Raw genomic sequence first — 576716 nt, 5'->3', positions numbered from 1 at the left:
GCGTGGTCCCTGGAACTCAGCAACTCTGTCCAAGTGACTCCCACAGTCCAGTGACTCTTCAGTCCAAGTTTGGTCGAGGTAAGTCCTTGCCTCCCCATGCTAGACTGCATTGCTGGGTACCGCGTGATTTGCAGCTGCTCTGGCTCCTGTGCACTCTTCCAGGATTTCCTTCATGCACAGCCAAGCCTGGGTCCCCGACACCCTAACCTGCAGTGCAAAACCTTCTGAGTTGTCCTCCAGCGTCGTGGGACTCCCTTTTGTGACTTCGCATGGACTCTGGTTCACTCTTCTTCCAAGTGCCTGTTCAGGTACTTCTGCGGGTGCTACCTGCTTCTGTGAGGGCTCCCTGACTTGCTGGGCGCCCCCTCTGTCTCCTCCTCCAAGTGGCGACATCCTGGTCCCTCCTGGGCCACAGCAGCACCCAAAAACCTCTACCATGACCCTTGCAGCTAGCAAGTCTTGTTTGCGGTCTTTCTGCGTGGGAATACGTCTGCTAGCTTCACTGCGACGTCTGACATCTGTCCTCCAAAGGAGAAGTTCCTATTCCTCTTCTTTCTTGCAGAGCTCCAAGCTTTTTCCAACAGGTGGCAGCTTCCTTGCACCCTCAGGTGGCATTTCCTGGGCTCCTGCCCACTCTCGACACTGTCGCGACTATTGGACTTGGTCCCCTTGTCTTACAGGTACTCAGGTCCGGAAATCCACTGTTGTTGCATTGCTGGTGTTTGTTCTTCCTGCAGAATCCCCCTATCACGGCTTCTGTGCTCTCTGGGGGTAGTAGGTGCACTTTACACCTACCTTTCAGGGTCTTGGGGTGGGCTATTTTTCTAACCCTCACTGTTTTCTTACAGTCCCAGTGACCCTCTACAAGCTCACATAGGTTTGGGGTCCATTTGTGGTTCGCATTCCACTTTTAGCGTATATGGTTTGTGTTGCCCCTATACCTATGTGCTCCTATTGCAATCTATTGTAACTTTACACTGCTTGCATTACTTTTCTTGCTATTAGCTGCATACATATATCTTGTGTATAAAACTTATCCTCATACTGAGGATACTCACTGAGATACTTTTGGCATATTGTCATAAAAATAAAGTACCTTTATTTTTAGTACTTCTGTGTATTGTGTTTTCTTATGATATTGTGCATATGACACCAGTGGTGTAGTAGGAGCTATACATGTCTCCTAGTTCAGCCTAAGCTGCTTTGCCATAGCTACCTTCTATCAGCCTAAGCCGCTAGAAACACCTCTTCTACACTAATAAGGGATAACTGGACCTGGCACAAGGTGTAAGTACTTCTGGTACCCACTACAAGCAAGGCCAGCCTCCTACAGTTGGTTATCCCTGTGTACAGGGTGTTCCCATAGTTTAGTCTGCTGGGTGGATGAGGTTTTGGGTAATCGTTTTTCTGGATGTTGTCTGCTAGCCACTTGAAGATTATCTTCAGCGTCCTTAAGGTGTTGACATGGGCGATCATAGACAGTTTGTTGTCTAAGATGTTTCTGAGGTTTCTGGCTTGCGAGCTAGGTGTGGGTCCGAGGCCTGGGTTGCACCACGTGTAGTCTCTTTAGGAGGCGGTAAGTGCAGGTAAGTCTAGGGGGGGTGGGCCTATGCACCTGCTTAAAGATGCATGTTCCCTGTCAGGAGACAGTGTGTACTTGAAGGCACAGGACATGCTTCTGGACTTAGATATCAAGGTTTCTTTGTTGTTAATTCTCCATTTGGACGCTAAGCATTTATAGGGGTGCTGCAGCACCTGCACCTTTACTTCCAGTTTCACTTCATCAGTCGAACAAAGACGAACCCAATTAAACTGTCCCATTTCACAGCACAATAGCAAATGGGCATAGAGGAAAATGTATGTGGTACTGGCTCATTTGTGGCCTCGGAAATGGTAGGGTGGATCATTAACCCAGTCTAGTTTTCTAGCAGGTTTCTGTAGTCTCTCCTGTTGAGTCACCTGGGAGGCTACCATTGGGCCTCACCTCACAGGGTTGGGGTTGCCTCACTCTGCCCTGACCCTTCACTTGGACTGGCCAACACTATATCCCTTTTAAATGTATACATAAACAACAAAATACCCCACCCCATGCCAACACAACTTCACCCTACCCTTCCCTGAGACATCAAGTTTAGACAACGACATCTGGCATCCAACAGTTTTCAAGTTCATGACTGTTCCGGCTCTAGAGCAGCAAACAGTCCTACTCTATCACACTCAGAAGTCTTTAAACCACTGTGATGCTGTAGAGTACACTCATAAGTTAAACCTCTGGAGCCATCTCCTATGGTTTAACAGGTCTCTACTCGGCTCCTTGCATTCACCTGGGTAACCACTCTCCGGCTCTCACCCCTCATATACTCTATCTGGAGGCTTCTCTCTCTATTTCCTGCCGGGAGTCTCTTTCCGTCAAAATAACTTCTCCCTCAGTATCATCATCAGCTTCTTCCTTGACTTCACCATTGTCCATTTCCTCTCTCACATTTTGGGATTGAGTCTCTGACAGCCAGTTCCTAGTAGAAGATATTCCACATGATTGTCTCAGTCACTTTTGTAGCAGATACTATGGTGCCTTTCACTCTGGTCACCCTGCAGGCTCAAAAGGAAGCTGGAACTATCTCCCTCAGATGCCTGTCCTATACCAGCGCTTGTCCTCTACTTTAATCTTTCGCCTCCAGCGCGTCATCGGCTATTGTTCTTGGCGTTGCTGTACTCCCTCTGCTGGAATGACACATCTCACGGAGGAGTGACTGGGGCCCAGTTAGGATAATGAGGAATTGTATCTGTCACTCTGCATCCTAAACACAACACACTCAGGGCTGCACCTGTAGTCATGCACGGTGTCTGTCGATACTTCAAATGGAAAGCATAAGCACCTTATTCAGTGTTTCTCCCACTGCTTAGAGTATGTGAATGACTTTGACTAGGGTACTTGACATTTTCTGGCATGATTCCTGGGTGCTTGGTTCATCAAGATTGGATATATTCTTTGATCTCTTGTCTGGTGAACAGGGGTTAATTGTCAGTCTGTAGTTCCTGTATAAGCCAATGGGTCACTGTGTTTTTTTTTTTGTTTTGGTATTATCTCCCCTGCTGCTGATGTCACAATTTCCACCTCAGAGTACCTGGAATGGAGTGGATAATGACTAGTGTTGGCACTCCAAAGAATACCAGAATATCATCCCAACAGGTGGATGGGTCAGGAACAGTGTTAAACCTCAGTTTCATGAGACAATGTATCCAGATACAAGGCACCACACAGCATATTAAACATAAAATAGTAAAAGAATACAATAATAAAATACAGAAGTAAAATAAGTAAGGTCAGACTCAATAGATACTTTCTAGGGTAGAAATAGAAAATGTAGGGACATTTATTACACACATTCAAAAGGTGGGGTAGAGAACATGTAAATGAAATTCATAGGGTCATTCCCATGAAGGCTTTCAGAAATAGAGTAATACAGAATATTAAGCACAGTCAGAAAAAAATTAAGTCCCAAATGAGCAACAAAATCAGTAAGAAATCCGTCGAAATCCCTCGTAGCATAGAAAATTCATCAGGGAAATTCTGGCTCACCCTCAAAACTGTGGGTTTATATAGAAAATCTTTCAACAGAATATAATTAAAAATGAAAAATCATCATGGTGTGAGTAAAGTGTAATCATCTGAGCAAATAAAAGGAAGGTTCTATTAAACATCATATTGCATTACTATCTAAGAACTATGTCACAAAAGAGAGTACAGGGTTTTTGGGAATTATAAGAACTATCCCACTAAATTAATATTGATTCAACCCCTCTATGCTAATGTCATCTGGAGATGGCAGAACAAACTAGTACTAAAACAAGCGTGAACTATTGTGAATGAATAAAGTACAGTGAGATAGCAGAATGGACCTTGGGTGATTGGCAACATTACTTAGCCAATTTTGAAAGTTTTCATTGATCAACAGCAAAAACAACATAATTGGAAATAAACAAACATGGCTTCGCTTGTTGTGTGCTGCAGAAATAATAAACAGAGAATGTGCAGTGGGAGACATCCATTTTGAACAAGATAGCATCAAGGCATAACTGAGGCTTAGTTAGGATAAGTCGGGAAAATGCACGGTAACAAGTTATAGCAAATTCATTCCAAAGACAATAACATCAAATAAGTGTTTATTTTTTACAGATGCACAAAAAACTTTCATATTAGCATGGGTAAGCTCCCGAAGTCAGCACTGGCTCAGTGCCATTGGACGTTGCGGATCTATTTGTGTGAGAATTGGTGTTGGCGACTTGGGCTTTCTGTAACTTGTCATAGCTCACACTGCTGGACGATATGTTTAACTAGCGTGTCAAGCCGGGGAAACCACACTTTGATGCAGATCCTGCTTTTGTTTTAACAATTCCTTGATGAGATCCATTGGCCAAGTGAAATACTTTCTGGGAATCAAAAGGCAAGGGTCTCACATGAGGCACCCCACGCAAATGACTGCCAACTCATGGCCACATTGTATGGCAATGCCAGTACCAGCATGGCCTCTTTTGCCCATTGACTTTCGTTGGTCTTGTGTGCCTTCCAGTTACTTGATTGCCCATCTGCTGTGTCTGGCTGAAGACAGTTGTCTGCCTGTTTGGCTTCAGTAATGTCAGCAAGGGCTAACCGGAGCAGTGGGGACCTCTCTACTATTAGTTAGATGTACTCCTCCATCTCCAGAGTCGCGGCATCTTGGTTGATAGAGGTTGTGAATGCCTTGAGGATTTTGCACACCTACCTTACATTGCACCTTGAATCTGTATTCCTGGAGCTGTGGTATCCACCTCCCTTTGTGGGTCAGTGGTTTGGTGGCAGGCTCTCAAAGCAGTATAATCTGTATACACCATGAACGGGTGCCCATACAAATATAAATGAAAATGCATGCACCCTGCAGAGGATGACTATCACTTCCTTTTCAATGTAAGAATAGTGCTCTACAGTGGAGGTGAGGGCTTGGCTACCCACACGCTTCTTTCTCTGACAAGACCGCCACTAGCCCAGTGGGGTTGGTATAGACAGACAGGTCAGAGTCCTTGCTAAAGTAAGCGAAGGTGGTGCTTTCCGACAAGCCAGTCTTCATGTCTTGGAACGCCCTCTTCTGTTCTTCACACCCAGGGGTTGGCCACCTTGGTGAGGTATTGAAAGGTTCGGTCAGAGTGGTCAGGTTTATTATGAACTGCCCACAGTAATTAACCATCCTTAGAAAACTCTGGATGCCTGTCACAGGGGGACTTGAGCTGATAGAATTTCCTGCACCTTTGCTGAAAGCCAGTATTTGAAGAAGCTAATCTTATCTTTCAAGACTCACAGTATTCTTTGTGGAACGTAGACACACTATCTGTGAGCCTCTGAAATTCTGCCCTCAGCCATGCTAGATGCTCTTTGAGGGTCAGGCGTGCACAAAGATATCATCACTGACATTGAGGACTCCTCAGAGGCTGGCCAGAACCCCGTTATTATGTCTTGGATTACTTCAGCAGTGCTAGATATGACAAAGATCAAACAATTGTAGTGCATTAGGCCTACATGTGTCAAGAAGGAGGTATTGTTGTGTGACTATGGCACAAGCAGGATTTCGTTGTCACTGGATCTGAGGTCCATTTTGGAGAACCAACCCTGAGTCTTCACTTACAATGTTGTCCACCATCAGGGATAGGTGTGGATCTCTCCTGATGGCTACGTTTGGTAGGCACATGGTCACACACAGGCTTTCTTCGCTGCGTTGTTTTAGCTTCTGGGTCACTGTAATTGGAGACATCCACACCATGAGGCCCTCGACTCTCTCAATGATGTCCACGGCCTCTAGCTTATGCAGTTCTTCCTCCATCTTTGGTCTGAGGTGGAATGTCATCCACTGGTGGCGAAGGCCCACTGGTCTAAGTTCAGATGCACTATCTATATCTATTATCATCTGCCTCCATCTGCCTTTGTACAGTCAGGGGCATATTTATACTCTGTTTGCGCTGAATGTGCGTCAAAAATTGTGATGCACATTCGGTGCAAACCGTGCACCATATTTAAACTTTGACGCCGGAGCCCGTGGATGTCAAAATTACTCTGTGTGAGTCGTTTTTTGGATGCGGGAAACTGCCTTCCATTAATGACATGCAAGGTAGGCGTTCCTGCCCAAAAAATGACTTTAAGGCCTGTGCGCCTTATTTATACTCCTGCGTCATTTTGATGCACAGGAGAGGGCGGGCCTTAAAAAACGGCGCACAGCCTGATGTGCGCTGGTTTTTAACGCCACGTCTCTGACCATGGTAAGTACAGGTAAATTGAGGTAAGTATTTTTTTTTTTTTTTTAAGTGGCATAGAGGGGCCTCTGGACAGAAGTCCCCTGGGCATGGCCATTGGGCAAGGGGGCATGGCTCCTGTCTTTGCTAAGACAGCAGTCATTTTAATGGGGGTTGTGCGTCATAAAATGGTGCAAGTCCGGTTTCAGCCATGATTTTTGCCTCAAACCTGACTTGCACCATTTTTTGGTGCACAACCCCCATTTCCCCCTATGCCAGTGCTGCCTGGTTTGAGTCATTTTTTTTTACTCTGACCAGTCCGCAGTGCCGGCTAACGTTATTCCTTAAATAAGGCGCCCGCATGGCGCATAGGAATGGTGTTAGCCAGCGGTAACATTTTTGACGCAAACCAGCGCCGGGGCTGGTTTGCATAAAAAAGTATAAATATGGGCCACAATGTCCTGAAATAGAAAATGGAACTCTTTTTGCATCTCATCACTGTGAGGCAAATGTATGCTGAATGGAAAGTGCACCAGCTGGAGTGCTTCCACTGTCTGACAACTCAGGATCATGCCTTTTCCTTCTTTGGTGATGTAGTTTTTGGCCATAGTAGAGTAGTCTTAATGTGTGATGTCAGCTGTTAACATCCAAGCTCGGGGGAAAGATGAGTGTTGTTTCCAAAAGTGTAGAACGTGACTCTCGTCAGACAAAGCTTGAACTTGTTTTCTAGCATCTCAAACATTTCCTGTGCCATAATGTTTATGGATGTTCCTGTGTCAATTACCACCATAGTGTGCTGCCCGCCAACCTCTCCACAGTATTTTGGGATAGCCATGATGATTTTTGAATACGTTTGATGGTTTGAACTACATGGATGGTCCCTGCCATTTCATTGTTGTTCATGTCATGGGATGCGTTTAAAATGAAAAAAATGAAACTCTAAAGTTTCATTTTTATAAGAGTAGGATGTGGTCCATGGAGCCACTGCCTGCAATTAAAAAAACTACTTTCCCAACCATTCTCATAGGGACCCCTTCCCATTTGCGAATGAGTTACTCCTTCAAAGTCTTTTTTCAACTAAAAGATGCTGCCTACCGGTGATCTTTTAGGTAAAATGCCATATGTGAAGTAAGGTAGTGTGGCTAATGGTGTAGAACTGGAAATACAAAGTTGTGAGTGCAAAGGAATGTGCAGGATAAAATAGATTTAGTGGTCCTCTGAGGATTTTTTTTAGATGAGTCGATCTGAATCAATTAAAAGAATGGTCACTATCTAGAGAGGCAATGATCTTTAATAGCTCAGTGGGTCAACATGTTTCCCGATGCTACAAGTCAATAATTATCTTATGGTAATTCTTCAGTACCAATTGTTCTAATCTACACATTGGTTGTCATCTAAACTTCTGTGTTTCCAAAAATTACCAAATACAATTCACCACAACTTGGTGGAAGGTTAATACCTTGTTATTATTATGGAACCAACCTATGATAGAGAGGCAAAACACCATCAATAATGCGGTTTGCATGTATCACAGCTCAGAGTCAAGGCCTCTGATAAGGGGAGTAAAAATCCCATCGTTGTTGCACTCCCATGTAACCATAGGTGTACATGCATTAAACAAAGTGAAACCGTAGATGTGTAGTAGCACCCAAGACAAAAAGGACATGTGACATAACATTGCGAAACAACAAGGCACAGATCGCACACATTGTATCCAGAAAGGTTAACTCACTCCATTTGGGTATCAATAGTGTCCCCTCGAGTGTAGGCAGTGCTTGAACCGTACCTGTTCCATTCTTTATCTCTTTTCCAAAATGAAGGGCATACCTTTTGTGTGATAGCTAGCACCACAACCGCAATCTAGATAGTACCCAAGTGTTTTGTATGCAGAAACTAAGGCCACATTGCTTAATTCTGTAGAGGGAGAATGGCAAGTGGTACTAGGAAGCGGGGATACTTGTACCTCCTCAGCGGTGCAAATAGAAGGGGTTCGCCGTCATCGACTGCCGGGGCCAAGAGGGACATGGGCAACTGTGGCCTCACGTAGTGGCATGGCCCCAACAACGATAGACAGTCCTGCGGGGTGGGTGGGGCTGAGAACTGAGGCCGCAGCACGGCTCATCGTCGGGCTCTAAAGATGACAGACATGCCGAGAGCCCATAGGATCCTTACATAGCACTGCGAATGGAGCCAGTATCAGTGGAGAGACCGTTCGCCCCGGGGTTCCCGCTGCCTTACTGGGACTAGGAATCGAGAGTCTGCCTCCACGTTACCTATGTGGCAGTACACCAGAGGCGCAATTAGACTTCTCTAGAGCACCACTGCAGGGGCTGCGAGGCCCTGGCAAGAGAACTTGGGCCCAGGGGACACCACAAAGTGAAGCGACTGGAACTGGGCCAAAACCAGGCATAAACTTAAACCCAGGTGCATCACAGTCATCGGTGGGGTTGACGCGTAGGGCCCCGGGCCCGGAGACTGGGCGAGGTGCAACCAGAACTGTGTGTAAGAGCACTGTAACAGCAAAACTGCCACATGCCTGAAAGCTACCCAGACAGGTGTGGGCAGTAGCTGAATGTCCCCCTGAAGTGGAGGAGTGGCCCCCCAGGCACAATTAACACTACTGACTGACCCACAAATACTGAGACGCTAGAGAAAGTGAGAAGCCCTGAGAACAGCTGCCAATCACTTCTCACAGCCACATTATATCAGATGCAGTAATGACACAACTGATTCGCATCAGGGGAGGCACATTGAAGGCAAACAAGAGACAATATAAGCTCCTTGAATGGTTGAGCAGCGCACTACCTGGGTGAACTCAATTGCGCATCTGCATTAGTTGCCTGTAATGGAGGATGGCCAAGAATACTAAACGCAGCCCAGTGATTATGGTGGTCCATGACCCACTCTGCTATAGGGGTCTCTAAGTACAAGGGAGACCCCAGGGGCACCTGGGCCTACACACTGGAGGCAGCAGAAGACTGTGACCTCTCCTGAGAAACAACAAGCGACAGGACCCCTTTTTAGCCCCTTGCACAGAAAGATTCCACACAGACACGCGGTCAGTGGTGAAACAATCTGAGGGGCAGACGACGAGAAACCAGACAGGCCACAGGAAGATACCCCAGGCAAGTGGCAGAGAGCACCACAGACATGCCCTCCTACTCTCCCTATCCCTTGGTGCGGATCAGCAAAATAACGTGGAGGTGATGATGGGGGGAAGAGAAACCAGGGCTGTCCACCAGACTAAACTGGACAAATTTACACTGCAGTGTGAAGATGTGACTGGATCCAAACCAGAGAAGTTGACCAACCCTGCCAAACAAGCCCCAGAGTACACCGGATCGCTCACCCTTGAAGACATTTTGATAGCGATCAAGGAGGCGAAAAACACACTGGAAACTATAATAGACACGGTGTCCATGGAGGTCACATTGGTGCGGGCGGACCTCTGCAACATGAATACACGATTGAAGGAGACAGAAGATTCCCTACAGGCTCTCCAGACAGAGACAGCCACCCTGCATCATCAAGTCAAAGATCTGGGCATCACAACAGAGTTGGTGGGCAAAACTAGAAGACTACAAAGGGGTGTTTAAGAAGAAATAATATAATACTGGTAGAGGTCCCTGAGAATGCAGAAATGACCTATCTCTTTGTAGAAGAACTCATCCTGAATGGCCTTCAGCATTGCAGGCTTTCCGAATTCTTCTCCGTAGAGAAGGCTCAGAAAAGCCCGAACACCAGGCCCAAACCAGGAGCACCATCCCGCATAGTAATTGCCTGCATCTTTAATTTCAGGGACCATGATGTGATTCTGCAAAGAGCACGAAGTGTCCCTTTGGTCAAATACGAAAATACTGTCATCAGTTTCTTCCCAAACTTCACGCTCTGGGTGCAAATGCTCCACTGCAGTTTTCTGGAAGTAAAACACGCCTTACGCCAACATGGCACCAAATAGTCTATTCTGTACCAAGCACAGTTACGAGTGGTGGTAGAAGGGAAGACCTAGCACTTCATCACTTCTGAGGAGGTGTGGGATGGCTGGAGGGCTGGAGACCCACCAGAGGTGCATGAGAAACACAGCTCCACCCGGCAAAAGAAAAGCACTGAGGTCAAGGAACCCTGCAACAACTCGATCAACAAGCAACTTGGACCTGAGTCATCAGAACAATCAATCTAGGGAGTAGCATGCCAGCAAGACGGACACAATGACTTGATCGATGGAGTGCGGTGATACAATGACTGAATGAGGCATCAGCCAGGCATTGGTACAAGAACAGAAAAAATTCTCCCTCTCTCGACCATCATCCTCCCGTCTCTCTTCTTTAAGTATATAGGCCCTCATTACAACCCTGGAAGTCGGTGTTAAAGCGGCGGTAATACCGTCAACAGGCCGGAGGGAAAAAAAATGGAATCACGACCATGGCAGAAACCGCCAACACAGACAGCCAATTTAACACCCCGACCGCCACGGCGGTAGAAGCAAACACCGCGGCGGATACCACCAACAGACAGGCGGAAGACAATGTACTACCCACTGTATTACAACAGGACTATCCGCAAATTTTTTCCGGGGCGGTACCAACGCCATCAAAAGCACTGCGGAAACAGTCCTTGGAAGGGAAACCACTCACCTCTCGACACCCAACGAGGAACCAGAATGCCATGGAGCCCGAACTTCAGGTGCTACCAATGTTGGTTTACCTCCTCTTCTACCAGGAGCAGCAAAGACGGTGACGACGACCATGGTGAGTACTGCACCTAGCACACAGGGGAGGGGGGGAGGAAAGAGAAAGTGACACACACACGCAACACATAACACCCACCCCCCACCCCCACCCTCACCCACAACAACATACACACAAATACATGCATCAACATTACATATACACCCGTCACCCCCTGGAAGAACGCAAGGACAAAATTAAATGATTGTAACGAGTGTAATCATCGACAGTTCAGATATGGAAACAGCTCTGTAAAACATCATTATATACAAATATCCAGCAACTAAACAAGTCCGGATAGTGTTCCAATCATTGTCCATGGACCAGAGGTCCTAAAATGCATGGGCGAAGCCCACAAACGATACCTGACTCTAAATGGAGAGAACACCCCTGGGGCATCAGCTCGAAAATAAACAGGCATCTCAGGGGGAAGTGGAGGGGCGGGGGCACCTCAGCCGGTTGAAGGGACAACACCACTGCTCCACAAGGGGGCTCCATGCCCACTGATTGGTCCTGGGGAATGCAAAGCCACAGTCTCTCAAGTGGGTGGGTTGCCCACTGATTGGTCCTGGGGAGTGCAAAGCCACAGTCTCTCAAGTCTCTCAAGTGGGTGGTTTGCCCACTGATTGGTCCTGGGGAGTGCAAAGCCACAGTCTCTCAAGTCGGTGACATGTTCCACTGGTTCTGGAGGGGGCTTTGTGCCCAGAGTGCTTCATCCTGCTAAGGACTGGGGTAGTGGATGCTTTTCTACACTGGTTCTGGAGGGGGCTTTGGCCCAGAGTGCTTCATCCTGCCAAGGACTGGGGTAGTGGATGCTTTTCTCCGGTGGTGTCTGTGGCGGAGATGCTGCCGGTGGTGCATGTGTCAGCACCTGTAGAGGGAGACACCAGGACGTCTCCTGCAGCCTTGGATGGCTGCCCACTGGGGATGATGCTGGGAGCTGTTGCTGAGGCAGCAGACGTGAAGGTGGCGGTGCAGGTGACGGTGTCCACCGCCGTACAAGTTGCTGTTCTGTTTGCCAGAAGGGGTGACACCAGTTCCTCAGCCGGAGGGTCCGTGCCCTGTGCTGCCTTCGCCTTAGCCTTGTCTTTCTCTTTCCCACCTTTGATGTCGCTGCTGGGCCCTTGTCACTGTCCCCTTTCAGCTTGGAGGAGGCCTTGATGGGTGGTTGGTGCAGCTTTTCCCTACGGCATGTGGGCCCCTTCTTCACCTGGCGGGTGGCAGAATGGGCTGATCCTTGGCCTCGCTAGGTGGCATACTGGCAGCCCTGATGGGTGCCACCCGCGATGTTATAGGACTTGCTGGGACCACAGTGCTGGAGGATTTGGTGGCTGAGGTGCTGGGCTGGGACCTGGACATCCTGGCCCTAGGGGAACCACGGGGGGGAGGTGTAGGGAAGAGGTTGATGTTAGCCAGGAAATGTTTTTTAGACACATTGGGACGGGAAGATGGAGTGGGTTTGGGAATGGAGGAAGAGGTAGTGGTTGTAGGAGGTGTACGTCTGCTGAGTTTGGGTGAAGGTGCATGGAGTGGAGGCTGTTGTGAGGTGGATGGCTGTTGAGTGGGTGTGTGCCTGCGTTTGTGTAATTTGGGAGGAGGGTTCAAAGACACACTGGGAGAGGACACAGGGGACGTGTGCATGGTAGTGGGGGTGGTGAGTGCACGTGAGCGGTGGGTGGTGATGGGCTTGCTGGTGATGGAGGTAGTGGCTGAGGATGTAGTGCATGCAGGCGTGAGTGGAGACGAGACTGGGAGGGAGGTGGAGGATGAGGAGGAGGGGGACACAGTGGAGGTAGTGGATGTTGGTGTGTCTGCAGAGGTCTGGTGCTTGTGTGAGTGCCTGTGGGATGTGTGGTGCTTATGTTTGCCATGTCCCCTCTTGTGTGTTGATGAGTGTGCATGCCGGTCTGATGGTGTGCTTGGAATAGGCTGAGGTAGACTGGATTGGGTCTGGGTAGTGGAAGTTGGAGTGGGGAGGCTGGACACAGGGACAATGGCTGCCATCAGTGCTGAGGCCAGGGCCTGAAATGCTCTCTGTTGGGCTGCCACGCCAGAATGAATGCCCTCCAGGTATGCATTTGTTTGCTGCAAATGCCTCTCGACACCCTGGATGGCATTCAAAATGGTTGATTGCCCAACAATGAGGGTTCTCAGGAGGTCAATAGCCTCCTCACTGAGGGCAGCTGGACTGATTGGGGCAGGGCCTGAGGTGCCTGGGGCGAAGGAGATGCCCACCCTCCTGGGTGAGCGGGCACGGGAAACTCGATGAGGGGCTGCTGGGAGGGCGGTGCTAGTAGGGGGGCACCTGTTGTTGCGGTGGGCACAGAGGTGCCCTCCACCCCAAGGGAGCTTCCATCAGAGGAGGAGACGCTGTCTGCTCCTGTCCCCGTTGTGGAGCTCCCCTCGCCCTCCGTCCCACTGGTGCCTTCAGACTCCGTAAATTCACCCTCCAGGGCCATGTGGGTTGTAGCTCCCTCCGTCTCCGGTGCCAATGCTCCTCCGCCAGATGATGCTAATGCACACAAGGACAGGGTGACAAAAGAAAAAGGGGGAGAAAGACAGAAGAGACACATTGTCAGTGCCTGCATCGCCACTACCGTTGGCGGACACACAGGGAGCAGCCCTATGCACTAGGCCAAACACTAACAGTGCAGGGGAAAAACTCATGCCCATGGGGGACTCTGCCTAGACCCATTTGATGCACACCTGGAACCCACAGGAGCCTGACTAGGTGTAGAGGGACACTACCACTTTTGGGGTTGGTGTGGCACTGAGCCTGCAAAAAAATGGATCTACCTTGGCGCATCTGCCCTGGCCTAGGGGAACCCACAGCCCACTTCCCCCACCCAGAAACCTCATAAAGCGCACAGAGTCAGCTGAATGAGACTGTACTCACCCCCTTGTGGCAGCTGTGATGCTCTCAAGCGCCCATCCAACTCAGGATATGCCACCACCAGGATCTGGGAACATCAGGGGGTTCATGGTGCGACGGGCATCCCTTCCACGTTAGGAGGCCATCCCCAGCTGGGCCTCCGTCGTCGTCTTGCTCCAGCGGCGCAGGTCCTCCCATCTTTTGCGGCAGTGGGTGCTCCATCTATGGTAGACCCCCAGGGTCCGCACTTCCTTGGCGATGGCACGCCAAATCCCCTTCTTCTGGTGGGTGCTGACCTAGAGGAATAGTGAAGTAAGAATGGATGTTACTCTCCCCCCTCCGGTTATTCTTACTCATTGCCCACAAACCTCCCACCCTGGCCCAGAAAAACATACACTCACTATCCTCACATGCTGGCCTGTGCCCCCCCTGTCTCTTCCATCCACGACACTCCATACATTCTTGTGCCATCCACCATGCACACAGTTTACTCACCTGTTTGTCTGAGGGACCGTAGAGTAGCGTGTACTGGGGGAGGACCCCATCCACCAGTTTCTCCAACTTCTCCGCAGTGAAGGCAGGGGCCCTTTCCCCAGACACTGTAGCCATTGTCGCTTCCAGACTCAGGTCACAGCAGCACTTGCAGTGTAGGTCAGGTATCAAGTGAGTGAACAGATAGAAAATGGCAGTCACGTCCGCGGAGGTGCGTACCGTCACCGCCGGCGTACATCGTCATTGGCTCCTGGAACCCAAAGGGCCCAATGATAACCAATGCTGAATTGCACCGTGGTCTTAGACCGCCTACCGCAACGCTGCACAACGCCAGCGCAGTTACCTCATTTCCCCTTGCCCCTCCTTACAGGTCAGGCAGCCGCCATGTCAGGGGACAACATGGCAAGCCAACTAACTGCGTCACAGCACTTTTGGCCAGGAATATGGACAGACAAAGCCACACACAGATTATATCACGATTGTGCTGAACAGCCTTGTGAAACCTATGTGGTGTATGACCCTCTGCTCACCCTTCTCCTCCATAGGGCACGTCCGCTGGGGCAGGTGATGAGATAGCGTCATCCTCTGGTATACAGACCCCTGGTGGACCTGTCGACAATGGAAGACAGACACATCATTATCACCTACAGACTTGATCGTGACACAATCCAGGAACTGTGTGCCCCGTTGGAGCCAGACCTGATGTCAGCTATCTGCCATCCCTCAGGAATCCCACTTCTAGTGCAAGTCCTGTCAGTACTCCATTTCCTGGCCAGTGGTTCCTTTCAAACAACAGTGGCCACGGCATCAGGGATGTCACAGCCAATGTTCTCTAACGTGTTGTCCAGAGTGTTGTCTGCCCTGCTGAAACACATGCGTAGCTACATTGTTTTCCCTCAGATGGAGGATTTGCCCACAGTGAAAGGTGATTGCTATGCCCTGGGACATATCCCCAACATCATTGGTGCCATTGATGGTACACATGTGGCATTTGTCCCCCCGCAGGAATGAACAGGTGTACAGAAACCGCAAAAGCTACCATTCTTTGAATGTGCAGATGGTGTGTTTGGCAGACCAGAACATCTCCATGTGAATGCCAAGTATCCTGGGTGTGCCAGATAATCGTGACATGCTGTATGTTGCACTACCTGGCTTTGCGACGCCAGGTGCCTTTTCTGCAGGAGGATGGGCCTGATGCTGGTCTTGTGGCAGCTGTGGAGCCTGTGGACAGTGAAGAAGCGGAGGCAGAAGAAGAAAATATAGTCAACCGAAACAACATCATCATGCAATACTTCCACACAGACACAGGTAAGAGGATGGCACTGCTTCTCACATATCATACTACTGTAGGACATTGCATAAATCAGCCTTTTTACCTCTGTGTATGGACCCTGACATGTCACTTTGCCTTTCCATTTCACAGATCTGGGTCCAACATTGTACCCTCAGCTATGTTTACTGCTGCCCAACAACTGTGTAGCATTGGCATGTGAACATGAACATTGACATTGCTATATTTCTGAGAGGTTACAATTACACATTTATATAAGTACAGACTGACTTCAGAATGATTTGTGATTCAAGGGTGTTTATTTCTGTGCAAATAAGTGGAGGGGGTGTGTGCAATGGGCTGGGGTGATGGTGGAGGAATGTCCATGGTAGAATCCAGTCTCTTGGTCTCACAGGTGCATTGTCCAAGGGAGCATAGGAAGTGGAGTAATGGCAGTTCAAAGTTGTCAGGGTGACAAAGTGGGACAAAAGGGTGACAATCAGGAGAGTGTTATTTTCTGGTGGGGGTCTTGGCAATGTTCTCTGTCTTGTTCCTGGATCTCAGGGACCGTTTACGGGGTGGTTCTCCTTCTGCAGGGGGTTGGGTGCTGGTGGCCTGTTGGTCCTGTGGCGGGACCTCCTGTCCACTAGCGCTGGCGGAAGTGGAGGGCTGTTCATTGTTCAGGCTAGTGTCAGGGGCCCGTTTGTGTGCCACTGTGTCCCTCATGGTGTTGGCCAGGTCTGCCAGCACCCCTGCAATGGTGACCAGGGTGGTGTTGATGGACTTCAAGTCCTCCCTGATCCCTAGGTAGTGTTCCTCCTCCAGCCGCTGGGTCTCCTGAAACTTGGCCAGTACCGTGCCCATGGTCTCCTGGGAATGATGGTATGCTCCCATGATGTTTGAGAGTGCCTCGTGGAGAGTCGGTTCCCTGGGCCTGTCCTCCCCCTGTCGCACAGCAGTCCTCCCAGTTTCCCTGTTGTCCTGTGCCTCTGTCCCCTGAACCATGTGCCCACTGCCACTGACCCCAGGTCCCTGATTGTCTTGGGTTGGTGGGTTTGCCTGGGTTCCCTGTAGTGGTGGACACACTGCTGATTGACGTGTCCTGGGGACAGAGGGATGGGCCCGCTGGGTGGGTGCTGTGGTGCTGTTTCCTGAGGGGGGAGGCTATGTGGTGGTTTGCGAGAGTGGCAGGGGAACCGACTGTCAAGAGGTCCCTGATGAGCCGGGCTGGTCATCTTGATCCAGGCGTGCAGAGCTGCTGTTGTCACTGTGGGCCTCTTCTGTGGGGGGACTGGATATGTCTGGCACCTCCTGTCCGGTGACATTGGGTATGGGTCCTGTTGGGGTGCAAATGCATAGTTATTGTATCTGTGTGTGCCACCTAGTGCAATGGGTGAGTTACCCTCTACTCCTGTGCTTGGATTATTGTGTTTGTCCTTGTGTGATTCGTGATTTTGGGGTCTGGGTGGGTATCTGTACTGGACATGCTTTGGTGATGGGGGGTCCTTGCATAGGTGTTGCATGCAGTGCTTGGTATTGGGATGTGTGGGTTGTGATGGTGGGGCATATGTGAGGTGTTGGGGTGATGGGGGTGAGGGTGAGGTTGGGGGTATGTGATGGCATGCAGGTGGGGGCAGGGGATGTAGTAGTGAAGATATAACTTACAGGGAGTCCAGTCCTCCTGCTACTTCTGCGAGGCCCTCAGGATGCAGTATTGCCAAGACCTGCTCCTCCCATGTTGTTAGTTGTAGGGGAGGAGGTCCACTGCCAGTCCTCTGTACTGCTACCTGGTATCTGGATACCACGGAACGCACCTTCTCCCGTAGGTCGTTTTACCTCTTCCTGATGTCATCCCATGTTTCCGTGTTCTTGGATGCTGTTCCACTGCGTTGACCCTGTTGACGATTCTCCGCCATAGCTCCATCTTCCTAGCAATGGAGGTGTGCTGCACCTGTGCTCTGAAAAGCTGTGGCTCTACCCAGATGATTTCCTCTACCAGGACCCTGAGCTCCTCCTCAGAAAACCTGGGGTGTCTTTGAGGTGACATGATGTGGTGTGGGTAATGTGTGAGGTGATGGTTGTTGTGCTGTGTGATGTGCTGTGTCGGGGTGTGTTGTTTGAGGTGCGTGGATGTTGTATGAGTGATGGTGTTGTGTGCTTGTGGATGCTGGTGTTGTGTTTGCTATTCTCTCTCTCTCTGCTTCTTCACAAAAATGTAATTGTAAGGGGTTGTGGGTAATGTGGGTGTGTGTTTTATAGTGTTGTCAGTGTGTGGTGTGGTGTGTGTATGTGTATCAGGTGTGTGTATTTAGAATTGCCCAATGTGGTTGTGTTTTGTAAGTGTGTGTGTATTTTGAACGTGGCGGTGTTTACCGCCACTGGATTACCGCGGTTGAAAGACCACTGCGTTGATTTGTGTGTCGTGATAGTGTGGGCGTATTCTTGTTGGCATGACGGTGTGGGCTTTGCTATCGACAGTTTATCACTGACCTTTGATGTGGCGGACTTGTGTGGGTGTCTGTATAGTGGCGGATTACAAGATGTGGGTCGTAATACCTGTAGCGGATTTCCGCCACGGTATGTTGATGGCCTTCAGCACGGCGGTGGGATTTACCGCCAGGGTTGTAATGAGGGCCATAATGATAAACTGAACGCTGGCACCATCGTGACTACTCATATACATAATGCTGATGGAGGTCTATTTGTAACCGATTACAGTTATGATTTGGGGTAGGGGGTTTAGAGAAAAGTGGTTGTTGGTGGTTGATGAAGTTAGCCTAGTCTGAGTTAGGATTAACAGCCACCCTGCTATGTTGGGGAGTGGACAGTTCTCAGTCTGCTAGGCAGAGAGGCAGGGTGGGAGTGCAGTTCAGGGGCCCTGCTTATAGTTTTGTTTTGTTACATAAGGTACAGCTGTATTGTGTTCCGCTTGAACAGACAAACAAAGACACACACACACAACCTCAGTTCCCCTCAAACAGTGAGAACAGCTGGCAGACAGATCGACCAGGTGAAACCCATAGTTCTAAATACACATATGGGTGACCCATTCAACATGTCCAACATAAAACTCATCTCCTTGAACGTCAATGGCTTAGGAGATAAAATAAAATGAAAAGTAGTGCTGCAATCCATAAAACGCAGTTCACCCAACATTGTTCTCCCCAAGAAGACTCACATTATAGGTGGCACATATCGTGTCCTAAACAGATGGGGCTACAGAATGGTCATAAATGCAGGGTACATTAAAGGTTCCCGGGCGTAGGATCCATATTCGTAAGTCACTCCCACTAATTATTCACCGAATGTGGTCAGACACCCAGGGTTGATATGAAGGCCTCACAGGGACCTGAATGGGTGTCACAATTAATGTGTGTTCCAGTGGTGTAACAAAACTTGAGTGGGCCCCCTGCAAAGTACATACAAGGGCCCCCTCTGGACTCACTCAGTAGCTCTCAGGTCAGGGCACTGTGCTGAGGGGGGCCCTATGGAGCTTGGGGGCTCCCTGCACAGCGGGAGCCTTTGTTACGCGACTGGTGTGTTCTGTCTACATCCCTCCTCGCCTGCATCACTCACTGTTGTCCGACCTAAGCGCCCTCCTGCTTGTAATACCAGAGAGCAAACTACTATTGGGAGAGTACCACTTGGCTTTTCCCATCAACCACTACCTGACTTTCTCTAAACCATGGGCCTATCGAACCTCTGGCATGCAAACAACTCCACCACACAATATTTTACCGTTCACTCCGGGGGAAACGAAAACTTCTCTTAAATTGATCATCTCCTCACCTTCACACAACACCTCCATCACTACTCAGAAGTCCAGGATCCGGGGATATCGGACAACTCTCTGATTTGGGCAGTCTTTGGACTCTACAGTGAATCAGGATGATGCAATATGGTCCTCAGTCCCTGGTACTTTAAGGTACCACTCATTAGAAAGGGAGTTATTGAGGCCACAGACTAATACTTTGCTGAAAGTGCCACCTGAGAAGACTCGCCACAGACACTATGGGAGGCATATAAAATTGTTATTCGTGGGCAAGGTCAATCACTGTCATCGGGATGCAAATGAGATAAATGTGCTAAAATGGAGGCCCTTGAAAAAGCCTTGCTAGAAATGGAAAAACATCTTCTGCAAAGCCCAACTGAAGCCCATCATGCTCTACACTCAAAACAACAGCAATATAAAAAAGGAGGCCACTAAAGCAAGTGCTTGGGCAACACAACCTCGCCTGTACAAAGTGGGCAATAAGTGGCAAACTCCTGGGCTGGCTAGACAAGAGGGAGGGGGCTGGCCTCTGGGTGTTAGAGGTGTGGATTGGCTCTGGATCCCTAGTACATGACGCACTGGGAATAGCTAGTACCTTTGCCACCGAATACACCCAGATCTACTCCCCAGTGGCGGACCTCCACCTTCAAATACTCAAGCAATCCGATAGGACCCTCCTGGATGATTAACTGACTGAAGCAGAGATAAACCAAGCCATCTGCGATCCTAACTCAGGCATGGCTGTTGGCCAGAACGGAGTGGCAATCAAGCTCCATAAAGATGATAGCCTCCAAGCTAGCCCCCCCCATCTGCGACATATGTTTGAGGAGAGTAATCGATTGACTGCCAAGCGATCAGTGACTGGCCACAATAGTGGTTATACCCAAGGGAAGGTAAGCCACCTGACAATTGTTCTTCGTGCGGACCTATATCTCTCCTCACACTGAGACTAAAATCCTAGCGAAGGTATTGGCTTCCCTCCTACTCAAAATGATCTTGCCTTTGATCCACCCAGACTAATCGGGCTTTATGCCATTCCAAAGTACCACTCTCAAGCTTAGGTGTCTTCACAGGGTGTTTTTCCAGTCCCGCAACCTTCCGGAGAGTGCCCTGGTACTGTCACTGAGCGCAAAAATGGCAATGACAGTGGAATGGCTCTATATGTTCAAGGTCCTAGCAAAACTGGGATTTGGCCTGCACTTCATCAGCTGGGAAAAATTGCTCTACACAGGCCCACTGGCGAAGGTGAAGGATGACTGTCTTGAGTGTTCCTCCTCCATTGTGCCACTCCCCAGGTATGCCCCCTCTCACTACTCCTCTTTGCATTGGTATTAGAGCAACTACAATATGGATTAGACGAGACCCACTGGTCCGTGGCCTATACTGGAATGACACATGAGTGGACCCAATATTGCTGTATGCGAATTATATCTTTTTATATGTTACAAACCCTACCAACACTCTCAACAGACTTATGCAGATCCTCACAACTTTGGCCAATACTCGGGCTACACCTCTAAGTGGAAAAAAAAAAACTAATCTGTCTCCTCGGTGGCAGAAACCCACAACTGCCCAGGGATTGTGTAGCAAAATTAGTTACGGAAGGGTTACGCTACCTAGGCATACATATCACAACAAAGCCCAAGCTCTTTTACACTAAAAACCTCCTGCCTCCGCTGGATAGGCTGCAACAAGACGCTAGTCACTGGAGGTCTCTGCCCCTATCACTCCTTGGTAGGGCTGCCCTCTTTAAAATGATGTCCCTACCCGATTCCTCTATATTCTGCAAAACACACCCTACCAGATACAAGATTCCCATTTCAAAACACTAGGGGCCACATTTCGGATTTCGGATTTGCGACCCGCAAATTGCGAGTCAGAGCGACTCGCAATTTGAGAGTCGCAAATCCGTATGTAGGACCTGAAAAAGGCATACATACGACCTTTATTAAAGAAAACAAACCTAGACATGCAAGACCCCAACAACTACAGACCATTCGCAAATGGACCTTTCCTGGGCAAATTGATAGAAAGAGCAGCATTCGCCCAGAGGAAACAATTCATTGAAGACAATTCTATACTTTCAGGCTTCCAAACTGGATTCCGCCCAGGAAGAAGCACTGAATCAGCACTCATAGCAATCTGGGATCATCTTAAAAACACAGTCGACCGAAATGGAGTTGCTGCACTACTTCTCTTGGACCTCTCAGCTGCCTTTGATACGGTTGACCATGACACCCTAATTCATAGACTCCACGAAGCCGGCATACAAGGGATTGCTCTCGACTGGATTTCTTCCTATCTTCAAAAAAGATCTAATATCATCCACTCACCCCCCCTTCTTGTCCGAACCCTACCTCACAAAAGCAGAGGTCCCCCTAGGATCAATCATCTCACCTTTGCTTTTCAACATCTACATGTTATCTTTACCAGAACTGATCAATGATTTCCATTTCACGTGCTACAACTATGCAGATGACACACAAATACTACTTAAATTAGAATGCCCCAAAAACATTGAAAACTCACAAATCTTCAGTTGCCTCAGAGCCGTTGATCAGTGGATGACCTGGAGCCATCTCAAACTAAATACCTCCAAAACAGAAATACTCATACGTGGTGACTGGAAAACGTATGACCCTCTGTGTGTCTGGCCTGACGATCTCGGACCACCTCCTCAATTATCCAAGGAAGTTAAAAACCTAGGAATCACCATGGATTCCAAGTTAACTATGAATGCCCAAGTGGACAAATTAGCACGAACAAGCTTCATCACCTTGAAGACTTTACGACGCATCTTCCCCCACCTCGGATTTCCACACAAGGTGCAAGCTACTATCTCGCTTGTACTATCCAAACTGGATTATGCAAATGGCCTCTACCATGGATCATCTCGATCTATTATGAAAAAACTACAACGTATCCCGAATTCCGCAGCCAGGCTACTATTACATGTAAAGCCACAAGCCCACATCTCCCCTGCCTTGAGAGCACTACACTGGTTACCCGTTGCCAGAAGATGCACTTTCAAGCTGCTTTGTATCACCCACAAAGCTATACATGGAACAGGAACTCTTTTAATCAGAAACAAAATAACCAAATACATCCAACAAAGAAACCTCCGCTCAAGATTGGCACCCCGCCTTAGAACACCACCATACAAGAAAAATACTATAGGTGGTACATCCTTCTCCGTTCAAGCACCCAAACTATGGAATTCATTACCCCCAACTATAAGAGCCACAGATAACTTTCTTGTCTTCAGAAAACTACTCAAGAGTTGGCTCTTTCCTTCATAACCACCATATTCAAACAACTATGGACTGCATATGTCTATGTTGATAAATATTTTTTTCAGATTATGTGTATATTTCTAGTTATGTATAGTTTCTTAAGAAAATATGTATCGCTACTATGTCATAACAATAAAATACAAACACACTCTTTAAACCTGTTTCACTAAGTATATTTTACCCATGGTTCTAATTATGTATTGTATGTGCATATGTGTGTGTATTCATGTGTGTGTGTGTATGTGTGTATGTATATATATATATGTATGTATGTATGTGTATATGTTGTTTCTGTGCTTCGCATGTTCGTGGGTCATTGCATGGCTCCTGGGTGGGTTGTTATACTAGTTATCTATGAATTCCTGCTCTCATCTTATCACACTTATCTACCCATCATCATATGTCATGTCTCTATCAAACTATCCTCCATTCTCACTCTGACTCATCCCAAATCCTTTCTACTACTTTCATCTCCTAAATAACTCTGCCTAAGCTCTTCCCTCCGCTTCCACATCTAACTCACCAAACCTCACTCTACTACCGTGACCTCCCACACAACCCTACTAAATTCTCCTGCATTTATCTCACCCTGCTAATATGCTCTCCCTTACCCTTCCACATACTCTTCCCTCCTCCACCCCCCTTTTACTCATCCCATGCCTTTGGGTTGACTAAATTAAGGATATACTCCGAATTAACACTTCTGGATTTCTTTCCTCCTCCACCCCTCAATTACTCCAGTCAATCTAATTAACAAACTCTCATATCCGCGGCTCAAATTAACTCATAATAATACTAAAACTGTACTCATTATCTCCCGATACTAATCCATCACTAATTCTTGTTGGGTTCCAGAGTAGCGTGCTACTCACCGAAAAGCGCTTCTACGCCTCGTTGGGGTAGTAAGCGCTATATACCCCCTTGCGAATGGCGGCCCTCACAGGGATGGTGGCCTGCTGCGGATAGCAGACCACCATGTCTGTGACTGCTTTTCAATAAAGCAGTTTTCTTTTTTGTAATGCAGCTCGTTTTCCTTAAAGGACAACGAGATGCATTACAAAAACAAAAAATGAAACGTTTTTGTTTCATTTTTTCAGAGCAGGCAGTGGTCCGTAGGACCAAACAATCCCACATTGCACTGCGAGTCGCAATTAGGAAGGGAACACCGCTTCCTAATTGCGAGTTGCAAACCCATTTTGCGATTCGGTAACCAAGTTACCGAATCGCAAAACTGGGTTTGTGCATAGCAAACTGCTTTTTGCACGTCGCAAACAGCGAAATTTGCTGTTTGCGACGTGCAAAAAGCTACCTACATGTGGCCCTAAATAGAGAACTACTCTGGAATGGAGCCCCAGCCAGTACTGCACTACACAAACTTACCCAGGGAGTGGTATGATGGCAGGATAGCACTCAATGATATCTGGAAATACTACTGGGCTGCCCAGCTTACCAGCATCAATCAACGGGTACACCTCCCCCTTGGAGGAACCAGCACTGCGAATGGATAGATTCACCATACAACCATCCGAATATCTGAGGACACTATACGGTACTCTTCAGAATCCATCCTTCATTAGTCCCAGCGGAACTGTGGTGACAATCTGGTTTAAAGCTTTAAAAGCCCTGGGATAGGTAGTGGAGGGTAAAATCACACAAGCTAACCACTTGTGAGATTTCGCAGACCTCGGCACCCTGGGATCACAAGCGAGTTTCGACAAATAGGACCTGATAGGTCTCTCCCGGGTGGGAGAACTTTGGGCACATTGGGACAATATCCCTTGGACTGAATTACAATCTGACTACCACCTGGCCCCCATAGAGGCTTATTGAAAATTACAGGTGTGCCATGCACTCATAACAGTATTGCCAAAGGGATCTGAGGTCCCTGATTCTTTCTCCCAGAGAATCGATTGTTTGACGAGCACCTGACAAGGAAAACGACCCCCTGGACATAAAAAAAAACTAGTCAGCAACACACCGAGCACACTGCAACACCTAAGGGACAAGGGGATCCAAGATCTGGGCAAGTTGGAAGATGATAAGTAGGTGGAGGCCCTGGCACCCCCTAGAGAGGTGGCAATCAGGGCAGGATTCCAATTGGTCCAATTAAAAATATTGCATTGTTCCTACTACACATAAATCACATTGCCGACGATAGATAGAACCACTACTGACACTTGCTGAATGAGATGTGGTGGAATAGGCACATTTTACCATACACTATGGGTCTGTACCACATTGTGAGGCTTTTGGGAGGAGGTGATTGCATGCATGTGTGAAGTAATTGGGGGCTCCTTGACCGCCATTGCAAAATGGTGTCTCCTCAATATATGGACTGAGGTGGACATGACCCAAATAAAGCACATCTGGTGGACACTAGGCCTAATGATTGCCAAATACAACATTGTAGCTTTATGGGTGGGGGCAGAGCAGACACCGCGGGTGGGTGAATGGCGGAGGGACATGGGATGGTGCATGTTGGCTGAAAGGGTGGTCTACCAAGGGAGAGTCTGTTCCCAGAAATGGTAAAAAATCCGAGAGCCCTGGAATACCTACAGGTGCAGCATTTGCAATGACTCAATTTCATTGGGCCAGGGTGAAATGCTGATGGACCTACCTGGATCTTCCACAACATAGTTAAATGATTGTAAGGGAGAGGACTGTGTGATTTGTGTTCATTGTCTAACGATTAGTGGAACTAGTTCTACTGATTATATTGTTTATCTGCAGAAACACTGTTTACCTGTCTCACAACTTACCTTTAATAAAAAGAGTTATAAAAAAATCTGTAAAAGGAGAAAATCAGAAGAAGAACCTATGGAAGTTGGCTAGACACAAAAGTCCACCAGAACCCCAAAACCCACCTTTATGACACTTTATGATTGAATAATAATTTTGTTACTACTCTATTGGACTTTGGCTGTTGGCAGTCTATAATCATGGGAAACTTAGTACTTGCCCATAAAATCTTTAAACAGAAGAAAATAATAACCTGTTGTGTCCACACAGATCAGAAAGAGTGCCGCTGGGCAAGAGTAACTATATTCACCCCTTCTGTCTAGAAAACTATGTTGAAATTGGGGTACTCTCAAACCTACTGGAGGATGTCATATTGGAGACAGATAACCCTAACCTTCTCACCTCATAAAAAGATTCTACAAGAGAGAGATGAATGGCTCAAGGGAGCTTCCTTATCCCAGGTATAAACTAATAGTGACACACAACAAAGAGACACAAAAGATAAGAGGGAAAGATGAGCCAAGAAAAAGAATTGCATCTCTCAACTGCACTACTAACTCATGGCCAATGGGAGGGTGACAGGAATTTTAGAGCTGCCCAACTGAACGATCACACCCAACAATGGGAAAAAGTTAACAAAATGAAGGGAGCAGAACTCTGGTGGGCTCCATCTTCATATTCCAAAAGGGTTTACTTGATGGGGTTGAAAAGTGGGTAGAGGTCTTTAATTGTTAGAACCCATGTCATTCAGAGAACAGATTTTATTTTACACTCTCTCCCACTTGCTAGCTGGCCATTTTGGGAGAAGCAGAAATTACGCTGCCTAGATTGGGCAGAACAAGAGATTTGCTTAGTCCTCTTCCACGTCGATAGTCATTTGCATAATGCCACTTGTGATCACAAACCAGCTGCAAGCTGGGATTTTCTAGATAAACTGGAACTTTCAAGGGTGAAGGCTCCATAACTCCCCCAGAGATAAAAGCTGCCTAGAACTTTTTTGCCATGGATAAAATACAGGGCCTGGACAGAATTAAGGCATCATTCTCCACTTGCCCGGTCCCGAAATTGCTCCAGCTGTACCAGGAAGTATTGAAGGCTGGGGCCCTTCAACCTTCACTGACAGAAGCTTCACTAGTGTCAGTTTTGAAACCACACAAAGACCCAGGCAATCTAGCATCTTATAGACCAAAAGTGTTGTTAAACTTAGAGTATGGGATACTCAGCAAGGTCAAAGCAGACGACTTAAGTGATTGGAGAATCGAGGAGGCCAGCATTGTGCATAAACTCTTTTATTCACCACTTCCAAGCAGCAACTTTTACGTTCCATACTAGAACCAATCATGACACTCCAGCATCGTCCTCTTTTGGCGCTGCTCTTGGTCATCCTGCTTGTTCTCTTTTAAACTTCCTCCAAAACGAAATTTTAATTATCTAGAAAAAGAAGTAACACAACCATTATATCTTAAAACTTTAATATTGGGAAATGTAAATCCACTATTATACAATGATCACTACAATTAATTTGAACATATACGTTAACTTTATACAAGAGAGAGTTGTCCTGAACAAAAGCGCACTTGCAACTGGTCATTTTGGAATGTAACAAAGTCAGCAACTTACAGAGAATTCTTGGTCATTTTCATTATTTCGGCCCTTGTATTTACAAACATCTCTGGGCACATGTTTCTGGGTTAATCCCTTCATCAGCAGAGAACAAACATTTCCTTACTTTTTCAAAAGCCAACTACCTCGTTGCTCAGCAGATTTAATTGCAGGCACCTGATATCAGCTGAATACCAGTTTTTTCCTAGTGAATCTCAAGCGAGCTGCAAAGTGCATCCTGGTAAAGGTAGTCCTGTACATTTTAAAATTTATATACCAAGTGGGTTGCTGAAGCCAAACAAAATAATAAAACCCAGTTCATTACCCCAGTGGGCAAATTCAAAGTACGAAAATTGTTTTTGCTGCCAGTGTTCCAACCTGCTGCTCTGAAAGTGACCATTCATACAGTCACACATAGAACTGCTCCTTTATTCAGTGGTGCTGCCTTCAAACTATTATACTCTAACTTGTCAACATTTTTTTAACTCCTTCCACTTGGTTGGGGGAGGGATAATGCTAACCTCCTTGTCTTTAATAAAATCATGATTCTCTAATCGCTTAAGCTATGAGAATCAGCACATTATGGCAAGACATGAGGCTAGCATTATGCATGTTCAAAGGTTCTTAACACAAAATTAGATACAAGCTCTACTGGGTTAAAATAAAACCTTCTGAATACCTCCGCACTCAACCAATCTGCTGCCTTCATTATCTCCTCCAACCTTACCCCTGCACAAAACACTTGGGAGGACATAGCTGTCCTCACAGAATGAGACTTAAACCTTTCTACATCAGCTCCAGCTTCTTTCATAACATTCTTCACCAATCGTGCAATAGTTGACACTGATACAGTCTTAAAAGGCTTCATATAAGATATCAATATTTGTGTTACCCCATCAACTCTATGTTCCTCCATTTTCTTCTCATACTTCCCGATGCAACCCACTACACAACATTTTGGACTTTCTTCAAAATTTGGATAAAATACAGATTCTGACAGAGTCTTAGTCCTTCTCGAAAAATTCCAAAGTACTCCATCTGGTTGAAAAATCTACTTCCCAAATCCAAAGCCAGACCAAATGATATTTTTCTAAATGAGATCAAACATAGCAAAGTCGCCAACTTCCATGCTAACTCCCTTAGGGCTAAAATCGTATTCGCCGGCCAGCTGTCAAACAATTTCAAAACCAAATTCACATTAAAAGTTTGTCATATCTTGCTCTGAGTTGTCTCTTCAAACAAATAACCTTAATAAATATACAAATCAAAGGGCTTTTACCTATTGGCAAACCTTCCAAAAGTGAGTGACGTGCTGCAATAGCCGATCTATAGCAATTCACTGTCCTATTGGCTAAACCCTGACTGAAAAATCCTGCCAAAAAATTGTCTACCTCAATCTCATCTGCTTCCACAGGATCCAAAACCAGTTCCATGCACCAGCATAGCCAAACACTCCATGCTCCCCAATACCTCTGCTTTGTACCCGGAGCCCAAGACTCATTGGCAAGTCTGAAGCCTTCCCCGAAAGTCATATGAATGTCTCTGAACTCCTGATAACCTCCAAACTAGACGGTTGAGCATACCGCTTCTACTAGAAGGATGTTCTTCTCCATCCACACCTATCAACATTCCTCTGCAGCATTCTGTTAGTAAAGGAATTTCGATCGCCATCTCCAAGACTGATGGGAACCAAATCTGAGTGTTCCAAAAAGTTGTTACTAAAATCAGTTGACATCTCTGTCTCCTATCTGGCAATAACTCTCTCTGAACCATTGGGAAAGGTGGGAAAGCATACCTCTTCAAAACTTACCACTTCTGGGTAAAAGCTTTCACGGAAATTGCATCTGGATCTGAATGCCAACTGAAATAATCCTCCTTTTGGACACTCAACTGAGATGCAACGAACTCTACCTCTATCAAGCCTAGAATGCATTCTATTTCCATAAAAATCTCCTTTTTCAACATCCATTCACTGCAATCTTTCATATATCGAGAATTCCAATATGCTATCACGTTCTCTTTCCTTGTAAATACTGAGCTGTCAAACCTATTTCTTGTTCCTGAGAGAATTCCCACAATTCCTTTGCAATCTCTCATAATTTATTAGATCTACTCCCTCCTAATATGTTTATGTATGTCGCTGCAAATATATTGTCCATCCTCAGAAGGACTGAACAACTCTGTGAAGTCTTTTTGACACTGTGTAGGCAAATAAACCTGCTTTCGTCTCCGAATAATTTATGTGTTCCTGTTTTGCTGACATATTCAATTTCCCTCCTGTTTCCTAAACTAGTCACATTGCACTGCATCCTAATGTGCTTGCATCTGAATGCAGTACAAAGTCCAGGACTGTCCAAAAACAGCTCGCCCATTCCGCACTTCCAAATTTTCCAACCACCAGGTTAACTCCTCTCTCACTTCACCTGTAACCTTCACTTTGTTTCCATACCACAGACCCCTCGGGAGACCTGACATCTCAATCTCTGGAGGGCTCTGTAGTGTTAAGGTCCTGGAAATAAATCCTGGATTGAGGTTTACAAAAGACCTTTCACTTGAGCTATATCTCTCAACGTCATCTCCTGCCTTAACTGTAAGTGATTCACTTCTCTCTTTATCAAATTTATCTTAAATCCTAGTAACTTCAGTTACACCCTCTGTGTATCTATGATGAATCCTAGAAACTCCAGTTGTAGAGCTGGAAGCAAAATTGATTTTTCCAAATTTACAATAAATCCCAGGTTCTTCAATAACCATCTTACCATAATAAAATAGTCCATCAAAACTTCTTTCTCCTGGTTCAAGATAAGAATTTCATTTAAATAAATCACCATCCTCACTCCTTGTTCTCTCAACAGTCCCACCACTGGTTTCAGCACCTAGGGGCTGATGAAAGACCAAAAGATAAACACTGGAACTGAAAATGCTGTCTGTTCCACCTGAACTGCAAGAATTTCTGGCTCGCCTTCTCCATTGGTATCCTGAAATAAGAATCTTTCAAATCTAATTTAACCATCCAACCCTTCTCCTACAAAATGTCTTTTAACATATGAATCCCTTCCATTTTGAAGTGACTGTATGTTACATATTGATTCAAATGCCAAAGATTTATCACAGCCTCCATCCCTTGTCCTTCTTTTTCACTAGAAATAAGGATCTCACAAAAACTTTCCTTCCTCGTTCACTTGCAGTATAGCACCATTCTTCAACGTCTGCTGCATTTCTTCCCTCACTATCTCTCTCTGCTCTTCTTTGAAATCTAGTTCTCTTGGTTCTTTCTCCTGAACCGAAACTTGATCGAACTATACTTTGTAAACACCTACTGTTTCAATTACCCATTGATCTTGTGTTATCTTTTCCCATTTGTTTTGGAAAAACCTCAACCTTCCTCCCATTTATCTGAGAAAAAACAGAAATAGGCTCCATACTCACCTGAACAGGTGGTTTGTTGCTTTCTTCCTCTGAAGGATCTGCCACTAGCTCCTCTCCCAATCAGAGGGTAGAATCCTGTTGATCCTTGATTTCCTCTGTAATTACCTCTTCCATACCCCATTTGGATCTTATAGTATCCTCGGCAAGAAGTGTGCTGTCTCCTTCTGGTCCTCTGATATAAACAACTTCTTCAGAAAACTTTTCACATGGAAGTTTGAGCCTTACCGAAGGCTGTAAATGTAGCCACATATTTACCTAATGACTTGACCATACCTTCACCAAAGAGAAGACCCTTGGTTTCGTCAGCAGTATCTTTTCTTGCCAAGTCTCTTAATTTGGGGATAATCTTAAATAATACTGCCTTCTTTCTCTCTGGTATAATACTTGCATTGGCATTTCCTAAAAAGCAAATCGCCCTTTTTCTCCATCCTCTTAGAAGTTCTAAATCAATCTCCCCTCCATGTACGCAAGTATCTTCTACCAGATCAAAGATACGGGCTAAAGGATCTAAAACATCCAAAAGTTTGTCCTCGCATTGTTTCACTGAGCATTCTAAACCCCTTCGAGGATCTCTCCCAAGTTTGAATAAGAAGGTGATTAACTCAGGGTCTAAATTGGGCGGCATTATGTCCTAATCACCAACAATTGCACGTGAGCACTCTGCCCTCATGGCATTCCGTTTCTCTTTCTCCAGAGGTTTTCTAATTATTTTCCTTACATATTCCGCCACGTGTCCTGTGGGCCACCAGTCAGAATTTCTTGGGTGTCGTATTTCCTTTGGGCCAAATAATTGTTGTCCCAGATGATCTTTAATACACTTCTCACATTTTTGTGTAAAACTACCACTGTCGGCTAATTCTGTTCCTGGGTATTTTTCCCACTCACCATAGTCTCTGTCAACAATGTACTCATCTAGCGATCTATTAAGGTTATCTTTTCTTCCTTCATAAGAAAACTGATGGGCGGGGTTAGCTTGCCCTGAATTTGTGCCGAGTCGGGCAACCTTTCCTTGTGAGCCACTTTGGCTTCAATTTTTGATGAAATAGACACCTCTTCTACTGTCAATTGCTTTTTTCTTCCTAAAACATTTGTCCCCTGGTCCTTTATTTGAGATACCTTCCTCCTCAGACATGTCCTTTACTCTCTCCTACTGCATTTATTTCTGTGCTGTCTCTTCAGTCCTAATCTCCCGGTTTTAAATAACTACCACTCTGAAAAACACAATTTTGTTAATATGTACCCATGGATGTTATTTAAGGGGTCTCCAGGGCCGCACCCCCTGGCTTTCTCCTTGCGACCCCTGGCACTGCATTTGCGTCCCCAGGCCCTAGATGTGGCAAAATCATTGTCAGGAACAATAGGGCAGCTTGCCTTATGGATATCGTTTGGAGCTCCAATTTCCTTATTTTTAATGTTTTTATTACAGTAATTGTTAATAATAATATTTACTTTTATTAAAATAAAAATGGAGTCCAACTAGCTGAAATGTGAACCTTCCTGACAGCTGAGGTAAGTAACAAATCCTTTTAAATGTATGTTGTGTGCATGTGTGCACATGAGAGCACTTTTATGTGAGTGAGAGCGTTTGTGTGATCATGCATGTATGTGTAAGCATAAATGTGTGGTGAACATAAAGGTCAAATGGTGAGTGATGCCACTTCAGCTACCCCTGGCCTTTTGGTGAATTGACGTTCATGTATGTGCTTTTTCACTTATTTGAACAGCAATGTGATTGTTAATCCTTCAACGCAACTGTCTGATACGATTTAAATCGTTCCTTCTGTTCTGCAGTCAAAATGTCTATAAACCTAAAATGAGGTTAGTTGACTCCAAAATCCATAGATTGTCAAGACCTATTTCCTTTAAAAAATAAGGGGGTTATTCTAACTTTGGAGGAGTGTTAATCCGTCCCAAAAGTGACGGTAAAGTGACGGATATACCACCAGCCGTATTACGAGTTCCATAGGATATAATGGACTCGTAATACGGCTGGTGGTAAATCCGTCACTTTTCCGTCACTTTTGGGACGGATTAACACCTCCTCCAAAGTTAGAATAACCCCCTAAGTCTTTTGTTTGTAAATTTCCTCCTCCGAGCTAGTAAATGCTTATTTCATTGACTCATCCAGCCTCTTAAATTCACTGAGCCTCATTTCCCCAGAACAGAACAATTTATTTTAAAATTTTTATTTTTGCAAATTTATATAGCATGGACATGGCCCGAAGAAATCAGAGCACTTTACAACACCCCGAATACAGGGTCACAGCAGGTTACATTCATATTAGATGAACTCGGACGTTTACATCAGTTTTTGTATACAAGAGGTACCAGAAGAGAGAGTTACAACAATAGGACAGAGGACATGAACAGTTAAACAAAGGCATATCAGGATGCATTGGAGAAAGTAATTAAGACTAGTTGAGGGTGATTTAACCAAGATATCTATCTTTAAAAAACAAAATATCCAGAGGCAGATGCTACCACTACAATGCACGTGCTCTGCACAAACCTGGGAAGCAGCACGCCTTTACCAATTTCACCCAGGGCCTGGAGCAGCTGTAATGCTCACGTACTTCATTTAAACAGCAGGAGCTGCGACCAGATCAGCTGTTTTGCTGCACATGCCACACTTGAACAGCGGGAGTTGAGACCTTGCTGCATGCTCGCTGCACAAGACAGTGAGCACTTCAACGATCTGCCAGATCTTCAGAAGCTACATTGACTATCTCGCATGCGCTCCCCAGTATCCTGACGTTTCCTGGAACGTGTCGCTACATGCGCACTGCTCGTTACCCTGTTTACCTTCAATCCTAAACGGTGCAGGAACAAGACAGCTACAATTTGTATGTTTGTTTTGTTTTACCCTCAAAACTTCATAACCTCCAGCCCTAAATCCTACCTAAATGTATGAAACTTACCTTATTACTAAGTTTACTAAATAACCATGAAATACTTAGGCATTATTATGAAAATCTATTAAAACATTCCTACCTAATTTGAACATATAAATTGGCTTTTCGTATACCTCTCTAAACATTAAATATTAATTTCCACATATTTATCCAAAACACCCCAAAAATTACAGTCTATCGCTCTAGTCATATGACTATATAAAAGTGTACTTACCTGTTCAGAATCATCAAGCAAAACAAAAAGATGCTGGAGTGTTGGGGAGTTTTATGGACTAGAAGTTCTAATTGGTTTATGTTGTCATACTTGGTTCAAGTATGAAACTTTGAATGTTGCTGCAACTGGTAAATAAAAGGGTTTATTGATAATGCTAGCCTCCTGACTTGCCATAGAAAAAGGATGCCGTTCTGGGCAATGGCCATACTCCATTGCCCTGGTTCTCAACCTGGAAAAAGTGTTTTATATGCTTATGCTTTATATGCTCTTTGAAGTACTTTGCAACTTTGGATTCTGGCCGAGATTTATCTGCATGGTTTGATTGTAATATGTAGTGAGTGGTGGCCATGGACAGACGTGAGAGTGGTGCATCTCTTGACCCTATCATAATCGGTAAAGGGACTCACCAAGGCTGTCCCTCTCATCCCTCTGCTTTGCACTAGGCATGGAGCGATTGCGGCCCACATGAGGTGGGAGGGATGAGATTGGGGCATTCAGGTAATCTCCCTATATGTGAAGAATTCCTGCAAAGGATATAAGCCTGAAACACTTGTTTTGTTTTTGAGGAATTTGGGGCTGCCTCTGGCCTGTTGGTTAACAGAGGCAAATCATGCCTTTTGCTTCGAAAGCGGGGCTCCCCATCTCTGATAGCAACATTGGCCAGAGACCAAATTAAAAAGGAATGTTCTGCAATCCTGTATTTGGGTATTCATATTTTCCATTCTGATGAGGGCCAATGGGAAGGGAATCTGAGTGCGAACCATGACCGCTTTGAGAAGCTAGATCACTTTGTGGAGGGCGCTTCCATTGTAATCAAAGGACTTGTCACCATCTCTAAAATGTGATATTTTGTCAACCTTGTACCTTTTCTTAGTCTGTGCTTTATTCATGACAAGAACACCCTTTTGGGAGAATTGTGGTCAACTGGGTGCTGAAGGGTGGTGCTGGCCATGAGACAATTGGTCGACTCTGTAGGGGCACCACATTTTGAGGCTTATTAGTTGGCAGCCCAGCTACAATGGACATAGATATGGCTGTCTGGGACAGTACTAGTTGAAACTGGTCACAAGCGGTCCAAGGAGAGGACGAAGTAGGCGCACGGCGAGCGTCCCCTTTGATGTATGTGTGACTATAAGGGGACACTCCCCCTCCTGGATACCAGAGGCTAGCTGCCTCTAAGAAAAGGGCCGCCTCGAGGTAATTCCTTGGGTAATGTAGATCATTCATTTTTCATTTTCTCACTCTTTGATTTCCCCATAGAGTATTTTCCTCCAACGTGAGACGTAGGGATCCTAGGCCCTGACGAATGCCCCGAGACCTTCATTGGCTCACTTTTGAGGGCAGAAACATGTTGGCTAGTAATTAGTTAGGTGACCCTGTGAGTCCTTGTCCTCACAGAGGTGTCCCAACCCCCCTTTTTAACTACACCAGTCAGACACCACCATTAAATTTGTTGCTCTTCACAGGTGTCTGCTTAGGTGTTTTTAGTTTTTCAGTAGATTAGCTGGATCCCGATCTTTCCAGAAACAAGTTTATTTACGCACTCCCTCCTGTTCCTTTAACAGTGAGGTTGAGTCCGCCCAGGTGGCACTGTCCTACCTGGGTGGGTCTAGGTGGTCAAATGATGAAGCATGACACTATATAGTGTGTGAGACCACCTAGTCCGTAAAAGGAAATCCCTTTCTTCCCACCCCTCGCTGTTCCACTCGGTAATTTCCAACTGACATTCCACTGACTTTACCCTTCCAAATAGGAATACATACAACCCAGGGCTACGCTAATATCCGCGACGTCCGCTTTTAGAGAACCCCGTACTTTCGTGTGTATTTTGAATTATAGGGAGCTGAGTACGGAGTGTTCCTCCATATTTATCCCCCCTCATCCCTCCTCCTCTCTCCATGTGTAATGCTAGTTGAAACTGGCACAACCAAGCCCCTTAACCTATCTGAAATATATAACTTGGTACTCCCTAGATCTTGGCTGGTCTGACGTTTACCCTGACTGGTTAGGGTATCACTTTGCTGTCTGTCTAGGCTTTGACTGGTGGCACAATGCAAGTTCTCTTATGCTACAAACATTCCATTATTGGACCTCTCTGGAAATTATACCTTTCTTGACAAACGAAGGCTCACACATTGGGAGAAGGCCAGTCTGGGCGTGGTGGAAGATTTTTTTCAGGATGAACTGTTGCAACCATTTCAGTCCTTTCAAGATTGTTATGTACTCCATGAGGGACAATTTTTGGCATAAGGCATAATCTCATACATACTACGAGTAAAATGGAAGCTTGTAGACACAAAGCCTAATATTCACCAACGAACACAAACAATGTACATGATTGGTACTGGCAGACACTGTGTGAGATGGCTATGTAACGCAAAACTCTCCCAACTCCAACCATCACTTCAACACCTCATGGACACCAGAAAGACGGCATTCAGCAGAATAGTACATGGCAAGGAGTGAGCAAGAGTTCTCTTCTACCCCTGCACAGTCTCACGTAATGGCGAGTTCAAATGAATTCAGTTTTTTTACTACACTGGGCTTAACTCTCCCCTGCCAAGGTCAATAGAATTTTTCCAGAGGCACCTCCCTCTTGCCCATGCTACACTTTTGCATCAACAGAGTCTTACCATGTAATGTGGGATTGCCCATCCCTGGCATTGTATTGGGGCCATGTCTTCCAGACCTTGGTGACTTGTACCATCATAACCCTCCAGCACCCCTGGGAAATGTGTGAACTGGGAACATCCTAGCCAAAAAAAACAAAGGGCCACGACCTGTTGCCTTGACCCGGGATTCCCAGTGAAAGGAGCTATTCCGTGCCAATGAAAGGCTCTGCAGTCCACTCAGTTGAATCATGGCAAGTGGTTGTCCCGCATTGGGCCAATGCTGAGAGTAGGGCCCCACATGGAGATGAGAGTAGGTGGCTACACAAACATCCAAAAGGCAGAGATTGGGAGGAATATTGGACAACTATGGGTGTTGACCCCCGGGATGACACATTGCCCCCTTGAGTAGGTGAACGCCCTCCCACCTATATGAGCAAGGATACTGCGCACCATGAAGTGCATTTCGGCTGTTGCTAGCGCTTTATTTTGTACACCAGCATTTTAGAGACCTATCCCATCGCTAGCAGCAATTAATAGGCACAGTACTAACCATGTGTTTAAAATGTAGACTACTTTGGCACACCCCCTCATTTGCTGTACTTAGCTGTACAATGGTTTTAACGTTTGCATGAGCTGGGGTGGTGCGCATACTTCGATTACTGTGGCTTTACCTAGCACACTTGCACTTAATTCTGCTAAACTAGTAGTATTGCTTCATCTGCGCAGCAACTCCCTCATGTTTTAAACAGTGATTAAACCTCTATGTTCGTTTTTTGAGCTCTTAGCTGTAGTGACGGGTTGGCCGTCCTGCATACGGGCACGGACTATGCGCCCTTCATGCCATGTTCCCTTCTTGTATTTTCTTTTTTATTAATTGTAATGGTTTTTCAATAACCGTACACAATAATGATTATACGTTATTTAACACTCTTACCTACGAGTTATCTCTTTGAAACAGTATATTACCTGGACTGGTATCCATTGTCATTGGATTCATAAGTAATTCCCACTGCCTTCCGGGAGACAGCCTTCGATACTCCATTGGGTGGCTTCACACACAATGTGCTCTCTCTTACATTAGCTGGCGGGGGATGTTCTTCACCCACATACACCCCGATGCTCCTGGGAGCTTGTTCCCCGGCTCCTCCCCGCCCCAGTGAATCCAATGGATATGTGGTAACTCCGCCCCGCACTATCACCCCTCTGCCTCGATTCTGTATCTCTAATCCAACTCTAGACAACCCTAAGGGATTTAGCAGGTGATTTTTTTTATAAACTGTTTTGACTCGATTTTTCTTGGGATGTCAGGCACAACTCACCCTACAAAACCTGTTACTTACTCCTTAAGTCATCCGACTGCAACTCCTGACAATAAATATATGTGTACCATGGTTATGGCAATATGCACTTACGTTTTATAATGTTGCAGCTTTAATCGATTTGAAAACACTGCACATCACTCTCTAAAATACAACACCCTATAAAATGGTTTGGAAAAAAACGATTCAGAAGGGGAACCACGAGTCCCAGAAGGAAGATAATACTTCTAGTGGTCCCTGATTTTCTTACTGAGTTTCTCTTTTCCCATTTTTAGGGTCGAGCCTGCGTTGCATGCACTCGCGCATGCGTATCGCAGCGAGACTCTTTTGTATTTATAAAAGGGCTCGGAGCCCTGTCAACTTCAGGTCAGTGTGTTTCATTGGTTCGTGGGCTTGCCTAATAAAATCTGCTTGCTTTCATTAGTCGAAGGCATGCATACGTCATGCCTTTTCCGGTGGCTAGCCCCCCTCGAGCGCAGCGACCAAGTACAGAAAACATGCGAGGCTCGCTGTTTTCCATCGGGCTCGTGGACTACTTTTTCTGTAGTTTACGAGCGCGATCTCGCTTGGCAGAAGTCCAACGCTTTACATTGTTAATTTCACTTTTTCGGGTTGTGTACATACATGCACTTTTGCCCGATAGGTGAAAAGTCGGGTTAGGAGTTTACAACACGATCAGCTCTAACATGAGCAAACGCGAGACCCGTTGCATTGTAAATGCTTGTTTTAAATGTTATTGTTATTTAAGCGACAATGCTAGTTGATCTAAAAACTGATCAGTTTAAAATAACTTAGCAGAAGAGTGCCACCACGCAAAGGAAATAAACAATGGAAGGAAGGGAAAAGATAGGAAAACAGAGAGGAACTTATGTCGCAAAAAAGTATCACTTACCTCAGCCTCCGCCTTTTTCTGAGGGCGGGAGACCTGTGGTCCGGTTCGTCGAATGAAGAAACAGTACCTGGAGACTTGTGCATCCACAAAACTGATGAACGGAAGGAAGAAAAAAAACAAATCCCGGACTCAGAACTAAAAACTCCACTGGCCTCCTTTTCCCCGATCGGCCAGCACCCTTCACCTGCGTGTGAATAAATAACCCCGCGATCAGACCTACAGAGCGCTCCCTCCTTTGATAAAACACATTCCCTGTGCCTAAAAAACAATATGTTACAAATAACTGTATAATAAAAAAATGGGCAATTCCTCAGTGAATTTCTACAGTCTTAGGGGTGCAACGCAGGCACCATTGGTGCAGCCCCTCATTTAGCTTAAGGCCTATGAATATCTGTGTGATAGCTGTGTCTTCGGGGTCCCCATCATTTTGCTTTGAGCCACTGCCTCTAGCCCAAATTAGCGTGGAGTTCTGCTGAGCTCCCCACCCAGGTTACTGCTTTATAAAAAGCCTGCAATACTATTACTTCCTTCTCTTCTCTTCTTTTTTTTTTTTTTTTACATTTCTTTTTATTAAATTTTTATCAGGATCCACCAAGATAACAGAAAAAAAACCTCTGCAATTCCATACTTTGGTGGTCATTTTGAACGCGCCAGGATTTCCCGCCGTGCTCAGGCTGGCGGTCTTTCCATCGACCGCCAGCCTCCTGAAAACTTGCCGGCCGTATAATGTTTTCCCCGCCAGGCCGGCGGGCGGAGACAGTATTTCCGCCCGCTGGCCTGGCGGTGAACACGGCCGCAACATTGAGGGCGGCTCCATGGAGCCGCCGCCAATGTTGGTGTGCGGTGGGTGAAGCAGCACCCGTCGCGCATGTCACTGCCCGTAAATCGGGCAGTGACATGCGTGACGGGGTCCTGCACGGGGGCCCCTGCACTGCCCATGCAAAATGCATGGCCAGTGCAGGGGCCCCCAGGGGCCCCCCCACCGCCATATCCGCAGGGTAGCACAGCTACCCTGGCGGATGGTGTTTCATCCTGGCGGTGGGAGCACGGCAGTGGGTGACGGCTGCCTCTGGCGGCCGTCAACCTCTTCATTATGTGGCGGCCACTGCCGGCATGGTGGGTCAAACCACCATGTTCATAATGACGCCTTTGTCTTGAATAACTTCCCCAATGGTTTCCAGAAAGAAAGCTCTAGACAGATAGAATCAGACTAGGCAAATTCATTAGGTGATTTAACCTAGAGCAGATTTATCCATGATTGCCCAAGAAGAATTTGCCCCAGATCAGGGAGAACTTTTTACCACCTCCTATTCTCCTAGCATATCTCATTTCCTGATTTCTGACTTGCATCATTTTGTTCAGCCATTCTTGAGGGGTGGGAGATAACTTAGATCGCCAGTTTCTTAACAGGAGACATCTGGCAACCACAGTGTCGATAAAAACAAGTTTCTCCCACCTAGATGGGAGCCTTGCTTCGGGGTCAAAACCCAAGCACATCAACCGAATACTGGGATTTATAGTAACCTGAGCCATAGTTGTTAGCATCTTGAATATTCCATCCCAGTATTCCTGTATAAATCGACATGTCCCAATCACATGTATCCAACCCGCCACCCCTACTGCCTTCCAGCGAAAGCAGAGATCAGGACAGCTAGGCACCACACAGGATAAGGATTGCGGGGTTCAATATAATATCCATTTACTAAAAAAAATCATCCGATGCCAATTCGCACCTCTAAGTACTGTAAAATTTAACTGATTAATCCTCTCCCAGCACTCTCTTGACAGGTCAAGGCCCTCCTGGCGGGCCCATTTTCTTGCCATCTTTGCCCCGAGAAAGACCTTATCCCACTCTAGAAGTAGCCTACTCCAGGCACACGCACGCCTTATCCCAGGAGGGTCAACCAATTCGGCAACTAACGCCCCAGTATTAATGATTAAATCGATATCCAAATCCCTTAAACTTTGAAGCATAGTATTATAGGATCCCACCAAAAGAAAATCATTTTGGAGAACCATCCGAATGTTTAAGGGAGTTTCCCAGTTGTCATTGATGCGAAAATTCCCAATTTTACTACATCCTGCATGCTCCCATCTCCTTACTAAGTCTGAATTGTAGCGTAAACTGTGTGAGAGGAGTGTAAAAATGCAAATATGGGATTGAATATCTTCTAAAAAGATCTGAGTTTCTTTTAAAGAGCCATTTAAGAATCTTATAAAGAACCCTTTTTGGAGATTTCACCAAAAGTGCTGGGTTCAGAATATCGTGCTCCCTGCATATTAATTCACAAAAGTAATTAGTGAATAAACAGCCTACAGATTGATCTGCTTTAAAATTAGTGAAATAATGCGCAAAAAAGGCAAAGTAATAATCTTTAAAATTGGGTAATGCTAAACCCCCCTTTTTTCTATCCGTGTATAATGTGCTTAATGCGGCCCGTGCCTTCTGATTTTGCCAAATAAATGTGCGAAACATAGACTCCAGTTTTTTTTTTAAATGTGATGTTAATACACAAGGAATGGCAGAGAACAGAAAGTTAAATAATGGTAATACTGACATTTTGATCAATGTAATTCGACCAAATGTAGAAAGGGAGAGAGATCACCATCGAGCAAGCAGAGCCTGAGTTTTCGAGAGCAACAGGGCATAATTAAGGTCATACAGGTCTCCTATGTCGGCTGAAAAGTTAATCCCAAGGTATCTCTTTGACCTAGCATTCACACAATGCCTTAATTCGGGACGCAGTTTAATAGAAGAAGTGCCACACACTATAATATCGGTCTTACTCATATTAATCTTGTAGCCACCAATTTGCTCAAATTCGGCAAAGACATTTAAAGCTGCTTCCTGGGAGGTTCGCTCTTCATCTAAAAACATAATAATATCATCAGCATACAGTTTGATTTTCCCCATTGACTTCAAGGGGGAATGAATCTGATTATTTTGTCTGATTTTAATGGCTAAAGGCTCAATGAAGAGAGCAAAGAGTATAGGGGATAGAGGGAAACCTTGCCGAGTCCCACCTTGTATTTGAAGTTGACCAACACAAGCAGAAGTAATAATAATATTGGCTTCAGAGTTTGAATACAACCTTTGAATTAATGCAGAGACCTGAAAGGGCACCTTATAGCTAGACAATATTGCAAAGAGTGCATCCCACACAACAAAATTGAATGCTTTTTCTGCATCTAGTAAAAGGATGATGGCAGAAATTTTTATTAGAAGCGAAAAATCAAGAGCCTTGGCTAAGTAGTGCGTATTAGTTGCAAGTTGACGACCAGCAATAAACACGTTCTGATCGGGGTGCACCAGTTTATTGACAACCCTATTGAGCCTATTAGCCAGAAGTTTCGTGATCAATTTCTAATCTGTATTTAGCAAAGAGATTGGACGTTATGCATTAGGGTCTTCCCTGTCCTTATTCTTTTTGGGAAAGCTAACCACATTCCCTGAGTGCCAAGAATTGGGAATCTGCTTGCCCTTAAGCAGGCAATTAATTAAAGACAAAAAATTGCCAATGAATACTTGAATGAAACCTTTATAAAATTCAACCGGAAAGCCATCAGGTCCACAAGCCTTCCCCATGGAAAGGTTCTTGATGACCTCAAGGAGTTCTAACTTCGTAAATGGCTGTATTAGAGCATTGCTGTCTTCTTCTGTAAGACTAGGAATATCCAGTTTCCCCAGGAATTCCTTATTGGTCCTAGGTTCAATATTGGGAGCATGAGTGTAAATTTGCCTACAATGTTCTAGCATAATTTCATCCACAAGTCTGGGGTCTGTATGCCTAACCCCAGTGACAAGGCATCTCAATGCATGTATCATATTACCAGCAATTCGATCCCAAGCTTGCCTTGCAAAGAATTTGCCTGTGAAATTACTCTCTTCATATACCTTTTGTTTATAAGTTTGATATCCTAAATTAACCTTCTTGAAAAAATTGTTAGCCAGTGCCTTTTTAGCTAATTCAAAAGACTGTCTATTGTTTTCCGTGGGGGCATGTAGGTAAGTAGTTAAACACCTTTGCACTGCCTCTTCCAGAGCCCTGGCTTGTTGTCTCTAGGAAGATTTGTGTGCTGCTTCCTTGGCGATTACCAAGCCCCTGAAAAAGGCCTTAAACGAATCCCAGACTATGGCCGGAGTTGAAGATCCCTGATTACGTTTGAAAAATTCACTTTTTTCATCCTTAGAGATCTGTACCCATCCCTCATCTTGAAGGAGCTGTTGGTTAAAGACCCACCTTCTAGGCTGAGGCTTGGAGACTTCTGAAAAAAGAGAAACTTCCATCACCAGGGAGGCATGGTCAGATAAGCCAGAGTGCCGCACCGACTGAGTCTCAAAACGCAATGTTTTAGATATCAGAAAAAAATCAATCCGGGAGGCACTTTTAAACCGAGTTGAGATGCACGTATACTCTCTCTTGTTTGGGGCACTCATTCTCCAAGGATCACGTAGCATCAATACTTTGGCATAGTCTTTGAAGATTTGGCAACTCTAGGCTTATGTTGTTTCTTACCCCTAACAGTGGTGTCCAAAATTGGATCCTGAAGAAAGTTAAAATCCCCACCAATAATAATTTTACCTGATAGTTGCAAAAGGGATTGAAACAGTCCTACATAAGGGGCTGGGTCATCTAGCAAGGGTGTATAAAAACTAATGAAGATACATCTTTCTTTAGCAATTAAACAGTGCACCCAGCACCATCGTCCTTCGGGATCGCAGTGCCCGAGCATTGAGGCCTCTGGCTAAAAAGACCGCCACACCTCTATGGGCTACTGGGGCTGCAGCAACCACCTTAAAATTGGCAAACTTTTTAAACATAGAGAAGCCCACAACGTTTTTAGCTGGGGTATGAGTTTCCTGTAATAGAATAACCGAGGGATTTAGGGCAGTTACCCTCTCTTCAATTACAGACCTTTTCCTCCGATTATTTAACCCGTTGACATTCCAGGAAACTATTCTTTATGAGAAATTCAACCCTGCCATTGAGTTCTCATAAAAAAATAGCTGAGGAAGTAAGTGATCTGAACCCACCAGGGAATTCGAGCCTTGGCCTGGTCCAGATAATATCACCCACTTTATAACCTTAATCATTCTGAATTGCGTGTAGCTACGACTTAGTGTGGAAAACCAGGATCCTGTGCCTCTTGCCAGCCCTCCCAACACCCACCCCAAACCCCCACCCCAACCCTTAGGTGGCTAACATCTGGGGCACTCCTGTCTGAGCAATCCGGGGCCACCCCTCATCCCCTGACCCCATCCTTCCCTAATCGGGTGCCCTGACATGGCGCCCTATACCATAGACTCCAAAAGGACTGGAATATGAGTGCCATAGTGACGCATTAGATTTACACTCTGTGAAGTCCACCTTTCTCAAGCAACACTCACCCTCCCAGTGCATAATCTGTCCCCCTCTCCCCCTCTCCTATTCATATTTTTTACCTGCCCCTCCCCCAACCCTCCCCGCCCTGACTGCTTTTGAATTGAATGCAACAAAATCTTAGCAGCATCAACTGTATGAATTAGATTAGAATGTCCCTGAAAAAACACTTTAAGTTTAGATTGCTGTACAAGTCCTGCTGGAGCGTCGGCTTTTTGGAATGCTGGAATCATCCCTTTCAGTTCTCTCCTCCAATGTGCAGCCGCCACCGACATATCTGAGAAATTTTTGAAGGTAAAATCGCCAGGGACCTGATGTATTTTACTCTTAATCGCTTGTTGAAGGATGCGTTCCTTGACACAAAAGTCACCAAAAGTTACGAGAATAGTTAGAGGATACTTTGCATGGGGTGGCTGTACTGCGGGGACCCAATGGGCCCGCATGATGGTAAGATCCAAATGTTTATCCGCTGGTTCTGAAAGAACATGATGCAGGATAAGATACGTGATTACATTTGTGACAGTCTGCCCATTTTCACGCCCTTCAGGAATTCCTGTAAATCTCAAATTAGATCTGCGTGAGCAATTCTACGCATCGTCTAGCCGAATCTGTAAGTCTAACAAATCTGCTTGGCATTTTGCCAATGACGGTTCCACCGAGACGTGGGCATCCTCCAGATCAGATACTCGCTGTTCGACCTCCTTGAAACGTGAGTTAAGTTGCTGTATATTACTAGAAATTTAATTCAATTGCGATTCCGTTCTCTGGTTTGCCTCATTATGTGAAATTTTCAAAGCTTTGAACTCAGATAAGATCTGAAGGAGCACATTTTCGGAAGGGATATCGCAGCTTGCCTTGTCTCTAGGTGCATGAGAAAAAAAAGCCTGCTTGTAAGTTCAGCTGATCTTGGGCCAATTTGGAGGATCCATTAACAGAGGAGTTCGGAGGGGGCCCGGCTGTAGTACTTATCCCTGATGCAGAAATTGACTCGCAGGATAGATTGAGTAGGGAGCTGTTTGCCAGAGGAGCAGAGGCAGAGTCACTAGTCAGTGGGAGGAACAACACCCTTTTGGCCCTTCACTAATCCACCAAAAAAGGATACAGTAGCTCGGAGCCTGCGCCCATATCCAGAGCCTGGCTATGATTAACTTCGGAGTTACAACTCTAGGCTGATTGGTTCAGTAGTGGGTTATCTTTATTCATTAACTGCGAATTTAAATCCAGGTCCGGGTTTCTAGCCTCTTCAAGCAGAGAGTCACAGCCAGAATTTTGACCCACTGAGCAAGTCAGAGAGGGCAGTAAGCTGTGAGGAGAAGTATTCCTAGGAGCTAAGTCAGTGGTCGGCGGAGGGGCGGTATTTAAAGAAAGATCCATATTCAGGTGATTGTCGGATGGGGCTGAGCGCTTTGTTTTAACAGTGTGTGCTGCTTTAGGAGCCCTAGAGGCAGGGCGTCCTTTTCCCTGTAGATAGTGCGGAGATCGGGGCATTATATAGCGCTGCTCCTTGCCCTTACAAGCGACATGCAGCCCCCTGTCTCTCCCCCCCTGTGCAGCTGACTCTGGAAAAAAAAACTGGCCCGTGCCAAATTTGCGGGGGACAGTGTCTTTTTTACCAATGACTTTCCAGGACTCACAATGTGTTCATAATGCACTGCACCAGAAGCTCACCAGACAGTGCCCGCAGCACTATAACTTATTCAGATGCAAGGTCTGAAAAAAATAAGAAAAACAAAACTTCCCCCACTGACAGAGAGTATTGTAGTCTGTAGCCCCCACCTCACCTCCCTTTCTTTTAGAGAGACCAGTCCTCCTCTCCTCAGGGCAGGATTCCAATCATGCACTTGCCAAGCCTCTTCAGGGCAAGAAGCGGATTCCACCCGTAGCAAGTCACATAGGTCAAAATAGCAGAGGGACAGCGCTCCAAGTCCACTCCAGATAACGAAAAACAGGGTGGGGGGGGAGCGGGAGCCTCCTAGGAGCCTGGTGAACTCCAAACTCTTTTCCACGTTCAGAAACGCAGCGCCGCCATCAGCGCGTCTGATTCCTGACGCATGTCCTTCCCTGAGCCTGTGGTTAGCCGCGGAGCATGACGGAAGCTCCTACGCGGCTCGTCCCAAGATCCATTCCTTTCTTCTTAAGAGCATTCTAACAGTGGGAACACAAGGCACATGTCGTTCTATGCGCTGGCTCTAGCCAGGACTTTAGTTAAGCCCTTTTCCGAAGTTTGGAAGTGCAAAAAAGCTTTCTGTAATTTATTTTGTGTTAAAGTATCACTTTCAGATTTGAGGCTCCAAAGTATTTTATAACTGGCAGACACCCAGATTGTTTCTCTTCAAAGTCTCTCTGCCCTCTCCACTCCAATTCCTGTGCCCTTATTGGAATCTTCTGAATCCTGCTGCCTGTTTTGTCTTCTATTTTGCTATCAGACTTAAAACAAGAGAGCTATTTTCTTTTTCTTTTAGCCATGTTGTACACCAGCGTGGCTTCTATCCTCCTGGTTAAAAGTTAGTGGCATGGCATAGAGTAGCATAGAGGAGAGTGGAGTAGAGTGGCGTAGAGTGGAGTGGAGAAGCGTAGAGTAGCATAGAGTTGATTGGCAAAGAGTAGAGTAGTTAGAGTAGAAAGCAATGTGGAGTGGCATAGATTAGAGTGGCTTGGAGTGAAGTGGCATAGAGTTTCATGGAGTACTTAGGGTGGAGTGGCGTAGAGTGAAGTGTCATAGAGTTGAATGGCAGTGAGTGGAGTGGCACAGAGTAGAGTGGTGTAGAGCAGAGTGTTGTGGAGTGTCTTAGAGTGGATTGACAGTGTGGAGTGGCGGAGAGTGGCATTGTGTGGAGTGGAGTGGTGTAAAGGGCCATAGAGACGAGTGGCATAGAGTGGAATGGTGTAGAGTTGTGTAGAGTGATGTAGAATTGTGAAGTGTGCCATATAGGGCCATAGAGTACAGTGGTGTGGTGTAGAGTACAGTGGATTGGCGCAGAGTAGAGTGAAGTGGTGCAGAGTGGCGTAGCGTGACATAGCGTTGAATGTCATAGTTTGGCATAGAGTAGAGTGACGTGGCTATGAATAGGGTGGCAAGGAATCGAGTGAAATGGCATAGAGTGGTGTAAAGTTGAGTGAAGTGGTGTAAAGTAGAATAGAGTAGAGTGAAGCCGGCATTGAGTGGAGTGTGTAAAGTGGAGTGGCATAGAGTGGAGTGGTGTACAGCAGAGTGGTATGGCATATAGGGGTGTGGTGTAGAGTGGAGTGTCATCAAGTGGAGTGGCATAAAGTGAGATTTTGTGGAGTGAAGTGGCATAGCGTGCCATAGAGTGGCATTGCATGGTGTGGAGTGATGCAAGGTGGAGTGGCGTACAGGGGAGTGGCATAGAGTGGAGTGGTGTGGAGTGGAGTGTGAAGTGGTGTAGATTAGAGTAGAGTGGAATAAAGTAGAAAGGCATAGAGTGGAGTGGAGTGGCGTGGATTGGCATAGAGTGTTGTTGCATGGAATGTTGTGCCATAGAGTTGCATGGATAGAGTGGAGTGGTATAGAGTGGAATACTATAGAGTAAAATGGCATTGGGAATAGTGGCATAGAGTAGTACATTTGTGGGTGTAAGAAAGTGAACTTAAAATCAGTGCAAAGGTATTGGGCTTAAAGAGGAGGAATCACTAAAAGGCAACAAAAGTAGGCATCAACCAGCATGAATCATTAAAGTGTAAATGTGTTGTTAGTGCAGCATTTATATATTATGATGGCTTAATTAAACCCCTTTAAAATGCTATTTTATTTTAGTTGTATGAGTAAGCCAAAAGATTCAGAAATAGATCAACAATGTCCAAAATACTTATATACAAAATATATGGAAAAAGCAGCTCAGGAACTGGCACAAAGGAATTGGCCTGAAACGTGCATCTCACTCATTGTGTGATCAGCCAGTGGACACTAATTAATCTGAATCAATCTTTGCTTGGTCAATGCTCCACAGAAATAAAAGGAAGTGAGCATGGCATGCACTGGCCAATTAGGAGACATCCAAGAAGAGTTACAATGAATAATGACAATGAAGGAGTGGGCAGGCTCCAAGCTCTTTATTATGAACAATACCCTTTCATTCAAAAGCACATGCAGCACATGCACAGTTGAAGGCTGAGACTTAAAAATGTATACTACAAAGATTCATCCAAGCATCATTGACTTCCATTTTTTGTTGTGGAAGTCAGTTTCGTTTGATCTTTTAGAGATGTATTTTGATTTATTTTCGAAAAAGGGAAATACAAAATTGTAGGAATAGAGTTATATGACTTCCTTTCTGAAACGTTAACTGAAACTCTACCTCTAATAACCATTCTTTTTAACAATACTTTAAAGATTCCTATGAAAGTGTGCTCAGTACAGTAAACATTTTTATTGAAATTGTATGAATTGCATTTTTGCCGTCTCATATCATATTCATATAAAGACTGTTTTAAGCACCTCAACGATCATCAATTTACCTTTTAAGTGAGGAATGAGGGAATATTAGACGAACACGACGGCACCTCTTTACGAATTAAGGGGCAAGATGTAGCAACGGGTTTTACCCATTTTGTGTCTATGGGAAAATGTGTTTGTACATATGGCCCTAAGTGTGAAATTGTATGCAGGACGTGTTAGACATACCATGGCCGCTATTTGTCACAACAACTTTAAAACTGCAGTTGGCTATATGAAATGTGAGTGACTTTTAAGCACAAGATGTAATCTGGTATCATATCTATATTTTGTCAACTGTACCTCTAAGTATGATTTTTCATACATATGTCATGTGTCATTTTCTCTTTGCAGTGACATCACACTTTATCCCTTTTGAAACATGACTGGGTGCGTTTGTTTTTTCCTTGCTCATCTCAGTGGCATAGATACAATCAATGATTGAGTTTATTGACTTCATTGTGTTTATATATGTTTTTTATCCATAGGTAACAATGGGTCCCTGCACTTATCCAGCAAACATTTATTAAAAACTCCCACAACATCGAGTCATTCCTAGTAGTCTTTACTCACAAGGATGGGACACGTGCACCAATGATGAAGAAGGCCAAACAAGTATAGGTGAAGTTTCCTTATCCAGAATGTCTGTAACCTATAGGTTTTTAATTGCTTAACAGAGTCATTGTTGCGAGGTTGTCACATTTTGTGTGATATGTTTTACTGATAGGGAAGTTGTGCAACATTTTTTCTCTCATTCTCCCCGTTGTCTGCCACTTCTGCCTCACCTTTCTCTTCCCACACGACCATGTTTCTGTACCATCTTTTTCTCTCGGTTTCTCTCTCTTTCGCTCCATTACTACATGGAATGAGTAGGTAGGCTTTTTTACATCTCTCAATACAGTCACTAATCAAATCAGAGGCCCCAGACATGACATTAGGTGAGGGGTAAATAAAGGCAGTGAAAAACTGTGGCTTTGTGTGGGTGCATTGGCAAAACAACAATTTGCAAGATATGATGTGGTACATGTCCTAACTTTAACAAAGTATGATCAAGGACGAACAAGCACAAAAATCTTTGTTTTGTAACATGTGTTTGTGATCTTTCATACATAAGAGTGTAACTATAAAGAGTGCCTCTCTGAGCTAAGGTAAGTTGAGTGCTGAGAGAGTGTACAACATTTCCCCCACATGTTCCATTTTTCGTTGCAGTGACATCACATTTTATCACTTTGGAAACATCACTGTGTGTGTTTGTTTTCTTACTTTGTCACGTCAGTAGTGTATATATAATCAGAAAGTGACTTACTTGGTTGTGCTTATATATGTCTTTCATCCAAAGTTAATGCCAGTTTGCAACTTTCCACCGACTGAGGTATCAGAGTGATCCCAAATTAGGGCCTTGGGTGCATGAATTAGAATGTTGACCAGGTAGGAATGCAGTATAGCCCTGATGAAGGTCTTTGACACATACAAGCCTTCAAAATGGCCGAAACATGTTGGTACTACATAATGGATGTATGAGCTATTAAATTAAAAATCATCGCCCACTTCAATTTTTAATCTTACCCAGTCTACATGATTATTAAAGAAATATCTTTAGTCTTTAACTTGAGGGCCATTTAATCATTCAGGGTCCCTGCACTTATCCAACAAATATTAATTAAGAACTCCCTTACATTGAGGTTGAGTCGGTCATGGAAGTACGTACTCATCAGGACGGGGTACGGTCACCAATGATGAAGCATTTCGCAAACGTAAGAGTGAGATTTCCGTCTCCAAACTTTTTCTCACCAATGCATTTATAACTGCTCAACACAGTTATTCAGACAAGGATGTCACATTTTAGGGGCACCTGATGTTCAACAGGCCTTTTGGGCCACTGCAGAGAGGTCTGACCATTTGCATGGTAAGTAGATACCCAAACTATGTGAGGGAGGAAGTGGAGAATACGGGCAGAGAAGTGGAAAGAGGTAGTGGGGTGGAGAATGATCTGTTCAATAATTGTATTTCAGTGGCACGTGAATGTAACGAAGGACAGTACTGTGGCATTGATGGTTCAAGGTGTCTCATAAGAAGAAAGCTCTACGAAAGCTTGTTGAAGGCTGCAATCAGCAAACCTAGTCATGTTATCTCCAAAGTTATGGTTAAATGAATGAATTAATAAACCTTTATAGACTAACATGAAAAAATACCCCAGGGTGATTGCTTTCTAATGGTAGGGAACGTCATAACTTAGGAGAGGTGTGTTTTCAGTTTCTCTCTGAAGCCCAGCTGGCCGGTTTGCCTTGTTGCAAAGAATGTTGGGCACTTTTCAGTTGATGTTTTTGTTGCTGAGACAGAGGCCCTTGACTGTGACTTGGGTAACAACATGCAGTCATGATGTGTCTTGTCAATATAAATGTCTAGTCTACGTCAGGTAGTCCGTGACTGTTTAGAAATTTAAATAATAAGAACAGATCTTGATTCGTGAAAGGAAGCACACGTTTAGAAGCAAAGAAGACACAGCGATATGCCACAGTCCAGCCTATCATTTCACCTTTTGGACTTACAACCACGTTTGGAAAATCTCCTACCGTCCCATTAAAATTAAAATGTCTGTTTTCATTTTGTAAATCAAATCAATTATTTATTTTTGTGCAGTTGGTTGGTTCCCAGACCTTTTGACTTCTGTGGACCCCCACTTTATCATTTCTGTTATCTGGGGACCTCCACTGAATCATTATTCGAATCCGGGAACCCCCACTGAGTCATTACGGGAAGCCGGGGACGTAGAGCTAAACACTGTTGATTATTTGAACCGCAAAACAATACACAAAAAATACAGAAATAAGCATTCCATCAAACACATACACAAATTATAACACACTTTACTTCATTTGGTAACAAATACAATTAAAAAAATAAATTAAATTTATATAGGAAGGTTGGAGCCGATTCAATGCAAGAGCAAACCCTATTAATACTCATACATCTGCTGCAAAGGAACATTGCTGTAACTTCTTTAATCTTCCCAACGAACTGTGGGAAAAGAATTTGGGCTGGGTTTGGACAATTTCATAATAGGACTCCCTAAGTCCCTAACCCTATACCTAATTAGTTACTCTCATCTTGTGGGAGAAACTATACTCTGCTTCCAGACCTGCGGGAGCATTTCAGGTATGCTCTAAATGAGGTCAACAGATCGTTTCACCCTAGCAGAGGGGAAGAGAGGTTAACATCACAATCAATCAATAATTCATTTACAGTATGACCAATTCGGCCACACAAGGAAACCAAAGTCAGAAATAAAGCTAAAAGGGTTTTATTACAAGTTTATATTCCAGTTAATATTATCGACTCTCAAAAACCAACTGTAGAGATACAGTATCACTTTAGGGTGACCAAAACAGAGGGGAAAGTTTAGACAAATTAACATAAGATAGACTAAAAATTCAATAATTGCGAGACAAAATATCTTTAGCAAGACTTGATGCTCGGAAAATAAACGGTGTCCAACACGTCTAAGCATTAGGGCAATCTGAAATCATCGAAATAATTAGCTAAAATGGGAAACCTTCAAAGACAAACAAGTCACTTGTCGACATGTTCTGAGCTACAAAACAAATGGACAAAAAGTAACAAGCATTTGCAACGCAATCAGTTTCGCATTTGCAAGAGTTAGAGCTATCGGCGGTGTAAATGACAATGCGTTTTACCCATGTGTTTTGGTTTGGAGTGGAATGGGTGTATGTGGTTTGGAGAAGATTTATGTGGTTCGAATTGCAACTGTTGGTTGTTGAATTGTGTGGGGTGGAATTGTGGAGTGTGGAGTGTATTTGAGTAGAGGAATTATGTGGCAATGGTGACAAGCTGCACAGAATAGATAGAAAGGAAGAGGGGCATTGGGAGGGTGGTGGAGAGATGACAGGGTTGTTGTAGAGATGGGTTGTACTGGAATTGTTTGTTGTGAAATTGTGTGATGTAGAATTGTGTGGTGTGATGTGGAAATAAGTGGAATTGTGTGCTGTGGAATTATGTGGATAGTAACTAAATTGTATTAACTGTAGTGGAATTGCATAGGGTGAAATTGTGTGTTATGGAGTTCATTATGTGGAACGGCATTGTGTGTTGTTTTGTGGCATGTTGTGTACTTGAATTATGTGGTGTGCTATTGAATTTTATGGTATTTTTTAAGGTATGTTTTAGAACAGTGTGGCTGCTGTGTAGTATATTGAAAGTTATAAAATGAAATTGTTATAAGCATTTCTGTTTATTTGTATGTAACCAATAAGATATTTTGTACTACTGAACAATCGTATTAAAAAAGTGTTTGTAATGCTCGTAACTTTTTTCTGCCTGTTGTGTTGCTTTTTTTTAAATGTATGTATATATATATATATATATATATATATATATATATATATATATATATATATATATAATTTTGTGGGTATAAATAACGTGAGGGTGAATGTTGGGAAGTAGTATTTGAATTATTATAGTAGCTGGAGACAGGTAGTAGGGGAGAATGAAGAGATGGTATATTTTGAGGATAGATTGCATTTGTGGTAATGTTGCATATTACAAACTGTGTGGACAGAGTATGAAATCAGTATAATGTCTTATATATATATATATATATATATATTTTTTTTTTTTTTTAACAAAGGTTATAGGGACGTTATATTTAGGTTCCGAATTTACTCGTACAAAACCATAGAAATTCAGCAGTTATAGTTAGAGTTCTTTTAAGTAACTATAACTTGCGCCATAAGGTAAGGTGATCTCCGGGGCTATGGTGGGGCCGGGAGGCCCCCCACACAAAATTTATAACGCCAGGGGACCTGGCCCACCTGGGTGCCTATAAAAAAACAAGCGAGGGATCCCACAAATGTTTTTCTTTTATTTTTCTGCCACAAAATCACAAATATTGCGATCTCACTGCAAAAAATAATTTAAAAAAAAGGTTTTTTTGCTGGGGGGTAGTATTATAATGTTGTGCTAAGGGGTTTGGGTCTCTCTAACTTGGCCCTTTTCATTTATTTTAAACTTTTTTTCTGGGACTCAGCTCAGTCTCAAGATGGCTGCCAACACATCCTGCTTCGAAGTGTTGGCAGCCAATCAGAGCTGTGCATTTCCCTGCACGAGCTTGCCTTTGTTCGCGAATACTTTGCGGCCAGAGATATACAAATTTAAATTTCCCTAAATTTCTCAAAAACTACTGAATAGATTTATACCAATTAACAAAAAGCAGAATCTGCGTATCGACAGCTATCTTCCTGCCAAATTTGGTGTAATTCCGTCCAGCAGTTCGGGCTGTAGAGGTGTTGACGGAGTCTATGGGATTTTAAAATGGGAAACACAATGTTTTTTTAGCCCCCTTTTTCTCAGCCCCTGCTTGACGGATCACCCCAAAACTTTCCATGTGTACCAAGAATCACCAGGCCACTCTTTTAGGAAACTTTCATGAAGATTTGTCAAATGGTGCCAAAGATATAGGCAAAAAACACTTTCTATGGAAACATGGTCCTAACTACAATTACCTACTGACGACTGCCAGTAGGTAATATATTTTGATGTTAGAGATAGAGAATGAAACCGTGACGTAAAAGGGTCTAAAAGGGTCTGTGTTGGGAAAAAGAATGAAATATGTGACAAAGTGAGTTAGTATTTGAAGAGAGCAATAGAATAGAAAGAATGATACCCAGGTAAAAGTGAAATGGTGACAGAGAAAGATAAAAAAAATATAGAGAAATAAAAGAAAGTTGTGTGTGTTCAAGGTTGAGACAGAGAAACAGAGGAAGCAAAAGAGAGAATGAGTGAGTCTATGAGAGGGGGAACAGGCAGTGCATGTTACAATCACTGTTATAGGAGATTTTAAAAGAAATAGAGGATGCTTAATGTTATAAAAAGCGAGGAATGGCTGAAGAGGGTCACATGACAAATGAGCCATGGGCTTGTGTATAGGAAACGAATAACAAATGGGCATCGAAGTGATGGTTGGAGACTGTGTTATGAGAACTAAAATTACAGTGTGGGCGAGAAGCTAATATTTCAGAGGAAGTGCTTGAGACCACCGGGATGAAAGAACTAATCACTCCCGACATGGGGCATAGAGAGTGTGAATACAATTCCACTGTGACCGCAGCACTGACTTGTATTGTGCCTCATATCTTTGTGTAAAAATGTCACTCACTCTTGGGCATTCAAACTAACTAATTGATTCAGTGATCTGGTACCGACTATGTACAATTAAATTGCTTCATCTTTCTTGCAGCTGCACGAGATACAAGGAGACAGGGATGCAGGGGAAAACTGACTAAATGATAATTAACAGCATCAAGAGGGTTAACGGATCTCTAAGTGAAACGAATAGTCAAAGTGTGGGGTGGACAGATTGTCATATGTTTTGAGCATGAGAAGGGCCGAGGCAGTTTAGAACATGAATGGAAGCACACTTAGACCGCAGCTTCAGTAAGCAGTGGAAGAACAGATGGAGGCAGCAAAGAACGGATGAACTGACGGAGGTAGGAACAGGAAAGGATACCGATGAAGAAAATGTAAATGGACTGGGTGGATTAGTACAGGCCTTTTGGTCTGGAGAGGAGGTGGGGGACAAGAAGGAAGGCACCAACATGCAAGTAGCACTATGCCCCTATAATGGTGGGGGCATCCAAGAGGCAAGCCATTGCTCAGGCGGGAACAGGTGCCGGAAGAAGACCCATCCGCCCACACTGTATAGCAGAGGATTTGTCACAGCAGCAGGACGTCAAAAGAGACAGTTGAGCGAACTTAAAGAGCTGTGAAAGGCCACCGCAGGTGGCAGACCGGGCACTTACCTTGGGATGCCTCATGGCAGGGAAGGTGGTCAGATTGGAGCATGAGACGGCACTCGCAGCCCGGCCTGCCAGTTGGTGGAGCACAACAGACTATACAAGGTAGCGAGTTGAGCCTAAAGTTATGAGATGATGCAATGCCCCTCCTCACGGTACAGACAGTGAAGCTCCAGCTTGAGGAGCCAATCAGAAACAATAAAATGCCGAACTGATACAAGCGCTAAGCTGACTAGTAATCATCGTAAAATGTATATCTAGTTGATTTACAGCATGAAATACATGTTGGAATTATTCATGGTTTGATTTATGATCATGTGTCAATGTTACAACTTGATTTATGGCCTTTAGTGTGATTTATGACCTGGTGTCAGTACGGTATGCCTTTGGTTGGGCACAGTGAAACACTGGAACTGTAATATCTGAAATAAAGCTGCAGCCAATAACTTCCACAAGTAATATGTGCAGACTTTTCATTGCATGCTGAGTGGGAGTGTCCCTGTGGGAAGTTTATGGACTCTCACTGGGACAGCAGAGACAACTTCTGCTCCAGCATGCCCTCCAGGCGCTGGGCCTGCTAGGACATCTAGCGCTCCATGCCTCTCCACATGTAGCAGCCCTCCAGCATGATCCTGAAGTCGGCTATGAAGTCACCCAGGCCCTGATAGTGCCCCTGACAGAAGTGCTCCTCCATAGCCAGCAGTCCTGGCTCTTCCTCGGCCTTCCCCTGTAGAGCTTCCTATTGATCTGGTATCTGCCGCAGGCTCCGGCATCACAGGAGGGGAGGGATAGAATCAATGGAGACAAGGAAGGTAGGGGGCAGCGCAGGGCACGCATGCACTGGTGGCTTGTCCATCACCTCTGACGTCAGCAGCCCCACAGTAGCGCTGCCAGTCCATTCTCCATGTCCGCAGACACCGAGGCACGCTTGGGGAGGAGCAAGCAGACTGAATTCGGAGGAACCACATGAACAGAAAGGAGAGGGCGAAGCGAGTAGCGAGGAAGTTTCAAGCTACACAGCTACAGCCTCACCACAAAAATAAAACTAAAACCCTTGGTCCAGCGAAAGTGCCCAAACCTTCTCTGATTTTCTACTCTCAGGTTTTTAAGGATAATACGTATCTTTGCCTTCCAAATAAAAAGCTAATGAAATGTGCGTTTGTTTTGTAAACCGACGCGTCTCTGTAGAGGAAAGTGAAAAAATAGTTTTGACATTTAATATCAAAAGTACAGATTTTTTGCCTAAACACTTGCTCGGGGTGATGTAGAGACCGCACCGCTTCGACATGGCCACTACGTATGTTTACTTTGCTCAACGCAGTATTTGACACGGTGTTCTTATTGGCAGCTGAAGCTGTACCTGGCATCGTGAGTTGACTCAGGAAGCTGGAAGGGTGGGGCTGGTTTTAAAAACAGCATTATTTTGGCAGAGAGGTTGGTGCTGAGATGGAGCATTGCGCTCGCTCCTCAGATGTGCCAACGAGAACCCACGTCCCAACAGGAAATTAAACAAGCATTAGCATTGCAGTAGGTCTCGTATTTGCTTGAATTAGAGCTATTGGCGTTGTAAATTCAAAACAGGACTTTTCTTGCCACATAAATTGATCCACCCTACCTCATTATTCGGTTTTTCCTGCCAGATAATTCCAATGGCCCTCCATATATCTAAAGCACTTCCATTTACCTTTATCTGCAGCAAAAATTGAAAATTTTACCATTTAGCATCCGAACTTAAATCTGCCATACTAATTCCAATAGAATACTACCTTCACCACCACACCATCAGAATTGCTGGCCATACCCCAAATCAGGGTGTCGCTGACTCTTATGAAGAACCTTTTGTTGATTATAACTAAGTATGACTACTAAAGACCCCAGGTTGCAAACAGGGGATGGCTTCTTGTGTCAGGAGCGCGAGTTAAGCTTTGCATGGATACCTCTGGTGTTGCGAAGTGCAGGGGCATACGAGACACTGCTAGGTGATTTATAACGATATACCGCATTGTGCATTTGAAACAATTTTGTAAACTGAGACGTGGACAGGGAGAGTTCCATGTGAAGTGCTTTATGCAGCTTGGTAAATCTGACTCAAGGGTTTGCATTGCTTTGCATCACCTTGTGTGAAGCAATTTCAGTGCAAGCCCTTAGTAAATCTGGGCCCAGATTTCTGAAGGAGGAGCATACTGTCATGAATGGTTGATAGTTGATGTCATTCTGAGTGAGGTAAATAGGGAAGACACCCTAAAGAGCTTGGTCAAGGAGGAAAATCATACTTCACTCTAGCAGTCACTGACAACCAGGGTTTTCTTTTTAACCCAAACAGCAGATATGGCAATGTGTTCACACATGTGGAGGATTTAAGTAAGGAATAGCAGGAGTTCCACATATGAAGAGTTTGCATAATCTACACTGGAGTTAAACCCAACTCCTAGGGTTTGCATGACAAATTATCAAACTGGAACATATCAAGTGCAGTATATGGAATGCCACTCTAGTCTCAAGGTAAGTGTATATAGCTAATTGTACATTTACTAATCTTAACTTATGCTGAAATCGGTAATCAATTTACAATAGTCATCAATGCTAAAGTCTTCAGTGCCAAGCAGGGCAGAATCTCTCTTCATCATCCTAGAGCACTGACCTCCAGTCACTTCAGTCCTTTTTTATCCTAAATTCTGTAAAAAGTAAAAATGCCCTAGACAATGTAGCTACAGTACGAAGCACAAGATAGATAAATGGACCCATCAGTCAGATTCTCACAGGTGAATCGTGAAGATGTATCCAAAAATGTAGACAATGTAAAGGAACTTTTAGATGTCAATGTTCCACAAATTAAGTGAGTTGTATTAAATCATAGTTGTCATAAATAGTAAGCAAAATATTCCACAGTCTAGCCAACTAGCCCACCTCGTGATTACCTATCAAATCTTTCATTAATGCCATTTTGTCAATACGCTATTTTTAATTTCAAAATGTCTCACCAGTAGTAGTTGCCACCCCAGAGATCAAATATGTATGCATTCATCAAACAGCTTACTTTATACCCTAGATGGCCATTCACCTTTAAATAGCATTTAAAACATGTCTTTTCTTTTCCACCCCATTCGCACTACAGGCGAGGGCTAGGTACTGTGTTATCGGGGAATACGCCCTGTAGCTATGTGTAACATGCTTGTAAAACCCAATCTGAACCATCATGCACCAGTGCAGGAATGTAGAAATATTTTCTGTCAAGGAAGTTTGGAGCCCGACTGGCTTGTGGGAATCAGATGGTGTAAAATGAGATTCCTAGCAAATTCAAATCATCTTGTCCAATCTGAATAAGTCCTCACACAAAAGCATGGTAACGTACAGCATTACGCCATGAAGATTCCATTTTAAGAGCACTTTGAAAAGGGAGAGGGAGGAAGATGGATAGAATGAAGGAATGACTGAAGGAAGGTACGAGGAAAGGAAGGAGCGGATGAGGGACGGAAGGCAGAAAGAAAAGGAGGATGAGAAAGAAAGAAGGAAGTAGAGAATGAGGAGAAGGTGTGTGAGAGGAAGGGAAGAGGCAAGGAATGAGAAAAGGATTAATGTGTGTAGGAAGACCTTAAGAAATAAATAAATGGTTAAAGGAGGAAGAGGAGAGGGGAAAGAAGGAAGCAGAGAAAAGAGGGACGAAGGAAGGTAGGACGTAGGAAGGAAGGGAGGAAGGCAAACCAGAGAGAGGAAGGAAGGAAGTTAGGAAGGAAGGAATAATAGAAAGTAAGAAACAAATAAGAAAAAAATCCTGGAAGGTAGCTATAGAGGAAATGAGGGAAAAGGCCTGCAGGGAAAGTGGAAGATAGAAAAGAATGAACAAAAAAGAAAACAGAGTGGAAGGAAGGATGGAGGTAAGTAAAGAAAGAAAGAAAGAAAGAAAGGAAAAACGAAAGAAAGGAAGAAAGAGACTGGAAGCATGGAAGGAACAAACAAATGGGGGAGAAGAAAGACTGGATGAAATGAAAGTTGGACGCTAGAAAGAAAAGAGGAAGCAATAAAAGAAAGAAGGGAAGAAGGAAGGGCACCATTTAGGCTTTTACCACATGAAGGTACAAAGAGAAAGAAAACCCTTAGGGAGTTTATGCATAAATAATGCCAATGGACAGTTTGTTTTCATTTCTAGCTTTGGGGTGCAAATTGCATCTATTTTGAAGATTTCATCTGCTGCCAAATCAGATCTCAGCATGCCTTTCAGAGTGTCTTTTAGAAACAGAGGTCAAATGTCTCTCTCACTCACTCACTCACAAACACACAGATACATTTCCACAGCTTAAGGCAACATTCAGCCCGAATGACCACAGTTTTTACTGTGCACATGTCAGTACAACAGCTCCACATCTGCTTTCATTTGCTCTGTGCCATCCTGTGACTCTGCCCCGCAACAGCCCTGGTCTGAGCTGAAGCGCAATAAGAGCAGGAACATAAACAACTTGGTATTTGAGAAGCCACCACGCTCAAGACATATACTGATATAATAAGAATGTTCTTGCAAGCCTTTTTACTTTGCTACGTGTCCAAATAATTTTTCCACTAAGCACAGGTGAGACACTTGTGACTTTTCAAGTTCCTCTGCACCAGGATAAACCAAAACCATACTGGAGAAGGGTGAGGGGCCATCACATGCTGTAACATGAGGAAGCGTGACATAGTGTCATGTCCAGCAAAAATGTTCTCTTAGTGAAAGCTCCCTAGGCGAAAACTTGGCACGCAAAGAAGGGACATTTAGCACAATGTAACAATAAAATAGAAGCATTTAAGAGAAGCACAACAAAGAATGAATGGCAAGAGTGGGGTTGGTTAAAGCCCATGTACTTAGAACAGCATGGCTCGCAGACACAGCGCATGAGCCGACTAGGCTTTACCTAAAAAATTATTCCCAGACACAGAGCGATAAGCTCCAAAGTGGAATGATAGCGGTAGTACGCTGCTGTTCCCTGGGCGTTAACAAACAACTAAAAGGAGGGACAAAGAAAAAGTATTACCCACTAGAAAGCAAGTCTTTCTAAAGGACAATTCAAATTACTTATAAAAATCCAAAAGGCAGGCTATAAGCTCGTACAGTGAATACAGCATGTCTTCAGATACAGTGCATGCGCGCTGCCTAGGCTCGACCTAAAAATGAACTAAAGGATGAAAAGAATTTGGAAAAAAGACATCTGGAGCAAAATTAAGCTAACTAGAGTTGGCAAAAAGGAAGTAAAAAGGGAAAGGTGTCAGCATTTGAAAAGCTCGGTCCAGAGTCTTCTCAGGGGTTAGGAAACGTCTAAGTTCTCTCAGCAAAAATGGCAAAAGTGCGGGGCAAGGGCATAGAGGTCTGTACCTCTCAAAGTCCAAGGGATCTCAGAGACTAACTGATAATTATAAATTAAAGTCCAAAGTGAATGATGATTTGTCCATTTGTAACACCATATAGATCCAAAAATGTCATTGCCCAAAAATAGAACATCATACAACAGGCATCTTCAACATCTAGACAAGTTCCCAGGACAATCATGGGAAGGTATCAATCTTCGCTCTCTTGTACAACGTTTGTAACAAATTGGGTTTGTCTTCACATTCTCCGTTTCTTGGTGTACCATCCTCAAGGTTACTTTCTTAGGCTCTCTATGTGTAAAACAATAGCACATCTATTTCAAAACTAACATTCTATGGGAAAGACAGCTGTAAAGAAATGACATGTTATCAAAAAGAAGACAACTTGTCACATTCTATGAGGCTGGTGTCTAGCAGGCCTTAGCACAACTAAAGTAGAATTAAAATAGCACACTTTATTCTTGTTAAATAAAACACATATAACGTTGAAATGATAAATTTATCATTACTAAATCTTGTCAATAATAATGTTACAGTAATTTGCAAAAGTAAAACAACTTGTTAATTCATGTCAGTAACAATGGTGGGGATCTACAAATTTCAACATTTGCACACAACATTCAAAATATATTCACCAAGAAATTAATGATAGTTTCTATAAAAACTATTTCTTAACATCATAAGGAAACATGTGAAATCACCGTAAATGATTATACCTGAGTTAGAATGGCTATGATGCATACATTAAATCACTACTCTATAATGAAAGCACCTTAATGTGCTTCACTGCACCACTTCACAGTTAGCTTGTTAGCAATTCACACAATGTAATGTAAAATCTGTCATGTATAAATCATCATTGTGATGTCAAAGGTGACATCTAATTCTCACCTGCACCACTGTCTACCTTACTGGTAGAGTTGGCACTCACAGTTAAGCTATATATAGCTTGACATAATCTTTATATAGCATTTCTGTTCCAGACGTTCAACATATAAACACAAGCAAGAGGCTAATGCCCCCTACTTTGGAAGGATTATTAGGTGTACTTTAAGAACAAACTCTCACTCCTCTTGTTCACATCTCAGCCATCTTCTGACCATTGCATGATTGGGAAAAAGATGTATTTGGCAGATCATCGTTCCTCTACAAATTAAAGCCTCCTCATCCCTGTCATATAAGGAATATTGATGGAGCTTATCGTGCCTAGAAGTAAAGCACCTGTAAAATACTAGATTTAAATCCATAGGCAACTACTCATTTGGGGGACCATGACTTATTATAGCCTTAGAACCCGCCGTAGCGGGCTCTACCGGCTATTAAAGGCCCGCTCCCTGCGTTAAATGCCCGAGCCGAAGGCGAGGGCATTTAACAAGGGAGAGGGACTTTAGTAGCCGATAGAGCCCGCTACGGCGGGTTCTAAGGCTATTAGAACATTCTGCCACACAGGGCAGAATGTTCTATTAAAAAAAAAATGTTCACGGAGCCGGAGGGGATTAAAATCCCCTCGGGCTCCGTGAGGCTTTGTTCACAGCTGTTGCTGTGAACAAAGCGAACATTGGAATGTTGCCGCTGCGGGCTTTTACCGGCCTGTAAAAGCCCGCAGCACTCCATTGTTTTCAATGGAGCCCCCAGCATTCCAATGTTCTAATTGACATTAAAGTGCAGTGAATGAAAGAATAATGAGGTGGAATCAAAACTGGGCTGTCTTGGTATTTGTCTAAGCAAGCAGTTGTACCGAAGGCAATCAGCATGCGGTAGTGGTCATCTGGCTGGAATCCCCCTTTAACATGTATGGGACAGAGAAGAGTTTTTATATTAAAACAGCTGATGTTCTGATACAATGTCCCCACGTAAGGATGTGTATGTGTATGTTTATGTTTTTGTGAATGTTGGAGACACTCTGCCTGCAACTCTATCTGGCTGCAGCCTGGAGCCTGGAGGAAAGCACAAAGTGAAAAACAATTCTTGCTACAAACGCAATGCTTTCCTAGGTGAAAGAACAGCTAGATAAAAAAAAAAAAAACAGCACCGCAAATGCAGCGTGTGCTAAAAGAATAAAATACAGGTGAATAAAATGTAACTGGATTAAAGTGCACAAACAGCAGGCCTAGGTGATAAAATAATTTGTCTAAAAATATGGCTAAAACAGCTATACAACAACAACACTTGTCATTGTTTGAGTGTATTACTGCATATATTGTTGTTTGGGTATCCTAATGTATACAATGCAAAGTGTTACTGCACCACCTTTCTTTTTGGCATCCCCATGTAATCCGCCAAAACCTTGGCTAAAATGGAAGAATGTCTTCAGCCATTATGCAAGAGTATGTGGCACTGCACTGCAGAACGTAAAATGTCTTTACTAATGTACTGTCCTGGCTCTGAGGGTCAAAAACTCTATGAGCATCTCCCTGACCTTTCTGATGTTGACTCTGCAGGCCTCAATGAGTATGAGATTTGTTTAAAAATACTAGATTGGATTACCTTCCCAAAGTGAGCATTGTACTTGAGCGCTAAAGATTTGGGAAGAGAATCCAACATCAAGGATAGTCTATTGAACAAAAGATGACAGAATTACGCAAACTGGCATTAATGTATGGATTTGGTAACTCTAGTGAAGAGCATTTAAGAGATCAATTCATGTTGGTTTGTTCATTAGAAAGAGTAAAAGAAAATATGGGGCAGAAGGACAATCCTTCTTTAGATGATTTGCTCACCATTGCCAAAACATATGAACATTCCAAAACATGTGTGGAGATCCTTGCAGATAAGGTGGTGAAAGACAAGATTGTGGTAGGTAAAATGGTGAAAAATTATGTCACTGAGAACAAAACTGTAAGACAAAAAGAGAATGTAAAATCTACCAAAACATTTTCAGGCAAATGTTTTAGATATGGGAACGCTGGTCATATGGCCAATCATAAAGAGTGCCCTGGCTGGAAAATTGTATGTAGGACCTGTAGAAAGATAGGTGACTTTGAAGAGTGTTGTAGGTCAAGAAAGATACTAAAAAAGTGAGCAAGATAGAGCGTGAAGATGATGAAGAGTGTGAAGTTGGACCTGTGAAAAGAAAGGTGACTTTTCAAAGTGCTGTAGGCCAAGAAAGATACTAAAAAAGTGAGCTAGATAGAGCGTGAAGATGATGAAGAGTGTGTAGTTGGATCAGTTGAGGAAGTAGAGATTTTGCAGACAAAAAACAGGATGTATGATGGTCCTTTTGAAACACTTTCGGTCAATGGTGAAACTGACAGAATTTTATTTGATTCAGGTGCCAAAACAACTCTGACACCTAAAACCTTTTATGAACAAAACTTGAAAGGAATAGTAGGATTGTTGAATACAGATGTGACACCCAAAGGCTACGGTGGAGAATTAATGAAATTGTTGGGCCTTTTCTTAGGAACCATTGAATTTAAAGAACGCGTCATATCTGCAAAGATTTACTTCTCTATCAAAGGAAACTCACTAATTAGTAAGTTTCATCAACATGTATATTTGAATATTTAGGCCCTCATTACGGCTTCAGCAGTCTTTTTTCCACACCTCCAAAGCTGCTACAGCCGGCATACCGCCAGTGCTGGCAGAATGGTGGTCGCACTATTAGGAGTCTTCCACTCACCCAGCGGAAAACTCACCACAACATTGACGCCGGCTCATAATCGAGCCGGCGGCAATGGTGTGGTGCGTCGGGTCCGACAGCACCCATCGCGCATTTCACTGCCTGTAATGCAGCCAGTGAAATGCACAATGTGGCTGTCCATGGGGACCCCTGCACTGCCCAGGCCAAGTGCATGGATAGTGCAGGGGCCCCCTTGGGTGCCCCAGCACCCCCTTTGTGCCAGCCTTGAATGGCAGGGAGACCACCATGCAAAGGCTGGCACAAAGGGGACTCGTAATCCCCAGGGCAGCGCTGTTTGCAAGCACAGAGACCGCCAGGCTGTCGATAGGCGGCAACCTGGTGGTGCCGGTGGTCCGACCATGGCCCATCTGCCACGGCCATAATAGGGTGGTTGGACTGCTCTGGCTGCAGCGGTCCGACCACCATCGCGAGTGTGGCAACCTTGAGACCGTCACACTTGTAATGAGGGCCTTAGACCCTAATGAGAATCCCCTGGTTAGAATTAAAGATATATTTCCGTGGGTGAGAGGGAATCAGAAGACAGTAATGTGTGGGTGAAAAAGTTTCCAGGGATGTTCGGAAAGAGGTTTCCACCCACCTACCTAGCGGGAAACTCGTAATGGGTCCAGCAGGGAGGTAGCCACAGTGGTGGCAACCTCCCCGTCGGAAGTTCAGTGGATGGGTAAAACCATCCACCAAACTCGTAATCAGGCCCACAGTGTAGAACTGTGTTTTATTCTTTATCTCAAGTTCCCTTCCTTTGTGAAGAAGACATGGTTAACTTGTAAAAAAGTTTATCTTTGGTCTTTATTTTGATGTTTCTTTACTTAGGATTGTTTTATGTGAGGAAGGTGATGTGGTAATCTTTACGTGGTGTCACGGGCGTTCTGTAACTAAGTGATGATACACTGTTCTGTAACCAGCGCATCATCACCAGAATGCTGAGGTGTCAGTTGCGAGAGACCTTAGGTGGTGGAGGAGTAAGGAGCTGCTGGCTTGGTTGGGGCATGTAACCGATCACACTTAATTAAAGAAGCAGTCTTCTCAGCACCTGCCTCTGTGCCTTTATTCAAACTTCACACCGGCTCAATAATGCACTGGATGTCAGGGTGACGGGAGGGGTGGGGTCAGGAATTATGTGTTTACACTCAGAGCCTTCCACACAATGCTCGGGGTATTTGGTAATGGTTTGAGTTAATGTTTAACCTGGAAAACTAAAAGTGCAGGTGCTCTTTGTGGGGCAGTTCTGTTTTCCCTGCAAGAAGTGTCCTTCCTGTCCTGTTAAATATAGCATAACGTTCATGAGATGTACTGGAACTGCTTCATTAAAACAAGAGCATCATTATTAAGAAGTAATTTCACTGTCCCATTGTGAGGAAAACAGTTTGGTCTATGGTGCGGCTCTGTAACCTCACCATGTAATAAACTCACAACACTATCTTGCGTTCAGTCAGGTTTGCTGGCAAAACCTTAGCTCAAACCTGGGTAGCTGTGGCTTTGGGCAGTCTGGCTTTGTCAAAGGAACACGTACAAAGCATTTAGAAGTACCAAAACAATTGAATAAGAAAAAAATGACACAAAGGCAATCTGACACCAATTTTTAAAAATAGCTCGTATTTTCATGAATCTTTTGACATTAAAATGAACAAAATTTAATGGAGAGTCCTGGAGATATAAATTATTAAGAAAATAACAAATCATTGCTTGTCATTCTAATTGCAAGCAAGGATTTTCAACTATTGGGGTCAGCTCTAACTTTGAAAACTTTTATAAAGCTATGTATAATTACATTGGTGACCAACTCCAGCAACGAGCAAGTCATAGGGGGTCAATGAGGTTTGGCCAGACAATTACCTTATAGTCAGAACAATCTATAGTCCAGTTCCAGGCTCTATGGGTAAACCACCATCGACTTCAATGGAGTGGTTTGATGCAAGAAATACAGAACACTTTCAATGCTGAAGGTTGCTGTGAATGCTGATCCGGTGATGGAGGTATTCATGGGACCACCCCTCAGTCCACAAACATGGTGGGGCAGCTTTGGCCACAGAGGTCGATGTCCTCGAAGTACAGCTGAAGTCCAGCCAAAAACCAGTTACCACTGGTCTACTGGTTTCCTGCTACAGCTAAACCAGCGGTTCCCTTTAAGTGAGGCTAATGTCTGTCTTGGGCAACCAAACTACACTCTGACAACTCTTGCATGTCCAGCTGAATCGGTGCAAATTTTTGAGTACTGAGATTGGGTCTTCCAGGGTGTGTTTCTGGAGTCTGAGGTGATCCATCGACTGTGGCTTGCAACTTCCAAGGCAGGTTTCTTCAGCTTTTGTGTCCCTGGAGCTGCAACTGGAAGACAGCCAAATGACTTGTGGGGTAACCTTTTCTGTCTGATGCTCCGGAATGACCTAGGTGCAGTTCAGTCTTTTTTAAATGCATTAATCATGGCTCAAAATGTAACGTAGACACCAGATGTTTTTAAATGTATTAAGCATGACTCAAAGTGTAAATCAGACCTAATAATTCAACTATCATTGGCTTTACACCTATTTGAGCATGCGAACTATTAAAATGTCCAGCAAAAGTCCATTAAGTGTTTCACTGCCCTTTTCACATTATAGCGGAAATCCTGAGAACAGAAGCTCTCGCAAACGCGAGACGCCCCAGAGCAGTTAATACCAGTAAAATGTCCAGACCCCATTTTAAAAACATTCCAAAAGGAGTACTTCAAATGTTAAAGAAGCTTTTTATTTGTAGGCTGTGGTGCCATCTAGTGGACATACGTGATATTGTAGCGAGAAAGCCTGATCACTGAATAAGCGAACGAATTTTGATTTGCATTGCCTGTGAAACCTTCGCCCTGACCCTTCGAATGTAATCCTATTTAAATATTTCCATTTTAACAGAGATTTATCTAGTAACTGTTAGGGAATAGGCTGCTTTTTTCTCTGTCCCATCATGAGGAACTCAGTCACTTTTCTTACACATTTGCCAAGCCCACAGAGAACATTGACGTGCAAAAAGTGTTGCATGATGTGATACATATAAAACACTGAGGGACATATTTAAGAGCAGCTTCCCCCACTTTGCCTCGCTTTTAGGGACGCGGTTGCGGCGCAAAACTCTCAGACATAATGTACAGGGAGTGCAGAATTATTAGGCAAATGAGTATTTTGACCACATCATCCTCTTTATGCATGTTGTCTTACTCCAAGCTGTATAGGCTCGAAAGCCTACTACCAATTAAGCATATTAGGTGATGTGCATCTCTGTAATAAGAAGGGTGTGGTCTAATGACATCAACACCCTATATCAGGTGTGCATAATTATTAGGCAACTTCCTTTCCTTTGGCAAAATGGGTCAAAAGAAGGACTTGACAGGCTCAGAAAAGTAAAAAATAGTGAGATATCTTGCAGAGGGATGCAGCACTCTTAAAATTGCAAAGCTTCTGAAGCGTGATCATCGAACAATCAAGCGTTTCATTCAAAATAGTCAACAGGGTCGCAAGAAGCGTGTGGAAAAACCAAGGCGCAAAATAACTGCCCATGAACTGAGAAAAGTCAAGCATGCAGCTGCCACAATGCCACTTGCCACCAGTTTGGCCATATTTCAGAGCTGCAACATCACTGGAGTGCCCAAAAGCACAAGGTGTGCAATACTCAGAGACATGGCCAAGGTAAGAAAGGCTGAAAGACGACCACCACTGAACAAGACACACAAGCTGAAACGTCAAGACTGGGCCAAGAAATATCTCAAGACTGATTTTTCTAAGGTTTTATGGACTGCTGAAATGAGAGTGAGTCTTGATGGGCCAGATGGATGGGCCCGTGGCTGGATTGGTAAAGGGCAGAGAGCTCCAGTCCGACTCAGACGCCAGCAAGGTGGAGGTGGAGTACTGGTTTGGGCTGGTATCATCAAAGATGAGCTTGTGGGGCCTTTTCGGGTTGAGGATGGAGTCAAGCTCAACTCCCAGTCCTACTGCCAGTTCCTGGAAGACACCTTCTTCAAGCAGTGGTACAGGAAGAAGTCTGCATCCTTCAAGAAAAACATGATTTTCATGCAGGACAATGCTCCATCACACGCGTCCAAGTACTCCACAGCGTGGCTGGCAAGAAAGGGTATAAAAGAAGGAAATCTAATGACATGGCCTCCTTGTTCACCTGATCTGAACCCCATTGAGAACCTGTGGTCCATCATCAAATGTGAGATTTACAAGGAGGGAAAACAGTACACCTCTCTGAACAGTGTCTGGGAGGCTGTGGTTGCTGCTGCACGCAATGTTGATGCTGAACAGATCAAAACACTGACAGAATCCATGGATGGCAGGCTTTTGAGTGTCCTTGCAAAGAAAGGTGGCTATATTGGTCACTGATTTATTTTTGTTTTGTTTTTGAATGTCAGAAATATATATTTGTGAATGTTGAGATGTTATATTGGTTTCACTGGTAATAATAAATAATTGAAATGGGTATATATTTTTTTTTGTTAAGTTGCCTAATAATTATGCACAGTGATAGTCACCTGCACACACAGATATCCCCCTAACATAGCTAAAACTAAAAACAAACTAAAAACTACTTCCAAAAATATTCAGCTTTGATATTAATGAATTTTTTGGGTTCATTGAGAACATGGTTGTTGTTCAATAATAAAATTAATCCTCAAAAATACAACTTGCCTAATAATTCTGCACTCCCTGTATGAGGCTACGCAAAGCCCATTTGCGTGGCTTTGAATGGCCTCATAGATATGGAGTAAGGCAAGGCAGAGCAAATCGCTGCACTGCCTTACTCTGCGCCAGGGAGACATTCCATGGGCTTTATGTGGGTTTTCCCACACAACACCCATGGATTTTGAAGCATCTCCAGATTTACAAGAGACTGTAAATCTGGGGTGCGCAAAAACCCTATGCCTCTCCAGGGGAGGTACAACAAGAAGAAATATCTTTATTTCTCCACACTTTCCTCTTGCTATGGGTGCTGATACTGCAGCACAGCTAGAAAGAGGAAAAACGCTTCCAGGATTGCCCCTTCCTGTACAAAAGCAATCCTGCCTACAATGTGGACACCTTTGCACTGTGGTACAAGAGTGCCTTCTTTGGCGCTAGGCTGCTGAAATGGTGCCAGCACAGGGTGAAAGGACAGGAATGCACTGTATGCCATAGATACCGCACATTCGTGCCCCTTCACTTTGATGCTGGGCATTATGACAGGGTGACTTGCTGCCCTGCGCCAAATCCCCATAAATGGAGGCCCAGATAGCTATAAAATCCTAATCCAGTGGTTCCCAAACCTGTGGGCAGGGGGCCCCTGGGGGTCCGTGAAGCCTCCGCAGGGGGTCCGCGACTGCTTAGAAAATGTAATATCATTAGGTTCCAACTATCAGTAATGACTCAGTGGGGGGTCCCCGGATTCCAATATGGATTCAGTGGGGGTCCCCGGGCTCCAGTATTGATAAAATGGGGGTCCACAGAAGTCAAAAGGTTGGGAACCACTGTCCTAATCCATTGGCTTTACCAACAGAAAAAGTCAGAAACTGTGCAATGAGACACTTGTGTGTTTGATGAAAACCTAATGCTTTCTAAGAAAACTTTTTTAAAGGCGCTTTCAAGTTACTTGGGGAAAATATAAAATTATTCTGTGCCCTTGATGGCCTTCTAAGTCTGCTTGAGCTTCTCAAGCTCTTGTTTACCTCTACTTCTAAGGCCCTAAAAATACTAGACAAAAGGCTTACATTTATTTGTGGTGGTAGTTTCAACTGGTGGCACTAATTTTTGGAGACCGGAAGAAGAGATGTAAGTTTACTCTTTTCTTACGAACACATGCCATAAACTTGTCAATAACAGGATCTCCATTTAAGATACAAAATGAAGGTTATTACTGTTGCTGACACGAATTTTTATTCACTGACAAAATGCTGTTATTAAAATAATGTGGAAAGCTTACGTTAAAATTAATATACGCTGAATGGAAATATGTAGTAGGTAATCATACTTGAATGTCCTGGGCCTGCAAAATGAATAGATATATTGAATTAAGTTAGCCTAACAGTTGAGGCCATGTTAACGGAAAAATAGTGCATTAACACTGAAAGGACTGTTTTCACATTGAATAGTTGTTTGTGCACAATGTTTTCTTTTTTTCTTTCCAATGTATTTTTCCAGAAGCCAACTGTTATCTAGTGAATAGACACTTGTTTTGTATTAGATAACGGATAGTAAGGTTCTCATCAGGAGGAGGAGAAGTGACAAGAAGAATGAATCTTTAGGAAGCAGTCTGGACCGCAAGAGACAGACAATGTAACTTTGCAAGGACTAATGTCTGAAAGAATATTATACTCCGATGAGAAAATGGGGATTTTTCTTATTCCCAGGAGTTTTCTTAATTTCTATTAGAGAAACAGGCAAAGAAAGAAAATAATGTTGCAATATGGAATTTAGAATTTTTATATTAGTGCGTATTCCTAGGGAATGCTGGCAGATCCCAGGATTCTTATCTTCACACTCCGACTAGAGTCTCAACACTGAGATACAGATTTATCAAGGTTTTGCATTGCCCTTCTGCCATGCAAGGGGCGAGAGGGTGAAACAAAACCATCTTGAGTGGCCCTGCATGGTTTGATAAATCTAGAGTAAAACAAGACAGCGCAAAACGCTGCCTTGTGTTACTCTGCGTCAGGAAGATATTCCTCGGGTGGAGCGTGGGTGTTCCCATGCATCCATACATGGCGTTTGGTGCAAATTCTGATTTTCCATTAGTGATAGGCCTGGGAATGGTTCACAATGCTCTGCCTCCCCAGGTGAGGGGTAACAAGGAAAAGTATCTTTATTTCTCCTTGTTATTTCCAATTTCTATGTGTGCTGCAGAAGAGTAAAATGCCTCTCAGGATTGTTTTGGTGCAGGAATCTTTCCTGCACAAAAATAATTCTGAATCCTGTCTACAGCTTAAGCACCCTTACCCCATGACATAAGGGTGCCTGCGTTGACGCTAGTCACCCAAAAGTGCATTAGCACTAGGAAAGGACAGCATTGCGCTGTATAATGGTAAATACAGCACATTCCTGCTCTCTCCTTTCATGCAGTGCAGCACATCAAGGTGGATTGCGGCATTGCACTGCATGAAAGAATGATAAATCTGCCCCTGAGTTTCATGCACTTCTCTACACGAGAAGTTATTTAGATTAATTTTCAGAATTCTACTGATTTAGAGCTGGGAATGCTTTCCAGCTTTTATGCAAAGGCTTTATGCGTGTGCATCGATTCTCTCATCAGAACTCTTTATGGGTATCTGAACTGAAACTTTTTCTTTAAACTGTAATGTATATGAGGGAATTTTATGGAACATGCTTACTGCGACATAACTACTTTAACTGTGATTCTAACGAACATTTTGTTCTATTTTGTAATGATGATTGATGGATTATACTAATGTTTAATGCTGAGAGTTAAAGAATGATAATAAATGATGGAAAACTAACAGAATTGAAATAAAACCTTTAAAGTCACACACATTCATTGAACTACAGATCTAATGATTGTTATTATGTTGATGATCACTCTTTATTTATTTCTATCGACAATCAAAGGTCCATAAGACAAGTAGCGGGGTTTGTTTCATGAATACACCCGACAACTGAGATACAGAAAACCCCACTCCTGCAACCCATTGCTGGGTTGAAAGGCAGCATTGGGCGACAGTGGTCTGTTGTCAAGAGCTGAAGAAACTACAGCTAGTCATCATCCCTAGATTGTCTGATAAATATTCTGTTGTCATTTGTTATGGTTTAGCCCATGAGCTGAGATACTAAAATTGCCCTGTTAATGAGTGAGCTGAATTTAGGTGAAAGGATACCATGTGATCAGAAATAACATAGCAAGGGTGTTATGTCTTGTAATTCTGTTATGGTATTCCTAGGTTTCTAAGTATGGTATGTGGTGCTCAAGCTCCTCGAGCGACATTCCAGAGAGTGCAAGTTGTTCTCCTGGCTGTATGGAAGTTGGACTTTGAGGGACGCTGCGCTCACACTTTTTCAAATTAAAGTGTGAAACCACTGAGGCATTGATCTCATTCATTTTCGAAGATACAACCTAACTTGGCGACTATTACAACCATCATATTAGAGGATAGAAATTTATTCTACAGGTACTGTTGCTTGTGTATTTTTATGTGAGGATCGATTTTCACCTATTTTACTAGGAAATTAAGACTGGTTTCTGGATACTGTCACATTTTTGGGGAGGTACATAAGACTCAGGCCTCTCCCGCATGCTGCTCTCATCGAAGACTTCTACCATGCAATGCCTTCCATGTGCAGCAAGTAAACATGCAAACAGCAAATTTACCAGTAGCATTTTTACCAGAGCCAGGTCCTGTAAAGATTAAGTGGAGCCAATGGTGCAGTTTGTTTAACAGCTATTTGATTGCTATTGATGGAACAGGATTTTCAGCCGTTAGGAAGAAAGCAATGTTATATAATTGTTTGGGAACTGAGCGTCAAATAAATTTTGACCATCAGCCTCAGTTAAAGTCACAAACAACTACACAATGGGATGAATTTGCTGAAGCAGTCAAGAGACTGAAAAACATTTAATTGAAGATCAAAGTGTGATTATAGAGAGACATATATTTTTCACACACTAGCAATTTGAACAAGAGACAGTAGACAATTTTGTAGCAGAGTTGAAAATTTTAGCTTCCTCATTTGAGTTCCTATGACCTTTAGATCAATATTTAAGGGATCAAATAAGGCTGTAGGAACCCAACATAAGAGGAGAAACTTGAGATAGCAGGAGGTATAGAGAGGTCTGTAGCAGCTTCAAAAGAATTGGGTAAAGCTAAAGAGAATACATACGAAAATGTAAATGCTATTTCATACAAGAACAAAGCAGTCTAACTTAACAAATCTGATTAAGATAAGAATTATTCATGTTTTAGGTGTGGATCGAAATTTCATGCTGCTAATACCAAGAACTGTCCTGCAGTTGGCAAAGCCTGTGCTAAGTGTAAAAAGATTGGCCACTTTGCACAAGTATATAGAAAGCCTCCTAAAGTAATGTTGGTAGAGAATCAGGAGTATTACACCCTTGGCCCTGCGGTAGATGAGCAACATAGCAACAAAAGAATGATATCATCAATAAATATGATTGAAACGTTAGTGCAAGAAGGTACAACAGGGAGTATGTGTATTAAAAATAGGAAAAACAGAGGTTATAGTCACAGTTGATTCAGGGTCACTGATCACGATAATTTCAGACAAGATGTTCTTAAAGGAATGGGGTGAAGTAAAGTTGCTGCCTCCTGACACACCTACAGTAGTGTATGTAGGTCAAGAAATTCAATTGATGGGGTACTATATGGAAGATATGGTATTCAATAGCTGGTCAATTCATTCAAAGGTTTATGTGGCACAAAAAGGGTACAACATTTTAGGATAGAAGGACAAAGGGAAATTGGGGATGGTTCTTAGACCTGATTCACCCCATTTTTTGGTAGAGAGAATGGATAATCAGGACATGATATTGAAGTATGTTATAGAAAAACATCAATCGGAGTTTAAAGACAAATTAGGTAAGGTTAAAGGTTTTGAGCACAAGATCATCCTCAAACCAGATTCTATTCCTGTGGTACACAAAGTACAGACTATCCCATGGAGTGCATGGGGGAAACTGAAAGAACATCTCAAAAATATGTGCAGAGAGAGTGTGATTGAGCCAATAGACTCGTCACAATGGATCTCATCTATGGTAGTGGCCATGTAAAAGTCAGGAGAAATGTGAATTTGTGTTGATTTAAGATCACTACATAAAAATATACAGGTTGACTGCTTCCCCCTGCCAAGGATCCAAGACATGCTTGCCCAATAAGGTGGTATGATAATTTTTTCCACTATTGACCTAAGGGCTGCAAACCATCAGGTCAAACTTAGTCATGAGTTCATGGATCTTACTCCATTCAATATAACTTTTTAAGGCATTTAGGTTTCTCCAGATGCCATTCGGTTTGGCATCAATGGCATCTGTTTTCCAATAATCATGCAACAGTTATTGGGGGAAGAAAAGGAAGTATTTGCATCTCAAGTCAACATTTTAATCTGTTCAAAGTCAGTCCAGTCACATTTAAGCAAACTGGACAGAATGTTGGGCATATTGGAGGATCATGCCATCTCGTTGAAACAAGAAAAGTGTCACTTTTTAGTGCAGGAGGTAGGGCACAAGATATCTCCAAAAGGAATAGAATCCAAGGACGACCTTTTGATGGCCATTCGTGTTTGTACTCAACTTTCTGACAAAGAACAATTGCAATAATTTCTAGGTCTATGCGAGTACTATTCTCGTTTTGTACAAGATTTTGCTCTACAAAGTGAACTTCTTAGGGAATTGTTGTGGAAGAATTCTAAATTTGTTTCGGGACAAGAACAAGAAAAGGCTTTCGCAACATTAAAAATATTGATTATGGAAGCTCCTGCCATATGACCTTTCAATGACAAAACCATGTCTTTTTGTGACAGTAGATGCTAGCAATACAGGGATTGGAGCTGTATTCACTCAATTGCATGAAGGTGTAGAACATACTGTAGTCCTTGCTTCAAGAAGACTTACAAAGGCCGAGAAAAATTACAGTACCTCTGAAAAAGAAATGTTGGCCTGTGTGTGGGGAGTTCATAATTTCTCAATGTACTTATGAGGTAGAGAATTTGTAGCGGTCTCTGACCATAAGCTGTTGGTCTTCTTGTGGAATGAGAAGGGAATGGGAAATGCTAGTCCGAAGTTAATCAGGTTGCTATACACATTGCAGGAATTCAATTTCAGAATGAGACACATACAAGGGGGAAAACTGCAGGGCGGATTTCTTATCAAGATGCTCATTACAGGTGGAAATTGGTGAGACATGTGAAAGTGGAGTTGACAAAGAAATGGTAATTGGCATGATTGATGGTGTAACTATAGCACAGAATTCAATATTGCGGTAATGTTGGGAGGAAAATGTTGATAATGATCTATGTTTAAAGGGATCTAACAAGTTTATAAGGAAAGGTTGGCCCAGGGAAGGACACGTATCTGAATAGTTGAGGTATTTTAATAAGGTGAAAGAGGATTTGAGAGTGGAGGGGAACTTGGTGTTGAGGGGAACCAAGCTAATTCCTCCAAATGTTTTGAAAAGCAGATTGATCAGATTGGCACACCAGGGACATGTTGGAATGACTGAGGCTAAGAAAAGACTGAGACTTTATTACTGGTGGCCAGGGGTGGATAATGAGGTGGAAGTGATGGTAGGAATATGGATGAATGTGCACAGTCTGAAAAAATTATCAACATGACCTACACTCCATTATGTCCCGTCACTTTTCCTGAACGTCCATGGGAGAAAATTGGCATGGATTTCCTTGGAACCATTGAGGGACTTGATGACTGTGAGAGATTTGTTTAAGTAGTTATTGACTACCACTCCAAGTGGGTGACTTACAAATTCATGAGAGAGCCGAACACTAGCAGTGTGATAACATTTTTAGAGGATGTTGTTCGGTCAGAGAGGATTCGTACATTTCTGGTCACAGATAACGGAGTTCAATATGTATTGTATCAAATTATAGAATTTCTGAGAAGGTGGGAAATTAAGCACCTAACTACAGCATTGTATAGTCCCCGAGGTAATGGCATGGTAAAAAGGCTAAATTGTTTGCTTAAAGATAGTGCTCAATTGGCTATTACTACAGGATGGAGAGTTCAACAAGAAGTGCCGATCAGGATTTAGAACTGCCACAGTACTCCTCATTCAACAACAGGAGTTACTCCATTTCCACTTTTGAAGGGAAGACACTCATGCAATGAGTTGTTTCCCAGTTGAGTTTTTGAGGAATTAGATCATGATAAGTCAGTTCCCAGCTTAGAGTCCATCAAAGCTAGAGTACGAAGTTCTCAAGACAAAGCAAAAAAAACGTATGATCAACTTAAAAGGGTGAAGATGTAGATTTCAGAATGGGGGAATGTGTCAGAATTCGAAGACCCTTTAAAAAGAAGGGCTCTGAGTTTTCCCGTAGAACAAGGCTGGTGGGGTTTCCAAACACTCAGTTATAGTAGAAGGTGGGAAGTGGTGGAGCAAGAGGAGAATTGCAAAGTTACGGGAGAATGAGATGCGTTCTGAATGAGTAAATAATGAGAGAAATTCAAAATCAAACAGTAGTGGATTCAAGGAGTCACCTGTTATCAGTAAAGGTACATCTCATTTAGTCTAACCTGAAACAGGCTATAGAAACTTAGGTGTTTATAATGAAAGGGAGCACAATGGTTCAAACAGCTGTGAAGGAATGGACTCAGAATTAATATCAAGGAGAAATGATTTTATGGAAGGAGAAGTGGGAGTGAACAAAGAAAGGGAGGGGTAACGGAGAGCCAAAAGAATGGTGCATAAACTGAAACATTTTTATGATTTTGATTTATCATATTGATCAACACTGTTCGAGTTTTTTTTTTTACTTCTTATTAAGTTTTGTTGTTTATGTTGTTTTCGTTGAAAGGGGGGAAATGTGTTATGTCTAGTAATCCTGTTATGGTGTCCTTAGGTTGCTAAGTATGGAATGTGGTGCTCCAGTCCCTGCAGCGAAATTCTAGAGAGTGCCAGTTGTTCTGCTGGCTCTCTGGAAGTTGGTTGTTGAGGGATGCTGTGCTCAAACATATTCAAATTAAAGTGTGAAACTCAATTATGTCTGAAAGTACAACAAAGGGTATCAGGGGAAAGGGCATTCTGTGGCCTGGAAGGGGAAATTTTCAAATCAATTTGACCAGCTAGCATTTCTAGCTGGTAAAAATCATGCACAGTATTTCCACACCCTGAAAAATCTGGTTGTGGGAACACCTTACCAGTTGTGATCAGGCATGCAGGTATCCCACACTGGCATTCCACTCCGACTGAGTTGTAAATGGGCCCAAAGTCGAAAAACAAGTTCAGCCCATGTGCAGCACTCTATTTCTTGCCTCTTAACATAGGAAGCTATCTTATTGCAACTATTTTCTACTTGTTTGGCAAGTTCTGGTTATCAAATGGACTTTTTAATCCAATTTTTTAAATGTTTGTATTTTTCTTACTAGTCCTTTTTAGTCACAAATGCTACTTGAAAGCTTCTAAACTTGGCGTGTCAGCATCTCTCCAATTCATTCTGCATCTGCATATGCTGCACTTCAAGTTTCAGTTCCAATGTGTCTGTAAAATGATATTCTTTGTCGATTTGAATTCCTCTATCTTGTTTTATTTCAAAGGTATGTAGCCAAAACTTCTGATAAAAACTTTAACTTAGACATGTTTTAATAGTTGTAATCAAGGAAAAACCTGGAATATAAGACACAGTAAGAAGCAATGACAAGTCCAAGATCACACCCTGGCCAAACATTTTTGAGCGAAGCAATGAACCACATCCTTGATAAAAAATAACTAGATTTGATGAGTGCAGATTTACCATGCTGGTTAAGCAAAACCCCCTCCTAGTGAGAGGTGGCACTCAAAAAATAGCAGCTAGTCCATTCACATATCCCTTTGCATCTCGCCATGTTGTATGTTCAGCGTAATGGCACCTATTGGTATATATTGATTTATAAAAAGCAAAAAATAAATAACTAACCCACTAATTAAAGGAAGCAGAGACCCTTCATGAGCAGAGGCCCAATATAAGATGCAAGATTCCCAAGGGGTGCATGAAAAGAAAAATCAAAGTACAGTTCCCCACCAGAAACGACCATCAATGATTGCCAATGTCTTCTCTTTAAGGTCTGGGACAGGAATGACAGTAAGCTTTGATGCCATCAAAAGTATTCATAAAACATATATTAGTGGAGAAGTGTGGCTCAATGGTTAGAGCGGCAAACCCTGAAGCAGAGATCCGGCTCAAGACCAGGGTTCAAGTCCCGCTTGGGCAGGTCTTGGGCTCAATTCCCCTTGACCAGATAATTCTCGCCTCGGTGCCTATTCTAATTCATGGGTCCCACTCTGCAACTCTGGGCAATAGCTTGCTTAATCTCCACAACAGCCCCAACAGCGCTTGGATGCCTGGCTTCACCCTGGGGGTGCTCAGGAGTGGGCACCTCACAGGGAAAAGCCAGGAGGGGTTCCATAGCGGTATGAGTACAGCGCCTTGAGACCCTAACGGGTGAGTAGTGCGCTATACAAGTGCTAATTTACATTTATATGACCACTCAAATTAACTTATCTATTGAAGTCACAACACTTCTGGACTTCCAACTTAGCTTTATTTCTTAATATGTCCCCTTTTACTCCACAAGACTTTGCATACCACCGCCAAATGTGTTTATCGTTTATGACTCTCAAATCCCAAATGACCATCCCTACTCAGAATGAGCGTAAAATGTGTACAGAGGCTGAGTTTTAATTTAATTGCTTGTTTAATTTTCCTTTTCTATTGTAAAAGTGTAGGTATTATTTGTGTATTTGGTGTGAAACTCATACTTGCCTGTAGTAGGGTGCGTGATATTCTAAGAAGCAAACGCCATTCCTAAAACCCATCAAATGTATGCAGTCATTGAGTTCTACGTCTGTTGTTTTAAAAGAGCTGGCAATAAATACAATGGCTAGCATGTTGCGATGCTCATGCACAGTGACATTGATATTCCTTTGATTGTGATGTCACTGGGCTCGAGCATAGCGTCTGAGAAGTTGTGGAGCAGAAGGTGGACGAGACGGTTGATAGTGTGGTGCTGTACCGACCGTTTTTCTGTAGTCGGGGTTATTTCCTTTTGTTGGAATAAATTTACCTTGAATTTACCTGCGTGGACCTTCCTTTAAAATTTGGCTACGAGCGACCCCGACCACGAATCTGTGCGCCTTTGAATCATTGGATTCATATGTTTTCGCCCGGTGTTGAACCACGGACGTTCTACAAAGAAGTATACTTTGATATTTACCGGATGTTGGGTGTGTAAAAGTACTTCCAGTAGGAAAATGTTAATTTTCAAAGTATTGTGCCACGTTTCATCCCCCGTTATGCTTCATCACGTGCAACCCCATAAGGATGATGTGCACCAGCAACTGACAGCGCTCCCAGCACGCGCACAGCCGCACGCGCGTTACAACAATTTCTGCAGCATTCTCCCGCGCTTAATCACGCAAGTGCCACATTCAGCAGCACGCATGTGTGAGAAGAACACATCACATTCACTCACGCGTAACAACGCGAGTGTTTCTACAAGAAACATTTATTTGAATTAACCCCTTCGCTGCCAGGCCTTTTCCCCCTCCTGTGCCAGGCCTTTTTTTGCCTATTTGGGGCAGTTCGCGCTTAGGCCCTCATAACTTTTTGTCCACATAAGCTAACCAAGCCAAATTTGCGTCCTTTTTTTCCAACATCCTAGGGATTCTAGAGGTACCCAGACTTTGTGGGTTCCCCTGAAGGAGGCCAAGAAATTGGCCAAAATACAGTGAAAATTTCGTTTTTTTCAAAAAAATTGGAAAAAGTGGCTGCAGAAGAAGGCTTGTGGTTTTTCCCCTGAAAATGGCATCAACAAAGGGTTTGCGGTGCTAAACTCAGCAGCTTCCCAGCTTTCAGGAACAGGCAGACTTGAATCAGAAAACACAATTTTTCAACACAATTTTGGCATTTTACTGGGGCATACCCCATTTGTGCAATTTTTTGTGCTTTCAGCCTCCTTCCAGTCAGTGACAGGAATGGTCATGAAACCAATGCTGGATCCCAGAAACCTAAACATTTCTGAAAAGTAGACAAAATTCTGAATTCAGCAAGGGGTCATTTGTGTAGATCCTACAAGGGTTTCCTACAGAAAATAACAGCTGAAAAAGAAAAATATTGAAATTGAGGTGAAAAAACCATCAATTTTTCTCTACGTTTTACTCTGTAACTTTTCCCTGCAATGTCAGATTATCGAAAGCAATATACCGTTACGTCTGCTGGACTCCTCTGGTTGCGGGGATGTATAGGGTTTGTAGGTTCATCAAGAACCCGAGGAACCCAGAGCCAATAAATGAGCTGCACCCTGCAGTGCGTTTTCATTCTATACCGGGTATACAGCAATTCATTTGCTGAAATATAAGGAGTAAAAAATTGCTATCAAGAAAACCTTTGCATTTCCAAAAAGGGCACAAGATAAGGTGTTGAGGAGCAGTGGTTATTTGCACATCTCTGAATTCCGGGGTGACCATAGTAGCACGTGAATTACAGGGAATTTCTCAAATAGATGTCTTTTTTACACACACTCCTATATTTGGAAGGAAAAAATGTAGAGAAAGACAAGGGGCAATAGTACTTGTTTTGCTAATCTATGTTCCTCCAAGTCTCCCGATAAAAATGGTACCTCACTTGTGTGGGTAGGCCTAGCGCCCGCGACAGGATATGCCCCAAAACACAACGTGGACACATCACAGAAAACAGAGCTGTTTTTAGCAAAGTGACTACCTGTAGATTTTGGCCTCTAGCTCAGCCGCCACCTAGGGAAACCTACCAAACCTGTGCATTTCTGAAAACTAGAGACCTAGGGGAATCCAAGGAGGGGTGACTTGTGTGGCTCGGACCAGGTTCTGTTACCCAGAATCCTTTGCAAACCTCAAAATTTGGCTAATAAAACACATGTTCCTCACATTTCTGTGGCAGAAAGTTCTGGAATCTGAGAGGAGCCACAAATTTCCTTCCACCCAGCGTTCCCCCACGTCTCCTGATAAAAATGATACCTCACTTGTGTGGGTAGGCCTCGCGCCCGCGACAGGATATGCCCCAAAACACAACGTGGACACATCACAGAAAACAGAGCTGTTTTTAGCAAAGTGACTACCTGTAGATTTTGGCCTCTGGCTCAGCCGCCACCTAGGGAAACCTACCAAACCTGTGCATTTCAGAAAACTAGAGACCTAGGGGAATCCAAGGAGGGGTGACTTGTGTGGCTCGGACCAGGTTCTGTTACCCAGAATCCTTTGCAAACCTCAAAATTTGGCTAAAAAACCACATGTTCCTCACATTTCTGTGGCAGAAAGTTCTGGAATCTGAGAGGAGCCACAAATTTCCTTCCACCCAGCGTTCCCCCACGTCTCCCGATAAAAATGATACCTCACTTGTGTGGGTAGGCCTAGCGCCCGCGACAGGATATGCCCCAAAACACAACGTGGACATATCACAGAAAACAGAGCTGTTTTTAGCAAAGTGACTACCTGTAGATTTTGGCCTCTAGCTCAGCCGCCACCTAGGGAAACCTACCAAACCTGTGCATTTCTGAAAACTAGAGACCTAGGGGAATCCACGGAGGGGTGACTTGCGGGGCTCGGACCAGGTTCTGTTACCCAGAATCCTTTGCAAACCTCAAAATTTGGCTAAAAAAACACATGTTCCTCACATTTCTGTGGCAGAAAGTTCTGGAATCTGAGAGGAGCCACAAATTTCCTTCCACCCAGCGTTCCCCCACGTCTCCCGATAAAAATGATACCTCACTTGTGTGGGTAGGCCTAGCACCCGCGACAGGATATGCCCCAAAACACAACGTGGACACATCACAGAAAACAGAGCTGTTTTTAGCAAAGTGACTACCTGTAGATTTTGGCCTCTAGCTCAGCCGCCACCTAGGGAAACCTACCAAACCTGTGCATTTCTGAAAACTAGAGACCTAGGGGAATCCAAGGAGGGGTGACTTGTGTTGCTCGGACCAGGTTCTGTTACCCAGAATCCTTTGCAAACCTCAAAATTTGGCTAAAAAAACACATGTTCCTCACATTTCTGTGGCAGAAAGTTCTGGAATCTGAGAGGAGCCACAAATTTCCTTCCACCCAGCGTTCCCCCACGTCTCCCGATAAAAATGATACCTCACTTGTGTGGGTAGGCCTAGCGCCCGCGACAGGATATGCCCCAAAACACAACGTGGACACATCACAGAAAACAGAGCTGTTTTTAGCAAAGTGACTACCTGTAGATTTTGGCCTCTAGCTCAGCCGCCACCTAGGGAAACCTACCAAACCTGTGCATTTCTGAAAACTAGAGACCTAGGGGAATCCACGGAGGGGTGACTTGCGGGGCTCGGACCAGGTTCTGTTACCCAGAATCCTTTGCAACCTCAAAATTTGGCTAAAAAAACACATGTTCCTCATATTTCTGTGGCAGAAAGTTCTGGAATCTGAGAGGAGCCACAAATTTCCTTCCACCTAGCGTTCCCCCACGTCTCCCGATAAAAATGATACCTCACTTGTGTGGGTAGGCCTAGCGCCCGCAACAGGATATACCCCAAAACACAACGTGGACATATCACAGAAAACAGAGCTGTTTTTAGCAAAGTGACTACCTGTAGATTTTGGCCTCTAGCTCAGCCGCCTCCTAGGGAAACCTACCAAACCTGTGCATTTCTGAAAACTAGAGACCTAGGGGAATCCACGGAGGGGTGACTTGCGGGGCTCGGACCAGGTTCTGTTACCCAGAATCCTTTGCAAACCTCAAAATTTGGCTAAAAAAACACATGTTCCTCACATTTCTGTGGCAGAAAGTTCTGGAATCTGAGAGGAGCCACAAATTTCCTTCCACCCAGCGTTCCCCCACGTCTCCCGATAAAAATGATACCTCACTTGTGTGGGTAGGCCTAGCGCCCGCGACAGGATATGCCCAAAAACACAACGTGGACATATCACAGAAAACAGAGCTGTTTTTAGCAAAGTGACTACCTGTAGATTTTGGCCTCTAGCTCAGCCGGCACCTAGGGAAACCTACCAAACCTGTGCATTTCTGAAAACTAGAGACCTAGGGGAATCCAAGGAGGGGTGACTTGTGTGGCTCGGACCAGGTTCTGTTACCCAGAATCCTTTGCAAACCTCAAAATTTGGCTAAAAAAACACATGTTCCTCACATTTCTGTGGCAGAAAGTTCTGGAATCTGAGAGGAGCCACAAATTTCCTTCCACCCAGCGTTCCCCCACGTCTCCCGATAAAAATGATACCTCACTTGTGTGGGTAGGCCTAGCGCCCGCGACAGGATATGCCCCAAAACACAACGTGGACATATCACAGAAAACAGAGCTGTTTTTAGCAAAGTGACTACCTGTAGATTTTGGCCTCTAGCTCAGCCGGCACCTAGGGAAACCTACCAAACCTGTGCATTTCTGAAAACTAGAGACCTAGGGGAATCCAAGGAGGGGTGACTTGTGTGGCTCGGACCAGGTTCTGTTACCCAGAATCCTTTGCAAACCTCAAAATTTGGCTACAAAAACACATGTTCCTCACATTTCTGTGGCAGAAAGTTCTGGAATCTGAGAGGAGCCACAAATTTCCTTCCACCCAGCGTTCCCCCACGTCTCCCGATAAAAATGATACCTCACTTGTGTGGGTAGGCCTAGCGCCCGCGACAGGATATGCCCCAAAACACAACGTGGACACATCACAGAAAACAGAGCTGTTTTTAGCAAAGTGACTACCTGTAGATTTTGGCCTCTAGCTCAGCCGCCACCTAGGGAAACCTACCAAACCTGTACATTTCTGAAAACTAGAGACCTAGGGGAATCCAAGGAGGGGTGACTTGCGGGGCTCGGTCCAGGTTCTCTTACCCAGAATCCTTTGCAAACCTCAAAATGTGGCTAAAAAAACACATGTTCCTCACATTTCTGTGGCAGAAAGTTCTGGAATCTGAGAGGAGCCACAAATTTCCTTCCACCCAGCGTTCCCCCACGTCTCCCGATAAAAATGATACCTCACTTGTGTGGGTAGGCCTAGCGCCCGCAACAGGATATGCCCCAAAACACAACGTGGACATATCACAGAAAACAGAGCTGTTTTTAGCAAAGTGACTACCTGTAGATTTTGGCCTCTAGCTCAGCCGGCACCTAGGGAAACCTACCAAACCTGTGCATTTCTGAAAACTAGAGACCTAGGGGAATATAAGGAGGGGTGACTTGTGTGGCTCGGACCAGGTTCTGTTACCCAGAATCCTTTGCAAACCTCAAAATTTGGCTAAAAAAACACATGTTCCTCACATTTCTGTGGCAGAAAGTTCTGGAATCTGAGAGGAGCCACAAATTTCCTTCCACCCAGCGTTCCCCCACGTCTCCCGATAAAAATGATACCTCACTTGTGTGGGTAGGCCTAGCGCCCGCGACAGGATATGCCCCAAAACACAACGTGGACATATCACAGAAAACAGAGCTGTTTTTAGCAAAGTGACTACCTGTAGATTTTGGCCTCTAGCTCAGCCGGCACCTAGGGAAACCTACCAAACCTGTGCATTTCTGAAAACTAGAGACCTAGGGGAATCCAAGGAGGGGTGACTTGTGTGGCTCGGACCAGGTTCTGTTACCCAGAATCCTTTGCAAACCTCAAAATTTGGCTACAAAAACACATGTTCCTCACATTTCTGTGGCAGAAAGTTCTGGAATCTGAGAGGAGCCACAAATTTCCTTCCACCCAGCGTTCCCCCACGTCTCCCGATAAAAATGATACCTCACTTGTGTGGGTAGGCCTAGCGCCCGCGACAGGATATGCCCAAAAACACAACGTGGACATATCACAGAAAACAGAGCTGTTTTTAGCAAAGTGACTACCTGTAGATTTTGGCCTCTAGCTCAGCCGGCACCTAGGGAAACCTACCAAACCTGTGCATTTCTGAAAACTAGAGACCTAGGGGAATCCAAGGAGGGGTGACTTGTGTGGCTCGGACCAGGTTCTGTTACCCAGAATCCTTTGCAAACCTCAAAATTTGGCTAAAAAAACACATGTTCCTCACATTTCTGTGGCAGAAAGTTCTGGAATCTGAGAGGAGCCACAAATTTCCTTCCACCCAGCGTTCCCCCACGTCTCCCGATAAAAATGATACCTCACTTGTGTGGGTAGGCCTAGCGCCCGCGACAGGATATGCCCCAAAACACAACGTGGACATATCACAGAAAACAGAGCTGTTTTTAGCAAAGTGACTACCTGTAGATTTTGGCCTCTAGCTCAGCCGGCACCTAGGGAAACCTACCAAACCTGTGCATTTCTGAAAACTAGAGACCTAGGGGAATCCAAGGAGGGGTGACTTGTGTGGCTCGGACCAGGTTCTGTTACCCAGAATCCTTTGCAAACCTCAAAATTTGGCTACAAAAACACATGTTCCTCACATTTCTGTGGCAGAAAGTTCTGGAATCTGAGAGGAGCCACAAATTTCCTTCCACCCAGCGTTCCCCCACGTCTCCCGATAAAAATGATACCTCACTTGTGTGGGTAGGCCTAGCGCCCGCGACAGGATATGCCCCAAAACACAACGTGGACACATCACAGAAAACAGAGCTGTTTTTAGCAAAGTGACTACCTGTAGATTTTGGCCTCTAGCTCAGCCGCCACCTAGGGAAACCTACCAAACCTGTACATTTCTGAAAACTAGAGACCTAGGGGAATCCAAGGAGGGGTGACTTGCGGGGCTCGGTCCAGGTTCTCTTACCCAGAATCCTTTGCAAACCTCAAAATGTGGCTAAAAAAACACATGTTCCTCACATTTCTGTGGCAGAAAGTTCTGGAATCTGAGAGGAGCCACAAATTTCCTTCCACCCAGCGTTCCCCCACGTCTCCCGATAAAAATGATACCTCACTTGTGTGGGTAGGCCTAGCGCCCGCAACAGGATATGCCCCAAAACACAACGTGGACATATCACAGAAAACAGAGCTGTTTTTAGCAAAGTGACTACCTGTAGATTTTGGCCTCTAGCTCAGCCGGCACCTAGGGAAACCTACCAAACCTGTGCATTTCTGAAAACTAGAGACCTAGGGGAATATAAGGAGGGGTGACTTGTGTGGCTCGGACCAGGTTCTGTTACCCAGAATCCTTTGCAAACCTCAAAATTTGGCTAAAAAAACACATGTTCCTCACATTTCTGTGGCAGAAAGTTCTGGAATCTGAGAGGAGCCACAAATTTCCTTCCACCCAGCGTTCCCCCACGTCTCCCGATAAAAATGATACCTCACTTGTGTGGGTAGGCCTAGCGCCCGCGACAGGATATGCCCCAAAACACAACGTGGACATATCACAGAAAACAGAGCTGTTTTTAGCAAAGTGACTACCTGTAGATTTTGGCCTCTAGCTCAGCCGGCACCTAGGGAAACCTACCAAACCTGTGCATTTCTGAAAACTAGAGACCTAGGGGAATATAAGGAGGGGTGACTTGTGTGGCTCGGACCAGGTTCTGTTACCCAGAATCCTTTGCAAACCTCAAAATTTGGCTAAAAAAACACATGTTCCTCACATTTCTGTGGCAGAAAGTTCTGGAATCTGAGAGGAGCCACAAATTTCCTTCCACCCAGCGTTCCCCCACGTCTCCCGATAAAAATGATACCTCACTTGTGTGGGTAGGCCTAGCGCCCGCGACAGGATATGCCCCAAAACACAACGTGGACATATCACAGAAAACAGAGCTGTTTTTAGCAAAGTGACTACCTGTAGATTTTGGCCTCTAGCTCAGCCGGCACCTAGGGAAACCTACCAAACCTGTGCATTTCTGAAAACTAGAGACCTAGGGGAATCCAAGGAGGGGTGACTTGTGTGGCTCGGACCAGGTTCTGTTACCCAGAATCCTTTGCAAACCTCAAAATTTGGCTACAAAAACACATGTTCCTCACATTTCTGTGGCAGAAAGTTCTGGAATCTGAGAGGAGCCACAAATTTCCTTCCACCCAGCGTTCCCCCACGTCTCCCGATAAAAATGATACCTCACTTGTGTGGGTAGGCCTAGCGCCCGCGACAGGATATGCCCCAAAACACAACGTGGACACATCACAGAAAACAGAGCTGTTTTTAGCAAAGTGACTACCTGTAGATTTTGGCCTCTAGCTCAGCCGCCACCTAGGGAAACCTACCAAACCTGTACATTTCTGAAAACTAGAGACCTAGGGGAATCCAAGGAGGGGTGACTTGCGGGGCTCGGTCCAGGTTCTCTTACCCAGAATCCTTTGCAAACCTCAAAATGTGGCTAAAAAAACACATGTTCCTCACATTTCTGTGGCAGAAAGTTCTGGAATCTGAGAGGAGCCACAAATTTCCTTCCACCCAGCGTTCCCCCACGTCTCCCGATAAAAATGATACCTCACTTGTGTGGGTAGGCCTAGCGCCCGCGACAGGATATGCCCCAAAACACAACGTGGACATATCACAGAAAACAGAGCTGTTTTTAGCAAAGTGACTACCTGTAGATTTTGGCCTCTAGCTCAGCCGGCACCTAGGGAAACCTACCAAACCTGTGCATTTCTGAAAACTAGAGACCTAGGGGAATATAAGGAGGGGTGACTTGTGTGGCTCGGACCAGGTTCTGTTACCCAGAATCCTTTGCAAACCTCAAAATTTGGCTAAAAAAACACATGTTCCTCACATTTCTGTGGCAGAAAGTTCTGGAATCTGAGAGGAGCCACAAATTTCCTTCCACCCAGCGTTCCCCCACGTCTCCCGATAAAAATGATACCTCACTTGTGTGGGTAGGCCTAGCGCCCGCGACAGGATATGCCCCAAAACACAACGTGGACACATCACAGAAAACAGAGCTGTTTTTAGCAAAGTGACTACCTGTAGATTTTGGCCTCTAGCTCAGCCGCCACCTAGGGAAACCTACCAAACCTGTACATTTCTGAAAACTAGAGACCTAGGGGAATCCAAGGAGGGGTGATTTGCGGGGCTCGGACCAGGTTCTGTTACCCAGAATCCTTTGCAAACCTCAAAATGTGGCTAAAAAAACACATGTTCCTCACATTTCTGTGGCAGAAAGTTCTGGAATCTGAGAGGAGCCACGAATTTCCTTCCACCCAGCGTTCCCCCAAGTCTCCCGATAAAAATGATACCTCACTTGCGTGGGTAGGACTAGCGCCCACGAAAGGAAAGGGCCCAAAACACAACGTCGACACATCACATTTTTTTATAAAAAGCAGTGCCTACCTGTGGATTTTGGCCTGTAGCTCAGCCCGCACTTGGGGAAACCTAGCAAACCAGCGCATTTTTGAAAACTAGAAACCCAGGGGAATCCAAGATGGGGTGACTTGCGGGGCTCTGACCAGGTTATGTTACCCAGAATCCTTTGCAAACATCAAAATGTGGCCCAAAAAACACTTTTTCCTCTCATTTCGGTGACAGAAAGATCTGGAATCTAAGAGGAGCCACAAATTTCCTTCCACCCAGCGTTCCCCTAAGTCTCTCGATAAAAATGGTGCCTCACTTCTGTGGGTAGGCCTAGCGCCCACGAAAGGAAATGGCCCAAAACACAACATGGACACAACATATTTTTTCACAGAAAACAGAGGTGTTTTTTGCAAGGTGCCTACCTGTGGAGTTTGGCCTGTAGCTCAGCCGGCCCCAGGGGTGGGGGTCAGAAATGGCCTAAAATAAATTTCTTCCCCCCAACCCCCACCCCACCCGGGAGCGACCCTTGCCTACGGGGTCGCTCCCCCTGCGTGACATTGGCGCCAAAAAACAAATCCCAGGTGCCTAGTGGTTTCTGCCCCCTTGGGGGCAGATTGACCTAAAATCGGCCAATCTGCCCCCAAGGGGGGCAGAAATGGCCTAAATACAATTTGCCCCCCAGGGGAGCGACCCTTGCCTGATGGGTCGCTCCCCATCTCGAAAAAAACAAACAAACAAAAAAAAAACCACAACAAAAACATTTGCCCTGGTGCCCTGAGGGTTCTGCCCCCCCCCCCGGGGGCAGTTCAGCCTAATAATAGGCTGATCTGCCCCCAGGGGGGGCAGAAATGGCCTAAAATAAATTTGCCCCCCCAGCCCCCACCCCTTCCCTGGAGCGACCCTTGCCTACGGGGTCGCTCCCCCTGCGTGACATTGGCACCAAAAAACAAATCCCAGGTGCCTAGTGGTTTCTGCCCCCTTGGGGGCAGATTGACCTAAAATCGGCCAATCTGCCCCCAAGGGGGGCAGAAATGGCCTAAATACAAGTTGCCCCCCAGGGGAGCGACCCTTGCCTGATGGGTCGCTCCCCATCTCGAAAAAAACAAACAAACAAAAAAGAAACACAAAAAAAAAATTGCCCTGGTGCCCTGAGGGTTCTGCCCCCCCCCTGGGGGCAGTTCAGCCTAATAATAGGCCGATCTGCCCCTAGGGAGGGCAGAAATGGCCTAAAATAAATTTGCCCCCCCAGCCCCCACCCCTTCCCTGGAGCGACCCTTGCCTACGGGGTCGCTCCCCCTGCGTGACATTGGCGCCAAAAAACAAATCCCAGGTGCCTAGTGGTTTCTACCCCCTTGGGGGCAGATTGACCTAAAATCGGCCAATCTGCCCCCAAGGGGGGCAGAAATGGCCTAAATACAATTTGCCCCCCAGGGGAGCGACCCTTTCCTGATGGGTCGCTCCCCATCTCGAAAAAAAACAAACAAACAAAAAAAAAACACACAAAAAAAATGTGCCCTGGTGCCTAGAGGGTTCTGCCCCCCCCCTGGGGGCAGTTTGGCCTAATAATAGGCCGATCTGCGCAGAAATGGCCTAAAATAAATTTGAACCCCCACCCCCCCCGGGAGCGACCCTTGCCTACGGGGTTGCTCCCCCTGCGTGACATTGGCGACAAAAAACAAATCCCAGGTGCCTAGTGGTTTCTGCCCCCTTGGGGGCAGATTGACCTAAAATCGGCCTATCTGCCCCCAAGGGGGGCAGAAATGGCCTAAATACAAGTTGCCCCCCAGGGGAGCGACCCTTGCCTGATGGGTCGCTCCCCATCTCGAAAAAAAAAATAAAAAATAAAAATTGCCCCTGGTGCCCTGAGGGTTCTGCCCCCCTCTGGGGGCAGTTCGGCCTGATAATAGGCCGATCTGCCCCTAGGGGGGGCAGAAATGGCCTAAAATAAATTTGACCCCCGGGAGCGACCCTTGCCTACGGGGTCGCTCCCCCTGCGTGACATTGGCGCCAAAAAACAAATCCCAGGTGCCTAGTGGTTTCTGCCCCCTTGGGGGCAGATTGACCTAAAATCGGCCAATCTGCCCCCAAGGGGGGCAGAAATGGCCTAAATACAAGTTGCCCCCCAGGGGAGCGACCCTTGCCTGATGGGTCGCTCCCCATCTCGAAAAAAACAAACAAACAAAAAAGAAACACAAAAAAAAAAATTGCCCTGGTGCCCTGAGGGTTCTGCCCCCCTCTGGGGGCAGTTCGGCCTGATAATAGGCCGATCTGCCCCTAGGGAGGGCAGAAATGGCCTAAAATAAATTTGACCCCCCAACCCCCCCCCCCCCCCAGAGCGACCCTTGCCTACGGGGTCGCTCCCCCTGCGTGACATTGGCGCCAAAAAACAAATCCCAGGTGCCTAGTGGTTTCTGCCCCCTTGGGGGCAGATTGACCTAAAATCGGCCAATCTGCCCCCAAGGGGGGCAGAAATGGCCTAAATACAAGTTGCCCCCCAGGGGAGCGACCCTTGCCTGATGGGTCGCTCCCCATCTCGAAAAAAACAAACAAACAAAAAAGAAACACAAAAAAAAAAATTGCCCTGGTGCCCTGAGGGTTCTGCCCCCCTCTGGGGGCAGTTCGGCCTGATAATAGGCCGATCTGCCCCTAGGGAGGGCAGAAATGGCCTAAAATAAATTTGACCCCCCAACCCCCCCCCCCCAGAGCGACCCTTGCCTACGGGGTCGCTCCCCCTGCGTGACATTGGCGCCAAAAAACAAATCCCAGGTGCCTAGTGGTTTCTACCCCCTTGGGGGCAGATTGACCTAAAATCGGCCAATCTGCCCCCAAGGGGGGCAGAAATGGCCTAAATACAATTTGCCCCCCAGGGGAGCGACCCTTTCCTGATGGGTCGCTCCCCATCTCGAAAAAAAACAAACAAACAAAAAAAAAACACACAAAAAAAATGTGCCCTGGTGCCTAGAGGGTTCTGCCCCCCCCCCCCTGGGGGCAGTTTGGCCTAATAATAGGCCGATCTGCCCCCAGGGGGGGCAGAAATGGCCTAAAATAAATTTGAACCCCCAACCCCCACCCCCCCCCGGGAGCGACCCTTGCCTACGGGGTCGCTCCCCCTGCGTGACATTGGCGACAAAAAACAAATCCCAGGTGCCTAGTGGTTTCTGCCCCCTTGGGGGCAGATTGACCTAAAATCGGCCAATCTGCCCCCAAGGGGGGCAGAAATGGCCTAAATACAAGTTGCCCCCCAGGGGAGCGACCCTTGCCTGATGGGTCGCTCCCCATCTCGAAAAAAAAAAAAAAAAAAAAAAATTGCCCCTGGTGCCCTGAGGGTTCTGCCCCCCTCTGGGGGCAGTTCGGCCTGATAATAGGCCGATCTGCCCCTAGGGGAGGCAGAAATGGCCTAAAATAAATTTGACCCCCGGGAGCGACCCTTGCCTACGGGGTCGCTCCCCCTGCGTGACATTGGCGCCAAAAAACAAATCCCCGGTGCCTAGTGGTTTCTGCCCCCTTGGGGGCAGATTGACCTAAAATCGGCCAATCTGCCCCCAGGGGGGCAGAAATGGTGTAAATACAATTTGCCCCCCCCCCCCCAGGGGAGCGACCCTTGCCTGATGGGTCGCTCCCCATCTCTAAAAAAACAAACAAACAAAAAAAAAAACACAAAAAAAAAACTTGCCCTGGCGCCTATAGGTTTCTGCCCCCCTGGGGGCAGATCGGCCTAATAATAGGCCGATCTGCCCCCAGGGGGGGCAGAAATAAGGGGTCGCTCCCTTTGCGTGAAATTCACGCAAAGAAAAAACTCCCTGGTGTCTAGTGGTTTCTACCCCCCTTGGGGGCAGAATGGCCTCATTAAAATAGGCCAATCTGCCCCCAAGGGGGGCAGAAATGGCCAAAATATAATTTTACCCCAAGGGGAGCGACCCTTGCCTAAGGGGTCGCTCCCCACCCAAAAAAATAAAATAACACATAAAAAAAAAAAAAAAAAAAAAAATGGTCCCTGGTGCCCTAGAGGTTTCTGCCCCCCCTGGGGGCAGATCGGCCTAATAGTAGGCCGATCTGCCCCCAGGGGGGGCAGAAAAGGCCTTCCAGAAAAAATGCCCCCCATGGGAGCGACCCTTGCCCAAGGGGTCGCTCCCTTTTGTCAATATCATTAAAAAAAAAAAAATCCCTGGTGTCTAGTGGGGTTTCAAAAGCCGGATTGCAAGCAATCCGGCTTTTGAAACCCTCGGAGAGACTTCAAAGGGAAGGAAATACTTTTCCTTCCCTTTGAAGCCCCTCCGGGCCTCCCCGGTGATTGAAAGAGAAATGCTTTTGCATTTCTTTTTCAATCGCGCTGGAAGCAGAGCTTCCAGCGCGACGAGGGAGGCCCCTGTGACACATCAGCGCGCGCGCGCGCGCTGACGTCACAGGGTGGGGCGGGGGGGGGCGGGGGTATAAGGGGAAGGTCTTCCCCTTCCATCCCCACCTTGGGGGGGAGGGGGGGTGCACGGGGGCGCGCTAGCGTGCCCCCAAGTTCCCCTGTGCCATGGACGAGATGATCTCGTCCAAGGCACAGGGGAACTGTAGCCTTGGACGAGATCATCTCGTCCAAGGCACCCAAGAGGTTAATCATATCATATTGTTCATATAGAAACATTGAAGTGTTCAGCAAACAATATACATGAACACTAAAACTATTTCGTGTTACAAATACTTTTTCTGGTGTTCTCAGCTTTTTAATTAGAATACAAGTTCTACATTATAGTACAATTTAAAAAATAATAATAACAAACTTTATCAGTAAACAGAATTTATTAAAATTTTAATTCCTGAAATTTGTAAAAAAATAAATAAAGGGGGGGGGCATAATGGCTTCAGGAAATATAAGGAATCTCACTGCGCCAGAACCTTTCATGCCTAAAAATGGGGAACCTACATTAAAATGGGAAGAGTGGAGAGAATATTTTGAGAATTACATTTCTACGTTGCTTGGGTGCAAAAAGCTTAAAAATTTACGGTATCAATAAAAAGATTAGAGCACCGGATCAAGGTGAAGTGTTTAGTCATGCACTTGAAGACCTTACTGAGTTTTTTAAACCGACTGTGTGCATCGCTGTGGATCGATTCAAATTTTTCCGTAGGAAGCAACATCTGGAAGAATTGGTGGAGGATTATGTGGCTGCGATTAAAAATTTGGCACTGTCATGTAAATTTACATGTTGATCTTACTAGAGACCTAAATTATAATGCACGCAGCGAACCCCCACGTTCAAGAGAAACTTTGGGCAAGAGGGGAAGCATTGTTACAGGAAGTCATAGAAAGGGTTTAAAGTGCTGAACTTACAGGAAGATGTGCAAAGGCTGTTTTGCGGAATGAGGATAAGACATTTTCGAAGTTAGATGATAATGCCACGATAAATATGGTGAAGAAAAAGCAAGAAAGTACTTAATAAATTTAGTGGACCATCACATAAAGAGAAAGAGCATGTGAATATGAAAGACAAGAAATCCTGTTTCAGATGTGAGAGAAAATATAATTTGGATAATGACAGGAAATATCCGGCTCATAATCAGAAATGCTCAAGTTGTGGTGTACTGGGGCATTTTGCAAAAGTGTGTGGTAAGAGAAAAATGTTGGGTGGAGATACATATGTGAAGTGTGTGAAAGAGTGCGATTTGGATAAAAATAGTTCTTCAGAGAATTCGGATTCACATTTATGCATTTTGAATGTTGTTGATAATGTACAAAATGTAAAATGTAACAGTAGCAGACCTTTGTGTGAAATTTCGATTGAAAAAGTAGACATCTCTGTAGTTGCTGATTCGGGGTGTCCCTATACTATAGTCAACAAAGAAGTGTGGCAGCAATGTTTTGAACCCATTTTGGGAAATTGTTTTGAAAAGTTGGATATTGCTCCTAAAACATTTACGGGTGAGCACATTAATATAATGGGTAACAAAAAGTTGTTAATCAAATTCAAACATAAGCAAGCACTTTGCAAGGTATATGTGTCTGACACAGGCCCATCAGTGCTTGGGTGGAAGGATCAAGGTGAACTGGGTATTATTTTGGATCCCAGTAGTTCAACTCCTGTATCGGTGGTGCAACAAGATGTAGAATTTATAGAAAAGATTGCAAAAAAATATCCAATCGTTTTCTCAGGGAATATAAGAAAATGTAATGGATATCAACACAAGATACAATTAAAAGCAAATGCATTCCCGTGTATTCACAAAGTCAGAAGCATTCCGGTTTCTGTGAGGGAACAGGTAGAGGAGGAAATGCACAAGCTGCAGACAGATGGTATTATCGACCCGGTTGAGTCTGCATAATGCATTGCGCCTTTAGAAGTAGTTTAAAAAAACTGGAAAATTAAGATTATGTGTCGACCTTAGGGATCTCAACAAAAGTATTGTTGTGAATCAGTTTCCTTTACCCAAGATCAGTGAGATGTTAGCTAGTACCAAAGGTATCAAGTGGTTTTCTAGCATAGATCTTAAAGCTGCATATCACCAAGTGCCGTTACATGCTAAAAGTAGAAGTTTGACAACTTTCATAACATCTTTTGGGTGTTTCAGATTCAAAAGGGTACCTTTCGGGTTGGCGTCTGCGGCAGCCATGTTCCAAAGGTTGATGCCCAAAATTTTGTCAAATATGAAAAATGTGCTGATTTTTCAGGATGACATTTTGATAATGGGGAAGGATAGAGAGGAACATGACCGGATTTTAGATAAGGTTTTGCAAAGATTGAGTCTTCATGGTTGAACAGCTGAACTTAATAAGTGCAAATTTGCTGAAAATAAAATACATTATTTAGGACACAAGATTTCGGGAGGAGGCATTAAACCTAAATTGGAATTGGTTGAGACTGTCAAAAATGCACCTAGACCTCAGACTAAAGATGATGTGCGAGCTCTCTTAGGTCTAGCCGAGTTTTACGCTAAATTTGTTCACAATTTTTCAAAAAAAACATTTACATTACGATAACTACTTAAAACTAACAATACATTTGTGTGGAATGAGCAATGTGATAATGCATTTGAAGAAATCAAAAATAATGTAGCTGCTGCTCCACCTTTGTATGGGTTTGATCCCATGTTGCAAAGTATTGTTACCACAGATGCCAGCTCAAAGGGCATTGGTGTAACTTTATCTCATATCGTTAAAGAGGGAGTAGAGACAACCATAGCTTTTGCCTCGCGTTCAATTTCACCTACAGAGAGAGATATTCTGTGATTGAGCGCAAGACATTGGTTTGCGTCTGGGGTTTGGAACGTTTCAGACACTACATTTGGGGTTACCATGTTTTGTTAAGATGTAACCATAAAGCACTTACAAAGGTTTTAACTACAAAAGGGTTAATTACAGCTTCCCCCTGTATTGCTCGTACGTCTTTTAGACTTTTGGAATTTAATTACAGCATACAATGGGGGTCATTCTGACCCTGGCGGTCAGTGTTAAAGCGGCGGCCAACCCGCCAACAGGCTGGCGGCCAAAATAATTGAATTCTGACCCTGGCGGGAACCGCCAACACAGGCCGCCGCATTAACACTCCGACCGCCACGGCGGAACAAACAAACAGCGCGGCGGTCACCGCCAACAGGCAGGCGGCAGACAATGTACTGCCCACCCTATCACGACTCACCAATCCGCCACCTTTTCCGGGGCGGGAGCCCCGCCGATAAAAACACGGCGGAAACAGACATCTCCAATGGAAAACGCTTACCTCGACACACTCCACGCGGAATCGGAACAGCATGGAACCCGAACTCCACATCCTCCCGGCCATTGCCTTCCTGCTCTTCTTCCAGGATCACGAACCTTGGCGCAGACGACAAAGGTGAGTACTGCACCTACGACACAGGGGAGGGGGGGAGGAGGAAAGGTTACGGGCACACACATACGCCACACACCCACCCCCACCCTCACCCCCGCCGAAATACCTACACACCTATGCAGATAAAAAAGTCAGAGTGACACCCCCAAACCCCCCCCCAAAAGCAAAGACAAAAGGCAATGAATGTAAAAGTAGAACTATATTATTGCAACAATAAAGTATAGCGACCTTAGCAATATATGAAGAAGCAATACACATCTAGAACCATATCCACACAAGTAGCAAAAGTCCGGCCCAGTCATTCAAAGTTCAAATGTCCGTGGGCCAATGTGCAGCAACACATGGGCAAAGCCCACACACGAGATCGAGTCCATTGGAGAGAACACTGCTGGGGCATCACAAAAATAAAAAACAGGCACCTCAGGGGGAAGGGGGGGCACCTCAGCCACATGAGTCCACGACGCCAGATTCACGAAGGCCCTCCATGCCCACTGTGCCATCCTGGGGAGTGCAAAGCCACAGTCTCACAAGTCTCTACAGTGGGTGGAATGCCCACTGTGCCATCCTGGGGAGTGCAAAGCCACAGTCTCACAAGTCTCTACAGTGGGTGGATTGCCCACTGTGCCATCCTGGGGAGTGCAAAGCCACAGTCTCACAAGTCTCTCCAGTGGGTGGATTGCCCACTGTGACATCCTGGGGAGTGCAAAGCCACAGTCTCACAAGTCTCTACAGTGGGTGGAATGCCCACTGTGCCCTCCTGGGGAGTGCAAAGCCACAGTCCATCAGGTGGATTACAGAGACCACTGGTCATGGAGGAGGCACGGTGGGCAGAGTGCGCCGTGAAGGCCTGCCCGACACAGAACCAGGACTGCCAATGGGCCAGCGGTGCTTGACAGGAAGGGCCCAGCGGAGCGGTGCTTGACAGGAAGGGCCCAGCGGAGCGGTGCTTGACAGGAAGGGCCCAGCGGAGCGGTGCTTGAGACGGCGGTGCCCAGCGGAGCGGTGCTTGACAGGAAGGGCCCAGCGGAGCGGTGCTTGACAGGAAGGGCCCAGCGGAGCGGTGCTTGACAGGAAGGGCCCAGCGGAGCGGTGCTTGACAGGAAGAGCCCAGCGGAGCGGTGCTTGAGACGGCGGTGCCCAGCGGAGCGGTGCTTGACAGGAAGGCCCCAGCGGAGCGGTGCTTGAGACGGCGGTGCCCAGCGGAGCGGTGCTTGACAGGAAGAGCCCAGCGGAGCGGTGCTTGACAGGAAGAGCCCAGCGGAGCGGTGCTTGACAGGAAGGGCCCAGCGGAGCGGTGCTTGACAGGAAGGGCCCAGCGGAGCGGTGCTTGACAGGAAGGGCCCAGCGGAGCGGTGCTTGAGACGGCGGTGCCCAGCAGAGCGGTGCTTGAGACGGCGGTGCCCAGCAGAGCGGTGCTTGAGACGGCGGGGCCCTGGTCAGCGGTGCCTGTCTTGTGTTTCCAGTGAACCACACCTGCCCAATACTTGCTGCTCAGTCTGAATCGGACCTTTCCGTTGCAGGGCCCTCCTGTGATGGAGTCCTGGGGCCCTGGGTCTCCTCCGATACCCCCGGAATGGGGCTGGTGGGGCCCTCATGGCCAGGTCGGCTGCTCCCTGCCTTTTGCTCCTTGCTGCCCTTGCCCTCCTTGGCAGACTGTCCGTGGCCCTTGGCTCCCTTACCCGATGTGGCAGGGGATGGTGCAAGGCTCCCCTCCTTGGGGGCAGGCGTATCAGGCCTGTCGCGCCTGCCCTTCACTTTTTTGCTCCTCTTCCCAGGGGGGGGGGGCTGGCTGTGCCTTTGCTGCTGGACGATGTCCCAGCCCAAGGAAAGGGCGGACTCCAAAAACCAGGCATGACGTTCTTGGGAGTTGCTGGGCTGGTGGTGGCTGAGGTGTTTGTGGAACTCTTACGGGATGGAGGGGGTGGGTCAGGTGAGGAAAAGAGGTCAATTTTAGAGAGGAAAAATTTCTTTGGAGCTATGGGAAGGGTAGCTGGAGTGGGTATGGGAGTGGAGGAAGAGGATGTGGTTGTAGGAGAGTCAAGTGTGCTGTCTTTGGGTGCAGGTGCTTGGGCAGGAGGCTGACGTGAGGTGGATGGCTGTTGTTTGGGTGCCTGCCTGCGTTTGTGTGTTTGGGAAGCGGGGGTGACAGACACACTGGGAGAGGACACAGGGGACGTGTACATGGCAGTGGGGGTGGTGACTGCACGTGTGCGGACTGGTCTGGAAGGTGTGCTGGTGATGGGTGCAATGGCTGATGGTGGTGTGCTTGCAGGTGTGTGTGGAGACGTCACAGGGAGGGAGGAGGGAGCCGAGGAGGTGGGGGACACAGAGGAGGTAGTGACTGTTGGCATGTCTGCATCTGGATGTTGCTTGGGTGAATGCTTGTGTGTCCTGTGGTGCTTATGTCTGGATGAGCTGCCCTTGGGTGTTGAGGTGTGTGCAGGCTGGTCTGTAGGTGTGGATGGGATAGGCAGAGGAACAGGGGAGTGGGACTGGGTGGAGGGAGTCAGAAGAGGGAGGCTGGAGACAGGGACAATCGCTCCGTCAGTGCTGAGGCCAGAGCGTTGAACGATCGTTGATGGGCAGCCTGACCCGAATGAAGGCCCTTCAGGTATGCATTGCTTTGATGCACCTCCCTCTCCACACCCTGGATGGCATTCAAAAGGGTAGACTGCCCAACAATGATGGTCCTCAGGAGGTCAATGACCTCCTCACTGAGGGCAGCAGGGGTGACTGGGGCAGGGCCTGAGGTGCCTGGGGCGAAGGAGATGGCCGGCTTCCTGGCCTTGCGGGCACGGCCCAAAGGCCGAGGGGCTGCTGGGAGGGCGGAGCTGGTGCGCTGGGTGGCGGCTGTACCTGTAGGATCGGTGGGCACGGATGTTGCCGCCACCGCAAGAGAGCTCCCTTCCGAGGACGTGTCGGTGTCGCTGACGTCCCACGGGTCCCCGTGGTGGAGCCCTCCTCGCCCTCCGTCTCACTGGTCATGTCGGAGTCCGTTGCATGGCCCTCCGGGGCCATGTGAGATGCAGCTCCCTCTTGCACCGATGCCACTTCTCCTCCGCCTGATGATGCTAATGCACACATTCACAGAAAAACAAAGAAAAGGGGGGGGTGGAAAACATCAAGACAAGTTGAGTGCATGCATTGGGGACACCGTTGGCGGAGAGGACAGACACAGAAGCCCCCTGCACTACGCTGCGCACTTAGGGTACACTACTCATTCACTGGGACATGCCCTACAAGCCTATGGGCGACAACTGCCCACACAGTATACACTGGTCCATGAATCGCGTTACTAGGCACCCTTCAAAGGTGGGGGGCGGGGGCACAGGACCATACCTCACGGGCGGGCCTATCCTACAGAAATCGCCTTGGCCTAGGGATACCCACAGCCCTCCTCCCCCACCCAGGCACCTCAACTGCGCGCAAAATAGCAGAATGTGCTGGTACTCACCCCCTTGTGTCTGCTGTGATGTCCTCAAGCGCCCATCTAAATCGGGGTAGGCCACCGCCAGGATCCGGGACATCAGGGGGGTCAAGGTACGACTGGCACCCCTCCTAGGTTGGGAGGCCATCCCCAGCAGAGCCTCCGCGGTCTTCCTGCTCCCGCGGCGGATGTCCTCCCACCTCTTGCGGCAGTGGGTGCCCCTTCTGTTGTGGACCCCCAGGGCCCGGACGTCCTTGGCGATGGCACGCCAAATGTCAATCTTCTGATGGGTGCTGACCTATGTGACATGTACAGGGGTGGAAGAGAAACATCATCACTTTTCTGCATTCTCGATGTGAGTGGCCCCCCCTCCCCAACCTTGCCATGTGGCACATGCTCTCATCTGTCGTGCCATGCATTCGTCATTCGCTGCCCTCCCCTCCATCGTACATCCTCCCCACTCAACCCACGCATTGGGCACTATGCATTGCCCCCCGTGTACTCACCTGTTGGTCTGGAGGCCCATAGAGTAGCACATACTGGGGGAGGACCCCGTCCACGAGCTTCTCCAACTCCTCGGAACTGAAGGTGGGGGCCCTTTCCCCAGTCGCAGCAGCCATTGTCACTTCCAGTCACAGCAGCACTTGCAGTATAGGTCCTCTCCTGTGGATGCTCAGGTCTCGTGTGATCAAGCAGATAGAAAATGGCGGTTACGGCCGCAGCGGTGCGTACCGCGGCGGTGCGTACCGCGGCCGCCGGCGCTCACCGCCATTGGCTCCTGAAACCCATAGGGTTCAATGTTGTCCAATGCGCCTTTGCGCCGCGGCCTGCGACCGCCTACCGCCACGGTGTGCCACGCTTGCGCAATGACCTCACTTCACATTGTCACACTTCACAGGTCAGGCAGCCGCCATTTCAAGGGCCCACATGGCTTAATTCCTACTGCGTCACACATGGCTAGGCCTTGCACCGACAATCACACTAGCCATTCAATCCCGAGAGATTCGTGTACTGTGCATGCTGTGGGCACTTACCTGTGGGTTGCTTGACTCTGTGCTCCATGTTGTCCTTCCTAGGCATCGTCCGCTGGGACTTGCGAGGAGACGGAGGAATCTTCCCGTGTACAGACCGCTGGTGGACCTGTCGACAATGGAAGAAAGACACGTCATACTCACCTACAGATTCAACCGTGCCACTATACAGGAACTGTGTGCCCAGCTGGAGCCAGACCTGATGTCACCCATCCGCCAACCCACAGGGATTCCGCCTCTAGTGCAGGTGCTGTCAGTCCTGCATTTTTTTGCCAGTGGATCATTTCAAACTACCGTGGCCATTTCATCTGGAATGTCTCAGCCTATGTTTTCAAAGGTGTTGTCCAGAGTGTTGTCTGCCCTGATGAAATACATGCGGAGCTACATCATTTTCCCTGAGGTGGGTGACTTGCCTACAGTGAAGGGTGATTTCTATGCCCTTGGACACATTCCCAATATCATTGGTGCCATTGATGGTACCCATGTGGCCTTGGTTCCCCCAAAAGACGACGAGCAGGTGTACAGGAACCAAAAGAATTTTCATTCGATGAATGTCCAGGTGGTCTGTTTGGCTGACCAGTACATCTCCCATTTAAATGCCAAGTTCCCAGGGTCAGTGCATGACGCGTACATCATGCGAAATAGCAGCATCCCTTATGTGATGGAACAGCTACAGAGACACCGTGTGTGGCTAATTGGTGACTCTGGTTACCCAAACCTGCCTTGGCTATTGACCCCAGTGAGGAATCCCAGGACCAGGGCAGAGGAACGGTACAATGAGGCCCATGGGCGTACCAGGAGGGTCATTGAGCGGACCTTGAGCCTCCTGAAGGCCAGCTTTAGGTGCCTGCATATGACTGGTGGATCCCTAATGTACTCACCAAGGAAGGTGTGTCATATCATCGTGGCCTGCTGCATGCTTCCCAACCTGGCTTTGCGACGCCAGGTGCCTTTCCTGCAGGAGGATGGTCCAGATGGTGGTGCTGTGGCCGCTGTGGAGCCTGCGGAGAGTGAAGAGGAGGAAGACGAAGAGGACGACACAAACAACAGGGACAGAGTGATACTGCAGTATTTCCAGTGACACACAGGTAATAATCTACTTCTGCATTGTATTATATCTGTAACTGTAGTGGCTCTCTACTGTCTGACCTTTCACCCCAATGTATGGTAACTTAGTTGTGTATATCACTTCCTATTACACTGCTCTGATCCCCACGGAGTGCCCTCTGGTTTTTTTCCCCATGGACTACCGCTGTGTGACACTGGTATGTTGTCATCAGAATGTAACTAGAAATGTTTTGTTGGTTATATCGAATACATTTGGTTTAAATAAATAGATAGCAGAATCCAGTAGGTTTTTGTGCAATAATTGTGTTTATTGAAGTTTTCAAATAGGTGTATAGTCCAAAAAGGGTGCTGGGTGATGGTGGAGGCATGTCCATGGCAGAGTCCAGACTCTCGTTCGCACAGGTGCATTGTCCATATGCCTGTGGAAGGTGGAGCAGGGGCGGTTCAAGGTTGGACAGAGTGAACAAGTGGGACAGTGGGATGGCATCCGTGGGTTTCCGTGCATGGCGGGGGTCTTGACATCCTACTCTGTCTTCTTCCTAGATCTCAGGCCTTTCTTGCGGGGTGGTTCTTGTTCTGCAGGGGGTGGGGTCCGGGTGGGCCGTTGCTGTTGTGTCGGGGCCTCCTGACCACTAGCGCCGGCGGAGGTGGTGGGCTGTTCTTCCTCCACGCTAGTGGCAGGGGCCCTTTGGGGGGCCACATGGTCCCGCAATGTGGTGACAATCTGGTTGAGTGCCACCACGATTGTACCCATTGCGGAACTGATGCTGCGCAGTTCTTCCCGGAACCCCATGTACTGGCCCTCCTGCATGGCCTGGATTTCCTGGAACCTGGCCAGGACCGTCGCCATCGTCTCTTGGGAGTGGTGGTACGCTCCCATGATGGTGGTGAGGGCCTCTTGGACAGTGGGTTCCCTAGGCCTGTCCTCCCTCTGTCGCACAGCAGCCCTCCCAGTTCCTCTTTGTTCCTGGGCCTCTGTCCCCTGGACGGTGTGCCCACTACCAGTGCCCCCAGGTCCCTGTTGTTGTTGGGGTTGTGGGTTACCCTGGGTGCCCTGTACTGGTAATACAAAAAATAAATACACTGTTCCAAACATACAGAAGACCAAGATTAAAAACAAAATAGGGAGTAATGGGTGGTCTTTGAAGGACGCGCGCCGGTGGGGTAGGTGTACCTGCCTACTTACATGAAACTGAAAATTTTAGTTTCTTATTCTGGCCAGCGATCCTTTTGGGCTTTATCCTGACATTGGGGATGGGCGACCTTGTTGAATTAACAATTAGGACTAAGTAAGTGACTTTGTTCTTTCTACACATTATTGATTATTAGAGTTTTTGGAGAAGGTTTTTTGTCCTGATGAAGCGTCACTGGATCCGGATGGACCGCCTAGACGCGAAACATGTAGACTTGTGAGTGTGAGGTACCAAAGACGGTTATATCCTCCCTCCCCGTTTTAAGTGAGAGTAGGTGAGCATTGTCAACCACCCATTACTCCCTATTTTGTTTTTAATCTTGGTCGACATCACATTTACTATTGATTAAAAACTATGATACTGCTTGTTGATGGCTAACCAATTTTAACATTCAATTCTCTCCAACATTTGCTCGGGTACTTAAAATTGGGTATCCCTTTAACAATTATTCACTTTTTCACAGTTACTATCTGAGCAAAGTGGTTAAGAGCACCCCCTTTTTTGGGGGAGCCCGTTAGGCATTGCAGCACCAGCCTGACGAGGAGCTTTCCCAATGATGATGCTAGTCATCCATTGCGATGCATGAGGGTTCTTGCTCCTGAAGAATTTGGTTCGCTCCTGTGATTTTCTGTATGTTTGGAACAGTGTACTTATTTTTGTATTATGGTTCGAATGGGAGGCTGTACACTGGACCAGTAATCTCCCGGTCCCTCCTCTATCATTTATTTTTGTTGCCCTGTACTGGTAGACACACCGCTGCTTGACCTGTCCTGGAGACAGAAGCATGGGCCCGCTGGGTGGGTGCTGTGCTGTTGTTTCCAGAGGGGGGTTGGTCTGCTGTGGCGTGTGGCTGACTGAGGGTAACCGACTGTCCAGAGGTCCCCGATGGTCCGGGCTGGTCATCAGGTTCTAGGTCGACAGAGCTGCTGTCATCACTGGGGGCCTGTTCTGGGGGTGGGATGGACAAATCTGGACCCTCCTGGACGGTGTGTTGGCGTTCGGGCCCTGCAGGGGTAAAATAGTATGGTTATTGATTTTGTGTGTGCCATGACGTGCGATTTGTGGGTGCCCTTGTCGCCCAGTGCTGGCAGTCCCATGTGGGAGGAGTTGTGAGGGTGGTTTGTGGGGGGGGATGGGTAGGTGCAGTGGTCATGCTTAGGTGATGGGTGTCCATGGTTTGTGTTGGCATTCAGAGGTTGGGGTTGGGTTGGGTGGGTTGTGCTGGTGAGACTTTAACAGGGAGTATGTGTGCTGGGGGGTTAGGGGTGAGGGTGGGGGTGTGGGTTGGCATGCTGGTGGTTGGGGGGGGGTGAAGTAGTTGAGATTAGACTTACCAGAGTCCATTCCTCCGCCTACTCCAGCGAGGCCCTCAGGATGCAGGATGTTCAAGACCTCTTGCTCCCATGCTGTGAATTCGGGTGGAGTGGGTGGGGGTCCGCCGCCAGTCTTCTGCACAGCGATGTTGTGTCTTGACACCATCGACCGCACCTTCCCCCGTAGGTCGTTCCAGCGCTTTCGGATGTCTTCCCGATTTCTGGGATGCTGTCCCACAGCGTTGACCCTGTCGACGATCCTTTGCCATAGCTCCGCCTTCCTGGCTATTGTGGTGTGCTGCACCTGTGTGCCGAAGAGCTGGGGCTCTACCCTAATTATTTCCTCCACCATGACCCTGAGTTCTTGGTCCGAGAACCTGGGGTGTCTTTGGGGTGCCATGGGGTGGTGTGGATGAGGTGTGGGGTGGTGTTTGTGGTGATGTGTGTGGTGGTGTTTTGTGCGTAGATGTGGTGGGGGTGATGATGTTGGGTTCCTGTCTGTGTTGTGGTTTGCGTTCCCTGTGCTCTCTCTCTGTGTATTGCGCCTTGTCTCTGATTTTCGATTTGTGGGGGTTTGTGGGTGATGTGGGTGTGTGTTTTATATGGTGATGAGTGTGTGGGAGTGGTGTGTGTATGTGTATCAGGTGTGTGTATTTCGATTTGGCCAATGTGGCTGTGTTTTGTAAAGGTGTGTGTATTTTGAGCGCGGCTGTGTGTACCGCCAATGGAATACCACGGTTGAAAGACCGCTGCGTTGATTCGTGGGTCGTAATGGCATGGGCGTGTTTGTGTTGGCGTGACGGTGGAGGTTTGGTCATCTCCAGTTTATCGCTGACAGCTGATGAGGCGGCCTTCAGTGGATGTCGGGTTTTTGGCGGTTTGGCAGTTGTGGGTCAGAATGACCGTGGCGGTTTACCGCGGCCGCAGCGGTATGTTGGCGGTCTTCTGACCGGCGGTAAGTGCCTTTAACCGCCGAGGTCAGAATGACCCCCAATATGTTCCCTGGGTCAAAAATGTGGTGGAAGATGTTTTAAGCAGAATGCCTTTACCTGTACAGGGTGGAGAGGATACTGATATTGACACATTTAATGTCGCTAATATTTTGGCTGATTTCCCTGGCATTACTAAAGAGGAATGGGAACAAGCACAAGTCCAGGATGACAGTTGGATTTTAGTTAGTGATTACATTAAAAAAAGGATGGCCTGAAAAACATTTGTTAGAACATTGTATTTGTGTATTTTGGGAACTGAGACATGAACTTTCTTTAGAAGGCGGACTATTTTTATGGAATGGCAGGGTTGTCCCTCCAACATGTTTAAGACAAAGAATTGTTGATTTGTCGTGAAGGACATTTAGGCTTTGGTAAAACTAAAAATAAGGTTAAATGTACATATTGGTGGCCAGGTTTGGATTCAGATATTGAAAGTAAAGTTAGGGATTGTCATGCTTGTAACATGTCCAACAAGACCCAGGTCACATTAAAACCACCGCTTCATCCCTTAACGTGTCCGAAGGGACCTTGGGAAAGGATTAGGATTGATATTACAGGACCAGTAATGTTTGAAGACAAACAAAAGTATTTACTGGTGTTAATTGATCATTTCTCAAAATGGCCTGAGGTGGAGATTGTCAACAAGGCTGATGTAGCCTCAATTATATGTTTCTTGGACAAAGTGTTTTTGAGAGAGGGTTTACCTAAATGTATTGTGAGTGATAATGGTCCCCAATTTGTTTCACATATTTTCAAGGCGTTTGTAGACAGGAAGGGTATATTGCACAATACAACTTCTGTATATCATCCAGCGGGTAATGGAGCAGAGGAAAGATTAAATCATGTGATTAAGGGTGCCATTCAAATGGCCAATATTAATAATTGGGATTGGAGAAGTGAATTAATGCGGAATTAGTGGTCATACAGAACAACGCCATGTGATTCCACTGGGTTTTCACCTTTTGTATTGATGAGGGGTAGGATTACCATTGGAAAAGATAACGTGGGTTGGAAAACAGGTGATAAGAAGGCTGATTGGACACTTAAACAAGTTAAGTAACATATTAAATGTTCCCAAGAACATAATACATTGTATTTTGACACAAAACACAGGTGCAAAGACCATGTCATCAAGGCTAGTGATTTGGTAAAGATAAATAAACCTGGTTTCATTGGAAAAGGTTTCAAAACCTCTTAAAGTTGAAAAAATGTATTGTAATTCTGCTTTGTTGAGCGACGGTGAAGTATGGCATATGTCTTCTTTATCTGTGTGCAAAAATGTTAATTCTGATCCAGCTGTGAAGAAAAGGAAAGATATCATTCCGGAATGCAAGGAATGCAACTTTAACTGGCTAATGGACTGGAAGAAGTCAAATCATAATGAGTCCGAACATATGGCAAATGATCAGTCAGTTATCAATAGTCAGGTGGAGAATTCTGCAGAGAAAACTACCAGATATGGACGATTAGTCAAGAAACCAAGCAGATTTCAAAATTATGTATGTCTTGTATGAAGTATTTATTATTTTTATCATTCCCTCTGTTTGGTTGATATGTAAGGATGCTCTTGTTTAATATATTTTTGTTAAGGGGAAGATGAGTTGCGATGCTCGTGCACAGTGACATTGACATTCCTTCGATTGTGGTGTCACTGTGCTCGAGCATAGCATCTGGGAAGTTGTGGAGCGGACGGTGGACGAGACGGTTGATAGTGCGGTGCTGTACTGACCGCTTTCCTGTAGTCTGGGTCATTTCCTTTTGTTGGAATATATTCACGTTGAACTTACCTGAGTGGACCTTCCTTTACATAGCAGAACATATGTAAAAAAAAACGGTCACTTCCAAGTTACAGGTTCCAACAAGAATGGAGTCTTGGTGGGGGTGGGGGGGAGCCAACCCTGGGAGGATTACACCCTGGGGGAGATTGGGGAAATTGGTGCAGTCCGAGCACCCAGTTGGGCTATTTTGGGCTACATGGGCTCTCTGGGTTTGGGCCACAATATATATGCAGCCATTTTATCTTGCCAGCCACCATTTTGTAGTTTGTACACCCGGTGGCTGGCAGCTCTAGTGTCAGGTTTTTTCCCTCCCCCACAGAAAGCATTTTTGCCTCGACTTGCCAGGCTGTTGTTGGTACAGGTGGCTTTGTGTTTTACTGTTGTGTTTAGGGGACGTCACTTTGGGCAGGTGCACAGCGGTAAGAAAAAAATGTTGCTGGTTTTTTACATGAATACGGTTCTAGACAGGGGCAGACCAGGCAAACCAGAGGATAGGCAGGACCATAGCCCCAAGAAACAGGAAGTGAAAAGCTGGGGTCCGAAGTTGCGTTTGGTATAGTTTAACAGGTATACAGAATGGATAAGGAAGCCTAGAGTACACTGAGCTGTAAGCAGCATGGAGGTGGACAGGATTATGATATGGTTGGGCGAGGGAGGGCATTTTAGGGGAGGGTGTAGGGGTTTTAGGTTTGTTTCATGTACAGTGAGGCATTAGATTTGTGAGGCTAAGGCCTAGGTTGTTGGTGTGCTATGTGCACCTATCTCAATAAAGCGGCCTTTACACACACAAAGTGCTAGTGGTCTGTGACTCACGCCTATTCCTCAATTATATAACTCACAAGCTCAAGAGTTTGTTATATTGATCTATGGAGATCTTGTGGATAACATGTTGCAATGTCATGAATGTGGATAAGCGTGGCATATATAAAATATTTTCCCAGGAAGTCCAAACAAATGGGCCGAGCTCCACGTTCAGTGGCACCTTTTAGAGGGGGCACGCACTGAGTCAAATATTTAAAAGATAAATAATTTATATATATCAACTCCACCTCTCCTCTTCTCAGAAGGAAGGAAAACACCGTACGCCCAACTCTGATGTGGGCTAGATCAAATAGAACTGGGGCATAGGCCATATCAGCTCTTCCTCTCTAGACATGCCAGTGTCCTAGCGCACTGCATTAATGCAGAGACATAGAACAAGTGATTGGAGAAGGAGTGGAGGGGCTTAACCTCTGGTGTACCTAGTAATTTGTTTGAACTATTGCCTGATGTTGGGGCCCTCAGGCATTTTTTTTTGGTAAACCAAGTATAATTTTTACTCATCAGACTTTGACCAAGTACAAGAGAGAGAAAACACAAAAGCAGAAAGGACAGGGAGGAGAAAGACCGAAAAACAGTTGGAAAGGGGGAAAGCAAGGATCTAAAGAAACCCATGAGAGTGTAATAAAGGGTCAGCGAGACAATACTGGTGGATTAGAGGCATGAGGTGAAACAAACACTACACAGCCTTGGTTTCCATCTACCTTGACTTTTAGCAGTGGTGTAGGTGGCCGTCTTAAAACTATCTAGGCCTTGGCACTTATTCTTTTATAATTAAGAGCTGGATCACCTGGTGCAGGAAGAAGTGGAAAGGAGACCTTGCTGAGTAAGTTGCAAGTGCAGGGGCTGTGGCATCGCAGACTGGTAACATGCTGAGGTGTGTCTTTTATGGGGACCTCCCACCTAGTGGAAGTACCCCAGAGACTGACCTTAACACCCCTTAGAAAAGCAGAAACTGTTTCATGGCACTGCAAAGTTGCAATAGCTCCTGTATTTTTTGCGAGATTCTTTGAAAAAAAAAAAAAAACACTGGCCTGTGATTTGCTTGATTTCACACATTTGCCCTCTCGACATCCATGGATTTTAATGCATTTCCAGATTTACCAGAAGTGGTAGACTTGGGAATGTGCAAAAAACCTTCGCCTTCCCAGGTAAAGCATAACGAGAAAAAATATTGTTATTTCTCCCCATTTCTTTCTCTTTCTATGTGTGCTGCATTCTGCAACGCATATAGAAAGACAAATAAACCCCACGGAATTGTTTTTCTGCAGGAAGGGGCACCTTCCTGCACAAAAACAATCCTACATGCAATGGAGGCACAATGGTGCAAAGGTGCCTGCATTAGCGCTAGGCAGCCCATTGTGCAGAAGCACTGGGGAAAGGACAGGAATGTGCCACAATGGGATGAATATGGTGCATTCCTACCCTTTCCCTGTGACGCAGCGCAGCAAGGTAACTTGCTTAGCCAGTTGGCCATAAATATGGTCCCAAGTTTTTACATTTACAGATGTTTATATTACACATAACTATAGTTTACCGTACAAGCAATGTTGCCAAATTCAAATAATGGTTGGTCACATGCTGTAACCATTTTAATGCTTGCCTGCATTTCTCAAGGTAAAGAAGAGCATATCGTAATACGGTATTAATTTAACTGAGGAGTACCATGCAGGAGTCAGAAACTTGTTTACCCTTTCCACTTTTCGTGCCGTTCAAAAGTCACCAGAATATATTTTAAGAAGTATAAAAAAGTAGATGTACACCCAGTCGCCCTTGCTGGGCGCTCCCAGGCAGACTGGGAGCCTGCACTCTCTCCAGCCCAGCAACTGTGTTGTCGGGCTGGAGGGAGCCTACTGCGCATGTGTGTTTGGCCAGCCCGAGACGGCCGGCCAATCACACATGCACTCCCCTCCATGGCTGTCATCCCCAATGCCCCGCCCCTTTCACCACGAAGGGATAATAAACCTAGTTCTGCTGCAGATGCAGGGGGGGAGTAGGCAATACTCCTGTGCCCTAATAGAGGAGCCAGCCCTCTGTACACCTTTGCCAAATATAGGTCGGAATGTCAGAGTTTTCACTTCAATTGAAAATGGCAAGTTTATCCACTTTCCAGTTTGTTTTTAAAACGTAACTAGTCACATTTTGCCACAATGTCTGCATCCTTAAGGCAAGGCTTATAATGCAGCACAGTGGTGAGTATTCTACTGTCAGTGTGTGTTTCCACATGGTTTCAGAAGCAGATGCACTTGGCTCTCCTTCCAAATCATAAGCACCTGGCATGGTGGGTGGTGTGGGTTTTACTCATGGTTCTGTGGCATCCCTGTCTTTCTCATTTGGCAGTTATGAAGGCATCCATCCTCACTACTGTTTCCCACACAGACCAGAAAGCATGTTTTCACAATCCTGGCTACTTATGAGGGAATTGAATGTGTGTTTGGGTCCATCGTAGTATTTGGGAGTCTGCAGAGCTTCTGTTGGTAGGATGGGAATAGCGAGAAAGGGGGAAGCTATAGTGTCAGCAATGTCGGGCAACAGAAGATCAATGTCTGGCAATAGAGGAGGAAGGAGACATGACTGTGCTTATGGCTTTTACTAACCCTACACCAAGAGGCAGCATCCCTCAGGTGAGAAGAGGTCCACTCTGTCACACATCTCAAACATCACTAATATTTTTTTCCAACACTATCAAGAAAGATTTGATGCACTGTTGTAAACCAATTCAGATGGTGCTCTAGAAGAAACCAGCATTTGCAATGCAACAGGTTTCGCATTACGTCGAGTTAGAGCTATTAGCGTTGTAGACTCCTAACGTGAGTTTTCTTGCCACAGTAAATAAAAAATAAAAAAGCGCACGATCGCGCTGTGTAAAACACAGCCCGATCGTGCTGCAATATAAAGATAAAAAGGAGTCCAGAAACCATATGGAAAACATGGAGCCTCGTATGTTTCCAGTAGTTTAATGTTGATGTTGTCTGTGAGTTAGAGTTAAATGAGGAGGAAGCAGTTAAGTATGTGTGCGGTATCATAATTGCTTGTTGTATTGCATTGTTATTACATGGGCTGTTAGTGTTGCAGTATAGATATACACATTTTGGGATACACTTATTGACAATGGGTCATTGAAACAGTAATGGAAAATTCAGTAGGGCAAAGTTGAAACTTATGGGTCAGAGATGATATGGACCCAGGTGGAGAAACAAGCTTACTAAGCAATTCATGCACATGGGGGAATGGTTCCCATGTGGTATCACACAATGAATAAACATACTACATCAATTATAGGACAGGGATCATATTAACTGAGTCTGGTTCATGACAGGCCTGTCATGTAATTTATGCGTAGTTTAGGAATGCTTGACATGTGGTGCCATGCTATGAGTTCAGGTGCTGGAAGAAAAGTGTTCAGTTGTACCTTCTAGATTTATTGGTTTACTAGGAGGTGTCAGAGTTTCTATGGTGTTGCTCACAGTACTTGTAACTTATATGGACGGTGATTCGGATGTATGGCAACAGTATGGTCCTAACTGGTCTAAGGGCTATGCACAGGAGCAACTATCTCCCAGTAGACAGCTATGGACTGTACACAGAAGCCACAATCCCCCAGCAGGTAGCCATGAGCTATGCCAAGGAGCAACTATCCTGCAGCAAGCAACTATGGGATGTTCAAAGGAGCAATTCCTATATGGGATGAAAGGACAGAGAGAGTTTCTGGCCCTTGGCCCTCTCTAGTCCTAACAGGCCCAAACAGCGAATACCCTTAACTGTCGCATTTTGCCTGGACATGCCTGCTAGACCCTGAGAGGAGAAACAATAGTGATCACGTGGCCAGGGTAACAAGGAGTGTGTGGTTTCCACTCCTGAATAATCTCACTGCAATCCTTTTTGAAATTGGATAATATCCTGCGCAAAGGATAGGCTAGTGAGTTTTGATGGATATGTCACTGATCGGTGAAAACAAACCCAGGACTTCTCTGGTGGTGTTTATTAGGCATGGATACAGTGGAGCACTTCCCAACCTGCTGGTAGGATTTTATAACATGCAGATGGGAACATGGTGATGTACTAGCAATTTACTTCATGCTGTGGTAACTTCAAAGTACTGGAGATCTGACAGGAGAAAGATGTAATGGAGGACACAAGGTATAGAGAAGAGCCCTGCACATGGAGCACTGTTTCCCAAACACCAGTGCTGGAACATCCTGAGCGATACTGCATTTAGGGTAATTGGCTTTAGGGCTGTGGTAGCTTCATTGGGAAGGAATTGGGCAGGTTCAAGGAGGAGATAGGCGGAGGCAGAATTAAATAAGGGAGAGACAGTAAGTGAAATCAGGGCAGTACATATTGTTTGAAATTATGGGGCACCTTTGAGAAATACGAGGGAAAGGCAGTGAAAGCCCTTGGGCAGGGGGAAAGCTTCCACTGTTTCTTCTCTGGTGTCATTCCAGACCTCCTCTCTTTCACAGAGAGGATCTCCCTTCACTCACAAGAACCCCCAGTTTCTGGGGCTGTTGTCCTCACCCATTAAAGAGCAGACCTGAACTTACGCTATTGGCAGGCCAGACTTCCCCAAACCAGCCGCAGACCTCAGGGCGTGGAGCGTGATAAAATAAGAGGAGCTTGAAAACTAGTGCCCACCGTGATTTCAAGTCAGGATAGGACTGGTGTTCTGTTTTACTATGTTTTACTTTGTACTGGCAGCGCACCCTCATGGAAGGTTGCTGACTGCGAGTTCTGATGTCCTTGGCGGCCATTCCATTGTCGACAGTTGACCTACTGGCTTCCCTTTGGACAGCTGCTGAGGATGTTGGTGTTGATTTGTGGAAATAAAACTTCTTTCCCAAAAGCACATCCTGGTCTGCTGCTCTCCTTTACATCTCCGGATACCACAACTGGGATTCTGCCTAACATTGCAAGACGACCTAAAAGGCACATACTGCTCTTAAAAAAAAATAGTGCCAATTTCTGTTTGCCAGGCCGGTGATATGTCTGTTAGAAGGAAATCAAAAAGAGATGACCCAGTGCATAATGTATAAAACATTATGTGCGAGGGACCAGCGTATTTCACTAGAGTCCACCCCAGTTGCACCACTCACAGCTGCTCCCGTCACTATTGCTGAATGCCAGTGCAAGCATCACCTGCTAACAATTACACTAAATCAAGTGTGACATTGTGGGACTATTCCTGCTCATCTGTTATTTGTTATGTTATGTTATTTTTATTTGTACCGCGCACAGCTGCCCCAGCAAAGGGGCGTCCCGGCGCTTTGAGAAGGTAAACACAACACAGCACTAAAAGCGGGCAAAAGAAGACAAAACACAACAGATAAGCTTAGACAAATAAAAAGGTCTTAATAGCCCGCCTAAACTGAAGGAGCTCATCAATGGCCCGGATTTGTGGAGGAAGAGAATTCCACCAACTCGCTGCCAGGACTCGAAAAGAGCGGTCCCCAATTCTGCTCAGCTTAAAGCGCGGAACCACTGCTAAGTTCTGGCCTAACGATCTAAGAGTGCGAGAGGGAACATAAGGAATCAGCAATTTCTCCATGATTTGCAGGGAAGTACCCTTTAAGATTTTAAATGCAAAACAGAGAACCTTAAATCTAATCCTCTGCTGCACAGGGAGCCAGTGGAGAGAGCGCAGAGTATTGGACACCGAACATCGCCTGGGGAGACCAGTCACCAGTCGGGCCGCAGCGTTTTGAACCCGCTGGAGCCGCCGAAATTCTGACTGGTTTATCCCCGCCAGTAGGGAGTTGGCATAGTCCAACCTAGACAGCACTGATGCTTGAACCACCAGCTGTCTTGTAGGTGGATCAAAGAATTTGAGGATAGGTCGAAGTCCTCTGATGATGCCATAGCAAGAAGCCGCCACCTTCTTGGTATGACAGATGAAACTCAGAGAAGAATCAAACCATACCCCCAAGTTTTTTATCTCTGCCGCTGGGAGGGGAGTCACACCCAACTCCGAAGGCCACCATTTATCATACCACAAAACCACCTGTTTACCAACCACCATAATCTCCGTCTTTTTGGTGTTTAACTGGAGACAGTTGGATTTCATCCAGTTAGCCACTTCCCGCAGACCATCACAAAACCTGGGAGCCTCCAGGTCTGAGTCCCCACTCAGTGTGACCGCCAGCTGCGTATCATCTGCGTAGGATACCATGGTTAGGCCCCACCGCTTGACGACCGCAGCCAACGGTCTCACATACAGATTGAAAAGGGTGGGACTCAGTGAAGACCCCTGTGGGACTCCCTGGTCTAACGGGTAGAGTGACGACTTACCGGGCGGGTACATCTTAAAGTGTGGACATGGCCTAGAAGGGCTAGTTTATCCTTCTATCTTTAAAGCTTATTTAACACTTAAATGTACACTAACTCTGCTGGGAAATAGACAGACAGCATCACCATGTGGTGCACTTTCCTAAATATGTGACGGTGTTTAAAAACAAGTGCCAGTGCCAAGCATTGGCACAAATTAACGACCCTTTTAAGTAGAGTTAGACGGACTGAAATAGTACATTACATTTCATGTGTTATTTTGCATAACAAGAATGTCATATCACCTTACTAAATTACAAAGACAGTATAGGTAAGAATACTAGATTAATACAATAGTTATTAGGGCTTGGTAGATGATGGAAAGATAATTATAATAACATACCTATCATGACGATGTAGTTATTGGATGCTGTAAAATCATAAATCAGTATTAATATCCTTGATACTGTAACATATAGTCACTTTTGTCTAGTACTTAATTTGTAAAAGAATGAGTGGCAGTGCCTATAGGTCTGCTCAAAGACTAATGGCTGGCACTATTACACATATCGGCTTGCCGAACACCACGGCTGCTCAGTCTTCAATCCAGCTCAGGCCTCTTTAATCCATATCCGGACACACCCTTCCCCTTTCTCTCAATCTTTCAGGTTCCTGCTTTCTCCCTTTGAGACAGTTTTTCTATTTTTCTCTTCCTCCTTCCCCCTTTGTATATTTTTCCTTCTCTTGCTCTGGGGGAGTGTTTGAGGAGCGAAAATAGGTGCCCCCGCCCCCTAATAATGAGTGCCAGAGGCCAACACCAACTCAAGCTAAGCACTGGCTTTCACTCATAAAGACCACCATTGAACAGTGTTTCTGCAGGCCCTCAGCAGAAAAAAGTTGCATTGAGACGGTTTCTTATGTATTCTGTGTGAAGGACGGTTGCTGATCTGGAAGGCAGACATGCAGTGTGATTGTCAGCCTCTGGAACCCGCACAGGACCCGACTGGGGCATTAATGCTCAGGCCAGCCCCATTCACTTCAGCTACTTGCACAGTCTCTCTCTTCTCATCCATCCATTCTCTCTCTCTCTTCCTGTCTCCTGAAGCCTGCAGTGACCACAGGAGCTGGAGAAAGTGAGAGTCCCCAGGAGCAACCGGCCTCCAAGGGCTGCAGCCCACCAGGGAAGGCCCGGCGGAGAGAACGCGCAGCCTGGCCCTGAACCCGCTTGCGGAGGCAGCAATTTGTCTCCTACCAATGCACTCTGCTCATCATTTGTGTCAGTGTTTGAGCGGTTTAAAAGAAAGAACAGAAAGCGAAGGACTGACCTCCAAGCTATTTATGCAACAGCAGAAATCGGTGACCGCGTGGCTGACGATTATTTGAGTAAAAAAAACAGAACTTCACTTTGAGCTGGAAGAATTCAAGAGGGAAGCACAGCACACGCTGCTTAAATAACACCGGTGAAAAAAGACGGATTGTTGAAGCGTGTCGCCACCGTTCAAGAGGAACTCTCATCTCAAGTTGTCTCACGTCAGATACGAGCAGTTCGCCCGGACTTACTTTTATTCCACTTTGGCAGCTGTAGCGCTGCTTCTCCCGCTAGAACTGAAGGGCACAAAGTAAAAACAAAAACAACAGGACTAGGTGATGTGCTCAGCCATGACGAGGCTCCTCTTGAATTTTTCTTATAGCAATGTAGCCTGACTTCCTCCACGGTCCTTTCCAAACAGTATCCTTCAGGCACTGGAAACGATGGGTTCATTCAGATTACAAGTGTTAACATACTTCACGAGACTCTTAACGCCAGGTGAGTGCCTGGAATCTTTCCTTTCCAGCATCTCCCCAGTGTCTCGGAGCTAGAGCTCACGGTGTAGTATGCTTGCCTTTGCTCCTTGCACTCTGCGCCGCTGGATGCTCTTTCTAGCCCGTGTAAGCAAGTACACATGGTTAGCTGGTTTTCCCAGTACTGGAAGGCAGATGGGCATTGCCTGCAATCAGTACAGACCGTGGCCACAATGAAATAAAAGGGAAAGTAGAGATAACGCAGCAGGTCCATTGGTACACGTCTCAGCGCTTAGCGGCGCTAATGACTCCATCAGGGTAATTACTGCGAACATCTACATGCAGATTGGGAAATAAAGACTCCCAAACTAACCGCAGTAGAGAAGCCTGGTCAGCATAGCGCATGGAGCTCATTTGGCTGAAGGATGCGAAGGAGCGTGCACCAACCACGTCCTCGCAGAAGCCATCGTGTGTGACAAGCCTGCATCTTGTATGAGGAATTCCGGTTGTTTGACTTCGGGTTAGATAACAGTACACACGCAAAGCATCCTTATAATGCAATTACGACCTTCCCACCACTGACAACTTGGAGCGATGACGATTGTCCACATCAGATGCTCTGAGTTCCATATCATCCCAACACCCTCCTGCGTACTCAAGGGGTCGAATTTTGTGCACGTAGCTTTTAACAAGGGCGTGGAGCTGGTAGATGGGGCATCTTGGCACATCCATCAGCGCACCAACGACGCCCAGCTTCTATCATTGGAACTTTTGAGTGGGCCACTACTCGAGCGACTTTCTTTCGGTCATTGAGACTTAGACGTCACATCACTTTCTAAAGCCCAACCACTCAAAACAGAAACTCTTCTCATCCCGTGACGTGCTAAGCGCCTCTAGCACTGATGTCACTAACTGCCCTTGGTTTCTCACCCCTTTATTCGTCAGTGAAAATGTCGGGGGCCACTTGAGTATTTGTCTTCAATACCGGTGTCATATCACCAGTCGTGTACTGCCTGTATGCTTCAAAGTCTTGGGTTGAAACTATGCTCTTTTTTTCTCAAGCTCTAATTATCCTTAGACTGGTTTCCCCGCCTCCTCCTTTTTAACAGAAATTAAATAAAATCCAACTTTTGAACCTGTTGAATGAACGAAAAAATATCCTCTCCTTTTGTTATTTACACTTGATTCCAATGTGCATATTCTGTTTAACGGATGCTAAATCAAATATAGGGCACTTTTTAATGAAGTGCTTTGGCACCTTGCATTTCCCACCAAGAAACCAGTGTTTAATAAAATACACAAGTAATATAACCAATATTGAAAGCCCTTCCACAATACGATTTTGAAACGTAACATTTACAGTTGAAACACGAGCTGTCAGTTTCTGTTCTTGTTAGGATTACATGCAGCATGACCAGTGGCTTTGTACAGCAAATGTATTAATCTAAGGACCGCAAGAGATCAGATGGTTGCAAGACAACCAAAACTGAAGCCACTCTCCATCTAGACACTGTCAGATTCCACCCAACCAAGCCACAGTTGAGAATCATTCATCAACACCACAGCTTCCAGGAGTTGACTCCATGCCCCCAAAGTCAGATCACCTCTTCTCTGCTGCTCTTTTGCTGGTCTTCTAACAGGCTTTCAACTATCGTACTTAGTTGTAGCAAAGTTGTAGGTTTTTGTTTCTCTAGTGCATCACACAAGTTATTACATGGGTTTCATGGTCATCGTTGTTTCGAAAATATTTTTTCTACACTGTAAAGTGTCACACTGCCCGTGCAAGTTTGGTGAAGTGCTTTATAATGAACAATAATATTTAAATAAAATAAAAATTGGCCATCAATATTAGTAGGTCTCTAAAGCTAGACTGCTGTCTGAGGCTTCAGATCAGTCCCACTGCGGCATTGTTGCAACAAATCCAATCATACATTTGCTTCAGATAAACCCCGTTAGCTCATACAAGGACACAATAGTACAAACCTGCTTATCTAAAAATGTTCATGGCCTGCCCCCCCCCCCCAACAGAAAGACTCAACCATATAAACGTAAGTGTCCATCAAATATTGACCTCACTGTTATGCAAAAGACATTATGGCCCTAATTAAGACCCTGGTGGTGAGTGATAAAGTGGCGGTAGTACAAAATTATGACCATGGCGGTGATAACTCCCATAGACAGCCAATGTACCACACCAACCGCCAGAGTGGAAACAACACTCACCACGGCGGTAACCAACAACAGCCAGGCAGGAGACAAAGTACCACCCACCATAACATGACAATGCAAACCGCCACCTTTTACGAGGCGGTACCAACGCCAACAAAAGCATGGCGGAAACAGAGCTCAGAAGTGAAAGGACTCACCATTGGAGACACAGGGAAGAACCACGCTGCCATGGAACCCGAACTGCAATTATCCCCAATGATCTTCTACGTCATGCTCCACCTGGAACACCAACGCCGAAGATGACGATGAGGAGTACAGCCGCCTAGCACACAAGGGAGGGTGGGAGGAAAAAGAGAGTGACACACACACGCATAACACACCATCCTCACACACACACTATACACACAACCAGCTGCACACATAAACCAATCACACAAGACCCACAGCATATTAAAACACGGACCATAATGCTGGAGTGACGACAATGTATTCGCATAGCAAAATCCACCACACAAACCAAATATCTACAAATGTCCATAAAGGGCCAATGCCCAGTCCAAAGTCATGAGGGCACACAAGGCCACAGGGCACAGTCCAAGGCCCAACATGTTTCCTGACACAACCGAAGAGAACACTACAGGGGTATCATTTTGTAACTGGGAAGGCACCTCAGGGGGATTGGGGGGGCATCACATCCAAATACGGGAACGTCCCCACTGGTTCTGGATGGGGCAACATGCCCATTGCTTTTTCCTGGGTAGTGCAAGGCCACAGTCTCTGGAGTGGGTGACTTGCCCACTGGTTCTGGAGGGGGCAACATGCCCATTACTTTGTCCTGGGGAGTGTAAGGCCACAGTCTCTGGAGTGGGTGACTTGCCCGCTGGTTCTGGTGGGGGCAACATGCCCATTACTTTGTCCTCGGAAATGCAAGGCCACAGTTTCTCAGGTGGGTGACTTGCCCACTGGTTCTGGAGGGGGCAACATGCCCATTGCTTTGTCCTGGGGAGTGCAAGGCCCCAGTCTCAGATGGGTGGCTTGCCCACTGGTTCTGGAGGGGGCAACATGCCCGCTGCTTTGTCCTGGGGAGTGCAAGGCCACAGTCTCTCAGGTGGGTCACTTGTCCACTGGTTTTGGAGGGGGCAACATGCCCATTGCTTTGTCATGGGGAGTACAAGGCCACAGTCTCTCAGTTGGGTGGCTTGTCCACTGGTTCTGGAGGGGGCAGCCCGCACAGTATCCCCTGGAGGGTGGCCTATATGGCGCCCACCCACAGTGACGGCTGCACTGTGGTGGTGGTTGGAGGAGACCCCTGGGCAGCCCCTGCACTCACTGATGGCTGCATTGTGGTGGTGGCTGGAGGAGCCTCCTGGCCAGCCCCTGCACTCACTGATGTATGCATTGTGTTGGTGGTTGGAGGAGCCTCCTGGCCAGCCCCTGCACTCACTGATGGATGCATTGTGGTGGTGGTTAGAGGAGCCTCCTGGCCAGCCCCTGTACTCACTGATGGATGCATTGTGGTGGTGGTTGGAGGATCCTCCTGACCAGCCCCTGCACTCCCTGATAGATGCACTTCCACAGCTGGCGGTGGGGGCCCCGTGACAGCTGGTGGTGGTGGTGGTATTAGCCTAACAGCTTCCGTTGACATAGAGTGCCTCGTCTCCTCCTGTCCGTGGGTCGTGGATCCCTTACCCTTCCTGGCAGTGGTAGATGGGCTCTTCCCCTCTCTGTCTGGTGGTGCAGGCTCCTTCCCCTTCTTCGCAGCAGGTGCAGGCTGCTTCCCCTTCTTCACAGCTGGTGGAGGACTCTTCCCTTTCTTCCCTGGTGGTGCTGCCTCCTTCCCTTTCAGTGATGCAGTCTGGTATCCTTACCACCACAAGTAGGTGGTGCTACCACTGTCCCCGTGGACTGTATGGCTGAGGTGCTGGGCTGTGTCCTTGGTACCCTGCCCATACGTGCATGACGGGGGTAGGGGTAGGGAAGAGGTCAATTTGGGGAAGGAAAAGCTTTTTAGGGACGTTGGGGGGGGGAGGAGGGAGGAGTAATGGGAGTGGAGGATGAGGGAGTGGTTGTTGGAGATGTATGTCTGCTGGATTTTTGTGCAGGTGCATGGGCTGTATGCTGATGTGAGGTGGATGGCTGTGGGGTGTCTGAGTGCTTGCGTTTGTGTCCTTGGGGGGGCAGGCACGGTGGGGTAGAACACGGGGGCGTGTGCATGGCTGTTGTGGAGTTGTCTGCCAGTGAGGTGTGTGTTCTGCTTGGTGTGGTGATGCTGATAGTGGATGTAGATGTAGTGTATCCAGGTGTGAGTGGGAGGGAGATGGAGGAGGAAAAGGAGGAGACAGTGGAGACAGTGGATGTTGTTGTGTCTGCAACTGTATGGTGTTTGCGTGAGTGCCTGTGGGATGAAGAGTGGTGCTTGTGTTTGCCTGTGCCACTCTTGTGTGTTGCCTTGTGTGCATGCTCATCTGTATGTATGCTTGGGATGGGTTGGGGTTGGGGAGAATGGGACTGGGAAGTGGAAGTTGGAGGGGTGACGGTAGAAACAGGGACAAAGGCTGCCAGAACCTGAATCGATCTCTGTTGGGCCGCCAATCCACTGTGAATGCCCTCTGGATGACATTCACAATGGTTGACTGCCCTACAGAGATGGATCTCAGGAGGTCAATAGCCTTCTCACTCAGGACAGCAGGGCTCACTGGGGTAGGGCCTGAGGTGCCCGGGGCGAAGGAGATGCCCACCCTCCTGGGTGAGCGGGCACAGGCAACTCGCTGGGGGGCTATTGAGAGGGCAGTGCTGGTACGGGTTAGCGGCTGTACCTGAAGCTGCTGTGGTCATAGAAGTGTCTGCCACCACCAGGTAGTTCCAATCGGAGGAGGTATCAGAGTCTGTGTTGACCCCTCCAGTCTCCGCCGTGGTGCTCCCCTCGCCCTCTGTCCCACTGGTTCCCTCGGCATCGGTGGACTCTGCCTCCTGGGTCCTGTGGGATGCATCTCCCTCTGTCGGCGGTGCCCCCGCTCCTCCGCCAGATTATGCTAATGCACACAAGGACAGGATGACAAAACAAGAAAGGGGGGGAGAGAGACAAAGGATACACTGGGTCAATGACTGCACCAACGCCACCATTGGCGTCCACAGCACCCTCACAAACAGGGAACAGGCCTACGCACTATGCATTGCACTACCAGTGAAATGGCTAGTCACCAAGGCATGATGAGGAGCACACACCGCCAACTACAGCACACCTTGTACCCACGCAGCCCTGCCTAGAGGTGACTACTAACAAGCTAGGTTACCTGTATTTGCCATGCAACCATTACCCTTCAGAGGACCCATGCAGCAATGTCTGGCCTGGCCTCAGGGGCACCCACTAACACACAACCACCACCCGGATACCACCCCACCAGCCAAAATTTGTAATGGTACCCACTGTACTCACCCCCTTGTGGCTGCTGTGATTCCCTCAAGCACCCATCCAGCTCAGGGTAGGCCACTGCCAGCATGTTGGCCATCAGGGGAGTCAGGGTCCGACGGGCGCCCCTTCCTCGTTGGGAAGCCATCCCCAGCTGGGCCTCTGAGGTCTTCCGTGCCCAGTGTCTCAGGTCCTCCCACCGTTTCCAACAGTGGGCGCTCCTCCTGCCACAGCCCCCAGGGACCGCACCTCCTTGGCGATGGCATGCCATATTCCCTTCTTTTGATGGGCGCTGACCTGCAGAAGCAATAAAGACAGGAAAACACCATTAAACTAACAGTCCAGGGGGTCACACACATGGCCCACCATGCCCGTTTCCATCACCATTGGCACCCACATTGCCCAGCGCACGACATGTACACCACCAACAGATAATCCCCCTTACACAATGCCTTCACACACACCCCATGCATCCATGCCACATGCATCATGCCCACAGTGTACTCACCTGTTGGTCTGGAGGCCCATACAGCAGTCCGTACTGGGGTAGGACCCCATCCACCAGTCGCTCCAACTCCTCCAAAGTGAAGGCTGGGGCCCTTTCCCCGGTCACAGGGGCCATGGTGGGTACCAGACACAGGTCACAGCAGCACATGCAGTGTAGGTCTTCTCCTGTGGAAGGTCAGGAAACAAGTGATGAATGATTTAGAAAATGGCGGTCACGTCTGCGGCGGTGTACACCGTCCCCGGCAGCGTACATCCCCATTGGCCACTGTACCTCATTTGGCCCAATATTAGCCAGTGAGGAATTGCACTGCGGTTCATGACAGCCTACCGCCATGACGCCCAACGTTGGCAGAATTACCTCACTTCACTTGTACCTCCACACAGAACAGGCGGTCGCCATTTCAGGGGCGGGTGAACAGGCCTATCGATAATTGCTGCGTCACAGGATAAATAGGCACATACTTTGAAAATTACACTGTCCTAAAACATAATTGCACAATGTGGACTGCTGTTGTGGTATAGTTGTTCAAATTGTGACAGCCTACTCACTCTTGTGTCCCTTAGATACCTACTGCTGCGGATGAATAGGAGATGGAGACATACCCCTGTGTAAAGACCCCTGGTGGACCTAGCTACACTGGAGGAGAGGCACATTATACTCACCTATAGACTGGACAGGGCCACAATCACAGAGCTGTGTGCCCAGTTGGAGCCTGACCTGATCTCAGCTATGCGTCATTCACAGGGATCCCCCCTTTTGTGCAGGTTCTATCAGTGCTCAATTTCCTGGCAACAGGTTCTTTCCAAGTGACAGTGGCCTTGGCAGCAGGAATGTCACAGCCAATGTTTTCAATTGTGCTGGCAAGAGTGTTGTCTGCTCTGGTAAATCACAGCTACAGCTACATTGCTTTCCACCAGGTGGAAGAATTGGCCACAGTGAAGGCCGGATTCTATGCAATGGAACATATCCCCAATATAATTGGTGCGACTGACGGAACACATATTGCGTTTGTACCCCCCAGGCAGAATGAACAGGTGTACAGGAATCGTAAGAGTTTCCACTCCACGAATGTGCAGATGGTGTGCCTGGCGGACCGGTACATCTCCCATGTCAATGCTAAATATCCTGGGTCGGTGCATGATGCCTTTGTTCTGAGGAATAGCAGCATCCCAAATGTGATGGGCCAACTACAGAGGCACAGGGTGTGGCTTATAGGTGAGCCTTGGTCTCCTCCCAGTTTGTTAGTGTTAGTGCCTCTGCTGTTAACCAAATAGGATAGTGTGTGGCTAAATATTGTCCCACAATACTTGCAGGTGACTCTGGCTACCCAAACCTATCGTGGCTGCTGACCCCTGTGACGAATGCCAGGACAAGGGCTGAAGAATGTTATAATGAGGCACATGGGCAAACCAGAAGGATCATTGAGAGGACCTTCAGCCTCCTGAAGGCCAGGTTCAGGTGCCTCCAACTGACTTGTGGATCCTGGTGCTATTCATCAGAGAAGGTCTGCTAGATAGTAGTGGCATGCTGCATGTTGCACAACCTGGCCCTCAGACACTTTGTACCTTTTCTGCAGGATGAGGAGACTGGAGTTGCCCTGTGGCAGCAGTGGACCTTGAGGACAGTGAGGATGATGAGGCAGAGGATGAGGATGTGGACAACAGAACATCAGTGATCCGTCAGTACTTCCAATGACACACAGGTGAGACAGTGCAACTTCACATTTCTATGACTATTGTTGTATTCTGTGTGGCAGTGACATGCTGGCATTACCCACTTGTTACCTCTACTTACTGTCACCTATGGATTATAATTTTACAGATGTTGGTGATAGGACAACAATGTCCTGATGTGATCACTACAGCCAGCAGCAGGTCATTCTTTCTATGCTCTCACAATGTACAGTTCATTGGCAATGGATGTAGCTGTTTCAATCAATACAAATTTGCAATACATGAAATACTAGTCATCCATTTTTTTTCCAAGGGTGTTTATTGTAGTGCTAAGAAATTGAGGGGAAAGTGCAATGGAATGGGTTGATGATGGAGGAAAGTCCAGGGTATTGTTCCAGTCTGTTTGTAGCACAGGTGTAGTGTCCAAAGGGCCATAGGAAGGGGAGCAATGGCTGTTCAGGGTGGACAAGGTGACTGAGCAGGACACAAGGGGGACAATTAGAAGAGACTCATTTCCTGGCGGTGGTCTTGCCAAGTGTCTCTGGCTTCTGTCAGGGTCGCAGGGAACATTTGTGGGGTGGTTCACCTTCTGCAGGGGGAGGGATGCTGGTGGCCTGTGGGTCCTGAGGCGGGGCCTCCTGGCCACTAGCAGAAGTGGAGGGCTGTTCAGTTGACTGGCTAGTGGTAGGGGCCCGCTGGTGTGCTGTTGCCTCCCTCAAGATGTTGGCCATGTCTGCCAGCACCCCTGCTATGGAGATCAGGGTGATGTTAATGGCCTGCAAGTCCTCCCTGACCCCCTGCTACTGTCCCTCCTGCAGCCGCCTGTTCTCCTGCAGGTTGTCTGGGATCTGGACCATCGTATCCTGGGAATGTTGGTAGGCTCCCAGGATCTTGGAGTGTGCCTCCTGGAGAGTTGGTTCCCTGGTCCTGTCCTCCCCCTGGCGCACAGCAGTCCTCCCAGTTTCCCTGTTGGCCTGTGCCCCTGTCCCCTGAATGGTGTGCCCACTGACCCCCAGGTCCCTGGTTGTCTTGGGTATGTGGTGTGGCCTGGGGTCTCTGTGCAGGTGGGCACACTGCTGATTGACATGTCCTAGGGACAGAGGTTTGGGAACGCTGGGTGGGTGCTGTGGTGTTGGTTCCTGATGGGGGAGGCTCTGTGGTGGTCTGAGAGTGGACTTTGGTGACCGGTCATCCAATGGTCCCTGATGGGCCAGGTAGGTCCTCCAGATCCATAAGTCCAGAGTTACTGTCATCACTGGGGGCCTCTTCTGTTGGGGGACTGGATAGTGGTGGCACCTCCTCTCCACTGACATTGGCTGGGGTACCTGTGGGGATGTAAATGATGTATTATGCTTCAAGTGTATGACCTTTGTACTTTCTTGGCTTCCCCTCCATGGTTGGTGTTACCCTGCCAGCTTTTGCTTGTGTATAGTGATGTATTGTGGTTATGTTAGTTTCCCTATGCTGTGCATGCTTAGTGATGGGTGTCCATGCAGGGCTGGGAGGGGTGTCCATGCATTGGTATGGTACGCAGGGCTTGGCATTGGGGTTAGTGAGATGTGTTGGTGCAGTGTGTGGGATGGAGTGGAGTGATGGGAGTGAGGGTGTGGGTGTGACATGGCATGCAGGTAGGGGGGGAGGCGGGTGATAGATAGAAAATGTTGACTTACCAGTGTCCAGTCCTCCGGCAACTCCCTCAGGATGCAGTATTGCCAGTACCTGCTCCTCCCATGCTGTGAACTGTGGGGGAGAAGGTGGGGGTCCACCGCCAGTCCTCTGTATGGCGAGCTGGTGTCTTGCTGCAATGGAACGTACCTTCCCCGTTAGTCGTTCCACCTCTTCCTAATGTTGTCCCTTGTTTGTGGGTGGTGTCCCATGGCGTTGATCCTCTCAATGATTCTCCGCCATAGCTCCATCTTCTTTGCTATAGATATCTGCTGTACCTGTGCTCCAAAGAGCTGTGGCTCTACCCAGACAATTTCCTCCACCATGACCATTAACAACTCCTCAGTGAAACAGGGGTGCCTTTGTGGTGTCATGGGTGTTGTGTGACGTGTATTGGTGAGGATGTGTTGGGTAATGTGGTGGGGTGTGATGTGGAGTGCGTGAGGGGTGTATGGGTGTAAGTGGTGTATGTGTCTAGTTGTCTCTGTGCTCTTCTTCTCAGTCTCCTAGTGGCAATTGTTGTTCGTAAGGGGTTGTGGGTAATGTGGGTGTGTGTCTTATAGTGGTGTGGGGGTGTGTTGTGTGTATGGGTGTCAGGTGTGTATTTTTGATATTGGCCAATGTAGTGTTGTTTTGTATGTGGATGTCTATTCTGAGCACAGCGGTACGTACAGACAATTGTTTACCGCCGTTGAATGTCCACCATGGTGATTCGTGGGTCATAATGTGATGGCCGTTGTTTTGTTGGCATAACGGTATGGGTTTTGGGACCGCCACTTTATCACTGACCTTTGGTCTGGCGGATTTGTGTATGTGGCTGTTTTCTGTCGGATTGGTGTGTGTGTCATTATATGGTGGATGGATATCCGCCTCCGCGGCAGTATGTTGGCAGCCGTCAGCGTGGCGGTAAGCGGGATTTATCACCAGTGTCATAATGAAGGCCTATATGTACAATACTGGCCCTCATTGAAGATGACATTTAACATAACTGCAAAATCCATACAGTAGTATATAATTCAAGAAGCCACAAACTGTGTCACTGGTACACATCAATGTGCCATGACACTGGAGCATTACGATTCACAACCTGTATAATAAATTGGTTGCCATATACCTATGAAGGCATTCAGGTCACCACATCACATTCCCAATATGCACAGAGGACTGTCAAGTATGTGGAAGGGAGTTTCTGTGCTCTCCAATATTATGGGTTCCAAAGACTTCATCAACATCTGACTTGTGCAACCAAAGCAAGAGTGGGTGTTCAGTAGTAGGAGAATAACCTGCCAATAATATCTGACCCTTAATACATTTGTGTGTTGTGTGTGATACACAGGAACAATGTATCTCTACACAATCCTTAGAAATAACTTCCGGCTAGACATCATGAGGAGAAATTATCATTATGAGATGAGACTGTCCAGATAAAATATAGTTCCTTGGAGTGTTTGCCATTCAACACACATGCGCACAGAGATCTACACCGTGACCCATGTACTATTGACTAAAGATGTACAATGGATTTTGAGCAAATCCCTTGCTTAACTACAAGAATTGCACCTCACTGAACACTTGTAGGAATATCAAGTGTGGGACACAGCTGAGTCGGAGTGGTGAGAGCTATGTCTCGCACACATGCATACATCCATGAAAAGTTAACAGCAGGACAACGATCATAATGAGTGAATGTCACTAAAACTATAGTCTGCATGGAAAACATAGTTATATACAGACATGCAAGGACTCTTGGCAATGCATCACATGCACGTCCTACTCACTTCTTCCGAATGAACCACATTAACTACAAACTAGTGAGTGGAAAAAACACTGTTTTGAGACCGGGCTGTTAGAGGTGTTAAACCCAGGACCCAGAGCTTCAACAGAAGCACTGAGAAGACACCTTTCTGGAGTTCATTGTGCTGGATGGAATGTAGGCCTCTTTTACTTAAATACCCCGACTAGCTGGCAACATCTACACTCCAGCAAAGTCTCAGAAGTGCAGAAATTTACTGTTTACGGGGCTTACCTTTGGGTGGTTGCCTTTGAAAAGCAATCTATACTGGAAAATATGGCAAGTGTAAATGTCACACAGGTGTCAGAGAGAAGGCTCACAATACAAAGCAGAGCTCAAATATGTACCCTACCACACACACCGTTTTGTATCAACCACCAGAAACAAGATGAGCTCAAGAAATTAATAGATTGGCTTCATGAGAAAAAATGTAAACACAGGTTTCCAAACCTTTTCATCTCCTATGTCAGGACGCAGTAGATCCATTGGTTAGAGACAGGCACATCCAGTAGGCTAAGTTAGTCTGAGAATGAAAACATGGCTTTGGCAGGTTATTCTAAGAAAGGAAAATGCATTTAACTTCTTATACACAAGACACTGCTCAACATCATTTAATTGCGTGTGGACTGCATATGGACATATTCATCACATGACTTTTACTAGATATGGAGCTGCACAATTTTCTCTGGTCCTTGCAACACACTTCTGTCCATTTTCAAACTGCACTGTCAGATTTTCAGAAAATGTGCAGCTTGGATTGTTGTCTTTTGTTCTTCATTTGCACTCTTTCAACCATCGTCAAAGGCACTTAGATGACTAAGTCCCAGTTGCACCTTTTTATTCAGCCAGGGAAGTCTTAGAAGGGACACTAATGATGGTAATGTTTCATGAATCCATTTGAAATCTTGTATTAACAGGTCTGTGTTTTCTTTTTGTTTATTCTTTTTTTTTGGTCTCGGCTAGACAGTGCCTGCACGTCTTGAAGAGACATACCGTTTACAATTCAGTAAGCTTCACCGCCCCCATTGGCTGACCATTTGCTCGCTTTATCGTTGCTCTCATAACCATGAACCTAGTTTGTCCATGGCATGCATACGTCATGCCTCTTCTTGTGTTTAGCTCTCCTTCAGAGAATGGACCAAGTACTTATGTCCATCTATTGCTCCTGTTTTAGTTTTTGAGCACTCCATACGAGTGCTCATGTTTTCACTCGTTCCGTCTCCTGTTGTCTTTTTCCCCGCACCCATCTGCCCCATCTCAACTCCAGTCAGATCGCCCCCTCACATTCGAATACGGCTTTATCTGGGTGTATAGGTGCAGGAGATATGTGCAGGAAAACCTCAGAAGACATTAGGTACATGTTCTTCTCACTTTTTTTTACAGAACTGAATTTATTGAATGCATCGTCAGGTGTTGTTCTTGTTATATAAATTAATTTACAATTTAATATACCTCAGAATGAGTTGGAAAAGCTCAGAAGGAGCTGGCAAAATTTAAAAGTTCGTGCTTCTCTCCGTTTGGCTTTTTGAAAAAAGTTTGCTAATTAAAAAAAACTGAAACTTATAATACTCCTTTCCATTTATTACATGTAAAATTCAATTTCTGTGTTTAAGTTAATCAGAAGATATTTTATTTGCGCTTATTCTGGGGGCTGTAGAGCCCATAGTGCCATCTTGCAGCGAACGACATGAGCATGTGATATTCCAACATAAAGAATATCATTGCCGCCTCATCCTTGTGGGCTTCAGTTTACATGATTTAAAAAATCATCTTATCTTTTTCTCCTGGCTCAAAGTAGTGGTAAATATAGAACAGGGATCTTCAAACTGGGGGCAGGCTGCCTCTGCGGGGGCCTCATGTGATCCCAGGGGGCGACAGGCTCTGGCCAAATGAAGCATTAGGCTGATAACAGACCTTTGTTTTAGGCTGAAAAAACAAGAGCAGTGGTAAACTGTTCTGTAATGGGCCATCACTATTTTTTTATTTTTTTATTTATATCCAATCTGGGAGTATGTGTCAAATGTGTCAAAAAGGAAGGGACTCCAAATACTCTTCAAAACCTCCACTCCACCCCCACTTCCAATAATCACACTGTGGATACCATAATAGTATGTTTGGCATCATGTATTTTATTGCATTTTTAAAACAGTAATAGAATTTAACTGCAATGTTTAAATACGTTTAGACACATTTAAACACTGCTAATTTTATAGAATAATTGTGAACATTTCAGAAGGAGGCCCCATTATTTGCATTTTTTTCACTGGGGTGGGGGCACGGCACTAAAAACTTTGAAGACCTCTGATATAGAAGCTAGAAGTTCAGCATATTCTCTCAGTAACTTAAATAAATATAAATATTTCAACAGCAAGCTTCTCCCTAGTCACAAACTATTTTGTTTGGCATGCTTTAGGGAAAGATCACTTTACAAATGTTTAGTCATGTTTACCTTAGGTCATCAGTGTCTGTAGCATTTAAGGTAATTTCCCTCTGTAGTAATGAGAGTGAAGATATTTTCAAAGATGTTATAGAGAGTTACTTCTTGAATGCCACACATGGTTGCATAACTTGATATTTGTTTAGCAGGTTTCTTAATACTCATAATGCAAAAAGTATTGAATCCCCTAATATAATTAGCTTAAAGACATTAACATTGACAAAGCCAATTGCTCTTGCCTCTCTGAGACCTACTGGCTTTGCTAATGCTTGTTTATATTGGCTGGGGATCAACTGAAAAGCAACAGGTGATCTGGTGGGAGGCAAAAGGGCAAAGTCTCTTCACGAAGAGACATTAGAGATGAGGAGTAAGTGGAGGGACTGTGGGAAAGCCAGAAAGATGTTAAGACCTCAATAGTTTTTCAAGCCTAATACATTATCTCCAAAATGACACTAGGGGAAAGAGTTTAGGCCTGATGTTTAGTATGACAACAAAACATTACATTACAGAATTGGGTAGGCTGTGAATGGGGTAGTAAGGAGGAGAAAAGAGTCCTGTTGGCATGTGAGTGATGGGGAATTTTAGCCTAATTCATGGAATTTCCAGATTGGGCCTTTAATACTGTTATTGATAATTGTTGCTGATAAGCACTGCAAAATATTTTGAGGACCTGTCATTTGAGTTACTGTATTTCAGATAGATACGGGGAGGAATCTGCTTCTATGTGAAGTGATTTAATAAAGGATTATGGTTGGAAGTTGGAGGGATGGTTTGTGTCCTGGTGGTTTGAGAGTTGTTGGTTGATATAACTCAGCAGGGCTACCAAATGTTCTTTCCTGCAACCTCACTTTAAACAGCTTCTGTTTCCTGAGTACCTTGTGGTGAATATGATAAGTAAGCAGCAAACCCAGGGTGGATTGACTTCCGTTGTGAGTCTGCATGTATGTTTTTCCCTCTATCCAGATAATCATTTATAATGACCATGGGTCTTGCTGCGCTCTGCTTGTTCAATGGGGCATATGAGGATGTGGTGATTGTGAGAAGATTTATTGTAGGCTAGTGTATCTATAAAACACACACATACCTGAGAGATGGCAAGTCATTTGTAAGCAGCGAGATGGAGCACTCATATCAAAAGCCTGGACTATCTCACTAAGTGAAAATTGCAGTGGTTGAAGATACCATACTGTTCTTTCAAGAAACATTTTCATTTATAGTGGTAAAAATAAATTGAGCAGTAATTCTGTTAGGATACGGTTTCTTTTTTTAAGAAGTAACCATTGTACTCCAGACAATCTCACAGAGAGAGCACATATTTCTTAAGGTATACTACTGGGAGACAATGATTACAATAGCATTCATTTAAGGAAACATGTTACTTACATTGTAAACCTCTGTCCTTGGCATGTAGTGCGGTAGACTCCCATGTTGTGCATGCTCCTGCATTCCAGTGTTGCGATTGAACATGTATAACCTGTTTTTGTTTGAAAAAGTCCTTTGAGTCACAAGGTATAGTGACTCCTCCCTTAGTTGGCAGTGCACATGGATATGGACTCCATAGTTAGATTGTTTTCCTGCTCAGTGAATGAGGATGGAGAGAGAGTATGAGAAAGCATAAAGATGGTCATGCAATAGACGGGAATAGTATACAAAGACAGAAGCTTTCTGCAACAACCAACGGCATCCGGGGAGGATGGTGGCACATGTGAATCCACAGCCTATATGCCACAAACAGATGCTTACAGGGTAACTAACATTTTCCATTCGTGGAATGTGTGTCATAGGACTCTTGTTGTAGGAATGAGACTGTTGAGAGTTTGGGCGGCAGCACCACCGAGCGTGGGGGACTGAGTCTGATCCCACACTGTGTGACAGCTGTCGGCCTAACCCGTTCAGCTACCTAGCAGCACCTCACCAGAACCCAAGGGTAATGGTGATTTTTGGCAGCCTATCGCATGACACTCTAAGTCCACTCACGGAAGTCATGGTGGAACACATTTTACTCCTTTCTCTCAGTTATACACATCTCATACATGCAAAGACAACCAGAAGCAGGATTTGGTTCAATATGTTTATTGAAGCAACTACATTCTATGTAAAAAGGCATGAATTGCGATTGCTGGGATAATGAAACACAACACCATTAGAGCGGTGACTGGAAAAGTGAAACAGAGGAAAAGTTCCACCATTCTGTCACAATAGCAATTCTAAAATCCCTACCTTCACTACCAAGAGAGCAATAGCTGGCTAGCCCCAGTCTGCCAGTCTAGTCCCTGGATGGAAACCCAATCTCCATACCTGTGCTATAGGTAGAGAAGAGATTTGTTGGTCTGCTGGGAGTCCTCCCACAAGAATGGAGAGAAGAGGCAGAATTTCAGCAGAAACTGCAACAGCAACATGCAACATGAGGTGGCCAGCTGGAAGTCCCCTCTAAGGTGGTGGGGGCAGTGTGGTGTTTTATAATAAAACATCTGATGTTCTAAGAACTGCCCAGACGTAACAACACATATATTTATCTGTGTTGGGGAGACATCGTACTCTTGTACCAACAATGCCCAGTGTAGTGCCTTGGGTTGAGCACAAGATGAAAATGTTGTGCAAAAAAAAGAAAAAATAAATTTCTGTGTGGAAGGACAACTGATAAAAATAATAAAACATCGCCACTAACATGAAGCTTGGCTAAAATATTAAGAGAAATAAAAATGAAATGTAACTAGGCTAGATGGAGGATGTTGCAGAGCACTGGAAGAGCGTAAGCCCACTTCAGCTTGCTCTCTTGCTAGAACATTCACACAATAGTGATTAATGAATGTGTGCGGTATGGACCACTGTAACCATATGTGAGTTTTGAGAACTGATTCCATGTTGCACTTAGCCTAGCAGCACACAGTCACATTGGTGACCACCAACTTCATTTGGCCTATTGACTTTATTTTAGCATTAGAAACTGCCATGTTAAAAGCTGCAGGTAGTTTACCACATTGTACACTGTGCCCATGTTTTTATTTTTTGTGTTTTCCCACCAAGGGCTTAGGCTGATAAGGATGTACTAAGACAGCAGGGAACGGTCTTGTTTTGAATTGGCACCTTGGAATTGTGGCCAAAGTCCGACGTGTTATTTACAAAGCTGGCCTAAAGCAATCAGCATGTTTTGAATAAATAAACTTCTGCAGTGAGAGGGAGGTTCTAAAATGTTCCTCTCTTGTTTGTTCAAAATATAAGAGGCCTAGAGGGACCAGGGACAGAGTGTTTGCAGATCCCAGGCATATCCAGGACGCTGGAGTGTGTCATCCTTCCTGTGAGGATAATTGATCTCTCTCTCTCCTCGACTGATTCTGGGAGATGAAGCAGTGATGCCCTTGCTTCATGGTGATGCATATTTTTTAATGCATTATTTGCTTTGCCTTATAACATACATACATATATTTTCCGTGTATATTGCAGTGGAGAATCATTTGTACATGTTTTCATTTAATTGCTGTGACCATTTTTAAACATGTGCTTTCAGCATGCTAATCTCCGTTTAGAAACCTGGCGCAGTGAAATAATTAATGCCTTCTTTGGACTAGGATGTGCCTTCCGGAGATTTTTGTCAGTGCACGAGTGTTTCAGCTCGGTCATTAGTGAAGCACAACAACCACTTAGCTGCTTTACACCTGTCAGGTAATGGAATGTTGCCTACAGATGCCATTGAGGCTGTCTTTTTACACATAGAATATGTCCTTTTGGCTTGGAAATCACAGGTTTGAATACACTTGACTAGCCATCAAGCTATTTCTGCTTTTGAAAGCAGTCTTTTGGTGTGGTTTCAAGAAGGCCGCAAATAGCTGTTTTGCAAAATAGTTTTGTCCTATCAGTATAGTACATGAGGGCTCTTTTTACATCTAGTGTGTGGAGTGCCCGCTTTGCTACTGAGCTTAGGTGCGGGGAGATAACTGGCAGTTCTATGGGCTGGTTAAGGTGGAAGAAAAAGTTTACCTTGGTAAAGAATTTTGGATTAGTCCCAGGGACAAACCTGTCAGCGTGAATCTTGAAAAAAGGTTCCTCTAAAAAAATGCACTTGAATCTCTCTCACCGTCTAAGACAGGTGATGGTGACTAAGAAGGCCACATTCCAGGATAAAAAGTGTAGGGAGCAAGAATGAAGGGGCTCAAATTGGGGCTTCATTAATCTTGTAAGGACTATATTACATTTCCAGGATAGAACTGGAGGTACTCTGAGAAGGATAACCTTTTTAAGCCCCTCCATGAATACTTTAATTACAGGGACTCTAAACCACAAAGAGCGTTCCCTGTTCTGAAAATATGCAGCAACTGCAGTTGAACGTAGGTGAACAGATGTGTATGCCAGACCTAAGGTTTGCAGGTACAACAGGCAGCAGGCAATGTCTTCATTTTGGGTTTTAGAGGAGGAATGTGTTTGGGTAGACAGTAGTGGAAAAAATTCTTACACTTTGCTGCATAGCAGGCCTTAGTGGTGGGACGATGAACTTCCCCAATGATGATAATGCATACAGGGGGCAAATTTAGGTATCCAAACTGTAGGAACTCAGGAGCCAGAATGCTAGGTTGAGTTGTTTGGGGATGGGATGTATCAGGGCCCCCTGGTGGTGCATGAGAAGATCTGGCCTGTTGGGGAGTTTCTCATGAAGAACCACCAAGAGTTTGAGGAGAGTTGTGAACCAAGGTTGTCTGACCCACGTGGAAGCCACCAGAATTAAGGTGAGGGAGGTCTGCTGAAGCTTCCGAACCAAATATGGAAGGCGTGGGAGGCGGGAAAAGTGTCGGCAAATATCCCTGACCAAATCATCCACAGTGCATGTCCCATGGACTCTGGAAACCTGAAGTGGAGCTTGGACATTTGGGTATTCAGTGGTTGCAAATAGATCTGTATTGGGAACCTCCCCATCGTTGGTAATAGTGGAGCATGACGTCTGGGAGGAGTTTCCCCTCATGGACTTGTTGCTGTATCCTGCTGGGCAGGTCTGCAAAGGAATTGTCCACTCCCAGCAGATATTCCGCTAGGTGAACTGGCCATTGCCAAAAAATCCTGCGCTAAGCTTGACAGCTAGGAGGAGAAGGTAGCACATGGCAGTCATGTTGTGTGTACTGATCAGAACTGTTTTATGGGGACTATGGCAGAAGAATGCTTTCAGCACCAATGGGACTGCCAACAGTTCCAGGTAGTTTATGTAATATGCCTGTGGGAGGGGAGTTTATAAGCCCTGAAGAGTGATGTCCTGTAGATGCACCCATGTCCTGTGAGATAGGCATTCCTGGCAATGGTCACTTGCCATTAGCTTACTTAGGAAAGGCCTATCCTGCAGCAAATGTTTGCACGTTCCACCACAGCAGACAGTGATGGGTGCTGGCCTTCATCAACACTAGATCTCCCCACTGACTATCTGCTTGTGACCATTGCACTGCTAGGCACTCTTGTAGCAGTCGCATGTGTAGCTGGGCATGTGGAACTATGGCGATGCAAGAAGCCATCATGCTGAGTATGCGCATGACTGTACGTACTTTTACCTAATGATTTGGTTGAAAAAGAGGCAGCACGGACTGAAAAGCTTGAACTCGATCAAGAGTGGGATAAGCTTTTCCTGTAATTGTGTTTATGATTGTTCCTAGAAAGGGTTGTATCTGTAGCAGCTGTAGATGGGATTTTCCCACATTGATGGTGAAGCTCAGAGTGTGAAGTTGATCTGAAGTGAGTTGCATGTGAGCAAGGCAGTGGTGTTTGCTTGAGCTTTTTATCAGCCAGTCACCAAGGTAAGGAAGGCATGGACACTGTTCCTTCGTAGAGGTGCTGTAACCACAGCCAGACATTTGGTGAAATCTCTGGGTGCAGTGGTAACCCCAAAGGGAAAAACCTTGGATTGTTAGTGCTGGCCACTTACCAATAATCTGATGTGCTGGGTGAATTGTGATGTGGAAATAGGCATCCTTCGAGTTGAGAGTGGCTCTACGGCTGCTTTGTGCAAAAGGGCATCTACTTCCTCCTGGAAGAGGTGTAGGTGTTTAGGGGAAGGGGAGAGTTTGCATGGTGGGATGTTTGGTAGTGTTGCAGTGAGCTCCAGAAAGTAACCGGTAACTGTGTTCCACAATAGCCAGGAACCACTGGACAAAAGTGATGTTTTGCCATTGTGGCAGGAACCACTGCAGTCACCCCCTGACAGATGTTGTGTATTTTGGGGTGAGAGAAAGGGAGTGCTTTTTCAGGATTGGCAGCTGTCTTAGTGACTCCACCTCTACACCTGCCTTTAGCACTATTCCCCCCCTGAAAGAACTCCTGGAGTATCCTCGCATAGGCTGTGTTTGCGGTTGCTGCCTCTGGTAGGAGGTGGATGCCTTGGGAGGTGGTTTTGGTAGCATCACAAAACAGTGTATGGTGAAGAAAAAAAAATATCACACAAGAGTTGGTGACTTTAGGGCTCCCATCACTTTGGTTATATACTGTGCCTTTTTTGATATTCTTCAGCATCTGATCACATTGTGGGACGAATAAATGCTGTTGAACTACTTGCTTAAAGCCAGAGATATGAAGCCAAGCATTTCTTCAGATAAGAATGTAGGAGTTTACTACTCTAGCGGCACTATCTGCAGCATCAATGGCATATCTGATAAAAGTATTAGCGATAGCCTGCCCCTCCAACACAATCTCCTGAGCCAGCTGCTTATACTGATCTGGTAGGTGTTGTATAACCTCCCCCATTTTATCCCATTGTACACTAGGGCTATCTTGCCAATAGCCCTCCAAAACTGGCAATGCACCAATGGGTCACTGATTTGCCTGCAACCCTTTTCCTTGCCGGATCCATTTTCTTACTTCATTAATCCAGGAATGGAGCATCTCCGGTGCGTTGGATATTCACTCTTTTGTGGGCGGCAAGTAGCACCAAAGAGGCAGTAGGAATTGGCCTATAATGTATGATGAGTCAGAGGATAAATGTTTATACTTTTTGTTGACCCTTGGGGTCACAATTCTGGCCTCTCTGGGGTCTTTAAAAACCTCATGCATTGGCATAACCATGCCCTTAAGCATTGGCAGGAATTGGGTGGTCCACTGGGGATGAGAAATTGTTTCCACTAGGAAATCCTCCTCAGGTATGGAATGCTAATCCACCATGTGTAAGGTAGCTGCTCTCTCCATGATACAAGGTGATGTCATCAGGAGGAGAAGGCTTGGCAGGGTGCAGATCAGGGTCGTTGGGCCTGGAGGAACTATCTCAATCATCCCATCGGTCATCCTGTTGGTCTTGGGTGCATGAGACCTCATATGAATTTGGTGATGGAGGAACATCTTCCCCAAATGAAGAACAGAGAAGTCCCCCAGAGGTAAAAGGAGGCTATTGTGGAGGTTTTGGTGGTGGGGGTGAGGGGAGGTGGAAGTCTAGGAGGAAGAGAAAGATGAGCAGGTCTTAGGGTAGTGGGCTAGTACCTATCATGTTTTTCCTTCAGCTTTGGAGGTGGCAGTGGCTCCAGCATTAGCCGCTCCTCAAAAGTAAGCTGCCTCTTGTAAGGCAGAGTCTACTGCAATTCAGGGCTGGGGCTTAGCAATACTCTTGCCTGTGTGCAGATGGATAAACAGGCATAGCTGTAGAGAGCGAACGTCCTCCTGAAGACTCTGAAGGATGGGGAGCCCCTGGCTATCATAGTTTGCTGTGGACAGGCGATTGGGCGACGTTTTTCTGCTTGGGCCTCGTAGTCACTTTCAGCGCTGAAGCATGTTTCAGCTCCGAAGTTGCTTTTGATGTTGATGCATGTTTTGCCTCCGAAAAGTTGTTTGATGCTGATGTGGAAATGCTGGTGGGCACAGAAGATGATGTTAGCTTCGAGGGATGCGGGGTCTTGTGCAGCTGATATGGTGCCAGAGGGGAAGCCAAACTCAGCTCTGACGCCGTATATCGGTCCCAGCCATGGCTGGAGTGCAGTGGCGTCCTGGGAGGCTGTAAGTGTAAATGAGGGCTGGAAGCCCTGCCTCCAGAGAAGTGGTGAGTACCTTTTTGCGAAGTGGTATTCACTGTGTACATGCTCTAGCGTTTAGCCGGGGTCAGCTGCAGATCTGAGTCCTTTGAGTCAGACAGTGACTCAGGTTCCAGGTTGAAAATTGTTACTTGCCTGGCTTCAACATCCTCCTCGACTTCCTTCAGTTGACCTCCTCCCAGAAGATATCAGGAGTTTTGTTGTTTCGCTGTTGTCCATGGCATGCTTTGCGAGCAGATTGTCTCGACAATTATGGATGGTCTTCTTTGATTGAATAGGGAGGCATATGGAGCAGTAGGCCTCGTTGTGGTCCAGGGACAGGCTCAAATTGGAGATGGCAATTTTGGTCTGTTCACAAGTTCACTGAATAGCACTGTGGACAGTATCCCAAAGGTGTTTTTCATTATGCTGAGGCTTTTCCCGAACATGAAACGTGTGCATATAGACCTGGTCAGTGCAGAGACCTCCACACGGGAAAGAGGTTCACCCTCGACGTAGAAGTGAAGCAGTAAACTACAGCGATGACAAAAATGGGTGCACAGATTTGTTTATAGGCTATAGGAAACAGAGAACTTGAGAGTCCCAGCAGAAGGTCACCATGTGGCATCAACAGAATACCGACAAAGCATATCCGGCAGAAGAAAACTATCTAACTATAGATTTGATGCCCATGTGCACTGCCTACAAAGGGGGGGGGGTAGGTGGGGGGGGGACGAGTCACTATACCACCCGACTCTAAAGACTTTTCAAATAAAAAACACGTTTTACACTTCCAAGACCAACAGTTGCTAGCAGGAGTACGACTAGAATCTACAGCTACACATGCCATAAACATTGATTTTTGAAGGAAGGCTCCAACAGAGTCAGAGATTCACATCCACTCTTGGCATGCGAGGATTAGAACACTGTCCCGGGCTACAATGCACATTGGGTGGGATAAGGGGGGACATTTGGCATTACAAAACCAGAGAGACACTGAAGCATTTAGTGTTAGCAATAATAAAGACAATATAATAGACATGTGGAGTGTGTGTGATTTACAATCCATTGGCCTAAACAGATTTCAATACTAGAAATTATTCCACATTTGTCCAACAAGAAATACTGCTGCAGATCCCAGGTGCAGACATAGATCCTCTCCCAAGCCAGCTCTGGTGTCAGGTTGGGAAACCAAATTTGGGTCTACAACATTCTGCAGGATAGGGTTTTGGCAAAAGAGGTGCTCTAAACCATACAGATCAATTTTCTGAAAGTTTAAATAATGGGGTGTGTAAAGCTACCTTATTGGAAGGACTAAAGGCTACCTTATCTTCAGCTGGCTGCACTGCTCATGTAGTACCTGTAAAATCTAGAACGTTTTTGATCAGACTCATGGAAATTGGGTCCTCCCAACCTAACAGCCTAGTTTATGTCTTTCAGGGTTGAAATCTTCCAAGACCCTATCTTTATGCCCAAAGCACACAAGTAAAGACCCTATAACATGGCACCCGATTGCACTTCAGAAAGGTTGACAGCACCACTGGAGTTGTCCTAAGTAGTTTCTCAGCTCTGGCAAAACTACTATGTCGCTATTCCCACTCCAGGTCAAATTACTAAGAATACTGCATTTGCCTTTTCTTGACTTTGAGGTACCTTGTGGATCCCACTGCAGAAAAATTTAACAGTAGACCTGAGGGACAGCCAGATTCTGGCTAGCATGCAGCTGAGGGGTCACAGTAAAAACCCTTCCAACCCTGTGGCACCTGGCTGCTTGCCCACTGGAATGAGCCTCCACCAACCTTTGCATTTCCTCCATGTGACAACTAAAATTGTTCCCACTTGGAAAATACAGCGGTGAAAAACTCTGGCATCTCTGGTAGACTCCTTGATTCATGTACCTGGTCACCTGTAGGGAGCTCAATCTTACAATCACTAGAAACAGGTCTGGTATACATCTCTAGCCATTGGTCCCAGCTGCCATTCTCAGCATACTACGACTCTCTTCTTGACCCGCCTTTACTCATGGTCTGGGTTGCCTCATAAGGGTGGCGGGGTGTGCCACTTGCAGACACCTGTCTGTGCTACAAGGCAGCTTCTGCAGCCCACACTCTCTGCTCAGTTAGGAAACCCAGGGGGGCAACCACACTGTACATTTTAGTACATCCCTTATTTTGACTTGTATATAGTTGGTGGATGGCATCTTGCAGATCTTCTATTGAGGCATTAAGCACTACAGTAAGGAATATTAATCCCAGAATATGTCCTGGCTAAAGGCATCAAACTACTGGTAAAAAGTGTCACACCACTGTTCTGAAAGCTGACTCTATGCATACCACAAAATGCCCAGTCTAGGATGTGGTTAGTGTACTTCCAGGTCAAGGCAGAAGGGGCTAGGTATAACACTATATAAGGTAAGTAAACTGTAGGTAGGTAGGTATAACACTATATAAGGTAAGTAAACTGAAATGGGGGCTAGCAGACTTGTCTGTGTACAATGCCCCAAACGTCTCCCAACTACAGGCGTATACCGTTTTAGTGGAGGAACGCCTGGCTGCCAAGATTATGTTACTGACTTTGAGAGGAAGGTCACAAGATGTCAACTGTCATTGCTCAATCACCACACAAGCAGGTGGTTAATGGACCAGTTCAGGTGTAGAACCCTCCCCTGCTGCTGTGATAGATCCTCTTTGCATTGCAGCATTTATGGATACCTTATCTTCATGATGTTCCATACCGATTGCATTGCATTCCATATTTTCCTTTTTGTAGCTGTTCTTTGTCTTTATTTTGCATTGAGATTTTTTAAATTTGTGCTTTTTTTCTCTCCTGAAAGTGCAGTGTAGTTATAGTTCTCCTGCTTATTGACATTCATGTGAAATGTATTTTTGTATCTTAGTCCATTTGATGTTTCTAGGGTTATATTGAAAGGCAGGATGGCATCAGCAATAGGTCACCCTTGACATCCTTCTAGCAAGAAAGAGGCAGGAGGCTTTGCCTGCTATTGTCACCTAGTTGAACGGTCTGATGAATAAGAACCTCATCCATCTTCACCAACTCGTAGAGGTCACTCAAAAATGTGGTCCACATTAATGTATGTCTTACAATCACTTTTCCCCCAATAAATCTAGCCCCAAGCTCTAGATTATCAGTCATTCCACAACAGAAGAACAAGTTACTTACCTTCAGTAATGCCTTATCTGGTACAGACAATATCTAGTTGCAGATTTCTTACCTTTGAATTTCCCCCAGGAGTCAGACTAGATCGGGAGAATTTTCTGAGCAGTACCCAACGCAGTTAGGTGGCATTGATCGGCTCCTTCTGTTGTTGGCATCGTCCGCACCATATATTACATGGCGGTTTCTATATGGGCGCCAAACCGGCATGCAGACGTCAGTTTCTTTTTAAGACTTTCCAAACCAGAAACACAGAGTCATGAACACTGACTACTGATGCATCAAACTAAGGCCCTGAAAGGGGAGTCCCTGCCCCTAGAAATCAGTTCACAGAGCAGGACGGATGAGGGGGGGGGTTGGAGAGGAATCTTCAACTATTTATTGCCTCTACCAGATAAGGTGGTCCTCAAAGTAAGTAACTTGTTCATCTGATACAGACTTCTATTTGCAGATGCCTTACTTTTGAATTGATACCCAAGCAATACCATCCCAAGAAGTGGGTCTGCAAATGACGATCATGCTAGAAGTCCAGCAGGACTGAACGGGCAAAATACCCATCCATATGGACCAGACTGTCCAGGCAGTAATGGTTGGTAAATGTGTGCAGAGATGCCCACGTTGCTGCGCGACAGATGTCAAGGACTGAAACTTGCCATGCTAACGCAGTGGTCACAAGCTGTAGCTTGGGTAGAATGAGCCCACATACCTGTGGGGGGTAGTTGTTTGGCCAGTGCGTAGATCTTAATGCAGAGAACCACCCATCTGGGGATGGTCCTTTTCTGCACTGCTTGACCTTTCCTCGCACCCACATAACCAACAAAGAGTTGATCATCCACCCAGAACTCTTTTGTACGATCAAGGTAGAACGCCAACGTTCTTTTTGGAACCAGGTGGTGGCGGCTCCCCTCTTCCATAGAAGGATGTGGGGATGTGTAAAAAGTTGAAAAGCTGATGGATCGGCCTACATGACAGGGCGTAACCACCTTTGGCAGAAAGGAAGCCCTAGAGCGAAGCACCACTTTGTAAGGATAGATGGAAACATCTGCAGCTCATTCACCTTGTGGGCAGATGTAATGGCCACAAGGAAAGCTGCCTTCAAAATGAAAAGCCTGAGAGGACAATTGTGGAGAAGCGCAAAAGAAGCACACATCAGAAACGTCAAAACTAAATTCAGATCCCATTGGGGCATAATGAATGTGGGATAGGGGAAAGAGATGTGTAAAACCTTTGAGGAACCTATGTACAATAGGGGACTTAAACTTGGAAGGTTGATAAAGCAACCTTTAAAAAAAAAAAAAAAAAAAAGAGATAGCAGACAAAAAACCTTAAGGCGTGCCTATAGCAGAATACTGCTAGGGAAGGGGAAAGGATAAACAGACTCAGGGAGAGAGGGGATGAAAGAGGGCTAGCAGACTTGTCTGTGTACAATGCCACAAACATCTCCCAAATACAGGTGTATACAGTTTTAGTGGAGGAACGCCTGGCTGCCAAGATTATGTTACAGACTTTGAAAGGAAGGTCACAAGTTGTCAACTATCAGTGCTCATTCACCACGCAAGAAGGTGGATAATGGACCAGTTCAGGTGTAGAACCCCCCCCTGCTGCTGCGATAAATCCTCCCGACCACCACTGCAGATCATGCGCAGTTCCCTTTGAGATCTGGACCTTGTCTGAGAGATTCCCCTGATGCTGCACCCACTTGAACTTCAGGTCCCATTGCAGAGCATGCGTATGCCATCTGTGATGTGTCACCAGCAGGATAGAGGAGGCCATGAGGCCTAGCAGCCTCAGAGTCATTCTCACTAAAATTCAGGATAGAGGCTGAAACATCTGCATCATACCCTGAATATCATAGACTCGCCGCTTGGAGGATAAGCCCGAAACTGCACTGTGTCCAGAAGAGCTCCGATGCAAGGGAGCATCTGAGAGGGAGTCAGGTGTGGCTTTGGCAAGTTAATAGTGAACCCAATTGAATGCAGGAGGTCCACAGTAGTCTGGAGGTGGGAGGTGACAGCCTGGGGTGAGCCCACCTTCAACAGCCAATCATCAATATAGAGGAAGAATGAAACCCCTAATATGTACAGATGAGCTGCGACCACCGCCATCACCTTGGTGAACAACCAAAGAGTCCTGGGTAAGGCCAAAGCGGAGCACCGTAAACTGAAAGTGCTTGTGACTCACTGTGAACCGCAAGCAACGTCGGTGGGCAGGCAGGATGGCAATATGGAAAAAGGAATGCTGAAAGTCTAATGCTATCATCCAGACAGACTCCTGGGTCCAGAGCAGATAGAACCAGAGCCACAGTGAGCATCTTCAACTTCTCCATCTTAAATAAGAAATTGAGGGACCACAGGTCTAGTATAGGGCAGAGGCTCTTGTCCTTTTACCAGAAAGGAGCGGGATTAGCAACTACAACCTACTGCTAGCATGGGAACCCTCTCTACGGGTCCCATTGCCAGAAGAGCCATAACTTCCTCACAGAGAAGGGCCAAGCGATCCTCCATCACCCGATTTTAGGACGGTGGCATGGGTGGAGGAGTAGTCTTGAAGAGGTGGCAGTAGCCCCTTCAGACTATCTGCAAACCCACCTGACTGACGTGATGGATTGCCAGCAGAGCAGGTGATGGCGGATCCGGCCTCAGACTTGCCCTAAATAGGGAGTCAGACTAGGGAGGCTTAGGGACTGCGTCAGAGGTGGCTGGGTGGCAGACTGGCACCCGGATCCACGAGGTCAGTGGATTCCGCACACTCAACCACGCAAAGGCTGGGCAGCATGCGCAGCATGGTGAATGGCCAGGAATGGAAGCGGTTGGAGCCCCCTTCCGAAGCCGTGAAAGGCAGACTGATGGGGGACGAGGGGTCACCGCAACCCAAGGACCTGGCTGTATTTCAAGAAACACAGAAGTGCTTGAGTGCCAAGTCTGCCATCAGAAGAGATGGGTGCCATCAAAGAGCATGTCCATCAAAGTGGCCTGTATATTCCCTAAAAAGCCAGATATCTTCAGCTAGGTGTGGCGCCTCAGGGCCTCTGTCGACAAAACCGCTCTGCCTAATGAGTCGGTCATCTTCAGGCCACAATGGATGGTGAACTTTGCTGCGTCTGTCCCGTTGGCAAATGCCTGATCCAGAACAGCCCGGACCGCCTCTGGGACCTGTAGCAGCACTTGCACAACCATATATCACAGCGTGTGGGAGTGACAGTTCAAAAGGCATGTGGCATTCACGGACCACAATGCTAGACTGGTAGAAGAAAAAATCTTCTTCCCGAGTGTATTCAGCCTTTTGGATTCCCTATCTGGGAGTGAGGAAGTGAACGCACCCTGGGAAAGGGAGGTTTGGATAACCAAGTTCCCAGAGTTTGGGTGTTGCTTCAAACAGCTTGGGTCCCCTGGAGTAGTGGTGATGGCAGCGAGCGATTATCCTGTTCATAGAAGCCCCTGTGTTGGGTTTGGACCAGGTGCCCACTAGGACAGCTGTGAGGGCCTCATTAAATTGGAGCATGGGCTCTGAGGAGTAGGCGACAGGTTGAAGCACCTCTGTCAGGAGGTTAGTCCTGACTGCCACTGAATGCAACTCAAAATTCAGGACCTCAGCTGCTCTTCTCATCCCCCACAAAATATGAGACTCCCTCCTCCATAGCTATGGAAAGGGGAGAAAGCATGTCAGTATCTGGAGAAGTATCCAGTCCACTGGCTTCATCCAAGTCTGTATGCCAGTCCAGAGGTTCTTGGAGCTGGTATATTAAGATTATGCAACTGCTCCCCTTTTTTTACCGTAACCTAGTTCATAAGAAAGGGGCTAAGGATCTGACACAGGAAGTAAAGCATCTGAGTTGGTGCCATACGACCCCCATCCGGCTGTGAGTCGGGGATAAGAATGTGGATAATGCCGCCCATGGGTGGTGCTGGAACGTCAGCATTAGGGAAGGTCGGAGGGCTATGACCGACATTGACCCAGATCCAGGACTGGATCCATGGTGCCCCTCGGTGCTGAGGCCAAAGGCACTGGCGTGGAACGCGAATGGGCCCCTTCCGACTCTGCAGGGCTTGAAGGCGCTCAAGCGGTGTGGGACTGCACAAAAATGAGGCACATGGCTCATACAACTCTTATGATTGGGCGGTGGTCGCTCCGGTGCCCGTAAATTCAGGGAGGCACAGTCAGGCCAGACACAGGCACTGCCTAGGGGAGCCTAGAACATCAATGCTCCCTTGTCAGCTGACGGACGACGTAAGTCGAATATTGCTTCGACTGCTTACATTTTTTTCTTGTGCCTCAACCTACCTGATCGCCCAAGAGCTTGGAGTGGGACAAAGATGATGGAAGAATTTGCGATGGATCCCAGGACCTTCCTCTCGACTGAGATCTCGACTTGCACAGAGTTGAGCATCAGACTGCCATCAGCTTCAGGGACCACTCTCACAAAGCCTTCAGATGCAGAGCCTGACACGGATTATGACCTCGGGTCATGGTCGCGTTCCAGGCACCAAAGACACACAAGGTGCGGATTCAACATGGACATTGCCCGATGACGTGAACCACAGGGCTTGAACCCGGTTTTCCTCAATGACATCTTCAACAGATCAGGAGTTGAAAACTCAAACAAAAGCATAATGGGACAAATTTCCATGCCACAGATATTTTAATATGTTAATATGACTGTAATGCTTAGAACAGCCCCTACAGGACACCTTAATGAAAATAGCATTGTATGAAACATGGTCATGTAACCATATAGTTAGCCCCTAAAGGGCATAACCACACAAAAAAGGCAATAAATAATGCAGAGTAACCATATAAATAGCTCTAACTAGCACAGTGCATTACATATTTCAGGAGTAGCAAGCCCATAGCAATGATGTTACAAACAAGGCCCTGAAAACACAAGATATTCCCAGCTGGAAAACAAAAGGTCAAGCCCGGAGGCTGCTTAAAAAGACATTGGATGTTTGGGGGGGGGGGGGGGGGAATTATTTTGGGGTCCCCATTAACTTAGTGTGGGGACCCAGAGATGACCTAGACAGAAAGAGCGCATTGTGCTGAACGTTTTGGTGGTGGTCCCATTGTCCCAGGACCACCACAGGCTGAATTATGGGCAAAAATGTTGTGAAAAAGGGATGCTTGCAAAGCATTATGGGTCGGGTTTTCTGGAGTGCAGTGAATATTGTAGTATCTGCTCTCCAGCTGTGCCAGGAAAGCCGCTTTCACTGAGGATTTCACTTTTATCTAAATCATTTACTAATTTCAAGTGTTTTAAGGGGAGAGTCACAAGAAATGACTCTGATAAGGTAACTGTAAACAATATGACCAGCGCTTCAATGCCACCGATCTAGTTCACACTGTTGTGCCTGTTCACACTTGGAGCGCCATGGCCTCCTTTGACATGAAGGGGAGAGAAATAATTCACCCACGCTGAAGTATATTGGCAATCGTGCAATAATCCATGTAACAGGGGCAGTCTGCAAGGTGGTAACAAAATAGCACCAAGACAGGACAAACAAAGCAATTACCAATGACATCAAGGGATTTTTGAAAGACAAATCCACAAACGAGTGATGGCCGTGGTTAAAAGCCCACAATACTTACAACAGGTCAAAGCATGAGCGCTCTCAACCTAAAAAGCATTCAAAGCTCTGAAGTGGGGATATATGACAGAGATCTTGAGGAGGGCTGTACTCAGGATATATATATATAGATAAATATATAGTATATATATTTTTTAACTAGCGGACCCCTTCTCTATAGAAGACCAATCGCGTGAATGGAGGAGCCCATAAAGATAGTTTTGCTTTAGGCAGGGGTATGCAAAAAGGTAGTGTCCGTTATAGCCTCTAATCTTTGCTTTGTCTATCAAGTTGGCTGTCGGAAATCCACTCACAGAGCGGAATAAGAGTATGGACCAGACAGTATTGCTATCACTATAGGTGAACAGCATAATCTTTTTTCTTCAGAAACCAGAAGAAAACACAGGACCCCCTCATTAGAGATATAATACGATTTGGTGGCTACTCAGGACTCCAGATCAACCAGGATAAATTAGAGACATTCCCATCAACTGTCAGCCCATGGCAGAAGGAATATCATTTATGCTGAATGGCAGAAGAGGTAAAATATTTGGGTGTCTATGTCACCTGAAACATGGGGGAACTTGTGAGCAATAATTCTGCGTTCACAATGCAAGTGGTTAGATGCTTACAGCTACCCATCTCAAGGTTTGGAATGAGCTCTCTTACTAGGATGATGGATGTGTGGGTGTGTGAAACAACCCCTGTTGGGTGGAAAGTTTTAACACAGCCTTTCGAAAGGGGTGGACTGCGGTCCCTGACCCCTATCTTTATGGTCTCATAGCCCAGCACACCACATATAATACTGGTTTCATGATGATGCAGGTTGACCCATGTAAAGGTGGAATAAAGACCTTGATCAGGCTGACTCATTATCTACAATTGTGGCTCATAAACCTAGCAGCAGATGTGATAGCCGCCAGGTCACTGGCTTGGTGGAACACAGCTGAACATCTAGGAATGGACAGGCCACACGCCCAACCTCTACTACAACTTGTCCAGATTCTTTACTCCTAACAGCTACGACAACCGAGTCTAGGTAATATCACTCTTCTGCCTACTGTGACCCTTTTAGCAACAACTACTAATAATATAATGGACATTTATTAGTTATTAATGCATGCCCCCAACTGTATAAAACTGAAGCTACAGTACCTGCTTAAAGATCAAATATCTCTTCCTGTGCTGGGCAACCATTAATTGTTAACAATACTCCATAAACTCAAGTGTCCGGTTAGAGCTATAGGTTTTTTATTCTACATCAGCACAGCAAATTAGTTAAAATGATTAGTAACAAACAAGTTACTTACCTTCAGTAATGTTATTTTTGGTAGAGACTAGCTAGATACACATTTGTCACCTTTTAAATATTCCCCAGTGTCAGACTGGATCCAGAAACTTTTCAGTAGTACCTTTGAGCACCAGTAGGTGGGGCAGTGAGGGTCCACCCTGCCACAGTTCTACTATAATACTGGCATGCAGAGCCTATGCAGGCACCAGTCCAGCTTGCTGACATCAGTTGCTCCCCCCCCCCCCCCAAATGCAGAACCCCAAAAGCAGGATGTGAAGTGACCAGTGTGCAGACTTCAGGAATTGGGGTCTTATTAATGAATAGAGGTCTTTAACAGGGCAGGAGAATGGGAAGGCTTGTGAGGAATCTGCAGGTAGATAAAGCCTCTACAAAAAGAGCATTACCGAAGTTAAGTAACTTGCTCTTCTGATGGAGACTTCAATTCAGAGATTCTTCCTCTTTCGAATAGATACCAAAGCAGTATCCATTTGGATGTGGTTATGTGGCTGGATTTCAACCAGAGTCCTGCAGCACTGAGCTGGCAAAATGCTTCTCCCCTCTCAGCAAACCTGACTATCCAGACAATAGTGATTTGTGAATATAAGTAGGGTTGCCCTAGGTACCGCCTTCCAAATGTCTAGGACCAGAACTCTGCATGCTAACGCAGTGGCAGCAGTTTTGGCCCAAGTAGAAAAAGCAAGTAGGCCTGTCAAAGGCTGTGTTTTGGCCAGTGTGAAGCAAATTTTAATGCACAGGTCCAGCAGAGACCAATGCTGTAAACTTTTCAAGAAGCATATAACTGGAGACTTAAAGAGGGCTGATCTGTCAACTGCAAAAGGCCTAAAGGTACCCACTACCTGTGTTTAAAGCAAGGTCTTGGCAGCTAGGTACAAAAACAACAAAATGTGAGATAACTTTGCTTGGAAGTGGTCTATCTGCAGAGTACTGAAGCGAACATCAAATTTTCCCCAAACAGGCGTGTACAGTTTTAATCAAGGGATACCTGGCTGTGAAGATGACATCAAACACCTCTGCAGGAAGGTGTTCAGCTGTCACCGCTCAATCTCCAAGCAGTAAGTTGGAGATTTGCGAAGCCTGAGTGCAGAAGCCTGCGAGGAGGACAGATGCTCAAGTCCAAAGGTTCTGGATATCATACTCTGTGCCCAGGTCAGGGCCACTAGGATGAATTGGGCCCAGCCAGTCATTATTTTAATGAGGACTCAGGGAAGCAGTGGAATAGGCAGAAAGACAGAGGAGTTCAGAGTTCCATTTGAGTCGGAATGCATCTCCAAGTTAGACACACCCTGGAAACTCCAATGCCCATTAGTGCTGAAATTGCACATTCTCAGCAGTGTCAAAAAGACTGAGCCGAAGTTCTCCCCATTTGTGGAAGAAACACCACAGCACCTCTGGAAGTTACGGTCAGTTGTGATCCACTAGGCGCCCAGGGCCGACATCATCTACCCTAGCATTCAATTATCCTGCCAGGTGACTCACCACCAGAAAAAGTCCTTGGTGGTTCACCCATTTGCAGTGGAAAAGGGCTTCCTGCCTCAAGGTTTGTGACCTTCCTGACAAACCCCCTTTTTTTTTTTTTGTTGTAGTACCACTTCATGGTGGTGGTGTTCGTAAGCAGCTGTGCCAGTCTTCCCTTGATGGATGGAAGGCTTTCAACACCAAGTGGATGGCACTAAGTTCCAGAAGGTTGATATGGAGCTGGGACTCGAATGAAGCCCAAAGGCTTCTGAGCTCCTCCTCTCCCAGATGGTCACCTCAACCTAGAAGTGATTCACTGGTCACCACTGTGAGCTGTGGGTGGAGATGGGAGAGGGGACTGCCGCTGACCCATTCTGGGTCTAGTAACCAGCAATCATCATTTTGCAGTCTCCTTCAAAATTTTAACATGGCTGGAGAGGTCACCTTGATGTTGGCCTGCGGAGACTTGAGGCTCCACTGTAGACCCCCCCACATATGCTACCTGGAGTGCTCGATCAGCAGGATACAGGAAGCCATCAATCCCATCAACCTCAGGGGACCTCATTGAAATCCACAACCGGGGCTGAAAGGTCAGGATCACAGCCTTGAAGTCTTCTACTCTCTTTCCCAGAGAAAAGGTAAGAAACCAAACCATGCCCAGAATGGCACCAATGAAGGCGAGCCTCTGAGAAGGAGTCACGTGTGACTATGCATGTCGATAGTGAACCCTAAAGATGACAGGAGGTTTGCCATAGTCTGGAGGTGGTTGACCACTGCCTGTGGTGAGCCTGCCTTTAGCAGCTACTCATTGAGGTAGGGCAAGAATTGGATCCCTAACCTCCAAAGATGCTCTGCTATCACTGCAATTACTTTAATGAACACCCGAGGGGCACTGGTGAGAGAGCACAGTATCTAAAGTGCTCCTCACGCCACAGGTAGTGCAGATGCCAGCTGGACAGGTATATGGATACAGGCGTCCTCCAGGTCCAACCCACCATCCAGCCTTCATGGTCAAGGGCAGACAAGACAAACCAGAGTGAGCATTTTGAATTTTCCTTCCAGGGGAAGGCCTGGAGGCAGGGAAGTCTAAAATTAGATGAAGGCCTCCGTAAATCATGAGTCCCAGAAATAACAACTATGTTCTACTTCTGGCGCAGGCACCCTACTGCCACAAAACAGATAGATGATCGTCTTAAGAGGACAGTGGAATGTGCACTGGTGTGAAAAAGAAGGACAGGGTGTAGCCCTACTGAACAATTTGCAGGACCCACCTGTCTGATGTTAGGGTCTGCCAACTCAAAAAGAATCTTCAGATCCTGCTTCCCACCGGAGGGCTGTGCTTCACAAGAGACGTGCTAAAGGGGTTCTGCAGGTTGGTCTCCAGAGAGTGCAGTGACTGGGTGCCCTGTTAATATTAACCAGTTGGCACCACAGCCTTGACCGTGAAATGGATGGTTATCTTGTGCAGGTTGGATTGGCATTGGGTACCTCTGCCAATGCCACAAAAGGAGTGGTAGGGCTGATGTGTTTGGTGACCTTTGGCAGATAAGACCAAGGAGTATGCGGTCACTCTGCTCTCCTTGAACTGTCCAAGAGTAGAGTCTGCCTTGTATACGAACAGCCAAGTCTCATCGACCTGCATGTCCATGAGGGGTGACTGGCCATCACCTGGAAAAAACTGGTTGACTGCAGCCAAGCGTGTTGGTAAGTGATGCCACTGGCCCATCCTATGGAGTCAGTTTTGTCAACGTCACAATGAATTGTGAACTTGGCAAGGCATGGACTTCCTGTGAGGCGTGTGTGAGGACATGTGAGATCTTCAGGGATATATTACGGAGGAAAATCAAGTGAAGGAAGGGGAGCTTCAAAGGCATCCGGCCGCGGCCTTGGCCACAGTCGAACCAGCGCTGATTCAATGTCAGAGAAGACAATTGGGGACTCAACTTCCATCGCTGATGGAATTGGCATAAGAGAAGCGCAGGAGCCGGCGTGGATTGTGGTGCTGAAGGCAGAGTCAAGACTGGAGTGTGACATGGCCCTGGTATGGGCTCTGAGGGCCCAGCTGGTGCTGAGGGAAAACCTGCCGATTGGAATCCAGTTACTGAACCTCTCAGTTATGTCTGGCCCAGAGGAGCACCAGAACACTTCAGCAAGGATCTAATGAGTTAGGGCATGGCTTCAAGGGACTCTGATCTATTTCAGAGAGGAGAATGGGCCTGGAAACTTGGGTTGGGCCGGAAACAGCTGCAAGATCAGCTCAGAAGTCGAATGACTACAAGAGTGAGATTGAGCTGTACAGTGCACACCCCGTGCCTTCTCATGCAATGCAAGTGGAAGGAAGGAAGTCTAGTCCTGCTTACGTTTCTTGTGTGTTTTTCTATGAATTACTCAAGGATCTGGATGGAGATGAAGACCGATCTCTGAAAAGACTTCGGCGACTTCTGGATCGCCGACCAAACCAGGACCAAACTTTCAGCTTGGACCAGTCTCATACAAGAGTCTTCCAGTGCCTGGCAAAGTAAACTTTCCCCTTGTGGTCTCATATGGCCTTTGGGTTAACTGAAGCACAGCCACTGCAGGCATGGCTTAACTCCAGGCACCACAGACAAATTTGGTGAGGATCTGTCTCAGACATTTGTTTGAGACAGTCCTTAAAGGGTTTCACACATGTCTTGGGGGAGGTTGGGGGGGGGGGGGGGGTGAAAGAGTACTGATGTCCTTGCGCACTGCAAAAATGACTTTTGAATGAGTTAAGGGTCTCATAGAGACAAAGATAGCTCTGTATCTGTGACTGTGGATTGATGAGAAAATAACTGACATCAGCTTGTGTTAATGGTGGCTTATAGGCTCCCTGGGCCATTTCCATCAGTGCAACGCCACCTAATGCATGCAGAGGTACCACTGAAAAGTTTCCAGATCCAGTCTGATGACTGGGTAATATTTAAAAGGTGAGGAATCTGCAGCTAGAAGTCTCTATCAGAAACATAACAGAAGGTTCAAATGCCTTCTTTGGGCAAGGTAGGACCCGAAGCACAAATACCATGCTCACTTTCAAAGGCATTCCATCAGCAATAGCACGCATTCTAATGGCCAATGTTATCCCGCAGAGAAAGATTTAGGTGTCCACTGTGCACTTCACAAATTCTTAGGTTTGCTATAAACTGCTTACTAATGTGACTAAATATAGGCTGGACATTTCAGTCGAATAGAGGCTGGTGCAGGAGTTGGACTAACACCCAAAGCTCAGGGCAGAAAAATGTATCACAAAAGTGGCCAGTTGCGATCAAGGCTTAGTTAGCAGATACACCCACTGGATCCACAGGTTTACCAGTCAGGACATGGAAACTGGGATTTGGGGGTATTATTATTAAACTACTAAAGCACTGATCTGTTTGAAACAAACTTTAGAGAGAGGATTCAAATGGTTCAAGACTCCGTATCGTTGAGCACAGTTAAGGGGCATGAATGCCTAACAAAACATCTCTCAATGAATGGAAAGCATTTGGTGGCATAGAGTAGCTTTTCAAGTGTTGAAATATCATGGAAATATGGACTTGGGCTTAACATTTGCTAAAAGGGAAGGTTCTAATTGGAGAAACGTGCCCTACAGCAAGTGTAATTGTCTGGGCTTGGGGAGCTTATTGTTTCATTGAATGCTAGGGCGTGCTGCACACTTTCTCTCCCTTGTTCTTTGTCAAAGTTGTAAAGTATCTGATTAAGGTGATTTGGTGCAAGAGTAACAGAAGGAATACATCACACGGTTACCGAATTTAATATGTCCCTCCTTTTAGAGGATTACTTTGTTCTAGAGGACAGCTTGAATCTACTTTGACAGACCCAACCTTGAATGGATAAAAATGCAGCCCTGACAGGCCTGGGCCTAAATAAAGGTCTCTCTTATGCCAGTAAAGAGTCAAGGAAGGACCTCGACCGAGAGATTGTATCAGTATGGTATGATAATAAATGGGAATACATTTAAAACCCTTTTAGTGAGATTGCATATGGTATTAAACAACTATGTCATGCAAACTGCTTACTGATATTTAGGATTGCTGAAAAGTAAATATTAGAAATGAGGAGGCTACTAAAATTGTGGCTGGGGCACCCATGAGGCCTGTGAAATTGTACCTCAAGCATAGGATTGGATTTAGAATGCTTTCCACTTCAGTCCTGAAGCTTTTCTGCAGTAAACGGAATGGTATATATAGGAAATTGGGTCAGTAGTTGGGAGGGGGTTAAGTACCCACCTCAAGTAATAAACACCATCCATGTCAGGATGAACTACTAAGGGCACTAAATAAACCTGAAGTCATCCTCTTGGTAGCTGTGGCATAAAGCAGACAGGTTTAACTTAAGGGCAGTACTAAAACGTACATAAAATTTAAATGCAAACCTAAGAGAGCCACAGGGTGGTATGTAGAGGTCAAATGTGTTGCCAGTAGTCATCTGGGCAATGGCAGGAAAAGACCTTTTGTAGATTGCTGTGTTCCTGTTGCTTAAAAATGAGGTCAGTCTTAAGACTCTCTGAATCCACTACTTTCTCAGGGGTACAAGAGAGAGTTGGGTCCAATACTCTAGGGCTCTTTTAAGGTTCAAACCTCTTCTGATTTTACTCAGGTCCAGAAGTGTTTTTAAGGGGGCGTCTAAAGGTGCCAACATTTGTGCCTGGCATGAGCAAAATAGGTGGAAATGACCCCTGGGATGAACTAACCAATGCTATCTATACCCAATTTGGCAATTTTCAAGATGCCCCCGGACACACTAAACTTGGGCTCTGAGGGTGGTTGGGGCAGGGGTTGAGGACTCTGCAATGGTGAAACCAGCGTATTCCTATATCTAGCACCAAAATCCAGTTGGATGCAATCCCTGTATCCACATCAACCTCAGAGACAGACGTCTGGTATAACAAAGATGGAATTTCAGCAACAAGATAGTGGATACTGTCTAATTGGTTTTAAATTCTGTTTTCCTCCTTCAAAAAGAAACCCAAATGTAATGTGTACCTAGCATACACATCCAACAGCCTGTGACACTGTAATGTCAAAACAGGCCTACTGTGATTGTGCTTGACTGGCTGGGAAGACAAATTAAGGGCCTTGCCCAAGTGTCCGCTATCATTTGCCACTGACAGTAGAGGCCTCTTTGCAGTGCATCTCACATGCCACATAAAAAGCACAATTAGAACCGTGAAGCAGGATGTGACATTCAAGCAGACATGACACTAATTCCAACAAGGATATACTCTTGCATATTCAGTCAGGTTCAGAAGGGTCTCCTCTGCCCATACAGATAAGTCTTTCTGATTTTTTCCTGGAAGCAAGTTCCCACACCCCATGCACGCCTTTTAAATGCTAATTACTGTCAGGCCGAAGTGGGAGAACAAAATGCAGATTTCGTTTAGAGGGACTTCAAGCAGGGGAAAGGTAACTTTAAAAGTTACTATCCTTAATATTTTGAACAAATCAGACATCAAAATTGAATTTTATTTGTAACAACTATTTTAAAAGGTTTTTTTCTAGCTAGTTCCGTTCCTGAGATACAAAGTATTTAATATTACATTTCAGTCTTTTCCTATGTAACGGCCAAACATGCGGCAATGAAAATACATTTTAACTGTAAGAACATGTTTAACATTAAATCCTTACATGTTTTACTATTAAAAACTATGCACCTTGCCTTCGTGAATTACAAGACCCAATCAGAGATGACGGATTTTTAAAAAGGAAGGTTTTGGCGTTTTAGGCCTGTTAAAAGGGGTTGTTTTGACAGGTCAAATTTGCAGTTAAAACCTGCACTGCCCGGCTATTGGTGGCAGTGATGCAGTCATGTGTATACTGTCATTGTAGAGGATAGCACAATGGATGCTGCAATCCACTTGTGACACATAAGTTACAGTCCCTGTTTACATTTTGGTACCATATACTAGGGACTTATAGGTACATTAAATATGCCAATGAGGAGTATACCCATTTAATCAGGTTTAAAGGGGGAGCACAGGCACTTTACCCCCTAGTTACCGGGGACCAACGGCACAGAGATCTCTGGTCAACAAAATACTTAAGGCAAATATCTGGGGTAAAACCACTGAAAAGATTGCCATGTCCATCTGTCTATGTAAGGGGACTTGTAATTTGAAAAAAGCTGACTGTTCTGACCTGGATACAACCACAGATCAGCTTAGATAAGCCCACGTGACAGTCCAGAACAGTTGTCAAAGGATATATCAGAGAGATTTCACAGTGCCAAACCTGAATTTGGCTTAAACGATCATGGTATAGAAAAGTTCAAAAAGACCTCACCTTCAGTATTCTGTGAGAGAGGGACTCACTTTTTAACAAAATAGATCTCTACATAGCCATCAATGCTAACATCTCTGAATCCAATGCATCGTCTCCAGACATGTTCTCTTGGTTTTTGTGCCCTGAACCTTCTGCACACAGCCTTGTTCATGTCCAGCAGCCACAGAATGTAAGGCATTGACTTCAGGCCTAGCATGGTGGCCCATTTCTCTAATCCCCATGCCATCAGCCACACACAGTGGTCACAGAGCTACCTAGTCACAAAGTATGGCCATGGCAAACACGGCTCCCATTTCTGTGCCCTAAAACTGCTGCACACAGCCTGGCCTACTCTTGCATCCACCCAGCCAGTGGTCACTAAGCACAGGGAATGGATCCAGGCCACACCCGGCACCAATTACTCATGATTAAATAAACCACTCTCTGCCTTCCACCACATATTCAAGCCACTGCGAATAGGGTGTGGCATATGCCCATGCCTGGGAGCAGCCCCCGTTTGCACAAAGCCTATATGCAAAGTCTTTGGGAAGGGATATTTTACTCTTATTGCATGGTGTGGCTTTAGGCAATGCACTGCAGCCAGTCCACATGCCATAAGCATGTTTTGAATGCCATTCACCCAACATAACTCTCCACACATTGGGTAATCTTCAGCCATGCCCAACAGCCAGATCTCATAACCCTAATCATTTTCCCCTGGCCTTTGACAAGTGGTAACGAGGTGCAGCAACTGGCCACATTCTTCACGCTGTATCATTCTAAATTATACCACTTTGCACACCAGTTGGCCTTCAGCAACAACCACTAAATACAGAGTATGGCCTCTGGTGTGTTCTGTACCTAGTGCTTCCAGCCAGCCAGTGTGAATCTGGTGCATGGTATGTCCTTGTGCACCCATAATAACAAGTTACTTGCCTTTGGTAAAGCCATATATGTTAGAGAGTATCTAGCCACAGTCATGTCCTTTTCTTAGAATATCCCCAGATGTGAGACTGAATCCAGAAGTTTTTGAGCAGTACCCATGGGTGCTTGTAGGTGTTGTTGTTCGGCTCTTTGTCTCATCGTCCACACTGGAAAAGACGTGCTCTGTATTTATATAGGTGCCACCCCGGCGTGCTGACGTTTGTTACTTTAGCAACTTTCCACGCCAGGAAAGTGGAGCCACAATGAGAGCTAACCACTGGTGTGAAAAACGAAGGCGCTGAGAAGGGCATTTCTTATGCTGCAATCGTCTCAAAGGGATGATGGGAGGGTCAGTAAGAATCTGAGGCTAGACAGAGTCTCTACCAGATAAGATATTACCAAAGTTAAGAAACTTGTTAATCCGAGAGCCACACATTCCTTGCCTGAGAATAGATTTACAAGCAATACCTTCCAGGAGGTGGTTTGCAAAGCCAATTTCAAATGAAAAAGTCCCCTAGGACCGAATAAGCAAAGTGTCCATCTCAAATGATCTGACTGTCCAGACAGTAATGTTTAGTAAGTGTGGACAAGGACACCCACATTGCTGCCTGACAGCTATCCGGGACAGGTACTCCACAGGGGAAAGCAGTGGTTGCAGCCTTAGATCTGGTGGAGTTAGCATGCAAACCCTCAGGAGGTTGCTCCTTGGCCAATGCACAGCAAATCTTGATGCAAAGCTCTATTCATCTTGAGATGGACCACTTCTGCGCAGCCTTCCCTTTGTTAGCTCCTACAAGTGTTTATCACTCACCAAGAACTGTTTTGCGCAATAAAGGTAGAATAACAATGCTCTTTTTGGGTCCAGAGAGCAGAATATCTCCTCTTCCCTTGCAGGGTGAGGCGGAACAAAGGTAAGCAGGGTGATATTCTGGCCCACACGCAAGGGAGTAATAACATTCAGAAGGAAGGCATGTGTACATAGGGCCAGGTTGTCCGGGTAGAAGGTGGTTTAAGGAGAGTGCAATGAGAGCCTGCAGTTTGTTGACCCTCCTGGCTGATGATATGGCCACTAGAAAGGCAGTTTTCATGGTAAATAAGCTAAGAGGGCGATTGCGTAGGATGCACACATCAAAAAGTTGAGAACAATATTTAGATCCCACTGGGGCATGATGATAGGCTGGATGGGTGGGGCTCTTTTAAAAAACCTAGCTACAACATGCGACTTAAATAAAGAACGTTTGTCCAGCAACCAAAAAAGAAAATGCCAAAATCGCTGAAACCTAACTTAACTGTGCCCAAAGCAGAGCCCTGCTGGGCCAATGAGAGCAAATAGAAGAACCTTAGAAAGAGTTGCAAAAAGAGGGTCCATGTTGTAGGAATCACACAATGTCATGCTTATCTGAAGGGCAGGCATATACCAACTTTTTAGAGGGACACTTGGCTGCCAGAATAACAAAACTGACTGAGAGGAAGGTTGAAAGCTGTCAACTATCACCGCTCAATCTCCATGCATGGAGGTAAAGAATGGGCAGGTTCAGGTGCAGAACCTTCCCGCCCCTGTTGCTGTGACATAAGATCCTCTAGAAGAAGCACCCTGATCAGCGCACTGATGGTCATGCTCATCAGCTCGGAATACCAGACTAGACTCTGTGCCTAATCTGCAGCCACAAGCATAACTTGGGCCCTGTCATTCCTGATCTTCTTGAGAACGCTGGGCAGGAGTGGTATTGGTGGAAAAATGTACAGGAGGCCAAAGCTCCACTGGTTTGGCTTGAAAACTCACGCAAGACCACTGACATTACACATTCGCAAACAGAATTAACCAGGACTCTCCCCACTGCTGAAAGAGTCCTTGCACACCTCTGAGTGGAGACGCCATTGGTGATCCGCTAGGTATCCTCAGCTGAGTTTGTCCAACCTGGCATTCAGAGAACCCACCAGGCATCGAACTACCAGGGAAATACCCTGGTGTTCCTGCCATGTCCAGAGATGCAAAGCCTCCTGACAAACGGTCCACAACCCCACCCTGCTCTGTTTGCTGCAGTACTACATGGTGGTAGTGTTGTCCGTGAACAACTGCACCAACTTTCCCTTGATTGAAAATCTTTATTCCATCAATGCCAAGCGAATCACCTGAAGCCCAAACAGGTTTATATGGAGCTCCTCTGATCTCCACCTGTCTCAGCTGGCCATCCCATTGCAGAAGTGACAAATCTGTTTCCACAGTTAGCTCTACTTGGGGAAAGGACACAGGTCTGCCACTAACCCCAACTGCAGTTCTTCAGTCACTACTGCAGATCTTCCATAGCGCCCTCTGAGATCTGGACCATTCCAGAGAGATTTCTCTGATGCTGCTCCCACTGCGACTTCAGGTCCCAACGTAAAGGTCACATATGCCAACTGGCAGGAGCTACAAGCAAGATGACGGAGGCCGTGAGGCCCAACAACCTCAGGGACGTTCTCAACAAAATCCCTGTTATGGGCTGAAACATTGTTATCATCCCTTGAATATCCCGGACTCGCCGCTCGAGAGAATAGGCCCGAAAGTGCATTGTATCCAGAACAGCTCTGATGAAAGGGAGCATCTGAGAGGGAGTCAGGTGTGACTCTTGCGTGCCGATTGTGAATCCTACAGATTGCAGGAGATTCACCATAGTCTGGAGGTAGGAAAACTGCCTGTGGTGAGCAAATCTTCAACAGCCCATCACTGTGGGAGGGGGTGACTGGAACCCATGACCACAGGTGAGCTGCAACCACCATAACTTTTGTAAACTCCCAAGGCACACAAGTAAGGCTGAAGGACAGCATGGCAAACTGAATGTGCTCTTGTCCCACCATGACATGCAGGTAATGTCTGTGGGCGGGTAGGCAGGCCAGGGATGTGGAAATATGCATTCTGCAAGTCCAAAGCGAACATCCAGTCTCCCAGTTCCAGGGCAGACAGAAGTTGCACGAGCATCATGAATTTCTCCTCTCTCAGGAACAAATTGAGAAGGAGCAGGGAAAGGATCGGCTGATGCCCTCCATCCTTCTTGGGTATCAAAAAGTAGCTGGAGTAGCAACCATTACCTACTTCTAATGCCAGAACCCTCTCTATACCAGCAATTCCTGACGGAGCAATGAGACGTGGTCCTCCATCAGTCATAAGTGGGTGGAGCGGTAGTCACAAATGGGATTGAGTAGCCCCTTTGGACAATCTGCAAAATCCAACAGTCCAAAGTTACTTGACCACCGGTGATGCTGGTAATGGGGTATCCTGCCTCCTCTGGATGCCCATGGTGGTTGGGGGGAAACTAAAGGGGTTTCAAGGCTCACGGCTGCAGGGGTGCGGTGGACCCCCAAGACCTCTAACTAAATGTCCCATGTGGTCTATCAGACACATGTCATTAGCTACAAAAAGGCTAGGAAGCCTGCTGACCATGGTGCTGTGTGGTTATGGATGTGGTTGGAAGCCCCTTCCACAGCCACATAAGGAGCAGGAGGCAGACAGGGGATGACTACGAGCCACAGACTAGCCCAATGACCTGGCTGTAGCTCTGCCATACGAACAGCACTCCCATGTTGAATCTGCCTTCTCTCCGAAATGACAAGAGCCATCAAAAAGCATGTCCGTAAGCGTGACTTGGACATTCCATGAAAAGTCAGTGTTTCTTAGCCAGGTGTGGTTCAGCAATGTCACAGACGATATTGCACTACCCAGCAAGCCCACATAGTATGGTGAACTTTGCTGTGTCTCTACCGTCCGCAAGAGCCTGGGAGAGTATAGCTCAGGCCTCCCCGGAGACCAGTGGCAGCACTTGGGTAAGCAAATACCAAATTGTATAGGACTGTCAGCCCAAAAGTCATGTGGTGTTCACTGACTGCAGTGCATGGCTGGTTGAAGAGAACATTCTCTTGCCAAAGACATGTAGCCTTTTGGATGCCCTACCCAATGGAATGTTAGAGAACGCTCCGAGTGTGATAATAGAAGGTGGAGGCTTGGAACACCAAGCTTTATGGGTTGGGGTGCTGGGTAAGGAAACTGTGGTCCCCAGGTGTGGGTCAATGGCAGTAGGCAATTGTCCTATGCACAGGACCCCCTGTGCAGGACTTGGACATGGTGAGGCCTTCATTAATGGGGTGTAACAGTTTGGAAGGTGCGACTCCCACCTGAAGCACCTCCGTCCCGACTTTTATCCGGACTTCCACTGTAGGTAGCTGAAGGTCCAATACCTCATCTGCCCAAAGCAACATCATCATAGTGAAAGAAACTCTCTCCTTTGTAGCCACAGTAGGAGGATAGACCAAGCCAGCGCCAGGTGATTTGCCTACCCCACCGGCCTCCACCCGTTCATTACAGTTGTCCTCATTATCATCTATGGGATGCTGGTATCCATAAGGTTCATCAGACCCCTCCCAATTGTCTTCCTTTCCAGGCCTGGCAAATGTAAAAGGCACTGGCTCCTATATGCAGAGCATGGTCCTGGTTTACATCCAGCTCTGTGCTGGAGTCGGGTATTACAATGAGGATGGTGCCCCCCCCATGGGGCACTGGTGACATTGGTACTGGAGCTGGTGCAGGGGACGGCCTCTGTTTCACTGGCGGCTCTACTCTGGATCCAGCATGGAATCAATGGAGCCCCAACTGGTGCCTCATGTGAGCGAGCTAGCGGGGATATACTGGGAAGCCCATCCTGTGCCTGGTGGGCCCAAAGGCACTGCAAATGGGGCTGGGCCATCCAAATATGAGATGCATTGCCTCATAAAATTCCTTAAGCTGGGCGGGGGTCACTCTGGATCCGGGAAAGCAAGGTGGAGCAGACCTTGACCCAGGCCCCCCCCTCCCAAGCAAGAGGGTGGAAGTGCAAATGCTCCTGCACCTCATCAGAAGAATCTGGCGGGTGTGGAAAAGTCAAAGACTGCTTCAGCTTGTTAAATTATTTTGTGCTTGCGGAACTTACCCAACGACTCTACGATTACTGGGTGCGGCTCTACGAACAGTCCCAGGACCTTCCAGGTAACCAAGATCTTGAGTGTTGTGGAGTCGACTGACGTCAGGCAGCAAGGAGGTTGAGAGATCAATTCCTCAGTACCTTTGGAACCATGGCTTGGCAGTTGTTGAAGGTCTTGAAGTCACAGTACCTCTCCGAGCACCATAAGCATGCCATGTGTGGGTCTGTCACAGACATATGCCTGTGACACATGGTTTGAAACCAGCCGGTTTCTTAGGGCCACCCTGTAACACCGGGAGACAAAATCTAAAAAAAAAAGAAAAAAAAAAGAAAGTTGAGAAAGAAAGCTCGTTAAAAAATGAGTGAGGGTAGCTCTGAAAAGATGAGTTATTTGGTGTGGAAAGAAAAAACTCACATCAGCACATCGGGGTGGTGCCACGTAGGTAGAGGACACGTCACTTCCGGTGAAGGCAATGTAATCAGATCAATGCCACCTGCCGGCATAGAAGGGTACTGCTCCAAAACCTGTGGATCCAGTCTGACTCCTGTTAATTATTCTAGGTAAGGAATCTGTGGCTAGAAGTCTCTATCAGATCTACTGTGCAATCTTTAGCAATGTACAGAGGCAATCTGTGTGCACCCAAAAACAGTTTGCAAGGCCTTCGGTTGCACGCAGAAGTGACACCCTGCAGCTGCTATCTTTGCTCCTCAACCAATTCCACTTGCCTGAGCTATGCCCAGCTGCCATTGGGCACAGTCTCAGCCCAGATCGCCTGAATCCAACCCTCCAAGTGCAAGATGCTGAGTTTTATCATCCACTGCAACTATCACCCTCCTCTCAGAACCTATTTCTTCACTGAGATTTTTTTAATTGATGTTTTGGAACCAGTATGGTGTTTAAAAACTGCATCCATTTTGAGATGGCTATAATCACTACCACTGCATGCTATCAGTGGCACCTACTTCTGTGTCTTCTTATCAACTGTAACACTGCTCAAGTGTGGAACAGCTGGCATCCCATCTTCTCCTGTTACCAGTTGAGAAAAGAAGAGGGCATAAGCGCAAGTGTCAAATGCCATGACCAATGCTGCACATCATGCACGAACAGGGCAACTGACTGCTGCTCCATAGTCCTTTTTAGGTCAAAGCCTACGAGACAGCGCAATCCATGGGAATGAATTCGGCACATTGTTTATCAATGGCTTTGTAACTCACGTTCCCTTGCTTCCTATTTGATGGATCTATTTGTTTTAGGCTGTCCAGCTTGAGTTTGTCCCGGCCCTTGCTCAAAACCTGAACTACTGTATTCTTCCGATATCTCACTTTCTGTAAACAGGCCTTGCTCTTTTCTTGAAAAACCTGCTGTGCATTTAAACAAGAAGATTAAATGTCAGGCTTCTTCTACAGAGGGAAGCTTGGTGTTTACCTTTCTTTCTGTGACTTATAAAAGAGAGCGTCTATAGGAAGCAAGAGAAATGCACATTACTCTCCCAATGGAGCCTGCTCATGCGCCCCCTGTGCTCCAGTGTGTGAGGCCATAATATAATTCTTAAAACCGGCCTGAAGGGAGGAAGTGCATGCATTTTCTGTGGCAACAGATATTCGTGTCAAGATTTTTCTATCAAAGAACTGCTGGCTTTTGATTAATGTGACCCTCTAGCTAATGTCTAATGATCTTTTTGTTTACAATCAGATAATCTGAGAAGAAAACCCTTTAATAATAGCACGCTTTGCCAAGCCAAAAAGTGTCGTCTACATGACTACACTTAATGAGCAACAGCCCTAGTATGTGCAACACTTACAGTAGTACTATTCCATAAAAACCTACACAACACAGATTACTGTTTTTCAGAAAATTACAAAAAGGGGTCTGGAAACAACTATTTTTTACACTACAGCCTTAAACATCCTGTGTCTGTCAAAACATAGTATAAAAACTATTGGTTGGATGTGAGTGTTGTTAACAATGAAATAGGAGAACATGTTCCACTAAAACAACAACAGCCTACCACCAATGCCAGCTTTAGCCGTGCTGGCATCTGGTGCAACCCTCTACACCAGTGGTTCCCAACCTGTGGTCCGGGGACCCCTGGGGGTCCGCAAAGCCTCCTCAGGGGGTCCGCGACTGCTTAGAAAATTAAATAATATTACCAGATTAGGTCCCCACCTTTCAGTAATGACTCAGTGGGTGGGGTCCCCAGATTCCAAAAAAGATTCAGTGGGGGTCCCCGGGCTCCAGCAATGATAAAGTGGGGGTCCACAGAAGTCAAAAGGTTGGGAACCGCTGCTCTACACCACTTCACTCTATGCCCCTCTACTCTGCACTACTCTACTCAAGTGCACTCTACCATGCACCACTACACTCTTCGCCACTGCACTATACACCAGTTTAGTCAATGCCACTGCACTCCATTCTATGCCACTCTACTCTGCACCACTGCAGGCTACACCACTCTTCACCGCTGCACTCTCTCAATGCACTCTATGCTACTGTTCTAGTCAGCACCACTGTACTCTATGCCACTCTACTCTAATGCAAGTTTTGTCACTACACCACTGCACTCCACAATATTCTTCTCTGCAACACTACACCTCACTGAACTACTCTGCACAAATGCACTCAACATCACTGCATTCTACACCACTCTATTCTACTCTGCACCTCTGTACTTAGGCCTCTGCACTCTGCTCAGCACCACTGTACTGTATGCCACTACACTTTGCTTCACTCCATGCCACTCTAATCTATTCTGCACCAATGCACTCCATGCCACTACTCCACACCTCTATGATGTCTGCTACACCTCTGTACTGTATCCTACACCACTTCACTCTACTCTGAAATACTCAACTCTAAGCCACTGTCCTCTACTTCCACTGCACTTTGCACTACACTCTATGCCACTCACTCTACATTAATGCATTTACACCACTTTACTCAAAACCAATGTTCTCTAGGCCACTGCCCTCTACTCTGTTCCACTGTACTTTATGCCACTTCACCCTAGGCTACTCTACAACACTACACTCAATAATAATCAATTTTAAGATGCTCTACTCCATTAAACTCTACTCCACTGTATGACACTCTACAACAGGACCCCACAATGCTCTAGTCAACTCCCTCTATGCCACTTTCCTCTATTGTATTCTATGACACACTATGCAACTCCACTGTATGGAAATCTACACCATTTTACTATATGCCTTTCCAAGCCACTCTAGTCTACCCCACTCCTCTATTCTATGTTAATACCCCTCTACCCCATTCAACTCTACAACACTCCAATCTATGCTATTCAACTCTACAACACCCAGCTTCATATTATGCCATTCCACTCTCCTACTCTACTCCACTCTGTCTCTCCACTGTACAACCTACTCTGCTTTATGCCACTTTATTCTACAACACAGTACTCCACTCAACACCCTCTATGTCACTCCACTCTGCTCTACACCGCTCCAAGGCACTCCATGCCACTTCACAACACTCTATGCCATTTACCTCTACTCCACTCTACGCCCTTCCACTATACCACCGCCATGATACTCATCACTCGATGAAACTCCACGTCTCTACTCCACGTCACAACACTGTACCATTCTACATCACTCCACGCCACTCCGTAGCTCTCCACTCTAATCCTCTTTATGACACTTCATATCACTCTCCTTTACCCCACTTATGTTTCGCCATGCTTAACAGGAGCCACTGTGGCGTGCAACATGGTTACAAAAATATTGGCAAAGCAAACAACTCTTGCAAGAGCTTCTGACTTTGTCAACGCTGGTTTTCTTTTTCAAAGCAGCCCCCCAACCCTGGGTAACGAGTTAGGGAAAAGGGTTGGGTCTTTCCTACCCTTGCGGTTTTGCTACTTGAGCTGGAAGCAAGAGCCAAATTTAACATCCTTGCCCTTGGGAAAGGCAAGGTGGAGTTGAATTTAGATCCACACCCGTTGCATATGGGCAACGCAAGTAGAGCATTTCCTCGCACTGGGGCATTCCCATCCTACCTCATTCTTAAGCAAGGCAAGTAACGGACAGGTGTAATTTTTTTACAAGCCATTTAAATTCAATTTTAAAGGCATTACTAAAAAGAGACACCATTTTGTAACTAGATATCAAAGGAAAAATACATTTCATCACCAGTGTGTTCTTTTTAACAATAGAAAATTATTGCTCATCCTCCAACTAAGATAAATGCTGCATTTTTGTACACTGCAAGGAGAGTATGTTCCAAATAAAAAATAAAATAAAAAAAAAAAGACTCGAGCCCTTGGGCAAGGAGTGAGGGAAGAGCGACATTTCCCTATGCACTTTTAAACTGCTATCCGGCGCTTGAGCGCAGTGGGATTCTATGAGTAGCCGTAATTCCTCCCTGGCCCTTGGGCAAAGCAAGAAAGGAAAAGAAATAACCCTTTCAGCTGTTTGGCAAGGTAAGACTAGAGGACCCTAATGCTCCTTCCAGAACACTCATTTTAAAAACCATTCTTGATGCTTACCAATATTGGTCATGAGACTGTAAAATAAAAATTGGGCCCGGAGATCAATGGGTGTTTATTTCACTACCCCGAATCCTGGGTTCAATTTAATTTTAAAATCTCTCCCACTATTCACGAACATCAGGTGAGCAGTTGGGGGAGTGGTGCTGCCCTCTCACTGTTGGGAAAACAAGCTTGTAGGGCAGAACCTCCTCCCCACCACCCAGTGCTTCATTGTGAAAGAATGTCAGTGGCAGAAGCTCTGCTCAGTAGCCGGCAGCCAATGCAATTAAATGTCAGCATGCCGATAGCAGGGCTGGTTGTCTATAAATCTGCCAGACATCCATGCCTCTTTTTAGGTCGAGTGAGCAAGCACTTTGACCTGTTTGTATGTATTGTGGGCTTTTAACCATGCCCATCACTTTCATTCGTTCCTGGGCTTGCCTCTTGATGTCATTGGTAAATGCTTTATGTTTGTCCCTCCATGAGGCTGTTTTCGTTACTGCCTTGCAATAATCCTGTGACGTGGATTATTGCACGATTGCCAATATACTTCAGCGTGGGCAAACTATTTTTTTCTTTTGTCTCTCCCATTCCTGCTCCATGGCGGCCATGGTGCTCACAGTAAGAATAGGCAGATTAGGGTGAACTCGATCGTGGTACTGGAGCACTGGTCACATCGTTAACAGTTACCTAATCAGAGTCATTTCTTGTGGATCTCCCCTTAAAAAAAAAAATTGGTAAATGCTTTACATAAAATAGAAATCCTCAAAGCGAAAGCGGCTTTCCCAGCTCTGCAGGAGTGTCGATACAATATTCACTGCACTCAGGAACTCACCCCATGATACTTTGGAGGCCATTACTTTTACAAGACAATTTGCTCATAACAGCCTGTGATGGTCCTAGGGCAATGGGACAACATTCAAAGCATTCAGCACGATGCACTCTTTCTGTCTAGGTCACACTAGGTTAGTGGGGACCCCAAAATAATAACCCCTCAAGCTATTCAGTGTCTTTTTAAGTGCTCTCATGGCTGGAACTTTTGTTTTACCGCTGGGAATAGGTTATGCTTTATGGGCATTGTTTCTACTATCATTGCTATAGGTTTGCTACGCCTGAAAATTATTGATGCACTACACCCTCTAGGGGCTTAATATATGGTTACACTACATTTTTATTGCCTTTTCCTTTTCGTGTGGTTATGCCCTCTAGGGGCTAACTATATAGTTCCATGTTTCTTACAAATGCTATTGTCATTGTGATGTCCTCTAGGGGCTGTTCTGAGAATTGAAGTCAACATACTATAATATTCTCTGAACAAAAACTTGCCACATGATGCCAGCATGCGGTGGTCCTAGGACAATGTGATGACCTTCAAAATGCGGTCTCTGTCTACATCATCTCTGGGTCCCCACACTTGGTTAGTGGGGACCCCAAAACAATACCCCCGCCATTTAGTGTCTTTTAAGCTTTCTCGTGGATAGAACATTTCTTTTACAACTGGAAGATGTTTTATTTTAAAGTCCTTGTTTGTAATATCATTGCGGTAGGCCTGCTAGCCCTAAAAATGCCCTCTCGGGGCCAAGTATATGGTTACACTGCATTGCTTTCTTCTGTTTTTTAATGGGGTCCTGACCTCAAGGGCTAACAATATGGTTACATGACACTGTTTCTTACAAATGATATTTTTGTTTAGGTGCCCTCTAGGGGCTATTTTAAGCATTAAAGTCTAATGGCAAAAGTTTATTTATGGTAAAGGTTTATATGATAATTGTATATGTTTTAATAATCTCGTACTACAATTATGACCATGATTCAGGCCAGCTTACCATGCTTATTACACTATGAATGTTTGAACACTCTTGAAATGTTTGTGTGACCCTTCTAGTTTTTTTGTACTCTGTGGCTGACTGGTGTCTTTTTTTCAAGGAATTGCGTTAGCCAGCCAGCAACTCTGTCGGTGGGGTGGTGAAAGTGGGATTCTATTGGAATTAGCATGGCAGATTTAAATTACGATGCTAAATGGCAACATTTTCATTTTTGCTGCAGATAGAGGAAGAAGGTAAATGGAAGTGCTTTAGTTATATGCAGGGACACTGCAATTATATGGCAGGAAAAGAAGAAAATATGAGGCAGGGTTGACCAATTTATGTGGCAAGAAAAGTCAAGTTATGAAGTTACAATGCCAATAGCTCTAACTCAAGCAAATGCGAGACCTATTGGATTGCAAATTATTGTTTCTCTCGCTCCTGCTGATTCCTGCATTCATCCTTTGTGGTATTTTTGCTCTCTTTCTCGTCCTATCTGATGTGTGTTTTCTCCTCCCATGCTCTCTGTAAATCTCTAATGCAGAAAAATAACTGTTGTTCCCCCCCCCCCCCCTCCTCCACCAAAAAAAAAAAAAAAAAAAGTGAGGTGGCCCTGACTGGCAATCATCGGTTCAAATTAAGCACTGGCCACCTTCGCCCACCTTTAGGACCTCCCCCCAAACACCCCCCCGTCCTCTAGCCTTGGGGAAGGCTGAAGGTTACATGTGCCAATTACCCCGGTCTTGCCTTGCCTGAGGCCCTGGGGGTAATAGACTCCTATTGCTTTTTGACAAGAATGTGGCTTCTCTTATAGAACGTCTAGGTTTTAATTTGCAAGTGAGACATCATTTAGGCCACCTTTATACCTTTTGAACCATTTACCTGATCTGCACCAAACGTGGCGAATTATACAATGTCCTACTAAATTATGGTAAACCAAGTTTGGTGCATACTTGTCGAAGATTTTCTTGACGTTCCTTGCAGAGACAATAAAATAGAGGGAGAGTATGATCACTTCTATAGCAAAAACCACTAAATGAAGGATGGCCAGAATTGGCACGAATGTGGAACTTCATTCAGAAACCGTACTTAACTTGGTTTTGAGTAAATCTGTCCAGTAGGTTTTGATAAATTAAGAGTCACAAAAAGGAGACTATGGACTTGAAAGCATTAACACTTTTGCTTAGGGCGTTAGGTTAATTTGTGAAATTCCAAACTCTGTCCATCACATTTTAACTTTTCATGACTTGTGACTTGCTGATGAAAGTGATCACATTTTCCCTGACAGCTTGGAAAATTGAGAATTGTATAAAAATCGTAATTTTAGCATCTTGGGGAAAAATGTTCTAGAACTAAGAAGAGACAGTATGTAAGGTACCCGATTCAAGGGGCAGTCAAGAGGCATGGAAAAAGGGCAGAAAGAACAGAAAAAAATACCTAATTTGCCATTGTAACTTTTTTTTTCCAGAAAAGCACAATAATAGTCTTCATTTTGTATTCAGAAGTAAGTTCCATTTTCACAATATTATGATTTTCAGAAATACTGCAAATTCTGAAACTCAAGATTTTCATGAAAATCAAAGGGCTTTAAAGAAAAAAATGCCAAGCAAAAAGTCTATTGTTGGGTGAAGGTTATGCTGACTGCTGAGCAGGCCATGCTGCCAGTTTCAGCGTGCAAAGAAAATACATGGAAGGGAAATGAAGTGTGCTACTAAAAAATATCCAAGCAATTCACCAACAAAAATAACAGAGAAAATGTACTTTTGGTTCAGCAAACACTATTTTGATAAAGGAACCTGTAAAAAAACAAAAACAATACTGTTTAACGGTGTTTTTCAGCTAAAATATATATTTTCCCCAAACATTATTAGGCGGTACCCAATACTTAAGAATCTATACCTTCATTGCCGGTCAAAACCACCCAGTCAAGGATGCAGAAATGTAAAACTGGCAGATGAATTATTGAAAGCATTTACACATGTGTGCAAAAGAAGATTCAGTTAGACATGTACAGATACGGGGAAACAGAATTCACTCCCCCCTATCACCGTAAGAAAAAAATAATTGGCTCGAGTATCAAAACTCAAGGAAATACGTTTGAATGCACGATACCTTACATGGACCTGGGTATAGTTACCAACAACCTTCTCAAGACAGTTCGGTATTGGAGTAACATTTTACGAAACAAACATTAATATTTTAAGAAATGAATGGCCATCTGATTGAGAATGGTGGAGTGGATATTTTATTAGTGTATCAAGATCAGATGATGTAATCTGTCACTTACGAATCAAGGTAAAGTCATGTTCATCAGTAACATCTAACAGTAGCCAGCTCTACGACGGTGAATGCAAACCCTCAGAAAATCATTAAGCGTGTGCACCTACCTGTAACTGTATATGGCTATAAAGATCTAAATTGCTCTATCAACTCGTACAAAGTGTACGCGGTAAGCATTTCCGCTGAGCCGCCGCCGCCGCAAGTGAGGTTCAGTACACACGATGCCCGGCACTGTGGCTGCACACTCCGGCCACTTCGGAGGTTCTGGATGCTGGTAAGTTCAGTATTCGTTCGGCAACATTGTCTTGAAATGTCCCAGAGAGCTACAGAGAAAACTGTCCGAAAAGCAAAACCACCAACAATTAAAAAAAAAAAAAAATTAAAAAACAACGCCCAGATCTGCCTAGTACGTGGTCGCAAAAACGAACGTCGGGCAAAATGACTGACTGAACAGGAGAGGAACTTGTAAGTAAATAAGGAATGATTTTGGGAGGCTTCTGAGAGTGGTTGAATGCACACCTATAGCCCTATTTTTATTTCACATTTTTTAGTACAGAAAATTAGCCCCGTGAAAATGGGCTACATTTAGAAAGGACGAGGGTATTAAAATGTCAATATGACCCATAACGTTTAATATATGTATTGAAAACAGTTGATCTTAGAAAACATCCTAAGTAACTGACTAAGGTCACAGGGTTCACCGAAATCAATACTCAATATACATTTCCCCCCAGCACATACTCGGTCAGTGGGCTATTTCCAATTACCGCTTCTCAGCCTTGTACGTGTTGATTTTGGAACGCCTCAGGAGGGCAGAGCCCACAAATGTCCTCGATATGACAGACTTCAGCGGGAAGACACAATCCTGGTGACCCGGTACTTCTAGCTCTGGCCGACCTTTGCTCTGCGTACAGTACCAGACTGCCCACCCCAACAGACGGCCCCAAAACCTCAGAATGAAGATGGCGCTCCTGTGAGGAAGTGTACCGCTTGTTGTGCTTGACTGTTATTTTGCATCTGCTGAGGTGAGGAGCCATGCGAAGGTAAGAAGCAGTGAACAACCTCCTTCAAATGCAATACTGCTCAATGCTATTCCTTGGAGACCGGTTTAGTAACCATGAAAATGAAGAAATGTGTTCAGCAGGGAGACAAAGTGGCAGAAAAATAAACCGGAAAAAAGGCATCAAATCGGTTTCAAGCACTCTGCAGTCCAAACTGGAAGAAGGGTGGCAGTGCTCGATTATCACTAAGGAGAGGAAATGAAAAGTCAAGGGACGTCAAATGCAGGTAAGGTCGGACCCCTGATGCGATGCACAGATGAGATGTCTAAACTTCATAGATTTCAAGATTCTTGTAACATTGCTTTAAAAAAAAAAAAATATATATATATATATTTTTTTTTTTTGTTTGTTTTAAGATCCGATTTTCCTGCTTATCTTTCTTTGATGGTGTGTTTTATGTAAGTGCTAACGTGCCTATATTATTGTAATAGTATTTTGTAACTTTAATGGTACAAGTGCGTCCCAAAAGGCATCATTCTAAACGTCACTGACAGCGCTAATAGCCTGGCTTTTGATTAGAAATACATTTGTAACCGAGAAAAGACACTGGCAATTTAATTTTCTGCCAGAAGTAAAGTTCTTCTCGTTTGGAGACGTCGGCCAATTGCATAATTAGCATGAGCTCCTACCAAATTGACTTTCGAAAAATAGAAGGTATTAATCTGGAGTTATGGCAATATGACGTCATCAGTAGAGAGCCAAATGGATGGAGTCTTAGGGAATTATACTTGAGCAACAGGTAAAGCTTGACTGGCCCTAACAAAAAGTTCCTAGCTCAGGTGAACTTTTTTTTTCATAAACTGACATTTGTGAGCAAACAGGTTTTCAATCAAAACTGAAGTAAAGGCGTGTCTGGGAGGGGGAAAAAACCCACTATTACTTACCTTAATGACTCTTGTACGCCAAGTTCCACAGCCCCCTTTGCAAGCAAGTATTGTGAGACATACACACTCTGTTGTTGGGGACCAGAGAACTTTTTGGTCAGTGCAAGAAGGAAAACAATCTGAAAATGTGGATGCCCACAAACCCCATCTATGAACTGGTTCTGCCTCTAAATACTACTTCTGACCTACCTAGAGGCCTGGTCTTCTTCCTTCTGTTTGTATCGAAGTTGTGAGGCAAGAGAACTTGAACCAGCAGATCAGTCTTTTGGTACAAGCGGTGAGTGGGCTTCGGATGGGGACTTTAAAGGTTACAGTGAGTAACTTATACTTATTTCGACTTCCTGGTGCCCTTCCCTCTGGCATTCAAGAACCTAAAAATGGGGAAGGTCACAGACACACTAACCCATCTGTTTTTAACTGCAATCTGGCCAACCAGGAGAAGGATAATAGATTGGACTCCACGTACAAAAAGACAGAAGGATATGAAGATGGGGTTGACAGCACCACTAACAATTTGTAGCTCAGGCATCTAACACCCCACTCAATAAACTAAGTTCACATACACTGCGCTATTAAGCCACTGCCAGACACGCACATAGAGTGTGAGGATGGATAAAAGATGAGTGCACTCATACAAAGGGCAGCTGGCACTCCAACGATGACAGACCCATGCCATAACTGATGTGGTAGGTGAAGCGGACAGGATAAGCTGACAGGAACCCTGTTGTTCACTTTGAAAACCAAACTACCCATATTTCATTGGCTAGGGGAAGTATGATGACTCAAAACAAAGTGCCAAAACACACTGCCACCCTGCACAAAACACACTTTAAACCATTTTCACTACAGAAATCTGTTTTTTTCTCAACCAAACACAAACATCCTTACGCCCTTATTCCACAAGAGTATGACACCAAAGACTATGACAGTATGACACCAAATACTATGACAGACTGGATAAGGCACGAAAAGGCATTGCAGTAATCCAGCAATCATTGTAGGATCTTGCAACCAACCTTCAGCTCCATTACACTTCTTCCCTGTCACTTCCCTCAAGCAATAACTCAGCCTTTTACAATGCATCTCCTCTACCGACCCCCGGCAACAAAACCAAACTTCCTTGCTGACATGACTGACTCGCTGAGTTACCTGGCCTCCAAGATCAGGATGTCCAGACAGCAAACGTTCTCCGGATAAACCCCAAGAATCTGGAACAAAGTTATTGTTCTGAATTCACAAAACCATCCCTTCTATATTTTGCCAAGCAAATTAAGACCATTTTCTGAGCACAGCATCTTCCAGCACGCTTTAATATCTCCAATGGCTTCTCTAACCAATACCAAGTATTATAAAAACGTATTCTCTCGTACACCCATTACCCTTGTGATTGCCACTTATGTAACCTGGTATCCCTTATGTTGCACAGCCCTCCGTTGGCTTGTAGCTGGGTCTGTGATCTGTAGATACCATATACATACATCTATAGCTGCAGCCATACTCCCAAAGCACCTCATGCCTTCTGTCAGGCTGCATGCACCTCCAGGCAAAATCCCGGAGCCAGGGTTTGATAACTCTTCAGAGCAAAGCACAATATTGGGGAGCGACGGGCTAGGTGCAGAACCTAGTGTTGTGCAATGAGAGAACCTATCATGAATATCACACTACCAGGTCAGATCAGATATCTTTCCTTTGATGATGTCACCATCATAGTTCCCAAACCTACAACTATGAGGGTTGTTCCTTGATCCAAACAGGCTTTATTGGAATAACAGATTACTGAACTATTGCCTGCAAGAAAAAGAAAAAAAAAAAAAAAAAGAAAATACCAACTTCAGTGCCATTTTAAGGATTTTGGAGCCCTAGACAAGAAATCTTTTGAGCTCCTGCTTTGAGCAACTTTCAATTGTGTTACCCATTTTATTGCTAATTCAGCTCCTGTGATGCCAAACAATGCTGAATTTTACTTTAAGGGCTGAGAGCTGAAATACACAGAAGTGAGCTGGAGAGAAAGTTCACCCTCACAGGAACTCAATCTAAGGTGGGGGTCCTGGTCAACTGTCCACTTTGCCCATGCCATAGAACGTCCCTGGCAAAATTGCTGTGAGTAACTGAACATACTTTACAAGTTTCCTTCTGCTTTTTTCGATTTAGAACTCTATACTATTTGTTTTTTTACCTCGGCTGCGGTCTGCTAAACTTACAAAGAGCGGTAGGCAACAAGAAGAGCCTTGTAGCCCTCAGACGCATCAGAATCAGGCACCCACATCCTAGTATAACATGTGATAACAGAACATAACCGAGCATAGGCCCACGTGCTTTCTAAAAACAGTACGCTTTTGTTCCCCGTTTTCAGTGCCCAGTACTGTGGGCCTACACTATGACCGAGGCCTTTTTAAATGTTATTCATTTGCTCCCTGAAAGAAGAAAAACACCTCGTTTCGCTGCTTCTGCCTTATCGTTCAGCTCATGAGGTACAGTACTAGCCAGATGTTGCTACAGACTCTGGTCTCTAATAAATAAAAATCTCACTTTAGTACTCAATTGTGTCTAAGTTTTGGAAAATGCATCAACATGAAAACATTAACTCACAAAATCTGTTATTGGAAAAAAAAAAACAAAAAAAAAAACACAAATCCGTAATCACTTGTGGGCTCCGCTTCCAGCTTGGTCACTTTTCAGACATGCGATATTGTGTGGCGGCTCCAGCTGTAGCTGCCTAAGGAGAGGCATGCATACTTATGCTGCAACCCTTTTGCATTGTGTCCACTCTTGTGCCGCAGAGCAGGTTCAGGCCACCCCTTCTTCACAGCATTCCCGGGACAGCATCTGCAGCCCATATTCAAGCGGAACATACACAGCGTCATGGAAAAAGACAGAGAATACAACCGGAGTGCAAAACGGGAAAAGGGTGAATTCTGTTGCTGTCACACACTTGGGTATACTCAGTGCTTGAAATGGAAAAATTAAAGTGCAGGTACTCTGTGCCAGAGTACCTGCTTCTTTCTGAGAAGTGCCGGTACTCTCCAATTAAAAGTATTACGGTTTTCTTGAGATGTGCCGGTACTCCCCCTCTTAAAATAAAAAACTGCTGGTACTCAGTACCGGCCCAATTAAAGCACTGGGTAAACTCATGAAGAGGTTTCTCCAGCACCCAGATTACACGCCGCAGTGGGGTATTTTGGGATTGTGTTGAGAGGGGGCACTAGATTCCCTCTAATGAAAAAGGCTGAACTCGATAATAAATGGGGGGATTTGGGTGTCTCCCTTTGGGAACTATCTCCTTAGCTTACCTGCTCTCCTGTTCCATCTTGGGCTTTAAGAGACTAACAAGTCTGCAAGAATCTTGGCATAATAAGTGAAGGAACTGAAACGTTATGGCATAAAAGTGGTAGTAGGGTGTCTGAAAAATGGTTGCAGATTGGTATATGATCACTTATTAATGGCATGGTAGTTCCCACTCTGAACGCTTCTGCTTAGCCCAGTGGGCCTTCAGGTGTTTCTTGAACACGGGAGATGAAGCCCCTCCTAAGTGCAAGAAGGAATTCTACTGCCCTCTGCCTTGAAATCCAGTATCTAGAATTTGTTTCCCAGGACTGGCAGTGCCAGTTTACAGACACGTTCCACTATCCTATCTGGACTGACTTGTAAATACTGAAAACGCTGCCTGCCTCAAAGAGGCATGTGCTGGGAAGCTGCAGAGGCCTTCGGTCCACAGAAAGGTGCAGGTCACACAGGATGTCGAACGAAGTGGAGTGCATGCTGCAAAAGGCCGTAAAGGACTTAACAGTCTGGAGTCCTGCTTTGCCATAAGAGAGCCTGGCTTACTAATGAGATGCACCGAAGAACACAGCCAATGTGATAGGCTTCAGGGCAACTCTCCTCTAACAAAAAGAGTTCAGAGCGCTACAAATGGATTTGTAACTTTGTTAAAATGTCCCTATCTGGAGGAGCAAGAAACATCACATCAGGGTAACTGATAGTTCCCGCCCCTTTTGTGCAGTTTGAAGCATTCTTCTGATAGGCTACATTTCCATCATTAAACTATCTCAATGTCCTACTAACTCTGAGTGGATGTTTTAGCCAAGGAACTGCAGCCCTGAGCATCCATTTCATGCATGTCCACTTCTCTCCGTAATTTTTTACAAATTATTTTTTTGTCCTAAATTTTGATCCCTTAATTCTATTATTGTCCTTTTTGAAGACCAATTTTTGATAACGTATTTCGTTTATTTTTAAAATGTAGTTTGCACGTTTAGGTTCTTTATTTCTTAACTGCTTTGTGGTTTGTGCTCGTTAATAATGGCACCTGGGGCATACCCTCTAAAGATTGCCTTATCACTTTGGCCCTTCTCCCAAAGAAGGGAAAGAAACCCCAAGGGAAACCTGTTTCCCTACGTCAACTAAATCTGCCCATTGCCTAACAGGCCACTTTCTCAAGCTCATCTTTTGTGATCAGCAAGGTAAATTGTGCTTTGACGATGAGGCGTGACCACCGATGTAAACAAAAACAACAAAAAAAGAAAATCAAAGTACTGGCACAAAAAATATAAATGAAATACCAGGCACTGTAAACAGGGCATACGAGGATAACCTCCAAAAAGATTAATTTGCAGGACTGACGTCCCTAGAAGCTGTGACCTACAAAACTGGCAGAACATAGGAAGTAATGAATTGAAGGCAAGAGGTTAATGAAGCTTCCTAAATGTAAAGCACAGAGACACTAGGAGATTTGTGCCCAATATCCAGAGGTGGAGGAAAGGGAAGGACTTTCAGCGGGTTGTTTTGGGGAAGGGTGGGCTGGCCAGGAAATGCAGCACCTGGTCAAAACCAAATAGCTTTAATTGTGTGCTTTGCTCCAAAGCCTCTGCACTGCAAGAGACAGCCCCCTCTTTGTATGTCCCCAAACATCATCTTGAAGGACGTCGGTCTGGGCAAAGGCGTGAGAAAGATATTTTGTTATCGGCTCAGCAAACCAGGGGCCATCCTCGCCCTCAAGTCTATTTTACAAGGCTGACTGATCAAGCATGCCTGGGAAGGATACTAACCTATGAGAAGCCCAGCCTGCCCATAGGTGAGATCTCTTTTTTTCCACAGACGTTAAGGGCAATCTTATGATGGAATGGAAGGTGTTGTATTGTTCTGGAACCAGCAACGTTTGGAAAACAGCTTCCCAAGTATTCTCACGCTCCCCCACCTCATCAATAAATCCACAAAGGGTAGTAGATAAAAAAAAAAAGTTTAAAAAACAGAGCAAAGCAAAAACAAAAGGAAGCAAAAGCGTAAAAGACCTAACATGTCCTTACTTTTTTTGGATGAGCAGTACATAATGCACACTTCATAGTAGAATCTGGGAGCATATTGATTTTCAAACTATATATCTACATACACTGTTCATCAAAAGCGCGTCCTTTCATGGATTATATGCCCCACTTACAGTCAAAACATTCTAGAACGTTAAAAAAAACTTTGTTTTTGAAATTCATAAAAAGTTGCTGAATGTCATCTTTAGAAATATCACAGATCAAGTAAATCAACTATGGCCAGCTCTGCCCTCGGGTTCCTTTTTTCACACATCTCCATCACAGATGGAATTTGGTTTTCTTCCCCCTCCCTCCCATTTCCACCAAATTGGTCATTCCTTCGAGATTTCTTAGCAGGCAGAATTTTTTAAAAACAGGAGTGGAAATGACCACATCTAAAGAAGAGGGGGAATGGAGGAGGAAACACAGGGGTGTTTATAGGAACCATTCGTAGATCCGGTCAATTTTCCACTGGTGTTGGGTTTGGTAATGGCTGGCTAACAATGACTTGCACTACATAGTCCTTGGGGATCTTCAGCTCCTCCAGTCGCATTTTGTCTGTGAGAGGCCGGCCAGAGAAAAACCATCGCTGGCTGGTGGGCTCCACGCCCTCCGTGGTGTGCAGGCGCCTCTTCATGTGGTAAACTGTGTCTGTGCTGCGGACGAGAAGCTTCAGGTCTTTGCCTGTGGAGAGGCGCAGGCGGAGCTGGCATTCGTGACCGGAATTGGGGTTTGGTTCGGGGATATCCAGAGTCTCAATGTCGCTCTTTTCTTCAATCATATTGATTGGAGGTGCCAGGCAGTAGACAGGAAGCTGGTATCTGTTGCCTAATTCATCATAACATTCAGTCAGTGCACCTAAGGGAACAGAAAACACAGGCAATGAACACAACATCCATTTGGACTGGCTGCATCTTATTGATTAAACAATCATGGTGAATTAAGATGATATTTCCTGATCCATTGTGAAGACCTCCATGAATTACTAATGTGCATGCTTTCAAATGCCTCGATCTAATTTAATACTATTTTACAAACACAAACAAAAAATGAATTGTATGAGGACTTGCAGGGCTAGAGCGCTGCTAATCAAAGAGCTTTTGCGCCAGCTTACAGTTCGTTTAGCCTCAATGTTTCTTGGCATCAGCTAAGAATAGTGGCATAGGGGAAGGAAGATATCCAAACACTGATGGTAGAACAAAAGTTACTCTGGGGAGCTCTTTTCAGCGTTTTATAGCATTTCCATAAAGAAAAGTCCTGTGTATTTTACCAGCGCAGCAGCCTGTTTCCACTTGACAAAGACCAACAGCGTTATCAGTATACATTTTTTCTCTACAGCGACTAGTATAGTGATCAGATCTTTTGAGCCAGCAATTTAGAAATTGCTATTCTGTTCAAGTATAGGATTCTTTGTTGAAAAGGAGAATACAGGTGAAAATATGGATTCACCTAGATGTGCTTCACTTTGGGCTTGTTAATGGGTTTCCTAAAAATAAAACGGATGACACGACTTTATTATGATGGGCAGTGGACGAAATGCTACAATGGAAATGTTAAACCAGCATAGTTCAGTGTGAGAACGGCGAGGTGAGGAACAAAAAGCTGACTACATCCAGTTAAGTCTTCCTGGTGGCACCAAAGAACAAACAATTTGCTAAGTATCTGCTGCTAAGAGGGCCAGTGCGCCTCTTTTCTCCATCCAGGCGAAATGTCATTTTGCCAACTAACACCCTGGGAAATGTAAATGAAATAAATACAATAAAAGGAAAAGCCGTTCACAAAAGCAATTTTACTACAACAGCCGTGTACAAAATACAGCTAGTGGGCTTCCCTAAAAAGTTATTAAAAAAAACAAGACAGCAGCGCACACGGGGATAAAGCAAGAAAAACAAGCACTCAAATGTAGTGCAGAAAGTAAGAGGAGAAAAAATGAGCTCCCTAAAAGTGAGAAATGTAGGGATATAATCCAATAAAAAACGAAAATCAAAAGAAGCTATCCTCCCAGTGGAGGGAGGAACTCAAGAAGAGGAAGGAAAGCCCGTGAATATGATGCAAGCAAATCAGATTGACAAGAAACCCGGCCCAATGATAAGCAATATACTGACCCAAAGCGCACTAAAAGTACGTGGGTTGTCTATAATGGTTCCTGCAAAAACGGACAGCTCAATCCGTCTGTGAGCAAGGCATAAGAAATGATTCTCTGAATACTTAGTATTACAGAGCAGCATCAGTGGTGGCTACTGCCATTTACAAGTGGCAGTCCACATCTTCATATTATTCCACTACAAATGTATAACTAAATTATCGTCTTTGCAAAATTGATACTCAAGGCTAGGTCTACCAGTGAAGCTTTGAAACTTAGAACACAACTATAATCATAAACACAATAACCCAAAGATCCGATATGAGCTATATTCTTTAAATTAAATAGGCTTTTATTTAACTATTAGTGTCGGCAGTAAACGATGAAAAACAGACGTTCTTAACCTTCTGTGAAAAGGTCACAATCCGAAAACTTTTACAATACTTTAAGGCTATAGTGCTACAATTTGAATAACATTTGTGTTTAAAGGCAATATTTTTATGTGGGAGCAAGTTTGCAAACTCTTAGCTGGTTCCATAAATGTTTGGGCCCCATGCCTGTGCTATGCCTTTATTTTTGCTTAGTCAATGGAACGAAAGGGTGAGAAGGGATCATATAGTATTAAGTAGGCGATGATACCCTTTTGTCATCGTTTTTCGAAGGCCCTGGATGATAGGGACTCAACTAAGTTGGTTTGAGCTCTGGCACATTGGAGTATGCAAAAGAGTCCCAAAGCTTGAAATGTTTTAAACCAGTGGTTCCCAACCTTTTGACTCCTGAGGACCCCCAATGAATCATTACTGGAAGGCTGGGACCCCCAGCAATTTGTACGATTTAATTTTCAAACATTAAAACAGTAATTTGCAAAAGTATAACAAGTACACACCAAACAAATACTCAAATTACTAAAGCTAAAATTCTTTTGTATTGAAAAAATATGCAAAAATCAAAACATTTTATTGGGAAGGTTGGTGCTGCATCTCGGCAACTACCGATTCAATGTTTGGTTTAATTTAGGAAAGGTGAATCCTCAGTTCAGATTCTACATCTCCGGAAAGATTTCTGTTTTTATTTTTTAGGTACGTAAGATCTGAGAAAGCTTTTTTACATAAATAAGTGAAGGGGAAAGAAAGTAAACCATAAGGGCCTTGCATCTCTCCATAGTTTCTCTGTCACATGTACTTCATTTGTTTTATAGCACCTCTCATACCACTGTAGGGTGGCAGGGCACCTTACAGGGGACTACAAGGTGTAGGATTCACATTTCATCCACACTGGTAGGCATTTTCTAAGAGTGCTTGGTCCGGAGAAGCACAAACTTAGGATTCAGAACACAGCACAGTGCTTAATTTGTAAATAAAAACGTGCCGGTGCCCAAAGCCCTCCTCAAACACGGGCTGCAGCAATGAAATGTGGGAACACGGAATATTGAGGCAGCATAATCCTGAAGCCATCTCGGGCCTCTTCAATCCATATAAAGCCACTCCCTGCCACTTCAGCTCACTCTAGCAGCTTTCTACTTACTCCCTTTGTGATGCTTTTTCGTTTTTCCCTTCATCCGTCTTTCCCATATGTGTCTTTTGCTCGCAGCCAATGCTTGAGGCGGAAGAATAAGCTCCGGCGCTCAAAAATAAGTGCCGGTGCTCAGCACCGGAAACAACAAGCACAAATTAAGCACTGCATAAGCAATAAGAATATATTTCTACACAAGCAAACCTTTTTTAGTAGCATGAGGAAAATGAAAGACTAGGAAAAAACAACTTTCTAATTTGTGCCATGCGGTTTGCAGGCACCTCTTTAATGGCAGTTCACAGCTCACTGTGCTAGATTACGATTACGAACTGCACAGTAATAAAATAATCTCTGTGACAAAAGCAGTAACCCACTGTGCCATGCACCTAAAATACTGTTCTTTGCATGATACATGCTCTTTGCAGCAGGCATATTAACCATCTGCGCTACCTTTGAGTCAAAACTGCCACTGCACAAAACTCCCATCTCTCTCCAGCAGATACATTAATCACTTGAGTTAGCTTGACGTACAAGGAGCTTTGCAGTGTGTTTCAATCTGCTCAACAAAGGAAGTAATAAATATGAAAACACACACCCACATGTTTGTCAGAGGCCCAAGCTAGAGAAGTGCCTTCCTCCCAGCCCAGGCCAGGCCTGCGGACTCCCTGGGAATGTGTCACAGACCCCTGGGGGTCCGCGGACCACATGTTGGGAACCACTGTTTTAAACACCTTGATCCACAATCCTGAAGTGAATAAGGATTCACACCAAGGGAGAAGTCAGAAAATGAAAAAGTCCCCCCTGTGCAACATATCTTCTACGGAAGGGAATCAGCCTGGCCTTGCTTAGAATTTCTCCCTTCCATCTATCTACCCATCCACTGTCCTGTACACCACTACATCCTTTCACCCTACCACCCACATGAAGGTTCACCCTTCAGTATAACTACACACCCATCTGCACTACTTCTTTCAGTCCATCTGTGCATTCTTTCACACTTTCAGCATTGAACCCATCAGTTTTTACCTCTATCTTTTAATGCATGTATTCTTCATTTTCACCCTTCCATATATTCATCCAAAATCTGCCCACCAATGTTTTCACCTTTCAGTCCACCCATCCATCTACCTATCCTGCCATCCATCCATCCTTTGGACTCTTCCAAGAATCCACACATTCAGCATTCCAAGCATCCATCCTTTCAATCTTTTGTCATTTTATAAATAATTTCACCCTTCCATCCATGCTTTCACCCTTCCATTAATTGACAATTCCACTTAATGTGTTTTATAACGGTTTGTCTGCAGCCCCACACACAGAAAAAGCTGAGAAAAAAAATACCTACTCAAAAGTTTTACTGGATACCAGTAGCACAGAGACAGCCCTAACGTAGCTGCTATACTTGAGCAGGTTCACGCTACTGCTGGTTCTCACACACTGAAAAACAATGGTTTTATAGTGCCCAGAACAACTCTTCCAAGGTGAAAGTAGCAGTTACCAGTTAAAGTAAGTACCAGGGCTTTAGCTGTAGGTGACAAGTGGGTAGCTGACCATTCAATGGCGAACACTTGCTGCTACAATTCAGTTCTAAATTTTAAATATAAACAGGAGGACCATTTCAAAAGTGCTAGCACCTGTAGTGCCGCCCCCCCCCCCCCCGCCGGCAGATCTAGTAGCCCATCTATCGGTGGGTTAAGCAGTTTAGGCCAGTTTTTTGGTTCACGATTTGTGAGGGGTTGATTGCATTTTGTGGTTAGAAACTTGGCATCTGTATAACAGCTATGGAGTTGCATAGTTGAGCAGTAGGGCACCGTCTTGCTTCCTGTTGAATACATGCATGCAGAAGATAATTCATAGAGAACAAATTAATCTAGCCCAACACATGTAAGCTCAAAATCACTATGTCGATGCATGGGAAAAGGAGAGGCCATAGGTACAGAGGCCTGAATAGATTTCACGCAGAGGTGGTCAATAGGCCATAGCCTATGGGTACACGTAAAAGGCTTCTAACACTCACTAGTATTCAAGTTTCTACTTTCTGATGGGCGAATTTCCGATGTGTGCCAGTTAACAAAAAAACAAAACTCAGAAAATACACTGATGGAAACAAAATCATAGAAAAACAATTTAAAAGGAAATACAAGTTTAAGGAAATACAAATAAAGTTACAATTAAATGAAACATTTTGGAGGATGGATTTCTAAAGGAATGTAAACAAAAAATTATATTAAGATGAAAACAATAGAATAACTGAATAGCCTTTTATTGTACTTACAAATTTAAAAAAAAACCATTAACACCCAACCTGTCATTACTACAGATAGCCAATATCTTGATGTCCGCACTAACACGCATAACTACACCAATAATATTAAAGGAGGAAACATTCATGCTCCCTCCCCCAGAAAAAGAAAACAGTAACAGAAATCAACGTTGTGAGAAAGCAAACCTATGTGAAAGTACTGCCTCTCCCTGACAGCGTTTTCCTCGCTTCCTCTTAGATCACCTTTCATGTTAGGTTATGTGCTGCTGTTATAATAATGACCCATGAGGGTAGCCGGCTCTCTCTAGCAGGTGTGTGAGGTCAGTCTCGAGGGCTTACTCAAAAAGCCAGGTCTTCAGCTTTTTGCAAAATTCAGCAGCAGAGGAAGCGGCTCTGATGTGTTATGCGAGGGGGTTCCAGATTTTAGGGGCCAAGTACGCGAAAGTGCGTCCCTCTGCTCTGCATTTGTGTTTGCATGGGGATGTGTCCTAGTGAGAGAAGACAAAGCAGAGGTGTCTGAAAACTTTTGGAAGTAAATGCGACCGTTCAGGTAGACAGTCAGTGTTCTGGAGCGCGTTGAAGGTTTGCTGAGGAGTTTAAAGTGAATGCGATTGCATATTGGGAGCTGGTGGAGTTCCCTAAGGTGTGGCGTGGTGTGATGCGGGCAAGGCTTGGGAAGTTCAGGTCAAGTCTGGCTGTCTGGTGCTACGTTTTGGATGGTCTGCAGTCATCTCCTAGTGCCCTGAAGGTATCAGCAAATGTTATGCACATAATTAACACAAAAATAAATATTCACTTAAGAAAATCAAATGGATGAATATATAAGCTTACAGTTGTTGAAACAAAGATTATATCAGAAAAGTGATTGCAATATGAATGTGCCATTACTGCAAAGGAGTAATTAAAGTTCACAGTATTGTTGTGTAAAATGGTCATGTCCACACAAGATGAAATGATTCTAGCTCTACTGAGCTGTCTTTTAGAACAATGAAATGACTCTAGCTAGTCCAAAGAATAAAGGGGCATCTAGAGACGTCCATGTCATTGGACATTTTTTTTAAAGGGTGAAACGAGATCTCAGATAAAGCAGTGTAGGCCAAAAGGCAACAGAAATTAACAAGCATTGACAAAGCCAATAGGTCTTGTCTATGCAAAAGCAACTGACTTTGTCAATGTGCTTTAGCTATGTTGTACACCAGATGGCTACTGTTAGGCATGGCTAAAAGACTGAGGCGGGTGAACTGGAGTGGAGTGCTGTGGTGTGCGTAGAGTAACGTAGAGTGGCATAGAGTAATGTAGAGTAGCATACAGTGGAGCGGTGTAGAGTGGAGTGGCATACAGTAGAGTGGCATAGAGAGAGTTGCATAGAGTGACAGAGTGGTGAAGAGTGGCCTAGAGTGGAGCAGCATATTGTGTCAGACTGCACTGGCTTAGAGTGGTGTAGAGTGGAGTATGCATGGTGTGATAGCACACTGCCATTACAGAAAACACATTTTCAATTCAAATGACTTACACTTGCTCAAACATTCTTTGGAGAAAACTATATCATGCGCAAATGATAATGTGTGGCAGTGGCATCATCTAGTGTATGGATTTGTTTTGAGCCTACTAAAATATTTGTTTCAACAACTCTTCCGAATTACCAAAACAAAGCTTTCCTAATTATGATAGATTCTGAGATATTTGCACAGTTCATTACATACATTTAAATGTTGTGTGCTAGGAAAAAAAAAAAAAATCCCTTTCCACCTCAGTATCCAGTTGTCACAAATTCTCTCACTTTGAGGTCAGCGAAAGAAAAGTAAACATCAAGCTCCCTTGGAAGACTTAGCCTGACATTTGATCTCTGTCTGCACAATAAATGCAACAAGGAGAGAACAAAATGTAAAGGTCTGTTTACAGAAAGCGAGGGGGCATGGAAGAATACAAGGAGCGAAGATTAACTGGCTGCACTCCACGGGAGGGACAAAGGCATGCTGGACAGCCTAAAACAAACGCAGGAGACAGAAAGCAAGCAAATGTGAGTTACAAACAGTGGGTGGAATGCATTCCCAGGGAAGCTCTCAAAATGTCCTCAAGAAGTCTTTTCCCAAATAGACAGCTATGCTGTCTGATAGGCTTTCACCTACAGAACAAGTTACTTACCTTCTTTAACACCTTAACTGGTAGAGACTATACCTAGCTGCAGATTTCTTACCTCAGAATGATCCCAGGCGTCAGACTGGCTCCAGAAAACGTTTTGTGAGCAGTACATCTCTGCATGCTGGTAGGTGGTGTCGATAGGCTCTTCATGTGTCGTCCGCACTGGAAGTGATGCCTGTGGCACATATACAAGTACCACCCAGGCCGCTGATGACAGTTTCTTTTCACAAGTTTCCACGCCAGAAGTGCAGGTCCATGAAGAACACTGACCACTGCTGAGGATAACTAGTACCCAGAATTGGATATAGCACTGTCCCTAGTAACGCGTTCGCAGAGCGGGAAGGATGGGTGGGTCAATAAGGAATCTGCAGCAAGATACAGTCTATAACAGATAAGGCACTACCGAAGGTGAGTAACTTGTTCATCTGATAAAGACTTCTAGCTGCAGATTCCTTACCTTAGAAGAGATACCCAAGCAATACCATCCTCAGAGGTGGGTCTGGGGACCAACTGCAGATGTGGAAGTCCTGCAGGACCGAACAGGCAAAATGCCCATCACAATGGATCTGACCGTCCAGGCAGTAATGTTTGGTAAACATGTGCAGCGAGGCCCAAGTTGCTACCAGGCAGATATCCAGGGCTGGAACTCTGCCAATGTAATGATTGCAGCTTTGGCACTGGTGGAATGAGCGAGCAAGCCCTCAGGGGGATCCTCCTTGGCCAATGTGTAGGAGATTTTAATGTAGTGCACACCCCATCTGGAGACGGTCTTTTTCTGCCCAACACAAACTGTTTTAGCTCCGACCTACCCCATGAAGCGCTGATTGTCCATTCGGAACTCATGTGCAGTTAAGGTAGAACAACAATGCTAGTTTGTGGTCCAGATTATGGAGGCACTCTTCCTACTTGGAGGGGTGAGGTGGAGCATAGGAAGTAGGTAAGGTGATGATATGGCCTATATGTAAGGGACAGACAACCTTTAGATGAAAGGAGGCAAGCGTTCGAAGCTCCACTTTGTCAGGGTGAATAGCTAACTAGGGCGCTTAGAAGATAAGGCCTGCAGCTCACAAACTCATCAGGCAGATGAAGAAAGCAGTTACGAAGGTGAGCAACTGCAGGGAACAATTGTGAAGTAGCTCACAAAGGGAGCGCACATCAAAAATGTGAGAACCAAATTCAAGTCCCACTGAGGCATGATAAGCGAACAAGGGGGGAAAACAAATTAACTAAACCTTTCAAGAATCTATGAACAACAGGAGATTTGAAGAGAGAGGGTTGTTCAGTCAATCATAGGAATGCAGAGATAGCAAAAAGATAACCATCAAGAGTGCCCAGAGCAGAGCACTGCTGAACCAGATAGAAAATAAACAGAAGCACCTGAGAAAGGGAGAGAGGGGGGATTGAAATTTATGTCTGAACACACAATTCTTCAAATGGCAGGTGTATACCCGTCTTGGTGGAGGAACGCTCGACTGCCAAGATGACATCGCAGATTTTGGGAGGAAGATCAAAAACTGTCAACTGCCACCGCTCAATCTCCACACAAGAAAGCAGAGACAGGATAGGTTTTCGATGGAGAACCCTCGTCTGCTGCTACAACAGAAGATTCTCATGAATGGGCAGCCTGATTGGAGGATCAATGGACATACTCAGTAACTCTGGATACCAGACTATCCATGCCCAGTCCAGGGCCACAAGGTTGACCTGGGCCTGATCATTCTTGGTTTTCTTGAAAACTCTGGGCAGGAGTGGTATAGGCAGAAAGGGGTACAGGAGGCCTGAGATCTACTTGAGACGAAAAGAGGCACGGAGCTAGAGCCAGCTTGGAAACTCCAGCACACAAAACTACTGACATTAAACATTCTCAACTGAGGCAAACCGATTTAACCAAGGCTCTTCCCATGTCTGAAAGAGACCTGGTGTCACTTATGGATGGAGACGTCCATAGTGATCCTCTATGCATTTTCGGTTGAGTTTGTCCACCCTAGTGTTCAGAGAGCCCACCAGGAGTTTAACCACCAGGGAAATTCCCTGACGTTCCAGACAGGTTCAGAGATGGAGAGCCTCTTGACAAAGGGTCTATGAGGCCACCCACCATTGTTTGCTGCAGTACCACATGGTGGTGGTGTTGTTCATGAAAAGACTTTCAATAACAGTCAGATCACCCGGAGGTCCAGCACAATGATGTGGAGTCCGGATTCTGCTGTAGGCCAGAGTTCTCCAATCTCCATCTCTCCCAGATGGCCACCCCATTCCAGGAGTGACTCATCTGCCACTATTGTCAGATGTGGTTGGGGAAGGGGTCTGCAGCTGACCCAATCACGGTTCGTTAGTCACCACTGCAGATCTTCTGCTCTTCCCTCCACGATCTGGACCATGTCAGAGCGATTTCCCTGATGCTGTGAGCACTGGAACTTCAGGTCCCACTATAGAGCCTACATATGCCAATGCACATTTGTGACTAGTGAGATTCAGGAGGCAATGAGTCCCAGGAGCCTCAAAGTCTGCCTCACCAAAACCCAGGACAGAGGCTGAAACATCAGTATATTATCCTGAATATCCCAGACTCACCGTTTGGATAGAAAAGCCCGAAATGGGACTATGTCCAGAACAGCTCAAAGGAAAGGTAATCATCTGAGAATAAGTAAAGTGTGACTTTGGCATGTATATAGAGAACCCCAGAGAGTGTAGGAGGTCTGACATAATTGAAGGTGGGAGATGAGAGCCTGGGGTAAGCCCACTTTCAATAGCCAGTCATCTAGGTAAGGGAAGACTGACACCTCCGATCTCCACAGGTGAGCTGCAACCACTACCATCACCTTGGTGAACACCAGAAAGGTGCAGGTCAGGCCAAAGGAGAGCACGGCAAACTGGAAATGCTAGTGGCCAACTGTGGACTGCGGATAAAGCCTTTGGGCAGGCGGGACAGGGAAGTGAAAATATGCATCCTGCAAGTCCAATGCTACCATCCAGTCTCCTGGGTCCAGGGCAGACAGAATCTGAGCCAATGTGAGAATCCTGAATTTCTCCTTGAGGAAGTAGTTGAGGGACCACAGGTCTAGGATAGGACTAGGACAGGACAAAGGCCTCCGTCATTCTTCGGCACCAGTAAGTTGTGGGAATAGTAACCAAAACCTACTTCTGGCATTGGGACCCTCTCTATAACTCCCTGGGCCAAGAGAGCTGCAACTTTCTTGCGGAGAAGAGAAATATGACCCTCCATCAGTCTGTCTTGAGATGGTGGCATGTTGGAGGGTAGTCACAAAGGGGACGGAGTAGACCCTTCAGACTATCTGCAAATCCCACCTGTCCAATGTTATGGGCTGCCGGTGGAGCAGGTGGTGGCATATCCTGCTGCCAACTGGATGCCCGTTTTATGATATAAAGGAAGATTAGGAGGGTGTGGAGACTTCAGCTGCTGGGGGGGGGGGGTGGGGGGGGGGGGGAGGCGGGTTTGGACTGAACTCTGGCTGCCTGATCCACAAGGTCTATCAATACCACACCCTTGGCTATGCAGGAGTAGAATGTGCGGACTGGAGGCTGAGTGGGTACTGGAGCAGCTAATGGCCCATCCGTAGCCACAAATGGTGCGAAAATCAGACTGGGGGTGGCATGGGACTGAAGATAAACCCTGACTGTCTTTAAGGCGTTTGAGCACAGAGTCCGCTTTGTCTCTGAAGTGATGGAAGCCATTGAAGGGCATGTTCACCAAAGACATGACATCCCCTGAAAAGCCAGTAGTTTAAATCCAGGTGTGGCAACTAGGGGCCACCGATGATGAAACCTCTCTGCCAAGTGAATTGGTTGTCTTGAGTCCACAGCGAATTACAAACTTTGCTGCATCCCTCCAGTTTGCCACAGGATGGGAGAGCTTGGCCCAGGCCTCAACCAGGACTGTAGGCAGCACTTGTGCAACTGCATCCCACAGATCATGGGAGAAGCAGCCCAAAAGGCATGTGGTGATCAGAGACCGCAATGCCAGGCTGGCAGGAGAAAACATCTTCTTCTCAAGTGTCTCCATCCTCTTGCATTCCTTCTCTGGTGGAGAATGCGCCAGGATGAACATGGGAGGTGGAAGCCTAGACCACGAAACCCTCAGGGGTGGGATGTTGAGTGAGGAATGTTGGGTCCCCTTGGGTGGGGCGGTGACAACGGTCCTATTCACAGAAGCACGTGTTGGGTTGGATCAGTTACCTAAAAAGGTCAGCTGTAAGGGCTTTGATGAATATGAGGAGCAGTTCAGATGGGGAGACTCCCAGCTCAAGCACCTCTTACAAAACATTGGTCTTGACCGCCACTGAGGACAACTGAAGGTCGAGGACCTCCTCAGCACTCCACACCACCATTGTGAAAGACGCTCCCTCCTCTGTAGCCATGGTAGGGGGAGAAACCATGCCAGCATCTAGGGAAGTGTGAAGGCCACTAGCTTCACCCAGTTCCTCACACCAGTCCATATCTCGTTTATAAGGATGGACTTTCTAAGGGTCCAGTGATCCTCCCCTTTCTCCAGAGTCCTAGCCCATAGAAATAGAGCTAAAGATCCGATCTGGGAGGAAAGGCTCCTGATGGCACCAGATGCAGCATCGAGCGACACCCCCTATGGTTCTGTATCTGAATCAGGGATTAAAATGGGGATGTCGGTGCTGATGGGCATCAGCGGAGTTGGCTACGGGACTGGCCCCAGGAATGTTTGAGGCAGTAAAACCAGTGTCAGTCCAGATCCAAGAATGGATCCTTGGGGTCCCATTGGCGCTGGGGCTAGAGCTACTGGCATGGACCTAGAAGGGGCCCCTGCTGATCGTGCAGGGCCTGAAGGCATGCCAGAGAGGCCGGCTATCTCAAATATGGGGTGTATGGCATCCATCACAAAACTGTACGTTGGAATGGGATCGCAACGGCTCCCGGAAGCTCTGGGAAGCACAGACTTGGCCCAGGTGCAAGCTCAATCGTAGAGCAAGGCCTAATATGCTGACACTCCTGCATCTCCGTTGGCTGACGGACGACAAGTCGAAGCACGTTTTGACTTTTTTCTTCGTGTGCCGAGACTCAGCTGGATGACCTGAAGATTTGTAATGAGACAACCTTGGACTCCGCGACCAATTCCAGGACATCCCTCTCACCCATGACCTCGAAGGGCCCAGTATTGTATGACAGGTCGCCATGAGCTGGAGGGAGTGCTCCCTCAAAGCCTTGGAATTCATGGAGCGGCAGTCGGCGCACGCCTTCAGGTCATGGTCGTGCTTGAAGCACCACAGGCAAACAAGGTGCTCTCTGGTCACCGACATCGGCTGGTGACAGGCGCCGCATAGTTTGAAGGTTTGAAGCTGGTCACCTTCGATGACATCCTGCCACACCAGGAGGAAACCCTTGAAAAGTCTTGACAAAACGTTGAAAAAGGTCAATCAAAAAGTTACTGAAGGGGTAGCTCTTACCGGACTGGTGCTGACTGGTGGCTAAAGAAAAGAACTGATGTCAGCGCGCCTGGGTGGTGCCTCTATATGTGCTGCGGATGTCACTTCCGGCGCATGCAGAGCCAAACACCACCTACTGCGTGCATGGGACTACTCACAAAAAATCTTCTGGATCCAGTCTGACACCTTGAATAATGCTAAAATAAGGAATATGCAGCTAGAAGTCTCTATCAGATGAGGCCTGAGCCAGGCAAGAGTGCTGAATAACAAAATTAGAAGAAAGATAGAGCTGGAAACTCAGTAAATGCTAGTTTTACAGAAGACTAGAAATAGGAAAGCTAGAGGGACTTGGCTACTTATCAATAAAAAAATAAACATGATTCTCAGTAGAGCTGTAATTCGTTTTACGATGACATCGACGTCAGCCACAAGAAGTAATTCAAAGAAAGTAGCAAACGAGTAGCTTTAACAATTAAAACCAAACTTTTAGCTTGGGCCTGCACTCAGCTCTTCATTGTTTGATCTCGGTTAAGTAATGGACATCTTTAAAAGAATCCACTTAACACAGGTACAAATAACCTGGACCTTTTATATTTGCAAACTTAAATCAAAAATATGTTCTAATCAAACGAAAACCCCGACCCTCCCCTATTAACATGAGAACGACACAAGATCAGGGAGAGTTAATTGCAGGACCACAAGATTACATTACACGAAGCCGTATTTCTTTTTTTTTTTTTAACGGCACCTGGACATTAAGTGATTTGCCCAGAAGCAAAGTAGGTTGAGACAGAGATCGAACGTGCTTCCCCGCTTCCTAAGTGGCTTGCCATTAGGTCACATCTCCTCGTCATTAATTTCTGCTGGGCTTCATGTTAAGGACTACATTCGCGCCCTTGCGAATACGCACGTGGCACAGAATACAAATACATTATTGCAGGTTATCAGTGTCCAAAGGAGTTTCAAAGAAAGGTTTAATCTATATTTCAAGCTGCAAAAAAAAATCCTAAATCGTCCTCTAGATGGTTCACGGCATCAATTACGGTGAGAAGTAAAAAAACACAAAAAGGTGGACTCTCCACTTAATTGCAATACGCTGTCCGTGGCACCTCTAAAAATGTTTTGGGGAGGGAGAACGGAGTGGTCTACCGAACAAAACTGTGAGACCTCCTATAGCAGGGAGTACATTGGAGTGTGCAGTTGCGTGCATACAAATGTCTGAGTATAAGGTGTATGTTGGTATACTTGTAAACATCAGGGCACTGCCTTTCATTCACGTTTAACACGGAGAGCTTCACTGCAACCAGCCTCTCCAATAATCCTAAACTAGGATTACAACCCAAGAGCTAACTGTATACCCACTAAGAACTTGCACATACAATTTACCCGCATAAAAACCTGACAGAGCTAAGGTGGGTAAAAAGCGCAAATTCCAAGTGAATATCCCTCAGAACACGGGAAAACGTGCTTTTGACCGGTTGTCCAACATTCCAAGGGACAAAGTTTAGAATGGTGCTGTTGTTGTCTTTATGGCTGTCAGATTCCTTCTGACAGGAGTAAGTTTTGGATACCAAGGTGGTGGACTTATTACTCCACATTAATTTTGAAGTCGCCGTTTTGTTTACTTATTGGTCTGTGACACTTGGTCACAGGTGAAGTTGGTTCACATGGTCAGTGCTGTGATGGGGCGCAAAAATTAGAGATCCCTCTGAGATTTGAACTCAGATCGCTGGATTCAGAGCCCAACCTGTTAATTACTACACCATGGAACCAACGTGGCAGAAAAATGCCAGAGTGCCCAGTAAATACCGCAAGCAGGGTTATCTTTATTTACTGGGTACCTATATTTGACCAGGATTGTTCAACACATGGAACACACAATTAATGTTTTACTTTTAAATATGGATGTAGAGGAATTCCGTTATGTTGACACACAATCTGCTTCCCAGACTAACATTTGCTTGGCATCTTTTGTTTCAATGTGTTAAAAACTGCATTGACAGTTCTAACTTTATTTTGTAATGTGACTACCTTATACATAAAAATGTGTGGCAAAATAGATACACAAAGCTAGAGGCCACCTGACAACACAACTAGACCCCCCCCCCTCTCCATTCCTGCTTTAATTTACTAGATGATATTTAGACCGATTGATTACAGTGTTCAAATCTCATTTCAGGCAAAAACTACTTGCACCAACAGCTGGCTTACAAGTCGGTGCAATTGGGCTGTGAAAAGTGTTTGCTTCTGTGATCTTCGGCAGGTTTTACTGGATAAAATAGCACAACATTCTAGTTTGTGTACCTATAAATAGGTTACATGTGCCTAATTCCAATTTCCAAGCCATGAAATTTGGGATTAGGTGAAACTGAAAACTGATATCCTCTGCTCAAACTGACGCATAGTAATATTAATACTGTACTCATATTTCCCTATACTAATCCACCATTAATTCCTCTTGGGTTCCGGAATAGCATGCTACTCACTGAAAAGTGCTTTGATGCCTCCTCAGGGGTAGTAAGCGCTATATAAAACAATTACAATTAATGGGCATATGCAATAGAACTGCTATTACCTGAAACCAATCTTAAGGGGGAACACAATCTGTTCCTTAGAGACATTTAACGATCAGATTACTAAAAGCCTAGATATTGTCCTCCCATTTACATCAAGACCAAGAGGTCATTTGAAAAAAGGGGCCCCTTGGTTTTCCCCCCACTTATGTCGGTTAAAGAGGGCCTGTAGACGCCTGGAAAGAAGATGGAGGAAAACATATGAGACCTCGCTGATAGTGGAATATAGGAAAGCCATCAGATTGTATCATGCAGAAATTAAATGAGCACAAAGCATTTATTATGCTACTAAACTAGAAGAGAGTTCTAATTCTCCTAAAGAGATCTTTCAGCTATTTAGAGAAATTGTTCACCCGCACTCTTATCTAGACTCAGTGGAGCCATCCCAAGAACACAGTAACAATCTATGATAATTTTTCCAGCAAAAACTCAGACATTTATTCAACCTTCAAGAGTGGTACTCATAGTTCCTATACTCCTAATGAGGAAGATACAATCTGTGCAGCATCACTCACGCAGTTTCCACCCCTTTCCTCTGAACTAGTCGCAATACTACTTGATTCCCTCAAATCTGGCTCTCCCCATGACCCAGCACCTCCTACGATTTTAGTTCTGGGTGCATCCGTTATAGTTCCTATCTTGACTGATATGCTGAATCTGTCGTTGTCCAGTGGTAATATTTCCCACAAGTGGAAACATGCCATAGTAAAATCCCTGCTCAATACACCAAGTCTAGATGCTTCTGTCCTTAATATTCACAGACCTATTTCCTTATTGCCAGCATTCTCCAAGATGTTGGAAAAACATGTCAATATGCATCTTTCCAAGTATCTTGAGGACAATAATATCTTGCATCTATCTCAGAATGGCTTTAGACATCTTCATAGTACGGAATCAGCACTGATTGAAGTCACTGAGGAGGTTAGGAAGCGCCTTGACCAAGGTCTGATCTCAGCTATTACTCTTTTAGATCTCAGTGCCGCTTTTTACATTGTGGCTCATAGCATCCTACTTCAAAGAATGAGGAAGGTCGGACTGAGAGGCAAGGCTCTGAGTTGGCTCTCTTCTTTTCTAAAACCAAGATCATTTCAGTACTAGACCATTCGTTCCTCTCCAGCTGCTTTAATAGCAACTGGGGAGTGCCACAAGGCTCTTCACTCAGCCCTACATTATTTAATATCTATATGGCTCCATTGTCAAAGATGGTAGAGCTATTTGGTCTTTCACTAGTGTCATATGCGGATGACACCCAGTTGGTATTTTCCTTTTCAACGGAACGGAGTTCATCTGAGACATCCCCTGTTCCTTGCCTAAGGGCTGTGTCCAAATGGATGTCTGAATATAAGCTTAAGTTATATGGTGATAAGACAGAGGTCATGATCTTAGGTCATCTATCCCGGCCAAACTCTACCATCACTATGTTTCAATTCTTAGGTGATCTTCCCCCTCCTAAGGAGCATATCAAGAGCTTAGGAGTATGGCTGAACCACGGTTAACGATGGACCATCAAGCAAAGAAAATTGCCTCTACCTGCTTTGGTACACTAAGACTCCTTAGAAAGGTGTTTAAAATACTCCCACCTACTGCTAAGAGACTTATTATCCAAGCTCTCGCTATCTTGCGATTGGATTATGGGAATGCCCTGTACCTTGGTGCGCCACAATATGTCAAAAGGAAGCTACAGATAGTCCAAAACACTGCTGCTCGTCTTCCTTTTAATATACCTAGACATGAATTAACTAAAGCAGCTCTTGCTACTTTACATTGGCTCCCAGTTGAGCAACGGATGAAATATAAATCACTCTGTTGCATCCACAGAGCTCTTCACAACAGAGGTTCTCCATTTTTGCGAACTCCTACCTCCTTTCATAACCCTGCTAGACATCTCGGATCCTCTTCGATGGCTCTGACAACTATTTCTTCAATAAAAAAAATCTAAATGGGGCGGAAGCTCCATAACTTATTTGGGAGCTAAGCTCTGGAACTCTCTGCCCATAGGTCTACAACTAACCAGTCATGAATTGTTCTTCCATCGTCTTCTTAAAACTTGGCTATTCTGACCTGTGTCCATTGTGTTTTATAGATTTCTGTACAGCACTGGGAGGCCTTAGGGTAGCCATGCACTCTATAAATCTTCATAACAAAACGCAGGCATACACTTGCATTCTCCCCATTAGTTTTAACCAGAGCCTTTAGGTATGTTACGTTGAGGTCAGAACACGGCAACAAGACTCCCACTAACCACCCTCTGACCTTGTTTGTAACATTCACAAAATGTTGTATTTGCAAAAAACAAACTTGTATATACACAAATTACAGTATGAAAGCATGTTGGCATCATAAAAATGATGTGTATGCTACATAAATAATGATAATATATCAAGCAATAAAAGGTGCCATTTCGTTCTGCCAATATCACATAGGTTTCCAAAGCTGCATCTGGAGGCCACTGTTCGATATATTTTATTTTTAAATTGCGTTGCTAGTACTAATTTCTTTAAGAATCAGTATTTATTAGAGTGTAGCCCTCGCATAATTACAATGTAAGTGTTCGCCAGATGACAGGAAATAAAAAAGGTATTTGTCTTTTAAGGTGCGTAAGATTGTATTTGAGGCTCCTCAAAACACACACTGCACTGTTAAGGAAAGAATTGTGATGTAGAAATGCGCTGCCAGGTAGAAAAAGCATTGTTAAAGAAAATAGGTCTCAGCTTTACAAGAGCTTTTGGCTTTGGCAATGTGTTTTTGCCATGTTGTACACCAGTGTGGACGCTGTTCATCACAGCTAAAAGTTAATTGTGTGGAGTAACCCACAGTGGAGTGTCACAGAATGGATTTGTTGGAGTAGAGTGTCGTAGAGCTGGCTAAAATGAAGCAGAGCTCATTGGTTCAGTGGCAGAGTGTCAGAGTGGAGGAGATGTAGATTGGAGTAGAGTGTAGTAGAGTGGAGAGGAATAGGGTGGAGAGGATTGAGGTAGTTGGGTGAATTGGAGTAGTTTGGGGTGATCTGCCTTGGGGTAGAGTGGGTTGGATTCAGTGGTGTAGGTTGGAAGGATTGGGGTAGGGTGGATTGGAGTGGGGGAATTGGATTAATAGGACTGGGGTGGATTAGGGTGGCTTAGACAGGTGAGTTAGAGTGAAGTGAGGTGGATTAGAGTGAAGTGAGGAGGATTAGACTGGAGTGGGGAAGAGTGGGGTGAACTGGGGTGGGGTAGGGTGGATCAGACTGGACGGGTGGATTGTAATGGAGTGGGTGGATTGGAGTGGGATGGACTGCACTGGAGTGGAGTGTGGTGTGGTGGCCTGGGTGGAGTGGATTGGAGTGGATTGAAGTGGGTTGGATTGGGGTGGGGTGGATTTCGCAGGGGTAAAGCGGAGTGGAGTGGAGTGGACTGAACTTCAGTAGAGTAAGGTGGACTACAATGAGCTGGGTGGTGTGGACTGGATCTGGGTGGAGTGGACTGCATTGGGGTGGACTGTAATCAGGTGAAATGGATTGTATGGGTGGACTCAACTGGAGTGGGGTGGTATGGCGTGGGGGAATTTGAGTGGGGGAAATTTGAGATGTGGGATATTGGAGTGGAGTAGATTGGACTGCAGTGGGGTGGATTGGATTGGGGTGTGGTGAACTAGATTGGGCTGGGGTGCGTGGATTGGGGTGGGGTAGACTGGATATGGCTGGATTGGGGTGGAGTGGGGCAGATTGTTTTGGATTGGAGTGGGACAGATTGTTTTGGATTGGAGTGGGACAGATTGTTTTGGATTGGAGTGGGACAGATTGTTTTGGATTGGAGTGGAGCAGATTGGAGTGGGGTGTGTTGGGAGGATTGGAGTGTGGTGGATTGGAGTGGACTGGATTGGGGTGAGTGGCTTGGGATGGTCGGAGGTGGATTGGATTGAGTGGGGTGGGATGTGTGGGGTGGAGTGGGGTGGTTTGGGGCCTACTGCACGATTATGTGTAAAAGTATAATTTCAGGAATTACACATATAAAAGATACAATGTCGCTTTGCAATATTTAGAACAAGATAATCCTCATCTTTTGAGAACAACGCCTACGGACAAAAATAAAAGAAAACAAGTGCAAAATGAGAAAAGAAGACTTGGCAATATAAATGAACGTTAACTATAGAAAATAAATCTTCACAATTTTGGTTGTTCTGCAGGGCACGTTTATGCCAGTCACACACCTTCTGTTTGCATGGCAATAAAAGTTAAAAAGAACAAAATAGTACCTCAGTCACACAGGGAGCAGTGGACAGGCACTGATTAAGTTGAATCAATCCGTACTTGGTCCCTGCTCCACAGAAAGGAATGGAAATTATACTAGGCCTGCAGTGATGAATTACAAGGCTGTGAAGAAGAATGCCAAGCAACCCAACAAATGGTAAGCAACAGGCAGGCTCCAAGCCCTTGTTTGTATACAACAGTGTCTCGCAAGTAAGACGCATGCGCTCGCAGGCTAGATCCTAAAAACGAGAACTACAGCATTAGTCAGATATTCAGTGGGCCCAATTCACATACATGTGCAAATGGCTTAATTTCTGAGTGTATGGTATTTACTAAAGGTAACTCTGCATTCTTACATCAATTTGCTTCTGTCAGTAACAATATAATGCACAAATAAAGCCTCGACTAAGAGTATGTGCAGGCATTCCAGTGAGAAGATACCCTGGAAAATATGGGCACTCTCAAAAAATGTTGAGTTTGTGCAAACCTTTTTTTCAACCCATTCCATCCCGGAAAAAATATGAGAATCACTCCTTGTAATTACCGAGTCCCCCTCTAGGGTGGGAATATGCCCGCAACACTCTTAAATGGTGGGGTTTTAGGAGCTGAAGAGGGCTTCTCCAAGAATAACAATATTTAAATAATGACTGTACAGGAAGAGAACAGAGGAGCTTGCACCTTTCACAGGTCAAGACAAAGGCACCCAGTCCCCTTTTTTTCTTCTCATTCTGCTAGTTGTATTCATGATTTTGAAACTCGATTGCCAAAAAATGTGTAATAATTCAAAGTAAGTTCCTGGGCTAGATGCGCTTCTGACCAGAACCTAGGAACTTGGGATCTCTAGAAAAAGTAGCAGCAATGCAAGCTTTCATCAGGAAGAAAAAGACACATACAAGAATGCAAGTTTCCCTCATGAGGTTATACGCTTAGGACAAGCAGATGTGCAAGCTTCCCTCTCTCAGAAGATGACCAGTGAATGCAGAAGTGCAAGTGTGCCTTACTCATGACTGATTAAGGAATGCAGAAGTGCAAGTTTTCATCAGAAATATTACAAAAAGCAGTGAAGGGCATGTTTAATACAAATATTGGCAGAAGGTGCAAGCACTATGCAAGGAAACGCAATAATTTACCTCAACCAACTGGACAGCAGCCCATTAAATTGACATTGGGCACCGAGGACACTCCATTCAAATGCACAACTCCAGTCAGTTCTCAAGGAGAAGCACATGCACCTTTTAAACATCTAGCATTTGGGTTTTGCTTTTGAGTAAGTCAGAGCAAGGGCTGAAAGTTCGTGGAGGAGAATGTGGTATAAGGTTTTTCAAAAACAGACCTGCAATGGAAGACACCATTTATATGGGCAAATGGTAAAGTAATCAATGTGGCCTTAGGACTTCAAGGCACAGAACTATCCGAGCCTTCATTCCTTATCATCGACAGTTCATGTGTTTTCCTGGATCACCTGACTGCCTCTGCCTAGAAACCGTAAAAAGTGCTAAACAAAAAAAAAAAAAGTTTTTCGTGACCCTTTTTCCTCAGTGGCTATCACTGCTGCAGCACCTCCTGCACAGAAGCCACGGCAAACTTCAGCAGTACGGAGACAAAACTGCATGCAAACGCACTTCGGAGTGCAAAGAAATGCAAGAACGAAGACTTGCATCATCTGGTAGCAAATTCCAAAAATGACATTAAATGGCGTTTGTATAGGAGTTTTGTGAAAAGGAGTAGAACATGAATATGTGGCAACTTCAGTTTCGGATTCGGAATGGTTGTCTAGCAACTGCAAACTACAAACAAATAACTGCACCATTACGAAGAAGCAACTGTAATGTATTAAGGCAAACAAAAACAAAATTGCTGCTTGACAGTCAACTAACCAGCTTCCGCCTCAGAGTTCATGCACTTGCTTGCAGAGAAACATACGAAAATCTGACAGTTTTTATATTTCTGTGGAAAAGGACATCAAATCTGGAGCACCGGCGGTAAAATAAAGAATACAACATTTTTTTTATTCTTAAACAACTGTTAATAATTTGGAACAATCACAAAGATAAAAAATGACAATTTAAATAGTTAAGTATTTGTTCCTCTTGTATTACACCCCTCTTCAACTACAAAATGCGTGACGCGGGGAGATGTGTGGGTGAAAGTCAGCCTTTGACATTAATTTTTGAGCCTCTCTAATGTAGCTCTTTCAATAGCCGTTCGATATCTTGAGACGACTCTGCCAGACCGGAAAACACATTCAACCTTGCGAAAATGTTCAAAGCAACCCCACATTGAGGAAAGCGGGAACTAGAATGGGGCTTCCGGGGAATGAATGGGTCAAGGCTGCTCACCGATCCTACTCTGAAAGAATCACTCACGCCTGCAGCCCACCAAGAAAAAATTAGTTCGGCCTCATACGAGGATATCCGCAACCTCTTACAGCCTTCTTTGGGCCCCTTTAAAATGTGTAAGAACTCAAGAGTTCACTCCAAAATCAAATATCTCTAAAATCCAAGCAGTGGATGTGATAATTATCAATAACACAATTCCACCTACTGGCTTCAAAGAAGCCACCCAGAAGCTTGTTTTTTTGTAAATTTCAAAATGGCACTTGCATAGCGCCAAATCTGCATTAGCATTGCGTAGACAACTGGGAGCGTGCTACCCTTTTGGACCGTGGTTCACATTAAATCAAGGATTCTGCCCTTGATTTATCACCCGCAAATGACATTTAGAAATCAAGGTGCGCATTGTCCTGGTGGGACCAACAGTGTGGGTCAATAGACATCCCCTGACAATGATGAAGCACGAAGGGCAATTAAAAAATATACACATTCTCGATAAATCACAAACACTGAAACACCTACAGGCTAATTTCAGGGTGATACATGCACGGAGGAACATTCTGAGAACAACCGAATATTTGAACATGATCTCGAAGTGCTGTCGGATGCAACTGAAAAATATCTTGCGCGTCATTCAGCTGGATAAACAGGTGATTTGTAGACTAGAGTTGCATACGTGTTACTTTGCAGGTACATCCGTTCAAACTGTTATTCAAGCAGTTTACAAATGATAACCGAGACCCAACCCATTTTCCCTTCTCAAAACGGGTCCTAAGAAAAAAGTTTGTCAATAAGAAAGGTCTACCAGGCTTATATACTCTGCTCTTCCCACAACTGAGCACAGAACATAAATCTAGAAAGATTCCTGCTTTATCCTTTTTTCGCTGCTATTACTCTCTTGAGTCTGTTCAATGTTCCTGTTTAATTTCACTTTAGGTGTCATCTACAGACTGTTTGAGGTGGCTCCACACAAAGCCTGCTATTTTCATTGTGGTCTATATACTTAAAGTGTACATTTGTTCAGCCACTTGCTATTGATTGGATGAATGGATTTGTTGTCTACCTCACTTTCCAGTGGATGTATTCACTACTCTTGAGTTCAGGTCTCACTGTGTTCTGATTGGATAAGAAATTCTACCACAGACCTCAATTTAAAGTGCCCTGGAGGAAATATTTTCCCTGTCTCGCATACCTACTCCCTTCCTCCCCATACTCCAATTCTCCCCTCCCTACATTCTGCATCAAGCAATCGTCTGCGTTTCTACAGTGCAAAAGTAATTTGCCAGGATATGCCTATCCTCTGGTCAAAGTAACTTGAAAACGCATTCAATACCACTGTGTTTAACTCCTTGTAACAAAGTCATCAATCACTTCTAATCATCCAATACTAGGCTGCCAGAGGCTCCTGAATCTTCCTGGATGGCACCATTATCTGGCCTCACAGACTGAAGCTCTCAGAACTTGTTGTGATAGAAACGATAATGAATTCATGTGGGAAGGAAATACAAGCCGTGCCTGATTTATCTGCACTACAGACCAGTTTGATTACTGTAAACATTTCTTCCTTTAGTTATTTTCAGAGTGTTGTTTAAAGCCAAAAGAGAACATCACATAAATAAAACTGGACAAGTCCTTGATGAAATGAAAACAAATACAGCTTTTTCTTCAACAAACCAGGATATTGAAAATGTTAACATTTTCTGAAAGAAAGGCTCTGTGTACTAAAGGAGGTGCACAAACAGCCACTAAAGCTGTTGGATAATTATCTTTGACAGATATTGCTACATGCCATAAGGCAGAAAGATGCAGATTCCTATTAACTGCCTATTGGGGGGGGGGGGGGGGGGGGGGAGTACATTTTCAAAGTATTTAAAACCTCTTTAAAAATAATACTGACTTAACTTTTACATTTGCAAATTCCAACTATGGTAAAAGTATTCTATATATAAACATAAAAATACAGCATGGCGTACACCATACAACAAGATGCAGCGTGTAATATGCTATTTTCATTATTAGTGATGGAAGGGAAGGGCATTACAACTCACTTGAGGCTTCCCCTCATATGAGTCACGGCCCCTCCCTACACTAAACAATATAATAAATAGCATATCATATTCTGCTCATCTGCATACACACAAACACATCAATATTCAATGAGAAATACAGGTTAAAACTTTGTTATAGTTAGGAAAACTTTATTCTTTCTATACAGACCACACTTAAAATACACAAACATTACAAATTAAGTTATAATTATAACTTGAATACATAATTTACGCAACACTGTTACATTAATTTATTCTCTACCTAAAACCAAAATAGACAAAAATGTAAATTTATAAAGTTACTTAAATTATAAATTAAAAATATAAGAAACACCTTCAAATTATTATTACTCATGCACTTCTCTACTCAGTGTACTCAACTCTGTAGCCACACTACACAACTGTAACTCACGCCTTCTCCATGAACTGCTTATCATGTTTTATATTACCTCACTTATACCATGTAAAATAATAGTATTTACAAGAATAATTATGAAATCACAAATCAAGCCTTTTGTAAGAACACAGGCATGGTAGAGTGGTGAGTTATAGTTAATGTAGTAAATTGTGTAGTGGAATGTTGTATAGTACAGTGGTGTGCAGTACACTAGAGTTGACAAGCATAGTATGGAGTCAAGTACATTTTTATAAATTGGAGTGGGATCTTGTACAGTACAGTGGAGTGGTGTGCTGCAGAGTTTTGGAAAGTCCGTTGTGCCCTAAATGAGCTGGAGCGCGTGGGGGTGCCTTTTGATTCCCCATCTCCAAATCTATATTACAGAATGGCGCTGCCGCTTTGTTCTTTTCCCCACGATTGGCAGATGTGAAGGTTGTTATTTTACATTTTAGCCCCACATAGGCCTCTCTCTGGGTCCCCTCACCCCATGGGGCCTGGAGGGTGTAAGTGGAAATGTTCGGGGTATCCCTACCTTGCAGCCTTATATCATTTTTTCTTTTCTAAACAGGGCAGGGGACTAAATCCCTGAGGCCCTCGTGGATACCACCACCACTGATTTTTGTCTGGTACTATGCATGGTGAGTGATATACTGATCATATGTATATTATGTGATACATAAATGCACACTGCTCCCTGATGTATCACTTAATAATAACAAGGTATTTACACTATTATTTTTTATTCCTTTGTTTTGTGACTGGACAGTGAAATGTCTTACTAAGGGTAATGATTCATGTCGCCCTTGATTGTTTTTATAACATACCCAATGATTTGTTTTAATTGTACCTTGAAATATGGATGAGTGTCCTGCACTCACTGCTCACTTGGGCTTGATTGGTGGGTGATTATAAATAAATATTGGAGGTACAGGCGAAGTGTCATAGCTTGCCAATGCCCACTTGGGCATTATTCATGATGATTTATATTTTGTAATGGGTCTGGAATTTTGGGATTGCATTATGAAAACATTCAGGACAATACTCAATATGTTTTTGAAAAGGACACAATATTTTGACTTATGTTTAGGAATAAGTGCGTTACAATTGTGTATAAGAAAGTCATCTCACTCTGTTACATTGACTGAAAGAAAATTTCATTATTACTTTTCCCATCTCTAATTACGTTCTATTGATATAGCACCTTGATTTCATTAAAATATAAGAGGCACTGGAATCTTGAAGATTTTGAAACCGGAATTACTTTCTATTTAATGATGAATCAGTAAATGAGCACTTTATTTAAGAACAGTCATATGCCACTTTGCTTTCTATTTATTATCACAAGCATGACATGTATTTTCAACGTATTTTACATCAATCTATGCATCGTTTGGTTCTTCTATTCGTAGTCTGTTTACTATCTGTGTATGACTGAAGGTGTACGTGCTTGTATTGGTGAGTTATTTTCTGTATAAAACTAAGTGGATGTGTCACTAGGTGTATATTCGAGAAATTGGCTGTGTGACAGTCTGTATTGGTACAGTGAGTGGGTGTCTGAGTAGCTGTATAGCTGAGAGAATGGGTGTGTGTGCTTGTATAGAGTACTGACAGTATGTTTCAGCAATTGCGCTACTTAACTCTATTGAGAACATGGCTGAGTGAATGCCTTCATAAGTGTCTTAATCAGCAGGTAAGTGATTCAGTCACTTCTTGTGTGGTACAGTAAGTATGTGTGAGAAGGTGTACACATAAGAAAAAGGATCCGTTAGTAGTTGTATGGGTAATTATGTGTGTGTGAGATGTTTAATTGAGGACTGAGCAGCTGTAATACCGTCTTTATTAGGCAGTTAGTATGTGATTTAGTGAGTGCATCAGTGACTGATTTTATTTTTGAGATATTGTTCCCATAAGGGAGTGCTGTATCAGTGAGTCATTGTGAGAGTGAGTGGATGTGCGAGTACATTTATTTGGAGAAAAAAAAGTGGTGGTATGAGTGGCTGTGTGGGTGAGTATGTGGGCAACTGAGTGCCTGTATGTATTGGTGACTGGGAGTAGGAGTTGTTGTATGAGTGATTGGGTAAGTCTTTGTATTGGTGGGTAAATGGTTGTGTAACACTGGGTGAGTTCATGGGTGTTTTTTGTGTTGTGAGTGGGTGTTTGTTTTAAATGTATTTTATATTAGATTTGTGAGTCATGGATGAGTGAGTGGGTGCATGAGGATCTCAATGGGTCTGTGAGAGGGCACATGAGGGTCTCAGTGGATGTGTGAGTGGGTGCTTGAAGGTCTGAGAGTGGGTGCATCACTGGGAGTGGGTCTATGAGTAGATGTGTAAGTGTGTGTGGGTTTCTTGATGGGTGTGTGAGGGATGAAGTGGGTGTGAGGGACTGAGTGGGTGTTTGAGTGTCTCAGTGGGTCTGTGAGTAGGTGCACCAGTGTGAGTGGGTCTGTGAGGGAGTGGGTGCATAGGGGTCTTAATGGGTCCGTTAGTGGGTGCATGGGGGTCTGAGTGGATTGGTGAGTAGATGTGTGAGGGTTTCAGTGGGTGCACCAGTGTCTGAGTGGGTCTATGAGTGGATGTGTCAATGTGGGTCTGTGAATGGGTGCGAGGGGGTCTGAGTGGGTGCGAGGGGGTCTGAGTGGGTGCGAGGGGGTCTGAGTGGGTGCGAGGGGGTCTGAGTGGGTGCGAGGGGGTCTGAGTGGGTCTGAATGGGACTGTGAGTGGGTTCATAAGGGACTGTGTGAGACTGTGAGGGTCTGAGTAGGTCAGAAAGTGGGTACATCAGTGTCTAAATGGGAGGCTGAGTGGGTGTATGAGGCCTCAGTGGGTCTGTGTGTGGGTGCATAAGTGTCTCATTTGGTCAGTGAGTGGGTGCATTGGGGTCTGAGAGTGGGTGTGTGAGACGGCCCATTATTCTGAGTGCATGTATAAGTGAATGAATAAGTACGAATGAGTCTGTGGGTTCTCTCCCACATTTTTTTCACATTCACAAATGTTTTGAATAATTCACAAACATTTGCAAATTTTCACGAATACGTTGCAATGCGATTCAAAATTATTTTAAACCCTTAATTTTCCCTTAAAACACAGCTATGTAAACCCTTGTGGTCAGGGTACCTCCACCCTGACCCCTATGCATCTTTCAATTAGGATTTTTACCCCTGGGGGACAGTGTCCCATGAAATAAAATGGCAGCCACAACTTTCTAGTCTAGTTGCCGTCAGCCAATTACATTGCTTCTTTTCACACCTGCATTCGCAAAAATTTGCAAATATTTGTGAATTTTTCATGAGCCCAGATATACATATTTATTTTCCCTTTAAAATCTCCCAAAGTACTGCGCGACCCTTATTTCACCAAATAAGTGAAAGCATAATCTGCATACCGAAAGCTAGCTTTCTGCCAAATTTTGTGTAACTCCGTCAAGTAGTTCAGGCTGTAGCTGTGTCTAAAGGTCCTATGGGAATTAAAATGGGAAATGCAACTGTTACGACACCCCCTTCCTTTTTCCTCGGTCCCCGTTTGACAAATCACCCTGAAAATTTCTGTGCCCAACAGGAGTCAACCGGGCACTTTTTGGAGGAAAATTTCATGAAGAGTTGTCAAACAGTGCCAAAGACATCGGCAAGTCAAAAAATGCTTTTTCTGTGGAAAATAGGGCCTAGCTATAACTACCGACTGGCGAACGCCAGTAGGGGATACATACAAATATATGTATATCTAGATAGATAGATATACATATAAGTTGATCACTATCTGGCACTTCTGGTAAGAGATCTTAGTATCAGAGACACAAGTGATATGTTGCGAATGTTACAGGAGATCAACAGTTATAGTGATTATCAAATCATGATTGATGTAGAATCACTTTATACTTCTATCAGACAGGACATTGTGCTTAGTGCTTTTGAGAATGTTCTCAGGCAGAGAAACATTGGTGAACTGTTGATGTCACTCAAAATGAGTGACATATGTTATAACAATCATTTTGTACCTCCAAGCATCAGATTTATCGACCAAAATGTGGTACCACCAGGGGCATCTTGTTCTCTCCAAGCTATGCATAACTAACCATGGGGTACTGTGAAAAGGAGATACCTTGGGGGCAAGGAAAATAAAACTTCCTGGAAAAGATTTTATGATCCTGTTACATTGACAACCTCTTGACTACTTTAAATGGATCACTCAATGAATTTCATGAAAGATTAAACAATGATTGTGGTTTACAGTTTACATATAATATCAGCAATGAAAAAAAAAGGGGGGAAAAACGGGCGCGGCAGTGGTTGTATTAATGTGTGGTAATTAGATATTACTTTACGTTAAAAAAATAAACAAAACATACAGATTCAGTGAAAAAAAAAAAAAGGATTACAGAGATGTTATTGTTAGGTTGACGTTTTACCCTTACAAAACCATAGAATATATAGAATATAAACAAAAAGGAAATCCACTACCGGCCCTGTTAAAAAGAGGATTTTGGAACATTAAGAATTAGGACACTTCATATCCTGAGGCGAGACATTGGTAAAATAAACATAACAGAGATGCTGACTGACTGGTATATTTTGGGATTGATAGAGTTGAGAGGAACCCGCGTGGAGGGGACAGGGAGAGGCTCCTTAGGATTAGAAAATTGGAATATATTCTTCTTCTTGGGTCCAAGACACAAGGGGGCCTCAATGAGGATGAGGAGCTTTATGTGCATGTTGGACAAATGTGAATACCAATTAGTGGTAACTTTCATTTCGCTGTTCTCTCCTTTTAGGCGCTCTTATATTGATTATAACCTGCAATTTTGAGAAACTTGTGCATTATTACCTCTCTGATTATGTATATTTGAGTTATGAGGATTACTTTTAAATGTTGTTTGCATTACCCCGAAATTGTTATTTTGTTATGGAATTCTAAAGAACATGACTTTGATAATCGTGTATGGTTTGGTGAGATTATGATTATTTGGTTAAGAATTGGGTGATTTGGTATTAATTTTCACTGATGTTCAATTTAAAATATATTTCAGTATTTATTGAGTGGTCCCCTTCTTGAAAAAAGTGTCTTTGTAATTATCCCATGTGGAGTAGTATTTCTTTTATGTTTATCAACAAGGGGTATTTAAGCGCAGCTGGGTAAGAGTGCAGGTTTTTTCAATCTGGCCATGATGAAGACACTTTGGTGTTGAAACTGTAGGGGAGTATATATATATATATATATATATATATATATATATATATATACACACACACACACACATATACATATACACACATATATATATATATATATATATATATATATATATATACATACACACACACACACACACATTCTCTCTTTGTATTAGTATGTTTTTTTTAAATGATTTAACATTTTGTTTAAATAAAGCTTCGTGCTTGAGGAGTGGATATATTGGGTGCGACTTTTTTTCTTTTTTGCCCTTTAATGCAGTGGCAAAAATAACTTTTTTTTGCAATATATAGAATATATATACCCCAACAACTATAAGCCAACAGGTGGTGGTTTATGGAGTGGCTACTCACCTGGTCAATGAACACAAAAATCTAATCTTCTGGAGTGCAGAGTGATTTATAGTTGTTGGTCAATTAATTAATTCAGGGAAGGTCCGTATCTGATGATGCTGGCACCAGCTCTCGGGAGCGCACTGCCAGAGGATTGTTTTGTGAATACTCACTTTTATATCTGGCATGTCCCTTTTTTGTGTAGGTTTGTGAATGTGTGCCTATACATGTGTGTGTTTACATATATGTATGCGTGTGTGTGTATATATATATATATATATATATATATATATATATATATATATATATATATATATATATACACACACACATACACACACACACACTCTTACAAGACTACACATATAAAATTAACTATGGCTTGACCTCCCACCCTGCACCCCCAATCCGCCCCCACCCACCTCTCTCCCCTTCCCACTCCTCTCTCTGCTGGGAGCAGACAGGGGACTGTGTTGCCTGCCTAACAGATGAATTACTTTAAATATTGCCAACTTTGTAGGCGTCTGTTAAAGGAGAGCATACCTTGAGTTTATAATTCCCTAGATAATCTGACTTTTGTCCCAAAAACCGGGACATTTATGTAATGTTCTGACCTTTGCCCCAAAAACCGGGACATTTGTTGAAAATTAAGAGACGCGTCGGGACACCCCTCTAAAAAAACGGGACTGTCTGGGGAAATTCGGGACGTCTGGTCACTATATATATATATATATACATACACACACAAAAAGCAAGAACTCCGGGTAGTTCCCAAGTTAGGTGGAGTGTGTGGAGTGTGTGTATTTTTATTTTTTTTTAATTACTTACAGGAAGTCGCCAGTAGGTAGTTATAGCTAGGACCATGTTTCCATCGAAAAAGCGTTTCTTTTTACTTGACTATCTTTGGCACCGTTTGATGAATCAAGAAATTTTTGCGGTATTAAAAGAAATATAGATATCTAGATGCGGGAAGGGTTTGTGAATAATAACAAGCTTGTGCAGAGATCTGACTGGCTGCTAATACTTCAACCACGATGTGTTGACAGACATCTTGAGGCTCGGCTTTAGCAGTCTCTCAGGAAAAAAGATTTTAAAAAATAAATTTAAAAAGAAGGTCACAGACCGACCGGCCAGGGTAAAATACAACTTTAAAAAAAAAAAAAAAAGTGAATTTGCGAAGAAGGGGCAATTTGCGGCAAAAATGTAAAAAGAATAAAAAACTAACAAGCGCAGTCTGCTTTGTTTGTTTTACTAAACTCCCCGGGAGCATAGCAAAATTAAAGGAATGGGGTGTACAAGGAACATTTCAGATGAAAAAAGTCCCGCAGCCTCTAGTATTGTGGAATTCAGGACTGCGAAACCTTCTTCATTTTCTCCGAGCCTCCTCAGTATACACGTGGTTTATACACTGCATCAAGTTGGTCGCCCACCTCCGCGGGCTCTTTAAATTGGTCTCCAAAGTCGCCAGCAGCCGGACTGCTTTCTTTACTTGCTGGGCGACGGACAGGGAGGCCTTCCATAGGCGAGCCTGCATTTTTCGGTTAACTAGGAACACGCCCAAACAAGAACAATGGCTGGCCGGCCTGCCTGCAAATACCATTCCTATCTGTAACTAATTATGCGGACGTTCTGCGTAATTCAGACACAGCTGAAATCAGCTAATTCTTTGAAAACGTAATTAATTGGCTCAATGTGCTAAAGCGAAAATGCAATTAAGGAGTTTCAGCACATGCCGGGAGGACAAGAGTGCCAAGTGAGAATCACCAACGGAGACACTCCAAAATGGTACAATAATTAACATAAAACAAATACTTTTGCAGAACTGTTGCTATTATTAATTTTTCTTCGTTTTCACAGCTTTAGGTTAAGCGGGGAAGGCCGAGGTTGGGCCGGGGAGAGGGCTTTAGCACTCTTCCATCTACACTCGGTCACGTATTCTCATCGCTAACTTTTGACTTGGTGAATTTGCACCTCTTGCACAAAACACTTCTTGTTGGTGCTGAGCCGTAGTTGTGCCGCTCCTCTTTACATAGTATGAAAGCGCCTAAATTTTATGAAGCGCAGGCTGGGAAATACTGTTTGATTTTGAATTACCTCCAAATTTGAGTTGGAGCACGTGGATTCTTTGTAAATAGCATTTAGAAAACCATGCGGTAATCTGTTACCAAAAAAGTAACCTTCAAGAGGTCACTGCATTGGTAAAACTGCAAAATCTCATTCGTAAATTAATAATACTGGAGGGTGCGTGTAGGGCCATGTAAATTGTAGTAAGCATGCCATGTAGGGTCAAATGGGGGGGGGGATCCAAGGGCACTTTACACAAAGTAATTTCTTCTGCACTGCTTACATTATACACTGTCTTGTTTATACTCTGCTTAATTTCTCTCTCTCTCACCTCCAAGTAAAGGTTGTGCTAAAGGTGGGTCTCAGAAGCCAGAGGCTCCTGCAGGCAGGGTGAGGCGCAGCGCCTGGATGTACCACCGAACCGTCACCGGTGCAGCACTCCTGCACCAAGGCTCCAGAGGAGGACACCTGCCTGGCTGTGGCCGCTGCCACAAGAATCCTTTAGAATTTAGCCAAAAGCTGGACTTTGTCCAAGGAAGCGCACGGCTGCCTGAGAACGACTGAATGCAGACTTACTTGTGTACCACTGGGGTACCTCGTAGGCTCTACTGAGACCGGTTCTGAAGACCACAGAGGCTGATGTTTTTGGGCTGCATTAAGGCAGCTGACAGCTCGGACCCTCACAAAGGGAATACTGGATAATTCAGGGTTCCAGCTTGACCGCACATTTCTAAATCTATCTGTACCAGCACATAGGACAAACTCATGCTCCTGTGGTTCCAACTTCTATGGTTAATAATAGGCTGGATGCAGGGCCCACCAATCCCTGCAGCCCACGCTGGGCCAAGCAACAATCGAGCAAAAGGCTAAATGATACAACAGTGATTCCTCAAGGAGAAAGATTTCAAAGACAAGTCAAACAGATTTTCTTCCCTAAGACAGTACAGATCACTTGCCACAGGACATCCTAATAGACCAATATACGAAAAGAACCAGCAAAGCTAAGATATCAGACTGTTTGTGGACATTCAAAATGTTTACAAGCAAGTTGGACATCACCAAAAGGTACTGGAGAGTGGCGGTCCCTAACAAACAAAGCAAATACTATAAATAATGATTTGTAGAAAAAAGCAAGAAACGACAGCAAGCAACGCATTTTTGTATCAAGGATGAGACCCTACTACAAAAAATGAACTCCTCTTTCCATGGTTTAGTTTTGAGTAACTTCACAAACGACATCTAGGGAAAACATGGAACAGCTAATGCTATAAATTCAAAACCATCAATAAGAACATACTGGCAAGACTATGGTATTTAATTGACCTCATCAATAAATCAATTCTTCTGTAATAGCAAGGAAGTCATAGAAGATCTTGTAAAGAGAGACGCTGACCTAAGAGTCATCTTCCATTCTGTGAAAAGATACTTAAAGTCCACAGAAAATGACCCACTAATGCACGCAATAGTGAGCATTGCAAGTAGCTCGAACTATTGCTCAGAGAAAATCATTACATAATTTAACAGAGCGGCTAAGGATAACAGTGACTTTTTTTCATCACTGCCTAAAATATGCAATATCAAAGTAAAACTCGAGAAAATAAAACTGTATCATTAACGTAAACAAGCACTGACAAAGCCAAAATGTTTTTCCTATGCAAGATCAATTAGCTTTGTCACACTTTGTTTTTAAAACCAATTGCATAGCAGAGTGGGCTGTAAAGAAAAACAAAGAACTATGACACGTTCAATGCTGGCCACGTCATAGTGTTATTATTTTGCCTTACTTTAAGCCATGTTGGTATGCAACAAGTAACATTTTTTTAAAAAAATTGTAAAACCCAACAGATCTTGCATAGGCAAAAACTATTGGCTTTGTCAATGCTTGTTGAAGTATCAGTGGAGCCATTGCCGTTATACAGCTCACCAGGGAACAGGGAAGCGGCTACGAGACAGTATTATATACTTGAAAAACTGAAAAGTGGGGAGGCTCCTTAGGGGCGGTGTTGTATCTTTAGAAAATTCTTCCCAATATCCAAGTATAAGACCGGTGGAATTACATGGACACTAGAGCAGGGAAAGAAATTAAGCGAAAAGAAACTTAGTAACCTCAAATATTATAACTGTTCTCCATAGAATCAGCCTGCACGGGGTCCATACATACAAGGCACGATGTATCTAAATGCTGAGACCAAATGTTGGAGGGTGTTTTAAGAAGCAGGCACACTGATTCTTGTGTGGGGGTGATGCACAAACATCGCTGTAAGCTGGAAGGAAGCTTCAGTGGCCAAACAAAGACATACTTAAAAAGCCCACAGGGAGGAAAGGTTCTGTACCTGTTTGACTGACAGAGCCTCCAAGACGTAGAAGTAAAGACAGTGGAATTACACATTGTCAACATACACAATAGTCGATGGGAAAGAAGCACATAGCAGTACCCCCCCACTCCCCAATCCCCCATAGCGCCTTGAGGCCCTCATGGGTGAGTAGTGCGCTTTACAAATCACCTGATTAATTGAAGCACCACCTATCAGGGAGGGGGTTCCGGAAATAAAAATAATAAAATGAGCAATGTAAGAAGGTACCAATGAAAGCTAAAACAAGTATTTAAACAAGCATACGGCAGCACTATGGGTGTGAGGGGGGTGGGGGAGTGTGTGTGAGAGAGATTGATTTTTGGGGGGTTTTGTGTACACACATTATTTATATTTTACTTTAAAAAAAAACTGCCATCCTTCTCATCCCTCCCACCTGTCTCATTCCAACTCTGACTACTGTGAACACCCAAACATCCTTCTCAAACTTTCACCAATCCTTTAGCCATCTCCCCCCACTAACAAGCACACATGACCACTTCTTACAAAAACGTATTACTTCCCCTTTACAAATTCATTCCTATCATTCTATCCCTACTCCAAACTCCCCCTTTTCAAACTAATTTCTATCCCTACTGCAAACCTAAAGCACACATGAAATCAAGAGCACAGATCTAACACTATCAATGCACAATAATTTTTTTTTATTTTTTACTAACCTAACTACTAAGTTTGGGTTCTAACTACTGAAACCTCATATCTAGGTCACACAATATCAGGAAAGGGAGTGAGGCCAAAGGAGGAGTTATTCAAAACAACTTTAAATTTACCCTCTTCCTGCAAGGAGGAGGTGCAACCTTTTCTTGGTATGAGTGAATACTATTTGAGCTTTGCCCTAAATTTTGCCAGTTGTACAGTTGTCCTTGGGGGCCTACTTAAGAAAGGAGAGAAGTTCTTGTGGTCAGAGGCATGTCAGATGGAATTTGACAAAGTAAAAGCTGGTTTGTCCTCAGTGCAATCCTTAAAGAGTTTTGTTTCAGGACCAACATGTGTAATTGTGATTGACGGCAGTGAGAAGGGGCATTATGCTGTGCTTAGGCAGCGACAAGGGGAAGAACAAGTTACCATAGCCTTTGCCTCGTGCTCATTAGGGGGGGGATTAACAGTATTCTACTATTGAAAAGGGAGCCATGGCTGTTTATAGGGCAGTGCGGAAATTCAGACAGTTTGTGCAGGGGGTGAAATTTTGTGTGTATACTAACCACAAACCATTTTAGAAGTGTTTGAGTGCAAAGGTCTAGACCAGTGGTTCCCAACCTTTTGACTTCTGTTGTCCCCCACTTTATCATTACTGGGACCCGGGGACCCCCACTGAATCATTATTGGAATATAGGGACCCCCCATTAAGTCATTACTGAAAGCTGGGGACCTAACCTATTATTATTACTTAATTTTCTAAGTAGTCGCAAACCCCATGAGGAGGCTTCGCGGACCCCCCAGGGGTCCCCGGACCACAGTTTGGGAACCACTGGTCTAGACTGTATTTTATCTTGTATCTGCAAATGGCTAGTAGCTCACCAAAATTTTCAGTTTGATGTATTTTACTTACTAGGATCCAACAACAATGTGGCAGGCTGCTTGTCCAGGTTGATAGCTGACCAAGGAGTGAAGCCAGTACTCAAGGTATGCACTGTCACATCAGAGTGTGTGACAGAAGAGGAGTGGTTGAGTGAGCTAGCCAATGATAAAGTCCTGAATTCAATTTGCCAGTTTATCATAACCGGGAAGGATGACAGGAAGGACGGTACGTTTGTGGGTTTTGCCAAGGTTTGTGACACACCGTCAGTACTTTATGATGTTGTATTAAGAGGGAGCAGGCTTATTCCTCCCTCTGATGTCAGGAGTCATCTTGTACGTCTTGCCCATGAAGGTATTGGGGTATAAGTAAGGCTAAAGAGAGGCTCGGGTGTATTTACTGGAATGGACATCATGGTGGGTCGAGCAGAGAGAGAATGCAGTGAGAAGGGCTTGAAGGAGAGGATCACTCTCGTGGTTAATAGGGAGGCACCGACGGAAGTGTGGGAAGAAATCGGTTTGAACATCTTTAGACCCATCAGCATATCGGTATCTTGCAAATATTTATTGGTAGCCATGGACATGGAGTCCAGATGGCCAGAATTTGGTGTGGTTAATGAAATTAATATCTGAGATACTGTCAATTTTTAACTGACATTTTTACAAGGAAGGGCAAACCCAAGACCACCCTCACTGACAATGAGTTACAATTGATATCTAAAGAAATTGAGATATTCCTTGGTGAAAGGGGAAATTAAGCATAAGAAGTGTTCTTTCTATCATCCTGAGACTAATGGGATGGTGGATAGGTTCAACCAATTGCTTCAAGAATCCTTATAAATTGCAAAGGGTGGTGTAGGTAGTTGGATCCTGGCAGTTGCCAGGAGCTACCTGTGGGATGCTGTGGGTGGAGTTTCTTCTACCAAACATTAAACCTTTCCTAAAGCGCAAATCTGAACTGGGGTGGGCTGGAAAGGATTAGGGTAGAGTGGCGTGGATTGAGTGGGGTAGATCAGATTGGGGTAGAGTTGGGTGGATTAGATGGGGTGGGGTGGGTGGATTGGCTTACAGCGGGGTGGTCTGGGGTGGGGTGGATTGGACTGCAGTAGGGTGGATTGAAATGGGGTGTGGAGGATTGGATTGAGTGGGTTGGGGTGGACTGGAGTGTGGGTTCAATGGATTGGGGTGAGGTAGATTGGACTAGAGTGGGGTGGATTAGAGTGGGGTGGATTGGGGTGGGTGGATTGAGGTGGGGTGGACCCCACCCCGACCCAGCATCTCTGCTCCACCGACCTCGCAACCATCCCACGCATCCGCAGAACTACAACCGGCAGTAGATCATTCTCGCACCTCACCGCCAAAATGTGGAACACTCTTCCCACCCACCTGCGCCAGACCGAAGACCTCCTTACCTTCAGGAAACTTCTCAAGACCTGGCTGTTCGAGCAGTAGCAGCACCTCTTACCCCCCCCACCCCTTTCTCAGCACCTTGAGACCCTCACGGGTGATTAGTGTGCTTTACAAATTCACCAGTCAGGTGGATCGGAGTGGATTTAAGTAGGGTGGACTGGAATTCAGTGGGGTGGATTGAATTTATGTGGATTGGAGTGGGTGGATTGGGGTTGATTAGAGTGGGGTGGAATGGAATGGATTGGAGGGTAGTAGATTTGACTGGATTGGACTGGAGTAGAGTTGACTGGATTTGAGTGGGGGGATTGGAGTGAAGTGTATTGGACTAGAGTAGGTTGGATTGTAGCATGGGAGTAGATTGGAGTAGGGTGGCCTTGTCTGGGGTGGGTGGAATGGGCAGACTGGAGTGGGGTAAATTAAGGTGGTTTGGACTAGGGTGGATTAAGGTGGGCTGGATTGGAGGAGGTTGGGTTGGCCTGGGGTGGATTTCAGTGGACTGGGTTAGAGTAGGGTGGGTGGACTGGAGTGATGCATTGGGTTGCAGTGGACTGGAATGGGGTAAGTGGATTGTACTAGAATGGGGTGGAATGATCTGAGCAGGTGGACTGGAGTAGGGTGGATTGGAATGGGGTTGATTGGATTGGACTAGAATGTGGTTGACTAGAAGATTCGATTGATAAACATTGTATTTGGTGGGTGGGTTGGATTTGAAGAGGTAGTAGGTTGGGCTGGATTGAAATGGGGTGGGTTGGATTGGAGTGCGGTGAATTACACTGGGGTGCACGGAACTGGAGTGGGGTGGACTGGATTGGTGTAGCGTAGATTGGATTGGGGTGGATTGGATTGGATTGGGGTGGGGTGGGGTGGGCTAGTGAGTGGGGTGTACAGAGGTGAACTGGATTGGGGTGAGGTGAATTGGACTGGAGTGGGACTGACTTGATTTGACTCGACTTGAGTGGGGAGGATTGGACTGGTGTAGGGAGGACTGGATTTGGTGTGGGCAGAACTGGATTTGGTGTGGACTGGATTGAGTTGGTGGATCAGACTGGAATAGGGGGGACTGAACTGGGGTGAGGTGGACTGGAGTGGGGTAGATTGGTGTCAAGTAAACTATTGCCAGGGTTGTTAAGTTCTTCCCTCTGCAAAAAAAAAAAAAAGAGTCCTCTTTACCTTGTTCCCACGTTGGTTACAGCGGCGTCCTCACTCCAGGAGGCTGTTCTTAAAATTAGCTTCTTCAGGTTTAACTGCCACTCAAGATGGTGGCCGCAAATCTTTGTGAGGTCAGAGCTCTACTGTTTCTACCTTAGTCTTGTGCTGAAGCTTCTCTCCAGCTGTTTTTCTCTGGGAGCTGTGCACTTCAACTGTCATCATGAGGAGAATGAGCAGTGTTCCTGAGGTGCTTCGTTTCATAGAGAATTCTTCCAGTTTTGAGTAATTAATTATTTTTCTTGTTATGGTGTGAACACCAGCTACTTTTTCCCTTCTGGAGAAGCTGAATTTCTTCCTTCTTCCAACAACTGCTATCGGTTTTCTGAGGAGAATTCGTTTTGGCTTAACAGAACTTGTCGTAACTGCAGTAAGGAATCCTTTTTTTATGATTTCCAGACTCGCCTCAGTGCTTAGACTAATTCCTAGAGACTGTGATTGAGAAAACTGAACCTTGAGAAGGAGTTTTCGATCCTGTAAAAGGCATTAGTAGATAGTATATTTGTGAACCTCTGAACTGTTCTCCAGAGAACCTTGGATACCTCTGATTCCCAGAGAAAAGAAGATATTAAGTTAACATTGTTTTCTTAGAGAGAGGCTAGTCTCTCAAAAGACCCAGGTCCTTCCTTTAAAGAAATCCCAATAAGAAGAAAGGTGCAGTTTTTCAGAGAGACGCACTGAATAGCTTATCTTCAAGTGGGAAACAGAGGCTGGAACTAGATCTGGAGGCAGTCTCTCTTTTTCTATTCCCATTCCCCTTTCCCCCTAGAGGATGCAGGGTTCAGATAATCAGTAAACTGAGCACACATCTGTGGGAGAGAGTTAGGTAAAAGGCATCTGCTCCTGTGGAAGTTTGATTTAATGGGTAATCTCCTGACTATTGGTATGGGGTGAGGTGGACTCAATTGGGGTGGAGTGAATTGAGGTGATTGAACTTTGGTGGTTTGGAGTGGGGCAGATTGGGTTCCAGTGGACTAGTGTGGGGTAAACTGGATTGGGAGGACTGGAGTGGATTTAGGGTGAGTGGTATGAATTTGAGTGGGGTGGAGTGGATTGGAGTGGAATGTGGGCGAATTGGAGTGGGGTGGAATGTGGGTGAATTGGAGTCGGGTGGACTGGATTGGTCTGTGGTGGACTGGGTTGGCCTGTAGCAGGTTGGATTGGTCTGGGGTTGACTGGATTGGTGTGAGGTAGACTGGATTGATTGGATTGGGGTGGACTGGTGTGGGGTGGGTTGGAGTCAGATGAACTGGGTGTATTGCACGATTATGTGTTAAAGCATAATTTAGGAAATAACACATAAGAAAGAAACAATGTTGATTTGCGATATTTAGAACAAGATAATTGTCATCTTTTGAGAACAGCTCCCACAAGCAAAAACAATACATGAGTGCAAAGTGAGAAAAGTCTTGGCAAAATAAAAGAAAGTTACCAATAGAAAACTCTGCAATTTCGTTTGACCTGCTGCACACATTTTGCAAGTCACACACCTTCTGTTTGCAGGGAACTAGAAGTTAAAAAGAACAAAATAGCACCTCAATCACTTCAGGAGCAGCGGACAGGCACTGATTACCTTGAAGTCAGTCAGTGGTTGGTCCCTGGTTCAAAGAAAGGGATGGAAATTATGCTGTGCCTGCAGTGGCCAATTACGAGGCTGTAAAGAAGAGGACCACGTAAGCCAACAAATGGTAAACAATGGGATGGTTTAAAATCCTTTATTGTTAACAACAGTGTCTCGCAGGCAAGACACATGCGCTAGTGTATGCTATTGCAGACTCATCTCTAAACATAAACCCCTACTTACTCAGAGAGAATGCAAGTGGCACTGCTGCTATTGTAAAGAGGTGGTAGGTAACGTAAGCACTTCAGGCAGCAACTGGTACTGCTGAAAAGTTTATTTTTTTTAAGGAAAGTTAACCGCTTGGGTGCTGGGGACGAGATGGTTACACCCTTGGCTGTGGCGCTTAGCCACCACAGATGTAACCACCTCGTCCTGCACCCAGCCCACGCCCCTCCCAAGGGCAGGGATGGAAGGGGAATCGCTTCCCCTTTCACCCCCCCATCCCCACCCCCCGCCAGTGACATCCGATGGCGCCGGCACGCGCTCTCGTACTGACCTCATCAGAGGCCGCCCCCATCCAGCGCTATCGGAAGAGAAATGAAAGCATTTCTCTTCCGATCGTAGGGTGAGGGCAGGCAGAGAAGCATAAAAGGAAAGGAAAGGCCTTTCCTTTCCTTTGATGTCTCTCAGCATTTCTGCAACTCGCTGCTGAAGCAGAAATGCCCACTAGACACCAGGTATGTTTGTTTTGGTGATATTTACAATCAAGGGTCGCTCTCCGGGGGGGGGGTGAGGGGGAGGGGGGAGGGGGGGAAGGGCATTTTTTTAGTAAGGCCTTTACAGCCCCACCCCCCCCGGGGGCCAGATCGGACTATTTTAATTAGGCTGATCTGCACCCAGGGGGGTGGGGGGCAGAACCCACTACACAGCAGGGATTTTTTTTCCAGGTCAATTTCACGCAAGGGGAGCAACCCCTAAGGCAGGAGTCGCTCCCCTAGGGGGCCATTCTATTTTAGGCCATTTCTGCCCCCCTTAGGGGCATATCAGCCTATTTTTGGAAGGCCCATCTGCCCCCAAGGGGGGCAGACAGCCCAGCAGAGACCAGGGAAGAATATTTTCTTTAAAAAAATAAAATAAAAAAAGAGGGTGGGGTTATGGTCGTACCCCCACCCCAAATAAATCGGGACAAAGTTGTTCTGCCTACTGGTGGGCAGAAGGGGCAATTACCCCCAATCCACTCCCTGGGGAAGGGGGGGTGCAGACAGTCTGCCAGACGCCGGGAATTAAAAAAATAACTAAAAATAAAATAGTGGGGTGGTGGCTACCAACCAGTATGGGCATGGTTATGCCCCCACCCCAACTAAAGGGCGTAACAGTCTTTCAGCTCTCCCCCCGCACACTAAAACATCTTATCCCACGGAAAGCAAGAGGTCATTTGATTATTTAGGGTTTTGGTTTTACATTTGGACCATCAGAGCTTGTCTAACTCTCAAAACTGCCCCACTTGGAATGGTGAGGGTTGCACTTTTTGGTCTTTGGGATGCTGCCATGTACAAAAATCTACGAGACCTAGACACCTCTGAAAACTAAACATCGGGGTGAGCCCAGGGTGGTGTGCTTCACATGCCCCCTGCACCATTCTTGCCCACAATGCCCTGCAAACCTCCAACTTTGCTGGAAATCACACATTTTTCCCATATTTTTGCAATGGAACCTTCCGGAATCCACAAAATTCCTACCACTCAGCATTGTCGCATCTATACAGATAAAAATTCTGCCCCACTTGTCAGCCTAAAAACTTTTTTTTTTTTTTTTCTTTCCAAACTGCCCTTTTGGGCCCCCATCAATTTCAACATGTTTTTGGCTCTTCCCTGTCACAGGGACTCTGCCCACCTACACAAGTGAGGTATCATTTTTATCGGGAGACTGAGGTGAATGTTGGGTGGTAGGAAATTTGTGCAGCTGTGTTAATCCCACACAGAAATGTGGGAAAAATGTGATTTTTTAGCTAAATTTTAAGTTTGCTGTGAATTCTGGGTAAGAAAACACTGGGGGATTGGGGGCGTGGCTACGAGCTCATGGAGTGAGCTGCGTCGCGGAGGAGCTCCGGCCAGGGTCCCCGTTAATTTTCATATCCTGAAGCCATCGACCAACATACTGCTCGCTCTCCCCCCTCCCTATGGATCGGGGGTACGGGGGCACCAGAAACTGTGCCGGAAGAGTGGTGCCGAGACCCCTGTGTGTCTCGGCGCCCGGGATTGTGTTGGTCTGTCTGCCTGCCTGATTTCAAGATGGCGGGCGCCATCGGGATACCGAGGCCTGGCAGGAGCACGGCCTGAGATCATTCTGCAGCAGCCTGCGTCCTGGGGGCTTTCTACTTCTCACCAACAGGTTCCTGACGGGGAGTAGAACCCCGCCCATCACCATGACGCAGAGGCACTGCGCCGGTGGAGGTGAGAGCTGACAAAGGGACTGGAGAGTGGAGGGGGCTCCTGGTTCTCCTTGGCCGGACAGTCATTGTGGACCCAGGGAGGAGGACATCTGGTCTTGCGGCATCATCAGGAGGCGGTCATTTCCCTCCCCACCCCCCAAGACTTGTACGAGGTGAGGGCACGGAGCAGAGACAGGGTGTGCCCCGGTATACTGGACAGAGGAACCTGGGCCTTGATTGGGCCTGGACGGTGCTGAACACCCCTGGGCTAGATGCCTAATAATCTGGACGGCGGAGGGGACCCTGCTAAGACCTAGCATGATGGGGAAGATTTCCAAACAAAAAGGACACGACCCAAGACACTGGGGTCCACCCCACTGATCCTTTCCCTGCTCCCACCGGCACAACATGACCGATGACAACGAGGGCCAGTCACTGGGGGACATCATGCAGGCCATATCATCATCTAGGGAGAGCCCAGAGCTTAAGATTGACACCCTTGTGCTGGACTTGGGCCTACTGAGAGAGGATCAACGCCGACTTGGGGAGAGAGTGACAACGACGGGAAACAATGTTGAGGAACTTAAGCCTGAGTTGGAGGTGACTGGAGACCGGGTCACTACCCTTGAAAAGCAGGTGGGTGCGCTCCTAGTCTGCGCTGAGGATGCCGAAAACAGGTCTAGGAGAAACAACATACCAATAATTGTCCTACCTATAAAAACTGAACAACAAGACTTAACAGACTATCTGGAGAAGTGGATAATGGAGGAGGTGGCACCGGAGGGCGTTTCATGTTTTTTCACATTCGAAAGGGCGCATAGGGTGCCAGCTCAGCCCGCCAACCGCCCCCTGTGCCCCCAAACACCTCCAAGGCCGGTGGTAGCCAGTCTATTGCACTACAAAGACCTGATCATATACTGGCACAGGCTAGGAAAGGCCGGAGAACTAAGAGTTGAGAACACGTTGGTCCGCATCTTGCCTGATTCATCCCGCAAGGTTCAGCAGATAAGGGCTTCCTACTTGGAAATCAAGAAACAACTACGAACTTTAAACATTCAGTATGCTATGCTCTTCCCCTCCACGCTCGGGGTCACGGATAGCGGAAGAACCAGATTTTTCCAGACACCCCAAGAGTGAGAGACTGGCTTGACTAGGGGATCCAAACCTTGGAGCAGGCGACCACGTGCCAGAGGGTCTCAGCAGGCAGGGCGGTGCTCACCACGGAGGAGAGCAAGGCGGAACAACAGTAGGCCACGGCACCGGTAGCGAACTTGAGTGGAGGAGAAACTAGTACACGATCCGAAGAGTCACATAAGGGTGATCGAGACACAGACTCGGATGCTGAATCGGAGAGCTCGGCGGCCCCGTAGGTTGATTTACCGGTGTTGACACCAGGAACGTCTGAGACTATAATTTGAAATAACGCCCAGGACCCACAGATAATTGGATGCTGGGGGCCAGGGCGACGTGGCTCCTTGGTGATCAAGCTTAACACTGCGTATTACGGTCTGTAAGATGCTGATGGGGGCCACCCTGCAGCCGGCGGCACTGCCCGAAGAGAGCTTGATTCTTCAGCCACCCCATTAGCACTGACTGTTGCTTTTGAACGAGTTTGGATAGGGGACTGTTCTGACACCTGCCCTGGGGAAGGGGAAGGGGAGTTGGGGACGTTTTTGTTTAGAGTTTTTGGTCCCGTCGTATGTCACACCCGGGGAGGAACAATACCCCTGCCAGCTGCAACCCTTACGCTACCACATGCGTGGATGAAAAGCATAATCAGAACAATACTGAGGAATACATATGGGATATCCCCGTGAGTTCTAGGTGGTCTCCTAGAATGTGAGGGGCATGCATAACATGGCTAAGCGCTACAAGGTACACTCATACCTCTGTAGAAGAAGGGTCCACATAGCAATGTTACAGGAGACTCACATGACAGCAACGGAGGGCGCAGCACTACAGAAAGATGGAGGGGCCAGATCTTTTCACAGCTTACTCTGCATACGCAAGAGGCACCCTCATCTGGATAAGAGCAGGCATACCATTCCAGATGACCAATACACTAAGTGATCCCGATGGACTATATGTGATGGTCACCGGAAGATTAGGGGGTCGAGATATCACTCTGATAAATGTCTATGCGCCCGACATAGACCAGGGCGCGTTGCTGGATCAGTTATCAAGTTCCCTGGCTCCCCATTTGCTACGCTCGGTGCTGATCAGGGGAGATTTTAATTGTGTAGTCGTACCAGGGTTAGACAGGTCCCACCCTCCTTAGAGGGACTCTTTAGTGAACACTTTGGCTGTGAGATTCCTTGACTGGCAGACGGATTTGCGGCTGGTGGACTCCTGGAGGACCCTCTATCCCCAATTCAGGGATTATTCGTACTATTCTGCAGTTCATGACTTGCATGTGTGACTCGACACTTTCCTATGCACTACAGACATACACACCCAGATACGAGAAATAGAGTACAGGGGGAGGACCATCTCAGATCACAATCCCATCCTAATGCACAAACCATGGGTGAGGGCTAAATCCAGCATTCCCACTTGGCGGCTTAAGCTTGACTCTCTTGAAGACCCTGCATTTCGGGACCAGCTAAGAGAGCATATTTTACAATACTTTGAGAATAACAAGGATACGGCCCCTTACCCTCCGACACAGTGGGAGGCATTTAAGGTGGTGATGCACTGGCGCTGTATTGCTGCGTCAGTGGGTGTCATGAAAACATTGCTACAAGACGTTGAGGTGGGCGAGAGAGAGCTCCGCTGTTTGGAGAGACGGGCTCCAGAGAGCGCTGCCTTATGGGGGAGCTCCGGACGGTCAGGGAGAGGGTCGCTGAATACAGAGAAGCTTTGATGCTTTGACTATAAACATTATCTAGCTAGGGTGCATGTGGAAGGGGATAAGACAGGTGCACTATTGGCGTGGCTGGCCAACCCCAACAAACGAGGCTCCCCTATCACAGAGATAACCACTCAGTCGGGAAACAGGCTGACATTAACCATCACTTCCTCAAATACTACACTGCCCTGTATGCCAGCACCCTGGGAGGAGGGGTAGAGGACATTCCTAGATGCGCTCCCACCCTTACACCTTGGTGATGCGGAGAGCGATGTCCTGGGAGTGGACATTACGGCGTTAGAAGTTAGGGACACCATCGGAGGGCTGGCCAGCGGGAACACCACCAGGGAGTGATGGCCTGCCGATTTAGTTTTATGCCACATACGCGTTAGAGCTGGCTCCCAAATTGGTGCAGTTGATCAATGCTGCGCGCACGACTAAGCAGCTCCCACTCTTCAAACCCAGTAAACCCCCTACAGACAGTACAGAACCCTCTCCATGTTAAATTCAGACTACAAGATATTAAGAAGAATACTCGCGACTAGGTTGCTTCCGCACATGACCCGATTGGTACAACCCGATTAGGCGGGCTTCATTCCCTCCAGAAACAGCTCAGAATATTCGACGAGTAATGCATATAAAGGATACTCTTACCCCTCAGATGGTAGAGGCTGCTGTTTTGGCGCTAAACAGAGAAGGCAATCAATAGTCTTGAATGGGAATATCTAAATACAGTGTTGACCCACATGGGGTTGGGCGAGGGCTTTGTCACTTGGACGAGACTATTATACACAAACCCGAAGGCAAGAGTCAGAACGGGTACCATAGTGTCAGCAGTATTCGGTGGAGAGGGGCACTAGACAGGGCTGCCCCCATCACCACTACTATATGCATTAGCAATGGAGCCATTAGCCGCATAGGCTTGAACCGCCAACTGGTATCAAGGATTACCACAGGGCACCAGGAGTGTCACAATCGCATTATATGCAGACGACCTGCTGTTGTTCTTACAAAATATTGGTTGGGAGCTGAAGAGGGCCCAATCATTGCTGGCCTTGTTTGGTCAACTGACCGGCTTGAAGGTCAACTGGCAGAAATCTTTCTTCTTTCCCTTGTCGGCGTGCGAGGATCCGCCGGAGGGGCTGGGCAATGTGATTTGGGAACCCAGATGCATGCCTTACCTGGGAGTTCAATTCTACCACTCCAGGGCCGACCTTTTAGAGGGTAACATAGGGGGGCTCCATCAGGGCCTTGATAACCAGTATAGCTTTTTGGAGCTTGCTCCGACTCTCATTGGCAGGGAGAATAGCGGTCATTAAGATGATGGCACCCTCACGCCTGTGGTATCTCTTTGAAACTTTGCTGGTGTGGATTCCAGAGGCGGTATTCAGGGAGTTGGGCTCCATGCTTACGGCATTCATTTGGGGGAAGGGGAAGACGCAGAGTAGCACTCGCCAAGCTGAAGAGGCCCAGAGCGGGAGGAGGGTTGGCGGTTCCCGACTTTGAATCCTATTATTTGGCTGCTCAGCTGCAGTGGCTGACTCGATGGGTTACAGAGCGAAGGATCAACGAGAAAGAGGAAGACACCTGGGCTCCTCCGGCATTGCAACTAGAAGGAATGTTCTTTGGCCGCCCTGCTTTGGGGTCTGGGCTCTCTCACGAGGTTGGGGTTCTCGGCCGCTGTTGGAGGCGCTGCCTGAGGCGCTCAGGTCTATCAGTGCCATATTTGCTCGAGATCCCACTAGTTTGGCTTCAGTGGTTGCCCTGTGCGGGGGATTGGAGAGGACTCTTGGCCTGGGAGGGGGCCGGTGTCATACAGATGGGGGACCTTTACCGTGAGGGCTGTATTCGGCCTTTCGAGGATTTTTGACAGGCCCATGATTTGCCGCAGGGCCAATTTCTCCTGCACCGAGCCGTCAGGCAGGCAATACGAGAGTACTGAAAGTCGGGAAGCAGCGAGCCCCCTCCTCATCGCCCGAATACCTATAGTGTGACATCGGACGTGCTTATGAAGGCCATCACGACTCTGTACAGGACAATTAATGCGGGACACTGGCACCACTTGAGGAGCTGAGACGCAAATGGGAGGCAGACAGTGACACATAGTGACCCAGATTTCGGAAGGAGATTGGGATCAAATATTAGAAAGGGTACTGAAGGTTTCCAGAAATGCTAGATTTCAGCTCATACAGTTTTATATCTTACATAGAGCTTACCTTACCCCGCAGAGATTGCGGGACCACTTCCGGGTCCATGACGCAAGGTGCTCACGCTGCGGAGTGGAGGCGGCCGACTTCATACACATGCTCTGGTCTTGTCCTCTGTTGAAGGCAAACTGGAGCTCGGTGGTGAGGGAGGTGGCGGACACAGTTGAGCGTGAGGTTGCTTTTACGGCTGCACACTGCTTGCTACACTTTTTCCCACACACCCCCAAGAATCGTGCGACTAGTAGGTTTCAGGATCTTGCATTCATACTCCCTAAACGAGAGCTGACGAAGAACTGGAAAAGCGTCACTGGCCCCAATCTTCCCAACTGGAGGTGTGGTCTGGCCTGGGAGCCAAAGACTGGTCCTGCATGTGGAGCTTCGTAGGGGTAGAGGGTCCCCTGAACTGAAGGAGGCCTGGGACCAATTAGATGAAAAACTGCATGACGATATGCCCTGCACAACAGGGGTGGACCCGGCTCCCTTGGCTACCATCTGACAGGATGCAACACACAATAGTCCATTAGGCAGGTCACGCGGGGACTAAGAAGCATGCCTGAATTTTACACTTAGGGGATACAATGAGAGGCAACGAGGGTGACAACGATTTCATTACACGGGGTGGCACGAGGGCGACATCGGGAATACAAGGGGGGATGTTCAGGGTTAGTTAAGAAGTTTAAGTGTTATATCAAAGTCACACTTGACAGATTCCTCTGCAGGCACTCCGTCTCCTTAGACACTCACGCTTGTCTTGGACCCGAGGACCAGGATACAGCACAGGTAGGGGCTGGGATGCTCTTAATTAGTATGTTTACATTATTAAGTACAAATTTTACGATAATTGTATACATGTATGCTATTCAGCCCGACATGCACTGCCTAAGCTGCGGGAACTTGTGAGTATTGCAATGGCTTGATATGTAACAGAAAACTAATAAAATATGTTTTAAAAAAAAAAAAAAAAAAACACTGGGGGATCCACACAAATCACCCCTCCGGTATCTAGTTTTCAGAAATGTCTGGGTTTGGTAGGCTTCCATAGATGGCTGCTGAGCCCAGTTTTTTATTTGATAATTTTAATGTGTCCAGGTAGTGTTTTGGGGCATTTCCTGTCAGGGGCACTAGGCCTACCCACACAAGTGAGGTACCATTTTTATCAGGAGATGTTTGGGAATGCTGGGTACAAGGAAGTTTGTGGCCCCCCTCAGATTCCAGAACTTTGCAGCACCGAAATGTGAGGGAAAGGTGTTTTTTGTGTCAAATTTTAAGGTTTTCTAAGGGTTCTTGGTAACAGAACCTGGTGAGAGCATCACAAGCTACCCCATCCTCGGTTCCGGAAGGTGTCTAGTTTTCAGAAATGTCCAGGTTTGCTAGGTTTTCCTAGTTGCCGGATGAGCTAGAGTCCAAAATCCACAGCTAGGCACTTTGCAAATAACAGGTCAGTTTTCTTTGGGAAAATGTGATGTGTCCATGTTGTGTTTTGGGAAATTTCCTGTCTTGGGCACTAGGCCTACCCACACAATTGAGGTACCATTTTTTTTTTTTTTTTTTTTTTTTTTTTTTTAAATCAGGAGACTTAGGAAATGCTGGGAGGAAATCTGTGGCTCCTCAGATTCCAGAACTTTCTATCACCGAAATGTGAGGAAAAAGTGTTTTATTTTGCCAAAGTTTGAGGTTTGTAAAGGATTGTGGGTAACAGAACCTGGTGAGAGCCCCACAAGTCACCCCATTTTGGATTCCCCTAGGTGTCTAGTTTTCAAAAATGCTGAGCTAGAGGCCAAAATCCGCAGCTAGGCACTTTCCAAAAAACACACACCAGATTTCGATGTAAAAATGTGATGCGTACATGTTGCATTTCCTGTCCTGGGCATTCGGCCTACCCACACAAGCGAGGTACCATTTTTATCGGGAGACTGGGGGGAACACAGAATAGAAGAGCAAGTGTTATTGCCCCTTGTCTTTCTCTGCATTTTTTCCTTCCAAATATAAGACAGTGTATAAAAAAGAAGTCTATTTGAGAAATGCCCTGTAATTCACATGCTAGTAGGGGGATCCCGGAACTCAGAGATGTACAAATAACCATTGCGTCTCAACACCTTATCTTGTGCCCATTTTGGAAATACAAAGGTTTCTTTGATACCTATTTTTCACTCCTTATATTTAAACAAATGAATTGCTATATACCCGGTATAGAATGAAAACCCACTGCAAGGTGCAGCTCCTTTATTGGCTCCGGGTACCTAGGGTTCTTGATTAATCTACCAGCCCTATATATCCCTGCAATGAGAGGAGTCCAGCAGACATAACGGTATATTGCTTTCAGAAAACTGCCATAGCTGGAAAAAGCTATAGAAGAAAACATGGACAGAAATGACTCTTTTTTTCACCTCAATTACATTATTTTTCAAATTTAGCTGTTACTTTCTGTAGGAAAACCTTGAAGGATCTACACAAATGAGCCCTTGCCGAATTCAGAACTGTGTCTACTTTTCAAAAATGTTTAGCTGTTTGGGATTCAGCATTGGTTTCACATCCATTTCTGTCACTAACTGGAAGGAGGCTGAAAGCACAAAAAAAAGAAGTACAAATTGGTGATGTCCCATTAAATTGTGTTGAAAAATTTGGTTTTCTGATTCAAGTCTGCCTGTTCCTTAAAGTCAGTGATTTTAGCACTGCATACCCTTTGTTGATGCCATTTTCAGGGAAAAAACACACAAGTTTGTTTTCCCATGTTTTTTTTTTAGAAAAAGGAAAAATAAGCGACATTTTAGCTGTATTTTTGTTACTTTCTTCGTCTCCTCCTCTGGGAACCTCTAGAATCCCTAGGATGTTTGAAAAAAAAGGATGCAAATATGGCGTAGGTAGCTTTTGTGGACAAACATGAATATCTAAAAGCGGACAGTCCCAAATAGCCAAAAAAGGCCTGGCACAGGAGGGGAAAAAGGCCTGGCAGTGAAGGGGTTAATGTGTAAATATAATCCATTTTAGAGCATGGTGAGGCAGTAACTCGGTCTCTCTTAACAAATGAAATCTGCCAGTGATAAACTGAGCATTATAAGGCATTTACTGCTCACCAGCTGAGTGCAGAATCAATACGGTGGCCTCAGAATGGGGAAGTGAGAAACAGGGTAGAAGTATCAGGCGACCCCTATGTCACAGGGACATTCCTAGTCCTGGCCTCCTATTTATCAAGGCATGGCTTTATAGTAGTTGTAGTCTTCATACAGTTAAATCACTCTGATTTGGCCGATTGTAACACGTCTATACAATATGAATAGTAACATACTGATCTGACCTACTGACTATATGTTCTGGCTATTTTCTATGATTTGATCTGACTCTCGTGATGTCATTATCAGAGCAAATGTCTTATGATGTCCCTTACGGTGGTCGAATCGGTACGCTCATTAACATTTTTGAAAAGTCCTGTGTGACACTGGAGAGAGATTCACATTTCACTGGCCCATACCCTTGAAACACCCATGGTCTTGGATCCCACAATTGCACTGCTATAGATAATATCCAGCTAGGCGGACTCGTGCACTCGGAGACCCCTGGCTGAGATTGGGTTCTTAAATGTGAAGTGAAACACTGAAATGCATTGGAGTCTGGCAAACCTCTTGACTATATGGGAGTGGTCAAGAAAGGAATGGGCTACTGTGCTGGGAACGGAAACTGTGGTTTGTAATAGAGGCTGTGACCGCAAAAAATAAGGCTTGGTGCCCTTGGATCGCTAGGCCCTGGGATAATGAAGATGCAAACTGACCATACCGGCACTATTTATTTTTAAGTACTGCCTCTGTGACTTCGATACAATCCACGTATGTTTTATTAGCAACATGCACTGTTGGGTGCCACGGTTCGTAGTTGTTTAGGACTTTGTCTGTTTCCTTTTTTCTAAGACTAATACAAAAAAGTACAAAAAAAAAAAAATGAAAAATCCAACCTCTTTTTGGGCACAGAACATTGGCAATTTTCATATCAAAGCCAAACCATATTCGGTCTCCTTTTGCTCACCATGCCCAATTCCCTGCCCTTTTCCAACCTGAACTCATTTGACGCCTGCCATAGCACAGGTAGTCCAACAATTACACATTAAGGATTTTCTGCAGTCTTTGTTTGGCACTACCAAAATGAAGTACTGAATATATACAATGTCCTTCTCTTTAAAGCGCTATTCTTATTGTATGCAACTTTACCTTGCAGTTGAATGCAAATAAAAACCCAAAAGCAAAATCAGGCACAACTAAATGGCCCCTTTATCAGTACCATTTTTAATGATTTTCTGAGCCATTATTGTATTCTGCAAATCCTTTCTTCCCATTATGGAAAGTGTGGGTGAACGGGCTCAGAAATGTCAATACGAGACCAAACATTACATTTACAATGGTTCTTACCTCAAGTCAAATCCTCTCTAAATCACCCGAATCATGGATCCTCACCCAACTAGCAGTCAGAAGGGAAATTATTTCTAAAAGCTATTCAGAACTTGTTTATGTCACCACATGACCATGCCTCTTCCGGCTTGACGTTAAGGCATGATCGGCAGTTCCCTTGCTGATATAGAGCGCATGGGTGTGATGTTCTGGCCAGAAGGTATATGTGGTCACTAGAGACAGACTGCATAACCAGCAGTCGGTGGTAGAAAACGTGAAAAGGGTCAGAAAGACAAAGAAGTCGTCGAAAGAAATGGGTTTAGGAACTAAAGACCAGATATCAAGGGTGACCTTCCAACATAGTCTCAAAGTGTCCACTGTGAAATATTATTAAGTGGGGATGGATTACTGCAGTGTCCTCTCTGCAACTCATTCTTGGCTTCTTTGCCCTGAAACTTGGCCGAAGGCACAATTCTTTCACTAATAATTTGACCATGAATAACTTTTCGAACCAGCGTAGTCTAGTCACGAGGTACTTTGAGAGTGAATAAAACAATAAAAAAACATAGCATGTAGGGATAGGCCTGGTCAAAGTGCTGGGGGCTACACTGAGACAGCAGAAGAAATCACTATGCAATGGACGGAATAAAATGCTACCATCACACCTACTTCCGAACTACACTGCTTGCCTGTAGACTTTTTATTTTTAAGGAAACCCTACTTATTCATACTTGACTGAAGAAATGAAGAACGGGGACTGGGATATTTTGTACGGTGCGGAGGCAGTTATTAAGATTATTCAGGTGGACTTTTTCTTGAATGCGGCATATCACGTTTTAAAGGAGTCCAGCGGTTTCAGATACTGTAAAGAAGCACACGGATAAACAGTGACTTTTACCATGTCCTCACACCTAGGCCCTAATGTGGAAACCAGGAATACAAATGGACTCTCTGGTTCCCAGTCCTAAGTCTAGCCTCCTCTAACACAACCCGTTTTCAAAATTCTTCCTCTGAGCAAGTCAATACTGTTTTCCTAGGTCGTCAGGGCGGCACACGAAAGTGCAAAAAAAGCCGTTATGAAGAGACACCGGAAACCCTCGTTTAACCTCTTCCATCGCGAGAAGGCATCTGAGACACTGGTGCCTGGCAGAAGGAAAACGATGCTCAGGTAATCTATACGAATCAACAGTATCTTTTACTTGCCATTTACAAATCCCAAGATACTACAATCTTCGCTAATTAGCTGCCGAACAGCGTGTGAGCGAATATAACAAGGATGGAGCCTGGGAAGCAGCTGCTTCCCCGCTCCCGAGTTGTTGTTCAGCTGGGTGGACCCCTGGCACTGCGTCCGCGCGGCGAGCATGGCGCCGCTTCTAGCTGTGAAGAGAAGGGCGCGCCACATGCTTCGGGATTTGTGCACACGCGTTGTCACCCGAAGGTTGTGCCCTTTGTGGGGTTCAAAGAAGAAGTGTCGGAGCAGGGCTTAAGAGGGACGGGTCTTGCCGGTGCTCAGCACAGGCAATTCGAACAACCAAGTGCTGAGACTGGTGCCTATCGGGCCCTCCATTATTGCCCACACCCTCAGGGTGGAACAAAAAAAAACATCTTACCTCGACTGAAGTGCCACCCTGCGCTACCTTTGATGTAACTTCAAAATAACTCGTTATAGTTCTTTCACAGCGTCATCATTTCAGAACCGAAGGATTTTCAATATTTACATAACTGAGCTATTGTTGCTTTTTTTATCTTATGCAACTAACCACTGACAAAGCCAAAGCTTGTTGTAGGTGTTATGTTGCTTGCTGTGTTATATTCCTTGATGCAATGACAGAAAGAAGCAGAGGCACACTATGCTACGTACAGATTTTTAGTTCACGTATTTTTTAAGCCAAGCCATTCATTACATCGGCCACGCCCCTTCGAGAGGACCCCATCTGCCCCCGCGCCTAATTTTTTCTTCCCACTTAAAGCCCTGGCAAGGAGGCTAGCCCGGGAGAGGCAGCAGAGCCTACCCCCCGTCCCCAATCGGATCATCGGTCCTCGTTTGCCATTCTGTGCAGTGATCACTGTGCCTTGTTATCCCTACCACTATCCCTTACCTTTACACATAACCAGGGCACAAGCCGGGGGTACCCGGGGGTACACGCGGGTACACGGCGTCCACCCACTATTTTCACAAGATGGACGCCGCCCACCGTGCAAAGTAGTTGTGATCCACTGTAATATGTTTTAGTCGCCACGGTGCAATGTTTAAACACCTTTTAACAGCTCCTGCACGTTGTTTGCTTTCCTTCTGAGCAGCAATGTGGAGGGGACAAGGAGGGGTCTTTTTTAAAAATTGTAAATTCGATTGTGGCCAAAACAAAAGTGAAGCTAAGTGGCCATCAGGCCTCCTTTTGTTCTCGCTGGAGCTGTCTTGAGCTTCACACCTACCTGCAAATGCAATGGAGGGGAAACAAAGGCACAGGGACTAATGAATTTAACTTTGGTCAGTCCCTGGATATGAGAGTTATGCATTCACAGTAAGAATGTCAGATATGCTGGTCTGTTCTTGTATTTACACAAACAGCAATTTATATATCACTATTTTTGTTTTATTTCTTTTATAGAGCTACTCATCCCAGTGCAGGGTGTCAGAACACTTTGTCATATGTACACATTATACAATAAATCATAAAAGTGTAAATCTATGTACAGGATGTGTTACATAGGATAAGAGGGTTACAAGGTTTAGGTGTCACATTTCCTTCATAGCTCACTGTCCAATATTAGAAGAAGAACAATTTATGAACTGCAAATAACAAAAGGATCTCCATGTTAAAAGCAGTAGCCCACTTAGTTATCTACATAAAATAAAAAAAATCTGTTGTGATGTGCTTTGCAGTAAAAATGTTAACCCTCTATGCTACTTTGATTCAAAACTGGGACTAGATACACAGACCTTTAAAGCCATTGTGTTAACCTCTAAATTTACCTTACATTCTTCTTCTTCCCTGGGATTTACAGGGGCATGCAAAGCTCTCTGCAGCAGGTGCTTTAACACAATATGATTTTAAAAAATGCAGTCGTTGCAACTGATTAAGCAGAACAGATTTGTCAAGTTTCTCCTCGTGTCGATATCTTTGTGGCAGAGGTTTAAAAAAAAAAAAAATGTTGAAACTGAGGCCCAGATTTTGCATCCGGGTTGTCTCACTTTTTTTGGCACAACCCCAACGCAAAATATCATGTGTTGAATCTGGTAATCTCGTCAAATGTAGTCCTTACGGACCCGCTAAACATGTGTGAAGTCTTAAGATCAGATGTCACTTCCTGTGAGGTTATGGGTTGTAATGCCATTTCCTGTGATGCCACTTGCATGTGACGCTATTGTGTCACATGCCATGATATCACGCGCCATGATGTCACTTGTATAATGTCTAACCTGGTTAGTCTCCCCAATTCTTTATTTAGGACTTGTGCCCTGGTAGCAACATATTCGCGTTACAAGATTTGGTTGGCCCAAAGGGCACCACTCTGTTTGCTTTAATACCCTGAGAACACGTGCAGCAGGCAGCATGAGGTACAGGATGCTAAGTGGAGACGTTTGGTTCCCCAGTTCCATAAGAGCTGCAGATGGCAAGTGCCTCCTCCTATTCTAGACTTACCTGAGGGTACAGGGCAAATATTGAGCCAACTTTGACTATAGGGTTAACTTAGCGAGAGGCAATTAGTTTCCATAAAGTCGGCCTGCCTTCCTAGTCCTCTGGCTCCTCTTATTTTAAGAGGAGACAAATGTAATAGAGGGCACACAGAGAAGTTAGCACAACATGAAGCCAACCTCAGGAGCTTTGGGATGCCAGACGGTTGAAGGAATGACACCACGCATAAAAGTCATACACAGCACTCACAGCCCATGCCCATGCCCAATTGCTCAGCAAGATAATATCAGGAAGGCTACATCAGTGGTTCCAAACCTGTGGTCCGGGGACCCCTGGGGGTCCGCAAAGCCTTCTCAGGGGGTCCGTAACTGCTTAGAACATTTAAAAATATTAACAGATTAGGTCCCCAGCTTCCAATAATTATTCAGTGGGGGTCCCCGGGTTCCATTAATGATAAAGCGGGGGTCCACAGAAGTCAAAAGGTTGGGAACCACTGGGCTACACCATTTAGGTTTCTTGTTTGATTTATTAAGCCTGGAAGAATGCAATGTTTCCTCATTGAAACATAGTGGCCTTACTTGCTTTCAACCACTGATCACCTGAATGATCAACTCAATTTATTGGGTTATGCTTTAACCAATAGATTTGCATCTCCTGCCATTGTGGTCTCTCTCCTTTAATAAAACTGCTACCTTTGAATTCCGAAGAGACTTTCCAGTGTTTAGTTACTATAATTTGTGCTAGGAGTTGGTGACAGGTTTTATCCAATGATGCAAAATGGATGCAGCAATATTTTTCATTTTACGTCTCTTCCTGTTTGAACATTACATTTGTTCCACTCTCACAAGGATCTCTCCTGGTTTAGAACTATTGTTGGAACTGTGACTGAAATTTAATGGTTAGAATAATAAATTGCTTATCAACATTTACCTTACCTGACAGCACTCAAAGTCTCAAATTGATTATCTTGTTAAAACATGAAGGGCCAGATGTACAACACATTTTACCAGTCACGAAAGGCCCATAAAATGCACTTCCTCATTAGGCCATGAGCCAGGACTCCAAATTCAGGGCAGTGGTACCACTCGGTGGGATGGGCCATATCATGATTTTTTTTGCAAGGTATAGATGTCTAGAGATGGAAAATATGTGATAGCAAGTCATCACTCTTTGCCTTTTGTCAAATATTATTGGATTAGCAACCACAGCTGGAAAACAAAAAAAAAAATGTTTTTCATATTTTTTTATAAATAGCATACAAATTAATCATAATATGTGGAAAAGTAAGTCTAATTCCACCAGATTGTTTACATTCAATAATTGTAAAATAATTATGATTATTAATTGTAATAACAATGTGGTCCTTAAAATAAGAATAAAACTTCATTGTTCTCCTCACATATTGATATAGATTATATGTATAATTTCCACTTACAATTTCAAATAATAGTTGTCGCATCTTACCTCCACAATGTATGTCATGAGTGAACATAAACACAACTTTCATTCACATTCGCCATCTTCTTCTGAATAAGTGTCATCATTCTCTGCGTCTGCTTGATTTTCACAGATGGGAAGTCTGCACATCAGTGCACTTAGGATCATTTAGACAGCAGACATATGTTGGTAGCTTGCAGTTCCTAATCTAGTAACAAGCTAGTAGATCTAATACAGCCGGAGGTGCTGGCTGCCCCTCCATCCAGTCCACTGCCTGTTGCTCTGCTCCCTCATGTTATTCCAACTTTCACCATCTCCCAATTGGACTACGTGTCTGTGGTTCATTCAGGAGACATCTCTTGCTTATAGGGGCTTGATAATTTGCACGTTCGGCATGATTCTTCATACAGTCCCTACAAGGTGTAAATTGATGGCTCTCTGTCGCACCCTTCTTTGCACAGAATAGGTGATATCTCAAGTCATCCACATGATTAATCTAAGATTCTGGTGCATAAAGCAAGCACGAGAATTGCTCCAATTTGTCCAACTAATGGACAAATTGGAGCAATTCTCGTGCTTGCTGAGAGATCCCATTCGCCTCCGAGCTGCGAAAATGTTTCCCTATGTATGTCTGTTGGCAGACAGGATTTTGAATTAACTTTTCCTTTTCCCGCAGGTGCGCTTACTGTGTCACATCCAGTAAACATATGGAGACCCATCATAGCTCGACAAATAATTTCATCAAGAATTGAAGCTATTTTCCCCTGTGTCATGGACTTGCATACATATTTTAGTGCCACATTTGAGAAACATTTTAGACATGATTCTGTCATAGAATTGCAAACACATAATAAACACATCAGTCTCAACAGCTTATCATTAATGCCTCATAACCCTCATTAGCAGCGTGTGCAGCATGCAGTAACAAATGATTATCTACTTCTTCATGTGCACTTTTAGGGAAGGGCACTTTGAGGCTCCCTTCAGATGTGATTTTGCAGCATTTATCTTCAGTTTTCAAACAGTAGTTTATTCTCAAGTATTACAAAATACTCTGGTTTCCTCCATTCATTAACAAGAAATGCGATGAATTTTTTGATTCCTTACGTGGCTTAGGAATTTCCTCCACTGTGAAAATTTGGGAAGGTGAGTAGGTGGTTCCCAAGTTCTTCCCCTCGGATTGTCCTTTCGCTGTTCTCCATAGATGTTTCATTGTACTTATCAAACACAACAGCAATTCCTTGACTCCTATTTACTTCCTGCAAAGCCATGCACAAGACAGATATAGCCACCTCACCAAAGTTTGATCCCTCTCCTTTTACTCTCTGAATAAGAACCACACCATCAATCAGCTTGTCTGAATTTCTAGGTATTTCCTCAGCCAGGGTAACATTTTTCTGCAAGTATGTAGCTAAAACCTCTGTATTTTGCAGCAGACCTTCTGGTGTTGCTAAAGCCCATGTGAAAGTTTCTAAGGGATGAGAGAGTATATCCACCATTTGAAGGTTCAGGTTCTGTGCTGTCACAATGATTCAACCAAATAGTGCTTTGTCTACTTTAATGATTGTCCTGCCATTGGTGTTCACTGCCTTCTTCTTGGACATGTTAGTGAAGCTTTTTGGTTTGTTCATTTTCATTGGGTCATGGAAGTTCCCAATAGGTTGATTATTCTCAAATCGCTCAAGTTTGTAGTCTGTATAGCAGTGTTCACCTATTTCATGTGCCTTCATTATGTCAGTCAGATACCTTGTCTTGAGATGCTTTTTTTGCAGTGGAGAGACTAATGAGATCATGCGGCCCAACAAATAGGTTTATCCAGTTTTGAACCAGACTAACAGGTCTCCTAACAGTATCTTCATCCTTTTCAGTTTGTGGCTTATGTAGGTCTGCGTGAGTAAGATCAGATCTGTTGTTACGAACCATTTTCCTTCTCTGACTCAAAAAGGCGTTTCTGTCTTCTCACAACACCCACCTTAAGGTTGAACGTTGTCGTACCACCCAGAGTCTGTGTGTCTTTGTTGACTGTTACCCCCCAGCGCTTGATCAACCAGAATTCGTCCAAATGGATTAACATCTGACAGTCGAACTGAAAAGCGTCCGATGATGAAGTTGTGGTGTATCTCTGGATGTTTCACTGCAAGTAATGTAAGTTGGGCATAGTATACAGGACGATATCTAGCACAGTTCATCCTGTCATAAACAAAACTCCATGAAATCAGAGTATATGGCGGTAAGACGTAATTGCCAATTTCCTTCTCGGGCACAACACAGCAGAGCAAGCAAGACATTTTCAACAATATCCACATACGACATCCAAAATGCAGAGAGATTGTCATGACAGATGTTCCAGGAATATATCCCAAAGCTGTTTAACTTTGGCAAAGGCAGCATTCTGCAAGAGGTCGTCTTATCTCTATTGGCATAGGTCTTTTGCAAAGTCATCAACAATTAAGGAGTAGAATACCTGAATGTTCTTTTTGCAATTCTTCTCCACCCAGGGGGATACATTCTAACCAAGTGAATCTCAACATAGCTTCATACACGCAATTGTGTACTCGAACTGCACGATTGTACATATAGCCTTGTAGTACTGATGATACTGATCCTTCTGCTATCATGTCTGCCTCAATGCAAAGGTCATGAAGGCTAGTGTCTTGAAAGTGTTTTACAAGAATGGACGTGACACTGCAAAAGGTGTGAAAGGTACACATTTGAAGAATGATTCCGTCATACATTGCTTTATGCTTCCACATGATCTCAATTGCTTTTGCGTAGAGAGCGTGATCGCTAACCACTACAATTTTTGCCAAATGCATTGAGTCTCTCATCAGCTCTGAATGTTTCAAAATATCAGAAACAGTTGTCAACTCAGTTGCAGGGGCATAAATGGTGGGCAAGTAGCCAATGGAATTCTGTGATACACCAACTGGGTCTCTAGTCCTGATGTTAAATCCTGCCCAATTTGGTATTATCTGTGCAAGACTCACTTCTTGTCTTGTAACAACCCAGATTATGTTCTTATTGTGTCGAAGCTTCAATTGGGCAACTGATTCCAGCATGACTTTGGTACTTGTCATGAATGGCTGAGGCCCAGCTCGTTCACCATAAACATACATGAATAATTTCAGTATTTGTGGTGGTCAATTTTCTATGCTTTTGTTTCTCAGTGCTTGGTAGATGAGCTTTAAAAGATTGTGGTCCTAACAATTTGGGCTGCACCGCTATTCTGCTGCCTAGATGAGTTGTTCCCTTACCCGTAACAGTCTCTTCCAACCTATCAATGTTCTCCCATGCTAAGCTAGTGAAGACATGAGGATTAATTTTGACTGGAAGAACAATTTGCTCATTTAAGGAAGCAGCAAGTTTCTGAAAACACAAAGCAGTATCATTTTCTTCCAGTTGTGAGTATGAAATCCCTTGCCCGTTTAGAGTGCAGATGATTTCAACATTGCCTGTCAGTGTTTTTATGGTGTATGAGAGCTGCTGGGGGTGTGTGTGTGTGTGTGTGTGTGTGTGTGTGTGTGTGTGTGTGTGTGTGTGTGTGTGTGTGTGTGTGTGTGTGTGTGTGTGTGTGTGTGTGTGTGTGTGTGTGTGTGTGTGTGTGTGTGTGTGTGTGTGTGTGTGTGTGTGTGTGTGTGTGTGTGTGTGTGTGTGTGTGTGTGTGTGTGTGTGTGTGTGTGTGTGTGTGTGTGTGTGTGTGTGTGTGTGTGTGTGTGTGTGTGTGTGTGTGTGTGTGTGTGGGGGGGGGGGGGGGGGGGGGGGGGGGGGGGGGGGGGGGGGGGGGTTCTGCTGATCATTTGTGACTGCATATATAATGTCCTGACTGAATGATTGCATAAGTAAGGCAGCCATTTTTGGATGCCTTTGTGTTTTCTGAATCTACAGCCAGAAGTCCTAATAGGAACTCTTTAAGGTAATCAGGCACTGTAAATGAATCTTTATCACGTCTGATGGATGATAGGGCCATGGTGTTGATGTAAGGTTTGTTTTAATCATTGTTCTTATGTGCGATGATGTTTGATCAATGATCTTGTTAATGTCTGTTGCCTTAACCTTCAAAACTGCTAATTCTCTTTTCAAACTCTGGTTTTCTAACAAGGTCCTGTAACATGACACTATTGAGCTGGGCCAATAGTTTTCCTTGGTTCTCTAGGAATATGTGAAGCATTTCAGTAAGAGTTGTCACAAGTATTACCTCTTTGTTAGGAATAATCACAGTTCTAATGTATTGAAATAGTTCATCATATGCTTCATCTCTCATATTTTTGTTGTGATCTTCAGTCTGAATGATAGATGCATGATCTTCCTCCTTTGCTTTAACCCTTGTATAGTTCCTATAACAAGATGCATGATAATGAGCGTCTGCAGCCACTATGTCCCTACTACAAACTGCTAAGATATTTGAAGCACAATTAATGGTTGCACACTCTTGAAGACTTTTGTCAACTCTAAGCTCCGTGGCGGCCTTGATTCATTTCTCACAAGTTGATGCTTCCTTGTAGCATTTGTTTTCCACAAAATATACGTTCTTCAGCATACACAATGATTTTCTTCTGTTTAAGCATTTATTTGGACACTCGCTCGTTCCAGCATCATCACTGACACATGCTTCAGCTTTTCGCTTAATAGTCTGGAAACCTCTCTTCATAGTAAACAGGCCCCTTCATTTCCTATGGTAAAATACTTGGAGGACCGCGTTGCTTTCCACATTGCTTGCAATGTCTAACAGTGGAATGGGATTCTTTACTTGAGCCGTCACTAACCAAGTTTTCCCTGATGAGTAGCCCTGCTGGCTTGATAGCTTAAATTCACGTTGGACAATGGACCATAAATAAATAATATGCTGCGGATCAGAGGACAGGACGTGCTTGCTTCAGTCTTCTTCATGCTGCTGCATGGTAATTTACCACCAGCTCTGGAAAGCTAAATTAATTAAAACATTTATACATTTTACTTCGTTTACTTAATATAATCATTATTACTATTATAATTATACATTTATATAATCATATTTACTGTATTTTTTAATAATACACTTCATAATAAACATTATCAAAAAAAATCCATTGGCATCAAGGGATCTTGGCAGTGAAGTGGTAACTCACAAAAGGCAAAGAGTTATGACTTGCTATCACATATTTTCCATCTTTAGGCATCCATACCTTACCAATATATTATATTGGAACCCCGCCCCCCCCCAAAAGTGGTACCGATAACATGGTTGGCTCAAAGACTAAATGTGCCAACCATATTTTGCGAATCGGTGGCTATTAGTGACTCAAAAAATAGGGGTTGTGAGTCGCTATTAGGAAGGGGGCTATATTGGTATATATGAATGTTTTGTGACCCGGAATGCAGCCGCAAAATATTCATACTTTACCGACTGCTTGAAGGAGGCGTTAACCCATTTGCAAATGGGCAGTGGTCCCAAAGGCTCCTTCTCCTTTGTGAATGGGGGCGGCAATATTTTTTCACAGCAGGCAGAGGTCCCACGGACCACTGCCCACTCAAAAGAAGAAAAAAAAAATGAAGAACATTTTTCATTTTTATTTTTCAAATGTATCCCATTTTCCTTAAGAAAAACAGGCTGCATAAAAAAAAAAAAAACCTTGATTTAAAAAGTAGTCACAGGCATGTTAGTCTGCTGACCTCAGCAGGCCACCATCCCTGGGAGTGCCAGTCATTCCCAATGGGTCACAAAGTGAGTCTTGCCTCATGAATATTAATGAGGCAGGTTCTTTGCGACCCATTTGTGAATTGCAAACAGTGTCTCAAACACTGCTGTACATCAGTGTTTACGATTTGCGAGTCGGAAAAAAATGCAAATTGCGAGTCACAAACACTGAGTCATACATCTGACCCTTAATTCTCCAATAGCAGAGTTCAACAATTCTGATATTTTTCTCACCCGGGATTCTAATTTAAATGGAATTATGTCAACCCCAGTAGATGATCACACTGAAGGGATGGACAACCATTTGTCCAATTCTTGGCATGCTCCAATGGCTCAACAGTTATCACAGGATTGTACTTTTGTTGAATTTACTAAGGTACCTGCACAAAAAAGCTTTGTGTTCTGTGAGTCCTTCAGATATGCTTTCTAACTACATGCATGAAGGGCGTGCTAGTTTCACTCACTACACATTATAGAATTACTTTGAGGATTGGAAGAGTTCACTGTCCCATTGTGATCGCTGTGGACTGTTCAACTCCCAGGCTCATTGTCTGTTATCCACTTAAAGACAAGTTCTTGGGGTTTATATGTAAGCAGGGTAAAATGAGGCTTGAATTCAGATGCTCACTTAGTGTGTTGAATACTGTTGTTGAAACTGGTGGTCTACTGGGTGTCTTTGGTAGTAGGCACTCAGCAACGAATTTGCCTCACAATTAGAAATGACTCGGCCTCTATGTCAACATCACACTTCTGATTAAGAAAAATAATTTCTGCCACTAACAAGAAAGGTCATCCTTGGTGAAAAAGATTTGTCACTCCAGCGTTTGAATGAATGAATAAATGAAAATCTATTTGTAGAGCGCAGCAGCTTCATATGAAGCGTCCAAGTGCTGTGCAGACTGTGACAGTAGGACTAGGTGACACCTCCTGAAAGAGAAAAGTCTTCAAATGATCCTTGAACAAGCTTTGTCCTAGTGACAGGCCGGAGGTGAACCGGTAAAGAATTCCAGAGGCTAGGTGCCAGGAAGGAGAAGGATCTGCCCCTGCTCTGGCTTTAAGAAATGTAGGCATGCATAACAGCTTTTGATTAGCAGAGCCTAATCCCTGTGCAGGAAGATATATATATATATTTTTTTTGTAATGAATATACAGAGGGCAGTTATTGTGAAATGCTCAGTGGCTAATCGTGAGCACTTTATTTGATTCTCCTAACCAATGCATTTGTTTCAGACCATGCTCAATAGAATGCCTTTTAGGGATGTTTAAAAACAGATGAGCCTCTGCATTTTGAAGTAATTGAAATCAGTTTAATATTTTTTTCTGAAGGACTCCAAGAGAGAGTATATTGGCATAGTCCAGTATAAATGTGATTAATGCATGCACAATATATTTCAGAGTAGCCAAAGGAAGATATTTCAGGGTCTTTAAGGATTTTAGAAGCAACCCCAAGATTCCTAGCCACTAGTGTAGAGGTGAGGACTGCCCCTAAATCAGTGGGCCATAGTCTTGTAGATTCTAATGGGGAAGGTGCACCAAAAGACAATGATTTTGGATTTATCCAATTTAAGTTTTAGGTAACTACTATGGCAACAGCAGAACGGCAACCCTAAAAATTATCAACCATGGAGTCACTGAGCTGTTGGAATGCCAGCTTAAACTGTGTATCATCTGCATGTGAAATGATATTAAAACCCCAACATTGAATGATTGGCGCTAGTGTGGCAATATAGATGTTGAACAAAGTTGGGCTTAATGCTGAAACCTGTAAGACCCCACAGCGGCATGTCTCTGAACCGCGAGGTAAACAGTGATAAACAAACTGTTTGATGCTGTGAGAGTGTGAATTTTCGAATATGTTTATTAATGATTTCTATACTAAAACATGTGATGAATTAACATGTAAAAACTAATAACTTTTAAACAACAGTTATTAATGCAGATTTTCTGTCTTAACAGAGCAAAACTCCAACTAAATGCTGTGGTTATTTTCCATAATTCAGAGCTTACATAAAAGTGTTTTAGGTTTGTGTAGCTATGCCCACAGCTACCCCCTAGTGGGTTGCTGCACTGTCTTACAAGGTCATGTTTTAAACAAGCATTGCATAAGTTGAAATGTTTTATTGTTCGAGAATATTACTAATATCTGGTCTTTCCTCGAGGATGGAAGCAAAACAGATACAGTAAAAGTTTCTTCCTGAGAAGTGGTGACTGAACGGAGATGGGACAATGGAGCTACAGACGAGTCAGTAAAGGAAGAGATTATGGCGAAGAAAATCTTTCAGTCAATGCCAATGTAGAATTGTCGTATTTTAAGTTATCAGTTCAGTTGTTGATTGGCTAGAGCACAAACACCCCAAGGACCAACTGACCGACCAATCATAAGCTTTCTAGAGTTTAGTATAACAAGTTAGAGAGATCAGAGAAGAACAGAACGATTGATGACGAGAGTCAGATGAAGCAGGACGCTAACAAGTGGTCCTGTATCAGAGGAGGGTTTAGCTATTAGGCCCAAATTCCAAAGACATAACTGATAGTGTCCACTGGCTGAGGTAGACTGCTTGTTGATGTTTCTAATAATTGGGTAAAGTATAATATTGTGATGTTATGTGCTTTGTTTTGTTTTTCAGGTACCAGCTGCAATATGTGATATGACTGCTGCAAAATAACCATAATAATATTTTCCCCTTACATGAATCTAGGATAAGAGTTCTTCTAACTTTGTGTTACTACATTTTTTTCACATGAAGCCCAACATGTCGAGGCTAATTTGTGGTTAGTGAGGAAACTAATTTGAAATACTCATGATTTGTCTTGAAGTCATTTCTATGCTGACCTAATGTATACTTTGCCGTTATTACCGTTTTTATATTATTAACAAGTGTGATTCTTTTGGAGATAATTTGTTTAATTGTCCTAATTAGATTGAGATTTGTAAAACGCTTTAATCAACCACTATTGGTCTTATATGCTTATCATTTGTGTTATATTCGTGACATTAGCATTGTTAATATAGGGAAATAAATTCATAATTCTTCTTAATAAACTGGGGTGATTACTGAGTGTGTATAACAATATTGATTGTAATTGTTTATTATTGCTGTTCACCTTACTCATTGATGACATCCCCTCAAACATATGTCGCTTCGATCTATCGCCCTCTAGCACAGAATCCACTATTCAGTGTAAATAATAGCTAGGATTCCGAAGCGCTGCAGCAATGCCTATCTGAAAGATAGGATAGAAGCCAATCCCAAGCTCTGCCCACTATCCCTGCCTTCTCCAGCCTCTGCTAGAGAGCAGCATTTCTGAAACAAGTACAACATAGCTGAGGTGATTAACAACAGTAGCAAATAATTGATTCATTGGGGGGGAATAAACCTCTTCTTGAACAAGAACTGGCAAAGACAATAGGGCCTGTCTTTCAACTCGAGTGACAATCTACCGTCTTTGACAATTCTGGCTTGCATTTGCACTCATTGCACTTCTTTTCTGCTTACCGCTCTACCGCTCTAATATGGCCTTTAGCCATAGAAAGAACGGAAAACGAAAACAATAAAATTAAAAGAGAAAATGTCAGCTGCAGCTTATGCACATATGGTGGCATTCCTATTGGTTACAAATCTAAAATTGCCCCAAGGTACACATATGCATCACCTTCATATGTCGCAATGTGTGGTGGTCATTTTGCCTTTATTTCCTGCCATTGCAGATATCCATGTCAGAGCTATAAAGTAAAAAGAAACAAGCAATGGCAAAGCATCTTTTTGACCTGTTGACTTTGGTAATGTTTGCTAATGATGTGCTGTGGGGTAGGCTGTAAATCTAAAAAAAAATTTTAAGTCCACAAAGGTCTTTCACAACCAGATATCTTCTGCCTAACAGGCAGACCTGGAAATGAAGTGAGCAAATAACTCAAAAGTGAGTGTCCCAGCACTTTGTATTGCTGGACCCCCATAATTTAAAAACAAAATTAATAAAATAGCACTGAATGTCAAGAGGACATGCCGGGGGCACTAAACTGAGCGTGGGGAGAATGATGGCAGAAAGGGGGTTTTCAATTACTTAAAGAGCGCAGGTGGCCTCCCTGTTAAAAAGAATATGAAAAAACAGTTAATTAATGCCAATAAGTGTGTGAACTATGTTATTTTTTCAGTAGTTAACATCAGCGGAATCCGTTTGAGCTCTGTGATGTGCTCCCTCTATAAGAATGGTGAGCAGGAATCTCCACAAATTATTACCTGATCACTCTTCTAGGTGTAATGGTCAAGGGCTGTGCCTGTGTTACTACAGATGAACTGGAGACATGGCCTTAAGACAAACAGAGTGTTTTTTCTAGACAGGCTTTCGTCCCACTTGCAGGACAGCATCATATCCTTGACAAATTTGGATATGGATCTAGCCACACCATTGGCTAACAACTTTATGCCTGTACTGATTACAATAGAGTTTTTGATGGTGTGGATAGAGCCCTGCGTTGACTTAATTATCCGTTTAAGTAATACAGCATTGCGTTCTGGACCCTTGGTCAGAGGAAAACTTGAAACTGGGCAGGCAGCCTAAAAAATCATCTACATCAACCAAGATGTGAAACTGAGGTACACCCTTGTTCCCCCGTTATTCAGCATGTATATCATGGTTTTCAGGACTGCTTTACAAGAAGCCGAAGTAATTTCCACTACAAAGGGATTTCCACAATATTCAGTTCCTTATGATTGCATCTGTTTGGTGCTGGAGCGCCGCTGGGGCCCAAGAAAGGAGTTTTTACTCTTCTATTTCGGGTTCAATAACCACCAGTTCACATGTGAGACACCATCACTATTTTCACCTATGGAGATCAACTGAATCTTTGGACTTGAAGAGTGTAGTAGTCGGAAACATTCAATCACAAATCAATGACATTATGCCGTACCAATTCTTGACACCATAAAAATGTAACTACAAATCAAACTCCAAACTGAATAAAGTTTGAAAGCTTTAGTATAATCTCAAAATCAATGTCTCATATTGCATAATCTATGTCACATAGGTGCGCTAAACTAAGTTATAAGTCATAGGCTGACCAAAATGTCTAAAAAGATTCAACCTACTAAACACAATACTATTTGACACTCCAAAGGAATTATGTAGATTACCAACAATACGATATGAACATTATTACCATATTTTACAGAAGATGATGGTGACATCAGTAAATCATCGAAATATAGTTTTAACAATGAATTTAAGATTTCAGGTTTCAGAACTAGGCCATTCCTAACACTAACCAAAATTGGGACTTGCGTGTGTGGGAACCGGCTAACACATGCTGGCAAAAGCAAAAGATAAAAGAAAGACAAAATGATCTGGAAAAACATCTAACTAGAATAACTCACTCCCAAAATTGCTGGTGTAAGTAACTGAAAAAGGGAAACAAGAAACCACATTGAGATATACCTCTCCTCATGGGACAGCATACCGCACTGATTCATCAAGACAGAGGGGTCAATATCTTCCGGCATCAGTTGATAGCAGCATCAGGATGGTGCAGCATACAAGCTGCACATAGGACAGATCTGCAGTTCCGACTTAGTTGGCCTTATTAGTACTGAACCACATAACAGATTAGGGCAGTTAAAACTATGATGAGGTTACTCATCAGGGAAACTCAGAAAATAGGTTTGTGAGAGCATAGTTAAGCATTCAACTGACTGAGGAGAGCTCAAAATGGACTGACTTCAAGAAAGTTCAGAGGGGAACTGACTTCCATTCCAAAGTTTTTAACAAATTAAAGTATGCAAAAAATCATTAATTAGTTCTTCAGGTGGATACACTTTGGGTGCTAATTTCAGCATCCAATAACTGTAGATGGCAACACCAAGTTCTGATACTTTTAGGAATCTTCTCAGCAAAAGTCCATTGTGCATAATGTGACTACATGCAATACCACCAAAATATGACATTTTCTAATAATTTACAACTTACAGTTCCTTTAACACAATAAACTTGACTAATATTCTTTCACATGAACATCGACTTCCTGCTCCATTCAACTCGGACAAATAGTATTACATTACTGCATCTGAAACATGTCTCTTGCCTACAATACAGAAGGACATTCAACATTACATTAGCTGCCTAGGGAAAGAATTCAGGTCAGTGGGGACCGAATAAACACGTTGTTTTCCATTACTGCTTGCAAAATGAACCTTAAAGCCTAGTTAAATTAATAAACCTAAATGCACATTAATACATTAATAAACCTATTGCGCACCTTAAAATTCCAATCAAATATGCAAAGCAAATTATTTGTCTAAAACATCATTCATGTTATGTCAAAACAATTTTAAACATGTATTTATTTCTAAACACGTAATTCATAATAACGAAATCCATTTATTTCAATGTGTGTTTAATTCATATTCAGCTAATACTCATAATAATATATTTTATTTCTATTGTTTTTACTTTGAAATAATACTTTCAGGTTAATATTTATTAATACTTCACTCATGTATGGATTCAAAATGTTTTCATGTTAAACATGGTGTTAAAACACGATTGGTAGGCACAAATGTCCATCACCGTTTAAACGTGTACATCTTCATTTCTACATTATTTTCTCTGATAGGCCTTTTAAATGCAAGTTTATTAACTGCCATATGCTACTTCTATACCAATAATTTATTAATAAAAAAACTTGATCTTTCTTAACGGAATTACCAATAGATATGAGGAGCTAGATGCCTACAACAAAACAAACCAACTTGAAGTGACAAAAGATGATATAAATTTCAACTACAGATCTGTACTTTATAATGCATGTCTAAAGGCTTACAACTGCTGAAACTGGGTAATTTAAAGCAGTATCATGGATTAGCTTTAAAAGGTGTGGCAGAGTTCCACTTAATCCGTGGGCTACTATGAAAAGTAAGGCTCCCATGACTTCTACTTAGTGTGAGGGACAACGCTTCACTTAAGGAAATGGTGGACTTGCTTTTTACTTCTAGATTGAATGGGATTTTAAATCAAGAAATATCAGTTTATATTTTAAATTCATACTATTTCTATGGAGTCTAAAGATATTCAACTGCTTCCTTGGGTTGCCAAATTTGTCAAATTATTAGGTTTAGATTTTCTCTATTACCTTTATGAGAATTCACAAGCACAGCAAAACCTTCCCCTAATCCTGTAACATTTTGTACCTTATTTTAGTATAAAGATGAATCAGCGTCTTACATTTTATGTAGTAGCCCACCTGTAGATCGTCAAATACATTTCTAGCTACCAAGAATATTTAATCGAATTCTAACTTCAGCAATAGTAGATACTGGATAATTTCAAGATTTAAAAAAAAAAAATGTATTATCACTAAAGTTGTGGGTTGAGCAGAAACCATTTTAACCATTTGAGGTTGTCTTCATGTAAACACTGGTAAGTTTTATCTTTGGGATCATTCTGGGTTTGCTAATATCAGCAAGTGTTCTATTTCTCTAGGAGTAGGGCCAGAATTTTTTATTGTGGGATTTTTAAATAAGGTTTGCAAAACATTTACATGAACTCTATATTGTAAAGATTTAAATAAACCACTCTAAGTATTTAACATGCATTTCAATTTTTCATCATGCATTGTGTAGGATGGGAGGTAAAGCTATAAAAGTCACATGCAATTCTAAGATGGTATGGCATCCTTAAATCCCTCACATGAGACATTTTGTAGTGCTAGCGGCAAACTGTGAAGGGAGTCTGAGACATGGAGTGGCAGATAATTACAAAAGTTGGAGTGGGCTGTCACAAAGAGGCAGCGTGGAATGGAGACCAGGGATTTCAGCATAATCAAATAAAAAAAAAAATCATAGAAAAGATAGGCTCAGCCTATGGGAGAGAATGGCACATGTTTTCTGGAGAAACGTATAGTTAGAGGAAGTGCTTCAGAAATTACAGAAGCAAGAGCTGACAGGGACTACTGCCAGCACCACTCTTGATAGAGCCTAGGGGAACATAGGTTTGATCAATGGAAGATGATTAGGTAGTCTACTAAGTGCCAACTCAAGACCAAAAAAATAAGCTTTTGAGGGTGCAATGGAAAGAGAAAGTTCTTAAAACGTTGCAGAAGGTGGACAGAATTTCCACTAAAAGGTGGTAGAAGGCAGAAAAAGGATTTCAAAACGCACTACTTCAACCTAATTTCATTCAAATCCCTGAAAATGGCATATGGGGTACCAGTTTGGTCTTTCAGCATGACTGTGCAGTCAAAGCAACTGGAAAAATGTGAACAACATGATAGATGTTTGGTTCAGAATTTTTCAAGTTCAGCTTTCGAAAGTGGTGTAAGATTAATTTTATGCTTTTAGCTAAGAAGTAATTTTTTTCGTGGTTTTACTGATGCAGTAAAGAATCAATGCGCCTTTCAAAATTGCGGGACACAATCTACCCTAAGCATACAAATGCTGGATAACGATGAGCCATCAGTAAAATACTGAAGCTTGAGGGAGAACTTAATGATGACATTTGTGAATTCAGCTTTCTTCAGATAGGGGTGCAACAGGACATGACTGGCAGAAGGATCAGTCATTGCCTCTAATGAGAAAAACAAGCTGCCTGGCTCCCTTTCCTGTGCCATGGCTCCAGTGTAGCAAGGCACTCAAGGGTGCAAGCCCATGCTAAACAGTAATGTCCCTAATTAGGGTAGATCCACGGAGACTTCCACAACACCTGCTGCATGAGAAACGACCTAATTGCTTTCACCTGGAGCTCTTTGTTTAGCTCTAAATGAACATAAGACGTGGTTTAGTGGTAACAGGACATTACACTGGATATTTTGGAAACCGCATAATTCATCTTTCTGAACTGTACAAAGCAAGAAAAAAAGGCTCTATTCGTCCCCACAATCTAAAATGTGGGGACAAAGTCACAAGCAAATAAACTCACATACTCACCACAACTACTATTGGCACCACCCACCCATCAACCTGGGGATATGCACCAACCTTGTGATGGTGGGAAGATAAGGACAGTGCAAAGCCCCAACTGGCCCATGTTGTGTGTAAAACCTCAGTCAGTGCTGGCTTTTTAACCAACGTTAGAAATCTGGAATCCTGAGAGTAAAATTGAAGACAATGAAGTGGCTCTGTGCTTATAATGGCCGGTGTAAGCCCAGAGCTCGAATATCCCAAACTGGTAGTTAAAGGCCCTTTACCTCGTTTTAGGCCATCACCTGCAGTTTGGTCCTGTAACTCAGGATCAGGGACTTTAACTGGTATAGCCGGAAGCTGCAAGCAATCAATCAAGTTTGTAAAGTGCACAGTTACTCAGAGCCTCATGGCACTACCGGATTTGCTGATTATCAGAGCAGGGACACAATTACTCAAATGCACTTTCAAATAGTCAGGTCTTGAGAAGGAATTTTAAAGTCTCTTCAATCTTCATCCCCCACAGTTGCAAAGGGAGTGAATTCCAGGTAGTGACAGCGAGGAAAGAAAAAGAGTTAACACCAAATATTTTCCTTTAGGTTCTAGGGACCATAGTCAACCGAGCGTAGGGATCGAGCCAGAATATATGGTCTGATCGGGTTCCTCAAACAGGATGGCCCTTTAAGGTCAAAGCCTCTGAGAGTCAACGTGAGCCCTATAAACAGGACTCTCTCCATGATGGGGAGCCAATGCAGTTCTTTTAGATCCTGCTTGATACGACTCCTTTTTGGCACTTTCAAAACATTCCAAGCTGCAGCATTCTGAACTGCAAACTTCTCAATTTGTGTGCATTACTCGCATAATTCATTCGGGACATAATCAATGCATGTACAATAATTTTCTGATACTTCACAGGTAGCACATAGAGACATTTCTTTAAAGATTTTAGAAGGCCAAAACAGACGCACACAACGATATTAATCTGAGCCCGAACCAAGTCATGTAAACAGGCTCTAATACTTAACATTTTTTTTGAGCCAATACCATTTTAAATGAGAAACTAGAAGTACCAGGAAGATACGTTCTGTTGAATGAAGCCAATAGTGAACGTATCTGTTACAGAAAATATTGGGCAACTTGGTAACTATCAATGAGCACTAAAGTAAAACTAGAATCTAATATGACTAGATTTCTGCTTTACTATGGGTGTTACAGACTGCTAACTTTATTGATACCTTAGAACCTGTTGTTAGTGAGTTTATATCTTTTTTTGCAGATAGGAACTCAGATGTCGAGATGTGCCATGCCATGAAGCCCCTCATGTAGACCTGTCCACTGTGAACCACCAGTATTTTTTTAATGAAAAATGAAAGTTAGGTAATGTAGCACAGAATTAAAGGCCTCATCCGCTTTACAAATATATTTATCTTTAATCACAACAATGATAAATTATCACAAGCAGCAAACGCAGCCCTAAGCAGCTGCAGACAAACTCTAAAGCCTTTAATGCAGCACGCCAAATAGGCATTAGCCAGGTACGGTTAATGATGAATACTCCCCCACTTCTTGCTAATATCGATGCCCTTAAAGGCCTTCATAAAAGTGCCACTATAGAAAGAATGTTTACCTTTATGGTGACTCAAGTATTCTAAGTATGCAGGAAGTGTTTCAGGAGGATGAAAGTGGTGAGTGGATCTGCATATTAAGTGTGGCCTCAGAGCCATACCTGTAAAGGAGGCGAGGTCAAGGCTACCCATGGCCTAACACATGGTTACAACCCTCGAAGTCTGGACTTAAAGCACTGCACATCTGAAAAAGCGAGAAGCCAGTTTCCGGTACTTATTTTCACAAATGTGACGTAAACAGGAGCATTCTAAACAACTGTACCTGTCTTTTTAAGCGGTGCTGGTTACCACAGTCCGTCTTTTACTAACACTGTCAAATGTGTTGTCACCCATTGCAGTTGAACTCATTTCGTCAAGGGTGATGCACTGCCACGGCGGCCTGAAGACTTGAGTCTGTCATGTTCAAGGTTTTCAAATTTCCACAGTAGGCAATTGTTGTGCTGGTCGAGTGTATTAGCTGATTTGGTAACTCAATCGGTTAAATCACTGGTACAGATTTGTGCTTAATTAGCAGGTCTCATATTCTAATTCTGCTTAAATAGTTCAGTTGGGTAATGTGTCAACAGCAGTGCACTGCGCTCTATCTGCAGGTTAGAGACTTGAATCCTACATTCAGGGGTTTCAAGCATTGGTTGCAAACATTCTAGTGTAACCTGCAGGTGACAGATTCCAAATGAGGTAAAATAACGGGGCTAGCTATGCACATAACGCAAAAGCTACATATAGGCAGCATGCCAAATATATATGTATATATATATAGCTGAATAGGTAACAATTGAATCATTTTTCTGAAAGTGATCAAATGAGCGCACTTAATAAACATCAAGAAACAATTTCATTTGTATTGGATGCTCTAAATAGACACTAGTGAAATTACTCACCTAATACTATAATACATTATATATTAGACAAAATGAGAAGACGTGTTGGGTGGGAAGCAGCTTCTTTATATAAAGCATTATACAACATTTTTGAGTGGCTGTGGTGTTGTAGAGGGCTCGATATAAAGGAGCTGTTCTCTACCTTAAACTCGAGAATTTTTATCGGATGGGGTAGGGGCAGGGGGGAGCGGACAGCCAGTACTTGGGTGGGTGGGGGTGTGTGTGTACATTCACTGGAAAAACAAAAGGTTAAAATGATGTTATAGTTAGGAATTGTAATATTTTACTTTAAGTAAAAAAAAAAAATCCTAAACATTCACTGAAAAAGAAAGGTTACAAAGGATGTTATATTAAGGTGAAAACATCAGTTAAAACATATTGGTTTAAACTAACAAAAACAAGAAATTCACAGTTAGTTATCTCTAGTATAGATAACTTGTGGCCTAAGGCAATTATAAATTGCACCCTGTCATGCACAGTTTTCGCATCAATAATAATGTTTCTGTGTTAAATAATCAATGATGTCATAGAATGCATTACGAGTGAAGTAATATATGGGGTAATTAGCAGCGCATGGCACTGCTTAAGAGGCCTGGGGGACCCCATCCCTGGGCCAAATCCATCTGGGAGCATGCCTGCCTCTGGATTCTGATCCCACCTATTTTACCACCCACCCTACATACTGGAATCCTCTAAACTCTTGATCAATTGCCTACATGTTTTATAATGCATCATATTGAACAAAAAGAAACAATACATATATTTAAAGAATTGTTATTTAGGTTATGACAAATTATATATATCCCAAGTTAAAGTACTTGAGAATGATAAAACTGGGCAACAGTTGACTAATTGTTTCAAACCTAAAAAACATTTTTCAACTGAGTCCCGCCTTTAAAAGGAAGACATCACACCACTAAAACCTACTAAGTTAGAACAAATTGGTGGCTACAAATTGGCATGAGAGACAAACCCACAAATGCCATCCATGGCATATTATTAGGAGTAACTTTATAATGCGTCGCTCAACACAATATTTAATCCAGCTACTTGTAAACTCGATGATTAACTTTGATCAAATGGGACAAGGTTTCTTGTCTAGCAGTCATCACAAATCATGCAATGTGTAAACAATGCAAAATAAATGTGGCCAGTTCATAACTGTAGATAAATTACTGTCAAGTCTGCGTCCCTTTGGACGCCAAGAGACGTTTGCTTATTTCTGCACATTTTCATTTAACAGTCTACGGCCCTGATATATTGGCACCTACATTGAACAGTTTACTTCTATTACATCAATTACTCATACGAGTTTGTGCGATCCGGTTTAATTAGAATAGTGACGATCCTTTTTTGCAAGACTGATGTGCATGATCGTCCCTGCAGGAGACGGAGACAGAGTGTCTCAGGTTGGGGAGGTGGAGCAGCATAAATCCCCAAGTATCCTGCTGTGGATAACCGAAGTCATGGGCAATTAATGGTTGCAAAGAAAGCAAAATGGGCTTAATTAAAAATATCCCTTTGTTATGTCCACGGAGGACTTGATTATTTAAATAGGAGAAACTGAATCAGAATCGCTTCTTACTGTATTGCCGAGTGCAGTGTTTTTCTAGATGTGGCTAACACACACACACACACACACCTTTTCCCATTCGATGTTCAAAACTTGGCCTGTAGTAAGAGATGATCGGTGTTAACTGACTTTAATTAATGGGTTTGGTTAACATTCAGAAACTGTGCAACGTATTTCCTAGACGCGTATTCCAAATACACAGAATTTTGGAGGTAAATAAAATTTGTTGCCCAAGAATTTAAGTTTGCTTAGTGGAGGAACAGGATGCTCCCCTACTCAAGGTACCTCGTTGTACAGTACAATACAGGAGTAAAGAACCTTGGGCACTACAGTGCTGCCTGTTTAACACACCAAAGCATACATCAGCCAGCCCTGAAATGTTGTTCATGATTTAATAAGACAGGAGAAGATTTCAGATACTTAGTCACGGTCCACAGCAACAAATAAATAATTGCCACCTACTATTCACAAAGGAAACCTGGTGGCCACAGAGGTCTTTCCGCTCACCACTGTCACTACATCTGTATGGTGCCCACTGGTGCTTTTGACTGAAATACATTTCATTGTATCTGTTTCAGAAAAAACACACATTCTATACGACACACAAAAAAGGTATTACTTTAAATATATGACACTTAATCTACCGCAACCTATCCACCACAGACGCCCATGTGTGCACTGAGGTAAGAACCTTTCATAAAATTTGCCCTGAAAACGATCAAGGGTGTTGGTGCACACGTGTTCCTTCCGCATTGTCTCTACTTGGAGCACAATTTGTTGTTTCCATTAGCCCCTCAGTTGTTCGCTCGACTATATAGTTTGGTGATCTTCATGGTTTGGGCTGGAAGCCGCAGCAGGGTGGCCCTGTCCACATTTCGATGGGACCTGGGGGAGTGTGGGTTGGCTATCCCAGATGTCAGGACGCACTCTATGCAGCAAAGCCTCAGCATGCTGCTAGGTGGAGTCAGACATGGGAAAAGTAACTTTGAGGGGATGCTCTGCACTGATACACGAGTCAGGATCCTGATGAGAGGTGGTCGCTCGGATAAGGCTCTCCCCATACCTAGTTCATACTACTGGGAAGATGCGGTAAGGAGGGTACTTTGTCGAGAACCATTTGACAGGGACTTTGCCCCATTCCAAGAGACGAAGATCATATGTCTATGGAATAATGGAAAGCGGGGGGCTGTTTTGGTGGCAGGAGATTTACATCCTAATGAGTCTTTCCTTTTAAGAAGTGTGGGAGGCATTTGAACTAGTCTCAGGCAATTTCTTACATTACGCAAAACTTAAGTGTCATGAGGAAGGTGTGGCGAGATTTCCCAGCAACCCTATAGACTTCTAAGGTACTCTAAAAGCAAAACTTGGGAGTCACACTACGTTTCAAAGAATTTTGGAAGTGCAAACAAGTCTATGTGGAATAACAGGAAACGAGGAACAAAAACTTGATGTGAAATAGAAAAAATTAAAATCAGGTGATCAACTATGCATTTTATTTGTAGAGGTGGAAGTATTTCACAAACATGAGCTAACAAGAGCTATCTTTCAATGGCTGTAGTTACTAGTAAGTAACCCTTGTTCGTCATCATGGGGAGTTTCTTGAAATAACAGTAGACAATCTTGCCATATGTGAGCCCCCTGGATAAAACTTTAAACTGTTAAATATTACTTTTGAAAGCACTTTGCAACAAAATTCATGTGTACAAGAGCCAACATTAGGGAAAAAAAGTAGGAGATTGTGCCACAGTTATTGCTTCCAATAGGTAAGCAATGGTGAGGCTGCACCAAAAATTCAAAACGATGCACAGTTACATCATACTCTTAAGGATCAAATAGCCAATCATTTAAATGAAAAATGAGACACGGATCTCTCCTACCACTGCCTTACTTAGTTTTTAGGCAAGGGTCAGGCTATTTATGGGTTTAAAGAAAATAACATGTTGGAGAACTGTGATTAAAAGCAAGTATGTCTTCGCCCTCCAGCATGGGAAGTCCTCCCCAAAGGAAAGAAATTGGGGAAAAATGTAAAAGGGGACTTTGAACTGAAGGAAATGGGACACGGAATGGTGCTATCTGCTTTTGCAGCAAAATCCATACTGCAATGCCTGCCAGTACCCTGAGATTGTTGCTTTCAAGATCGGAGGTGAGGTGTTTTTTTTTTTTTTTTAGCGCAGCTGTGACTGCTTTTATAAATTAGTGGCGTAGAAGTTAGCATATGATGATTAATTAACCTACATTTAAACCCCAACACAGAAATATCAGTTGTAAAATGTGCACATTTGAAAAATGGTGGACCATGTGGCCGCCATTCATATCAAGCACTACGTTTTAACATGAGACTTTGTATTTATATTAAAGGAACTACTAAAATGAGTTAACATTAAGGGTGTTTTATTAAGATGTAGATTCTGAATGAAAGTATTAAATGAATAATAATTAATCAGACTTATATTGATTTAAATGAATTTATGTGAGTTACATGTGATCAGAAAAATAAATGCATGTTTAAAATTACTTTAACATATTATAAATGATGACTGCAATGAAATATTTGCTTTGCATATTGGATTGGAATTGAAAGGTACGCAATCGGCTTATTAATGCATTAAGTGTAAAAATGTGTAATAAGGCTTTCTTAGCTTGACTAAGCCTGAAAGATTAATTTTGCAGCAGTAATGGAAAATGACTTGTTCATTCTGTTCCCTCTGATCTGAACTCTTTTTCTATGCTGCTGATGTGATGTTGAATGTCCTATTGTAATTGAAGGCAAAAATCATGTTTGTCACTAACAATGATGCATTATTTGTTCTTGTTGTCAAACAAGAAAGGAAACTTATTATTACCATGAACATTTAATTAACTCATTTAGTCCATCGTGAGAGAAGATACTGATGGAGCAAAAATTAGATAATGTAATATTTTGCCAAAACTGTGTGAAACCATTGAAATGACAATGCACTTTTGCTGAGAAAATCCAGAATAGTTGCAAATTTGATGGTGCCATCGACAGCCACTGGACACTGAATCTGATGCCCAAAGTTTGTCCACCTGAAAGACCAATGAATGGATTGCGCATACTTCTAATTAGTGAGGATCTTTGGAAACTGGAAGTTAGTTTGTGTTGGTGTGAGACTGAGTTGGTCTTGATGTGCTGAAGATGTCTAATTGCTCTCTGCCTCTTCTGAATCCCTTTAACCTTTAGCTGTCTTTGGAAGAATAAAGTCTTAGTTATAACTGCTCTATTCTGTTATGCGGTTCAGCAGTAATAAGCCCAACTAATTCTGAACTGCTGATGTGTCTTATGCGCAGCCCGTGTTTTGCACTGCCTTGATGCTGCTGTCGGTCTATGTCGAAAGAAAGTGACTGTTCTGCCTGATGAAGTATTACTGTCTGCTGTCCCATGAGGAGAGGTATAATTAAATGTGATTTTGTGTTTCCTTTTCAGTTTAGATAACTACACTAGCATATTTTTTTATAGAGAGTTTCCCTGTTTCGATGATTTGCCAAATTATTTTTGTCTCTTTTGCTTTTGTCCGCGTGTGTTTACATGTTCCCACATATGCAAGTCTAAATTTGTGTTAGTGATAGGAATGTTCCAGCCCTGAAATTGATTGTGGAAAACTGTTTTTTGATGATTTACTGATGTCACCATCATCTGCTTTGAAACCTAATAATAATGTGCATACTGTGTTGTTCCTAATCTCCATTATACTTTTGGAGTGTTTAATAGTATTGATGTTTAGTAGGTTAAGTCTTTTTAGACGTTTCGGTCAGCCTATGGTTTTTATGTATGTTTATAACGTAGTTTTGCGCACCATATAGGTGACATTGATTCTGGGATTGTAATACAGCTTTGAAACTTTATTCAGTTTGGAGTCTGATTTAGTGTTAAATTGTTCCTCTTTTAAAATTGTTAATGGTTTAAGTCATTGATTTGTGATCGAATGATTCTGACAACTACACTCTTCACCAAGTCCAAAGATCTAGTCAACCTCAATTGATGAGAATAGGAATGGTGTCTCACCAGCGCGTTTGTGGTTTTTGAACCCGAACCGAGGAGAAAATCTTCCTGGCACGAAGTGCCAACACAAGATCTGAGGTGAGGAGTTTTTTTTTTTAGAGCAGCTGTGACTGTTTTCTTATAGTGGAGTGAGATTTAGGTTTCTATGGAAGAAGTCCCATGCAGTGGTGCAGGACACTAGCCACCTTCCATTGAGTTGTTTTGAGGATATCAAGCCAGTATGGATGGACCCACAGATTTTAAATAGTTGTTTCAACTTCCATATCTCTTTTGCTTTCTCTAAAACTTAAGGGACATTTTAATGTTCAAAGAGCGCAGTAACTTATGAGCGGGAGATGTTCAGTTTGTAAACAATGAACATATTGAACTGGCCTGATCTACAGGAAAATCAAAATAAATTTAGTATAGGACAACAGCCAGTGAACAATGTGGGTCTTATGGATACATAGAGGTTATTTCATAGCATGGGCCTGGACAGCCTGTTACGCTTTTCACTGCCAGACGCATTGCAACATTGCCGCCGGCTCGATTACGAGCTAGCATCAATGTTGTGGCCTGTTTTCCGCTGGGCACTGTTTCTGCCCGTTGGCCCAGCGGAAAACTCGTAATAGGGCCAGCGGGCAGAAAACCAGAGTGCCGGTTTTCTGTCTGAAACAGTTTGGCGGGCGGCCTCCATCGGCCACCAAACACAAAATTAGGCCCTCAATCACTTATTTGTATTTATTCAAGTTTAAATAAAGTGAAGTTTGTAGGGAAAATCTTACAGCAACAAGTTAATCTCAGAAAAATATCTACATGCACTGTGAATGAAAGGGAATTCTAAAATGGCACTGGTAACATTGATAAACGAAACACAGGAGATTTGCATGTTACATACCCAAGGTGATAGGGCAATGTATCAAAATGGAAAAATAACTTTTCCTGACTCATCCATTAACACAACTTTCTTTGTACATATGACACCAGTGCTCAGAAGTGCTTCTTGCAACAGTTGTATTTATGACATTCATTTTCATTGGCATTTTAAAATACACCTGGTTAAAAAGTTTTCCAGATCTACTGTCGTAACTGGTAATAACGCAATGTCAATGTTCCACATAAAACGTAATGTACTTTTCTTTCCCATCATGCATATTCTGCCTTAGGGGTAATGCGAAGAACAGTTTTATAAAATTGCCACAATACAATCTTTTTATAGGCAGAAGGTAAGTTAGTGATGGATTATTCACTTTTTCAAAAATGTTTTCAGTCATTCAAATCAAAGTATTTAGTCACTGCTGAAGTGCTTACGACCTATTTAAACGGATGATTGATCCTTTAAATTGGGTTCATCGGGGTCATACTTAAGTCCTCTCTTTACTAACCAAGGCTCCTTTGACACTGGCGTCACCCTCAGAGGTGGGACACCTTAATTCATTATGTCTTCATCAGGACATGGATCCTCTTTATCAATCCCTCTGCATTGGAATACAAAGCACTTTAATTAGAAAGTACACCATCTCTTTAGATCTACTTAGTGCCTAAGTGCCTAGAAAGACTGCATTCTTAATTAAAAGAAAGTTTTTTCAATCTCTATGAAAAAAATCACCAATCACTCAGTGAAAATGGTGACTGCAGGAGTGCAGTTAGCCTGATCACCATGCTTTTGATCTTCCACATTCCTCCATATCACTTTTACAACAGTTGCTTTTGTCCTTAGGTTGGGAGGGACAGCGAGCCATTTTATTATGGTTTTAGTTTTTTTAACTTTTAGTTTCAAATAGTTTGGGATTCCTATTGTTATGGGATCTCTTACCTCAGCTCTTTTTTTATATAATGGTGTTTATTGGATTTTTCTTGTTTGAGACCATCACATACAGAACAAATGTGAAAACACAAGATAATGAAGTTCAACTGTTTAGAAACACTCTTAACAGTGATTAATCCCCCCGCACCCCCCCCCAAAACTTGTGCAAAACTCTTCACTGTACCTTTATCAGAAACGGCCGCATAATAGCAGTATCAACATTATTCTACATTTAGTGTAAGGGCAGTATGAGGTGATTGAGCATTAAGTTCCGTAGTGTGTGTATTGTGGAGATCAGTGATCAGAGCCCTCCAAGCCTGGAGGTCTTCCTCTAATATAGCATAATTACGAACATGTTTCATGCAGACCTCCTCTGCCGTTGCCCATTCTGGGAAGTCTCTGTGCCAGTCAATTCTTACCTCAGCTCTTATTGCTGTGCAGAGTATCTTCTGACTGTGGCGCTTCTCGCCCGATGGATGGACTGCCTCCCTTGACCATCAGGCTTCTATATTGGACAAGACCTGTGTTGTTCCTGGGTGGGTAATCTTGGGAAGCAGCATCACGTTTAATGAGATTCACCGATGAAGCACGGTTCTACGAAGAGTGTCTAGGCTGAGCCCCTTTTGTGGCATATGACATGTTTCTTTAGTTTACATTTCTTATTCCTGTTTTACGCAGGCGTCCGTGCATTAGACATGGCTGTTTAGTCTCTGACATTCCAGCCTATCCAGGGTTTTGTTGTTCTCCAACTTTACTATCGAAAGGATTAGCGTCTCGTTTACGATGTAATGATTTTGGGTAGTGTGACAGTAATGATCAATTGCTTCTATCAATAACGGAAGTCCAGCATTTGTAATCTTCCCATGTTGTGTGAAACAAACGACACTGTGGGGGTAAAACCCGAGTCCTTAAGCTACTTGTCAAAATGGCCATCTTCCCAATTGTGAAGTTGGCTATTTTGACAACTAGCATGTCATTAAATCCGCAAGTGGTTTTTTATGTTGGCAATAGTAGGAAACAAATCTGGGTGTCACCTTTATAGCTCTGGAAGCCTATTAGACACTAAAACACAAGGTTGTAAAGGAGTCAAAAGTAATTTTTGGAAACAGAAGGCAGAATGTCAACCCTTAGGGAAGTCTTCAGGGCAAGGTGAGCAACAACAGTATCTACAGCGATTTTTTTATTTACTTTTTGGAACATTTATTCTTCAATATTAAGCAGGATTGCCTCAGTGTCTCTGTCTGACCTCCAGGTTATTTGTGACTGAACCATTAGGCCCCTGGATTACATATGGATCTGAAATAAAAAAGTGTTTAGTTATTCACTTCAGAGAACTGACGAAAGGAGCTGCTCTTTTCATGGACTTCGCAAGGAGGCGGATCATTTTGGGGTGTTAATATCTATATCAATGTATTTATTTGTGAGCTACCATGCTATTACATAGGTCCACAAATGTAATTTAATAAACAGATAACATACACACACATTCTTTAAACAACTAAAATGTTTTCGGGAGAATTTTATCGAATGCATTTTTATGCTAAGAAACAGAATATTTTAGTGCAGTGGTGCATTTATGCTGCTTGAGTAAATCATTTAAGTTCAAATTTTACCTGTTTTATATCAAGTAAACTTGGCCCAACTGTATTACATTGCTTTATATGAGCAAGAGATTACATTACACATGGCAAGATTAGCTGTTTTTTTTTTTAACCGTTTTTTTGGTTCCCGTTCCCAACCACCCTTCTCCTTTTGTCCCCGGTGCCCACCTGCCATAAGACAAAAAAAAACATATGGCACGGCAGACCCTGGCCTTGTCATACCATACCATACCATACCAACAGCTCTCACCTATGCGAGGTCTATTGGCTTTGCCAATGCTCTCTAAGAATGAATTCAAATCTGTGAATACTCAGGACAGGTACGCCATCCAGCATCATAGAAAATGTGTTTGAAGGCGCTGTGCACCTTCCACTGTGCCAACCCAGCAGAAATGGTAGCGGATATTCGGTTCCTCAGTGGACACAGGGAGAAGCCATAGATATTTGGGAATGACATAACAAAACTGTCTCCCTTAAAAAAAAAAAAAAAAAAAAAAAACAAACAGAATAAATTGTATCTGAATCACAAATGGCTAAGCCACACTTCTGCTAATATAGAAATATGAAAACTGAAGACAGACCTGTCTGCATCTTGCCAGTTCTTTGCTGCATCAATTTTCACATTAAATGCCTACGGATGAAATACAGAGCAAACATACTATGGGAAGTAGGAAAGTCGGCCATTAGGTCAACTTTAGAAACCTGAGCACAGTAGGTCAGACAATGTAACAAGCTTATGCCTGCTCAATGCTGGGAGTCCTGACACCGGTATAAATACCAATTAAGAGTGTTTTAAAGTATAATTTTCAAATTATACACTTGGAAAAATGTGGGCGGAGGAAAATGGTATCACGTAACCCATCAATAGCGAAGATTTTGGGCGTATGTATCATAGCACATGCTAGAACCAGTTTATGTGGCCAGAATACAGGTTTTAAAGTTATTTACTCCAAAATGTTTAAGATGTTTATAATAGAGTCTTTGTGCATTCACTTCATATTTGCTTAATTCAATGACATTGTTAAAGTCATTTGAGATCCCACTAGTAATGTAAGCAATGCACTGGAGATGTGTGAGGCAGATAATGCAAGGCAGGTGTGAATGTTAGATCACAGACTGCAGAATGTGACTGTTTTTTAGACTTTTCATTGTAACTAAGAACGTTTAGCTGCAGTTTTAGTTGCATTGTAACAAAACCTTTTTAACTGCAGCTTTTTATGGCACTCCATATGTCTGTAAACTAACCTCAATTTCATTAAGCATAACAAGTAATCCATAACAATTTCTTTCAGTGAATATACTTCCCCACTTGAACTGAACACAGTTTGTATGAGTTGTAATCCTCAGATTACCAAACATTATAGAAACATTCAATGACTGTCAGATCCTGTTGGCCAACACCTTTGCCAACCAACCCTAAATTGCACATAACGTACACACCCAGGTACTCAAGCACATTTTCCTACACCAATTTTTTTCCCCACACAAACACTCTTTACTAATGCCATCATTTGTTATAATACAAAACTCTATGAAAAAAGCATGACAAGACATATAAACCAGCCAAATTTTCCCAAACAAATACGAAAAAGTTGCTTACCTGTATGTACATTTCCCTAACTTTGCCATCTGCCGTAAAATTTCACTTTTCATGGTATTTTATACGGGACACAATACTCAAAACCCTCATGTCTACTTTGTAAAAACATGTATGGAATACATTTCTCCTTACTTCAGAGAAAGTCCAAAACCATTGGCTTTGCCAGTGGTTGATGATGCAGGAGTGATACTACGAGTCAGATAGTCAATATGAACATTATAGCTCTGGGAAGATATGCTAACAGAACTGCATGTATGTGGTATTCGAATATCACAAACCAACAAAACTGATATGCCAGCGCTAATCAAGTGGTGTAGTGGACTGTATTACAATTTTGATACCGAGGCCCTGCAGCTGACAAATTAACAACTAGATTACAACTTCTCCAATAGCTCACAATATATACGAGTCTCGTGAATAGGAGTACCCAATGAATGGTATCTTGAATAATTCAGCAGATATCATTGGTTCAGGTAATGAGAATCCAAGTGCAGCCACTTGAGACATTAGGTAGCTGTCTCCAAAATGGAAACTTAATTTCTCAGTTGCTGGGTGACCCACTTTCCACAAGCGGGGAAGGGCATTCGGATCGATCATGGAACCTTTTTTACAATTGCTAACCACTTACATTATCACCACCGACCTGAGAACCCTAGCACTTAATAAAACGGTATTAATCTACGCACTGCTACGAAGGCTGGAACGTCAGAACACTTTCCTGCCCCATCCCCCGACCCTGTGAATATTTTCATTTTTCATAGCTTTGCTAATTTCTGAAATGAATGTTCCTTGGTTTTGAAACGTTTATGCCGATGCAAAAATGGAGACAATCTTACAAATTAAAATTAATCGTTAACAGATCAGCAGCAGGTGTCAGGTTTTGAAAGTTCAAGTATTTGGCATGCACAAGAAAGCAGAACATTTTCTCTTACAATGCACTGTTCTAGTGGAAAAGGCGTGCAACCAGCCTGTGATTCTTTAAACCACGAATCTAGGAGCTAGTCTCTGAATCTGCATTTTCAAACTCCCAGATCCGGCTGATGCAGAAGTAGGTTAACCGCAGACCACAACAATAAATACAGAATGCAAATACAAAGACTGCACAAACCTATCTGCTTGTGTAAACAGAGCAACCGAAAGCTCGGGCCAGGCTCAAGCGAAATGCCTGGCTCTGGTTCAGCTCGAGGTTCTTTTCGAACCTCGAGCCCAAAAAGAGGACCCATTTCAAGGGAAGTGATGTGGCCTAGTGGCCACAGCTGCCAACCATGTGACTGGAGAACCAGGTCTGAATTCTGGCCTCGGCTCAGCATCCTGCAAATCCTGGCAAATTTCCCTTTGTGGACAAAAAAAAAGATTAGGAAGTAGTCTGTGCCTGTTGCACAGCGCTCTTATATCCCTCAACGAGGTTCCAGCTATAGAAAACTGCCAAATAAAGCGGATTCTGCCCGCCAACAACTCTCTCTTCCTCCAAGAATTAAGGGCAAAGCATTAACCTTTACTTTGATATCTCAGTCTAGTCGCTGAATCGCAGTGTTGAACTAGAAACAAGGGATCAATCTCAACTTCCCTACTTGACCAGATTGTGTGAAATTAGTAAAATACTTTATTCCATTAAACCTCCTTTTTAGGGTCGAGCCTGCGTCGCATGCGCTTGCGTTTCGCTAAGCGAGGCGCTTTAGTAATTAAAAAGGGCTTAGACCCCTGTCCACGTCAGGTCAGCGCCTGTCATTGGCTTGTGGGCTTGCCTGTTAGAATGTGCTTGATTTCATTAGTGGAAGGCACGCATACGTCATGCCTTTTCCGGTGGAAAGCCCTCCTCGAGCGCATCGACCAAGTACAGAAAACATGCGAGGCTCGCTGGGTTTGTGGACTACTTTTTCTCTATTTTCCCAGCGCGATCTCGCTTGGTAGAAGTCGAGCGCTTTACATAATATCGGCCCTGTTACACAGTTAATTGCACTTTTTCGGTTACGTACATAAATGCACTTTTGCCGATAGGTTTCATTACCAGTGAAAAGTCAGGTTAGGAGTTTACAACGCTATCAGCAAACGTGAGACCCGTTGCATTGCAAATGCTTGTTATTGATTATCAGATATGAGAACACCTTCGAATATGCCAGTTCAGCATGTGCGCTGTACAAGTATAAAGATGCATTTAATAGGTTCAGAGTAGAGGTCCTAAGGAAAATACAGGGGGAGAGAAACTAAATATTTCGGGTTCACAAATGAGGACAGGGAAGCGACATTACAAGTTGTGATGCCATGCCTATATAATCTTTTTTACTTAAAAGGTCAAGGGCCTATTTTACAGAAAAATAAATTAATCACACAGAGTGAAAAGAACATTTTTAGTTTTTACCTTTTATAACGCACAGGAACGTTTCCACGCATCAAAAGGTCACCCAGCTTGGAAATTGCTAAAAGTGACAATATGTTTAAACAGACATGTTTAACTTGAAAATTACATTTTCAAACTGTTTTTAGTGAGCAAATGAAAAGTGCTGTGTTTTTTCTAGGCATTAAACTTGCTGGTAAACCTGCTGCCGTTCTTAAAATAGCTCCAAACACAAAGCGGTTCTCATTTGCCGCTCGTTAAACAATAGAAGGGTTAATTCTGCCACGTTCTCAGCTCCTCAGCCAAGAGACTAAATCACAAAACACTATTTGGCCATTTCCACATCTAAAGGGGATGCTACAAGTGGGATGAGCGTGTACTAATGTTCTTAGGTCAGGCTGTACGACTGTAGTTACAAATGCAAGCAGCTGGAGTGCTGGGGAACAAGGACAAACCTTTCAGATCCAGGGTAAGAACAGAAGCGGCGAGCCACAGAAGCTCGAGGCCGATGCCAGGGCTGTAGCGCCCCTCGAAGTCCCCTTGGACATTTGAACCCAAAGAAAACCGAGCTTTCATGTGGCTTCTGTCTGCCACCTACCCTCGCGTGCCAAGAATTATAGACAAAGCAGTAACACGTTTGATGTAAAACGGGCAAGAGAAAGATTCTCATTCAGTGCCTGAACTATACAATTACAATGGGTAAGTAGAAAACCTGAGATCCATTCCGGCTTCACTGCTTCATAAAACGGTGTGATCCTTGACAAATATTTTATTTTACCAAGCCCGCCCCCCACACCTTTAAAAAAAAAAAAAAAAAATATATATATATATATATATATATATATATATATATATATATATATACACACACACACATATATATATATATATATATATAGCTCCTTCAAATATGTAAGTTCAAGATGCGCACTGTAGGAAAACTTCTTGAGTTTGATTTAATAGATTGTAATGAGTCTCCATCTAAGCCAACAATTCTAGGTGACAATACAGAAGACACATGACAAGTGATTGTCACCTTAGTCCACCATGGACACTTGTCAGGGAAGATTGGGGGGGGGGGGGGGGGAGGTAGGGTTGTGTGAACAGAAATGTTTTAAAACTATCACTTTTGATACATGACCCCAGATGCATTGATTTAATCAGGTGTAGTAATATGAAATGCTTCCACATGTTAAAGAAATATTTCTAGGACTCCTTATCACATTACATCATGGTTGCTGCATGATTAATATGCCCAATATTTTCAAGGCTGGGCTCATGCATAGTCAGACCCTCGGCTTGGCGCAGACTCTGCTCACCCTGTTAATCTGTTGGCTTGCCCACCTCTAAAGCAGAATGGACTTTCCCCTCCTAAGACAGTGGGGGACTACGCCAACCCTGACTTTTGCCTATAATGCTGCTCCATCTACAATAAGAGTATAAGCAACAAGTAGGGTAACTGAGTTGCCTCTTAGTTCACTAAGAGCACTGTTATCAGAGAGGGTGAGGACTGTTTCTCATTTCCTTTTTAAAACCTCTCGTCTTTAATGAATACTTCTCAATACAAAGATATGGTGTGAGGGACTAAGGTGTAGTGATCCTGCATGCTAAACAAATACCTTTTTTAAATTTTGATAACACCTTATTGCATTACATTAACTTTGTTACAGGATTTACATCTCAAACATTTTCAAGGCTGGGCTTGCGAGCAGGTTCTTCGAGCCAGCACAGACTATTGGCTCAGCTCTGCCTGTTAATTTGTTGGCTCACCCACTTTTAAGTAAACACCCACTTGCACCTAACCTTAGATGTAGCCAACATTAGTATAGCAAGTCCAGTGGCACCTGGCCACGAGTTGTGAGGATCCGCTGTACCCCAATTATCTCAGTCTTTCATGACTCAGTGACCCATTTTCCAAGCTTACATTATGAGTTACTTCACCATTGCTAGTCACTACACCTGCTAAAAAATGCTACTGCTGGAGGTAGAAGAGAAATAATTGTAACATTTTTAAACTTTTGATTTGGCATTCTGTCTGATATAGTTTCGCAAGTGTTTTATTCTGTCAGTGGCGCATGCATGCGCGCTGTATTAGCTTACACTGTGGAAATGTTGGCAAAAGCAATAATGTTCTGGTCACTTCTGCTCTAATTCTGAGCGCCATTAGCACAGTGATCATGCTCCCCAGATCCACGCGACTAGCTCATCCAGTCCAGGATTTTCAAATGTAGTTTAAAAAAAAAAAAAAAACGAATTATTAAATATGCACTATAAATCCAAGAGAAAAAAAAACCTGGCCTGGATAAACTACTCACATATCTACAGGGAGAACACCAGGGGTCGATTAACGCTTTCCTTCATTGACCACTTATTCCAATTGTTTTTTTCACAGATAATCCAGGATTTCCTTTTCCATTTCTTGGTTCTCCTTCCCCACCATAAACTTGAATAAGCAGAATCAACGTCTTAGTTTATGAAAGCACTATTTAACTAAGCAATTTTGTGTCTCAACTGACAAAATGAACACTAAAGGTCATTGTGTTTAGATCTAAAAATTAACAACCACTGCCAAAGCCAATAGGTTTCACCTTTGTTTTTTTCTTTGCATTCTATCTGGATTATACATTTTAGAAAAAGGTTCCAATAATGTTTCTTTTAAATTTTATAAACCGTTAACAGTTGTTTGTTGAATTAATATCCCTGGGATCCAAACTCATAATTTGTACCTTATTTGATATGGCATTGTAATGGAGCATAGTAAAGTATAGTTAATAAAGTGTCACTGCACCTGCTGCACCATTCAAATCATGACCCTAATGCCTGTGACTGCCTGTTTAGTAGCAAAATATAGCAATATCTGGTGTTTGGTGAAGTTATGACTTTTAGCCCTGGTGCCACTGCACCTGCTGCACAATTGGAATCATCCTAGTGCCTGCTAGATAACGGCACTTGTTTAGAAGTAAAATTTAGCAATTATCTGTGTTTACATGGTTTCAGACACCCCATGGCACCGGTGTCACTGCACCTGCTGCACCACTCAAATCATGACCCCAGTGCCTGCAAGATAACTGCACTTGTGACTGCCTGTTAATAGGTCACTGAGACAATAACAATTCAAATAAAATGTCACCTTATTACACAAATACCTTTTCTTTAAAAATGAGTGGTAATTTAAGAAACCAACACACAAATAATTTTAATATTTACAACTGTTATTCATCAGAAATTTAATTATTTAGTAATGAAAAGCACAACATAATGAGCCCACCCCACTGCTTGCTTTACATCTGCACATGATACTCCATTACAAGATGGCCGCCATGTTTGCAGACATTTCAGTGCAAATTGACTTGCGTTCATTTAAGCTTTTCAAGTACAAAAACTAACAAGTAACCGATCACCAAAAACTGGACTGGAAGGTGTACTTTAGCCATGCTCCACGCGATGGCAAAAGCAAAACAGAAGAGCAGAAGCGCAGGAAGTGACCTACTAGCCAATAAAAAGCAAGTAAATTCAAGAGACGGAGCGATGCTTGAATGATCAAACGGGAAGTTCAGGTACGTAAGCAATTCATGATCGAAGATTGAGAAACTGATCGAATAGTAAGGACAATTCCAGCACTTATCACTTCAGATTGCCTTTTGATGACAGATGTAAAGGAAGCAAAATATTCAGAAGAAGGACTGGCAACGTCTATTTCTGAAGGTAAGTCCAGCCTGGTGGGATACTGCAGATTCAAACAGAAACCAACATTTGAATTCTGAGCTGGCAGTAGGTTATCTTCATGTTGTCTATATGAGGGGTACTGCCCCCCAAATGGGCGGAATTTGGACCTAAATGAGGAGTCTGTTCATCCAAAAGGTGTTCCTCAAATTAGGGTATCCTTTAGCCAAAGCTAAAATATGCTCAGGTCACAGATAAACCAGAGACACCAGAGGAACTGGTTCCGAAATCTCTGCCACTGGAGCCGCAAGGAGCATCCATCAGAACGGAGTGCAAAGGAAAAGTTATTGGCTCCTTAAGCAGTATCTGTCCAACTGGCAGAATAGTAAGAGGTTATAATGCCAGGTAGGCAAATCCATGTTGGATCAAATGGCTCCGGGACATCAGTTACGGGAAGTGTTGAGTTGTGGGAATCAACACCATTACCAGCCGGAGGCGTAACAGACTAAGCAAGACCCACCTTGATGCGACCACTTGCTTGAGAGAAGCAAACTTGAAAGCAGCTGAGCTGCAAATTATCCTGGTGCAGTTTCAGAAGCAAAGATACAGGCTCCAAAATTAAGATTGTTCTGTTATTAGAAAATGGCACATTTGGCTCCAGGACCCATCTATAAAAGGGAATGCTTCCTGGAAGAAGAGCATCCATGTGGCATTTACAAAGCGTTTCACTGCAATTTCTACTGACGTCTCCTTTTATGCCTTACTTACTTGGAAGCAAAAGGGAGTAGGAAGACTCGCCCTATGAGCCTTGGCCACAAACAGCTTTGCTGCCTATGTATAACTGTTGTCACATAAAGAGGCACCACTTCTTGGTGGAAAGACCCTGTTTAATCCCTGAAATCTTTGGGGACACATACCAGTCACTAAGGAAGGAGAGGAACACACACAAGAAGTACATTTGCTAAAGCAAATGTTTAAAGAAAACACTGAAAATCTTTGGATGGAACTCTGGATTTGCTTCTTAAGAGTGTGGAGAAAAAAAAAAACTGGTGTCACCATTCAGGCAGGGTCCTATGTCGTTATACTTTGTCGTATACAAGGGTTGGCAGAGCAGTAGCTAGAGCCACTGGGGTGCAAAAAGTGCCATTGGGGAGCTATTGTTAACGTTACCAGATCCAGACCGGGGAGCACAGACTATTTAAGAGTTGAGGACTCTGCAGGAAGGAGGCTTCAGATTGGCATTTCAAATGCACATAAGCAAAAAACATCACATTCTTTAGTATGCACATTCTCAAGAGAAATAGATTTAGAAAATGAAGTAAAAACTAGCATCTCGTTAAAACGGTTTCTGGGATGATTTAAAGCTTATAACACAGTTACAAAGAACACATTTAATAGAATATTTGCAGGAAAGCATTTGTATACCCCAACACATCACTAAATAAGCGAGACGCTGAAGACTCCACAGTCTCAAACTCCGTATTTGCTTCTACCGTGGAAATGGTTTGATTAGCCTCGACGCCTTTGCTACAATTTTAATCCTCAAAGCCACTAAGTTATATTGTTTGTGTTTTACAGATACAAGTATTCTACTATACAGAACGACCACTCACAAGCCACATCTTGTGTAAAAGTAGAAATACTCTAATCATCATATTGTACTGAATACATGAATAATAATCCACCACAAAGCTCTGCCCTGCCTCATATGGCATGTTTTACTCCACCCTCAGGCGAGTAACCCACCTCACAGCAATGCATTCTAGAAACACTAATGTATCACTTTCAGGGACATTAACCTACTAAAATGTATCCTGGGGCACACGCCCACCACACTACACTACACTCTAAAAGTGCTAACCTACCACATTTCAGTGCATCCTAGGAATAACAAACACACTCTTATACATTCTAGGGTCTCTAACCGTCTCATTATACTCCATCTCAGGGACACTAAAATGCTATACTGTAATATACTAAAGGCACACTAAGCCACCACTGAATGGTACCCTAAATACACTGGCAAAAAAAAAAAAAAAAACACAAAGCCCTGCAAATGGTCATGGCTGTGATATAATGGAAGAATCAATCTTAATACCACACATCATCAATAAAAGTACTACCTGGGAATCCTAAGAATCCAGCACACATCACATCTCAGGTCTACTACAGAACATAACACAATATGCATCTAACTTATCAATGCTTGTAATCGATCTATAAGCCTTGCAAGACCAAACCACCACAGATAAATCATTGGTGATACTTTACAACTCTCTCACAAAGACATCAATGTTTGAAGTAATGCCTTTAGTAGCCACGGATATGACCAGACGTAGGCTCTTTGATCTCAGGTTACAAGCAACAGCTCACTGGCAAAGTCTAACTAGGCCAAACCCTGTGTGGAGGTTGCTTTTGCACCCTTCTGCGGGGTGCCTTGCATGACAGTTTAGGGTGTACTGTTCCCATGAAGAGCAGGGTCTGCATAGATTTGAACAAAGCAGACCTCTGTATAGAGTGGCACAGTCAGGGAAAAACGATGGGTTAAAAAGGTACCCAGAGCAATTGCCTTTGGTTTATGCCAATTGGAAATTTTCCCCGGTCACCCGTTATGAACTAGTTCTGATGCTCCAAATGTACAAAACGTCTTACATAATTAACTCACTTATATTACTGGGTTTTATTAATAAGCATTCTGACATCTTTTTTTGCAATACTGTTTATAAGGGCACGCCACGCACCACATTGTCTTTAGGTACTCAAATATTAACAAGTACTATCATAATGAATGGCAATAATGTTGCTGATCTTCCAAACATGAAAGCCTGAGAAGACAATGCTGCATTTAAACCATCTCTATGTGATCGCTAGGCTCATTAAATTATCATACAAGCAATTAAGTTCTGAAAGCGAGTTAGCCATTAAGCCTCGTTTGGTTGTGATTTTAGCCGAGTTGCTGCACTGGAATCTCTGTAGCCACTGTCTGGAGTCCACTCTGGACTAAACTCCTATCAAGGCAAACTCCCAGGAGGGCCAAGCCCAGAGCTGAATGCAGTACAGCCCACAGTATGTAGTGTTTTTCGTGCCCACTCTAAACCCATAGACCAGGAACACCCAACAGCACACGCTACCTGAAGCTCAATCTAGTACAACCCAGAGGCCACCTGAGAGCCCAGCCAAACAAATGTCATTAGGTTGAAACGGTATAAAGGAAAAACTTAGTCCCTTAGTAGCAATAGCTTTTAATAAGAAAACTTTCAGTTTTAATCCAACTACACAGTTTAGTTTAGCAAACGACACATTTAACCCAATCATAAGTGCTGCAAAAAGATACAGATTTAACAAAAGCCGGTCTAATCCTCGCTGGAGATCAGATTTAATGAGAATATGAAAATAGAGGCTCGCTCACTTGAAATTACTTCAATATTGGGAACACATTTTTGGCGTACTCGGAATTGTTTAAAAATGTCGAAAGTAAACCTGGAAGACAGCAGATACTGAGACAGTATCTGAGGGAGAGGACAATGGAGCAGAATCTGTTAGTGATTTTTCAGTTGGCGGAGTCCCTTTCAATGACACCTCTACCAGTTTTTTTTGAGGGAGTCGATGAGGATAGTCGTGGTGTCCCTTCTCAAGCACAGTCTGTGCAGTGGGACAACAACAGGTTAGGCCAAGCCAGAGAGCCTGTGTGTGCGGTGGCAAGCTATAAAGAGTGCTCTCCTGGCAACCCCGGAATTTAGTTCAGCCCCAAATTCCACCTTTTACTGGTGAAACAATGTACAGTAGATACAGCCAACTTTTTGCCACTTGACTATGTCCGTTTCTTTTTGGATGCTGACTTTCTTCAGCAAATTGTGCAGCAAATTTGCATTCTGAACAATTTCTGAGGGAGCATGGAGGAACTCTAGAACCCCATTCTAGGGAAGCCAGTGGACTCCCACTTCCCTGTGGAGTTAAAGATAGTTTTGGACCTTGCCCTCAAAATGGGGTTAGTGCAGAAACCAACCTTGCAGTCTTGTTGGACGACTTACACTGTTTGGGTAACCCCCATCGTCAGATAGGGCCTAACAGGGAAGAGTCCAAATCGCATTGTGGAGACAGCAAAATTATCCATAATCAAAACAACATGGTTTTGTAAGGCGGACGCCTGTCTTTTGGGTCCTGGGCTCGGCGGCCATATAGGGAAACCTACCAAACCCATCCATTTCTGATAACTAGACACCCAGGGGAGTTCACGGAGGTGTGGCTTGTGTGGATTCCCCAAAGTTTTTTTTACTTAGGATATCCTGCAAAGGTGAAATATTGAATACAAACTATTTTCTCGCATTTCTATCACGAAAACTACAGGAATATGCAGGGATCCACAAAATTCCTACCACCTGGCGTTTCCCCACTTGTCCTAATAAAAACACTACCCCACTTGTGTGCTTGTGCCTGTGTCAGGCGTGGATCACCCCACTGTAAACAGTAGCCCTCATGAATGACTACCATTGACCGTTGTGTGATCCATTCCTGTCTCGGGCAGTAAGCCCAGGCACACCAGTGGGGTACCGTTTTTTTATCAGGACAAGTTGGGCAACGCCGGGTGGAAAGCAGTTTGTGGATCCCTGCATACTCCTGTAGTTTACGTCACAGAAATGCAGAGAAAATAGTGTTTTTATTCAATGGGTGACCTTTGCAGGGTATTCTGGGGCTGGGGGTAACTTTGGGAAATCCTCACAAGGGATACCTCCCTGGACTCCCCTTGATGCCTATTTTTCAGTAATGTCTGGGTTTGACAGTTTTCCCTAAATGGTTCCCGATCCAAGCACTAATTAGTACACTCATCTTAGTTATCATCATCACCACAATACATTTTGGGACTGTCTGAGTGGCATTGACAAGGTGTCATGGGCTCCAATGTAAGCTAAGAAAATGGGCCCCTCTATGTTTAGTGATAAACAGATGTAAGTGTAGTGAACTAGTCTCACACCTGCTAAACTAAACGTAGCGCAACCTTAGCTCTTTTCTTTTGCTGGAAGCCACATGGAGGGGCTCCCAAACACAGGGGGGCACCATACTTCTCCCCTTCACTTTACGCTCTGCCAGCCTCACTCTATGCTTGACTTCCCTACAAGGTTTATAATACGTACAGTAGAAAAAACCTGCACATTGAATTAGGCATTTCTAAAAATGAAAATCAAACATCACCCCTCAAAGTATAATCTAGGATAGGCCGTGCCCTCATGGTTGAACTCTGGTTTTGAGTTTGTTTGCGGCGGCTCTAGGGAACAGGTTACCCATGCCCCCTTTTAACTCTAACGTCCAACCCTTGCGGCGCAGTTCAGAGGCCAGGATCTTGTGAACTCCTACCATGTGGCAGAGTGATGTTCGCGCCGTCCAGGATGGCCTGAGCCAGCTCATGATCGTTGCTCTCAAAGGCATGTGCTGCAGCCCGAAGTGCATCCCAGATCTCCTTGCGGCCCTCGAAGGCTGGTGCTGTGTCCCAGAACTCATCCCTCTTGCTGCGCAGCTGTCCGTCCGTCATGGGATAGTCACTCTTCCACTTCGGCTTCTCCTTTTTCAAAGGTTGATTTCGACCTAATGCAACTGAGAGAAATGAAAAAAACATCATTAAATATTAAATCTGTAGGTATTACTTCAATATGTACTTTGGCTCAAGGTGCCATATCAATGCCCCTACTTCTACCTAACATCAGGTCTCTTCCACAATGGTGATTTAACAATTTTTGTACATTTTATTGGTCTACCCCTGGAAAAACAATTCCACCTTTAGGTTTCTAGAAAGTTCTAAATCCCATTCATTTTAAAAATATTCAGAGGAAAAAGATGTGGTAAGGTGACTAAGTTGTTTGTTATTTCCAACACCAATATGCCCTTGACCAGAATATTCTAAGCAAATTACTTAATTTTCATGTCCCTCATCAATTTGCTTCCACGCAAAATCAGAATACATTGTAGACACATCTTCTAATTTCAAATATTTTCCCATATTTGGAGTAATTTATTTGGACATTTTTTCCTATATCGGACAGTAAAGTTTACATCCACCCATCCTCCCAACATTTTTTTTTAACTTGATTTGGGCTTGGCATACCAAATTTCATATCCATTTTTCAAGGGTTATTATTTTATTTTTTGTGGGCAGGTCAAGAAAAGTGACTTTTCCGAATTTATCTTCCATGAGAATCTTTTTTTCCCCCACTAAGAACAAGCGTGAAGACACCATTACTAAAGGAAGCGCAGCTGCTTGGTTTCGTGTAAATCCATTCAATAGTTTCAGAAGTTACCATTTAAAAACTCCTTTGGGATGGGCTTGAAAAAGGTTTAAAAGTTAGAGGTATCTGAACTTTTAGCCAGCACAGGGGCCCATAAACCCAGGTTTCATGACCAACCTGAAGACCAAAAAAAAAAAAAAAAAAAATCCTATGGAATGAGGGAGCTTTTTCTTCAATTGTCCTTTTTGTGTTCATGAGCACGAATTCTGATTTATGGACTTAAAATGGACAGCTGATTGACTGGGAGCAAGAGAATATTTTTTTGTGCAGTCACCTTTACGGAATGTGGGCATGGTTCCCACGTCATGGAAATAATTTAAAAGCCACATACCGGTTCAAATTGTTTTTGATATGGGTCTGTAGAAGGAGTCTCCCTTGTGTTTAGGAACCACTGTCTATGATCCCTGTGCCAAAACACTCGACACATTAAAAATAGCACTCAATCTGCGGCCTCGATTAAGAGACCGAGGATATTGAAAATTGTGGACTTATACTGGGGCCCCCTGTCATTGTTTGCCATCTCAGTACTGAGAACTATGGCCCACGAATTCAAAAGGGCTCCACTTTTCGGGATTTTCAGTCTCATTATCAGTGCCACGGACTATGAGTGCTAAACTGGAATGTGTTGAATCTAAGGTCTCAGACAACATATTTGTGAGTGGTTTAAAATGAAAACAAAAACAATTAACTTCATAAAAATGTTTAATATATCTTACTGTGAGTGAGACTCAGGTAGTGAGACTCGTAACAGAGGTCCATAAACCAGGTAGTGTAATAGGCAAAAATTCCAGCGGGATTACATGGAGTAAAGCCCATTTCTCATATTTATGAATTAAAATAAAAAACAACGTTTAAGCTGCATATGAGTTGTTTTACATGGCTGTTGTGAGAGTTACTTACTGCGCAGCTAAGTGAAAACGGCAACTTTCAGTGTGTTTCTAGATTACCATTACTTCACTTTAAACTGTTTTTAAGCTCATTTGTGAATTTTTAAACCTGGTAAAGTGGTATAACCAAGAGCTAACTATAACTTATATTTAACTTTCAGTTTTTAAATTAATTTCAGTTTTTTTCCCCATTATCATAGTGCTATGAAAATGATACCCTGGCGTGCTAGGCATGGCGTGCAGCTGCATCCACGAGGGTTGGACACAAGGCCAGGCCTTTGAGCAGGCCCTGTCGCCAACCCATAGTGGGCAGCCGACACCTGCTGTGCATGGTTGTGCGCCGGAGGGTCAGGCCTGCGGCCAGTCCCAGCATCAAACCTGTTGCACATGGCAAACCGACTCTGTACACAGATTTAGTGCAATTTGCAGTGGGTATATAAGGGTTTGCAGACCAAGTCATCTGGTTTGCAAAATTGTCGACCCTTGATGAACCTCTTAAGGATGAACAGTCACATCTCCAGCTTTGTCAGGTCACATAAAATTGAGGCCTTTGCAGCAAGGCACATTCTTAATCCAATATCACAAAAATGCTGATCATATTTACACCAAACCAAGCAAATACAATTCCTTGCATAGTTCAATTTAATACAGCTGTTTTTCTATAGAACAGAACAAGGCTTTCTACAGGAGTAAAAAAAATCGTAATGGTCTCTTTTTTCCTCACCTATCCTTGCCCTCTGCTTGACAGATCGACAAAACTGGCCGTGCCACGTCCCAAAACCATTTTGTTTGAAAGTTTTGTGCAGATTCGAATGGCGCCAGTTATTAAGTAAAGAGAAAGAGGTAACCATAACTACACAGCCGCTATTGGAGATTGTGTAATATAATTGTTCACGCATAATAAATCATGAACAAAATCCTAACATAAGAAATAATACTAAATCCCTCACTTTCCTACGCTAAAAACGGGTAAGGGCCAAGGTCATAGGTCAGAAAATTAAATCCCATCAAAAGCCCTATCATGACTAGAGACACAACTGTGATTTCAGAGCAACTGCTTAAGTTGTGTTTGCCTCCACTTTCTGTAGTTATGGAGCCGATCGATATAGGAACAATTAAAATCCGTCTGTCAAAAAAGGCATTTTGTTTCCATTTATGTCAAAGAAATACTAATGTATTTTGCAACTAGTGGTACTTTTTTGGTGTTCCGATATTAGGCATTATACGATTAATAATTTACTATGGGTCAATTGCAAAATTATTAGAACTAAAAAAATAAAAAATAAACTTTACACTTCACAGCCTTGTGTGGCGGCATTGCTTGAGTTTGTATCCATCAATCCACACCCGCCTAGATTTCACACTGGCCCATAAATGTCTACCAAATAAGAGCTCGACGGCGAAGTTTCCGGAAAAATGCCAAAAATGTATTCAGCTGTTAATGGGTTTACTAGCTACCCTTCAAGTCGTAGTGCTTTTACAATGATTAAATCTAGTTCCACGGCGTACATTTGGGTCTCTTTGAGGATACTTCGTAATTTTCAGGCAGTTGCATGTACACAATGGACCAGTGTGGCCTCAAACGCCAATGAAAGAGACAAGCCATTTTACTGCCTTATTCCACGTATATGGGAATTATAACATCGGGTGCTTTTACTGTCAATGTCTGTGATTCCCAATTCACAGTTGGGAATCGCGTCGGTTTTCACCAAGCACGATTGCCCCTTCTGGCCCTTTTTCCCCAGATTATATACCTCTAGGAAACTCATGGAGGATTATCTACGTAGTAAAAAAAAAAAAAAAAAAATACGATAGCCCGCGTGCATTGTATGCCTGACTTGAAATCTGAAATCTGACCCACTTTATTCAGATAAAGGGTTTAATGCGCAGCACATAATAACCCTATAAGTAGTCATTTATTAGACAGAATAAACTGTGCTGCCTCCAGAATATGGTATATTTTACAGGCCTGCTATTTGAACTTGGCCTCCGTATCACTTTCGTTCTGTCCCCTCCTTCCTTGAACATACCACCGCCTCTGTCAGTGCTCACTGCAAACATTAGGCGGCCTATGAAAACAAACAGGTTTCCAAGGCAACAAGTCTTCCTTGTGAGAACATCGTACTATTTTAAGCCGTTTATTGCTCTTACCAAATTGATGGCATACAAAATGGAAGGAGTCCCATTGACTATGTTCTCGCTGGTATCACTACCTCGGGGGGACACATACGAATACACAGCATCCAGAGTCGTAACAAGCCGTATATTTGTACACATCTATGTTAGTTTTGAAATGAAAGGGTGTCTTTCAGGCCTTTTTTCTAAGATTATCTGTAGACAATAGTAGCTGTTTGTAAAACGCCGTCATGAACTAATTAAGTACAAAAAAAGATAGAGTGGACTGTTGGTCAGCCCGTTTGAGCCATTGTTTTTATGGCCCGCCGTTACTTGGATGGGCTCCCATCAAAGCTAGGGCTTTTTTTGCGTCTGTTTACTATGTCACGGTACTGTTCCCATTAAGCTTTTGGATGGAGCTCAAGTAGCCATTTTGTGAAACTAGAGTCAGTGTGAGCCCTTGGGCAGAGACGTGACACAAAATGATGGGGCCATTAATGTAACCAGGGCCCCCGCGTATCCCATATCTCAAAGACACTCATTGGATTTCGGCTGAATGAACCGCCCCTGAAGGGTTGGGAGCGTCCGGAGGGTTGAGAGCTCCCCTGCGCCACAGGGGCTGCAGGGGCCTTTGTTACGCCCCTGAATTTACTTTGTTGGCCCACTGTTCAAATTATTTATGTTAAGCTAAAAATAAAAATCTTTACCTGCGGCCCCAGCATCCTGGATAATTACAGACACGTATTTAAAATGGACCAATAACAACTATTATATGCCACTTCTATGGACCCTGGGAGGAAAGACGGAAACCAAGGCGCAATGCAGAGGCAGGAGAATGGCAGGGAACTCTACAGAGCAGAAAACGCGGGCGTGTATCCATTCATGGACTGCAGGCGTAAATATATTAATTTCTGCACGTACACGCTTGTGCACATGCACTGTAGGATCCAAGGCTGAGATCGAGGTAGACAGGATAATGGTGGGCAGGGAATTGGCAAACCTCAACCTTAGGGGTACAGTATATATATATATATATATATATATATATATATATATATATATATATATATATATATATATATATATATATATATTTTTAAGTCTGAAGCCCAGGTGGTCTTATATATTCTGGCAAAAAGTCAGTCACTCACGGCTCCCGAGGGAGGTTGCTTGCTGGAAACATGACTGAAAGAGTACATTCATCCTTTTTTGGAAAATACCTAGCTGGTAGCACCAGCAGAACTGGCAACTGGGAAGTTTAGACCATGAGATGAAGAAGCATTGGCAAAGCAAACAGGTTTCACCTACGAACGATCTATTGTCTTTGTCAATTTGTTCTTTTCATAGTAAAGATAAACAAAGCGACATGACGTGGCCAGTGTTGACAGCGCCATATGGCTTTGTTTTTATGGTCTGGCTTGAAAGCAGATGAATAGATCAACAACACGACGAACATCGGGAGAAGGTCCAAGCAACACAAGGAAGGCTGGGACAAGAGCACACACGGAGGTGGGAGGGAGGCGTGAAAAAACAAGCAAAATCACAGATGGGTGGGAAAAGGAGACGGACTGCACACATATTTACTCTTATAGAGCAAATGAAGAAAAGTAAAAACAAAATGGGCAAAGGCAAAGCCAATAGGTCTCACCTATGCGAGACCTGTAGACTTTGGCAAAGTGGTTTAGCCATATTCCACAGCAGTGTCTGCTATTCAGCATTGGCCTAAAGTTACTTGAGTGAGGTGGGGTGGACTGGGTTAAACTGAACTGGGTTAGAGTGGAGCGAGGTAGAGTGGATTGGAGAGGGGTAGAATGGGGAAGAGTAGAGAGGAGGAGGCTGGAGAAGAGTTGGATGGGGTAGACTGGAGTAGAGTGCGTCAGACTGTAGTGGAGTGGATTGGCATAGATTGGGTTGGAGTGTCGTAGAGTGGGGTAGGGCAGAGACTGGAAGAATGATGGCGTAGAGAATGGAGTGAGGTAAAGTGGAGTGGGGTAAAGTGGAGTGGGGTTTACTGGGGTATATTAAAGTGGGAAAGAATGAGGTAGGGTGGAGTGGGGTGAGGTAGATTTGAGTGGGGTAGACTGGAGTGAGGAAGAGTGGAGGGGAGAAGATTGGGGGTAAGTGGGGTAGATTGGAGTGAACGGGTGGGGTAGAATTGAGTGGAGAGCAGCAGATTGGAGTGGGGTAGATTGAAGTGGAGTAGACTAGTATATATTAGAGTAGGGCAGATTGGAGAAGAGTAGGGTAAAGTAGAGTAGGATAGATTGAGTTGGGTGGAGTGGGGTAGATTGGAGTGAAGTAGCGTAGATTCTAGTGAAGTGTGATAGCTCCTTCAAGAGTCAGAGGCACATATGTAGTCACATGGACTGCTTTAATAGTCAGTGTCATTTACCTGTTCCTGTTAAAAAAGGAGCCGAATTGCAAAAGAAATTAAGTAACCCAAAGGTGTTTGTAAAAGGAAGCGCCAAACAAAAACAAAAAATTGTGTAGGGCAAAGTGAAAGGTAGAAAAAAATGCCAGTCCAAAAAACTGTTAAAAGAAAAAAGGAACCCTGAATCGCAGGGTGAGCAGTGGAACAAAACAAATTAAAAAAAAATCAATTGGAATGTGGTCCATGCTCCAGAGAAATAAAAGGAAGTGCTGTGAGGCACATGGTGGTCAATTAGAATGCAGATCAAAAGAGTGATAATCAAGCTAGAAAAAGTTAAGTAATGAGCTGGCTCTATGCACTTTACAGTATAGAATAACCTTTGCAGCAACAATGCATGTGCGCTGTTAGGCGAGACCTACAAAGGACATGCAGAAGCACGCAGTGGAAAGAGACTGGCTGCATATGGGAAGCTGTATTTGGTCCATGCTCTATTTCAGGGAAAAACACTCTAAGCCCCAGGAGGAAGAAGTAGGCAAGCAGGAGGCCTTGAACAATGAGAAGCGAGAAAACAAGAGTGATGATGAAGCCAACCAATGTTAAGTTATGGGCATGCTGTAAGCCCGTTCTAAGCTTTTAGTCTAGAAGAGATTTTGCAAGCGATAGGACAAGCACTGTCAGCAGGCAAAACCTTAAAACATCACAAACAAGGGAACTCAAAGGGGAAAAAAAAGCAAAAAAGATGCAGGGCTGGAAAACAGCAAAAGGGGCACTGGAATGTAGCTATTTTGTAGTGGCTTTCCAGCAACTCTGGCTGACTCCTAAAATCCAAGCTGGGCTAAAACAACTTCACCACTGTCAACCAGAAAGTAGATGGCTGGGGCAGAAGAGGTGGTGCCCAGCCTTACTACAGTGTTTGCGAGGGAACAGGCGCGAGGAGGAGGACAGTTGAACTCACAGGATGAGTAGGCTCCAAATGGGAATTCATAATCTATAGGATAACCACATTGAAAAACCCTGATTATGCCCCTAAAATCAACCTGAACTCAGTTGGCAGGTGAGAAAAAAAGTAACAATGTCTGTAACAAGAGCAGGAACGAATTTGTCCAGGAGAGTATACAACATTAAAAAAAAAAAAAATGTTCAGGTACTTAAATATAGGAGGGGTCAGCCTTAATCCACTTTCCTCAGTACATATCTATGGGAGTAGAATGCTAAGATATACTGACCAGCTGTTAACTTTCAAGGGTGACCTGCAGGTTCATCACTTAAAATGTTCTTCAACTAGATTTGCTTGTACTTCCTTGAAGTAAATTACTGCACACATATTGTTATGAAAACTACGAAGCTTCTATATGTTTGGTTGGTAAAACTTTGCTCTTTGAATGCTACTTATGGAATGCTTGTCAGTTTTGATATTTGAGATTTTGAACAAAGCATAGTACCACCATCCTGAATTAGGATACATGCATAACTACAAACTCAAATACCCTTAAGTTTCACACAGTAGGTAGATGTACTCACACCCTGGAATACTGTCTCACTACTAACCCTGTTCAATTACATCGTATATTTTCATTATCTTCATCTAGGAATCATAGGTTTTCCCTAAAAACACAAAATAATTCGTTTCAACAATAAATTCTGACCCAGTGAGTTTGAGCCAGAGATCTCAAACAATAGCCTTTGCTTAATCTTTTAAGAAACAAAATCTCTATCAGTGGCAAATCAAGCTATATTTAACATTTAACCCCTACGTTGAGGTGTTCGAGCACCTCTGTGCTTCTGCTTAAAATAAAAACATTTAGGCATTAGATGGTTTAGGAACACGTGCGCCTTTGGCCTATCCGCGCCTACAGAAGAAATAGGATTTTTAAGGGCAACATATTGGTCCCATCCCTGCATCAATGTTTCACTGCAGCTTGAAGATTAAAAAAAATGAAGAGATCCCCATTTTTTATTAACACATTTACTCAATAAGATGCTGCATTTCTCGAAACGGACAAAAAATCCTGGAATGCTGAGCAAGGAAATGTTGCCTCGATTGTCTGGAAACATCAACAAAGTGTGGGTTTTCCCAATGAATGTAGCCCTCACAATCAATTATGTAACATTAACATCCATCACAAAAATGTACATAACTGCTGTTTAAGAGTGCACTCTTCCTTTTGGTGATATTAAACTCACGAATACAGGGACAGGATAATTTAAATTTTTTCCTAATTCTATACAACCTAAGGAAGCTACCGGTGAAAGCAAAACCTCCCTTGTCTCGACTGGCTGGCTGGCCAGTTAAACGCTCTGAACATGACAATTTTTCATATTTGTAGCCATTTTCCCAAAACATTGTATTTCCCACCAAACTTCTTCACAGAGGAACGCATACCCTCCCCCAGCCTTGTTCCTCTGGGATCCTCAGCACGGAGGAACACACGTGTGGGTTTTCTATGGCTCAGGATGCACACAGGTGATAGTCTCGGTGCATTGCATTTTTTAAACTTGGAAAGAATAGCCATGTGAAATGCCATTTTACAATACCTGTCTGTTTGGTCATAGATATCACCCCTAAGCAGAAAGCAAATGCACCACAAACATACATTTTTATATCAATACTTCCTAAGGTTTCTATCACTGAATTCCAGGATTTCTTCACCCTGAACCGCACTGATCAAGACCTTTATGAGATTTGTAACATTTTGTTTTCTCCAAAAGATGGTACTACTTCCCAGTCTCCCTCGAACAGGAACATATCCCCGTTGAGACTATACCACCAACTTTAGTCCTTTGCGTCTCCTGAGCACGTGGGGGTGGAGGGTAGGGTTCCAGTATGGATTTTCAATAGGTCAGGATGCCCTCAGGCAATAATCTAGGTGCAATGCATTTCGGAAACTTGAAAAGCAGCTGCAAGCCCAATTCTGCTTATGTTCTGGTCGCATGCATCATCACTAGTCTATAAGGAAATTTACCAACACAATATAATTTTAATGTTAACACATCATAATGTTTCCCTTGTTGCCTGCTACACTGCCTTTGTCCTGATTGATTAGCCATGACTACATGATGAAGATATTTGTCAGATTTTCAACATTTGGTAGTTTCCTCATGTCATTCTTGGCTTGATGCAAATCTGTGGCCCCATACTTCTTCTGAGTGAGGGGTTGAAAGACACAAATGAATTTCCTATAGGTTTGAATAAGTACCAACATTTTAGACACTAGGAAATGTTTTTGAAGGGTGAGCTACCTTTGGGAAAGTCCACAACATTTTGGGCGCAAGGATAGCTGGCAGCTTGGGGAATCTACTAATCCCAAACATTTCTGAAAACTAGAGACACAGGGGATCCCACAGGGATGAGGCTCGCATAAATCCAAACTCATTTTGTTACCCAAAATCCGATGCAAATGTCATACAATGGGTAAATAAATAGCTACCATTTCTTCTGTTTTTAGAGACTGAAAACTTCAGAACTTCAGGAAAATAGCAATAGTCCTACCATCTAATATTCCAACAAGGTTGCTGATAAAAACGGTACGCCACGTGTCTAGGTTGGCCTATTACCTGGGACAGGAATAGGCCCAACATTTTGACCATGTAAAGACTGCAATAACACTATACTGACTTCACACGGTCACCACATTTAGCCTGTCACAATAGGGCCACTGAGACCTGTAAAGTACTCTTTACTCGTAGACCTTGTTGAACAGTATGTGGTGGCAGGTTTGCTGTTCCCCATATTTTCCTAGGTATGGGATGATCTCAGCTATGTGTGCCTGCGCGACTTCAAGGAGTCAGGTGTGGTTTGGATTATTTTCTAGAAGAATATTTCAATTAGACATGGTATTGCTTAATTGGGTGCAGATGAACAAATTACTTACCTTCGGTAATGCTCTTTCTTGTGGATACTCTAACGGCAGATCCCTCATCTTTGTGCTGTAATTGAGATTTTTCTCAGCAATCCCCTCATGAACCAGTAGTGGCATCGTACAACTCCATGTAGGTTCCGCCCTGAGTTGATGAAGGGGAACTAATATAACTGCTACCTTACCTCCACACGCCAACACCAGTATTTTTCACCCATATACGAGTCAACGCCGTTGGCAGAGGAGCCTTTGATAATCAGATTTTGCCAGTATGCAGATCTCCAATTAGATATTTTTTTTTTATTTTTTTTAACTGGATCAAAGGAGGTCTAATCCACAGAAATTGGAAGAGGGTGATTCAGTGACAAATCTGTTTTTAGAAAGGGAATCCTCCAAAAAGAGTGTTACCACAGGTGAGTTGTTTTTCTAATGCATACTTCTAACTGTAGATTCATCACCATTTGAACAGATACTAAAGCAGGACTTTCATGTTGGTGGGTCTGTGGAAGGACTTGCACCAGAAAACGCACCATTGACCAGGCAGGATTGATCCGATAAGGTGTCCCTCCTGTCGGACCAGGCTGTCCAGGTTTAGTGGACATGTGAACGGATGTCCTCGTCACAGCCTGGCAAATGTCCATAGCAGGCGCTCTGCATACCAGCATGGTGGTAGCAGCTTTTGCTTTAGTAGAAAGTATTTTATGGAGACTGGTAGAGAAAAGGGTATCCTGGGGGTGACCGAGTGTGAGTCCAGCCAAACCTAGGGCCTTTTAGGACTACTGGAAAAGTCAGGTCTTCAGCTTCTTGGAGAATTCAATAAGTGAGGAGGAGGCTCTTATGTGTAGTGGCAGGTCATTCCATGCTCTAGGATCAATGTAGGACAAGGCTCGACCTCAGGTGTGTTCTGTATGCATGAGTTATGTGCAAGCAGGAGTCCGGACAAGCAGAGGTGCCTGGATGGGTTTGTGAAAGCAGATGTAATTGCTGAGGTATGTAGTGCCTTTAAACTGCGGGTGAGGAGTCTAAATTGTGCTCATTTGTGTGCCCAGCCGGTAGAGGTCCTTTACTGAGCTGTGATATTATGTGAGTGCAACGTGGGAGGTTGAGAATGATTCTGGCTGCAGAGTTCTGAATGGTCTGCAGGATTCTAGTGAGTTTTTTTGTTGATACAGGTATTGAGGGTGTTCCAGTAGACCAGCTTGATTGTGAAAAGGGCGAGTGTGCCTGTTTTCGAGGTGCTGATTGGGAGTCATTTGAAATACTTCCTCCGCATCTTCAGTATATGGAAGCATGAGTTTGCAGTCAATGAAGGTCCTAAGGTTTTTGGTGTTGGTGTTGGTGGTAAGCTCTGTGGCCACAAGGTGGAATTCCACAGTGAAGTGCTGCTCCGAAAGATCATGATATCGGTCTTGTCTGTGTTCAGGTTTAGACAGTTGGTCTTCATCCAGTGGGAATATTAGTCATGAAGACACTGACCTTGATCAGAGTACTGGGTGTCTTGTTCGTGAGGTAGAGAATGAGTTGCATGTCTTTGACATAGGAGAGGATGTTGATATTGTGAGGGTGGATGATGATGGGTAGAGGGAAAATGAGCCCACGGACATTCCAGAGGCTTTTTAATGGCTAGACCATAACAGACCTTAATACAAAGGACTATCCTTCTGAGATGGTTTGTTTTTGCACTGTTTCTCCATTCAAGAACACCCATAAAGAGCTGATTGTCCTCCTAATTTCCCTTGGTATGGCTGATGCATAAATGGAGAGGTTTATTTGGGCCTAGGGAATGGAGTCTCTCTTCCTCCTTGGATGAATGGTGTGGGGTGAAGAACGCTGGCAGGTTGCAGAGTTGGGCAGGCCTGTATGGCAATGCGGCAGTGCCTGATGGACTGGTCTGTGTGTGGGAGTGTTTCTCTTGCTGTTGTGGGCCTGTTTTACGGTGTGCTGGGCTGATATTAACTGTTCATTTCCCAGATATGAAAACAAACACCGCCCACAGCAGGACCCAGCCCTCTGCTGTGACAAATGATTCTTCCAAAGGGGCAGCTGCATCAGAGGACAAATGCTCATGGAAAGAAGTTCTGGGTACCAACCAGTCTTATACCAAACAGGAGCCACTAGGATGAACTGGGCCAGTCATTTCTGATCTCTCTCAGAACTTTGGGCCGGAGAGGCAGAGATGGGAAAGAGTACAAGAGTCCTGAGCTCCAGTTGAGCCAAAAGGCACCTCAAAGAGAGAACGGCCTTGGCAACTCCAATGTGCAAAAAGTTTAGACACTGCACGGTCTTGGCAGTGATCAAAAGATAGAGCCAAGGTTATCTACACTGCTGGAAGACAACCTGTGCCACCTCAGAGTATAGGCATTATTTGCAGTTGGCTAGGCAATCCCACTTGAGTTTGTCCACACTGACATTCAAAGACCCAGCCATATGCTCTTTAATCAGGGAGATGCTCTTCCTGCTCAGCCAAATCTGAGGTACACAGCCTCTTGGCACAAGATCCACAAACCTACTCTGCCTGGCTTCTTACACGGCAGTGTTGGGGGGGGTCCTGGATAACCTGCACCTCTCCCTCTTGTTGGACAGGAGGAAGACCTAGTGCCACATTACATGCAACACCAACAGACTGATGAAGAGATTGGTTTCTGCCAGAAACCGGATTCCTTTTATCTCCATCGTTCCTAGATGAACTCCTAACCCCCAGCAATGATGCAGTCGCCATGATCATCATGGAGAGAGTTCTAACACTGGTCCAGTTGCACTCGAGTAGCCATCACTGCAGATCTTTTGCAGTCTGCCCAACACCTGATGAAACCAGAGATTACCTTGGTGCCAAGTCAAATGAAGCAGATCCCACTGCACAGCCTGCCTGTGTCAGCTAGCGTGGTCCAGTAGCAGTGGGACAAGAGTTCACGAAGCATCATGGGTGCTCTCACCGAGACCCATATCAAAGGTTGAAAAATTAGGATCATAGCCCAAATGTCAGACTCATTGAGGCACAGAGAAGGATTAAAATGGCACAGTCTCCAGGACAGCTCCAAAGGCTGACTCTGCATAGGAGTCAAGTGTGACTTCAGCACACTGAAGGAAAATCCTAAAAATGTCAACAAGTTTGGAGATGGTTAACAACTGTGTGAGGTGAGCCAATCTTCAACAACCAGTAGTCAAGGTATGAGAAAAATAGTATTTCTAATCTTCAAAAATGTCTAATAGCCACAGTCATTGCTTCAGTGAATACACGAGTGGCCATGGTAAGGCCAAAGAGGAACCTTGAGGATTGAAATTGCTTGTGGCCTACCTGAAACCTCAGAGACCATCTGTGGTACTGCAGGACGGGGATATGGAAATAAGTTTTCTGCAGCTCAAATGCCACCAGTCAGTCATGTGGATCCAAGGCAGATAGAAATTGGGCCAGGGTGAGCATCTTGAACTTGTCCTTCTTGAGGAAGACTTTCAGAGGGCAAAGGTCTAAAATAAGCCGAAATCCTTTGTCCTTTTTTGGAACCAGAAAGTAACGGGAATTGCACCAGTCCCCGACCTCTAATGCCAGCATCCTCTCTATGCCCCCCTTTGCCACAACACCCTTAACTTCCTCTCGCAAAACGGACAAGTGGTGCTCTGTAAGCCACTGAGGGGACAGGAGGCATGCTTGGATGGGTGGAAACGAAGGTTAGGGTATACCCATGCTGGACAATCTTAAGCACCCAGCTGTCTGATGATGCCTTGCCACCTGTAGAGGTAACAGCTTATCAGGTCTCCAACTAGGTGACAGAATAGAGTTGAGGACAAACAAAAGGGGTTTGATAGCAGCAGAAAGGGTCGGGGATTGGGTTGTTTGTTGTCCCTGGGAATCAGGATGCTATCAGCTGGATCCCCGACCTCTGCCTTGAAAAGCCTAAGAGGTCTTCTGTTGTGGAGGGGTGGTCTGTCATTGCCTCTGCTGCTAGCCTCTTACGATACCTGAAAAGGGCATACACTGCTAGAGAAACTGCTTTGTGAACGGTGCTCGGTGAACAGAGCACGCTTTTGCCTCAATTTCCTTAAATGGCTCTAGTGACAAATCTGCCTTGTCTCCAAAGAGATGGGTGCCATTAAGAGGCATTTCCATGAGTGATTGGTGGACATCACTCGAAAAGCCCATACACCATATGCAGGAGTGGCCGTGAAGCACCATCCTGGTACCAACAGCCCTACACAGACAATTGGCAGTGTCCAGGCTTGACCTGATCACAATCTACAGCTTCTTGGTCATCTTGAATTATCTGTTGGAGGTTGGCACAAAGGTCATCTGGGACTGCAGACAAAATATCAGCCACCGAGCCACAACACATGTCAATGTCCCAGGAGGCATCTTAAGTCTATGGACTTGAGTACAAGATTGGCAGAATGCTTCCATATGTTTTGACTGTCTGGCAGGTTGGTCAGGAAAGCATTTGAGTTCAGCCTGCATGTAGGAGTCCTGAACCACAAAGCTCTCTGATGTTGCAAGACAAAAATGGGTCTCCTGGCTGTCTTGCAGTTAACAGGAGGATAAGATCTTGGTTTCATTCAGGTGCCCAAGGGCACGGCTATCAGGGATTCATTAAAGGGAAGTAGTGGTTCTGACGAGGTCCAACCTGGCTGCAGTACCTCCCTGAGTACGTTGGTCTTTACTTCCTCTCGGGAGCTGGAGATCAAGCACTTTTGCAGGCCATAGCAAATAATGCAGATTCCTCCATATAGGGGCCAGGTTGAGAGTTGAGGACAGTGTCAGGAGAAGTATCTAGTCCACTGTATGCTTGGAGGTACAGAAACAGGTCCTCTTCAACGTGTAGCGGCAATGTGACATCGCAGTCATCATACTGTAGCTCAGGGTCTGAAAATCTGTAGTGTAATGAAAGTGTATCTGAATCAGAGTGGGGTTGGAGGAGGGGTCGAGCTGGACGCTACTTCGAGCAAAGTTGTGCTGGATTCACTTTCAGATCTGTAAATATTACGGCCTCTTCCTCTGGCATCCTCACCGCCGGTGTTGGCGCATGGGACTTATGAGCTTTTCTATGGTGCTCGGCAACCTAGTGTTTGCCTCACAGTACCAGGTGGCCATCATATTCATCCAAAAGCATTTGTTGAATCACAGACTCATGCAAGAATCCCAGACAGCAGAGACCGACTTTGTGGGGCTCGTCACCCTTCATTTGTGGCAATCCTTATAGGGTTTGAAATCTGTAATTTTAGGTGGGGTAGAGGGAAAATATCCCTTACCCACTGGAATGTTTTTGAATAAGGCATTCTGTCACATGACAGAAATCGAGGGAGAGCACTCCAGATACATGTCAGATGATTCTGAAAGAAAGGAACCAGCAAAGACACTCAGAAGTCACATTTATATTGTAGCCCTGATATCACTTCTGTGGTGGGGCAGACTTGACGAGGAACAGGACAATGACAGCTAACGGCACCGGAGGGATTTGCTGAGAAAAATCTCCGGACCCAGCCTAGCGGTATTCATAGGAGAGGAATCTATAGTTACAAGTATCTTTCAGAAATGTGTCTACTCTACAGTGAGTAGGCAGAAGTGGTCTGGATTTTTTCATGGGCTAAGAAAAAAAGAACAGCATCAGGGCTTCTGCCGAAGCGTGTGTGTCTGCCCATGTGTGTTCCTGTGAGGAGTCTACCATTAGTTCAATTAATTTCTAACAAAAAAAAAACCACATATTGAGCCTGGCTCCTTGCTGGCATGCAAATGTGTGGGAATGGGCTGGGGAATCCCCCCCATGGGGGTATATGTGCATGTGTATGATGTCAGTAGTGATGTCCCATACATGATAATGAAGAGGCCTGGAAGTGAGCACTGGGCCATCTCAATCTGGAATTTGTCAATGTCCAGAAGGAATGAGGCACTGGCAAACTCCTCTGCCCTACCGCCAGGGCAAAGAGGAGTCCCCCCCCCCCCCCCCACCACTTCCCCAATCATGGAGAAGGAAGAGAAATAAACCAAACATGTAGGGCAGCACTTTAAACAATTACATATATACCTCATAAGGGCATCTGAGTAACAACTTTGTATGACAAATACATAAAGGGAGTGAAGAGATTAAGGATGAAAAATGTAAGGAAAGAAAATACGAGTAAATCACTGCATTTTCTACTCCTCAGTTTGGCCCCAAAATACATGCTAAAGGGTTTTTGTCAGCACTTGTCCAGATTTCGAATTTCAGGGAATGATAGCTCTGTCAAAGGTATTTATTTAGTTGAGGTTTTATTTTCCACAAACCATGTCATATCTATATCCAAGTGCTCTGCATAGTTGTAAAAACTTATGTACAAGTAAATGAGGATAAAATCACAGATCAACTCACACTGATGCTACACTATCAGACTACTAAATGCATGGAAATTGTCATGTTTGATGAAGGAGTAAAGTGTTTTAGCAATGCTCTTATTCCTGTGTTATTTTGATAGACAATTAGATTGTTTGGTTTTGAAACCAGAGTATCATCCGCATACTGATAGATATTTAGAACTGTATCTCTTAATACTTCATTTAGCAGTCCCAAACTTAGATTAAAAGTGTGGGGACTAATATATTTCATACAGGTACTAAAGTGTAGGCCCTAAAATCTAGAGTCTTATGGGGACCAATGGGGAGAAGCAGGAGGAGTCATTCGGAACATTAACATTATTGGACATGTAACTCAGGCAGCAATTAATCAAATTTAGCAAAATTATGTCTAATCCCATCCAATTTTGAAGAAGGTTTAGGATCGTATTATAGCCGGCTGTGTCTAATACCACTGTAAGGGTCAGAAGTACTAGAAGGTAGGGCTCTCTCCTGCCCATGATCGTAAGGTCATCGGCAATTAGATACAGAATTGCTGTTTCTGAGCTGCAGCCCTCCCTGAGGCAGGATTGGTTTGATCCTAGGACACCTTTTGTGTTGCTTTGATCTTTCAATTGTATATTTATGAGTTTTCTAGGGATTCACCTGAGAAGAGGAAAACGGTAATTAGTGGTCTAAGATTACTTAAATGTTATATACCAGCACATGCATGTGTTCCCCATCGACACGAAGTGCATGAACTATCAAAAAAGAGAAAGCTAGGCCTGCACAGAATACACAACTCTTACTGACAGGTTGATCAAGCCCTTTAGGCATCACAAAAAGGAGGTGTGAAAAAGTTAAGTCACAGCACAAGACATATATCCTAACGTACAATAAATATAAATAACCAGCAAGGCTTATTAGTTTACAAAAAAAAAAAAAAAAAAAACCTTTAATAACTGCCCTAATCATACCAAAGATATTAAGAAAATAATATTTCTGGTAAAAGCCATGTTCTGCCATTCGAGGACTGCTGCTGGACTTAATCCTGTAGTGAATCCCACTTTGTTTTAATGGGATATAGGAGTTACCTTAACCTTTGGCTTGCAGACTCATGCCCCCATCACCTAGTGACTTTTACCCTATGCAGCTTGCTGTGTTTTAGCGCATTTATCCAATTAAAACTTTTAAGATGGCTGCCTTGTTTTTAGTTAGGCCCATGTTTTAGTTTTGCGTGATCAGTGCCACTGCGCTAAGGTGTCAATCTCAAGCGACAAAGATAAACAAACTGCAGGTGTTCACATCAGGTACTTTCCCTCTCCATGCCATGAGGGAATTTTTTATATAAATCACCGTCCGAAGCATGTCTTGTTATCTATTGTTTGGGAATAGACCTACGTCAGGGGGTTCAAGCAGATCTGTATAAATACTCCTCACTTAAAAAGATAGTCAGAGGGATCCCGACCAGATGCCATCACTGCTATCGATGCTGCACGTCGCCTTGATGCTGACAGTCTTCGTGTCCCTACGGAGTCCGAGCTAGAGACCTCTTTCCAAGGTAACAAGGGTTAGGGGCTCTTCTCATGGACATCGCATTGGCAGATAAGGGTTATCACTAGCTCTCTTTTAGGTTAGAGATTAGGTTCACATTATTAGTGTCTTAGGACATATATTATATCTCATGTCACTTCATGTCATTGCAAGATGGTGGGGGTCTTTGTATTAATGACTCGTCTTTATCATTCTGTTTCTTGCACTATTCATTATCCTAATCATTGCAGCCCATGCAACCTAGTTTTGCTAAATAAAACCTATTGAAACTTTACTGCATCTTCTTCATTGCCTGTGTTTGATTGAGACATTGAGTTTATGTGAGAAAGGGGTAATCTCCGTTTACCCACGACACTCCCTGAGATGTCACACTCTTGAGTCCATGCGCAAAGGCTGCCACAAATCACCTTTTACAGTTTGGGTTTCTGGTGAGATGCTGCTTGTGAGCCGGGAGGGTTGGGATGACAGTTATGACTTGTTGTAGGATTGGCATAGTTGCCTACAAACATAAGTAATGTCATCCTTAAACTAGCAGTCTTGCCTAGAGCAAGAGTCAAACTACGACAATCCCTTCTAAGTGAATATTGTGGAGGAATGTTATATTTTCAGAGTTCGGCACCATGAATTGCTCCAGAGATGTTTGGAGACTTGACTCTTGTTTTTTTGTTTCACTCACAGAAGTGAACTAAAGTGCCACAGACATAGAAGAGCCCAATGCCATGGGCTCTTAGCCCTCCCTGGAATATTAAGCTTCTTGAATGGATACATAAAGAGGTGTAATTAACAAAAAAACTCAAAATAACCTGGCTTTAGCATTTAATTAAAAAAGTAATCTTCTCTTAGAGCACTAGGGTCCTTCCAAATGGAGTCTATACATCATGATCGAAAAATCCCATTCCCATACACCAATAGTAGGTTATCCCACTCAGACTGCAAAACCGGGCAATACAAGGAATCCACTCTTACCTTTGAGAAATAATGTTATGCTGCGCTTCAAAACTGTATTTTTATGTCGTACGACAGACTGTTCTGAAATTCAGCATATCATTGGTTTTCCTCAGTATGACATTGGAAGAAGAGCATTGCTCAGTTCTGCTATCCTCTTAAAGACACTTCAGTTTCTGTCAGTACATTACCGCTAACAATTTTAACATATTGATTTAGCAAGCTAGACTCCTGAGCATTCATAAAATTTGATAAACCAATAAAAAAAAGTTAGCAAAGTTCTAAGTACATCCCAATGGGACAGGGAACTTAGTTTTTCTTCATCTTAAGTCTATTGTTGAATCACTGCTTAGAACTGTAAAATTCAACCATGAATTGGTAGTGGACATGGCTGTCCCTGTGCTAGGGACTCCATTGTGCAGAGACTTATTATTGCAACTACAGTACCATAAGGCAACATAGTCAAAGAGGTCCAACAGTCCTTGGCCCAAATAAATCGTTGTCAGTGATAGAAGGTTTTGGAAACCGATTTTATCATAAACCACAAAATCATATGGATCAAGATGGACCAAAGTGCCATACAAGCACCGCATTGCCCCTTCCACAACATGGGGATCCTGGCGTACAGAGGCCTGCCAATTCCTGGAATTATGTGCCTTAAAGCCAAGGCAATATGGCAGAAGAGTGGCTCGGGCACACCTTCCTATTACGTGGGGCTAGGGGAAACCGTGCAGAGCAGATCAACCAAATACTAGAAGGGTGAACAGGTGATATCAACAGCTGACGAATACCCCCACACACCTCCGTTTGTCTTCCTTTCTTAATAAACAGAATGTAATAACCGAGATAATCAGCTTTTAGGGAACTAAAAACACGAAACTTTAGTCTGTCGGTCTCGAACTTACTATTTTCCCTAAACGTACCGGGTTACCATGTTCACCTGCTGAGACTCAAATGACTTGCAGAGTATCTCCAGACTTCTGAAGCAAGATTGCTTATTCGGTGTTTACTTGTCTTCTCTTGAAGAGTCGACATGGCACAGCATGCTTGGGTACAATAATAATGGGGAGGCAAGACCAATCTGTACACAGCTGTTTCTGTTGACAGTGCTTCCTAATTCAGGTTCAGGTACGAGTGACAGCACTTGCCCTGGACGAAGGAATTAAGCACATGAATTATCTACGATCGAAAGCTTGCTGCTCCTTAGGGAAGCACAGGAAGAACAAAGCCCTTGATTTAGGTATAAGCTTTATTAATGATCATTTTCCCCAGCGTTATGCTTCTAAAGCGCTTTTGTAAGAAAAAGTATGTGTAATTACCTTTAGCTACCAGTTTAACTTGAGCGATGCTTTAAAAGATGCAAACTGCTTTCCTTGAAAGAAGTCATTTTGTAGTGCAAGAGGAAACCTTCGAGAAACCTTTGATCTGCCAGAAGAGTAACATTGGAGACCATATTACTGCCCTATTCAACTAAAATCATGCGTGTATGGTTTCTAAATGAGAAAACAAAAAAGTAATTTGTGGACTGCCCGAATTAATCTCGGGCACTTGTAAGTGCTCTGGGCTGCAATCCAGTCCATCACTTTTTTTTGCCCAGCAGAAACCACTCATTTGAAATTCAGCCTTAATGTGGCTCCAATATAGCTGTCCAGCCCACCCTACCAGGTTAGAAACCCCTGAACCAAAGCACAAGCAACCACAGACCGGTTTTGGCTTGGTCACAATCACGCCTGTTTTACATAAGCATGGTTCCTAAACGAGGTGGCAGGGTGGGCAAAAAATGTGGCAAAATTGCAGCCCACAGAAATCACAAGTTGCTGAGATGCAGTCAAGCAATCCACCCATCACTTTTAGACTGAGCATAGCAGCGCAAGAGCTGCTTTTTGACCTGTTGTAATCTGTTCTATGGACTTTAACCACGTCCATCTCACACCCATCATTTTAATTCATTGCTGGGCCTCCACTTCAAAAATCCTTTGATGTTTTTCATAAATGCCTTATGGCCTTAAGGCTGTTTTGTTACCACCTTGGAGACTGACCCTGTGACACTGATTATCGCACGATGAGCCAGATAGCTTTGTGTTGGCGCACTATTGTTTTTTTGCCTCGCAGCTTCGCTCATGGCAGTATGTTGTTCCTTCATCTTCTTTGGTTTTGGGCATCTTGCTGTTTCATTGAGAAGTCGGCGGGGTTTTATATAGTTTGAAATCGATACAAAGGTATTATAGCACTTTACTTGAGCACTGGTTACATTACACAGAACACATTCATTTTCAGTAGCAAGGGGAAATTAAGTGATTTGCCCAGAATCACAGGATGTTGAGCAGGCACCGAGACTCAAACAGTCTTTCCCCTGCTCCAAAGTCTGCTGCTCTGGCCCTCATGCCACATCCTCTACCCTAGAGTTCTTTGTCTGGTGAGTGTTGGGGCAGTCTGGGAATAGCTTCTTTTTTTTTTTTTTTTTAACACAGCACTTGGTAATACAGATTCTGCCATTAAATAGCGCTGCAAAGCAGGTGCCATTCTTAACAAAATCACTATCATTCGTTTGCATCGACCTTGCAGGGATGAAGATGTGAAAAAGCTATGTTAGGATTGAAATCTGTGACATTCCTGCTCTGTCAAGACCTCCTGCTCTGTCAAGACCTCTGCAATGGGTGCATTAACCAACAGACTTGAGTACAGCTTAACACTAGGCGATATGCTCTTGATAACCTCCAGAGAGTCACCAACCTAGCACTTAGGTTAGTTCTAAGCAAGAAGATGAGAAAGGTGTTGTCTCCAAAATGGTGGAAAAGGAGTCATGACTCCAGTCCAAAGCACTACACGGCCTGAAGCTTTATAGCAAAAAACATCTAGCCTTTGGATGTAAATTGGGCCTCTTCAAATAGAGTTCAGTTAGCGTGAAGTCAATACAAAAGTATGACAGCGCTTTACAAGAGCACCTGTTACATTACACAAGAACACATTCATTTTTGGTAGCAAGTGATTTGCCCAGAATCACAGGATGTTGAGCCGGCGACGAAACTCGAACCGTGTTTCCTAGCTCCAAGATCAGCTGCTATGGCCTTACATCACATCCTCTCCCTTAGGGTTCTTGGTCTGGTACGTGTTAGCCAGTCTGGGAAGAACTATTTTTTAGGGTTGAGCCTGCAAGTGCAAGCACTTGCGCATGCGTCTCGCATGCGAGACACTGTAGTACTCCGTAAAGGGCTTGGAGCCAGTCTGTCACTCACCATTTGTTGGTTTGTGTGACACTCTTCTTTACAGCCTCGTAATTCATCAAGGCATAATTTCTGTTCCTCTGTGTGGTGCACGGATGAAGCACTAATCTATGTCAACTTAATTAGTGCCCATCCACTGCTCCCGACGTGATCGAGGTACTATTTTGTTCTAACTTCCAGTGCCCCTCAAACAGAAAGCTTGTGACTGGCAAAAACGTGTCCAGCAGGCCAAACAAAATTGCAATTAAAAAAAAAAATGTTTTAAAGCTAACTTTATTTTGTTAGGTCGTCTTCTCACTTTTCACTCTTTTTTCTTGTGGCTGTTGTTGTCGAAACATGACAATTAACTTGTTTGAAATGTGCGAGTCCGATTGCCTTGCAAATGCTTCTTTTGAAATAGCGCTTGGTGATACAGGTTCTGCCATTTCATAGAACTGCAAAGCATGTGCCATTCTTAACAAAATTGCTATAATTAATTTGCGGTTATGCGGACTCTTCGGTTACTCTTTTTGTATAAAAGTAATGTTTTTAAAAGTTAGGCTGGTATTGCCAATGTAGAGGAATAATTCCTTTAAAAGTTTAACATAGAAATATATGGCTGCCACCCCTCCTTTGCTCCCAGCTCTTTTAACCCCCTCATTCTCCGGGTAGAATGCCATGAAGGTGCCTCTTTGTGGCTTGTTTGGTGCTTTAAAAGTTTAGGTAAACACACTAGAAAGGGATCCATCTTTAGGGTATCACAGCCAGTCTAAGAACAAGGCAAAAACACTCCCAAGATGGCGGCCTTGTTGTGTCCTCTCTTCTGCCAGTGGCAGGACTAGGAGGGTTGGGTTGCACCTGGCATAAATCCACTACACTCCAAACCAAAACACACAGGTAAAAGACGGTCATTTACAACACCAATATCTCTAACTCTCACAAATGCGAGACCTATTGCATTACAAATGCTTGTTAGTTTTTCTCCCTGCAGAGTCCCAGGTACAAAAGGAATGGCTCGATGTGTGCATGTGCTCACTGTGCTATGGACTCAAGCTGCACCCTAAGACGAGGCCAGAGTATGTCATAGGTGCCTTGTGGAGAGACTGGTATACCATACTGCTTTACAGAGCAAAGCAGAAGAAAACAAGAATTTGCAATGCAACAAGTCTCGCGTTTGCTCCAGTTAGAGCTGTTAGCGTTGTAAACTCCTAACCGGACTTTTCTTGCCACATAAATTGGAAGAAAAAAAATAAAATAATCGAGTGTAATTGTGCTATGTAAAACCCAGCGCGATCACGCTGTGGGGAAAATAAAAAGATAAAGTAGAGCAGAAACCAGCCTGAAAACACAGAGCCTCGTATGTTATCAGTAGTTTACCGGTGCTGTGTAGGTGCGCTAAACACCGGAAAGGGTATGACGAATGCATGCCTGTCACTAATGAAAGCAAGCGTATTCTAAAAGGTAAGCCCACAAACCAATGAAATTTACAGGCATGATGTGGGCGTTGTTAAAAGCCCAAAGAGAGATTACAACAGAGAGGCAGCGCTTGTGCGCTCGACCCTAAGAATGTGGTTCTTTCCAGTGTGTTACAAGGGGAATACCACTAAACATGTACTTGTGTATTTTCACTGTTTTGTAACTGCCACCTCCCTATCCCACACGACTCATCTCCCGGAAAAGTGACCTTTTGTTTTTATAAACGTGTTTGTCGCTTTCCAGAGGACACAAACGTTACATATTCAGATCCGGCACCTCAAACAGAACATAAACGCACAGTCGCAATAATATATAATATATATAAAAATAAATTGTTTAACAACATTTTCCACAAAGTATTGCACCATAATATACGAAACTTCTGCGCCCCTACACACACACTACTATTTTCCTGGAGGTGTGTAGCATGACACAGCCCTTGAACTCCCCATCAGTCTTATTTGTCAAATCACTACAGCCTACGGGGGTCTGATATTTTTGGGATCATTTCAGCAAACGTGGCTGGATCTTCCATCGCTATCTCACCTCTCCTGACAGCCCTAATGTCCGCTAGCTTCCCCTGTCAGAGCACGTGTTCAACAGGTAGGTGTGCAACGTGGCCAGAAGCCGCCCATGCGCAGGCGGACTCTTCCACTGAAGGGACATGCTACCAGAGAAGGTTAGGGACTTGCTTTCGTGTGCTGCTGCTCGTAAACCTCCGTGCATGAAACCGCACGAGAGAGGAGGGATGAAATGGCGGCACCGAGGGCAATTTTGAAATGTATTTCTCTGCATCTACACCACGCCTGCACTGGGGTTTTCTCATTACTAATTTTTACAGAAACACATTGGAATTGGCTTTAAGATGTGAAAATCTTCGACCCGAATCCTCCCGTCATATTTGACGTCCTTCCCTCCGTCAGTTCTCAAAACACTCCTATCTGAAGAAGTGCACCGGCTTCTCGATGCTTTACTGGCCGACTTATTAAGTAATGAATAGTAAAGTAAATAATGCGGCATTAGGGAACATACTGTAATGCTGCTGTGCTGCCTTTTCTCGTACCCTGGTAGTATAAAAGGCTAACCTGCTTGTGTGGACAAGGAATCTTGCGTCTTATTCTCAGGTGGAAATCTGGGCCTTCGATACAACACACGCACACCACGAGTTATTACCTAGTTCCGCAGGTTATTACCGAAGGAAAAAAATGCCAAGTTAATAAAAACAGTGAAAACGACGAATTTTGTTTATAAGTCGGCATCCATTACCCATTCTGGAAACACAAAAATTACTCTAAGGTTCAGTTCCTGAGCCTTATTTCACAAACTGCTGCCTGGCACACTTACCTGATTTGACTCCGTGTTAAGGTAACAGGTTCAAAATATCAGTCTCTCGCAGGTATAGGGAGGGGTAAGTCAGTTTAAACCCTAAACGGGGTAGTGAACCAGGCCCGATAGGCTGATAGGAGTGACAAATCGGGTTTACGCACAAATCCACAACTTCCTGATTCAGGCATCCAGGGATTTTCTGCAGACGTCTGCACCGGGCCAAGAGGCACTTAGAATGATTCAAGGGTACACTTTAGTTATCCAGACCCTAGGACGCTGGGACCCTGTGCCAACACCACCTCAGAAAGAGGATGGAATGAATGAATTAATACGTTTATTGTATGATTACTTAAAACCATCACGAGTAAAATTAGCCAATAAAAACTGCAACTGATTAATAAAAATAATCTGACATTGTTAAAATGGCAAATTAAATTAAAATCTAAAAAAAATAAATAGGCAGTGCGTTTGTCCTCTCATGATAATTCTGATCGTTTTTAAGGTTTGAAAATAAAATGTATCATACTAATGTGCACTGTACTAATTACTGCTAATGTGCGTGGGACAGTGGACTCAACACCCCTTCCCGTAGTTTGCCCTTTAACAAAGACTATGCCAGGTATCTGAATTTACCAAACATCGGCATGTCTGACAAACTGTCCAGTGCAAATATAAGATTTTGGGCCTCTGTAACAGTTCGTATGCCATGTTGCAGAAAAATTGACAGAGAGTTTGCAAAGGGCACTATATAATGCTGGGCAACAACATAGCAGGTGGACCAGTGATTCCTTTTTATAGTCACATACAGGGAGTGCAGAATTATTAGGCAAGTTGTATTTTTGAGGATTAATTTTATTATTGAACAACAACCATGTCTCAATGAACCCAAAAAACTCATTAATATCAAAGCTGAATATTTTTGGAAGTAGTTTTTAGTTTGTTTTTAGTTTTAGCTATGTTAGGGGGATATCTGTGTGTGCAGGTGACTTACTGTGCATAATTATTAGGCAACTTAACAAAAAAAATATATATATACCCATTTCAATTATTTATTATTACCAGTGAAACCAATAGAACATCTCAACATTCACAAATATACATTTCTGACATTCAAAAACAAAACAAAAACAAATCAGTGACCAATATAGCCACCTTTCTTTGCAAGGACACTCAAAAGCCTGCCATCCATGGATTCTGTCAGTGTTTTGATCTGTTCACCATCAACAATGCGTGCAGCAGCAACTACAGCCTCCCAGACACTGTTCAGAGAGGTGTACTGTTTTCCCTCCTTGTAAATCTCACATTTGATGATGGACCACAGGTTCTCAATGGGGTTCAGATCAGGTGAACAAGGAGGCCATGTCATTAGATTTCCTTCTTTTATACCCTTTCTTGCCAGCCACGCTGTGGAGTACTTGGACGCGTGTGATGGAGCATTGCCCTGCATGAAAATCATGTTTTTCTTGAAGGATGAAGACTTCTTCCTGTACCACTGCTTGAAGAAGGTGTCTTCCAGGAACTGGCAGTAGGACTGGGAGTTGAGCTTGACTCCATCCTCAACTCGAAAAGGCCCCACAAGCTCATCTTTGATGATACCAGCCCAAACCACTACTCCACCTCCACCTTGCTGGCGTCTGAGTCGGACTGGCGCTCTCTGCCCTTTACCAATCCAGACACGGGCCCATCCATCTGGCCCATCAAGACTCACTCTCATTTCATCAGTCCATAAAACCTTAGAAAAATCAGTCTTGAGATATTTCTTGACCCAGTCTTGACGTTTCAGCTTGTGTGTCTTGTTCAGTGGTGGTCGTCTTTCAGCCTTTCTTACCTTGGCCATGTCTCTGAGTATTGCACACCTTGTGCTTTTGGGCACTCCAGTGATGTTGCAGCTCTGAAATATGGCCAAACTGGTGGCAAGTGGCATCGTGGCAGCTGCACGCTTGACTTTTCTCAGTTCATGGGCAGTTATTTTGCGCCTTGGTTTTTCCACACGCTTCTTGCGACCCTGTTGACTATTTTGAATGAAACGCTTGATTGTTCGATGATCACGCTTCAGAAGCTTTGCAATTTTAAGAGCGCTGCATCCCTCTGCAAGATCTCACTATTTTTGACTTTTCTGAGCCTGTCAAGTCCTTCTTTTGACCCATTTTGCCAAAGGAAAGGAAGTTGCCTAATAATTATGCACACCTGATATAGGGTGTTGATGTCATTAGACCACACCCCTTCTCATTACAGAGATGCACATCACCTAATATGCTTAATTGGTAGTAGGCTTTCGAGCCTATACAGCTTGGAGTAAGACAACATGCATAAAGAGGATGATGTGGTCAAAATACTAATTTGCCTAATAATTCTGCACTCCCTGTAGCGTTCAATAATCCTGAGTGATAGTCATTAGCCGTTCAGATCTTTATTGCCTATAGTAGGCGTTTTAGGTTGATATTTCCCAGTGCCTATTTTAAATGCAAGCAGTTTGTCTGGGATATGTAGGATGGTATTAAAGGAGTTTAAACTGAAGGGTCTTTATATCAGCTTCTTGTGAGCAGAGACAAATATGCCTTTTTATTGAAGATTTAATGGTTAAGGGGTTATTAGGGCAGTAGGTCCAGTTCTCTATGGCTAGGTGAAGCTTCTCCACTGCTAGTTGCAAATGCTTGTACCACAGATTGCCTTTGGTTGTGAACATTATGTTTAAGACCTTCTTCGTCGAATTCTCGGGGACAACAGCTGTCTGCTCGAAGTATTGTGCCAACATGCCCATGTGCTCAAATTTTCTGATTAATGTATTCCGTGTATAGGTAGGCAGTTGTTAGACGCTCTTATAGCACATGCATTGAATCTTGTCCAGTTCATCCGCTAGCTTGCCTGGAAACGCTTACTGTGCGTATTTGATGGAGGACATGAATGTTGCTGTAATTACCCTCCTGATGGCTGTGGTCGCGGGGCTATCAAGGGAGCTATTGAATTTGCAGAGAGCATAGGTAATCTTTCTCCCTTCGTTCTTCACTCTTTGCTGGAGTTCCATCGGTTTGTCATTTTCACCTAGCCATGCCCCCAGGTAGCTTAAACTCTGCAATGCAGCCCAGCCACCATTTCCTAACCCTTTTTTTTTTCCAGACAGTTACCGAAGATCACTACTTTGGTTTTACTTGGGTTGGCGATTAAGTTATTTTGTGCACTGTAGATATTCAATGCATTCAACGCCCTCTGGAGACCGACTCTGGTACGATCTAGTAGAACAAGATCAGCTGCGTATTGCATGAGGGAAGTTTTCTTTCCACCAATCCTCGGGAGTGGCTAGATTCGAGTCTGATCAGGCCTGGCCCAAGTCAGCTGTATACAAATTAAATATCTTGGGTGAGCACACAACCCTGTTTTAGCCCTCTGTCTGTTGCAATTTTTGTTGTTGGTGTACGCCGGACGGTTTAACTCGGGCCCATGCCCTGGTGTAAAGCTTTTGGGGGGAGAGGGGGGGAAGAATGTTCCACTTTGCAAGCTTCTGCCAGTGAGTGTTACAGACCATGCAGTCAAAGGTCAAAGAGTAACCAATGAAACAGGCAAAGAAGGGCAACGTGTTTTGTGTGACGGCTTGGTAAGCAATATCGGAGAGTGCCAAAATGTTGTCAACTGTTGAGCCACCCTCACGAATGGAGGGGCCCGCGGAGAGAGAGACCCGGTCTAGTCTCTCCGCGGGTACGTTCGGGACAGGAGGAAGTGGCTCGGAGGCGCCCTATTGGAGGACAGGTAAGTAGGGGAGGGAGTTAGTTAGGCCGACCCCATCCTCCACCCCCCTTTATACCCTCTTTCTCCGCACCGACTAGTTAGTTAGGAGAAAGTTTTAAGGGGAGCTTTTGTGGAGTTGCCAGGGCCAGAGGTAAGGAGAGTTTAGGCAGGGCCGCTTGGGGGCAGGTGGGGAGCATTGCCTCTTGACCAACCGGCATCTTTTGGAGCCGGGGGGCTGCGCGATCAGAACGGCAGGGAGGGGGCTGCAATTTTTGCCAATAATAAAAACGATCTCGCCCAGACGCGTAGGACCGCGCGGGCCGATTTTGGCAGCGTTTTCGGCCGCGTTGTGGGCCACATCTAGGCTGCATTTGGAGCCGCGCTGGGCCGCGTCGGGCGTGTGATCACAAGCCCATTAATTTACAGCACAGCAGGCGCCCCGGGGACCAGGCTATAGTAGCAAATCCGGGGGGGGGGGGCCCCGCGGGCACTTTTTTAGGTATAAAAAAAAATAATACATACACACACAGGGGGAGAAAGAGGAATTAGGCCCGAGGCCCAAAATAAAATATATATATATATATATCAGGCAAGAAGGTAGGGCCCAAGGTCTGAGGCACAGGAATTTCACCCACTAGGGGGTGCCCCAGCGGGCCACACTCCTGAATTTTGAGAAGGCCCACTGTTTTTCCAGATTATTAGAGGGCCACTGGCGGGGGGGGGGGGGGGGGGGGGGGTTACAAAAAAAAAAGTGAGATATAATAAAACTAATATAGTACATATAGATACATAATACTATATAAAACCAGGTAGGCCATGGCTGCTAGCCATGATGCAGACGCAGTGAGGGCCGCGCTCCGCGTGCTAGGCAAGGCTGGCCGCGTGGATTTACTTAGACCGGGAGTCTTAGAGCAGGCCTGGGTGGGAATGTCGCGCCCGACAAGGGCAGCATCGGGCTGGGTCGCAGCAGCAGTTGAGGCATGGGAGTCCCAGGATTCAGACGGGGACAGGGATGAGGGGCCGGTAGCCCCTGGACAGGGCTCAGAAACGCAGCAGGAATTTCCTAGTGCGCACAGCCCGCTGATGTTCAGCGGAGGAGCCCCAGGGGCACAGGATGCGGGGCAAGGAACAGCAGAGGCAGGCGGCGCACCAACAGGGGCCGACCCCGCAGTCACAGTGGGGCAACCGGCGGTGGAGGGAGGACACGTATTGCAAGACGAGGCGAACGAGCAGCCCCTACCGGGGCCCAGATGGGTTTTTGCCCCACTAGACTTGTCATACCACAAAGGAGAAGGATACAGCCCTGGGGATATTGGGGCCCCAGTAAAGAAGAGGGGCAAGTACTCGGGGAGATCCAGAGGGGGGTTGGGGAGAGCTAGGGCAGCGCCCCGCCAGGCCGGGAGGGGGAAACCAAGTCAGCACAAGAAGCAGGGCACATGGAGGATCCAGCCCCACAAACGCCAGGGAACTGGGATCAGGCAGAGACCTGGGACCTGGAGGCCAGAATACGGCAACAACGCAGGGCAGTCCTTGAGACGGAAGCCAGGTGGGCACAGTTGTGCAAGGACATGGAGGAGGCGAACGCTCGCAGCGAAGCGGCCAAAAGGGCTAGAGAGGCCAGGGAAAACATAGGAGCACAGCAGCCGGGGCCGGGAAGTGGAACCTGGGTATGGGTCCCACAGTTAGAAGGAGACCAGAGACAGGAGGCTGGTTCGGCCGAAGGGCAAGTTGGCGTGGGGAAACCCGGTGACGCATACGGTCACAGGGGTAGAAGTAAACCAATGCCAACGGCGGAGGTTGGCAGGAGACGGGCTACGCCAACTGGGCGCAACACGGCCTAAACGCGTTGGTACAAAGCATTGGAGGGGTCTGCGGCGGCTTTCTCCACCCCGGGGAGCACGGGTACCGTTCCGATGGTGTGCGTCATGCGGGTACGGAGGCGATTGAGACGACATCAACTAAGGCAAGAGCTGTGGCCAAACACAGGGGCCAATGGGGAGGAGAAGATGAGTTAGAACTGGATTATGAAGAAGAAGGGGATGAATGGGAAGATGGTGAAATTCAGGAGCTGGAAATGAGCGCTGTCAAAAAAGGGGGGGGGGTGGGGGGCGAGGGCGCAAGTGCGGCGCAACCTCTTCTTAGTTTTCTGTGTTACAGGATATGATTCCAACGGAAGGCCCCACAGGGGGGCGGGCAAGCCATGCCGGGTGGCAGAAGCCTGAAGAGAGTGCCAAGGAGTTTGGGAGATAATGTCAGAGGTAAGAGATGGTGGTCGGTGTGAGGCGAAGGGGGAGAGACAACAAAGGAGGCTAGCACAAGTAGGTCCATTGGGGGTAGGAGACGGGTCTGTTTTGGATGTATCAGCCACCAGTTCCATACAAGGAACGGCTGTGAACAAGGAGAAGGAGGGCGCCACAACGGTAGAGGTAGCCACAAGCAGTAAGGCGGATGTGGGGGAGATGACATTAGAGGACAAGGAAGGGGGAGGACATAAAAAGCGTCTGCCATATATGGGTTTGGCGATGCCACTCGGGTCCCACATAGCCGAGAAAACGAAAGCCAGGATATGGAAACACGAATATGTGGACGTTTTTAAACTACTGCTTAGGAACATACAGGCCAAGGAGGGTTCCAAGGGGGAGGAATGGGAACTAGCGCGCAGGCCCAGGGTCCCTATCACAATGGACAATTGGACGTCGGCCTTTTTGATATTTGCCAGTATATACTGCGAGAAATACCCGGACAGGGCCATTGCATTGTGCCTTTCTAATGATGCCCATGTATTTAAACAAATGCATTTCGGGGGTTTCGCATGGCTCAGTTATGACGAGGAATTCAGGGCTCGGGTGAGTGTTAATCCGGAGAAACCTTGGGGGGGGATGTAGATCCAGAGCTATGGATGCAATGGATGGCATCGGCGCAGGCAGCGGCGTCCACTCATACAGCAAGTGGACTGCCAGTGATATATAAGCCCTTTCAGGCCCGCCCCGCCCTGGAAGGGGCGGGCGCCGCCACAAAAACTACAGGGGCAACTTCGGGGGCTTGTTGGAACTTTAACAAAGGTTTTTGTTCCAGAGCACAATGCAGGTTTAAACATGATTTCTCCAAGTGCGGGGGCCGTCATTCAATGTTTCTCACTGTCCAGCCCAGCGGAACAGTGGAGAGCTTCAAGAGGAAGAGGAGCGCATTGCGCTCCTGCACCAAAAGGGTCCTACACCAGTTAGACTGGAATTTCTGTTGCCTTGGTTGCACATTTACCCAAATACGGACAAAGTGCGTTTATTGGAATGGTGTTTTAAAAAGGTTTCAGAATAGGTTACCAAGGTCCGAGGGAAAGGAGATGGGCTGACAATTTGCGGTCAGCCAAAGAACGGCCCCAGATAGTGCGCGACAAATTAACAAAGGAGTTGGGTTTAGGCAGAATAGCAGGCCCTTTCTCCGAGTGGAATAGTAATTCTCTGATGATATCCCCTTTGGAGGTAGTACCCAAAAAGGCGCAGAGAGAGTTTCGCTTGATTCACCATTTGTCACGGCCTGAAGGAGCGTCAGTTAATGATTTCATTGCTCAAGAAGACTCCAAGGTAATTTACGCATCAGTCGATGTTAAAGTTAGTTTTAAGGTGCGGGAGGATGGCGGAAATGGCAAAATGCAATATTCAATCGGCTTTTAGATTGCTTCCTATTCATCCAGCAGATTTTGACCTCTTGGGCATGCAGCTGGATGGCAAAATTTACGTAGAAAGGGTTCTGCCCATGGGCTGCGCGATCTCATGCGCGCTTTTTGAGACTTTCAGCACTTTCCTACAGTGGGTTTTCGTGAGAACTAGTGGACATAGGTGGGTGACTCATTACCTGGACGACTTCCTATTTGTAGGAACAGCTGCATCCGGGGGCGTGTGGGAGGGCGCTGAACACGTTTCAGAGGTTAGCGCAACAAGCAGGAGTACCCCTTGCCCCGGAAAAAACAGAAGGGCCAATGACGATCTTGACCTTTTTGGGTATCGAGCTGGATGCAAGAGAATTGGTTGCCAGATTGCCAGCGGCAAAAGTGGGGGAGATACTGGACTTTTTTTTAGCAGAGGTGCGCACTTTGCGTAAAATAGATTTGCGGACGGCTCAGAAGCTTTTAGGTTATCTCAATTTCACGTGTAGGGTAGTAAGAGGAGGCCGGACTTTCTGTAGGCGGCTGGGTTTTTCCATGTCAGGTGCAGTACTTCCACACCATAGGATACGAGTTTCCTTGACATTACGAGAGGACATTAGAATATGGGAGATCTTTTTGAAAAATGTCAATGGGGTACCAATGTCTTTTGGTGAGGCGGACACTGTTTGGCAGGTCCACATTTTTTCTGATGCGGCAGGAGCGTCGGGTTTTGGTTTATACTGGGATGGGAGGTGGTGTGTGGAAACATGGCCGGCTCCTTGGTTGCAACAGGGGAGAAGCATCGCGTTTCTGGAGTTTTTTCCCTTATTAGTGGCACTGGCAATATGGGGACAGGAGTTAGCCAACAGGACAGTGATCTTTCAGGTAGACAACATGGCGGTGGTAGATTTGGTCAACAGGCAGAGAGCAAGGGACCTTAGAGTTTTGCGCTTGTTGCGGCAGTTCATGCTTTTATGTTTATCCTTGAATGTTATTTTTAAAGCTGAGCATATACCGGGGGTTCACAACGAGATTGCAGATTCCCTATCTCGTTCACAGTGGCGGCGTTTTTGCGAATTGGCACCTGGAGCGGAAAGGAACAAGACTGTGGTCCCGGCAGACATTTGGGAATGGGGGGCATGATGATCACGGGGCTGGTGGAGATGTCATTAGCGGTATCTACAAGATGAAATTACAGACTTGCATGGTTGGAGTTTCAATCTTTTGAGCCTTTTGGGGGCAACTTTTGGGCGCAAGGCCTGCGAACGCTTGAAGCGCAGACCAGACGTTTCGTGCTTTTTCTGATCAGGGAGGGTTTATCTCCAGCTACAATTGGGGGAAAACTGGCAGGTGTTTCTTTCTACAGGAACCTCTTTTTCGGGTATGACCCAGCGAACAGTGATTTACTAGGTAAAATGTTGAAGGGCTGGAGCAGGTTTAGGGCCAGTGGGGATAAACCAGCAAGAGAACCCATTACGTTTGGTAACACCTGTACAATCTCCAACAATATTTCAGTTTGTTGTTCAGATGAGTACGAGGTGTGTTTATTCCGTTTGTGTATGTTGTGGATGTTTTTTGGAGCTTTTCGAGTGTCCGAGCTGCTGGGGGTGGGGAAAGAAATTGGGGTAATGAGGAAGGAGGTGTGCATGTATAGGGACAGGTTGGGGATATGGCTCAGACGTTCATAAATGGATCAGCTGGGTAAGGGCAAGTGGATATGGCTGGAAAAAGGGGGTGTTGCAGTGGCTTGTCCGGTAACAGAATGGGTCAGTTTTAAGGCCAAGTGGCAGGGGGCAGGCGATTCAGGGGTTTTTATGCACGCATCAGGGAAAAAGCTGACTAGTTATCAGCTGTTGCAAGTTATGAGAATGGCACTTGGAAGGATAGGGCGGCGCGCAGGGGATTATGGAACACATTAATTCAGGATTGGGGCAGCGACTGCGGCAGCGCATTTGGGATGGGACTGGGCGAAGATCAGGTCCATAGGGAGATGGAAGTCTAGGTGCTGCGAGCGGTATGTTAGGTCCTGAGGGGAACGAAGTTGGTGGGGGAGGTTTAGCCCACCAATACAGTTTTTACAATGTTTTTTCTTTGCAGGATGCGTGGCTGGGCCGCAGTCGGACAAGATGACGACATGGTTGGTCGGCCATTCGTTCGTTCATTGGGCGGCAAAATTTGCGGAGAAGCAAATTTACGGCAGATCATTGGGACTGCCCAGCAGACACCATGAAGTGCGTTGGTGGGGCAAGAGTGGTATGAGGTGGGGGAGCCTGCTCCCATTTATCACGGGTAACTTGCCGCAGTGGGGATGCCCAGACCTTTTATAGATTCATCTTGTCAAAAATGATTTAGTGAAGCTATCGGGGCTCACTTTGATACAACTCATGCAGAGAGATTTGGAACTGTGAAACAAAAACTATGCGGGCCATGCCTGGTATGGACGGAATTTGTGCCAAGAAGGGCATGGAGAGGGGCACTCAATCACAGAGCCATTGAGCGGGCTCGGAAAAAGCTGAACAGAGCCATGAGAGTTTTTTGCTGGACTCATGGGATCAAGGTGTTAAGGCACAGGGACATAAAGGAGCAGGAGAAGGTTTTGTTTTGAGATGACAGGGTTCATTTGTCGCGGATAGGAAATGCGTACTACCTAACTGAGCTAAGGTTGATGATAGAAAGTGTATGGGGAGTAAATTTGTGGATTAGAGATTTAAAAAAAAGGGGGAAAGGAGAGAATATGCTAGGACACGTTGCAACGGAAAAAGGTTTGTTTTTCCTTGGGGTGGGGCAGCAAAACGCTGGGTGGCAGGAGATGGGAGAGGGTGGAGAGCCAGATGCGGGCTTGTCCACCCTTCCAGTGGGAAAAACAAGGAGGTGAAGGATCAGAGCGGGGGGAGGGTAGGTTTAAAGCAAGGAAGGCATGGGAGGAATAGGGGAGCGTATACGGTAGGAGAATTGAAGGGAGCTATCTGAGGAGAGAAGGAAGGCAAAAGGATGTTGTAAAAGTTAAGGTCTGGTTTAAAAGGACGATATACAGTTAAAATGTTAAATGATGTTTGTGTTTTAAACCCTGTCCTAAAATAAATGACCTTTTACACCAACAAAGAGTGTCACTGTATGTATGTCCCGAATCCTGTTTGGTAGAAGGGAAGCAAACCTCATCAGATGCCCATTTAGCCGAGTCCTGTAGTATGGTGCTGCCATAGGCTTTCCGCTCAATGTCTAATAGGGTAATTAACCTGTAGGGTTTAGGGTCAGTGCGGTCCCCCTTCCTAAAGATCGCCTGGACTAGCGAGCCATTCCAGGAATCGGGGCGGTCTTCCTGTAATGTGCATATAATGGCATGGATCGAGTGTGCTGGATATACTGAAAGGTTGGGCCTCGCGAAAACGAAACTAACTCTCAGTCCTCCATGACAGCGAGATGACCAGGCAGTCTCTGACGGAAAACATTTTACCTGCACTTCATATTTGCTGAGGGGTTTCTGGAGGGCTCACTGCAGCTCCCCTGGTCTCACTGTGCTTGCGTAGAAAACAGCACGTCCTCCTGATGTACTAGAAGTCTAGGTGGACACCTCCTTAATATGTAAATATGAACACTCTCTTGCCCTTCAATTACACTGCTTTGAGTGTCTGTCGAGGCAGAAGGGTTAGGGGAAAAGGAGCTAAGACTCAAGCAGGTGGGGGGGGGGGTCACAAGTATGACAGTTGTGTAGCCAGAGGTTGTGGTGACACAGGTAACATTTTCAGAAAGAGGCAGGTGGAGTCAGCACACCTACCACACCGTGACTGGCAGCACACCTTGAGGGGGGGCGAGGGGAGTTACATAAGGGAAGACGGTCTGTGAAGCTCCAGAGAAACCAGAGACTAATGTACCTTGGGTCTTCAGCAACAAAACACTATGCCATAAGCAGATATATATGTGATCGAGGTGAACAGTTCCTGTTGAACCGCGTGTGGGTCTCTGCTAGCGATTGTTGAAGCACAACAAAAAAAACACTGTCTGCAGGGTGCTGGGGAGGGGGCAGTGGGCTAAAGCTGGGTGAGAGCAATACTGCCTCTAGCACGGTTTGGGTGAATATAGCCGAAAAAAGGGGAAGGGCTGCATGATGATGTGGTACTTAATTATCAATTGGATCGCCCTAATTGCCACTTAATTATTTATTTCACTTTGAGACATTTATCGGGGTCCTGCTTCTGTTCCCCACCTTGTCGCCTCAGAGTGACAAAGGTTTCCCCAACTATAGAGACGTTCACTACTCGGTGGGACTTGGATGAGGCATGGACATGGTACAGAGTTAGTACTGTATAGAATATAATATTGTACATTAGAAACTGGCGCTGTTTAAAAGTGTTGGTTTAGGATAAGAAATACATTAAGTTGTAGACAGGTAGCCATGCATGCCTAAGGATTACAGCTGCTTCCACGGGTGACCAGGGTAACCTGTGAGCTATTCTTTATGTACCACAACATGGGGTAACCCCACTCCAAACTCCCCACACGGTATTAGGGCATCTTTCAGTTTCCACGCCTAAGGCTAACTAAACCTTTGCTAAGTGTTTATTACCAAAGAAAGGAGATACACTGCAGGGTCCTGTTTGCCACAGGCACTAGAGAGAGAGGGACAGATGCAGTCTCACCCGACAACATGTTACACACAGCCTCAATTCTCAGGGCGCATCCAAACACATGGTTCTCACATTTAGGGTGAGGTGGCACGCTGCCTCAGTAACTAGGGCTGCTGGGCTTTTACAAGAGGAAATCTGTAGACCTCAGAGCGGTGGTACAGCCAGCTCCATAAATGAAAGGGCAACACTTTTCATTGGACGGTTGTGTTCTCAAAGAGCTGGTGTGAACAAATTCTTATACAGCAAAACACACTGTAGGGTAAAACACAGCATAACTTTCTTTGTCAAATAAAACAAATTCCAGTTGAGTGAAAGCAAAGAACAAAATGAGATGTTCTTTTGTTTTTGTTCACAAAGGCGTTTCAGGGGTGTGAAATGCCCACATTTATGGGTCAGGAGAAGTGCCGTGAATTTATTATATGCAGACTAAGAAACCAGGTGTGTTTTCAGATATTCTTATAGTATTCTGGACATATAATGTGATAACCTGAATAGCGACAGAATATATAATTTCCGAAAGCAATGCCCGAGTTGGCTCGTTCACATTACAAAGGCAGTAAGTCTTGGAAGAGAGCAACAATAGTTCTACTTGATGATCAGAAATTCACCAGTGAACTCACAACCGAAGAACAGTATCTCAGCTACGAGCCAACATATAAAGTGCTGTGTCATGGGATAGCAACAATTCACAATCGCACAGGGCCTAATGACTTATAGAGTTCCAGGTAACAAACTATAGGCCAGCCTAAAATACGGACAATGGTAATTAAGTCACTAATAAAACGAACAATGCAGGGAACCTTAGAAGAAGCAGTGCTAAAGTTGGACTAAATAAGATTTGTCAGTGAAACAAATAGAGTCAAGAGCCAATGATAATAAAAATGGCAATCTCTATTCTTTTTAAGTAGCACCTCAAATAATGTCTATCATTTCTCACTGCTGGGGGAGAGGATGTGGTGGCAACTTAGGGGCTGGGGAGCCAGGTTTGAGTCTCGGCTTGACTCAGCATCCTGTAATTCTCGGCAAATCACTTAATCTCCCTGTGCTTACAAAAAATGAATGTGTCCTTGTGTAATGTAACTGGTGCTCATGTGAAGTGCTCTAATACCTTTGAGCAGAGTTTGCGTCATAAAAACTGCAGAAAAGAACATGCGAAAAACAAACAAAGAGATAATGCTGTTTGCAAATAAATGGTGCTATTTTATTTACAAAGTTCGGGTGGTGGCGGCAGGTGGGGGTGAAAGGGCGACTCGATCCTACACAGAATAAAACTTGATGCAATTTGGATAAAAACCTCTACAGCAATTACTCAGCTCCCTAAGCTATCTAAAGAGGGGAATGGGAAGAGTGAAGAGAGACAGACGCCTGGCAGGGTGGCACATTGTTGCACAAGTAGAATACTAGATATTCAAATAAAGAACTGATGTGCTTATTGTAATACACATATTTGAACAAAATGCTCTTTCTAACCACAATTCCCTCAACTTTAGTACATTCTTCAAGCTCCAGTATGGATGCTTTACTTGTTGCAGTGCCACATGGCAGACATGTCCTTGAGAACCTGTACTAGCAAGCTCCTTGATGGACAGTAGGAAGGCCTTCAATGACAGATGAGTAGTCTGCAACTCAACAGATTCTAATGGAGCCTGGAGACCAGACTCCTTAGAGCCCCACTTCTCTCAACACAGCAGTGACACATCAGTTACAGTTGTCTGCGGTGTGTGTATGGAAAGGAGAGGTGTCTGCAGCTCGTCAGGTTACGGTCAAGCACTCACCACTGCAGATCTTGTGCAGTCTCAAGCAGCCACCACTTGGGATCTTGTGCATTCTCAAACAGCAAACCTGGATGACATCAGACAGGTTTCCTTGGTGCAGGGCCCACTAATACTTAAGGCCCCACCCACAGAGCATGCATATGACACCTGCCAATGTGGACAAGCAGGTTGTACAAGGCTAACAGGCCAGGAGCCTCACAGCTGCTCTCACAGAGATCCAGGACTATGGCTGAAACATTGGGATCATAGCCCAAATGTTTTGGAAATGCAGCAATAGAGGAAAGGCCCTGAACTCCAGCATATCCAACCGAGCTCATAAAAAAGAAAATCTCTGCAAAAGAGTTGGACGTGACTTCAGGTTACTGATCGAGAACACAAACAATTTCTGGAAGTTTAACTCTTTCTAGAGGTGTTCTACAATTGACTGTGGCAAGCTCATCTTTAACAGCCAGTTGACAAGGTAGGGGAAGACTGTACCCCACCCACTCCAACCCCAAAGTTGGGCAAGATCAGTGCTATCACCACTATTCACACCAGAGGAGTGCTGTAAGGCTGAACAACAGCATGTCAAAATGAAAATACTCTTGGACAACCATAAAGCGCAGGTAATGTCTTTGGGATTGAAGGAGAGGCACATGAAAAGTAAACATCCTACAGATCTAAGGTCTGCCATTCAGTTGCCTTAGGTCCAGGCAAGCAGAACCTTGGTCATTGTGATTTTACATTTCTCTTCCATCATTCTTCAGCATGAGGAACCAGCGGGAGTCACAACCTGTCCCTGTTTGAGAATGTACAACCCTCTCTTGTGGAACCCTTCTGATGCCCGTTCGGACAGAACAGCTCACACTTCTTGCAGTAAGATGGATGTGTGCTCCTCAGAGCTGTTCAGAAGTGGCACAAAGATGCAGCGGGTCGTGACAGAAGAGCATAGTTTGGCTGAATGATCTTGAAGACCCATCTGTCCGATATTATGATAGCCACCATGGGAGAAAATGTTGGATCCTGCCTCTCACAGGACAGTTGTGTGTAACTGATAAGTGCTAACTAAAGCGGCTTGGATGCTGATGCAAAAGAGGAGGGGGGACAAGCAAAGTTTGGTGTAATTGGTGGCGTGTTCCGCTTGCCTGAACCCCACCCCCAAACACAAAAGGATTGGTGGTGACTACGGTGGCGACGGGGCCCTGGCATTGCCTATAGACCAACCACCTTGAATTGCCTCAAAAAGGCCGAAAGTGATTGGAGGACTATCTGGCAGGGGTCAAGTGGCTCAAAGAACGAGCTGTGGCCTGACTTTCCTTAAAGCGTTCTAAAATGGAGCTAGCTTTTTTTTGTTGATTAGGCAGAGTCCATCGAAAGGCATATCTATAAGGAATGAGTGCACATCTCTTGAAAACCTGTGGATCACATTCACACAGTTACTCACCACTAGGCTAGAGCTGACTTCTCGCCCCAAGCAATCAGTAGTAACCACACCAGCATTACTGACATATGTGGCCACATCCTGGCCAACTTGAATGACTTAAACCAGGGAGGCTTTCAATTCTTCTGAGATCACTGGCAATATGTCACTTGCTATCTCCTAGACAGCTTGTATAGATTAGCCTTGTAGGTAAACTGCACTGACTGTGCTAATGGCTAGGCTGACCAAAGAGAACATGATTTCCAAACACCGTAGTCCTTTTTGATTCCCTATCCAGAATGAGGGTAGTGAGGGTGGGGGTCTTAGGGAATGAATTAGGATTCAACTTGCTGGTGGAAGCAAGTATCACCAATCTTTCAGGAGTAGGATGCTGTAGTAGAAAATCCGGGCCACTGGGCACCAGTCTGTGGTGCATGGCACCTGCCTGTTGACCGATGGGTAAGAGCAAGGAATGCCCTGCAGAGTGTTAATAATGGTTTTGATGAATAGAAGTAAGGGCTCAGAGGGAGCAGGCCCAAGTTGCAGGACTTCTATGAGGTTATCTTAACTTCAACAGAAGGCAGTTGAAAGTACAGCACCAAAACAAATTACCAATGCAAAGGAAGCACTATCTTCTGTTGGTGGCCCAAGGGGAAATATCAACCCTATCTCCTGCAGAGTATCCGGCCCAAAGGCCTCCTGTAAGTTCATGTTTTACCTGTCCTCATATTGTAGGAAGAAATCATGCCCATCATCACCATTGTCTTCGCTGGGTTGCGGTAAACTCTGGTCAGAAATCAAATCGGTGATATAACCTCTGAGGATGGCTCGGAGTAGTAAGAATATACTGTCTGAATAAGGCTGTATGAGAACTGGTTATGCTGGAGCGGAGTTGGACACCGACCTCTCGAGGTCACAACTAGCATTGGTTCTGGAGCTGGAACGGAAGTAGTCACTGAAGTCGACCTGGAACTTGAGAAAGGCTCTAGTGGCTTAGACAGTGCTGAGGATGGATACACCAGCAATAATCAAAGTGAAGGCCCCTGCAGATCCTTACGGACCAAGGGTGCAAAAGAGGGAAACAGAGTACAACATGAACTCCTTAAACACCTCAAGCTGTGGCGACAATTGTCAGAACTCTGGTAGCATCTAGATTAACTGTTGAAAGGGCTCCTCACACAGGATCTGGGAATGAGATTAATTGGTTGGCACCTTGACACCCTTGCAACTTCTCTTTAGATAGAGAGTGGCAGGGTGGGGTCAAGTCCCACTTAGCCTTATGTTTCCTCTACATTATGAAGTTTGACCTACTGGATGACTTCAACTGCAAAGACCTTTCATAAGATGAGTGTCAGCAGCCGGCAGCACCCTCGTCATGAAGTGTGAGCAGGACTTACACAAGGACAGAGACTTCTTCCTAAGCTTGGCAACGTACAGCTTAGTTTCACAGTTCTAGATTTCCTTCCAACTTAGAGATCTGACCAAAGCCCAAACCAAAGACACACCTTGTCAGGGTCCATCACAGACATCTGCTTTCTGCAGTCACAACATAGTTTCAACCCTGTAGTCTTTGATTGTGTAAGGGAACAATGACCCCACCTATTTTCATTTGAAAATCGTCAAATACCGACGAAAGAGAGAGAGAGCACTCCAGATCCATGTTCAGAAGTATGGAAAGTAAGCAACAGATGGTCTACATGGATCGCGCTTATGTGCGGCTCTGCTCAGCCACTTCCAGAGCACATTGAAGAGTACAGAGCACCAAAGCATTGCTATGAAAGGTTCTAGATCCAGTTTGGGGACTACGGAATATTGTAAAGGTGAAGAAATTGAAGTTAGATGCATCTATCAGAAAAAAAACGATGGAGGAAAATGAAGAAAGGATACTAGCTAATGCTGCTTACTGGAATACACTTCCTCCTCCTTGCTCCATCGACTGAATATGCAGCAATAAGCTGGCATCGCACAAAGTGATTCTGAACAATCTCTAAATTGCTCTACTCCACATGTCAAGGAGGTCTTCTACACTTCAAGATGAATCCACATGGGTATTTGAAGGAGATGGCAATGGTAGCACTAAGGCAACTGCAGCCCTCCTCTGCACCTCTAGCCATTCATATATTTGACAGAAGTCCACGGAAAGGGGGGGAAGCACTGCACACAGTGAAACATCGTAGTATATTTGGCTTACTTTTTGCTTTTTCTGTAACTGTTTCAAATGTCCGTCCTCATACAGACACTCTAAGAATCCACCAGTGAAGACTGTTTTACTTTGCCTGAACCAGCATTGGAAGAATTTTTGTTAGAACATCTCTTAAGTACACATTTTTGTGAGATCCCTGGAAAACAGCTTGCAATCTGATAATGTAGTCGGATGGCAATATGCTACTCTCAGATGTTTGCTTCTTTCAGCTGCATTTCCTTCCAAGGTTGCTGGCCTGGTGTAATTTTAATAAACAAGAGTAGTGACAAGGTGACAGATCCAGCTTTAAAAATGTGGAACAGTCCCAGCAATTGTGGACAGTAAGAACAGTGCAGTCAGTCAGCAGGTACAAGTGACAGTAAGGGACAATGTACCAAGACGAATATAAAAAAAAAAAAAAAAAAAAAAAAAAAAAAAGAAGGAGGTTGAGGTGGAGGGAAATGCTGTGAGCATTTCAAATCAATGCTCCTTCACCTGTATAGCTACACAAGTAGAGTTGAAACACCGTATACTACAGGAGGCCCATTTCCAAAGACCAGTAACTGCTTATTCATGATGTATTGATCGCCAACCACAAGATACCAAGGTACAGGTGGTTACAAGACAAGGAGCTGATGGTTCCAAAACAAAGTATTTCATATAGAGTTTGAGACTATATAGTGGAACCTCACTGTACCATCTCCACCGCTATTGCAGTTCCTCCTGTCATTTACCTGCCTTGTTTATTAAGACCACTTTCCTAGCAACTGACCGCCTAGCAAATCGTTTTTGGGTCACCTACTAGACAGCACATGTACAGTCTGTTGCAAGAGATATTGTTAGCGTACAGTGGGCTTAGAGCCCATCATTGCTGTCCACTGGTTGACTTCATTTTGACTCATTTGCTTGCTTTTTACTTGTTAGTTTGTGTGGGCTTTAGTTCCCTGTCATCTGTTTGCTCATTCCTGAAGCATGAACGCATTATTTATTTCCTTCCACTGCTCACTTTTCAGGGTCAACTGTTTTCTTTTTATTTAAGCACTCCACAAGTGTGAATGTGTTTTCAAGCTGTATCGAGGTACTGCCTGCCTCCCCAGCACACGTTTTCTCTGTGTGCTTCTCCTCACCCTACATGATGTGCCCCCCACCTTGTGTGGTCCTCCCTTAGGTTTCTTTTTCACCTGAATGCTTCTCCCTTTAGCACCATGTTGCACTCTTGTCCATTTGATTTCCACATCGGCTCCACATTCCTCACTGTTCATGTTGCCTCTCCCCACCCGCACAAGACCCCATATTGCTTTCCCCTGCCCTTCTGTTGCTTCCCCACCACCACTGCTTCCTGGGATTCCAAACCCCCTCCATATTGCTTTCCATCCATCCGTTTGTGATATTTTATTTATTTGTGTATAACAATCTAACTCAGACCGGTAAACAAAGCCATGTCGCACAGCACGGGTATGATAAAGATCATCACAAAGTACTGGGGATGCCGACAGATGCCCATAGAGTTAAGTATTTGGCTTTGTCAGTGCTAGATTCTTCCCCTGTAGATAATTGGAGTGGAACCTCCACACAGTACCTTGATGATTGCCATTTAATGAGTCAGTCTCCCACTATCGATCCAGCCACCTGGAAGCCTATGGTCCTTATGTTCCCAGTAGATTCTGTTGTGTACTCTTGCCCCCTTTATTTTGACTGCGAGTGAGGAAGGTGTCAGCATGGCCCACGGTGCCCCTACCCTTTTACATACATGCCAACATTTAAGAAGAGGAAAGTGGAAGATTTTAACAATATATTTGGGAAATTGTATTTCTCCCATTGACTTCTATAGAAGGAATGGCAATTTCAAGTGGTAGACAGCTAAAACAAAGCAATTTTTGGCTTTAAAAAAAATTGGGAGCTTTCCACCTGAATCAGTTCTATTGGCATGTATGCTTTTACTTTTTGCTGTTATAGCCTGTTGCAGTGGAAGTACTAGTGGTGTTGTGCTAGTCAGGAAATGATCAGCAGCAACAAACTGGCAGCAAATTGTCTTTGATTACCATTAGAAATGATGTAGCTGTAGTGTGTCAAAAATCATGCACGTTAGGACCCTCATGGTCCTGAGTGGACTCTAGACAGGAATGACGTAATCTAATTGGAGGTGTTAAGGTATGGTTATGAAAATCATGACGCAATGGATGCAGAGCGCAATGGTATGTTAAAGAATAAAGACATCTGTTACAGAGCTCTGTGTAAGAGGTATTCATTTGCATGCTTCTGGGCTGGGGAAGATGTTACAAATGGAGACGAGTGTGGGATACGTGTCCTGAAGAAACAAAGATGCTCTCCCTGAGAGTTTGAAAAGATGCAGCAAACTGCTTATGTATGCCACATGCGCCCAGAGTCAACTCAGTCTGCAAATGGCATAGGTAGAGTCAAAGCCCTACTCCAACCCATACACAGCCATCAAAGAATTTTAAGGGGCGACAGTGGAGCACATTTGAGAAGCCTGCCAAAACCTGCTGGTAAGGCTGAAATAAGAGACACTGCGCTGCGCCATAACACTGAGCCATCATCAATACGAAGCAAACGCTAAAGGCAGTGATGACCAGGTATGAAAAACAGAAACTTAATTACCGGCACAAGCAAGTAAAGTGCCACACGGCCTCGAATGAGACCCAATGATCCAGGCTCAGGTGCAAAGTTGGTGCTTGCAGCAGTTGCAGGTGACGTCCTGTGCAACAAACGCTGCCTGAACAGTATACACTCTCAATGGCAGTAGAAGGGAGCACAAAATATACCACAGCTACATTCCTGGAGCTACCACCTTCGTTTGATACATGAAACGGAACAGGTGGACTGCATAGATCGAAAAATTTGATGACTTTATAGATGCACTAGGAGATGAAGATAAAGTCATTAAATATTTGAAAAACCTTGCCAGTGATGGAGTAAAAGAAGTGCTAAAGAAAGTCTCACAGGCTGATGCAACATCATAACAAAAGATAAAAAGCATTGGATGCCAAGCTGAATTTGATTCTGAACGTCCACTACAGAAGGTACATATTCAATCAAGCATGACAAGAAGCTGGTGAAACAATGGATGAAGTTGTTGAGAGACTTGATGCACTGCTCAAACACTATGTTCTGTGACTTTAATAAATGAAGAAGCCATGCGCCTCAGTCACTGATGGCTGCCCTTCAGATCCACTCAGAAATCACATGTCGAGAAAGCCACTCAGTTTAGAGGAAATGTTAATAGCTGCAAGTGCAGAAGAACAAGCAGATCAACAAGGTGCTGATATGGAAGCAGGAACAGCGCGTAATGAATCCCCGTTGATCATGAAAAGCAAACAAAAGCACAAAATAGATGCACACTAATAGAAGTCTCTGAAGAAAAAGAGTTATGCTTCCGATGTAGGTTTCCATTTCCTTATGAATGCAAATATCCAGCCAAAGGACAGACACACAAAGGCAGTGGGAAAGAAAAACACTTCATAACGGTCTGCAAAGTGAAAGAACCAAATGCATCACAGAGTAAAGAGAAAATAGACGGCAGAAGGTTCTAGAAGCATTCCCACCATACCCACAAGGCCAAAAGGAAATGTCAAGGAAACCAAGCACAGTCAATCATCGTCAAATTCATCACATAAAGGCTCTTCAATGTCAATATCACGCACTAGCGAAGAAGACTGATGTGTGTTGACTATATCAACTAAGGAACAACACTTAGGATTAGCTGCTTGTAAAGATGATCAAAAGTAAAAAAATAATCAGAAAACAATGCACCAAAATTAATTTGGACGCTGTCCTAAAAAGACATTAACGGCGAATGGTTGCCCCTATAACCTTCATTATAGGCAGTGCTACATTGATTAAATCATGCTAGTGCAAAAGTTCAATAGCCTGTGTCCTGTGCCACGCTTTACTCTGTCAAACATGAAAGTATTTACATGGGCGGCTTCTAAACTGTTACAGAGTCAAGGTTCATTTACGGCAACCTTGCGACATAAAGCAACATCAGTGCAAGCACCAAATTATATCCATCAGGGTACTTCGTCTAGCGCATGCCTACTTAGCTTAGCCACTGCTGATGACATGGAACTGATATCTCTCAACTACAACATCCATGCTCAGGCTGAAATTGAGAGTCTGTTACAATTGTGGCTTCATGGCTTAAGAAGATGGAAATGCAACTTCATATTAATGAGGACATTCGCCTGTTGCCCAACTGCAGCGCAGAGTTGCTTTTCACCTACAAGCAGTCATTGAAAAAGAACTAGAAACACTGTTGAAGCATGACATCATTGAACACTCCACTGGATCCATGCCATGGGTTATGCCCACAGCTGCAATCCAAAGAAAGGACAGAGGAGATGCAGTGTGTATACTTGTTGACATACGCCAAGCCAACAAAGCAACAAAAGAGAAAGGCATCCTGGTCCCCACACGACGGAAATGATCATGCAGCTGAATGGAGCCAAAATTGTCTCCCATCTTGTCCCGAACAAAAGATAGCATCAACTCGAGCTGGAAGAGAACTGTAGATACATTACAACTTTTTTTTACTCTTGCTGGTTTGCTCAGATACCAAAGACTGAGTTTTTGAGTATCTTCCAGGGTTGTGGAATTAAATGAAACATCTACTTGTCCATGGGACAGGTTGCTTCTTAAATGTATTTGTCCTGTAAGAAAATCTACTAGTTTCTTTGGAGCAATGTAGTGTGAAGACAAATTATGTCAGCAATCTCATTATGTAAGAGCTCTGATAATAGACTCTTGGATTATGCCAGGGCTGATACTAGGGCTTGAATACTAGCAATTTCAAGCCCCATTATAGCAATTTCCTTATTTTGCCACCTTTACGCAGATCTACTTAATGGGGCTGGAAGAAGCAGTAAGAAATTGTTCCAGGGCTGGAATGCCTTTGAGTCTTTGCAAACCTACTAACCTATATGTTTTTAAGTATTTTTACCATCTCTTCTCTAGTCTTTTCCCATACTGAGAAAAGCTGGAAATTTACTCCGGACGAGGGAAGAAGTAGAAGTTCTTCAAGGGTTGGGGACAAAGTGGTTGGATGGAAAGTGAACTTGTAAATCCTCAGTAGATTTTTGCATGATCAAATCTACACATGCATATTTCCTCGTGCTAAAATATAGTTCACAAATATTTTCTATGATTACAATTTCATAGTCTACTTCTGTAAATTCTTGTGAATTAATGAAACCCACTAATGCAAAGACATTTTGTGGGTGTACGTTTGTGACTTTCTTTAAGAATAAGGCCCCCAATTAGGCCTGGCGTTAACCAAGACATTTGATTTTTTATTAAAATTCAATTTCTCTATCTATTGGTTGGCTTTACTGCGAGTGATAGCATTCTGCTCTTCCACAAAGAGCATATTGGCACACAAAGTAATTTTGTTCTGTGCCAGGAACTACTGGGGAATGTGTGCTTTTTGAGACCATTTGTTTTGCTTTTTGCAAATATTTGTTACAATGGTGAGGGCCTGGCAGCTCACGCAACAAAAAAGTGTTACAAAGGCCGTGTCAAAAAAGACAAGCTTTGACAAAACCAAAAGACTGACAACCAATGTCAGATTGGTTGAATTTGCCAGTGCTTGTTATTTTCATGTCGCCCATAATCCTGCTGAAAATGATTACACTGTTTTTCCATTATGAATATTTTTGGAAATACTAGCATGCATCAGCACATTTTACTAAATTATGCTTCATAGTAATTTAGCAAAAAGTTTCATCCTACATCCACTTTTTTTCTGAACATTTTATTTTGAAAGCAAAGAATCAATCTTGCTTCAAGCGTCTGCAAACATTTGCATCTATGCATAAATCCATACTCATATTGTTAAACTTTTCAAACGTGTATGCTGTTTCTCTTTGTTTTTTTGTTACTGGAACAACTGTTGGTAGTGCAGCGTGACCATACAGTGTTTTAGAGCACTCATCCTAATTATAAAGGCTTGGCATTAATGACCCATACACACAATTCCAAACAGTATTAAAATCTGGACACAAATATTACCTCAAGTGCAGACAGTTCCCTTCCCTGTAAACTGGCAGCTAAAAGGTTTGTGCTGCAAAGGGTTGAGCCTACTTGTCCAAAAGACAAAATACACATGAAAACTTGTCCTTCATCCCAAACACGAGGGCCTAGGCGTCTGGCTATAGGAATTTCACTCCCCTCATCTTCGGCGATATTTCAGTATGTTATTCACTGAGTTACTTAACCTGTTATGCATGCTTTCAATTACATTGATGACAAAGTGATATTTAGGGCAACAAAAAAGGATCATAAGGCTTTTACGCAGGTGGGCCAATTACTTGCTAATGCACGTATCACTCTGAATGCATCAAAAAGTAAGTTTCACAAAACCCAACTTAAATTCTTTGGGAACATATTCTGTGATAGGGAAACGACTCCTGGCCCAGATAAGGTGCAAGCACTGTCATCTACCCACCCCAACAAGATCTAACCATACTATGACCCTTCTTAGGCATGGCCAGTTATTGCTCAAGGTACATTCGTGACTTTGCTACGAGTGCCCCATTGAGAGCCTTAAAGCACAATGTCCAATTTTGGTGGTCTCCTGAATGTGATCACATTTTCAAACAAATAAAACAAGCAATTGAGAGTACAACCTAAATGGCCTTTTTTGACCCCACATTACATACTGAGATCACAGTAGATGCAAGCCCGATGCGCTCAACACAATATTCTTCCAAATGCCCAGAGACACACTGTGGCCTATATCAGTAGAAGCCTGTCTAAAACAGACACTGCCTACTCTCAGCCGGAGGAGGGGGGTCTGGCCCTAGTGTAGTCCTGTGAACTATTCATGTGTTTTGTATATGGGAAATGTTTCATCATCACAGACCACCAGACATTGCTCACTATCTTTGGAAACCTGAAAGCCCAGATGCCACCTTGCATCGAGAGGTGGGGGTTGCAACTGCAAGATTATCACAACGTGATTGTACACGAGCCGGGGAAAGACCAAAACCTCTCAGATTACTTTTCACAAGTGCTGCTACCTCGCACAGTTTGAAATCCAAAGTGGATGAAGAATATTTCAACTTCATGGTGAGAGCCACCACACCAGCAGCTCTATCAATTGAATATCCATTGAATCCATTGCTGTAATCAAAGCAGATAAAGACATACTAATCCTCAAAGACTTCATTACAACACAATCTTGGAAGACAAGTATTCAAACATTTGCTGATGATGTTGAATTAAATTTTGTATTTTTATATTTACAGGATTAGTTATCCATCACTCCGGGGAGTATCATATTGAGAGGCTCGAGAATTGTCATACCTGAGAACCTGAGACAGCAAACCATTAATTAGCCCTTGAAGGACACTGTAGCCACCAAAAGAGCCCTAAGAGAACAAGTGTGGTTTCCTTGCCTAGATAAATGAGCTGAGACAGCTAAAAGCATTCCACCTTTGTAATTGTTTAACCCCCCCCAGTCTGTTCGAGAGCTCCGTAAGTGACCTATTCATTTGAATGCTCTGGGCTGGGGAAGACGCTACTGTGGCTTAAATTTGAACCAAAACAGCTGCTCAGTGTGTACCCTGGCTTGTGCAAATCATGAATTCTTCAATGATTTCCTGGAAAAGCAAAGTGTAAAAGGGCACAAGTAAGTAGGGCTGCAGCCTGCTGAAAAAATGTAAAGCAATCTTGTTGATGGTGTACAGGCACGACACAGAACACTTTGAGATACAGTGTTAGGAAACTACTTGCCGTGGAGTGAAAGATGACCCAGAGGAACTAATGCAGTCTGGAACCTGTTGAAACTACACAAAAATGGCGCAGAGTGGCAACCCTGGGAGAATATAGCCTTTTTGTCACCATCTCACTTTTAAACTTCTCAGATGAACCTGTGATTCCAATGAGCAGTGGATGGACACCTTTGTAGTTTACATTCTAGTTTCAGGCGCAGATGCTTGTAAAAGGGAAATTAGCTCCATTATCACAGTGTTTGAATATGTAAGATTTAAAAATTAATCTGAACTGAATCTGGTGCCTTGGTTCGAGGCCTTAAATGATGCACTCGTAGGTAAACAAAGGTAGATAGATGTCCCTCTAAAATAGCATTAAGGGATGGGCTTTGAACTCTCTTCTAATATGACCGTCTTCAATTTCACCGCCTCAAGGGAATAATTAGATCTACATGCAACTGGAGAGATCTGTACTCCTCGCACTCTATCCTATGTGGTCAGAAGAAAAACGCTCACATTTCGAATTGCACGCAAGAAATTACCTGTGCCTTTGCAAACTTTTTTTTGGGCTGCGCGTTCAAGCGCTTGAGACTTCTTGTATTCTATTCTGTGGTGTTTAACCACACCCATCTCCAGTCCATCACTTTCATTAGTTTGTGGGCTTGCCTTTCAAAAATCCCTTGATGTCATTGCTACATGCTTTAAGTTTGTCCCACCTTGGGGCGTTTGTTACCGCCTTGGACACCAACCCTGTTACAAGGATAACTGCATGATTGCCAATATGTTTTACTGTGAGCAAACTACTTTTTTATTTGCTCTCTTCCCTTCGCATTCCATGGCGCTTTCACAGGCTACACAGTGGGAACTCGATCTTCATTATTTCTGGGGTGGGTGGGTGGGAGAAGGAGGGTGGTGGAGAAGGAGGGTGGGAGAAGGGGGTGGGTGGGTGGGTGAAAGCAACAGGGAGAAGGGGGGTGGGTGGCTGGGTGGGTGAAAGCAACAGGGAGAAGGGGGGTGGGTGGGAGAAGGTGGGGTGGGTGAAGGGTGGGAGAAAAGGGGGGGTGGGAGAAGGGTGGGTGGGTGAAGGGTGGGAGAAGGAAGGGTGGGTGGGTGAAGGGTGGGAGAAGGAAGGGTGGGTGGGGGGGTGGGAGAAGTGGGGGGGTGGGTGGGGGGTGGGAGAAGTGGGGGGTGGGAGAAGGAGGGTGGGTGGGGGGTGGGAGAAGGAGGGTGGGAGAAGGGGGGGTGGGAGAAGGAGGGGGGTGGGGGGAGAAGGAGGGTGGGTGGGTGGAGAAGGAGGGTGGGAGAAGGGGGTGGGGGGGTGAAGGGGGTGGGGGGTGGGTGAAAGCAACAGGGAGAAGGGGGGTGGGTGGGTGAAAGCAACAGGGAGAAGGGGGGTGGGTGGAAGCAACAGGGTGAAGGGGGTGGGTGGAAGCAACAGGGTGAAGGTGGTGGGTGGAAGCAACAGGGTGAAGGTGGTGGGTGGAAGCAACAGGGTGAAGGTGGGTGGGTGGGTGGAAGCAACAGGGAGAAGGGGGGTGGGTGGAAGCAACAGGGAGAGGGTGGGTGGGTGGAAGCAACAGGGAGAAGGGGGGGTGGGTGGAAGCAACAGGGAGAAGGGGTGGGTGGGTGGAAGCAACAGGGAGAAGGGGGGGTGGGTGGAAGCAACAGGGAGAAGGGGGGTGGGAGGAAGCAACAGGGAGAAGGGGGGTGGGTGAGTGGAAGCAACAGGGAGAAGGGGGGTGGGTGGGTGGAAGCAACAGGGAGAAGGGGGGTGGGTGGGTGGAAGCAACAGGGAGAAGGGGGGTGGGTGGGTGGAAGCAACAGGGAGAAGGGGGGTGGGTGGAAGCAACAGGGAGAAGGGGGGTGGGTGGGTGGAAGCAACAGGGAGAAGGGGGGGTGGGTGGAAGCAACAGGGAGAAGGGGGGTGGGTGGAAGCAACAGGGAGAAGGGGGGTGGGTGGAAGCAACAGGGAGAAGGGGGTGGGTGGAAGCAACAGGGAGAAGGGGGTGGGTGGGTGGAAGCAACAGGGAGAAGGGGGTGGGTGGAAGCAACAGGGAGAAGGGGGTGGGTGGAAGCAACAGGGAGAAGGGGGGTGGGTGGGTGGAAGCAACAGGGAGAAGGGTGGTGGGTGGGTGGAAGCAACAGGGAGAAGGGGGTGGGTGGAAGCAACAGGGAGAAGGGGGGTGGGTGGGTGGAAGCAACAGGGAGAAGGTGGGTGGGTGGGTGGAAGCAACAGGGAGAAGGGGGGTGGGTGGGTGGAAGCAACAGGGAGAAGGGGGGTGGGTGGGTGGAAGCAACACGGAGAAGGGGGGTGGAAGCAACAGGGAGAAGGGGGGTGGGTGGGTGGGTGGAAGCAACAGGGAGAAGGGGGGTGGATGCAACAGGGAGAAGGGGGGTGGGTGGATGCAACAGGGAGAAGGGGGGTGGGTGGGTGGATGCAACAGGGAGGGGGGTGGGTGGGTGGATGCAACAGGGAGAAGGGGGGTGGGTGGATGCAACAGGGAGAAGGGGGGTGGGTGGATGCAACAGGGAGAAGGTGGGTGGGTGGATGCAACAGGGAGAAGGTGGGTGGGTGGATGCAACAGGGAGAAGGGGGGTGGGTGGGTGGATGCAACAGGGAGGGGGGTGGGTGGGTGGATGCAACAGGGAGAAGGGGGGTGGGTGGATGCAACAGGGAGAAGGGGGGTGGGTGGATGCAACAGGGAGAAGGGGGGTGGGTGGATGCAACAGGGAGAAGGGGGGTGGGTGGAAGCAACAGGGAGAAGGAGGGTGGGTGGGTGTTTGGAAGCAACAGGGAGAAGGGGGGTGGGTGGGTGTTTGGAAGCAACAGGGAGAAGGGGGTGGGTGGGTGTTTGGAAGCAACAGGGAGAAGGGGGTGGGTGGGTGGAAGCAACAGGGAGAAGGGGGTGGGTGGGTGGGTGGAAGCAACAGGGAGAAGGGGGTGGATGGGTGGAAGCAACAGGGAGAAGGGGGTGGGTGGGTGGAAGCAACAGGGAGAAGGGGGGTGGGTGGGTGGGAGCAACAGGGAGAAGGGGGGTGGGTGGGTGGAAGCAACAGGGAGAAGGGGTGTGGGTGGGTGGAAGCAACAGGGAGAAGGGGGGTGGGTAGGGGGGTGGGTGGCTGGGTGGGTGGAAGCAACAGGGAGAAGGGGGGGTGGGTGGCTGGGTGGGTGGAAGCAACAGGGAGAAGGGGGGGGTGGGTGGCTGGGTGGGTGAAAGCAACAGGGAGAAGGGGGGTGGGTGGGAGAAGGTGGGGTGGGTGAAGGGTGGGAGAAAAGGGGGGGTGGGAGAAGGGTGGGTGGGAGAAGGGTGGGAGAAGGAAGGGTGGGTGGGGGGGTGGGAGAAGGGGGGTGGGTGGGGGGGTGGGAGAAGGGGGGGTGGGTGGGGGGTGGGAGAAGTGGGTGGGAGAAGTGGGTGGTGGGGGGGGGTGGGAGAAGTGGGGGGTGGGGGGGTGGGAGAAGGAGGGTGGGTGGGGGTGGGAGAAGGGGGGGTGGGAGAAGGAGGGTGGGAGAAGGAGGGTGGGAGAAGGAGGGTGGGAGAAGGAGGGTGGGAGAAGGGGGGGGTGGGAGAAGGAGGGTGGGAGAAGGAGGGTGGGAGAAGGAGGGTGGGAGAAGGGGGGGTGGGAGAAGGGGGGGGTGGGAGAAGGGGGGGTGGGAGAAGGGGGGGGTGGGGGGAGAAGGAGGGTGGGTGGGTGGGTGGAGAAGGAGGGTGGGAGAAGGGGGTGGGGGGGTGAAGGGGGTGGGGGTGGGTGAAAGCAACAGGGAGAAGGGGGGTGGGTGGGTGAAAGCAACAGGGAGAAGGGGGGTGGGTGGGTGGGTGAAAGCAACAGGGAGAAGGAGGGTGGGTGGGTGGGTGAAAGCAACAGGGAGAAGGTGGGTGGGTGGGTGAAAGCAACAGGGAGAAGGAGGGTGGGTGGGTGGGTGAAAGCAACAGGGAGAAGGAGGGTGGGTGGGTGAAAGCAACAGGGAGAAGGGGGGTGGGTGGAAGCAACAGGGTGAAGGGGGTGGAAGCAACAGGGTGAAGGTGGGTGGAAGCAACAGGGTGAAGGTGGGTGGGTGGGTGGAAGCAACAGGGAGAAGGGGGGTGGGTGGGTGGAAGCAACAGGGAGAAGGGGGGTGGGTGGAAGCAACAGGGAGAAGGGGGGGTGGGTGGAAGCAACAGGGAGAAGGGGGGTGGGTGGGTGGAAGCAACAGGGAGAAGGGGGGGTGGGTGGAAGCAACAGGGAGAAGGGGGTGGGTGGGTGGGAAGCAACAGGGAGAAGGGGGTGGGTGGGTGGGAAGCAACAGGGAGAAGGGGGTGGGTGGGTGGGTAGCAACAGGGAGAAGGGGGTGGGTGGGTGGGTAGCAACAGGGAGAAGGGGGTGGGTGGGTGGGTGGGTAGCAACAGGGAGAAGGGGGTGGGTGGGTGGGTGGGTAGCAACAGGGAGAAGGGGGTGGGTGGGTGGGTGGGTAGCAACAGGGAGAAGGGGGTGGGTGGGTGGGTGGGTAGCAACAGGGAGAAGGGGGTGGGTGGGTGGGTGGGTAGCAACAGGGAGAAGGGGGTGGGTGGGTGGGTGGGTAGCAACAGGGAGAAGGGGGTGGGTGGGTGGGTGGGTGCAACAGGGAGAAGGGGGGTGGGTGGGTGGGTGGAAGCAACAGGGAGAAGGGGGGTGGGTGGGTGGGTGGAAGCAACAGGGAGAAGGGGGGTGGGTGGGTGGGTGGAAGCAACAGGGAGAAGGGGGTGGGTGGGTGGGTGGAAGCAACAGGGAGAAGGGGGTGGGTGGGTGGGTGAAAGCAACAGGGAGAAGGGGGTGGGTGGGTGGAAGCAACAGGGAGAAGGGGGTGGGTGGGTGGGTGAAAGCAACAGGGAGAAGGGGGGTGGGTGGGTGGGTGGAAGCAACAGGGAGAAGGGGGGTGGGTGGGTGGGTGGAAGCAACAGGGAGAAGGGGGGTGGGTGGGTGGAAGCAACAGGGAGAAGGGGGGTGGGAGGGTGGGTGGAAGCAACAGGGAGAAGGGGGGTGGGAGGGTGGGTGGAAGCAACAGGGAGAAGGGGGTGGGTGGAAGCAACAGGGAGAAGGGGGTGGGTGGGTGGAAGCAACAGGGAGAAGGGGGTGGGTGGGTGGAAGCAACAGGGAGAAGGGGGTGGGTGGGTGGAAGCAACAGGGAGAAGGGGGTGGGTGGGTGTTTGGAAGCAACAGGGAGAAGGGGGTGGGTGGGTGGAAGCAACAGGGAGAAGGGGGTGGGTGGGTGGGTGGAAGCAACAGGGAGAAGGGGGTGGGTGGGTGTTTGGAAGCAACAGGGAGAAGGGGGTGGGTGGGTGGATGCAACAGGGAGAAGGGGGGTGGGTGGGTGGGTGGATGCAACAGGGAGAAGGGGGGTGGGTGGAAGCAACAGGGAGAAGGGGGGTGGGTGGGTGTTTGGAAGCAACAGGGAGAAGGGGGTGGGTGGGTGTTTGGAAGCAACAGGGAGAAGGGGGTGGGTGGGTGGAAGCAACAGGGAGAAGGGGGTGGGTGGGTGGGTGGAAGCAACAGGGAGAAGGCGGTGGGTGGGTGGAAGCAACAGGGAGAAGGGGGTGGGTGGGTGGAAGCAACAGGGAGAAGGGGGTGGGTGGGTGGAAGCAACAGGGAGAAGGGGGTGGGTGGGTGGAAGCAACAGGGAGAAGGGGGGTGGGTGGGTGGGAGCAACAGGGAGAAGGGGGGTGGGTGGGTGGAAGCAACAGGGAGAAGGGGGGTGGGTGGAAGCAACAGGGAGAAGGGGGGTGGGTGGGTGGAAGCAACAGGGAGAAGGGGGGTGGGTGGGTGGAAGCAACAGGGAGAAGGGGGGTGGGTGGGTGGGTGGAAGCAACAGGGAGAAGGGGGGTGGGTTGAAGCAACAGGGAGAAGGGGGGTGGGTTGAAGCAACAGGGAGAAGGGGGGTGGGTGGAAGCAACAGGGAGAAGGGGGGTGGGTTGAAGCAACAGGGAGAAGGGGGGTGGGTGGGTGGAAGCAACAGGGAGAAGGGGGGTGGGTGGGTGGGTGGAAGCAACAGGGAGAAGGGGGTGGGTGGAAGCAACAGGGAGAAGGGGGGTGGGTGGAAGCAACAGGGAGAAGGGGGGTGGGTGGAAGCAACAGGGAGAAGGGGGGTGGGTGGAAGCAACAGGGAGAAGGGGGGTGGGTGGGTGGAAGCAACAGGGAGAAGGGGGGTGGGTGGGTGGGTGGAAGCAACAGGGAGAAGGGGGTGGGTGGGTGGAAGCAACAGGGAGAAGGGGGTGGGTGGGTGGGTGGAAGCAACAGGGAGAAGGGGGTGGGTGGGTGGGTGGAAGCAACAGGGAGAAGGGGGTGGGTGGGTGGGTGGAAGCAACAGGGAGAAGGGGGTGGGTGGGTGGGTGGAAGCAACAGGGAGAAGGGGGTGGGTGGGTGGAAGCAACAGGGAGAAGGGGGTGGGTGGGTGGAAGCAACAGGGAGAAGGGGGGTGGGTGGGTGGAAGCAACAGGGAGAAGGGGGTGGGTGGGTGGAAGCAACAGGGAGAAGGGGGGTGGGTGGAAGCAACAGGGAGAAGGGGGGTGGGTGGAAGCAACAGGGAGAAGGGGGGTGGGTGGGTGGGTGGAAGCAACAGGGAGAAGGGGGGTGGGTGGGTGGGTGGAAGCAACAGGGAGAAGGGGGGTGGGTGGGTGGAAGCAACAGGGAGAAGGGGGGTGGGTGGGTGGAAGCAACAGGGAGAAGGGGGGTGGGTGGGTGGGTGGAAGCAACAGGGAGAAGGGGGGTGGGTGGGTGGGTGGAAGCAACAGGGAGAAGGGGGGTGGGTGGGTGGAAGCAACAGGGAGAAGGGGGGTGGGTGGGTGGGTGGAAGCAACAGGGAGAAGGGGGGTGGGTGGAAGCAACAGGGAGAAGGGGGGGTGGGTGGAAGCAACAGGGAGAAGGGGGGTGGGTGGGCGGAAGCAACAGGGAGAAGGTGGGTGGGTGGGCGGAAGCAACAGGGAGAAGGTGGGTGGGCGGAAGCAACCGGGAGAAGGGGGGTGGGTTGAAGCAACAGGGAGAAGGGGGGTGGGTGGAAGCAACAGGGAGAAGGGGGGTGGGTTGAAGCAACAGGGAGAAGGGGGGTGGGTTGAAGCAACAGGGAGAAGGGGGGTGGGTGGGTGGAAGCAACAGGGAGAAGGGGGGTGGGTGGGTGGAAGCAACAGGGAGAAGGGGGGTGGGTGGGTGGAAGCAACAGGGAGAAGGTGGGTGGGTGGGTGGAAGCAACAGGGAGAAGGGGGGTGGGTGGGTGGGTGGAAGCAACAGGGAGAAGGGGGTGGGTGGAAGCAACAGGGAGAAGGGGGGTGGGTGGGTGGAAGCAACAGGGAGAAGGGGGGTGGGTGGGTGGGTGGAAGCAACTGGGAGAAGGGGGTGGGTGGAAGCAACAGGGAGAAGGGGGGTGGGTGGGTGGAAGCAACAGGGAGAAGGGGGGTGGGTGGGTGGGTGGAAGCAACAGGGAGAAGGGGGGTGGGTGGGTGGAAGCAACAGGGAGAAGGGGGGTGGGTGGGTGGGTGGAAGCAACAGGGAGAAGGGGGGTGGGTGGGTGGAAGCAACAGGGAGAAGGGGGTGGGTGGGTGGATGCAACAGGGAGAAGGGGGTGGGTGGGTGGATGCAACAGGGAGAAGGGGGGTGGGTGGGTGGAAGCAACAGGGAGAAGGGGGGTGGGTGGGTGGGTGGAAGCAACAGGGAGAAGGGGGGTGGGTGGGTGGGTGGAAGCAACTGGGAGAAGGGGGTGGGTGGAAGCAACAGGGAGAAGGGGGGTGGGTGGAAGCAACAGGGAGAAGGGGGGTGGGTGGGTGGAAGCAACAGGGAGAAGGGGGGTGGGTGGGTGGAAGCAACAGGGAGAAGGGGGTGGGTGGGTGGAAGCAACAGGGAGAAGGGGGTGGGTGGGTGGAAGCAACAGGGAGAAGGGGGTGGGTGGGTGGGTGGAAGCAACAGGGAGAAGGGGGTGGGTGGGTGGGTGGAAGCAACAGGGAGAAGGGGGGTGGGTGGGTGGAAGCAACAGGGAGAAGGGGGGTGGGTGGAAGCAACAGGGAGAAGGGGGGTGGGTGGGTGGAAGCAACAGGGAGAAGGGGGGTGGGTGGGTGGGTGGAAGCAACAGGGAGAAGGGGGGTGGGTGGGTGGGTGGAAGCAACAGGGAGAAGGGGGGTGGGTGGGTGGGTGGAAGCAACAGGGAGAAGGGGGGTGGGTGGGTGGGTGGAAGCAACAGGGAGAAGGGGGGTGGGTTGAAGCAACAGGGAGAAGGGGGGTGGGTTGAAGCAACAGGGAGAAGGGGGGTGGGTTGAAGCAACAGGGAGAAGGGGGGTGGGTTGAAGCAACAGGGAGAAGGGGGGTGGGTGGGTGGAAGCAACAGGGAGAAGGGGGGTGGGTGGGTGGAAGCAACAGGGAGAAGGGGGGTGGGTGGGTGGAAGCAACAGGGAGAAGGGGGTGGGTGGAAGCAACAGGGAGAAGGGGGGTGGGTGGGTGGAAGCAACAGGGAGAAGGGGGGTGGGTGGGTGGAAGCAACAGGGAGAAGGGGGGTGGGTGGGTGGAAGCAACAGGGAGAAGGGGGGTGGGTGGGTGGGTGGAAGCAACAGGGAGAAGGGGGGTGGGTGGGTGGAAGCAACAGGGAGAAGGGGGGTGGGTGGGTGGAAGCAACAGGGAGAAGGGGGGTGGGTGGGTGGGTGGAAGCAACAGGGAGAAGGGGGGTGGGTGGGTGGGTGGAAGCAACAGGGAGAAGGTGGGTGGGTGGGTGGAAGCAACAGGGAGAAGGGGGGTGGGTGGGTGGAAGCAACAGGGAGAAGGGGGTGGGTGGGTGGAAGCAACAGGGAGAAGGGGGGTGGGTGGGTGGAAGCAACAGGGAGAAGGGGGGTGGGTGGGCGGAAGCAACAGGGAGAAGGTGGGTGGGTGGGCGGAAGCAACAGGGAGATGGGGGGTGGGTGGGCGGAAGCAACAGGGAGAAGGGGGGTGGGTGGGCGGAAGCAACAGGGAGAAGGGGGGTGGGTGGGCGGATGCAACAGGGAGAAGGGGGGTGGGTGGGTGGAAACAACAGGGAGAAGGGGGGTGGATGCAACAGGGAGAAGGGGGGTGGATGCAACAGGGAGAAGGGGGGTGGATGCAACAGGGAGAAGGGGGGTGGATGCAACAGGGAGAAGGGGGGTGGATGCAACAGGGAGAAGGGGGGTGGGTGGATGCAACAGGGAGAAGGGGGTGGGTGGATGCAACAGGGAGAAGGGGGTGGGTGGGTGGATGCAACAGGGAGAAGGGGGTGGGTGGGTGGATGCAACAGGGAGAAGGGGGTGGGTGGGTGGAAGCAACAGGGAGAAGGTGGGTGGATGCAACAGGGAGAAGGGGGTGGGTGGGTGGATGCAACAGGGAGAAGGGGGTGGGTGGGTGGATGCAACAGGGAGAAGGGGGGTGGGTGGATGCAACAGGGAGAAGGGGGGTGGGTGGATGCAACAGGGAGAAGGGGGGTGGGTGGGTGGATGCAACAGGGAGAAGGGGGGTGGGTGGATGACACAGGGAGAAGGGGGGTGGGTGGGTGTTTGGAAGCAACAGGGAGAAGGGGGGTGGGTGGGTGTTTGGAAGCAACAGGGAGAAGGGGGTGGGTGGGTGTTTGGAAGCAACAGGGAGAAGGGGGTGGGTGGGTGTTTGGAAGCAACAGGGAGAAGGGGGTGGGTGGGTGTTTGGAAGCAACAGGGAGAAGGGGGTGGGTGGGTGGGTGGAAGCAACAGGGAGAAGGCGGTGGGTGGGTGGAAGCAACAGGGAGAAGGGGGTGGGTGGGTGGAAGCAACAGGGAGAAGGGGGGTGGGTGGGTGGGAGCAACAGGGAGAAGGGGGGTGGGTGGGTGGAAGCAACAGGGAGAAGGGGGGTGGGTGGGTGGAAGCAACAGGGAGAAGGGGGGTGGGTGGGTGGGTGGGTGGAAGCAACAGGGAGAAGGGGGTGGGTGGGTGGGTGGAAGCAACAGGGAGAAGGGGGTGGGTGGGTGGGTGGAAGCAACAGGGAGAAGGGGGTGGGTGGGTGGGTGGAAGCAACAGGGAGAAGGGGGTGGGTGGAAGCAACAGGGAGAAGGGGGGTGGGTGGAAGCAACAGGGAGAAGGGGGGTGGGTTGAAGCAACAGGGAGAAGGGGGGTGGGTTGAAGCAACAGGGAGAAGGGGGGTGGGTTGAAGCAACAGGGAGAAGGGGGGTGGGTGGGTGGAAGCAACAGGGAGAAGGGGGGTGGGTGGGTGGGTGGAAGCAACAGGGAGAAGGGGGGTGGGTGGGTGGGTGGAAGCAACAGGGAGAAGGGGGGTGGGTGGGTGGGTGGAAGCAACAGGGAGAAGGGGGTGGGTGGAAGCAACAGGGAGAAGGGGGGTGGGTGGAAGCAACAGGGAGAAGGGGGTGGGTGGAAGCAACAGGGAGAAGGGGGTGGGTGGAAGCAACAGGGAGAAGGGGGTGGGTGGAAGCAACAGGGAGAAGGGGGGTGGGTGGGTGGAAGCAACAGGGAGAAGGGGGTGGGTGGAAGCAACAGGGAGAAGGGGGGTGGGTTGAAGCAACAGGGAGAAGGGGGGTGGGTTGAAGCAACAGGGAGAAGGGGGTGGGTGGGTGGAAGCAACAGGGAGAAGGGGGTGGGTGGGTGGGTGGAAGCAACAGGGAGAAGGGGGTGGGTGGGTGGGTGGAAGCAACAGGGAGAAGGGGGTGGGTGGGTGGGTGGAAGCAACAGGGAGAAGGGGGTGGGTGGGTGGGTGGAAGCAACAGGGAGAAGGGGGGTGGGTGGGTGGAAGCAACAGGGAGAAGGGGGTGGGTGGGTGGAAGCAACAGGGAGAAGGGGGTGGGTGGGTGGAAGCAACAGGGAGAACGGGGGTGGGTGGGTGGAAGCAACAGGGAGAAGGGGGGTGGGTGGAAGCAACAGGGAGAAGGGGGGTGGGTGGGTGGAAGCAACAGGGAGAAGGGGGGTGGGTGGAAGCAACAGGGAGAAGGGGGGTGGGTGGAAGCAACAGGGAGAAGGGGGGTGGGTGGGTGGAAGCAACAGGGAGAAGGGGGGTGGGTGGGTGGGTGGAAGCAACAGGGAGAAGGGGGGTGGGTGGGTGGAAGCAACAGGGAGAAGGGGGGTGGGTGGGTGGAAGCAACAGGGAGAAGGGGGGTGGGTGGAAGCAACAGGGAGAAGGGGGGTGGGTGGAAGCAACAGGGAGAAGGGGGGTGGGTGGGCGGAAGCAACAGGGAGAAGGTGGGTGGGTGGGCGGGCGGAAGCAACAGGGAGATGGGGGTGGGTGGAAGCAACAGGGAGAAGGGGGGTGGGTGGGTGGAAGCAACAGGGAGAAGGGGGGTGGGTGGGTGGAAGCAACAGGGAGAAGGGGGTGGGTGGAAGCAACAGGGAGAAGGGGGGTGGGTTGAAGCAACAGGGAGAAGGGGGTGGGTTGAAGCAACAGGGAGAAGGGGGGTGGGTGGGTGGAAGCAACAGGGAGAAGGGGGTGGGTGGAAGCAACAGGGAGAAGGGGGGTGGGTGGGTGGAAGCAACAGGGAGAAGGGGGGTGGGTGGGTGGAAGCAACAGGGAGAAGGGGGGTGGGTGGGTGGAAGCAACAGGGAGAAGGGGTGGGTGGGTGGAAGCAACAGGGAGAAGGGGGGTGGGTGGGTGGAAGCAACAGGGAGAAGGGGGGTGGGTGGAAGCAACAGGGAGAAGGGGGGTGGGTGGGCGGAAGCAACAGGGAGAAGGTGGGTGGGTGGGCGGAAGCAACAGGGAGATGGGGGTGGGTGGAAGCAACAGGGAGAAGGGGGGTGGGTGGGTGGAAGCAACAGGGAGAAGGGGGGTGGGTGGATGGGTGGAAGCAACAGGGAGAAGGGGGTGGGTGGAAGCAACAGGGAGAAGGGGGGTGGGTGGAAGCAACAGGGAGAAGGGGGGTGGGTTGAAGCAACAGGGAGAAGGGGGGTGGGTGGAAGCAACAGGGAGAAGGGGGTGGGTGGGTGGGTGGAAGCAACAGGGAGAAGGGGGTGGGTGGGTGGGTGGAAGCAACAGGGAGAAGGGGGTGGGTGGGTGGGTGGAAGCAACAGGGAGAAGGGGGTGGGTGGGTGGAAGCAACAGGGAGAAGGGGGTGGGTGGGTGGGTGGAAGCAACAGGGAGAAGGGGGTGGGTGGGTGGGTGGAAGCAACAGGGAGAAGGGGGGTGGGTGGGTGGGTGGAAGCAACAGGGAGAAGGGGGGTGGGTGGGTGGGTGGAAGCAACAGGGAGAAGGGGGGTGGGTGGGTGGAAGCAACAGGGAGAAGGGGGGTGGGTGGGTGGAAGCAACAGGGAGAAGGGGGGTGGGTGGGTGTAAGCAACAGGGAGAAGGGGGGTGGGTGGGTGTAAGCAACAGGGAGAAGGGGGGTGGGTGGGTGGAAGCAACAGGGAGAAGGGGGGTGGGTGGGTGGAAGCAACAGGGAGAAGGGGGTGGGTGGGTGGGTGGAAGCAACAGGGAGAAGGGGGGTGGGTGGGTGGAAGCAACAGGGAGAAGGGGGGTGGGTGGGTGGAAGCAACAGGGAGAAGGGGGGTGGGTGGGTGGGTGGAAGCAACAGGGAGAAGGGGGGTGGGTGGGTGGGTGGAAGCAACAGGGAGAAGGGGGGTGGGTGGGTGGGTGGAAGCAACAGGGAGAAGGGGGGTGGGTGGGTGGGTGGAAGCAACAGGGAGAAGGTGGGTGGGTGGGTGGAAGCAACAGGGAGAAGGGGGGTGGGTGGGTGGGTGGAAGCAACAGGGAGAAGGGGGGTGGGTGGGTGGAAGCAACAGGGAGAAGGGGGGTGGGAGGGTGGGTGGAAGCAACAGGGAGAAGGGGGGTGGGAGGGTGGGTGGAAGCAACAGGGAGAAGGGGGTGGGTGGAAGCAACAGGGAGAAGGGGGTGGGTGGGTGGAAGCAACAGGGAGAAGGGGGTGGGTGGGTGGAAGCAACAGGGAGAAGGGGGTGGGTGGGTGGAAGCAACAGGGAGAGGGTGGGTGGGTGGAAGCAACAGGGAGAGGGTGGGTAGCAACAGGGAGAAGGGGGTGGGTGGGTGGGTAGCAACAGGGAGAAGGGGGTGGGTGGGTGGGTAGCAACAGGGAGAAGGGGGTGGGTGGGTAGCAACAGGGAGAAGGGGGTGGGTGGGTGGGTAGCAACAGGGAGAAGGGGGTGGGTGGGTGGGTGCAACAGGGAGAAGGGGGGTGGGTGGGTGGGTGGAAGCAACAGGGAGAAGGGTGGTGGGTGGGTGGAAGCAACAGGGAGAAGGGGGGTGGGTGGGTGGGTGGAAGCAACAGGGAGAAGGGGGGTGGGTGGGTGGGTGGAAGCAACAGGGAGAAGGGGGTGGGTGGGTGGAAGCAACAGGGAGAAGGGGGGTGGGTGGGTGGGTGGAAGCAACAGGGAGAAGGGGGGTGGGTGGGTGGGTGGGTGGAAGCAACAGGGAGAAGGGGGGTGGGTGGGTGGGTGGAAGCAACAGGGAGAAGGGGGTGGGTGGAAGCAACAGGGAGAAGGGGGGTGGGTGGGTAGGTGGAAGCAACAGGGAGAAGGGGGGTGGGTGGGTGGGTGAAAGCAACAGGGAGAAGGGGGGTGGGTGGGTGGGTGAAAGCAACAGGGAGAAGGGGGGTGGGTGGGTGGGTGAAAGCAACAGGGAGAAGGGGGGTGGGTGGGTGGGTGAAAGCAACAGGGAGAAGGGGGGTGGGTGGGTGAAAGCAACAGGAAGTGGGTGGGTGGGTGAAAGCAACAGGGAGAAGGGAGGGGGGTGGGTGGGTGAAAGCAACAGGGAGAAGGGGGTGGGTGGGTGGGTGAAAGCAACAGGGAGAAGGGGTGGGTGGGTGGGTGAAAGCAACAGGGAGAAGGGGTGGGTGGGTGGGTGAAAGCAACAGGGAGAAGGGGGTGGGTGGGTGGGTGAAAGCAACAGGGAGAAGGGGGTGGGTGGGTGGGTGAAAGCAACAGGGAGAAGGGGGTGGGTGGGTGGGTGAAAGCAACAGGGAGAAGGGGGTGGGTGGGTGGGTGAAAGCAACAGGGAGAAGGGGGTGGGTGGGTGGGTGAAAGCAACAGGGAGAAGGGGGTGGGTGGGTGGGTGAAAGCAACAGGGAGAAGGGGGTGGGTGGGTGGGTGAAAGCAACAGGGAGAAGGGGGTGGGTGGGTGAAAGCAACAGGGAGAAGGGGGTGGGTGGGTGAAAGCAACAGGGAGAAGGGGGTGGGTGGGTGGGTGAAAGCAACAGGGAGAAGGGGGTGGGTGGGTGGGTGAAAGCAACAGGGAGAAGGGGGTGGGTGGGTGAAAGCAACAGGGAGAAGGGGGTGGGTGGGTGAAAGCAACAGGGAGAAGGGGGGTGGGTGGGTGAAAGCAACAGGGAGAAGGGGGGTGGGTGGGTGAAAGCAACAGGGAGAAGGGGGGTGGGTGAAAGCAACAGGGAGAAGGGGGGTGGGTGAAAGCAACAGGGAGAAGGGGGGTGGGTGGGTGGGTGAAAGCAACAGGGAGAAGGGGGGTGGGTGGGTGGGTGAAAGCAACAGGGAGAAGGGGGGTGGGTGGGTGGGTGAAAGCAACAGGGAGAAGGGGGGTGGGTGGGTGGGTGAAAGCAACAGGGAGAAGGGGGGTGGGTGGGTGGGTGAAAGCAACAGGGAGAAGGGGTGGGTGGGTGGGTGAAAGCAACAGGGAGAAGGGGTGGGTGGGTGGGTGAAAGCAACAGGGAGAAGGGGTGGGTGGGTGGGTGAAAGCAACAGGGAGAAGGGGTGGGTGGGTGGGTGAAAGCAACAGGGAGAAGGGGTGGGTGGGTGGGTGAAAGCAACAGGGAGAAGGGGGTGGGTGGGTGGGTGGGTGAAAGCAACAGGGAGAAGGGGGTGGGTGGGTGGGTGGGTGAAAGCAACAGGGAGAAGGGGGTGGGTGGGTGGGTGGGTGAAAGCAACAGGGAGAAGGGGGTGGGTGGGTGGGTGGGTGAAAGCAACAGGGAGAAGGGGGTGGGTGGGTGGGTGGGTGAAAGCAACAGGGAGAAGGGGGTGGGTGGGTGGGTGGGTGAAAGCAACAGGGAGAAGGGGGTGGGTGGGTGGGTGAAAGCAACAGGGAGAAGGGGGTGGGTGGGTGGGTAGCAACAGGGAGAAGGGGGTGGGTGGGTGGGTAGCAACAGGGAGAAGGGGGTGGGTGGGTGGGTAGCAACAGGGAGAAGGGGGTGGGTGGGTGGGTAGCAACAGGGAGAAGGGGGTGGGTGGGTGGGTAGCAACAGGGAGAAGGGGGTGGGTGGGTGGGTGCAACAGGGAGAAGGGGGGTGGGTGGGTGGAAGCAACAGGGAGAAGGGGGGTGGGTGGGTGGGTGGAAGCAACAGGGAGAAGGGGGGTGGGTGGGTGGGTGGAAGCAACAGGGAGAAGGGGGGGGTGGGTGGAAGCAACAGGGAGAAGGGGGTGGGTGGGTGGGTGGAAGCAACAGGGAGAAGGGGGTGGGTGGGTGGAAGCAACAGGGAGAAGGGGGTGGGTGGGTGGGTGGAAGCAACAGGGAGAAGGGGGTGGGTGGGTGGGTGGAAGCAACAGGGAGAAGGGGGTGGGTGGGTGGGTGGAAGCAACAGGGAGAAGGGGGGTGGGTGGAAGCAACAGGGAGAAGGGGGGTGGGTGGGTAGGTGGAAGCAACAGGGAGAAGGGGGGTGGGTGGCTGGGTGGAAGCAACAGGGAGAAGGGGGGTGGGTGGCTGGGTGGAAGCAACAGGGAGAAGGGGGGTGGGTGGCTGGGTGGAAGCAACAGGGAGAAGGGGGGTGGGTGGGTGGAAGCAACAGGGAGAAGGGGGGTGGGTGGGTGGGTGGAAGCAACAGGGAGAAGGGGGGTGGGTGGGTGGGTGGAAGCAACAGGGAGAAGGGGGGTGGGTGGGTGGAAGCAACAGGGAGAAGGGGGGTGGGTGGGTGGGTGGAAGCAACAGGGAGAAGGGGGGTGGGTGGGTGGGTGAAAGCAACAGGGAGAAGGGGGGTGGGTGGGTGGGTGAAAGCAACAGGGAGAAGGGGGGTGGGTGGGTGGGTGAAAGCAACAGGGAGAAGGGGGGTGGGTGGGTGGGTGAAAGCAACAGGGGGTGGGTGGGTGGAAGCAACAGGGAGAAGGGGGGTGGGTGGGTGGGTGGAAGCAACAGGGAGAAGGGGGGTGGGTGGGTGGGTGGAAGCAACAGGGAGAAGGGGGGTGGGTGGGTGGGTGGAAGCAACAGGGAGAAGGGGGGTGGGTGGGTGGGTGGAAGCAACAGGGAGAAGGGGGGTGGGTGGGTGGGTGGAAGCAACAGGGAGAAGGGGGGTGGGTGGGTGGGTGGAAGCAACAGGGAGAAGGGGGTGGGTGGAAGCAACAGGGAGAAGGGGGTGGGTGGGTGGGTGGAAGCAACAGGGAGAAGGGGGGTGGGTGGAAGCAACAGGGAGAAGGGGGGTGGGTGGGTAGGTGGAAGCAACAGGGAGAAGGGGGGTGGGTGGCTGGGTGGAAGCAACAGGGAGAAGGGGGGTGGGTGGCTGGGTGGAAGCAACAGGGAGAAGGGGGGTGGGTGGGTGGAAGCAACAGGGAGAAGGGGGGTGGGTGGGTGGAAGCAACAGGGAGAAGGGGGGTGGGTGGGTGGAAGCAACAGGGAGAAGGGGGGTGGGTGGGTGGGTGGAAGCAACAGGGAGAAGGGGGGTGGGTGGCTGGGTGGAAGCAACAGGGAGAAGGGGGGTGGGTGGCTGGGTGGAAGCAACAGGGAGAAGGGGGGTGGGTGGGTGGAAGCAACAGGGAGAAGGGGGGTGGGTGGGTGGAAGCAACAGGGAGAAGGGGGGTGGGTGGGTGGGTGAAAGCAACAGGGAGAAGGGGGTGGGTGGGTGGGTGAAAGCAACAGGGAGAAGGGGGTGGGTGGGTGGGTGAAAGCAACAGGGAGAAGGGGGTGGGTGGGTGGGTGAAAGCAACAGGGAGAAGGGGGTGGGTGGGTGGGTGAAAGCAACAGGGAGAAGGGGGTGGGTGAAAGCAACAGGGAGAAGGGGGTGGGTGGGTGGGTGAAAGCAACAGGGAGAAGGGGGTGGGTGGGTGAAAGCAACAGGGAGAAGGGGGTGGGTGGGTGGGTGAAAGCAACAGGGAGAAGGGGGTGGGTGGGTGGGTGAAAGCAACAGGGAGAAGGGGGTGGGTGGGTGGGTGGGTGAAAGCAACAGGGAGAAGGGGGTGGGTGGGTGGGTGGGTGAAAGAAACAGGGAGAAGGGGGTGGGGGGGGGGGTGGGTGAAAGCAACAGGGAGAAGGGGTGGGTGGGTGGGTGAAAGCAACAGGGAGAAGGGGTGGGTGGGTGGGTGAAAGCAACAGGGAGAAGGGGTGGGTGGGTGGGTGAAAGCAACAGGGAGAAGGGGTGGGTGGGTGGGTGAAAGCAACAGGGAGAAGGGGTGGGTGGGTGGGTGAAAGCAACAGGGAGAAGGGGTGGGTGGGTGGGTGAAAGCAACAGGGAGAAGGGGTGGGTGGGTGGGTGAAAGCAACAGGGAGAAGGGGTGGGTGGGTGGGTGAAAGCAACAGGGAGAAGGGGTGGGTGGGTGGGTGAAAGCAACAGGGAGAAGGGGTGGGTGGGTGGGTGAAAGCAACAGGGAGAAGGGGTGGGTGGGTGGGTGAAAGCAACAGGGAGAAGGGGGTGGGTGGATGGGTGAAAGCAACAGGGAGAAGGGGGTGGGTGGGTGGGTGGGTGAAAGCAACAGGGAGAAGGGGGTGGGTGGGTGGGTGGGTGAAAGCAACAGGGAGAAGGGGGTGGGTGGGTGGGTGGGTGAAAGCAACAGGGAGAAGGGGGTGGGTGGGTGGGTGAAAGCAACAGGGAGAAGGGGGTGGGTGAAAGCAACAGGGAGAAGGGGGTGGGTGAAAGCAACAGGGAGAAGGGGGTGGGTGGGTGGGTGAAAGCAACAGGGAGAAGGGGGTGGGTGGGTGGGTGAAAGCAACAGGGAGAAGGGGGTGGGTGGGTGGGTGAAAGCAACAGGGAGAAGGGGGTGGGTGGGTGGGTGAACGCAACAGGGAGAAGGGGGTGGGTGGGTGAAAGCAACAGGGAGAAGGGGGTGGGTGGGTGGGTGAAAGCAACAGGGAGAAGGGGGTGGGTGGGTGGGTGAAAGCAACAGGGAGAAGGGGGTGGGTGGGTGGGTGAAAGCAACAGGGAGAAGGGGGTGGGTGGGTGGGTGAAAGCAACAGGGAGGAGGGGGTGGGTGGGTGAAAGCAACAGGGAGAAGGGGGTGGGTGAAAGCAACAGGGAGAAGGGGGTGGGTGGGTGGGTGAAAGCAACAGGGAGAAGGGGGTGGGTGGGTGGGTGAAAGCAACAGGGAGAAGGGGGTGGGTGGGTGGGTGAAAGCAACAGGGAGAAGGGGGTGGGTGGGTGGGTGAAAGCAACAGGGAGAAGGGGGTGGGTGGGTGGGTGAAAGCAACAGGGAGAAGGGGGTGGGTGGGTGGGTGAAAGAAACAGGGAGAAGGGGGTGGGTGGGTGAAAGCAACAGGGAGAAGGGGGGTGGGTGGGTGAAAGCAACAGGGAGAAGGGGGGTGGGTGGGTGAAAGCAACAGGGAGAAGGGGGGTGGGTGGGTAGGATGAAATACTACTGAAATCACACTGCAAGCATTAGACGGACACTGTTTCGTTCTTGCTCCACAGAAAGAAAAGGCAGTAACACTGGCACGCACTGGCCTAGTAGAAGAGTGATAATGAAGACAGCAAATGGTAAGCAATGGGTGGGTGGGCCCCAAGCCCTTCACTGTAAACAATACCCCTTGCAATGAAAGCATATGCGCTGCCAGCAGGTGAGACCTAAAATGACAAATTAATAAATGTTATCACAAAATGTGCTGCATTATTGGTTTTTTCTTGATGCATAGTTTAGTCAACCATGCTGCATAATTTGGTCTTCTGCTGCACATCATTCAGAAGATGTACAGACATTTATCCATCCATAGAACTTCTACAAAGGAGAATATTTAGAGCAAATGCTCTGACGCATCGTCAAGCGTACGAAGTGCTATCAATTGAAACTACTTCCCTGCTGTCTCTATCTGGGCATGCTGCTCATGTGCCATTTTATTTAGGGCATGTTAAGCAGTTCACAAATACAGCAAATTGCTAAAATGCAGCCAAATCGGGCAAATAGGATAGAACTTTGATAACCATTGCTCAAAAATGGTGTGACCTTTTATCATCTGGTGCACACACAATGCACATGGAAGCTAGAAAAGAAGGTTTATGAAAAAATATCTTTATGGAAATCCGTTTTAAGGAATCCCGGAAACATACGGCAGGAGTTTATTTACTTCTGTACTTCTTTTTTCAGGTAAAGGATTGATTTGGTGATAAAACACTGCCTTTTCGGAACCAGATCCCATGTAAAGAGAATTACAGGGGGCGGTTATGTGTGCACGGTGTCATAGTTTGGACGTACATCTACTGGCTTATGCTGAATACTCAGCCGACATTTTGACTTAGCTGTGGCCAATGTACTGGATAGGTCAGCAAAAGGACTCCACTTTCATAAGGCAAAGTAAGGCAGCAAGCAGCCTTAGTTTGCAAGCCAGATGGTAGTCTGATGGCTAGATCCGTTCAAGGCATCCAGCAGGGTGGTGATGACTTCTCCTCCCCCCCCCCACCCAAGCCTTACACATCTGTTTGTCTGGGGATATCGGATTGAAATCATACGATTGGCTTAACAGTTCTGTTTTTTGCATCTTCCAAAAGGGTAGGCAATTGAGGATTAAAAGTCGTTGCCAGTGGGAACGTATCCGTATCCATATTATGAAAAGGCATCAACGGAAAGTGAACAATTTAAAAGCTTGGTTAGCAATCACATCAAGAACCAGCTTTGGGAAGCCAATAGGTTTTGCTTATGAGCGAGCAATTGGCTGTGGCAATAGGGCTGGGGTGGTGAACAGGAGGGCGTGTGGGGGTGGTGAACAGGAGGATGGGTAGAGGTGAGGAACGGGCTGCTGATGAATGGGTGGGCTGTAATGTCATAAACACTAAAACAAAATAAAAGTGTGCGAGAAACAACTCAAAGAGGCAAAGGTTTACAAATGGTGATTATTTTGGCACACCATTGTCTTTCTTACACAAATAAGTGGCAACTGTGAAGGGTGCACACTGAAACATGCCCCTAATACTTATGACAGAAGCATGCTGCTTTTTAAAACAAATCACTTGCAATAATATTTTGAAAGTACTATCTGTATAACTTCAAGAATTGGTACCAAATGGTAATACTGATAGCTATACTATCAACCCTAACCTACAAAAACATTTTATGGCACGCTACAATAAATCATTTAGTAGAACAGACAATAGTACACGTTCATCACAGTTGTATTCTACGCAAAAACACAATCATTGGCGCAAGTTAAGGTTTACCTAACTTGTACATGTACTACAACCCCTCACAGACAGTATAGAAGCAGTAAGCAGGTGTAGGAAAAAGTTATTAACAAGACACATATAGTGGAATAACAATATGACTTGCAGCAGTAGCACACAGGTAGTGGAACACATCATGGCCTTGAGTTACAAAAATATTGCAGAACCATAGAGCCGTCAGAAAAAGCACCTAGGTAAGGAAAGTCTTTACGACCTGTAACAACAGCTAAGACGTAGCTGTACATTTAACTACTTGGCTGTCTTGTGTTTGTGTCATTCATTTGTCAGTGTTAGCGTATGGAGTTTCCAGCCTGTTGCACAATGCAGTTGGATGTGCCCGATAGTGTACTGGTGCCGTCTCATAACATGTCACATGAATATTTATGGGTGGGGGTAAAAAAAAAACTACGTTTTATACATTTGGAGCATGAATGTTCATTGAGGTCTCTAAATAACATGGCAATTTGATCTTGGATGTTTCTGTTGCTGTGGGGAGTCGCTTTGATGAGGGTGCTAGCATAGCTGCCAAGCAGTCCCACAATAAACAAGTGCAGCTCTTTTTCTGTCCCTTGGGAATCAACTACACAGTGGACCATAACACGAAACATTGTGAGTAGCTCTCTGTGTTAAAAGGTGTTTGCATCAAGCATTCCATTGATTACCACTTATAGTAACAACAGACCTGTGAATGCACGTTTATTATCTTGCAATTTGTTGGGGGAGATGTTTGTATTGTTTTTGTGTGCTGTTAAGTTTTCATGACTGTTTTGTTGTACTGTAGTTCTTGGGTCGCATTTGTTCCAGAAAAGGTGTCAGCTACATTCCACGTCTTGCAAAGTAAAGAACAACGTGGATTGCCACTTTATGGCTATATTCACTCAATAGTGCCCCCGGGGGACTGCACACACAAACTCTCTATCTACCCATTGCACCCTTTCGAAAAATAGAGTGGAGTTCATATAGACTGAGCAAATGCACATAATTATGTTCCCTTTGATTTATTTATTTTTTTTAATTGCATTTATACCTAACCAACCTCAACTAGGTGTTGAAGCGATTTACACTGAACAGACAGTAAAGGACTGGTTAATAAACTATTTTAACTTCAGACCAACACTGATCAAGGGGGATAGGAACATTAAACACCCACAGCTGTGGGTGGTGAGGGGGTCGTTGAGAAGTTAGAGGGAACAATGTGTTGTACAGTCATTGTGCCTTTCGCTTACTTCCACAAAGAATCACTCTTACTAGTCCTTAGTCTATGTTCATGTGTTGACCCACCCATCTGCCTCACTGCAATGCCTGATCTACGGAAGCCGTGAGAGTACCCATGGCGCACCTCTGCGTTTCCTTCTCCCCTGTCCTATACCTAGCTCCATTTTCTTTCTCCTGTCGCTGGCGGGAACCACGAAGGTCAAATCTAGATGGAAGGAAGGCAAGCCCAAACATAACACCAGAAAATCTGCGCCTAGCTACCAGACAGCCATGACTGAGGAGTACGATGAAATCGTGCTGGGCCCTGGGCTGACTGTCAGTGACAGAAAGGTGAAAAGTCTATGCGTTGGGTTCGAGTTAGTAGTCTAACACAACCATGTCCTGGTTGGGAGAACATGGCGAATTGGTGGCAGATGTGTAACTTGGGGTGATCACTGTAAGCTCAGACATGTGACCATGTTAGCACCTAGGAGTAACAAGCAGGGCAGGAGGTGGTGGTCGGGGAGGGAACATAGAAGGTAGGCAAACAGTAACACAGGCAGGAATCAAAGAAAAAAAAAATAGTCCCAAAGGCACCAGCTAAAACAGCCAAAGCTTTAAGGGTATAGTACTTGGGCAGTGCTCCGTGGGAGAAAACAAAAGACAAAAAGGAGGGACAAAGCAGAAAGGACTGACCATTAGCAAGCAAGGATTTTTAAAGGACACTGAAACAAACCAATGAAAAGCAGTGGGCTGACTGTAGCCCATAACGAAGTATGTACAAAGTATATACAAAAGGTCTTGAAAGCTCAACCTAAAATTGGACATATTTCAAAAGCTACCGCTTGAGCTTATCCTTTGATGTAATGCTGGAAACACTTTTTCAGAAAGTTTGCTAATTTTGGAAACACTTTTTCAGAAAGTCTGTCTTCCTGCTGTGTTCCATTTTAGCTGGGTGAAACAAAAAAAAAAATAATAATCACATTTGACCTTTCACAGAACAAAAATTAGTAATGCAATAATGAAAAAAAACATAACAAATCTACACTGCACTAGTATATGGCTGTGACTAGTGTGCACATAAGTAGACCCAAAATAAATAATTTTCTGTGAGAAGTTGTGTCTTGTGCTGAGCTAGGTCGGGTGAAATTTAATACTTCAGAGTAATCCTGCAATTCTCATAGTTTGGATTATACGCACTTGCATAATTGTACACCTCAGGCACTTTCACTTTGTCATGTAGAAAAAGAAAAAATAGATTTAACCCATCACTACCAAACAATTGAAGTGTTAGTTTTTAATTTCCAGAAGCAAGAATTACTTACAGAAAAACCCTTTGCATAATGTGTAATTGAACAGTAATAGATTAGGGTTTTTGAATTTTCAGCTATTATTTAAAAAAAAAAAAATGCTTAATTGTATTTCTTCAAGTCCTGCAAAAACAAAAATGATGCAATCAGTATTATAAAAAAGGACTTTGATGGAGAACCTCACGTTTAAATATTTTTTTGTTATACTTCAAAAAAGAAAGAAAACAAGAAAAAAGTCACATAAGAATACTAATCCAGAGTGAGCGAGAAAGGTTATTGGTAAAATTGTCATTGTTATCCCTTGACTCTGTTATGCCTGCAAAAAAAAAAAAAAAAAAAGGGCAACGAAAATTCCAGCCATCACGTCTGAGCAGAGTAAAAAAACAACATGACAATCCGGTCTGAAGTCGCTAGTGATACCGCCAATAAGAACATTGCAAATTAATTATATTGTGATGGAAGTTCACTGGCAGTTCTGCAGTGGATTCCAGCTGCTTTCAAGAGGATTTTCAAATATATTAGAGGGGTGCGTTTATTTGTTGACTGGGGTTTGCATCATTATGGGGACATGGAGACAGCTTGGTGGTGTATCAGCTATTCCTTTTGAAGTAATCCGCTGTCCCCTGAAGTGGGGGTGCCCACTTGAGCCTGGAGCTCATATCAGTAAAAGCTGCACCATATCATGTGAGGCAGCGCAATATGAAAGCGGTGTCAGTCATTTCCGGCCACTTTAAAGGTGACCAAGCTGAAGTCACATCTGTTGTATGAAATTAAATTTTTGATGGAGAAGTCGTGGTGTCAGGTCAGGATGTGTGCAGAGAACAGGCCAGAAGTCTGGTGTAGTGGGTGAAATCAAACCACATTCATAAAAAAGTTATTACGTGGGTCCCAGTTGTAAAGTAAATGATATTGTATGGCACAGTTGCCGAGTATTAGGACACAAGCTGTCATTTTAAAACAAGAAAAACACGCTATGACACGGCAATAGTGCTTTAAGGCATACTGCACAGCCCATCCTCTGCTATTTGTTAAAAAAATGCGATGGAGGAGGTGCAAGGATAAAATAGTAACTCAATGACAGCTAGACCACCGGACTGGCACTAATTCAGCTGATTCGATCTGTACTTGGTCCCTGCTTCACAGAAAGGAATGAAAGTGGCATTTGGCCAGGACGGGCCAATTAGGAGGCAGCAAAGAAGAGTGACCCTGAAGCCAGTAAATAGTAAGCAACGGGCTTCAAGCCCTTTCTTGTAAACAATACTCGCAAGCGAGAGCGCATAAGCTGTCTCAGGCTCCTCCAAAAAGTGCTTTAACCCCTTCCCCGCCAGGGACGTAATGGTTACGTCCATGGCAGCACCCGAGTGGCGCCATGGACGTAACCATTACGTCCTGGGACTGGCAGTCGGGGGAAGCGCTAGCGCTTCCCCCGAGGGCCGCCCCCCAACACCCCCAGGCCAGGGCTGAAAGGGGAATCCCTTTCCCTTTCACGCCCACCCCCCCAACCCCCCCCATGACGTCAGCGCGCAATCGCGCGCTGATTTCATGGAAAGGGGGAAAGACGCGCTGGAAGCCATTTGCTTCCAGCGCGTCTAAGGGAGAAGGTGAGTTTTTCACCTTCGTGCGGGGTGGGGGTGCTCTGAGAGAGGCATCGAGGGAAAGGAAAGGGTTTTCCTTTCCCTCGATGTCTCTTTGAGCATTCCTGCTGCCCGATCGCGATGCGATCGGGCAGCAGAAATGACCACTAGACACCAGGGATTTCAGTGTGTGTGTGTGTGTGTGTGTGTGTGTGTGTGTGTGTGTTATATTAGTGTGGGGGAGCGACCCCTTGGGCAAGGGTCGCACCCTTTGGGGGCACATGTATTTTACATCGTTTCTGCCCCCCCTGGGGGCAGATTGGCCCTATTTTTAGGCCGATCTGCCCCCAAGGGGGGCAGAAAGCCACTAGACACCAGGGATTTTATTGTTGATTTGTATTTTTTGTGTTGGGGGGCGGCCCCTTGGGCAAGGGTCGCCCCCAGGGGCCCTCATATATTTTTGGGCAGTTCTGCCCCCCTTGGGGGCAGAGAGGCCTATTTTTTTTAGGCCTTTCTGCCCCCAAGGGGGGCAGAATCCCAATAGCGCCAGAAAGATATGTTTGTATGTGTGCTTTGTGTTGGGGGGTGGCCCCTTGGGCAAGGGTCGCTCCCCCCGGGGGCGCAATGTATTTATCGTCGTTTCTGCCCCCCTTGGGGGCAGATTGGCCCTATTTTTACGCCGATCTGCCCCCAAGGGGGGCAGAAAGCCACTAGACACCAGGGATTTTATGGTTGGTTTTTATTTTTTGTGTTGGGGGGCGGCCCCTTGGGCAAGGGTCGCCCCCAGGGGCCCACATGTATTTTTGGGCAGTTCTGCCCCCCTTGGGGGCAGATATGCCTATTTTTTTAGGCCTTTCTGTCCCCAAGGAGGGCAGAATCCCCATAGCGCCAGGGATACTATGTGTGTGTGTGTGCTTTGTGTGGGGGTGTGGCCCCTTGGGCAAGGGTCGCCCCCAGGGGCCCACATGTATTTTTGGGCAGTTCTGCCCCCCTTGGGGGCAGATATGCCTATTTTTTAGGCCTTTCTGTCCCCAAGGGGGGCAGAATCCCCATAGCGCCAGGGATACTATGTGTGTGTGTGTGCTTTGTGTGGGGGTGTGGCCCCTTGGGCAAGGGTCGCCCCCCCCCCCCCCCAAGGGTGCAATGTAATCTGGGCGATTTCTGCCCCCTCCCCTTGGGGGTAGATTGGCCTATTTTTTTTTAGGCCCATCTTCCCCCAAGCAGAGAAGACTAGACACAAGGGAAAATGAAAAAATGGTTAGTGGCGGAGTGTTTGTCAACTGGCGAAGTATTTGCTTTTATGATAATAACAGTTTTTCTCCTTTTTGTTTTAGTTCAAAGCTTTTGCTGACTTTGCTGTGGCTTGTTGCAGTTTTGGCAGTAGTTGTCCTGCGGTTTGCGTAGTTGCATGTTTTAGGTAAGTAAATAAATTTACTCCAAGTGAGTATTGTTGCAATGCATGAATGACATGTTTGTAGGTGGTGTACTGAATGCAGGATTGTGTGTGAAATTGTCCTTAGAGTTATGCACAATGATTATTGTGTTGTCTTATGTCTAATTTGCTTTTTATTTTCTCTTTTTAGTGGGATATCGTTGGTGATTGCTGTGGCTGTGCAGAGTAGTTGCTGGTGAGTCAAGCTTTTTCAGGCAAGTGAGCAGTATAGTTTTTGAGTTTATAATTCTTAGTGATAAACCTATACTTTGTTACTTATCTTACACAGTGCTGGTTGTTGGTGGTGTATTTGTCCAGTTAATTTTTGTACGAAGGATCATGGCCAGCCGTAGGATGACCGCTCAGCAGGTTGTTAGTGTGCTTTTTGAGTCATCTTCTGACCATGAATATGAGACTGACTCTGCATCTGAGGCAGAGGAGGAAGTGCAGGATTCTGGAAGTGAATTTTCTGTCAGAGATGAATCATCTGATGATGAAGCCACTCTCAGTGCTGATGAAGGGCCTGTTTTAGAGGAGGACAGTGATGTGCCAATGGTGCAGGAGCCAGCGGCTGAAAGGCTTCCCATTGGAAGACCTGACGCATGGGTTGCACCAAACATGGAGCAGCCACAGTTGCCTGCGTTTACTGGTTTTCCAGGGTGTCGAGTTAATACGGAAAACTTTTTGCCCGTCAACTTTTTTGAGTTGTTTATGGACGATATATTTTTGGAAGAGATTGTTGAGCAGACTAATTTGTATGCAGAGCAGTTTTTGAGGGACAACGCTGCCAGACTTAGGCCACACTCTAGAGCTAGCCGGTGGATTCCCACAAATCTGGAAGAGTTGAAAAAGTTCTTGGGTTTAACTTTTTTGATGGGGCTGATAAGGAAGCCGTCGCGGTCTTCATATTGGTCTACTAGTCCCTTGATGGCAACTGCTATATTTCCTGCCATCATGAGTCGTAACCGGTATGAGCTTCTTCTTCGGATGTTGCATTTTGTAGATAATGCTTTAGCCTTGCCACGAGATCATCCTGATTCTGACCGTCTTTTTAAGATTAGACCTGTCCTTGATCATTTGGTAGATCGGTTTTCAGAGATCTATGTTCCAGGGAAAGAAATATCTGTAGATGAGTCTTCGGTCCTGTTCAAGGGTCGTTTGGTTTTTAGGCAGTACATTCCTAGCAAGAGGGCACGGTATGGAATTAAATTGTATATGCTGTCAGAAAGTAGTACAGGATATGTTTATAATTTCCGGGTCTACACTGGTAGGGATTCCAATATTGACCCCCCTGGTTGTCCTCCCACTTTTGGAGTTAGTGAGAAAATTGTGTGGGAACTTGGTAGACGACTGTTTAACAAAGGTCACCATTTATATGTAGATAACTTCTACACTGGAGTTCGGTTGTTCAAGGAGTTGTTCAGAGTGGACACTGTTGCTTGTGGCACAATCTGCTCTAATCGGAAAGGCTATCCAAAAGAGCTTGTCTGTAAAAAACTTGAGAAGGGACAGTGCAGTGCCTTGCGGAATGATGAGCTGCTAGCTCTGAAATTTGTAGACAAGAGGGATGTATACATGCTAAGCACCATCCATGATGAGAGTACTTCACCTGTGGCTGTTTGGGGTCAGGTTGCCGAAGTGCGCAAACCTGTGTGCATCTTAGACTATAATAAGCACATGGGTGGTGTTGATAGAGTAGATCAGAGGTTAGAACCTTACACTGCTGCTCGTAAGTCTTATGTGTGGTATAAGAAATTAGCGCTTCACTTGTTCCACTTGGCAACTTTTAATGCTTTTGTTGTGTTTAAGGATAGTTCTCCAGAGTCAAGGATGACATTTGTGAAATTTCAGGAGTCTATCATAGCTAGCCTTGTTGTGCTGGAACAGGCAAGAGTTCCTAGAGAAGCAGTGGTGGAGGATGTGGCTAGATTGAAAGATCGTCACTTTGCTGAGCACATTCCTCCCACGGCCCAAAAAAACTTTCCTGCTAAGAGATGTAGAGTCTGTGCTCGAAGAGGTATCAGGAAGGAGACTAGGATGTACTGCCCTGATTGTCCTTCAAAGCCTGGGCTGTGTGTGGGTGGCTGTTTCAGGAGCTACCACACACAGAAGAATTATTGGGAAATTCCGTGAGCGTAAACTGGTGTTTTATATTTTTATATGTTCGGTTTCACGGTTGGCATTAGTCATGTATTCAGTTAGAGCTTTTGTGTTTGTAGTTTTGTACTAATTTATGATTAGTGGTCTCTTTGTTGTTTAAAAACAAAAAAAAGGGGATGGAATGTGTAGAGTGGCGCTTGGCTGGCGGTGTGTGTGGGGTGGCGCTTGGCTGGCGGTGTGTGTGGGGTGGCGCTTGGCTGGCGGTGTGTGTGGGGTGGCGCTTGGCTGGCGGTGTGTGTGGGGTGGCGCTTGGCTGGTGGTGTGGGTGGGGTGGCGCTTGGCTGGTGGTGTGGCGCTTGGCTGGCAGTGCCGGCCAAACGCCAGTCCACACACTCATCAGCTGGTGTGATTGATGTATCAGGCATGTGGGCGTATGAAAGTGATGGGCCCTTGACTGGCGCTGTCTGTGGATGCGAGTCTTGTAATGTGCTGGGCCCGTGGCTGGCGGCGTGAATGGTCTAGTGCATGTCATGTATGAAAGGTGTGTGAATGGACTGTAAAGCGGTTGGTGCCTTGTCGTGGCTTTACAGCTCACGAGCTGTGAGTCATTGGTTCAGTTTTTTGGCCTTTCAGTTATTACCAGTGCATTTCACTTTTGTGAAATCTCTTGTTAATAAAATTTGATCTACTGAACCATCACTCACCCTCGTGCCAAATCCAACCAGTATGTGTGGTACAAATGACAAAACCTGCTCCGCTGTAATCAGGCGTCGCAGCACACGAGACACGCTAGGTGCCTCAGGTGGGACCCAGATGATGAAGCATGCCACCAACTTGGTTGGTGGGTGAGGGGTCTTCTTCACATAACCTAAGTGTTTTTCTTTTCACAATTTTAGTGTTTGGCACATCACGGACGTATGTGCACACATCAAAGTGATATATTCCAAAAATACCTGGGTTTGGGGGGGAGGGCCCACCTATGTTTTTGGTCCTGGGTGCGGCCGTCATGTAGGGAAACCTACAAAACCCAGAAACTTTTTAAAACTAGGCACCCCAAGGAGTCTAGGGAGGTGTGGCTTGTGTGGCTCCCCCAACATTTTCTTACCCAGACTCCTCTGTAAACCTCAAAATTTGCATAAAAAAGCATATTTTCCTGATTTTTCTTAGTAGGATCACCGCTCCAGCACAAAATTCCTACTCCCCAGTTTTCCCCTCAGTCTCCCAAGTAAAAGGACACCTCACTTATGTGGGTCCCCAAAGCAGAGTCCGTCTAAAGATGTATAAAAGAATATGCCCTTATAAACTTGCTGTGCTATCCCTTCTATCCCTTCAGGTTTTGGGCCTTATTCTGTTGCAGGCACCTGGCCCACCCACACAAGTGAGGTATCATTTTTATCGGGAGACTTGGGGGAACGCTGGGTGGAAGGAAATTTGTGGCTCCTATCAGATTCCAGAACTTTCTGCCACAGAAATGTGAGGAACATGTGTTTTTTTAGCCAAATTTTGAGGTTTGCAAAGGATTCTGGGTAACAGAACCTGGTCCGAGCCCCGCAAGTCACCCCTCCTTGGATTCCCCTAGGTCTCTAGTTTTCAGAAATGCACAGGTTTGGTAGGTTTCCCTAGGTGCCGGGTGAGCTACAGGCCAAAATCCACAGGTAGGCACTGTTTTCTCCCAAAATTTTGGATGTGTCCACGTTGCGCTTTGGGGTGTTTCCTGTCGCAGGCGCTAGGCCTACCCACGCAAGTGAGGTATCATTTTTATCGGGAGACTTGGGGGAACGCTGGGTGGAAGGAAATGTGTAGCTCCTCTCAGATTCCAGAACTTTCTGCCACAGAAATGTGAGGAACATGTGTTTTTTTAGCCAAATTTTGAGGTTTGCAAAGGATTCTGGGTAACAGAACCTGGTCCGAGCCCCGCAAGTCACCCCTCCTTGGATTCCCCTAGGTCTCTAGTTGTCAGAAATGCACAGGTTTGGTAGGTTTCCCTTGGTGCCGGCTGAGCTAGAGGCCAAAATCTACAGGTAGGCACTTCGCAAAAAACACCTCCGTTTTTTTCCAAAATTTAGGATGTGTCCACGTTGCGCTTTGGGGTGTTTCCTGTCGCCGGCGCTAGGCCTACCCACACAAGTGAGGTATCATTTTTATCGGTAGACTTGGGGGAACATAGATTAGCAAAACAAGTGCTATTGCCCCTTGTCTTTCTCTACATTTTTTCCTTCCAAATATAGGAGAGTGTGTAAAAAAGACATCTATTTGAGAAATTCCCTATAATTCACATGCTTGTATGGTCACCCCGGAATTCAGAGATGTGCAAATAACCACTGCTCCTCAGCACCTTATCTTGTGCCCTTTTTGGAAATGCAAAGGTTTTCTTGATAGCAATTTTTTACTCTTTATATTTCAGCAAATGAATTGCTGTATACCCGGTATAGAATGAAAACGCACTGCAGGGTGCAGCTCGTTTATTGGCTCTGGGTTCCTCGGGTTCTTGATGAACCTACAAGCCCTATATATCCCCGCAACCAGAGGAGTCCACCAGACGTAACGGTATATTGCTTTCCATAATCTGACATTGCAGGGAAAAGTTAGAGTAAAACGTAGAGAAAAATTGATGTTTTTTTCACCTCAATTTCAATATTTTTCTCTTTCAGCTGTTATTTTCTGTAGGAAACCCTTGTAGGATCTACACAAATGACCCCTTGCTGAATTCAGAATTGTCTCTACTTTTCAGAAATGGTTAGGTTTCTGGGATCCAGCATTGGTTTCATGCCCATTCCTGTCACTGACTGGAAGGAGGCTGAAAGCACAAAAAATTGCAAAAATGGGGTATGCCCCAGTAAAATGCCAAAATTGTGTTGAAAAATTTGGTTTTCTGATTCAAGTCTGCCTGTTCCTGAAAGCTAGGAAGCTGCTGAGTTTAGCACTACAAACCCTTTGTTGATGCCATTTTCAGGGGGAAATCCACAAGCCTTCTTCTGCAGCCACTTTTTCCATTTTTTAAAAAAAAAACGAAAAGTTCACTGTATTTTGGCCAATTTCTTGGCCTCCTTCAAGGGAACCCACAAAGTCTGGGTACCTCTAGAATCCCTAGGATGTTGGAAAAAAAGGACGCAAATTTGGCTTGGTTAGCTTATGTGGACAAAAAGTTATGAGGGCCTAAGCGCGAACTGCCTCAAATAGGCAAAAAAAGGCCTGGCACAGGAGGGGGAAAAGGCCTGGCAGCGAAGGGGTTAAAGAAGGTGCCAATTTGCTGACCAAATGCGAACGCGTCTGGTACAACCGAAAATTGTCTCTATTGTTATTTCAAGTGTTTTAAAACACTAACAGGACTCCTTATTTGCAGCAAGACACGCATTATATTATTTGGCAAAGTCTCTAAAGGTCTCTAGGTGTCCAAATAAGAGACACTGATACTAGAATTCCAGCACTAATAAACCAAACATCTAGGTTTAAAGGACGCATCTAAACTTCATCAATGATGGTTCAGTCTGCAAATGATAGGGTAAAGCATTCATAGCCTGGAGGCACATTCGGAAAAAGCCTTTCCAGCGTGATCTAGCTTTGTGAATTCTAGGAATGCATAAAACATGACTCCCTAAAGATCTAGACATCGTTAATGGCTGATGTCTCATAGGCTGCTTCTTAAATAAGCTGGACGCCACCCCACACAAGTATTTGCTGGACAAGGCAAAAGGTTTTAAACTTAATTCCTTGTTCTATAGGTAGTTTTTTGAGGGGTTGCGCAAATGGTTGGATCTCGAGCAGCCAGCAACAAAGCGTGCAGTCAAATTCTGTATTTTGTTCTTAATCAGCACTAGATGCAATTCCCAATAAGTCAAGTTGGCATGGTTAAGTCAAGGGCTGATCAGTGTCATCGCTACTAAGTACTTGCTCTCCACGACCAAATAAGGTGATATTTTCAGGAGTATTCGTTGTTGGCAACAGCAGGCCGAGATGGTTTACAACAACTACTCTGCAATGGAAAGCTGGAGTTTAATCTGGATATCATCTGCATCCATGAAAGCTTTAACTCCTAGCTCCCCTTTTGCGAGCACAACAAGCTTCATATATGTTAAAAGGTTCGGCCCAAAAGGTGCACTAGCTCTCTGTAGGATACATAAGGGAGTAATACTGCATGTGAGCGGCTGGCCAGGAAAGAGGAAAACAACTGCAGTGCCATCTATAAAGCATACAGACCTGCAAAATCAGTCTCAATTTTCGAAATAGTCTTTCCTGGCATGAAGAATGACTCAGCTGGAACATAGGCTTAGAGACATGCATAATTACTATATGCTCTGTTGTATCTGGTATTTTGAAATTGTTAAATAATTTTGCCCTACTTATGCCTATAGCTGTGACAAGATGACTCCCAAGTATGTTGTGCTTTCGAATGATCGTTTTTTCTTTTTTAGGGTCGAGCCTGCGTTGCATGCGCTTGCGCATGCGTTTCGCTAAGCGAGACGCTTTTGTAATTAAAAAGGGCTCGGAGCCCTGTCCACGTCACGTCAGTGTCTGTCATTGGCTTTTGGGCTTGCCTGTTAGAATGTGCTTGATTTCATTAGGGGAAGGCATGCACATGTCATGCCTTTTCCGGTGGAAAGCCCTCCTCGAGCGCATCGACCAAGTACAGAAAACATGCGAGGCTCGCTGTTTTCTGTCCGGCTCGTGGACTACTTTTTCTCTATTTTCCCAGCGCGATCTCACTTGGTAGAAGTCGAGCGCTTTACATAATATTGGCCCTGTTACACAGTTAATTGCACTTTTTCGGGTTACGTACATAAATGCACTTTTGCCGATAGGTTTCATTACCAGTGAAAAGTCGGGTTAGGCGTTTACAACGCTATTTGCTCTAACACGAGCAAACGCAAGACCCGTTGCATTGCAAATGCTTGTTTACATTTGTTCCTTTGCTCTTCAATGATTCTAAAATCCGGTCTTCTCTTCATTGATAACTTAAATACTTCCATTGATGCTCCTCTCCAAAAAGCAACCACTAGTAAAACATGCAATAGTAGGCTGGCCATGCTCCTCAATTAGGAGCCTCTCTTTTGATAGCATGCAGAATCCGCAAGACTGAACTAATGTATCACCAGATGGCTCATCATGCAAACCACAGGGTTGTTTCAGCTTTACGGTATCTTAATCCCCTTTCTTTGCATACCCTAGTGTAAATTGTTTAATTTGAAGAATACTGTTCACACTCATGTAGTCAAATGGTGGGTTATGTTAGGGAATGTGTAAGTGTCCAGTATATTAAAAAGAACAGATTTGGAGACTAGATAGCATCAATGGTGTACTGCAGACAGCAGGGAATAAGATGTGAGTGACAGTACTCGCCTTTATTTATGGATTCTGAATAGTGAGATAAACCCCGATCTTGATGATAATGACCTGTAATTTAATTGTGGATATGTTTGTAACAAGACTGTATGATCTAAAAGTCTCCATTGTACAATCAGGCGTTTTCTTCATTAAACGTTTGTATGCATGTACTGAAGTGCGATTCACTAGGGGTGAAAATTTGCAGGTAGCTATGTGACATAAGGTATAATTTACTAATTGACAAAGTTTTATGTTGTGTCAGTAGGTGGAGGGACTGTGTAGAGAAGAGGTCGGTGGTGATATTAAAATGTGGGGAGAGACCGAAGATGACAGGGGATTGACAGACAGTAAAAGCGAGGATCATAACAGAGGTGGCCAAGTGAATGGTTAAAGTACCTATAGAGGGAACTGAATAATGGAAGCAAAAGTTAGGAAGAGCAGGCATGGGACTGCAGGGAATAAAGGATGCCTAGTTTCTGTATGCTTGCAGCGATTGAAGGCGGTCTGATACAAAGCTATGTATACAAACGTGGAACCTTAGAACTACAATGACAAAGTTGCAAGGCTTAACAGTGCAGCAAGCAAGAGGCAATACTAGGCATACAGCAACCATGTGGTTAGTGGTTTAAGATATTATGAATTTATTTGTAGACTCTTCATTAGATCCTGCTGAACAGAATTGAAGTGGATTCCCTTGATGGTAGCATGGTTAGGGCTTGCCAGGTCAGTGGCCAAATAGCAGCATATTTCAGACGTCCTACTGACATTTGAGTGCTTATGGATGCCGCAAGTGGCTTCACTTCCATGTTGTAATCGGAGACGACTGCTGCTAGCGCAGAACCCTTGTGACTCTCTTGAGCAGAGGATCCTAGAGTAGAGGACTGCCTCGTCATTTGTCCCACAACCCTGGCCCCATAGAACACCACTATGTAAGAGTCCAGCTCTCTGGGTTTTTACCTCCCCACCAAGCAATAAATTTGTAAGATTGATGGAGTGTGTGTGTTTGTTTTTTAATCATGCTACTTTCAGGCCTATAATAATCACATCTGTGTATAATGACGAGTATTCGCCAGAAGTGACAGCAGGTGGGATTGTCTTGAAAACACCTCCACCCTACCATCTAACACTGGTATGCAGGCTTGACCAGTTAGTGCAACAATGGTAATTTTTGGTGCTGAATTTGTTTTACATTCTATAATGGGCTACTTACGTATATCCCGATTTTCCAGGACTCCTATAAGGTGCAATCAAATAAGGATTCAGTATGCTGCTTAGCTAGGTTCTGCCACGCCTGGAGATTCTTCCTGCCCTTCCACTCTCACCCAAAGACTGACTTACCACAAAAGCCAGCTTCTTCCGAATCTACCACTTCAAAAAATCTAACTAAACAAGACAAGGACAATGGCATCAAAGTTCAAACCAAGAGTTATAACCAATAGACCTTATCCTTTTCTAAAGTTGAGAGCATGTATAAATTCTTGGGTAGTGACAATTAACCAACAGGCTATTCTTAACAGCTAGGTACTGTCAGAGTGCATCGTCGATATAAATTAAACAAGGGTGCATGCAGGGCTTTAAGTGAGATGAGAAAAGGGGGGTGGGGGAAGGGTCTTATAAAGCATGGCTTAAACACAAAGTTTCCATGATTCCCGTATTGTGCCACCCGACCGGTATCTTGGTGTCCCTGAGCTTTGTTATTGCATCTTCTAGATAAAATAACACAACTGAAATGCCCCTAAAACCAGTCTGGACTAGGAGTTTGTCAGTGGTTTCTGTGGGCGCTCTGCAGAGCAGCCAAGGATTGGATGACCATGTATTCTGAGCACCTTGTTGACCCACAAACAGACACAGATACTCGCACTACCGTCAGCCTCATCTTCAGAGTTCACAATCCTGGCTGTTATAAATACCTGGAGGCGACTCAGTTCCGAGTATGCTGCATACACAAGTAATATACTTAACGAAAAAAATATAAAAACACGACATCCGGGTAACAGTTAATACTCTAATGGAGTGCAAGATTCAATAAAACATGTGAAATATAAACAGGAACCATTTCACTGAGATGGATTACAAGAACATTACATTATTTGTTTAGAAATTGCCAGTGTTTTCACAGGAAAGTTAAGGAAATCAATGTAAGCCCGATAGGTACCCATTACAAAGTCTGATCTAAAATACAACTGGGTCTAAGAACCGGAGTGACCTGCCTCGCTCAAATTATTGGCTGTATGGGTTTTGGAGTTGCCTCGAACAAAGGCATCCTGGCAAACATACAGAAGAATGGAGAATATAAACCTTCGAGTAAGCTCTACATGTTTCTTCGTTATTAAGCTAAGATTTCAGATAAGCATTAAACCAGGACTCTCCGATCAAACAAGTGGTGCGCGCTGCTTGCCCTCCGCAAGCAGAGATCTGCATTCCTGGCTTGGGAAATAACTTTGATGTACCAGAAGAATTTCGACATTTAACTTGCCAAAAAAGTTTAATAGGATTAGCATGATCTTCCCTCACACCACTCTAAGAGGCACATTCGAATGAGGTAAGAGAAAGCACATGAAACGCCCTGGGTGAATAGAACAGCATTGTGTCAAGAGATTCAGAGGTTCTCCCTGGATTCAACATAATACTGGAGAGAAAACAAATCGAGAATTCATGTATCAAATTCAGCTAATTTGGAGCTGGAGAGGGCGCTTAGGAAAAACACAAAAGATGTTTCAAATTTTATTTAATTAAAAAAAAAAAAAAAAAAAAATAATATATATATATAATAATAATAATAATAATAATAATAATAATAAATATATATATATATATATATATATATCCTTTTGACTCAATGTTCTGACCTCACACCATACACCGGTTTAACTGAAGTTCCATAGGTGGCAAAAAAGTTCTTTAAGACAAAACTTAATTCCAAATTCACCATCCTGTTTAAAAAAAGAAAAAAAAAAGACACCTTGCAGCAAGTGCAATCAAAAATGTTGTCACAAAGTGTCATACTCCGGTAGGGGGAAGAAACCAAACATCCCTGCTCTGCAAGTAACTGCAAATAGCTTGCCAAAATTAATGCAGAGTAATTTAAGAGCACCAAAGTTACTAGCATATAAAATTGTTTTCCCTTCTTCCCTCTTAACTTTTCCGCCTTGATGGCTCTGCGTGAAACTTGCAGTACCCAAAAGGTGTGCACCTTGGGCAAACAGGTGCTATAAAGAGGTAAATCTGGCCAATACCACTGCATGGGTATGTGTTGGGTGTGGAAGCACCAGAAGGCTATGCATCCCAACCACGTAGCCCAAGCACGGAGTCCAAGAACATCACACGATGAAGGTGAAGAAACTGCACCCACTGGAAGTTCAACACCAACATCAAGAGAAGGAAGAGGATGATGATATGCAGCATTTTGTTATTACTGTAAACAGTGCCGGGAAATTGTAGCACCAGGGAAAACAAATTAATTTTTTTTTTTTTCTAAAGCCATGGAATAACGTCTTAACAAAAAAAGGTTTATTAAACCAGAACAGGCAAATGTCAGTCTTTTGAGAGTTTTTAAACGTTACTTCTCATTTCATTCCATCACCTAACTATAAAGTCACTTTAATCCTTGGTTTATTTCAGTTAATATATATACACTAATCAACAAGGGTAATGACCCACTTGGTCAAGATGAAACGAACTAGAATTGAATACATCTTTTTCTGTGACCACACAACGTATTATGTACAATGTATACAATTAGGCAAGAGGAGATATTATACTTTTATGCAATACCCCATTGTCTCTAACTGAAGCAATATAAACATGAATATGGAAAGATTAACTGAACCAATTTTAAGTGTGGATTCAGAGAAAAAAAAAATCATTGTGATGAATATGATTAACGGTTTATGCTATAGGCCTCCTACATTGAACAGAAAGTTCTTTCAAATTCCGCCCCCCCCCCCCCACGATTTGAAGGGTTCAAGATGAGCAATAGGCGGTAGCCCCTAAATAATATGAAAAGTAATTGTTTGCAATTCATCACTGGTATACAATTATAAAACGCACTGCATCTTTGAGAATTAGGATTAGAAGCATTAGAATTGTTCACATTTTTCTATTTTCTTTTTTATTGCACCACCCGGGAAGCGGCAGTCCTCTGTGTTTATATATTAATACGAGATTGGTATAAAGAAATAACAAAAGAAATCCGATTTTGCTGTAAACAAGAAAGCTGTCTGCTGAAACGGGTCAACAAGGTTGTACTATAATAAACAGAATAACAAGCACTGGCAAAGCCAATTTGTCTTGCCTGTACAAGAGCTAATGGCTTGGGCAACACGTTGTAGAGTGTCGTAGAGTGGATTTTTTGGAATGTCGTAGAGTAGAGCAGAGTGGAGTAGAGTTTAGTGGCAGAGTGTCATATGGTGGAGTGGATTGAGGTAGAGGGTGGATTGGAGTAGAGTCGGATAGACTGGATTGGGTTGAGTGGGGTGGATTTGAGTGAGGTAGATTAGGTTTGATTGCAGTGGGTGGTTTGGATTGGATTGGATTGATAGGGATGGGGTGGCTTGGATTGTTTTTTTTTTTTTAGACTGGATTGGAGTGGGGTGGATTAGACTGGACCAGAAAGAGGTGGACTGGATTGAGTGGGTGGATTTGACTGGGGTGGGTCAGATTGGTGTGGGTAGGGGTGGTTAGGAGTGCGGAGGATTGGAATGGAGTGAACTGGATTGGACTGGACTTGAGTGGATTGGGGTGATTAGACTGTAGTGGGGTGGAGTGGATTGAAATGGTGTGGCTGGAGGAGGTGGCTTGGATTAGAATGAGGTGGTAGTGCAGTGGATTGGAGTAGGGCAGGCTGGACTGAGGTGGATTGCAGTGAGGTGAATTTGTGTGGGATGAACTGGACTGCAGTGGGGTGCATTTGATTGTAGTGGGGTGGGCTGGAGGTGGTGGATTAGAATGGAATGAGATGGGGTAGATTGGAATGGGGGTGCTGTGGATTGGAGTGGGGCAGATTGACGGTCGGATTGCATTGAGGTCAATTGGGGTGGGGTGGGGTGAACTGGAGTGGAGTGGAATGGAGTGGGCTGGTGGTGGTGGATTGGATGGGAATGAGGGGCAGTGATTGGAGTCATGTGGATTGGACTGCGGTGTACTGGAGTGGGACAGCTTGTACTGGGGTGGTTTACACTGAGGTGAATTGGTGTGGGGTGGATTGGATTGGATTCAGTGGGGTGAATTGGAATCAGTTTGTGGTGGACTGGATTTGTTGGGGTGGATTTGATTGTAGTGGGTTGGAGTGGGGTTGGGTGGACTAGAGTGGAGTAGAGTGGACTGTGTTGGATTGGATTTGGGTGGAGTGGGATGGGGTGGATTGGATTGATGTGGGGTGGATTAAGGCGGTTTCGAATTGGGGTAGATAGGACTGAAGTACGGTAGATTAAAGCGGACTGTGCAGGAGTGGGATGGACTAGGGTGAGGTGGACTGTGTAGTGGTGGACTTGATTGGCTTGGACAGGAGTGGGTTGGGTGGAGTAGGGTAGGTTGGATTGGAGTAGGGTAGTTTCGATTGGCGTAGCGTAGGTTGGATTGGAGCAGGGTAGGTTGGATTGCAGTAGGGTGGGGTGGGATAGATTGGAGTAGAGTAGACTGGACTGGAATGAATTAGGGTGGATTGGATTGGTGTGGATTGGATTGGATTGGTGTGGGGTGAACTGGACTGTAGTGGGGTGAACTGGACTGTAGTGGGGTGGATAGTGTTGGGGTGAATTGGGATGGAGTGGGATGGATTGGTCTTAAGTGAGGTGGATTGTACTGGAGTAGGGCGGATGGTTCTGGATTGGAGTGGGTTGTTTGGGATTGGAGTCAGTCAAGGTGGAGTGGGGCAGGCTGTTCTGGATTTAAGTGTGGCAAGCTGGAGTGGGGCAGGTTGTTTTGCATTGAACTGGGGCAGACTGGAGTGCCGCAGATTAAAGTGGGGGAGATTGTTTTGGATGAGGCAGATATTTTTTAATTTAAGCAGGCAGATTGTTTTGGATTGGAACGGGCAGAATGTTTTGGATTTGAATGGGGTGAATTGGATTGGGGTGGTTTGGGAGGGTTAAAGAGGGGTAGAGTGGGGTGGGTTGCAGTTCGGTAAAGAGGGGAGGATTTGAGTGGGGTGGACTGGGGTGTACTTCATGATTATGATTTAAAGCATAATTTCAGAAATGAATAATAAAGAAACATAATAAAGAAACAATGTGACTTGGCAATATTTAAAACAAGATAATCATCATCTTTTGAAAAGCGCACCCATAAGCAAACACAAAACATGAGTGGAAAGTGAAAAAAGACGACTTGGCAAAATAAAAGAAAGTTAGCTATAAACAATAAAGCTTTGCAATGTTGTTTGTTCTGCTGAGCACGTTTTTGCAAGTCACACGCCTTTTTGCTTGCAGGGCCCTAGAACTTAAAAAGAACAAAATAGTACCTCAATCATGTCAGGTGCAGCAGACCAGCACTGATTAAGTTGAATCAATCAGCGCTTGGTCCCTGCTCCACAGAAAGGAATGCACATTATGCCTGCCCACCAGAGACGAATTATGAGGCTGCAAAGAAGAGTAATATGTAAGCCAAAAAATGGTAAGCAACAGGTGAGTTATAAGCCCTCTAATGTATACAACTGTCTCATAAGCGAGACGCATGCGCTCGAAGGCTCAACCCTAAAAAGCAATGGTAAGCAAAAACACCAGATGCGCTAGCTCGTCATTCCTTTAATGGATTAAAAGTTGTGTGCATACACAGTCACACACATACATACATATATTTTGATACACATACACACGCATTATTATACATATGTATACTATATCTATCGAAATCAGGCAACAGAGAGTTGTACAGAGGAAATGGAAAATAGGAATGACTATTATTTGGATTACAAATTGGTATACTGATATCCCATGCCCATAGGAAGAAGAAAACAGTATTTTTCTGAAAGTGTGGTTTAACTCTATGCTGGGCTCTAAGGTGCATCAATGAATGGGGTCCTTTAAGCCTCAGACACATGCCATCGTCCATGGCCCGGTGATATTCTGTTTGGCAGACGTCTCTTCTGTACTTGACTAAATGATCGGTACTATTAGTAGGCATATTGTATTTTTCCCAAAAAAGTTTTAGTGTAAGAAGCAGGTAACTTTTGCGTGTGGCAGTGCACACCATACTGCTTTTTTTGTGTTTTGTTTTTTGCAAGAGCTCGGCTATAGCAGTTTATTTTTTATTTTTTTAACCAGTACTGACTTGGAATAACCAGAAAATACAGTAATGCTTCAGAGGAGGAGACAGGTTGCCAAGAGGCAGAAGGTCCTGATATGTCCTATACAGAGCTGTCTGTCATCGTGTCAGTCCAACAGAAAGTTCTGCGTGATGTGGTAAAATATAGCTCTTAAGAGTACAAAGACGACCCGCCGGTGTACACTACCTTTTGCTACCACACAATATTTTTCTTCACATGTAGCATTCAGTACGGGGTAACCAGACGTCCCGGATTTCCCCGGACAGTCCCGGTTTTTAGAGGACTGTCCTGGTGTCTCGATGTTTCTCTGAATTTTAAATATATGTCCCAGTTTTGGGGACAAAAGTCGGATCATCTAGGGAAGGATAAGTTAAAGACGCCCACAAAGTATGAAATAGTTACAGTAATTTATCTGTTACCGTCAGGCAACACAGTCCCCTTTCTGCTCCCAGCAGAGAGTGAGTGGAGAGCAGAAGAGAGGCTGGTAGTGGGCGGATTTGGGGTGCAGGGTGGGAGGTCAAGCCATAGCTAATTGTATGTATGTACTCTTGTAAATATGTGTATATATATATATATATATATATATATATATATATATATATATATATATATATATATATATATATATATATATATATATATATATATATATATATATATATATATATATATATATATATATACAGGGAGTGCAGAATTATTAGGCAAATGAGTATTTTGACCACATCATCCTCTTTATGCATGTTGTCTTACTCCAAGCTGTATAGGCTCGAAAGCCTACTACCAATTAAGCATATTAGGTGATGTGCATCTCTGTAATGAGAAGGGGTGTGGTCTAATGACATCAACACCCTATATCAGGTGTGCATAATTATTAGGCAACTTCCTTTCCTTTGGCAAAATGGGTCAAAAGAAGGACTTGACAGGCTCCGAAAAGTCAAAAATAGTGAGATATCTTGCAGAGGGATGCAGCACTCTTAAAATTGCAAAGCTTCTGAAGCGTGATCATCGAACAATCAAGCGTTTCATTCAAAATAGTCAACAGGGTCGCAAAAAGCATGTGGAAAAACCAAGGTGCAAAATAACTGCCCATGAACTGAGAAAAGTCAAGCGTGCAGCTGCCACGATGCCACTTGCCACCAGTTTGGCCATATTTCAGAGCTGCAACATCACTGGAGTGCCCAAAAGCATAAGGTGTGCAATACTCAGAGACATGGCCAAGGTAAGAAAGGCTGAAAGACGACCACCACTGAACAAGACACACAAGCTGAAACGTCAAGACTGGGCCAAGAAATATCTCAAGACTGATTTTTCTAAGGTTTTATGGACTGATGAAATGAGAGTGAGTCTTGATGGGCCAGATGGATGGGCCCGTGGCTGGATTGGTAAAGGGCAGAGAGCTCCAGTCCGACTCAGACGCCAGCAAGGTGGAGGTGGAGTACTGGTTTGGGCTGGTATCATCAAAGATGAGCTTGTGGGGCCTTTTCGGGTTGAGGATGGAGTCAAGCTCAACTCCCAGTCCTACTGCCAGTTCCTGGAAGACACCTTCTTCAAGCAGTGGTACAGGAAGAAGTCTGCATCCTTCAAGAAAAACATGATTTTCATGCAGGACAATGCTCCATCACACGCGTCCAAGTACTCCACAGCGTGGCTGGCAAGAAAGGGTATAAAAGAAGGAAATCTAATGACATGGCCTCCTTGTTCACCTGATCTGAACCCCATTGAGAACCTGTGGTCCATCATCAAATGTGAGATTTACAAGGAGGGAAAACAGTACACCTCTCTGAACAGTGTCTGGGAGGCTGTGGTTGCTGCTGCACGCAATGTTGATGGTGAACAGATCAAAACACTGACAGAATCCATGGATGGCAGGCTTTTGAGTGTCCTTGCAAAGAAAGGTGGCTATATTGGTCACTGATTTGTTTTTGTTTTGTTTTTGAATGTCAGAAATGTATATTTGTGAATGTTGAGATGTTATATTGGTTTCACTGGTAATAATAAATAATTGAAATGGGTATATATTTTTTTTTTGTTAAGTTGCCTAATAATTATGCACAGTAATAGTCACCTGCACACACAGATATCCCCCTAACATAGCTAAAACTAAAAACAAACTAAAAACTACTTCCAAAAATATTCAGCTTTGATATTAATGACTTTTTTGGGTTCATTGAGAACATGGTTGTTGTTCAATAATAAAATTAATCCTCAAAAATACAACTTGCCTAATAATTCTGCACTCCCTGTATAGAGAGAGAGAGAGAGAGAGAGATAGAGAGAGAGAGATAGAGAGAGAGAGATAGAGAGATAGAGAGTTAGTTATAGATACACACATTTACAAAGCTACGCAAAATAACGGGACAGGCCAGATATAGAAGTGAGAGTAAAGTATGTAGTCCTTTTATGTCTGACCTTTCCCAGTTTTTGCTCCTCGAAATCTGGTCACCCTACTCCGGTAGGGAACTGCATTGTGGAAACACAGTGTTTCCATTCATTTTGTCAATTAAATAAATGGTGGCATCACCTCTGGAAAATAGATCAATTTGAGAGCAAAGCCTTAAACTGTGGCCTGACAACTTGTGTCTCGCTGTACCGACTGTTCTAACGTGTCACATGCCTCGGGAGATAAAGAATAAGCCTCAAAGCAGAATCAACTTGCACAACATGAAAGGAAGCAATTAGCGTGGGTCAAGGAGGTGGCTAGCGTCAGAGAGATGCTATGGCGTGGCAGTGTCGAGAATCAGCTATTAACAACTCCAAGCCTTATTCAACATCTAAATTATGCAGGCGCAGAAACCTGGCTCCATGACTCATTCGTGCACAGAGCACAACTTGAAGGATGTTCGTTCATAAAAAAAAGAAGACGTCATTTCTTGAAGAAGGAGTGAAGTATTCTATCTGAAAGCACGAGCCAGCAAAAAGCTATGTTCAGAATTTTTCCAGCTCTAGGATGATGCCCGTTAGGGAGTCATCACACGAAAAAAAGTCCCATTGAAGAACACAGCTCTGGCTTACCAGGAAGACATGTGAAAAGCCACGAGATATCAAGCATATATTTATCCTTGACCCAGTCTATGCTCCAAGGTGAAAAACAAACCCTTTGTAGTGGACAGAAATAATGGGATCAGAAGATTTTTTTTTTAAATACCTACACACAGAAGAGAGATGCAACACAGTAGAAAGAAAAGGGGAAAAGTCCATAGATGGAACACAGGACATGAATTGAAAGCACAGCTTTCCAAAACAGATTTCATTGTTCAATACTTACCTCATGAAGAGGGCAGGGAGTGCTACGAAAGAAAGGGTAGGGCTGGATAACGGCTATCAAACATAATTAAAGTGTTTACACCGCATTTCTGACTCAGGCTAGAATTTTGCACCAAAATTAGTAGGACGCATTACCTTTTCAACTATTGTGATTCCAATACAATTTCTAGAGCAGCGACTATTGTGACTGAGTTTTACAACGCTTGTTGTCACTGACCCACCAACAAGTTTTACAAGACAGTTAACACTACAATAGGAAGAACAACGATTACAACTTTTTGGTATAGTTTAGAAATTCACAGAGCCAAGCTGGCAAAACAAAGTCTCCCCAAATGCATCAATGCATTTCGATTTCCTGTGGGACGGCGTAACAGGCAATGCAAAGTTGTTGACCCTGTCAACGAAAAGTGTCCAAAAGGGCAAACATCCAGGGGCATTTCTTCGATGCCTTGCTACCAGGGGGCCCAAACACGGCTTTGTCCATGCTATCCTTAAGAGGTATCTCAGGACTTATTTACAGGGCAACAGGGGCTCCGATTTAGCGGGCCTAGGCTGCAGGATCTCGGTCAATAGTTTGCTTTAGTCTTAATACTTGGTAACCAAATGTCCTAAACGCCTGCTGCTCTGCAGGGTACCACCTCAAAGGAGGCACTGTCCTTAGTGGAGGTTCCTGGCGAAAAGCCCAGTTCTGTTCCCGGATAGGTGAATAAGACATAGGCATTCCGTAGTTCGAGGTATAAGCCATCATTATGACAGTGAGTGGAGGGAGCAGGAGGTCTTTCTGTTTTCTATCATCGGTAACATTTGAGCGGTATTGAGTGGCATTCAGCCTCTGGTAATAGCGATGAGGAAGAAACTGCAGATAGAGGGGAGGTAGGAGGATGGGGAGGTAGGAGGATGGGGAGGTAGGAGGATGGGGAGGTAGGGGGACGGGGTGGGGTAAGGCTGAGCCTTGATAACGTCAGACGGGGGTATAGGGCTTGGGTTTACTAAAGTCGATTTGGGATCAGAAACTGGTGTCAAGATCAGATCAGGTACATGCAAAACTGTAGCTGGAGTCAGCACTACAGCTGTTGAAGCCACCAAGCTCTCAGGGCTCTATAACGGAAGAATAGACCAGCATGGCCAGAAACCGGATGGTGGATCTACGGGGTCAGCGGATGCTGGGCTGATAAGAATTCTGACTGGGGGCCCACTTCGGCTATGTGCTGCCTTGTAAACATTCCAGAAGGATCTAGCGCCATCCTGAAGTGTTTCAGGATGGCTTACTTTATGGCCTAGATTTGTAGCGACGTCGACTATAAACAGAGAAACTAGGGACATTCTAGAACCAACACTGGATTGGGCTCAGAGTAGGACGGAGGCAGCAGACTCTGGCCTTTGGAATGCAGATCACTCCCTGGGGCGGTAGCCGAAGGATGGGGACAGAAGCAGGGTGTCGCACTGGTACATCAGTAGAATGTTGTGCAGGGTCCACGGGGGGCGGTCACCCGAGGCCCACTAATGTAAAAGTGCTCAGTGGGTGCCCAGGGGACTGAGGCACCTCACATTAAAAGAGTTGCAGGGCGAGGCCATATATTTTGAAATAAAAGCACTCTGTAGGCACGTGGTTGCTAACAACATACACACAGCCTCTGGCTAAAGACGTGCCCCAGAACCCTTTGAAGTGCCTGCAAATGTACATATTGGTTCACTGTGATGCCCATAGAGGGCAGGGCTACCACCAACAAGATGTAAGCTATGCCAGTGTCCTCAGAACACGTTGATCACCCTGGGAGAAGATTGATCTACTTTCAAGTACTTCTAGAGCTTGCGTTGTCGGCCCATAAGCTCTGTAGTGCAGGAACTCCAGCACATTAAAACCTGAAGTGCTTTATTGACAATGAGAAATGATTAACAGCAAATTACTTGCTTTAATGAATGTCAATGTAATAACACTATCCTAAGTGATTTAATAGTGTTGCATTGGTTGAATATGACACACTTCTATTTTTATTCATGTTATGACTGACAGAGCTAGCAGGGCTGCCTTTTGAAAACAATACCCCATTTTATTGTGATTAGAGAATGCGGGGGGTTAGGGTTCAGGGCTCGCTGGTGTGTGAATTGTTAGGAGGGATATCACCATAAGTATTACCACCTCCCATCAAATTTGTAAATGAATGCATAGAGTAGTGTGCGTGAAATAAAGTACTCCCCCCTTTTCTTTTTTATAAGTAAAAGCACTGATCAAACAATGATTTATTGGTGCTTGCTACATGCTTTCGGACTGAGATAATAGCCGACACCACCTCTTATGAGTAGGACTTGGACTAATCTGTCTCCTACTTTGAGACTCAAGTGCTATAATGGGGTGCTTGGTTGCCAGGAAAGGAAGGTTGCAAATTTATTACTTGAGAATGAATCCTTCTGAACTAATAACACATTCTTGCATAGACATTCTCTGCTTTGAAATACACCAACCGTTATATCCTTTCTTTGTTGACTAGGGCATGTAGTTGCAAGACAAGATAGCTCTGTAATACAAGAAATCTACAACTAAGTAATTTAACTATTTTTTATCAATTTAAAAAAGACTTTAAAATATAGTTCTAAATTATGCTGGTAACTCAATCTTTCTTCTTGTATTAAATACTTTAGTCACAAAGTAAGGTTTTATTAGTGTAGGAAAACAAAATATATATAAAATATTACCAAAGACAAAAATATATACCAGCACTAAACAATCAAGACGTTCATTTCGAAGGCGACCTTATTTTGTGAAAACTTAAATGAATTATACTTTGAGGCAACAAAACATTTACGCCAATTCAAAATCTTTGCAGCCAGGCAACAAGGAGACAGTGGTTGAGTGAGAAGCTTAAGTGCTACTTGTGTGACCTTTAGAGCTCTCAAATTTAAGAGCTCTATTTATTATGAAGGCGCTTGAGAAGCCCTGCAGCACGCACTGGGGCGCCTCACCCCTGTTCTCAAACAGGGGAATGAAGGGGGTGGGTGGGGAGGAGGAAGAGAGCGAAGGCACGGGCCTACAGCAGAGACACTTCTTCCTTGGCTTTCCGGCAAATACTAGCAAGAAGGGTGCTCCTGCACACAAAGAGCGCTGCGTGGGCAATAAATTTATTTTCGCACACAAAGGCGAAATTCCCACTGCCTGACATCTGAGTAATTTCCCACATTTATTCACCCCATACAGTACACCTACTGGTATAGAATACAAATAATCTGCATTCACGGCGTTGACACGGTTTAGGCTGTGCGACCTTTCTCCTCACGTCTACTAATCATATGTTTTAAACAACCATCGGCAAAGACAATAGGTCGCCCCTTTTCAAGAGCCACTAGCTATGGCAATGTGTTTTGCCATGCTGTACACCAGTGTGGCTGCTGTACAGCATGGCTAATAACTAGTGGCATGGAGTGTCCTAGAGTGGAGTTAGGGGGGGGGGCGGGGGAGTAGAGTGTCGCAGACTAGATTTGTGGGATACAGTGACAGAGTAAAATAGGGGAAGTAGAGTTCATTGGCAGAGTAGAGCAGCACAGAGTGGAGTGAAATACAGAGGACTGGAGGGGTAGGTTGGATTGGGGCAGATTGGGGTGGACTGGATGAGGCAGAATGGGGTGGACTGAAAGAGTGGGGTAGATTGGAGTGAGGTGTATTGCGCGGATTGGAGTGGGGTGGATTAGATTGGTTTGGGGTGAATGGATTGGGCTGGAGTGATAGGACTAGGTTGATGAATTGGGGTGGGGTTGGTGGATTGGTTGGGGTAGGTTGGGTGGATTGGATTAGAGTAGGGTAGGTTACAGTGGAGTGAATTAGAGGGGAGAATGGTGGATTATAATGGGTTGAGGAGAATTGGATTAGAGTGGGGATGATTGGACTGGGGTGGACTTGAGTGGGGTAGATTTACTGAAGTGGACTGGACTAGTGTGGGGTGGACTGGACTGGAGTTGGTTAGATTGGAGTGAGGTGGGGTGGATTGGAGTATTGTGGGCAGGATGGATTACAGTAGAGAGGGATAGACTGAACTGGGGTGAGGTGGGGTGGACTGGTTGGGGTAGAGTTGGGTGGACGGATTGAAATTGGATGGGGTGGGATGGATTGGAGTGGGGTGGAGTACACTAGATTGCAGTGGGGTGGACTGGAGTGAGGTGGATTGGATTGGAGTTGAGTGAACAGGCTTGGGGTGGGTAGGCTTGAGGTGGGATGGATTGGAGTCGGTTGGATTTGGCTTGATGGGGGTGGACTAGGTTGGTGTGGGGTGGACTGGATTGGTGGGAATTGGACTGGACTGGAGAGGGGCCGAGTGGCATTGGGTAGATTGGAGTGGGGTGGGTTATTTTGGACTGGAGTGGGGCAGCTTGTTGGAGACTGGTGTGGGGCAGATTGGAGTGGGAGCACTGGAGTGTGGTGAATTGGAGTGTGGTGAATTGGAGTGTGGTGAATTGGAGTGTGGTGAATTGGAGTGTGGTGAATTGGACAGGGGTGAGTAGTTTGGATTGGGACACGTGGAGTAGGGTGGATAAGTGAGGGGTGAGGAGCGGGGTAGATTGGGGTGCACTGCACAATGTGTTAAATCCATTTAAGAAATTAAACATAAGAAAGAAACAATGTCACTCTGCAATAAAATAATCCTCCTCTTTTGAGAACAGCACACACAAGCAAAAACAAAAGAAAACACGAGTGCAACATGAGAAAAGAAGCCTTGGCAAAACAAAAGAAAGGTAACTATAAAAATAAATGTTTGTAATTTTGTTTTTCCTGCTGGGCACAATTTTGCCAGTCACACACACCTTCTGCTGGCATGTAACTAAGGGCCAAATGTAGCAAGCAGTTTTGCCCATTCCGTGTCTATGGGAAAATGTGGTAGTACATATGGCCCTAAATGGGAAAAGAACAAAATAGTACTTCAATCACGTAGAGAGCAGCGGATGAGCACATATTAAGTCTAATCAATCAATGCTCGGTACCTGCCCTGCACAGAGCAATGGAAATGATGCTAGGCCTGCCATGACGAATTACAATGCTGTAAAGAAGAGTGCCACACAAGCCAAAAAACGATAAGCAACAGGAGGGTGTCTATCCCTTTTTTGGTTAACAGCAGTGTCTCGCAAGAAACACATATGGGCTAGCGCATGCAATCGCAGGCTGGAACCTAAAAACTAAACTATGTTTGCGAAACATTTTCTCACTAGTTAGTAAAGGGGCTGTGCCGTTTTTTAGTTTATCATGAAACCAAATAAGTGTTGTGCTTACTACATTTTCCTCAAAACTGTGTAAATGAGGGTAGAAGCAATGTAAGCATCACTAAAGTCTCTATTTTAACACAATTATTCAAATTGAAAAAACGTCACTAACAAAGATATTTTTCAATATTTTGTGCAGAACACACGAAGGCCTCGAGAGAAACAAAAATGCTTCACATCTTCACATTCCACTACTCTGAAAGCACTAGGGACCTGAACCTATTTCAAACTGGTGAGTAATCAAAAAACCTCCTTCACGGACACAAACCCTTTCCATTGTGCACAAATCTTACAGAGGTAGAGCTCATAGCTACCTTCATAAATTGTCAAGGCACTATGTTCCTCCCAGAATGAAATCTGTGATACACCTCTGCCTCTGACCCACTAATGATTGTTTATAATGGTAAAGTAGGGCCAGCAATTATGCCGTTATGCCGGTGTGGCAGTTTCCGCATAATTATTGGTTTCCCATAGAATCCATCATCTGCATAATTTGCGTGAATTTCATGACAAAATGCTTTCTTCTAGATGAAATGCATTGCAAGTTACTACAAACGCTGTCACGTATTGCTGTGCATTAGCACCATCCGTTATACCTCAGTGCTGGGTCACTTTTTTTTGATGATTGCTTCCTTCAATGTTAAACTGATACTAAAAGGTGAAACCTCTACCCAGACACTGTAAAAATGGCAAAATAGTGAAGCAAAACTGCAAAAAAGTGTGCTTTAATACTCTGCATAATATGGTGGCTCTTGCCACAAAATTTAGTTAACCGTGCCAAGTAATTTAATTCTTCCTCCCACATAATCCCAGTGGTCCTGGGTATGACCAAAGATCATCAGGGGCTTAGGGTCTGAAACAATAGAACAGTCTTTTACCCCAATATCGAAAGTGTAGCGGATTACCTCCAGTACAGAAAACTCCTAAAAATTGAACTTTTTAAATTAGGCATTCAAATAGTTCCAACTCAGCATGGCGACCAAAAAAGCCTCAGATATTTTTTCTTCTGGCTGCACTCCTAACTCCCTCTGCTCAGAACTCCTCACTTTGTAGCTTTCTTTTCCAGTACTCTGAAGTAACAGACATATGCAGCTATATACACAACTTGAAAATAAATGTAGCATGTCAGGGCAAGGCAGACAGTCCTGGGAATGTAGTACATGGGTGCCCGTTTGACATCTGAAGTGTGGAGGGCTCTTTCTGCAACTTGGTCAGGATGGGTAAAGAAAATTGGTAACTAAATTGTTTGATTAATATGGAATTGAGAAACCACTTTGGGTAGGTATTTAGAGTTTGTATGAAGAACCACTTTGTGCATCTGCAAGAATGGTTCTTCTAATGTTAGGACATGGAGCTCACTAACACATCTAAGTGGTGTAATTGAGACTAAGAATGCCACTTTTCAGGACAGGAACTGAACGGCTCAAAAAAAGGGCCATGAATCCGGAGAGCACAATAGTAAGATTCCAGGATGGTGCTGGAGATATTCTGGTTAAGATGACTCAAGGCATTCCATGAAGGCTTTGATGACTGGAATTCTGAAGATGGAAGTATGTTGCCTGCTTTGTAAGTATGCAGCAATGGCCGCAAGATGTACACAAATTGAAGTGTACGCCAAGTTTGCTTTCTGTAAGTGAAGTAAAAAAAAAATTAAAAAAAATGTCCTGGACAGAAGCTTTAATGGGATTCATATGTTTGGTTTGACAGTAGCAAACAAAATGTTTCTATTTTGCAGCATATAACATACTCTAGTTGTAGGTCTACAGGTTTCTCTAACAGTGATCTGATCCTGTGATGGAAATTCCAGAGGCCATGCACTGTGAGATCCGAAAGATGCATGCCCCACACTGTCATGGATGCATTAGTGGTCAAAATGAGCTGAGGTACATGGTCTCGAAAAGGCCGCCCTTTTAATAGGTTGGTGGTGTTCCATCATTGCAGAGAGCGGTGAGTATGGCGGTCTAACACCACAAAATACTGAGACCACTGACAAGACAGCCATTAGCCTTAGGGGACGCATGTGGAATCTGGCGTGAGGAACAATGGCAATCCAGGATGCCATCACCCCTAAGAGTGGCATGACAGTCTTGACTGTGTAGGTGCGATTTTCCTGAAATTGGGGAAGCAGTAGCCAAAAATTGTGAATGAATGCTGGGTTGGAGTACGCGAACCCCAATTCTGCATTCAGAATAGCTCCCAGATATGGTTCAATCTGAAGAGGTTGTAGGTGGGATTCAATAAAGTTGATTGTGAGCCGTAGCTTGTGAAGTAGCTTCACTGTGGTTTGAGTGTCAGATTGACACTGTTGTAGTGTGCTGGGTTAGAGCCAGTTATCTAGGTAAGAAAATTCATGCATTTTCTGCCTTGAGAAGTACCACCACGAAAGCAAGGCACTTTGTAAATACTCTGGGAGTGGTCGTGATTCCAAAAGGCAGGACTTTGAATTGATAATGTTTACATGCAACCACAAACCTTAGGTATTTCCAATGTGCAGGGGGGGTTGGGATGCGGAAGAAGGTGTCCTTTAAGTGTACTGCTGTCATGAAGTCACCCTGCTGAAGCAGTGGAATAACATCTTGAAGAGTAACCATGTGAAAGTGCTCTAATAAAATGTAATGGTTTAACAGTCTAAAATCCAGGATATGTCTGAGCTTCTGACCTTTTTGGGGATGAGGTAGTACAGGGAGTATACTCCTGTTCCTTGGTAATGCAATGGGGCAGGCTTTATGGCACCCTTGATGACCAGAGATTGTACCTCTTCCTTTAGAAGGGTGGATGTTCGTGAGATAACCTGTGGGAGCGAGGGGGAATGTTTGGAGATGTGGAAGTGAACTCCAGACAATAACCATGTTGGATAACGGAAAGGACCCATAGGCCCAATGTTGTGTGTCCATTGTGTGTGGTAGTCCTGAAGCCATACCCTACTGGTGTGGAGTGGGGTTTGAGGAGATGTTTGTAGCCAGTGTTTAGCTGATGACGAGGAGCCACAGGTGGTAGTGCTTTTGCCTCAGCCTCTATTATTGTCTCCTTTGTAGGCTCCTCTGAAAAAAAAAAAACCTAATAGAAAGAGGATGAGGGCTGCCTTTGTTGTGAGGTGGGTGATTCAGAGGTTATTGCTTTATACCCACCTCAATTGAAAGCCAGAAAGACGCTCCTTGTCAAAAGGCATGTCGAGCAGTGCTTGTTGTACATCTGGTTTGAATCCAGAGCATCTAAAAGCCAAGCATGTCTCCTTAGCAATATGCTAGTGTTTACTCCACATGCCACTGTGTCTGCAGCATCTAACCACAAGATACTGAATTATTTGAGATTGTCCTTCTGAAACAATATGTTTGGCACGTTTACGGTGCTCTTCTGGAAGATATTGGAGAATCTCCTCTATCTCATCTCAGTGTGCCTGATCATACCTTAAAAGTAAGGCCAGCGAATTTGCAATGTGCAAATGATTTGCTGCTTGTGCAGAAACGTTTTTCTGATGCATCAAGCCTTTTGCTCTCATTGTTTGGTGGAGGAGAGTTCCCCATAGCCTGGCTGTTTGGACACTTCCTTGCAGTGGAAGCCACTACTGATTCTGGTGTGACCTGAGACCTAATATATAGTGGGTCTGAAGGAGGAGGTTTGTACTTTTTTGCCCACCTTAGGAGTTATAATTCTAGAGTTGACTGGCTCTTAAAAGATGTCCGCATGATGAATCATGCCCAGGAGCATAGGGAAGAACTGGATGTCTCTATGGGTAGGGGTCAAAGTATCAAATAGGAAATCCTGTTCTATTGGGTCTCTGTGTAACTGAACGTTATGAAAGGCAGATGTCCTTGCTATGACCCACTGGTAACCAGCAGCATCTTCTGGAAGGGAAGGTAATTCGAAATACAAGTCTGGATCCATACTGATCATGAGATCGGCATAGTATGTATCCTAAGGGTCTGGAAGTTTACCACCCAAATCTTCCTCTACAAATAAAGGTGAACCCTGTGGGGTTTTCTGCAATAAGAGAGGTAGGATAACAAGGAGAGGGTGAAAGAGGTTGAAATTGGAGGTGGTGAGGAAGGTGGTTGAGTAGAAGGAGGAGGAGGTAAAGAAATGGTGGCCCCTTTTATGGCGGTGGTGACGTGTCCTGGGCCTCTTGAAATTATAATTTCCTCCTAAAGGTGACAAAAGGAGAAGCAACAGTATGCCCGGTCCCTTCTTAAATGTGGTGACGTCGCTGTTTAGCATCCACGACATCCAATTTAATCTCAATTGGAGATGGTGTCGTGGAGGATTGGTTCAAGTCCACATGCTCCAAAGGAGTGGTCTCTGTGTTTTCAGTGTCAACGGTTTTGGTTGATGAGCCTTTTTCGGTGTTCGGGCCAATGCGCTCGGTACTGAGGGTTTGGTGGACGTCGTTCGGACCGAGGTTGATGTCGAAGACAAAAGGTACAGTCTTGGCTTGTTTTGGTGACGAGCCGAGGGGCGGGACAGCTGAAGTGGATTTCCGAAATCGTTCATGGCCTGGCGGCAGTGGAAGTCCGGTGACCTCTGTAAGGGTTTTATTGAGAGTCTTGGTATGGACAGGAGGGAACACAGTACTCGTTGGCTGCACCGGTGTCATCCCTTAGCTCTCAATGTCAGACTGAATGTTAGAGTTTAAGTCTTGAATGGAGAAGGCCTCCTCTTGTTCAAGTTCCTCCTTTGCATGCTCTTCCCCAAGGATTTCTGGGGTGTCTTGTGGGGATTTATGCACCATCTCCAGCCTACACGTTCTTCGATCTCAAAGGGTCTTCTCTGCTCTGAAAGATCTTCAAGTGTCACAGGTAGCCACCTGGTGATCAGGAGAGAGGCACAGATTACACACCTGATGATGGTCGGTGTGAGGGAATTTGGAGTGGCACAGTGGGCAGAAATGAAACAGTGTCTGTTCCTTCAGATCAACATTTTCTTTGGTGCCATGTGCAGTAAGGCCAAAACTGGGTGAAGCCTGTCAGAAGAGCTCCTGGTCGGAACTGGACCCAAGGACTTGGAATGTTCGAATGCAAAAGTGGAAATTCTCAATCAAAAGAACAATATCATAGAATAAAAGATAGACTGAAGTGAAGTTTCGGACCAGAGCAAGTCCAAAACTGAGTGAACAACTACCCATCTAATACCTATGAGAGAGAGAAAACAATCTAACAAAGGACTAAATGCTTTTGCTCAGTATCACCAAGATGGAGTCAGTACTCAATTCTGTGATTTTGAAATGCTTCTTTGAAGAAAAAACATCTTATAACACTCCAAACCTAATACTAGATGGCAGGAGTATGCAGAGCATGTGTATCGATAGCCACACATGCCATCAAACGTGTAATTACTATATGTTAATCCAACCAACTCCATGCATGCCCGCAGTCTGGCCTGTGGCCAGGCCCTGCAGCCAACCACCTGGCACGGCCTTTTGCTGTGCACAGCTGGAGTTGGCTGCAGGGTCTGTCTTTCTGGGTGTGAGAGGGTGTCGTGACAATGTCTGATTGGGTGTGAGTAGGTATGAGAGTCTCCGGGCAAGAGTGCATTTGTGTGGGTGTCTGTGTCTGAGTGCACAAGTGTCTGTGTGTCTGAGTGCACAAGTGTCTGTGTGTCTGAGTGCACAAGTGTCTGTGTGTCTGAGTGCACAAGTGTCTGTGTGTCTGAGTGCACAAGTGTCTGTGTGTCTGAGTGCACAAGTGTCTGTGTGTCTGAGTGCACAAGTGTCTGTGTGTCTGAGTGCACAAGTGTCTGTGTGTGTGTAGGTGTGCAAGTGTGCGAGTGTGTGAGTGTCTGTGTGAGTAGCTGTGTTCGTGATTGCCACAAAGGAATCTCATCTGTCCTTTTATCCAACAAGAGTACGCGGCTTTGAACAAAATATCTACCCAAGTGCAGTTCTTTCTGTCTCCTTAGGTAAATGTCTAGTGTGTATTCTATACTACAGCTGTGTAATGGACCACGAGGAAATATCACCAGTGACCACCTGTACATTTGGCAATGTGATTGTTCCTTGGGTATCTTTCTCTAGAATTCTGTGATTACATGAATCCTCCTATAGAGAGGCCAACAAGACTACAAAGAAGTAAATCTCCACAAAACCAGGGTCCTTCCGGTGATCTATTTAACATCATTGTTTCTTTATTTTTGTGGAAATGTCCTCATATTCCACGGCACCAAGAACGCGCCACCAAAATAGAGGGGAAACACAATGGAGGCCCTTTGGTAAGCTGTCCATCATCCTGGCAAAATGTGTTACGACCTTTGCCTACTACTAAGGTGGACAGTGCAACGCCAAGCGGGCGGAGCTTCCAGGTGATTTGCACATTTACATACTCTTAGCGTTTAAAAGGGAGAACCATCCACTCACCAGGGGAGGACAAGAAAGAACCCACTTGTTACAGTCACACATAGATTATGCTCCACTAGATCAGTGATGCATTCACCTACATGAAGGAAGATTTCATATTTTAGTCATCCGTGCGCCCCCCCAGCTGATTTCAGCCCTGGGGACCCCATACCCAGGGGCCTGGCCAAGTCACCTGAGTCCCAGAGCACCCATTCACCACTGCTGGGGAGTGGGAGGTGCCTGAATGACCCCGTGATCCCAGCTGGCTCCCTGCCTCCTGTGGGAGCCAGCACTGCCGTCACAGACAGAGAGCTGCTAAACCTGCAGCTCCCTGTATTGTGAGAGCAATCCTTTTGTCTGTTTCCCTGCCTGCATCTCTGTGAGCAGGGTGACAGATGAAAACTCAGCTCCCAACAAAGGAGAGCGGTTTGAGAGTTTCGTTACAGCTAATTGCCAAGGGAAGTGGTGGTCCCTGGGGCTGCGGGTGGCCATCCCCCCCCACCTATTTTGTTACAATTGCCTCAGGGAGGTGGCAGTCCCCAGGGTTGCAGGGGGGGTGGGGCACTTAGCCTCCCACATATATTCGAAATAGCCCCGGGAAGGTGGTAGTCCTGGAGTGGGATTTTTTTAATTGCTGAGAATGTGCGACATTAATGCGAATTTGCAGCAAAACCTTTTTTTAGAAAGTGCTTTTTTTTGTTCTGGTGGGGGTCCCTCCAAGACCCAAGCACCGGAGCTAAGGGGTCAGCATGTTCCTACCCTGGCCCCTCCCCACCCCCCTTTTTTTTTTTTTCAGGGACTCCACTGCAGCAGAGTTCCAAGATGGCTGCCAACACTTCCTGGTTGAAGTGTTGGCAGCCAATCAGAGCTCTGCAGATCTCTGCAAAAACTTGTTATTTTTCGCAAAGCTGCCAGGGAGGATCCTCAGGGTAGGATATACAAATTTGGATTTCCTTAACGTTTGAAACAACTACTGAACAGATTTACACCAAATAACAAAAAAGCACAGCATGGGGAACAAACTACACCTTTCTGCTAAATTAGGTGAAGTGTGGTCCAGCGGTTTGGGCTATGATCGTTTTCACAACTCCCAAGGGAATTAACATGGGAAATGCATGGTTTTTGATACCCCTTTTTCTCTGCTCGGGCTTGGTAGATCAACCCGAAACTTTCCATGCGCAGCATTAATCACTGGCGCACTTTTGAGAACATTTGTCAAACGGTGCCAAAGAAACAAACAAGTGAAAAAATGCTTTTTCTATGGGAACGTTGTGCTAACTACAACTACCTACTGGCAACTAAACACATGTGCACACAGACGCATATACACACATATAAATACTTTTTTTTAAAACTCACATGTACTTAGTGGCAAACGTAGATTCCTCAGCCGTTCGGAAAAACACTGAATGATTCAAAAAATCTTATTGAAAATAAACAGTCGCAAAGTTACAGCCAACATTCAATCGCAAACTCTGGGTCAATCTAATTTTTTAAAGATAATTTAGAGAACCTCCTGAAAATACCAATATCGGTTTTGCAGGAATCTTACTGAAGAAAATCTATTCATGATTTTTTTTTTTTTTTTTTAAAGTAAAGAGTAATTTGGACTCCAGATAAGGTCTGCAGATCTAATTGTGCACTTCTGTGTCAAACACAACCACCTTACAGACTCTTTTCCAAAGTACCTGGTGGACAGCCACATGTAGTATAAAGAATCTACCATGTCATCAATTTTTATTTTTACACAGCCACTCTCATATTTGTAATTGACACAGCAAATCTCAGAGGAGCTATAAGATGTTTGCGTTCATTCTTCAATAACCCCCACCTTTCAGCAAGGAATTTGTGATTCCCCGCTGTGCCCTTCTTTCAGATTTCCATTTCCAGTACCCTCACACACTCAAGCAATTTGTAAGGCTCAGTCTCTGAAGTTTAGAGGATTCCGGGAGCCTGGAAACCGGACACAGTGTGGCCATAGGCTTCTTAAAAGAACGTGACAGGGGGGCGACCTCAAAACCAACCAGCTTTAGAGCAACCATTATTCAATTTAAAACACAGCAAGCAATTTAGCAATGCTTGAGACCTAAAAAATCTTTAGGTTTTCCAACGCATTACTTTGATGTACAGTGCTACCTTCCCCTTTTATGTGTGAACTGCTGCAAGAAGCCTCATTCACATAGTTCTGCACACAGAGCACGATTCCTTGGTCGGTCTTTCTACTGTACTTGCCCAGTCAAAAGTTCTTCATGGCACTGGGAGCTGCATCATCTTTCTTCATTTTGTGCATTCGGCATAACCTGGCATCCTTCCCACCATGGTGGACTCAACACCTTAGTCCATTGGAAGGTACTTCACATACTTTCTTCAACTCTGCTTGCGTGAGCAATTGAAGTCACTTCACAAAGTGCATCAGCCCAAAGTAGACCCTAAACCAAAGTAATGGATGGCTACTATCCCCTTACTAGACTGGCATTTCATCCGAGAGGAGAATGGAAGGGAAAGGGGACATTTTCAAAGCAGATCAGCTAGTGGTAATATGGCACAGAGGCTGTCCATTGTCAACACTGTGTATATATGGCCTCTACTGATTGAGAAGGATAAAAGTGTGCATGCCTTTTGGAGTGTCTTAATATCGCGGGAACTCCTGGCGAGGAATTTAGAGAAGATAAGTCAGCAAATTCGTCTATTTGGGCTATCTAACTCCTAGCTGGGGGTGGTTCAAGCAATTACTTCGCCAGTGATCCTACTGCCTACAACTAAAGTAGGTATTTTTCTCTTGCAGAACAAATTCACCTCTTCATTGGGTGCTCCCTATCTCCTTCTCCTTCTCCACTCCTTGCCCAGCTATCTCCTTTTTCCTCTCCCACAACCTTCTGGAACAATGGTCTCTGGAAAGACATCAGTTAAGTTTCTTTTGGGTACATTTTTTACTGTCTTGCTTTGCTAAATAATAGTTGGCCACTGCAACCAATTCCAAAATGTATTTGTTCTCACAAACAATACAAATTATTTTAAACGGCCATTATATCTAGAGAAGCAGTCCTTGTATGAAAGTATTTCCCCACAGCTTCTGGAGCTCTCTCAGTTGCATTCTAAATAGCAACCGCAAAACAATAATGGACCATCAAATACATTTTATTTTCTTTAACTAAACTAAGGGCCTGATTTAGAACATGGCGGACGGGTCACAACAGTGACGAATATCTGTACACCAAAATCTAAATTCCGTAGGCTATATTGGGATTTAAATTTCAGCAGGCAGGATATCTGTCACCGTTGTGATGGAGTAACCCATCTGCCAAATTTTAAATCAGGCCCTAAATTATTAGTGCAAAACTCTCCCACTGTTATTTATTCTGCTTCAATTGGTTTTGCTCAGGCGTAAGTTTGCTGCAGCATTAACCAGAGCAAATCTAGATAGCTTAACAAATTGTCTTCCCTGAAGGTGTTTGTTCCGTCCAATTTACTATCGAAATTAATTAATTTCACAATTTATTGTCCCCTTACTTCACTGGACATTTCGGTTCTTAATATCTGGCTAAAAGCAGCCTATTTACAACTGTAAAATTCAAAAGGAGTTTAGCGCTCTTCTGTAAACTTCCTGGGACTAACTCTAATCTCAGGATATTGGTTTTTATTGAGAAGGCCAGTAGCAACCAGGTGAAATGTATGGCGACCCTTCCACCATCTTGCCCCATAGGTACTATGTCAAGGGTAGTAATGTGGGGCTAACCACAAGCATAATTTCATCATCATCATCTTAACTCCCACTTCAGAAGGGTTCCCTTCTGTTAGACCGGTCTCTCCGTACTCTGCTCCTGACAATCATGTCCACTAGGTTCCTGATGCTGTTGCATTTAATAGTAAAGATGGGCACTGCCAACGCTGGTCGCTAGTTTCAAGCAAATAAAATGCCTATTTAACTCTAGCAGGCAGCGGTAAACGGGGTGTCATTTTTTTGTCCTTTTTTCATAGTAACTACACTCAGATGCACATCTGCCAGGAATGCTCCTATCTGCACTGCTAGCATTGCAGTCACTAGTGCACCCTCCCTGGCTGGTCAATTGAGGGGTTAAGGTTTAACACATCTAAAACAAACTATTTTCCTGGGTGTTTTCCTCAGGATACTCGGTAAAGAGGTATTTGTGGGGGGGAGGAGGGGGGGGGGCGGCATTGGTGTACCACTACCAATCTTTTGTTCATTCAAGTATTCAGAAACTTAACTGGCATTTAACTTCTCCTGAGAAGCAATGAGGTCCCTAACTTGAGAATCTTGCCAGAGTTGAGGACTTCCACGTGCAAGTTCTGTAATGTCTTTCACTAATCATGGAGGAGACTTAAGTTGTTAAAAAGTTCCTATTTCACTTTGAGGTGTACAATTGTATCCATATAGAAGGTACCTTCAGATGAAAGGCACTTGCTCATGTCAGCGTTGGTGCATTTTTAAAAATCCTTTGGATACCTGCATATGCTTTTAAGATACCGATGGCGCAAAGTGGATAGAAGTAATTACTTGGAGCCAGTGTAACTTTAGAGCTTTTGGTTTCCATTTATGCACTAGTTTTAACCTCAATCTTGGAACAAGCAGGCTTTTAAGTATCTACACAGAAAAAAAATCTCCAACAAACACAGAGGTTTTCCAAAATGTATGCTTAACATGCCAAGATACAAACCCTTTTCACTGTGAGACTGGGACTTCCAGTTACCACATTAACTAAGCTGGCTATGACATGTTATAAACTGAAAAGATTAGCATAATTATAATTTGTCAGCTGGTAGTAAAATACAGAGGTACACACGTTTTCAATGATTGTTGCAATTATTGGTCCTTGTTGTTAAATTCGAACAGGGTCTTACAACTGGAAGCCATCTCTTTCCTCAGAGTGTAATGTGGAGTGTATTTAGTCTATTTCGCTGGTGTACCCTTGAGGAGGTGGCTATGCCTCAAAACAGAGGTCCCACTAAGGCGAGTGTGGCCACATTGGTTTCTTTCACTACGGAAAAGTTCAGTGTCATGGTGTTGCTATGCCAGTATCCTCAGAGCTCCCGTTTACCCTTACCAATTTTTTTCTGAAAAAAGCCAGGGGTCCCAAACATTAGATGACTTTCCAGAAACAAAATGGATAAATAGAATGCCGCCAAACTTGAGAGAAAGCTAGATCGTTACTCAGAAATTGTGCATTTTGTGACTTCTTCTAAATCCTTTTGAAAAATTAAGGCTTAAAAAAAAAAAAGACACCTGGATGACTGGACCCACAGGAATCCCAGGGGTGGCTTTACAGGACAATAAACTCAAATAAAAAAAAAATCAGGTAATTCAGATTGACCAATAGGGCTTGACACCCTCCTACTTCCCAATCAGCCGCCAAGGTCCTGCAGTACTGAGTGATCTAATTGGCTAGCCACAACCAAAAGAAAAATGTTGAGGCCATCATTACAGGAAACGGGGACTCAGTCCCTGTAGTATCTTAAAGTAATTTTTCTAAAAACGTATTATCCTGTTGTGGGTGTGTGTGCGTGTGGTGAGGGGGTAGTCCTAGAGGGATTCCATCACTCTTGGCCCCATAATTACTTTTTGACACACTGGTCCCGTGGTACTTTTTCTGGCTGCAGTCTGACACCTTCTGCAGGAGTCCCCCAGGATTCTGAGAGGAGCCATGATGGCCTACTTAAGACAAATATTACACCACTGATGACATCTTAAATATATGGCTCTGCAAGTTATACTTAGGTCAGTTATACTTGTGAATTTCAGTGTTTTTTCACAACTTCTTTTTATGGCTGGCCCCTGGGGGATGGGGTCCTCGCGGCCAAAAATCAGCCCAGGGAATCAATTGGTCTCACTTTAAATTGCTACAAGTATACAAATCACCTGAAGTTTCACCCACCTGGCTCACATTAGTTGTATGCAAAGGTCTTCCTGCATTTTGCCAGGATGGTGGACAGCTTACTGAATTGTTCCCAGTCCATTTCCCGCCGGTGCATTCTTGATGCCGAGGAATACGAGGACTTCTCCACAAAACTAAGAAGCACTTACACCAAATAGATAAGTGGAAGGACCCTGGTTTGGCGGAGATTAGCATCTTTGCAATCTTGTTGGCATCCCTACAGGATAATTGATACTATCACAGAATTCTAGAGAAATAGGCAGCAGGAACAATCATGTTGCCAAAATGCACACAAGGTTACTGGGGACATCTCCTTGTGCTCCATTACACAGCTGTAGTGTAGAATACATACTGGACATTTAACCGAGGAGGTAGAAAGAACTCCACTTGAGGTGATATTTTGTGCAAAACTGTGGATTCTCGCTGGGTAAAAGGGCAGGTGATGTTTCTTTGTGGCAGAGTTACTCACACTGGTACTGATGCACCCACACAGACACACACACCCCCCCACTCAAAGACACACTTAAGGACACTCATGGACCCACACACAGACCCACTCAGACTCACGTACCCACACACAGACCTAATCAGAGACTCACACACCCACTGATAGACCCACTCAGACACTCCGGTACCAACTCACAAACCCAGAGAGACACACACTCACAGCCTCACTCAGACTCACACACCCACTCACAGACCCAGTCAGACTCTCACACATACACACTGAAACACACACCCAATAAAAGAGGCACTCTCAGATACACTGCCACACCCAAAGACACCCTTTCATATCTACTCTCACACCCAGACAGACCCTCTCACACCCAAATAGACCCTCTCACACCTATTCTCATCCACGGAGACAGGACCTGCAGCTAAAGGACATGCCCAAGGCGAGGTTGGGTGGGTAGGAGAGTTGGCAGAAGGGATTGGCCACAGGCCAGGCCCTGCAACAAACCTCCACCGCACATCACCAAAGGCCACAGGCCAGGCTCTGCAGCCAACCCCCGCCACACAAGGCCAAAAGAGGTGGTTAGATTGGCGTATGAAAATTACTTTATGTTCAAATAATTCAAAAATACAGAAATTAACTGTAAAAAAGATAAAGTTGCAGATTCCTTACCGACCCACCCCTCTGCCCCGCACTTCAAAGTGATTTCTAGGGACAGGAACTTCCCCTTAAGGGGCCCTAGTTGGAGCGCACCACTCTTTGTTCTTCATGGCTCTGCGCTGCTGGCGTGAAAAGTCGTGAAAAGAAACTGATGTCAGCGTGCCGGGGTGGTGCCTATATACGACCGCGACAATCACAGCGAACACGACACCCGTGGAGTCGACAGACACCACCTGATGCCACGCAGAGGTACTGCCCCAAGAAATATCTCCAGATCCAGTCTGACGCCTGGGGAAATTCAAAGGTAAGGAATCTGCAAATAGAAGTCTCTATCAAGTCAAATCAAATCATTAACATTTATAAAGTGCGCTACTCACCCGTGCGGATCTCAAGGCGCTAGGGGGAAGGGGTTACTGCTGCTCGAAGAGCCAGGTCTTGAGTAGTCTCCGGAATGCGGAGTGGTCCTGAGGATGGTGGGGAGGGTGTTCCAAGTCTTGGCCGCCAGGTAGGAGAAGGACCTCCCACCCGCCGTGGAGCGGAGGATGCGAGGGACGGCGGCGAGAGCGAGGCTGGTGGAGCGGAGAAGACTGGTGGGAGCGTAGAAGCCGAGGCGACGGTTGAGATATTCTGGTCCCTTGTTGTGGAGGGCTTTGTGTGCGTGGGTGAGGAGACGGAAGGTGATCCTTTTGCTGATGGGGAGCCAGTGCAGGTGTCTCAGGTGTGCGGAGATGTGGCTGTTGCGGGGTATGTTGAGGATGAGGCGGGCGGAGGCGTTTTGAATTCGTTGCAGACGTTTCTGGAGTTTAGCGGTGGATCCTGCGTATAGGGTGTTGGCGTAGTCCAGGCGGCCTGTGACGAGGGCGTGGGTCACGGTCTTTCTGGTGTCAGTGGGGATCCAACAGAAGATCTTTCGGAGCATGCGGAGGGTGAGGAAGCAGGTGGAGGACACGGCGTTGACTTGTTTGGTCATGGTGAGAAGTGGGTCCAAGATGAAGCCGAGGTTGCTTGCGTGGTCTGAGGGGGTCGGTGCGGTGCCAAGGGCAGTGGGCCACCAGCAGTCGTCCCAGGCGGTCGGGGTGTTACCGAGGATGAGGACTTCCATTTTGTCCGAGTTCAGTTTCAGACGGCCGAGTTTCATCCAATCTGCGACATCTTTCATTCCATCTTGCAGGTTGGTCTTGGCGCTGGTGGGGTCCTTGGTATCAGTTGAGTGTCGTCGGCGTAGGAGGTGATGATGATGCTGTGTTTGCGTACGATGTCGGCGAGGGGGCTCATGTAGACATTGAAGAGTGTCGGGCTGAGCGAGGAGCCTTGTGGGACGCCGCAAATGATCTTGGTGGGGTCTGAGCGAAAAGGTGGGAGGTAGACTCTTTGAGAGCGATTGGAGAGGAAGGAGGCGATCCAGTCCAGGGCCTGGCCTTGGATCCCGGTGGAGTGGAGGCGGGTTATTAGGGTGCGGTGACAGACGGTGTCGAAGGCAGCCGAGAGGTCGAGGAGGAGGAGGGCGACTATTTCTCCGTTGTCCATCAGGGTTCTGATGTCGTCTGTGACTGAGATGAGGGCGGTTTCTGTGCTGTGGTTGGCTCGGAATCCGGACTGAGAGGGGTCGAGAAGGTTGTCGTCTTCAAGGAAGTTGGTAAGCTGCTTGTTGACGGTCTTCTCTATGACTTTGGCAGGGAAGGGGAGGAGCGAGATGGGGCGGAAGTTCTTCAAGTCGCTTGGGTCAGCCGTAGGTTTCTTCAGTAGGGCGTTGACTTCAGCGTGTTTCCAGCTCTCGGGGAAGGTAGCAGACGAAAACGAGGTGTTGATGATGGTCTGGAGGTGCGGGCGATGATGTCGTCGGCTTTATTGAAGATGAAGTGTGGGCAGGGGTCCGAGGGGGCAACGGAGTGGATGGAGTTCATGGTGGCTTTGGTCTCTTCTGTGTTGATGTGGGTCCAGGCGTTGAGGGTGATGGCTGGGGTTGTGGGTTCTGTGGTGGTCGGCTGGGTCTGGAGTCCAAAGCTGTCGTGTAGGTCGGTAATCTTACGATGGAAGAAGGTGGCGAGGGAGTTGCAAAGGTCTTGTGAGGGCGTGATGGCGTTGGCGTTGGAGAGCTCTTTTACGATGTTGAAGAGTTCTCTGCTGTTGTGGCTGTTTTTGTCCAGTCTGTCTGTGAAGAAATTCCTTTTGGCGGCGCGGATCAGGTGATGGTGTTCGCGGGTAGCGTTCTTGAGGGCAGTCATGTTGTCTGCGGTGTGGTCCTTACGCCAGGCTTTCTCGAGGGTGCGACAAGTTTTCTTTGATTCCTTAAGGGAGTCAGAGAACCAGAGAGGTTTTTTGGTGTTGGACTGTCTTGGAAGGCGTCTGAGGGGAGGCGAGGTTGTCTGCGCAGTTGGTGATCCAGTTCGTGAGGCTGAGGGCTGCGTCGTTGGGGTCAGCGGAGAAGGTGGGTTGGTTGTCGATGAGTGGAGAGAAGCTGTTCTTCTGGGATTTTGTTCCACTGTCGACGTGGGATGGGTTGTGTGCGGAGATGGCAAGTTTCGCGTCGGAAGGTGAAGTGGACACATCTGTGGTCGGTCCAGTGTAGAGCGGAGGCGTGGCTGAAGGATACGAGTTTGCTGGCGGAAAAGATGGGGTCGAGCGTGTGTCCGGCGATGTGGGTGGGGGTGTTCACCAGTTGCTTGAGGCAGAGGTTGGCGAGCAGGGCGGTGGTGTTGGGGTCGTTGTTCTGTTTCAGATGGAAGTTGAGGTCGCCGAGGAGGATGTAGTCCGGCGAGGCGAGGGCGTGCGGGGAGATGAAGTCGGTGATGGAGTCGCTGAAGAGGGCGTGCGGTCCAGGGGGACGGTAGATGAGGGATCCTCTGAGGGTGGTCCTGGGGTCTGTGCGGATCTGGAAGTGCAGGTGTTCGGCGGCGAGGGGGGTATCTTCGGTGGAGGTGGCGATGTTGATGGAGTCTTTGAAGACGATGGCGACTCCTCCTCCTACTTGGTGCGGTCTTTTCTGGAAATCTTGTAGCCTTCGGGGATGGCTATGGCGATGTCGGGGGCTGAGGAGGCGTTCATCCAGGTCTCAGTGATGAAGGCGACGTCTGGTGCGGTGGAGTCCAGGAGGTCCCAGAGTTCAACGGCGTGCTTGTGGACGGATCGTGCGTTGATCAGGATGCATTTGAGGTGGTTGATGGCGCGTGGTCTGGCGGTCGTGGTGGTTTCGTGGTGGAAGGTACGTTTGCAGGTGTGATATACGATGGGTCCGTGGGTACGTTTCGGGTTGGCTTGGAAGCAGGTGCAGGAGCGCCCCGGGTTGAGGGCGTGGAGGGTGATGGGGTCGTAGCAGTGCAGCGGGGTTTGGGAGTGCTGAGGGCCAGGGGCCGTGGCCCTGGCCGCGGGCCAGTCGCGGACGTGCGCAGACGGGCTAGCCTTTGGCACAGCGGCCGCCATAAGAGGGAGAAGGGGGGGAGGGGTCAGCTGGGGGTGGGAGTGGGGCGACGAATGGGAGCTGGGTGGGGGGCGGGGGCGTGCAGGAGGTGGCGGCGGGAAAGCGGAGGGAGGGGGGACAGGTAGAGGGGAGAAAAGATGGGGGAGGAGGGGTTAAGGGTGGCGGGGAGTTAGGAGGAAAGTTAGGAAGATGGGGGGTTACAGAGGTGAAGGTGAGTGAGGGAGAGAGGAAGAGCACAGAGGAAGAGCACAGAGGAAGAGCACAGAGGAAGAGCACAGAGGAAGAGCACAGAGGAAGAGCACAGAGGAAGAGCACAGAGGAAGAGCACAGAGGAAGAGCACAGAGGAAGAGCACAGAGGAAGAGCACAGAGGAAGAGCACAGAGGAAGAAAAGAAGCAGGAGAGGAGGTGAGTAGCGCGGGGCAGGGCGAGGGGCTGGGGGGGGGGGGGTACTTACTGTGATTTCGATTGGCTTGCTAGGAGGTCTCAGGAGCCTGGGCTGGTGGAGCTGCAGCGGCAGGGGGAGCGACCTACCCTTGGGTCAAGGGTCGCTAACTCTGTCACGCAGCGGCCGCCATAAGAGGGAGGGAGGGGGAGGGGCCAGCTGGGGGTGGGGGACGGGAGTGGGGCGACGAATGGGAGCTGGAGGGCGGGGGCGTGCAGGAGGTGGCGGTGGGAAAGCGGAGGGAGGGGGGACAGGTAGAGGGGAGAAAAGATGGGGGGGGGTTAAGGGTGGCGGGGAGTTAGGAAGAAAGTTAGGAGGAAAGTTAGGAAGATAGGGGAGGGGGATGTTACAGAGGTGGAGGTGAGTGAGGGAGAGAGACCGAAGGGTAGAAAGATAGGAAGATAGTGGGAGTTACAGAGGAGGTGGCGAGTGAGGGAGAAAGATAGGAAGATAGGAAGATAGGGGCGTTACAGAGGGGGTGGCGAGTGAGGGAGGTCAGAGAGACGAGTCAGGAGCAGGAGGGCAGACGCGGGAAGATCCAAGAAGAAGGTAAAAGAAGAAGAGGAGCAGAAGAGAGAAGAGCAGAAGAGAGAAGATCCAAGAAGAAGGTAAAGAAGAAGAGGAGCAGAAGAGCAGAAGAGAGAAGATCACAGAAGAAGGTAAAGAAGAAGAGGAGCGACGAGCAGCAGAGAGAAGAGCCAAGAAGACGGTAAAGAAGAAGAGGAGCAGAAGAGCAGAAGAGAGAAGATCACAGAAGAAGGAAAAGAAGAAGAGGAGCGACGAGCAGCAGTGAGAAGAGCCAAGAAGACGGTGAAAAAGAAGCGGAGCAGAGGAGAGAAAGGCCTAGAAGAAGGACACAGAAGAAGAAGGCACACGCAGGTCGCGGTGCCGAGGAGAGAGAAAGAAGCACACAGAAGAAGAACACAGATGAAGACAGAAGAAACAACACGCAGGACGGGGAGCAGGGAAGAAAGAAGAGTAAAGATGAAGAATACAGATGAAGAGCACAGAGGAAGACCAGAGATGAAGAAAAGAAGCAGGAGAGGAGGTGAGTAGCGCGGCAGGGCGAGGGGCTGGGCGGTGGGGGGGGGGGGGGGGAGGTTGGAGGGGTTGGGGGGTAACTTACTGTGATTTCGCTGGGCTTGCTAGGAGGTATCAGGAGCCTGGGCTGGTGGAGCTGCAGCGGCAGGGGGAGCGACCTACCCTTGGGTCAATGTTTATCAGATAAACATTATTACACATCAGTCATGGTATCAATGTACTTGACCTCTTACCAGTGACAGTGAGTATCAGAAGTACAAAAGTGTCAAAGGTGAACTGTCCATGACACAAGAAAGAACTATCCCAAGGAGTTCAGTAATTGTAGTTGTCACTCCAGATAGTCTGCGACTGGACGTAATTGAAGTGGCCCATAAAAGACATCGTGGAATCGTTGCCACTAAACAAGCTCTCCAAGTAAGAGTCTGGCTTTCTCATCTCGAAGAACGAGTTGAAAAAAAGAGTTGATAACCTGACATCCATGTAACTGCCCAGCTTCAAAAACTACTCAACACACCTTGAACATGTCAGAGTTGCCAAAGCATGCATGGGAAAGGACTGCTGATGACTTTTTAGATCCGCTTGACAATGGTCATTACCGGATGGTGATTGGGGGCAAATATCCGCAAAATCATTGAGAAATTAGATGGCATCTTTGCAACATGAAACATTCCTACGATTTTGAAAACTGACAATGTCCCACCTTTTGAAAGAAGAGAATTTGGGACTAACTCAATCTGCTTAATGTGAAGCATCAGAAGAGTACGCCACTTAGGCCACAACTAAAGGCCTATTTGAACGTTTCATGAGTACGTTAATGAAAGCTGTTCAGCCTGCTACATTAGAGAATCTAAACCTCAAGACTGCCTTGAATGCTACTTTACAAGCTTAGACTCCTCAATCGACAACAGGTGAAAGCCCAGCAACCCTGATGTTCAGGAGAGTCATAACGACCAAGTTACCTCAGCAGACCAACACCAGATAAAAAACAGAGACACACACAACAGACTTGAGTTGTAAACAGAAAATGAAGGCCTATGATAACAAAAGGTGACATGCAAGCATTATCTTCCCACAGGGAAATAGAGTGGTTGTTCTTCAGCCTCAACAACATAAATCTAATGCTCCCTTTGAAGCTGAGCCATTTCATGTTGTAACCAGCAAAGGGGGACATGGTGACTGCCCAACGTCCAGGAAAAACTATCAAGTGAGATTCCACATGTGGCTCAACACTAATGTCATTGTAGAGACTGGCTTTGAGAGAAATGGAGAAACCTAGACTGCCATTATTTCGACAGCATCGAAGCAAACATGAACACTCTCTGATTACTGATTCCAAGTTTCCAAAGACTTCATCCGGACGAGTCAATGAACCAAGAAGGCTCACTGAAGAGTTATAATGTGTATAAGTTGTATATATTTTTTGTATTTAAGAGGGGGCGATGTTATGTCTTGCGAGTATGTATGATGGATCCTTTTTGGATCCTAAGACTGTAGAACGATGATGCAAGTTTTAGAACATGGTGAAGTGAATGCACATTTAGAATGTTGAGCTTGTGGTTACACGCTAAAGAATAAAGATGAGTAAATACCTAGCTACATGTGTGGTAGAGTCATTGGCGTGTACCCAGGCAGGGAAGGACTCTACACTTAGAAGCTGTACAGCTTTAATATTTGTGGTTGTAAGACTGTCTTAGAAAATGCTGGGCCTTTCGGTCTAATTTGGTGATCATCAACTTTGCTGATCGAAAGAGGTAACTAGAGTCCGATAGATTTTAATTGACATATCTTTTGTAACCAAATGGCAGAATTGGATGCACTTAGTCTTTAGCTGTGGTAATAATAAAAGGGAAGCTAGATGACTGCACAGCTACTGGCTCCCAGAGAACAGATATTAAGATGGATTTCTTCAGCATTGTTCATGCATGATTCGACTCACTTCACTAAATCAATACCCAGATTAAAACATAGCAGTAATCCCACAGACAAGCTCTAGCCTTTTCTGGGAGTGGCTGTACACAAAAACTAATTCTGCAGCTTATTTAAAGTTCTCATAACCCAAGTGTGACAGGCGAGTCGCCATGGGACCTTTATTGAATGTCATTTTAGGGGGGCACTTTGCATTGGAGTTGCTACATCATAGCCACCTCCTAGGGTAAGCTTTGACTGCTCAGCCTCTTTACCGTAAGAAAGTTTAGACGAAAATATTCGACTTTGCACTTATGAGTAGGGCAACTGGGACACCAGTTACTTGTGAATTGCCCCCAACCATTGACTGCTCCAGGATCCGCCACCAAGTCCTAAAGATATACAAATGCTTACATCAGTAAAGCCTAGTTTAGCGCGCCCCATACCATCTTCTGTGGCCAAAACCATGGTGTAAACTTTACATCAGAAGAGAATGAAGTATGAACTTTATCAAGAGCATTGCAAAAGCATCTTTTACATTTCTCACAGTACAGTTTTGAAAAAACACATATGCTGTCATACAACAAGGCATGTTACAGCATGAAAAAATGTTTATTTCTAGGTAATTCAGGTTTCTTTTAGGTTGCCTTTTCTCGTCTTATATTGAAGAAAGAGCCTCACCAGTTTACCGTACTCTAAAAACATGATGGAAAATTTCAGCTATCAGGGACTAGAAGATTTCAGATGAGGGGGCGGATCTTGAATGCCCAATGTACATTTCCAACTCCCCACGGCAACCTTCTGCTTCTCTGTGCTTCTGATGGTTGATGTTCTGAGAATACTAAATTTCCTGCATCCCTTCCCTGACCTTCACCAAGTTCGAGACTAAAAAGCATCAGCAATTGAGAGGCAGGTAATGTATTTATTCAGCTCTTCACGGTTAAACACATGACTGAATTATCCGAAAGAAGGAGAATCTGACAAAAATACTGACACTTAGAAGAGCCCTGTGAAGGTCTACGACTAGCATCTATGCTGTGAGCTGCTGGAAGGAAATGGAGCATTACTTTGAAAGTGAAATGCACTTGTCTGTCTGTCCCACTGGTGTTATCCCATATCAATCTATCGTTTGTCATTTTTTTTTTTACTAATTTCCTGCATCTCAGCACCCCTCTGGCATTAAAAACACCTTTCCAATAACAATAGGGTAGTTCACCTTTCTAATAGGGAAGTTAAATTTTATAATGTTGCCTTCGCATTTACCTGTAATAGAAGCAGTAACGTTCTTGCTTGGTGCTAGACAAACGCTCCCAAGTTGTGTCCGTCCGGTGCCTAAAGTCTCACTCTTAATTCCGGTAACAGAGGCGAGAACAGCTTCATCAGCTCTGAAAGTTTACATTTTTGAACCTATCGAAGGTTGAAGGTGTACTGTCCCGCAATTTAGTTTCTGCATCTTTACTGAGTTCCGTTTGTCACATGGCCTCCACTGGAGCACTGTTTGTGAAATCAAATACATTTGTGCTCTATAACAGTGTGATTTAGCGTTTAAGTTCACATGATGCCGGGGACAGCCGGATACCCAACTCCAATTGACAGTTTATATTTTTTTGTTAAAAAACATTTTCAGGCTTCATGATCTTTGAGTGCAGACTTCTTTACCAGGGACCTCCAAAATAAAATTCGAAATCCCTTCAGCGTATGGATTAAAAAATAAAACAAGGTACTGGCCCTGTGAATAATTAACAGTTGGAAGAGTTTCATATTATCTTTTACACAGACTTTTAGAATGAGAAAAATAAATTCGCTTTGTGTTGTAACAAAGATGCCAAATCCGGTGCAACACCACAAAGTGCGTAAACACAAAGCTGGACACTATGGTCTGTTCAAATTAGCTCTTTTCTCTGAACTCTGCTGCCGGAACCCTCTTGCAGCCTCTTTGGCCATACATCCCCAGTCTATCTGCCGGGGTTTCAAGGCTGAAAAGCCCAGACTGACCTAGATGCACACTCCTCCAGTGTCCAGTGTTCTTGGCCTGGACACTTACTAAATAGTGATGAGATTCTGCTTTCCTGTCCTACATTCTTGGCCTGTCACTTACTGCCTCAAGATGGAGTCCTTCTGACGAGGCTTGTTGAACTGCACCTTTCAAATTCCTATTACAGACAAGTGACTACATGGGTCTATATATTCAAAGCATAGACGTTCTTATTGGATTATAAATGGATATACAATAAATATCAAACATAATCTTATTGATCTCTCAACATTAGGAAGTAAGGAACACCTCACTTACCAGAAAAATAATTTTAGACACTGAAATCAATATGGACATAAAAGTATTTGTGAAAGGCTAATGTATGAGTGCTACAGACCCAGAAACAACAAACGTGGAACCTACAATTTACAACAAGACACACATATTAACAAATTACATGACAAGGTTTCCAAAACGACCCACTTCAAATAAAGTCCATGCTTGTGGCCCATTTAGATTTAAAGTGTCACATTGCTAGGATCGTTCTGAGCCCAGCTGACAATGTTTCGACCCTTAAAAAAAATGCTCGGTCTCTATAGGTACTAAACAAATAAACGGGGACACCACTTAGAAACCCAAGTCACAATCAACAATTAGTTCCCTGCAGACTCGTGATAATACTTCCTACGCTCCTGGTACCAATCTCTCTAACAGTAAATAATGGTGTGGGCCACCATGTCCAATGCAAGCAGAACTGCTCTGCAGCTGCTAATGAGCTACGGTAAGTGTATATGGTGGCGGGCATTAGGAAAATTAGAAATGAGGCTAAATTGCGGGAGTGCACGGTTGCACCATCCACACAGTGGGCTGAAAAAACTTCACCTCAAACTCAATAAGGGCAGCCTCGAGGTCTGCACTGCAGACACTTGTAAAAAGGGTTTGGATAATTGAAGCAATTGATTGCACACTCCCAAAGGTGAGCTGGATGAACCTTACCGTATTCATCCAAAGTGGTCTCCCATATAGAGAACGACCAACAGGATATAATCATGCATTCGAATCAAGCTTCAGCTGCGTTCAGAACAAACCTAGCAATGTGATCCTTTGAATTTAATTGGGCCACAAGCAGGGACTTTATTTGAAGTGAGACGTTTTCGCCAAATTTTGGAAAAGTTGTCATGCAGCAATGTGTTAATATGTGTGTCTTGTTGTAACCTATAGGTTCCAGGTTTGTTGTCTCAGGGTTTGAAGCAATCATACACGAGCCTCGCACAAATACATGTATGTACATATTGATTTCAATGTCTAAAATTATGTTTTTTCTGGAGAGTTGCTCCTTACTTCCTACTGTTGAAATATCAATAACATATTGTTTGATATATATTGTACATCCGTTTATAATCCAATCAGAACTACTGTGCTTTGAAGAATAGTGTTTTGGCCCGGGTTGTTGTTGTTAGGTAAGGATGTCCTTGTTGCTTGATGGAACTACATGGGTCTTTAGCACTAAAAGTTGGTCATGTCTGGGTATGGATTTCGCTCAATGCGCTGTGTAGGCATTAGTCGCCTTAAACTGTGTGGTGGGACAGAAGACGGTCACCCATGCTTTGAAGCTATTGTTTGTATTTGTCTTAGAGACCAACTTTATTAATACCACAGTTAGAGATTAAATGAATGCCATTCTGCTACTTGGTTACAGCTCTACCTACATCATATTCTTGAGAGGGACTTATGATTCCACAACTTTTTTTTAAAAAGGAGGTACGCCAACTGTGAGAAATATAATTATCTAGAGACCTTGCTTTGTTCAACATCTTTGGCCAGATGCACCAACTGCTCAAACAATATTGACTAGTATCCCGGCATTGACATCTGAAGGTCCCTGTAATTTTAATTTTCTTTCTGAGAAGGTTTAGAGGAGCGCAAATTAGGTCCTACATTTGGGGTAAGGGACTCTTACTGCAGTCTTTCATTTGTGTCCATCCTACCTGCTCAATTGCAGAGCTGTTCTAGGAGTTGTATTTTTTTTTATTAAACAAAATCTGTTAAACCTGCAGGGATAGTCTGCCTATTTATCAGATTGGTTGTGTAGTGAAACACTGCTTTACTGCACTCACATGCAGTATGGTGTTTCCTTCTACAGTTTTACATCATCGCTTTGCCTCCTATCTCAAAGAGCCTCCTTCCACTATATTCTAAAGCCCTGCATGGAAACTGAACCTTTACTTAACACTTGTGATTGTTCCCTCCTTCTTTCCTTCCTTCAAATAATCATCTCCTTACCTTCCATCGTCTGCATGCCTCTTCTAAGTAAAGCCTGCTCAAAGTTGCATCCCGGTCTGCTTTGGTCTCTATTATTGTATGTCTGCAAACAGCCCAAACCTCATTTCACATAGCACCTTTCCTTCTTTGAAACCATGGCCCCACAACCTCATAATGCCATATCTCCTATAGCTATCGATTCATCCTACCAACCATTTGCATTGACTTAAATCCCCCTTTGATGACACCCAACTCCTATTAATTTAACTTCCACACAAAAATGCAGTAAAGGCATAAAATGATATCCCTGAGAGCTCAAGACTAATTTTAATAACCAAAAACCTTGGGTTAACCACTATCCAAGGTTTCCAGAAGGACTTGTTAGGTACACTACGTGTTATGCAAATGCAATCACAATAAAATAGCAGGCACGAAGAGATGCTTTTACTTGCCTGGGATAAAACAATTTGGTCAAGTGAGGGAAGCCAAGAAGAGAGCCCAGGTCTGAGCCTGACAAGACAGCCATGGCTACTACTTACTAAGAAACAAGAAGCTACTTATAAATGAATAACAATGTAAGAAGAACTAACTTACTGTAATTTTTTCCTCAGCTTATTACTTTTTTGCCTCATGGCAAGACTGCAAGCCTTTGTTTGACGAACAAATCCATATGGTCCCAGACAGCATCAAAGTAGGTGGATGTTGGGGCGAGGGGGTGTCTGTAAAGGATTAGTGGCTACTTAGGCAAACCACAACAGGGTTAATTTGGAGAGAAACAGGAGCGTTCATCTCCCACTGACATGGCCTCAGAGAAGGGATTTATTTCAGTCAGAAATGAAAGAGTACCTAATGTGTGGCAAAAAAGTGAAGGCAGTCTTCTTGACAGTGTATGCTGTGCATCAGAAAGTGATTAGCAAATTACGCTAATCATGCGAACTACTCCAAAAGCTATATGAAAATGAAGAAACATACATTTTCTATGGTTACCAATTTATTTGCTGTATAAATGTCTATCTTCTTAAATCATGGACTGTAGGCTAGAATAGTTCAATGGGTTACTTCTCCATGAGGAGTTTAGGGTATAGTCCCAGTCCACACACACATGGTTATTTTTAGGAACTGAAAGACGTTTTGTTAGTTATCACGTGAATGCATATCTCACAGAAAGATGCTGGGATGTGGCATGGAAAAAATAGATTGTCAGAAGTGGAATTCCCATCTTCTAATTACCCTTTCAACCTGTAATATCTCGGGGAATCGGCTCAGTCTGCCCTAAATCTCACCATTAAGAATTACCCTAACCTTAAACTGTTAAAACACCTTAAAAATCAAGTGGTACCACTGTGAACTGTTAAAATATCGCCTCTCATTTGGAGTTACAAAATCTTTTTCCAAATGCAGTAGGGTGAATGAACAACACTTGCGGGAAAAAAAAAAAATACAAATTACTTGCTTATCACAGTACTATATTGCCTTAGCTTTAAGACAGGTCACGAAAAATAACCTGGAAGACCTCATGTCAACTAAAGTTAACCAAGCCGCGAACTGAAAGACTGCCATATTATGAATTCATATAAAAGGAAAAAATAGATTGTTTTTAGCCTTTGTGAAAACAACATTTCACACCAATCTTGTGAATATTTTTCGGCATTCACGATAACCCCACTAGTGTGACTAGAAGTTTCTGGTCATTACTGACACTTTAATACAATGCAGGACCTTGAGAGAACATTGGTCACCATGGCACCTTATAAAGAAAGCATGTATGTGGGTGAAATCTGTGTTAATTTGTTAGTAGCTAAAATGTTAAAACAGAAATATACCCTGTATATATTAGCCTTATGTTACATCTTCTCTAAGTCTTGTCTTTTTAGCCAACAGCATGGCCATAAACCTGCACATCCCACAATATTGTCAAACAACGTTCAGCAAAAGAAGTGTACTCACTCAGGCAACTTGCAGTAAAAACTCTTTCCTGTGCACCCCTACACACAGAAAGTACCCGGCTAACCTTAACACGCTTGCCCATGTCCGTAATCAAATGGCCATCCTCACCGCTATCTTCATCTATCAGTGATCAGCCATTCTTTCTTCCAACTTCCTGAAAGAATGGTCTTGATGGTCATGTGGTGCTCCTGAAGTCTTTTTATGACCGCATCAGACTGGCCATAGTAGTAGGGTACCTCCTGGAGTAAGTGATACGCTACTGGTTTACCTATCTGGATGCTGTACTGAAATAGAACCATTTAACTTCACATCCACCACCTATTTTCACTCGGTAATGTTTACAAATATTTGCATTCATTAACTCAGCTGGCCAAGCCTCCTCCTTAGGCATGCCACAGGACTTGGGAAGGCGGACATGCCTGACCTTACTTGCCTTCAGTGGAATTAGGAAATGTCTTATTGTCTTATAGTGCTTCATACACGGAGAAGATAGTTCTACTGTCTTGGACAAGCTGCAGTAAGGCATAACAGTTACAACCCCCCCACCAGACAACTTGAATGGGAAAAGCAAAGACCAGGCCCCACAAATCAGTGGCAACCCAGCTTTCAATTCAATTTCCCACCTGTTCAGCACACTCTTGTGGAGTGGGGTCACAGCAAGGTGACATTTTACATTCTACAGAACACAGAAAATAATAGATAACCCTCTGTAAATACACGTATTTTAATATTATTACTCGTATACGTGCATCAAGCGATTTTAATTTTCAGGCATGCTCTTGAGTAAACGAACCTCATTTTCGTCCACAATTGAGCAGATATTCAGGCACATATTTTTGTTTATCTGCGTTTAGTGGTGATGCCTGCTAAATGTGTTCGGCAAAGTACATGCCTTTCGATGATGGCCGCTGCACAGTTCTCGCCGATAAAGTTGCAGCACATTAAGCCTCAGCAGACTGGGGCTTATTTTCTCAGCCATTCAAATCCACAATTTGAAGTCTCCAGATTCGCGACAATATGCTTACTGGAAAATTAAGCGTTCGAACCACGTTGTAACAAAGCAGCTGAATAAGACAAAATGTAATTTGCGACACACGTGAGAAAAACAACTTGACCTTGCGACAACCCACGAGAACCACCATCGAGTCCTTTGCAGGCCAATCTGCCCGACCTGTTTATATGTGCCCGTGGCACAGGCTTAAATGGCATCCGTCAGAAGGCAGCAGCTAACGAGCTGAGTCACACCGCCAATTCCCCGCTCGAGAAGACAACTTCCATAACATTTGCTTCTTCTTTTCTTGCGGAGGTTATGTAGCCAACCTTCGTTTTCTGAGTGACGCTTGAAAGGGAGATTGAAGAAGGAAACGAACAGGATACAGAACGATTGAGTCAAAAGTGCTCACAAACTGCTACAGTGTGCTGTTGCAAAGTGTGAGGCATGTACTCTCAGCACAGCCTCGGCATCTGAACAGATGCATTAAAATAGCTTTCACTACGATATGGACATCGAAAGATGCTTATTTTTGGAACAAAGAAAAAAAAACACCTACTATGTCTCTTGTAAAGATTGAGGAGCTCCCATATTACTTTATTTTAGAAAATAATGGTTATTTGGTGTAAGCTTTGGGAAGGGCAGGGTGGTACAAATACAAGACCAGGGTCCATTATTGAACTGTGGCTCCTGAAATCAGAGACACCCAAAAAAAGTGTCAGAGGGTTTGTGTGTATCTTTTTAGGAAAAGGAACACTAACAAACAATCCAAGAATTGAAGAGAATACTTGATTTAACAGGAGACACCGAAATAAGTGCAGTAATCTAGGTCTCCCTTTCTTTTCAAGAATGTGAGCTTCCTTCATAGCTGTTGTGGGTGACAGAACAAAGCAGTAAAGCCAAGGTGGCTCGTCTGGGGGCTTTTGACTTTATACGATAGCGTTCCCGCTACACTGATCGTTCCTCTAGTTGTCTCTGAAGGCCAGAATTGAAGAATCCTTTGCTTTAAAGTGGCAAGGCAGACAGACATATGTTCGAAAACGTTGTGCATGCCCGGTAACTTGTGCGGTTCTCTGCCTTCATATTTGTGTGTTCAGAATATGTCCTGAGGTGGCACTCTGCCTAAACGACAAGGTTGTGGGATTCATTGTCCCTGCACATCCCTCTTACAGCCACCTCATTAGAAAACCCAAAAGCCTGTGAAGACGCTATATTTTCTTTTACAAATCCCACAGTCATTTCAAAGCCTGCCTCCCGTAGGGCCATGCAAGTTTGATTCTGCACTATAAAATAAATAGATAGATGCAAAACGAGAGTGGAGGGTCCCAGGGGCACACAATTCATAGAATGTGATGTGAGGCAGCTTCGAGCTCTTTGGAATCAGCATCCACATAAAAAACCCAGCATTGGCAAAATCAACAGTTCAGGCATCAGCTAGCAAACTTTTGCTTCGTCAATGACTGTTTTATTGCGGTTTTGGCAAAACACTGTTGAGAAAGCTGCTGGGCCCTCGTGAACCAAAAAAAAAAAAAAAAAATGGTCAAAAGCATTTTCTTTTTTAATCTCAAAGGGCACACAATTGCACTGAATGGAACTACTTTGTGTATAGATGTGTCCCCTGTGAAAGGACAGCATGCGTCCACTCAGTGAAGTTAGCCAAAGGCTGAAATGGGATAACTCACTGCACTGCCCCATGCTGTATGCTCTAGTGGTGGTAGCGGGGGTTGAGGGCGGGGGGGGGCGGTGGGAATTGAATGGCACAATAACAGACTAATGGCTGAAAAGGGCTTCTTAAAAGTGCCCCTGCAAAAAAGCATATAATACATTTAACGTGTGCCAGACCTAAAAAAGAAAAAACCTAGAGAAGAAGACATGAGTTTCAGCAGGAACAGTACTGTTGAAAGCTGAAGAACCGTTCCATAGTAGCGTTTGCTTAATAATAAATCTAAGATCAACGAGATAAAACACAGAAAGCTAGAAAGTCTGGTTGGCAATAATGCATTTATAAACAATATTCACACCATTTTGTTAAACCATCAAAAACCTGGGCTACACATTCTTACGGTTTACTTTTTTCAATGATCTAAATGAGTTTGCCAAGTTCTCAATCTTCCCCCACATAAGTTCATAGCAGTACAAGTCGTCCGTGTTCCATAGAACTCTTAAACATCTCTCACCATAGACTCTAAAAACCAGTATCATGAACAGTTTTAGAAGCAATCCTGATTCACCAAGAGGCCCTATAGAAAATACAATTAATCCATGTACTAGAGGAGAGTGTGGGAGCAATTACTATCTTGTAATTTTACTCAGCTTCACCATCTAGGTTTCAAAAGTAAGGAAAACGTGACAGACTCCATAACGTCCTACTGACTTGAGATCTCTTGTCAACCACAACATTGCTCGAAACAATCCTGCTATGTGCAGTCCAATCTTTAAATTCACTTTGATATACAAAAAGGAACGCAGATACATAAAATTCAGACAATATCGTACACCAACTAATACAAACTTGACCATTTCAAGGTTACCATCAATTGCAACTTGTTCATAAGAACTTTGCTTTACAAATTGCTCTCCAGCAGTTTGCTGCTGTGAAGCACTGATATTAGTAATAAGTAGCAGGCGATTACTAATTAAAGCCTCTGTCAATTTATAGTACAAACATGCTGCGACATGAAAACATACTGTTTTATTTAGTGCACGTGCCCTGACCATAGTGAATATAGAGGTCCCCATCTTGCATACTCAAAATCAATCAAGTTTGAAGTTTCTGGTCCCCCTATTGAATGAAAAAACACGCTTGAGTAGCACCGGCCAGAAGCGTGTAAAGAGACTCCAAAGGAGCCGTAGACTAGTGGAGAATAACTCAGATGAGGCGAAAAAACACAGCTATACCGATCTTGTAATCTCTACAAGAGTTTGCTATTGTAATAATTCACTGACTAGCCTTCGTGCACAAAGACACCTTTAATGAACCAAAAACAATGCAAACAGATTAACTATTGTGGGAGTCACAAATATAGAATAATTAGCAACGTCGTGAAGACGAGGGATCATTAAATCGCAATGAAAGATGGCTGCTAGATAGTCCAGTTGTAGAACAGGCAGCCTATAAAAGGCAAATACAAAGTTAATAACAGTGCACAAATGCTATCCTGGTAGGAGAGTGAAGTGGAAGAGAAGAACTAGTAAAGCTCGAGTTCAGGCTGCCACTCAATCACTAGTTAAATTTAAAATCAGAGGTTTACCTAGATGGCCCAGAGCTGGTGTGTGGTAAAAAGTAACTCTTTCAATGTCCCAGGCGCTTCTTTTGTCTCTCTCTCTAAAAGATGGTTAGTACTAAGAGCAGAGCACACCCAATTTGTGTTGCCACCTACATACCAATTAAGATGTGGGACTGCGACTGGATGCCCGTGTTTGAAGGACAGCAGGTCTAATGCTACACTTTCTGTACCTATGTGGAGGTCAGGTACATCTGAATGCGGTACCGGGAGGGCATACACATACATTGAAAGGGAGGTTGTATCAAGGACTGTAGGCAGTGTGCTGCGATGAAGTGAGAAGTTATGCTCAGGGGGATACTCAGCTACATGAGAAGCCACAGACCATGAAAGATGCATTCAATGAGTTTGGGTTGGCCAGGTAGGGGCCCAGGAACTTGGAGACAGAGGCCACATTTGAACTGACCCAAGACTGACTAAAAGACCCGACTAGTGCACTTTGGGCAACAGAGAAAGGTGTGAAGACCTATATCAGCAGAGATTCTTCACCATACACATTAGATATGCAGTCACAGTTAGATAGCCCTCAAGGTCCTAAATGACTGACCCCAAAGAAGTTAACAGAACAAGACAAAAACCACATACATACAAGAAAACGTTAAACACATTGTTAAGATTAGGGGTGGAAGAAGCTGCAAAGTTATTTTTGCATAATCCCAAGCACCAGAAATAAGTGTTTAATTTTTACTCTGATAATCATGAATGATCTGCTTCGGTTGCAGAAGAGAAGATAAAGAGGTCCCTTGCTGCCATGAAGAAGATAGCGAGAGGCTGAGGAAGCCTCTTCAACATCCAGCGTTGTGGTAAGTGATGATGAGCAAAGTGGCTATGGAGTGAAGAGCAATATCTCAAATAAAGGCCTTGTGTGGTTAAAGGTCATCGGTGAGGAGTGCATAGTAAAAGCCATAGTGAGCCCCATGGGTACAACAATGCTAGCAAAGGAGAAGATAGTGACACTAACAACAGGGATGTGGAATTCCTATCGTCATATGCCCGGGACATGTTTGTGGTCAAGGGCAACAAGTTTTCATGTTTACTTTGTCCTTGGGACAAGTAGGCCCAACCCCTTGCAGCACAAACGCTTTGGCTGTCAGTTTACAGAGAAGGGAACTGTCTGCAGTTGAGGTAATGTGTGTGTCCATTTGTTAATGCCTTCCGAACTTGTATTTATGGTTCATTAATGAAAAGCCTTCATTAATAGGGTGAGCGCTACTGGCAGTGATTCCAATAAAAAAAAAGAACAAAAATAGTGTACACACTTGTGAAACGTTTAACAATATAAGGCCAAGTATAATGCTCCCAGAATGCTCTCTGATTAGATGCAAATGTTTGCAGAAGCTCGTAAGCAAGAGTTATGATTCATTGCTTTCAAAATAAAATGTTCAGAAAAAAATGCAAATAGGTCTTATTTCTTTGAAGCGTCACTTTGTTAAATGTGTTAATTCATGCTAGTATTTCCCAAAAATATTCCCAATGGAAAAATCAGTGTAACTATTTTCAACAAGATTATGGGAGAAATGAAAATAACCAAGCACTGGCAAAGTCAGACAATCCAACATTTTTTTTATGAGTCTTTTGGTTTCGTCAATGCGAGTCTTGTTTTGACACAGCTTTTGTAACACTTTATTATTGTAGGAGTTGCCAGGCCCTCACCATTATAAAACAGTGGCAAAAAAAAAAAAATGTTTGTCTCAAAAATCACACATTGCCACCAGTGGCGTAAAAAAGGCCCCACAGTTCCCCTCAAAGGGACCCCCTCAGCACAGCATCAGCCCTGAGTGAGTCTGTTTTTTAGGGGGGATTGTGGGGGGGGGGGGGGAAGGCTCCATATTCTTTGCAGAGGGCCCTCTCCAGTTTCATTACACCTCTGATTGCCACAGTAGTTCCTGGCACTGAAAAAACCTACTGTGTGTGGGTTTATTTGCACCTTGTGGCAGAGCGAATGCAATCACTCACAGTAAAGCCAGATGATAGATAGAGAAACAGAAGTTTCACAAAAATAAAATGTCTTTGTTAACCTCAGACCTAATCAGGGAACCTATTCTTACAGAAAGTCACAAAAGTGCACCTATGGTATATGTCTTTGAATTAGCAGCTTTCATGAATTCACAAACTTACAGAAGTAGACCAGGAAATCGGACCCCTAGAAAATATTTGTTAACTGCATTTGAGCACCAGCAAATATCCATGTGTCAATCTGCTCATGTAAAAATCTACTGAGCTTACTACTTCACTTTCCCTACAACCACTTTTTTTCCCAACCCTGTAAGAACTTCTCCTTCTACCATCCTCAAGAGTAAATTTCCAACTGTTCTCATTTATGGATGGAAAAAGATTAGAGAAGAGCTGGTGAAAATCCTTAAAACATCCAAGTTAGCAGGTTTGCAGACAGACATTCCGGCTTTGGAACTACTGCTTACTGCTTTCTCCAGCCCCAGTATATAGATCTGCGGAAAGGTGGCAAAGTAAGAAAATTGCTATAGTAGGGATTGAAATTGCAAGCATTCACGCCCTACTATAGTAGTTGCCCTGGCATAATCAGGCTATTATCAGAGCTCTTACATAAAGAGGTTGCGGTCATAATTTGTTGCCGCAATACATCGCACCAAAGGGACACGTAGATTATTTTTTACAGGACAAGTAGATTTAAGAAGCAACCTGTCCAATGGCAAGTAAAACTTTTAATACATTCCATACACCCCTGTAACAGGTTCAATGATCCAGAACAGCCCGGGGGCTGCTTCATAGAGGCCAAAGCAAGCGAGGCAAACTGGCTAAGGTATTGTCTCAGCTCAGGGCTGCAATGGAAGAAGATGCATGCAACTATGAGAAGATTTAGATAGTGCTCTGCCGTTGAGCTGCTAAGTCAAAGAAAGACTGTTCCCTCAACTAAAGATAAAAGATTTGTCTGAGCAAAATCTACATGAGAATGACTGTGCTACCACTGCAAATAAACCACGCTGGCTAAGCTTGCTGAAGGATCAGATCTTATTAAGAGTCCTAACTTCAGCTGTGAGAAGAACACTATCCTGTCATGCCCTACAGCATTCCAACTATGCCACCAGTCATGACAAGTCACCTGGGTCAGACCTCCGAAGCAATCAGTTGCAGAGATACTCTGTGGGGTGGGCTGGTTACCAGTGCACAGAACATCCAAACAGGGCTCCACTTTGTGACAACCACAGGACCAGAGATAGTGTGTCGTAATGGTAGGCTAAAATGAACTGCTGGCAGGAATGCCCTTGGCTGAAAAGGCACTGCATCATGATGACCCAAATGTGTGTATGTGCACGATTGTGAAATCAAAGCAGTGGGGGCAATTCTGAAGGTCAGCTGGACACATGCAAAATTCAAAGCTGTAGAATGATAGCACAGACACAAATGTACCATGAAAGGGCACCACAGCCGTTTTTAACAAACTTGCAAAAAAAAAAAAAAAGGATGTACATTTAAAGCTTAAAGACCGATTCCTACCATTTAGAGCTCGAGGAATGAGACCATGAGGATCGGACCTGCTGCTAAATCTTAGAATGGCTACAAGGACACCAAACCGCCAAGCCTAACAACATCAAGGGGTTGGTACCACAGGCAAATCGGCAAGCCAGGCATTTAATCTAGAGGCCCCTGGTGCTTTAGGTAAGAAAATCAGCATTGCCTGGCACTATAAAATCTAGATAACAAAAAGAGCAGTTAACAACATGAAAGAATGGATTTCTGCGAAACAGTTGAGATTCCCAGTATCTGCCAGGTACCAGAAAGTACTGCAGAGCCAGCAGTGGGAAGGAAGCGTCATTTAACTGAAGGACTTAAAATGTATGAGGTTGACAATATCCTACCCTGATGGGCCACTAGTTACCAGTCTGTAGTCTGTCAAGTTTAGAGCCTCTGAAGATATTTACCACAGCCAGCAAAATCCATGTAAAGTACTTACTAACATCCCCTATTCTCCGTTTAGCACAGCTAAGGCAAGAATGAATCTTGCCAATCTAAGTGATCAATAGTTATGAAATAACGTGCAAAAGTCGAAACTGATAGAGGTGTAAACAATAAAATAAATAATGTAGGTTTGGTGGTTATGCTGTGTATACTTTCACAAGACAATCATGGGCATGCACAGCAGGCAAACAAGAGAGGAAACAGATGGACTGAGATTTGACTGTGGATTATTATTAAGACCATATAAAAGTACTGTGTGGAGGTCATCAGATAGATCAGGGGCATCAAGACTGCATAGCAATTCCCAGCCAATTTTTCCAACTGATGCATTGATGGACCGTTTAATATTTCATATATCTCAACAAGTTATCCATTCCTGGATGGAGAAGGTAGACTGTGAACACCATGTGGATGGACCAGTGGAAGTCAAGTGAACTTGGTCACTTCTTGAGTGGGAGATGGAGAAAACTGGGTTGGATGGAATAAAATGCAGGTCTGAAGTAGGGGCGTCCAATATGACCAGGATGGCTGGAACCAATTCTGAACATCAGGATTACCACCAACCTCAAACTAGTTCAAGTTATATTAACAATATGCATATTATGTTAAAATGAATGTGCTGACATTTTAGGGTGGGTCAGATGCTTCTTGAACAATCTTTGACATGCCTTACCTAATTCCATTGTCGAAAGAGAAGCATACAGGGAATGGAATTTCTGTTCATAACATGTACCATCCTCAGTAAGTGAATTGTAAAAGTACAAGTGTGCCATTGCACCAACTTAAAATAAAACACATTTATTTTGTGTTTTAAAAAACTCCATATAAGTTTAAGATAGTAACACAGCGGTCTTCAAACATTTTAATACAGCGTCCCTGAAGTAAAAACAAAAAATTGGGCCTCCAAAATGTTCATTTTTCCACCTTATTTTATTCAATAAAATTTGTAATGTTCAAATATGTTTTAACATCTTTCTAACTGCATTTGTAGAATACGTACTACCTCTGACAAGGCGATGAAGCGCTTTACACTGGGCAGCACGCTGCTTCAGAACCCTAGGTTAGAGATAAACTCTCTGTCCTTGGTTATTGTTAGTTATTGGGATTAGTCTTGAGCACTCAGCAAAACCATTCCATGTATTTCTTCAAGTTCTATGTGACCGATTACATTAACTGGAGTTAGGTGGGATCATTAGTGGTGTGGCTGTATGTGAGTTCATGCAGATGTCGGTGGGGTTGGTGGATGAGCTTGAGGATTTAAGGTATTGTTAGGTTCAGAGGTATGATCTTGAAGGAAGTAGAGGTTGTGCTCTTTGACACAAGTTGTGGACAGTTTTCAGAGCTATAACAACAGAGACTAAGGCATACATGTGCTTGACTAAGAGCAGGTTGTGCTCAGAGGGAGGAGGCATGCAGAGGTTGGAAAATAAGGAGAAGGCCATTTGAAATAGAAAGGAGAGGCGACAGTCAGAAGTTAGGCCAGTTTTCATGCCGCATTTAGAAATATAGACATTGCCTTTTGAGATGGCACGCAATCTGAGGATGCAAGTCTGCAGAGAGAAACAGCATATTTCACAGCCAATAATTATATTGTAGGCACTTTTGACAGGCACTAGAATCAGAGTGATGTTTTTGAGAGAGAGCGAGAGACAGTACACTTCCCCCGTGGACTCTTGTGCTATGACACTCCAGACGTTCTTACTGTCATTATAGGTGCAGGATAATAGCATTGGCGATTTTCGACTGTTGAATGACACCACGACACAATCATCGTACCTAGTGGATACCAGAGTTGTTAACGAGTCTAGAGAACAGTTACAGGTGTTGGCAGTGTTGGTGGATCTGTTACACACCAATTTGTGGCATACCAAAATAGCGGTCTTGCGCCTCCTTTCTTCAGCACCAATAAAATAACCATGATGCACAAATAAATTAATCCACGTGATTTCAACGAAAGTAGGAGTCATTTATAAAAAAAAAAAAAACAATAATACATCCTTTTGGGAAGGTAATCACCGTAACTGTCACCAAATCTTTGAATGTAACACACTATTATATTCTAAAGCACTGAGCTCGGTTATTAAATGAGTATATATGAAATAAAGGTGGATGGCTCTTTCGGGAATGTTCCCTGACTTCCCTGGACATGGGACTATTGAGCTTTGTATAAAATTACAGGATTCTATATATCTGGACACTCACTGCTCGGTAGAAACTACTCCTGTTATAATGGAACTGTAATATCCAAATGTGTGGATTTGCTGTCGTTTTTAGATGTATCCAAGTTAGAAATAAGAACCGTTTCTTACATTGAGCCTGTGTACTGATCTTTTCGTGGAGACATAGGCGTTTGGAAGAAAGTGAGAAAAGGTGCAATTTGATTAATGTAAAAAAAAAAAAATAAAAAAAAAAGTGGGATCACTACTACCATATGTGTATTAAAAACCATGTACAATTCCAGGGAACAAGGAGTACTTACCTTCTTAACTCTTAGTGCAGAAGTACTTAACAGAAAGACAGTCTTAACCGCTTGCATGCTAAGGATGTGCTGGAGTGTTGGTGGCGAGTTCGTCTCCAGCAAGGCCTAGAACCCGCCCATGGGAGAAGCGCTGGTTTAACCAGGTGCACCTTCACCCTGTGTCACATGCTCCCTCCAGGGGAGGCAGCAGAAGCACTTCCGTTACCACCCCTTCCACTCCCCCCTGCACAATGATGATGTCAGTGAGCTCATGGCATGCCAACGTCGTCATAACAGCCGAGGATGCAGTGGAAGCCATTTGTTTCCAGCAAGACCTGGCAGGAGGACTTCTTTAATAAATCCTGTGCTGGAGAGGGATCAGGTGGAAGAGGTACATCGGGCGAAGGAAAGAATTTTCTTTCGCCCGGTGTCTCTTCAGTTCATTCCTGCTGCAGAATCGTGGCAGAGAGACTGCACGTGCAACAAGAATGCACCTATTGCACACCAAGTATGTCTTTTTAGTGCGGAGAGCATCCTTCGGGGCAATGGTTGCTCTATAAAATATTTGGGCTTATGTTTTGCCATTTTTCTCCTCGCCCTGGGGCAGGTCAGACGTTTTTTAGGTCGATCCACCCCTGGTGTGGGGTGGCTGGGGGGGGGGGGGGGGGGGGGGGTGGGAAGGGAATGGAACACCACAGACATCAGGGATTCGCTAGAAAAATAATGTTTATGGGGAGAGACCCATTGGACAAGGGATGCGCACCTTTAAGAGCACATTTTCCCTTTGTTTCCGTTCTGCCAGGGGCAAATAAGATGTTATTACGCCGATTTGCCCCCCTTTTCCACCAACACCCCCCCTCCCATTGGGTGGGAACCCACTAGACACCAGGGAAATAATTATTTTTATAGGTTGCTCACCGTTTTCAGGAGAAGTGTTTTGGCTGTTCTTCATCCCTGCATATCGGCCATTTTTGCCTCCAAGGACGGACAGAAAACCACTAGACAAACACAAATTTTGTTTAGGTAGGCCGGGGAGTGGCCCCTTGGGCAAGAATTGCTTCCAATTTAAAAACTAAGGTCAGTGGGAGTCAAAGCAAAGAGACTTATTGACCCTAGTTTGAGCGGTTTCTGTCTCAGGCACTAATCCCAGCCATACAAATGGGCAGCATTTTCAGTGGGGGAGAAATGCTGGTTGGTAGAAATTTTGTGGATCCCTTCTGATTCCACTATTTAGGTCACAGAAAGGCATGGAAAATGTGCGATTTTAGGCAAAAGTTGAGGTATGTAGGACACTGTGGGTAAGAAACTTTGTGGGATCCATGCAAGGCACACTACCCTGAAATTCCCTGCGTGTCGAAATTTATTATTTTTTTAATTTTTTTTTATTTATTTTTTTAGAAATGTCAGGGTTTCAAAGACTTTCCCAGTTGGGAGTTGATCCCTGACCCAAACACATCATTTATCCCCATTGCCAAATCAGATCATTTTTGTGACGGGAAATTATGTCTCCACATTGTATTTTGGGCCCTTTCCTTTGGCAAGCACAAAGCCTACCCACACAAGTGAGGTACCATTTTGTAATCAGACTTGGGGGAACGCTAGGTGATAGGAAATTTGTGGCTTCACACAGATTCCAGAACTGTGTCACAGAAATGTGAGGAAAATGTATTTTTTTTATTCAAAGATTGAGTTTTGCAAGGGCTTCCAAGTAAGAAAACCTGGTGAGAGCTGCGCAGTCCCCCGGGAGTCTAGTTTTTAGAAAATGTGCAGGTTTCCTTGTTTTACTGAGGTGCCACTGGCTGAGCTAGGGCCAAAAATTCATACCTACATTGCAAAAAAAAAAAGAAAAAAAAGGGTCAAGTTTCCAGTGGAAAAATGGGATGTGTCCATGTTTTGCTTCAGAGACTTTTCTGTCGCCAACACAATGCCTACCCACACAAGTGAGGCACTATTTTTAATCAGAAGACTTGGGGGAAACAGAATAGTAAAAAAAAAATGTATAACAAATTGGACTTCTCTGCACTTATGTCTCCAAATGTAGGCCAGAGTGTAAGAAAGAAGACATTTTAAAAAATGCCCTCTAAATCACATGCTAGTACGGCTACCCACAAATTCAGAGATGTACAAATGACCACTGCTCCTAAACTGAGTATCTGGCGAACATTTAAAAAAAAGATTTCCTTCATACCCATTTTTCAATCTTAATATTTGACCATATCAATTGCTGTATAGTCTGTACATAATGAAAATCTATTGTACAGTGCAGCTCAATTAGTAGGGACTGTGTACCTCAAGTTCTTGGAGAGAATACAAACCCTATACATCCCTGTGACTCAAAGGGTCTAGCGCAAGTAAAACCTTGAGGAATCTACACAAATGACCTCTTGCTGAATTCTCAGTTTGGTGTACTTGTCACGCATTTCTAGCTTTCTGGGATCACTCATGGGTTTCACATTGGTTTCTACCACAAACAGGAAGTAGGTTGAAAGCACAGAAAGTAGGAAAAAGAGGCTACCTCTTTGAAAAATGCCAGAATTATGGGAGAAAAAAAACTGTTTGATGCTGTAAGCTGAGAAGATGGTGACTGTAGCAGAGCAAACCTTTAATTAATGCCCTTTTTGCGAAAGAAAAACTATTTTTTTTCTTTTTCATTATTGTATTTTTTTCCTACTTTTCAAAAAAAGTAGCTATATTTTGGTTATCTTCTCAGTCCCCACATGGAAAATCTACACCCCAGGGTACCTTCTGCAGGATGTTGGAAAAAAATGACAATTGTGGCGTGGATATCTTATGTGGAAAAAGAGTTGTGGAGGTCTCTTGACAAACTACCAGAAAAAGCCAAAAGGCAGCTTAGCATTCTACATGAAAGAAGCTTAGCAGTCAAGGGGCTAATAGAAGGTGTTGTAAAGAGGTCTTATGCCTACATCCGAAATGGGAACCACATGGGAGAGTTTGTCAAGGTTGCTTCGCCACCTAAAGGGAGAACTAGGTTTAAGCCTCTTCTAGGTCTGGCAGCCTAAAGTAATGTTTAAAAATGTGCTTTCCTGCTTAACCCATGGGGTGCCCTGAACGTAACGGTTACATCCTCTGCTACAGCGCTGCTGTGCGGAGGACGTAACCATTAAGTTCTGCACCCTCCCCTGGGCAGCGATGGAAGGGTATCATCAGAGGTCGCCCTCATTGTGCTGGATCCGAGGAGAAACTGATTTGTTTGTCCTAGGACAGGGGTAGGGGGTGGTCAGGAAGGCATCAAAGGAAAAGAAAGGCCTTTCCTTTGATGTCTTTCTGAGCATTCCTGTACCCCGATCGCATAGTGATCGTGCTGTAGGAATGCCACTAGACACCAGGGATTTTTGTTTAGGTTGTGTAAACACATAAGAGGAGCGGCCCTTTTTTTATTAGGCCATTTCAGCCTATGTTAATTAGGCCCATCTGCCGCCAAGGGGGCAGAAACCTCTAGGCACCAGGATCATTCCTTTTTTTTTTTTTTTTTTTAAACAGGAAGAGTGCGGCCCCTTATGCAAGGGTTGCTCCTTTAGGGGCCAAATTTATTTTAGGCCATCTCATCGGCCTATTTTTACTACGCCAATCTGCCCCCCAAGGGGGTGGGGGGGTAGAAACCACTAGACACCAGGAATATTTTGTCTTTTCTATTTTATGTAAGGGGAGCGGCCCCTTGGGCAAAGTCCTTTCCCCATGGGGGCAAATTAATTTGACGCCAATTCTGCCCCCCTTGGGACCAGGTCGGCCTATTTCTATTAGACCCATCTGCCCTAAAAGGGGGCAGAAACCACTTAGGGACCAGCGATTGGTGTGTGTTTTGTTTTGGGGGGGCAGCCCCTTGGGCAAAGGTTGCCCTCCATGGGGCACATTACTGTTGGCCATATCTGCCCCTCCCCCCTTGGGGGTAGATTGGCTTATTTTTATTAGGCCAATCTGCCCCCAAGGGGGGGGTAGAAACCACTAGACACCAGGAATATTGTGTTATTTCTATTTTACGTAAGGAGAGCGGCCCCTTGGGCAAAGTCGTCTCCCCATGGGGCAAATTAATTTGAGGCAGATCGGCCTATTTCTATTAAACCCATCTGCACCCAAAGGGGGCAGAAACCACTTAGGGACCAGGGATTGGTGTGTGTGTGTGTTTTGTTTGGGGGGGGGGGGCAGCCCCCTGGGCAAGGGTTGCTCCCCATGGGGGCACATTACTGTTGGCCATATCTGCCCCCACCCTCTTGGGGGCGGATCAGCCTATTTTTATAAGGCCCATCCCATTAGACATCAAGGAAGAATGGTTTGAAAAAAAAAAAAGAAAAAAAAAAAAAGGAGGGGTGAGGGGGGGGGGGGGGGGTAAGGCCATACCCCCACCCTAAATAAACAGGGACAAAGATGTTCTGCCTACCGGTGGGCAGATGGGGGAATTACCCCCGATCCACTCCCTGGGGGAGGCAGAAAGCCTAATAGATGCCAGGGAATTTAATTTAAAATAAGAATTTGTGGGGTGGTGCCTACAAACCAATAGGGGCATGGTTATGCCCCCCACTCCAACTGAATTGGGGGAAACAGTCTTTTAGCTCGTCTCCCCAACACACTAAAAAATATCATCCCAGTGGCAAGCAAGAGAGCATTTCATTATTTTGGGTTTTGATTTTACATATGGGCCATGAGAGCTTGGCTAACTCTCAAAACCATCCCACTTGGAATGGTGAGGGCTGCACTTTTTTGGACTTTGGGACGCTGCCATCTAGAAAAATCTACGAGACCTATACACATCTGAAAACTAAACATCTGGTTGAGTCCAGGGTGGTGTACTTCACATGCACCTTGCACCATTTTCATACCCACAATGCCCTGCAAGCCTCCAACTTTGCTTGAAATCACCCATTTTCCACACATTTCTGAGACGGAACCTTCTGGAATCTGCAGGAACTCACAAAATTCATACCACCCAGCATTGTTGCATCTATACCGATAAAAATTCTGACACACTTGTCAGCCTAAAATACTTTTTTTTCTTTTTCAAACTGCCCTCATAGACCCGCTTTGGTTCCCTTTCAATTTCGACATGTTTTTGTCTCTTCCCTGTCACAAGCACTAGGCCCACCTACACACGTGAGGTATCATTTTTATCGGGACACTGAGGGGAACGTTGAGTGGTAGGAAATTAGTGCCTGTGCAGTAATCCCACAAAGAAATGTGGGGAAAATGTGATTTTTGTTTTAGCTAGATTTGAGGTTTGCTGCGGATTCTGGGTAAGAAAACACTGGGGGGATCCACACAAGTCACACCTCCCTGGACTCGCTCCGGTGTCTAGTTTTCAGAAATGTCTGGGGTGCTAGGTTTCCCTAGATGGCTGCTGAGCCCAGGACCAAAAACGCAGGTGCCTCCCCTGCAAAAACAGGTCGTTTTTATAATTGATAATTTTGATGTGCCCACGTAGCATTTTGGGGCATTTCCTGCCACGGGCACTAGGCCTACCCTCACAAGTGAGGCACCATTTTTAATCGGGAGATGTGGGGGAATGCTGGGTAGAAGGAAGTTTATGGTTCCACTTAGATTCCACAACTTTGCAGCACTGAAATTTGAGGAAAAAAAGTGTTTGGGTTTTTTTTGCCAAATTTTGAGGTTTGAAAAGGATTCTGGGTAACAGAACCTGGTGAGAGCGCCCCAAGTTACCCCATCCTAGGTTCCCACTGGCGTCTAGTTTTCAGAAATGCCCAGGTTTGCTAGGTTTTCCTAGGTGCCGGATGAGCTAGAGGCCAAAATACACAGCTAGTCACTTTGCAAAAAAAACAGGTCAGTTTTCATAAGAAAAATGTGATGTGTCCATTTTGTGACCGTTCCCTGTCGCAGGCACTTGGCCTACCCACACAAGTAAGGTACCATTTTTTATTGAGACTTGGGGAACTGCTGGGTGAATGGAAATTTGTGGCCCTTCTCAGATTCCAGAACTTATCACCGAAATGGGTGAAAAAAGTGTTTTTTTGCCAAAGTTTGAGGTTTGCAAAGGATTCTGGGTAACAGAACCTGGTGAGAGCGCCACAAGTTACCCCATACTGGGTTTCCCTAGGTGTCTAGTTTACAAAAATACACAGGTCTGGTAGGTTTTCCTAGGTGCCGGCTGAGCTAGAGACAAAAATCCACAACTAAGCACTTTCCCAAAAAACATATCAGTTTTCAATGTAAAAATTTGATGTTTCCGTGTTGCGTTTTGGGGGCGTTTCCTGTGACGGGGACTAGGCCTACCAACAGAAGTGAGATACCATTTTTATCGACAGACTTGGGGGACTGCTGGGTGGAAGGAAGTTTGTGGCTCCTCTCAGATTCCAGAACTTTGCAGCACCCAAATGTGAGGGAAGTGTTTGCAAACCTCACAATTTGTCTGGAAAGGATTCTGGGTGCTAGAACCTGGTGAGAGCCCCACACGACACCCCATTATGAGTTCCCCTAGGTGTCTAGGTTTAAAAAATGTATAGCTTTGCTAGGTTTCCCTAGGTGCCGGCTGAGCTAGAAGCCAAAATCCACAGCTAGGCACTTTGCAAAAAACAGGTTGGATTTCTTTGGGAAAATGACAGGTGTCCACATTGGGTTTTGGGGCATTTCCTGTCCCGGGCACCAGGCCTACTCACACAAGTGAGGTACCATTTTTAAAATCGAGAGACTGGGGGGGGGGGGTGGGGACTGCTGGGTGGATGGAAATGTGTGGCTCTTCTCAGATTCCAGAACTTTTTATCACCGAAATGTGAGGAAAGGGTGTTTTTTTGCCAAATTGTGAGGTTCGCAAAGGATCCTGGGTAACGGAACCTGGTGAGAGCTCCACAAGTTACCCCATCCTGGGTTTCCCTAGGAGTCTAGTTAAAAAAAAAATACACAGGTCTGGTAGGTTTTCCTAGGTGCTGGTGAGCTAGAGACCAAAATCCACAACTAGACACTTTCTAAAAAAAAAAAAAAAAACATCAGATTTCAATGTAAAAATGTGATGTGTCCATGTTGTGTTTCCTGTCGCAGGCACTAGGCCTACCCACACAAGGGAGGTACCATTTTTATTGGGAGACTTGGGGGAACACAGGAGAGAAGAACAAGTGTTATTGCCCCTTGTCTTTCTCTACATTTTCTCCTTCCAAATGTAAGACTGTGGGTAAAAAGGAAGTCTATTAGAGAAATGCCCTGCAATTCACATGCTAGTATTTGAACCCCAGAATTCAGAGATGTGCAAATAACCACTGCTTCACAACACCTTATCTTGTGCCCATTTTAGAAACATAAAGGTTTCATTGATACCTATTTTTCACTCTTTATATTTCACCAGATGAATTGCTGTATACCCGGTATACAACGAAAACCCATTGCAAGGTGCAGCTCATTTATTGGCTCTTGGTACCTAGTGTTCTTGATGAACACGCAAGCCCTGTATATCCCCGCAACCAGAAGGGTCCAGCAGACGTAATGGAATATTGCTTTCATAAATCTGCCATAAATGGAAAAAGTTATTGAAGAAAAACATGGACAGAAATGGCTCTTTTTCACCTCAATTTCAATATTTTTTTTTTCACTTTCTGTAACAAAACCTTGAATGATCTACACAAATTACCCCTTGCTGAATTCAGTATTTTGTCTACTTTTCAGAAAGGTTTAGCTGTCCGGGATCCAGCATTGGTTTCACACCCATTTCTGTCACTAACTGGAAGGAGGCTCAAAGCACACAAAAAATAGAAAAAATGGGGTCTGTCCCAGTAAAAAGCAAAAATTGTTTTGAAAAATTTGGTTTTCTCATTCAAGTCTGCCTGTACCTGAAAGCTGGGAAGATGGTGCTGTTAGCACTGTAAACCCTTTGTTGATGCCATTTTCAGGGGGGAAAAAAAAAACACATGATTTCTTCTGCAGCACTTTATTCCCATAGTTCTGAAAATAAAAACACATTTTTAGCTGTATTTTGGATACTTTCTTGGTGTCCTAAAGGGGAACAAACAAACTCTGGGTAACTTTAGAATCCCTAGGATGCTGGAAAAAAAGGACACAAATTTGGCTTGGATAACTTATGTGGAAAAAAAGTTATGAGGGTCTCATCGCGAACTACCACAAATAGCCAAAAAGAAAGGCTCGGCACCAGAGGGGGGGGGAAAAGTCCTGGCAGCGAAGGGGTTAAGTGATTTAAATTTGATTGCATATTTAATTCAGATTTTAAAAACCAAGAAGGAAACCACTTTAAAGCATTCTTTGGATTAGTAGGGAACAATACAATTGTTTTCGGTTTTATTTCAGTGTGAGGACAAACTAAGTAGAGCGTCTTATTTTTATATGTTATCACGCAGTCTTGTGGCTATGGCTATACATGGCACATTTTAGGCATGACTTATGAATAAATACAAATAGCCTTTTCCTATATGGCAAAGGCATTTTTCATGCCACGTGTAAGTTCATTTAAACTACAGCCTTGACAGAGCACAGTTGTGCTCCTGGCAGACAATTTTATCATACTTTTTATGCCTTCATGTTGCACTTTGGGCGCTTTTCTGTCGCAGACGATAAGCCAAGCTACTTTAGTGGCTTACTGTTTTTTATCAGGAAAAGTATGGAAATAAAGAATACTAGAACATTTGTTATCAGCAGAATTTCTCTCCATTTTGGACTTTCAAATTTAAGTGTGCAAGAAAGAAAACAGTTTGCCAAATGTTCTCTAAGATAATATGGATAACTCCAAACTTCAGAGCGGTACAAATAACCACTATTTATAAACTCAGTATTTTGAACACATAAAAAAATGCCCCGCGTTATTTTTAATTCTTTAGAATTTACCATGCAAACTGATGCAGTCTGTATACACAAAGAAATATGATACGTGCAACCTAGGACAAACAGACCAGTATAATGCTTTTGTATATCCCGGGAAAATATGGTAATTAATTTCTATTTTGTAAACTTACTTTTTTTTTTATTTCAGCTATTAGTTTCTTTGAGAAAACCATGGAGTGTGCTACACAGATGACCTCCATTGCTGAATTACAAATTTTACCTGCGTTCCAGAAAGGTTTAGGTTTCCAGGTTCGCTGATGGATTACACACCTATTTCCACCACCAACTGGAACAAATTGTGAACCACAAAAGTTCGAAAAAAAAAAAAAGCAAAAAAATCGTGGTTACTTTTTTTTAAGCAACTCTCAGTATTTCTGAAAGCTGGTAAGAGGATGATCTTGGAACAGCAAATCTTTTGTTGATACAATTTATTTTAGAAGATAAACACACACTTTCTTGCACAACACCTTTCCCTTTAAAAAAAAAAAAAAAGAAAGTTTTGTAATATTTTGACTTTCTCTGTCCCCTCCAGGAGAATGCACAATGCCTGGGCACCATTAGAATCCCATTTGTAGAAAAAAGAACAGACATTTGGGCCGGATACCGTTTGTGGAAGGGGAGGGGGATTGGAACTCTCAGAAGCTAAGAGGTTAAAATTAGTAAGTACGTAGGGGTAGTTAGGTCTGCTTTTCCATACAAAGAGAATTCTTGGTTTGCTAATAACTTTTGCCCTGTTTGATGAATCTTCACAAAACTTTTCAAATACAAATTTCAACCACCTAAGCTCCCTTCCTGGAACGTTTTGGGTGATCTGTCAATTGGGGGCAGAGGAAAAATGGGGGTCCCAAAACAAAAAATCCCCATGCATTATCCATAGACGTCTTTAAGACTGGCTACAGCAACAACTGTGAAACGGAATTGCACTGAATTTGGCAGGAAGCTATATCTTGGTCTGCAGACTGCTTTTTGTGATTTGGTAAATCCGTTCAGTATTTTTTCAGAAATGTAGGGTAAAAAATAATTTTATATTTTGGCAGTTAGGTCCACCAGAGTCTCGAAAGACTAATGTGGGAACGCTAACTTAAAAATAGAGACTTCGGATTGGCTTAAGGAGCTTTAGTTCCCTTGAGCCATCTTCCTCCCACAAAAGCCAGACTCCCACAATAGCATGCGCTCCAACTGGCTTCCAGCAACATGCTGGCTGCTATTACAGGGTTCAGGGATTTAGTCCCCTGCCCTAAAGCTATTAAAAAATAAAGATATATGGGGTCAGGAAAGGGATACGCTGAACCCCGTCCCGAGAGGCTGGCTCAGATGCTATGTCCAGGAAGTCCACCTGGTTTGCTCTTGTTTGGCGGGAGCATTGGCATGATCCCTCTCTCACTCAAAAGACCATCAGTCCCCAGGTCGATAATGGCTCAGGTAGGAGGACTGCGCCCCCCGCCCAAAAGAAAATACATGGCCCTTAATGATGGGGTCCCTTCAGCCTAAAGAGGCTCGAGAAGAGGCTGTATGCTCCCCTCCCCTTTATTTTTTGAAATGGCCTGGGAGATGGGGTCCCGGAGGCCTAACAAGGCTCAGGTGGGGAGCGCGTGCCCCCCTCCCCTTTAATTAAAAAACAAACGTCCTTGGAGTATAGTGTCCCCAGGCAGGCCCCATTGCCAACCCCCCATTACGACAGCCGAAGGTTGCACACAGCATAGGGTTGGCTGAATGGAAGTGGGGGTGGGGGGGGGGGGGGGGGAAGAGGGGACAGTGGGTTGGCCTAAGACTGTGCGCAGCAGGGGACTATAGTTAAGTATGGTAATTAAGTATTAATGCACATTTTTTTAAAAACCCTAGAAACTGATTGAAAAACAATAAAGGTTAAAGTAATGTTATAGTTAGGTGAATTTGTCAATGACAACATTAATGTTTAACGGAAAAAAATTAAAACCACAAATTCACCAGTTATAGTTAGAAGCACTAACTATAACTTGCGCCCACCATGCACTGCTTGTGGTCTCACATGACATCACTCATGACAAGTTCTATGACCTCATTTATGACAGAACTGATGATATCTCAAATTACATCACTAATGACATCACTCAATGAGTGTGTTAGTTTGGTTTGTTTACATAGAGGCGGGTAACTATTATATTACTTTTCTACCTAATTTTCTACAGTTTAGGTCCAGATAATGGGTGTATATGTCTACAAAACGCATGCACTCCCAATGCACCATAGCTGTGTAGAGGTAGTGAACATGTTATAAATCTTTGTATTCAAGAGTATCTCTGTGTGCAGGTGACAGTTGACATTTTTTAGTTCTGCAGAAAGTTTTCAACAGGAGAAAGATTCTACATAGTAATACTAATTATTGTAAGCAGCCTTGAGTTATTAGAGCCAATCGTATCAGAATGACAGTTTCTACTCAACATAGAACACTGTGTGCATTAGGTACCAACTTATGTATGTGAGCTTCTTTTGCTCCAGAAGATGGGCTAAGGGTAAGGTTTTCTCCACAGTATGAAGGGTGAAGGTAGTACAACTGTACATTTTTCTTAGTAGATTCTTTTTAATACTGTGTGGTGTATTCCTCATGAATGTTTCACTGTCTGCAAACAGTGTAGTATAGAATAAACTCTCTCCACAGAGTAAGCAGTTTACAGTAACCAGCTCTCTAGTGATAATTTTAATTATTCAATCTGAGTTTAGCAGATGTCAGGGGTGTGATACAAATAATAGCTATCCATAGTATGGCATTTGTTTTGGAACTGGCACTCACTATTCTGGCTTTCTGTGGACAGTTATATACAGTTTGAACATACTCAATGAGGGCTTCCCATATATCTGTAGTTGCTTGTAAATGTGAACTATGCTACCTGTAAAGTGTATGGTACAGGGTCAATGTCGTACATAATGCTTGCTTTCACCATCTAAGTGAGTTGTATCTAAGATGGCACCAAGGATGCCCGATATTCTCCTGAGCTATTTTGTACTTACTCTCAGGCCTCTAATGCCGCAGTAAGTTACAGAGCAATATTCGGGAAAAAGAAGCTTGGAAGATGTCATCAGTGATGTCATACATGATGTCATAGAACATGTCATGAGTGAGGTTATCGGAGTTCCTAAGCAATACATGGCGTGGGTGCAAGTTATAGTTAGTGATGCAAACTAACTAGTGATTTTATGCTTTTTTTTTTTTTTAATTCAAAAACATGGTCATTGACAAATTCAGTTACTATAAAGTTAGTTTAACCTTTAAGTTTTACACACCCGTTTTTATCCAAACGTACCCCCTATGCATGGCACATTTGTTCAAATTTCTGAGGCCTTGCACAGGAAATGACAAACACAGGAGTGGGAACTTGAAACTACGTGGAAAATTGTCCATATTGAGGCCCTTTAGCGGTTATGGTTAGTTCTCCTTGAACTTAGAATTCATCTGCTGCAGTATGATGAGACCAGAGGGAGAGAAAGCATCCTCTGTGTAGCACAATTCCTCCCTAGTTTGGTTTACATTGATATATATGACAAGTGTAGGAATACATCACTAGTAACATCCAATTTAGCTCATGGATCACCCCAAATCAAAATGAGTCAATAAGAATTGAAGGCATGAACGTTTCATAGTCCAGGCATGCAACAACCACTGGGCTAAAGGGGTTTCAGGGCCCCCCACCGCCGTGGTCACAGTCCGGGCTGCAGCTTTGTCGACGCTTGTCACTGCCTAGAAAGGGCACTGCTTGGGAAGCCGGTGGACTCGAGAAAACATTTTGTGTTTTTTGAGAGACATGTTTAGCATTTCCTGCTGCTGGACAGTCCATTCAAACGAGGGGTAGAGGTCACAGGTAATAATAAAATGTTTTCAGTCCCCATTATGGGGGCTTTCACTGAGAATGGCGGGTACTTTAGGATTCCTCTGTTGAGACGATGATTGGCCATTATCACTGGCCATACTGGACAAAGGGCAAACTGGAGGCAGGAATGGTGGTCACCACTTTTGTTATGGGGGAGGGGCGGGAGCGGGAAGGGGTGAGTTTTTTTTTTCCCTTTAAGAACTGCAGCAGTTTTACAAACACTGCAGAGTTCCTTTTGTACAGTTTTCAGGCAACCATAAAAGTGCCAAGATAACTCTGGTCATTAATGTGCCTGCTGGACAGAAATCGGAGGTTTGTCTAGTGGCAGTTTTGATTCATTTAAGGTAGCAAAAAAAGTTAATGTGCCTGCTGCAAAGAACGTGTACTATACATATTACAAAATAGTATTTTATGTGCATAAATTAGTGGGATGCTGCTTTTGTCAGAGATCCTGTTACTGTGTAGTTCATAATTTACAATCCTAATCTAGCACAGCAAGCTGCCAAAGAGCTGCATGCAAACTGCACAGTACAGGCTAGAAAGTTGTTTTTTTCCCCAGTGTTTCTTTATCCTAATTTTGCTAAAAAGGGTTTGTTTGGGCAGAAATAAATGGTTATTAGTAAAGTCAACACTAACCAATGTGTTATGTTCTGAATCCTGAATTGATGCTTCCCCAGACCAAGCACTTTTAAAAATGCTTCCAGTATGAATGATATGTGAATTCATCACCTTGTAGTCCCTTTGTCTTATATAACATATTCTATACAATGATTTACACACGTATGATTCATTGTCTCTCTATGTGGGTGTGATGTAAAGTGCTCCAACACCCTATACTGGAAAGAGAGGTGCTATAAAACAAAGAAATACATGCGATAGAGGGGCTATGGAAAGATGGGAGGCACTCTCAGAGGGTGATGGTGAGAGAATCACTGAAGAGCCCTAATAAAGAAAGTCGTATCCTGGTGCTCTGTAAGGTCATCATTTACTGTGCTTCAAACACTAAGACAATTGAATATATAATGAAAAACGTGTTCTAGAAAGCACTATTTTTACCTATTTTTTGCAAATATTCTCGGGGAACAAGAGGCCCAGGCCCCTTTGTCGTGGTCAAGCTTGCTCATTATGGGCCTCATTTATGAGGAAATGGTGCAGCACAGTGCCGCAAGCAATTTTGCTGCCCCATGCTGCATCATTTCCAAAATGCAGGGATGCGCCATATTTACCAGATTAAGGCGCATCCCTGTGTTTTCCCCTACGCTGGTGCTAAATCAGCTGTCTAGCACCAAAGCAGGTGCAGGGATGCCTGCGTTGCAGGGGTGATTGTTTTTGTGTTGGAAGGGACACAATCATTAATAGATATTTGTTCCCTCTAGGTTTGCTTCAGAATGCAGCTCACATATTAAGAAAAGAAACGAGGAGAAACAAAAGTATTTCTCTTCATTGCGCCACTCCAATGCCACCCTTGGGTTTTTGATGCTGCCTCAGGTTTACGTGTACTTGTAAATCTGGGGCAGTGTCCAAAAGCGATGTGTGCTGTGCAGGTACACCCAAGGCAACACCCAGTGCACGCCTCTTTGCCGCAGCAACTGTGTCGGGTGACCCATATTTACAAGACTGTGTTAAGCCATGAAAAGTGGCTTACCGCTGCTTTGTAAATATAGAGTAGAGCACAGCGCCACCTGAGCTTCACAAAAAGTGACGCTCCAGGGGCACAAAGGGCTTGTAAATGAACCCACTGTACCTTATGGAGGCTAGTCTGACGGAATTTGTTTTGGGTTCCCAGTTCAGCCTTGTCCCTGTTCCCATCCCGACTGTTAACCTTGCATCCTTCCAGGCAAAGAAGGTACAAATGACAAATGACATCTGTATGCCGGGCTACTAGAATTATGTGATTGTTCAGCTGCAGCATTTTCACATAACCATAGATCTACAGCATTCATCACATTATCCATCGTCTGCTGCATAATCTGTAGATTGCAACAAAAATAAAATTTGTTTCTAGCTCAAATGGTTCAAAATTTACTAAATACTCAGCAACACGTGTTATTGGGCAGTGGAAGACCCTTTGCAAACCTTGACTGGTCACCTATCTGTTGCTTATTGTTTATTTGGGTTTTATACTGGTACTAATGAGGTGCAACTAACGCCCAGACAGTGTTAATAAGTGTAAAAATTACAAAATAATGAAGTAATAGGGTTTCACATTACGCCACGTAATTTGCCTTTTCTGGAGGCATAATTTACTTAACCCAGCTGCATACATTGCCCCCCCCCCCGTTGCATAATACTAGTGGCCCTAATTGTATGCAATTGAATTTATATGGCACTTCCTACCTTTGACAAGGAGAAATAAGTGCTATATACATGCAATAAAAGAGAACATGTTTTTCTTTTTTAAAACAGTATTGCAGTGATTCAGTGTCCATCACGCAGCCTAGAATTTTTCACCAACTGCATCTTGCATTGCGAGGCGCTTGCGTTTTTGCTTCTAAAAACTCCAAGTACTGGCTAAAAAGTCAGAAATGCAAAGTGATATTGGGATATATGGGTCTGATCAACAATTACTTTGTTTCAGTGGTTGATGGTAGGTGGCGCCAGCACTTATTAGTGGGGTTAGGGAATTTTAAAAGATGGTCCTGAGTGAAGTCTCTGAGCAAAATGCGCCTGGCTGCCTGCTTTCTCCCAGAAGGAAGGCCAGCCATGGCCCAAGCGTTTATGTTGCCTGTGAGAATGTCAGGCAGTATTGGCATCAGGGTGATGGTTTGATAATAATGTCATGTCACACCATTACTTTAACAGTCATGTAGTTACTCTTATACTCCGTACAAAGGAAACAGAGGAGAGTAGCCTGACACAGTGGTTCTTTACCTCACGATTGCAGGCTAGCTCAGTCTGGGTATGGCAGGACATGTGGACCACAGTAGGGACAAACATGTCTTGCTATATTCCACTATGGCTTATCAAGGACTGCTGGGTGCTGACCTCAACATTCCACCTCAAAGAATGCAGAGTGTGCCTCTTGCCATGGGTATTTCTTAGCTGAACATGTAATGGACTGACCAGTGGATCTACATGTCACTGTGCACGGACATCTGGCACTGCACCCACCAAAACCTTCTGCCTCAGCAGCTGGTGCCCACCCTGCCTTCTTCTACCCTATTCCAACTTCAATATGGTAATGTACTCCTGTCCATTAATGTGCCTTCTGCTGAGACACAGTACAGATACCTCCCCATTGTTTGAATGTCTGCCAGAAGAGGGTTTTTTAAAGCTCAAGCTTTATTCCATATACATTTCACATTAGCACAAGTGAGGGACTCTCCAAGGTTGAGTGAGAATGACATCTTGGTGAATACAGTACACCAGCCCCATTCCTCATTAAAGCAATGAAGTAGCAGGAGGACACAACACTTGGCTTTGAGAACTAAACATTCTCCTGAAGATACATAAATAGCATTTTGTGATATTAACAAACTCCAAAATATTTATATCATGTATATTGACCATCCATTTCAATAAAAGGCTAGACATCAAATTTTCTGTCTGAAATTCTCAAAATCATACCTACCCATCAGGCTGGCACATCAAGCGCCATCTAAAAAAAATGTGAAATAGTACCCTCATATTTCCTCTATGATCCCTACCTAGTACTCGACAAGGTGAACTCATTCACCTTCTAATACCAGGGTAGCCCCCTTGGGTCAGTCAGTAAGTTGGACTCTAAACCATTCCAGAGCAGCCCAAAATTGCCTACCCCCGGCACCTTTGGAAAATGGGCCTGGGTAACCTGGCCATATCTTGGTCCCCTGGTGAAAAACCATCTCCTAAATCACTAGTAGGCACTGTTAAAGAAGCACATATTGGCAACCAAAGTATACTTTCAGTAGTGCCAAAGGTTTTGCTGACTGCAGACCGCTGACCCACTACTCCTCTATAGAGTAATAATTGCAGCCAAATCCGGAATTTATCTGACCTTATGGGTCTCCCGTTTTCACAGGTTTCGTTGCCCCATCTCTGGCTCTTGCTGAAAGTTTGAATTTTGACATAGGATGGCAAGAACTGCCACAGGCCACCACCTCCCAATGGCCACTGCCTAAACGGTTGTGGCACATGGAGCCCTCCTTTGTTTATATTAGTTCGTCCAGGTCCATTTTTTCCTTGTGATTTAGTGAAGTATATTTTAACTTTTACCACAAGGTCCCTAGGCAGTCACCTGGGCTTCACTTTCATTCTACTCTCTGTCCCGGTAATCCCTCTCTCCAAATACTACTTCCTTTTTCCTGCTCCCAGGAAAGCAAAACTGAAGTTGGTTGCAATTCTAGAGATTCACCAGAATACCAAGAAGACATAGGTGAGTTCCTGCACATGCAGAGAGAGTAGGCCTCTCATAACCAAACTCCATCCTATTGAAGAGTGGAACACATTCACAGATAGTGTTGACCTTTTTTTCCACAGTTTAATATAACACAAACTCAACTGGAAGATAATGGGGCACTTTACAGGAGCACCAGTGACATTACACAAGGCCACCTTCATTTTTTAGGCACTGGCAGATGAAGGGACTTTTTCAGAGTCATGGGATGTTGAGCCGGTGCCGAGACGTGATCCTGGTTTCTCAGTTCCAAAGATTGGAAGCTCTGGCTGTAACAATATAGCCGAGCTTCTGCATTCATAGTTCGGAACCTCTGAACAGATACAATGTTTAGTTTCTTTGCAGACAGTTTATTTCTTGCACTGAACCAGAGCAGAGCCCCTGTAAACATAGAGCTGAGCCCCTACACACAAAGAGTTGTGTTAGTTCATACATTGTGTTGAGCCATTTCACAGGCAGAGTTCAGCTCTTTCAGCATTCATTTCTGCAATGTAAAAGTTGTACTTTTGTGGAGATTTAGATACCAGTCACCAGTTCCTAATCTGTGGGAATGGTTCTTGCCTGGCGTCGCCTGTCTCTGCAAGAGAGTCAGGAGGGAGGATGAGAGTTAAAAAGGAAGGAACTGAGGAAATTGTGAAAAAAAGAGCTGCAAAGACAGAGAGAAGAGAAAGAACATAAGACAATAAGGAGGGATGAAAGAGGAACAAAAATGAGGAGAATGTGACGGATGGTAAGAGTAAAGAACATGCACTTATGTTTTTTTATTCAAACTAAGCACTGTGTGGGGTGAAGCTGCTGCACATATAATATATTGTCACCTACTGCTTCTTTCACTCTGCGGACTTCTGTCAATGGATGTAACTTGTGCCATTGTCCTGCTTCTTCAGGAGATCAGGCACAATGCTGTCATTCAATGTCAGTCCTGCTGCTACCACCTCTCTGGGCTTGATTGCAGTAGGATTGAGTGGATGGATGTGTGAAGCATAAAGCCTGTGATAAGCCAACTTCAAGGACACAGGAAAAAGGATTTCCTTCAGCAGCTTCATGCTCCAATCATGGTTTCCTCAGCAGACAAAATGTCTAAGCACTCCTCTAGACTGCTAGCTATTCCTTTCATCTTCTGCGAGAGATCATTGGCATCTGTTCAGGTGGATGAACATGAGCTCCTTAGTGGCTGGTGGTTCAGGAGGTTCCAACTAGCTGGAGCTACAGCATTCCAGTATGAGGGGGCAGAGAGTAGACAGGTGTGTTCACGCCTTCCCACATACATGTGCCTATGCCCAGGTTTCTGTCTAGTTATCCTCATATCACCTACTGTAATCCTGTAGCAGTGTGTCTTGCGCTGCTGACCATACCAAGATTCAATCTAATTTTTACACAGCTTCGGCTCCTTCATAGTCCTGGCTAGCAACATCATTTATCAAATGGAATTTCTGCTGCAGCATACGCACGTTTTAATTTTGACATCTCTCAAAAAGAAACTGGCTTTATAGTTGTAATTTGCAATATTGCTACTTTCCTGTCAGAGCAACGCATAGCTATTTCACAAAGGATTGTAGTGCCAAAGACTGAAAAAAGATTAATCACCCCTCTGGATGCTACTTTAAATTATAGAAAATACCCCTGTGAAAAAGTTACTCAACATCTGGACGATGATTTCTGATGCACTCTGATGGGTACAAAGGGGATGCATCACTCTTAATAAACCATTACTTTTTTAGAACTACGTAAATATTTATATTATATATCACTTTTTTCTTTAACCGAGAGTGCAAATGCACATTTATAAGCCTGAACCTTAAATGAGAGACACATAATCAAGGTGTAATTCCGTTATAACACCTGCATACCACAATAACTTGCATCCAGTCTACTCACGAGACAGCACAAGAAACATAGCAAAATGCCTATGGGAAAACATCAAAATAACGTAAGTGTTCACAAGGATTGGTGAAAGAAAAACTTTGGGGGCATTTTCTACTCTTATCCTTTTTGAATGTTTTATTACATCAACTAAGGAAAGAGATGTGGAGTAGTGACTAAGTCAACAAGGGGACCTGGTTTTAAATCAAGCTTGGCAGTAGACCTAGAATTTTACATTTCTGGGCAAATCACTTAACCTATGATGATGGCTTAATTTAATGTGTGTGTAATTAAAAGGTTTAGACCCTCACTTGATGTATACAATCTTGCTTCGGCTTCCATCACTCTTCATAATATACAGTGCTATGTTGCTCCCCAACTAAGTCTGTGCAATGTTTTTACATTGTGAAGTTATTCTGCTTACTCCAATCTGTGAATGGGCGTTATTTTATTTTTTTAATTCTTTGTGAGCCCCCCTCATTCTGTAACATTCAGACAGAAGTCCCATAGTACCTAGTATCCTAGTACACGTGGCACAACTTTATTAGGGTTCATGTAAGTCCAATTCTTGACGTCTGTGGGAGCACTTTCACGTGTTTATTGGGAGATACCCATACACATCTTGTTCCATGGATGTTTTTGTTTATTATGTGTCTTTAGTTGTTTTTAGTAATAGAAGAGGCCTTTCCAATAAAGCTTCAGTGCTTTCTTTTCTCTGTGCCGGACATGCATGTGACTCACTCGCTACCAACCATCTTGCAGATGTCCAATGCTCACAGGTGTGGTGAATACTCTTAAAGCTCCAGCAGTGCTTAGTGTGAGTGGAAATTATTGGCAAAGCCAATAGCTCTGGATGTAATGTGCTAATGCATTAAAATACAGACAAGTTAAAATATTGTTTACATGTATTAGCGCATTAAAACCAGATATATTGCCAATGTGTGTTCTCATACTGGCTCTGGGAATGTTTCTACCCACATTGCGTTATGTGGTGGCTCCTCCACTGCGGCTTGAAGTACTAGCAACTGCTCCGTCCCACCAAAGTTTGGGTCTAGTTGCACCCTGGCACAGTCCATCTGTTCTCATAAAAAAACACTTACTTTTCAACCAATATCAAAATCAGGTTTATAGTTACTTGTGATTCAGGAAATTACTCTAAGGATAAATAAGCAAATTTCCGATTATTTTAAGCCTAAAAACCTAAAGAAAGATTTTGGTCTGCCTTTTACTAAGGGTTTGAAAAAAAAACAAATCAGCGAGTCAGAGGTTCTGCAGCCACGCTATGAAGTTACAACAGTAGAACCACTCTGCCTAAAAATAAATAATCACAAGAAAGCTTCCATTCTGGTTACTTAGCTTTCCATTCATGTCCTATAGATGGAAAAGACCACATGAGAAAGCTCCCAGGAAACCTAGAAGGAAGTCAGCTCAAATGAATAACAGATTCAACAGTTCTCATCTTGATCCCACACAAAAAGAGTGAAGGTTTTTCATAAGAAGCCTGAAAGTTGCGTGTGGGGTACCTTTTACTTTCTTCAAAAAGCAAGATGTGCTAGAGGGATGGGTGTGCTGATGGGGCTCCTGCAACTGGTGCAGAGTATTTAAACCAGAATTTCCCTTTGTACATGCGGAGTTTGAAAGGAGTTCTTGTGTATAAATGTCTCAAAAGAGGTATTCAGAAAACTCTACAGGAGTCCCTGAAGACCTATAAATTGCAACTGTGTAGGCTACCAGAAGTTCCATTCACTGACAGTGCTGCACTAGAACATTGCATGTCTCTGAAATACATGCAGGAATAAAACCCTTCCAGAAGATTAACTGCGACTCTTGTAGGGTAGGATGGAGAAGGGTGTGGTAGGGGGCCACACACTAGCGAGGCCTTCAGTAACCCTGAGATTACGGCCAGCAACACAATGCAGAGTTCTTTATATGAAGATATATAATTAGCCAAACAGCAGAGTGCCTCAATCAGGACCGGTACTGGTGATTTGCGCACTCTGGCATGAGCCCAATGGCTGCAAAGCCGGGGGCTGATTTCGGAGCTGGATTTCTGGCCATGACCCATACCTGAACGTGCTTAGCCAATATCTTTCAAAACTGTATTGTTCACTGGAATTTATAATAACTACAGTCACAATTTGTATAATCAGCACCGAAAAGCAAGTGATTCATGTCCTGGTGACCGTTTGACACTGCGGACAAATTCTAATGTTTGTATAATCAAGAAAGGGTGCATATATGTATCAGACATACATTACCTATACATTTCATTACCAAGTCAACTTCACTCATTAAATGCCAGTAATACAAAGTCATTTCAGCAACTGAATAATTTAAGGAAAATAAGTAGGCTTTATGGAAAAGTTAATTAAGGAATAATATTACATCAGGTTAATGAAGAGATATAGGGTTGGGTTAACAGAGATTCCAAGTTAGAATTAAGAGAAGGGGTGGATTTAATAAGAACCAGTTTGAGGGGTAGCTTATGGTAAGGGCTAGTGTTAGCATAGGGATAAGAAACCGTGTTAGAGATAGGTTTAGTGTGAGGGTAAAAGTAAAGGATATGTTTAAGGTTAGTTTAAGGGATAGATTCAAAGAAAGGACAAAAGGAAATGTCTAGCGTTACAGTTAAAAGGAAAAAGTAAGTTTAATTTTAAGAGTGATCTAAACTGGAAGAAGTAAGGGGCAGTAAGAGGTTACGTGGTTTTGGTGAATTACATTTTACTGTTAGACAAGCGAGTGGCTGATGAGGTGATTTGATATGATAGAGGCAGACAGTGTAGTGACTAAAAGGTAATAACTGACACTCCACAAATAAAACAGGATGTGTCTCTAACAGATAATCTCCTCTTTCTAAAGGAAACCGGAGGTGTAAAGGATCAGCAGTTTCCACCTGTGTTGAAGAGTGGAATAGTGACCAGTACCCCCAAAAGGAAACATGCTGCACCTTATTGTTGCATTATACTATGCCATGAATTCACAGCAAGCTTGAGATCACTCATTGACAAGTGACATGATGAGTCTGTGGGAGCAAAAGCAGCACAGATCCAAAATGTAAAGAAAACTGCAATCTGTGGTGTTTTCATACAGCTTTCAAAATTGGTCCCAAGTCCTTTCTACTCACAGCAGCAAAATTAAACGTGTGTGGTCATCCAACAGGGATAGGAGGAGGCAAGCAACCTTAAATGTCTGTATGTTTAATTAACAAGACCCGTCAATTAGGATCTGATGAATAAAGGCTTTATCAACTAATATAAGTATTTGACAAAGCAGATACTAATTAAACAATACAACCTCCTTCAGTGTGTTCACTGCAACGATCCATTTGAATCCTTTTAGTGCATACGGACACAAAATTGATGAAGATAATTGTGAACTGTGGACAGCTGCCACAAAGTTTTCACACACTCTTTGTCCATCCCACTCCCCAGTCCCCTTTTCACGTGTTGCACGACTAGAAAGGAGGCTCTCATCCCTGCTAGGCTTAACTATCCTTATCAGGGTAAGGGACCTCAAATTTGTGTGTGGGGGAGGCGGGATGACCAGGTGGGTAAGGGGGGACTGTGAGAGACAGATTTTTGATAAGTGTCACTGATAAAATAGTTTGGGTTCAACAAAATACCACAAGCAACTGAAAGTATGAATCACTTACATAAGGACCAACATTTCCATGTACATGTTTGCTCAAGATGCGCCAGTAAGGCTGCATTGCACTTTCATTTCAAGCAGACTCTTCTCTGAAATCTCGGATGACCTAACAAAGAAGTCTGCAATAAAACTTTAACAGCACTGAAAGCCCAGATTGAATCAGTTAACATGCCGTCGTCAAAGCTTTCTATGGTTTTGGCAGCATATTCTCTTCTTTTGCTCTGGAATTAATTACAGCAGAATCGGACATATTGATCCTCTTTCACAAACATTTGTTGGAATTTTCCATGAGTTCACTGGGTGCATCAACACCGACGACATAATGGTCCTATCTAAGAATTTTACTTCTATTGCAATTTAAAGCGACGGATCTGAGTTTAATAATATGCGTGTGTTTAAGAACACAGTCCTGGAAACTGGCAGCCTTCTTTTGACTGACAGTGCAAATTTAACATGTGTCTGCTGTTGAATACTGTTCAAGTAAATCCGTCTTCAGTTACTCAACATAGTTAATAGACTTATTGATTGTACAAAAAAGGGAAACAAACAACAGTGATAAATTGGTAGAGAGGAGCATTTGTACAAGGCTAGGCAAACTCAAACGTGGAGGATGCCCAGGTCAAAGTGAATCCCGAATTAAACAGATAATTTAGAAAAACCTTCAATTCCTGCTCAGTTAAAGCCTCGAAGGACATTGTTATATGATCAAGTAATTATATTAAAATTTATATTTTCCTTCTTCGGCTTTCATCCCTGGCCTTTTTGAATGCAACAACTTTTTGTAAAAAATAATGAAATCCCTTAGTGTAAGAAATCAGAAGCACTTAGAAACACAAGGAGAATGGGGGTTCTCAGAGCTATTGGTCTCGGAGGGGAAGTGATCTAGTGGCAAAGTTGTAATTAAGTGGAGCTGTGTTTAGCTCTTCCTAATCTCCTAAGTTATATGGGTAAAAGTGCTACCAACACACTTTAAATACCTAAATTATATTTAAGCGTTAACTCCTTGATTAGACTTCTTTTGTAAACTGTGCTGACTGTACCAAAATGTGTTTTAGTGTATAGATTTTCAAAACTAAAATCATTATTTGTAGAATTATACATTCTTTGGGAGGAGCGAGACCCATGAGTTAGGTCCAAGAAAATAGAATTTACAGTTGTAGATTCTATTTGTTTCGAGTTAGAAGGTTATTCTACATTTAAAGAGCACAGTAGAAGAACCCCCGAGCCTGGAGGCAGGCTTTGTCAAACGGTGATACAAAACTATGATTCCATCATAGATCGGCAAGTTTTGCTTGACTGCACAGCTGTCTCCAACACGGAGGTTACCAATTCTTTGAAATATATACAGGTGTGCTTCGGACTCCCTCCCCCGCGAGTATTACTCTCTTACCAAATTCACGCTATGACTGTTCGGTGTATCATTCTGCCTACCAGAAAGTGCTTCTACTGGAATCCACGAGGGACTATATCACAACTGAAAAGTTCACACAATCACCAAATTGCGTGTTAATGTAATGTTTTACCTCCTTTATGTATTATTTGCAGAAAGTAATGAATTATTTGCAGAAAACAATCCTTTCCTAGTAGTTTCAGTCCCCTCCTCTCAGGCAATGACAATCCCATTAGGGAAGGTTTGGATGCAATAGGCAGTATTTGTGCATGGAATACATGTAAACATATTTTGTGAAAGTCTAGTTTACATGCTTTGGCACATTAAAGTCAGACCCATTTGCATTGCCAATGCTTGTTATAATTACTGTGTTTCCCAATTGTAATGCCTAGCAGATGCTTCACTCATTTTTCTTTATTTTAATTTAAATAAACACTTTCAAAACGTAATCAAAAAGACTATACAATTCGTACCAATTAACCATATTACTGTCATTCAACTGTGCACCTAGCGATACCTAGGGGTAGCATTTCACTAAAGGAAATCAGTAATACACTTTTATAAACAGAATTAAGCAACTACCACACTTTTGCCTTTTTATTTACTCCGGCTATCTTCTGTAACCTATAACTTGGAACACAGACGGAAAGGTTCCTTCACTTCTGCTGTTAATGTTCATTTTGAAGATGAGCTGGACAAGAGAAAGGTTTAAATTACCAATGAAAAACCTTTCCCTCAAACTAGATGCTAAGCATAGAGACATAAGATAATGTCAAAGAAATAAAAAAAATAAAAAAAAACACACAAAATAAAGAAGAGCAAAACGCTTAGCTAACTACTTTACATCTAAATATGTCACACACAGCTGCGCTGTCACCATTATCAGAAACAGCTCACCAACTTAAAACAGAAATTCAAACGAACTCCAGGTATCTATATTCAACTATAAGTTTGTATGTCATTGCCAGACCAGTATATGCTCCCTGCGCCTTGGCAGAGTTCAGTCCTCCACCCCTACTCTAAAACATCCAACTTTTGATTACCAAATTACACAGTGTTGCGTTTTATTACTAAGTTAGTTGGCTTCATTTTACAAAAACATTTAAGCTGGTTTATAAACATTTACAAAATGCACTTCAATTTACACACGGTTCATACATGGCATTGAAAAATGAATGTGATATTAATCTACACTTTTAGAACTCTTTATTAAAGAATCTTATTTTAATTGGTATCTAATTAGACCCAAAGTCCATTTACATGTTTCATTTACATATTATAGTATTGGTATGTAATATAACACTAATAATGTACTGCTTTACTTTATCATGTATTCCCAAAAGACTTATCAATGGTAAACCATTTCAATGGCTCCTCTCCACAAACAATATATTGTTTTGCAGTAATTACAAGACGATTGGTGACTTTAGTTTCATTAACTTGAATATTCTATGCTGTACAGAAACACAAGAATTTAAAAAGGATGCAATCTGCCAACATACCCCATACAAGGCTACACTCTGCTCCCAGCTATTAGAGCCTCAAACCCCACACAGCCTCAATTTTAATGAGTCTTAGTATTACGTTAAATAACTTACAAGACATGTTAAAGTCCAAAAAATATAACTAATTACTAATTAAAATTTCTGATGCTTAACAGAACATCACTTTTCATAACGTCAAAATGAGTTGGCTTGAGGTTTTAGAGCAAGGTGCTAAGAGTCTGCATAAAAAATGAGCTTACAATGACTATAGTTTAATTATGGAGAGGCAGATTTCAATTGGTTCACAGTTCTAAACCGCAAAACCCAATCTTTATTCTTTTTTTAAGTTCATTTCTGCCTCACGAATGCCATCTCTCACTTCATAGGGAGACAATTTTGCTGTATTAGCCCGGTGCAGAGGGATACAAAAAAGTGTTAACATTTTCTATTATGTAAACCATTCAAGCTGGTGGATTCTCTTCCATGTACATCCGATTCCAAAAACCACCCTCCTGTGGGATTTAATCCTTCATTTGGAGCAAATATGCAGCGTCCCTGGAATTCACAAAAGAACCCCAGGGGCGCTCAAGAAAATGTCTGACAAGTTGTTTATTTCCAGGAGATACACTAATAAAATGTAAGCATGCCTAATATGTTGGTTTAAAAGTCTCCATTTGTGAACTTGAAACAAATGTGAATTTGTAACTTATTTTTTTATATTTTTCCACACTGAAAACCATTTTCCTCTGAAGCAACCTCCTCCACAGCACTTCCATTCGATTTGAGTGTTCCCTGCACAGTCCACGCTTGAAAACACCCTTACTCATGAGTTTGAGCAAATCTGTATATATTTCTAAGATAAATCACCCCCAAAATGTATATCAAGTCACAATATTTGAAATTTGTGGTGGTATTCCTGCGTTCGCAGGTACGCATACCTAGAAACACTCACAAAACTGCTGCCTAACTATGCAAATGCATTACTTCTATCAATCGGGGGAATCCTCATATTCCGTTTTTTTGGCAGATCTGGATTGATTGAGGGAATAATGTCTGTTAGTACAAAGAACTGGAGGACTGTGCTATAGGCAACACAGATGTGTTTAACACTAAACAGCAACAGAACTGCTGTGAAAACAGAGCTGAGCCAAGTGCAAATATTCTTTGCAATCCTGCTGAGAATGGATTATGACTGAAGCACTGATACTCGGAAATGCGAAACCCTCAGAAATGCAGAAAAAAATTCAGCCATTCAATATTTTTTCCTTGCATCAGCTCTGGAGGGAGATAATCTTTAGTGAATTGAAAGATAATACTGCAATGACAGGCACGACTCCTCGAAGTGCCTCACATGTTCTTAAGCTGTAAAAAAAAAAAAAAAAAAAAAAAAAAAAAAAAAAAAAAAAGACTGTAGGCAAGAATGTATTTTCATAAAAAAAAGAAATTCAAACACTGGCACTTCTATTTTTTCAGATTTTTTGTAATCATTCACAAATGCCTGTGGTTTCTAACCAACTTTAACAATGGAAAAACAACTAAGACCAGAAAAACCAAAAAGGGAGACATTCCTAGCTTTAAGAGAAGCAGATATTTGGAATGATACGGAGGATCACAACCTTTACTCAACATGAAAATACAGCCAAGATTTAGGGACAACCTAGTACATGTGAACCCCGGGTGGAGTGCGGTAGCAGTGCTAACATAACAAGCATTGGCAAAGCTAATATGCGTACTGTTAGGAGCCAGTCTGTAGGCTTTGTCATTTCTGTTTTGTCATTTATTTTGGGGGGAAAAAACACACACAAAAAAACCTTTGCTTGAGAAGTCCTGACTCATCACCATTTATAATAAAAAAAAAAAATTACAAAAAAAAAAGTACATTGGCTAAAAGCAAAATGTCACAGTGTCATAGTAGTACCTGGCACTGAAGCAAGCTACTTTGTTAAACTCTCTAAATGAAAAGAACAGCGTCTCTCACAGAGTCAGGCAAAGCTGAAGTGGGCTGACCCATGTCACCATTCTGTATGCTATGGTTGGTGGAGGAAAAACGCGAGAGATTAACAGACCAATCAATAAAGAGGGCCGACTTAAAGTCCATATAAGTATATTAGTCATATAAATGTAGAAAATGTAAATGTCTTGGTTAGTGTCAGATTTAGATACGCACGCCCATTAATGAAAGCACGTTAGAACATTGCTTATTCCCCGGCCTAGGTACTGATAAAAAAAACAAGGACTTGACAGGGGCATACAGTTCAACACATTCTCATTATTATAAGAGAGAATAATATTGGTCTACTGTTTGAACAAGCGAATAAGGAACATGAAAAAAATGTTTTCCAATCGGGACTTCACCACTTGTTCAAAACAGCGATTTTAGGAAAATTATTTTTACTTCTTGCTCTGCAACTGCTTCTAGTTTGAATAAATAGGAGTGCTTAACAATGGGTCAAACATTAGTATTATTGGCTAAAACAAAAAATGTCCATTTACATTACAGCTCATTTGCTCATTTGCTGCTTAATAAGAATTGTGGATGATAATTATGTCTTCCAGACTGCTTTATTAACTAAAATGAAAGTCTTTCTCACAAAAAAAACATACTAATGCATCCTTCACAAACGTTTCCCTCTCAACAATTTACCCATCGGATCGTTTTTTTTATTTTTAACAAACTCCTTGTATCCAAGAAAAACACACACAATGGCCCTTGGAGGGTGGAGTAATATACATTCTCACAAATCTACGACCGAAATAAATCTGACATCATGTCGGTGTGTTTATTCCAAGTATGCAAGTGCATCCTTCCCAGGTCTCTGGCAGATTAGAGGCCAAAGACGCACACATATCAACCAAACCACCAGACAGGGGGCCTTATGGGAAAAGAAAGTAGATCGAGGCTCTGCCCTCAGGGGAACCAATAAACAAGATTCGTAAAGAGAAGCAGTTGAAGTTAATGGGGAGCTACAAAGCCAGAGAGCTGCATTTAACATGGCTAAGCACCATTCGTCTGATGGCAGTGCAGCAGACATCTGGCGTGCCCGAAAGCTTACATCTGACACAGTCATGGGCTCAGGCGGCCGGCGCCATGGCTCGGAGCGTGCGTGCACTTAAGGCCCGAGTGACTAAAGGCATTTTGGCTAAAGAAACGAGCTCTCTATTGGCACTGGGCTAGATGAAGGCCAAAGTTAGAAGTTCCAGTATATGTATACGTTCTACACTAAGCAAAATGGCAGAGGCCACCCCGAAAGGGGGCATAAAGGGCCGGCACAATCGCTATGGCCGGGAGCCTGAAGAAACCAGTTTGAAGCGCTGTATTGGGGGGGAATTGGGTAGAGGGGAGCAATTGCCGCACCTCAGTCCAGTGGGAGTTTGGGGGGGGGGTTAAACTACTGCCCCCTCATGCTACTCACTTCAAGGAGCAGGGGCAGAGCACAGGACAATCGAAACCTACCCACACGTGGAGCAGCAGCTGGAGGGTGAAAAAAGGGTAATAAGTGTCGGTAAAGGATGCACACCGGCAGGGCGGGGTGCCGTTTGAAGGCCCCTTAACTAGAGATACCTTACTGCAGGGTCAGGGTGGGGGGAGTAAGCACAGCACGGCACTCACAGTCCAGACTTGCAGGACGGCAGGGCACAAATGGACAGACAAGGTAGTGAGTTGAGCCTAACACCCGTGAGAGGCTACCCACCCCTCTTTCACAGTTAGAGAAAAATTCAACGCAAAAAACGTTATTACTCCACAAAAGTAGCACATATGATTGATGGCTGATGGCCTATCAATAAGCAAAGGGTAAATTATGGCAGGAAGATGACAAGATTGATTTATGACCAATATGATTCATGACCCATCACATGGTTTATTATCCTGTAAGAATGATTTATGATACTGCCAAAATGATTTATGGCCCTGTTAGTGTGATTTATGACTGGGCAATGTGATTTATGAATGCAAGGACATGAAGTACAAATCATACATGCTAATGGAAACGGAGGTGAAGAATTCCCAAAAACGCAACCCATACCTGGCTTATTTCATCTATGAGTCGTTCTATGTGAATGTTTGGAGTGGACCAAGTGTGGGGCTCATGACGTTTTTGTGCTTGTGACCTACGGACATAACAAATTACTAAGAGTGCCATGCATGTGCAATAAGCCAATCCAATGCCAATCAATACACAAACTACAGTGATTAACAAACTGGAATGAACTACTATCGACCTATATGACCCCTCCTGCATAGCCTCTGTACCACATAATCTTCCTGATGCTATGCTACCTTAGTTCAGTTTCTCAAATTGATTTTTTCCTCCCCTCACTACTAAAAAAATGTGCTTTCATGTAATTGTATACCGTAATAATGACCAGGTAGGGGATGCATGACAGAAAACTGTTAATAACAAATAAAACAAGAACACTAATAACTGAAGCGGAGAAAGGCAGATGGCATTAGATTTTTTTCCTGACCACAATCACCATGGAATTAGAGTCCTGCACTTGACATGCAGCTTGGTGGCTCACATATAGCTACCTGAAAGGAGGCCTACATGTCAGAAGGTACATACACTCAAATACTTTTGAGGGACACTGGTGACAGATTCACACAGGAGACGTTTCGAGCCAAAGTAAACTGAAGCGGGAGATTCACATTTTTTTTTTTTTTTTTTTAACCACAAAGATGGCTTGACGGGGTGGAGAGACAGACACACTTTTTTGCTTATAACACACTAAAAGAAGACCACCAGTGCTTTAAACACGCTGGTACTGTCCGGTACGGAGTGCCTGAACTAATTTAATTTGAAAGGGACCTTCAGCTCTGCTGCAGAACATTTAATGGGAGAGAACTGGCACTTCTGAGGAACAAATCGGTGTTCTGACAGAGTACCGGCACTTCTGCATTTCCTTTTACAGTACTAGAGACCACTAGTTTATTCATAGTTGCTCTGGCCAGTAAGGTTGTAGGGCAGGCCTGTAACAGACTGCTGCAGCCCCTGTGGCGCAAGGTCCCACACCCTGCAGGGGCCTCCCAGCTCTTCAGAAGAGCCCATTTACACCCAAGGCGAATTAATATATCTGAGATATGCGAGACTCAGAGACCCTTCTTCGCATTCTGCGGGGGTGGGGGGGGGGGGGGGGGCATTTTATGTCGCCCCAGTGTTGTAAGGATAGTTTTGAAACTCTTCTTGACTATATCTGAGGAAGATCTGGGGTGATCCAGTAATGGTGATACTCCTGATTACTTCATGTGTTCTACTTTGTAAAATGTATATAGTGTTTTACACTCCTGCAGAGGCCAGGAAGTGTCCCGCATTCCATCAGGCTCTTGGCGCTAATAAACATGGCAGAAGAGCATGTAATGTAACAAAAAGAGCGCACGCGCCACCACAAAAGGAGAATGAAGGATTTTTTTGTGCAATACTTCATTCGGTGGCAACCCCTTCAGTTTTGCAAAGGGGTGCCTCATCGGAGATCGGTTTCTGCGATACAACAAAATACGTGTGCTGTGAGTTAGCATCGAGTACAGGATTCAGGGGTGTTAAGTAAAGTCAGGTGGGGTACTTTCCAAATCGACCTTTGAGACCAGCTAGATTTTAATGACGAGATAAAGCCTAGGTGTAATTAAGTTTAAAGAACATGGTGAACCTTAAGAGTCGGTCTTAAACAAACGGCCAGTAGGTTATGCAGTCACAGTGGTTACAGACCCTAGTGGCACAGGCCATTTGGAAGTGATAAGCACACTTGTCTCCTGCATACTTTTATAAGTCTTCTAATCTCCGATACGTCAAAGGAGCAGCATCAAAATACATAATCTCGGCTGGATGAAATTCCTGTGATAATTAGCAAATATAAATTCTGCCTAAGTCACGGTCAGTATCTCCAATTTGGCTTTGTTTTAGTGATGGAAACAGGAATTAATGTAATTTTTTTAAGTGAAGCATGTCAAGTTAATGTCCAACGTAAAAAACAATATGGCATTTAAAGCGTCAACTGTTTAATAAATGTTATAACCCTATGGATTTCGTGCTATCGAACTTTAATAGTTAGCTACTGTCATTCGATTATCAATGCTCCAGCCACGCTGAAGAATCGCCCATTATCCTACAAAAACCTCATTCATTTGTGTAAAGAGATTAGCGTCTCCAGGCTGGACTTTGTTTTTGCATACATCTAATGATGGGACCAAACTTTTTTTTTCCCCAAAGCCGACAGGATGCATACAAACATACCTACTGCACCAAAACCCACTAAAGGGAAGTGAATGCACAGAAAATTTGATTAAAAGTTGTACAGAGAAAGATGTTACATGACATTTAAAAAACAAATAAATACAAAACAACACACAATTAAAAAAAAGCCCAGAATGAGAAGAGCAATGGTACTATATTAGCAAATACGTCGGGTCAGCGTTTTTAGTGCGGCTAAAACGAAAACAGATGCATGATTCCCATGAAATCACAACTAATTTGGTGTTTGCCCAAAACACATTTAAAATCCTTTCACGGCCAATATAAGCAAATGACACATTTTTATAGTGCACATGCCTCAGTGTTTAAGAGCAGTAGTTACTCTTACCCTGCTAAAGGGTGCGTCCTCAGGAGCTGGACGTTGGAGTCGCTGAGCTTTTATTTGAACCTTTGGCCTGCTGTTTACTCCTGGGTTTCATGAGAGTATTTAATCCAAAAGACTAACAGATAACGTACCTTAACCATAAATTGAGGGTTTGTACGTTTCAAACGTGCCTTCTTTTCTAAATATGTAGTGATTTGTCAGTTGGGCTCACTTCATTACAACCAGACATTTTCAACAATAAAATGCAACTAGGCTACTAAAAGTAGGAACGTACAATAGCAATTACTGGCTACACCAGATGGTATGCACGCCTGCATAAAGAAAATAAAAAAATAAAAATCAATGTTAGGAGACTGGTTCGGTAAACCTGCCAAACGTTTGCACCCCAGCACTCCTCCTCCCAGAAGGATTTACACAGGAAACGTGCCTGTTTATTTTTGTTTTGTTTTTTAAAATCTTTTGACGCTTTGGGTAAGGAGAGTTTTACTAGTGTGGTGCCCGCTAGGAGCGATAATCTCTGCCTCCCAAAGCTCATTTCCAACCTGGGCACAGGAGGGGTCTGGGAGAATTGTAGACTTCATCTGAAGCTATAATGAGACTGTTAAAAACAGTCTGCCCCTTGTAGAGTTCCCGGGCGTTTCCAGCAGAGATGTGCAGTTACATTATTAATAGAGCATTGAAGAGTCTTTTATCCATAATCTGCTCTGTATCTGGAGAATAAGTAGGCCAAGGGCATTAATTATAGAAAAGAATTCCGACAACCTCTGAATTTCACAGTTTTACTGCAAACACTGTACATTTTGTTTTTCCGAATCCTAAAATGGAATTTGCATTTATTGATGCAATTGCAAAATCATATACTTTATATTAATCTATATATCCCAGTACCAGTCTGTATGTACTCTTGCTCACTAATAACAGCCTAAAAACTATCAGTCCAATTCAATCTTTTTCCCCCAAACGGAGGGGGAAAAACAAAACACAATCCTCTATTGATCACAAACTGAATCCTTCTGTACCCATATCCTTGAAAACAAGCGCCACTCAACATTCCAGTTACTTCCCAGTTTCCAAAGCTGCCTTTATCACAAGATCTAGTTCCATTCCATTTCAAGGAGGACTTCATTGAACTCTGGGCAAATAAGTCAGAGCAGAGCCCAAAGCAGCTAGCCAATTTCCACCCAACAGATATTCTAGAAACGGGCACATTCAACTTGTGGAAATATTTTGATGACTCTACCGTCATTGAGGACACTCTGAGAACTGGGGCCATATTATAAATAGTGTCCCGGGGGCCCAAACGGCGTTTGCCTCTGCTTTTTGCATCCCTGTGGTACTATGGTGTTACAGAAAGCTCAGCAGATGCTCCTGTGGCCCATTTAGTGAATAGAAGATTGGCATTCTGATGTGTTAGGAATCAAATATTCCAGTCACTTTGTGCTAGGCTAAGTATCTGTTACTGTCCCAATGAAAATCTTGAGCCAAATTACTGAAGTATCCAGAACATTGGGCTTAAGAGCTGGATGTATAACAATCAGTAAAAGTACCTAATTAGGCCATTTCAAACTGTCAACCGTTATTCTAACATAACACGCTTAAACAGCATCTTTCTTAACTTCGTTTTTTCCACCCAAAACAGATTCCCAGACATTTGTTATGACTGGGAATCTACTTTGAAGGCGACATACTAGAAATATAAATTATACAAATTTCACAATAAAAGCTCGCACATAGCAGAGCCAGGCAAACAATAGGCTCTTACAGACATACTACTGTTCAATTATATAGTGTTGACAGGAAGAGAAAGTTTACACAAACCTTACATGCGCAAGTCGAAAACGGCAGTAGCGATAAGTTTAAAGCAAACTTTATCAATATTCCTCTAGACACGTCATGAAATAACAGGCATGGAAGTAAGTGCTCTGTGACACTAAGGAACAAAAGTGAAAAATAAGCCCCCCCCAAATCCAGCATGCAAAATAAGTCCAAAAACAGTTTTACCATCATTTCTTAAATGCAATAATTCTGTCTGATACATGTTTGCAATGCAGAAACTGACACTATGGTGTAACAGCAATATCAACCTGGTTATTTAGGAAAAATAACCTCCATTCCAATAAACCAAAACTTGCCACTTTCAGGAAAAATAACTTTATTTTCGCTGAAAAGTCAAGAGTTTTCTTTTTTAATAAGTCTATTCCCAAAATAACAGCTTGTCATTTTATCCACACTCCTCACGTGTGCTATCAAAATACAAACATATGTTGCCTTTGGTACTCATTTATCATCAAATACAAGGAGGCCCATCGAGTGGCAGGAAATTTAAGTACCATTTTGTAAAACATTGTATTAGGTCAGTTAATGCAATAACAAGTCAAAGATGGCACCAATGCGCGAGTGTCACCATTACGCAACAGACAAACAATGTATCGAGATAGCCGACAATATGCTAAGATTGGGCCACTATTATGACAAAGATCACAAAGACGTTGCTAAAAGCGGCTACAGTATATCAACAATGGGTCTTTATTATGCAAGAAATAACTAGAAGGTCACCAAGAATGCCCTTTATATTTTGAGAATCACCCACTATTATGCGATGGGTTGCCAAAATACCACTGACCATACTAACAACATTTCAAGGACTGAGCACTGCAGGAGACAGCCAGAATGTTGCCAACAAATATCACAAATGAACAACTATTAAGCCAAGGAGAGACAGAAACCCTGCTATGATTATGCACTTAAGAATGACTTGGAGAACAGGTGTTATTTGTGCATCCTTTGAATGCAGATACACTGTGGTTTGGAATTTTACAAGTTCCATAAATATAAATTCGCATTGGTGTCGCAATTTAACAAGACCCACATAATCGAGGCCTATATTTCAAGAATGCACTTTTGTTATGCAAATGACAACCATACTGTTGCTAACACACATCTCTACTATGTCACTACTCTAATGGTGAAGGCCGAAATGTAATCAAACTAAATTAAGGGTGGGACACTACAATGCCAGGGATAGTGGGAATGTCACCAAGAATTACCTCAATATTAGCGCAGGCACAGACAAAATATTGAAAGCCTCCAACATAGCAAGGAATGTCCACTATTACACTAGGGCAGTATGCTAGGGGTACCATTGAGTAGCGTACGCAGTTAGCAGACACAAACAGAAACCCACACCGACGGGGAGAGACAGACCAACACACTCCTTTTGACCCCAAGCAGTACCCCTTCCCAGTAACCACCAGGTGGCGAAGGATCCAGACTCCTAGTTTTGCGGCTTCTGATGATGCAGTCTCACTCCATAGTTCATTAGGCTGCGAGAGGAGAGAGCTATAGACTGTTCTAAAAAGGTTCACATGACTTAGGCCTTCTCAGGAAACAAGAGGCAGATAGCTGCTGTCCACAGCTCAGAGAGCTGAGGAGGACTGGGCAGAAGCCAGCTGGAACTACCAGAGTTGCAGGGGAGAAGGGAAGGCCTCATGGGAAAGAGACAAGTGACCAGAAGGACACTCTACAATGGAAGGGTGAGGTTGGAAGGCACTTTCTCTGACTCCATCTATTCCCACTCTGTTACAGGCTAGTGTGGAAAAAGATTTGTGGATATTTCATGGAGGGGCTAGCACCGACGCTCTCTAGGCACGGATGTTTTACTAGTGGGGGATTGCCCTACGTTTTCTTAATTGCTTTGTTTTTTAACGAGCTGTCACGCGTGCCTCCGCTCCCTCCTCCCACTCTGCCAACGGGAATTTTCCAATCCGATCTACACATGCAGAAATGCCTGTCACTAAAGAAAGATTGGGACAAGGGTGGTGCGAGAGGCATTTCAGGATTCAAGGCTTCAACTTCCGTTTCAGGGAGGGCTTACTTTTGCTACCCCTGGCCTTGCAGAACTTCATCTGAGGTGCAAGAAGCTGTTCCTCACCTGATCCTGGCACAGGCACACTATATCAATCCGTACCTGGCACACAGCTATGTTGAAGGGCATTGTAGCCAGCACTGAGGCAGAGACTTATGATGTCCATGACAGTGAAATGTACTATTTGCTTAACATTAAAAAAAAGTAGGAAGGAATTCTCACACTTATACAGACTTAAGCCCAGACATCACATTGTGACAGCTTTCAAAGCTATTCAGCCATGGAGGATTTCAATAAAGAAAGTAAATAACGAATTTTAGGGGAAAGTTTAGCTCTCTTTCACACTAGAGGTGCTCCAGATCTAAAGAAGAGGATCAAGTCCATGATCAGAGTACGTGGTGAAATGAGTGAGATGTTAAGATTACATCTTCCATACGACGGATATGGCTTAGGTGTATCACTTTGAATTGGATGCACTGAATATTAAGTAAAATCTCTTTCTTTCCCGAGCAGGTCAGAGTGTCATACAGACTCAAATCATGCCTTAACTCCAATGCTTCCCTCAGCACCACATCACACCACACCACACCAAACCAAACCAAACCCAGGAATCAACCAGATTAATCTATCATTCTTATTATTTTTTGTGGGAATTCAAACAAGATCACTGACCATTTTCTTTTTGCTTCCCCAAAGTCTGCTCCTCTTTGGGGGAAAAATTCCCAAACTCCACACAACAGCCAGGATTTTAAAGTCAACACTACATTTTGGATATGGATCTCAGTTTTGATTTTTCCTGTGCCCCAAGATCTTTGCTGCAGTTTGACATAGCTTTCCAATAAGACATGATCAGGTATGCAGAGTTCACTCAAGAGAACTCCAGCACATGGGGCCACTGAAATTAAAACGAGCATTGGCAAAGACAAACGGTCTGGCATTGACTGTCTTGGCGCTGACGTTTAGATGTGCGTAGTCATTCCTTTTGTAATATTTTACTGTTGGTGGACTTGCTAGCCCCGCCAGTATAGCAACAGCATTGGAAAAGCCAATGGATCGGGTATTAGCCACCAACCTTTTGGCTTTTCCAATCCTTTTGTTTTATGTTTTTTGTAAATTTTGTTGTTAGGGAAGCTGGTGGACAGACAGCCGGAAAAAAAAAAAAAGGCTAAAAGAAAAAAAAAAAATACATTGTTTAGGCCTCAAAAAGCAAACACTGCCATAGTAGTCCAATGCACTGATGAGGAGATTAATTGTATGCTGATGAGCTGTCTGAAGGACCAGAATGCCATCACAGTAAAGTTAGCGAGTTTGTGAAAAGGCCTAACCCAGTGCCCCCATGCTGCAGCGGGCGGAAGAAAAATCCATATGATACAATAACAGACCAATGGATGAGCAGGGCTGTTTGAAAAACCTCTAAGTGTATTATACACATAGTTTTAGTCAAACTGAATGGTCTTGCTTAACCCTAGACCTAAAAAAGTAATTTATGTAGTCTCAAAATTCCACACATTGCAATAGCAGTCTCTGGCATACAGGGAACTACTTTGTATGTGGATGTGCTTCTTGTGAAAGAGTAGAATGAAGTCGCTCACAATGAAGTTAGACAATTGCTGAAGTGTGCTTACACACTGCCCCCTTGCTGTATGTTGTAGCGAACAGAAGAGAAATTTGATGACAACAGACCAATGGATAAAGACGCTGGCTGTAAGCCCCCTATAAGTATTGTATTGGAATAGTATTTATATAGCGGTTACTTCCCCTTACGAGGCGACAAAGCACTTTTTGGCGAGTAGCACGCTACTCTGAATTCCAAAATGAATTAGTGGTGGATTAGTATAGGGAACTAAGAGTACAGTTTTAGTATTATTATGAGTTAATTTGAGTGGCGGATATGTGAGTGTTAGTTGGATTGACTGGGGTAATGGAGGGGTGGATGAGGGAAGAATCCAGAAGTGTTAACTGGGAGTTTATGGTAGTAGGATTTAGGCTTGGGATGAGTAAAGGGGGGGGGATGGAGGAGGGATATATTATTATACATATAATTATAGTCATATCATAAGGTCTTGGCTAACGCCTGGCCAACATACACAACAGAATTTCATCATAGAAGGCATAAGAATTGTATTTAATTTAGATAACTAAAGAAACAAGGAGGTGTGCATTATGGAATTCTGAGATAAAACCCATATTTTACGTGTTAGACAAACGCTCCCTTGAGAGGTTGACTAATGGCCCCTTGTCTTTACTGCAAAAAAAGAAGAAAAAAAAAACTAAGCAATTCTCGAATGGGTCAGGTGACCGATGCAGCCGTTATGTTTTGACACAACCACTGAAGCAAGACAGTGAAAACAGTGGGCACTCACTGATGCGTCCACAAAAGATGTTGTAGACAGTTTCTAATCTTACAGGAAGATGTGCAATTTTAACCGACTCGAACGCTGCGTCCATACATCTTTTAAACATACTACAAGGTTTGTGAGCTTGCACTATTAGCTAAAGGTCCTAGTCCCCCCACTGGGGGAAAACAGTTGCCTTTTACGTTACTCTCAATTCTCAAATACACGTGAACACCAAACACTTCACTCAGCGTTAAACACATTGTAACTATTCCTATTTGTGAAAAATGAAATTAATATATGCAAGTTCCAAAAAGCTACCAAGAATTTCCTCTAGATTCTGTTGACTGTAGAGAGCACATAGCCGCTGAAAGGATAAAATACATGTTTACATACAAGCACAAGATGCTGCAAAGGAAAGAAAAAAAAAAAAACTTTTGGCTTCTATCACTCAGAATTGGAGCTGTGGTCGAGTAGTCAATGCTTATTCTTAGGAGTGGTTGTAAAATTGTTGAACAGTTTTGCACAATGAAATACTCGAATGATTTACAAGGCAGCAGTGCTCTCACCTAGCCTTAAAATGTTTTGCGGGAAAACACAATACTCTAAAATAAAACAGATTTTCTAATATTGTCTTTATTTCTGACCTCCACAACAAAAGAGTATAATACCCAGAATCTCTCTCAACAGGAAAAAACGGTCAGTCCCTCAGAATCTACTAACTGAAGATTTATTTTTAGGTCTATAGGGTAACTGAGACTGATGGTACTTCACCGTCAGTATTTAGGGACACCAGGATGGCTCAGTCTGTATTTTAGGATTAACCAGAAGCAGTCAGAAATTTTGGCTTAAGTCCTTCGTGCTTTGGCACTTCATGGTTCATGTTAGTAGGACAGGCTTTAGCTTTGAAGCTATTCGCTCAATTTATGGGCTTTAGACAAGTGATTAATTTACTGAGGGCTCCCTACTCTGGCACATCTTCCAGTAGATATGGGCTAAGGCCTTTCAAGAACCCTTGAAATTACAAGATAGCCAGCCACCACACTTAACTATCTAGAACTAGTACAACAACAAGGTGTTACTGGGTCTCAAGGTCATGCTAAGAAGTGGTTAGTGGGTGGAGGCATTTAAGCAATCTCTTGTTGGTGTTGGTTAGTATGCTGGCCACTCAGGACAGCTACCCTTTTCAACCCACCTGCATTAATTATCATACCAATCCATGTAGAGTTTCTCCATGGTAGCTAGGGTGGCTCCAACTTGGGCAGCTTCACCATCTTTGGCTTGAGGAGACATGTGGTTGGTGGCCTGCTTAGGCTGCAAGGGCACTTCTGGACCACAGGGAAGCACTCTATTGGTAGTCCCTTCATGACAGGTGTTCCAGAGGGCAAATCATAGTTTAGCAACTGCTACCCTCACTATTCCCTAAGCTGACGTCTATATCTATATCTTTTACAGTTACATAATTACGATGACAACATGCATTACCATTCTAATCTACCAACCCCGACCAGTTCTTTTCAAAAGTAGCCCCTGCATCTAGGTATCGGAGCAGACCTGTTCCTGTTAACACAGTATTCTTTATACAGCAGTATACAAAAGCTATCAGAGGTGAGCTGTATAAAGAGGGTAAGGTGGGGCAGAAACCTTGTGTGCTTCTTGTCTAATCATGTTACTGCACCCGCGTACAATAACTAGCATTCTTTGCGACCCTTCTCTTGTGTAAATCGGACTCCATCAAGTACAATGCTCACAACTTTTAGCCCCATTGAGCTTAAAGTTAAAACAGGTAGAGTTTGGTTTCCTTCATCCTACAACATGTCTGAAACAAGAAGACAGTCCATACCACTGGTGCCTCAAAGCAGCAGTCAATCAGGCAGTTTACGCTCGACCATGGTGATCTGAAACGTTAGGCAGTTCCATCCAAAGGCAACACCAGTCAGTATACTGAAAAAGGTACTCCCTCAAACCCTAACGCTATGCCACAAGTTCACACAAAAAAAATATAAAAAAATGAATAAGACGTGTGTCCCAGGCAGGACCATGGACATCCCTTCCTCTAAATGTCTCACTCTGGGCTCTGCAGAAAAAAAGAACGATAAGGAAGACCAAACAGTAAAAGGCTATCTGCATACACTATGGGGGAGTGGGACAATGAAAGAGCGTGATGGTTCTTCCCAGAGATTTCCATCAGGCCTGGTTATTTTTCACTTTGACTTCTAACTCTGAGTTCGGCTCTTTTTTTTTTTTTTTTTTTTTTAAAGTGTGCATCCCTTTTTTTTTCTTCTTTTCCAACAACACATCTAGCACTTACTCCTACACAAGGCCCATCACGAGACTCGCCAACACAAAATTTCAAGGTCTCGTCACAGATGGAGACCTGTCCTTGTGACCATTGGTCACAGACGCACACCTCCTGGTACAAACTCACATATGCAGACAATCAAACCATACCTCCATGAAGAAGACTTGAACAGCGTGTCCTACTCACCAGTGTTCTTGATACCAATATGGCTTCAAAGAGGAGTGTACTACATAACATAGCTCAAGTCCTAAACCATATGGAAGTACGATAACATCTCTCCAAACCTAAACGCCTCATCATCTTCAAATACTACTATAAGAATTTCACAACAGTAGGAACCAGTACTATGCACAGCAAGACTGATATTTAAGATGCGAAACCAAAGAGAAAAACAAAAAGAGCAAACACTCTTTCTGAAGTTACATACAAAGGTTTAAGGCTATGGGCAGCACATACCACAAATCAGGCTTACTCCTTTGATCATTTCAGAAAGTGGCAGAAAATATATCTGGTCATGGAGCATTTTATCTACCGTTGTTAAAGAACACCAAACTGTGCCTGGTACCTGTTTAAAAATAAACATCGTTTCTTTGTACATAACCCCACAATTTCCCCATTTCCGCTCTACTATGCACATTACCCCGTTTGCCGACCAGATTTGTGCTTCATAAGCAGCAACGCACAATAAAGAGAAGAGTGGGCCAATAAATAAATACCTTAAGTGTAGTGGGCATCAACACCAATTCTACTGCTCACCTTCGCTCCCTGTCCCCCAACCTGTCTTCTAGTCCAGGCACTACATTTTGCTTTCTTTTCACCAGAGGTTGAAGTGCATAAAAAAGTATGGGAACTATGATCACTGCAAAAGGGGTGGGGTCAGCAAGTTTGGGGGCAGGGTCAAAGATGTGGCTAAAAAGCACAAAATATTCTGTAGATATTTTGTCGGCCTTCCACCTTCATGCAGATGCATTTAATATATAACATACATCAGCCTCTCCCCAGTCTTCACAGCACAGAAGACCCCCTGTCTTCCCTTAAGGTCGGAGGAACCTGAAGGTTGGCAGTATTTATTCTGCCACGGTTGTTTTTCAACAAGATGTATGGGAATGGTTATTGTATAATAAAAACAGATTGAGAATGTTGTTCCCAACAGAACTCTCACACCTCAACCACTGCATGCCACACACTTCTCCTGCTCACTCCAGGCTCCCTTCCACGAGTTCCCACTCATGTTCTCCGTGCGTTGAATCCTTTCCCTGTACCCCTCTCCTACCCGCCCATCTTTGCTTCAACTAACCTGTTAGTTATTTTTCTAGGTCTCAGGGCACTCTGGTGTGATAGAAGCATGAAATAGTAGTCAAATGCCAGCAACAACAAAAATAGAACAGTACTTTTTCAGTGGGTTTAAAATACAGCACCGCAAGGCTAAATAAACAGGGCTTGGGAGACAACTTTATTTGTAGAGATCTTTAGCTCAAAAGTTCAAAGTGGAAAAAGGCAACAAATTCTCAACAGAAGGGTTCTATTCATCCCTCTCTTTCCCCAATATAGGTCTGCTTCCTGGTTGAACTCGGAACGCCTGCAATCCTAAAGAAGACGCTGTCAGGCACACTGTAATCCTCTGAAGGTTTACACCCAGCTTGCAGTGGCCCACACCACTGATAGCATTGTACCCCATAAAATCAGACTGACCGTCCAAGGAGCATTCAGGGCTTGAACTGTGCATGGATTACAAGTAATCAGAGGACCCTTTGTGTACTTCTCATGAAAAAGATCAAATTGTAGACTCGCGAGTTAAGATGTTATTGTGCACTGTCAAAGACCACTGAAGACGTATTTTATCCGGAGTCATACAATCAATCTTCAAATATATTTACAGAGCTTACAAGGACAATATCTGCAGGGAGCCTGAATCACTGAGTACTGCAAATCTTACACCCCGTAAATCCGTTCTCAGGACAGTGAAAGAATCGCTTTTCTCCCAGTCATAACACATCAGACAAATGATGGGCTTACGCAGCGAGGAAGGTGTGGAACAGCGTGTTAAATATGTGTCAGTGTAGTTCTCACAGCTTCCATTGTGTACTCTACAGGTCACGCTGACAGGTGGAAGCAATTTGATAAAATCAGCTGCCCCAAGGGACGCGATGCTTCAGAAATCTACTTGGCCTGCAAACATTTTTTTTTTTTTTTTAATCCAGTGGTCCATTTTGGTGCCATGCAGTAAAGTCACAAATTATGGCCGAGTTCTCATTATCTCAGAGCTCTGATTAAGCTCATATTACATTAGGGTTTGAATTCTAGCAAGGCTTTGATTGGCCCTCATTTTCGCAAATGTACGTACACCAGCTGGAAGCGGGAAGCGGTAGCTCAAGGGCTGGAATTCCTTACGAGTATCTGCACACCCACAAACCTGTAGACTATTCACCAGGTCTTCTCCAATCTCTCCCCACATAGGAAAAGGGTGGACGTTTACTCATTACAATGGGTAGGAGTAGACCTTTCTCTAGGGTGGGGAAAAAAAAAAAAGGAGTGTAGAAAAAGAAATGTTGCAATCGCTTATATTTGAACATCAGCTAATGTAACATTAAATAATGAGTCTTTCTAAAGCGCACTTTCACCCCCCAAGAGTCACTAGTGCTGAAGTAACTAATATTTGTTACTGAATTCAAATGTAGTCGTGTTATCGACCTTGGAAAGATTAAAGGCTTTTTGGATCCATTGGGATTCAAAATTGTTAACATGTGCATTTGCTCGTACAAAAACAGAATTCTCAAAATGATGCTAGGAGTACATTTTTCAGTCATACTTCAGTAAAGTTTTGCAAACTCCTGAAAGTCATAAATCTGCACCAATGTAAGGATATACCTGTGGGTGCGCTTTGGTGTGTATAACTTATTTGCATGTTGCCCATAATAGTTTTATATGAATTCTCCTTTTTATTTTTTTTAACATTTGCGTGCATAAAGCACATTTTACTAAGAGATGCCTCAGAGAAATAGTATTTAAAGTTGCATAATGGCTTAGCCACACACTTTTTTTTCAAGTTGGAGTTTTTTTCGACATTTTATTTTGAAAGTAAGAAAAGTCACCTATCTTTCTTTCGGGCTTTTGGATATAATTGGGAGCTTTCTGGGAGCATTATAAGTGTCCTCAAATTGTTGTATTTTGTACCACTCCCCCCCCCTCCCTTTGCTTTAGTGACAAGCAATAATTTCACAAACCCATAGTGTAAACTGACAGCCAAAATGTTTGTGCCTCAGGACGTTTGCTCTACTTGTCTAATGCAGAAAGTAAAAGTGAAAACGTGTTGCCGTTTCCCCCAAACAATACGTTCTGAGCACTGGGCGATAGGAATACCCTCCACCCCTGCCACAACCACCACCACCACTGTCCAGACCAGAAGGAGAATTTGAATGCCTGGCTTGCAAGCTAAATTTGTTGAGCCCCTTTTTTCCAAACCAAACAAATCAGTTTTTGTAAAGCGCAGCTACTCACCCGTGAGGATCTCGAGGTCTCGAGACATTTAGTTTTAAAGATGTACTCGAGTGCCGTCTTAACTGGAAGGAAAGTGGATGAAAGGTGATGCTGGTCTGCGAGAAAAGTGGAAGGGTAGAGGTCAGATGATGTTCTGGATGAGGTACAGCGTGTAGGGGTGAAGCTGTGCACGGAATTGCACACACAAGTGTGAGAAATTTCAAGTTTTATTTTGTGAGCTGGCTATTTTCATCCATGCAGGGCAAGTTGAAGGGCATTATTAGATTAAATAAAGTAGTAGTGTTAACAGTTACAACAACTTTTTAAGTTGTTCTGGGGGAAAAAAAAGTTGAGCATCTCTGGCCGATGTAGCTGCCCAGTTTATAGAGGGTAAAAGCAGTAATCAGGGCCTAGGCAGAAACAAATAGGTGGATTTCACCAATGGTGAGGAAGTGGTAACAGGCAATGCCAGCACATGAGGCAGCAAAGAACACCATTTCTCTTTCAAATGCGTCTCCAGATTTTAGGTACAGGAGGCTTTTAGCTGAGTGTGTGGAAACATTGGCTATGTGATTCTACATACAAACTGGTGTCAGATAAGTGCAAAAACCTGATATGCTCATCAAATGTTCTTGCAATTTACCTGCTTCTAAGAAAAAAAAACAACAGGGTGAGTGGAAATAACTACGGTAAATCTTTTGTCGCAATTCAGTAACTCCATTTACTCAGTGCATGTGCACATCTCATCCTGAAGGGTTTCTTTCGGTGCACTAACTTAAAGGGCCACAAAGTGAAAGAAAACCTCGTAATCATGAAGTGAGACTCCCTAATCCAGTGGTTCCTTAACTGCTGTCCGGGAAACTCTGGAGGTCTGCTAAACCTCCACAGGGGTAATCAACTCCTTAGAAAATTAATATTAAAAGATTAATACAGTGTACATAAATCAAGAGCTAAATACACAACTGAACATTTTAAAACGCACTGTAAACAACAAGGAATTTGAAATTGGAGGCTAAAGATTAAATTAAAATCCTCAGATTGATTCGTAGGAGCAGTTGAGGTGAATCAAACGGGAAAAAAATGTGGATGATGTTTGGCTTCATTTCAATTTAGAAGAGCTCCAACCTTCCAATTCAAATTATGTTTTTTCTTTTACACTGGTTTGCAAATTAAGTAAAATGTGTTATTGTTTGTGTATTTGTTTGATGAGTGCTTGTTTCAGTATTTTTGTGCGTGTTGTTTTGCGGTTTAAATTATCAACAATATTTAGGCCGGGGTCCATGGCTTCCAGTAATGACTTAGTGTGGGGTGGGGGGCGGATTCCAATTATGATTCAGTGGGGGTCCCCGGGTTCTAGTAATGATAAAGTGAGGGTCCACAGAAGTCACAAGTTTGAGAACCACTGGCCTAACCCAAGGCATCAGCTGAGAGGGCAAACCATCCTGCCCCACCGCCAGCTAGAATAAGATTTCAGCAGATTCCACAACAATGCATCCAACTCCCTGGCTCATCCCTGACAGCTCACAGTGTCGACAAAGCTGCTGCTGAACTGCAGGCTGTTGCATCGCTTGCCAATTTAATTAAGGTGGATGCAAAGGCGAATGAAACTCTTAATCCCAGAATACACCCTCGGCTTCGAACATAACTGTAGAGCGAGACAATCAATCCCTGTCGCTCTGGTCTACGCCTTGCATACCTCTGTAATCTTTATAACAAAAACAAAATAAAAACACACCCGAAATGAATAGCCTACAGTATACAAGAACGAGGAGTACATTATCAGCAACTCTAAAGAACAGGGGAAGGGGGCGTTGAAAGGTAGACAAAGTAATTATTTATACATAAACAAAGTGCTGGGAACATTGGAATACACTCACCTGAAGCTAACTAGAAAAAAAAAAACAACAGTAGCCCATTAAAGCTATTATCTGCAAAACACACACATTTTTAATTGCAAAACCAGATATACAAGGCGATGCCGAGACCACCATCCAGCTGAACTGTTCCCTGATTAAGTGCTCCAATGGAGTTAGACATTTATGAACAGGGATAATATACTTTGAAACGCACCTGTGGATGCCTGGCATTAGTTATTTGTTTAGCTTTCTTTAATGGGAAACACTGTAGCGCTTCAATGGAGTGCAACTAGCTGTAGGCTTGTATGTTTCTTATACTTTGGTAAGAAAATTAACCGCCCTTTAATGGTGTTATAATCCGAAAGAACTGAGAATCACCAATGTAATCCGAATTTCTATACCTGTAATGTTTTATGAAATCACCCAGCTGAATAGCACCACCCGGTTACTGTTGTCTTAGATGCAAATTAAAAATAAATAAATAAAAAAAACACTATTCCAATGGAGTACATGTAGTTTAGTGGGTAAATCCCTGGCCTCTCCATGTGATGCCGTGGTTCTAATTGCTGCTTCCCCACCTGACTTACCAAGCACTGGTAAAGCCAATAGGTCATGCTTATGAGAGCTATGGCTTTGTCAATGTTTTGTACTGTAGTGCATCGACTGTTGCAATGTTTAAAGGTAATAAAAAAAAATTAAAAAGGCAGTATAACGCAGTCAGCACTGGTCGTGTCTTCCCTTTTTTTTGCTCCCAGATTCAACATGGAGGGAGAGTAGTGAAGCGGGAAACAAAGATGCAGGGGGGAGGGGGGGTGGGGGGGGGGAATAAAAAAAAAAAAAAAAAAAAAAAAAAAAAAAAGGTTCTATGATGCAGCTTATGTTGCCCGAGTCATAGCACTTTCTTATATTACTTCCACAGGCAACACGGAAGGAGGAAGGTATAACGGGGGGTGCGGAATGTAAAAAAATTGTAAAAAAAAGGAGGGAGGCAAGAACGCGGATGGGGGAGTACATGGACAATAGCCAGTATGCAGGAGAGGCTAGGGACAAGCAAACTAACAACGGAAAGTGATCGAAAGGGGCTGGGGCAAGCACACGAACAATGGGTGTAGTCAAGGGGTGTTGGGGCAAGCAGGCAGACAACAGAGTTGGTGGTAGGAGTTGGGGCAAGCCCATGGGCAATGGGTGGTCAGTGGGCGGGAGCGACCGGGAGGATCATGGAGAAGTACATGAAGGAGACAGCTGAAAAAAAACATTCCTGTAGAGTTTTGAACAAAGACAAAAAAGGAGCACCTAGAAAACTACATAGTAAAGGAAAACAAATGTGAGCATGTTCCAGGGGAAGGACAAACATACAAAGAAAAAGGACCTCTACAGAAGATGATCAATAAGAAGCAAGCCAATGAGGGTGACAATGATGCCAACCAATTTAATATAAAAGCAGCAACTAATTGTCCTGGAGGATAACAAAAGCTGAAACTTAAAATGGGTAAACCACCAAACGAATGGGGATTATAACTATATACAGGGTGGTGTTAAAAAATAAAATAAAATGAGTAATGTGTAAACTCACTCTCAATAGTAGGGGCTAAGACTCAACTCCACGCTACTGCACACAATTGTTATCTCTTCCTCCTAGCTTGATTTGGGCAGCGCATTCCTAAGTAACAGTAAGAGAGGGAGTGTGGTACTCACAAGATATTTCAAAAACATTGTCAATAGGAGCACTGCAACATTGCAATTGCTTTTCATTGTAAATGTTAATTAGTTTTCCTTTTCAACAATCTCATTTTTATAAATAGAAAGACAATGGGGGCAGGAAGTGGGGTGGCACAGCTCGATGGTTGAGAAATATGATCAATGGGTTAGGTTGGCAGTGGATGTTACTGTCCCCATGAGAAAGGACAGATTGGCTGTCAGTAGGAGAACCTCGGCTCCATGGTATACTGAGGAGCTCCAAAGATTGTGAAGACGCCAGAAGCGTAAATGGAAATTGGACCAAGATTTGGGGGGGGGGGGGGAAGGAGACAGAGAGATATATATATATATATATATATATATATATATATATATATATATATATATATATATATATATATATATATATATATAGATAGATAGATCAACTTCAGGGACTTCTTGGTGACTACAAACAGGCTATTAGGAAAGTTAAAAGAGACTTTTTTGTGCAAAAGATTAAGGAAGCTGTCAATGCCCCTAAAGAACTTTTTAAGGTAGTCTGTTGCCTGGCATACCCCTCAAGATTTAGAGAACTCCAAAGTCTTTTGTGACAAGGTGGGCAGCTTTTTTTTTTTAAAGAATAAAGTCTTACATATTTATGCTAATTATCCTTAGCATTCCCCAGATGTTGCAAACAAAGTATCAGTGGGAGGCGTAGGAGCGGATATCAAACCAACATTAACTAGGTTCTCTTCGCTCCCTGTTGATAGGATTACGTCTCTTTTTGTGGGGATTACGTCAGGCTCTCTGGATGATCCATGCCTACCTAAGGTGCTACAATAGGCCCCAGATCATATTTCGAAGGTTTTTGAAACCACCTTTGCAGAGGTGTTGCAGACTAAGATTTTTCCCACTACCTGGAAAGAGGCCTTTTGTTATACCACTGAAGAAAAAAAAAAAAAAAAAAACCTGGGGGTGATCCGGTTGAGCTGAAGAATTTACATCCATTCTCGCTCCTGCCTGCACCGGCAAAGATACTTGAAAAGTATCTTAATACTGAGTTGGCAAACTTTCTTTTGGAGAAAGGCTGCCTGGATCCTTCTCAGCACAGGTTCCGGCAGTTCCACAGTCCGGAGTCTGCCTTAATTGCCACCTCTGACTCCTTAGGTAAACAAGTGGACCACTGAGGAGCAGCTATCTTGGTACTATTAGAGATTTCGGTGGCATTCGACACTACTTCCCCGCGGTTGATGGTTCAACATCTACAATAGACAAGGGTGAGAGACGACGCACTAGGTATTTTGGAGTCCTTTTTGAGTGGAAGATCTATTATTATGAGTTGTGGGGACTATAGAGCCGCCCGTTTCAACTTCCTTGCGGTGCTCCTCAGGGATCATTCCTTAGCCCTACTATAATTTGTATGTGGCACCCTTGGGGAAACTGGTCCGTTCATACATCTTCCGGGTCTCTTCATGTGCTGATGATATGCAGCTTATTGTCTCTATTACTAGGGAATGGGAAGGGGTTGCCAACAGGTTCCATAATTGTATGAGGGAGGTGAAAAATGAATGAGCTGGAAATGGCTAAAAATGAACGGAGATAAGAATGAGATTTTGGTTTTTCGGAGCAGACAGGCTCATTTGGGGTAACAGCTGGTTGCCCGAATCCTGTGGGGCGTTACCATACCCAATGCCAGTAGTTAAAAATGTAGGCATTCTGTTTGATAGCTTCCTGACTGATCTACAGGTTAATCAAACTATCAAAGTCTGTTTGTGGATGATTAAAACCTTAAAGAAAGTTCTACCTTCTCTCTCCAACGAGCTCAGAATTCCTGTTGTTCTTGCTCTGGTCATGTCTAAATTAGACTATTGCAATCCTGAACAATAATCAATGCTCCTTACATAAACTTCAACTCATACAGAATGTTGCAGCTCACTTAGTGTGAGGTTTCCCAAAGTCGGCCTCACCTAGTGAGAGTCTTAGAAAGCTGCACTGGCTTGCTATCAGAAAGCACATCTCCTTCAAGGCTTTATGTCTTCCATATAAGGCTCTTCACTCCCAGGGATCTGAATATCTCCGATCTACTATAAAGTGGTATACTCCTAGCTGCCTTTTAAGATCAGCGTGTCTCCATAAGGTCCTTGTCCCCCAATGTAAGAAAGTCTGATGGGGAGACAGCGCATTTTCGGTTGCTGCGGCTAGGTTTTGGAATTCCCTTCCGGTACATATAGAAGGCTGGAGGTTTACTTATCTTTTCGTAAACATATTAAAACCTGGCTATTCTCTCACTAATCTGTTCATCTCTGTTCTGTTGTTTTTACTCAGCTCTTCTCACTTGCTAGCATTTCAATGCTTTGGCGGGAATGCGCTCTATAAATGTAAATACAAACAAAATACATACATCTTGTTGTACCTGCTGCCAGCAAATGTAGTACTGCAAAACTGAGTGCCTGAAAGAAGTGTTTTTAAGATGAGTGCTTGCATCCTGCAAACTAGGACCCACATTTCCTTTTCCTTATTAATGGAGTTCTAGAAAAGGGGTGAGGTGGACCAATTAAAAAGTTGTACCACCAGATGCAGTCCCGTTCCGGTGTCTGACGGCTAATCAAGCAGCCAGCTTAGGTCTTTTCTTCTCCTGCCTAATAAGCTTGCACCAAGGTTTCCTCCGGTACATGTGGTGGTATCAGTCATTTGTAAATGGATTTACACATCAAGCGTTTTGTCTCTCTACACTCTCATATGCTGATGATACTCCGATTTACATCTTCTTACCCACAAACTCAGGCAAAAATCCTCCTCAACGCAAATCTTGTGTAGCGGTGGCTGTCGCTCAGTGGCTGGGCACCAACTGCCTCAAACGTCATGCCAGGCAAACAGATCTAAGTAGTGAGAATCATCCCAATCTTTGGAGTCCTCTTTGGTGGTCAGACTAATATAATCATTGCTTCAGTGTTGGTTTCCTAAAATGTTTGAGAAAAATCCTCTATTCTCTTTGGATTTTCAACAAAAAAAAAAAAAAAAAAAAAAAGAGTATATTACGTGCACCTCTATTTTGACGCCGAGATTTTGGAGTGCCAAAGGCAACACTTCAAAGACTCCAAACTATACAGAATTCTGCTGCTCGTCTTTTAGACCACACACCCAGGTTTTCTTTCAGCTGCATGATCTTCTTTGGTTACCCATCAAGAAACACGTTAAATGTAAAGCCCTTTGCTTCACTTATAAAGCTTTGACACAAACAGGACCACACTACTTTAGGCACCTAGTCAGCCCATACTGCCCATCTACATACAGCCATGCATTCCTCAAATCAGAGATTAACTTGGGTACCCAGATATAATCGTGCGAGACTGGCAGGCCAATATTTTAGAGATCATGACCATTAATTATGGAACACTCTACCCCAGCATCTACAGCTCAGCTCTTCAAAAGAGATTTTAACGTGAACTCAGAACTTGGTTATTCTAACATCTGGCTTGGTTCCGGTGCCAAGAGTCTTCTCTGTTAGTGCAGAGAAGCCATGCACTTTATAAATGGTTAAAATAGAAACACAATAAGCAGTTTTAAGCCTGAGCAACTGGCAGTTGGCCTGGTAACGCATCGCACTGCGCAAGAGTACATATTCCTGGACTATGCACTCCATAGTTGGGGCAGACCACAAAGTTAGCACTAAATGCATAGATGCACTAATGTTTGTAGGATATTGAGCCGGACAGCCAGCCTAAGTCATTGCTGGCTGTCCCTGGATCGTCCCCAAGTTAACCCATTTCGTTGCCTAATAATCCTGCAGCAAAGTTTTCCTTAACACAAAAGAGTGTGGTCTCAGTCCAATGTAAATGGATGTATTCAGTTTTACATATCTGTATTCAGATTGTACACTGTGTGTCCAGTTATGGGATATCAACACTATGTTAACCGTCAGTTTCTATTCAAAGTCAAAGATGAAGAGAGTCGTTCTTTGCCTGAATGTCATGTGCTCTCCTGTGCTGCCCAGTCTCAACAACATGATACAACCGACGTTTGAGACTAAATTCTTGGAAAAACTCACTCTTGCACAAAGCATCATGTACTATCCACATAGCAATTTATCTCAGAAAAGAGAACTGTTGTCGCTACTTTGTGCTATAAAGTATTTGCACCAAAGACCACATGTTCAGACTGTTGAAAGACTAGTGTTGTGAGTTATTATTATTTTTTTTTTAAAGATGTCTGTGCTTCATTTCATGCTTTAAAAAATACATTTTTCAATAGTATACAACAATGATAAAAAGTGGCAATTAGCATGTCATGATCCAGAAGTACTCGTTTGACATCACAACTAGAGCACCAGTGCAAAAACATGGTCTGTTGCTTACCAATTCATATTCCTCAACAACTGTCTAAAGGCAAATGTGTACTAAATCCGACTAGAAGCATCTTTGACATATACCATTATCCGATACATTAAAGAACATCGACTATTTCCAACTGTCATGCAGAACTACATTAACCAATGCCCTCTGGCTCACCTGTTTCCTTTCCGATCAGGTAAGTTTGATATGGACCCCAGTAGTTTTGTGGGCGATTCAGTGGTGTAATCAGGTCATTATATGCATCTGTTTGAGTGTTGTAGTATAGCATATCAGAATGCCATTCCTTTAATGTGGGTAGGGGATGATGATATCATATTATAGCCACACTGTGCTTAGCGAGGAGAAGGCCCATCCCCACCAAATTTCTGACTTCCCCTTCTACGTCTCGGTCCTAACCAAGCAGGGCCATTAGAGGCATAACAGATTTCATTTAGCTCTCCACACACGTGCCCAAAAGCGTTGTATCCCAGGACAAATCTATGCCGTATGGAGGAAGCTCGCCTCCCCGATACCACATCTCAGTCAGTCGTGGGGCGTAGCCCATATTTGTGTGACCTACTAGGTGTACAGTATGTCCGATTAATGTATTTAAAGTGGATTAATCTGTGCCATATATTGAGAGAAATGGATTGAATCGCAGAACAACAATATTGCCACTGCGCATCTGTAAGTACTATATCATTGTCTCTTCGCCACTTCAAACTTGCCTTCATTAGGCCTGACCTACGCACATCCTAAGCGCAAGCATACAGTCTGGATACCAATTTTATACGCAAGGTCTCTTCTATAATCATGGGGAGCGCTTGCATATCTGCTGTTCTTGCAACCCATCAACAAAAAGGTTGATAAGTGCATGCCTCACAGAATACTGAAAGCGTAAGTGTGACAAAGTTACCTCCATCTGCACCGGAAGGGTTTCCCAGGTTTGCGCCACCCCGTCACGAAACAAAAACCCCATTGATTCAACTCCCATTTTCCATAATGCCAATAGCGCTCTACTGTCCTCGCTCAGGGAAAACCAATAACATCAGTCAAATTTTATGTGGGGCGAGTATAAAAGAGGGATATGTCAAGCGTATGTAATAGTGTTCTAAGAGTCAAACTCCCCATGTTGACGCCCCAGGGAGACAAATATTTGGTAAGGCAAGGGGTACGGTGCCGACATGTCACGCTCTCCTTGCATGTACGGTAAACCATCAGGACCATGGATCCACGCATGAGCAAATAGAGTGGTCTGCCCTTAAGTATGCCTCCATTTCAGGGACATTTAGTACTCCCCCCCCCTTATCATACAGGAGTGTCAGCATATTCCACTGTTCTCTTGGTTGTTTTCATCCCCATGTCAGCCTAGTCAAGAGTGACCGAACTATGGAGAATACATACTTTGAGAGTAGTATGGGGATGTTCTGAAAAAGGAGTAGAAACCTCGTGAGTACTACCATTTTGATAATAGTGATGTGGCCCGCCAGTGAGAGTGGCAGCCTGGTCCACCGCTCCACATCTTCTGTTAGTCTCTGAATGGCTTTCCTATAGTTATCTGCCTTTGCAACCGCGTAGTCAGTATGAAACTGTATCCCCAAGTAACGCACAGAATCAGACTCCCACCTAAGGGGGAACTCCAGTGGCACCTGCACCATGGCTGGGGTTAGGAGGAATACAATAGACTTGCTCCAGTTAATTTTCAATCCTGAGAGGCCGCCAAATCTCAACTTCTCGCAGCACCAGTGTAAGGTTTCAGGATAGATCCCTAATGTAAAGCAAAGTATCATCTGCATAAGCGGATATTATCAACCTGTAACCTAGAAAATGTAAGCCCCTGTGACCATACTTGTGCAGAGTGCCAGCCAGTGGATACAACAAAGGCGAAAGTGGGCAGCCCTTCTGCGTGCCTCTAGAAATCGTTATTAGGTCATAGACTCCATTAGTTTTCACTTGAGCAACTGGGAAAGAGTACCTCACCCCCCACAACCCCCACTCGGCGCAGTACCTCAAAAAAGAAAACCCACTCAACAGAATCAAATGTTTTTTCAGCATCAAAAAACACTATTGCCTGTACTTTGGGGTCTATATGCTGTGCCAAACAGTGTCCTAAGATTCAGTGTAAGACTGCGACCTAGCACAAAAACTGCCTGCTCCCTTAACACAAACTTCAGTAGCAGAAGCGCCAATCTATTAGCTAGGATAGTGGCGTAGATCTTTGTGTCCACATTGATCAAAGAAAGTGGCCTATAAGTGGAGCATTGCTGTGGGGGCTTGCCCGGTTTAAGTAGAGTGACTATTAGTGACTCTCTCATTGAGGGTGTCATGTCTGCATTCCCAGCCAGCTCTGCATGCAATGTCATGAGGTGCGGGATCAAAAGGTCCTGATATGTCTTATAAAAGGATACAGTAAGCCCATCAGGGCCTGGTGGCTTCCCGATGCCATTCCTTTGAGGGCCTGACATATCTCCCCAGCCTGCCGAGTGGCCATTAAACTTTCTCTATTCACGTTGGTCAACCAGGGCAGAGCTTTGTGCTCTAAATAATCTAATATTGGACCCAGATCATAAGTGGCTCTGGAATTATACAACGTGGCATAATCTCAGAACCATCTGGCGATAGCATCCAGATCTTGCAGCATTTCGCCACCCTCATCCTGTATCTCTAAAATCATGTGAGCTTCTCTACTGGGACGCAAAAATGCAGCTAGTGTCGCACCCGGGTGGTCCCTTTCCCTGTATGCCTGGGCCATAGCGTACTTCCCCATACGCTGGACTTGATATGCACTCTCTCTCGAAATTCCGTTAACTTTGTGTGAACAAAGCCAATCAGCCTGGCATCCCCAGAGGTCCAGTGCTTCCCCTCCAGTTTCCTCATCACTTTTTCCCCAATCGTGCCAAACTCCCCCCGCAGAGACTCCGGCATTCCTGCATGCTTTGTGATGGCCATTCCACATATGTACACCATAAGGTCTACCAAACGCTACTGAATTTAGTGACTGAGCCTACATTTGTACAGAAACATTTTACTATGTCTTGGTCGAGGTCTTGTATAAAAGCTGTGCCTAAAACTGAATGTGGTGGCAATCGTCACAAACAGAGCAACACACTGACCCCACACCTCCAGATTGAGGCGCTCCCAAGCGGTATCAGAATACGTTCTAGGCCAAGCATCGTGCACCCAAGCCCTGGGCACCAGACTCCTAGCTCCAACCAATAAATCGATGTGTGTATGCAGGTTATGGACTGCGGAGTAATGTGTATCCCACCTTGGGGAATTTATGTCTCCAAATATCAAGCAGACCAATGTCGCCTGCAATATCAGTCCGTGAGAGAAGCAGAGGGCTTCCTTGGAGGGTCACCCGAGCAGTCCACCAACGAGTTCAATATACAATTGAAATCTGCCTCCCATATTTGTCCAAAAACAGCGAACTTTGCAGACAAATCTTGGTAAAACTGGGGATCATCATGGTTAGGTCCATAGAGTCCCATCACTTATAAGCGTGAGGTCCCCTCTAGTGCAGTGTGCTATGATGTACCGACCAAAAGGGTCTTTGGCAAGTTCCCATAAGTATATCCCAGTTCCTAGTCGTCCATATCAGTACCCCTCTAGCGTGAGAAGTAAAATCCTGCAGCCACAAACTGGCCCTGCGTTCTACATATAGTGCAAACAGTAATACCTAGAGCTAAGTGTGTTTCCTGTAGAATTGCCAAATCTATATCATGACGTTTTAGGTAGGCTATCACCTTCCGCACCTTCCTGTTATCACTCACGCCCTTAACATTCCATGTCAATAGTCTCAGAATAGCCTGTTTCTCGAACCAGCAGAGTCTACCTCCCCGCCCCCTTGCAGCCATTCAGCAACTATTGTGACATATACTTAACCGGAATGTAGGGTGTAAGTGGCCTTCCTTTGCCACTCAACTCTTAGAATAACATTAACAAACAGTTCCCAACTCTATTACAGACACCCATCCATCACCCACGACAGGCTAATCCACTAACCAGCCCGTCCTGACAGGCTATAACCCACCGTCCCCACCCATCCTCATTCTCATTCTTATTCTTATTCTTATTCTTATTCTTATTCTTATTCTCAGAATTTCCTTAAAAAAACTGTGTGGAGCACACATTGGGGTGGATGTTACCAGGCTACACCTTACAAAGCTCCAAAGAAGACCGCCATCCTGCATGCAGTTGCACCCCTCATGTGTGTCAGGTCACCACCACAGCCAGTAGCAACGACTGCCCACACACTCTCAACAATGATTCACTGTGCCATAATGTCTCAAGGCGCGCAGGATCACCCTGTACTCCATTTGAAAAAGCTTAACAGACATTATGTGGTAGTGTCTCCTCCCTTTAGTACACAAACACGCCTACGAATCAGTAATTTTGATCACTACCTCTGGATTAGGTTATATACTATGATTTAGGTGCCTTCCCTCCTCCCCACCTTCATCGAAGAAGCTAGAAGTCAGCACAACCTGTAAGGGAAGACAGGTTAACATGCCAAACAATGCTATTATAAAAAAAAACAAAAAAAAAACAAAAAGCCAAACCACTTTCTCCAACCCATCAAGGTGTAGAGACAGATGAGTCTCTGCAACAGCTCGTGGCAGTCCTATGTTTCAATAATTGAGTGAGCCGTTTGTGGTCAGTAAAAACCTTGAGCTTCCCATCCAGCACCACACACAGCTTTGCTGGGTACAGCATACGATAATCCAGGCCTATAACTCGGCGTTGTCTCTTCGCCGGCAGAAACAGTGGACGCACCTCCTGCATCTGTTGTGTCAAATCAGGATATAGAGAAATGTCACATCCCTCATGTCTCAGAATTTTAAGTTCTCGTGCCTTCTTCAAGGCTTCGAATCTGTCTCTATAGTTTAACAGGTAAGCGATCACTGGCCTCACGGGAACCTTGGCAGCAGTCTGGATGCCAACGAACAGTGTGCCCGCTGGACCACGAACATGTCTGAAAAGGTGTTGCGTCCGGTAGATTAGTGAGCAATTGTTCAATGTATTGTTCCATGTTGTCTATTGCAGTCGACTCAACTATGTCAACCACGTGAATGTTGCTCCTTCGGGACCAGGGCTCTAAATCTTTGACTTTTGCCTGGAGTGCAATAAGCATTTTATCCACCTTGGACTGCGTCGCCACCATGTCGGCATGTTCATCCTCCACATCAAAAATTCTGTGGTCAGCTGTGCCGAGACGCTCCACGTTTATTAAGCCTCTCTGTCATTCTGTCCATACCGTGTGAAGGCGCATCTATTTTGCCATAGACTGTGACAAGGCTGTGTTGAATGGCTGGGAAGATTTGCTTAAGGTCAGGCTTCAACTCCGAGACATAATCTCCTGCACTGTGACCTGCTTTGTCGAGTAGCCCTTCTTGCACCTTGTGCAATTTGCGTTGTTTAAAATGTAGCTTTGACTGGGCCTTATCTGCCTTGGGCATTCTGCAAGTTCTCACTAGATTTACCAGGGTCTACGCACACTTCGACAGTTTCAGAAATTCACCGTTCTCAGGGTCCCTTAGCAAAACATCTCTGGGAGACCCTGATCTATGCTAACATCATAACTGTTTCAGGTGGGTCCGGGGGCGCACCCTCCACCCCGGTGCAGAATCTCAGACAGTTGTGTGCGTTTCAAAAGAGTAAAAAAAGACCTGGTGACCACCCCCCCCCCCCCTCCGATTTATCAGAGTCTAGCAGCAGTGAGTTTGATACTGTGTAGTAGTAGTATTGGCGGCTGCACTTACTAGCTGTGTAAAGTAGCAGGTGTAAGTCTAAAGGTTAGGCCTATCTGCTGGGGTGGGGGCAGTGGATGGGGGGGGGGGGGGGGGGGTGCAAAAGGAAAGGTGCTGTAAACACGAGCTATCCAGCCAGCACACGACAGGCCCACCAGCCCAGACACCGCATATGCTCTGCCAGGTGCGACCTAGCACTCCCAGTCAGGTCCGCTGGCATACACTATGCCTGGGCCGAGACGCAAGATGCACCATCAATCAGCCCTCTCCGGCTGCGCCCCGGTGCCAAGGAACACACCGGCCCCCAACCCCAAAAACAGTAGGCGCCATCAACCAGTCAGGCCGAATAGCACAGCCCTGCCTGGGTCGACCGAGACAGTGGCGGCCCCGCACACCGCTGCGCCGCCTGCGTCGTGTTCTCAGCGATATGGGGCACCCGCTCAAAACCCCGCAAACTCACTGCCCCCCCCCGTGGGGTCAGAAGCAGCGAGAGCGTTTAATATGCCCTCCGGGGCTACAGGATCATGACGGAATGCTGCCAGTCAGCAGAGCCCTTTCAGATCGTGGCGATCTTGCAGCCTGACAAGCTCCACCATGCTTCATTTGATGGTTCTTACATTTTTGCATGTTGTATGAAATCCCACCATTTCTGGATGGTCACAAGAAATTTTACTCGTGGGTAGCAAGGGTATAGCACCCCATTTAAACATGATTGAATTAGCATACTCCTAATGGGTATATTTAACTTGCATATAAGTCCCAAGTATAAGATACAGATTGTACCCAGGCCTCAAAGTTAAATGCTACTATCAGGATGGAGCAGGTATTGTGCCATTCACTGCAGTGGCAGTACACACCAGGTGTCAGGCCTACCAGTATAACTTGAATGTCAGCAGTGCAAAAACTGAAATTCTCTTTACTTTACATATAACATTTGGGGCACAGTTAAAAGGTATAAAACACGACGCCAGGACAAGCCTGGAGTTTCCACTGTCTGGTTGCTGAAGAACCCTACTTTTGTTCTACCAGATTTCTGTCAGAGTTTTGTGGTTACATTGGCTGCCCGTTGGACCAGACTCTTTTTGGCCTACAAACTTTTTCCCTTCGTCCTCCTATTTTTTCTGACCTGTTTTTATTGGCTTTAGAACTGTGGGCACTTTGCCACTGCTAACCAGTCTAATGTATTGTTTATTGGTTTCTCCATGTTGGGCATATCTGATTTACTAGTTAGTCCCCGGTACATTGTAATATATGTGCGACCAGGGCCTGTAAATCAAATGCTACTAGTGGTCTGCATCACTAATTGTGTCACTCGCATGAATAGACGGTAATTATGTCTCAGGCCTGCTACTGCAGTGTCTGCGTGTGCACTTTTAAACTGCCATTATGACCTGGCAAGTGTACCCACTTGCCAGGGCCAAACCTTCCATTTTATTACCTTTAAGTTACCCCCATGGTAGGCCCAAGGTAGCACCATGGGTAGGGGACAGGGTATTTAAAAGGTGGGACATGGAAATGGTTTTTCACGTGTCCCGATAAAGAAAAAATGCAAAATATGATTTTCGCCATTGCAAGCCCTATCTCTCCCATAGAGTAAGTTATGGAGTTTGGGGTCTCTGAACTCACAGTTTAAAAATACATCATTTGGTGAAGTTGATTTTTGAATTGTAAGTTTCAAAATGCCACCATTAGAATGTGGGAATTTTTCTTGCTAAACCATTTTGTGACTCTGCCTGTCTGCTGATTACACATCTGGGTCAGAATGACAACTGAGATTTTTATGCATTCACTCTAGACAGTCACACTGAGGGAGAGGAGGTATGCCCTGCATAATGATGGCCGATCATCAGGCTGATAGGCCTTCCTGAGCTAGAGTGGTTGGACTCTTGCGCTTGAATATGGCTGTGCCTGTTGTCACACAAAGCAGTCTCCAACCCCCTGGAGTGTGTCTGGGTCCAGGGCAAGGAAAGGCAGGGTATGTTTATGATCTTTCCATTACAGAATGGGACTATAGGCCAATGCTCCCACTCCATCCTCACTTTAAGAAATAAACCGTGAAACTCTGTAAGATGCAGACATAATTTGGAGCATAAGAAATGGAGTTGGGAATCGCACTGAACTCACCTTTCTGAGAACTGGGTCGAGAGGAGGTGTTTCCCAAGGATCACTTCTTATTTTCAAATAAGGTGGGACTCAGAAAACATATACTAGCATGGAATGTCTTGCAAGGTTTATTTTATCTACGTAGGGGGGAGGGGAGTTAGAGGAAATAAATGGATCTGATGCCCTGAAGAAGTCCCACAGACCCCACATGTTGGTAGAGTGGGGTCTAGGACATTAATATCCCAAGTAATGCCCCATGTGATATATGACACCTTTAATCCTGCCAGGGGGACCTCACAATTCAAATTAGAGCAGGTACTCACCTAGACAGTTTTAACACACAATCACAACTGCAGATCCCAGTGAAGAGGAATCAGGACTCTTTGGGGATAAAAAATGCTCTGCTCAGGATTTTGGCCTGCAGCTGGGAGTAGTAGCGTGCCCAACAATGAAGCATGCCATTACTTAGTGGGTGACGGCTGTTTTTTCGAAACTGAATGCTTCCCACGTGATAATTAATGGTTGAAATTCCATCTTGTAGTGTGTGTGAGACAAAGACTTACCTGCCAGCACCTGGGCTCTCTTGCTGGGAGACCCGACTTGCCAAGCGATGTCATATCCAGTGCTTGGGCCCTTGTGAGTGAATTCTGGTGCAACAAGAAAGAAACTAATGCACCGACTTCCAGAATGACTTTGGAACTGCCGCCTCTCTCTCTGATCCCGCGCCCCTGACTGCACCGGATCCGCTGTCCCCACTGACTGCGCCTAAAGCACAGGCCTGCCGCAGAGTCTCTGAAGTTCTGCCACAGCGTTTCCAGAGTGCAGTGTTACTGACGTCTGTGGCACCTGACTCCGCCGCATCATCTGTGGCCCAGTAGTGTGATAGCAACACCGCAAAGCTGACGCTTTGCGTCTTGACCTGCTGGATTCATCGACTTCGCCTTGCCAGAAGGAACCAATGCCTTGCTGCCAACACCACATCACCTCCTCTGCAACCATAAGTAACCGACGCCTCATCTCCCCAGCCTAGCAGTAAGGAACCAATGACTCACCTCCCCGGTGGCATTAAGGAACCGACGCCACACCAGCTCCAGTGACGCATCACCTCCCAGACTGTGCAACATCTTTGTTTCCTCATTGTTTTCCAAGGTACTGTAACCGGGTGGTGCCAGACTGTTGGAAATGACTCATTCACGCCGTTTTGACAGCCCCAGTTCGAGCTATTGCGTCTCTAAGTGCTATACTACATTTAGGGACTGATTACGGCCTTAACGGATGCGATACACCGTCACAAACGTGACGGATATCCCATCTACCGTTTTACAAGTTCCACTTATAATACGGCGGACAGGATATCCGAGTATCCCATTCGCCAAGGTCGTAATCAGGCCCTTAATCTTTGAAAAACTGTATCTTTAAGGTGTATGTTGGATTTTTGTTGTTTTGATAGTGTTTTACTCTGATAAATATTGGCTATTTTTCTAAACTGCTATTGAGCCCTTTTGTGGTGTTTTCACCGTGTTACTGTGTGAGTGTGTACAAATACTTTACACATTGCATATGAGATAAGCCTTATTGCTTCAGCCAAGGTACCAAGGGGGTGAGCAGGAGTTCTCAGCTGTGTGACTCCCTTACCCTGACTAGAGTGAGGGTCTCTACTTGGACCAGCTGTAAACCACTGCCAACTACAGTCCCCATTTCTAACACTGCCTCAAAATTGATTTTATTTTTAGATGAGGGAGGACACTAGGATTACCATAGTGCACCCCATACACCCACAGCTACAGCCCTCACAGACCACATTTAGTGTGGTTGAAGACTTTCACCATCTTGAAAATGTCTAAAAGTGAGTGGGATTGGCCCAGGGTACCTTTACCGCTTTGGTCAGGGCATGCCCAGGAGTCATTCCCACCAAATATCAATCATCGGGCATAACTGACATGTCCAGGCATTCACACATCAGAACACTGCTGATCCTCAGTAAAAACAGAAGAGGGCTGAACCTGCTGTCTGTGACGTGAAAGGTGTCCTGCTCCTTTTTGTACCCAGGGCAACAAAATGGATTCCAAGTACCAGCTGGCTGACCCACTGAGGGGCTACAGGAAGACAACAATCTTCAAAAGTCCTTTCCTAAATGTACCCAGCTGACCTATACAACTGGACCTAACCTGTACCCCGATGGTGGCCTTTGACTGACACCCTCTGAGTCTCTAAATGCCTCCCCTGAGGTCCTGGGTTTAGAAGTGTACTCCTGTGGTGGATTGAGACTTAAAGGACTAAAGGCCTAATTACGAGTATGACGGTCCTAAGAACCTATACTCGCGGTGGGGGTCCGACTGCCACAATCTTGGCATTGCGACCACTAGATTACGATGCTGGCAGTCAGACCACCAAGAGACTGCTGCCACCACCAAGATTCACGGATCCCAAAGAGTTTGCGGCACTGCAAGTAGTGCCGATGTCATTACCGCCGTGCTGATCATAACTTGCCTTTCTGCCAGCCTTTTTAATGGTGGGGTCACAGAGATTAAAAAGGTGGTGGAAAGGCAGAAACAGGGCCACATGGGTGCCCCCTGCACTGCCCCGACCATGTCAAGGGCAGTGCAGCCCCCCCCGGGTCAGCACACTTTGGAACGCGCACTGTTTGCCATGGCAGGCAGTGTGCATTCCAATTGAGCTGCCAGCAGACAGTTCAGCAGCACTGGCCTCGATTCTCTAGGAGAGCCGAGGCCAATTCCGCCGCACTGTTGGTGCCAGCCAGCCCGGCAGAGCAGTCATAATAAGGTGAGGGTGTTCCGCCGACTTGGCAGCCTCCTCCCCACCACTGTATTACCGGTCCGGCAGATTCACTGCATGGATCAGAATTAAGCCCTAAATCAGAGGATTAAATCTTTTATCAGGACAAACCTAGTTGGGGTATCCAGCACGTGCTTCATCAATGCCAGCCTCAAATTGTGCCTAGGTCCCAGTCTACTTCATCCACTGACTATCATTGGCAGTTTGCGCTTCTTGATGCTGTTTTTCCTAATAAAAGCTTTCAAAATTAAAATCTCCGGTTGCCCTTATTGCAGTTATGACATTTTAGTTTAATTTTCTGAATTACATTTTATTCTATTTTTCAAATCAGGTTTAGGATTTTTATTATTTTGCATTTTGACTTTATCAATATTTTGGTACTGCATAAGCACTTTATACCAGTGATACCCAAAGTACAGCTGGGGCTGGGGGAACCGAATGCGGCCCTCCTGAAATTTGCAAGTGGTACCCTGTTCAAAACGAGCAAGCATTTATTTACAAGTTAATCAGCGTTAAAGAAAGTACGTATCCTGCACAGCTTAACTTTAGGCCCACCTTCATTTTTAAAGAAACCTGGCAACAAACATGTAAAAATATGAAAAAGTCTCTTAAAAAAAATCCAAACCTGTATTTCATTAACATGCAGAATTGTTTCACCTTGGTAGTACATCAAACCATGTCAGTGCAAGTATTTAAGTGAATAGCTTTCATACATGAATTTAGAAACATTCCTGCTCCCACCAACCCTGACAAAGCAAAAACAACAAGTGATGGACGGAATGCTGAACATTGTCAAACATTCACCCCCAGTACAGTGATCTGGGCCTAAATCCATCGTTTTTTTTTGCTGCCCATGCCATTCCAGTTTGGACCCAGCCATATGCAAATCAGTCTTGACCCTGTTCTCCATGGGAACAGTCCAGCCCGAACTGCTAGGCCAGGCCTTCCCTGGACTGGAAACAAGCATCCTGGGACCGGTTTCGGGGTTTCACCCCTCATCAGCCAGGCTAGCTTGAATCCAGTGGCATGGGAAGCACGGGACCCACGTCTGGGCATACCCTTCCCACTTTGGGCGACAAAGCAAAAACAACAAGTGATGGACGGAATGCTGAACATTGTCAAACATTCACCCCCAGTACAGTGATCTGGGCCTAAATCCATCGTTTTTTTTGCTGCCCATGCCATTCCAGTTTGGACCCAGCCATATGCAAATCAGTCTTGACCCTGTTCCCCATGGGAACAGTCCAGCCCGAACTGCTAGGCCAGGCCTTCCCTGGACTGGAAACAAGCATCCTGGGACCGGTTTCGGGGTTTCACCCCTCATCAGCCAGGCTAGCTTGAATCCAGTGGCATGGGAAGCACGGGACCCACGTCTGGGCATACCCTTCCCACTTTGGGCCTGACAGCAATGGCAACACTGAACTAGGAGACAAGTGAATTGTGGTGCTCATCATTTGGAAGGATGGGATCGCCATTTTACATTGACAATATTGTAGTTTATTAAATCAAACATAGGAGAAGGTTTTATATAGTGCACATCCTGAAGTCATATATTTCAAGTTTGTCTTTGTCTGATATGGAGAACAAGAATTTACAATGCAATGGGTCTTGCATTTGCTTGATTTAGAGCCATTGGCACTGTAAATTTATAACTGGACATTTTTCGCCATATAAATTGAAAATGAAAAGTAAAACAGCTGACATAAGCAAGTCAGTTCAAAGTGCACGCCCGCCGTGAGCGTGAAGGAGACACACAAAAGGAAAAAGAAGTTCGCTCACAATGAAACATATTGGCAAAAGTGCAGTTATCCATGTAACAGGGTCCATGTCCAAGGTGCTAACAACCCCCCAATCCCACCCAAGGCAGGACAAACAAAGCATTTACCAATGTCATCAATGGATTTTTTAAAGGAAGGCCCACGAACGAGTGAAAGTGATGGGCGTGAGGTGGGCATGGTTACAACCCCACATATATCCAAGATGTCGGAAAAGCAGCGCTTGCACGCTGCTATGCTCAACCTTAAAAGTATGTGGTCCTGAGGAAACTGGGAGAAGGGTTACCAATCAAGATTGAGTTCCTCTACTGAAAACCCGAAACTCTTTTTTCTTTTATAACACAAAGAGTGGATGATAACAGCTTTTATTCACTAATAGCTATTATTCACTAGTCGGCCAATAAACGGAGCACCAGGAGCTGGAATTGGAACTTCCCTGGCAACTAAGGTAAGTAAAGTAAAAGCTTAAATGTACATTGAGGTTGTGTGTGTTGGTGAGGGATTTGTTTTTGCAAAAGTATGAGTATATTTAAGAACAAGTCTGTTTGTGCAAGCAGGTATGTGAAAGAATGTGAGGTAGTGAGTAAAATGAGTGAACCCGAGTGTTAGTAAGTGACTACGAGTGAATAAAGAGTGTGAGACAATGAGTGAGTGGCTACAAATGTAGGTGAAGTGTGAATGAGTGGTAATGGATAAAAATCAGTCTGAGGAGTATCAGAGGGTGACGGTGTATGAACGAGAATGAATGAGTGTAAAAGTGAAATAAGTGAGTATGAGTGCATGAGCATGACAGTGTGTGAAACAAAGAGTGACACAAATAAAGGAGAGAAAATGTGAGCATAATAATAAGTGTGAATGAGTGAAAGTTGGTGAGAGTGAGTGAATGTAAGTGAGCGTTTCGCTTGTGAGTTTTCCATTGGCCCTTGCATACGAACGGTAATTGTGGGCTTAAAGAGACACCCTGGCAAAATGCTGGAAACGCCATTATGTGAATAACTCTTACCGTTAAAGGCCCCGACACACTAGAAAGAATTTTTGAAATGCGAGTCATTCATGCTATATGAACAGCACTAACAGATTCTGAAACTGGCATCTTTATCAAATTTTAGGCCTAAGGAGGCATCCATGACAAAATGCTGGCCCTAGCATATTGGGAATCATTTTTGACATATGGTAACACCCACAACACAATTTCTCCAAAAAAAAAAAAAAGAGGGGGAGGGGGGTAACTCTTGGGGATTGTCAGGTTGCATTTGCTGGGCACACCATGAACATTTAATGAGTTTCTTTCCAGAACCTATGGCTTTGCAGCAAACATATGTACAAGTTGTGCTTTAAAATGCACTATATGACCCAGTTTCTTTCGAAATGTTCTATTTTGTAAAACCCCCATTCAGCTGCAGTTACTTCTCGAGGGTGGGGGATGTCGCCACCCCACCCACTGTGATCCACGCAGGACAAAATAGAATGGCAGTGAAAAGATTTCACTGCCATTTCATTTTTTCTGCGCAGTGCGCACCAGCCCAAAGACAAGCTGCCAGCAGCAGAGGCATGGAGCAATGCCTGAACTGGACGCTCTAAAATGCGCATTTCACTTTGGTCGGCTGCTTTGCGCCAGCCAAAGTGACAAGCACACTTTGAAACTCTCAATTCAGCTGTCTTAAGACAGCTGGGTGGAGACCAGACACATGCCTCCTGTGCATGAAGGAGCATCCAGCCAGGACACTCCTTCCAATCAAGACACTTCTCTCATGCTGGTTTAAAGCGTCTGGATTGGTTAGGGGAGCTCTTCCTCCCACAGAAAGCAGAAGATCACAGAGGAGGACACACTGCCCGTGGGAAAATGCCCTTTTTTTTTTTTTTTTAAATGTGTAATGCAAGTGTGTTATGTATTTAAGTGTGTAGTGCATGTAAGTTTAGTGGTTGAGTTTATGTTCTTGTTGGTGTTATTTGTGCTTATGGAGGTAGGGGTGGTTTACTTTGGGGTTTTGGAGGGAGAGGGTGTAGAAGGCTGGCCTGGCTTATAGTGGGTACCTTGTGGTACTTACACCTTGTGCCAGGTCCAATTATCCCTTATTAGTAGAATAGAGGTGTTCTAGCAGCTTAGGCTGATATAGCTATCTCTATCAGAGCAGGTTAGGCTTAAATAGGAGACATGCAAAGCTCCTACTATAACTCTTATATCATATAGCACAATATCATAAGAAAACACAGTGCTCAGAATTACTAAAAATAAAGGTACTTTATTTTAGTGACAATATGCCAAAAGTATCTCAGAGGATATCCTCACTTAGGAGGTAAGTAATATACACAACTTATATGTACACAAACCAAAAACAGGTAAGTAACAGAAAAGTAGTGCAAACAATGTAGAATCACAAGAGAATTCAATAGGTAGAAATAGGCCTAGGGGCAACACACACCACATACTCTAAAAGTGAAATGTGAATCACAAATGAACCCCAGGCCTATAGTAGGTTGTAGAGGGTCGCTGGGACTGTTAGAAAGCACTAAGGGTGTCCAAGATACCCAACCCCAAGACCCTGAATAATAGGAGTAAAGTTACCCTACTACCCCAGAAAGACAATAAAAATCGAGATAGCGGATTCTGCAAGGACAACTACTGCCAGCAAAACACTGAAGACAGATTCCTGGACCTGCAAAGGAAGGGGACCAAGTCCAAGAGTCACGCAAGTGTCCAGTCGGGGCAGGAGCCCACTAAACCCCGGATGAAGGTGCAAAAGGGCTGCCTCTGGGTGGAAGAAGCCAAAGATTCTGCAACAAGGGAAGTTGCCAGGAGCTTCTCCTTTTGTCAGAAGGTGTCCCACGGCGTGCTGGAGGATGCAGAGTTGTTTCCACGCAGAAAGACCGCAAACAAGCCTTGCTAGCTGCAAGAGTCGCGGTTGAGGATTTTGGGTGCTGCTGGGGCCCGGGAAGGACCAGGAGGTCGCCCCTTGGAGGAGGAGACAGAGGGGGCGCTCAGAGAGCCCCCGCAGAAGCAGGAAGCACCCACAGAAGTACCTGAACAGGCACTTCGAAAATCTGAGGACATCGGTTGACTCAGAGCAACAAAGGAGGGTCCCACCACGTCGGAGTCCAACTCAGCAAGTTGGGAAATGCAAGATGGAGTGCTAGGGACCTGGGCTAGGCTGTGCACGAAGGAAGTCTTGGAAAAGTGCACAGAAGCCCGAGCAGCTGCAGTTCACAGGATTACTGTCTGGCGTGGGGAGGCAAGGACTTGCCTCCACCAAATTTGGACAGAAGGGCTACTGGACTGTCGAAGACACTTGGACCGAGCTCCTGTGTTCCACGGACCATGCTCATCAGGACGAGAGGGGACCCTGAGGACCGGTGATGCAGACGTTTGGTGCCTGCGTTAGCGCGGAGAAGATTCCATCGACCCACGGGAGATTTCTTTTGGCTTCCAGTGCAGGGTGAAGGCAGACAGCCCTCAGAGCATGCACCACCAGGAAAAAGTCGAGAAAGCCGGCAGTATGAGGCGCTACAATGTTGCTGGTAGTCTTCTTGATACTTTGTTGAGGTTATGCAGGCGTCCTGGAGATGTCAGCGGTCGATCCTTGTTAGAAGTCGAAGAGGGAAGTGCAGAGGAACTCTGGTGAGGTCTTGCATTCGTTATCTGGTGAGATGCACACAGGAGAGACCCTAAATAGCCCACAGAGGAGGATTGGCTACTGAGAAAGGTAAGAACCTATCAGGAGGGGTCTCTGACGTCACCTGCTGGCACTGGCCACTCAGAGCTGTCCATTGTGCCCTCACACCTCTGCATTCAAGATGGCAGAGGTCTGGGACACACTGGAGGAGCTCTGGGCACCTCCCCTGGGAGGTGCTGGTCAGTGGAGTGGTCACTCCCCTTTACTTTGTCCAGTTTCGCACCAGAGCAGGGTTGGGGGATCCCTGAGCCGGTGTAGACTGGCTTATGCAGATAGGGCACCATCTGTGCCCATCAAAGCATTTCCAGAGGCCAGGGGAGGCTACTCCTCCCGGGCTCTTCACACCTATTTCCAAAGGGAGAGGGTGTAACACCCTCTCTCAGAGGAAATCCTTTGTTCTGCCTTCCTGGGACCAGGCTGCCCAGGCCCCAGGGGGCAGAAACGCGTCTGAGGGGTTGGCAGCAGCGGTATCTGCAGTGGAGACCCCGGAAAGTTAGTTTGGCAGTACCCGGGCTCTATGCTGGAGACCCGGGGATGCATAGAATTGTCCCCCCAATACCAGAATGGTATTGGGGGGGAAATTCCATGATCCTAGAAATGTTACATGACCATGTTCGGCGTTACCATTGTGACACTACATATAGGTGTCGACCTATATGTAGTGCACGCGTGTAGTGGTGTCCCCGCACTCACAAAGTCCGGGGAATTTGACCTGAACAATGTGGGGGCACCTTGGCTAGTGCCAGGGTGCTCACACGCTAAGTAACTTTGCACCTAACCTTCACCAAGTGAGGGTTAGACATATAGGCGACTTATAAGTTACTTAAGTGCAGTATAAAATGGCTTTGAAATAACGTGGACGTTATTTCACTCAGGCTGCAGTGGCAGTCCTGTGTAAGAATTGTCTTAGCTCCCTATGGGTGACAAAAGAAACCCAAATACCCTGGGTGCCTAGGTACCATATACAAGGGAATTATAAGGGTGTTCCAGTGTGCCAATCAGGATTGGTAAAATTAGTCACTAGCCTGCAGTGACAATTTTAAAAGCAGAGAGAGCATAAACACTGTGGTTCTGGTTAGCAGAGCCTCAGTGATACAGTTAGGCACCACACAAGAAACACATATAGGCCACAAACATATGGGCACTGGGGTCCTGGCTAGCAGGATCCCCTTGGCACATATCAAACTCTCTAACAACATAGGGTTTTCACTACGAGCACTGGGCCCTGGCTAGCAGGATCCCAGTGAGACAGTGAAAACACCCTGACATATACTCACAAACAGGCCAAAAGTGGGGGTAACAAGGCTAGAAAGAGGCTACCTTCCTATAGAGGGTTTTTTTTTTTTTGCGAAGTGGTGCGGCACTTCACTCGCCCCACTACTTTAAAAGGGTACCAGACGCTGCTGCTCCTATTACCCCCTCCTAACATCGACTCCTCCATAGAAGAGGTGTGGCTCACTCTCTCCCGCTTCACTCCAATACAAGGCAAGTATTATGCCCAACCAATTTCAAAGATCACCAGATGCCGCTGCAAAAAGAAAAGAAACGGCATCTTGATGAGCACTATTTACTTTCTGCAGCTTCCACAGGGACTGGGAAACTATGCTGTAGGTTTTATATAATAAATACTTTCAGCAGCGCAATGCATACTTTTCATATTAAATAAAAGAATGAACTAAGAAAACCAAACAAGTTGTTGCCCTGTTTTATTATTGTGAAATTATAACAAATGATGTATTTGAATTAAAAACAAAAAAAAAAAAAAAATTCAGATCTGTGCTTGCAAATTATCATGCTTTAAATGCATTACCAAAAAGGAAATATTTAATCCAATAATAAAGCTCATATTCAATATATGAATTACCTGTGAGCACGAGGACATTAACCACTATTTTTAAATCGTTTTTATCATCTTCCTATGAGTTATTAATACATTTTCGTTGCACTATACACTGGGGGAACTGTTCAATTCTAATGGATACTGGTATACCTAATGTTTTAGTGCTGCTCTTTTATATGGAGCTATATTCTCTTCAAACGAACATTTTCATAATTTTTCATGTAATACAGTGGAAATGTCCCCCTCACATATTAAGTCGGCAAGCTAACAGATATCGTATTTATAACAGCCTGTGTTGTGATATTAGTCATGCAGATATTAGATAAATTCAGCAATTTAATTTATTGTGATGTAATCAGGTCGCGTGATTCAGGGTCAAAGGTCATATGGAAAATGGGTGTGTGACATCCATGAAATCAAGTAGCTTCCAAAACCCACCTATGTTCTGCAGAACCACGGTAAAAAGCCTCTTAATCACTAGGAGATACTAGAATGAGACAGAAGGAAATCCTAGAGAAAAACGCAGGAAACACACTTGACACATGCGGAGTATGGCCGAGTTTAAAATACCGACCCTCACGAGTTCTACTTTTATAAACAAAGCATAGCTTTTGATGTTTAAAGCATGAATTCACTAGAGTGCAGGCTACATAGAGCAGTTTTGGACAGCGGGACTCCCAGGTTCACTTAAGGGTCCCTATACAGAACTGAACACAAAGGTAATTGAGAAGCCAAGATGCCAAGATGCCTAAAAGATTAGGTGGTCTACCCAGTGACTAGGGTCAACTGTTGTTGAAATCTAACAAATGTGCTGCACGCAATGTCGTTAATACCCCTAGAAAGAAACAGTATGGATCGCGCTGCTACAGTTCACTCGTAGTGAAACCTATCGGCCAAAGTCCGATTATCTATGTAACCAGCAAAAGTGCAATTAACTATGTAACAGGGTTGATGTCATGCAAAGCCGCTCGCCTTCTGCCAATCGAGATTGCCCTGCGAAAAAAGATAAAGTAGTCCACAAACCGGACAGAAAACAGCGAGCCTCGTAAGTTTTCAGTACTTAGTCGCTGCGCTCGAGGAGGGCTAACCACCGGAAAAGGCAAGACGTATGCATGCCTTCCACTAATGACAGCAAGCAGATTTTAAAAGGCAAGCCCACGACCCATTGAAAAACACTGACGTGACATGGACAGGGCTACGAGCCCTTTTCTAACTACTAAAGCGTCTCGCAAGCGATATACATGCGCAAGCTCGACCCTACAAATAAACTGGTCCAGATATAGGTCTCTAACGTGAATTATGTTGTAAATAAAAGGCATGTGAAATCAGGAACTAAAGGAAAAATGGAACCTTAATCAGGAGTGATCTAATTTGCAGTTTATTCATGTCACACTGACAGGTTAGAGGCAAAAATGAGCAGACCTCATATGGAGGCACAGGTGCTAAAGGGTGAGGTGGGTGACAAGCTGAAATCCAGACAATATGACCATTCTTAGCCTTCACTTCAGAGTCGCTGATGACAGAATTGGAGAAAACGACAAGTAAATTAAGAAACGTTGGCTGAGTTGAATTATTGTTATTAAATTTATTTTACCAGCACCAGAGCGTGAAAGATATGGTGGGAACATGTATGCACATACCCTGAAACTATGTAATTATGTTAAAGTTCTGCACATTTGTCATAGGCTGGAGAAAGGCGAGATGGGCTTCAAAAAGGCCACATCAGGTATTCCGAAGAGCCAGGAAACCACCAACCATGTTAAAGCATTAATCTCCACTTTGAAGGTGATAGCCACCACAGACATGGCAGTCAAAGGAAACGGGGTAACCACACCAACCAAAACAAACTGGATGAAAACAAAGACTTGATGAGCAAGAAAAAAAACGCTAGAAGATGTAAACAAATCTGGTAAAGTTTGTGGCAACTGTCAAGATTACTTTAGCAGTTAAAATCTACTGTAGGAACAAGTTGTCATGTGAAAACTGATTAAATGATGTGTGTGTGTGGTCTTTGAATAGTGTGAGCAAATTACTCTTTTTGCGTGATTAACTTCCACAGTTCAGGGCGGATGCTGCTGGTTTTTCAAATTTGAGAGTGCACCGAGGCCTACCAAACAGGCCTCTAACACTTAAAACGTATATGTCGGATTAGCTCACTCACAATTGACAATAGTTAACTTACTTTTAATTCCCTAGTATATGGTACCTAGGGCTTATAAGTTAAAGTGTCCCTCATGGACTGTAGCATACTGTGCCACCACGAGTGTCACAAAGCAAAGTAACACTCTCAGCCAGCCACTGCTGGATGGTGGAGCAGTTTTCGAACTGTTAACTCTACTTTCCCTTTCAAACTAATGACAAAGTCCAAATGTTCCTTTTTAATATGTTTAAGTCACCCCTAAGGTAGGCCTATTGTGCTCAAAGACAGGGGTCGTATGATTAAAAGTGGCACATGCGTTATTATACAAAAAAAGTAAAAAAAATAAAAATAAAAAAAAAAAAATTTAAAAAACACACCAAATTGCCTTTTTTGCTGTAGAAAGGCTAGTAGCGTCACTGGTGAGTACATAGTTACACGCTAACAACTCAGCTGTACTGTCTTCTAAAAGGATAATTCAAGGTATAAAAAAAAAAAAAAAATTCCTCTCCCTGGCAGGCAGGCTAAACAGGATGTGAGCCCAAAGAATTTGTATCAAAGGGGAAGCAACCTCTGAAGGGCAAGCAGTGGACACACGTGAGAGGGATTGTGTGGTGTGGCGGAGTGAAATAAACATCGGATGTAGATTCTCTTTCACGAAGAAAGTTTATTCCGAACAGAAGTACAGGAATAAGGGAACTCACAACAGAGACCTTCGATCCGCTCCTCATCCCACAGAAAAAAACGACTGTCTCGAACCTAGAGTCCTGTGGCACGAGGAACCCATCGAATGCCTCAAGAGACGCTATGACATAATAAATAGAATACTACATCACCCCCTTTCCATTAACAAACAAGAGTATGCTTAAAATAATAAGCATATAGCATTAAGAACAAAAATACATTAAAACTTTTCAATACATCACAGTAATCAGTACATAACAAAATCCTGAAATTTTGCTGGCAAAATAGATGGTCTAGATCTTTCATAGCATTGTCCACTTGGGTGAGCATTAGTATTGGGCACGGTAACGTCAGTACAAGAGGACGTCTCAGATCCTCCATGAAGTATCAACTCTGTACTATCAATTTTTCCTGAATGAGAACCAACATCAGTAGTAAGCATAAAATAATCATCCCTATTAACACAACTCGTTTTTAAAAAGATTTCAGCTTGCGTGTTAGAGATAGGTACCACACTGTCCTTATTCAACCACCTCTAATCATTCAACAAAACACCAGCTTTACTTGTTTTAACTACCTTTACAGGTAGAGTAAATTTCGACTCTCAGTTTCTTATTTTTTTTTTTAGGTTTTCTGATTAACAACCAACCATTTACTTGTGTATCGACTTCACGCACATTGTTTCTATTGTCATAATACTTTTTTTGTTTAGTCTGATTGCTCATAACTTTTTTCCTAAAGTCATCCTCATGCCAGAAAAATTCCTCACAACCTTTTTATTTTTAGTATTATCAAGCCAGGCGGGCATCAAATTTGTCTTCGTCTTTCTACCACGTAGTGCAAAAAAAGGGAGTTACATCAGTGGTAGAGTGAGGTGTTGTCAAATATGCCCACACTTTACACTTCAAAAATTGTTTAGCATCAAGACCTGAACTAATAGCTGTTTGTACACCTTCTTTCAAGAAACTATTTGCTCTTTCCACCAAACCGTTTGAAGGACTATACAGTGCTACTTGTAAGTGAACAATATCACGTTCCAGCATGAAGTTTTTCATTTCTTTTGACACAAAATGTGTCCCACTATCTGTAACAATATACCTTGGATTGCCTTCAATTAGAAAAATTATTTCCAGGAAATCAATAGCTGATTTTGTACAAGGTGCTTCTACAAAATCAAAATAAATCCACTTCGAAAAGTAATCCACGAAGACAAAAAATCCATTGCTAACTTTGTCCAAGGCCTTTCTGGTAAAGAGACAGGCAGTAATGGTTTATGAGTGGACTGTCAGTGCTTATCAGAGACAATACATTGTAGACATTTTTCTATTAAGCTGGAAACTGATTTATCCAGACCTTGCCACCAAAAATACTGCTTTATTTTCTTAGATGTGGCAGAAATACCTAGGTGCCACATATGTGCCAATTCAGTGAGGAGTGCACGTAATGAAACGGGAGATACAACTAAATTGTTTCTCGTTCCAAATCTGATTTTTAATTGACAGTTCCGGGCCCACTTGTGCGAAGCACCTTTAATCCTGTGAAAGAGACTTCATAGATGGCCACCCAGATTTGATATATCTTATCACTCTCTGCAAGCATTCATCCTGCAAGGTGGCATTCATTCATTCTTCTTCTGAAATTGTACCTTTGCATAGAGCTAGTACATCTAACACAGCCACAACACATTCCTCGTTTTCATACAAGTTTTCTTCTTTTACCGCCAAGGGCAATCTCGACAAGTAATCCGCACGATCATTCTTACCTCCCTGAATATATTTAATGCTAAAGTTACATTTTTGGAGTTTAGACAGCAACCTGACCAGACGCGCAGATGCTTTTCCCAAACCATTCCCACTTAACATGTGCACAAGAGGTTTATGATCAGTATACAAATCAAACTACACACCCCAAACATACATTTTGACACCTCTCTTTCTATGGTGCTATAGTTCTCTTCAGCTTCTTAAAGAGATCTTGAAGCAAAAGCCACAGTATTCTCTTTCCCTCTCAACCATTGTCCAAACACTGCTCCTATCCCCTTCAAACTGGCATCTACTGTTATAAACAACTTTCCCTGTGGTTCAAACGGTTGTAGAGAAGGGGCTGAAACAACAAGTTTTTTTTAATCTCTTTAAAAGCAAGTATTCACACAGTCCCAAAAAAGATTTGAGCAAATCTTTGTCAGTGGGTGGAGGAGCATCCATTATGGCTTTCACATTACAAGCTTTGGGTTTAACCACCGACTCTGAGATGGTATGACCTAAATACTCAACTTCCTGTGTCATGAATTTACATTTATACAATTTAACTGTCATGCCATGACATGCCAAAATACCCAAGACTTTCTCAAGAACAACAATATGTTCATCTTTAGTTTTGGTGAAGACAAGAATGTCATCTTGAAATGCTTGAACTTGCCTTATGTCACCGAACAGACTGTCCATCAACTTCTGAAAAACGCTCGCCGCTGGAGCAAGCCCAAAAGGTAATCTTAAATTCTTATAAGATCCAAAAGGCGTGACAAACGTGGTCAAAGACTGTAATTCAGATGTAAGTACTATCTGATAAGCTGACCGTAAATCGATGGTTGTGAAATACTTAGCATCCCCTATATTAGCTAACATCTCCTGTATGTGAGGTAACGGATGACGGTCAACTACTATATTCTGATTAAGCGACCTCAAGTCCACACAAAGCCTCAATTCACCTGATTTCTTCTTTGTTACAACGATCGGAGATACCCATTCTGAGGAATCAGTGCTAGAGATAACACCTTCCATGGTTAGTTTTTCCAGAAGCTTCTGAAAATCACCTCTCACACTCAAAGGCACCGATCTGACCTTGTGTACAACTGGAACTGCTCCTTTTTCAAGTTTAATTTGATGTTCAAACCCTTCTACTCTTCCTATTACATCTTTAAATACTTCAGGAAACATTTGAGCCATTGACTGTTTGATGTTGTCCTCACTCTCAATGTTTGATATAGGTATGTCACGCAGTACCACTGGCTCTTTATGCCCAGGACAAAGGTATATGCCTTAACATGCCAAATCTTTCAACCTCACAATATCTCGTCCCTTAACTGCCACCTAAATCTTAGTGTTGATCACTCTACCAAGACATTCAAGATTAGAAACAAAATAACCCAACAAGTCCACATCTTGCTCCCCAAATGCTTTAGGACATATATCAGCCTGCAACAACTTTGTACCCTTAGGTCATAGTTTGTGGAAAGTACGATCACCTAAAATAGTTACTGGAGCACCGGAGTCTGCCATTACCGTGATTATTTTGCCATCAATCGTTACTTGACAAAATGGCCCCTTTATAGTTTTACTCTCTGCAATGCCTAAGACATTTTCTGCCCTTGAATCCACGTCTATTGTCAACAGTACATATGCAAACTTATCTCTACAATAATGCATATTCTCTTCCTCATTAGGTATGTTAAGACTATTAATCTTCATTTTGTTGCAAGTACTACTCAAAGCTCTACATACAGACTGAAAATTACCTATCTTGTGACATTTGTTACACTTTTTTCCATGTGCAAGGCACGAAGAAGAATTTCCAATGTGATGTTTTGAGCCACACCTATAGCAAGTGTTACTATTCTTTCGAAATTTGTTCTCTTTTCGTAAAGCATTTATAGAAGGTTTGTCTCAGAAACACAGTTAATAGGAGACAAACCACTTTGACCTTGATGTTCCTCTCCATGGTTTGACATCATCTGAGAAGTAACAATGAACCTCTCAATGCTTTTAGCTATGTCTATAGTTTCTATTAAAGAAGGATTCCTGCAAGTCAAACGTTTCTCCTGTATTTTCTTTAAAAAGCAATTGAAGACAAATTGTTCTCAAATTCACATTTGGATGCCAAAACTCTTAACGTGGCATTGTTCTCTTCCACAGACTCATCACAGGATTGTTTACACTTGAAAAAATTGTGCCTCTCCAGAAGAACACCCGGCTCTTCTGAATACTGCTCATGCATCTGTTACTTTGCTCCAAGGTACACATTCCAGGGAGTATTTTCATTAACCGGAGCAGGTATGGCCGGAAGATAATCAAAAACTCTTTGGCCCGCTATACCTAAATGGTTAAAAAGCAAAGCCATTTTCCTTGTCGGCGAATGTTCACCTGCATCAATGGGCGTGAGATAATGTTCAAAGATACGTAGCCACTCCTTCCATTTTATATCTGGCTTACCATGTCTTTGGAAAAATGGTGGTAGTTGAAACACTTTGTGTGTTGTTGCCATTCAAACAAGATACAGGAAAAGTCATATATGTAAAGTATGTATTTTTTTTTATATATATGTTCCAGTTCAATATGGCTGACAAGGCAAATAATCAGCAAGCACAACGTGGCAGGGCTGCTTCCCAATGCAAAATGGCTGATAACAAATAAGAAGATTTATTTATTTATTTATTTTTTATACAGACTTTCACAAAGCTTCAAAAAGCGCTTTTGTAAACTCCTTTCTTTTTGAACACGTGGAAATAAATATATATATTTTTTATTATTTCCTCCAGCGTAGGATGCGTCGCGTGTGGTAAAACGTGTGGAGTGAACGCGCGCTTGATATGGAGCGCGTAGTCACCACTCGCCTACACTTCCCACCACATCTCGCGCGCATGGTTCCGGTAAGCGCAAGGATACAGTAAGCGCGCGCAACAAGTTGAATGAGGCGTGTGCATTTAACGGAAACCACAGAGCTGGAAAGAGAAGAAAAACGCCACCACAAACTACGTAACTCAGTTTCCAGGATGGAATGGCCAAATTACATGCATAAAGTAGGTTTCTTTCTCAGTTTTTATCTTTCGTTTTTTCTTCGTCCTCTTATCGGTGAGTTCCTCTTTTCACGTCCCACTCCTGGTACCAAAATGTGGTGTGGCGGAGTGAAATAAACATCTGACGTAGATTCTCTTTCATGAAGAAAGTTTATTCTGAACAGACGTACAGGAATAAGGGAACTCCCAGAGACCTTCGATCCGCTCCTCATCCCACAGAAAAAAAACGACTCCATCTCGAACCTAGGGTCCTGTGGCACGAGGAACCCATTGAACGCCTCAAGAGACGTTATGATATAATAAATAGAATACTACAGACTGCTCTTTTGTTCTGGTAGACAGGCTGGCGTCAGGGACAGGGCGGGGCAGAAAGAGTTGCCAAACCAGTTTTGCTGCAGGAGCGTAGCCCTTAGGTAGCCATACCTCTAGTGTGGGCTACCAAGCTCCACACACCAAGAGAGTGGTTCTGCCATCTTGTTGATGGGCAGAATATTGCATTCTGGGATTCCGCACTGCGGGATTGCTTGATCCACACTATGCAGAAGTCATCATCTGACTGGAGGGGTCCTGGTAGCCCACTGACTATCAGTCACTGCATCCCCCGAAGGCCACTGTGATAGTAGACGAGAGGTGGCCACAAGAAGTCCCACCATCTCCGGATCACAATCCTCTATCCCTTGCATCAAGACCATGTTAATGTCTATGGCGGTTTGCCATAGAGCAGGGGTCTTCAAACTGGGGGGCGAGCCCCGCTAGGGGGGCCTCAAGTGATCCCAGGGGGGGCGCCAGGCTCTGGCCAAAAGAAGCATTTCACAGATAACAGTGTTTTGTTTTAAGCAGAAACATGTTATTGCATTTTTGAAAGGGCAACACTACTTAACTGCAATGTTTAAATATATCTAGACATATTTAAACATTGCCATCTTTATAAAATATTTGTGAAACATTCTGAAGGGGGGCCCAATGATTTTTATTTTTCAACTGGGGGTGCGCTGCATTAAAAAGTTTGAAGACCTCTGCCATAGAGCCTGGAACTGGACTGTAGACTCCAAGGTAAAGCAAAGGTTTATTATTTGCTTAATAGTGTGTATTTCCAGAACCCTCTGGTGGATTTTTTGCATTTTGGTGTGCAGAGCTATTTTTATAAATTTGTGTTGGATTTTCTTTGCATCCTGTTTTTTTTTTTTCTTATTCATAAATGTTGGTATTTCTAAAACCTTTGTACTTGTTCCTTAGACAAAGCCGGACTACTCAAAACCACAGCTGCCCAGGGCTGAGTTAAGGTTTTACAAATGAGCCTGATTGGACCCAAGACGGGTTGTGATCTTTTTTTACAGTAAGGTCGCTCAACCACACCATATAATAAACTAGTTTCCTCACAAACATTCTTACTAACTGATGGCGACGCAAGTGATAATGGTTTATTGGAATAGATGTCTTCTATAAAGGTCATGCCAAATTGTTTCATAGCCCGTTATTATGGTTTCATCAGAAACAAAAATATATTTTAAAAAATTGCACACTATTTAGTTATTTTAAAAATCTTCAAATCTGGCAAAGCCAGTTTTATCACTAAGATGTGACATTGTGTTACAGACTCAATTCCAGATGCAATGTGTAAGAAGCACTCACACAAATGTTACAACTGAACCACAGATCTACACTAGTTGTGAGTTGCCTATAATACTTGATGCAGCACTCTACTATTGGAAGTTTCTCACTTGCGACAAAAAGAGAATTCTGGAAAAAAAAAAAAAAAAAAAAAAAGCCTGAACACAAAGTCTAAACTATTCAGAAATGTATAAATGGTTTTCAATCTAGTTCATAATTTATTGCATTGACAATATACACCAGCACCTAAAAACAATTATACAATAAAATAAAAATAGGAATATCGGAGCAAGAGTTTCTTCTTAACAATGTCAGAAAAGTGCAGCCAAGTCTATACGCTGTGTAAAATGCCTGCGTCTGTAGACTTTGAATAAAATCCTCTAATTTCGGACAAAAATCTCTTTATACACTACATTTGTATACTGTGCTGTTCGATAGGACAATCTTACCTTGTTTACATTTGTGCTCGCAACACTTTTTTTTTTTTTATTTAAAAAAAAAAAAAAAAAAAAAGAAAAAAACAGCACCGCCCCTACTTCCACATGTTGGCAAGATGCATTCTTAATAAGGTCACCAAAGCAGCTACTTTAAACAATGCAACTAAGTGAGGTTCTACTCTGATAGTAGGGGCCTACCAAAGCATGTGCACCAAGATTATAAAGCCAATGAAAGAATTAAATGGAAAAAGGGGGGGGGAGGGGGAGGGGGAGGAGGGTAGTCAACAAGTACACTGGTATATTAGGTAATAAGGAAAACAATCCTTCAGTCCGTAATGCTGCCACTTGCCAACTATTTTCTGCCTATATTCTCTATAAACAATACTTCAGTCATTGACCCCAATATATGTTACCTTATCATCTCCCCTATAGCCTCACCCTCTGTCCTGGGAGCTTCATTCTTAAAACATGCCAAGCAACAGTCCTTTGCAGCACACTCTTAACTAAGCAACATAGCAAACAATGCACATCAAATGCTATAAATCTGGTATCTTTTTAGAGGTAATTAGTAGTAAATAGATGTTGAAAATGGATCTGACTAAGTGAATTGTCCAAGAATCTTGACACTTTATATTTTGCAGTTGAATATGAAAATGTACTTTAGATACTGGAATTGCTGGCAAATATAACAGCAGTAATTGCGAACAATGATTTTAATACTGCAGCCATTCCTTAGACTGCTTCAGTTTCTGTGTCTAGAAGTAGATTATGCTTTTCAGACTCTTACTGCATGCTCATGAACGCAACTTATGGTTGGGTTTATTAAATCGATCAGTCATAACTGATTTTCCCAAAAGCAGCTGTCTCCTTTGTATCTCGTTTACATTTATTACTGATGTGAGCTATTTAAGAATGAAGGCCAACTAGAAGTGCTACGTGGTTCTCTGAGTTGGGACTATCTGCATCAACTCGCAATACAGAGGCGCACGTGCTTCTCTATGAAGAATTTAAACTGCTTTCAGAAAATGTGCAGTCTGAAAAGGGGAGGGAAAAAACACACAAACTAATTTTCTGCATAATCTCTATAGGATCTCTCTCTCAGAGGAGGTTTTAACACCAGTGAATATAAAGGAGTTCTAGATTCAACGGCAGGGGAACCACATGAATGTAAATATTGATAACTTGTTGCTCTGCCTCTCAGTGTGTCTGTCAGCCACTGGCTAACACTGGGGAGGGTATAAAATAAACCTCTGATGTTTGCACTGGATGTACCTTTTCTTTTTTCATTGGGAGGGGGGTGAAGCAGAATCACTTCCACTTCTGCCCCTGCACATCCTCCCATCTGTGACTTGAGCACGTCACACGGTGTGCTGGTGTTATAAATCTCCACTGATCACGGAGGAGAGAAGTAGGTGAGTTCTGTCCACCGTGATAGGTGGGGTTCTCTTGCTGAAAACAGCCACGCCACATATCAGGGAGACATCAGTGGAAAGGGGAGAGTCTCCCATTTCCTAGGATGCCTCTTTGAAGCCGCTTTCTGCTTGTGGATCGCGGTTGTGCCACGATCCACAAGCAGGAAACCCACTAGGCCCCCAGAGATTCGTTTGTCTGGGATGGGCTGTCAATTATTCTGGTATACGGGCTGACCACACTCCCTACCCCCCCCCCCCAACCCATGGCCATTTGTTTTTACTGCAGAAGTGGATTTTCCACTAGGGGGCATGACTGTGCCCCTAAAAGAAAGAAGCCAATTTTTAGGTTGTCGGCCCTCCTAACATACAGGTCGATATCTTTTTTTAATGTGTTTTTTTCTCCTGGGAAAACACACACTAAAAAAATGTTATAGGGGACCGGCCCTCTTAAAAGGCTAACCTCCGTTGGACCCATAGGGGTTTGTAGAGTGAACTCTTCATCCATTGGTCTGTTTTACCACAGAGGGGGGACGTAATCAGTCTTTTTCATGCATGATGTCATTCACATTATTCTTCCACCCACCACAATATGGCGGCAGTGGTTTAGGCTACTTCTGCTGTTGGTCACCTTCGCTGCGTGAGTGACAGTATTGTGAATTTTCACAAGGGGCATGTCTGCACACAAAGTAGAAGTCTTCAGCTGAGGGGCTACTATGCAAATATGTGCTTCTTGAGATTACCTCTGGATGTTTGCCTTCAGGCCATTATTTTTTTTTACTGGTAATGTCCCAGCAGCAACCCTAACAAAGGTTTGCATAATCCTTGAAACAAAAAAGCACTGACAAAGCCAGAAGGCTGGCACTGATCACCAGGCCTATTTGCTATGAAAATAGTAGGTTTAGCTAATTGACTGGCAAATGGGGGACACTTATTGTCACGCCAAAGCCTAGTTTATGGCCCTATCTGAATGAGATGGCTATATATTATTTTTTAGTTGTCTCACATCTAAAATCATCTCTGCAAGATGTCAGTGCCATGACAAATGAACAGTGGTTGAACATGTATTTTGCTGTGGTACTGGGTATGTGGCAAGGTAAAGTAATACTTTGGTTTCTTTGTCTGTGTCTTTGGAGAAGCTGCAGCTCCATCAATATGCTAAGTGTGTTTTTGTTTTCACACTGTCACACACATCTCACAGACGCACACAACCACCTATCAATAAGCTAGGTGCTTTCACAATGTCACACACATATCCCAGTTGCACACACTATGCACTATCTTCTTCTATGCAGGACAGGGTTTTAGGCAGGTTTTAGACTCAACAGAGATGATGTCTCAGTGGAAGACTGCTGCCTAGGCTCCAACTAGAGTTATGAAGGATAGCTCCGAGGCATGATCAGATCTGAGACAGAATCTCAGGGAGAAGAAAATGGAGCAGAATCTGAAAGCGATTTTTCAGTCAGCAGAGTTCCATCTAAGGACTTCTTTCAATGATTCGGAGGAAAATGGTCACAGCAGTCACAATGTCCCAATGTCCCATCGCAAGCACAATCTGTGCAGCAGAGACAGTAGCAGGGTAGACCAGTCCAGACAGCAGGCTCGTCTGGTAGCCTCATACACACCTAATGCTATTTTGGCAGCCTCAAATTTAGTGCAGCAATGGAAATTTTGCTTGTCTGCTGCAGATGCTGAATAAAGTCTATACAGCAATTGTTTTGGCTCATGACTATGTCCACCTCCTTTTGGATGTTGACTTCCTCGAGGCAATTGTGCACCAAACGAATATGCTTGCTGGACAGTTTCTTAGACAGTATGGAAGCATTCTTAGGCATCATTCTAGCGCACACTGATGGACTCCCACTTCACTTGTGGAATTGGCATTTCTGAGCTTTATGCTAAAAAAAAAAAGAGCAAAGAAAGAGTACAGTCCTACTGGTACAGCTTCAGTAGCTAACAGCTTCAAACCAGTCACGAGAAGAGATCAGCTTGCAATTGCACCACATACTGCATTTCAATAATTCTGTTGCGTCGCCACGGGACCATCCAGCCTATGATGGCTTGCTCCAAATTTGGCCTCCCATGGAGCATTTATCTGCTAGGCTTCTAGGGAATTATACTCCTGGAAAGAATATAGCCATTGATGAGTCCTTGATCTTATTTCAAAGGGTGGCTGCTGTTTAGGTAGTACATACCGAGAAAAAGAGCTTGTTACGGCAATCAATCAGTTGATGATGTGTGAGAGCTTTACTTGTTATGTACACAGCCTAAACGTGCATACAAGGAAGGAATCTGCTCCAAATCCTGTAGGTTGCCCTTCTAAGATAGGGGTCATGGAAAATTGTAGGGGAGTTTGTCCGTCTACTCGTCATAAAAGTTACAACCTGTATGTGGACAACTTCTATACAGGAGTAGAGCAGTTTAACAAGCTCTGCAAATCTGACCCTGTGGCACGTGGTACAGTTGGATGTCGGTGCAAAGGATTCCCGCAAGAGATTGTTTGTAAGGAGATTTAAAATCATAGAGCACTGTATTACTTTCCAACAAACTACTTGCAGGTGAATTTTCTGATAGGCGACCTGTGTTCGTAATCACTACAAACCATAATAAGAGCACTGCCTCCATCACGGTTTGGGGTCGGCTGGCCCAAGTTCACAGGCTCACTAGTATACTTGATTACAACAAGTGGATAAGAATGACTAAGTGCTTCAGCCATATATATCACAATCCATAACTCCCACATGGTTAAAAAAAAAAAAAAAAGCCGTTTACCCTCCTGATCCAGCTGGCAACAAACCATGCATATGTTGTTTACCATCAGACCACCACAGGAAGACCGGTGTCTTTAATTGACTTTCAGTTTACCAGCAGTAAGACTTTCAATGCCAAAGAAGCATTAGCCTTCACTTCATCTGCTGTAGAGGAAGTAGCAAGGTTGCAGGACCAGCACTTTGCCAACCACATTCAAGCAACAGTGAAAAGATTCAACCATGTCATCATTGTAGAGCCTGCTCAAAGCAAGGAAAGAAACAGGAGACTCGCTGTTACTTTCCCCAGTGCCCATTTAAGCCAGGCCTAGGTTTTCCAACTTGCTTTACATTGCACTATACAAAAGTGAAGCATTTGGAAATTGACCGAGGTGAAGCTGTCCTAGCATATACCTTTCAGTGGCTGTGCATGGAAACATTTCTACCATGGGCCACTACTTCACTAGGCAATCAGCCTTTCAACCGGCTTTCTCTAGTTGCTTATAGCCTGCTTGGCACCTTTATCCCCTGTCAGAATGAGGTAGAGGTTATGTTTGCCATATGACAATTGCATTACATTCACCGCACTGCAAATAACAGTGGACGGAACATAGCTCACTTGTCACAGACTAACCTGCACAGCAAAACCTAAAGATATAAGTAGTTTTTGTAATGCTCTTTAGGAAACTTAAGACAGTGTAGCCCAGAATGTTTACCTTAGTTTCAAGCGTAAATATGCTCACTCCAGTCAGATGATCTAGGCCTTGAGGAATCCTTGGACACTCACCAACTCACAACCACAAACTGGAAGGAGTTGGATTCAGCATAGATGTTCCCTTAAGGCGCGTGAAAGACATGGCTTCTTGAGCATCAGGTAGCTGCCCCATAAGACATGACTAAAGGTTTATTTGGCACGTATACAGAATTCATCAGAACTTTGAAGGCAACAGAGACATGTACTGGTAGGAAACATTTAGGCTGGGTGTGCTTCGACAGGGATATCACACAGGTATAAGGCAGCTAGGGTGAGAGCTGAATTAATTACTAGTGATTTTCATTCATTACTGGTTAAGAGTTTACATCGAATTAGGCACTTCAGGGAGCTTCATTGGATTTCCATCCACAAGGGAGCTCTCTAAACATACACAATCAAAGCCTTACACAACACTGGCCCAGCATACTTCAACCACAGCCTCATATTTCAGAAGCCTTCCAGACACCTTCGCTCAGCTGTACTCCTACTCGCACACATTCTATGCATATGCAGCACCAGAACAGGCAGTAGTGCATTATCTTACCTTGCTCTGAAAGTCTGCAATGACCTGCCCCTACATATCTGCGCCATCTCTAAAATTCATGAATTCCCCCGGAAGCTGAAGACTTGCGTCTTCAACAAGGTGACTCTATGGATCAGTTCAAACTGCTCCGGTGTCAGCAGAAGGATACATTCCTCGGTGAAAACGTGCTTTACTAATTCACATAACACTCACCGGAATGCTGCACCCCACATCACACATACGGTCATCTTTGAGGCCTGCTGTTCATCCTTAGCCAGAACACAATAAAAGTCAGTAAACTGTACGACGTCTTACTGGCATAAAGAGCATTTTACATACAAGTCGGCTCTCACGAAGCAAAAAAAAAAAAAGCTTCAGATCAGAACAGGATGCCACATGAGATTGGGGTAGTGTTAGCGCGCCAGACCTTAATAAGTAAACTTACAAGGAGACGTGAATTGGTCGATGAACCTTTTGACTCGCTTTGAGGTATTCCCACTATATATCCCGTACATGCATAAATCAATAACCAACAACAATAAATGAAAAGTAATCAAGAAGAGTCAGTAATGTCACACACCATGACTTTGCAGACATGAATAATCACACCTTTAGGTAAAAGTTAGAGTATTTATTTCCGTATATTAACAATGCTAATGTCACAACTCATTCTCAAAATCAAATTATAAACATACAGGAATAACACTGGCTGACCAAAGCGGCGGAAAAAACCTGCAATCTAATCAAAACTTGAGCTACTACACATTCTAGGGTTACAGTACAAATTAATAGCAAGAATAACTGCGCAAGTGATATTACATACATTTATATTCAGCAAAGAAAATACATCAAATGTTATTACATGTATTGAACTTCATTAGTGAGGACCCTAACTAACATCAGATTAGGATAGCATGTTTGAGCTTCATGCAAAACAATTTGGTCAACACAAATTTGGAAAACATCTAACTATGGCTCTAGTAAAATAGCGGTTGGTACCTAGAAACAAAAGCAAACAGACATAGCAAACAGTTTCATAGTCAGTATAACTATCCTCAGTTTGGATCAGCAAGCTGCAACAGTCTTTGTCCTTAGGACATCAGTTCGGTCGGCTAGACATCAGGATTCAGCATCAAAGTTCAGAAAAGGCAACGTCTCTTTAAGCAATAAAGTTAAGCACATCTCTTCTCAAAGCATCAAGAAAATAATGGCCCTACGGCAAGATAGAAAACGGGCAAATGGTGTCTTCTTCTCAGTGCAGTCTGGCCAAGTTAAATTTACTGAAACTACTTCCCATGTCCCTATTGGTTCAAGAATCACATGTTTACATGTAATCCAATGAAACTAAACCCTAAAATCTATAATTCTACTGGTACATGGTTCACATGTTGATTGGATCTAGTCTCTTCTTGACATTGCGCTCATCAGGTAACATTATTTTTGCAGCTTACACTCCAGTCAGTATGTTCATCTCCTCTCCTGGGAAATTCAGTCTCACATACATTAAACACTTTTTTTTATTAGCTAGTACATCATCTCCTAACAAGCAGTTCTTATGAGAAATACTTAACTACAAGCATTTGGCCAGCACAGTGGACAATCACAATTTAATTATCTAAGCAACATTTTTAAAGTCGATTAAGACATGAGGACATGCAACTAGGCCAAGACAACGCTAAGTTAAGGCCTTACGAATAATAAAGCTAATACATAATGCATAACCCCTATTATGACATAATACTACATTAATCAAACTTAAGTTCATCATTTCATATTAATAAGCCATTAATAAGTACACTTCATGAACATTGACGGCCACTCTGGTGGGTGCACCTTCAAATGTGTGCATTATTTTTCTCTATGTTATTACATATTCTATGCAATTTCAACACTCGGGGTACACGAATAATCATTAATAATTTATTTTCATAACTCTGCGTTAACAGTAGCTACTACCTAGTATGCTGAATTCTGGATTTGTATACCGATATAGAATTTGAACCGTCCTCGAAAAAGAGTTACTGCCTTGAAACACACGTGGCAGTGCTTCAAGAGAAGATTCTTTTAAAATTCAAATATGGAATAAAGAGAACATGAACATGAAAGCATTTGAGCACATCCAGATTAGGAACTTCTGCTTTTTTCACGATTGAAGAGCATCTTCCCCATTGAGACGAAATTAGTCTGGACTGCACCAGTTGGGTTGGGTTCTGGAGGAGTGAAGCGCTGGGTGATTTTTCCCTTACCCTCTTTACTCAGTACAAATCCTCCCCAATAGCCAAAAAACGGATCAGCACTGGAGTGAAAAAGTCTCAGCAGTGAAGGAGTTAAGTTAGTCTGTTTGCGGCACTCCCATTTTGGGGACATTAGAAAACGGAACCACAGGCAAATATAATGATTTAGAGAAGTGGGGCAGAGAATCAGAATGCACACACTGGCACCATAGCCGTGGAACCCCTTGTCAAAGTTTTATTGTTAAGTGCTGAAACTGGAAAAATGAACTCTAAAGACGGTGCATTGGCTGTTAAATTTTGGGCAGGGAAAACGCCACCCCGGGTTTCCTGGCAGCTATGCTACTGACCAGAAGTCCCTGCAGTTTGTCACACGCAACACAGTTTTAAGGGATATGCAACTCCTGTTCTCGTGCACGACTGACTTCGCTGGCAGAATGCCCATTAACATGAAGGCTGGGAACATCACCGACTTACATTTGGAGAGATTTATTTATATCAAATGCCACAAATTGGTTTGTCTCTTGCTGTTGGAGTAGTACATGTACACTTTTAACTGACCTCGTAAATGTCACAGAGTGACTCGGCCACATTCGGATTCCAACATAGGATTTTATGGTTCCACGCAGTTCACAGCAGAACTTCAAGCTTTACTCACTTATCATAAACTGTGCACGAGGTCATGTCAGATGAATTAAGAAAAATGAGACAAATCATTTTTAATTTGTTCACGACTTCATCAACCCGGAACCGACTAGTGTTCTCACTGCTCTATTTGAATACTCTAGTAATATATGGAATAACGTGCTCAATGTTCGCACTGATGCGAACATTCCTTCCACCCTTTCATGAAACAACACACCGCAGCGAACACTGCTCATTCACACAACCATCTTGGGTAGAGCATTAACCAAGTGAAACAAATCTGCATTACTCTGATGAATTACTCGAAAGAAAGGAAATTGAGCACTCAATGCTTTCTACCCACTAGGTGCGATATATAAAGTACAGATACGAGCTTTGGGTTTATAGCGAAATTATTGTCGGTGCAATGCACAATGATGTTTGTTTCTGTCAGCCGTCTTTTGCATGTTTCTGTGCATGGAAGTAACATGCAAAAGATGGCTGATATTCACACAGGGTCCGAGCATTTAGAAAACAAGGGCAAGTACCAACCTTGAGGCTAACATCATACTAGGTCTTCTAGCAAACGGGTACATTCAACTGGTGTATTTCCAAATATCCAACTCCTTTTATCATTAGGTTTCCAGTCAATATGTGGGTGATGGACATGTTACTTACCTTCGTTAACGCCTTATCTGTTAGAGTCTAGATCTAGCTGCAGATTCCTCACCTTAGAATTTCCCCAGGCATCAGACTGGATGCAGAAGGTTTTTTGTGAGCAGGAACCCTGCACCCTGGTAGGTGATGTCGATATGATCCGTGTGCATAGTCGTCTGCTGTATCCAACCAGGCTCGCTTCCACTTCAGAAGGGTGAAGCCATAAAGAAAACTAACCACTGGTGTGGAAAACTAGGTCTGTGAAAGGGAACAGCTCTGTCCGTAGAAATCCAGTCACAGAGCAGGGAGAATGGGGGGGTTGGTATGAAATCTGCAGCTATATATAGTCTCTACCAGATTAGGCATTACTAAAAGGTAAGTAACTTGTCCATTTGATAGACACCTCCAGCTGCAGATTACTTACCTTAGAATAGTTACCCATACAATACCATCACCAGAAGTGGGTCTGCGGGCCAATTTCAAAATGACTGAACGAGCAAAGTACCCATCCTTACAGACCAGACTGTCCAGGCAGTAGTGCTTTGTGAATGTGTGTAAAGAGGGCTACGCTGCTGACTGGCAATATCCAGGACCAGAACTCTACGTGCTAACGCAGTGGTCACAGCTTTAGCTCTAGTGAAATGAGCTTGCAAGCTTTCAGGGGGGTTGCTGTTTGGACAATGTGCAGCAGAACTTAATGCAGAGTATGAATCATCTGGAGATGGTCCATTTCTGCGTGGCCCGATCTTTCCTCACTCCAACATACCCCACCAAAAAGTTGTTCATCTACCCGGAACTCTTTAGTTTGCTCAAGGTAGAACATCAATGGTCTTTTTTTTGGATCCAGAGAGTTTATTCCCTCCTCTTCTTCAGAGGGATGTGGAGGAGCGTATTAAGTTGGCAAGGTGATGGATTGGCCTATGTGAAATAGTTTTACCACTTTTGAAAGAAAAGAGGCTTCCATGCAAAGCACCAGTTTTTCAGGGTAGAAGGTGAGGTAAGGAGGCTTAGATGAGAAGGCCTGAAGCTTACTCACTCTTCGGGCAAATATAATTGCCACGAGGAAGGCTGTTTTTATTGTAAGGAGCCAAAGGGGACAGTTATGTGGAGGCTTGAAGGGAGCAGACATCAAGAATGTTGAGACAAATTTAAGCTCCCTCTAAGGCATGCTAAACGGCGAAGAAGGAAAGAGATGTACAATAGGGGACTTAAAGAGGGAAGGCTGGTCAGAACTCTGAGCAGAAATGGTATGGGCGGAAAGGCGTACACCAACTCCATTTAAGACAAAAAACCTTTCCGAGCAAGAGTCACCAAGGAAACTCTAGTGTGCAGAACTCTTTACATTGCACGTTCTCAGCAGCGGCAAATAGATCTAACCAAGGATCTCCCCACTGTTAAAACAAACCTTGCACCACCTCTAGAATGAGACGTCATTCATGATCTGCTAGGCATTTTCAGCCGAGTTTGTCCACCCTGCCATTCAGAGAACCTACTAGGTGTTTAATCACCAGTGAAATGCCCTGTTGTTCCAGTTATGTCCAGAGAAGCAGAACCTCTTGAAAAAAGGGCCCAGGACCCCACCTGCCCTGTTTGTTGCAGTGGTGTTATCTGTGAACACCTGCACAAACCTTTCCTTCACGGAGGGTAGAAAGGCTTTCAATGCCAGTGGAATCACATGGAAAACCAACAAGTTGATGTGGAGTCCGGATTCCAACAGAGATCAGTGTCTTCTGATCTCTAACTATCTCAGATGGTCACGCAATCCCAGGAGTGATGCATCTGTCACTACTATGAGATCTGGATGGAGAAGGAAGAGAGGTCTCCCAATGACCAAATCACGGTTTGTTAGCCACCTATGCATGTCATTAGCAGTTCCCTCGGAGATCTGGACCATGTCGGAAAAATGTGCCTAATGCTACGCCCACTGGAACTTCAGGTTGCACTGCTGAACCCAAATATGCTATTGTGAAGGAGGCCATGAGTCCCAGCAGCCTCAGAGTCTGTCTCACCAAAATATAGGCTAGAGGCTGAAACATTGTAATCATAGCCTGAATATCCTAGACTCGCTGTTCGAGAGGATAAGCCTGAAACAGCACCGTATCCAGAAAAGCTATGATGAAAGGGAGCATCTGAGAGGGAGTCAGAGGTGACTTCGGCACATTGATAGTGAACCCCAGAAAATGTAGGAGATCTGCCATAGTCTGAACGCGAGATATGACAGTGTGGGGCAAGTCCGCCTGCGACAACTAGTCATCAAGACAGGGGAAGACTGACACCCCTGAGCTCCGCAGCTGAACCGCAACCACCACCATTACCTTGGTGAACACCTGGTGGATGCTGGTAAGGCCAGAAATGGACCACTGCAAACTAAAAATGCTCCTGGCTCACTGTAAACCTCAGGTAACATTTGTGAGCAGGCAGGACGGGGACATAAGGGTCTTGAAATTCCAAAACTACCATCCAGTCCAGACAGGACCGGATCTAACGTGAGCATTTTGAACTTCTTCTTGAGGAAATAGTTGAGGGGCCACAGGTCTAGGATAGGATGAAGGTCTCAGTCCTTCTTCAGCACCAGAAAGTAGCTGGAATAGCTACCATAGCCCACTTCTGGCATTGGGACCCTTTCTATGGCTCCCTCGGGCAAGACCGCTTTAACTTCATAGCAGAGAAGAGAAATATGATCCTCCATCAGCTTTTCAAAATATGGTTGCATGGGAGAAAAAGAGGGGGGGGTGCAAAGTGGAGGGGGTAGCCCCTTCGGACGATCTGCAAAACTCACAACGGCGAATCCTGCTGCCAACTGGATGCCCATGATGGTATGTGGGCAGATCAAGAGGTTGTGGAGTCTGCCGGTGGAAGGGGTCATGGATTCACTCGACCTCTGGCTGCCCAACCCACAAAGTCTGTGGGTACCTCTCCATCAGCCACACAGTGGCTGGGAAGGCAGTGACACAGCTGGAAGCCCCTTCTGTAGCCATGAAAGGGGCAAAAGGTGAACTGTGGCTGAATAATGGGACCCCATAGAAAGGCTCAAGGACCTCACAGGAGCCTGAATTTCCTGAAAGCGCCCCAGTGCCAAATCCGCCTGGTCTCCAAAGAGACAGGAGCCATCAAAGGGCATGTCCATCAAGGATGATTGGATATCAACCGAGACCTCTGTTGTCCTCAACCAGGTGTGGCTCCTCAAGGCCACCAATCGATGAACCCGCCCTGCCCAGAGAACCAGCTGTGTCAAGTCCACAACTGATGGTGCACTTTGCTGCATCTCTCCTATATGCAACTGCCCGAGAGTACACGGCCCTGGCTTTCTCCGGAACCACTGGCAGCACCTGCGCTACCGTGTTCCACAGTGTGTGGGAGTAATGGACCAAAAGGCATGTGTTGTTCATGGACAGCAAAGCCAGGCTAGCAGATGAAAATATCTTCTTACCCAAAGTATATCCAGCCTCTTGGATACCCTGTCTGGGGTTGCAGTAGGGAATACACAAGAATTTATGAGGACTTAGAGGCCTGGACCACCAAACTCTCTGGGGTAGGTTGCTGGGTGAGGAATGTTGGGTTTCCCAGTACGGGCGGTGGCGACAGGCAATCTTCCTATTCACATGTGCGCCTGTGCTAGTTTGGACCAAGTCCTTAGAAGGATGTCAGTGAGGGCTTCATTAAATGGGAGAAGCAGTTCTAAAAGGGGGAACTCCCAGTTGTAGCACCTGTGCCAAGCCATTAGTCTTGGCTGCCACCAAAGGCAGTTGAAGGTGAAGAACCTGAGACGTCCTCTGCACCACTAGAACAGAAGAAATTCCCTCCTCTGTAGCCACGATAGGGGGGGTGAAAGTATACTAGTATCTGGAAAAGTATCCAATCCATTGGCTTCACCCAGTTCATCACATCAGTCCATGTTGGGATCTTCATAAGGCTGGTATTCTTCAGAGCCCAGTGACCCCCTCCCATTCCACCCCCCTCCAAATCCTAGCCCATAGGAATAGGGCTCAGGCTCTGACCTGTAAGGCCCGGCTCCAGTCAGCGCCAGAAATGGCATTGATCAATGCCCCTCCGGCCCCATGTCGGAGTTGGGGGATCAGAATGGGAACAGCACAGCCGGTGGGCACCAGAAGTGTCGGGACTGGGACCGGGTTGGGGAAGGATGAGGTGGGACACTGGTTCAGATCCAGGGAAGGATCCCTCGAGCCCAACTGGAACTGAGGCCGAAGCCCTCGGATGCAACCAGAAAGGGCCCCTGCCGGCTCCTTGCCGCTCAAAGGCACACCAGAGGAGTCGGCCAACCCAAATATGAGGTGCATGGCCTCAGAAAACTCATAATTGGCAGTGGTCGCCTCCAGCTCCAGGAAAGTCAGGGAAGCGCGGAGCTGGGCCAGGCGCAGAATGCCTAGAAGAAAGCTTCAACAACTTATTTTCCTTGTGTCCAGACTTACTTGAGTGTCCCAAGCACTTGGAGTGGGATGACAACTTCAGACTCCGCAACCACTTCCGGGCCATTCTTCTCGACCGGGATCTCGAGTGTTGCACATTAGACTGCCATCAGCTTGAGGGATCACTCCTGCAAAGCCTTGGGGTTCCTGGCACAGCAGTCTGAGCATGACTTTGGGGTGATAGTCGCACTCAAGAGTGCGCAGGCAAACAAGATGCTGGTCCGTCACTGACATCAGTCCGTGACAGGCACCACAGGGCTTGAAGCCGGGCTTCTTGGATGACATCCCTGCCACACCTGGAGGTAAAACCGACAACGCATATGGAGTCGATCGGTGCCACCTACCAGCGTGCAGCTTATGAAAAATCTTCCAGAGCCAGTCTTAAGCCTGGGGAAATTCTAAGGTAAGGGATCTGCAGCTAGAAGTCTCTATCAGATAACATTTTCACATGCTACACATGAAGAAATTATTGTAGGTGCCTGCTGCTCCCACAGCTGCTTTCTGCACCATAGTTATTTTTAACTTTCTATTTTCAAACATGCATGGTACAGAAGGTACTATCTGGTTAAGGAAGCTCAACACACATACAATGAACGCCAAGTCTCAGAGACAAAGGCAACTGGAACACAACTAGCATAGCCACAATACCCCCACATTATAATTAATTTTAACACATGGTTGAAATTAAAAAGACTACAGCTGTTTTATCCAGACCAAAACACGGACATGCTGGTCCTTTGAATATCCAGACGAAGAGGGTACTTTACAACTTCAGAAAATGTGGACAACATTTACAAATGTTAAGTAGCTTGTTGCAATACCGGATCACGCAAACGCCTGAACTCTGTGCGGCACGGCTCGCCGTCTGACCGGATGGCCTATTGACTTCTGAAGACGACAGGTCCGAGTTTCTACGACGAAAATATGAACGGCAGAGGAGAAATGCCACTAAGACATTTTGTTGCTCGATTGTTTGTCAGAGAATGAGGAAGTAATCTCTCTATCCATCTTCTGTTTCAAATTAACTACAAGCTGCTTTGCGCACATTTCCAGGTGTCAGGTTCCCGGAGTCACCATCCTCCTCCAAGAGTTAAATTGCAAACTGGCATGCCTTCATTTTATTTACCAGATTATTAAAGGGCAGGGTACACACTGTGTAACTGCTTGCTTACAAAGGACAGCCTTTTAATAAATTGGCAGCATATGGCACTGTCCGTGCTTTAAATAGGCTGGTAATGTCTGGTACTGAGTACCGGCACTTTTTTTAATTTGAGAGGTAGAGTACCCGCACTTCAAGAAAAACGTAATACTTTCAATTGGAGAGTACCGGCACGAATCAAGAAACAAGCAGGTTCTCTGGGACAGAGTACCTGCACTTCTTTCCCCCCCCCCCCATTTCAAGCACTGGGCACTGTACAATTAATCAAGGTTCTTCTAGTGTCGGTGTTTAAGCTCAAGAAAGCAAAGCTTACACCCAATACTGTAGCAATGCTGTAACCTAGCGCTATAAAAGCAACCAAGAGTCATTAGTGTCAGAAGGCGTACGAACATACCTGCATATCGTTGTCAAAAGGCCACACACAGGGTAATTAATCCCTTTATAGCATGTGTGTGTAATTATAAATACACACACACACACACACACACACACACACAACTACCTTCATCGGCCTCACGCAACCTCACCTCAACTGAAGGCAGTTGTGCAGAAACGCTTTCCTGTTGGGATCATTTATTAAATTCCAAGAATACACGTTCTGGAGTGCTGTTTCTTCATAGTATAACTGGAGGAAAGTGTGGAGAGAGATATATATATATTATTTTTTTTTTTACGTCTGGTAATGTTGCTGTAGGTGTTGTGTAACTCACTGGCCAAGTTTTTCTTGCTTGCGAGATACAGTGCAGTGTCTAAATTCACTGCCGTAAAGGTGATAACAGTGAGATGAGGCAGCCAGTGGAGGTCGCCCAGAGTGTGGAGTGACTTCTTTAGGCTTTGATCAGCTAGGCAGCATCGTGGAGGACATTCTTCAACCGGGTGGATGGGACTATGATGCTACAAGCAGTCGTCCACAGCATCGTATCTGGCATCCATACTTAAGTTTGGTGCTGCCTCTCACCAAGATGGAATAGCAAAATGTAATTACAGTTGATATTTGCTACTGCTAACATTCTTAAATATTGTTGAATATAAAGAACAAGCACATGCCTCTGAAATTTACTCTAAATTCAAGCTTGAATCAAATTACATGTGCCTCTGAAAAATTAAACTGAAATTTATCATCACATTTATTTAATATATAAATCATGAAATATCTGAAAATCGTTAGTCATGCATTAGCATCTAGATTACTGTCACACCTCTCCAAATTGTTCAAAAAAGCAAAATCAGCGCTTTATCCACTAGGACTGCTACAGGGATTAACAAAATTACAGTCACAGAGAGCAGGGATACCATGGACTATAGTCAAGTTTAGATACCCAGGTATGTACATTAGACATGGAGAACAGCAGACACACAACACACCTGGGGCGGGTAATTCAGGGTCTGCCTGCGTCCATAAAATTCTGGAACACTTTCAAATTATCCTTTATGGGGAAAATATGACTTAAACAATGGTAGTGCTAACCCGTTGCTTTTATGTTCTTCTGGCGACCATGTATGAGATACCAAGAACATTTTTCAAGAAGCTTGATAGACTATTGATAGAGCTGCTGTGGGCTGACAAACGCAGGTGGTGGGCCCTGGGGTTCTCCGGAGCGAATGGGACAAGGGTGGAATGAAAGTAACCAACCTGGAACTTTACTATTTGGTGGCACAACAAAAGCATGCAATCCACTGGCTTGATATAGAAAGCAATTGGGAAGGAGCCCTGCTGGAAAGTGCCCATGATGGCTGTCAACTCGGCGCATTGATGACTGTCATAGATGCAATACCGCTGAGGATGACTTTCTACATATAGTGTGGAGATGCCCAAATATCGGACCATGCTGGACGGATATTGGACGGAGATGTTACACGGTCTTCAAGAGGTGACAGGATGGGAAGCGCTGTACACAGTTAAGCAATGTATCCTAGGCCTACTCCCTGAAACTGCCTCAAAAAAACTGAGCCACTGCTTCACAATGCTAAGGTTAGTGGTGGCTAAAAAGTGCCTAGTGATAGGCTGGGCCAGCCCTAGACCTCTTAGACAAGAGAACTGGCGCGGAGACTTGATGGCATGGGCAGAAGAGGCATATATGCGCAAAACCCAATGAGACGAAGAAGTTACAGATTTTTTGCGCGCTTGAGGGATAATGCGACAAACACTGCTAGGCTCCTTCAGCGACAAGCGTGGTGGTTAGCAAGACCAAATGGGTGTGGAAATAAAAGAAATGGACTAGTAGTGCAACTCCCCTATATGACGCAAACCACAAAGAAGAATCTTCATACAGGTTGAAGAAATGGAAAATGTAGAGACCATATCTTACTCAGGATAGTCCTGCAGGCATCTGGAAGCGGGCGGGGGGGGGGGGTGACTGGCTTGGTGGGTGGGTAGGTGGGAACGCTGCGGACTGTTAGTGGTTACTTCGATGTTTTATATAGTTTTTTTTTTTTTAACTTTTTGGGACAAACATAATTGTGAGTGATATATTCCATCATCCCCAACATGTTGAATGCAAATTATTTGGGGAAACACTATTACCTGTATTGTCCTGCTACTCTGATACAGTACCATAAAGACTAGATCTGTGGATTAAAGGTGAGCTGAGGTAGCGACTCATCAATCATTGACAAATTCGCTCCTATACAATTCACGGTGAGGGTGACACGAGGGCGTACAATGAGCACCTGGAAACAGTGCGAGTAGTCTATTACAGTCCCATCATCCTTTTGCTTCCCTTGTTGTGCCGGACTTGTTTTTAGGTTGTGCATGGCAGGGCACAAGCGCTGCTTTTCCGACGTGTTGGTATGTGTCTGGGCTTTTAACCATGCCCACCAGTACCACTCGTTCGTGGGCTTGCCCTTCAAAAATCCTTTGATGACACTGGTAAATGGTTTAAGTTTGTCCCTCCTTGGGGAGGTTGTGTTACCGCCTCGGGCACCGCCAGTTACTGGCTAATTGCACTTCTGCTGATAAGTTTGAATGCGAGCGAACTTCTTTTTCCTTTTGTAGGTCTCTTCAAGTTGGTTCCAATGGCGGCCTTAGCACTGTGAATTGGCTCACTCATGCAAAACTTTTATATTTCATTTTCAATTTATGTGGCAAAAAAAGTCTGGATAGGTGTTTACAATGCTAATAGCTCGAACTTGAGCAAATGCGAGACCCATTGCATTGCAAATGCTGGTTTTCTTTAGTTGGAGCTTGCCGCCATTGGCCAAAACGCTGGGATTGATATCTGGCAGAGGCGCGGGCATGGTTGCTCTGGCATTCTCTATCCCAATCATCTTTAGGCAGCTTATTGCCTCTTAACCCACCCCAGGTGAGGCCATCTCTGTCCTACCAGCTCACAATTTTGACATGGGGTGGAGGGGCAGTACTGCTATTGAATGGACCCTTGGCTTCGAGACCTTCTGTGGGAATGGTTTCGACACCCCTCCCTGTGGTTAGCTGTTTCTTTTACTGTATGTTGTTTAGAAAAGCGGGTGCCACCTGGGTGCTTTGCGGCTTGACATGCCCGAGTTCTAGGAGGTGCCCTCATGTGTCTCCCCTCTATCTGGAAAAGTCAGGTTTTCATATCACAGAGTTTGTTTATCTTTAGGCTTTTTTGTAAATTAAGAATGCTTTATATTTTCTGTTTAAAAATAGTGTTATTATCTGTCTTCTTTTCACCGTGGTAATAGTCGTCTCATTGTATTATCACACTCTTTTCTGCTTCTTGTAGTCCATTCAGCGAACGTATATATTTATTGTACGAGCTCAATAATTTTTTTATTGAGTGATCTGGGCAAGCATTGTAGAAGTGCCACAAAACAAAATACAATTGCCAACTTCTACACAATACTAGTATGGTACAAATAGTGTATTCAAAGCACACATCACAAACCTAGTAATACTTAGAGACTGTTTACTACACTCATCTAGTACAGTAAAAGTGGAACTAGTGCATATCTAACAGGCAAGGAGTTTGACAGCACAATGCTTGGAGTCGGAGAGTTTGGCTACACAGAGTACACAGAACGGAAATGATGCTGGCTACAAAAACAAAATCAGGTTTATTGTTTCACCATGCTTTTGTTATTTAAGATGTACCTCGTTTCTACCAACATGTTGGTAGAACCATTATTAATCCTGAAGGTGAGACAATTACAGCCCTAATAATTCCTACCATGGAGTTTGTTACTCCACTGAAATTAGTAAGTGGCTGAAGTTTTAAGTTTGTCTTCTAATATGTGGCTGTGAGATGAGGAACGACAAGTAATGCACTTTTCATAGTGCCCTGCGTACTTGTGATATTCATGAGTCTTTTTCACATTGGTAATTTCTTGTTTGAATTTGCACTGTAAAATTATAAGCTGTTTTTAAATGATTAACTGGTTGTTTTATTTCTTGTCATTTCCATTTCTGAACCTAAATGATGTGTTTTTTTATTTGTAGTGCATAGCTTTCTTCTAGTGGTGAATATTGTTTGCTGGTTCAGTGCCGGTTGATCTGCAGTAGGCTCGTTGCATGTGTAGTGACAGCTAGCTGGTGGTGTGTACGTACGTACTGGTGGTTGGTTGGTGTTGACTTTATTGGGGGCAGGCTGTGGCTTGTCTGCTGTCTAGGTATACTGGTAGCTGGCTGGCATTGCACGCATACTGGGGGGGGGGGGGGTGGAGGGAAAGGGAATTGGTGGCTAGCTAGCAGTGTTTGCATGCTGGCAGCTGGCTGCCCATATGGGTCTAGTAGCAGCTGGTTTATGGAATGCGAGGAGTGGCATTTGGCTGGCTGTGTGCGTGTGGCATGATCATTGGTTGACGGTGTTTATGAGGTGATTTACTGGCTGTGTGTTAGTATGTAAGTTGGCTGATGGCTGGGTAAGTATTGGGTTGATTCGTTTGTCAGTCCTGTGGGCTTATGAAAGTGAAAGGCCCGTAAATGGCACAGTTTGTTGACTTAAGCGCGATACTGACTTGGGCCTGCAACTGGAGGTGTGAACAGCTTTATGTTTATGGCACATGAATGGTATGTGACGGGACTGTAAAGCAGATGGTGTGCCTTGACATGGTTCACACCTCATGAGCAGTCAGTGTTCAGTATGTTGATGTTCCAGTTATCCTATTAACAGTGGCTTCTGCATTGTGATTTACAAGAGGTCATTTGTTAATAGCATTTGAACTTTCCACTCACCCTAGTGTAAAAGCCACCCTGTAGGTGCCTGCGCTAGAGTAGTGGATGGGCGTGCATTATTAGTTTTCTCACCTTCACTGCCAGTGTACACATTGTCTCTATGGAAGCCATACCAACCTAGACATTTCTGAAACCTAGACACCCAGTGGCACCCAGGGTGAGGTTACTTGCACACATCTTGCAACTTTTTTTCTTTCAAACTTTAACGAAAACATGCATTTTCCTCACATTTCTATGAAGGAAAGTTCAGTAATCTGCATGGATCCACAAATTTCCTACAACCTAGCATTTCCATTCTTATCCCACTTAATAAAAAAAAAAAAAAAAAAAAATAACTACTACCCCCCACTTGCGTGAGTGGGCCTATCGCCCATAACAGAAACAGCTCAAACCTGGGACCATGCAAATCAGAAACCATCTTGGCCAAATCCCTGATTTCATTTGTTTCTAACACATGTGCTAGGCACCATTTTTAAGTGGGACAAGTGTGACAATGCAGTGTAGAAGAAAATTTGTGGATCCCCACAGATCCTCAAACATTACCTCTAAGAAATGTTATGAAAATGTGTATTTCTTGGACAAAATTTGAGGTTTTTAACGGGTTAGGAGTTAAAAAAAAAATTTCAAAAAAAATCCTGCATGATCCACACAAGTCAGACCACCTTGCCTTGCCTGGTGGCGGCTGAGCTATACCCAGCTATCCACATTGTAAAAAAGTGTTAATTTCACTCTGTGAAATGTGATATATCCAAGACTCATTTTAGGGTGCTGTGTCTCGGCTGCTAGGCCCAACCACACAAGTGGTGTATTGTTTTTATTGGGTGAAGTGGGAACACAGAATAATGGAACATTTGTAATTACCTATTTGATTTTTCCTGCATTTTTGGCTTGCAAATGTAATCCAATGAACAAGAGTAGACATTTTCCAAAATGCCCTCTGAATAACAGGACAGAGCGGGTAACCTCAAATTCAGAGGTGTACAAATAACCACCGTTCCTAAACTCAGTATCTTGTGCGTAGTTCAGAAACATAAATTTGCTTCATACCCATTTTTAATTCATTATATTTTAACATGTGAATGGATGTATGATCAGTACTTAACAAAAATCACAAACTTCAGCTCAGTTGTTGGCTCTGCATATAGCATGTTTTTTGAGAATCTGTAAATCCTATATATCCCTGTGGCCGAACAGTCTATCAAGCGTAATGATGTACTGCCTTTGTAAAGTGGTCATTGTAACATAAAAGATTACAGATGAAAATGTCACCTATCGCTATTTTCTTCCTAGTGATTTTAATTATTTTTTATTCAATGATTAGTTTCTTTGGGAACATCTTGAGGGATCTACACAAATGCCCCGTTAGTGAAGTCAGAACGTTGTCTAGTTTTCAGAAATGTATAGATTTTGGTAGCTCACCCATTGATTTCACACCTATTTCAATGATGAACTGCAAGTAGGTTGAAGCCACAGACACTAGGAAAAACAGACTCCTTCTGCAAAAAATGCAAACACTGGTTAAAAGATTGCTACAGCTCTGCTGGTTTCTGAAAGCTGGGAAGAGTGTCAGCCTAGCACCGCACACCTTTCGTTTATGACATTTCTTTTAGAAGGAAAAAAATAAAAAAAAGATTTCTTACATAGCACTTTCCCCCATTCAACCCCCTCCCCCAATATCCACAAAATGTTGCTATATTTCGACTATTTTCTCTGTTTCCTCTAGGAGAATCTACAATCCCAGCGTACCTATAGAATCCCCAAAATGTGTGTGGGGGGGGGGGGGAAATGGACAGTAATTTGACCTGGATACCATATGTGGAAAACAATTATGAAAACTTCAGTATGAAGTGCCCTGGATGTCAAAAAAGGGCTTAGCCATCTGGGGGACAAAAGACTTGGCAATCACGTGGTGAAAATACACTTGCCTCCGAACAACATATTTGAATACTGGAGGTGAGGATAGGAAAACCTGTACAGGACATCTGAAATTCAAAATACACTTTCACAGCGATGGAGGACGCTTGACTGAGAGTGGCACTCAAGGCCTGAAATACTTGGACTAGCTCTGCCGTTTCGACAAACAATGCGAATCGCCACTCGTATATAAACAATCATCCTTGAAACCTGCACTAAGAACACGTGATGATGCACGAGTTAGTTTTGTAGCACTCACATAAATGAAGTTTGATTATTCCTCGAACGCTGGTCGAACAGCAAGGCTTAGGGAAACCGATCGAATTTTACGGGCCTGCAATGTTCTTTTTTGTATGTCTCACCCTTACAAGCATAACTTGTAGAATGCATTTTAAGATTTTGGTGGGTTCAGCAGATATTGCAGAGATTTGTGTACAACCTCCATATGACTTGTTTGAACACAAAATAACCACAATATGCCCTTATGAATAAAAAAAGTAAGGGCTTGTTGAAGGATTGGCACATAATCTGGGATTACAAAACAGCTAAAGCCCCAGAGTGAATAAAACTTTAATGCTCCAGAGGAAACCAATTATCCATCATGAATGTTGCGTGAAAACTCAACTAGCCAAAACTCAAGACGATGAAGCTTCCAAAGGCTTCCTTAAACAGCAGGACACATCACCCATCGTTTTGAAATATAGCCGTGGTACGACTCTACCAGTTACAGACTGTCACAGTGGAGAGAGAAAAAGAAAATCTCTTAAAATTAAAATAAATAAAGAGAGCTTACAAGAAGACACTGGAGATAAAAGTGAAATGTGTAAAAGGGGAAAAGCAGAGATGCAACTCTAAGCAGTATTTGGATTGCATTTATGCAGTGCATTTGCCACAAAAAAAATCCTCCAGAGGAATTTCCAAATGTGCCATTGCCGGTGGGAGCAAGAACCTACGATTCATACCCAATGATAAAGTCCCGGTGGACCAGTTCTTTGTGTGCACTGCAACTAAATATAGGTATTAGCAATTTAAAATAACGCTGTGCCCACAAACGCTTGATCCTCCTAAAATCCAGCTGATTCATTTGCACGTATAGTGAAGATTAAAAAAAGAAGGGGTGACAGGGCTGCCTTTCTTTCGAAACCGTCAGGCAGAGTGCAGTGAGACAATGTATCTTTAAGCAGGGTCGTAGAAAGAGAAATGGAGACGCTTTTGGCAACTCTGCAAACAAACGGATCAAGTTTTATTCTCCGAGAATAGAGTTCTAAAAGTAATTCATGTGTGCCAAAGCCGACCATACAGAACTGCATGACGCACCACATTGTCAGGCCCGCAGCTGATGGGCGACCTTCAAATGCACTTGGCAGATGAACTGGTCCTTTGAAGACCGATGTAAATATATCAAAACTACTCAGATTGTGATGTTAATTGATGTTAGTTTCTGGTAATCGGATTAATTTGTAGATGTGGAACAGGCATAACCAAAGTTTAATTGTTATTGTGTCCTCATTTCTTTAACACAATTGCCTTTGCTGGTCGCGCTCAAACCTCTGGTTATGAGATGGTAATAAAATTATTTGACTGATCTGTCTCAAATAATGGCTGTGACAAACCAATCACGATTATGGCCGATCATTAAAACTTATCTGCCTATGTGTTCCCTTCCTAAACGTACACCAGAGTTAAAAGCAGTTTATCGCCCTAAAAAAAAAAAAAAAAAAAAAAGGGAAGGGTGTCAAAAACTGAATAAGATAATAAATCCCTGAAGAGAATAGTCACCCCTGCGCACTGGACGTTTACTGATGCAAGATATGACAGTGCAATTAACATGTGAGTCTCTCTACATTCACCTCTTTTCTTCAAATCCAAATTCTGGTGGGCGTTTTTTTTTTTTTTTTTTTTTTTTTTTTTTTTTTTTAAATGCAAGGCAAACCATGTGCAGTAGATCGCTGTACATGCTCAGCAACATATCTACGGGAATCTAAGGCAGAGAATGTGTCAACGCTATGCCTTGCTGATATGAGATAAAGGCATCTTCCCTGCGCTCTTTTTTTGGGTCTAGCTCGGTGGGGCAGTTGTCTGCTTGAAGTATTGTTACCAATTCTTTAAAATAATTCGAAGACTGTCGCTCCAACCAGGAGAAGCACTCTGTCCGCATGCTATTGGTATATCATTCTAACTACCAGGAAGTGTTTCTGCCGGAATTCAGGAGGGACTATTTTATGTCTTAAAAGAACACAATCATCACACTGTAATAAAGAAGCAATATATTTATGGAGTTTTGCAAACTGGGGGCTTTCAAGGCAACCTCGGGACTGAGGGTCAACTGAACCAAAACGTCTGTTTCCATTACATCCCACCTGCCCTACATACACCATATTAGTTAATGCTCACTATATTATGTGGGCACCCTCCATGTTTAAATATTTCGGCTTGAACGTCTACCATGCCGCCCAAAACCTTCTGGATGGCAATTTGGTGAAGGACATCTCCTCCCTCCAAATTACTTTTTGGTGTTCTCTCCCTCTAAGGGTACAGGGCTGAATGGCTCTCTCCAAGGTGCCAATGATGCCACAACTTCTCTATTATTTAGCCAATCTATCAAACCACATACCCCACAGCATACGCCATACACTGAACACCATGTTGGGGAACAGGACCTAGGGTAAAGAACAGCACCAACCAAACTACAACACCATACTGACTTGGGAGGCCTGGGAGCCCCCATTTTTCAGACATTACAATCTGGTGGTCCAGCTTCAGTGGCCAGCTCGTTGGCTAGCTAGTCCCAATTTGGAGGAAGCGTGCAACAAACAAAGCGTCCTCACCACCATTTGTGAGCTGCTACTTACAAAACCAGTCTTATCTAAGACTCTCAATAACATACTACGTGTTGCTCAAAGCTGCTACCATAGAGATCAGAGTGCCTCCCCTGGTGTGTCGCTATATGTGCTGATGATTCACCCCCACCCAGAAATCGATGCACGCTTTCTGCAAAGCTGCAGGTCGGGATGTGGCAGAGAAATGGGAGAACTCAAGGGTAAGGTCAACTGATGACCTGTTTCAAGACGGAGACTTGATACTTTGACGATGTTGAACAGACTGCCTCCCTGCAGGACAGTTTTTGATTCACAGGAGGTTGGTTGTGGAATTTGAACCCTTCTGGGGAGTCCCCGCCTATGAACCTCCCACCCACCCGTTCCTTCAAGTCTTGTTTGCAATGGAAACAGGCAGGGAACTCATCTCCTGGATTATTAAAGCCATACCGAACAAGACTGTGGCCCCATTAGTAGCTATTCTGGAGATGTGCGAGCTAGATAGACGGCACCCTCTGACTACCAAGGAGTAAAATAAAGTGCCTAGATATCGACACAAAGTTTCCCCAATGCACGATTCCAGTACATACAACACAACATTTAACAGAGATAAACTAAATTCGGCTAGTCTCCACAACATTCACCCCAGGGCATCATCAGAATATCCTTGCTGCCACACCCTTCAGGCAGACGTTCTCCATATTTTCTGGGACTGACAGCACAAGACTTTTGGGCTGACGACTGCATGATTCTTACCCAGATCAAGAACCATGAAGATTTAAACTACGTGGAGGGCTGCCTGTTGAGGCTTTATAAACGTCAGAGGAGCAATACACCGTTAGATTTACCTGGTCCTCCTGTTAACTAGTCGCACACTCACAATGAAGTAGAAAGCCCCGTCAGTGCTGCACACCACACAAATGCAAAGCATGGTTGTTCACTGGGCTGAAGTGGAGTCTGTATCTGCCTAGAGAGGAGATATAGGATCGCTGACGGCACACCACTGAAGCCGCATGGGATGAGCTCCACCTCAGATTCCAAGGCAATGCTAGGGATGATACCAGGCCAACATAGCCTGGCCCAGATAACACACTCCACCATGCCCCTGCAAATCCTAAATTAGTGATACCCCATCCACAGGAAGCTCCTCCGGAGGAGTGTCACCCCCCCACCCCCAGTGTTGATCATCATTTCCTTGTAAAGGGGCAGGGAAGAGGTGCACACCACTCCTCGGAACGCATATGTGTTTGGCCAGCCGTCTCGGGACAGCCAAACACACATGCGCAGTAGGCTCTCTCTAGCCCGGCAACACAGCTACTAGGCTGGAGAGCGCCTAAACAGCCCGTGCCTGCAGCATGCTGAGGAGACAGAGGAACGGGGGTAGAGCACAGTGTTCAGGTAAGTTTATTTTATATTTATATTTCCCCTCCCCTGCCACCTCCACGATCCCCTGCGTGCCACCCGCGAGCCGCGACTGCCCCATCACAAGTATTAGGCCCCCTTCGAGTTAACATTACTGTTTCAGGTTGGACACCTTGATACTAAGTACACCTGCTCATGGACTCTGCTGAGACATACTCACATAACTCATACTGCATGCTCAGGCTTGCTACAAGTTAACCAAGTGTTATGCTTTATTACTTCTTTTTTTACAAATGTATTTATAGGTGTCTTAATGATAGCATATTTGAAAACAGAAAACTCAATAAAGCTGGCTTTAAAAAAAAAAATTAAAAAGTTACCACACTGCAATATTGGGTTTATCTCCTTAACGCATTTCTTTTTTATTACCTTTTTCCCTCACTTTTGGCTTAGTTAAAAGGACATGCCTTAAAGTCAAAACCAGAATTTTTTCCATGCAATGCAGGTAAACAGCGTTCGCAAATTCCTCTGTTTAGATGCGTTGGACAATTAAAGTAAGACCCAATGGCTTTGCCAATGCTTCTTTTACCTAGAAAAAGAAACATACACGATCTAAGAAAGGAAGATGCCTTATGAAACCACACCATGAAGTGTTCTCAACATCGCTCACAGAGTTTCAGAAGCAAGCATGTTTTCCACATAAAATTTACTTAAACAGAAAAGTTCCCTTAAGTTTTAGAATTCTCTACTATCTCAATTCCCAACTTTTCATCGAAGTTAAACTGACCCAATGTTTTTGGCCTCAAATCATGCTCAAAAGGCTATTCAGTTAAAATGCCACCCACACTGGATGCTAGCTAACTCCTCCTCTAAAGACTTCAATGAATTGCCCGAATTCCTTCTCTTTGTCCCTTCATTTTGTAGTGGTTATAAAGGGAGGGTATCATTATTTCTACAGACTATGTAAAGGGAAGCACATCTTACCTTGCTACATTTGACCAATGCAAGTCTTGTAATAAAAAGATCAATAAATGCGTTAGCTGTACTACTATCATTATGTTGGGAGCCTTATACCAAGAAAAACAATAAATGTAAAGTGCACCGGTAATTTAGTGCGTTTTCTGAAGCTGTTGAGGAGCCATGCACAATTGCTGTAGGTTTCACACTACACAAAAGGAAGCTCCCGGCTCTCAGGCTATTCTTCTCGGACTGTACGTTTAATGCAAGTAGGTGACTCGGTCATTGTAATATTGGAATGAAAGACGGGTAATTTAAACGCCTGGTGTTGCAAGATGTACTCGACAGTACTAGATACAGCAAACAGGTCAGCCGCCACCACCACCAACCAGTAACAGGCTACCACAGAATTCCAAAGCATTTCAACATTAAAGTAACGTAGCATATTGCTAAACAACCCTTGTATTAAATAAAGCTGAGAGACTATATAGCTATTCAAATTATAGAATTTAAGGAAAGAAATGGTGCATACTAATATAAAAATCGGCTAAGAATGTGGGCGGATGCGTACAGTCAAAGAAATGGTGATGATTCACGGCTGAAGAATGAAAGGAAATCTGATAATATTTAGAAACATGTTTAGACTGAAAAACTGGGCTATAGGGGAACAGAATTCAGGGGTCGTTCAGAAAGGAGGGTCGAGATAGGTGACTACGAGGCACTTCACCCGAGCTTTAGAAGGTGGGCTTTGAGCATAGATCTGACAAAAATAAGGGTTTGGAGGTGAGGGTTTGCCCGCCTTTGCGAGGAGGGAGTTACAGTATGAACCTCAAAGCATTTTTACCAATCTGAACTTGAGTGGTGTTCAGTGAGTTTAGATATGAATAGGAGATGGTGTCTAGCTTTGCTCAGCGAGGGTGACTGAACGCATCGTTGAAGATTTTGAGCCAGTTAGAGAAAAAAAAAAAAAAGGTGATTCCTGCTGCCAGAAATCAGGGTGAGAAGTTTTTGTGCTTTGTGTTCGTGTGTGTGTGTGTGTGTGTGTGTGTGGGGGGGTGGGGGGGTGGGGGGGTGGGTCATTTGTCAGCATAACATGTGAGCAAGAGGGGCCTAGGAACGGCTCAGGAGAAGCCAGAAGGGTCTGACATCATTATAAAAAGGGTGGGTCTGTAAATGCTACACGCTATGGAAAGGGGCAGTAACAGATCAAGGGAGGCAAGTGGATCATTAGCTTACCAACAGCTGGGGGGGGGGGGGGGGAAGAGGAGAACAGGGGTGCACTAGGGTTTGGTTAAAGACTGCAAGTGGGAGAAGCCTTGTTTGCAAGCATTCCCAAGATGGGGAAGCTTCAAAGAGAGGTCAAGTGAACAAGGAAACAAAAGGCCTAGAAAGTGTGAATGAGTGAAGGTTAAGGGGTGAGGTGGGAATTAAGAACAAGAGTAAGGGTTGTGGACAGAGAGAGGCTAAGGAAAATGAGCCTCAGGCTCAGAGGTGTCAATGACGAGCAGAATGGGAAGGGGTCAATGACAGATAAACTGTAGGTGAAGTGGGCCAAAGGGGACTGGGAAGCAAGCCCAACAAAATAACGAGAGGGATAAGCACTTTCAAAGGTCGTGGGGATGGTGGGCAAGGTATTCCCTGCAGAGGAGATCTGTAAACTGCTGAGAGAGAATTTTAGTAATAGATAGGCGGTGAGGATCATAAACTAAGTTATTGATGTGACTCAGTTGAATGGGTACCACTGAAATGTGCAATGATCTGCTGCTCACAAGATTGAAACCCTGCAAGTAGCAAGAAATTGACCTATAAGAACAACAGTTATTTGTGGAAGGGTGGCAACAGAGAGCCATAGATACATTTTAAACAAGCATTGGCAAAACCAATAGGTTTCTCTTATGGAAAAACCACTGGCTTTGTCAATTTACTTTAGCCATGTTGAACATCAGTGTAGCTGCTGTGCAGCTTGGTTGAAAGTTTTTTTTTTTGTTTTTTTTTTTAAAGCACTATGCCACGGACACCACTGACTCAAGGATCAGGGATCTACTTTTTTAGTATGAGATTATTTTCAGTTTTCACACACCCAATTAAAGTTTAATTATGTTATGTCTGAGCTGAAGTTCACCCCACACAAATACAGCACCAAAAAGGCCATGCAGGGCAGTGAGCGCAGAGCCATCTGCATCTTTGTAGCATATTGAAACTCACTGACAACTTTTGGGTGCTCTTTTTTCTGGTGGTAGGAGTGGGGGCAAGCAATAAAGGGACAGGGGGTCGGGGTGGATCACACAACACAGGAGGAGGGAGAGGGCATGCAACAATGTGAGAGGAGGTGCAAGTAAAATGAACTAAAACAACCTCTCTAAGCTGGGATCAGTGGAAGGACACTCTGCAATGTAAGCAATGCTTGGCCATGCTCGGAGGTAGAGACAAGCATACAAAGAGGTAGTGAAGTCAGCATTCACTGATCAAAGAGAACCAAAGAAGTGCTAGTGACGAAAAAGTAAACCAATAGTAAGCAATGGGCAGGCTCCAATCCCCCTGTAAGTAAACAAAAGGTCTAGCAAGCAACAGGTAAGACCCAAAGTATAGGGTGGGGGTGGGGAATGAAGGACAAACTATCATAGATGGGCAGATGTCTGCCAAACATTCTGAAGGCCATAAACTAACTGACATAACCCCAAGAATATTTAGAAGAGCGTTTATGAAGGCAGGGGGGATATTTACTCTCGGAGGGGGAAACAGCCTTTACCATGCAGATAAGTATTTTTCTAAATAACAGTTTTTATACGTTCTTGCCAAAAAAAAAAAAAAGGAATTTAAGATTCAGGGATGGGTTGAGGTGACGGGAGGTGAGGGTGACTTGAGGGCTTGGTGGTGGGTAAAGGGAAGTGTGGAAGGGGGTTCTTGAATGTATGGGGTGGGTAGAGGTGAAGAGAAGCCTGATGTGTAAAAGTTAGTGACTCCTACTGCTTGCTCATCACTTAAGAACGTAAACAGAAACAGTTGCTAATAAAAATATGTAAGTTTACAAGACCATTAAGAAGTGCTACCAATTGCATTTAACCTTAGAAACTTTGTACGATCATTTTGAAGCATTCAGGCTTGTGATGACACAATGTACCTAGATTGAAAGAGATCTGTGACAGTCTCACACAAGGAATAGTTGCTGTTTATCAGTCTGCAAAGTGTTAAACCATTAAAAAAAAAAAAAAAAAATTAAATATCCGTCCCAGAGTGAGAACTTATTTACAAATGAAGAAACTTAAAAGTAGTTGCAGATCTACGTAGTAGAGGGCAAAAGAGACATCTCTAGATACCCTACGGTGTATCTATAGATTGCAAAGTAACCTAAAGATACATGCAGGGATGTACAGGCATCTGTTAATACAATGCGTACGATTTTATTGTTCTGTCATTAGGTAAAGAGTGAAGAAAAAATAAAGCTTTTATCGAAGTGGAGATAGGAAAATTATTTTATCCCCAAAAAGAACATCACTGCATGACTTCGCTTTACAAAACAGCATCTAAATGATCCACAAGACTTAAGTAAGAATGCCCTATGGACTGATGAGTCCAAAGTGGAGTTTTTTTTATTGAAATGCACAATGACATGTTTAGCAAAAATCAAACCCTGACTATCACCAACGCAAAGGGATACTAACTATCAAGCACGGCAGATGATGGGCGTGGTCTGCTTTGCTGCCGCAGGACGTGCCTGCCTCTCAGTCAGTGAGCTGACCATGAATTCTCTACACCATCATTTTCTAGAAAGAAACGTGAGGTTATCTATCCAAGAGATAGGCATGAGCTGAAAATGGATATGCAACAATAGGATACAAAATCACAATAATTAATGTGTGACTGCGTGGCTAAAATCAGAAAAGAATCGAGAGTTTTGAAAGGACGGGTTAAAGTCAAGGCCACAAACCTATTGAGGTACTGCAGTGGATCCGAAAAAGGGCTGAGCATGAGCCAACGTCTTCAAGCATAATCAAGTATGAACACTTTTGTAAACAGGGATAGGCCAAAATGGCACTTAAGTTTTGCAAACGACAAACTCACAGGAAATGTTTATTTCAAATGAAGGCTGCCAAAGAGGATTCTACCTCTTATTACATCACGGTTTACTTACTTTCGCATAAGTCTCCTGAATGTTGGCCTGTTTTGCGTTTACTAAAGAAGGAAAAAGTGAAAACTTTGATGTCTGTTATATTAGCTAAAATGTATTTGATGTCTGTTACATTAGCTAAAATGTATTTAATGTAAGGGCTTCGTAATGACTAGATGAAGGTCAGATGTGTATAAACAGACTCGAGAGGATGCATTTTCCACTTCACTGTATATCATAATACGATATGGCCAATTCCTAGACTCGTCGTCATTTCACCCCAATAAACTTCTCGGCAACCTGAGAAAACCATAATATCAGCAAATAAGAATGCTAGCTTATGACCCAAAGAATACTGAAATGAGAGCAGAAAGTACATACTAGTCAGATAGGATTACCATCTAGACACCAAATCACACATTTTCCTTTCACGGTGATGAGCTACTATGTAGAAACCAGGGAAAAGGATTGCATTGCTCCATAGAATTCCAGGCATGTCATATTCAACGTGACAAAAAAATATTAAACAGCAAAGGTCTGAGTTTCAAAGCCACAAGAAAGAAAGGCTTATGCCTCAAAATTAGGGAGTAAATCTCGCTGAAGCAAAGGATAAGTGTGGACACCTCAGTTGTGAAGCCATGGAGAACATATAAGGTGTTTTTTTGGGGGGGGGGGGGGGGGGGGGGGAAGAAAGACATTTATGTAGCAAAACGAGACCAATTACGCAGCATTTTCACAATTATGGCACATTATGTGGCAATATTATCCAGCTATTTCGAAATGTTTACCACACTGATTTAAAAGAAGCCCATTACTATAGAAAATACACAGATTTCTTAATGAAGAAAAACAAACATTCAACAAAAACGAATCAAAACATTTTTCACCAACAATTATTTGTTAGGCTCCAACTCCAAGAACAGTACGTTATTAACTGTATCATTTATACCGCCCACAATAGTTTTTAAACAATGTATACAATAAAGCACTCATCAGATAACAGACCTACTTTTATGTAGTTCTTGTAATAAAACGTTCACTCTGTTTTTTATAACCCATCTGGGTTTTAAATCTTGTACTTAGCATCTGACAGACTATGTTCACGTCTTGAAAAGACCCTGCCAAACAAGAAACCCCTTTACAGAATATTAACTTGCGTTTCATATTTACTATGTAAGCGACTTATTAAGAAATCCCTTTAGACTCCAAACCTCAGGCATTATAAATAGGACGGGACGTGTTTGAGGTTCTTCTAAATAGCACTGTATCTTGAATTAATTAGAACTCTGGTGGGAGTGGAATATAAACTGGTACTTACTTTACCAATAAAACAAATCATTTCAAACGATAAACAAGTAACCCTGGGCTTAAACTTGGCTTGAATGGCCACAACCTAAGAAGGTAGGGATACTGTGAAGATCTTTTGAGACTATTCCCGAATCTCACCCAGAATGAAAGAGATGTAGAGCGCAAAAGGAAGTATTTATGGGATTTCTAAATAAAAGCCGAGAAAGCCCGGTGAAAAGTGCGTTTTTATCATTTATTTGTGAGGGACCGCGAGTTATAGGCTTAAGGCTGTGACCAGAGACACTACTAGAGAAACAATCAAAGAAGTCCAAGAGGGAGTTCAGTCAAAGGCTGAAAATGTTTTCTTGAAAGACAGAAGGAAGCCGTCAGCAAGACACTGACAGACGGCAAAGCTCAAAGACAGTCAGAATATAGAGTTCTGTGACAGACACAGAGAAGGAATCAGCAGTGGTGAGAGACCAGGGGGAATGTTAATGCCGTATCAGTAGCAAGCTAAGAGGGCCAGTGACGAACTGGGATAGCTAATACGGACTTTGGGGAGTCACTGACAGGCGTGTGTGTGTGGGGGGGGGGGGGGGGGTAAATGACCGGCTCTAGGGGGTGAATGGCAAGCTGCTGAGTGGCCAATGGCATGCTCCAGGGTCTGAATAGCAAGCTGCAGAGGGGCCAAAACCATGCTCCAGGGGACACAATGACGACATCAACGGGTAGAGAGGCAGGGTCGGGGGAACTGTTTAAAAGGGTCTAGACAAACTCAAGAGGTGAGGTGCAATATTCCCGAAGCATTTTGTAGGATGCACAACAGTCCCTTAACTGTATTCACTTTTTTTTCATCCTTTTCGCACTACCCCTGTGCTCCCTCCTCTCACCTCCGGTGCCTTCAGAGTTTTCGGTCAGGCTACCCGCGGACTCGTGCTGGGAACCCACGCAGCCTCCCATGGGTTCCGGGGACCCCGCGGCCGCCGCCTCCGCTCACTCCGCTCACAGGCGGGGAGAACCACGCTTGCGCACAGAACTCCTCCTCCCGGTTCCTGACAGGCGCGCGACCTGCTTTCTTCGGCCGCGCGCAACTCTCCCAAGTAACATGGAAACAAAGAGGAGACTTTGGGGCGGTGTATGCTCATCGAGACATTTGTTCTTAAATTCTTGATAATGCGCATGTACCGCGTCCTCACGGCGACGGAACGTCATAGGCTGCAAACATGTTAGATACGGGCAACGTCATTGTTTTATTCAGTTATCAATTGATTTGGGGGCCCTCTAGTGGTACGTTCATAAATCAAGGATATTTTGACTGACTCCACTATGGCCGCCAGCCCAGACGCAGTCTATGCTCTTTGAGAACCTTATCTGTGCAGCATCTACTGAACAGTTACAATTTGATACATTTGTAGTCCTTGTAAAAATAATAGATATGATAGATATTCTTAGTTGCTTCTAAAATAGTTTATTTTTAGAGTCCAGTTTTTAATATATGGATGGTAGTCAACTTGGGTCAAGTACATACTAAGGCAACCAACTTCCCATTATAACTTTAAAGGACACTTTGTATGTGTGGGGAGCTTCATGCATACGTACATAAACGCTGTCCCCGTAGAGCAGAGGTCTTCAAACGTTTTGATCGGGCACCCCTTTTCTAATTTTTCACGATTATACAATTAATTGGCAATGTTTAAATATGTCTATACTTATTTAATCATTGCTGTTCGGATTTTGTTTAACAATGCAGTTAAATACATGATGCCAACCGTGCTATTCAGGTCATACCTTACTAAGTGTAATAGTATCCATAGTGTGATTATTAGAAGTAGGGGTGGTGAGGGTTTTTTGAAGGGTATTTTGAGCCCCTTCCTTTTTGACACATACTCCCAGCTTGGCTATAAATGTCAGAAGTCACAACCCTTTACAAAGCAGTTTGCTAATGCTATTTTTTTTTAGATTAACGCAAAGCCCTGTTATAAGTGAAAAGACGCCACTCAAATCTTCTTTTTCTAGATTTTATTCCAGACAAGTAAAGTACTACCAACCCTGGCAGATACCAACGACCTCTGCCAGGGCAACAGCCCCTCAACATTCCCTTCCATCCCACTACGTTGCCAAGCAACATTACATCCACAACATTCCAACATAAACCCAACATATCTCCCTCCCAAACTAACAAAAAGTTTCTAGCATGGACATTGCAAAATAACCAACAACAACTTAATAACTTACCTAAATATAAACTACAACATATACATTTACACCATGTAAAGATTAAGATACTATTACACACTATTCAGTAAATACCTAAATCCAGATCACACATTGTCACTTAAATTACATAATCTTTAAGATACTCTGCACTCTTCACTACTCTTTTTTCTCTTCCCCTCAATCCCACATGGCTCTCTTCCCGACCACCATCCTCTATTTCACTTTTCCACTTCCTCAACTCTAACTCATTGCACTTTACCACACTTTCCACATTCCACCTCCTTCCATCCTCCAGTTCCACACTATATCTCCTCACTTTCACAATACGTTTAGGGATAGACCACTTAGAACCGCCTTTCTTAGTTTTGTCCCACACCTTAGTTCGCACCCAATCACCAACTGCCTACTCTCGCTCCATCACACTTCCCATAGCCTTATGTTGTATCTAGGTAACAGGAGAATGTGTTTATGGAATGTGGGGTGAAGTTGGAATGTGGGAGGCATGCTGGGATTCGGGACTCGGCTGTTGGAGACCGAAGCAAGCGGATGTTGCTGTTGTTGATCAAAATAAACTCGAGGATTTATATATAACTTTCCACTGTCATGCTTGGTATTTAACAGTGGCGACGAGGATCTGGAGACAATTTTGTTAGATACAGTGTATTTTTTAGCGGACCTATATGCGTATGGGAAGTTTTTCGATTATTTTTCTTTGGTGTTCTGGAAAGATCGCATTTTAAGAACATACAGCTGAGGAGAAATTCTACGGACTGAATTGGTAACTTTAATGTTAGTTACTGTGTGATTTATGGCATTGAACTTAGCCGTTAACAAGACTAAGTTCAAAACAAGCGGCGCACGCAATATGTTTACAGCGCGCCAGCATTCTCCTTCAGCGATGGAGTAGCGCGTTCAAATAACACGCGCTGCACTGTTCAGTAAGCGCGATCAGGTAACACGCGCTGCACTGTCTTCTTCGTGCTGCTTGTATTGATTGGGAGCAACTCGTGCTTCAGTGATATATTTTAAAAGAAGGAATTGTATTAGGACAATAAGACTTACCAGGATTGAAGATGCAATTTGAACCACCATCTAAATTTTTGCAAAACAAAGGTGATCCGCCTATGCATTGGTCCAGGTGGAAGGAAGAATTTTTAACCTATTTGAGTGCGATTGACGTTGAAAATATGTCTCAAGAAAGAAAAAAAAATATTTTGCTGCATTGTTTGGGCTCGGAGGGACAAATGGTGTTCAGAACTTTACCACCTGTGGCTATGTTGGGACAAGGTGAAGGAGATGTAGATGTGTTCAAAGAAGCTTTAATAAGATTGGAAAACAGATTCAAGCCTACACCAAGCGTTGCGTTGAATAGATTCAAGTTTTACACAAGAATGCAGCATCCTGAAGAAACTTTTGATGACTTTTTAACGGCACTCCGGGGTTTATCGATACATTGTAATTTTGGAGAAATAACTGATGAAATGATTAGGGATCAAATTATTGTGCACGTAAAAAGTAGGAAAATTCAGGAACATTTGTGGGTTATGGGAGATCCTAAACTACAAGATGTTATTGCAACGGCTAAAGCTTTAGAACAGTCAGAAAAATGGATAAAAACGATACAAGAATCTGACAAAGCTAGTAGTATGGAATTGGATGTTGTGGGAGCGGTGAGAGGGAATTCCAATAGTAAAATGGGTGATAGCAACAATGTTGTGGAGAGAAAAGAAAGGGTTGGCAGGGTGGATAAATATGCTTGTTTTCGGTGTGGTAGTTTAAATCACTTAGCGTCATCAGCTCAGTGTCCGGCTATTGGGAAGGATTGTAAGAGATGTGGAAGAATAGGACACTTTGCTAGGGTATGCAGGGATGTTAAGAAAAACAATAACATTTTGAGAGGGAAGATGGCGTGTGTGAGTGTTGGAAAATCTAAGGTGGATGGATGGGGCAGTGATGTGAAAAGTGATGAGTATAGTGGGACGGTGTTATCACTGAAAAGTTGCAATGGCGAAAAAGAGAGTGTATCTAAACGACCTATGTGTGAGGTGATGGTGGCAGGAAGAAAGTTAGTACTCATGGCGGATTCGGGGTCGCCGTGGACAATTGTTGTGCAAGATTACTTCAAACTTATGTTTGAAGGTATTTGGGACATGACTGACTTGAGTGGACCTGACATTGTAGCTGAGAGTTTTGAAGGTACGACAATTGATGTTATGGGATTTGTGGAGACGGAAATTGTGTTTAAAGAAAGAAGAGCAAACATTAAATTGTATGTGGCATCGAAAGGCGTGAATGTCTTGGGTTGGAAGGATCAAGGTAAGTTGAATATAATTTTGAACCCCAGGAGCAGAGAACCAGTGTTGGCAGTAGGATGTGAGAAAAACAGGGAGGACATTATTTCCAAATTTCCACAAGTATTCACCAATAATCTGGGTAAATTGGTGAATTACAGCCATAAGATAAAGGTTAAGAATAATGCTATACCTGTAGTGCAGAAACTTCGAAATGTACCCATTTGTGTTAGAGAAGAACTTAAACATATATTGATGGAGATGATAAAAGACAATGTAATAGAAGAAGTAGAATCTTCTGAATGGGTTTCTCCAATTGTGTTGACCCGGAAACCAGACAAATCTTTGAGATTGTGTGTGGATTTGAGGGCGGTGAATGCAAACATTATTGTAAATTGTCATCCTCTGCCTAAGATCAATGAGGTGATCAGTCTGCTAGAAGGAGCAAACATTTTTACCACCCTGGATTTAAGGTCAGCGTATCATCAAATAGAATTGACGGAGGATTCAAGGCATCTTACGGCGTTTATCACCCCACAGGGTTTGTTCCAGTTCAAAAGGATGCCCTTTGGTTTAGCCTCTGCGGCATCAGTTTTTCAAAGGGCAATGTTTCACTTGTTCAAGGACATGGATAAATATGTAAAGTGTTTTCAAGATGACATTTTAATATTTTCCAGTGATGAAGAAGTCCACAAAGAACATGTAGCAAATGTTTGTAATGTATTAAGGGAAAAAGGATTGACTTTAAAGGAAAACAAATGTAAGTTTTTTGCCGAATCTGTGGAGTATTTGGGGCATAGCATATCTGGCAATGGGGTAGTTCCAAAACAGGCGTTGGTTGATGCTATTGTGAAGGCTCCTGCTCCTGACAATCGGGAGAAACTACTGTCATTTGCTGGATTGTGTGAGTACTATAGTAAATTTATTGACAACTTTGCCACAAAAATGGAACCTTTGAGAGAGCTCACACGGAAAGGGATCCAATATATTTGGACGGAAAGACAAAATGAAGCTTTTGAAGCGATAAAAAGGGAGATAGTGGAGGCTCCAACTTTGAAACCGTTCAGTGTGGGGGCGCAATGTGTGGTGACGGTGGATGCGAGCATGTATGGAATTGGGGGTGTACTATCTCAAAGAAGTGGTAAGGACAGGTGGAATGTTTCGTTTGCCTCACGTACACTCAACGACACAGAAAGAAAATATGGTGTGATTGAAAAGGAGCTGTTAGCATGTACTTGGGCGGTGGAACATTTCAGGGATTATATTTGGGGTACAAAGTTCATTCTTCAAACGGATCATAAACCTTTGGTTGGTATTCTTTCTCCAGGTGGGGGATGGAATGCCACAGCTCGTATTGCAAGGCTGGTGTCAAGATTGCAAGAGTATTGTTTTGATGTTGAATATGTACCGGGGAGGAATAATGCGATGGCAGATTGTCTATCAAGACTTCCACAGAATGAGACTAAGGGGGATGAGGCAGTCCGTGAGATGTTAGAGAATGATGTAATTTCTAATGTGTCAGGATACATGACTGAAGAGTTTGGGAGTATCAAAGAAGAAGATTGGATGGATGGGTTGAAAAATGATAGTGTTTTGCAGGAGGTAATAAAATATGTGAGAAATGGTTGGCCGGGTAAAGGGAGGTTTGCATCAGAACTAGAACCGTTTGCTATGGTTAGGGATGAATTGGAAGTGGTAAATGAGATGTTATTCAAGAAAGGGAAGTGCATTCCTCCCAGTGGATTGATACAGACCATTTTGAGCATAGCCCATGAGGGACATCCGGGTATGTCGTCTATGAAACGTTTGGTACGTACATGTTTCTGGTGGCCAGGATTAGATAAAATGGTAGATAGAGTGGTCAGAGAATGTGATGTTTGTGTAAATGCAGAGAAAATGTTAAGAACTGTGCCTGCCCCTTTGGCACCTGTTTCCTGGCCGACCTCTCCCTGGCAGAAGTTGGGATTTGACATTACTGGTCCATTTTATACACTTCCAGCTGATGCACGTTATGCTCTGGTTCTTATTGATTATTTTTCCAAATGGCCTGAGGTGAAAATGGTTCCAAGCGTTTCAGCGAGTAGTATAATAGAATTTTTCAAGGAAATTTTTGCAAGAGAGGGCTATCCAGAAGTTGTAGTTACGGACAATGGGGTTCAATTGGTTGCTAGTGAAACACAGAGATTTTTTAGGTACAGCAACGTTAAACATGTTACTACTCCATTGTATGAACCACAAGGCAACGGACAGGTGGAGAGATTTAATCGGGTTCTTAAAGACAGCATAATTTGGGCACGTGGTTTTGGAGGTTTGTGGAAGGAAAAGTTAAGAGAAAGATTATGGCTTTATCGGATTACTCCACAATCCACAACAGAGGTGAGTCCTTTTAGACTGTTAAGGGGAAGACATCCTGTATCAAAATTATGTCCATGGTGGTTCAAGAGGAAGCATGGAAAGGAGGAGTGGGAAAGTGTATCTCTGGAAGAAGTCAGGGAAAGAGTCAAGGGCAAACAGATGAAGATTAAAGAAATTTATGACAGAAAGTGGAATGTGAAAGAACCTAAGTTTGTAGTGGGAGATTGGGTTAAGATACGTAAGCCTGGTTTGGTAAGAAAGACTGAAAGCAGATTTAGCAAGGCTATCAAGGTGGTCAAGGTGTTAAGAAATAGTGTGGTTACGCAGGATGGCAGGGTGTGGAATGTGAGAAGGGTGGCGAAGTGCCGTGGTGACCAAGTTGATGGTAATGAAGGTAATTGTATTGATCAGCTGGTAACAGGGTGGAGTGGTTGTTGTGAAGAAGTTGTACGACCTGTTGAGTGGGCAGGAAGCGAAAGAGAGTACAGACAGTCTGTCTCTGCTGATGCTTCCTCAGATCAAGGGAGTTTTGGGGACAAGATAGGGAATGGAGATTCTGTCGCTTCAAGAGTAAAACTTAATGCGAGGAAACGTTGTCCACCGGGCAAATTTAGAGAGTTTGTGTAATTAGAAATTAAGTGTTAATGTGTATAATAGTTTTGTTGCATTCTCCATCATTATCTATATTTTGTGTTTTTATTTTGAATTTTCTGTGTATTTTGGATTATGCAACACCATTTATTGTGTTTGGTTTCGTTTTATATATTTCTGTTTTAGGAAGGGAAATGTGTTGTATCTAGGTAACAGGAGAATGTGTTTATGGAATGTGGGGTGAAGTTGGAATGTGGGAGGCATGCTGGGATTCGGGACTCGGCTGTTGGAGACCGAAGCAAGCGGATGTTGCTGTTGTTGATCAAAATAAACTCGAGGATTTATATATAACTTTCCACTGTCATGCTTGGTATTTAACACCTTACCTTCGTACTTTCCCTGCATATCCGTCACACGACCTTCACCCTCCAAATTAAATGGACCACACACATCCATACCTACCCTTTCCCATGGTTTATGTGGAAAAGGAATGGGAACTACAGAAGTACTCTTGCCAATATGCGTTTTATCACTGCATGCACAACACAAACAGTTTCTGACAAACTTCTCTACATCCCGATCCACACCCGGCCACCAAAAATCCTCCCTCGCCTTCCTTTTCATACCTGACATACCCCCATGGCCCTCATGCAACATTCCCAAAATATTTTCTCTCAGCTTGTGCGGCACAAGCACTTTGTTGCCCCTCCTTAACACTCCTCCCTGCTCAGATAACTCTGACCACACACATTTAAAATTCGATAACATCTCCACCACATCCTCTCCCAATTCCCCCCAATGTTTATTCAAATTGGTTAATATCGTTTGCATCACTACATCCTCCAACATTTCTGTCTTCCATACCTCCTCCTTTATAGCCTTTGTCTCAATTGCGTGAATATCAGCCACAACCCAATCTCCATCCTCTTCATATTTTACACCCTCCATTGGTAATCTCGACAAACAATCAGCGTTCACGTTTGCCACACCCGGAACATATTCAACAGCAAAATTATATTCCTGAAGTCTATACAACCATTTTGCTATCCGAGGTGATGCACGGCTGGCTCCCTTGGTTGTAAAAATATCCACCAATGGTTTGTGGTCCGTCCGCAAGTCAAATTTTCTCCCCCATACATAATTTCTGAAATGTTGCACCCCCCACCAACAAGCAAGAGCTTCTTTCTCAATAGCCGAGTAGGTCGTTTCCGCCCCCCTAAGTGTTCTTGAGGCAAAGGCAATTACATTTTCCTTGCCCTTCCTCACTTGTATCAAAACCGCCCCCAAACCGTACATGCTAGCATCAGTATAAATAACGGTATGATCACTTGTCACAAAAGGCTTAAGTTCCACAGCATTTATAATGTTCTTTTTTAGTTCAATAAATGCTTGTTGGCATGCCTCTGACCACTCAAACGCCTGGTTTTTCTTCATTAATGCGCGTAGAGGATGAGCTATGTCCGCAAAATTTCTCACAAATTTCGCATAGTACTCTGCTAAACCCAAGAATGATCTTAGTTGATCCTTATCCCGTGGATTAGGCGCTTTCTCAATCGCTTCCATCAATCCTACCCTGGGTTTTATTCCATTCCCAGACACCGTATGACCCAAATACTCCACACTCTGGCATTCAAATTTGCACTTTTCCATCTCAACACTCAAACCTGCCCTTTCCAAAATCGAACACACCCTATTCAGCACCTTATCATGTTCCACACTATTTTCTGCCCACACCAACACATCATCCTGGAAACACGTTACATTCTTAACCTTGCCCAACAAGCACTGCATCACTCTTTGGAAAACTGCAGAAGCAGATGCCAGGCCAAATGGCATTCGCACAAATCTATACGCACCCTCAGGCGTGATAAACGAGGTGAAATGTTTAGAGTCCGGGTGTAATAAAATCTGGTGATATGCATTAGACAAATCAAGGGTGGAAAACACCTTCCCCCCATGAATACTGGCCAGCAACTCATTTATATTCGGTATGGGATGTCTGTCTATCCATATATTCTCGTTTAAGTCTCTCAAGTCTATGCACATTCTAATTTTACCATTATATTTCCGAGCCAAGACCACTGGGCTCAACCACTCCGAAGACTCTACTTCTTCTATTACGCCTAATTGCAACAACCTTGCTAATTCCACCTTTAATGCATCCCTTAATGCTAATGGTACTGCCCTCACTTTGTGCACTTTGGGTATCGCACCGTCCCTTAAAATGATCCTATGTTGAAATTTCTTAAGACAACCCAACTTTTCCCCAAACAACAACGGAAACTTGGATCTCCACTTCTCTATCATAGGATCCTTCTGTGCCACAGTCAGCACCTGTTCCTCTGAATTTGGATTCAACACTATACCTAATGCTCTCTGCTCAGTCCAACCCAACAAGCATCTTCCTTTTTCCACAACGTACACACACCCAATAGTCTCTCTCCGTTTGAAAACAATCTTCCCTTGAAAACATCCGACCACAGGTATTTTGGTACCGCCATAACCCACTAGATCAATCTTAGATTTAAATAACTCAAATTTTCCTATCTTGTGCCACGTGTCACTGTCAATAAGTGTATGAGGAGAACACAATTCTGCCCACAAATCTATTACCACACCATTCAAGCTCACACTACATTTTGGAGGCTTGTAACACCCACTCCCTATTTGCATCACCCTGTCCGCAACTGTCGTTTCTTCCGTAAGGGCATCACTTAACATCAATATTTGTATGTGGTCTTCTTCATCATCAGAAGACGTTCTCTCCACCTTTTTACAGTCGCCCTGTAAACAATTCACACTTTTTTTTTTCATTGCCGTTACACCTTTCTTTTGGTTACACACTTTAGCAAAATGACCCATTCTGTTACAATTAAAACATTTAACATTAGTTGCTGGACAATTCCCAGAAAATGCTAGATGTTTCGTACTACCACATCTATAACACTTTTTCTTTTTCTCTTCCAACTTATTATCATTACTGGTGCTTTTAACTCTGTCAACTTCTCGCACAGTCACATTCTCTGCCGTGTTTTTACTCAATTCTTTTATATAACGTGACGTGTCTTCAATACGCCGTGCAATAAGTATTGCTTCATCCAAGGATGGGTCCTTTAAACTCAAAAGTTTTTCCTGGATTTTCGAATTCCTCGTGCGATTAATTAATTGGTCTCTGATTATTTCCTCATGCAGGTCTCTAAATTTGCAGCTACCAGCCAAAGTTCTTAATGCACTTACTAATTGGTCAATCGATTCACCATGCGCTTGTGCCCTGGAAAAAAACTTGTGGCGTTCCACCACGATACTCACTTTCCTGCTAAAATTACCTTCTAACGCTTGTATAGCTCTCACGTATACATCGTCACCTTCCCCTTCTTCATCGGATCCTTCATCATTCACAACAACAGCATTGTATGGCAAAGTTTTCAATACTTTCCTGCCTTCAATACCTAAATTATGTTTCAACAAGGCTAATTTCCTTTTTGCTGTGAAAATAGCTCCTCCTAATGCCTCCAAATATGTTTCAAAGGTCTCCTGCCAATCTTCCCATGGCACAAGGGGGTCACCAGGGAGCGGTAAAAATGCAGGTGGTGGCGCTATGGACTGCATAGTATATGATGTATTTCGCCTTAGATTCTTTTCCTTTCAGCTGACTCACCAAAACACACGTTTTTTTGTTTTTTTTTTAAATTAGACTACTGCTCTTCTTCTTCTGTAGTCTGAATGTTCCTTTTCATTTTCAAACCCTTTTTGGTCCAGGCAAAAGTCCTCCTCTTATTGAAGGACTACACGACAGCAACCTGAGCATCGACTCTTTTTTTTTTTCCTTCACCTCCTTGTTATCGAGCGTGGAACGTGTCGCCTAGGAAACGCCAATGGCAACACACACGCGAAGACACCAGCGCGCGACCACACCCACCTCGGCTCGCGCTGGCACGAGCGGTAGCAGCCTTTGGAACACGTCTCTGCGCGCGCTAGCACCGTTGCTGCGCCATCGTTGCTCCTCCGTAAGCGCGAGCAGATTCACTCCGCGCGCACCAGCACCCAACAACGGGCCTCCAAAATAACAAAATCCAGCGTGAGGTGCTCACATAGGTGAGTAACTTCGGCAGATGAATAACGAGCACAATCTCCGAACAGCGCTCACTTCGATAGGTTGCACAAACACGATGCCAATTAGCCGTACCTCAATTATACGGCAAACCTTGACATCAACGCACACTTCCCCATACCGAATCGCCGACCATCTTCTAACATCTCCTTATGTCGAATATCACCTGACGTTATGCAAGTTTCTCACCAGCCACACCTGGATGCTCTGTTCTTCGTGATGTAGGGATATCGCTCCACCAGGGTTGGTCACTCGTGGCATCCCATCCTCGTCGCCACTGAAAAGACGCCACTCAAATCTTCTTTTTCTAGATTTTATTCCAGACAAGTAAAGTACTACCAACTCTGGCAGATACCAACGACCTCTGCCAGGGCAACAGCCCCTCAACATTCCCTTCCATCCCACTACGTTGCCAAGCAACATTACATCCACAACATTCCAACATAAACCCAACAATAAGGATATTGCTTCTTTTGACCAGAGTCTGGCGCCCACCACTGGGATCACTTTTCTTCTCCCCCTCCCCCTCCGTCCCCATGGAGGCCAGCCTCAGTTTGAAGACCCCTCCCGAACAGAGTTTCATTCTATATCCCCATCGAAATCAGGCCATCTAAAAAAGATATATCTGGACAGGAGATTAAGCTTAATTAGTGTGGTGACTATTCATTCTGCTTTTGACACTTCCTGAATGAAACCGTAACTGGTTGCTATTGCAACTTTGAGAGACATTTTTAGAAGTGAACTACTCTGATACCTAAATGGCATGACATGGTCTTAAGCTTTGAAATGCCAATCAAAAAATCCATATCTACGACATGTATTGCCTAGTAACCAACTGCCACAGAAACAGGTCTACTGAGTACATTTTAGCCATGGATCTAGGATATTTGACATCTAATCTCATCTGTACCACTTTACCTAAATTTGCCAAAAATACTGTATTCTGGAGCTGTAGAGGGCCCACAACACAGAAACATTTCCTTCAAAGGGCATTGCCACACTGCTTTCCCAAGTGTCCTAGTTGACCATCTATACGAGTGGGTCCAGGAGACATGGTAATAAATCCCAGCCACCCATTTTGCCAAAATGTGTGCTCTTAGGAAATACCCTTTTTAAAGGTATTCATGTGCTCCCTTTTTGGGGAGTATTTAGATTAAGAGCATTTATAATCAATGTTAGGGCAACTAGAATAATGCCTGGGGAGGGGAGAAGTGCCCAGTCTCATGGTATATCTAAAATGGAATATGGTAGTAAATGTATAGCATTTGCAGCAAGTGGCACTGCGCTACATCCTCCGGTTGAAAACTTTAGCCAGTTGTTTGATACTGGATAAACCTAATTGTAACTATCAAGCATTTCTTTGTTATCCACATCTAGGCTAATAATTTCTGTGAAGCAGGTATTCCTATTTTAGTATAGGACTGATGTGTTTGTGGCTTAGTTTAACATTTCCCCACTCGTTTTGGTATTGTTACTGCAATGCCTTTTTAGAGGGGTATTGAGAAAAGGATACACAATGTGCTTATTTCAGTGGAAAATTGAGTTTCTGTTACCTAAAATTGATTACTGTAATCTGCTGTATTTAGGCCTCCCTCACATACTGCAGAGTATTCAAAATCTAGCCATCAGAATCTTATGTGGATTATGAAAGCATGAACACTTCCGCAACCAAGAGCAGATTTGCATTGGCTCTGGTTAGATAGAGGATTATTTAGGAAAATATGTGCCTGATTTTTAGGGTATTTTGAGGGATTGAAAATTCGCTGTTAGCAAATAGATTTCAGTGGCTAGCCTGCTGTAGCTGCTCCTTTCTAACTTAAAACTATTATTTGTTGTACCACAAATTAATAAACTAGAGACTGGAGGCAGAGAACTATCTTATTTAGGAACCTATGGAACAGACTTCTTTTGAGGATCAAGGCGATGGTGCCATGTATGGGTTATTATAGGGCCCTGAAGACTGTTTTATTTTGCTAGTGCTTTGCGGAACAGCTGTTATATTCCTACAGAGGTGATCTGAGTCTTGTTTATTTACTGCTAGCACCACAAAGTGCAAAGTGTCCAACAAAATGTGGCCTCAAAATTTATGGTAAGCTGGTTTTCAGAATGGTGACCTAAAAGGTAGCCATAGCTTTATGTTACATAATGCAATAAACTTAAAAAGTATTTTTTTTCAAAAATAAAATGACTGTTATGACTGCAATAGAAGTTCTATGCTGTTAGTACTCCAATAAGCCATGCAACATTGATGATGTTATGTGGGGATGGGTGACACTATGGGCCTCATTAGAGTTTTGCAGTCCGAGGACCACCATGTTGGCAGTGGTGGTCAGACCATCAATAGGCTGCCGAAGAATTTGGCGGTGATGCCAACGCAATATAGCCTAAGCACTCCCAGCACCGCCAGAGCAGTCCAACCGCCACTGACTATTGGAGCCACCAGCAGGCTGGCAAAGACCATGTTTCCGTCGGACTCACTACGAGGTTGCACACCGCCGACGTTTCCGCCGAGGACGGAGCACCATGGAAACGCAGGCGGAAAAGAACCTGATAAGAGGAAACACTCACCTCCAGGAAGCCATACTCATCCGAATCCGCCATAGAACCACAACTAGATGTCATCCCGCTGCTCCTGCTTGCCGAAAGACAACAGAATCATCGTCCACGAGGACAACAACAACTGTAAGTATAAACACTCACCCGCTACATTTGTATAATAGGCACATTTTGTATAGACACATAACATACCATAAGGAGGAGGGTGTGACAGCTCTACTCACAAGTGACAGTACAGTGACACCTACACTCACATAGAGCAACAAATACACCCACACATACACAGCACGCACACTGCAGCCAGCACACACACACACACACACACTACATGACAAGAACACACAGTTACACACGGTAAACACAGCACAGGCCTAATCTCACACAATCCCATACAATTTACCAACACAGCACAAATACGTCGCAACTGCACAATCATAAACACATTGTCAAACAATCACAACCAACACTGGCCAGGGAATCATCACATGTACAATACTATGTACAACCAACTGGGAACAAACGCACACAATTACACCCTCATGCAACTTAGCAATCGACACACACATCACACACACTGCACAGCACATTGTACCTATCATAACATTCACAATACATGCACACTCACACAGTCAAAGCACACAAAGTCACACACTGCAACAACAAATCAAATGCATGTCAACACAAACACGACACCACACCATGACAACAACATGTCAACAACATACATACACCCTTCACACAACACACACTCTAACCCCAGGGGAAAAAGCACTGTACACACCCTCACATACTGCTCAAACAACACACGAAGCACAAGCACCACACACACACACATAGTGACACACAACCAATGTCATCCAGGAACAACTCAAACCCAGGAAAGGAAGGGCAGGACAAAGATGTAACCAGAAAAACAACAACTGGTTGGTCACTATATATTATTTAGAATATTAGATAACACAGGAAACCGCAAGGCCATTGGCCAGTCCATTTGAAACATATGTGCATTGCACCAAAGGCACAAAGTGGTGCCCCAACTTGACGCCTGACTGCCATATAACCTCCACAGGTATGGGCATCAAGGGGGCAGGCAGGCACCTCAGGGACATTTGGGGGGTAGGGGGGAATTGGGCTTAGGCTGGGGAGAGGGGGGTTTGGTTTTGGATTGGGGAGGGTTGGGTCTTCTTGGGAGGGGTTGACTTCTTGGCGGGGGCAGGGCCATGGGTACCGGCAAGGAGGCAGGGGAGGCTTTGGAGGTGGAAGGGATGTCCTTTGGGAGGGAAACGGATCTCTCAGATGTTTCACGAGTTGGGGATGAGAACAATAGGGAAAAGGTTAAAGTCTGAGAGGAAAGCTTTCTTAGACACACAGGGACAGTCATAAAAGGGTTTGGGTGTGGATGGAGAGGGAGTGGTTTATAAGAGGTGTTGGTTTGGATGTTTTGGGTGCATGTTTGTGGGAGGTATGCTTGTGGGTGGTGAGTGTATGTTGGGTGGGTGAGTGAGGGTGTTTATGTGTGTTGGGCTGAAGGGGGATGGAGGTGCTAGGGGATGCCATGGTGGGTGGGTGGGTGGCTGTCTGTTGGGGTGGCGACTGCAGGTATGGTGGATGTGCTGCACGTAGGCATGTCTGTGGTTGTGGTGTCTGCCGGTTTGGTGACTGGGGTAGATGTCTGAGGGTCTGCTGGGGTGGTGCCTGTGGGTAGGATAGGTGTGGTGGCTGTATCACTCATAATGAGGCTATATATCGTCTTCTTATTTGTAAATCCTATTTTCAAATAATGAATGGGTGATGCATATTACATAAAGTTTGTATTGGGGCAAAAAAGTTAAAAAAAACAGAACATAATCACTTTCACCACTTTTATTGTTTGTGTAATAGAGCATAGGGGATTTGTTGCTGTAGTCTGTATCATGTAAATATTGTTGCACCATGGAAACAAAATATATATGAATTCTGTAGTAATTTTTATGCATACCTGCCAGGTGTCATGCCCCATCAAGCGTTTTTTCCCCTTCTCTTTTTAATTTTGAGGATACTGATGGTTATATTTGGCAGATCATCTGCAGTTTCCACCGGTGGTAACTCTTGATCCAGCAGTCTGTTCTTCAACAGAACAGTGGTCGTGCTCTATTGATGGCAGAACTACTGACACTCATTTACCCTGTTTTGAGGGGTATGGAAGAAAAGGCAGGGAGAATATTACATGTCCTTTATGGACAGAGAATAACGGTCCCTGAGCATCAGGCCATTTACTTTTTATCCACAAAAACAAACATTCCCTTTTGGAGTTTGTTTTCCCTGAACAAAATACGTTTGCAGAGCAGGCACTTTAAACATGGTGTCAGTTCAGCAAACATCACTCCTGTGAAAAGAACAGCAGTGGTGGCAGTCACTTCACAGCAGAGAGATCCCTGCCAGGCATGTGGGAAGGTCTAAATATGTCAGGCAGTACTCTACCAGGGGGGAAAGGGCATGACCTCTACCCTCCTGGTGGAATGGCAAGTTAGCTGGATGCCTGCCAAGGCCTAAATAAGTCCCATCACATTCTTAACAAATGAAAAACTGAGAAAAACACCACTTCTGTCTTAATCAGGGGGGCCCCTCCACTATGGCTGAGGAGCGTCGCCCCACTGCTAATAAGCCAGCAGAAAAATAAAATGATAATACAGTATCATCATTTTATTTTTCCATTGTCTAGGGCGGGGCGGGGCAGGGACAGCATCCTCCATGTCAGGAGGGAGGCAGAGTAGTGATGCACTTTAAGTGCGCATGTCAGTTTAGCAGGCTCCCACCCCATCCCTCAGCGGCATTTCAACCCGCTCAGGCCATTTCCGGCACTTCTCTCATGCTGTGCATCTGCATTGCATATGGAGGGGAGCAAAGGAAAGGAAGCACTGAGGTGGGAGTGGCAGAGGCGAGGCAGCAGGAGCGGCAGAGGGGAGACAGCAGGTAAGTTAATTTTAAAAAGTTTTTTTAATTATTATGCCCCCCCCTTGCACTGCCCTGCTGGTATCGGCCGCCACTGGTCTTAATTATTATATAGACACCAAAGTGTTAAAGTTTAGAATGTGGACCTTTTACATTGCACTAGTCTTACTGTTATTGAATAATGAGCATTGGAGTTCACAATTTGCGTCCTATTATTACATGCTCCTACAAAATAAAGAACATCAATTATGGTGTGCACGCCACTGTATGCTGTTACAAAATATAGGGAATCAGTTATAGTATGTGTATCTAGGCAATTTTCTTGTATTACAAAATTCTGTTATTGAATATCAAATATTTAAAGTATGCAACGCGTGCATATGAATTAGATTCATAGGATTAAAAAAATGGCCTGCATGGCCTATCTATATGGTATTACTGAATAGAGTTATTGTATAACAAACATTTGATATTCCTAATATGCGTCCCTGCCCTGCATCCACATTATTGCATGCTGGTATTCAACAAACAAGAGATCTATAGTATTGTGTCCTGTGCATTGAACCAATACTACAATACAACTAAACAACAACAAGTATTTAAAGTATAGAACGTGTCATCCATGCTTTGTTTTGTTTTTTACTGTACAATTATAGAACAAAAAACATTTGAAGTACATGCTCAGTATGCAAGTACTGCATGTGCTTTATCACATTCTATTATACCACAGTGAAATTATGTACTATAGAATGTGTTCCTAGAGGATATTTTTTTAAGTCCAGTTTTACATAGAGCAACCTAGACTTGAACGGGTGGCTGAGCACCTTACGATAGCACTTACAATATGTAAAAGCACTTTAGGTTTAGTGCTACATTTTTCTGAAGTTTAGATTATAATTAGGGCTCCCGATTTTACTCTATTTATTTTTTGACATTTCTTTCTTTCTGTAGGCATTTGCATGTTTTGTTCATTTTATCTCTATTTATCCATATTTGTGTTTTGCTCCTTGTAAAAACTGAAGCTGAAATGGGTGTATTTCCACATTTATGTAACCGAGAAATGTTTACTAATGTTGGAATGTTTAATGGGTTTTAGCCATTTGCAGTACAAAGTCATTTGAAACCATTTGCATTATATAACAGGTGGTTGCCACTTGGTAGTTATAGTTAAGACCTAGTTTCTAGATAAAAAGTGTTTTTTTTACTTGCCTATATCTTTGCTGCTGCTTGACGAATCTCCACGAAACTTTCCTGAAAAATTTGCCAGTCACATCAGCTGCTGTCTGGACAGTTATAGAACACAAAAGTATCGGGTTGATCGATCCATTGGGGCTGAGAGAAAGGGGGGGTCCCAGAACATTTTCCCTATTCATTTTTCCGTAGGGATTTTGAACAGCGGTAGCGCCAAAAGTACTGTACGGAAATTAACCAAATTTGGCAGAAAGGTAGGCCCTGGTCCAGAAAGTGTAATTCTTTGGTGTAATTCTGCTCAGAAGTTTTTGTGAAATTAAGGGGATTTTTTTTTATATATATAGAGACAACAAAGGATTCACACCCCCTCCCGATCTCGTGCAGAGATCTGATTGGCTGTCACTCGTGCCCTAAGGTAACTATAAATGGCGCCCTCGCCATGCAGTACTAATAATCACACAAATTACGGCACTTATGACATTTCTGATAATAATTGAGAATATCAATGTAAGATTTGCAGTAACATTTTTGACAAAAAAAAAACAGCATGCCGGGGGCATGAGTTATAGTTATCTCTGGGCATGAGTTATAGTTACTTGAGGTAACTCTAACAATAACTGGTGAATTTCTATGGTGTCATACATTTAAAATGTGAGCCTAACTATAATGTCCTTGTAACCTTTAGTTTATTAAGTGATTTATATATATATTTAACTCTCATATCTGTCAATTTGCACAACTATTTGCCTAGCACTCATGAATGATAGTAGTAAGAATTATCCAAAAGAAAACCTATTTTCTATATTTACCCATATTTAACAGTATGTACAGACATGAAAATATAGGGTTTTCTGTCTGTATCTGTAGGAATCAGTAAAAGCAGAAAACTTGGAGCCTTAGTTATAATCAAGCAAGAAATGCAGTTCTTGGCTGAAGCTTTTGTAGTATGTGGAGTGTGCCTTATCTCATTTAAAATGTTATGTGAAGGTTTGGAACTGTTGAGCCTCGCTGGGCAGGTAAACGCTTGATGGTGAAGGAGTAGGAGAGTTGATGTCTGCACTCTCTGCCAGCTCCTATGCCAGATGTGCTAATAAAAATATCTAACTCAAAGTTCTGTGGTCGCCGTAGATTATTACATCCTCCTGCTGGTAATGAGCAAAGCTGGCATTTCCTGAATGAACCCCATGCTGTTAACAGATTTGTTTTTATATAGATGTCAGATTACTGAGAAGGGAATGGTGGACTGCAACTAATTTCAAGTCAGACTAAGCGCCTCATTACGACTTTGGCGGACAGAATGATCCAACCAGTAAAGGTACAGGGAGGAGGCTGCCATCATACTGTCGCTACCCCCCAAACATATTATAATGTTTGCACCAGGCTGACCAATGGAAACATTGTATTATGACACTTCTGCCGGTCAGACCGGCAGAAACAGTGCCACAGCATTGGCCTCGGCTCCCATAAGGGAGCCGAGGCCAATGCCTGGCACAACAGCACCCTCTTGACAGCTGATCAGATAAGGAGCACCGCCATCTTATAGTTGGAACATTTGGGTCATCACTGCAATGGGTCCCACCATTGTTTGTTTGAAAAAAGGACTATGCTTACTTGAGACAGTGACATGCACACTTTGAATTAAGTGTGTTACTGTTGACATTCTCTAACTTGGACACAAAACAGTGCCACGTATACTTTAAGTGACAAGTTAATATTATCGTTTTGTAAGGGAAATGCGAAACAGTGACTTGCACACTTTAATGTAAGTGTGTTATGGTTGTTAGAACCATCCGGGGAGCACACAACTACAGCAAGAAATTCAGTACAAGTTAAATTTGGCAATCAGTAACATGTAATTACAGTTATTTAGGTTTTTATTTTAAACAGTTATTGTTCCACCATGCTATCTGTAATCCACCTCCACCATTTTTGGAAAAAACCCCAGGGCATTCACCGATCCAAATCGTTTGATGTATTTGCAGGAGAATTTTGAGGCAATAGGTGCATCTTGATTTAGAACGAAAAGAAAGAAGTATCTTTTTTTACTTTCTATTGGATTGGAAGGACGATCTGTCTTTAAACATTTGTCTGATTTTGTTTTAGGTGAAGGAGAAGTAATGGATGAATATTTAGAATCTGTTAAAAATTTAAATTGAGATTTGATGTACTACCTAGCTCAGTTGTACTATGTCATAAGTTTTTCTTAAGAAAACAAATTCCTCGTTTGTGACCAATTTATATGTCATTGTGATAACACAGCAATTCAGCACAAGCTCTTTTCTCCATGGGAAATCCAAGGATAGAGGAAACTATAAGAACTGCTAAAAGCATAGAAACCTCCCAGATTTCAGTTAAAGAGCTTGAAGAAATCACAATGGAACAACATATACCTTTACTATGCGTTCCTCTAACATGAAGTCTTCACAGCGAATATACCGTAACCACACCACTTTACCACATAAGCCTTTAGTATGAACTTATATTGGATTATATTAGAGTAACCATTACCTCACATACCTTTACTACGCATGCCTTTAGATCGCAAACCTTTATCATGCTTTATTGAAATGGAGAAAGTTACAATTACATATAGAAAAAAACTAAAAATAATATATATTTAGCCAAATTTATTTAAATATAAAGAATGATATTTTTGAAGAAAAGGTACTGCTGCGTACTGCAAATGTATGCAACAGAAAACAATGCAAAACCAGCCCATTGATGCAAATGCAATGTGATTCTTTATCTGTGATTTCCTAATAGCGATTCCTACGTTGTAGGAATCGCTATTCGCTAATCAGTATCTCTATACATAGCATTTTGCGTTTCCTAAATAGTGATTTCTATGAAGTCGCTATTTAGGAAATGCAATATTGCATTTTAGCACATCTGGCCCTTAGTCACATATTTGTTCACATGAAAAAACAGATTACCACAGTTATTTTCCCCAAAATTGTAGTTACATCTTACTAAGCATATAAAGCTAGGCATCCACCAGTTTGTGATCAGTTGTAGACTGCCTTCTGATGTGAGTACGCATACTGGGAGAGAGCAGGTCTACTACTGAGCCACTATTCAAAACAGTGCCATCTATCTGTCACAGTAAGTGTGAATAAAAACATTAGTATGTGTTAACCCCTTCGCTGCCAGGCCTTTACCCCTCAGGTGCCAGGCCTCTTTTTGGCTATTTGGGGCAGTTCGCACTTAGACCCTCATATTTTTTGCCCACATAAGCTACCCACACCAAATTTGCGTCCTTTTTTTCCAACATCCCAGGGATTCTAGAGGTGCCCAGAGTTTGTGGGTTCCCCTGAAGGAGACCAATAAATTAGCCAAAATACAACAAACATTTAGTTTTTTTTAGTTTTTTAAAGGGCTGCAGAAGAAGGCTTGTGTTTTTTTCTCTGAAAATGGCATCAACAAAGGGTTTGCGGTGCTAAAATCACCAGCTTCCCAGCTTTCAGGAACAGGCAGACTTGAATCAGAAAACCCAAATTTTCAACACAATTTTGGCATAGTACTGGGACATACCCCATTTTTACTATTTTTTGTGCTTTCAGCCTCCTTCCAGTTAGTGACAGAAATGGGTGTCTAACCAATGCTGGATCCCAGAAAGCTAAACATTTCTGAATTCCACAATGGGTAATTTGTGTAGATCCAACAAGGGTTTCCTACAGAAAATATCAGCTGAAATAAAAAAATATTGAAATTGAGGTAAAAACAGCCATTTTTCTTCACGTTTTTCCTGCGATGTCAGATTTTTTAAAGCAATATACCGTTACGTCTGCTGGACTCTTCTGGTTGCGGGGATATATAGGGCTTGTAGGTTCATCAAGAACCCTAGGTACTCAGAGCCAATAAATGAGCTGCACCTTGCAACGGGTTTTCATTCTATACCGGGTATACAGCAATTCATTTGCTGAAATATAAAGAGAGAAAAATGGGTATCAAGATAACCTTTGTATTTCCAAAATGGGCACAAGATAAGGTGTTGAGAAGCAGTGGTTATTTGCACATCTCTGAATTCCGGGGTGCCCATACTAGCATGTGATTTACAGGGCATTTCTCAAATAGATGTCTTTTTTACACACTATCTTATATTTGGAAGGAAAAAATGTAGAGAAAAACATGGGGGAATAACACTTGTTTTGCTTTTCAGTGTTCCTCCAAGTCTCCCAATACAAATGGTACCTCAATTGCGTGGGTAGGCCTAATGCTCACGACAGGAAATGCAACATGGACACATCATATTTTTACATTGAAATATGACGTGTTTTTTGCAAAGTGCCTAGCTGTAGATTTTGGCCTCTGGCTCAGCCGGCTCCTAGGGAAACCTATCAAACCTGCACATTTTTGAAAAGTAGACACCTAGGGGAATCCAAGATGGGGTGACTTGTGGGGCTCTCACTGTTACCCAGAATCCTTTGCAAACCTCAACATTTGGCTAAAAAACACTTTTTCCTCACATTTCGGTGATAGAACGTTCTGGAATCTGAGAGGAGCCACAAATTTCCTTCTACCCAGTGTTCCCCCAAGTCTCCTGATAAAAATGATACCTCACTTGTGTGGGTAAGCCTAGTGCCCACGACAGGAAATGCCCCAAAACACAACGTGGACACATCACATTTTCCCCAAAGAAAACAGAGGTGTTTTTTGCAAAGTGCCTACCTGTGGATTTTGGCCTCTAGCTCAGCCGGCACCTAGGGAAACCTACCAAACCTGTGCATTTTTTAAAAACAGACACCTAGGGGAGTCCAAGATGGGGTGACTTGTGGGACTCTCACCAGGTTCTGTTACCCAGACTCCTTTGCAAACCTCAAAATTTGGCTAAAAAAACACCTTTTCCTCACATTTTGGTGACAGAAAGTTCTGTAAACTGAGAGGAGCCACAAATTTCCTTCCACCCAGCGATCTCCCAATTCTCCTGATAAAAATGGTACCTCACTTGTGCGGGTAGGCCTTGTGCTCGCAACAGGAAATACCCCAAAACACTATCTGAACACATCAAAATGATCAAATACAAAACTACAGTTTTTTTGGGGGGGGCACCTGCGTTTTTAGTCCTAGGCTCAGCAGCCATCTAGGGAAACCACCCAAACCCAGACATTTCTGAAAACTAGACACCCGAGGGAGTCCAGGGAAGTGTGACTTGCGTGGATCCCCCAATGTTTTCTTACCCAGAATCCTCAGCAAACCTCAAATTTAGCTAAAAAAATCACATTCTCCCCACATTTCTGTGTGGGATCACCGCACCGGGACAAATTTCCTACCACCCAACATTCCCCTCAGTCTCCCGGTAAAAATGATACCTCACTTGTGTAGGTGGGCCAAGTGCTTGTGACAGGGAAGAGTCAAAAACGTGTCGAAATTGAGGGGGAACCAAAGTGGGCTCAAAAGGGCAGTTTGAAAAAAAACATTTTTAGGCTGACAAGTGCAGCAGAATTTTTATCGGTATAGATGAGACAATGCTGGGTGGTACGAATTTTGTGGATTCCTGCAGATTCCGGAAGGTTCCATCACAAAAATGTGGGAAAAATGTGAGCTTTCCAGGAAAGTTGCAGGTTTGCAGGGCATTGTGGGTAAGGAAATGGTGCGGGGTGCATGTGAAGCACACCATCCTGGAATCAACCAGACGTTTAGTTTTCAGATGCATCTAGGTCATGTGGATTTTTCTACATGGCAGCGTCCCAAAGGAAAAAAAAGTGCAGCCCTCACCATTCCAAGTGGGACGATTTTGAGAGTTGCCAAGCTCTCATGGCCCAAATGTAAAACAAAAAAACAAAAATAATCAAATGTCCTCTTGCTTACCATTGGATAGGATGTTTTAGTGTGCGGGGGAGAGCTGAAAGACTGTTAGCCCCTTCAGTTGGGGTGAGGGCATAACCAGGCACATACTAGTTGGTAGCCACCACCCCACTATTTTCTTTTTTTTTTTTATTCCCTGGCATCTAGTAGACTTTCTGTCCCCCTGGGGTATGGATCAGGGGTAATTGCCCAATCTGCCACTGGTGGGCAGAACAACTTTAGCCCTATTTATTTGGGGTGGGGGGTATGGCCATACCCCAACCTCTTATTTTGAAAACAAAATCTTCCCTGTTCTCTGGTGGGCTTTCTGCCCCCCCTTGGGGGCAGAAGGGCCTTCCAAAAATAGGCCAATCTGCCCCCAAGGGGGGCAGTTATGCCCAACAGTAATGTGGCCCCATGGGGAGAGACCCTTGCCTAAGGGCCTGCCCCCCCAAACAAAACACACACCAATCCATGGTGTCTAGAGGTTTCTGCCCCACTTGGGGGCAGATTGGCCTAACAAAAATAGGCTGATCTGCCCCCGGGGGAGGGGGGGTGGCAGAAATGGCTTAAATACAATTTGCCCCCCAGGGCAGCAACCCTTGTCTAAGGGGTCGCTCCCCATTCATAAAAACATAAAGTAAATAAAAAAATATATATATCCCCGGTGTCTTGTGTTTTCTGCCCCCCCGGGGGGGGGGGGGGGGCAGATCGGCCTAATTATATGAGTCCGATCTTCCCCCAGGGGGGGACAGAAATGGCCTAAAAATTATTCCCCCCCCTCCCCCCGGGAGCGACCCTTGCCTAAGGGGTCGCTCCCCACAAATAAAAAAAAATAAAAATAAAGAAACAAAAACATTATCCCTGGTGCCTAGTGGTTTTCTGGCCCCCCTGGGGGAAGATCGGCCTAATAATATTAGGCCAATCTGAAATGGCCTAAAAATAATTTGCCCCCCTGGGGAGAGGCCCTTGCCTAAGTTGCCGCTCCCCTTACTGAAATTTACACCAACAAAAAAATCCCTGGTGTCTAGTGGGCATCGCGATCGGGCAGCAGAAATGCTGTGAGAGACAAGAAAGGAAAGGAAAAGTCTTTCCTTTCCTTTCTTGTCTCTCCCACCCCACCTCCCGGTCGGAAGAGAAATGAAAAAGCATTTCTCTTCCAGGATCGCGCTGGAAGCGTGCCGAGGTGACGCGCTGACGTCATCTGACATCACAGGGGGGTGAGGAGGGGTCGGGGTGAAAGGGGAAGCGATTCCCCTTTCATCCCTGATGGGGTTGTGTGGGTAGGGGGCCCATGGGGGAGCGCTAGCGCTTCCCCCGTGGGCCCAGTGCAGGACGAGGTGGTCTCGTCCCAGGCACACGGGAACAGTGTGCGAGGACGAGACCACCTCATCCAAGGCACCAAAGGGGTTAAAGGAGAATAACATATAATAGCTAGAAAGTTTTTAAACACTTTCAGAATGTTTTTTAACTCGTATTTGTCAATGAGTACAATTTTGTGAAAACTGTAAGTGTAAATACATTTAAAAACTTCATTTCAAATATAAAAAAAAAACTTGTAATATAATAAATAAGTCCAATTTTCTATTACATTTGTTCAAAATCCATATATTTTCAAAGAACATACCACACAATTACTGTGTGGACAAATTTTATATTCCAACTCTAATAAATGTTACCTCATGGAAGGTGCTGGGCAGTGATTGGGGACAGATTTACTACTCCTCCTCTACCAAATGTTAACTCAGGGATAGTGCTGGACAGTGGCTGGCGGGCAAATTTATTATTCCTACTCCTCCAAGTATTACCCCAGGGAAGGTGCATGACAGTGTCTGGGGGGCAAATGTACTATTTCTACTCCTCCAAGGGTTACCTCAGGGAACTTACTGAACTGTGACTGGGGGCAAATGTACTATACTTACTCCACCACGTCATTTCAGGGATAATGCTGGACAATGCGTGTGGGGCACATTTACTATTCCTATCCCGCCAAGTGTTACCTCAGGGAAGGTGCTGGACAGTGACTGGGGGGTGGGCAGATTTACTTTTTTACAACAAGCATTTGACATAAAAATACTTTAAAAAATAAAACTGATTTTTAAAAATCTTATTTTAACATACTGTACATATATCTTTTCCCCACATTTAGTTCAAAATTATCTTCATGCCAAAGAAAAACCAGGAAAAAATCAGCTTACATCAACTTTAAGGAAATACCCTCACAAGTAAAAACAATTCCATAATTAAACAACTGTTACCTTAACTCAAATTTTCGATCCAACAGGAACAGATTAAACCAATACATTTCTTGCAGCACATTAAAGAACAACTTTTTTACCTAACACATTCTTAAAAATTAAACAAGATTTTCCCTCTTTAACTCATAACAGAATCTCAGGGAACCATCTGGTCTAGAAAGACCGAAACCACAAAACAAAGTGAAAAGAACAGATAAAACCTACATAAGAGATACGGTCATTCATATTCGTAAAAAACAAGCTTATAAATAAATTTCAGCAAACTAACTTTTTAAAATCAAATAATTGATTACATTTTAGGTTATTGAAATTAATACATTTTTTTAAACCATAGGTGCTGCAAAAGTTCCAGAAAACCATTGAAAAACCTCAACCAATACATTTACCTTTATTGTACAAAAAGATTAAGTGAACCCAGGATTCAAAGGCCGAGTGGTCCCTTTTGGTAATATGGTTGAAAGAATCAAACATAACCACTCTGCCTCTGCAACAGAGACTGAGGTTAGAGAAAATATACAGCATATTACATTTCTAGCTGCCACCTCCAATGAACTCTGTGACTCAGTTTTGAGGGAGGTATTTTAGAACATATCCATGCATGTTGCTAATAGTATGCCCATAATTACTAATTTGAGAAGAATGATATAACTAAAAAGCAAGTAATTCCACGAGTGTAACCCTAAAACCTACTCAAACATTAACATTCCTCCTGACCACATTAAAACCTACAACACTAAACATTTCTTACTATGTAATAATGAACACTCTCTCAAACTCATACTAATTATCAGTACCTTCCATAATACAGTCATGCTTGAGAACAGTGACATTTAGATGATGGATTAACCTTTTAAAATCAACACCCCATCCATCCACTCAAATTTGTGCTATCCTTGCAAATCTAAATAACACCAACACCCTTTTATTTTATAGCTTACTGCATGACAAACTTTCCTCAACATATACTGAATTTTTAGCAATTACCAAACCAAAACAACCAAAAAAAAAAAAACAAACAACAAAGCCCCTAGGAAAATAATCATTGACTTCAAATTACAAATGATAAATACTATTAAAAAAGTTTACACAGAAACCCAAATTCAAGGATGTTTTTCACTTTTCCCAGGCGCATTGGAGAAAAATGAAAAAAAATCTTTAGTTGAGGAATACATGGCAAGTAGTAAATGACAATATAAACCTACAAAACTAACAGCATTGTGTTTTGTACCTCCTGAATGAATGAACAAATTTTACAACTCAATTATAAAATCTGAATTTTTTACCCAAAATGAGGACCTATTTGTACCACTTCTAAATTACTTTGAAGATACATGGATTGGCCATCTAAGCAGGTTGGGTCACAGAAGGAAACCACATTTTCCAATCAAGTGGTGGAACTGTTGCTCGATCTTTTTAGAGGGAGGTTCAAAAACCAACAGTTCAGTGGAAGAATGGCATAATTCTTCTAACAGCAGTATTGATAAAACCTACCCTAACCTATAACATTTCTTGGACATTCGGAAAAATGAACAAAGAAATGAGAATGGCATAATCACTTTCAGATACTCTGAATCCCTGAGTTTGTAAAAAAAATAAAGAAATGTCAGACTGTTGGCCACAATTCAACAATTTTCTTGGATGGGTGCTTCAGAGTACCTACACAATCTTGCATACATACTACCCTATTAAAACGAAAAACAATCATTGGTGATTACCCTCATGTTTTTACACTCTAAGGGCCTGATGATGAACACGGCGGAAACAGTCCTGCCGTCAAAACGGTGCCGGATTCCCCACCTGCCTAGTTGGAGGTCCACCTGCAGTATTACTATGGTGGTGGGTCGCGAACAAGAGACCGCTGGAGTCCCACCAAGTCTGCCAGCCATTTGCCTGCTGCTTCAAAGGCTGCATGGGGAAAAGCAGCTGCCAGACAAGGTTCCCCCTGCCCAGATTACAAAGTGCCTTTCCGTCGAGCCAATTGTTGCGTGGAAACCGCCTGCTTCGAGATGGTGGAATTGAAGTTTACCCATTTCCTTCTTTTCCCTTCAGTCTCAGACGTGGACCCCTTCATCCAGGGCCCCCTTTCACAGCAGCAACCCAACTCCCAAGAAAACGACCCTGTGGGGTTGAAATCCTACGTTTCACACTTTTCTCCTATTGACTGGTCTGGGCGCATATGGTCCAGACTCCAGCAAAGAAAAATACTCATACAAGGTATTTTTTCACGTGTCATGCATCTGTGTACATTTTACGCTTATTCAGTCAAAATGTACAGACATGCATGGACACATATGAAAAAATATTCCTTTGATTGCTGACCACTTCCTGAGCCGGTCCCCCGCCAGCAGAAGCTACACCGCTAGGCCATTGTGACATCTAAATTCGGCAGGTGAGAGACCGTCGACTCAACATAGTACTTGGTACCGCTGCCATGGTGCGATGGCGGGAAGACTGTCAAGATCGTCATAGTCCCTACATTTATTAAATTTGCATGTTTCGAAATTTGTTCTTACTAAATTTTGAAGTGTAGAACCTACCTGCTGAAGTCTTCTTTATTCAACTTTTGATGATGTTGCATAAATTCACTCAGCAAAAATTACAAGTAATCCAATGAAGAAAAGAGAACAATCAAAACCAAAAAGTTTTCTCTTCTGGGAAAAGAAATTTGAAAAATGTATACACTAAAATTTGAAAAAAAGCCTGCTAGTAAATAAAAGAAGAATTGGCAAAGCCAATAGGTTTCGCCAATGCGAGAACTATTGGCTTTGCCTATGTTTTAGCCATGTTGTTCACAAGCATTGCTGCTGTTAAGCATGGCTGTAAGTTGGTGTACAGAAGAGTGGCATGGTGTGTCATAGAGTGGAATGGCGAAGAGTGGAGTAGAGAGTTGTAGAGTGGAGTGGCAGAGAGTGTTGTGTATTGGGGTGGCATAGTGTGGCAACGTATAGACTGGCATACACTGGAGTGGCATAGAGTAGACTGACATAGAGTGTATTGGTGCAGAGTGTTGCAGAGTATAGTGGAATAGAGTGGAGTGGCATTGAGTTCAGTTGCATTGAATTCAGTGGTATACAATGCAGTGGCATAGATTTGAGTGGTTCATAGTAAAGTGCAGGGGCACAGAGTGGAGTGGTACAGATTTGAGTGGTGCAGAGTACAGTGGCACAGAGTAGATTGCAGTGGCTTAGAGTGCAGGGACTGAGTGCAGTTGTGTTGAGTGCAATGGCATAGAGTGCTATTGTTGAGAGTAGAGTGACACATAGTGCAGTGGGATAGAGTGAACTGGCTCAGAATGGAGTAAAGTGGCATAGAGTACATTATCCCAGAGTAAAGTGAAGTGGTGTGGAGTGCAGTGTCATAGAGTACTGTGGTGCGGTGTAGATTAGAGTGGAGTACAGGGGATTGGCGTAGAGTGCATGGGCATAGAGTTGAGAGTTACAGAGTAAAGTGCTTTGGCGTAGAGTGTATTGGCATAGACTGCAATGGCGTAGAGTGCAGTGTTGCAAAGTGGCGTACCATACAGTAGCATTGAGTGGAGTTCTGCATAGCAAATTGGTGTGACCTAGACTGGCGTGTTGTAGAGTGCAGTGGTGAAGAGTGCAGTTGTGTAGAATAGGGTGGCGAAGAGCGCATTGGCATAGAGAAGAGTGGTACAGGGCAGAATAGACAGGGATAGAGTGAATTGGCATAGAGTGCAGTGAGGTAGAGTAGAGTGGTGCAGAATGCAGTAGCTTGGAGTGGTGCAGAGTAAAGTGGAGTGTAGTGCACTGCCATTATAGACAATACATTTTGAATTGAAATGACCATTACCTTTGCACAGACATACAATTTTACTAATAAAATTATACAGTGCACAGACGAAAATGTGTGGAAAGTATCATCTACTTTAATGATTCCTTTTGATTATATTAAAGTATTTGTTTCCAGCGCACTTCAGAAATAACAAAAAATGTGCTTCACTTATGAATTGTGATATATTTTGAAATACTTACACAGTTCCTTTAAATGTTGTCATGTACTGGAAAAAAATTCTTACCTACTCCAAGTATCCAGCAAGACTGTCACATTAATCCTCTCACTTTGAAGTCTGAGAAGGAAAAGTAAACTGGTGCCCTCGGAAGACAGCACCAGACATTTGACCACGGTCTTTGAATGCACAGCAAATTTGATGGGAAAGTGAGCTTGTGAAAGGATACGGAAAGCATGGTTTAGCTAACTGGAGGGACGAGCTGAACCTGGAGAGTCTAAAGCAAATAAATTCAGCAAATGGAAAGCCAGAAAGTGTGAGTTACAAACCACGAAGCCGATGGTAATCAATAAGCGGAATGCATTCCTACATCAACTTTCTGAAAGTCCCCAAGATGACTTTAGCAAACCAGATAACTGTGCTGTCTAGTAGGCTGCAACCTTAATTTGTACTTTTAAACATTGTACATCTCGTTCAAAAACTTTAAAAACAAAAATCCATCTACAATCCTTTTCTTCTTTTGGCCCAGTATTACGACCTAGTTCCTGGAGTCAAGAATATTTTATAAAAGCACGACACAAAAACATTAAAAAAAACTTTTTTACTTTTCTAAAACAGATTTAAAAAAGGAAACATCAACTTTTACTTGCTTTTTCAAACCTACATTATAAAAATAAAACTACTGTCCCGATGTGTGCATACAACAACAACCAGTATAGGGTTGTGAAAATATCTTTTATTCAGTCAAACTACTAACTACCTCCCTGTAGCTCTCCTTACAGTAAATGTACTAGTTTATGGGGGTCACTATGAGTTTGGTGGTCTCATGACTGCCATGATGGTGGTGGCAGTCGTACCGCCAACAGGCTGGCGGAGAGGACCGCCAAATTATGACCATGGTAATATTCCCAACAGACTACAGCCAATCCACTGCCGACACAACCAGTGTGGTTAGGCTGCAATGGATGACCGACAACTTCAGGCCAGCGGAGACCATGTTCCCGCCGAAAAGATTACGAGGCTGCACACCACCAAGGTTTCCCCCACGATCGCACCACCATGTAAACCCTGGCAGAGACCAGCTCCATGAAAGGAGACAGTTACCTTCAGGAACACATACCCCTCTTGAGCTGCCATGGAACCTGAGCTACACAACAACCCGGAACCAGTCAGGACGACCACCACAGCAACTGTGAGTACGCACACTTACCTGTCACAGTTGCCCAATGCCAATGTATCTATGCACACACAACATACACATCCTGAACGGGCGGTGATGGCAACACACAACACATACCCTCACACTGACATGCAACCCACACACAGCCACATACACACACGCACATACATAGTACACACACTATGGCCAACACACACACACACACTTCTAAAACCCACACCAACCTGCAGATACACAGCACCGGCACAGTCAAACACAACACTACCAAATGACACAACTACACCACAACCGCAACACCTCAAAAACACCATTAAGCATCTACAATACACACCTCCACTTGACAAATCATACATACAACACTAAGTAACAAACACTAGAGAACCAACACATATAATCACATATCTGTACAACGAGGCATACGTCATACCCCTCAAACACACTTCACAACGGATCAGAGATACTAATCACCACATACACTCACGCACACAGTACAACTACACAAGAGCACACAACACTCCAAAGAAAACATGTCAACACAATCACTACACACATTTTCAACATAAATCCATATTCCAAACTCATACATGCCCATCAAACAATACACAGCCATCACTATGGGACCAAGGCAATGCATACACCCACACATGCTGCCCAGACACAACTGGCAGTACAACCACCACACACACAAAACGTACTCACGCACAAACTAAAGTAGCCAAGACCAAAACAACAATAAGGAATGAAAGGCAGGACAAAAATATAAGCTTGGAACCAACAACCGGTTGGTCCAGATCTTTGTCAATAAATAAATATATATACACAGAACTATGTACAAAAGAAGAAGGCCATATTCTGGTCCAAACACATATGTGCATCATGCACATATGGCACTTCCAAGTGCCCCTACTTGACTCTTGACTGCCTTTTAACCTCCACAGGTAGGGGCATCAAGGGGGCAGACAGGCACCTCAGGGATTAGGGAGGTGGGGCAGAGGTGGGGTTTGGCCTTTGGTTTGGTAGGGGGATCTTTGGGCTTGGGCTTGGCTTGGGAGGGGGGCTTAGGTCGAGGCTTAAGGAAGGGCTGGGCATTCCTGTGAGTGGTCAACTTCTTGGTGGTGGGAGGGGTATGGCTACCTGCAGGGGGGGCAGAGGAGGACTTGGAAGTGGAAGTGCTGGAATTTGGGAGGGACAGAGATCTTTTGGGGGTCACACGGGGTGGGAGAGGAGTAGGGAAAAGGGACAACTCTTGAGAGGAAAAATGTATTTGACACACGGGGACTGTCATGGCGAAAGGGTTTGGGAGTGGAGGGAGATGGAGTGGTTGTAAGAGGTGTTTTGGTGGATGTCTTGGGTGCATGTATGTGTGAGGTATGCTTGTGTGTGGTGGGTCTCTGTTGGGTGGGTCAGTGTGGGCGTTTATGTGTCTTGGGAGGAGGGGAGGTGGAGGTGCTGGGAGATGCCATGGTGGATGGGGTGTTGACCGTAGGTATGATGGATGTGATGCATGTAGGCGTGTCTGTGATTGTGGTGTCTGCGGATGTGGTGACTGGGATGGATTTCTGGGGGTCTGCTATTGTGGTGACTGGGTAGAATAGGAGTTGTGGCTGTAACAGTAAATGTTGGTGTGGTTTCTGCAGGTGTATCTGGTGAAGTGTCTGTGAAGCTGCGGGTGGTGGGAGAGTCAGTGCAGGTAGTGCTTGTAGGTATGTCTGCAGGTGGGTTTTGTTTGTGTGCATGCCGGTGGTGGGTCTTGTGGTGCTTGTGTTTGTCAGCTGTACTCTTGGATGTTGCGGTGGATGCATGCTTATCTGTCTGTATGCTTTGGCTGGGATGAGGAAGAGGGGTCCGGGATTAGGAAGAAGAATGTGGAGAGGGAATGGAAGACAAAAGGTGAATCACTGCCGTCGGTGTGGAGGCCAGAGCCTGAAAGGATCTCTGGCCAGACAGTGCACAGTGAATGCCCTTCAGGATCGCATTGCTCTGTTGGACTTGAGTTGCTAGTACCTGGATGGCATTCACGATGGTCGCTTGACCTAAAGAGATCGACCTCAGGAGGTCAATAGCCTCCTCACTGAGGGCAGCAGGGCTGACAGGGGCAGAGGTGCCTGCAGCGAAGGAGACACCCACCCTCCTGTGTGAGTGGCAACGGACAACTGGATGGGGAGCTACAGGGAGGGCGGTAGTAGTAAGGGGGTGGCGGGCAAAGATCGTGTTGTGGTTGTACCAGAAGGGTCCGCCACCGCCAGGGAGTGTCCACTGGAGGAGGATTCCGAGGATGATGATGTGGATCCTGTCTTCCTCGTGGCACTCCTCTCGCCCTCTGGGCCACTGGGCCCCTCGGTGTCAGTAGAATCAGCACTCTGGGTCCCGTGGGCAGCAGCATCCCCACTCACCTGTGCCCTGCCTCCTTCACCTGCAGATGCTGATGCACACAAATAGAGAGAGAGAGAGGGAGGGAGAGATAGAAAGGGAGAGAGAGTGTCATCATATTCTTCACAGACACATATTACAACATGGACAACTGTAGGTATACATATCCTATCTCATATAGTAACCAACATATCCTACACCATGTCAGACTATGTTACTTCTATCAACCTCTTTATGTCATCCCTCTCACCCACATCATAATCCAAGTAAGGTAGCATGACTGGAGCATTCCAAATAATCACTTGTTAAGCTATGTCAGCATGCTCATCGTTCCCTGACTGAAGCTAAAATTCTGTCTGAATCCTGATTATAACTCTCCATTCTCCGATCACCGATAGGAAAAGCAGTTGATGATCACAACATATCATGCATGTTCTGATTCTACACCTGACCAGTCCATGTACATATGTAATGTCCCATGATATTTAAGACAACTCTATTCACAGAATACACAGCACCTGCCATTCAAATTACATGCCTGGCTGAACCCTCTCTACATATATGCCATAATGATACAATCACCAATGTATCCACAACAAGTGGCACTCCCATACAGGTGACATCTGATGTGTAGAATACATGTATGGAGAACAGTCATATCATTACATGTACCAAATCCCAGAGGAATATCTGGAAACACTAAACACAGATACACCACATCACTTCATACATGTATGTGCAGCTACAGTGACCTATATAGCGCACATGAGACATCCACTGACATCACTGCGGTGTAAGAACAACTAAACATTAGCCATCCACAAAATACATTATAGGGCACCTAAGATTCCACCTGACAGGCAGTTACAGTTCCATGACATGACAACATGAATAAACCAACATCACTCACACCATTCCTGACATGTAATTAACTGTATCTGTGTCCAGACAACACACATATCCCACTGAAAAGACATGTACACATGATGTACACATGGATGTACACGACTGCCAATGCACTGACAACATATCCCACAACAACACCTGTATTAGAAAAAGTAGTACAGCTAAACTATTTCATCTTGACTTAAGAAGTCAATCAATGCCAATTCCGGTCCAAACTGCCCACATCAGCTAGCCTAAGGGTAGCAATGATTGTCCCACTCCATAAGATGTGCCCCCAAGTAACCATTGGGACATGACTTAGCCAGCTAATAACATATGTTGCACTGTTATTGGTAGAGCATTGGCACACATAGCATGGTCATTGCGTATTGTCAAAGGCTAACGCTGCCTAGCCACTTACCTCCTGTAGAACAAAGCCATTGGGATAAAGGTGATTTGCCCACATGTCATTGGCATGGAAATGGAAAAGGGCAAATAGACAATTTCAGACACCTAAAGTAGAATTGCCTTCTGTTACAACCCTCACATACCACGTAGTATGAAGATGTAGGTACAATGGGGATACATCTACAAACCCATATGTACATTCCTATACTGGCCATATCAGTGGGGTGATTGAGATACCTGCCTTATGTGTAGTCAATACCTGTATCGGGACAAAAGTTAAATAGTACCAAATATGTCAGGCACCCAGTTGCAAATACAGGTGATTATCACAGATGGGAGTTGACAGATACCTTATAGCTACTAAAGCACATATGCTGATGGATGGACCTGGAAATACTCTATGGTTAGGATAATACAGCAGCTTACATGCATACAAATGTCTGGGTGGAATCACACATGTTGGATTGCCATTTGAGCATCTACACATGCAGTCATGAATATGTCTTGACACAGATGGTATAAACGTACACCTAGCAAACCATGATGCCAAATCTCCATCTAATAGTCAAGCAGTGTGGGTATTATGTATACCCACTAGTCTCCATTCATACATTGTCACAGTTGCTACAGTGTGACTGCAAACACCATTCAACCAGAGCCAAGTACAGTCAGTATTTACCCTCCCACTGTGGCTGCTGTGCTGCCCTCAAATGCCCATCCACCTCAGGGCAGGCTACTGCCAAAATGTGGGCCATTTAGGGTGTCAGGGTCCAAAGGACACCCCTCCCTTGTTGGGAGGACATCTCCAGCTGGGCCTCAGTGGTCTTCTGGGCCCAGCGTCTCAAGTTCTCCCGCCTCTTTCAACAATGGGTGCTCTGCCGGCTGTAGACCACTGGGTCAGCACTTGCTTGGCAATGGCACACCAGATCCCCTTCTTCTGATGGGCGTTCACCTGCATGGATGACACAGACAAAAGTCATGTACATATGCACCATACCAATAGGAGTGGTCACTACACATCTGTCACAGAATATAGGCACACATACCCATCCTCTCTGCTCACACGCCTTCACAATATGCCATTTGCATATATCTAGACCCTCACCTGGTCACATGCCTGAATCAACATCACACACACACCTATCACACACGGCTGGGGCATTGGACTTACCTGCTCCTCTGGTGCCCCATATAGCTGTTCATACAGGGGTAGGACCTCCTCCACTAGCTTCTCCGCCTCTTCCTGGGTGAAGGCAGGGGCCCTATCACCTGCAGGACGTGGCATGATGGCTCCCAGAGGCAGCACACAGCAACTCACGTCATGGTGGTCTTGCTGGCATCTGTGTTAGGAGTCAAGTGAGTAAAACTGCAGAAAATGGTGTTCACAGCGGCTACGTACATGACCATCGCCACCAGCAGTCATTCCCATTTGCCCCAGTCTGCCAAAGGCAGCAATGTTAACCAATGACAAGCTGCACGGTGGTTACGACTGCCTACCGTCATGACGACTTCCGCCGGATGGATCGATGGATGTGCCTAATTTTCAGCATCAGTCAGTTACTAAAAATTCAGTGTAACCATATGTTGTGCCATCATGGTTGTGCAACAAATTGTGACAATCTTTACACAATGACATGTTGAGGCAGTATATATGCAAGGACCATGTTACGATACCCTGAGGTACATAAGCCACAGCTAGTTATAGATAGATTCCAAAACATAAGGAGGACAGGTATGTCATCCAGACATATCGTCTGAATCGTCATACCATCATGGATCTATGTACACAGATGGAGCCAGATCTGATACCATACATTCGCAATCCCTATTGAATACCTCCCATCGTTCAAGTATTGTCAGTGCTACACTTCCTGGCCACAGGCTCATTTCCGAAATACTGTCACCTTAACAGCAGGGATGTCACAGCCCATGTTCAGTCTGGTGTTGAAGGATGTACTTTGTGCACTGTTTAAACACCTGGACAGCTACATCAGGTGCATCAGAGTGGATTTGGCATACGTGAAGGCAGACGCTTATGAGATGGGCCACATTCCTCACGTGGTAGGAGCCATTGATGGCACCCATGTGGCCCTGGTCCCTCCCAGTGCCAATGAATAGGTGATTAGGATCAGGAAGAACTACCATTCAATCAATGTGCAGGTAGTGTGTCTGGCAGACCAGTACATCTCACAAGTCACAGCCAAGTTTCCTGGATCAGTGCATGATTCCTACATAATGTGGAACAGCAATGTCCCACATCTGATGGCACAACTACGGACAGAGAGGGCCTGGCTGCTTGGTAAGTATGCATTGTAGTGTGTGTTTCAGTGTTATATCACCTGTCATCACAATATAGCCAGTGGCAGCACCTGTTTATGAATTGTTATACCATTGTGTTCACAGGTGACCATGGCTATCCAAACCTTCCTTGGCTGTTGACACCACTGAGGTACCCAGCAATGCCAGGGGAACTCTGTTTCAATGAGGCCCATTGGAGGACAAGGCATGTAATCGAGCAAACATTCGGGCTTTTGAAGGCAAGATTATGGAGCCTGTACCTATATGGAAATGCCCTCGTCTACTCGCCCCACAAGGTATGCCAAATAATCGTTGCCTGCTGCATGTTACACAATCTAGCCCAACTACGTCAGATGCCATTGATAGCATGAGGGTGAGGCAGTTGGACCAGTGGCTGGAATTGCTGATTTGTAAAGTGATGAAAGCCAGAGGAATTAGGAGCAGCTGACTCTAGGACAGAGCTCATCAATCAGTACTTCCACTAGCATACAGGTATGTGAAGTGGACCTTTACAAGTGTTTAATGTGCACATTTTGAAGTGGATGGCCTCCATTACACGTCCTGACTTGAATCATCAGAGGGAATGTAATGAGCTCCTATGCCTATGCAGAGTTATGGAAGAAGACAGATAGCTTGTAAGGTGTAGAGTAATAGAGGGTCAGCTCAAACATGTATTGTTACATCTGATCCTAACATGCACTTCTGTTATGGACTAATCAGTATTGAGCGATGTTTCTTGAATTCTCCTATTCTCTTTTCCTTCTTCTTACTGAAATTGCAATTTCGTGTTTGGCTCTGGAACCCATTGCTTGACGTATTCATTTTCAGCAGCCAATAGTAATAGATGACAGAAATGAGAGGTGTACATGACAGATAGCTGGTAAAATGAATTTAGTTGCAGTGGGATTGAAACTTGTTTGTACTCCCTTCATACAAGTGGGATTGTGACTCTTTAGTCTTTTCCTATTACCAGTGGGTTTGGGGGGATGTGAAATGGTGTATTATGTGTCAGTTGAAGTTTGTGGCACATGTGTGAAGATAGGATCATGGCCTCTGGCTACACAGTGGGTGGAGTACTGTGTGATGACCATGGGGCTTTGCTGTGTTTGTATACTAACTTTGCTGTTCAAGTTGCAGATAACTTTATAGTGACAAAGGTGAGTAAAATTCCTACAGGTATAGGCCAATGCTAGTGCATGGTTAATGTACTAGGTCCTGAATGATGTCATATGTGTGTTCCATGGGATATATGATTGTGAAGCTATGGTATGTATATGTGAAGAGTCTGTACCTGTTGATATATAGGTCCTATCTGGGCGCCTCTGCTTTTGTAGGTGGGTTACCATGGATATATAGCGTCTGTTACCTGTATTTGTGCATCATGTGCCACCATGCCTTCCATCCTGATAGTACTCGCTGTCATGCTCTTTTTGCAGGTTGGGAATACAGACTATATTATGGTGTTAGCCTGGATTGCAACCTCTCTGACGTCTGTCCTGGGACATTTCTGTGGTAATGTGAACAGTCAACAGGGTGTCTCTGTGGCACACAAGGGTGACATATCAGGAGAGTTTCAGTTCCTGGCAGTGGGTTTCGTCTTGGCATCTGCTCCAGCCGGATGTCTGGGTGGACATTCACATTTAAGGGGATTCCTCAGCTACAGTGGGAGGGGTGTCTGAGGCATGTGGTTCCACAGGGAGGGCCTCCATTCCACTAGCTGCCACAAATGTAGATAGGGCGGATGTTAGGTTGCTAGTGGAATGGGCCTGGTGGTGTGTTGTGGAACTAACGAGCTGTCATACAAGTTTGGTACAGATTGCACTGCAGAGAGTTTCTATTTTTGTCTGATTCTTGACATGACTGTTCACCCCTTTTACCTAGTGAATAGTGAAGCTTGCTAGATGTCACAAATTGGAGCTGTACAATGCACAAGTGTGTCCTAGTGGGAACACAATATGTGAGTAAGCAAGGGTAATAGTCCTGTATCTAGATGTTGTGCATGCGCATCGACTTAGCCATCTTACTTTCCAACCCAGGTCAGTCTGTTCTGGCTTGGGATATTTGATCTGTGTCCATTATGAATGATCACTCAGCTGTAGCTGTATGCTTTTTTGAATGCTATTGTGAGTGTGCCACTGCATTGCTGTAGTTGCCGTGTACTGGTCCTCACTAGGACAATCTAGATGGTGTAGGTAGTACTTTAGTTGTACATGCATGAAATGTGATGTGTTGTGCACATACCCGGTTTTAAAAATATTGGGTTAGTGATTTGATTTGCCAGCAGTTAACATACCATTGCCAAGGGCTGTGGGGCCGTTGGGCTGGGTGGAATAGTGGCAGGCAGCAGAGGGACATTAGGTGATTATGTCAAGGTTTCGGGCAGGTCTGATTAGGACTCTGGTTGGGACACCCCGTGAGGTCACCGAATATCCTAAGGAGGTAGTGTACTGGGGTAGAAGAGCAGCTAAAGGCATACACGGAAAGGACAGCTATGGAGAGGCACAGAAAACAGGAAAGTAAAAGCAGAGCAACCCTTGTGTGAACAAACAGGAAACGGATTACTAATGGACAAACACGCTGGGGTTGTACACAGAGTAGGGCGCAGAACCTCCCACAGTGACAGGGAATGTCAATGCCTCTGTGCAGTTTGCTCTTACAGATAGTCACCCTGCCAGCCCCATAGAAAGGAGGCAGCAGAAGTGATTCTGTCTCTGGACCCTAGAGCACAAACAAGGATAGTACTTACATACACAAGACATGCTCTTGTGGGTCCAGCTGGAAACACAGTGGCGATTCCTGAGAAAACAGCAATAACACACTGTCACTGTTAGGCACGAAAGACAACGTATAACACTAGACAAGGATGGGGGCTGGAATTGCCTCCTGGAGACCAGGAGCCAACCCCAGTACAAAGGAGGACACTTATACACTGGTGAAGACTGATAGAACACTTACCAGACACAAATACCGGGAGGAAACAGAAACATAAGGGATAAACTAGGAGACAGAAGCTGGAACTGGCAACAGGCTCAGGCTGAAGCAAAGGCATGACTAGGCCTGGAAAACAGGGCGCAAACTTCTGGCTGGAACCAGCAGAGACGGGACTGGGAAACAGAGAGCAGGCTCTGGCGGAAACAAGCAAGGACAGGGCTGGAATACAGGGAGTAGGAATAAGCAGTAAACAGGACTGGGAAACAGAGAGCAGGTTCAGGCTGAAACAAGGCAGGAGGAGAACAGAGAAACAGGGAGCAGGCTCTGGAAGAAACAAACAGGTACAAGGCTAAGAGATAGGTAGCAGACTCTGGGCCTGATTTTGACCCTGGCGGACGGCGGAGGCCGTCCGCCAAGGTACCGCCGCTGAATGACCGCGGCGGCCATTTAGACATTTCCTCTGGGCCGGCGGGCGCTCTCCAAAAGAGCGCCCGCCGGCCCAGAGGAAATGCCCCTGCAACGAGGACGCCGGCTCAGAATTGAGCCGGCGTAGTTGCAGGGGTGCGACGGGTGCAGTTTGCACCCGTCGCGTATTTCAGTGTCTGCTTAGCAGACACTGAAATACTTTGCGGGGCCCTCTTATGGGGGCCCCTGCCGTGCCCATGCACCCCCTACCGCCATCCTGTTCCTGGCGGGCGAACCGCCAGGAACAGGATGGCGGTAGGGGGTGTCAGAATCCCCCATGGCGGCGCAGCAAGCTGCGCCGCCATGGGGGATTCTAAGGGCAGCGGTAAACCGGCGGGAGACCGCCGGTTTGCCTTTTCTGACCGCGGCTGAACCGCCGCGGTCAGAATGCCCTGCAGGGCACCGCCGGCCGGTCGGCGGTGCTCCCGCCGACCCTGGCCGGGGTCAGAATGACCCCCTCTGTCTGGAACAATCAGGAGCAGGGCAGAGAAACAGGAAACAGGTTCAAGCTGGAACAAAACAGGAACAAAACTGGAACACCATCTGATAAGGGGTCTGTAACCCAAAGGAACCAAACTCCAATGCACGACGGGGATCTTGAGGAAATGGCTGCTTATAAGCAGTTCCAAGCTGGGCTGCACAGGAGCGGTCTCAGGTGTGTGTAGTTTCAGACACTTGCAAGTCCTGGAGGAGAGGATCCAGTGAAAAGGAGCAACTGGACTTCTCCCATAAAAAACAATGGGAAACAGAATCCGGGCTTTCTTGACTACCAGGCTGTGTATTATGAGATTTGCAGTCCTAGGAAGCAAATGTAGTACTACACAAGTATACCGTGGCGAAAAGACAAACAAACAGGAGTCAGCAAGGGGCTCTAGATAATTGTTCAAGGTGATTCCCAGGCTTCCAACAGTCCCCTTACAGCGCCCCCTAGAAATGGGATGACAGAGTTGTAACAGATTCGGTGAGAGGTGTAGTAGAACATTTAGTTAATTAGGGAGTATTTGCGTGGTGAGGAATCATGCAGAACAATACAGTTATGTGACATGACTGTTGTGGGTACTTACCAGACTCCAGTCCCCCAGGTATTCCAGTCAGGCCCTCAGGATGCAGTAGGTCCATGACCTTCTCCTCCCATGATGTGAACCCTGAGGGAGGAGGTGGGGGCCCACCACCAGTGTTTTTGCACAGCTGCCTGGTGGCGTGATGCCATGGAACGCATCTTCCCCCGTAGCTCGTTCCACCTCTTCTTGATGTCGTCCCGTCCCTTGTGCGTGGATTCCTGCCTACTGAGTTGACTCTGTCAACTATACTTTGCCACAACTCCATTTTCCTGGCAATCGATGTTTGTTGGACCTGTGCGCCAAACAGTTGTGGCTCTACCCTGACAATTTCTTTCTTCATGACCCTAAACTCATCATCAGTAAAACGTGGGTGTTTTTGTTCGGACATGGCACTGTTTGTGTCGACAGAGTGTAGGGGTGTTGTGAGTGTAAGTTTGCAATGTTGGGTAATCGGTGAGGTGTGGGTGCTGCGTTGTGAGAGTGTGACGTTGTCGCAATTTGCGTGTGCTTGTGATGTGTGTATTGTGTTAGTTGTGCTGATGTGGGGTGTGTGCTGAGAGTGATATGTATGTGTGCCTATTGGGTGAAGGTGGTATTTCAATTATTTTCTCCTACTCTCTGGGTATCTGAATGGCATTTTTGTGGCAAAGGATTGTGGGTTGTGTAGGGGTGTGTTATATAGTGCAGTGTATAGTGCAGTGAATAGGTTTGTCAGGTGTGTGGGTCTGTGTTAGGTGTGGTGTATTCAAACTATCCAATACAGTGTGCTGTTCTGCATGATGTGAGTTTTGACCGCAGAGATTCGCACTGCCAATGGTTTTCCACCATGGAAGTACTGCAGTGGTGATTTGTGGCTCGTAATCTGGTGGGTGGATTGTGTTGGGCTGGCGGTGCTGGTGGTGGGACTGCCTCTTTCTCGCCCTCCATTGTCCTGGTGGTTTCAGAGTTTTGTCTGTCTTTTGGCGGTCTTCACAGTGTGACTCTTTATACGGCGGTCGCAGTAGCGCCAACATGGCAGACTTTTGGCAGTCGCCACTGTGGCGGTCTTCCAGAAAGACTGCCAAGGTAGTAATGGGGCCCAAAATGTTTAAAAAAGTAAAATAGATTCTTCTTACCTAAGCACAGCTCCTCCGTCTGTCCAATCTTGACTGCAACACTCCACCGACTGTAAAAACAGATGCAAAACCACTTACATGAACCTGAAAACAGAGAATTGAAAAAGGGCATTTTCTTCCATTGAAATGAATAGAACAGGGTGGGAAAGTGATTTTAAAAAAGTTTTATAAAAGTTTATGAAATTTTTAAAAAGTCTTTTGAAGTTGAAAATAGTATTACATAAATACTGTATTTAATAACGTTTATTTGAGCTTTTAATTTAACACATTTAAAACATTTTTTTATTTATTGTGCTCTGAGCATGTTATCAGCGTTTTAACTTTGATTTTGTTTTACTTTCATAAATGTTGTTTATAGAATTTAAAAAATATTTTAATGTTTTAAATTATGTTTAAAAAAAAATTAATTTCTGAACATTAATGCACTGTTCCAATAACAGTCCCTATATCTCTTACATTCCGCTCCTAAAAATCAATTTTTAATGCTAAATGTAGGTGTATTCATATATTTTAAGATTTTTCAGTACATATTTATATTATTTTAATACTCTGACATTTATATTATTTTAATACCCTGACATTTTAAAAATTACCCGGGTATTAATACAATTACCAATATTAGTCCCTATATCCTTTACATATTATTCCTAAAAATATTTTTCAAGCTTAAATTACATATTTAATCTCATTTCCATTTTTTTAGTAAGCCAATATTAATATATAAAATATATATTTTAAATTGCTTAGGATTTAATACTCTTATTATATAAAAAAAAAACTAATACCTGAGTATTAATACACTACCCCACCCACATCCCCTAAAATGCTTATATGCTGCTCCTATAAATTATTTCACACATTAAAATTAGAGATGATGCTGCCATAAACTTTATTAATAAAAGATTTGAATATCGAAGTGGAAGTGATTGTGGCATTCGTCCTCATAGAAACGTGGTTATGGCTGTGGGGGACTACGGAAAGGTGAATTTGGAAATCACAGGCAGTCGCTAGCCAGCCATGATCTGCTGCGTTGTGGCTGTGGGCAGAAAGTGAAAAGAAGACTTGGATATATATATATTTATATATAAATCCTAGTGGCAGTTGTCCCTAGGTAGTCATTTTTAGGGCCTAGTTTCTATAGAAAAAGTGTGTTTTGTTTTGCTAATAACTTTGGCGCAGTTTGATGAATCATCACAAAATTTCCCCAAAAAATACGATGCTCACTTTAGCTGCTATCTAGAAAGTTGTGGGGTGATGCGTCAAGTGGGGGCTGGGAATAAGTTGGCTCCCAAAACGTTTTTTCCCCATGCATTTTTCCATAGGGATTTTGAACAGTGTTAGAAATGGGGTTTCTGGTTCCCCTTCACAATTGCCTTGGGCCCACGAGGGGGCCCACCAGAGAGCCTGCGGCACGGGCGAGCCTCTGGTGAGGCTGCACCCCACCCACACGCTCAGGGAGAGCCCTCCGGGGCTGGAGCAGGTAAGGGAGAGACGTCCTCCTCTCCCTCCTGCTCGGAAAGACACTGGCACAAGGTCGGGCCGGCCGGTGCCCCGGGGGCAGCGCTAGGAGCAGGCTTGCTTCTGATTCCTTCCGCGTTGGTTTTCTCGTGCCCCGGGGGCACTGAGCTGAGCGCGATCCTCGCAGTCTGAAGTAATGAAACAACCCGGCTGCGGCTGTGAACTTGGCAGCAGGGGAGCACTTTTCAGAGCGCTAGGGCACAGTTTAAAGCCCGGGCTGCGGCGGTGATTTTCGTTTTGGCAGAAAGCATGAACACTTCTTTTGAGGGAATACGTCTGCAAGGGGAAGCGCTTTCAAGCGCTGTGGGAATCCCCTAAGGAGCGCTTTCCAAAGCGCTTAGTTCTCCAACCAGATGAAGCACCCCACGTGCTTCAGGGTAAAAAAATGCAGGGGTCAGGGGCCACAGCACCCTGCCCCTGGGGAGCAGAGCTCAAGGAAAAGGCCCACAGGGGGACAGGTTCCAACATTAGGCCAGCGCAAGGAAGATGCCAGCAAATGGTAGTCATGACCAGGTAGGTCACAGGTCAGCCCAGCAGCAGCAGTCCATGGCGGTTCCTGTGGAGTCCTTCCAGCAGTCTGTGTCCAGTTCCAGGTAAGTTCAAAGAGTCTCCAAATTGTGGGGAAAATTCCCCTGTACTTATAGTCAGTTCTTACAGTGTTTTACAATAGTAGGGAGAGGAGGTTCCAGCCAGTTACAACTGGTTCTGGGAGTGCCCCCTCTCTCCTTTCAGCACAGGCTCCAAACATCAGTGGGGGGTTAACGACCCTATTGTGTGAGGCCAGGGCACAGTCTTTACAAATGCAGGTGTGCCCCGCCTCTCCCTTCTCTCAGCCCAGCAAGACTATTCATTATGCAGATGCACCTCTGTGACACCTCCACCCTCCCTGTGTACAGGCTGTCTGAAAAGTATGCACAAAGCCCCAACTGTCACTCTGCCCAGACGTGGATTGGAGTCAAGCTGCAAAACACCAGAGTCATAAGCACAGATAAATGCGCACTTTCTAGAAGTGGCGTTTCTGTGATAGTAATAAAAAATACACCCACACCAGTAAGCAGCATTTATTATCACCATCACAACCATACCAAACACGCCTACGCTACCCCTCATAAATCAGACAATACCCCTTACACATAAGGCAGGGTATTTCTAATGCAATCCTATGAGAAGGCAGCACTCATAGTAGTGATACACCAGTTAGGCTGTTTGTCACTACCAGGACAGGCCATGCAATATGGCACATGTCCTGCCTTTCTACATACATGGCACCCTGCCCATAGGGCTAGCTAGGGCGTACCTTAGGGGTAACTTACATGTAGTAAAAGGGGAGTTCTGGGCCTGGCAAGTAAATTTAGATGCCAGGTCCCTGTGGCAGAAAACTGCGCACACAGGCCCTGCGCTAGCAGGCCTGAGACAGGTTTGAAAGTCTACTTCAGTGGGTGGCGCAAGCAGCGCTGCAGGCCCACTAGTAGTATTTAATTTACAGGCCTGGGTATAGAGGTACCACTGTACAAGGGACTTATAGGTAAATTAAATATGCCAATTAGGTATAAGCCAATCATACCAACTTTAGATGGGAGAGCACCTGCACTTTAGCACTGGTCAGCAGTGATAAAGTGCTCAGAGTCCTAGAGCCAACAGCGAGAGGTCAGAAAAACCAGGAGGAAGGAGGCAAAAAGACTAGGGATGACCATGCGTATGGCCAAAAGTCCAACACAAGCCCTTACCAGCCAAAAGCCAGGGGAGAACAATCAATGCCTTGATTTACTTCCCTGATTGGGGCGATAGAACAAGGACCCAGGCCCACAACAGCAGGGGCATGTTCCAGTTCTACGCCTTCCTGACTCCACTTGGATCTCTCTGTCAATGCTTCCCAGGCAGCCTAGCCCAACCCACGGGGGTTCTCTAGCTGCCAATGGCCAGAACCAGGCCCCAGGCCATCTAGGGGCCTCTGGTCTCTGAAACCCTAATGAGTGGGGGGCGGTAGCCCCAGGTGCAAAGCAACCTGTCTCCACTCCACTTCCAATCAGTTCAGGGGCTCTACCCTGCCACTGATCCACCAACCTAGGGTCCGCACCAATAGGTTCTACGGGGGCTAGAGGCGAGGCTCTCCTCCCTCTACCCCTCCATCTAGGATCCCGCCCTCCTCTCCTAGGAGGGGTATCACCAGAATCCACACTTGCCAGGGTGCTGGGTACAGCAGCCCTGCACAACTTTCTCGCCAGCCCAGGATCACTTCCTGGCGACTGACCACCCAACCTAGGGATGACACCCTTGGGTTGCACCGGGGTACGGGGCGGGCTTCCCCCTCCCTGAACCCCACTTCCAGAGTCCTGCGTCTCCCCACCTCGGGAGAAGCCACCAGAAGTTTCACACGGGGGTGAGCACACTAACCGCCCCCCCAACCAGATCAGAGTTTACCCCCTGAACCTGTCTATCTAGTCCAGGGACGACACCCTTAGACTGGACCATTGCCCAGCGAACCAGGACTTCCTTGGGAGGACACCTACCCCCTACCAGATCAGAGCTTACCCCCTGAATCTGGCAATCCAACCCAGAGTCACTACCCTGCGGTTGAACCACTGCCTGGCGCACCAGGACTTCCTTGGGAGCACACCTACTCCCCATCAGGTCAGAGTTTACCCCCTGAACCTGATCATCCAACCCAGAGTCACCACCCTGCGGTTGAATCATTGCCTGGCGCACCAGGACTTCCTGGGGGGCACACCTACCCCCCCACCAGGGAAACACCTTCCCCAAGAGCCACACAAGAGTCTGGCTGGCGCAGGTCTCCTGACCTCTGCCCATCTGACAGAGTCTGGATTCCCCCCAGCCCAGAAATGGTCTCACCAAGGTCATTCCTGGGGGGCTCTGCTCTCAGAGCTGACCCCTGACCCTCCAGGTTCTCCACTGGGGCCCTCAGCCCCCTCTCAACCCTATGCCTGGATTTCCACCTCCTCCGCTGTAGAGCGAGACTACCAGACACCAGGACCGGCGGAACGCTATCACCAGCCACCCGCCTAAGTCCTAATGACAAAATGGGATCCTTCTGAACAGCTGGCCCTACGGCACAGGCTAGGCTCACCTCCTAGCGTTCACTCATGGAACCTTCCAGGACCTGGGACGGGATCTCGGTCACCTTGGGCCTCAGCCCAGCCCCATTCCCCTCTCCTCTGAGACGGGACATGGGATCCCTCACCCACCCCAGTCCACTGGGACCTACCTGGGACACTACATTCCTTTCCCACCCCACCTGGTTGGGAAACACCTAGACCACTCTTATTAGGAACACCCACTAATGCCACACCAGACCCTCTGGTACACAACCAGAAGTCTGCCTCCTTTGCGAGCTCCCTGGGGTCAGAGAGCTCACACCCTGACAAGTGTTGGCGGAACTCTGAAAAACAACAACGAAACAGGTGCTCTCTGACAATCAGATTAAACAGCCCTTCAAAATTGTTTACTGTGCTACCCTTCACCCACCCATCTAGTGCAATGCAGCAATCTTCCACAAACTCCTCCCAAGACTGGTGGGACAGTTTCTTACCACCCCTAAACTTTTTTCTGTATTCCTCAGGGGAAAAACTATACTTCACAATCAGTGCATTCTTCACAGCGGAGTACCCCTCCCTGTCACTCTCTTCTAGAGTCAGTAGGGCATCCCTCCCCTCCTCAGGAATAAAACTCCCTAGGCCAGTTCCCCAATCCTTCTCAGGGATCCTGCGCTCTACCAGAGCCCTCTCATATTCCTTTAACCACTGACTTATGTCACCCCCCTCTTGGAACCTAGGTACCAGATCTATGGGTATGTGAGGAACATCTTTGCTACAGCACTGTACATTGCTGCCACCACTGGACTCCACCTGCAGCGCTGGTGAGTCCAGAACCTTCACACTGGGCTCTAGAGCGAGTCTTTCTCTGGCAAAGGCCTTCTCTGCCATTCTCTCCTGTACTAAGGCCTTCTCTACCTCAGCCCTTCTCTCCTCAACAGCTAGGCGCGCTAACTGCAACTTCAGGTCCCTCTTTTCCCGCCTATTTCTTAGCTCATCAGGCGTCAAGGAATGAGAGGTAGCCCTGCTTCTTACACTGGACCCAGCAAGGGACTCCCTATCACTGGGGCCTTCCCTGTCAACTGGCGTCCCCAACCGGTCATTCTCACCCTCCTGATCAGTCTCTCTACCACTCTCTAGGGATGAGGTCTGGGAGCCCTCCCATTGGGAACCCTCGCTACACTCAGGATCCTCTGGGTAGCCCCTAAGCACACTCCCTCCCTGGGTATATGTCACAAACCTTTCAAAGAAATTCAGAGATCTCCTGAGGTCCCCTTCTACAGGCAGCCCTCTCTCTCTACAGAACCCCTCTAATTCCTCCTGCGTGTAAAACGGCAGGTCCTCTAAATCAAAGGTAAGCCCCATCTTGAAAAGGTACAAATAACTCAACTGTGACAACCACAATACCCAAGCGTGAGAACTGAAAACAGGAAAAATGACCAAAGAGAGAAAGTTAAGAGAAGCCAAACATGTCATGGTCTAAACGCAATCCTTGTAGTGAAATAATGAGTCACAATGGTATTGTGCAAGCGCAAGTCCTATCCTCACCGCTGACTTCCAATGTTAGAAATGGGGTTTCTGGTTGGCTAGGGTATGCACCTCAGCCAGGCAGAACTTACCCACTGTAGTCAGGGCAAGGGAGTTACACGTCCAAGAGAACCCCTGCTTACCCCCTTGGCAGCTTGGCACGAGCAGTCAGGCTTAACTCGGAGGCAATGTGTAAAGCGTTTGCACAACACACACACACACGTGACGCAATATCCCCACCACAAAGGAAACACAACACCAGATTATATGAAAATATACTGTATTGTACACAACGCAATTATCAGACCAAACATCACATATCAGTACGATCCTGCTACCCTAGCAGTTGTCAGAACGTTACACATTAGTTACTCTGCAAACTAGCAGTAGTCACACATAACACACAGGTTACTCAGTATTCTGCAACATAAGCAGTAGTCAGGACACACGTTATCACATTAGAACACTTGTCATCAGAATATCATAAAACACCCATAGTAGGAACATTAGAAAACCTATGGCAAGTTAGGGAAACATATTAGCAAGTTATGCCTATAAAAGGAACATTTGCACATATATGTAAAAGCATCATAGAACAGGTAGGCAATATATCATAATTAGCAAAGTCTGTAGAAAGAACTTCAATTATAGTTATATTGGTCCCTTTCAAAAGTACCTGTCTTGATGAAGAGGCACTTCCAGTGCCTAAAACGACCAATGGGTCTCCCGGTGCTCCTCTGCGCAAAACGGGGGCCTTCCTGATCTCCTGGGGTCAGAGGAGGGCGGCACGCACCTCCTCGATGACAAGAACGGGCCCCTCTGGGGACCGTAAACACTGGGGGCCCCCCTAGGCCTCCACCGGCCCTCTCGAGGGGGGGCCCAGGTCAGGGAAATCTCTGAAGGGGGAGGGTGGTGCCACGCACCCCCTCCTGGTTGGAAAACGGGCCCCTCCGGGGACCCGCTAACTCCTGGGGTCTCCCTGGGCCTCCGTGGCCCTTCCACGAAGGGAGGCCCCTTCACAATTGCCTTGGGCCCACGAGGGGCCCCACCAGAGAGTCTGCGGCACGGGCGAGGCTCCGGTGAGGCTGCACCCCGCCCGCACGCTCAGGGAGAGCTCTCCGGGGCTGGAGCAGGTAAGGGAGAGGCATCCTCCTCTCCCTCCTGCTCGGAAAGACATTGGCACAAGGTCGGGCCGGCCGGTGCCCCGGGGCTGCTCCTCGGAGTGATCCCTACCCCGGGGGCACTGCTAGGAGCAGGCTTGCTCCTGATTCCTTCCGCGTTGGTTTTCTCGTGCCCCGGGGGCACTGAACTGAGCGCGATCCTCGCACTCTGAAGTGATTAAACAACCCGGCTGCGGCGGTGAACTTGGCAGCAGGGGAGCACTTTTCAGAGCGCTAGGGCAGTTTAAAGCCCGGGCTGCGGCGGTGATTTTCGTTTTGGCAGAAAGCATGAACACTTATTTTGAGGGAATACGCCTGCAAGGGGAAGCGCTTTCAAGCGCTGTGGGAATCCCCTAAGGAGAGCTTTCCAAAGCGCTTAGTTCTCCAACCAGATGAAGCACCCCACGTGCTTCAGGGTAAAAAAATGCAAGGGGTCAGGGGCCACAGCACCCTGCCCCTGGGGAGCAGAGCTCAAGGAAAAGGCCCACAGGGGGACAGGGTCCAACATCAGGCCAGCGCAAGGAAGATGCCAGCAAATGGAAGTCCTGTACAGTGACCAGGCAGGTCACAGGTCAGCCCAGCAGCAGCAGTCCATGGCGGTTCCTGTGGAGTCCTTCCAGCAGTCTGTGTCCAGTTCCAGGTAAGTTCAATGAGTCTCCAAATTGTGGGGAAAATTCCCCTGTACTTACAGTCAGTTCTTACAGTGTTTTACAATAGTAGGGAGAGGAGGTTCCAGCCAGTTACAACTGGTTCTGGGAGTGCCCCCTCTCTCCTTTCAGCACAGGCTCCAAACATCAGTGGGGGGTTAACGACCCTATTGTGTGAGGCCAGGGCACAGTCTTTACAAATGCAGGTGTGCCCCGCCTCTCCCTTCTCTCAGCCCAGGAAGACTATTCAGTATGCAGATGCACCTCTGTGACACCTCCACCCTCCCTGTGTACAGGCTGTCTGAAAAGTATGCACAAAGCCCCAACTGTCACTCTGCCCAGACGTGGATTGGAGTCAAGCTGCAAAACACCAGAGTCATAAGCACAGATAAATGCGCACTTTCTAGAAGTGGCATTTCTGTGATAGTAATAAAAAATACACCCACACCAGTAAGCAACATTTATTATCACCATCACAACCATACCAAACACGCCTACGCTACCCCTCATAAATCAGACAATACCCCTTACACATAAGGCAGGGTATTTCTAATGCAATCCTATGAGAACGCAGCACTCATAGTAGTGAGACACCAGTTAGGCTGTTTGTCACTACCAGGACAGGCCATGCAATATGGCACATGTCCTGCCTTTCTACATACATGGCACCCTGCCCATAGGGCTAGCTAGGGCGTACCTTAGGGGTGACTTACATGTAGTAAAAGGGGAGTTCTGGGCCTGGCAAGTAAATTTAGATGCCAGGTCCCTGTGGCAGAAAACTGCGCACACAGGCCCTGCGCTAGCAGGCCTGAGACAGGTTTGAAAGTCTACTTCAGTGGGTGGCGCAAGCAGCGCTGCAGGCCCACTCGTAGTATTTAATTTACATGCCCTGGGTATAGAGGTACCACTGTACAAGGGACTTATAGGTAAATTAAATATGCCAATTAGGTATAAGCCAATCATACCAACTTTAGATGGGAGAGCACCTGCACTTTAGCACTGGTCAGCAGTGATAAAGTGCTCAGAGTCCTAGAGCCAACAGCGAGAGGTCAGAAAAACCAGGAGGAAGGAGGCAAAAAGACTAGGGATGATCATGCGTATGGCCAAAAGTCCAACAAACAGGAATAGCGTCCAATCATCCTAACGGTAATACACCAAATTTGGCAGAAAGGTATCTCTTGGTCGAGAAAGTGACCTTTTGATATTTCATGTAAATCCATTCACTCATTTTTGAGAAATTAAAGAAAAATAAAATTTGTATATAGGGACACGAAAGCTCCATGAACCCCCCCGATTTCATGCTGAGATCTGATTGTCTACCAACACTTCAACAAGAAGGTATTGGCAGCGATCTTGGGACTCAGCTTCAGCCGAGTACCAGAAAAAAAGATTAAAGAAAAAAGAAAAGGGGCCTGACACCTTAGCTCCTTCACCCCCAGAGCAAACAAGCATTTTTTTTAAATGTTCACTGAGAGTTGAGACTGTTCCGCAGATCTGTTGAAAATTAAAAAAAAAAAACATGCTTGGGCTCCTGTGCTTGCTTTAATGAAGCCCCCGGGTTGGCCAGATCTCGGGTCTTGTCAAAAATAAGGAGGGGACGCATAGGGCCCTACTCCCGGCCTTATTCAAGCCCCGGGGACACAACCTCCCTGGGGCTATTTATTACTTTGAATGAGGGTGGGCCACATGGCCCCACAGCACCCCGGGGACCACCACCTCCCTGGGGCAAAATGCTTGTTTTGAAGTAGGGGGCTTCCTGCGGATCCCACCGCCCTGTGACCCAGCTACCATCACCACCCCAGGGCCACCTGTTGCCAACTCCTACTGCACATGGCCAAGGCCGTGTGCAGCTTGGGGTTGAGTGCGGGGATGGCTGAAGGCTGTGCGCAGTGTAAGGTTAGATGGTTATAAGGGGTTGGCCGCAGGCACTGTGGCCAACCACCACCACTCATGAACAAAGGCCGTGCGTGATGGTGGTTGGATTAAGGTATAGTAATGAAAATGACTTTATGCTAAGTAAAATAGAAATTCAATGAAAAAAACAAAGATTACAGGGATGTTATAGTTGGGAAATAGAATTGAAAAAAACAATAGGAATTCACTGAAAAAGCCAAAGGTTACAGGGATGTTATTTTTAGGCTCATATTTCAAACATACAAAACCATAGAAATTCACTTGTTATAGTTAGAGATATCAGTAACTATAATTCGTACCCTCGCCATGCACTGGTAATTACCCCACAAATTATGGCACTCCTGACATCTTTGATAACATCATGATAATATCAATGTGATATTTGCAGTCAATTTTTAAGTATTTTGGGGCTGATTATGAGTTTGGTGGTCCCAACGCGGGACTGCCAAACTCACAGGGAGGACCCCACCGCCATGGGGGTGGTATCCCCCCCCCCCACCCTATTACAAGATTTCCCCGTCTGACCTGGCTGAACGGTAGAAACCTTGAAATAGAGCGTTCCTGACGGTCATACAGGCAGGAAGAGTGCCACGAGATAGCGCTTGGCTTCCTTAAAGGAGCTGAGTGCTATCTTGTAGTACAGAGTAGGCCAACCAGCAACGTCTGAATGCGTACTGTCTACAAAGCAGACAGTGCGCATTCTGATGGTGCTGGGCAGAGGGCACCAAGCACTTGCTGTCTACCAGCCTTTTCATGGTGGGGAAACTGCCATGAAAAGGCTGGCAGAGAACAATGTTATCAGGGCGGCGCGGAGGTCAGCACCGCCCTGACTGATTACAATCAGGACCGCCGTCAGCCCGTCAGGATCTTAGATCCTGGCGGAGACGGCGTTCTGTTGGCAGGTCTGCCTGCCTAACTCGGAATGTGGCTGTCAGACCGCCACAGCCACAGTGGTCTGACTGCCACTGCGAGTCTGGCGGTCCTGAAACCGCCAGACTCATAATCAGGCCCTTAATAATTTTTTCTATTTTATTTCAATACTCTTACATTTAAACTATAACCTGACTATTAATGCACTCGATCAGCCTTAACCCATATATCTCTTACATTCCACTACTAAAAAATATTTTCCAATATTAAATTAAATAGTTTATTCTACATTTCATTTTCAATTAAACTAATATTAAAATATGAAATATATATTTCAATTTGGAATACCTAATACTCTACCAATTCTTTGTAAATACCTGAGCATTAATACACTTCCCCACCCATAGCCCCCATATCCCTTATATACCACTTCTAAAACATATTTGACACATTAAAATTAAATTTTTATATTTAAAAATAAATATTTAAGATTACCAATAGCCCTTTTTAAAAAATCTTAAAATACCCATCACTTACCAATATTAATTATAATGCATAGTAAAGGCATGCATGGTAAAGACATCTGTAGTAATGGTGTATGTGTGGTAAAGTCATGCATGGCAAAGACATATGCTTTGCAAAAGGCTTTGTGGTAATGGCATTGTGTCATTAAGACTGTGTAGTAAAGGCTGTTTTGCCCTGATACAGTTCATGTGATACACTCTAGGGCAGGGGTCTTCGAATGGGGGGGTGGGGGGGTGGGCCCCCGTAGGGGATCACAAGTGAGCCCAGGGTGGCACCAGGCTCTGGCCAAAAGAAGATTTATGCTGATAAGTGCTTTGTTTTAGGCAAAAAAACATATTATTGCATTTAAAAAAAGGTAACTGTACTTAACCGCAGACTTATTTAAACATTGCCATGTTAATAAAATAATTGTGAGAAATTCAGAAGGGGGGGCAATTATTTTTATTTTTTAACTGGGGGGCTGTGACAGTAAAAAGTTTTAAAGAAGTTCCAAGGACAGTAATGATTTTCAGGAATTTAAAAAACAGGAAAACATTCTTTAATCAATCCATCCTATGTTTTAGTTGTGGTAACTATAGTCATAGCAAGGGAGGCAAAGTTTATCCCGCCAGGTTTGTAATATGTAGATGTTGTGATAAATTGGGCCATTTTCCGAAAGTGTGCCAGAGTCAACAAATACTTGGTGAAAGAAAGGTCAATGCAATCACAGATAATATGGACGATAATGATGATTGTATCACCAAAATTCAAGATGACCTTAAAGACATGCAAATAGTTGCTTGTGAAAATAACATATCAAGCGGTGATCCCTCAGAATGTGTCAATCCTTACATTGATGTATGGGTGGGAAACAAGATGGTGTGATTATTGGTTGATTCTGGTGCAAGGATAACAACCATCACAAATGAGTTGTTTGATTAATTATTGCCAGAAAGAGTGTTGTAATCACCTGATCGGGCACTTGTCATTTGAGGGCATGATAATTTATTTTTATAGGTTCTTTGAAGACATTCTGGTTTTCATAGCCAGGAAAAATTTTAGGAAGTTTTAAGCTGCTATCAAAATACTCTGCATATTAGGGCGGTTCCATCATGGACGGTTCCACATGGTGCTGAGCCCTGGTACCAAAGAACAAGGAGCTGATTACTAGTTTGGCAGTCCCAACGGGAGATCGCCGAACTCATGGGGAGGACACCACTGCCATGGCGATGACCACCCCCATTACAAGATTTCTTACTGGTCTGACCTGGCTGACCGGTGGAAACCTTGAAATTGAGCGTTCTCAAAGGTCAGACTGGCAGGAACAGTCCCACGAGATAGCACTTGGTTCCCATAAAGGAGCCGAGTGAATTCTGGCAGCACAGAGTGGGCCGGACAGCACCCTCGGAATGCACACTGACCACAAAGGAGGAACATCAGATTATTTTGAACCAAGTATTTACTATTATGAAGGAGAATGGGGTGGTACTAAAGAAAAAAACTTGTGAATTGTTGAAGCCGAGGACTGAATAGCTAGGTCACATTGTTTCTGGTGACGGAATTGAGCCAAAGCCCGGGATGGTGAGTGCTACCATCCATTCACCAGCACCAAAAGCTGGTTTACAATTGTTTTCAGGGTTCCTGACTATGCAACACATGTGAAACCTTTGTTTGCATCATTTAAGAGGAACTTGATTTTTCTTTGGGTTGAATTCTGTCCAGAATATTTTGAATGGATCAAAAAACAACTAACAGTTTAGCTCCAAAACCTTGAAACCTTTTGATTACCGTGGAATAATCTTCATGTTGAATCAAAGTAGATGCCAGCAAATATTGTCTCGATGCTGTACACACACAAAGTTATGGAAGTACCAATAATACGGTTAGATATGCTTCACGAGTACTCAAATAGAATGGAATTCATTTTTCAACTACTGAAAAGGAATTGTTGACTTCTTGGTGGGCAACTCCAAAATTCAATCCGTATGTTTGGGGTAGCAAGTTTGCAGTCAAAAAAGATCAGAAGCCTTTAGTGGCTATCTTAAATGGTTAAAAAATAAGGATCAGACACCTAGAATTGCTAGGTTTTTTCACAGAATTGCTCCTGTGCCACTCTTAAGTTGTCCATGAACACAGCTCTACGA

The 576716-nt window shown here is 44.7% G+C and overlaps 1 protein-coding gene across 1 annotated transcript; it reads right to left on the bottom strand.

Moving 5' to 3' along the window:
- Positions 1–176291: 176291 nt before the first annotated feature.
- Positions 176292–521508, bottom strand: UBTD2 (ubiquitin domain containing 2). The gene is made up of 3 exons (XM_069244641.1): positions 521308–521508; positions 272947–273183; positions 176292–177232 (listed from the first exon to the last, which is right to left on the bottom strand). The coding sequence occupies exons 1-3, from the start codon at positions 521375–521377 to the stop codon at positions 176835–176837; spliced, it is 705 nt and encodes a 234-aa protein (XP_069100742.1). The 5' UTR covers positions 521378–521508; the 3' UTR covers positions 176292–176834.
- Between the last annotated feature and the right edge of the window lie 55208 nt (positions 521509–576716).

This window comes from Pleurodeles waltl, chromosome 7 (genome assembly GCF_031143425.1).
Source record: "Pleurodeles waltl isolate 20211129_DDA chromosome 7, aPleWal1.hap1.20221129, whole genome shotgun sequence".
In the NCBI taxonomy this organism is placed as follows: domain Eukaryota; kingdom Metazoa; phylum Chordata; class Amphibia; order Caudata; family Salamandridae; genus Pleurodeles; species Pleurodeles waltl.
This window is presented reverse-complemented; position numbering and strand designations above follow the sequence as displayed.

Bases quoted from the DNA above. Each gene is read 5' to 3' on its own strand.
- UBTD2 (XM_069244641.1), bottom strand. From the start codon at position 521,377: ATGGGAGGCTGCGTGGGTTCCCAGCACGAGTCCGCGGGTAGCCTGACC. The intron at 273,184-521,307 runs GTGAGAGGAGGG...CATTTCTCTCAG, and splicing joins AAACTCTGAAGGCACCGGAG to TTGCATTAGGTCGAAATCAA. The intron at 177,233-272,946 runs GTAGGAGTTCAC...CTGTTCCCTTAG, and splicing joins GAACATCACTCTGCCACATG to GTGCACTGACTGAATGTTAT.